This window comes from Rhodamnia argentea, chromosome 2 (genome assembly GCF_020921035.1).
Source record: "Rhodamnia argentea isolate NSW1041297 chromosome 2, ASM2092103v1, whole genome shotgun sequence".
Classification (NCBI taxonomy): domain Eukaryota; kingdom Viridiplantae; phylum Streptophyta; class Magnoliopsida; order Myrtales; family Myrtaceae; genus Rhodamnia; species Rhodamnia argentea.
In genome coordinates, this window is record NC_063151.1 from 29,116,662 (window position 1) to 29,660,298 (window position 543,637).

A 543,637-nucleotide genomic window follows, 5' to 3' on the forward strand; every position below is an offset into this window, starting at 1 on the left:
TCTGAATTTTTGCTCTCCAGAAGCTTCTTTCTTTGATGGGGAAGCTATATGATTTGCTCCATTTTGCACGACATCCCACATCGGTGGATCCGTTGACTTGATAAATACTTTCATCTTGTTCTTCCAGATGTTGTAGTCTTTTCCATCAAAATATGAAGGTCTTGTCTTGCTTTGTCCTTCTACAATTCATGCTCTAAGAATACTAGCCATTAAAGATCGTGAGCTCATACGTACACACTTTAAATAACAAGCCTTTGGCTCTGCTATCAATTGATGTTTTGGCTAGACCTAACACCTAAAGAGGCTGAATAGGTGTTTGTAATCAAACTCAAAAAATTAATCCGAAAATAAGATAACCAAGTTTGATAAGAGCAATAGTAATCAGCAAAACAATGCAATGTTTCTACCAAACAATTGATAGAGGCAAGTAAAGAGTAGAAGACAATGCATAAGAGATTATAATGGTTCGGCTTTTGGTAAGCCTGCGTCCACTCTCCCATACTAACAATCTACTGGTTGGATTCCACTAAATACTTCCTCGTAAAGGTATGATTGTTTGACCACAAGTACTTCCTCAGAAGTGAGTGTTGCCTCTGTCAAGGCCGTCTTTCTCTACACATTTGACTCTGTATACATCTCTTACAAGATCTCAAGTAAACGCTCAAGTAGATGATTTGAATGAGTAAAGCTCTCTTGAAACAAGGACGATGAACACACAATCTCTCTCACCGGTCTTCAATAGATCCTCATTGTATGGATCAAAGTCTTTTCAATAGACTGAATTTTGTTTATTTCAAAATTAATTACATTTTTCTCAACAGATTGCGCCCGTGATGTTTTTGATTTATCTTGTCCTTGGTAATTTTGGTGCGCTGCTCCTCTGAAAAATGAAAATTTTCCTCTCCTTGAAAGCCGCTCCTTTGATCCAAACAAGGCCGTGACCCGTGAGAACCTTCTCTATCAATTTTTTTTTTTTTTTTGTCAATCTTCTCTATACGTTAAAAGGGGGAAAGAGAGAGAGAGAGAGAGAGAGAGAGAGAAGACCCAAAGATGGCGATCCTCTCTTGTCGTTGTCATCAGAACCCGGTTCGGCCATTTGGCAAAAGCGATACCGGGAGAGTTTTGAACAATTCGCTCCATCTTTTCCGCCCTACTTTTTCTCTAGACTTAAACCAAGAGCGTCACAGGAGCCTCGTTGAGGAGGTTGGTTGACATCTGGTGAAATTGGTTCGACGGCAAAGATTCCAACTCCGTAACCATCTCGTGATAATTTAAGCTCGAGATCCATCGTCGAATTCCATCGAATTCGACGACAAGCCGGTACTAAAAGTGATGATGGAGTATTAAGCGATATCGTAATGGAGAAGGGTTTTGGCTAGAATGATGGAATTTGCACTAGGGTGGTAAGACAAGGAAATGGCAAGTGAGCAATGCAAATTCGTTCGTTTGGGAAGCCAGCGGAAGATAGGAGGAACTCGGATGATTGGATAGCAAATTAAATATTCCCAAAAATGACCCCATTTTCCTTTTTCTCTTATTTTGAAAAAGATTAAAAAAAGGGGTAAAAGTGTAATTGTGTATAAAAAAATATTTGTTTCCACCCTACTTTTCCTCCCTTTCCCAGCAAGATATTTTCTTTTTCCTATATATCCATCGCCCTCATTTTACATACCAATTTTTTCCTTCACCTCTCAATTTGTTCGCCTTCATTTCCCTTTGACAACCTTAAATTGTTTCCCAACTTAATGTAAGAGCACACAACCTGCGAAGTATTAACTGCTAGACGTGAAAAATCAGCTCCTCACTAATTTCGAATTATTTCCAAAGATTAATTTAGGACAAGAAGGAGAGAGAGAGAGAGAGAGAGAGAGAGAGAGAGAGAGTAGGAAGGAAACGTGCAGTCCATAACATAACCATCACTTAACAAAACAGTGTTTTTTTTTTTTTCACATGTTCTGTACACCAAACTGCAAAAAAACCCAGAAAAAGAATATGAATTTCCCCAAGATCACAATCGATAAAAAGAATTTAATTCATCCTTATGTGCATCTTCTAGTACAAAAAGAACGACGAAAAAAGAAAGTCAAAAATCTCCCTCTGCATCTACCAGTTTCGCATGAAATCACAAAGCTAATTGACCTCAGGGATGCTCTTCAACGCCGGCCTCCAGGACCTCTGCCCCGTCTCGAACCGGTCGCTCGCAGTCATCGCCATCAGCTGCGAAACCAGTTGCTGCACGGGCTTCGCCTCCTCGGCCCCCGGCTTCCCCAACAGCTCCTCCAGCTGCCTCTTCGTGATCCTTATCTTCACCTCGTTCCTTGCCGGCGCCGCCACCGACGGCACCTCCGCATTGCTCGACCGGTGCCGCCTGCTCTTCTCAAGGAGCTCCTCTGTCTCCTCCGCTTCCACAGCCACCGCAACGTCTCTGCCGCCCCTCTCAGGCGCCGAGAACAGCCCGTCCTCCCAGTCGTCGCCGCCCCATTGCATCGGAGACTCGTGCCTGATGCAGTTCCCCATTGGATCGTTATTCTCTTTCTGTTTGTTTCTGAAATGGTCGATAGTTGTTGGTGAAGCGAAGAAGAGATCAAGATTTTGGGAATGGAGGAGGAGTGGGTGTTAAATAAGATGAGAGAGAGAGAGAGAGAGAGAGAGAGAGAGAAGAGAATTGAACATGACGATGACGGGGGGTCAAACCTAATTTGTTGCCACGTCGGACGAACTCGTCCGACGTGGCAGGTGAGGAGGTGGGGTTGACCTCATCCACCACCAACTAATCTGGGAGGCGCTTGCCCTTTGCATGTGATGGACAGCGTTGGTAGCTTGTGGGGAGCTGTCGGTGAAGATAGCTAGCTCGGCTCGGATAGGCTCGGCTTGAGCCGTTTCAGTTATTGCCGTTGGCCCTGCTGTCTCGGTCGCTTCGCCAGTGCGACACGGACCTACACAGAGATAATAAAATTATTTCCGTCCGTCCACGCCAATCATCATAATAAATGAGAAATTCTCATTTGAATTCGAACTTACGATTGAATAGTGCAATCATGGCCGTCGAATTTTATGAAAATCGCGTGATGTGAAGATGTGATTAAACCTTATTTATTGTTAATCGGGTTCATATCTCTCACATAAAGTATTATTATTTAGATTAAACTAATGAAATTTATCCCATTTGACACGTAATGATTGAATTAGCAAGAGTGAATAAAACTATCTTGCTCTAAAAGTATCAAGTCTCGTTTTGTAAATGTTCCATTATCAATTTGCTTTTGGGAATTACATTCAGTTGCATACAAATTTTTCCTCTCTCCACAATAAAATGATTTCTCAATATTTTTGTGGTTGTAGCGTGATTAGGAACATAATCAAGCCAAATCGACGTACTTTTAATACTCAAACTTGACAAGACTTCAATAAGTAAGCCTAGATCTTCCGGTTCCTATAAAACCAGCTAGGTAATCCCACTTAGCTTGACCAAATTATTATGATAGCTCAAAATCAATTTCAAAAGCGTTGAATTCAATACTCAAAGTACTCATCCGACGCTATAGATTCATTTGGATTGGTTTTTCATTTTTCCTTTTTTTTTTTTTTTTGATTTTGCGGCGCATGCATATTAACCTCCTTCGTAGCACATTGACATGCCAATTTGCATAGCTATTTTCATCGTATTCTCAATTTTGACTGAAAAGTAAAAAAAGTAAAAAAGTTATTAACTTTTTCTAAGCCAAGTGGATGGCTCGACAGCCATGGTCACGGCGCAGAGCATAAAGCTATCAACCGTGCGAGCAGCTCCACAGGCACGTGTGAAAAGGGCTAGCGAAGAGAATCTGCGTCGTGTGAACGCGAATTGGCAAACGGGATCTTTCCCTCCGCGGCATTTATTCCTTTCACACACGCTTGTGGAGTCGTCTAAAACCGGCTTGATAATGACATCATTAATTGTTCAACAAAAAGAAAAATGACATCATTAATTGTCAAAATCCTAACCTAATCTTATCCAGGTTTGTACTAATTACGTACTTCAATTATCATTGTGGCCGTAATCATTCGGTCTTTATTGCTGCTAATACCCGCATCAGGATCAAATTAAAAAAAAAAAATGAAAGTTTCCCAAATTTTATGCGATTGCATTTGAATCGAACTTGTATGATTTCGAGATTCCAGAGTGCAAATACGAACTAATAGTGAGGCCGCACGTTTGTTTCGCATAAAACTTCAATATAAAAGAAAATATTTTTCGAAAAATCATTTTTGAGAAATTTATTTCTCATTTTCGGATTAGGGAATTCATCATCTTAACTTTAAGGGTGCAGATTTCTTTGATCATAAGTGATTTTCTGTTGACTGATAATTGTCTAGCAAATCAAGCACGTGAAAGTATAGAAAATTAATTCACGCAAATATTTTTTTTCCAGTCAAACGAAGGTATCCTAAATCAATCACGAAAGGCTTCGTAATATCAACTTGCCCAATGAACTAATTCAAGAAGTTTTCCTTTTCCCCCAAAAAAAGTCAAAGACCGAGAGTTCTTGGACATGGCCCAATAACTTATTATTTGCTAGAAGGACGACACATGCGCCCTCCAAACTCGGGAATAGACCTCCCATGCAGTCAATTGAGATATTTACCTTGCACAACGCGAGACCCTAAAGCCTAATTTTACGCAATCGGTTGAGTTCTGACCGTAAATTCAAGAAGTAATTCGTAACGAATTCTCCAATTCTAACCCCGAATGGTCCATCTTTGACCAGATTCATGAGGTAGGCTTAAATTGGTATTTCGAAAAAACGAGTCCCCGATGCCGCCAGATCGATACATTAAGGAAAATCCGAAAAAAATAAATAAATGAATTGGTGAGGTGGGTGCCATATACGAAACTAAGTAGCGTCCCCAAGTGACATGTCGGAAGTGCCCATTATGCTCTCTGGAAAAAAAAAAAGTTGGTGGCGTCTCTAGTGTCTAAGTCACCAACCTTTTTGATCGCATCCTCACCCGTCGCTTTCGTCGCATGCAACGCGGAAATTAGAGACAATGGGTGGCCCAAGCTAAACATGGCCACGTTCCAAATTCGAATGTTCACGCCCGAGACGGGACTTTCTCGCCACTAATAATACCATCGAAGGCTTGTCACGTGAAACGTCTAAGTCCACAGTGGAGAAGAAGTGTCGGGAAAAAATACCTAAAATTTTATAGATCTATTCGATCTTAAACCATTTAACTGGAACAATTTAGTCATCAATCTTTTTGTGTTGGTACCAGTTGAGTCGGTTCGGTGAATTTCGGCCGGAAATCGCCGATCCGGACGCCGGGCGATGCAGACATGGACATTTTAGAATAATATTTTCAAACTTTTATGGATTTTTTTTTTGTTCTTTGTTCCTTTTTCTTTTATTTTTACTTTTGTTCTTTACCCCTTTTTTTTCCTTTGCTATGGGCTGGCAAGGGCCGCTAGCCACAAACAAGGCGCGTGTCCCTCACCGGACCGGGTGAGGATCGGCCGACAGCCCTTGTTGGACCCCAGAGCCAAAAAGAAGAAGAAGAAGTAATAACAAAAAATAGAGAAGAAAAGAAAAGAAAAATAAAACAAAACAATAATTACCAATCCAACGAATTTTTTTAAGAAACTATTAATAAAGTCCACGTCGGTGTCGATCGCGCCACGTTGGACAACAGGCGTCCACGCCAACAATTTTTGGTCAAAATTGACCAGATGGATTCAATTAGTATCGATGCAAAAGAGAAGAAGAAGGGTTTATGACTAAATTAGGCCCGTCAAATAGTTCGTAACTGAATTGCTACTGATGTAATAGGGTCAAGACTTTTTGGGTACTTTCCCAGAAAGGTCCAACATGGATGGTCAAATAGACTTGTCTAATTGAAAAGTAACCATCGAGGGGTCCTGATCAATTATTGCAGAGTCTCGCGGTGCAAGTGAATATGGTCAACCATCATTTGCTTCAATTTCTTAATATTAGAGTCGTGTAGTTTAGTTCGCATTTAATTAATGGTAAAATCCACACCAAATCATCGTGCGATTAGGTGGTGGGTCAAGAAGTAATATTAAGGAAACTTCTCATTTTGGAGAATACTGGACAACTTTTAAAGCCGTTCCTTTAAATTTTTTGGGAATTCCATTTGTACATGTGGACCGTACATTCATCCCACAGCTAAGCGCAGGAAATTTAAAACAGCAGTGTCGGATCTCATGTGTCTTCAAGGAAGCAAAGTGGGAGTTCCAAGTTCCAAACAGGCCTCTAGTCATTCGTCACGGTGACCTCATTCACACGTCACACTATGTCTTAGATCATGTCCAATGCATTCACTAATTTCGGCTGCGACATTAAGGAGAAAAAAAAGTAACCCGACCAGACATATAATTTTGCATTAACATGTAATTAATCATGGATTGGACGAACCCTTGAACTTGATTTAGTGGGTAAATGAAGGATATAGTCTCGATTTTCATGGCCACCGAGTACTTTTACAATCGATCCATTTATCTAGTTTTCGATTCACATCTTATCTTGTCCATAAAATTAACGAGTTTACGCGATGGACATTCTCATTTGGAGGAATATAAAACATAAACAGAGTCTACACCGCCGTTGTTTTGGGAACTTTGATATTGTTACTTCATAAGGGACGATATCATTCCTCCTTTAAGATTAAGATTTAAGTGGGGTCGTTGCAGAACGGAAACGAAATCTCATCCTAAAGGGAGCTTAGTAGATTAAAGTCAAAAAAGTTCTGTCATTCTAGGAGTAGAAAAATCACCGGTTATATCATAAACATATTATATGGATATCGATTTGATCATGAACTTTTGAATTTTGCCAATGCGGGCTTAAACTTTGCATGGAATACTTCCAATGTAATACTTACAACTAATCGTCACATGAAATCGCTAACGTGGCAATCCGCCCATGACGTAATTTCAAGCAAAGTTGTCCATGTCAGCATGTTGCGTAAGACGGAATTGTATGGATATCGATTTGATCATAAACTTTTGAATTTTGCCAATACCGCCTTACACTTCGCATGAAATACTTCCAATGTAGTACTTACAACTAATCGTCACATGAAATCGCTAACGTGGCGGTCCGCCTATGACGTAATTTCAAGCAAAGTTGTCCATATCGCCGTGCTACGTAAGACGGCCGGCAACGACTAGACGTAGAATTTTGAGCGACAATTGGTTAGAGGGACTACATTAGAACTCCGCTGAAAGGTTAATGACCACATTGGCAGAAACACAATTGAAAAGTTTAGAATCGAATCGGCGCTCATACAGTAGGTTTGTGACTAATTTGGTAACGATCTCTTCTAGGAGGTATGACATGAGCTAAAACTATGTTTTGAGATGTGAAAAAACAAAGATCAAATCAATTTTCCAGGGGGTAAAATGAAAATTAGTGTGGTACAATCATCTCATCATCACTGCATAAATTAGAAGTGGAATGGAATGGAACCCTATCTACCTTTGTAGGAGGAGGCCTCTTGAGAGAACGCCTTTAGGACATAAGTTTTGGACACCAACATAAAATGTCAATACACGATAGATCCAACAGGGCTTGAGGAGGGAAAACAACCCAGGTAGTGAGTTTCTCCTGCGGGCTTTAGCGACACGGTTTGCGCGATCGAGTTGGACTCTCTACCGCCGGAATTGTTAATAGGACACTTTAAGGGAGCGCAACGCATGATAATCATTTTATTTCTCTATTTTTTTTAATTTTTTCTGTTTATGCGAACATGTTTAGAATAGAAATCCGTTTGGTAACACAATTTCGTCTTTCTATTTCTATAGCAAATTTTACCCCAGAAATAAGTTTGGAACAAAAATGAGTTCTGCTTCTCTCTTTATGGAACAGAAATTGAAATAAGAATTCTTCTCATCGCTCATCCTCTCTTTTTCGTGTGTGTTCCTCCTTTCTCTCATGTTCCTGCCGCCGAGGAAATCCGACGGCGGCCATAAAAAAAAGGAAAAGAAAAGAAAGAAAAAATGTTCACGGATAAGACGGGGACTCACACGCCACTAACAATACCATCAAAGGCTTGTTACGTGAATAGTCTAAGTCCATAGTGGAGAAAAAGTGCCTGGAAAAAATACCTAAAAATTTATATATCTATTCGATCTTAAACTATTTAATTGGACCAATTTAGTTCTAAATATTTTTGCATTGATACCAATTAAATTGATTTAGTTAATTTTGACAGGAAATCGCCGATCTAAACGCCGACAAGTCTTGACATGGACATTTTTAAATAACATTTTCAAAATTTTATGGATTTTTTTCTTGTTCTATTTTCATTTATTTTTTCAGCTTTGATTTTTTTTTTTTTATCTTTGCTATGGGTCGGGAAGGGTTGCCGACCACGGACGAGGCGCATGGACCTCACCCGGAGCCGGGCGAGGGTCGGCCAGCGGCCCGGCACTCAACCTTAAAAAAAAAGTAATAATAAAGAACAGAGAAGAAAATAAAATAAAAAAGAAAGAAAACAAACAATTATTATAAATCAAACAAATTTATTAAAATACTATTGAAAATATTTACATCGGTGCCGGTTGTGCCACGTCAAACTATTGATATCCATATCAGCAATTTTCGATCAAAATTGAACGAATGGACTCAATTTGTATCAATACAAAATGGTCTAGGACTAAAATAGCTCAATTAAAAAGTTTACAACTTAATTAATATCGATACAAGAACTTTTTGGGTACTTTTCCTAAAAAGGATCTAACAAGGGTAGTCAAAATGGGCTGCCAAATAGACTTGTCTACTTGAAAAGTAACCATCGAGGGTCCTGATTAATTATTGGACAGTCTCGCGGTGCAAGTGAATATGGTCAACCATCATTTGCTTCAATTTCTTAATATTAGAGTCGTGTAGTTTAGTTCGCATTTAATTAATGGTAAAATCCACACCGTATAATTGTGGGTCATAAATTAATAGTAAGGGAACTTCTAATTTTGAGTTTATTGTATAAATTTTAAAGCCATTTCTTTATTTTATTTTATTTTATTTTGAATTCTATATGTCCATATATTCATCCCTCAACTAAGCACAGGAAATTTAAAATAGTAGTGTCGAACCTCATGTATCTTCAAGGAAGCAAATCGAGTTCCAAGTTCCAAACAGACCTCTAGTCATTCGTCACGGTGCCCTCATTCATACGTCACACGATTTCTTGGATCGTGTCCAATGCATTTACTAAAAAAGTACCCCGAGCAGACATAATTTGCATTAACATGTAATTTACTATGAATTGGATAAACCCTTGAACTTTATTTAGTGGGTAAAAATGAAGGATGTAGGTTTGATATGCACTTGTTTCAGGAAAAGTGTTTTTCCGGAATTAGTTTTCCGGACTTTCATCCGTTTGGTTCACCAGAAAATGATTCGGTCAATAGAAAATATTTTCTGGTGAATGGAAAGTTTATGTACAAAATCAGGAAAGTAAATTCCCCAATCTGGAGAGGTGAAAACACTTTCCAAAATTGCTTAAGATAAAGTAATTAAAGTGAAATCATTTTTCTTTTTGCGTGACATACTTTCGATGTAGTTCTTCCGACCAACCGCCATAAAATATGACTAATGTAGTGATCCACGTAGGACGTACTTTCGAGCAAAGATGTTCGGGTCGGTGTGCCGTGTAAGATGGCAGACGATGATTGGACACCGCATCGATAATTTCGAGCGGTAATTGGTTGGAGGGACTACATTGAAACTCTGCTCAAAGATTTAAACTCATTAAGTTTAAAAAGATTTGAAAAGTTTACGGGAATCAGCACCCATACAATAGCTCTATGACTAATTTGGCAACCATCTCTTCTAGGAGGTATGAAATGAGTAAAACTAGGGGTGTCAAAAAATCCCGCGCCGGCCCGACCCGGTTCGGGCAAAGACCAGTTTTTTTAACACCCATGTTTTCTTTTTAATTTAATTTAATTTTTTTTATATTCTTTCATTCGATGGGTTTGTGAAGTGATTTTGATTTCAAAAAAACAAAAAAAAAAGAATCCGACTAGGCCTGAAGAGTTGGGGACGTGTAATTCGGGCTCGGCCGGGCCGAGCTCGGCACTGTTAAGTTTCGGGCTAGCTCGGGCCGGGCCGAGACCCAACCCATTGACACCCCTAGGTAAAACCGTGTTTTGAGACTAGAAAAAACAAGATCGAATCGACTTTCCAGGGGGTAAAATGAAAATTAGTGTGATATCATCGCCGTCACTGCGTAGATGAGTGAGTGGAAATGGAAGGGACCTCTTGAGGGAACGCCATAGGACATAAGTTCTGGACACCAACATAACATGTCAACGCAGCCTCTTGACGTTTGAGCTCATCAAATGCCAACTCAACGCTTTTGTCACAGGATCATAGTGGCAAAGACCTCTCTTTTATTAACAGCCAGAGGGAAAAGGAAGTGAGAGAGAGTAACGACAATAACATGAGACGATTTGTTATTTAGTGTCAGGAACGTGGGAGGAAATGTAGCCGGTGACTTGTTTAGTCTCATCAAATGGTTCATGTGTCGAAATGGTTAGTGCACATTAAGGGCACGTATGATAATCATTATATTTTTTTTTATTTTTTTATATAATTTTTCTGTTATAGGGAACATGTTTGGAATAGAAATCCGTTTTGTAACGAAATGTCATTTTTTTTTTATCGGACAAATTTTTGGTGTAGAAATAAATCTGGAACGGAGATGAGAAGTATAAATTCTCTATTTCTGGAACAGAAATAGAAATAAAGATTCTTCACATCGTTCACTCTCTCTCTCGCGTATGTTCTCCTTCTCTCTCTTGTGTCTCTCGTGCTGAGCTGCTCCATCTCTCCTTCGCTCGAGTTCTGTCGCTGCGGAGAACATCGCCATCATTGTTGAACGTCTGTCATCGCAACTATAGCTTTGTCTCTTGTCGCAACCCTAGCCTCCATCACAACAAGGTGAGTCTCTCTCTCTCTCTCTCTATTGTCGTGACCTAGCTCCGCCTCCCTCTTTGTCATTCAATTCACGTTCGATTTGGCTACCAATTGGTGTCTTCGGCAACTTGTACATTCTGATATGGGAATATTCTCTTTCAATTGTCTTCACTTATTTTCTTTTATTACTAATTATAGAACATTATGTTAATGTGATCTTAACATCAAATAAATTTCTGTTTCGAAAATATAAATTTTATATCGTTATCAAACACGTTTTTCTGTTCGGAAACTCGTCTAGGAAATACAAATAGAAAAATATATTTCTTACTGAAAATCTCTCTTAGAAACAGACTAGTTATCATTGGTATCTTAAGATGTCGAATTTTGAGGTGACGATTGTCAGAAAAGTCAACTAGAAATTTTTCATGTTGTATGAAATTGACAGCACGTCCTTTAACACACGAGAATACCCATTTTTTTTCGTTCTTTTTTTTATTTTGCTGTACTTTGACAATTGACAAGTACGAGTTACGTGCAAATACCCACGTTCAAATCACAAGCGTTCTACCCGCCCACAGAACGTAAAAATTGACTAAACGCTTGGTGAAGTTGTACAGTAGATTTTATCTTCCGCTGCCAGGCCACGTTGGCACAGGAATTGCTTAACCTCCTCCGTGCGTCCGGTTTCGAGCCGGATGACTATGCCGGCCTCCTTCTTCATCTCGAGGTTCCCATTGCAACGCAGCTTCTTCTTGAGATCCGCGAGGATGATGTTGTGCTTCAGTTTCTCGTTGAGGCCTACCACCGTCGTCTCACAGCGGATCACTTTGATCTCCTTAACCCTTGTGGCGAAGCAACTGCAGCAGGTGGTTTCTTGGTCGCGATACTTGAGGAAGCACTCGCAGCCGTGGCTGGTCATTTGGACTTTGTCCCCGCCGAAGCTTATTTCAGTTCGGATGTGCACGATTCCTTTTTGACTAGGGGCTGCCAGTTGCTTGGCCTGCGTAGCCATGTGCTGAACTCAGCTCACGATAACCGGATGCGATTTCGCTGTTCCTGGAGACCGCGAGAACTGCAAATGGAATTCACGAGAAGATGCTTTCGACTTGCAGATAATGCCGATCAGGAAATCGAACTAAGGGAAAGCAAATCATGTACCAAAAATATTCGACCTCACATAGAAATTCCACTACGCTCATTTAGGGTCGTTCTTAAAGAAAAAAAAGAAGAAAGTCAAACAGAATAACAGCACCAAAACAAGTATCTGCGACGAACACTGACCAAATCCGACCCGAGAAAGAAGAACTTTCATGTGGAAGTTCCGGAATTTCCGATGATAGAGCTATGCGAGAAACAGGTGCTTGCTTACCCGGTTAATAGCTTGAGACTCAGTAAGGATGCTGGATGGAAAGGCAGTTGGGTCTTCCTCGAGGTGGAAAAATTAGGCAGGAAGAGCCGATTATATTCGTTAATCTAAAGAGCTTAGATTCGCGTCTAGATGAAGTGCCGTTCGGACAAGAATACGACAGGCACCGTGGAGATGAGTGACGACTGGTCTCCCGTCACTCTTGAAGATTTAATTGGATGAAGATGACCGCAGCAAAATTCCTTGGAACAACGTGATTTTTCCCATTGTTCTCTGGACGTCGCATATTTTCGCTTTGGCAGATAAATTAAGAGGATTTTTACGTAATCTTTTGATCCCACAACCACTCTCTCTTCCTCTCCCAACTTCTTTTTCCCCAGGTTTTCCATGTCAATTAAGGGATGCTGTAATAAACTCTCATGTCCAACCCAACCATCTGAAAGTATTCAAGTATCACGGAGGGTGGCAATATCCCCGTCGTCATCGGCATCTAGGACAGCAGCACCCACGAAGAGATCACCAAATAAGACCCGCCGTGTTTCAGTAGAGAATATACTCCTTCCCCGCTACGATCGAATAGGTTTCCATCGATGTATAGCAGCAGGGATGAATTCTGATCAGGGTCATGGTCTATGTTTACGAGTCAGCTCCTCCGGCCTCTTCAGGCACATCAAGAGGAGTTTCAGAATAAAGGGTGGATGCAATTTTAGTCTATGCGCAGTGACAAAGCGGAATTAACATGATCTGGAGATCTCTGGATGCCTCTTTTTCGGCCATGAAAGATATCTAGAAGCACGGATTCAAGATTTCTCCATATCCTTTCATATGCGAAACAGCAGAGCACGGCACTATTTCTCAGGTTCCATTATACTTTGAAGTCGTGCCGTGGTCTGTGGAATATATGACAATCGTGGTGGGGAAGAGTTAAGTGTTCCATTGGCGAAATAATTCCAAAGTGGGGGGCCAGATGCCTTGTGTGATTGATTTCTTTCAAAAAAAAAATTGTGGATGGGTTTGGTTAAAATGTACACGACAGGTTTTATAAGTAGACGGACAAAAGGAATCGGTCAGCGAAGCATTCCATCACTATGAGCACCGACGATGGCATCTTATAAGGGAAGAAATGGGTAGGTGTCAATTGTCATGTTGCTTCCAACGCTAAGAATCCCTCTCCCGCTCGGAGAAAGAGATTGGATGGTCATCGATGTCCATCAAATCCAAAACGACCGGGGAATGTACGTGTACTCTCTTATTCTTATGGTTCAAATCTCCCTGAGACTCTAACTGCTCAGTGCATACAATTTGCAAAGAATGGGGTCGTGTCCTGTCTAGCTAACTTGGTTCGGAAAGTTGACCTTAAATTTTGCTGAGAGTTGACCAAGACTAGGACATCAAATTGTGCATTCTGCCTAAAAAAGTGGGCGAAAACAAGTACGCGGAATACTCATAATTATCTGGTGACGATTGGATGGCACACAGCTCCTCGAATTACATAAGTCTCGATAAGAAAGGAAGGAAGTTTCTTCTTGCTTGGGTGTGGAATAATCAAATGGCACTTCAGTTTTATTCGGCTAATTGACCATTCAAATAAAGCATATGAATATCGCAAGAACAAAAAAAACATATGAAAAAGGAAAAGCTGGTCTCCCACTTCAATGACAAATCGCATCAACCCTTCACAGAAACACTAGAGACATAGAGCATGTGCTAGATTCATGCAAATTGGACGTCCTTCAAGTTTGTAATCTTGTAATGCAATATACAGATAGATACTAAATTACTAAAAATGAACATTATTAACGCTAAAAATGAAATAAGATCAGTTTCTGATTTGGTTCTTTGAGAAATTAGTATCAATCTGACTTTAGCTGGATGTAATATGAATCCATGAAGCTGCACCTAAGAATTTGATCATTAATTTCTATTTCCCGTTTCCACTCTTAGTTCGGTAGATTTTCTTTTCTCTTAGGTGGTAAAATCAACTCGGGATTGAGACAAATATGATTTTTCACCTTAACATTTGATATAACACAGACACACAGTAAGCAGCCATCACTTAGTTTCATCCAATCCTTGGAACATAAATGCAACCAAATAATAAGCCATAATGCCATACTTGAGGGGGCCCAACAGACTCATGCGTTTGGGTGATCGGGCATGCGTTTCAGGTCCATTTCTACTTGGTGAATTGTCCATTGCATATTTTCCAATTTCTGTCGCAGGAGAATCAACCATTAGGTTTGACTCAGGAGTCATAGCAGATCAGTAGAACTGTGGACTTTAATTACCTTCACTATATCATGATACTGCCTTGCAATTGTATCAAAGTGAGGATCGACGCCTTGATACTCCCTAAGTCGTGTTACCTGCAAGAACAATCAGAATATGATCATAAGATGAAAAAAAGACAGGCTGTTCCGAGGGATTTGAAGGGAAAATTTATCTTCATTGTCAAAACTGGACTAGCATAAGAAAAGGACGAAAAAATTCACAGCATTATCTGGGGGTGAATACATTTAGGGAAAAAACTGCCAAAGATGAAAACATGGATATTTTTTGTCACAGAAGCTGAAAGAGATGCAGTATTTGAGCAAATATATTTTTAGCAAGTGATGGAGCTAACCGCTTTGTTATAAGCTATTGAAGCTTCTTCTGTGGCCTCAACAAGATACTTCCTGCATGAAATACCAGAGTTTGTTAATCCTTACCAGCAAACACACGGTTAAATCATCTGTCTTGCCACTAAAAGTCACCTTATTTTGTGGAGAGCTGGAATCGACTCCTGAGTATAAGTTTCGTATAAAAGTATATGCTTTAAAACTCTGCAAAAGATTGCTTTCGTCAAAGCACATTGAACTAGACTAACAGCCATACATGAAGGTACTTAGAAGTATAAGATATGTCAGCTACACATATTTAATGATTACTCTTAACAGATATAAGCTGACCAGATGAAGATGTGCACAAGAGTGTGTGTGGTTGAGGTGAATGAAGTCACATATTGAGCTCACATGAATGAGTTTGAGTAGCTTATTACCCCGTATTTGGTTCTAAAGGTGGTCTCTTTTGGAATTGGCATGATAGGCTCTTATATTCTTGGCCTATTATCTGTCATTCACGTGCATGCATACGTATGGTTGAGACGAATGAAGTTCCACATGAAGTTCACAGCACTAAGTGAATCGCTCATTACTCTGACTCCTCAATTCTAAAGAAGGCCTTTTTGGAACACGAGTGTCCGGCTCTCTAAATGCTCAGTTATGGGGAAGATATATATCGATTTCAACAGTCTTGCATATGAATTGAAGATCTGAAAGAACACTACACAGAATCTGCATCCATGTGCAATAGATACAAGTCAATGCAAATGACTAGCGAAGTGTCCTTGCTATGTGTTTCAATTGTCTATGGTTGTCAGTGTACTCAATGAGCATAGTTCAAATACAGAGAAGAGTTCCATTAACAAATGCTTGAATAGTCACAAGTTGGAATTGCTATTTCGGAAGAAAAAAACAAAATTCAGGAGGAAATTTCCACATATCAAGCTTAAAAAATCCATCAAAGCAAAAGCCAACAAAATAAAGAGTTAATTCAATAAGCAAGAGTACCCAACCAACCTCAGTTTAGCACTCATGGTTTCACACCTTTTGCATAGCCATGTCTTTTGTAGTTCATCCTATGATGAGACAGAAAGTAGATTCAGAGAAAATACAAAGGTGGGTGGGTTAAAAGATTGCGAAAAGTTCAGAAAAATAGATCAGTACATATTTATGCTGATGTTGCAATTTCAAATCCTTGACCAGCTTGATGAGCACTCCAAGTATTTGCTCTAAAACCTAGTTGGGCAAAATAGATCCAAAACCACAGATAACCTCTGAGCTCAGAGATGCATTTCATTGAGTCAAACACAATAGAAAAATATATCAAGCACAGAAAGGCCAAGAACTTTATGCTTATTCCCATACATTATAGTACTCTGCAAATTTCCTATCTGCAGAGTAAAGGTCTTCCCGAAGAGCTGCTTCTTCCCTTTCAATCTCCTCAATGATAGATTTCACCCTGACGTAGAGCAAATAATTGTACCATTCACTATCATGAGCAGGTTATTTATCTAAGCATATGTGTTAAATCTTGATAAGAGGCTGTCCTATACACTTCGAAGAACCATATACTGACTATCTACACAAGCCAGTTGCTTGAGTTCTAGTACTGAAGAAGCATTAGACAGATGACTTTGCCACAAAATGTCAACTGACTGAGAACAACACATTCCTAGCGTGCAAGTTCTGTTTAACATTAGCCTTCAATGATCAGCCAAGATCACTTTTCACGGTATTTCAAAGTTCACGTTCCTCCAGGGGGCGAAATGGGGTTTCCAGGAAATAACACATTCTCGGCCCTGCAAGATGAATTTATAGGAATATGTGCTTTCTCATCAAGCTCTCGGGTCCACATTTCATGTTTTTCTCCCAATTTATTCCTGCATAAAATTCTCCCAATCAAACCACAGGACTTCAAATCAACTTCAGAAAATCTTGATTCCTCATGGAGTTCTTGCATAACAAACCTTTCAAGTTAACAAAGTATAGTTTATTCTCTAAGACTCCTTAAATGATTAATCACTAATCCTTCCTCACTAAACATATATATTGCAACGACTCCTACTTTAAGGAAAATATTTAGTTTTTATCATAGTGTTGCCCAGTCTTTCCGGAAGATACTCTAATAGAATCCAACCCTTAAATGAAAAGCTGCTTGATGAACCACTGATCACACGCCAAAATTTTCACAAGGATATCCTCTTTTAGATAGCATTTCAACAGCGGTAGCATCTCAGGAACAAGGAAGACGACATTAGATAATTTTAGCTGGACGTGAATAAACTACTCGTGCAGTCGTGCTTTATGCAGAGATATAAAACTGGACTGCAGATATTTCTCAGGTGAAAACTGTAGGGGTATGCCAGTGGATGTAATTTCAGAAAATTCAAGTGGAAAAAGATTAGATTAGAGTAGCATGTTCTGTATCGATACTTGGGGTGGAGACATATCTCCATTAACATCTCCAGATAGTCTGACTAGGAATCAGATCTATTATTTAGAAGGGCATAGCGGAGCAAATACAGATGAAATTGCATCAGCACGAACAATAAACGGGAAATATAACAAGAGAAAATTTCATCACGTTGAAGGGAAATATGATGGAAACAAAACTCATCAGCTAATAATATATTCGAAAAAGAAACCAATTGAAGACACAAACCTTTCTGGCAGACGGGCGCTCAAATTTTGATTTCCAGATGATGAATCTGCATGAGAAAGAAAGTATCCGATTTTCATGCATACCACAATATCATGGTACATACAGCGTACCAAAACGCCTTATTTCCCAAAAAGATACTATGCTTTTGATGAAGGTATTCCTTCAAACAATACCTTGGACATTTTCCGTTGAGAAGTTGACATTCACAGGCATTAGTGGAGATAGAATGTAGTCGAAGGACACAACATGCATTAGCTAGAAATAAAGAGCATATCTAAAAGAAAAAGATTTGAGAGTTGAAAACTACCAATGTCATCGGCGAATGCATCAGCCAGTTTATCACATTTGACTTTCAGACGAGACTCAATCTCGTGGGACAAAGACATCTGGTACTCTGTCATATCCTACATATCAAAGCAGGAATATTTATTCTCCCTTCAACACTTTCAATTTGTGGCAACAGGTTTCATGAGGCATAAAAGAAAAGTAATGAAATACAGTACCAGGGATATAACAAAATGACACAGATCAGTAATTTATCAGATAGATATTTATATTAATCATTTCATGAATCAGTACCACAGCTAGTGGTGTCCGTTGAAGCTGAGTTTGCCATAAATAAGCAGGTGTAATTCCAAGAAAACGGTTCGGAACACCACCAACTCCAGGTTCCACTGCATCAGCATTGCTATTTGATGGAGAATTATTAGCAGTGCCTAGACTACTATTTGTAGAGACATTATAATTTATGGAATTGGCGCTTGAACTGATGGTAATACTGGTACTAGTACTGTCCATGGAGCTTCTTGACATTATGCTCCACTTCTCAATTTCATCCTCGTGGATCTCTCCATCTTTCGATATTAGAGGAAGCCTCAGTCTTTGAGCTGCTTCTGCAACAACCAGACGGTGCTCTAGAGTCTCATATACCTATAATCAGGAAAATGATGCAGGATGTTACAATAGATCCAATGCCAAAGGAAAAGTCTCAATATAGAGCAACAGAGTCAGGCATCATTTCATTGACTAAGCATCAAATAAGTATGTTCCACATGGAGGAATTTCCAATATTTCAGGAGCAAACTTGGGACACAAATAGCAATGCCAAGAGCACCACTTCTGACACATTTCCATAGCATTCTCGAGCATTGTTATAGATGAATAGGGTGTTCCATACAGCTATTCTAGAGCATGGCACCACAACTCATCAAGAAAAGAAAACGAAAAGCACCAGAAGTTTGTCGGTTAGTTCATCTGCTCAAGGACACAAGAATCCATTAACTATTCTTGTCATACAGCATAGACTGTTATGATAGGATATCAAAAGACCTGTGGGGAGTTCTTCAACCCAAGCTGTGGATATAGACCCTGAAGATCACGAATCCCACCGAGATTAGCCATCGAAACAGCCTGCTGATACTCTTCAACCATAGCAATTGCCTCACAATAGATCGCCTAAATTAATTCCACCACAAGATGCAGAGAACATGAACCCTTCAAAGTTAGACCTAAATAATATACAGAAGGAAAGCACGGAAACTGTCACGTTGGTAATATCTTACTGAACAACAATCTCACCATGGCTTCCAGATAACGCAGCCTCTCCCTGGACATCTCCTCTCTCGCCTGACACATCAACGCACGGATCAACAATCACTTAACCGAATAGGACAGCAATTTCTCTTGACGCCATGACACATTTCAAAATCGAGACAGATTAACCGAGCCTAATATAATCAGCCGTGACGCGCCATTCTGCGATCTAAGCGATCGCAAACTCGTTTCTCTCTCTCTCCTTGCCGTCGTTTTTCTCCGCGACAAAACAATGAAAGAGCAAAAAGCCGAGGAAAGAGCGAAGGTGGAGGTAGAGAGAGTTACGAGCTGGAGGTCGTAGTAGGCGGATTTGGAGACGAGAGAGCCGTCGGGAGCCAAGCAGTGACGCTCCAGCTGATCGACGACCTGGGAGACGTCGGCCGGCAAATTCTGGCCGCCTCCACCACCTTGCAGTCCCTTCGCCATTGAAGAAGAAGTGGCCCGCCGGTGGATCTCAGCGACAATGGCAGTTTCGTAGAAAATGGTTGATCGCCAGTCGTGTCGCTACTTCTGAAAGCCACCAACACTGGTCAGTCCTCCGGCAGTTTGGGTTGGATTTTGAGAGTTCAAATGACTGCAGGGACGAAGGTGGGAGAACTTGCAACCTCCAAAGGATTTCATCTCCAAATATTTAAATAATTTTCGTATTTACTTACGAAAAAAACAATGGCATTTCAATTACTTTCAACACTGATGATTAAAAAATAAAATTCAACACTATTTCAATTCCCCCTCCAAAAAAAAAAACAAACAAACTCACTATATCAAAGAAAGAAAGTTCTTTTAGCAAATATTTGTCAAAATCATTATTTTTTCAAGGAATAAACGGAGCCTTATTTGTAGGGATGAGCATGGTTCGGGTTGGTATGGTTTCCTTAGGAATCGAGGACTAGACCGATGGTCCCAATTCTCAATTTTCAAAATTAGGAACCGGGCCGAACCAAACAGACCCGCCCGGTGAAACCGGTAAACATGTTACCATAAATAAATAAAAAAAATCCAACCTCTCTTACTAAATTTGAATAATCCGAACACCGAACGTGTCACCATAATATATATATGACTGAGACAAAAGATCACTATGCCACATCATGGGTGCTTCTTCCGTGTCATTTCACATTTGATTCTACAGCATCCTCGTCGCCCGAAATTTCACCTTTTGAAAAGCCATTATCTTCATCCTATAAACATCTCATCGATGGGCCGTTGAGCCGCTTATTTTTTAGAATATTAGGTTTTGTATTTTTTTGGTCGGAATTAAGTTTTTATTTAAAAAAAAATTGTCGGTTCGGATGAGCAGTCCACCAGTCCTATTTCCTCCCAAAACAGAAAACCGAACTGCCCAAACACCGCTTCCACTTTTAGGAACGGGAAGCGAATTGGAGACCAAACCGACCGGTTAGGTCCGATCCGAGCAGTTCCCGATCTGGATGGTCCATTATACTTAGCCCTACTTATTCGGGCGATGCTATAACTCAAGAGGATTATACGTGAGACATCAGCAAATTTTGAATCAGATAAAAGTTTACTTCTTATAAAAGCTGAACATGAATAGTTGTATGTTACATCTTTTGCGAATCGAAGACTCCGATCATTTTCTTTTCCTCATTCTCAAAGAAAAGGATAGCAAAGGTATCTCAGAAGACGTGCCGCTTTCAAACGTAGAGCCAAGCAAACATCGGATCCCGTAGGCTATACCAATGCAAAAGATGTAACATGCAATTATCCATGTTTATGCGATGAAACCGCACAAGCTGCACAACCTTGAATTCGAATGAAACCGCACAAGCCGAAGCTTACATACGATTCGACTCGAGTCTAATGGAGATTTTGACTCAATCTTTGCAAATTGTCAAGTGAACATCCGTTCCAGAAGAAAGACAAAATATTTCCATAAAAATATCTCTTGACACCTTCACTTGGCCTCTTTATTTTTCAGTGTGCATGTAATGCAGTTTTGTGATACAGTGTGCAACAATCTCAATGATCCCGAAGATGCCCAAAATTGTGAGAACCTACAAAATGTAAAATTTTGGCACAACAAGAAGAAACCCGAAATCAAGACTCGGCATTGGGGTCTTGAAGGTTCTCTCTCGAACAGGAACTCCGGAGTCAGCACATCTTGAGCCATACCCACTACTATCATCAATGAATCTCGCCAAAGAAGCAGGAACTCGACTCCAAGAATTGTAGTATCCAACCTTGTGTAAACCAGGAGGAATAGTATCAAGTCGGCGGTTGCCACGTCCCCGGTTTGAACGATGCACCGGATCCTGTGGGCTCTGTTGACCTGAAAGGCGATCTGATTTAGTTATGGTCTCATACAGGACAAGCCCCATAACATACAGCATCTCTCTCTCCAATTTTCCTTTTTCACCCAACACTAGTGAAAGCTCAGAAGTCTGTTACGAGACAGGCCCCAACTAGCAAAACCCGTCAACATACCCACACACAGTATAGAAACCGCTAAAACATATTGGAAACGAAATTTTTGGGCACCGATACACTAATTCAATTCCAAAGGAACTTACTCTGCGACTGGCTTCTCTTCTTCTTCTTTTGGTGTTTCTTTAGTTTGTCTGCACAGGATAGAAGTCCAGCCAAAGTACGCATCAATCACATTTGAACTGTGTCTCTCTCCGTTATAAGTGCATCTGAAAACATATTCTTTGGTTTTTCCAACTTAATCTTTTGTTTCTTTCCTTATCCTTTCTAATTTGTTGGAAGGGGTAAGGGGTTAATTGAGAGCAGTAACTTTGCCTATGAAGCAATGTGCCCACGATTCCCTTGACCACAATATCTTGAAACAATACAAGATGATAAAAAAGATATAGATAATTGTCACAAGCTACATAAAGTGAAAAGAGAAAAAGGAGGTATTTATACGGTTCAAGACAAAGCCAGAACAAAGGAGCAAAATTATTTCCTACCGACAATCTCTAACATGCTTAATGATAGTATTCTAGCTTGATACAAAGTACTTACATAGGAAATCGAGTTGGCAATGAACAAGTTTCGCAGCACAGCACAAAAAGAAAAAAGTAAAGGAAGAGTAGCAGTGTCTTCACTCGTTCTAATCAAAAGTAAAAAAGTTCACTCTTATTCTTCACTTTCCTGTGAAGAGAGAAATATAAGCTACTCACCTCAAGCTGTCTGTTTTGTCCGATGTCTCCTCAACCTTGTCGCCTTTACAAGACAACATCACAGTGTCAACATAATTAGCAACTAAAATTATTCAGGGATGGCATATGTGCTGCAGTGTAAGCATAAAAAGGAGTAAAAACTATAGTTCTTTCCCTAGGGCAAATAGGAGCCTTTCATTTACTTATATCTCTGGTTCTGGAAGGTGGGGAGTGTCATGTGGGGGAGCATTTGATACCATAAGTACAATGCAGAATGTATAATGTCCAAGGGTACTGGCAGGCAAAGTGATGGTAAATTGGTATGCTCAAGTCAATAAAAGCATCAGAAATGATCTAATACTAATTCCATTTGTTGAATTATATGAAGTGATGTTAGTCAGTAGCTAGTAGGTGAGTCTTCATTAAGGTAATTACTTATGGACTCTTTCATCAATTCATTCAGTAAAGCTGCAGCCTTTGAATCTTTTCTCTCTCCCTCTACAGCTTTAGAGGTGAAAGGCTATTTGAAGTTATGTTCGTGAGGATGATGATTGACAGTGTACTTGTACTCACATCTCTGTCCATCATTTAACAGTAAACAACTGTAACCAGAAAACAAAAACAGTAACCAACAGTAATGTTTCCTTCAGTTCTAAACAGTTGGGTGACTACAAGCATGTTTTCTGAGACTGTTGGATGATTTATGTAATCCTCCTACTATAAATAAACTGCCTCCATGGTAGCAATTAGTAATTCGATATATCATATAAAGCTCATTATATGTAATAGCTTTGTCATTTTACATTCGATATGACTACAAATACACAAATCATCATACCTTCTGCAGAGGATGGAAACTGCCGAATAAAACTTCCCAAGTCTGGACCTCCAACTTTACCTACAAAAAGGCGTAATATAATCAGGGGTATGGAAAGGGATGATATGCAACCACAGGGTGATTATAGAGCAAACAGCTGACCAGAGCTCATGCTTTTGCGGATACTGCCTTCTTTTAATTTCTTTCCTTCTTCCTCTTTCAACCCTGTGGAAATGAAAGCAGTGAATGAAATGAAAAACTCGTAAACAAGCGGGGAATTAAATAGAAAAAAAATCTCAAAATGCCACCGCAGCAATTGCACACATTGGAATTGATTTGAAAAGTCCGAAGTTAGAAAACATAGATGATCATTGATAAAGATAAATCCAGGCATATTCCAAGACTTAGCTGTCGTGGTCCAAAATTCAAGCCGTGATGACCATTCAGTTCAGTTCCGCCATATATTTACCAGACCTTTGCAGATTACGGCATCTGATCTCACACCATGCAATTACATACAAAGGTGTTCAAACATTTTCTGCTTGAAGAAACTTCAGAAGATTTCATTTGTTAACAGACATTTTACAGTTGGTATGAAGATGGAGGCCTACAACTTGACCCATTCTACAGATCCAGAGACAGAGAGGTAAATTTCACCAAACATTTGGCTGGAGGATAAACAATAAATAGAGACTTCGTGTGAAGGTGACAGTCAAGTCAAAAGCACCTAGATGCTAGTTCGTCATTTTGCATACATTCCTCAAGAACCATATTGTTTATCATATCAATCAACTGTCAGTGGAGAGGTCAATAAGAAGCGAGGGACTAGGAGAACCACATACTGGGAAACGAAAGGAGGGGGGCAGTAGATATCAAGAGATAAGTTAGAGACACATACTGGCGACATTAAGTCTAATCCGCTCACGCCTAGCTTCAAGCTCCACCATTTCCTGAAGAGAGGTGTAGCGTTATCTAATGGTGAAAGAACAAAAAATCATTCCCCAAGATAGTATTGGTAGCAAGTTTAATACACTGCACAATATACCAAGTCTTTGTCAGACATACCAACGCATCTAACAATGCAAAACAGGCAAGGACTACACCACAAAAAAGATATGCAACTTCTGGCAAAAGAGAAAGGAGTATACGTCAAAAGGAGTTAGCCGGAGTTCGCTGGAGTTCAGAAGAATCCATACTTTATGCAAGTGATGCGAGTGCTTTTCAAGGGGAAGGCGAGATAAAAGAAATGTCACTTTGTGTGGACTTAAAATGACACCAAAAGAAAAATCAAAAGCTCCTGTGCAGAGAACTAAGCTAGTCGTATTGACTTCTCCCCAGTCATAAATTCATTGTTCCTCACAAATTTGTTGCAGAGCGAAAAAATAACAGAATAGGAAGCATTTGAACAAATCCAAAGTCCGCCATTACTGCAGGGACTACTCTCTTAATGTATTAACACAAATCAAGCTATTCTACATGTGGGGTGCAGAGTGATTTTCTTAACTGTAGAAAGGTTAAAGTACCACTTTATTTTTCCAACTTCACTATATCTTCTTCATTTCTCTTTTTATCCAGACCTACCCCTTTCATGTTCGAAGTTTCCCTTTTTCCTTCCCTCTAGGGGAGCGACTAACAGTGGTGTATATAGAAATAAAGCGCGCTTTACCTCTGGAGTCGGAGCTATCTTACGCTGTCCATTCAGCCAACAAATCCATTCAACTACCAAAGAAGAAATTTGAAAAGAAAATTGTCACAGGCCATTACGTTGCAAGTAACATATTCCTCCTAAAAATTCATAGAACCCACCCGATAAACTTATGAGGGACCAGAACCAAAAAGTCATGTCTGTTGAAAAGAATGCTCACCAGGAACGGATGTAGGATCCTGCTCGCCCTTGAATACCACCCACCTTTTCTCCTTCACTAGTAAATACATCCATAAAATTCATCGTAAGCAAACAATGCACTGAATTATTTAGCAGTGCAGTTCATTCTCGTGCACAAACAAATTACAGATACAGACATCTCTTTTCTTTGTCGATCAATATCATACTACAGCAAGCAGAAGTTCCTGTAGATACCGAGTCCAAATCTAAGCACAGCTATTAGTCACATTCTGCTTATATGATTATCTCAGCTGATTAAACACTTCCATGAGCTTTATCTCAAATGGGTGCTCAGCCTCTCTCGGGTTGCAGTGTTGGAGTCCTTCAGGAGCAACCAAGAAAATTCAAATCCAACATTGCACACGACCCAAATGGCATACGAGGTTACGCACATCCAATCGGACTGATAATGACTGACAATAACACAGCCAGTATCTTTCAAAGTACTTGTGTAAATTCATTAGGCATAAAGCCCATTCCTCTTGAGCCATCAAAACCCCGCTACAGAAGTAGCTGAAATAGAGTCGTGTACAGCAACTGGAAATAACTCGAAGCAAGAAATTCGTAGATTTCTTCGCTGCCGTGAGAAACCCATAAAACATGTACATTATAGGGAAGAGAAAAGGAAGAGAAAACAGAAGCGAGAGACACTGACCGATCCCATCGATCTCTTCTTTCCGAGTGAAATAGCGATTCCCAGTTTTATCCATGCCGACGAGAGTCCGGTTGCTGAAAAGTCCAGCAATCCTCGAAAATATCTTCGACATTCCTCTCTCTCTCTCTCTCTGAAACTTCAGAAATTCTTGATTCTCTTTATGAGTATGGACTGGTGGCGAGGCAGGGACCAAGACAAGACGATACCCAAAGTGAAACGGACGTTGTGGTGATCGAAATCAGGCGTGCTCAAGCACAGCAAACTGTAGCAAGCGGGTCACGAAGAAGGAGGAGGAGAAGAAGAAACCAACAAAAATCTGGCTTTTCCTTCTTCAGTTCTTCTGTTTTGGGCGAGAGAGACTGAGAGATGAAAGGCCGGTCTGACTTTGTCCTGGACTCGGTTCGGGTCGATATGTCGATTCGCATAAACCGGACCGGACACGAGTGGAGAACCGAGGGCGTGCCTACCGGCTGCCGCCCACAAACAGGGTTACACTTACAATCCGTGAAAGGTTGTACATCATTTCTCTTTGAGCCAAAGATATTAAATTCAAGATTGCCCAGATGATGCTAAGGGGGTAAATGATAACCATTCTGTTTCGGAAATAGATTTCTGGCTAGAAATTTTTTTTTTTATTTCTGTTTTCGGATGAGTTTTTGAGCAAAAAAATGTGTTTGATAACGATAAAAAATTTCGACTTCTGGAAAATGCATCGGCCGGCCGACGGTGGGGGGTGGCTGGGGTGATTGACGACGGCGGTGGCGACAACCGGCGATGGCCGCCGGGGGGTGGTGGTCAGCGGCGGCGGGTGTTTGAGAAAAAGTGAGATTTATATTTCTGTTTCTCGGAAAAGTAGAAAATTATTGTTTCTCATTTCTTCTTCAAATCTATTTCTAAAACAACTTTTTGTTTCAGAAATAGAAAAATAGAATTACGTTACCAAATGAGTTTCTGTTCCGTAAATAGGTTTGGAACGTAAATTTTGTTTTTGGATGGATTTCATGCACCCCCTAAATTGCCCTCCTTTTCATGAAAAGCCTTACTCAAATTACTTCTCTTACATTTCTTTGGTTGTAATTTGGGAGATGGGCCGTTATGTACTAGGGGTGTCAACGGGCCGGGTCGGGCCAGGATGGGTCGTTATGTACTAGAGATGTTAATGGGCCGGGTATCCGCCTAGCCCGAGCCGGCCCGAAACTAAACAAGACCTAGCTCTACCCACCTGACCCGGCCCTAGCCCAAATTACATATGCCCCAACTCTTCGGGCCGGGTTGGGTTGAATTCTTTTTTTTTTCCTTTTTTTTTTTTTTTTTTTGAGAATCAAAAGCACTTGACAAACCCGTCAAATGAAAGAATATAAAAAAATTAAAAAAAATAAATTAAATTAAAAAGAAAACGTTGGTGTAAAAAAAAACTGGAGCCGACCCAACCCAAGCCTTACGCAGATAGTACCGAAGCCCGGCCCAAAAAGGTTCGAAAATTAGGTGAATTTTCGAGTCGGGTCGGATTAGGTCGAGCCGGCTTGGGTTTTTTTTATACTTCTATTATGTACTGAGAAAATATGCATGATGACGAGTCGAAATTAAATATCGAGAACGGCATTGAGATTTAATTGGAAAAGGTCCAGGCGAATTAGTATTTGATGGTATTTGATGGCGGACATATTGAGTTGCTTCACTTGGAAGGTTTTTTAGTTGGCTTACGAGTTGCCTAAAGACAAATAAGATCTGTTTAAATCTCTCATTCGGATCTTTACCTATTGAAATCCCGTAGGAATCAAGCAATAATTTATAGGAGATTTGATTGGGTTATGCTTGAGCTCAACTTTTCAAGCTCTAGTCATGCAACAGGCTAGAACGTTTTGAGTCGAGTCGAGCACAAGCGATGTATTTTGACCCGAAGTTGCTTTTCAAAGGCCGAAGGCCATTTTACATTTTCCCAAGGCCCCTTAAGCTAAAGGCATCTGCATTTCTCTGATGCCCATTTCCAAAATTGAACCAAACGCACTTCATTGGCTTGGAAAAATCCATTTTCACTTCACTAAGGGCGAAACCCAGTTACATGATAGAGGGGGTTCAGCATAAACAAGCTCTCAAAGGATTTAAGGATGGATTAGAAATCGGGTTTTGTGGAAGGCCCTCGCATCTTGGGGTCATTTACAACCAACCACTTTTTTATTGGCCTCTCTACGACTGTGGGCCGACTTTCCATTGGAAGTGTTTGAGAGGGCGTGAAGACAAGCTAGGGTTTCAGCTCGGAGAGCCGAAGAGAATAGTGTCGTTACATTGGACCAAATCCGATTATGAATTAATAGTGAGGCCTAATTTGCTAAGATGTAATAGAATGACGTCCAATTTGCCACGAGAGGTGGAGGCCATGGGACGGAACAATTGATCGGCATGGAAGCAATGGAGCAATCAAATTTGATTATGTGTCTTGTGACTCGAGTTTTTTTTTTTTTTTTAATTTCATTGTTATGATGCCTCAATTTGGATCTGATAAACTTTTGTTTCGATTCGTTGATAATATTTTTCGGAGAAAATTACCAAAACAATCACAAACACATGGTAACCGTGTCAATTCAATCCTAAAATTTTTTATTTTTGCTAATCGAGTCCTAAACCTTTTACATTTGTGCTAATTCAGTCAATTTGGCATCGCCAGCGCTCACGTGAATAATTTCTAATAATATTTTATTCATTATTATTTTTTAATTTTTTAGATATCTTTTCGAAATTGTAATTAATTATTTTTCTTCTTCTTTGTTTTCCGCTTGTGACCGACGAGGGTTGCCGGAGCTCGCTTGTGACTAGCCGCGGAAGGCGGCCATAACCTCGCTAGGCTCGGGCGAGGCCAAGCGAGGGCCACCACCCTCACCGGCCACAAACAGAAAACAAAGAAGGGAGTGAAAAATAATAAACTAATTAAAAATTATTAAAATATTATTAAAAATTGTCAACTTCATCACCAGCCAGCCAAATAGATAGAATTAGCGCAAATGCAACGGGTTTATGACCGAGTTGGTACAATTACAATAGATTTAGAACTGCATCGATAATTATCCCATAATTTTTAAAGAGATTTGTCATGGAAGTGGGGGACCCGAGTTGAAGGCTTTAGATCTTTGCTTAACACCAACCTTTTGGCAGAGGGTGTGAGAGGTTCTTTGCTTAACTTGCAAGAGAGAGATATGTTCAGGTGTATTTGTGCTTAATGTTTTGAGAGCTTTTTTTCTTTCTAATAAATTGTTATTTTTGGGGGGGTTTTGCTCCTTTGGCCTGTGAACACGAGACACCGATTTTTTTTTTTGGTGGAAATGCACAGCTTTATTACTAAGTTGGGAGATATGTACAACTAGGAGAGAATGGCCCTAAGTACAGAGGGGAGTGAGTAGAGCCAGTCGCTAGATAAAGACCCATGTTGTTGGGCCTAACAGAGCCAATGCGTGGCTCGACACTGCTCCCTAGGGTAGTATTGAAAGCCCAAAAGTAACAAAGCCCAGTCCATGAGTTGAAGACAATCGTATAGGATGGGAGTGGATGACCAGGACTATGCATTGTTATTGATACTTTCGGTGATACCCTCGGTAAAGGCAATTGAAGGCGAACGGCGAAATCGCTCGAGATCGGTAACAATGTGGCTGTAGCCTGATTCAATAATACCTACGGAATGTTGGAGGAGGAAGGATCTTGCAACTGTTGTCTATCAATGCAAAACCGGAGAGTAGTCCGACAAGCTAGGGCTTCCACTTGCTTCGGCTTGGTGGCGTGCACCGTCTGGGTGAAACCACCACAACAACATCCCTGGTGGTCTCGAAGAATACCCACGACGGCGTCGGTTGTATTGCCTCGACGGAAGGAGCCATCGACATTGAGTTTGAGGGTATCGGATTTTTTTTGGGGGCAAGGCCATTGTCCAGGTAGGTCTTCTCTAGTGTTGGGTGGCCTGTGAGTTTTAACATTCCATCTCTAATAGCTTGGGGTGTGGGCAAGTGTTGCATTAACTGTATGCCGTGGATCATGGGCATGTTTGCGAAAGATATGGGCATTTCGCGTTTTCTAGATTTGCCATAATACATGTGCAATTAACGGCGCAAGGGTAGGATTATAAGGCGGGGCACATTGTAAGTGGTGATTAAACCACTCCTTGATACGGGCAAGTCCCTATGTATCGATTGTTGGTCGGAGTTGCTAGTGATTCCACACTACCGTGGTCCAGGGATAGAGCAAGAACAAATGCTCCAGCGTTTCAGGATGGTCATGACATATGGAATATATGGGCTCATGTATGATCTTTCTCTTCACTAAATTAATTGCAATATGTAACGCGTCTTGACATAACCTCCATAGAAAATGCTTGACCCTTGGAGGAACGTTGATTCTCCAAATATTATGCCATAATGTAAGGGGGGTACCGATATGATGACGAAGGGTTAATAGATGGCTGCTGTGGATGAAATTATTGGAGTAGATGGTAAGCATTGCGTACTGTGTAGGCTCCAGTAGATGAGGGTGTCCAAACCAAACGGTTTGCTGGACAGAGAAGGTTTGTAGGGGTAGCTAGAATTGCTTGGACTATGGATTGGGGAAAAAACAACGTAAGAAGGGGGGGGCATTCCATATCTTGGATGGTTGGATAAAATCAGCTACCCGGGGAGGTTCATAGGGTTGGGGCTGGCCTCCTATTATGCCCGTTGGCGCCCACCTGTCCGATCGAATACTAATATGCTGACCATTCCCAACTTGCCAACGCAATGGCCTTCCGTTAAATAGGATCAGATTTGATAAATACCGATAACTCTTGGATGGAGTATTAGAATAGAAAAATCCATTAGATAATGAACTATTGGTTCTAAGCCATCTCCGGCAATGACTCAACAATTCAAAGTGTTTTTCTTGCGTATTCTTGATAAACCACCGTTTATAAATAGATGTAGGGGATCTGTTTGGGCTATTATGTCCATTTTTCACTCTTGATTCTATTTGTTGATTTTGCATAAAAGACCGCCGGAAATACTAAAAAAAAACAAAAATCTCCCCAAAGTGAGTTTGATTTCTCAAAATTCTTTCGAAAGTAGGTTTTCCTTTCAAGGAAAAGGCCTTGAAATTGGACCCCACAGCTCATCGAATGCCGAAGGGATAATGACACTAAGGGTCATTGAACTTCGGCCTAATATGCAATATGGTCTATAAATGTTTAATTTATTCAATATGGCCCCTGAATTTTTAATTGATTTAATGCGGTCCTTAAGACTTTTATGACGTGTTCAACGTGGTCTTTAAACAATATCAAAATATTCAATATAGTTATTTTATTAAATTGAGATCACAAACAACATTGATCATTTTTATATAGTCTATACGCTAACTTAAAAATGTAACAAAAATAACGGACTACATTGAAAAAATTAAAATTTAGAAACATATTAGTCTAAAGTTCAGCGATCATAATAAATATATTAAAAGTTCATGGACCATTTGTGTCAATTTTTTCAATACCAAATTATTGGCCATCGATGCGGGGGAGGTTTCGGGGTTTTTTCTAAATAATTTCTTTGAGGAGGGAATTCGGCGAAATCAGACCCACTTCATCAAAATTTTCCAATTTTTTATTAAGATAAAAAAATATATGTAAATTTTTTTAATAAAAAGCTCGTTGCTTTTCGGCGGCCGCTGCGACTGTGGAGGGCACAAAGCTAGAAGAGAGTCGTCGCATGAATCATAATCGATGGAACATCTGCGGACAAGATTCCCTCCTCATTTTCCAACCTCTCCTTCACTTTGGAAAAAGAAGAATAAAAAAACTTGTCCAAGCGACCAGAATATTCACTAAATTGGCTTGTTATAATACAACCAGAAACACAGCTCAAAGCCCAAGTGCATTGTATGACGGCTCCTCACTCGCATGTAGGTTAAACGTTGCCGGACAATGGGACCTTACGATATGGCAAAAAAAAACAAAAAACAAGGGACATCTCCTTTTCAAATTGGCAAATTTGTCCCAAGCTCTTTCATTGATTGATCGACCCATCTATCCAGCTCCGGGACCCCCGCCTCGTTGCGCCGGGGCCTATCACGGCTTGAGAAATGATGGAACCGTCGATCTCGCAATGAGTTCCTATTCCCCGTTCCGTGGCTGTGTCTGTTTGCAAAATCAGCCGCGGAACGAGTTCCCCCCTCCCGATGTGTTTTCTACAATCGTTTCTCCCGATTGCTTGATCGGCGACTAGGAAGATGCAGAAGAGGTTGATGTAGAGAGATGTTTTGGGCAGATCCTGCGAAGAGATATTATGCGATTGCACTGTCCATTATTTAATTGGGTGTCTAAAGCTGGATCCAATAATCAAAAGTTAGCCAAGATAAGAGTATTGATGAGGATGTGAACATCTTTTTTTTTTACTGATATCCCACATTCAAATAGCTTCCTTTCCTGCATTTGCCTATTTTGCTCACATCCCAATCTTGTATTCTCTCTCTCTCTCTCTCTCTCTCCAGAACATCCAACGTCGGCCCCTGAATCATACGAAGACCGTGATCAAGGAGGACAAAAAGATGTCAGGCTCGTCTCACTCGATCTCGTTCTGACTCTTTCTCTTTCTCTCTCTCTCTCTGGATCTTGAGCTTCAATAAAAGGCCACTGCACCACCGATAATTCCCCTTCAGGATTCTTCGGATGAGCTAGTGGAACTCTCTGATTCTGACAGACCAGTAGATTTTCATGGGTCGCTTTTCAAATCGATTGAAGAGTACATGCACATGCTAAAGTTTTGCCTTTTCCATGACAACTTCTTTATTGATAATTCTGCAGAGATCCCTGTAAATCGGTGCTAAGCTGTGACTCCGCAAGATTCTTGACTCAGGGATTGGTGAAATTCTTCTTCCAGGTTCTTATTCAACTCAATCCTGTCCTCCTCAACTGGAGTTTCATCTATTTGATCACCTTCAGTACAATCGGTTTTCCTTGTTCCTTTTTAGGCGGGGCGTGCAGTGATTGATGGAGGACAAGAATGGTTACTCTTACCAGGGCAGTGGTCTGTGGAGATCCTTAAGAGATGGCGACTTTGAAGAATCGGATATGTGGGATGTTCTTGACGACAAAAGAGATTACAGCCCAAGATTGCACTGCACCTCCGAACCTGCCGGGGCTTACTCAAGCCGCATCCCGAGATACTCTGCTGCAGAAATGGTCCCGAGAGCAAGCAGCGGCAGCAGCAGCGGTTCGACCCCCGAACCCAAAATCATTCAGCAATCGGCGCCTGTCAATGTTCCAAACTGGTCACATATTAAGAGGCGAAATGCCAAATCCAAGAAAGCTTTCGAAAAGCCATCCCGGAGAGGAAACGACAGTGATGGCGATGATGAAACCGACGACAACGACGTGCACGAGGGAGGAGGGAGTGACGGCGATGAGGATGAGAACGATCATAAGATGCCGCCGCATGAATTTATAGCTTCCAGGCTTGCAAGGAGTCATATATCCTCGTTCTCGGTTTTCGAAGGGGTTGGGAGGACTCTTAAGGGGAGGGATCTCAGCAAAGTGAGGAATGCTGTTCTGACCAAAACTGGGTTTCTTGAATCACCTTGATAAGAAATATGGAGATTTCTTAGCGAGTTGAAACGTCATGTCATTGATTGTTAAGGTAAAAACTCATATTTTCAGAGTTGTGGTGTGGCCTTCTGAGTTCATTTTAGAGTGGACATATAAGAGTATCCATTTACATGTATTAGTCTCCATTTATGTGAAAGTTTGGATCAATCCTGTGAAGGGGTAGTGAACTCTTTTTCATCCCCTGATCATTTGGAGGAGAAGAAGCAACCCCATCACAGCAATCAATTGCTGCATTTCTGCATATTTCTATTCAGTTTCGTCACCTATATGCTGAAAAATCAAATAGTGGGGCTCACTTCAAGAACATTCAAACACACAGATTGTTCCGGGATTAGACATCTCAGTTCTCCGTTCCCGGGAGCCTCTGTTAAGACTTAAGGGGTCATAGTGTAATCGGTCTACTCGGCCTAGACCTTGGTAGAGATTTCGCCACGGAGACTAAGGGAGTGAATGATAACCATTCTGTTTCGTAAATAGATTTCTGGCTAGAAATAGTTTTTTCTATTTCTGTTTCTGAATGAGATTTTGAGCAAAAAAATGTGTTTGATAACAATAAATTCTGAAAAATGTATCGGCCGGCCGACGGTGGGGGGTGGCTGGGGTGATTGACAACAGCGGCGGCGACAACCGGCGATGGCCGCCGGGGGGAGTTGTTGACCAGCGGTGGCGGGTGTTTGAGAAAAAGTGAGATTTCTATTTCTGTTTCTCGGAAAAGTAGAAAATTATTGTTTCTCATTTCTTCTTCAAATCTATTTTTGAAACAATTTTTTATTTTAGAAATAGAAAAATAGAATTACGTTACCAAACGAGTTTCTGTTCCAGAAATAGGTTTGGAACAGAAATTTTGTTTCTGGATGGATTTCATGCACCCCCTAATTTATCCTGCACTTGTTGCAAGATGCATGGTGCCGGCCAAATTTTAATCTTTCCCTTGCAATATCTGGTGCAGACATGCGGGACTAATTTGCTATCCCTCATTCCATGTAATTTCTTTATCTTTTTGCTCGTGTGGATGAATGCCTATGACTCAGCTGACGTGTGGAAAGCGAGGACGATCTCACTATCAGATACTTCAAGAAGGCTCAAAGCATACTAGCATATGAGACAGGTTTCTCTGTCAATCTGGTATGCGCTTCAGAATCCATGTTACTCTCACAGGTTGGACTTGTTCTAGCTTCATGTGCGAGGCCACATAACAAATTCCATGGCGCTTCACATCTCTTCAACATAAGATCCCTTTTGTGGTTGACGAGCGGGGTACGCATATGTTTGCCAGCAATGCTAGGGGTGGATCGATGAATTCACAATGCGAGCAGTTTCCATTCTACACCGGAGCTGTACTGATATCTTCAACAAAGATGGATATGGCGACACAAATGTGCCGGGCAATCCAGAGAATAGCAGACAGAAAATGCAGAAATCACAAACATCTGCAGCGTGCAAGCACCGTTCTTAACAGGCCCCGAGGCTTCCAATTTGCCTCTAGGATTCATCAGACTCTCTGTCTCATCCTTTCGAGAGGCATGGGAGTTCCAAACTTTTTTCTCAGATTTGGGTTGCCTGCGCTGGTCCCTGAATCACGGCCCGGTAATTGATTAAAGGAGAGCCGTCTGTTAGCGCCACGAACTGAAAGAGATATGCCAACTGCCTCTTCGTATTTTTCTGTATCAACTTGAGATTCCCTTGTGTTCTTTGACGGCACGATGTCATTTTCATGCAGGTTTTTCCTCAGCTGAGTATCTTTTTTTTTTTTGTGGTTTTTTTTTTGTGCCGATCAATGCCAGGGGTGTGAAAAGACTGATTGGCAAGATTGATTTTAATGTGGGATGGAGATTATTTAAATAAGCGGGATATTATTGAACACACAATGAATGTTTATGATATCATTATAACAATCTTTTCTCTCCGATCGTGTTGCACCATTCGAAGTTAATAAAAGATTAAGTTTTGAGTCAATTTTCGCGGCATCTTGACTTAAATTACCTCTCGGATCTCGAGTCGAGTCAGAAAAATTTATTCATCCTAGCTAGGTCATTAGTTACTGTTTTCTCGATAAAAGATTAAGTTTTGAGTCAATTTTCGCACCTTCTAGACTTAAATTACCTCCCAGGTCCTGAGTCGAGTCAGAGAAATTTATTCATCGTAGCTAGGTCCTAAGAGATTTCCTCGAGCAAACTTGAATCTGAGGCTTCATGCTTCTTAAGATGCAGAGTCTCGACCATTTTATCAAGCGAAGTTAGTTTCATGGCCTTATTATCGCTATTAGTAGTATGGTTAAATTGATACTTACGTTACCACGATGAGCCCTTCTCATAAACTAGATGAAAAGTCAAATTGTGACTAAATAAAGAAAATAAAAAAAATAGCAAAAAAAAAAAAAAACGATACTTTCCAATAAATTCGTGATCATTGGACCTTAAAATGGTGGTCATGATATGTAAAGTTTGCACGTCTGGTTAGACACCTTAAAATGGTGGTCATGACACGTAGAATGATATTACGACACTATTAGTGCAAGGTCGTCATCCATTTTCCATAAAATAACACGTTTCGACAATCGGTTTCTACTGAGTTTTTTTCTCTTCCGAAGTCTTTACTACCGAAGTCACTTGCTTTATTTTACTCATATTAACAAAAAAAAAGGGGTCAAAATTCTTGAAACCCTATTTCGGCCTAATCCACGCACCACATAAGACAGGGGGGGCATCCACGTCAGTCCATCCAATGAAAATTAGCCGGATAGACTTAATGGGTACAAATATAATAGGTTTAAGACTAAATTAGTCCAACTAAAATTTTAAGATTGAAAATTGATACAAATACAATAGGTTTAGAACTTTTTGTTTTTATACTTTTCTCCGGTATTCCTACGAAGCCACACGTGAAAAATGAGAAGAACGCGGTTTCTTGATAGCATGCCTACTGTTGTGAAATGCAATGCATCATGCACCTATTTTCGGAAGGAGCTTTTCACTAGAACGTGACCTCGTTCCAAAGATGGCCAACGGGATGCTTTTGCTTTGTCGCCTGTAAAAAGAAAACCTTCTTCCTCTTTGCTTCTTTCACTACCTACCCCTTTTGCCATCACGAAAATCTGCCCACTTCCCATGTGCTTTCGGACAACTTTCTCTCACGTTTTGCAGCTACAAAAGAGGAAGTGTTGAACGGAGACGTTAACGAGTGCATGCATGGCCTGGGTTTGGCTGTGGAGGAAGGATTCTGTCAGATTATACATGGCTTGTGCTCTTGAAGTAGTTGCTCAACCTAACTTGAAGATTGCTCTTGGCTTTCATGATGGACGTGTGAACTTAAATGCGAATCTGTCGGCTCGGGTTTGACTCTTGTTAGAAGAAACGCACATTGCCGAAGTTGTCCTCGTTTAAGCAAATTAAAAAATTAAAAAACGTGCGTTGAAGCAGCCCGCATCGCTTGTCGAGGGGCTTAATAGGTAATAAATCTCAAGAAAAATTACTAAAAAAGACCTTAACCAATTATAATTTTATTAATTCAGTCATAAATCTTTTGTATTTATACCAATTTAGTCCATCCGGTAAATTTTGACAGGTTGGTGTTGACGTGAATAATTTTTTTTATAATACCTTAACAATTTTCTGAATTAATTTTTTTCATTTTCTTTTTTTTTTCTAAGAAGGAGAAGAAAAAAAGAAAGAAAAGAATAAAAGAAAAATAAAAATATTAAAATATTATTAAAAATTGCCACGTCCGTGCCAGGTCTACATCAATGTTGGCCAGCCAAAGTTGGCCGGACAAACTGAATTACCACAAATACAAACGATTTAAGACTCATGAAAAAAATATAGATTCACTTGGCACAATTATAATAGGTTTATAGCCTTTTTTGATAATTTTCCCCAGACCCTGTTGCAAAAGTTGAAGATGGTGAAAATATAGATGAACTCGGGCATCATATTGCAAGTTATGACTCCCTCACAAAATAGAAAAGTCAAATCAAATTTGAATTTTTCTTTACGCCAGAATAACGGGTACATTAACAAAAATCCATGCGTATTCAGATTTTGCCTCACTGGCCAACCCAAAAAAAAAAGGAAGTTTATATCAGCATGCCTCAAACAATTAGATAATACCATGTAAGTTTTTCCCTAAAATGGGAATAATTACACACACACAAAATCAAATTGGTCACTGGTCACTAATTAATTCATTGTCATTTACATGCAGAAGACAGCATGAGAAACTTTAGTCCGAAAATCAATTATCATTATAATCCGCTTATTTCGTAGAAATATTTTTCTAAAAATAACGTTTGTATCACTTCAAATAATTAGTCGATGAAAATTATTTTTATAATTGGCCACAATATAAGTCTAGATATTTGCGTGGACGATGGGTTTTTTGTCCATTTATTTTGTAAGCAACGTAAACGATCATTTTTTAAAAAAGTATTTTTCAAATTATAAATTTTTTGCGAAACAAAAGGAGCCTATGCATTGATTTATGTTGATTTCGATGTCGATATTCTTATTTTTCTTATTTACTAAAATGAATAGTCTCACTTTTGTTTTCCCAAAAAAAGGGGGTGTTAATGCCATGAAAAATCTCAAACTGGTATACCCGTGATAAATTTATCAAAAAATAATTTTTTTACCACCAAAAATCCCAAACCGGTATAATTATGACCATTTTTTTATCATAGAAAACCCTAAAATAATTTTTTGACCACAAAAAATTTTAAACTGGTACACTTGTGATAAATTTATCCTAAATTACTTTAAGTTAATATCACGAAAAATGTCAAATTTGTACACCCGTGACAAATGGAGAGTGAAAACCCCAAACCGAAATACCTGTCAACTACCACCTGTCATTTAACTCGGCAATTTGACAGTAAAATTTTACGAAAATTAATGAAGTGTAAATTTGTTACATGTGTACTAATTTGGGGTAAATTTATCAAAGGTGTGCCAGTTTGAGTTTTTTGTGATCAAAAAATTAATTTGAGGTAAATTTATTATAGGTGTATTAGTTGAGGTTTTTTTGTGGAATTAATTCCTAAAAAAAAACAAACATTCTATTGGTATTGGGTGCATGCATACAGCCATTCTCGTTGATGGGGGGTTCATGGTCCTGAGTCGGGCTGTCAAGACTCTTGCTAGTGAGATCAAGCCTGCTTAATAATCTTCAAATGGATTGGGCTCGCACTGTATTCTTGGGTTAGAACGGTAAGGATACCCCCCTGGCGAAGTGGCGGACCAAACCGATCGTGATGATCTCCTCTCCACTCTGCCCACTTGACCTTCGCTTCCGTCTAATTCTTAATTCCAATGAACGCTTCATTTCAATCATTTCGTCGGGAAAGCTGCTCGACCACAGTACTCAACTCACTAGCAGCCAACTTAGGCCGCCACGTTCGGGCCCGCTGCTGACACGTTAGATCTGTCAAGATGAGTCGGAAATCGATTTCGTAACTCATATATGATAGGGTGGATTGTTCTCGGGATTAGGTATATTCAACGAGGTAAAGCATGATATGGGTGTTAAATGTGTTATAAATGGATTGTAAATGAGCTTACAACTTACTTAGTCCCAACACACATCTATGACTCTGTCTTCATTCTCTCTCGCCCTTACTCCATCTCGCGCTTACTTACTTCACAATCCGACTTCAGCTTGGGTGTGAGTTATTCTAAATTGAGTTACATATGTAAGTATTCTAGGAATATGAATCGGATTAAATATGTGTCACCAGATTTGCATTATATGAAAATTGGTAAAAGAACGTGTTAAATGTGTCTATTTAAGTCGGACCATTTTCGACCAGACTTGACCCTATTCACCCCCGTCGACAGGTCTAGTTATGCTCAATTCGAGATCTCTCACTTTCAAACGCCGAGAGACACCTTTGGTATGGGTTGGGTTTCGGTTATACACACGACACATGTTGGGATCATTCTTTATCAAAGGCTAATCAAGGGGGAAGCGGGATCGTCAACAGAGATCGCTATGCAGATATCTTCGTGTGCCACTTTTCAATTGCATATAATATACACTCTATCTGCACAATATGGAGAGTCCTGATCAATGATGATTTGCCTTTTGCCAACTGCCATTAGCATGCAACAACGAAGCCCCCACCACCACCACCCCATGTGGGAAAACCCCCAAGTCGGCCTATCTAACCCCAAAACAACACACCTTTGAACTTTCTCTCTCCCCAGACAAGACACATGTAATTGAGGTCGGGTGCGCGATCATGTGAAGAATGAAAAGTCTGTAACCCTTTTGCAGTGGTGTCTTTTCCTGCTTTAAGGTGGAACTTTTTCGCTTCACTGGATCATGACGATGTGCTTGTCATTTGATCATCTTTAGGAAGGAGCCTTTTGGGTTGCGAATCCTCCTGCCCAATTTGTTTTTTTTTCCCTATCAGAAGCAGCCACCCCGTTGTTTTCAATCATTAGCAAACGGCACTATTCAGCTTTTGGAATGCTCTGTGAACAGTCGCTGATTACAAAAGCGATTTGTTACTTGCAGGAGTCATGATTGTTCGCATCGACTTTCAGTAGCCTCTCATTTAAGTTTCATTAAGATTGCTAGCGAAACTAGGTAACGTCGTGGCGGCAAGCGAACTGGGTTTTCAAAAGGACAGGAATATGGACGAATCAAGTGCTCAATGAGAGAGAGGACACCATAAATTTAAGTGCTTCAAGTCCCTGCGAGGGGTGCAAATCTTGTTTGCTTCGTAATGATTTCTAGCAAATCATGCTGGCTTGGACCACGATTCATACCTCTTGAGAGCCCAAACAGATTCAAATTGTTAGAAATGGCTGGCGATCAATTTATAAGTATGAGAAAAAACCTTAATCGTTGAGTTAGCTTTTTGAATGAAAGAGGTCCAAGATCATTATACACCGATATCAGAGCCTAGGTTACCAACAAGTCCGAATCCAACATTCACGTTAGAGATACGGGTTATTGTGGCTCCGACCCAAAACCCGATGTGTGAGGAGAAGATTACCGAGATTATTCCACATTGATTATGGAAAGGGTCGGTGGTCGATTTATACGTGTAAAGAAAAGTCTCATCTTTTAAGCAAGCTTTTGGGATGAGAGAGGACCAAAATCACCCTATATAAGTGAAGTTGGCTTATGGCCTTTAAAATAAAATTAAATTTGAAGAAAATTAGACCCAAATGAATTAGGAGCAAAGAAGGTGTTAGGATGAGACGCGTAAATACAACGAAATAGAAAATAAATGCGAGAAAAAAATCAAGACACCAGATTTTATCCCGACTCATAAACTAAGGCTACATTCGACAGAGAATTTCACTATAATTAGGACATCTCATCTTTTTATACAACTCTTAATTAGAAAATAAAGAGATTATATATAGAATGATAATTATTCATGGGTTCAAGTCTAAATATTAATAAAATACGGACTCAAACTATAAAATGTCATCTAACTTTCTAAGGGCACGAATGGCCCCCAAATCCCTCGTCTGCTAATTGAGAAGCCAAATTTCTGTATTGGGGGCCCTCGTTTGCTAATCGAGAAGCGAGATTTTTGTACTTTTCTATTCGTAGAAGTATGAACCACATTCTGACCTAGGAATGCATATGTTGCACTTGGAATCGTGGTGTGTTCATGATTCGAGAGACATGATACCATGCACGTGCTCTACGTGCAGGCGCCCATCATTTGTGGATCTGGGGCCTTCGTGCGGTTTGCATAGGCCAGTCGGAATGATGATGATTCATGTCCTCTTCTTCGAGGATCGGAGCGCGGCCGCCGCACGCACCATCGCCATCATCAACAGATTCAAGACCCGCCCAAGATTGGAACCCCCTAAACGACGTCGCAGAGCTCTCCCTCCTCTACAAAAGTTGCCTCGAGGTTGCAATGTTTGGTCATATGATTTCGGACGCTGAACAAAGAATTCGCCATTCAAATTCTCCACGTTAAAATTTGCATTTCAAAAGCTTAAGTCTATAAATCGAAGAAAATTCTATATATAGATAGCATATATATCTTATAAGTCAAATTCATAGCCAAGCGACGTGAGATTTTTTAAAAGATAGAGATGTTATTTCATCAAAAAGATAATTTTCTCTCTATTTGATTTAAAATCGAAACCATATATCTTCAAGATATTTACGTCCAAACCCAGTGGGATATTTTGACATAGGCTTGATTCGTTATTTACGCTTTTTTTTAGCGATGTTTTGTTAGTCAAAATGTTATGTGCAAATAAAAAATAGCCTGATAATATCGGGGAATTTAACGCTTAGCATGTGTAATCAGAACAAAAATCATAATTTGAGTTTGTACTTCGATTTCTTCTTTGCAAAATACTAAGCTCAGGCTTTCGTTTTTCTGTTCAAATTCGAGTTATTATGTTCAAAAGTTGAAGACAAACCGCTCAAAGACACGAGGAAACTACAACGTAATTAATACACAATCCAAATAATATGCGGCCACAATTAGAGGTGTGTAAAGGAATCAAGAACCATCCAAACCAAACCGGTCGGGAACTGGTGATTACTAAGGGAATCGGTCTAGTTCTCGATTTTGCGTGTGGAACCGCCCGCCCGGATTGGACTAGTAATTTATAACATGTATATCATTTAATGTATAGTTTGAAACTCGCTCTCATCTCGTCTCGATCTCTTACTCTCATCACGGCCTCGACTCTCGGCTCCCATCGACTCACAACTGCGCCTTTGGCCATTCATCGCCTCCCTTTCTTGCTCTCAATCTCCTCCATCTGTTTAGTGAGACGAGTTCCACGGACCTACCCGGTAATCGGACCGAATTGGCCGTTCGATTCCCGAATAGATTCATGGGTGGTTCCTGATTTCAATTTTTGGTGCCAGTCCTTAGTGGATGATTTCCGATTCTCGATTCTAGGATAGAAATCGATGAAAACTGCTCACTTGGACCATACTCATCCGTAGTCACGTTACCCATCTTTCCAAAAACTCCAAAAAGCTCCAAAACCACAAAATGCCATTCTTTTTCACCTTACGAAAGAAACAAAAAAGGGAGCTCGCCGACATTAAATTCTTCAAGTTACCGCATGGGAATGAACTTGTCACAGGCAGAAAACAAAGGGGGCAAGATTCTTTTGAGTTGTAACTGGGAAGCAGCGGTTGTGTGGGTCAGTTAATAAGGGTCGTCGTTTTCTTGAACCAGAAAACGTACGATGGGCAGTGATTTTTCTCCTCTCTTCCGCCTTTTATTTTATTTTTTTTTCAATTTTCACTTTAATTTTTGTATGATATAATGAGGAATGGGGATCGTTTGTTGATGTCGGTTAGACATTAGAATAGAGTAGACTCCAGCTATTTAATGAACAGTGTCAGCGGAAGAAGTTGTTCTAGTCAAGACTCCATTTTTTTTTTCCTTTCTTTTCCCAAATCATCGTCTTCAACCTTTCACTTGCAACTCATAGAGAGAGACAGAGAGACAGAGAGACAGACAAGGAAAGCTCAACGCTCGCCTTGAAAAGAAGGGGTCTTTGCTTGTACCCATTTTTGCCTTGTGGAAAAAATTCATCTTTGGAGTCTTTTGGGATCTGCATCTGGGTCAACACGGCAAGTTGACTCGGTAATTGAAATGGTTATCGCCTGTGTTGAAGCGGTTGATTCGGTGTGAAGGAGGGGTGGGAGGGGGGGAGAGAGAGAGGGAGAGGGAGGGAGGGGGAGCAATGTCTTGGAAGAGCAGAGGAACAGAGTCTTCAAAGAGCTTGGTCTCTAAGAAATGGGCTCTTTTGCTTTGTATTGGTTGCTTTTGTGGTGGGATGCTCTTCTCCAACGGGTAATTTTCTTTTCCAGGAATTTTCGTAATCGAAGTAATCGATTTTGATGGGAAGTTTCTTGTTTAACTTGCAGTCCAGAAGAGCTCTTCTGAGCTTCTAATTACTAATTGTGGTCTATGATTTGTGATTTCAATACGATACTTGTAGAGCATTTTGTGGGTTGTTCAGTGCATGGGGAATTCACATGATGCTTGAAATGATACTGGGTTCTGAGTTCATCACTGTTGCTGTGATTTTCTAAATGAGTCCGGAATGGTGAATTCTCATGTGGGAAATTTGCTGCATGTGCCTCCTGTCCATATGTTGTCTTTCTCTTCTTCATCTTCACTTGTCCATTTTTATGTTCGGTATCGTCAATACACGATGAAATTGGCAAAACGTATTCCCAATCTTGCAGTATCTTTTGCTCATGGATGCGCATTTGCATGATTCTAGCGTTGCCAACTTATTGTTTCGATTGCTATAGCCTTAAATTTTCCACCTGTAATTTTGTTATAAATAGGTTAACTCATTGCTTAACTGTGATATCTACTGAAGGATGTGGACGGAACCAGATGCTAAAGATACTCCAAGAACAACGAACGAAAATGGAAAGCTGAAGATTGTTTCCGAGGGCTGTACTCCAAAACTGGTGAGTTCCTCATCTCTCTTAAAACTTGCAATTTCTCTTCAAAAAGCTTTAGATTGTGCTCCTTCAATCCTGGGAGTAGCTGCTTATCGGTTGCAGTTCAAGTCTAGTCAAAGTATTTACCAGTTGATCTGTATCTTCTTCGTTAGAAGGATGGAAAGCATGAATCGACAGACATTCTGGGCGAAGTTTCAAGGACGCATCATGCTATCCAGTAAGCTATGATGTCATCTGGGTTCAGTGAATCTATCTGATTCTTAACTTACTTTATTTATTGTCGGATGCAGAACTCTCGATAAAACAATCTCAAACTTGGAAATGGAATTGGCGGCTGCAAGAGCTGCACAGGAGTCAATACTTAATGGTTCTCCTATCTCGGACGACCTAAAAATTAGCGAGCCAATTACGAAAAGAAAATATCTAATGGTCGTGGGAATTAATACTGCCTTTAGTAGCCGAAAGAGAAGAGACTCTGTTCGCAGTACCTGGATGCCTCAAGGTTTGTTCGCTAGCTATCTGTAGTTTCATTAACCTATGCAATTGACTTAAGATTATACATTGATGACTCGTTACACTTATATCGTCAGGTGACAAGAGAGAGAAGCTTGAAAAAGAGAAGGGCATCATAATCCGCTTTGTGATTGGACACAGGTGATTACCTGCTGTAGTAATCTGGTTTGGTGTATTCCGAGAAATTCATCAGCCACTCTGCATTAAGAAGATAATCCATTTTTTCTCTGTCATAGTAGTTTCTTAAATGTCAAGTAGGTGTAGGTTACTTATACCCTCAATATCTTCTCTGAATAATATGTAGCTAGTACATGATGTAAACACCTTTACTTTCCACCGATCACTTTGAAACAAATTTTCACATCATCGCATGAGAGTTATGTGTATTCATCAGGAAATCATCACATGAGAGTTATAAGCATTCATCAGTCAATTCTCAGGGGAAATCTTTCTGGTCTAGAACAAGCAAATAACTATATCTGGCATTGTAGTGTGATTGCATTCTTAGAAGCAAAACCAATCGTATTAAGGAGATGGATGTCCATTGAAGGCTGAGGTTTTAAGCATTTTCCTGCAAAAGATAAGATGACAACTTTTAATTAACGGAAATATAAGTCGATTATGTGGGCCAAAAGACAGATAGTGTGCTGCCTGCTTGAATTATTGGAAATATTAAGGTAATCCATCTTTCTGGAGTAGAGAATCAATCTCTCTTATTAAACACTAGTGTACGATCAAAAGCGCCCAGTTTTTTTAACTCTTTTTTCCCCCTCTCTACTAGGCAAACTATTTTTAATGGGCAAATTCTTTAATGTTTAGATTGACTTCCAAAACCATAAGAGTGTTTTGACGACAGTCATCTAATTCTTTTCCCTTTGTCGGGCCCTTCGGCTGCTAGTGCTACATCTGGCGGCATTCTCGATAGAGCGATTGAAGCAGAAGATAAGAGGCATGGTGATTTTTTGAGGCTGGTAATGTTGTTTGTTTGCCCCTTGGCTATCTCCTGTTTACTGTGCGAAGCAGAAAAAAACATACTGGCTGTCAACATGTCATTATTCAAACAGAAGACTCAACTAACTTGTTTTTTCTTGCTCTTGTTGATACTCTGGACACAGGAGCATGTGGAGGGTTACCTTGAATTGTCTGCCAAAACAAAGACATACTTCGCAACTGCAGTTGCATTGTGGGATGCAGACTTTTATGTCAAAGTGGATGATGATGTACATGTCAATATAGGTAGAGACCAGATTCTTTCTCAGTTTAATCATACTCGGAATCTTTGCTTTTTTTTTCCTTGGAAGAAGGGTTGAAAGAGAAGGATACAAATTGCTAGGGTCCGTTTCTTTTGCGGAATATGAATGATTTTGGGAACATATTCTTAAATGATGGTGTCGCTTCCGAAAATTAGTCAATCGAAATATTTCTAGTCATCAACAACAGTCCATGCCTAAATCATTTTCATCGATAATGAAAAGCGGTACAAACGATCATTTTGAGGAAACTTCTTTTCAAATTCGTTGATTTTCCATGAAAAATACATACGATGGAGAGTTAATTTATGCTCAATGTCAGGCTTTCAACTCCTTCAGTCCCTTTAGGGATTTTATATTTCCATATATACTTCTGCGTACTACATGTAAGTTGCTGAAGGGAGTTGCTCCTGTCCTTCAAGTGCTTTTGAGTTTGAACTTGTAAAATGTCCTGCTATTTATATTCCACCAAGAAATAAACACAACGCTTTTGAAAGAGAAAAATTTTGCTGGTATAATGTTAGAACATGCTACTAGTTAGATATCAATTCGTCATGGTTTATAGTTAAATTATCTAGGCACAGTTGGATTTCATTTTGATTAAATTCACTCTGCAGCCACACTTGGAGCAACTTTGATGAGGCACAGATCGAAGCCTAGAGTGTATATTGGCTGCATGAAATCTGGTCCAGTCCTTGCTCAGAAGTAAGCAAAGTACCCTTTCATCACCCTGTTTAACATTTTATAATTAAGAATTGCCTTTAAACCCTGAATTTTGATGATAAGGGGTGTGAGGTACCACGAACCAGAGCACTGGAAATTTGGTGAAGAGGGAAACAGATACTTCCGTCATGCTACGGGCCAACTATATGCTATTTCAAAAGATCTCGCAACCTATGTGTCAATAAATCAGTATGCTGTTTCCCTTGCATTTGGGTGGATATTTCTTTTTGCCCAAGTTCATTAATGTTGACTTGTTGCTTTCTAATGGTAACACTCTAGGCATGTGTTGCACAAGTATGCCAACGAAGATGTGTCACTTGGATCATGGTTTATCGGATTGGATGTGGAGCATATTGATGACCGCCGACTTTGTTGTGGTACTCCACCTGGTAAATTTTTAGGCATTCATCTCTCGGACTCCTTTTACATAAATGTTAATTTCTTGGCATGAAGTGTGAGTCTCATTCATGCCGTGTTGTCAAATTTTGCCAATTTTTTTAATTTGTCATCTTATTGGTGCCATATCAGTGGTGTTTAGTCAGTGACTTATGTCATATGATTTGATTCTTATAGCACCTCAACGGTTTATGAATGCATGAATGACTTAGAGTGGCATGGTTCTTGTATGGTGAAGGAAGAAACACGAGTTTGGTGCCACTAGTGACGTCTAGAATGTCAGATCATTTTGTGCAAAAGTATTTACATTCTCGAGTGGTGTCGCAGATTGTGAATGGAAGGCTCAGGCCGGTAATGTCTGCGTGGCATCGTTCGATTGGAGCTGCAGTGGCGTATGCAAGTCAGTTGAGAGAATGAAAGAAGTTCATCGGAGATGCGGGGAAGGCGAGAATGTGTTGTGGAGCACAGCTTTCTAAAGACACGACTGTCCCTCCCATCTCAGGAGGAAAAGTGGAGCTTTTTCCACGAAATTTGGGTACAGAGGAATTTGTGTGTGTAAAACATAGATGCAAAAAACTGGAAGTCAGCAAATTATTTTGCATGTTGACGAGGACGAAAGTGGCTCTTTGGCCGGGGATATCAGTCTTGCCACGGGGGATTCTGATCCGAAGAAAGGGCGGGAGACCCATTTATCGACGCGAGGCAAGACACTGTAACCAAGCATTCTTTCATTAAACTGTGGTGTTGTTTTGTATGTGATGCCATGGGTAATGAAACTACACAATAAGTGAAAATGTTAGGCTTAGAATTTTTCTGCTGTGTAAATGTAGAATTTGGATGTCTGAGTTTTGGGAATTCTGGTGGAGCTTCATCTCCTAGAATTGACAATTCGTATCTTTCGTCTTGTCTCTCTAGTCTCTGCTCTTCAGCCAAAGCTTGGCTCTGATTCATTCCAATTTTACTCTCTCTCTGCTTGGGACTTCGGCTGCCTTTTTTGACGCACGTACTTAGGTTCTTTTGAAGGTTAGAATGAATTCAAGCTCCCCCGGTTGTGGGGTTTTCGTGAGCAATGGCGGGCTTAAGTTTGTCATCTGTTTCCGGGACTTGCGTAGCATTGCATCATGGAACTAGAAATAGTGGAGAATTGCTCAAAATGAACCTGGCAAAGACAAATAGGTTCAATTGGGCCTAAGCATCCTTCATTGGTCCTTCACAGAACTTCGGTTTGTCACCGGAGTTTAGACGAATGGATCGATGGGAGCGAGCTTTCTGCGCACGCTGCTACCCGATTCGTTAACCTTTTTCTCGGCCCCATCTTCATTGCCCGAGGTGGAGTACGGTGATTCATATACATTCGCGAAGCATGAGAAGCATTGGTATCATATGACTAAAGTTTTCCGCTCAAGCTCGAGTTTTAAGCACGAATTTGGGTTGTGATAGTCCAGATCGAAGCAATACGAAAATTGTTCACGAGGCTCGTCGTGAGCCCGGCCCTAAGTAAACCAGAGCCCAAGCCCGTCTAAATCACCTTTGGGCCGCTCGGGCTATTGGAAGCTGAGTGAGATTTATGTCCAATCGCTCCCCTGTGCTTTAAAATTTTTTTCGAAAAGAAGAACGAGGACAGATCGCAGTGCGTGCGAACTTTGTCGTGGATTATTGGGATCTCCTTGCTTGAATTGCAGGCGACATCTTCTTCTTTCAAGTTGAAGCATTTGTTGGTTTTCTGTTTCGCACGTAATCTCAGGTGATCTGTTTCTCTTTTTGATCTGCCCTCTGTGTTTTTTCCTTCGTCCCACTTCTGCGAAACCCTAATTTTGTTGCTTTCCCCTTTGTCTGTGGACGTTGAATTCTGTAGAATCTAGCCATGTCCAAGAGCTCCTTCAAGCTGGAACACCCCCTCGGTTCTCTCTCTCTCTCTCTCTCTCTGCTTGTGTTGATACAACAGTGGAATGCATTGACATGATGAGGAATTGAGCTTCTTGAGTTTGTTTGGCCCATTAGGCTTTCTTTCTTTTTTTGGGCATGAAATCGTCCTTGTATGAATAACTGAGAGGGCGGATAGAGTGTTAAGCTTTTGTGGGTTACTGAGTTTTGCTTATTTGGATCTTTCATGTCATTCTTTAGTTTCTTGTTGTTCCTGTGCGCCTGATCCTTTGGGATTCCTTGTCCATTGAGCTGATGGTAAGATTGATACTTAGGGTAATGAATTATGGAGGCCTTATCTATGGTTATTTGTTCGGCTCTGGGTATAGCAGAGTGATATAGTCTTGAATAATTGCTTGTTTATTTTTCCGGCAATAGATCAGGATCTTTTGTGTAGCCTGACTGCCATGATTGTTCTTTGGGTCTGGCAAAGTGATGGATTTCTTAATGATGGATTCCCTGTTCGTTGTGTATAAAATCGTTTTAGGGACTTATATGGTAGGCTTTTAGTGGATGTTGAATATGGCCCATTTGTTTAAATACCCATTTGCAGTTTGCTATGTTGCAAATCGATATTTTGAATCGGCCCTAGTATAGCTAACATTGCTCTCGATTTTCAGTTTAGTTAAAACTAATGGAGTCTCCTCTATCTCTGAGAACTAATTGTTCGCTCCACCAGTTTCAGTCTCTCTCTGGAAATTTGTTTTTGTGGCACTCAACTGTCATGCTCCTTTCCCTTTTGTTTGCCACAACGTTCAACTGTAATTCAGATCACTCTTGTGGAATGTTGCTTACTCATATACCTTAGCCAGTAAAATTCTATTGGCATGATTATTTACGTTCTAATTGCATTTACCCAATCTTTGGCTCCAGAGAGGAGGCAGGCAGAAGCTGCCCGAATCAGGGAGAAATATCCTGATAGAATACCAGTATGGAATTTTCATCTTGTTATTATAAGGAATTGATATGTTTGTTAAATTGCTTTACTGTGACTGTGGTCATGGTTTCAAAAGTTTTGTTCGGAACCTACAGGTCATTGTGGAGAAAGCTGAAAGGAGCGACATTCCAGATATCGACAAAAAGAAGTGAATTCCCTTTTTCTTCTATTAGTTGGCTCTGTATCTTAGCCCATGTACTACTTATTGTTAGGGAAATTTTCCGCCCTCCAAAATGGTTATATCTGTTTATCCACGTCATGGATGCAGGTATCTGGTTCCTGCTGATCTTACTGTTGGGCAATTTGTTTACGTTGTCCGAAAGAGGATCAAGCTTAGTGCTGAAAAGGCCATATTCATCTTTGTCAAGAATATCTTGCCACCTACTGGTGAGGAAGCTTAGCTTACGATTACGTTTCTTTCATGTTCTTCACCAGCACGTCTTTGTTAGTTTGCTTGTATTATTCGCTTTTCTATTGTTGCAGCTGCTATGATGTCCGCAATCTACGAGGAGCACAAAGATGAAGATGGGTTCCTTTACATGACTTATAGCGGCGAGAACACATTTGGATTTTGAGTGGAATTCAAGTGAAACTTTATCCTTTATTCTATATGTACATAAGATCCTAAGAGCACAAAACTTGAGTAAATGAAAATTGTTTGGTTACCCAGTCCTTTGAAGTGAGTTGCACTCTCACGAATGCATCCGTTTCTTTGTCGATAAAAAGATATTTGGTGGTATCTTCTGAACTCGAAGCAGTAGGATTTATGGCTTTTCATGTTTGCTCTCTCTCTCTCTCTCTCTCTCTCTATCTCTCTCGGTTATTTTTATCATCTGGGCTGGCCTAGCACATGGAATGCGCAGACATTCATCTACTTCTCTTTGCGAATCTCTTGGTGCCTCCGAGGTTGTCGCCCTTTAGTATTTGCTCCATGGCGAGATTATCTCCCTATCGAGTGATGGGCAAAAGCTCAGCAAAGATCTCTTTGCTCCTTTATGGCATTGAATGCATAGGACTGATAGCTTCCTGGAAAGCACAAGTACCCGGAACGATTCCGTGCAACGCATGGAGCTCTCTGCATTAACCGTGAGGATGCGGGAAGCCATCAAACTTGTAGGCTGCAATAGATGAATCGCCCATCGAACTTGCAGGATGCAATTTCCTTCATGAATCGGTAATGTGAGATGAAGATGACTCTGACTCATGAAAATTTTATCAAGATGCAAATAGCTGACTCATTTCACCAGTATGGCCTCACTTCCTGTATTAAGGTTCCACAAAACACACTCTGTTGACTCATTGAACATACATCTAACTTCTACAAATGCAAAGCAGGCTCCAAAGCATATTAGAAGTCATGACATTAGATAGGATTATACACATCATAAGGTCTTTAGGAAGTAAGAAGACAGACATATTATGATAATACAGTCCAAAAAGGTGTAGTTTTTTTCCAGATATAGCCAATATCAGTTTCATCAGCTCAATGTACCATTGATATGATAGGTAATAAGCCCCTCTAAAGCCCAATTTAGACGATTTTCTTAAAAAGGCGAATCGTCGAACAGCTTTTTTGTCATTCTCGCATGTGCCTCAACAAATTCCGGGTAAGTTGTCCCAAGAGCTGGGGCCGGGAGTTCTTTCATTGTCGACAGCAGTACTGGCTGGAAGTGACGGTGCTATCTGTTGCTGCATCTCGAGCCCTCCCATGGTTATATCTGCCCCGGTGGAAGCGTAACAAGTGTCGATGTCAAGGGTGGAATGCCCCAGATTCCCTTTAAAGGAAAACATTTGAAAAGGAACATAGAATGTTAGAGTGATGTAAGAAAGTGTTGATGAAAAAAAAAAAAAACAGTTCAAATGTTCATTAGTCAAGTGTCTTTGCAATTACTAAAGTATGTTTAACCTCTCTGAAGGGTCGAAGGGACGGCATTAAGCAACTTCGAGAAATCTTCTTCTTCCATGGAGTAGATCTGCTGTGCAGCATCTTTTTCGACGTTGGTTCCTTCTTGTGCCAAAGGCAAACCAAAACCTATGCGAGTGTCGATCTCAGAATGGGAATGGCCCAAGTTCGCTGTAAAGTGGGGGAGATAAAGTCACTCTGTTAGGCCTATAAAAGAGAGTCAAGAACAGATGGGGTAAGAGCAGTTGCCAAGATAGCATTAACCGTTATACCATTCATATAGGTTTACAAAGCTCTATGGATGTAATGACTGTGAAATTAGAGCAATTACAAGCAACAACAATCTTCAAAGCAAATGGTCTAATTCAATCAGCTGATATCCATGTTACGAGCCGCAGTAGCAGCGAATCAATAGAAGGCAACATAGAGTCCCGCAAATCTGAGTTGAAGCTTTGAAGGCGAAAATCGGGAAAAAGAAGAAAATACATGCAAGGCGTGCAGTACGCAGATATAGACTAGATCATGAGATAACAGAAGCTGCGGCAAACTACTCAAAGCTGCGGCTTTGTCTCAGTAATGATACCTGTTATCTTCTTAACTGATTATCGTAGAGCAATAGTTGCGACCAGTCAGAACGGATGTTTCTTGATATAAATAAAAGAACAAACCTGCAGAGGCATTGACAGAGCTTCCAACATCCCAATCACAACCAGACCTCAAGGAGAAGTCAAGCTTCTCCGGTTGCAAGTTCATGAAGCTTTGCGTCTGTGGGTTTTCATTAGATAGTGCTTGAGCCTCCTCCAGCAAATCCTCCAATAACCCACTACCACTGCGATACACACCCCGTCTCCGCTTCACGTCGGTCTCTGGTTGTCCAGTTTGGGATAGGTACAATTGGCTTGAAGGGAGCTCTGATTTTGAGGGAAAGTTTGAAACGGATGGCAAGTATCTGTCTGAATCCAGCTGAGTCTGCACATACTGAGGTGAACTCACATTGCAGCTCAGTGGACTAAATTGAAAAGAACCCATGCTAGGCAACTGGGTTGGTGTAGGAACAGATGGAAACGGAGAAGAACCGAGTGACATGGGCAGAAAAGAGAGTGAAAACCCGGAAGTGTCTTCATAAGTACCATTCAACTGGAGAGGAGAGGATGCGAGAACTGGAGTGGTGTGAGTATTGGTGAATGTGCTTGCGGGACAAGCAAGAGAGGGGGAGGGGTAGAAGAGACCATTGTTGAAGCTCGATTTGAGATAATGCTGAGAATACTGTGGTGAGAGAAGCATGCTGCTGGGAATCTGTGGCAGGTCTTGGCTGGTGTGTCTTGGTTGGGTTAGGATTTGGATTGGGGCCTGTGTGTGAAGCTGGGTTGCTGTGTTCGATCGGGGCTCCATCGCCCGCGGTACCGATGAAGACGGCAGATGTTCAGGAGCGATGTCGTGAGGATACAGAGGGAGGCCTTGGCGGATGCGGTGCTTGATTCTTGTATTCCAATAGTTCTTTATTTCGTTGTCTGTTCGCCCAGGTAGCTAGACAGTATTGAGGAAGATTTACAAATTGCTTGAGAAGATACAAAAGTGCAGATTGTCTAAGAAATCAACTACAAAGCACAGAAAGATGAAAAGGTACGAGGGTCTATCGGATCAAACTCTCTGAGAATCGGTCAAACTAGAGCGCCAACTTTACTAAACAACCACATGCCTTAAACCTTTAAATGAGGCTCAATCAGTGTGACAACAACCATCCATGCAAACCCACAAAAAAAAAACTCAATTTTTAACCAAATCAAGCATAGGAAAACAACAGAAGAGCCAGAAAAAAGCAGAGGAAAAACACAGGAGACATCACCTGGGTAGCCATGCGGGCCCATTTGTTGCCGAGCTGAGAATGCAGCTTGAGGATCAACCTCTCTTCCTCAGGAGTGAAAGAGCCTTTCTTCAAGTTGGGTCGGAGGTGGTTGGTCCACCGGAGCCGGCAACTCTTGCCGCACCGGGCCAGACCCGTGTTCTTCTGCACTGAATTCCAATTCCCCTCTCCATTCTTCTTCACATGCTCGATCAACACCGCATCTTCCGCAGCCGTCCATGGCCCCTTCTTCAGCACCGGTCCACCTCCACCACTGCCAGTACCAGCACCGCTAGAACCACTACTACTCGACCCAATTGATTGTCCATCCTCCTGTTGCTGCTGCTGTTCTTGTTGTTGTGTTGATGCATTTCCTTTAGTCATGAAACACAACTGGAGGGTGGGATCAGTTGCACATGCACAGAAAGCTCATTCCTATGTGTTTGTGTGTCAAAACGGACTCGCTCTGGGCTTTCTTTTCCGAGCTTTGATGGGTTAAAATTGGAATTTTCTCAAGAATTTCTAGGATTTTTTGGTTGTGTTTGTGAACTTTCGTGAGATTTCAAGGGAAGATTTTCTTGTTCGTCCCCTCTGGAATGGAGGTGGTTGTGATTGTGGTGGTGTTGGTGTTGGGGTTAGTGAGATTATATGTCCTTTCTTTTGTCTCTTCTTTTTGCATGAAATGGGAGTTGAAACAGGACAAAAGAAAGTTGCCCAGAATTTCAGGTTAGATGCTTGTGGGTGTCAGTAATTGTTGGAGACTTTTTTCTTGTCAAGCCCATCAAGAAAAACATTCAAACCGGAAAAACTCACTACCTGAACCCAAAAAAAAACAAAAACAAAAACAAAAAGAAGAAGGAAGGCACAGAATTTGATGGTTGGGTTCAACAAGGGGACACTTTTGCTGATGGCAACAACCAACAGAAAACCCAGAAAACTTCTTTTGTCTGAGCTGCTTTTCTTTCTAAAATGAACAGAAAGATCTCACCAGGACCATCCCAAAAGAAGGGCCCCCCTAATCTGGGACCGCTGCTCCCGAGACAAAGTCAAATGTTTTTTTGTCTTGTGAGCGGAGAACAATCCTCGGGGAAATTCAATATGGGAACTGCCTGCTGCTGCTGCTGCTGCTGATTCTTGGAACTTGGGTTTCACAGAAGAGGAGGAGAAAGAGAGGGAGAGACAGAGCCACAGGCGAGGAGCTAGCATGTCGTTTCAGGCCATTGGCTGACCAGTTTATTAGGCGCATGATTTTTTCCGTAAAGCAAAGGCTTTTTTCATTTTCCCCCCCTGAAGTTTTTCATCCTCTGATTGATATGTGCAGATACAGGCTTGATTCTTGGATTTGTACACTGTAAAAGGAGGTGGACAGGACAGGCTGGCGATGCGGTGTGGCGTGGCTGTTCCCTTTTAAGGATACAAAGCATGATCTTTTCTCGGACAGAGTCTGCAAGTGAAAAAGCCAAATGATTAGTAGTGCCAGTAACAACGTGGCAGACTAAAATTAGGAGCACTTCCCTCTTGAGGAATCATCTTGATTTGTCATATTTGATCCCATTTCACTGTAATTTTTGTATCCAACACATACAACTATTCATGGAAAATTTTCCATTTGCGGCTCTTTTCGATAGATCTTGGATGAATTTTGGGCACAACGCTTCCCAATGGGGAATTGGTTCCTCGATGATTCATGAATATCCCTTCATTAGGGTGGTAGCAAGCTTATGTTTACTGATGAAGATTAGAAAAAGAAGAGCTCATCTTTTCTTGTTGAAGGCCTCTTTGGGGGCCAAAGGAAGTCAAAAATTAGTAAAAATTGGAGCGAGTGCCCGTGTCCCGTGTTTGATAAAATCCCACCTAGGTGCTATTGGAACCCATCTAATTTGATGGTACAAATGAACTTTGCATGCACGAATACTTAGAGGGCTTCACATGACTTGTGTTGATTCATTCTACATCGATCGATCTCAACCTTAAATTTTGTGGAATTTCGTATGAGACCTATCATATCTAATAGCTCACGTTGGCTTGTGTGTGCTTCTTTCCCTTTGACAAAGTTGCCGAGGTATAACAAGGTTAAAAATTATGGATACACACCATGGACTGCTTACAGTATCTATGACTGTTTTCTTCAATGTTTTCTTCATGTTTTTGCATTGATTCTCACTCATTGCAAGATTTCACCTATTGGGTTTGCCAACTAAGCTTGGCTGTACTTCCAAAATAAGGAACTAATGCAGGTGTTTGGTTTCCTAATTTTGGCCATGAAAAAAAAAAAGTGCAGGTCTTTGATTTTGCCAATCATGAGCTCCCATGTAAATTTGACCTCATCAAGATCCTCATTATATGCCTTTGGTGTTGTCTTAGGTGTTATGAGACTCTGGCATTTACCATGAGATATAACAGGCAAGAAACAAAGTTATATAGCCCATCTTTTAGCTGTGAATTTCGATTTCTCCGGCGTATTTTATATTTCACCCCTTTAATTATAAACTCACAAAAAAGGAAAAGAAAAAAAAACAAATCAAGGAATTCATGCTACATTATCTCTCCCCAAATCATTGTGCCTTCATCTTTTCAATGATTTTTTTTTTTTTTTTGCCTCTTTTCCACTTGCTCTTTATTTCAATTTTGTATTTGCAAAGAAACCAGATTCGCAGTTGGGCCAAGACCCTCAGATTTGTCAGAACATGAAGAAAGAAACGTGAGCAATGAGTATCAATCTACCCATCTTGATTTTCTGCAAGATCCGATCTTGATTTGGTGGGGGCATAGCAGATTAATAATAAAATAAAATAAATAAAGTTCAAGAAAAGACCTGGAATCAGATTTTAGTCGCATGTTTGCATGCTCTTATTATAATAAGGACATCATTTGACCATAATTGAAGAACATGGTGCCAAAAGCATTCTGCCAATGAGTGTCAAACTTTTCCGGCCACAGAAACCAAAAGAAAATGGCAAATATCACAAAAAACGACTCAAACTACGTTCACTGTGAAAAAGATATCACAATTTTTTTTTTTTGTGTCACCAAAAAACCTAAACTTTTCCGTTGTGACTCAAATACCTAAAAAAAATTGTGCCATGAGAAAACCCGAACATATACATGTGTAATATATTTGCCTTCTATTTCACCGTATATTAGCACATTGGTCTAAGTTCGGGATTTTTTTTATGACACAAAAAAGTTGGGGGTATTTGTGTCATGATGAGAAAGTTTGAAGTTTATTATTAGAGTGAGCATAGTTTGAGATTTTTCGTGGTACTAACCCAAAAAAATATTGGATTTCATCTCTGTTAGCAAGCTAATTTAGGAGTATTTCAAAGAAGGGCCTGAAGTGCTCTCATTTTCTCAAATAAGGACATGAAGTGGATCTTGTTTCAAATAAGAGTTTGAAGTGGTTATGTCTGTTTTGAAGGAGGATTCAACCTTCAAGCTAGTCAAGCCCATTTTCGTCTTTTATGTTTTTTATTTTTTTCCTACTTTTCTCTGTTTTTTCCTTTTTTCTTCCTTTTTTTTAGGCCACTGAAGAGGGCTAGGCGAGCATTGCCTTGCCCGATCTAGCGAGGGCCACCCTTGCCGACCACGGGTGAGCCTTGGGTGAGATCGCCCCTTGAAAGCCACAAGTGAGGATTGGCCTCCCTTGGGCGAGAGTTGCCCTCGCTAGCCACTAGCGAGGGCAAAGGCCCTCACCGGATGCAGCAAATCAAAAACAGAAATGAGATAAAAGAAAAAATTATTGTTTTATAGTTTATAATTGAAGTTGTCTTTAGACTAAAATGCCCTTAATCGATTGGAATACTTAGCCGGCCGGCATGAGGCCATTATTTGAAACCGCTATAATCACTTCGGACTTATATTCCGATATGATCATTTCATGGCCCTTATTTGAAATAATGTCCACTTTATGCTCTTATTTGACAAAATGACAATACTTCGGACTCTTATTTGGAATTTTCTCACTAATTTATATCAAAAGAGCTAGAAACAACAAGTAGTCAATACTTTTCGAGAGACAGGACTCAAGAATCTACCCCCGCAAACGAAAAAAGAAATTCAAGGAGAAAATAGCGTATCCAATTTTGTAATGTTTGCGAATCCTGTCTATCTTATCCCATGACAAATGAACTCAAGGCCTCTTGCTCTGATCTCATGCGAGACTTTGTGAGATCGCCGTCAACTGTTCGAAAAACTTAAACTGTTAGGCGAATGCATTTATAATAATTTATCAGTTTTTTTGGTGTCCATTAATTCCAAGGTTTGTGGTTGGCAGATGAGTGGCCGGCGATGCGGAAGCGTGTGCATGGCAATGTTTACAATAAAGTCAGAGCCAACCAACATGGACCAACCTCAGCCTTTTTTATTGTAGACTTTTGACGGATGAACAAACGAAAAGAAAAGAAAACTCATTAAACTCGTGCGCCATGATGTCTTCTTCGTTCCCTCTACTTAAACAAACTCCGTAGAGCACAAGTTGTACAGAGGCCTCGTTGGGATCAACCGATCACATTATCTCCAAGTCCCATGGCTCTGTTCTCCAACATCTTCGGCTGTTTCTCCGAGACGCCCGAGCGGAGAAGACATGTGTGCGATGGCGATGTCTGTGTCCTGACGGATCGGAAGAGCTTGAAGAACGAGAAGAGGCAGAGACTCGGGATTTCGATCTCGTTTGCCCGCCTTGCGACCAGAAAGAACCAGATCCAGAAGTTGTTGAGGTGATGAGCTGAGAATTGGTGCTCCCTCTGTATCATAATGTTCTGTTTTTTTCCTTGTGAAATCGATGTCATGTAAGATTTGCAAAGATTGTTGATCAGTGAAATTGAAAATTAAAAGTAGAGATACGAAGAGGCTAGCAAATCTCTACTTTGAGTTCGTCCTGAAAAATTCACTGGTATCGGGGAAGAGAAGTGTCAGCGATCCACTTTTTTCGTCTCCTCGCGTCTTGTTAAATTGCGGTTCTTCCTTTCCTGCTTCTGTACCAGAAACAATGATATCTCCAGAGAGATTTGCCAGATGGTTACCCGACGGGCTTTGGGACTTCGCTTTAGAAAATTGACTTGAGTACTAGAGAGGATTCAGGCTGTATGCCAAGAGTCGAAATTTCGGACTTGAGAGTCAATAATATAGCCTACTCTTGAATACAAGCAGTTCTTATCAAATTTCCATTTATGCGACGCAACAATGAAACTGCCATAATCACCTATTGTCCAAGACAGCCTTCTTTTCAGACGAACAATCGGCGAAGTTTTTAAAATCTCTGAAAACGAACATATCTTTTAGCAAACCACAAGTTCATTTAGGTGGGACTCCGAAAAGGTAATAATCATCGGATGCAAGCAACGGCTCCATTTCATAAGTATCTCTCTTGATGGATCTTCCTTTTCCAAAGGAACAGCCAGGATAAGGGAAAGCGATGGCTACCGCTGTGTCGATTATAAGGGAAATCCAAACTCCGACTTGCTTTGTGTCATACATGGCTTCCATAGCTGGTCCCCGGCTCACAGAGAAGCAGAAACAGCCATTTAAAAGAACTCAAGATGGACTGGAAGTGATTGGGACTTTCTTGTGAAAGCCTAATTTCAGTGCAGTGGAGATGTAAGCAGTAGAAGATAAATGAAGGGTAAAACAAGGGTTGGAATATCACAAAGATAGGCACTGAGGAACTGTTACATCCAAAACTATCACCGGCCTGCAAAAATCGTACCGTCCATCTCTACATTTTCTTTTTGAGTCGAAGGCACAAATACAGACTCCATACACAAGACCCTTCTCTGAGACTATCCTAACTTCGTATCTCCGTAAACTGTAACTTAGATTATATGCCGCGATAAGTTAGTCGTCATTGTCAGGGGAAAAATAAGACAGAATGCTCCGCTACCTTTACACAGACCACAACAATGACCCCGTGGCAACCTCTTGGCACTGACACTTGTTGGGAGTTCTCTGACTTTGAAGCCAATGCTCGTCCTCAATCAGACAAACAACCATCTCAGTTCAACAGGGACTTTGCCTCATTTGGTCATCTGGACTATCTGGGCATGTTAACAAAGTGGCATTCCAAGGGCTCCCGTCAACCAAGAACATATTCACTTTCACATTCCCGAAAACTGAAGCCACGAATTCCTGTTCTCTTCCTCCGTCATCCACGTTGACAGTAAGCCATCAGTCTCAAAGTTGCAAGGCCAAATCTGGCTGCTGTGAATCAACCAGAACACCAGAAGACTGCGGCACAGGGGAACCTGGTGACTGGAAACCAACATTCAGATCTGGAGGACGCATTTCCTGCTTCTGCCTCTGCTGTGTATGCTGACTAACACCCCTCCAAGGAGAGACTGCTTGAGACCTAGACAAGTCAGCTGCCATATATTGAGGGAAAACCACTGGCCTATTTTGGTATGGGGCTTCGGTGCCCAAGTGAATGGGAGGGCGTCCAAATGTCTGGATTGGAAAACTGTTTTTCGGAGGTTGAAATTGCATCATCCCAGAAGCTGGAATTTCACCACGAACTCGAGCCACGTGCAAAAGATATTCATGAGATAAACTGTGTGGAAAAGCTGGAGGTACTTGACTTTTCTGCATGCAGGGATTTTCGATAACCGGCTTTAGCCCTCCAGCACCAACGGACATCCAGACCCTAGCAGCAGTTGCTGCGGCATTGCTTTGATCGTCTCTTCTTATGGAAGATGAAGGCGTCATTACCGATGAAGCATCAATTGCAGCCTGATTAGAAGAGTTATGTTGCTTTTGAGCCTTTTCAGCCATCATTCTCATCAACTGAACAGGGTCGCTGAGACCATGGTCCTGTCCATGGGGAAATGATATCATTCTGGGCATTTGATTTGGAATACCAACAGAAGACATAGAAGTGATCCTGCTATTCTCAAAACTATTACTTGCAACCTTCCCATTGGGCAAACCCCTAGTAACCACTCCATTAGCATCTGGCCGCTGAGCTGGCATGCACTGCAGCGGACTAGTGTTTTTCAAAACTTGCTCCCTAGCTGCGGAAGAAGCTGCCCCTGAAATCCCTGAATGTTGATGAATTAAATTTCTTGAAACAGACTCTCCAGACGTGGAAGCCCCTGCTTCTGAACTCTTGGAAAATTTCTTCTCTGCAACATGCTCGGCATTCTGGTGATCTCCTGAAGGCAAAGAGTTCAATTCAAATTGTTCTGTAACTTTTATCTTTGGCTCACTCGAATTTTTCTGAAATGGGCTCTCTGTTTGAACATTGGCATTGTTTGTAGTACTGGATCTTCTCCCAACAGGAAAAGGTGGTTTCCCTTCCAAAGCAAGCTGACTGACCGAATGCTCCTTGGCCGGTTCTTGGATTTTAGAGATTATTAATTCATTCATTTTCAATTCATCTCGGTTATGCAATCTTGTTCCTAGAGGAGAATCTTTCATCATTCGGTTGTCAACTAGTAGAACTGGGGTAGGATGGGGCTCATACTCTCCAACCCATCCTCGGCCAAATTTACATCCAGCTGGCAAAGCTCGCTCAATCCTCTGGGAGGCAAGTCTCCAAGCAGCAGGACCAAGAGTTGCAGCAAAACGAGCCAGGCTTCTGGCATAAGAATACTCCACAGGAAGCCCCACCTGATTCAAAACAGAGAAGTTATACATCTACATGAGCTAAACTCCAGAAAAGGCTTAGAGCTTCATCGTTACATACAGCAACCAACTGCCTAACTTCACCCTCAAATGTACTAAATATGGTGTCAGGTTGAACCACGGATTCTTCTGTTGTGTTATAAGTTGCACGACGATTCTCATCATGCAAATACGGCTTCCGTGCTAATTTCGATGGAGGACCTTTACCTGAAATTGCCAAAACAGTGAGAAGAAATTTTCTCCGAATCAATTTCATTCAAATTCAACAGTTGAAAAGGAACTTGCTTCTTTGAAGCAAAGTATACGATAACTTTCCAAGTCACGTGTCTCCCAAAGACTAGTCAGATCATCAGACCCCAACAATAAGTTTTAACCTTCTCTTCCCACATTGATTGATACCAATTATCAACAAATACACGATTTAAACTACCTACCAATGCTAGTTGCCAATGAAAGCACATTATTATCATACCTAAAGATAGGTCTTCTGCTTTCTCTACGTTAGCCTCCATCTGCATAGCATTGCCCTCGACAGGACTGTCAAGATTGCTCAGTCTATCATAACCAGCAGCTTGGTTTGTGGTGGCACTATTTAGGACATCTGGGACGTCTGCACAAGTGATGCCGGCAGAATCAGATTCCTGTACAGGTTGGGAGAAGTGCTTTTTCATTTGTTTCTTTGCCAAAAAATTGGACTTCGTTCTCTGGTCAGATTTAAGTTCCTTTTCTGACTGTTCCAAGTCAATCTTTAGTTTGTCTTTCTCAGAGCGTTCAAAGTCAATCCTCAACTTCAAAAATTTCTTCCTCCCCAACTCTTGAATACAACGAGCCTTTTCAAGAAACAGAAAGATAACTTTAGGACATTTTAAAGTGCAAACTAAATTTATAAAAAGGGAAAGGGACGAGGACAGAATTTATACCTGTTTGTGGTATATAGTATCTGGCGCATTATATTGCATAGCATTGGAGCAAATAAGGAAGACATCACTCTGCATTGAACAAAGACAACATAATCGCAGATTATGAAAGTAAAGTCGCAAGTTGCAAAGCATCAATAACGGAAGCACAATCATAATCTTTCACAGCTGGAAGGTCCACCACAAGGAATAATCTAATTTAACCAATCAAAAACCCATCAAAACATAGAAATAAGGCAGTGAATCACATTTAACTTATACCTTCCCCTATAGAGATGACAGGAATGGTAAGAAACAAATACAAAAGTGGCCATGTTATTTATCAGAAAGTAATCAGATGAAAACCAAGAATATTTTTAAGCTTGTATTTCACATCCATGATGATTAAATATGCCAAGAAAGAGATAATGGTTGACGCCCGCAAGACAAAAACCAGAAACCAAATCAAAACCTTCCATTAAAGACTCCTATGGATACGAACTTTAAAGAAAGAAGCTGAACTAAACAATTTAACCAGGGAATCATCCTTTCAGACTTCATTAAACACAGAAAGTATATCCACCAATCTCATAATTAGAATTTGACAATCAAAATGCTATGTGGTAATTAACTATAGGAGCACCATCTCATTCGATAAAATGTACTTGCATTCCACGTCGTATAACTTGTGCACTCATGCAGGAATACAGTTTCTCGATCATAAAATCAGCCCAGCAAACATCAAAGCCATGGCGTGAAGATTAGGCTCCAAGGACAAAAGAGCCAATACTTTGGGCTAGCCTGAAAATGAAGTAAAGCTATTGCTCGCCAATCACCACACTACCCAGCACCCATTTTTCATTTTTCCTATTTTTGTTTCTTCAGTGTTTTTAATTAGTCGATAACATGAAAAAGTCCCCCAAAACACCCGTCAACGAAAAGAAGTGGGAAAGTGGAGAAATCACCATATAAAATTCAGGATCCAGTAAATGGTCAAACCAACGGAACTCATGATCAACTTGACACGCAGGAATCTCAGCCTTCAATAAAATATAAATGTGCAAACAAGCAAGGATGCGCACCTCAAACTGCTCCAACGTAGAGTATGAACCATTGGCAAGCTTCTTCCTCACAGTGGAAAAATCCATTGGATGCTCAATAAGCTCATGGTAATCTGGAAGCTACAAAACCAGCAAGAAATGCACTTATTAAAATCACATCAAATTGTATGGTAGCCACTCAGAACACTAAAAAGGATGAAATTGCAAATACCTCCTCAGGATCAACAGGCTCGGCATAAACACCATAAATATCTTTCCTGCCAGAATTACAACACAGACCATTGAGACATTCACAAGGGAAAAAGGTTACAAAATACTCATTTGAAAAGGAAACACAACATATACGCAAACCGCACTTCTGGAGTTTGTCAAGTATCAACTCGAGCTTCCTCTTATCAGGTAGCGGAATCCCTGATGAAGGAACAGGAGACCTCGGCCTTGCTAATCAAACAAAATCAGAAGTTTCAAATGCATTACATAAGTACTAAATTCGAAAGCTCAAACCAGAAATCGGAAAACCCAGTGAATGAGACCACACCTCGGGGAGAATTGAGCACTGCCGATTTTTCTCTGAGACCTCTTTCCTGGAAAAGTCCATTAGACAAAAATCTCAGCACCCACGCAAACGTATAACCGGACACAATATTCTTACTAGAAGAAGAAGCAAAAGACTGGTCATGTACGAAAACGAGAGCTCTCGACAGAGACAAAGGCAGACAAGAAAGAGACAACACGCAAGTACAAGCAAAGTTGAGGTTTTAAATACAGAGGTAGAGAGAGAAAGGTGGGACTGGCGAGCGTGATTAGATTCTGTTTGCGTTAGTTATCGACAGTTGACCGTTATCACTCTCACTCTCTCTCTCTCCCCCTCTCTCTGGGGAACGACCTAGAGAGAAAGTTGGAGAGTGTAATTTACAAGTCTGGACCAATTAGAAAAATCTCTCAGTGTTTTCGTCTGAGCTGGACACAATCGCAATCTCAGTGCAATTTTCTATGTCCATCCACACAAATCTCCATTTTGCACACTGTCTCAGCTTAAACCCTATCGCTGCACAGTCCCGTTAAAATTTCAATACCTCCTCATCGTCATCGCCACCAATCTCCTCCGCATCCTCGTCCCCGCCGCCGCCGCCGCTCCTCACCGGTTTCCTCTCCCCGTGCTCCTCCTCCGAGCTGGACGCGCCGCTGTCCAGGGCGTGCTCGCCACGCGCCTCCTGGTCGAGCTTCACTACCAGTTTCAGCTTCTTCGCCCTCCTCCTCTCGTCTTCGTCCTCCTCTTCCTCGTCGAAGTCGTACTCGTCGTCGATGTAGTCGTCGTAATCGATGAAGGTGTACCTGACGCTCCGCCGGCGGAGGCTCCGGCGGAGGTCCGGTTCCAGCGCCGACGAGGGCTTCGGCGAGCGGTTGGCCAGATCCGACTTCGGCGGCCTCCCTTTCTTCTTCCTCTTCACGATCTGGCCCATCATCTCGCCCTGGAAGCACAGTGCGCGCGCCGCACACACAGAGACACACACGCTTTCTCTCTCTAGAGACTCTCGCACTGACTTTCTCTCTCCTTGCTTGCTTCCATTAATTTTTCGATATTGCCTTGCCTTTGCATTTCCCTTCTGAGAGGACTTTATTGGCCGAACCTGAGGCCAAGCCTAGAATTTGAGCAACCGAAGCTGAGGTTGGGGATGTGGGGTCAGGTTGTGGAAATGATTGATTGGTGCGAGGGAAAGAAAACGGCGTCAATAGAGATGGGAGAAACGGGGGCTATTTGGTGCTGCCCGTTGCCCGGCCAGCCCGTTGCCTCCTGTTTTTTTTTTTTTTTTTAATAGACAGGTTGCCTCCTGTCATTTTGCAAGTTTCTACAGCTTCGATGGCGTGGGTGATGGTTTGTACGCGCAGGTAGGCGCGTACTGCGCGTACACTTCCTCCTCTCCTCATTCAGACTTTAGGCATGGCCTCACACTTTTCAATATTCATTATTCAATCATCTTTACGAGGAGAGCAAAAGGAAGTTGACTTTGTTTTCGTTTTATTTTTTTAAAGAACTTTGAATGAAAGATTGAAATGAGGCCAAGGTCGGAAGTAGTCGTTATTTCAAGTAAGATTTTGAAGTGATCATTTATATTCAAATGAGGGTTTGAGCTCGTCGATCGGCTAGATTTGTGTCGGCTAGCAAATACATGCTCATTCCGACGGCGTGACCAAGGATCTTTTCGTTCAGAAACATTTCTCATTCTTCTTTCTTCTCTTCGTTGTTCGTCTTCTTCTTCCTAAGCATTTCGACACCGTTGAGAGAACATCTTACTTAGTTTGAAGTGAGGCAAAATCTCATTTGTCTTCTAAAAGCTTTCTTCATAGCCGTTCATTGAGGCAAAATCTCATCCGTCTCTATCTCGATTTCAGAACGTGGTTCGTTCTTCTTTCCTCTCTTCACTGCACCAGTGACAAAGTGGTAGACGAATAGGCGAGGCAACCAGTAGATCCCACTTGAACTCTCTTTCGGTTTGACCTCAAGCTGTCACGCGAAATCAACGAGCTTCACGTCATTTTTGGTGAAGGAGAAGAAGCAGTGGTTGGCCAATAGTTAACGTTGTTAGAAACTATGAGTGGTGCGCCAGAGGTAACTTTCATGCCACAACCCAACATACAGAATCGAAGATCCAAAAAAGAAATCAAGATAAATGTATTAAAAGTCCTAAAATTTGTTATGAAATTACAATTAAGTCTTAAAACTTATAAAAAAAAAAAATAACGATCGAGTCCCAAAACTTGTCACGAAATCGACTCTTCAACTTTCAAAAAGTACAATCAAGATCAAACCCTAAAACATGTCACGAAGTCGAGTATTCAACTTTCAAAGAGTGCAATCAACGAAAGAATTTGATTTCACTCATTTGATAAGTTTTAAAAATTGATTACATTGTTTGAAAGTTTTAAGACTCAATTACGCTTTTCGACGAGTTTTATGACTTAATTGTATTTTTTTAAAGTTTAAGACTCAATCGGACTTGCATGACAAATTTTAGGATTTTTAACGCATTTATCCTAAAAGAGACCTCACTTGAGCAGCACAATTCCTATAATCATCGCGAGTGCATCAAAATACATACGAAAGAAAACTACCCGCTCAACATTAACGACATAGCACGAGAAGAAACAAAGATTAGAAGACTATGAAGAAATTGAAATTGAATTCGGAAGGGGAGTGGCTAGCAAACCGAGAAGAATGAAAGAGAAGACGAATGACATATCGAGAAACGGGCAGCGAATAAACACGTTGAGTCAAATCCCAATAAGAAAGAGGATGCGGAGCGATCGTCGAAGAAGAAGATGCGTGGAGTTGACACAATCGACGATTGTCAGGTAAAATTGCTATTCATCTATAAATTGTGCCATTCGAGGTTATTGCCGTTAAAGGTTGAATGTTAGGGGATTGACAACGATGACAACAACCATGGCTTCGACAAAGAAGGAAAAAAACATATTTCTTTGGACGAAAATACCTCTTGCAGTATCGCCACAACGAGCATGTGTTGGCTGGCCGGCAAGTTTAAGCCCTTATTTGAATATAAGTCGCCAGTTGAGGTCATTGTTTGAGGAAAAAAATATTTGGCATTTTTTTCGAGAGAATGACCTCATTTCATGCAATTATTTGAAATTTTTCCTTTTTGTGGGTATTTCGATCAATACTTGAATAACCAAATTCCAATTGAAATGAAATATTTATGAGAAGTAAGTGCAATTAGGAGAAATCAATGAAAGGATGGTATACAACTCATCTATTTATAAATCGAATTTGAGTGTGATGTGTGCAATGAGCTATTCCTCGAGATGGTGGGGGTTTTTGCCAATACAACCAAACAAGTCCCCCAAAACGCGATCTCTGGGAGTCGAACCCGGGAACCTCATCGCTTTAACTGTCTAAGACCCATGTGTCTCACCAACTTGTCCGAAGCCTTATTGGAGAAAGACGGTGAAGATTATAAGTAACAAATCCAAGGATGACGTGACTATCGTAGAGAGTTTGGAAAAATGAAAGAGCATAAAAAAATAATTTTAAATGGAGTTCGATTTTTTATAAACTCGGTTCTATTTGTTTCGAGGAAAACAACTTTCAGGAGAACGTTTTTCGGATTTTTTGGCTTTTGGTTCGCGGCAAATAAAATAGTTTAAGAAAACACTTTTTATCCATGGAAAAAACCCTTCAAAAGTAAAAAATATATATATTTTTCTCATATTTCCTTCTTCCTCTTTTTCGCACTTCCTTCGTTATAATTATTTTTTACTTTCTTTTCATTTTTATTTGTTTTTAAAAAATTCGAAACTTTTATTTGATAATTTTTGTTGTTTCTCTTTGTTTATTATTTTTTCTCTTTTCTTTTTTTCTTTCTTTTTCTCCTTTTTCCTCCTTCCTCCGCCAACCGCGAACCTCGGCGACGGCTGGCCACCTAGCGATCGGCAAGTTATTTTTCAAATTCTTATTGAGCACGATGGAGATGTTTTTCTTATCAACTCACCTAGGGCAATTTTCTGTTTTTGATCATAAATTTAAGGCAGAATAATGGAGAGGAAAGGCGATTGGAATGGGGCGGAGCACTCTCAAATTGAGCTTAACAGCAGAATAATGGAAGAGCTTGGCCCTTCTATAACCGGCATGGAAAGCTTGTCACTATGGCTGCATTTGATCGTCTTGATTTTTAGTCGGGATAAGATTGAATAGAATATGAAAATAAATCTAAGTATTTTGTCATATCCTCTCTATTATTTTATAAATTGCGGATTTAAAGTCGGATAAGTAGAGGTAAGATATGATCGAGATCGACTCTACTTCGTTGAAACATTAGTATGGTTTAAAAATCATTAAATGATGTGTAATGATAAGTGAGTTATTATTGAGCAGAGATTTGTGCCATCCGAATTCGAACACAACATTGATGGAGCAGGCCCATAGAATCAGATCTTGATTTGAAGTCAAATCCTTTGAGAATGAATTGTTGGCCTTGCTCATTGTATTGTCAAGTGAGTAAACAAGTACTGAAAAATATAATTACTCAACGTATTTCTACACGTTGAAGATGGTCGTCCAAGAGAGCTACCTTGAAAGTTGATAATCCAAGTTATTCATAACATGTCGAGACCCTTTCCAAATGTTGAAAGGGATCAAGCGGTTAAAGAACGAAAGATTTAATCTCATATCATGCCAAACGATCAATTAAAGAATAAGGTCGTGGAAATACTCGACTTTGTGGCCGGAGACCCCAACCCGGCACCTCTAAAGAGGTGACCACACTTCTCGCTCATCATCGCCGAAGAGGTGGCCCAACGCGGCAAAGAGGCAGCCTAGCACGGCAGAGAGGCAGCACAACACGGCGGAGAGGTGGTGGTTGTGGGAAAAAATTGGTTCACCTCGTATCTGCTCTTGTGAAATCTTATACTGGTTTATCCCACCCCTCCCCTATGATTATTTTATCCTGGATATATCCATCTTTTATCCTATCCTGGACATCTACCAAACATAGCCTAGGAGATTAGGAAATTTTGGATAATATTGACTGCCCACTCCTTGCTAAAATCTAGTTCCAAACATGAAATTGCCAACTAAATTTGTTCAATCGATCATATGAAGAAACTTATCTATTTGGGTGCGGTTGTTAATATTCTCCTTAAAATAATAGCTAACGAAATTTTTCTTCATCGTTAACGAAAATATATAGACATGGATTCTCGTTGTGGAGAGTCCGGAGGTCGCCAATTTGGCGATCCCCGAGCTCGAGCTCATGGCTTGTCGACCTTGGGTGAGCCCGAGATCTCCGGGATCGGTAAAGCCTCGAGCTCACCTATGGCCGGTGATTAGCCGAAACCAAAAGGAAAAAATGAAAAATAACAAAAGAAAAGGATAAATAATTAAAAAATTTGAATTTTAAAAAATAAAAAAACGAAGAGAAAAAATAAAAAATTATTAAAAGGAGTCCATGGAGGAAAATCAAATATGATTTTCCATACTAAAACAACGAAAAATATTTTGCGGGTCTTTTTATAGTTTGGCCAAACACAAAAAAACATTGTCATCCTTACAAAAAAAAAAAAAAACATTGTCATTTTCCTGAAAAATAACTTTTTGAATTTTTTTTTCGAAAACCTTACATTTTTCGGAAAACAAATGGAGCCAAAGTCGACCACTATCTTTTTTGTTTATCATAAAAAAAAAATTGGAAAGGAAGAACCAGCGTGGGAAACCCGTAGCGTTATCATAAGAGTTTTTTTTTTTTTGGTCGAATTATCATAAGAGTCGAAACATTTTGTTTGAGCCATAATCTCCATTTCTTTAGATAAAATAGTCGGGGGAAAATTATTAATGTGTATAAATTGTTTACTGCCGACGTTACTACCACGCGCTAGGGGAGAAGTTGATGAAAAAGAACAGTTTTGGTTCTTCGAACAAAGACACCTCTTGTCTGAATGTGGGATTTCTTGTCATTATTATGTTAATATCATGAAAAAAAAATATGTTTATTTATATATCCACGAAAAAATTATTCCAAATTATTTTTTATCACGAAAAATCATAAATTGATACATATATGGGAAATTTACCCGAAACTTATATTTTGATCATAAAAATCCCAAACCGATATACCGCGACAAATTTACCTCAAACTATTTTTTTGACTATCAAAGTTCTAAACTTGTGCAACAAATTTGCCCACCATTAATTTTCATTAAATTTTACCGTCAAATTACTGAGTTAGATGACACGCGACGGTTAACAAGTATATCTATTTGAGATTTTTATCCAATGTTTGTCGCAAATGTATCGATTTGGGTTTTTTCGTGGTATTAACCCAATTTAATAAAAACTAACGGATGATAAATTTGTCACATGTGTATTATTTTATGATTTTTAATAGTTAAAAAGATAATTTGGGATAAATTTATCATATGTGTACTAGTTTAGAGTAAATAATCACGGATGTACAGGTTTGAAGTTTTTCATTGTAAAAAAAATAGTTTGGAGTACATTTGTCATGGATATAACGGCTTGGATTTGTTTGTGCCCAAAAAATAATTTGGAATAAATTATTCACAAGTCTACCGATTTGGCATTTTTCGTGGTATTAACCCTTATTATATTTATTTTTTGTTAGGATAATAATTTGGGTTCAGTAAAAATAGAAGTTTTTTTTACTTATGGTCGTACAACAAAAATAGGAAGTTGACTTTTGCAAGGCCTATTAATTTTCTGTAGCATAACGAAGAAGTATAGTGAAAGCTTAGACCTTTTTCATCTAATTCCGACGCTCGGATTGTCGTTTAGAGGGAAGTTGGCATGCAACGGCAATGGCATCGACAAATGTCCAACTGACGCTTCCCGCTTGAATTAATCCAATTGTAAGTAATGCACGACAGAGTTCTAATGCAAAAGATTAATTGACTAATATGAAAAACCAAACTCCATAACATGAATAATTTTTGTTTATCTAAACGAAGAAGCCGCATGCATTATTGTAATTTTAATTTATTGATAGGACGGTTTAATTTTTCGAATCATCGGAATTAAGCTAAAAGCCATCTTAAAAATTGAATTTCACGGATTAATCGCAGCAAAAGATTGAGGCATATCATCATTCTAAGGCAAGATGCGATGGATAAAATATGGATTTTAATAATGTACATAATTTAGTAACGCAGAAATTTCGCTTCAGAAGTGAATTTTTTTTAAAGTTATATTTAAAGAGTCGCGTCTCTTCAAACTCAACACGAGCATGCACTTTGTTGGGTTTTGAATAGACCCAAAGGAGACTGGAAATATAACTGACACATCCACGTGCGTCACTTTCTTCTCCCCTTCCACCACAGTACATTTGTCTTGGATTTACGGGTTTCAATTCAGGGTTGAGGACCACTTTGAAGGGCGTCAATCTTGTGTCTTAATATGTACGGATGCTTTTAAACTTTTCAATCTAGTATCTAGTAGTAAACATTTTGACAATTTGTCGATGTATTCATCTAATTTTAGCAGGATGTCGCCGACATAAATGCCGATTATCTTGCGTGACGCAATAGACGTTTTTTTTTTTGTCATAGGCGTGATAGGTGTTGACGTGGGTATTTTTTGCAAAATCGATGCACCTCAAAGTGATCCTCACAGAACTTCGTGCAAGTGCCTTTTCCTAGTCGAGGTTTTTTTTTTAAATTGAATTTTTTCTTTCCTTATTTCGCATGTCATCTACATTTTTAACTCGTGGCCTTTATTCCACCCGAGATTATAGCAATATGAGTTTCTGTTTGAAGGCCAATTATTTTTACGAAAAATTATAAATAAAATCTGAAGCTCATTCATTTGCGATATTGTTTCAAATAAGAGCTTGGGGTGGGCATAGTAATCTAAAAAATGCATGACCTCACCGGTTGGTTGAGGGCATTTTTATTTTTTGCTTTTTGATTTTTTTCTTTATTTTTATTTTTTAAAATTTTAAAAAAGTTAAAGTAAAAAAAAATACAGGCAAGAGGGTTGCCCTCCTGCCTGTGGTCGCAATCCCACTATGGTGGAACATTGGCAATGGCCGGCAACCCCGCCCACCAAACGCAAGGGCCTGGCCATCTCTTGTTTCTGACCCTCTCTAGTTGATGGGGTCATTGGCCCTCGCCAAGGACCCCGACAACCTCGCTTGGCCATTGTCGACGCCCCACCGACCGAAAAATTAATTCGGATCACATAATTTGGTTCAATTGTAATTTAAGGCGGTATCATCAATAATTCACATTTATATCCCGTTCAATTCACCATTCAACAATTATATATCTTAACAATTAAGAGCATGTTTGGATAATTTTTCTTATTTTTGGCTTTCTATTTTAATCAAATCTTACTCACGTTTGACTTTAATTTATTTATCGTAAATATCTGTAATTTTTACAATATACAAATATCGAGATATAAATTCTCGTGTCCGATTATCCTAATTTTTATAATCTCAATGATATGAAGTTTTATAGTATGAATTCATTCTTGTAATTTAGAAAATAAAAATACGAAGCGGAACGTTTTCGTGGAAATCACTAATTAGGACCCTGTGGGCAGAGAAAATACAAAACGGCACCGCACCGTATTTTCGCTCCCCGACGGAGCAAGTCGTTCCTCACAGCTCGCTTCTTCTTCTTCACGCTGATCGAGCGTTTAGCATCTACGAACAATGGAGAAGCTGAGGAGAGTAGTGACCGAAATCGCGTACTCGCGAGATCACTCGAAGCTCCCTTCGCTTCACCGCTCTCTCCTTCCTTTTCTGTCCCTCGCTTCCGCCGTGTACGGCCTCGCTCTCTCTCTCCGACACCATCTCTACCACTTCCGCCTCTTTTCCAAGCACCGGTAACACATCTCTCTCTCTCTCTCTGCTTGAATTGAAGTTGAACTCGAGAGTTCCGTAAGCTCGCATGAGTTCATGTCAGTGAAGTGAAAGCGCCTCGATCAATTGAGTCGCGTGCCTGTAAACGGCAAGATTTTGTAGCTCTGATCGGATCGTTGAAGAGTGGCGGAGTTTCTTCTGCATTTTTAGTCTTTTTCTTAGCAGACGAGCTTATGAAATGGATCAATGTAGTCTGGCCAATGATGTAGTAATGTTGTTTGTTCTAATGATTCTCTCGTGGCGCTTCGCTTGTGGAGATTGCCGGTGCCGGTGATAAGCGTAGGAAATTTGACTTGGGGAGGCAATGGGAAGACGCCGATGGTTGAGTTCATTGCAGCTTTACTAGCTGATTCTGGCATTTCGCCACTTATTCTCACCAGGGTAAATTTTTCCTTCTCTCTGCTGGCTCTACTTGGAGTTTGTAACGACTCAGTCTTTGAATGTTTGGAATTTCTTCTAAATGGTTGGGTTGGATGGAATTTCTTAGAAACTTATGGTTTCGGTATGAACTATAAGGGGAAGCTAAGAAGATCCTGCGTTGCCTCATTTGAAGGGCTAAACATAGGGATTTCCATTGTTTCACGTTAGGATTATGTGCACAAATACAACAAAATAGAGAGTAAGGCGAGGAAGAGAAATAGAAATACAATATCTATCCTGGTTCACCCTTAATACAGGACTACATCCAGCAAATTTCACTATGTTTAGCACTTTCCACCTCTTTGTAACAACTTTCAGTTATAAGAGATAGATTATATATAACAATAATCATTCATGGGTCCAAGCCCAAACTACCAACAAAACATGAATTTGAACTATGAAAACTCTCTGGTGTCCCTAGATAGGGACAAATTTTCCTGTCGATGGGAAGTATGAACTACACCCTAATATTCTATAGGTAGCCCTGACATTTTTCTAGATTATTAGATTATCAAGTAGAGTAATAAATCAGGTTGGACCTGCAACTCCACTGTCAAATTGTTTATGCTTCTAGGGGGTGATCTTTGTTTGTATATCTTCCTGGACAGGGTTATGCTGGTGGAGATGAAGCTAGAATGCTTCAAAGGCGTCTCATTGGGAAGTCGGCAAATGTTGGTGTCGGCACTAATCGTGCAGCAACTGCTGCTGCTTTCATTGAACAGTATGGTTACCGTGACCCTCGTACCCGTGAATGTCTCAAGGGAGACTCTAATGACCAGAAACTGGGGGAAAAGGCTGGGAGCTATGGTCAGATTCGTTCCAATCACAGCTGTGAGGAAATTGGTGCTGCAATTCTGGATGACGGAATGCAGGTACACCACTATAAATTGTGTCTTCAGTTGTTATGATACAAAAGTCATCATGTGTGGAAAGCTTTCTCCTGGCTACTTTAGTCTTAGCTCAGTTTGTACCGTGATTTTTTCCGTGGCGGCTTTATGGCTAGTCATGTTTTTTGCTTAGTCAATGGAATAGTTGTAAAATCTACTTGTATGGGTGGCAGCACTGGCAACTGTCGCGTGATCTGGATATAGTGATGGTTAATGGGTTATGCCCATGGGGAAATCATCAGTTACTTCCACTCGGACCTCTGCGAGAACCTTTAACAGCACTTTGGAGAGCAAATATTGCTGTTATACATAACGCAGATCTGGTAACTGTCCTCTGCCTCTCTTTTTTGTGCAGTTTTGTTTACTTTTACTTCATAGCTCTATGTAGTATGATGCATGTTTTCTGTTTCTCACTCATGCAGTTCTGATGCTTGTGAGTTTGCATTAGCAGACAAATATGGCGAGCTAGAATAATGCTTTGGTGCTTCACAGGTGCCTGAGCAAACTCTCGCGAGCATTGAGTCTGCTATTCGAGAAGTTAACAAATCTATAGGAGTTTTCTTCACCAGCATGGCTCCATCATACTTCTTTGATGTAGGGAACATGAATTCTGTCATACCTCTAGAGGCAGTGTCCAACAATGTTGTATTATGTGTCTCTGCGATTGGTTCTGCAGATGCTTTTGTCAAGAGCGTTGAAAAGGTATTGCTTTCTACTGAATGTTAACAGCATATAAGGAAGCGTTTCTCAGTTCTGGGTGAAAGGCTTCTTAATTCATGCTTAGTTTGATTTTGACGTAAAAAGTCTCTGCAGCTTGGAGCTATTCACATTGAGCGGTTGGACTTCAGCGACCATCACTTATTTCAGACCATGGTAGTCATCTCTTTTTTGTCTTGTCCCTTTCCGCTTCATCATACTATAGTTGGATGTCTGTTGCATAGATACACTTTGTTAGTCCCATAATTATGCTGTGAGTGAGACCTGTGATGTGCCGATCTGGTGATAAAGATGGCTACGTTATCAGGCAATGAGCCTAATTAGTAGAAGCTCCCTTTCAAGCCAGTTACTTGATGTTTCAACTGCTAAATACCAGTCAACTGCTTCAGAACTTCTACCTTTTGTTATCCCAATGTCTTCTTGATTTACCATTGGTTGGTAGGAAATTGAGATGATAAAGAAGCAGCTTGAGGACTTGGAGACCAAATTTAGTTCCAAGCCAATCGTCATCGTTACAGAAAAGGTGAGATGATCATTCACCGGGAGTCCCATTTTATGCAGTTCTTATGAACTGGATGGGTCAGGTTTCTAAATAATTACAGGGCACGTCTCATTGCTAACTTCAAATCCTACATACAATGCAATTTTAAACGCACTCTGTTGGCATGCTCCTGAAATTAATATTTTTCCCACAAATTATCAGATTATTCTCAAACTGAGGTGCCTAGAGTTTTCTGCGATTCCAAGAGTCTTTTTGAGTAAAACATTGATGAGGCAGCTACACAGGAAACTCAATCTTGTCTGGCTATGGCAAGAGCCTATAACATTATTGAAGCGAACCTCTAATGTTGCACTCTGGCAATTCTTATCAGGATTATGATCGAGATCCAGAGATTTTGAAGCATCTAAGTCCTTACAAATCTTGGGCGCTCTCTGCTAAGTTGCAGTTTGTACCTCACAAAGGATGCAGTGGAATTTGCTTCAAGAATTTGTTGGAGGAACTACTACAAGTAAAATTATCAGATGTACCCCATATTTAAAGCTTGTGCCATGTGTAATATGACGGGCGTATTTTTCCACCGGCCCGCATTCAGGTTTCCAATGCTTTCTTCATCTAGACAAATATGGTGGAGATGGATGCTCTGATAGGAGCAATGCTGCTAATCACATGATCTGAGTCTGAACATCCTCGGACTATGCAAAAGGCCAATCATCCAAGGACCTTCCTGTTCCTACATCCTTCACCCAAATCCGTCTCGATCCATATTTCTAAAAAAGGTTTCGCTATTGCTACTTGCTATCTGCAATCTCTCTCATGTGTCGAAACTTTACCATTCTAATTTCTTCAACTTTAGTTCTTAAGGACAGTGCCAGGCTTTCAGATCCTTCTTTCATCCTAAATATCTGTTTGATATTCAGGTTGAAGAATCATTGCCGCATGAAGTTAAAATGTTTGCAGTGGTTGCAGGAAGAACTGCTTCTTCAACAAAGGAACCAGAGAAAAATCCGAATATCTTCATGAAATTCCGGGCATTTACACAATAGAGGATGGTGAATTGTCTTTGCTTTTATTATTGTCGAAGTTACAGGAATCAAGCCTGACAGAATACCTTCATTTTGAAGATGGTGGCATTCGGAGAACAGCAATGGACGATGAAAATGCAAAAACACTGAAGCCGACCAAATGTACATGTCAGCTTCGGGTGCTGTCGAAACCCCGTTTCTTCGTCATCGTCGAATTCGCTTGAGTTCCTCTATCTCTCTCTTCTCCTCCTCCTCCTCCTTCCGAGGATATTTTTCTATCATCGTCCTCAGAATTCTCGTCCTCGTTTATCTTGTCGAACCCCAAGTACTTGGATATCAAGTCGGGGACGACGAAGTTCGCTATCCAGTACGCAAGCAGAAGCACCGCACTGCAATTAACCCCGAGTCACCAAGTCAATACGCGACACCTGCAGAAGGAGCTCTGTTCGAGTAGCAGCGTCGAGCCAACTTACCCCGTTTGGAGGAACACCGATATGTCGCCCGTCTTCGCCGGAGCAGCGGCGGCGAGAGTAGAGCCGTACTGATCGGCGATTGCGCTGGTTCCGAGAGGGAGCTCTCGCCACGTCGGCGGCCGCGACGCCACCGTCGCTTGCCTACCGAGGGGAAAGCTAGGACGGCGGCCCGTGGAGGGCGAGAGGAGGTCGCGGTTCATTTTCATGGAGGGGATGTGGGTAGGAGGAGAGAGGAGAAGCTTTGGGTGGCAATGGCATGACGACGTGAAGCTCATTGGGGAATTTTTCGTTCTTGGTTTTGCGGTAGAAGCAGCAGCAGAGACGAGACCCGTGGCACAATCTGGAGGATAAGGAGATATCTTCGGGTTCGGGCCAGCCAATGTGGGCGGGCCATGCCCGACAATGGAATCACTAACTTGGCCTGTCCATTCCGCTCTTCCCGGTAATTATAGAACTCCTTTGATCTGAAATCGGGCTGGGAAAAGAGTTGAACTCAGGCACATGAAAACTTGTGCCAATCATGTGAGTTTCGCTCGTGGCGAATCTTAAATTTTCCAGTCGCGTTAAGTTTGGCTAGTTAATGGTTCATGTCATGTCTAAACGAATACCTAAGACCGATTTCGGAAACCAACAGTTCGGGCGGTATCTTGTTTGAACCATCAAATTTTCGGTGGGCGACACCATGTTAGATGATCCAAACGAGGATGGGGGGCGTACTTTTGAATCAATAATTACAAAGGATGCTGAATTGTCCATGACATTTAATCTCGATGGAGCTTGTATTTGGTCCCCCTGCCGAATTTTGACCTTTTGGGGTTTATTACATTCTTCGCGGGACCATTCTACTACTACTACTAGTAGTGTTGCAGAGAAAGAAATCATGGAATAGGACGTCGCGTTAAAGAAGCGGCTTCATTCCCAATTTGTGGAAACGGACCGATGCACATGAGTTTTGTTTCTCAGAGGGAGGGACTTAGTCGACTATTATATGCATTAAACTGCGTCACAACACGTGTTTGTAGCTAAGGAGATGAGCGAAAATTCATTCAAGAACCGTACATCTTCTTCCATGAATTCTCTTTAGCTTCACTTCTTCTATATAAATCCCTCTCTCGACCCTTCAGTTCTTACCGAGCAATACTACCAGTACTCTGATATTGGGGGCTAAGCATTGGAGTCATAATGGTTTTTAAGTCGGTTCTTGTTGCGCTCTTGAGTGCTCTTGTTTGCTCCGCCGGTGTTAGAAAGCTTGAGGGCCAAAGGCCTGATCCTTTTGAGGAAGAGAAGACGTTCTTCCGCAGCCCTAGGTATGGTGTCGGCCTTGGCGGTGGAGGTGGCTTGGGGGGTGGCGCTGGTTTAGGTGGCAGTGCTGGCTTGGGAGGAGGCGCTGGCACCAGGGGTGGTCTCGGGGGAGGCGGTGGGCTTGGGGGAGGTGGTGGAAGAGGAGCGGGCGGCGGGCTTGTCGGTGGAGCTGGTGGAGGGTTTGGAGGAGGGGCAGGGGCAGTTGGTGGGGCAGGCGGCGGCAGGGCTGGAGGAGGATTTGGCGGAGGTGCCGGGGGTGGCGTTGGAGGTGGATTTCCTTGAAGAATTGCTGAAACTAGACCTGCATTACTAAATCTATGCACACTCTGCTAAATAATGCACTCCATGCATAATTGTTTTTCACTGATTCACCATTCACCTGTATGTTTGATTTGATCATCATGAAAAGAAAAAAATCATTTCCACTATAATAAATGAAATACTGAATACTAACCGATATAACTTCACATGCGATCATTCAAACCGAATCTACTCTCGGAAAAACCATTACGTTATCCATGCTCATCTCGAACACTCTATTGCATTAATCTCGCGTGGATACGAATTGTAGTTTTTGTAGATCCCCAGAGAATCGTGGTTGTTTGGCCTCCGAAAGGTTCTTTGGTAAGACGTTCACTTAATGCACAAACTTGCTTAAAAATCAATATCAAAAAGTTGTACGCATTAATTTCCCTAAGGAGGAAGGTATCCCGTGCTCCCATTTCAAAGGAAAAGTACATATTCTTTAACTCAAAACCTAAGCCGAACCTCATCAGCAAAAAAGTCCTGATGCTATATCAAGGGCCAGAGTCCACAGAGTCTAAGGGCCAATTGATTTCTCAAATCCCTTTAACTGTCTCTCCGAGAAGATGATTCACCTCTTATTTGGCCTTGCATTCTTGGAGATGGCTTTGGTAGTTGTCCTTCTCTTTAAAACTCCTCTGAGGATGCTGTTGATGCTGGGGCTGGACCGTTTGAAGCGGGGAAGAGGGCGGCTCGTTGCGGGGACCGTGGCGATGACCATGGTGGTCGTATTCAGTTCGGCGGTCTACAATGTCTTGGGCATCCAGAGAGGCCTAGCCGATGCGACCATAATCAACCCGACCGATCAGGTCCTCATGGCAAATAGCCTTCTGGAAGCATCTCTCTTGGGTAAATCACAAACCATGCTCTTTCCTTGCATTTCTAATGCGATTGTCATATGATATATTTAAGGAAGGAGGGATTGGGAGTTATTTTATTGAAATAATTTTTTCTCGACATATCAGTATTTTAATGTGGACTATAGTATGGGCTGAGGCTTCAATGAGCTTCATAGGCCCAGCCACCACTATGACAGGATTGGACAAAACTTTTGGCTCATTGTCCCCAATTCCATGTTTTCTGCTTTCAAAGCCAAACCAAACGCACCATAGATAAGCTCTTGCAAACAAACCTGAGACTGTTAGGAACTTTCTTTCCATCTTTAGACCAGATCAAGTCGTTACTTTTGTACGTTTCAATGCGATACCGATCATATCCGGTCTGGTCCAATCAGCCCATTGATTTGATCCGATAGCAATGAGATGCCTCTCTTCTCTCTTTTTTTCCCTTCTTCCTCTTTTCGTTAATTGTAATCGTAACTGGTCAGGCTTTTCGAGCACGATGAGTCGAGCTCGAGGCTAACTCGGTTTCGAAGTGCCGGTGCAGGCTTCTCCCTATTCCTTGGGATATTGATAGACAGGTTGCATTACTACGTTAAGGAGCTCTACCTATTGAGGAACAACTTGGAAGCAACCAAGAAATGGAAAAGAGATTATGTGGAGATGGATAGCATTGGATCATCAAAGGCCCCTCGTCAGACGAGGATTGAGCAAGCTCCAACGAAATCTAGCACGTGATTTGGGTGAAGAGAGAACGTGTGTTAATTAAATGTATATCGTCGCACTATATGTCCGTTAGCGGCTCGTCGAAATCCGAAGACGATTATAGCGCCGATGGGATTGCGAAGACCGAATTTATTGTCGTCTCAATTGTACATACAAAATACCAATTTGACTATGGCTCAAATCGTGCGGCATGAGTTGCTTTTCACTTAGCCATGTTCTTTTCTCATTGATCAATTAACGATTCAAATCGGACTTATTTAATGAACGGAGATAAATAAAAAGAGACCCAGCATTGGCACATACCCAATGGTTGAATAATAAATATTGATGTGAGAATGAAGATCCCCATGAAAAATGAAGGCTTCAGATCTCATGAACTATCTGCATGAGGTTTAGCTAACTTAGAGCCCGCATGAAAACACTTCAAAATTTTCATTTCTCTGCCGGAAGCCCATTCGGCAGAAAAATGCGTTTGATAAAAATCTGATCGAAGTAGAAAGCCGTTTGATAAAAAATTTGACTTCCGGTTGTGTTTTTCAATTGCTCGGTGAAAAATTTTGTCTGATCGTATTTTGATTCTCATCCGAGAAGTAAAAAATTTTCACTTCTCTCGGTCCCGAATGGATTATGTCGTGAACTCCTCTTCTCGATCCAGAAGCTGAAATTTATTTCGGTTGTCAAACGCATTTCTCAACCGTAAATCAACTTCAAGCGCGTAAATTGAAAAATCAAGTTTTGCTCAAAAGCAAAAGGAGAAAAACCAACTTCTTGCTAGAAGCGATTCTCAGTTGGAGAAGTGTTTTCATGTGGGCCCTTAATTTCATGTGTAAGCTTATAAAAAAAAGAAGAAGAGAGATTTGCAAATTTTCCAAAGAAAAAAAAGGGATTGAAAATGCCGTGCAACCTGCTCATTCGACATTTGCCAACAAATCCGTTGACCTCCTCCAAAGTCAAAGTCTTGTCTTATTCCCAGACCAAAATATCTTTGTATCCAATGTGGACCTGCTTTTCTAGAAACCAACCTTTTTGTTTTTGTCGTCGAAATCTAGAAACCAACTTTGAGAGCTCTTTTGTAGGACGATGCTTGCAATGACGCCTTAACTCAAACAAAAACTAAAAATTAAATTAAAAAAAATTGAAGCACACCTTCGCGACCAGTCAAAGGTTGAGCGAGGAGCACATAATGGATGATATTGTCAAATTAAACTTCATTCCTGAATGCAAGAGGAAAAAAAAAACAAAGAAAAAAGAGAAGAGATTCCTAAATCTCGATCCAACACGAGTTCCGACCGATACTTTCTCGGCATGGGCAAGCGGATCCAATCATCGGTTCAATTGGACCCGAGACTATTAAACTTCGAATATTCAATCGATTTGACATTTCACACAAGCTAACCACATGACAGTGCAACTTATCTTGTCTTAAAAAAAAAAGAGATAGATTCGACGAGAAATCGGAACACGAGCAAAATTCGCGACGTACGGATGAAAGATGCCAAATGAATAAGATCAAGATCGGGGCAAGGGAGCCTACCAAAACCTCCGAATCCAATTCCCATTGTGATTGAGCTTGTTCTCCTCCATTCAATATCCACAAAAGCCAAAAGCGCAAAGAAAGCTGACTCTGTTCTTCCAATTGGGGCGTCCAAAACGGGCACGATTGGTCTGATCCCCACAACACGTTGACCCCAAAAAGTCAAAGCGCTTCATCTTTTTATTTATTTAATCATCTTTTTTTTATCTATTAGTTATTTTTGTTTTTGGAAAAAAAAAGGGGCTGACTTTGTAAGAGTCTGGTGCTTAAATGAAGGGTCACGACTCGCTTGACTTCTGACAAGATGGGCGGTCGTGAAGAAAGGTCTCGACTTTTCTCGCGCCCCTCTTTTTTATTTTTTCTTTAGTTTCCCAAAGTTGCGACGGTGGTGATGGCCGACGCTTGCAAAAGGCGTCCGTTCTCGAAACCGTTGGGCACCGGAGATATTGGTGGTCCGGCGAAGTCAACGGTGGTGGAGTAGCGAAACCCGTACGGCGTCGCATCCTAATGGCATGGTCAAAGCGGAGTAATTCCACGTGCCGAAATGAGTTCAATTCCCAAAGCTCCATCTCAATCTTCCGTCTTTTCCCTCGATTAGCTAGGTTTTAGCACACTTTCTTTACTTAATTCCTTTTGAAACAAAGAAAAAAACACTTGCAAAATGTAATTTAAAGCACAAGCATGTAAAGGACGATGTGCATCTAAGAAAATGTATTGGGAGGTTTTTAGTGAGCGTGTTATATTTACGAAAAACATATATGGGGTGGATCTCTTTAAATTTGACTGTCCAAATGTAGTTTTGGTGTATCGACCTTACCGATCGAAATTTGTTTACGGTCAAAGAAATTATTGATAATAATGAGAATTGTCATCGCATAGAGAGCTCTGGAACTCTTCCTCATCGATAGTTGAATCGATGATCCGAGCGCTATCGGTTGGTCACGAAATGTATATGCCTTCCTCTACACGATGGTCACTTCTCACTACGATCCACTCTTCATCCAATGCCCAATCAGTCAAACTCATGTCAGCTGATGAAGACTCACACTCCTCAATCAGCCTCTTCCTCCTATCCGTGACATGACTCCAAGAACACGAACACGAATCGGCAATACCGGAACCATTTCGGTTTCTCAGACTCTCCCACAACCCCAAAACCAATACCCCACTTGGTGAATTCCTCAAAAATGAGTTTCAATCGATACTTTCTCGTCATTGCAGATAGACCTAATCATCTATTCGATTGGATGTGCGTCCCGCTCTAACCATCAGCCCACACACTAAGCTGTCACCGGGATCATTAGATTTCAAAGATTTAACCGATATAACTTGTTACTTTGGTAAACACGGGACGACGGGCTTCCTAGTAAAGCTTCGAAGAATCGGAACAAGAACATAATTAGCGGTGCACAAATATGAGATGATTGTGATCGTCATTTCCAAATCTAATTCCCACTTTGTCCTCCTCCTCCATTCGATGTCGCAAAAGCCAAAAGCACAAGGAAAGCTGACTTTGACTTTGTTTCTTTTTTTTTTTTTTTGGGTCAATGCTTTGTTCTTCCAATTGGTGCGTTCAAAATGGGCACAATCCGTCTCATTCCCACACCGTGTTGACCCCAAAAAGTGACAGCCCTTCGCGTCAGCACGCACCCTAGCTTTGGCCTCTTCCGCTTTTTATTTATATGTCCATTTATTTATTTCAGAAAAGAAAAGGGGTTGACTTTGTAGGAGTTAGTGCCTAGCTGAAGGGCTACGATTCCCTCCACTTTGACGAGATCGGCGGTTGTCATGAGAAAGGCGTTGACCTTTTCTTGAGCACCCTTTTTCGGTTTCCCAAGTTGCGACGGTGACGGCCGGGCGCTTGCAAAAAGACTTGAAAAATCCGCCGGTTTGACGGAAGTAAACGGCGGGAGTAGCGAGCCCCGTACGCCGTTGCGCTCTTATGACGCGGTCAAAGAGGGATATGTATTTATTTTCCCGTGTTCCCATTTGAAGCTATGATTCCTAATACCATCTCCGTCAAACCTAAACAGCACCTGAACAGCAACGCGAAACGTCTATCTGCCGAAACGCTCGGTCGTTGTGTCTCGTTTCGTGATCTAGCTTTACTAAAATGCTAAGGACGTTTTCGCTTCGATAAAATCGAGTTCCGCCGGAAAAAGAAAAAGAAAAGAAAAGCATTTCATTTGAAAAAACTATTGTTGAAGGTAAATTTAAAACACAAACGACATCGATGAGCATCGAGAAAAAGGGCATCAAGGGGTTTTCGGCAAGTGCATTATGCTTACGACGGCACATCTAGACCGATAAATCTAGCGAGCCTCGCGTGGATCTGGCCAAATCGGACCGTCCAGGGAACTCAATAGGACAACCGGGAACTCAACTACTTTTCAGGCTGCAATCTGAAGAGGCAAAAAAAAAAACAGAGCTTTTAAATTCAGATGAAGAACTTGCAGTTGTGCCGAATCAGCAATTTCATTCTCTTCCTCGCAAGCGAGGACTCTTACTACATTACTGCTGTCCCTGAAATCAAATGAACCTTCTCTAAAATCTACACCAATGAAGACAAAAAAAGTATCAAGAGAATTATTAGGATAATGAGAATGGCCCTCGCGCAGAGAGCTCTCCAGCTCTTCCTCGTCGCTAGCCGGGTCGGTGATCGGGGCACTGTCGGTCGGTCGCGAAACGTATCTGACTTCCTCTTCGTGATTGTTACTTCTCACTGTGATCCACTCTTCGTCCAATGCCCGATCGGGTAAACTCTGATTGGCTGACGAAGACTGGTACTCCTCGATCAGGCTCTTCATCCTCTCTGTCGCGGGACTCCAAGAACACGAACACGAATCGACATCGCCGGAGCCGTTTCGGTTTCTCGGACTCTCCCACACATCCACCGAATCCCAGAACCCGGAATCCAAGACCCCATTCGGTGAATTCCTGGTGAACTCCTCGGATATCTTCGATTCATCAAGAAATGGGTGTTCGAGCAACTCTTTCACTGCCCACCTTTCTCTTGGGTCTCTCGCCAAGCACTTGGCCAGAAAGTCCCTTCCGCTGTCTGACAGCTGCCGTGGGATCTCAGGCACGTCGCTCGAGAACCCGATCCGGTAAAGAGCCGATACTGGGTCCGACTCGGCCCACGGGCCTTTCCCAGTGGCCATCTCGATGACCGTACAACCGACGCTCCACACGTCCGACGGGAAACTCTGTTCTTCGTTGCGAGCCACTTCCGGCGCCATAAACATCGGCGTGCCGGAGAAGACGTCGGAGGAAACTATCGCGTGCTCCGACAGCATGCCATGTTCTCCGCACTCATCGTGGGTCTCTCGTGAGTCAACTCCGGAAAACGCGCGAGATGGAGAGAGTACACGGCTGGATTGCCGTGTTCCGACGAATCTAGCGCAGCCCAAGTCTGCAATCTTCAGGCCATCGCTGCCCATCAACAAATTCTCGCCCTTGACATCACCGTGAACCAACCCATTCTCGTGAAGATACTCCAGGCCTCGCAAAATCTTCCTCGTGTTCGATCGAATCTCAGGCTCACCCAAACGCCCCCCGCGGCGCCGGATCTCGTCGAGCAGCGTGCCTTTGGGCAAGTACTCCGCCCACAGATTGTAGTAAAGTTTGCCGCTTTCGTGCGTGATGTCGTGGCCCATGTACTCGACGATGTGAGGAGAAGCGAGCTTAGACAGGACAAGCCGCTCCTTTTGCAAAGGCGACGAACGGGAGAGCTCGGCCGACTTGACGGCGAAGAGCTCGCCAGAGGGGACGGTGGTGGCGAGCGAGACGGTGGCGGTCGAGCCGCGGCCGATGGTCGGTCCTCGGATCCACTCCATCGGGAAGAAGGCTGAGACTTTTGAGAGTTTCTTTATGCGATGGCTGGTCTGATTCTTAATGCTTGAGCGCGTTGCCAATTGCTGGGTATTTATATGGAGACTTCCGAGGATTTTTTGGCGGGGTTTGGTAAAAGAAGTAGAAATACGGAGCGCCCAACAAATGACGACGAAGATTCTTGCGAAGTTCAACGCCAACTGTTGCCTCCTCTCTTTCGTCTGCTTTCTCTGCGTCGTTCATACATCATCCAAACGCAGTTGACGATGCCCCTGCGTGCGCGTCGCGGGGAGACACGTGGCGAGCGGAGGAGCGAGTGGGGTGGGGGGGGCTTTTGGCCGCTAGCGAGGCGGCGCGTGAGGGAGCCGTCCGCCTGTGTGACGCGTGAACACGTGCCGTGATTTCTGGGGCAGGATATTACAGAGAATGGTTCTCCCAGCCCACCCCATAATTAGCTGAGCAGATTTGCGGCGGCAACGCAAAGGCTGGGTGAAAATGCAATGCATGTAGATGTAGAGAGAGAGAGAGAGAGCGAGAGTTGCTTAGCTGGTGAATCAATGAATGGCGCGGACCTTTTGCCATTGATCCTGAACTGACAAGGCAAAAGAGATTTTTTTTTTTGGGTCGAAGGGAAAAGACAGTCGACTTCCATTTTACAATGTCCAAAGAGGTCTTTGATTTTGGGTGTTCAAGTTTCAGATTTTAGTTCGTCTGTTGATCATTGACTCACTAATTGTCATGCAAATTTGTGGACTAGGCAAACATTTTTATGTGCCGATTGATGGCAACATGTCGTGTGCTTATCGCATGATATACTTTCTCAAACTTTTAAGTTACTTGTTTGATCGTGTCCTCGCTAGCAAAAGAAAAGGGATTGGATCGTGCACGTTGCATTATGCAACGTGACTATCTAACTATCTCATAATGTTAAGATGGATTGTGTATTGTTTCTCTTTGGCGGAAATCTAACTCACACCTTTACGTAGAATCAGTCTTTAGTCATTAATCGTAGTTCATAAATATAGTAAGTGAATGAATTTTTTGTGAAGAATAATATCTTAGATTAAACCCACGGATGATGACCACTCAAGCTTTTTCCCAATGTAAAACAGATCTTACTCATTCTTCAAGATGATGCGACAGAAGATAGAAACTATGTGGTCTCTAGTGAAAGAAAACATTTCGTATGACGGTCATATCACGTAAAAAATCACGTTATAAGGAATAGAGTTTCGGAATTCAAATGCAGATTTCTTTTGGGATACCCAATCATGTTGATACAAGTCAACCGTGCAATCCATGCGTAAAATGCCTACACCTACTTCTAATCGTTCCACGGATAAAAGCTCAATGGCCTTCACCTACTTCGAAGCTTCGATCCATCTTCCATCTGCTTTATCGGATCTTTCCCCGGTTTTTTCCAACGGAGAAAAAGTAACTGTTTCGACGAAGTAACATGATCAAGTGAAATGCAACTGAGGAAAGGTGTTCTAAGAGTTGACTATTCCATTAAAGCAGACAAAGAATAAAGAAAAGGGTCAATAGCGACTTGGATGTCATGCAACCTTGATCATCGCCGAAGTGAGTTCTTGTGAACTCCATTGAAATCCGGGCAACGTTAGTGGATGCCCTTTGGAATATAAAACTGATGACCATGAAGAGCACCAATGATTTAGATCCCCAATTAATCAAGGGACCACGAGAAAGAAGATAGTCTGAAATCGCGGACAAAGAGGATAAGGTGGCGTTCACGTTCCCCATGATCGGCCTATGAAATACTATATAGATTACTCAAATACATACCCCAGTTTAGATTCAATTTACCCATACAAATACTAAGTCTAGATCCAGTCAATTCACTTAATAATGAACCCATCATTGCCAGTACGGTTTCCAGCTCATGAAGGCAATGAAAAGAAAAATTAAGTTTAATGAAGCCAAACGGAGATCAACGTGTCGATTTTGCTTGATCAGATTCCACCCTAACTTACTTCCTTCTCCTTTCTTTTGGGCATCCATCCTAACTTATATCATTCACTCTATTTTACTGAATAAAGGAGCATGCAATGGTTGCACATGCATTCAGTGCATGTCGCTCTTGGAGGTTGGGCGTTTGGGTAATTTCCAATGCCGTTGAGAAGTGCTGAGAAAGTGAGAATATTTATCTCTGACAAATGCCATGATGAAAAACGATTCGGTGCGGAATGTCAATCGGTTTCACTGTATAGAGTACATAAACTCACGGTGAAGAAGATGTGAACATTAAAATAATAGTTCGTCTCACGGAAAAAAAAAATTGATTTGAAAAATATGTGTATAAAAATGATCGCTAAACGCATAAACGAAAATATTTAAATATAAATTATTATGAATAATACAAATATTTTTAATTTACTAATTATTTCAATTAATATAAGCGATTATTTTTAAAAAAAATTTTCAGATCATTCATTTTTCTGCAAAACAAACGGAGCCTTTAAGAAACTTTAGAGTGGAGCTATTCTGTCACCTGTGAGTGTGATCATTCAGAGTAAAATATGACTGCACAGAATGGGGCATACCTCACCTTCTAACATCATCTAAGTTTTCCTTGAGAAGTGTCGAAACCCGTGCCTCCAGAGGACCGAAAGCAAGATTTCCTGTGAATACTCGGGCCTCAATTCAACATTGTTGTGAAGTATATAAAGGCATGTATAATTCATAAATTAATGTTCAAACAAGTAGCAAGATTACTTTACAAAAATAGTAAAAAGAGAAGCTAATCCAGGAATCTAACAAAAGTATAACAAAATCTGCCGCTGGAATACATACAGATGATATGGTCAGCATACAACAAACGACGAACAGAATCAGTCCTGTACAAAGTCTCGTCGAATGCTTCCGTGCCAACGTCTCCAGAACGGCACAGGTCACAGAAAGGAATATTTATATACTCAGTGTAATGCTTTTGAAGCGGTAGTGAAACCTGCTGATACCATGACACGTCAAAACAGACCAAGCTATACATACTTAGTACAAACGTATTACATGGTTAGCAAAAAATAACCAGGAGCACTCCTTTTGTATGTGCCAATTTTGCATTTCTCCACTTCCCTTCTTTCTTTTAACTTTTTTTATCCCATTAAGCAATGGTTTTTCTAGTTTACCTTGTTTCAACAAGTTTCCCTTTTGACATGTTTTTCGGTTTTTTACCAAGAACGGGTCAGCGTGTCCAACAGCACTGGACGCCAACCATTACCCAGATGAATCAGTCAAGCCTGTGGGTTCTGTTTGATTTTATAAAACATTGTCTATGGATCTCAATGAAGGAATCCCATTGAAGATCACTATGGCATAAAATATCACGGGTTCTCATATATATAGAGAAACAAAGTTCCAGTGCTCTGTAATCACTACACAAAGGCTCTCCTATGTCATTCAGATGGAACACATAGAAGGCCAATAGGAAGCAGCATCTGAATAGATAACAAGGCAGTGAAAATGAAATTCAGAGTCCTAACCAATGGGATGTGAAAAAGAAAAGAACGGATCAGAGCATGGATCCTAACAGTCACCTTTTCAATTGCTTAGACACTTTATATGGAGATCTCATGTTAAATGTAAGGCTCTTGGCACCTAACATAGAAAACTGCGATGATTTTTTGTATCCGCTCTAGCAAGTGTCTATACTAAACATAGCACGTTAAATCTCCATCTTCGCAGTAGCAACTAAAATGTGCATTGCCTAACTAAGTTTTTTAGTCGAACTTTCTCAATGTATATTGACAACTCTGAAGCATCATGATTCACAGGGGAGCTCAGGCTATGTTCTCTTGCAATATCTTTTAGCAATGAGTCTCTGTAACAGCACTCCCTTTTGACATTATTTCCACAACGTATGAAGAAAAGTTCACAATTCAACACCAGTCATTAACAATCCCCCTAAGAATGAACACAGCTTTGAAAGGGGAAAAAAAAAAGATGGACCAGTACAAATTTTACATCTCATTGCATGAAAACATTGCAGAAATTGATTCATGTGAACATTCAGGAATTACCTGCTCAGGTACAATTTTTGATTATGCATAGTTTTTCATCAAATGCCTTCTTGTTCCGCATCTGGAGAAGTCAAAGAGCATGTTTCCAAGAACTTAGTTGTGGACTTCACGTATTTGTCATGGGCACCTAGACATAACTTAGCTGTCTCAAGAAGCTTGACGCAAATGATGGATGTTTCAGGACTCGTCTGCTAGTCACACACGTAAGATAAACCTGTTATCGTTACACTCATGCTTCTGCATGTAGTCATGCATTATTCAATTTATTTCGTCAGGCTAATAAAATAATGTAAGCAGAAAAGGCAAAGTATCTGTGAGACAGGATAGTCAGTAGAATAAAATGCGCACGGCTTACTCTGAAGGAAGATGCAATGCAGTTGCAAGCTTCAAGGGCCATGATTCCGCGAGCATCCTTAGGTAGCAGTACAAGTCAGCAAGAAAGCAACTGACAAGGCCATTATAGTAACCTCCAAAACCATCTATAATCATACTTACTGAAGAATGCTCCCATTGAATGACATCAACCAACTTCTGAACAGCTAGCTGAGATATAGATGCAAGTTCTTGTGAATAGGATGAATCGCCATAAAATAATTGGTCATTACCAGGAATCTGTAACAAAACATAAGGCACATAGTCGATCAGCCAAATCTCTCTGGACTCAGGAAGGATCAGCGAAACTTCAAATAAATACAAAAAAGCAATGAGATATAAACATTGAAAGGATTGTCTGTTACTGTTCCAGTATTCTCGATTGTGTGGAAACAAAGCGAATCAACACATAATTGAAAGATGAGATGAGACCCAAGTAAAAATGTAACTCTATGATAATTCTGTGGTAAGGCAGACATGGGCATGCTCTTTAAGTTCTTCAAGCCATCAATTATGCGCAATCAAGATGTTCTTTAGATCTCAATTGAAAAATCTAACCAGTACCAGCCTCATATTACCCCGAAATTATTAGCATTATATGGGAGAATCTCCTGGGAAAGCGCTGCTGACAATAAAATAATTGCTGAGAATAGCCTCGTAGTTGTTCGTGGAATCAACCTGTGATATGAGTTGATAAACATTGGCCAAAAGAGCTATATAAGCACAAGGGATTCATCAAACTAGACAGATGGGACACTTACTTTGATTGAGAATCTGTAAACACAAACAAGCTTTTTGGAGCATAGTTAAGGCTGGGCCCAATATTAGCTGCAACAAAGAAAAGAACATATATCAAGTGGCACTTTCAAACAGATGTGGGAAAAGAATATATATCCACTAGAACTTTAATACATTGAACAAGTTGAGGGAAATTCAGCACACCATGCTACATAAAAATGCTTGTCAAAACTAAAAACTCACATTTATTCCATGGTACCATAACTAGTAGACTGCACAGTTTCTGGAAAGAGGAGAGAATTCCTTCTACATCAGCAATTCCAGGTAAGCCTGCACCAACCACAAATTCACAATGAAAAAGTGCAGCAACCATGTTAAAATCATGGGAAACTCTTGAACTTCCAAGGATTAGTACATCATAAAATCTGACGACAATGCCAGGAAATGTATGGAAGAGATTACTCATAGCCAAAAGAAAGCTGATTGGTGAGTGAAAAACTAATCTGGGAAACCACCTAGGTTTGCAATTTCATGATCATTGACTAATTGTATGGTTGTCCTGTACTAAAAGCTCCTTCTACGGACAGCATCCCAGTAATATTCACAGAAATAGACGTATAATGACACCATCAAAAGATCCACTAAATCCAAATGATTAGAGGAAGGAGAAGATCACATGTGCTATCCCTCTTTCTGTATGAATGCACAAAACCTATGAACACAGAAGCATTCATTGTATATCACAATTATTTAGTTATCACATGATCTTAAGAACAGCAAACTTTTCATCAGTGATCTTAACTTACTGGGCAGACGATCTGCCCATCAAATCTAGTCAGCATCAAAGACGAGTCCTTTCAGAAGCATCCAAGGCCGCTTGAATTCCACAAGAATGCCAAAAGCCTATTATTTTATCCCTAGACAAAGTTTGCCGACTTACGCATTCCCAAGGCATATTATGTTTTGCATTATAGCAATATTTGCCCTGAATGACGATTATGTGTCAAACATAATCCTTTCGTAAAACTAACCATTCACCACTAAGCTCTGCAAACAGCTGACTGCAGATTCTGTAAGACCTTCTGCATGTGAGACTAAACCACCTAGCAATGCAACCTGTTTCATTCAACCTCAAAATCACTATAACCATTTCTTGAGTTAAACGAATTGAAAAGCAACAGAAGAAAAAGATGATCAGACCTCTGCAGTCTCGATATATAGGTTTGACTGCTTCATAGGAGATGAAATAGAAGGTATTGTAACTTCACTATAAGCTATGCAAGACATGATGAAGCTGAACTGCTTATTTGAATGTTTCAAGCCCTGAATTGCCAATGAATTGCTGGAATGAACAAGAGCTTCCTGCAAGAGCATCATGCGAACCAGAAGTGAGTGAAGATGTTTAGATGGCAGTGATAAACATCTTTAATAATTTCACTAAGTTACTGTTCAATAAGGTTGTCCTTCCCATTACCCTGATGCCAAACAGAGTACTATGTACATGATTTTCTCCATACATGCATGCAAGCAACCTGCATATATGCAAAGTGCAGTTCTAAGAAAATAAATTCGCAAAAAAGAAGTTTTGTTTGGGGCAACAAGCGTCCAACCAATATCCTACATCATGTCACTTCACCCCACAAGTAATAATCAAATTGTGACTTAACACAAATACCCAAAATTCATTAAGTTAGTGTACCTAAAGAATCTACTTGAACATGTGCAATGAGTTATAATTAAAGATACCTTAAGTTCATTAATGCAGCCAAAAGCCCCACGACATTCAACTAAGAATGCCAGATGCCGCTCCACGTCTGAACCATAGTCAACCTAATATCGCCAAAGCATATAAATCAGAACGTGACTTCCACTAAAAAAACTCTTCGAACTGGCTGTGGTATTCATACACGAGTCCATATTCCTCACCATGCTGACAAATCGAGTTATTAGGCGTGCTGGCTGTTGATAATCATAATCCATCATGCTTGTTTGATCTATTTCATCTATCAGGGACTTAGAAATCCCAAAAAGCAACTGTATGATATGGGGATCATGCCAAAGTCCTTTCCTGCACAGTGAAACAAGGAAAATATAGAGTTCCACCAGGAAAGGAATAAAATAATCTAATGAACTCGATGTGACAAAACCTATGGGGGTGGATTCATTTATGTGATTGAATAATTTCATATTCCAAACAGCTTCAAAAAAACATAGATTGACTGTCTGGCTCAGCCAGCAGAATGCCCAATCGTTGTCGCGCTGTCAGATTGTTTCCTAGAATGGAAACTTCCAGATATCTAATTCCATGTACTCCTGGTGGCTATGAATTATTAATCAACCCCACAAAAAAAAAAGGGACTCCAGCAAAGAAAAGATACATGCAAAAAAAGCTAAAATTGTAACTGATTAAAGAGACAGTGTTTCTACGGTCCTGTGCCACTTTTCTGTCCTCTTGGAAGGTTACAATCTCGATAGTGACAAACATTGAAGAAACTACTATCATGGGACATAGGATTCTAGACTGACCCGTGCCAATAAAGTAGCAAGGAATAAGAATGTACCTTATTGCTCTGTCAAGTATGTGCATATTGACAATGCTCCGAGGTCTCCCATACATCATATCTAGGATTTCGAGATAGTGATTCTACAGAACATGTCGTCTTAGATAAGACCACAAGAAAAAAAATTCCAAGGAATAGTTTCACAGTAGCATGGTGAATTCTTGTTGAATACATGTAATGCACAGTAATGAAATCGAATATAGCTACAGGTAGTCACAAGGAGCATACCAAAGCAAATAATTCTTCTAGATCCTCAAAATGAGAAACAAACTTCACCAAGATGGATTGCAAACTTCCGAGTTCCTCTTCAGTAAATGCTTTATCACGTGCTTGCATTGCAATACCTTCTAAAACGTTCAAGATATGGTTGCCCTGATGTTGACGAGAGAGAAAGAGAGAGAGAGATAAGTAATCGGATGCCTAAAGCTCAAGGGTTTATAGGGCAAAGACTCAACTCAACATGACAAAACAAAGTCATGCACCCAACTAGTCCATTGCAACTTTTCATTCAGAGCCTTTTGTCATTTGCTTTTCACATTGGACTAAATAAGTCAATCGCAACTTTATGATTAACCAGATTGCACCAGAGTCAATTGAACATGACAAAACAAAGTCATGCACCCAACCAGTCTACTGCAACTTTTCATTCCATTCAGTACCTTGTGACCGTCATTTCAGATTGGGCTAAAGGACTGCATTGCAAGTTTATGAACAACCAGATTGCATAAAGCTCAGACCAAAGATACTGAGCATTTATTACAGATTTACTTATTCCCAACCCAAAGTCATAGAAAACATGTTTGGAAGAAACAGGAACCAACTAAGCGAAGGCTCCTTGTCTCAACCTCCTGTCCAGGAATTCAGCACCCAGATTTACGTCACGCATTATTAAGATAAATAAACCTCACCCTAAAATTTAAGGCATCAAAGCACAATACAGGAAGCAATAGTAAGCCTCTTATGGAAAGGATCACCAACTTCGACACATGTTGCTGGCCAGACAAGGAGATTCAATGCAAAACCAAACATAGTCTCTCCCACAGCAATTAAATGAATTCACATTGTATTTGCCATAACTAAAAAATTTTGATGCTATTTATTCGTCAGCTTACAAGAAATTAATGCATTAAGAGTTGTATGAGTGAAGTACACACCACAAAAGGCACATTACCATAAAGCTTAACACACTTAACTGACACTTACCATTTGATTTTGTAAGACAAGATCCAGAAATGCATCCATGACCCTCAGGTACTCATCAAGTTTTCCCCACAGAAGAACAACCTGATATGGGGATGGTGATTAGAATATGTAAGCCAAATGGAAAATAAGTCGACTGATAAGTCCCTGAAGTAAAGCCCACCCAACAGTATTGACTTTTTCAGCACAACGAGAAGAACAAAAACTTAAACCAATCTTCCAAATCAAAGTACAGAGAACGCAGCGATTAGTAGGAAAATAGATATAACAAGAATGATGCCAACGTTGGTTTCAGACTAGACTTAAGAATGTTCCATACTGCAGCTACTGGGAATGTTGCAGAGTCGCAAATTATGTCAAACGATTTATAAGCTGTGACAAATAGTTCCAGCATATGAACAACAAAATCAGTGATGCAGAAATCCGTTTTCAATTCCCATCTAACAAAGAACCAAAAGGATTGACTTTGTAAGATATTTACTTGTCAGTGGAGTAATTGTCTTCTCTATCCACAGTTACCAATACTGTGTTCCGCAAAATATTGGAAATACGGGAGCTTCCCTTATCTATCTAGTTAAGAATTGGTAGCTGCTGCAGTCTTTACCCATGCAGAAAGTACATGCTCAGAAGAGAATTGCATCGCTCTATATTCGGTCTAACATGTGCTAGCCAAGAAATATACCACTTCCAACAAATAATAAGAGTTTGGGAACAATTACTAAATCAGAAAATTTCCATCAGTCTATTGTATTGCATATATGGGTAACTAGATAGCAATTTCCATCAATCTTTTGAATAACATATATGTGTGACTAGATGTCTTTTCAAAGAAATGGAATAGGAACTTGCAGATACAATTACATCATCAATTCTGGTTATTTTCTTTCCCCAACATGGTACAGTCATTATTGTACCCCATGACTAATGTTTCGTTTGCATGTTTCATTTCTATAATCCTTGAACATGATATTTGTTTAAGTACAGCTTTATTTGTTCACGGGGTTTATGTAAATAACCTCCTCCACTTAATAGATCAAACTTTTGGGTTGGAATCTTTAATGTGGTATTGGTATCAGAGCCATGTTTTGATTATTCATGCCTTTCATTTTTCATTTCGCTTGTGCATTCTTGTTCATAGTATTCCTCATTCTTCACTCCACATGAGTTCTTCATATGGTTTCACCTTGTTTTGCGCATGAGAAAGGTTAAAGTTATCCCACAATGCATGTTCACAGGTTTTGACCTGCCGTTCTATGCATGCAGCTTCCTCCGCAAAATCCTTAAAACTTTTGGGTTCGAATCTTCAATAACATTGAACATTAAGGACATCTTTGGCTCTGCCTCCTCCATCAGGATGAAGAACAGGCTAGTATTGTCAATTTCCTAGATGTCATCGCATATTTCAGCTCATTTCAAGAAAGCCATATCCTTCTTAAAAACAGACATGTTATCAGGTCCTTGACATTTAAGGCATCATAAGAACAGAAAACAAGTAGTCAAGTACCTGGATGACATGATCCACCACATCAACCATGTCCTGCGGAGATGTAGTCTCCGACAGCCTGAATCCAAGTAACCTGTAATTTAAGCTCTGCACATGCAACGTTGAAAAGGAAGTAAGTTCAAACAATCAAAGCATCTACTGAAGCAGCAACATTTCCTTTCCAAGTAGGTTTGTACTATCAAAGCAATACCTTATCTAAGCTACAATCATTGCAGCATTCAATAAGGTTGATGATCTCCTTTGACTTAGACCTCACCATGTCAGCTGGAAGCTCCTTAATATAACAATGAGCAACAATTGACAAGCAGGAGACAACTTTATTATCCCCTTTCCCTCCAATTCCAAGATTCACAAGCGCATTTGCTAGTTGCTCCTTCAGACAAAATCGAAAGTGGTATGCACTCAGTTGCAGAGAAATTGGTTGCTTAAGATCTCATGCAAACCTTTGCGTTGCTCCAGTCTTAACAAAAAAATAAGCATTTCGTGCGAGCTAATTTGCGAGGATTACTGGAGCAGTTAAAACAAAAGACTAGAAGTGAGTCAATATTTATAGCTAATGCACCCCAATAGATAATTAGATAGTACAATATCCTCTGTTCTTTCATTAAGTAGTAGCTGATGCTTTTTAATGAAGTCCTGATTGAGCACAACCATTTTTGAAGTAAAGAATTTATACCGTTGCTAAACGTAACATCACTATTTTGGGAATTTGCTGAAAGATTGACATCCAAATCGAAGATTCTTAATGATAGAGAAGTGACGAACAACGGCACAGCTAACCTTTGGTGTATCCTCAAAGATGTGATGCACAATATATTCAATAGTTGGCTCAATCAAACTGATGAGCAATCTTCTCTTCTCTACACAGGTTTTTGAAACGTCCCTCTTTAATGACAAAGCATCCATGAGTAGAATATTCATGTCATTCATGCAGGTGATCAAATATGCTGCAAAAACCACAACTTAAGCTTCAGACCAGAAATGTTACAGTAACTGCTACATTAGTAAGAAGGAAGCGGCAGTTAGACAACTTGCAAGTTTATGTACGAGAATATGTTTGAGATTTATCATGAGCGTGTACCATGGCCTTTGAAAAGATGGTCATCTAACTTAAAATTGGAGTTCAACCCCTAATTTCAAATCCTGGCACCCTCTCAGGTTATTCCTCTCCTTTTTCACTTGTCATCAGGTGGTTCATTCAATAGAAATATGCTTCCATCATTTTGTTTTACATGTATCTCACAGCTAACCCACATGGAGCAGTGTTAATGAGTGTATTAGAATGTATTGAAGGCCATTGTTTGAAGCTTAAGTTTTCTAGAGAAAAAGTGGTCCAACAATATGCATTCAAATGAGGTAAAAGAAAAATGAAGGGCCATAACATTACAAAAGCTTTGCTCAAATACACATTATTTTAATAATTGAGATGTCAACCTTTAAACGTTACAAGGCAGCAAAAAATAGAGTTCAAAATTCCACCCCAAAGTATTGCTTGGGTACAAATGTATGAAGTACAAAAAAATTCTTAAGCACTTCAAAATCAGAAAGTGAATATGCAGTACAGCTATATGATCACAAGAATTCCGAGGCTCATTCTAAATATTTAATCTCTGTTCTAACACTAGTTTTTCCTAACATTATTCTTTAACCAGAGGAAGAACCCACGTCCAGCCTCCTTCGTTATTCGATGCCTTATACTTTACTTCAACATTTATATGAGCATAAGAGAAATGATGCATGCCTGTATCTCGTGATAGCAGCTTTCTTGCACGATGGACCATGTAGAGACAACAATAAGCAGATGAAAGTGGATCTGCTAACCCTCTTATCATCTTGACTAGCCGGTGAAGACAGTCAGCAGGTTGAATGAGAAGAAAGCGCCAGCAAGGCAAGATTGCCAGCTCCAAATAACTGAAAAATCATCATGATTTGTTCATAAGTCATACTTAAAAAGTTTCAGTGACACAATTTGAGTTGCCTATCTCCAAGCTGGAAAAACAAAACCTCTTCTATGGATGCACTTGAAAATTTAACCCAAATTACACACAATGCCTGCCACGTCTGCAGTGGTTTTGAGAATTGGCATACTTAATTGAAGCATAAAGATAATAACATAAATACCACACAAACACTTATCTAGTTTCAACAGAGAGTTGGCACAGAGAGAACTGCTAAGTAAGGATGTAATTTCACCAGTACTGTGATACAAACAAACGTGTGTACTGTGATGCAAATGATCATCCTAATGCTAACACGGCTGCATGAATCACTAGCATACAGAAGCTCCCATGCTACTTTTACCAAGTCAGCGTTATCATAAAAATAGCCAATGCAGTGACAAATCTGCTTTAAACTGCTCCAAAAAAGTATTGTCGGTACAAGATATAGTGAATTGCAGCCAAATGTTAAGCCTTTGAGGATGTCGGAGGATGAAACAATTGCAGCAGGATAGTGTCTAGTATGATACTGGATGATTTAATAAGCCAAAGAATTCGGACTATACACGCGTGGTAGCAGGTCCTCTATGGAACCGACTTTGTAAAACCAGTTATTGCAAGTTTCTTTGGCATCCACGCACACCCCATTCGCGTCAAAATTTTCTGCAGATAATACCACAAAGTTTCTTAAAAGAAGGACAAAAGTTTCATAGGTTACCAAAAAGATTTGGAAAAAAGTGAAATGGACCTGCCAAGAAGCAAAGTTTGTTCCCATCCACTGTAAATTCAGCCTTTTGCTTTATGCGTTCCCATACCATATCTCCAAGCATGTCCATCACATCTGTAGCAAGAACAAATAATGTAGGATAAAATTGTCTTACTGATGTATCCATTAGAAGCCGAGCAACCTGCATAAGAATGGAGATGCAACCTTGTTAGCTGTAAGTTTTTCCATGAAGAGATTTGCTTGCAAAGCTATTTGTTTGCTCAGGAGTCCTACAATCCAAGAAAAAGAAAAAACCAGTCCAAGGATCATATTTTCTGAAACTTCGAACTAAAGAAAAAATCCATGTTTCATATAAAAGATACACCATCCATCAAATAGTGATCATGGTAGCATAGAGTTATTTCTTAATATGAAAAAGACAGAAGTACAGATATAGAGAAAGAAATAAACAAGGACAAGAATCTAAATTGACTCCATCCACCTTAATTGTGAACTTCAAAGCGGTCACCCGGTCCTCCGAATGCCAAGCTTGGACAATCTTTTCCTTAAAATCGTTTAATCGGAAAACATACTCCTGGCGAGTGATTGATGCATTTCCCTCTTTAGCAGATTTTTGTGGATCATCCAGTTCTTCCAGACGTGAACTTGTGGAAGATATCTCATCAACTATAATTTGTCGGCAAAAGTAAGTACACTGAAATTCTCTTTGTTTATTTATAAGCAACAGAAAATAACCATAAGTTGTTATGACAACTTCAATTTATTCAAGAAAGGAAAAGGAAGAAAATGGATTATGAAAATGGTTGACATACCCTTGTTACTTTTCATTATTCCATCAGATATCTGCAACAAAGGGCTTGATCACAACGAAGCGGCAACAGACAGCAATAGAAGTGGCTTCTTGTAATGAAGAATGCCGTTTGAAAGATGAGATGACAAGATTTCCAAGAGCCACTTCCAGTGGGAAATTTTTTTTTTTAACAAGGGTTTTCAAAGATACATATGTCATACAATTGAATCAACAACTTCAACGTGCATGCATGAGAGAATAATCAGAAAGAAACTGATCATGATGTCTTCAAATGTCAATATTAGACCATTGTTCCTTAACAAAGCAAAAGAATAACACCAGGACATAGAGACCCAGTTTTCAGACTATCAAAATCTGTCAACAGTCCATTGAATATCAAGTATATAGTTTCGCCGTATTGATATGAACATACGTAGAACCTCCTTAGATGGAAACTGACAACTTTCTAAATTTCTGAGTAGTGCTCACCGTCACCATATATATATGAAGGACATATGTAGAACATCCTTAGAAGGAGACCAAAACTACCCAATTTTCTGAATAGTCCAAGTAAATTGTAATGTAGTGCCTCACAAACTCAAAATAGAAGTATCTGGCACCTGTATAAAAAACTTCTGAAGCACATTATTCTTAAACCAAGGTCAACGGCCCCAACATTACCGAACACTCACAGAGGTAATATAGAGCTCTAGACACCTTTGAAGTCTCACCCAACAACATTCAGCAGGAGATTATTAGTTCTTAGATATCTTAGAGATCCAAAAACAGTCGGATGGATATACATACAGGAGGTCAGAATCCAAACTGCTCTTGTTGAAAACTGCCCAAACACACAATTACATACTTGATATCATTAACTTTGGTAGCTGTCGCATGATTTAAGCTTTTTCCAACAGTCCACAGTCAAGCAACAAATGATGACGCAGAAAGACATACTTACCGATGAGATAGATATCATCTTGGAGATAGGAAACCTCTGCATCAACAATCTCTTGAATGAATTCCAGTCCCTTGTGTGCTGATTATCACGTTCAGTACAGAAACCTCCGGAAGTACGCTCCTCATCCGGTAAATTGTGAAAAGCCTCTCCAACGTTAGTGTTTGGCCCTCTTAGAGGATCGAAAAAGTTCTCGGTGTGATGTTCCCCGACAACCTAAGCACAATGCAGATCTCTCATATAGCAGAATACCTCTTTGGAGGAAACAATGCGCCAAAAAAATTGAGCCCAACCTAAACTAGATTTCCTACTTCTAAAACTCCAGGAAAAAACTGTGATAGTTCAGTCGGGTTCAATGAACTGAACTCTATAAGATTGGCGTCATCTGAAGAGCCCTAAGATGTGATAAAAAGAGGTTGATGATTCAGTCAAGAGTTCAGCACACCTGACGGTGCGATGTCGACGGAGTGCACAGAGGATGATCGTCCACGCGCGTCCGATGAAGCGCGTGCGACTCCTTCTCTTGCTTGTAGTTTCGAGGTCTGAACTCCATTGGAGCGAAAACTGTCGCAGCTTTCTTCGATCTCCTTCCCGCTCTCGTTTCACCGTGCTCTTCTCTTTCGCGAGGGAGTGGGACGCAACGCAGTCGAGATTCGGGTCTGAGTTTGCAAGGCCCGGCTGGCTTTTTCACAGTTGAGTAGCTGTGAAGAGAGATGCGAATTTATATTTCCCGGAAAAAGGGAAATTATGTTTTAATTTTGAATAATGTTACAAGATTTGAAATTCTCAATTAGTATGTTTATCGAGAATTGAGCATGGTTCACTCATTCAAGGCCAGTTCGTTACGACCTAATAACAGATCTTTATTCTCTAGCTTAGGGCAAACTATTTTACAGGCTTAACTTATACAGATTGAAATACTTTATTATTTAATCCTATCATAAAATCGTGATTTCGGAATTGATAAAAATCATCAATTGGTAAATTCATTGGCAATCATACTTAATTTTTATATTACTTTATCAAAATATGGTTATGAACAGAAAAAATGATAAAGCAAAGAAATCGATCCTGTGAGGTTCGATGATTGTCGTTTACCTTCGATCGGTAATAAGACGATGTCAATAGCCAAGCTTGGGAACAATATTTGAACATGTCTGAATTCACTTTGCTTATTATTTTTCTGCTTAAAATGTTCGTCGATCTCCGTTGGACTTCAAACTTCTTAATGAAATTGAAAAGTATATAGAATTTAGGTAGGAAATTTAAGAAAAAAAAACAGTTTTCTATGAAAGTATAATCAGACCCGCTGGGTTGGAAGGCCCGATCCGCTCATCCTCAATCCGGCCCGCCCATTTGTAAGTTGGGCCCGACCCTACCGCGAAAAACCCGCCCGCCGATTCAACTCCAACACATAAACCCCGACTCAGCAAGCGTAGGGAAGGAGGGAGCGACCTTCCTCTTATCTAAAACCCTTCCCGCGTCGGGGGACTTCCATTTCTTCACCCCCATCCAAAGCATGTCTTCGCTCTCTCTCCAATTCAAATTCCTCCATCTCTCTCCGAATCTCACCTCTCCTCACTTCCAATCTCCACTCGCCCCTCACCAGTCCATCAACTTCAGCAACCGAACCAAGCTCGAGCTCAAAGCTTCGTCGTCCTCGTCCTCTTCCTCTTCCTCTTCCTCGTCCCCTAGCTCGAAGCAACCGCAGCAACGACCGAAGAAGAGGCAAAGCGCGAGCGACGCGGAGAGAGGGATTGATCCGACGGGATTCCTCACCAAGTCGGGCATCTCCCACAAAGGCTTCGCTCAGTTCCTTCGCGAGAGGTAAGTGAGTTTGGATATCCCAAGTGAGTTCGAGTAGAAGCAGGAGTGTGATCCATTTCGTCCGTTATGTTACCGAGGAAGTATATAGGTAAACGTTTCTTGCAATGCGGTGTCACTGGGCTACTAATCATGTTTTTGCGGAGCTTCAAAACCCGAAGAAGAGTTAGCGACGGATTGAAGCTATATCGTGAGTACAGCATACATTAATTTGGCCTGGGACATTACATCGCCGATGACGTTTGATGTTACTGTTGCATAAGTGACTAGCTCGAGGTTTTGCGGCCTTTTAACTGAAGCAGTTTGTGCGTTGCTTTTTGTGGGTATGCTGGTTAGTGTGAAATGAAGGTGGAGAATAGATTCTCCCGAGAATTGATTGCCGGTTCTTTCCTTGGTGCATCTGGAAATTGTTCTTCATTTTGTTTATTGTCACCGTATTTTTTCAGGCATAAAGCACTGAAGGACCTCAAGGATGAGATTTTCAATCGTCACCTCAATCTTAAGGAAATGGCCTCTGGGTTAGTGTTACCTTGCTATATTTAAGTTTGCTTACTTTCTTGCTTCATATACTGAACTGTGTCTCCGATGTGTAAAGAAAAGATCTTTTCGACTAGCTATTGCATACGTTGTCAATCTTCTTCCTTTTATCATGTTCTTTTACCTATTCTTATGGGCTCTGGCACTATATCAGTTTGACGAGAGACGCAAGGTCTTTTTTCTTGAGGCTGTTCAATGAATTCAGTCACGGAGGGCACACAATTCATAGTGTTTTGCTAGCAATTATGCGGTTTCACCAAATCACATGGGTTGCAATAGCATGCTTTTATTTGATTAAGGTTTCCCATTTTTCTTTTCTAGCAAAGGAAATCAACTCACATGTTCATTGGAGAATCCATTCAGAAAAATACAATGGTTCCTATGTACTTTCGCTCTCATATGATAGCTTAATGTTTTTCTCTTTTTGATTGGCTGGCTTATTTATTTGGTGGCTGAATTTGAGTGAAATTTCATTTCTCTAGATCTTAACAATTCTTTTAACTTCAGATTTGAGATATTGGGTATGCATCGTCATGTGGAACATCGGGTAGATTATATGGAATGGGCTCCAGGTTTGACATAACACTCAAGTCTGATTATAGTTTCAATCTATTTGTTGAACTGGACTTTGTTATATTGAAATATTTGTCGACATGCTCTGTATCTGGATTTGCCAACTTTTTGGGGCACAGACTTGTCCATCTCTTTTTCTCCCTCTTGCTCTAGCAATTATCTTATCTTTGTGTCACCTTTCACTTGTGGCGTGTTAACTCTAGGTGCTCGCTATTGTGCCCTTGTTGGTGACTTCAATGGCTGGTCACCTACTGAAAATTGTGCTAGAGAAGGTCACTTTGGCCACGATGACTATGGTTATTGGTTTATCATTCTTGAAGATAAGCTAAGGGAAGGAGAAAAGCCTGATGAGCTTTACTTTCAGCAGTATAACTATGTAGACGACTATGACAAAGGTGACAGCGGTCTTACAATAGAAGAGATTTTCAAGAAAGCAAATGATGAATACTGGGAACCTGGAGAGGATCGTTTTGTGAAAAATCGATTTGAATTACCAGCAAAGTTATATGAGCAGTTATTTGGGCCAAATGGGCCTCAATCGATAGAGGAATTGGGGGAAATACCGGATGCTGAGACGAGATATAGAGCTTTCAAAGAAGAGCATAAGGACGATCCACCTGGCAGCCGACCTCCATTTGACGTTATTGACAATGATAAAACTTATGACATCTATAACATAGCGGGTGATCCTGTTTCCTGGGAAAATTTTAAAGCTAAGATGCCACCGATAGCATATTGGTTGGAGACGCGTAAAGGGAGGAAAGCATGGCTAAAAAAGTATACTCCTGGTATTCCTCATGGAAGCAAATATAGGGTTTACTTTAATACTCCCAGCGGGCCATTGGAACGAGTTCCTGCTTGGGCTACCTATGTACAGCCAGGTATACTTGCTTTTCAACTATCAGCATTAGTCAACTTGCCTCATCTTCCATCCAAACAATAGTTTTTGTGTTCTGTTATTGTGGCGTGAACTAGAATGTCAAGTATTTTGTTTCAACAACCACCACCACCAAGCCTTTCCTCACTAAGGGGAGTCATCTAAATGGATCTTTCGACAATCGTGCTCTATCCTGGACTAAATCTTTGTTATATTGAATGTCTGATTTTAAATCAAAGTATCCAATTTATCTTTTTTAGGCCTTCTCCTCCCCCTTTTGCCCTGCATTTTCCACTGTAGTGTGACATATTTTGACTGAAGCATCTAAAATCTGTTGTTTTACATATCCGAACCAACTTAATAGGTTTCTCCTAGTCTTATCTTCAATTGGAGCTCCTCTAGTTTTTCTAATAAAGATTTAGCTAATATCCAATATCTTGTTAGATGTGATTAATCTACAAATTCTGATAGGTTTCTGCAACTTTAAGAGAATGCCCTCTAGTGGTTATTGTAGTTAAATGTCAAAACAATCTGTTCGAGAGGGTGCTGTCAAATCAAATCAACTACTATAAGCTCTTGTACAGACTTTTGGTGGGAATCGGATGCTTAAAAGTCCAATTAACTGGAAGTATGCCGTAGGAATGAAAAGTTTATTGCAAGTTCAGAAGCTCCCCTCTATTTTCAACATAAGCCAGTAGTGTTTTTGGCGCATATTTGCCTGGTTCGTGACAATGGTGTACTTCTGATCATTTCTGTTTAATTCTATTTGCGTGGGTGTGCGAGTATTCTAAGAAACTCGCGTTTGCAATTTATAGATACATTGATATGGCGTCACAGAGATTCTGTATGATGTTAAATAGTCAATGACAGATGCAGAAGGAAAGCAAGCTTTTGCTATTCACTGGGAACCACCACCTGAATGTGCCTACAAATGGAAAAACCCTAGCCCGAAGGTGCCACTGTCTCTGCGTATATATGAAGGCCACATTGGAATTAGTGGATCCAAGGCAAAAGTATCTTCCTTTAATGAATTCAGTGAGAAGGTTGCGCCCTAAATGTACCTTCTATTCTGATTCAGGGATGTTGTAACATCCTAACCATTACTTTCCTACACTGTAGGTTCTTCCTCATATCAAGGATGCTGGTTATAATGCAATACAATTGATTGGGGTAGTTGAGCACAAGGATTATTATACCGTCGGTTATAGAGTGAGTTACAAAAAATTAACCCTCTCTTTCTAACCTATAACGCCATCTTTTAGATAGGGCTGAGTTCTCTATCCCTTCTAGATAAAAATTTTGCTAATCGTTCATAGCTTAAGTACAATTGCTGCATTGGGTGCGAGATATATGTGATGTTTTCTAGCATCAATCGGCAATGCAGGTGACAAATTTTTATGCCGTGAGCAGCCGATTTGGTACTCCTGATGACTTCAAGCACTTGGTTGATGAAGCACATGGTATTTTCTCTAGGACTTACAAATGACTTGTTACGAATTAATTTCTTAATTAGGAGAGGCTAGTAAAAAAATCTGTGACGTTTGGACCATACATGCGAACCACTTTCACACGTGTCTTGATTGCGTTGAATTCTAATGCGCTATATAATTCAATGTATGTTACTCAAAAAGGAAAATAGCTGGCATTTACTGTTATGACGCCCTGATCTCAATACTTTGGTGAAATTAGTGTTACCCTTTCCAATTACATGGTGAGCCTAAGAGCAAAAAAAGCAAAGTACATTCATGAGCCAGGTTTTTACCGGTTTGTAAAGAATTAAGTAATTGTCAAAAATAGTCAGACACAGTTCTATTCAAGTTTTCCATGAGACATTCTTAGAACATTGTATCAAGCGTCTACTGCTAAATTGTTTTTGATCATCAAGAAAGGAAGTATATAGTTAATATACCTCGTATTGCAATTCATGTTGTGCTCAAGATATTTTCTTGTTGAGCAGTTTGGTTGGGCATCACGGTCCACTTACATCCTAAAGCCACCTCTCTCTGTTCCATGCCTATACCCTTAAATGAGGTCATGCTTGTCAATTAGTGTTCCTTATTATCTATTTCTTATCACAGGTCTTGGATTGTTGGTCTTTTTAGATATTGTCCATTCCTATTCAGCTGCAGATGAGATGGTCGGTCTCTCACTATTTGATGGATCAAACGACTGTTACTTTCATACAGGTACAAGCTTGTTAGAGGCTTTTGTCCCCAATTTCCAGGAGGAACTTGTTTATGTATATCCTTGTTTTTCTTTTATCATGGTCCCGAAATTGTTTTCTCAATTGAATTTGTTCAGGATTGATGATGCTTTAGTTCCAGTCTTTGATTATTTTGAACCACCATTTTCGCACTAAAAATGATGATGGAGGGTTGCCTCTGAATGTGTAATGAACCTCTGCTTGAAAATATAATGCTTCTTGTTTTTGTGAAGATGTAACGGCATGATATGCTCAAGCTATTGATCTTCTATACTTGGTTCACATTTTATCTGATTCACACACACACATATATTGATCAACGTAATAATTTTTTCAATTTATTTTCACTTTTCATTCTGTTGCTCTTGTCTTATTCCAGTCACCTTTCTCTGTTGAATGCTGTGGCTCGGCTGAAATTACTTTCCGATGCAGTATTTGAGTGTAATGGCTAACATCTAAATATTCCCTTTCAAAGTTTCCTGAACTGTCCTTAACCTTGGCACTTAATAATTTGGTGCATTCAGGAGCTGTAACTGCATATGGGTTTTAATTAATTTTTGCCATTGGCTTTGATGCTGTTGTGTCATGGCTTCTGTATTCCATCTGTTATGTGGAAAATCATCTGATGGTTACATGAAGATGGTGGATACCAATCTGATCAAGTAGCTATGTCTGTTATATGAAAAACTGCTTGCTTGTGTAGGTAAGCGAGGACAACACAAATACTGGGGTACCCGAATGTTCAGATATGGAGACCCTGATGTCCTGCATTTCCTTCTATCTAATCTAAATTGGTAAATGTACGATACAGCTGATATTTTTCTTTCTAATCTGTGGGATCAATGGACTTATGACCTTCAGACTCCCCGTCTACCTAAAGGGGCAGCTGTGCTTTTTTGGGTTGATGTTTGGCGACCTGTGATGCGGTGTTTCTTTGGGCATGTACTCAAGTTAATAATGTTGCATGGCTCATAGATGGTGTTTTGGCAGGTGGGTTGTTGAGTATCATGTGGACGGTTTCCACTTCCATTCTCTCTCATCAATGATGTACACGCACAATGGTTTTGCCTCTTTTACCGGAGACTTTGAAGAGTAAGATCATCTCAGCTAGAGTTTTTCCATCATCCACACTTGTGGTCTTGAATGCAGTGTAGATCCCTGTGAAAGGATTCTCTGTTTGGTTTGCTCTCGTGATTTCTGAGGAACTTAGTTGGCAATTCATCTGTTGCAGGTACTGCAACCAATATGTGGACAGGGATGCATTGATGTACCTCATTTTGGCAAATGAAATACTCCATGCCCTTCATCCAAATATAGTAACAATTGCTGAAGATGTGAGTCTCAAGTCTGAAGTTCTCCCAGTCAAGTGGCCGATTAGAGTTTCAATATATGCATAGAATCTCAATTAGTCGGCTTCTTTCACTTTAAATGGAAGTAACAGAATAGTTGGTGACTCATAAGTCATAAGTAAAGGAAGAAAATTTTTCCCATGACAATTTTTTTAGCATGATGCCCTTGGAGTCACAAGTGATTAAAAGCATCTTGCAGATAGAATTGTTGTCAAGTAAATTTTTACAGTCATCAATTAATGTCTTTGGACCCTATGTACAGGCGACATCTTATCCAGGCCTGTGTGAGCCAACTTCTCAGGGTGGATTGGGATTTGATTACCATGTCAATTTAGCTGTATCAGAGATGTGGCTGTCTTTACTAGAAAATACTCCAGATCACGAGTGGAGCATGAGTAAGGTCATCTTCTGTGATTAGTGAGATTATAATTACTCCGCAATAGAATATTATTCGTCCTAATTGTACTTAGAAATCTTCAATGCACCTCTGCAGTATTCAAGCTGACTTGAAATATTACTGCAGATTGTCAACACACTAATTGGTAACCAACGCTACGCTGATAAGATGCTTATTTATGCGGAAAACCACAATCAGGTAACTGATTTTTTTATTGCGTAGAAGCTTCTGTCATATTTCTAGATCGTCATCTTCATTGTCCTCACTAATTATTTCATTTCTTGCTTGTTTAATGTCGTCATTGTGACCCTTCAGTCCATATCTGGAGGACAGTCATTTGCTGAGATACTTTTTGGTAAAATCAGGGAGCATTCTTCTGGCTCAAAAGATCTACTGCTTCGAGGCTGTTCATTGCACAAGGTAGGTGAAGTTCTCCTTAAAGATCTAGTTAGTGTTTCGCTCTTCTTTTACCGCCTGTGTTATTTTTCTCTCTGATATCTCGTTAAGGTAGCCATTGCAAAGTTGTTGTAACTGATATACCGTTAATGGTAGCCATTGCAAAGAAGTTATAACTATCTTCTCTTTATCTGTGCTGCATTGAAATTCATTTCACATCCCAATGATTTTGGAGTAAATATATTGAGATACCATTTGCAATACCTCATGAAGGATTGGTTTGATGAACAAACTTAAGCTCGGTACCTTCAATCTTTTGTTGTATTTTTGACTGCTGAGCTCCTTGGGACATCACATCTCCTACTTTAGCGACTGGATTTTCTGTACACAACAAGTTATCTAATGACTTTGAGTGTTTCTATTCCTTTGCGTGGTTTGTAGCGGCGTCAAGTTAGAGTTGTGGGTGCTTCTGTAATAATCTTTTAGCCCTCATATTTGGCATGTTTATGTTGAAGTTTACTGTGCAAGATGGGGATAGGTGCTAGATTTTGGGACTGTATCTATGATGCCTTGAGAAGGATCAAAGACTTTGTAAGCCTTGAAAGTCGAAGCAATGACATATGTTCTTTGGTTATGAGATCACTAAGGCGATTGATCATTGTCGTTGTTGTTGACATCACGTTTGATTTCGATTTATTTATCATTGTTGCTAACCAGTAATTACTTTAAACTCACTCTTTCGGTTTTTAAAACTGGTGTAGTTTATCTAAATTTTATCCTCTTTTCTTGAGTCAGATGATCCGACTAATAACGTTCACAATATGTGGCCATGCTTTCCTCAACTTCATGGGTAATGAATTTGGTCATCCGGAGGTAAGGATGCTTCCCTCGACCTGTCTGTAGGACCTCATATCATATGAATAATAAATCTTTTATACTGTTAGAGGGTCGAATTTCCTATGCCAAGCAACAACTTCACCTATTCTCTGGCCAACCGGCGTTGGGATCTGTTGGGGACTGGAGTGTATCAAAATCTATTTTCCTTTGACAAGGTATGGGTGCTGACAATAACTTACTTATGAACCAGAGATGAAGAGGATTTCAATAGCATTTTATCCCTAGTATAGGAAGATCTTTCTGCCCTACATCTGCATACATGAACTGTTCCTTCCTTTTGTTGAAAAGTCTGATGTTCTGAGCAAGTTCCACTTGACCTTTTACCTCTCTCTGTCGAAAATAACTTTTGCAGTTCAGTAAGCAACCTTCGGTTCTTTGATGCTACTGCATTTATTCTGCTCTTGAAATGGGAGTATATCATTGGCGTGCGCTTATAATTTATGTGCAAACAATTGCAATTGAACTTTGTGCAATATGCTAAGGGCGAAATTTTGCAATTTTTTTTTCTTCTTTGTAGGACATGATGATGTTGGACGAGAATGAGAGGGTGCTTTCTAGAAGTTTTCCAAATATCCATCATGTGAATGACTCCAGCATGGTATGAAGATTATTAGTTGTTACTTGTTATGTCAGCATTAATGTTTCTTTGTGATGGGAGCTTGGTAATGGGTCTATGGATCTTCTGGCTTATGTACCTTTGTGTGTGCACGCTATCGGCAGCATGCTTTATTGAAACCAGTTCCAGATTTTTGGATCTATGAGCAGCTTTTTTTCTTTGGGTGGGTTGGGGTTTGCCTGTATTCTTTGCATTTTTGAGCATGCATAACCACTTGAGCTTCAATGTTGGGCAAGTAAGATCTGAGTGATTAGCTGAAAGGTTGGTGTGACAGAAGTCAACAGATGAATACAGAAACCTAAAAGAATTTTGAATATGCTAGTGAGTCATCTTCTTTAATGTCAATGGACGGACAAGTCTATGTTGGTCCACTATGAAGGGGTCCTCTCTCTATCTCTCTCTCTCTCTCTCACACACACACACACACACACAAACACTCTCTCTAGTGTGCAGGCATGCGTTCAGATTTGTTGGTTCCTAGTGGTATGTGATTGAGAATGGAAGCTCCCATTAGGACATAAGTACATGCACTTCTGAAAGCCATCTTCAAGGAGCTATCACCGAACCTCATAAGTATCATATAATATTGTTATTACAGTTTGTGCAACAAGCAACAAGATTGATCTCCCTTCTGAAAGTACTCTGAAACCATGTGACACGCTTATTGTTAGGTGTGGTTTGTGATTTGCAGGTGATATCTTTTATACGAGGTCCTCTTCTCTTCATATTTAACTTTCATCCAACTGCTTCCTATGAAAGATATGTGATAGGCGTGGAAGAGGCTGGAGAGTACCAAGTAAGTGAATGCTTCATATCCAGAACAAATCTAGATATAGGGATTTTTCCGTAGCACGTAGCTCCAGTACAGCTTGGAAGTGCTTGGCATGAGAATATGAGGCCTGCATGCAGATCCCACAAATGCAATCTTTGAATATGTGAGTGCATGCAGATACCACGTAGCTCATGTTTTTTGAATGGTGTTCACATGATGGCCAGGCGATACTAAATACAGATGAAAAGGACTATGGAGGACAAGGGGTTATAGAGGAAAGCCAGTATCTCCAGAGAACCATTAGCCGACGGTAATATTCTCTTTTCCAGTGCATTGCCTACTTATTGAGTTCTGCGATCCTTCTCCTCCAACTCATGATCCTTAACTCTGTAGAGCTGATGGCTTACGGAATTGCTTGGAAGTGGCTCTACCAAGTAGGACTGCCCAGGTGTGTGAATGGACTGGACTGTTATTGGCATCTCTCTCTCTCTCTCTCTCTGCCTGGGCGTGTGCTTGTGTGTGTGGCTATGCTATAGAATGTTTTCAGATGTTGGCGCAACCAAACATTATACTGTTGGGCCAATCTTTCTTGGAACCAGATGGACAACAGTAAGTTGATGCTTTTGAAAATGAACTTGGTACTGGTTGACAAAAAATGTCTCTCACTTAAGAGAAGCTGACTTTTCAGCATCTGACTTGCTCAATTTTTGGTTATAGATTTTAAGTAGATGGAAATTTCTTTCCTATTCAAGTCCAGTAGAAGCAGTTTTGCATGCTTTCTCGTTGTTGAAATTGTACTCTCAGTATCGCTCAACCATTCTCATAAGAATGTATGATTTTCCTGTTCTAAGTCTTCAAGTTTTTAAGTTAAGCATTGAGGATTCATTTAAGAATGTTGATTTCCTTTTTCACAATTGTGATATATACAATGACTTTCTACTGGCAAGGTTGGTAGTCGCATTTAATACTGAGAAAGTTCGGAAGTGATGACCATGTTCCATCTTTTGCCCTGCTGTGACTCGCTTGAGGATATAGGAGGCTATAATGATCATAATTTTCTTTCGTCAAGCAAAGAAAAATTCTCCATTTCATTTAAGATATGTGCTGAGTAGCTTATCACATTTCTGCAGGTGTACAAATTGAAACGGATCTTGAGGATTTGAATGTTATTTAACTTTCTCAAGGAGACTTCATTTGGAGGCTGGAGAGGACAAAGAAATTATATTTTGCAGAGCTAATTTTGAAACGCAAGAAGCGAACGAGAGAAAACACTGCTTGGCATGTCAGCTCCAAAAGATTACTTGCCCTTTTGACTAGCATAAATCAATGCTAGTTGCTGGAGCATTTTTCTGTGACAGAAAAATTAATTCCAATTGAGGTATTAGGTGGAATTTCAGTCTATTCACCCTTAGCTGCCTGGAGTAGTGAAAGTTTCAGCTCTCACCGCACGTGGAATCAATATAAATCAGAGTTGTATCAGGGCTGATCTTTCAGAATCCTAAAGCACTTGCTCCCGTTTGGTGTCCTGGAGAGGAACGTTTGTGGTTGGTCTAAACTTCTCTGACAGGACGCCGGAATTCGAAATGGGTGAGAGGCAAGCAAAGATCATGCCCATCCATCGTCTTCTTTTTGGCTTCTCCATTTGATGATGTATGTCCATTGCCTTTTACACAACCGTATTGTCAAAGATAAAAATTGATTCAACAGGAAGTTTGTATTGTAATTAGTGGACCATCCAAAAGGCGCATGAGATCATTTTTTTAGGTCGTCCTCAATGCTGTAAGGGATTGCGTCTCTATGTGAGTATTAGGGGCATGGTGATTTGATTGAGCTGGTGGGATCCATCTCCTGCGAATCCACCCGATCTAATGGTGGCTCACTAGTCCAAGATTTGTTGGATGGTATGTGAAAGGTGGGCCACACGATCTGCCATTTAAGATCCTCACTTCTCCCAAGGAGAAAATATTAGGAGCTCCTGGAGTAGCCACGTCATCTCTAAGCCAGATCATAAAAAATTTGACACATGTCATGTGGGTTTGCTTTTCAAATTTTCAGAATCTCTCTTTTCGCCCCACTTTTCTTTTCCCTAAACACCCCTCCCCTCCCCTCCTTTCAACCAAAAAAATAATAATAATAAAATAAAACCCTCCATTCGATCTTCCCGTCTTCAATAAAATCACCATAGTAGAGTCGCGGCTGAGGCAGCCTCGCACCAATCTGCAGCTGATGGCGAGGGAGCCACGGGTTGAGCCGCCGAGATCGCAGGCGGTGGCATCGTAGGTGCGCGCGGCCTCCTGGGCGGTGTTGAAGATGGAAGGTGAGGGGTATTTAGCCAAAAGAATAGGTGAGTGAGGAGAGAAAATCTGGGAAAATTGAAAAGCGACACCCTCGCCGCCCAACCCCCCCCCCCCCACACAATGACACATGTCAAATTTTCTGTGGTCTGGCACAGAGATGACGTGGCTGCTCAAGGAGCACCTAATATTTGATCCAATCACAAGTGGCAGGGGCCAGATCATGTCAGAGTTTTGGTCCGAGTAGCGTGAAACCTGGTAGTCTTCTTGGAAGATCTGTCAAATCTACGCCGTCAATCTTTCTGCCATTCGTTCTGCGCCTCCAATTTGGTGCTTCATTTGTCCCTTCAAAGGCTGAAATTCGAATTATCAGAGTCATGTCCATTAGAAGCATAAAATTCATCTGGTGGAGATACTCGTCAAATATAACTAGAGAAATGGACTCGCATGACAGGGACTAGAAGTGCAGCTATGACGAGAAAACAATGGTCGAGCTTTCGCGACGTGGGGCACATTTTGGTTCTTGTTCCCTGTCGATTCAATTAGCCACGCTCAACGCTTAAACTTAACAGAAATGCAAAGACCAGGATGTCATCTTGTCTCATTCCTTTTCAAAAATCTCCGGCATTTATCTGGCATCTAGCCTCTCTGCTTATTCAATTAAGGACTTCGACGGCTCTCACTAGGGTGTTTTTTCCATTTTTTAAGGAAGTTTTAGCTGGATTGATGGCTTCGATAAACAAAATAATGTTAATTTATGAGAATGGAGTTAGTAACTTAGAACAGTGGGTAACTAATGCAAATGAAAGCCGGTAATTTTATGCGAATGAGGGGCGATTTCGAATCGATCATCTAAATATTGATAATTAAAATAAGTATTTTCAACTTATCGAGAGATCACCTAGCAAATAATTAACCGGTCACATTTTACTTATCAACAATACTTGCGATTCGCAAACCTCATTTGCAACAAACCAATACCGAAAATGGTTCCCTTTTTTAGCACACAAAGCAATAGAATTTTACTGCAATAATGTATAAAAGTTCAGATGCATATCCAGAAACAGATGACAGAAAGCCAAGCCAACAGTGTCGCCTCCTGTTATGTAATGACGGTGAACTCATCCCTAAGTCGTGGAGTGTCCAACCAGTCTCATTGCTTCCTCCAGTGTGGCCTTAAATCTATCCAAGTTGATCTTCACATCCTGGCCATCGACATACACAGCCCTCACTGCCATGTACCCCTTGGCAAAGACCGATAAAGGGTCGACAATCACCGGATGATCGAGCCCGTATACTTCGGCGAGAGAGCTCTCCTGGGGCTCTATCTTGTACTCCAGATATTGCAGACCCATTGCGGTAGCCGGACTTCCGTAATAGTTGGTCGAACCCCACTCTAGTCCTAGAAGAACCACCTGAATTACCACTGCGCCGTCCGGCAAAAAGATCTCGTTGGTGAGACCTGCGCCGTGGACTCCGATGAAGACGCTGCACGAACTGACCATCTTTGCAAACAGCTCTAGGTTCGACATCATACTAGGCCCTGCCGTCACTACTTGAAAGCCCAACTCCTGCGCCAGTTCCACGATGGCATCCTCGTTCAGAATTTTTCTCGAGTTGGTCCTGGAAATGAGGATCAGGACCGGCTTATGTAGCTTATCAATCTCGTGCACGTTCTTGGTCTTCAAATTGTAAGATTCTCTGAGGAATTGCCTGAATTCAGGCATGGAGTGGCCTAAGGGGACGTTGCTGGCGTTCAAAGCTAAATTGCCGTGGTACCTAAGTCCCACAACTGCCGCTGGAAAGCAGTGAACACCCCCATCGGATAAATCTAGAGCCTCGTAATCAGATAAGCGGTTCAAAACCGTCGAGTATTTCCGAATCCACCATTCATTGTAATCAGTAGCGACGAACTTCAGCTGCGATCGGAAGTGCCGGCAGGCAAGGAACAAGGGAATGATGATTTCGCTGAGCTCGTGGTAGGCGTTTCCCGTAACACCTGTTGAGAAGATCACCGCTGGGATGCTGTGCGTGAAATTGCAAGCTGGTAAATTAGCCATGTCCCTGTGAAGTATTTGGACCGGAGTGGTCAGTTTCATGGCCAGTTCGTCTCCTATTCTCGCGTAGGGTCGAACTGAGCGCGTGAACCCAGATCCATCGGACGGCACATGAACAGTCAAACCGCCATTCGAGATCCTAACGGGTTTAGCCGAGAGACACATTTCGGCGTCTAGGTCAAAGTGGCATGTGAACCCTCCAACCTCAAGCTGGTATCTCTCTTCTCCTGCATTAGAGAGAGACCTCAATGTACTGTAAGCTAAACTAGGACAAATAGCCAAGCAAGCAAAGGTCGAACATGCAGTCTTTTGCTTCTGAAACTGCTGTTTGACTCCATTGCTAGTCTTCTTAGTAAGCACAGAAATGCAGAAGCTGAAAATGTAACCTCTTACTAGCCTTCTTAGTAGATCCTTGAGAGCGTCCCCCTCTCCAGCGACTTCACCGACCTCTCCGGCATCACTAGCGCCCCTCCAATTTGGAATCTGATTCCTCCCTGAAATTTATACTATGGGTTAGGTGTTATCTATCGATGATCAGTGCACAACATGATATACGGCGGGAAAAAGAAGTCCAGGTGAAGTCTAACTAGGAAGCGAAGCTACGTGATAGGATGGCGTGTTCTCCAACATGAGAAGCGCGATACTTAGAGAAATCGCGATAAGCAAACATGCCGTCCATGGTGCTCCGAGCACCGGGCACTTCAACTCCTTGCCCATAATCTGTCGAACTGAAGCACACGGCCAAGTCTGCAAATTTTTATAGACTAAAACCTGAAATGAGCAATTCATTATGGTTGAGGGGTCTCAATCTTTCCTAAACATTCTTGCGTGCATCTTCATCTGCAACTAGGTAGCTCGGTCTAATTGGTACATTTAATTAATTTCGTAAGACTTCCTGGGCATGATGGAGAAGCGTTAGCTGGAGTATCGTAGTTTTTTACTTGTCAAGTCTCCCAAGGAGACCAATCGCTAAGCCGACTTTCGTCCTTGCTCGGATATAATTGCTAGAGTGTTGAGATGTGGTTCATATTATCAATAGAAAAGCCAGGGAAGCCGCCCCAGCTGGGTCTCAAGAGTAGTGCCCCCTGAACGTCACATGGCTTTTATAGTTTGAATCCGTATTTATTTGGTAACTTGGGCTTCGGCCCATAAATAGCTAATCTTAGATATAATCTATTTCTCTTGTAATTGAGAGTTATAATAAAAATGTGAGAGTTACTATCTATAGTGAAATTCACTGTTGGATATAGCCATAATTTAAGGGTAAACCTAGACAGACCTTCGTGTCTCGATTCTTTTTGCATTGTACTCTTTATTTTATTGTGATTGTGCATCTAATCCTAACATAGAGCATTTCCAGTGAAGGGAAGATCTTCTATCTAGGCAGTTTTGTTACTTTGTTACTCTATGGCTCGTTAACTTCATTACCTCTTAAAATCCTGGATTTTTCGAATTGAGAGAGATCAAGAATCCTCACTTTTACCAAAAAAAAAAAAAAAAAGAATCCTCACTCTTTCTTAGATTCATGAACCTAATTCAATTCTGTGGGACCTTTCATTCACATTTTTTCCACCAACAACATTTCATAAACCTTGACTCCTTGCTCAGCACAATTTTAGCTGAACGGTCTTGATAATCTTAATTAACGGTGCCGAGCAAGCTTTTGTTTGCTTTCATGTGCTCAATCCCCATTCAAGTGTCTGCTCAATCTAGTAGAAGTGGCTCGAGTCATATGCACCAGCACCAAAACCTCATGACCTTTTTATATGACCGGTCAAATCATTAATTTATTGGGAAAGTATTAAAAAAGTTCTAAACCTATTATATTGGTTCCAATTTAGTCATAAATCTTTTAATTGTGCCAATTTAATCTTAAACATTTTCATTTTTTTTAATTGAATTCATCCGGTCGATTTAGGCGGGAAGTCGTCGATGTAGATACCGACAGTCCTACATGGCACAGCCGGAACTAGATCTTTTTTATTTATTTTTTCTACCTTCGTTCCAACTCTCGCCTATATAAGATGTGTCTTCTCGTGAATATCCGCTTTGTGAATTACAAGCTAATAAAATCTAGTGGGTAAGACTTGTGTAACTCTTTTTGTGATAGTGAGATATTATTTCTTGAATAACTATAAGGGTAGTCTTGATATGACTCAAGTGTGGTTATAATGCGGCTTGATCTCATGTGCAATTATGTCTGCAGGCCGATCGAACCACGTAAATTTACTGTCCAATTTATTTACTTGTTCTGCTCATTTTATTGTTACTCGCTTGTTTCTGCAACAGATGCAAATACAAATCCCAGGAATATTCCGAGAGGAAACCGCAGAAATCCAACAGTGTTTGCCCTCCTGTTTTGCAATCACAATTAATTCAACCTCAAGTTGTGGGCTGTCCCATGAGTCTCATTGCTTCCCCAAGTGTCTCATTGAATCTAGCCAAGTTGATCTTCGCATCCTGACCATCCACATACACTGCCCTGACCGCCTTGTATTCTCCTTTCCTGTAGATCGACCCGGGACCGGCGACCACCGGGTGACAGAGAGCTCTCCTCTGGCTCTATCTTGTACTCCAGATATTGAACATCCCATGGTGGTCGAGGGGACTCCGTAATAGGTTGCCGATTCCCAGTCCTCTCCCAGTGGCACCACCTGCGCCGCCACTGCACCGTCTGGCAATAAGATCTTGTTTGTGAGCCCTGCCCCGTGACAGGATCTTCATTCAAAAAGTTTTCTTGTGGTGGGCCGCGCAACTAGTATCAGGACCGGGTTTCCCTCCTTTTCTATCTCCTGCAGACTTTTTGTTTTCAGTCCGTAGGTTTCTCTGAGAAACTGCCTGAATTCGCGCATGGTGTATCCTTCAGGGACATCACTGGAATTTATTGCTAGATCGCGGTGGTACCCAAGTCCCACAACTGCTCCAGGAAAGCAGTGAATGCTTCCATCCGCTAAATGGAGAGTCTCGTAGCCGGAAAAGTGGTTCAAATTCACCTGTATTTGTTGATTTGATGACGATGACTTTGAGTTGCGACCGGAAGAGTCGGCACGCGAGAAACCAGGGGATGATGATGCGTTTCCTATGGATCCTGATGAGAAGATCACGGTTTGGGGACATCGTGGGTGAAAATGCAGTTTCGTGGATCATCGGTGCTCCTGTGAAGTATCTGCATTCTGCACTGGAGTGACCTGTTACAGTGGCAAATTTGGCTTCTCTTCTAGGATATGGTCGAACCGAGCCTGTTAAGTGAGATTCGTTGGACAGTACGTGAATATTCAAGCCTGTTAACCGGTCGATTCAAATAGCCACACTAAAAACTCAACTTCCAGCAAATGCAAAGAGAAGAATGTTATCCCTCTCACTTTTTTCGAAGTCTGTGGCATTCATCTGGCTTCTAGCCTGTTTTCTCTTCTTATTCAATCAAAGGCAAAGGCTTCGACGACCGTCGCTAGGATCTTGTCAGGAAATTTTACCTGGACTTATGGCATTTTATTCACAAGGAGTGCAGTAGTTTGCATAATACATCTTCTGTCAGCTCAGACTCGTGGCATTCTAATTAGAAGGAAAAGTTGCTAAATCACTTGCATTAAATTGGCAATCTCATATAAGAGTTTGTAACTTTGGAAAGTGAATAACCAATGCAAATTAAACTGCCTATTTATCAAAATAACGGTCGAGTTCGAACCAATCGATAAAAGGTTGAGATGTATGTTGAAAAACAGATGACAGAAAGCCAACTGTGTTGCCCTCTGTTATGTCATGACAGTGAACTAAGCCCTAACTCAAGGAACGTCTAACAAGTCTCATTGCTTCCTCCAGTGTGTACTTAAATCTATCCAAATTGATCTTCAAATTCTGCCCATCGACATACAAAGCCCTCACTGCTTCATAACCCTTTGCCGCATAGATGGATGCAGGGTCAGCAATCACCGGATCATCCGGCCCGTATACTTCGAACAGAGAGCTCTCCTTGGTCTCTGTCTTATACTCCAGATAATGCAGATCCATTGCGATTGCCGGAACTGCAAAATAGTAGGTCGAAGCCCAGTCTAGTCCCAGCGGCACCACCTGAAGTACCACTGCACCGTCCGGCAGAAAGATCTCGTTAGAAAGACCCGCACCGTGGACTCCGACCAAAATGTTGCATGAACCACACATCTTCGCCAGCAGCTCTAGATTTGACACCGTATCATACCCCGCCCTCACTACTTGAAAGCCCAACTCTTGTGCCTGTTCCACGAGGGCGTCCTCATTCAGGAATTTTCTTGTGTGGTTCCTGGAAATGAGGATCAGGACTGGCTTCTGTAGCTTTTCAATCTCGTGCACGTTCTTTATCTTCACACCGTAAGATTCTCTGAGGAATTGCCTGAATTCGTGCATGATGTATCCTGCAGGGACGTCGCTGGGGTTCAGGGCTAAATTGTCGTGGTACCTAAGTCCCACAACTGCCCCTCGAAAGCAGTGAACACTCCCATGGTCTAAATTGAGAGCCTCGTAATCAGACAAGCGGTTCAAAATCCCTGAGTATTTCTGAATCCACGAGGCATTGCGATCGGTGGTTACAAACTTCAGCTGCGATCGGAAGTGCCGGCATGTGAGGAACAAGGGAATGATGATCTCGCTGAACTCGTGGAAGGCGTTTCCTGTAACGGCTGTCGAGAAGATCACTGCCGGGGTGCTGTGCACGAAATCACAGGGCGGTAAATTAGCCGCGTCCCCGTGAAGTATCTGCACTGGGGTGACTGGCTTCATCATTCTTTCGTCATCTCTCCTCGCGTAGGGTCGAATGGAGCGCTCGAACTTAGATCCATCGGACAACACATGAACAGTCAACCCACCATTGGAGATCCTAACGGGATTAGCCGAGAGACACGTTTCGAAATGCTGATCGAAGTGGCATGTGAACCCTCCACTCTGAAGCTGGTTTCTCTCTTCTCCTGCACAAAGATGTGAGCTCAACTTACTGCAAGCGAAACAAGTACAAATCGACGAGCGCGCAGAGGTCAAAGATGGAATCTTTGGATTCGGAAACTGTTGTTTAGTCCCATTAAGTTCGAGTAAAAATGATTCTTGCGGAAATATTGGGGCCTACTTATGTTAACACGTTGACTTCATTTGAGATGGGCAAAGAAATGCAGAAGCTGAAAATAACCTGTGACTAGTCTTCCGAGAAGATTCTTGAGAGCGTCTCTCTCTTCATTGACTTCATCTACCTCTCTGGCATCATTATCACCCCACCTATTTGGAAACTGATTCCCCCCTACGAATTCATAACCTGGGTTAGGAGTCATCTTTCAAAAATGATCGACTGCACAACATGATATGCGAAAGCGAAAAGAGAACCGAGGTTACACGAAAGGAATGGTGAGTCCTTCGATCCGAGAAGGGCGATGCAGAGCAAAACCCCAATAAGCAAACAAGCCACTACTCCGAGCACCGGGAGCTTCGACTCCTTCCACATGATCGTCAAACTAGAACACATAGCCAAGTCTGCGGATCTATATGGACCAGAAACCTGAAAAGAGAAATTCCATGGGGGTAAAGGGGTCTCGTTCTTTCACAAAGATTCGTGCACATGTCTTCATCTGCACCAAGGCATTTTTTTTGTAAAAACTTCCTGGGGGATGACAGAGGAACCTTAGCTGGAGTATCGTACTTTATTCATGGAGCAAGTCTCACGAGGAGGAAAGAGGAGATTAGTTTAATTCGTTTGTACAGTGATTAGCGTGAACATACTATATTGTGTCGTGTTCGAATTTGCTCTTGAGGAGAAGAAGTGGCTTTTTCAGCCATGGGTTTTTTCTTCTTTCTTTCGTCAGGGATTTACGCTTTTTTTCTTTTTTTGCCTGGCTGGGTAGATTAATTTTAAAGTGGCTGGGTGTGACTTAAGTACATCATTTTGATCCCTAATTTATTGAAAATGCTTAAAAGATGCTGGACTCGCATGTAGATAGCGTGTCTAGAGCACTAACCATATGTCGATTGCATGTTGGAGAGTGCCAGAGTGTCAAAAAGTGTCGGACACGACACTAAGCCCCAGAGAGTGTCAACGTTTCATAGCATATACTGCCCTGGCTGCATTGGATCCTCCCTTGTCCCTTCCTATAGAGCGCTAACCACGTGTTAATCGCATGTTGGAGAGTGTCGGAGTGTCGGACACGACATGTAAGCCCCGGAGAGTGTGGGTGCTTCATAGCATACACTGCCCTGACCGCCTTGGATTCTCCCTAGTCGCCTTCCTATAGACTGACCCCAAGCTCTCCTCTGGCTCTATCTTGTACTCCAGACATCGGATATCCAGGGCAATCGGGGGGACTTCGTAATAGGTGGCCGATGCCCAGTCGTGTCCCAGAGGCACCACCTGCATTACCACTGTTCCATCCAGCGAGAAGATCTCTTTAGTGAGCCCCGCCCCGTGAATTTCTACCATTATGCTGCATGAACTGACCAGCTTGATGAACCGGTCAAGGTCCGACATTGTATGGGGCAATGTCCTCTCTACTTTGAAATAATGAATCCCAAACTCCCTGCCAGTTCCGCCATGGCATCTTCATTAAAAAAAATTTCTTATCGTGCGTCGGGCAACTAGTATCAGGACTGGGTTCGCCCCTTTTCAATCTCCTGCACACTTTGTGTTTCCAAACAGTAGATTTTCTCTGAAAAACTGCCTGAATTCGCGCATAGTGTGTCTTCCGGGTTCGTCGCTGGAATTTATTGCTACATCACTGTGGTAGCAAAGTCCTACAACTGCTTTGGGAAAGCAGTGAATGCTTCCGTCGGCTAAATCGAGAGCCTCGTAGAAGGACAAGCGGTTCAAAATTCTCCTGTATTTGTTGATCCACCATTGGTTGCAATTGTTGACAACTAATTTGAGTTGTGACTGGATTAGTCGGCACGTGAGGAACAAGGGGATGATGATTTCACTGAACTCGTGGAATGTGTTTCCTGATGAGAAGATCACGGTTGGGACATTGTGGGGGATATTGCCGGTCCGTGGGTCATCGGTGTTCCCATGGAAGTATCTGCGCTGGGAGTGACCTGTTTCATGGAAAATTCGGCTTCTCTTCTAAGATATTGTCGAAACGAGCCTGTCAAGTGAGATTCATTGGACAGTTCGTGAATGGTCAAGCCGAAACCGAAGATCCGAACTGGTGTAGATGAGAGACACTGTCTTGGCGTGTAGGTCAAATTGGCGTGTGAACCCTTTAGTTACAAGCTAAAAACTCAAACTTTGCAGCAGTGCAAAGAGAAGAATGTTACCCGTCTTACTCTTTTTCAAAGTCTCCGGCATGTATCTGGCTTCTAGCCTGTTTTCTCTTCTTATCTATTCATAGACTTCGACGACACTCGCTAGGATCTTGTCGGGAAATTTTAGCTGGACTTATGGCATTTTATTCACAAGGAATACACAGCAGTTGTGAAATATATCTTCTGTTAGCTTAGACTAATGTCATTTTAATTAGAAAAGAAAGTTGTTAAATCACTTGTATTAAGATTGGTAATCTCGTATGACAGTTTCTAACTTTGGAAAGTGGATAAGCAATGCAAATGAAAAACTAGTTATTTGTCAAAATAATGGTGGAGTTCGAACCACGTCCTTAATTGCCGAATGTCTAACAAGTCTCATTGCTTCCTCCAGCATGTCCTTAAATCTATCCAAGTTGATCTTCACATTCTGGCCGTCAACATACACATCCCTTACTGTTTGGTATCCCTTCGCAAAGATGGATGCAGGGTCAGCAATCACCGGATCATCCATCCCATACACTTCGGACAGAGAGCTCTCGTTGGCCTCTATCTTATATTCCAGATAACGCAGATCCATTGCGGTCGACGGAATTTGGAAATAGTTGGTCGAAGCCCAGTCTAGGCCTAGTGGCACCACCTGAAGTACCACTGCGCCGTCTGGCAAAAAGATCTCGTTAGTAAGACCCGCACCGTGGACTCCAACCAAAATGTTGCATGAACTGACCATCTTCGCCAGCAGCTCTAGATTCGACACTGTATCAGGCCCTGCCCTCACTACTTGAAAGCCCAACTCCTGTGCCAGTTTCACCATGGCGTCCTCGTTCAGGAATTTTCTTGTGTGGTTCCTGCAAATGAGGATCAGGACCGGCTTCTGTAGCTTTTCGAGCTCATTCTTTATCTTCACATCGTAAGATTCTCTGAGGAATTGCCTGAATTCACGCATGGAGTATCCTGCGGGGACGTCGCTGGTGTTCAGGGCTAAATTGTCATGGTACCGAAGTCCCACAACTGCCCCTGGAAAGCAGTGAACACTCCCATCGTCCAAATTGAGAGCCTCGTGATCAGACAAGCGGTTCAAAATCCCCGAGTATTTCTGAATCCACAAGGCATTGCGATCGGTGGTTACGAACTTCAGCTGCAATCGGAAGTGCTGGCATGTGAGGAACAACGGAATGATGATCTCGCTGAACTCATGGAAAGCGTTTCCTGTAACAGCCGTTGAGAAGATCACCGCCGGGGTGCTATGCACGAAATCACAGGGCGGTAAATTAGCCGCATCCCCGTGAAGTATCTGCACCGGGGTGACTGGCTTCATCATTCTTTCGTCATCTCTCCTCGCATAGGGTCGAATGGAGCGCTCGAACTTAGATCCATCGGACAGCACATGAACAGTCGACCCACCATTGGAGATCCTAACGGGATTAGCCGAGAGACACGTTTCAAAATGCTGATCGAAGTGGCATGTGAACCCTCCAACCTGAAGCTGGTTTCTCTCTTCTCCTGCACAAAGATGTGAGCTCAACTTACTGTAAGCGAAGCAAGTACAAATATAAGAGCGCACAGAGGTCAAAGATGGAGTCTTTTGATTCGGAAACTGTTGTTCAATCCCATTAAGTTCTAGTAAACCCGATTCTTGCAGAAATGTTGAGGCATACTTATGTTAATGCGTTGACTTCATTTGAGATAAGCAGAGAAATGCAGAAGCTGAAAATAACCTATGACTAGTCTTCCGAGAAGACTCTTGAGAGCGTCTCTGTCTTCAGTGACTCCATCTACCTCTCTGGCATCATTATCATCCCTCCTATTTGGAATCTGATTCCTCCCTGCAAATTCATAATCCGGGTAATCCGGTTTAGGAGTCATAGCTTTCAAATGATCAATTGCAAAACATGATATACGATAGTGAAAAGTGAACCGAGATTACACGAAAGAAATGGCGAGTCCTTCGACGCGAGAAGGACGACGATGCAGAGCGAAACCACAACAAGCAAACAAGCCATTGATGCTGCTCCGAGCACCGGGCGCTTTGACTCCTTCCCCATAATCTGTTGAACCAGAAAACATAGCCAAGTTTGCGGACCTATATGGACCAAAAACCTGAAAGGAGCAATTCAATGTGGTAAAGGGGTCTCGTTCTTTCTTAAGGATTCTTGCACATGTCTTCATCTGCACCCAGGCTTTCTTTTGTGAAGACTTCCTGGGGGATGACAGAGAAACGTTAGCTGGAGTATCGTATTTTATTCACGGAGCAAGTCTCACAAGGAGGAAAGAGGAGATTAGTTTAATTCGTTTGTACAGTGATTAGCGTGAACATACTATATCGTGTCATGTTTGAATTTTCTCTAGAGTAGAAGAAGTGACTTTGTCAAGACAGATCAGACCTTGGAGAACGTGATCAATAATAAATTACCAAAAGAAACAATGGAGACCAAATCTACGTTGATATAGACTTGGGCGTTGTTATGATAATATCACGGTGGAATGCTAAGTATAAGATCAGAGGTGGGTTCCGTCACGATTGCTACATATTTTTTGCCATTCATAACACTTGTGGTTGAGATTACACCGTTATACTGTTATACTATCAGCTTTTCAAATCTCATGAAAAAGATAAGTCAGATCTTCTCATTTTACCCATCAACATACATAGTCCTAGCTTCACAATGTGCCTTTTTGAAACATTATCTAAGATGATCTTGTGTCAAGATTATAAAAGTTCCTCACACGTTGCAGTCTCCAGTACCGAGCTGGTTTGTTTCGCACATGAACTTGTGTTGTCCGATCCATATCATATAGAACATCTGCAAAACGTTGTATATCTTTTATACATTGATTCAGTGGCAAGTCCCAGGTTTATCCCAAGAAAAAACCACAGAAATCCGACTATGTTGCCCTTCTGTTCTGCAATGGCAGTTATTTCAAACCTGACGTTATGGAGTGTCCAATGAGTCTCATTGCTTCCGCAAGTGTGTCGTCAAATCTAGCCAAGTTGATCTTCACATCCTGACCATCCACATAAGCTGCCCTGACCGCCTTGTATCCCCCATTCATGTAGATCGACCCGGTGATCCGTGATCGGCAATCACCGGGTGATTGAGACTGTATATTTCTGGCAGTGGGCTCTCCTCTGGCTCTATCTTGTACTCCAGATATTGGATATCCATGGCAGTTGAGGGGACTCCGTAATAGGTGGCCGAGGCCCAGTCCTGTCCCAGAGGCACCACCTGCATCACCAGCACTTCGTCTGGCAAGAAGATCTCATTCTTGAGCACCGCCTCAAAGACTCCTACCATGACACTGCATGAACTCGGCACATTGGTGAACCGGTCAAGGTCTGACATTGTATCAGGCAATGTCATGACTACTTTGAATCCCAACCTTTGTGCCAGTTCCGCAAAGACATCCTTAAAATTTTCCTTGTTGTGCACGGCGTATCAGTACCAGGTTTTAATGCTTTTCTATCTTCTGCCAAGTTTATGATTTTCAGCCGTAGGCCCTCTGAGGAGACTGCCTGAATTCGCGCATGGTGCGTCCTTCGGGGACATCGCTGAAATTTATTGCTAGATCGCTGTGGTACCTAAGTCCCACAACTGCTCCAGGAGAGCAGTGAAGGCTCCTGTTGGCTAAATTGAGAGCCTCGTGGTCGGACAAGTGGTTCAAAATTCTCCTGTTTTTGTTGATCCACCAATTGTTGTAATCAGTCGCGGCGAATTTGAGTTGCGAACAGAAGAGTCGGCACATGTGGAACAAGGGGTTAGTGATTTCACTGAACTCGTGGAAAGTGTTTCCTGTGCATTCTGATGAGAAGATCTCTTTTTGGGACATCCTGGGTGACATTGCAGGTCAGGTAGATCATCAACGTTCCCATGAATTATCTGCACTGGGGTGGCGTGACCTGTTTCATGGAAAAATCGGCTTCTCTTCTAGGATATGGTGGAACCGATCCCCGTTAAGTGAGATTCGTTGGACAGTACGCGAATGGTCAAGCCGGAACAGGATAATCCAAATGGGTTTAGTTGAGAGATACATCTCGGTGTGTCGGTCGAAGCGACGTAGGAACTTCGATTTCAGAAGAGGGGATAAAGTTAGATTCGGTCTTCTTCTGATACCGTTTGTTGCGTCCATTAATTTGACTACATTAGAATCAAACAAAGTAGTGTAGAAGCTCGAAATGTGACCTTTTACTAGTCTTCTTAGTAGATTCAGCAGAGGCTCTCTCTCTCTCTCTCTCTCTCTCTCTCTCTCTCTCTCCCGTGCCTTCATCTACCTTGCTGGCATGCATGGCGTCCAAACTAGGGACAGAAATTACATGAAACCGGTGCGTCTTTCAACGCTGAAAGGACGATACATAACGAAACGACAGTCAACAAACAAATGGTGGAAGGTGCGCCGGCTGTCGGCCGCTTCAGACTCTTTCCTCGTTGTCTTTCGATCCGAAGAACATTGCCAAATAGAAGATTTTTTTATTTTTTTATTTTTCGTAAGGGCCAAATGGAAGAGTTTGATAGCTACAATTTTATTAAGATGACCATTTGATTGTGGTTAAGGTGTCCCGTTCTTCTTAAGAATTTTGGTATTTATTCCATATCAATCTTGGCTGTCAGCTCTAATTGAGTCATGAATTCTGTCGGCTAGACTACAATAACACGTCAACTCAGCAAGTCTCCGCAGGAGCGTATTCGTGAATTTTCAGTTCTTTCCCTGGTGCAAAATTTAGTTGAACAGTACGATCATCTCATTATTTAATGTGTAAGTTTACTTTTGTTTTGATTTCATGTGTACATTAGCTGATATTTTCTCGTTCTAACACTCATGTGCATCGCTGGATCCACTGCGTAAAACTGGCTTAACTAGCCGCGCTTTTCTTCTCGGGCTTTTTCGTCTAAATGAGGCCGTGCATAAGATCTGACCCTGCAAAACATTAACTCAAACGGTGCAATGAGCAACAGAACATGACAAGCCGAATTAGATAACGTAATTGAGTTCAATCAAACTTGCATTCATATAGATAAAGTACGGCAAAAGGACGCCCGTAGTGTCAATATTTGCGTACAGCGCTCCATTTAACGCCAATATTTTTTTTTTATCACTTAAGTGCCAATTTTTTGGAAAAACGATTAGGTGAGCTTCGCGAGAAATCTGACATGGCATCTACGTGGCTCGCCGAAGCATCCAAGTTAGCAATAACAAAACGAAAGTTAAAAAAATTAAAAAACTAAAACATAAGCTAAAAAATTTAATTAAAAAAGCAAAATATTTTGTTGCAGCGGTGAGGGCTTAGAAGCCCTCGCTGCTATCACCCACCATCACCGGCCATTGCTGGCAAGGGTGGTTGATGGCTAGCGAGGCCTTGCCATTGCAAATCTTGGCGAAGCTAAACCTCACCGAGCCACAACGAGGCTGCGAGGCAAGGCCTCACCGGCCATCCCCACCCATTGCCAGCGATGGTGGGCAACGGCGGCAAGGACTCCAAGCCCTTGGAGCTGCAACCTAACAATTTTCCTTTTTTAAAATTTTTTTTTAGTTGTTTAGCTTATTTTTTAAATTAATTTAATATTAGAAAAATAATTCCACGAGACGTCCACACGGACTGACTTTTAAAAAAAAATCCATATAATATTAAAAATTAATTAAAAAAATGCCACATGTACTATTTGGCCAAAATGAGCACTTAAATGATCATTTTTTACCAAAATTGGCACTTAAGTAATCATTTTTTCTCCGATTTGACAGTTAAATGATAAAAAAAAAAATATTGACATCAAAGCAAGTGCCGTACACAAATATCGACATTCCAGCTATCCTTTTACTGATAAAGCACCATGAATTTCCGTACAAGCTCAATTTTAGGTTAAAACATCGACTTTCGACAAACTAAGAAACCATAAATAACTCTGCATCAGTCATTTCTCGTGTATGACCATATAAATGCATTCATAGTCTGAAGCATTTTTTTCAATGTCTCATAACTAGGCAGGCAATATAGCTCCACTCAGATACCCGAGCATCTCAAACATAACAAGAACAAAGCGAAGTTCAACTAGCCACGACTTCGAGCTCAACTGACAAAGAAAGATTAAGGAAAAGGGCAATCGGTTGCAAGATTAGTCCTTCAAGAGATTCAGCAATCATTCAATATTGGAGTGCATTCCACGCATCTAATCCAATTGTCTTTGCACCAAGTTCTCAAGTGCAAAATATTTACACTCCTTCAGATAGAAAGGAGCTCAAAGCTACGTTGGTCCGCTTAGATTGTGATTAGAAGAGCAAATAGGAAATGAGAAGACTAACAAAAGCATATTGCCACCAAATTTACATGTAACTAGCCCATGCCTTGGGATTTCACAAATTAAGAAGCTAAACAATCACAATAATTAGATCTTTGCATTCACAAATTTCTTTCATCTGACTATATGTTGGCGACTGATGTCAAAATTTCAGAGCCTTCGTTGAAGAAGGCCGTCAACTTCCAACAAAGGTTTATCCAGTATCAGGCCAATTCTTCAGCTAGAACTTCTCATTAGATATGCAACAACACATCCCAACAAGGCACCTGAAACAACCTGTTGGCAAACAAAGCAAAGTATAGAAATAATTTGTCTCGTGTTTCAAGACCCAGCTTTTACTTCTGGGCGTAAACAATATATAGACCTTCTCAATTCTAAAGCGGTTACATGGACGAAGGGCTCTAATACATATATTAAGGCAAAAGGACACCTGAAGTATCAATATTTGTGTAAGACGCTCACTTTGGTGTCAATATATTTTTTTTTAATCACTTAAGTGCCAAATCGGAGAAAAAACAACCACTTTAGTGCCAACGGCGAGAAATTCCAGCCAAAATATATACGTGGCATTTCTATTTAAAACGTTGTAGTGCCACGTCATTTATAAGTCCACATGACCATTTTTTTTCTAAAAATCAGTCCACATGGAAATTTTATTTAAAAAAAGGTCCATGTGGTAATTTTTATTCAAAATTTCACTCTTAAAATTTATAATTAAAAAAAAGTAAAAACTCAACGGCAGTGGCAAGGGCTGGTCGGCCGGGGGTCACCGGCCACAACCTAGCTGCAACCGGAGGGATCCGGGCGAGGGCTACTGGCCATTGATAGGGCGACCCCTAGCCAACCAGCCCCCACACGTCGCCGACCATTGCTGGCAACGGTGGGCCGGTGGCGGCGAGGCTGTGCAAGCCCCTCGCTGCTGCCAGCTTTTCCTTAATTTTTTTTTTTTTAATTTTTTTGTTATTTAGTTATTTTTAGCTTAATTTCTAATTTTTAATTTTTTCAGTACAAATTAAGGAGTAAATTTTGATTTTGTGCAAATAAAAGTGATGGAGATTGCATTATAATTTTTCAGATACAAATGCTGAAGTCCTGATGCTTTTTTAGAGACTTTTTTAACTGTTTTTATTTTTTAATTTATTTTTTAGTTTTTAGATTATTTTTTATTTTTTTAATGTTAGGTGGAATTTTTTAATTAATTTTTTGCTTTTTTTATTGCTGACTAGGATCCTCTGGTGAGCCATTAGACGCCACATAAGATTTCCAGCGACGCTCACCGAAGTTGACACTCAAATAATCATTTTTCAAAAAAATAGGCACTTAAGTGATAAAAAAAAAATATTAGTATAAAGTGAGCGTCGTACATAAATATTGGCACACCAAGTGTCCTTTTGCCCATATATTAAAATTGAGCGCAGCAAACAGACACAACTCAGACTGAAAACCAAGAGACCACTCCTAGTAAAAACAAAAATGCATCTACCACAGTCACAATGTTAGGGAGGAAAAATATCGTTTTACGAGAAAATGTAATTGATTGAAACATCAAAATTCGGGCACAATGACACACATAAAGCCTCATAAAACAAATCTACTTCCTGAGAAGCCCTTTGTCCTATCTAAAAAGCATAGCTTCATTAATATTTACGTGATTTTATATGAAATCTTACACCTCCAAATAAGACTCCTAATTTTCTCATCAGTCAAAAAGTCTTCTGCTCTAACAGCCAAAGCTATTGGCATGCAGTCTGGAACAGCCTTTAATTCAATGTAATTGGAGGGTAATAGGAACCAAATTTATGTGCATAATTAGAAAATTAATTGCCACAATACCATCCTCTAAGTCAACCTTATTATGAAGCAGTTTGTCCCTGGAATTCTCCATAAAATATTCCAGAAAGAGACCCAGAATGAAAAGGAATGTCATTCACAATGAGGCATGACTAGACAAGTTCAATGTTAGGTGAAATTGTCCCCTTAAACTTCCACATTCAAACAACAAGGTACTCTTGCCAAATGCAGTCTTGTCAAAGAACATGGGCTTTGAGAATACTATGGATATAATCTCATCATTCACATGCTGAAAAATAGTGCAAAGCTCCAAAATCTCATGCCTCAGAGTCTTCAATATATTCACCAACAAATCAACTCAAATACCTACAAAAATGCAGATCACCCCATTTTTTAAACTATTTCCGCATGAAAAGAAGGTGCAGAACAGGCGTGTTCAATAATATTCACCAACAAATCGAGCACCAAAACAAATGCAAATGACCTTATTTTTTTGAACAATTTCTGCATGAAAAGAAAGCACGTCAAACCTGGACAGGCGTATGCCCCAGCGAGTCTCGTAAGGGTTTAAAGCTGGACACAGGGTGTTCCGGGGGTAGTTCACAAACAATTTGATTTAGCAACTGCAAGAACAATGACCCAGTTTGAATAAACGGCAAGAAAAGAGTGCAGGTAACCAAGATAATATGGTGGCCACGCCCATATAATGAGCAAATTGCACCACAGGTTCTAAACTTTGTGTACAGAATACAATCGAGTTCCAAAGCCTTCAATTGCTTCAATAAAGTCCCAAACCTTTACCAGAAAGTACAATCGCGTCATAACCTTTCATTTGATTCAATTAATTCCTAAATCTTTTATAAAATGTGCAATTAAGTCCTAAAATTATTGAAGCGAAATTTAAGGATGCCGCATAGGCAATGGTCAAGGCACATGTAGACAACTTTAGGTAATGCTCATTACAAGAGTTGATTGCACCTTTTGGGAAACATTAGCCAAATTGAATCAATTAATAGGTTTAGGACTTGAGTGCGCTCATACATAAGATTTAGGACTCCCAATGCACTTTTTCCCCCCACAGATCACACACAAGAGCTCTACATATAGCTAGTAATACTATAAAATTAGATTCAACTAGAGACAGTTAACACATGGTACTGGACTATGCTGATGGACATAGATCGGTGACTAAAGACTAAGAATCAAGAGCTTATCTCAACTTTTTTCCACAGAAGGTAAAAGTTATCACAGAAGAGAGGCTGAGAGTGGTGAAGAAAAGAAGAATCTACCATGAGAATTCCTACGAACAAAAGATGCATAGAAACATGCTCCAAACTCTATGACAAATAAGGCACTGTGAATGGGATACATTCTTACTTCTGCTTGGCGACCTGCATGAAGTCTTACACCAGAAGCATCGTACATAACCTGTGAAAAATTCTGGTGATAGTTAATATGGCTAATAAATTGGAACTCACTATTGTTCAAAAAACTCAACTTCAAGGAAACGTGGAATGAATCCAACACTGACAAACAGAACCGACCCCCCCCCCACAAAACAAAAAAGACCCACCAAGCGCCCCCCAACACCACCAAACAGACTTGCTTGGCAAACACACAATACTCTGTCAGCGGCAGGCTGAGGATGGGTAAACTATCAGGCTATGAGCCCCACAATTGAGCTAATTTTACATGAATTGACCAGAACATGTTTGACGGTAACAAATGCTTCCATCTTGGTCTCTTTTCCATGCATTGACATGATTATTAATAGCCATGTCAAAAGCTAACATAATGTGAGCAAAAGTTGCGTAATGTAGAGCCTTGCGACTGAACAAGCAAACTGATGAATCCTGAAAGTAAGAATTGTATAGCTTTGCTCTTTTAATGTGTCATAACTATAATAGAGGACTCAGCTATTAAAGCCCTCCATCAGCTGCTATGGCTACAATTGTTAAAGGAAAATAGCGCGACAAGTTAGATGCGAATTAAGCTTTCAATTGTTGATACTGTTAGAGCATGCATCACCAGAAACTGAACAAGACCTGGTTATTGAGTACATACAACACAAGCCAAGACCACCGCTATAGCAAATGCTGATCCTTGGGGTCCTTCTTGCAAACCAATAGCAACAGCAAGAGCCGTAACAGTAGCCGAATGTGATGATGGCATTCCACCAGAACCAAGCATTTTTCTGGAGTCCCATCTCTTCTCCTTGAGCCTGCACATTAAATGGTATTATGGAATTCTAGAAATGAGAAAGAGAAACAAAGCCCAAAAACTTCTTTAACAAAAAAAACAAAGCCCAAAAGTTCTCTTAATGTGACAAAACCTATAATGTTTGCCCAACATATGAAAAAGTTGATAAAATAGAAGAGGAGATTAAACAAAAATCACGGGCATTGTCAAAGTTAAACTCATCATATTCTAGAGGCTATCCTGTCGACGACTCTTTACCTCACCTTCTAATCACAGAAGAAACCAACTCAATGAGGCTAAGAGAACAGAATGCCAAAGGCTATTACCAGCCGGTGAATGGCTTGAGGAACTGAGCGAGAGCTAGCGAGAACAGAGCGGAGAGGAGAGGCGGGTTCAGAGGGACGAGCGACGGCTGAGACGAAGCGGATCGGAAAGTCGACGAAGCGTCGGAGGCCGTGATCACCTCGTTCATTGCGACCTCGATGGGTCAAACTATGCACAGTGTCTACCAAACGGAAGGAGAAAGAGAGAGTTGCAGAGAGGAGCACCTAATATTTTCTCGGAGGAGGAGGACGAGGAGAAGAAGAAGAAGAAGACGAAGATTGGTGGATCGGAGACAGTGGGCGGCGTCAGTTGGATTCCGATGCTTCCCCCACTCGTTCTCTTTCCTCGTCGTCGTCCTCCTCCTCCCAATCTCTGTCTGCCGTTCATCGCACGTTTTCATTTGTTTTAAGGAATAAAGAGCCCGTGGGATTAACCGACTAAGCAGTTTTTTTAAGAAATCTCATTTTACCCCCAGATTTTGACACTCGTTACAAATTGCTCCCCGAGACTCTTAATTTTTCCAATATACCCTTGCGTCTTGAAATCATTTGTAGTGTCTCGCTGTCCTTTTTTTTTTTTTTTTTTTTGGTTGCCCTTTTTCAAATAGATGAGCTTGTCACGTGACTAATTAGCTCCTCTTGCAAAAGGTAATCCTTCCGACGGTAAAAGCGAATTACATTTTGCCTACTAAGTTTTGGCACTTTCCATCAGTTGACGCGTGATTTTTTTGAGTTTTACGGTTCTCTCCTTCGACTCTTGAGATCAGTTGCAATGTCCCGCTTAGTGTTGACTCTGGACAATTTCATAGAAGGGCCTATAAATTTTAGTAGTTTTCCAAATCTAGCCCATACTTTAGACATGATTAGTCAAATGCCTAAACAATTCATTTCGATAGTGATGGCCACGAGTCGGGGACCACCGGTTCCAGTTCATGAACCGGCGGTTATGGGCCGATTTCGAGCCTTGTTCCGGTTCAAAATCGAAAATGGAACCCTCGATTTCTATTGCAGTTTTTGAGTTGAAAAATTAAATTGTAATGAATTTGTAATAAAATTGCAATCAAATGTCAAATAATGAATTATGAAATAAAAGAAAATAATGGCTTATCAAATTATGTAATAATTAATTATCAAATACAAATTGTAATGAGAATACAATTTGTTGGAAAAAAATTTATCAAATACAAATTGTAATTTACAAGTTGTAATTAGGGAAAAAATTATCAAATACGAATTGTAATCAAATTGTAAATTATAATCAAATTTGGAGAGAAAAAAGGGAGGGGAAGGGGCCACGAACTTGATGAATTATCATTAAGTGCCTACATATCTTTATGAAGATAGAAAAATCAAAACCCATGTAGTTCTCTTACCTTTGATAACTCCATACTTACCTCATCTTCAATCGTCGCTACTCGTTCTCGTATCGATGCCGGTATCTCCGTCATCAAAGAATTCGGCTTCATTATTGCGATATATCTCTTGTTGTTTATATTGAACCTTTATTCAATCATCAACACAAGCTTGAGCCTCCACCAAATCGGGAGCTAATCTTGAATATTGGTCGTCTAAAAGATTGCCTTCGGCGCTAAATGCTTGTTCTACCACAATTGTCGAAAAAGGGGTTGCTAAAAGTTATTTTGCAATTAGAGCAAGAATTAAGTATTGGGTGGAATGCCTATTCTACCAATCCAATATTGTGAAATTTGTGCTACCTTCAGATTCATCAAATTCAAAAGAAACGGTTAAATAGCTCTCCATTTTTTTTTTTTTTTTTGCCTATGCAACACAAGTTGCTACCCTCTACTAATTTTAGCTATGTTCCCACTTTATATGTCACTAGATTGAGAAGATCCACTATCACCTAGATTATATGTACTACAAAATTCATTATATAATTCTATTATTACGTTTTTAACCCTTGTTTGTATAGTTAAAATATTTATCTCATCAATTAAATGTAAACATCCATAATGTGTATTCAAATAACCACATACACCATATAATTTACAACGTGGATAAAAAACACAAGCAACTAAATAAATAATAGGAATTTCCCTATAATAATATAGCTATTTTGTCCGCATTGCTCTAATTGTGTCACTTAATTCTAAATCATTTTCATTTTCCTCAAAAACTCCAACAATATTAATACATTCTGTTAAAAATAAATGCGTAGTAGGATAATAAACACCGGACAAAGTATAAGTTGCATCATTAAAAACTTTAAAATATCTATAAAAAAATTGCAAATATCTCATTCTTGTGGATATAAATTAATTTGAGTTATATTATCTAAAATAGATGTACATAATAAATTTTTATATGCAAGAGATTCATTAAGCAACTCGTAAGTAGAATTTCAAAAATTTGGAACATCTCTTGGAAATATTTTTAATTTTTTTCCATTTTGCTCTACAAAATTTTAACCATTCTTTCATTTTTTGGGAATGTTTCCATAAAAATTGAATTGCTAGTTTTATTGATTCGAGAAAAATATCAAGAGTTTTTAAACCATCTCGTACACATAAATTTAAAACATGACAAACACATCTAACGTGAAAAAAATTATCTACCAAAAATGGGTTTATAAATCTTTTGTAGTTCAACAATTGAAGCGGTATTTGCCGTGACATTATCAAAATCAATTGAAAAAATTTTATTAAGCAAATAATATTATTTTAAAATTTGCCTAATTAATCTATAAATATTATTTGCCGTATGCCTATCATCGAACACTCTAAATGCAATAACTCTTTTTTGAATATTCCAATTATCATCTATCCAATGACATGTTATACTCATATAAGAATGAACTTACCAATTATCACTCCAAATATCGTTACCTATATGCACACATCCATTAAAATTCATAAAAAAAAATTGTAAATCTTTTTTTCCGTTTTTATAAAGATCTTTAATTATGCATTTAAGTGTATTTCTAGGAACACGTTTTGCTTGTGGAACACATGCATTTTGTATAAATTGATTAAAACCAAGTCTTTCACCAAAACTAAATGATAAATGTTCAATTAAAACAAATTTACCTTATTATTCTTTATAAGCTTTTTCATTATAACGAAATAAAGGAGGAGTATTAGGATTGGTATACTAGGAAATTTGTTGTTGCTTGGTGTGACTTCCCGCTTCGGTTGGATATTTCACCTTAAAATACCATTTAAATGTTCCATATCCGCCTCCACCGATATATTTGTAATTCAATTTATCCCACAGTGTTTACAAATTACATCATACCTTTTTGGAGCTATATCAAATCTTTCAATCTTCATGAAGTGGTCCCATGCGTCAAATGTAAACTCCCGCTCCTTTGTTGTTGAGATTTTTTCGATAACAATAGGAGTATGGAGACTATCTTGTGTTTCGACTTGCTCCATATTAAGAATAATGTTGATTTCATCATCTACATCAGCTTCGAGTCCCCAATCCTCATAATCACGAGGACTAGGAGGGTAATCGGATTCCCTCACCTTGTTCTTGCCTTTGCCACTAGTCCTACCTTCGCTTGCCCTTTTTTTAATATATAAAAAATATATGGTATAATGCAAATAATATAGAGTATGAAAAAGGAATTTGAAATAGGGAGTTATTAAAGGAGATAATAAATAAAGAAAATAAGGAATTAGAGAATAAGAAAAATTGGACGAGTTGGTGTGAAAATAATGGATTAAGAAAAATTAAAAGAGAGAATGAGAATAATTGAAATATTGAATAATAAATGAAAAAAAAATAGTGTGATTGAATAATTAAAGAAAAGAAAATAATAAATTGGATGTTGTGAATAATTGAGAGTTAGAGAGAATTTGAAAGAATTGAGATGAAAAGAGAATTTGGGTGGCAAAAAGAGAGATGGAAAGTGGTATTTATAGGTTAGAAATTAATAAAGTAAAAAGAAAAAAAAAAGAAAATTAGGTGGGGAGTGGTGACCAACGGTCACCAAAAAGAAAGAGCCATTGTCAACGGCTCTTTCTTTGCTTTTAATTTTTTAATTTTTTATCCCCATTTTTTCATGATTCAAAATCGGCACGGAATTGCCGATTTCGGGCTTGGTTCAAAATTTGAAGAAACCTTAATTGGGCCCTTATACCACGGGTCAGTTTTGGGTTGGAACCACGAGCCCGATTAACGGGCTGGTTTCGGGTTTGACCCGAGCTGGGTCCGAGTTGATTCCGTTCTCAACTCGGCCCATGGCCATGACCACATTTCGATGGTGGCCTTCAGACTTCATCCAAACTTCAAAAGTTAGCATGACGTCAACCAAATCGCAGGTTATTTTGAAAAAAATTGACCTCTTAGTGCTTGCAATAGAAGGGTAAGTTAGAACACAAATTAAGAAATTCAGAGAAAATATTTAACATTACAAGATATAATATAATACGCACAATATGCTTACGAGGACAAATGAACGTATTTACAATATAAGTCAATTGATATGTTTGTTACATAAAAGATACGATACTTTAGTGCTAATTTCAACTTATAAGAATAATAATATGAGTATTAGATGCTAATGTGACGTGACAGCATGAGTATTAGACGCTAATACCACATTAGCTTTCCGGTTGCCACGTCAATATGACACTCAAGTGAATAATTTTTGAAAGTTATGGCACTTAAGTGAATGTTTTGAAAGTTATGACACTTCTAGTGTACTTTTCCCCGATATAATAAACACGATATGCTTACGAGGACAAACGAATGTATTTACAAATATGGAACATAAAAGATACGATCTTTAGTGCTAATTTCAAATGATAAGAATGATAATATGAGTATTAGACGCTAATGTGACGTGACGGCATGCCAAGTTTTATTATTAAAAGTACCAAATTCTTATAGATACTTGAATTCTAAGAGTTCTCGTACGAACAAAATGTCTAGAGAACAGAACAAGTGGCTTTTCTAAATTATATTATTAACAAATATGGAAATCAATATTTAAAATTAAAGAGAAAGGACAGAGAGACAAGAAGGACAATCTAACGAGACGTACGCGCAGCCACTAATAGAGACTACACCATAGCCACGCGGATGTACCGGGCAAGGACGGGACAACATTGTCTAGGTGCCCTAAGCCAATCTACGATGCAGATTATATAAAGAACAATTAAGATTGATGTCTAAGTAAGTTTAGAACCCACTTCAACATTCCAGGGGGAATATCGAAAAAAATTGGAAAGTAACAAGGGGACTTGCCAGATTTGAGTCAAAACTCGGGGCAGAAGATGTAATTCGTCATTTGTTGTTGGACAGATTTGCCCTATAAGAGAACAATTTGTTCATGAGACAAATGATCCAATTCAATACTAGGGGAAATTGCGACTGATTTCAACGGGATAGTGAGAAAATCTAACAACAATGGGGGGCAGTGCAATTCACCCCAACAAAAGGATTATTTGCTGCTAATTTCATTTCCTCCTAACAAATTTTGAGACTGGACTCAAAATTCTCATTCATGTTTTTATTAACGTTTCGTTTGTTTTGCGAGAAGCTAAAAATTATATTTTTAAAACGATCGTTTGCATCACTTAAAATAATTAATGAATGAAAAACATTTCCACGATCAACAATAATTTACATTCAAATATTTTCGTAGACGATGAAAATTTTATCATTTATTTTTTTTAAACACGAGCAATTATTTTTAAAAAATATATTTGAATTATTTATTTTTTGTAAAATAAATGGAGCCTTATTCTAATAAAATATTCCATGATCCGTAAATCTAAAACGTGAGTTTCACGAGACCTCACGATTGGATGGCAAGATTTTTGTTGCTGGAAAGCAGCCCTGAGATTTTAGGCTGCATATGGTAATGCTCAGGAAAAAGTGTTTCTGTTCCCCAAATATTCTCGGAATACTTTGGGAACGTAAACGCGTATGAAAAAAAAGTGTTTCGAAAATACTTTTGAGAAATAAAAACACTTTAGAAGTAGAAATAAGAAGCAAAAGAAACTTGCTTTTGTATTTCTGAAACACATCGAACAGATTTAAACGAGCCATTAGGGCCATCGAGCAGATCGTGTGTTGACCATTGATCGGACCTAATGATTTTTGGAGAGCGAATCTCAATCCCTCGATGATATTCAGGTAAAAAAGGAGAGAAAACCTCATCTGGTCATACGTAAAACCTTCAAATGTCTGTTTATCGTTCATTTGGACACGACTTACAGTCTGTTGCAAATTCCGAGGTGTCCCATCTGTCGGTAGACCCAATAACTGCTGCTCAAGGAACACCAAAGGCCTAAGGACAGGCATCCATGTGAGCTCTGCACCAGCGACCGTCTTGGTGCTTGTCTTTCAGTACTGAGTTGTCCCTTTCCTAATTTTCATGGGCCTGACTCCACGCGAGAAGAAATGATTGCGGATAAGGCTATCCTTTCAGATGAGATAACATGGCCCCGTCGGTCCGGCCAGCGCGAATTCGTGCACGCATATCTCGTTTTTCCTGCTTCTACCAGCTTTGGTAGAAGCAACTTCGAGACTTTGGTTTTCATCCTTTCGGCCGGGCGAGACCTCACGAGGCATCTCGATGTTCGTTCAGTGACAAAGTCCGATTGCCGATTTGGACTGATCCGCGTAATCTCGAGGCACTTGAAGGTTCTTTCTCGAGAATCGGAGGGTTTCTTATTTCAATTTCCTCGGTCACCAAAGGCGCATCCCCGCTTCCGGCACGCTCGTTCGATTTCATCGCGAATTCTGCGGCGACCTCAGGCGTGAGGACAGCCAAGGCGGAGGAGCCCTGGTTACGAGACGGCGACTGCATATCTACTGCCGTTGAGGTCGCAACAGCAAGTTTCAAGCCCCTCCACCCAAAGGCAAAAGGGAAAGGGGACCGGATCGGATTGGATCGGACGGTGAGCAGCGAAGCGGGTGGTCCAACTCCAAGCACATGTGGAGGTGGAGCGGGCAAAAGGACGAGCGAGTACTCCACGAGCACATGACATGATGGATTGATGCCCCAGCAAGATTCCGAATCCACCCGCCTTTTTCCAGTCCAAACAAACCAACCACGTTGCTTCCAACTTCCTATGCACCACTTATTTGATAAAGGCAAGCGATTATATAAAATTATAATAATGTCGAAAGTGCTCCAATTGTCGGACCGATGCTTCCAACGGATGTCATCAATGCCACTTTCAATGACAATGACTAGTATCATGATGAATTATAAGATTATGACATCTAAAATCATTTCAAGACAAATCATACACCCTTTCTAGTTTCTGGGTTTTTGGTTGTGCGTAATTTTTTATGTTTCACTTTAAAATTGATTAAAAAGAACTTGTTTGAAAATTACTTTATTAATGGATAAGGCATTATTTTTTGAGAGATTTCAAGCCATCCATTTGAGATGAGTGAAAGAATACCTCACGTCTGGCTTGTACACAAATATACCCTATCTAATTTTTCTATATGGTCGCTATATATATGAGCACGGTGACACGCTGTACAGTCCGCGCAATGAGCTATAGAAATAGGCACGTGTCTCGTCGCCGGACTGGATTATACATATTTCGACCTCCCGAGACGGTCACGGTGGGGGTGCCACACCAGGGCATTGTAGTTCACTCGCACAACGCCCGACAAAATTTCCTGCGTCTTGCTAAGCTCGGGATGTCGGAGCTGCACCGAGCCTCTTGCTCAGGGAGAAAGCTTCCGAGCAACGAGTGAAAATCCCCTCTGGCCCTCATATATTTTCTACTTTTCGGACGTAAGATGGACGAAATTTCCTAAGGTGGACTGGACTCTTCTTGAGCCGGCTCCGAGCTTCGCTCCAAAATTCCAGACCGTAGGAAGCCACGTATTGATTGTTGCCAAACGACTGTTCTGTCTTATTCATTGATTGAGTGGTTTCCGTTTGTAATTCGTGGATGTCTTTTCCTTAACTCGTAAGTTTGTGGAAAAGTATTTATTATTCCCTTAGAAAATTTCGCCAAAATGTATCTTACGTAGCTTGCTCTCTACCATTAATCTTTGAATGGCACTAGCTTTTCGGGAAAATAAGCGATGCTTTGATAATAATGAAGATACGTATCGATGGTGGCGATTCGCGATCAATAAAAATCGACATGTATCGCGGTTCCCACGCAATAAGCCACTTGAGGAACATGCCGATTGACAACACTAGCGGGAAGAAATGCGTTGCTCAATTTTATCGGCTTAGAGAATTCTCATGCGGTTACTTGGGTTTGAATGAACGAAACACGCTTTATCCTATCCAAAGCTTTTAACGCCTTTGAATGACAACGGGTCTTTTGGTACCTATATAAGCTGATTCAATCTATGTTTCTTACTTCCGACATGATGTCCGTAACAACTCGTGCGAGAGAGTGAAAAAGATATATACCTACCAACAGAAAGGTCCGCTCCAAGAATCTAAATTTATGGGTGCGAAGAGACAGTACGAATATAGAAACCCCACAGTCAACGAACGTAAGATAATTCCGGCTTTAAGCTAATCATGGAGAAAGCAATCGTCGATCCGACCCAATAAAATAAAAGAGACCGATTGAAGGGGATCAAGGGAAGCGAGGCGTGACATCACCAGTTGATGACATGATGTGGCGATTCAATTCAATTCAATTCCATTCTTTTGCAAATTCCATGATAATGATTTTGCTTTGTTGGACATTGGAGGGGACGGTGGGTGGAAAAGAGTCGCCCCTTTTTTCTTATGGCGAGATTCTCCCACGCGGTCCAACCCCAAAAGAACGTACAAAATAAGTTACTCATTAGTCATTAGCTCCTCCCACGTGCGGCCTCCACTGATATTCACATTAAGAAAGAACTTAGAGTCATCGGAATCCGAATATTTGCCCACATGCAGTGCGACAGCGAGATATAATCTTGTATCCTATTAAGATATAGGGGCCAGCAACACAGACCGATTGAATATGAAATCACTTGGAACAGATCGAATAGGTCGGTTCAGTCGGGTTCCGAAGGATGTCCGATTCAATAAAATTGGAACTGTTGATTTTCGATCCGATTCTTGATTTTAGGAAAAAAGCGAACGGTCCAAATTAGATCTATTATTATTTATTTATTTCTTAAAAGTAAATTTAACAATTCACTGGTTGATTTTTTTATTTTTTTTTGAATGCAAACATGACTTTAATTATTATATTAATATTAAAATATATGTTCCTTACTTTTACTAATAATTTATCGATTTTATTGAACCACTCAAGAGGTGGGTCAGCCAGTCCACGACCATCTGATCTGGCTTCTGATTTTCAGGTGAGACCGGACCGATCGAAAAGAGTTCACTCTTAATATAAAATAATGACGCGCGTGCACTCGGAAGTTCCAGATGCGCGTGGGCAATGCATGGAGATGGACCCCACCTCGCCCCTTGTTATCCAAGCCTAAAAATAGGTGGTTGGAAATAGAGCAGCACCTTCGGAGTATATGCGCCTTCCTTCAAACAAATAAATCAAGAAATGATGAACTTCCGTACCGTACTATTAACCTTCGACCGGATGATTGATTTTTCTCTTTGCTTTACGAGTGATGCTTTGGATTAATTTTCGATCATTCATAGAAGGTTTAGATATAATGTTGTGCAAAATTTTTTTTCAATTCATTGAGACGAGTTATAAAAAAAAAATTATGCAGAATTACAGGTGCGTTTATTTCGCGAAAAATGACCGATCTTAAAAGTATTTTCTTAAAAATGATTATTTATATCGCTTATAAAAATGAGCGAGCGAATGATATTATTATTGTCCGCGGAAATAGTTAAACCTAAATTATCATCGGAAATGGCGATGCTTTTCATTATCTAAATACTTCAAGCGGTCATATTTAACAATTGGCGATCTACTTTCAAAGTATACGCATACCTTATCCATCGAAAATGTATATTTTCCGAATTGCACTTTTTTGATATTTCCCATGTAATTAAAAATTGGGTTTTAACATATTCATTACGTCGCAAGGAGAGTAGTTTCTTCGCAATTCTTCAAATACTAACATATATGAGTTTTTTTTTTTTAAGAAATAGATATGTGAACTTAACACAGCATGTTTAAATTGGTCAATCGCATTATCGTCATTTGAGGTATGATGAAAATGATAATTCAGTATATAGAAATTCAAGCGCACGTTTGGAGAAAAAGGTTTAAACGTCACGTGCATGCATCAATCCATAACATAAAATCGCAAAGACAAATCCTCAGACTGAAGGGAGATTAGTTCATCGTTTGTGTAATGTTTTGTCTTTACGGTTTTATATCGCATGCCGTAATTTTCTTTTAATCTATAAAGTACCCTGGCAAATATTTATTAATTTAATAATAAAAAAAAGGGAGATATTCGCTTAGGAAAACGGGGAAAATAATCCCCGGCTGTCGGTCCATCCGTACGGTTTCTGCGGTGCATCTTCTTCCTCGCGATCCACCAATCGCACTCGCACGAGTAAGCGAGAGCACGCAGGGACGCACAATACAAAGCCTCTCTCTCTCTCTCTCTCTCTCTCTCTCTCGCTCTCTCTCTACAGAGTCACAGTTTCACCAGGTCCACTCGAACACAGTACACACAACCTCAACCGCAACCATAACAACCACAGCTACCCCTCTCTCTCTCTCTCTCTCTCCTCATGCCATCTATATAACGCCACCTCCACTTCTCAACCTCGCACCACCACACACAACCAGAGCCTGAAGATATCACCTCGCGGCAATCTCGCTCTCTCTCTCTCTCTCTCTCCCTCCCTCCCTCCGAACGTAGCCTGGACGGCCTCTCCGTTCCCCGGGCCTCTCCGATCGTCTTCCTCCTCTCCGGCGAGCCTCGATCACCGGCGTAGCAAGGTAGGTAGGCAGGTAGGTAGGCGGGGGTAATACCCGGGACAGTCAAGTTGCGGACATCACGGCTATACACGGAGCAACGCCGCCTCTACTCATACATGTCCGGGCCGCGCGTGGCAAGGGTTGTCATTGCTTGATCGTGAACGTCGGCAACCCTTCGCCGCACGGCGGGCGCGGCGCTCTCCCCTCCGAAGGCGGCAGCCCCTCCGATCTCCTCTTCCTCGCCGGCGGCGGTCCCCTCTCCCCCTCTTCCCTCTACTAAAGCTATTAACATAGAGGTTAAGTTTTTAGGTATTACCTCCGTCCAGTTTCGCTGTGATTCGTGGGAAACAAGTGTCGAGGGGGGATTAGATCTGTCTGGTTCCAGTTGCTTGAGAATCGCTAGGGTCTGTTTGGGGCTTTTGGTTCATCACCGTTGGAGAAAGGGACTTAGCTAGAAAGAGTAGGAAAAGATGACGCTCAGGATTAAGAGGGTTCCGACTGTAGTTTCCAACTACCAGAAAGAGGAAGGTGAGGAGGGTGCTCGCCGCGGCGGGGGTTGCGGCCGGAATTGCCTCAACAAATGCTGCATTGCAGGTAAACTTGAGCAAATTTCCGTTTGGTCATGAGAGCTCCAGTGTTTCGTGAATTGGGAGTTGGTTGTGCATGTGGGGTCAGCGGATAGAGGTTTTGACTGTCTGGTGTATGGTATGGGCAGGGGCAAAGATCCCTTTGTATGCTTTCAAGAGGGCGAACTTTGTTGCTGATGAGAAGGCTCTGATTGTGGGTGAGACTCCGGAACCGCCCGTTGCCTTTCTAGACTCGCTCCTTCTGGGGGAGGTAAAATTTGTTTAGCTGCATGACAAATTGATGGATCTGGAATGATGGTCATATTTATGCTGTCCTAGTCTTGAATTAGATGAGCTGAACTCGTTTACAACTTCACTGTAGTGGGAGGACCGCATGCAGAGGGGCCTATTTCGCTACGACGTAACTGCCTGCGAAACTAAGGTCCCTTACTTAGCTCTCTATTTTAATGGATTCGCATCCAACATGCTGTATTTCAAGAACTTTATGGAGATTATGAGTTCCCTCTCAATTAACGTTGTGATTTTGGTGCAGATCATACCTGGTGGGTATGGATTTATTGCCCAGCTGAACGAGGGTCGCCATCTCAAGAAGAGGCCAACTGAATTCCGTGTCGATAAGGTCCTCCAGCCCTTTGATGGAAGCAAGTTCAACTTCACTAAAGTTGGGCAGGAAGAGATCCTCTTCCAGTTTGAAGCAAGTGAAGATGGTGAAGTGCAATTCTTCCCAAAAGCTCCAATTGATGCAGACAACTCCCCTAGTGTCGTGGCTATAAATGTAAGAATTCCTTTACCTGCACTGAAATCTTTTGTAAATTACTCGAAGTTGCCTGAGCTAGCTTAATGAAATACACAATCATTGTCCCTACAGGTTAGTCCCATTGAATATGGGCATGTGCTGTTGATTCCTCGTGTCCTCGAATGCTTGCCTCAGAGGATTGACCGCGAAAGCTTCTCTCTTGCACTTTATATGGCTGCAGAAGCTGGGAATCCATACTTCCGTCTTGGTTACAACAGCTTGGGTGCCTTTGCCACCATCAATCATCTTCATTTTCAGGTTTATCACCTTAATCTTATCAATTTAGTTTGGATCGAGTTCATTTATGCCACCGCAATGTCTGTATTAATCAGATAAGTGGAATTGTTACAGGCATACTACTTGGCAGTTCCCTTTCCGATAGAGAAGGCTCCTACCCAGAAATCAACTGCTTTAAAATCTGGAGTTACAATCTTTGAACTTGTCAATTATCCAGTGAGAGGTCTTGTTTTTGAGGGTGGAGACACCGTGCAAGATTTATCCAATGCAGTTTCTGACTCCTGCATATGCCTCCAAGATAACAACATCCCCTACAATGTCCTGATCTCTGATTGTGGGAAGCGAATTTTTCTCTTACCCCAGGTAATCAAATCGGGCCTGCCTTTTCTTCTAGTTACCTTGTTTCATGCCTTTATGTTCTTATTTGAAGCTGACCTTGTCTGTGTTGATCTCTTAACAGTGCTACGCCGAGAAGCAAGCTCTAGGGGAAGTGAATCCAGAACTTCTGGACACCCAGGTGAACCCAGCTGTCTGGGAAATCAGTGGGCATATTGTCCTGAAGAGGAAGGAGGACTTTGAGGAGGCATCCGAAGAAAATGCTTGGCGCCTTCTTGCAGAGGTTTCTCTTTCCGAGGAGAGATTCCAAGAAGTGAATGCTCTGATATTTGAAGCCATTGCATCTGTCGGAAATGGTGGGCAGGCCATCACTCCTAGCACGACCGACAAGCCCGATGTGGAACCTCAAGCACTGGAAGAGGCTGATGTCATGAAGCAGAGCTCCCACCCTGCAATGGTGGCTGGATCATCAGGGTGCCTGGTCCTGCAGTGACAACTGGGTATATGAGGGAGTGGAACAGGTACTTTTTGTATCTACAAGCCGACCGTCGTGGTTTGGCATAGTGCAGTATTGGTACCCCCCTGTCGATGCTACTAATTGATAGAATAAGCGAACCATGTTTTGCACGGTACGTCATGTATTAGCAGTGTAGCTGCTTGTGTATGCTGTGTACTATTTCCTCTTCATGTAGTCCGGGGCGTGTTCTATGGATGTCCACTGTTGATTATGTGAACTACTGTGTCATATATGCTTGGTATTCGACCCAAAAAAAAATATATGCTTGGTAGATGATGATCACTTGGTCCCAATGTTGCTTGTGAAGGGGTTCCTACACCTGTAAAAATTGGCTGCACTTCTATCCGCCATTGATATATCAGCCGTGCGAGTTTATACCCACTCGAGAATGCTTCAGATTCTCGCTCAAGTCCGCGCGAATTAGGAGTTCACAGGTTTCTCGAAATATAAAATGATCGGCTTCATCCTTCCTATGAGCGTCGATGTAAATTACAAACCTAGGTCAAGTCTTCCTGTCGTCGTGTAGGGAATTTGGAATGTTAAAAAGTGTACTCGATTCCTCTCCCCCTCATGCCGAGGGCGCGAATGACAACGGTGGACCCGGTCATTCTGGATCATGTGAACTGATCAATGCAGATCTTCCTTAGATGGGTAACAATCTGCATTGAGCATCATCTGGCTACTTTGTTCGGTTTTATTTGAGTAGGAATGCATGGTATCATATGCGATCTGCCTTCACACTAAAACTAGGAAAAGCTGGGAATCAAAATCCAAACAGAATAGAACCGCACCCAAAATTTTGGACCTTTCCGAGTCGGGTTCTCTGTCTGTCTGTCTGACTGACTCTTTCCGGGGTCTTCTTGTCAAGCAACTTGTTTAGGGTGGTTTCGATCGTTGATGCTGTTGCTTATTATGTTCGCAAAAAATAATCTTGGTCGGGTTTTCTTCTGGTCGTTAGATGAGAGATTTCATCATGAATTATTTCTTTTGGTGGAACAGAAGTTGAGCCTGAAATCTCGTGTTCTTTTAGACCAAAGACGCAACTTTTTTGTCTGGCCATTCGAGGAAAATAGATTAGTAAGTATAGTTTTGTAAAGGCTATATTTCGAAAATTTCAAAACAACTCTCAAAACATGATTCTACTATTTATCGGTATATCCATTTTATTAAGGTAATTGCTTATATCATACATTTATAGTCCATGCGTGATGACGTACAAACAATATCAGGAGATTATCAATCTAGGGATGTCGTTTAGTTTCATTACAAAGTAAATCGTCCGCTTACACTGTAATTCCTTGTTGGCATGGCTTTATATTTTGTTAGAGCATAGTAACCTTCGCTCAGCAGTGACCGGCTTTGGTTTATTTCGCTTGTTGTAGCCACGCCGGTCGTATCGGTTGCGTTTTGTGGAGTTACTGTCCCGACAACAAATTGGACCGCAAATAACGCATGTTGGTCGGCTCAATTGCCTCCAATTCTCGACTTTTCACTTCTCGTTTCGAGAAGCCGATACCATCATCAGGCTTGCCATCCTTGGACGACCCAAATCCGGTAGACGTCGCCTCACACATTGCCCCGTTGCAGATCCACCAAGCTTGATGCTTCGCGGCATGCCGGAGCACTGTTCGACATTAGTTCCCACGCGATTTTTAGGGAGGATGTTAGAAATATTTTAGATATCTTCTATAGACATTTAAGATATTTCTTTTGATTTTCCATATCTAGTTTGATTATGCACATCTGATTTGATTTTTTTTTTATTTGCTTGGATAGTCAGGCAACAAAAGCCTTCTATGCACTCCTCTTCATATACCTCGAAATGCGGTGAAATTTAGTCAACTATCTTCTTCTCGAGTTAGAAGATATTTGGGATATTTCTAACATATTTGATGCAAAAACACAAGTATTGTTTTATGCTAACGGGATGAACACACGACTTAACCCACCACGGGCATAGTGTGTTTGATGAGAATCAAACTCTTTGGCGCCGGCGTAAGCCACAGTTAGGGGTTCGAAACTCTCTCAACGCGTAAAAAAAAAAAAATGAACACACGACTTACGTATGTCTTGTTTTTCGTGATCGAAACTTGTTGAGGTCTACATCATACGGAATTAGTTTTTAAAGTATAAAGGTTCTATCCTTTTGGCATATTTTGATTTCTCTATTCGGAGTTTCCACGCCGGTTTGTCTTGGGAGAACTTTTTTATGAGCCAAATTGGTAACTTTTATCCAAAAACTTTGCTTTAAATAATGGGTTGCGTTTCCCCTCAATCACGCTTGATTTAAACTTAAGAAAATACTCATCTTCAAATCAGGTTTTCCATTGGACCAAAAAAAAAAAATCAGGTTTTCCGACCATATGTATATCACGCTTGGTTCTTTCAGCCAAGCCGGCGTCTCTTTTCCCTCTCCTGCTCTGGATCTCTCTCTCTCTCTTCCAAGTTCCAACTCTCCAGTGGCACTGCTCCGTCGTGGACGGGCCGGGGAGGTACGCCGTTCAGGCTTCGCGTCTGCACATAGCTTTTGCTTCTTGATTTTGCTGCCGTTTCTTGTTTTTTTGGCCACCAATAGCTCCGACTCTTATGTGAAGTCCGAGACAGCACTGGCTTTGTCCCCATTTGCTCGTGCTGGTTTCTCTCTTGTCCTTCCATTGGTTTGGGTTCTTGGTTTATCGTCTGTACGCATTTTACTGGTTTTTTTTTTTTTTTTTGTGCTTGAAACGTGATTCTTTCACGATTGCGGTTGGGCGGAGATGGTTGAAGTTGATGTTTTGTTTTGATCCTCGATGCCCTTAGAGTGTTTGATCAAATGCCTATGCCAGTTGTTTCACCATTGAAGCGGTTATCTCTCTCTCATTTGGTCATTGGAGTGAGCAGACACTTCGTTTTTCACGTGAATTATGTCGGTATGCTTTTTCTTTGGTTACTGGGTACCGCCTTAATCTGGGAATGTCTTTCTATTGCTGAGAAAGTTACGGTCTTTATTTGAGAGCGCTGAAAAGTTTTCTCAATTTTTTGAATTTTGTTTGGCACAACTGAGCAGATGAGTGTTAATACTTAATTGGACTCTTCTGGACATTGGCAAGATATTCAGATGCTTTAAGCTATAGATTACTTTGTTTTGAAAATTTGAGCAAATACTGAGCACCCAGAAACAGAGGGACGCAACCGCAAAAGCTTGGGTTTTCCTGGAGTGATTTGATTTGCTGTCTTTGCTTAGTCTTTGAATTTGATTTTATTCGTTATTTTCACAGCTTGTTATCTGTGATCATGTTAAGGTGTCAAGTACAAGGAATTTGTCAATGTGCTTCCTTCCATTTGAGACCTTAGAGCAATGTGAGGCCTTCACGTTTGTGTAAAAGCAATTGGGCAAAATTGTGGAGTGCATATAATTTGTTGTGATCCCATTGTTTACCCCTACCATGCTAGAGTTCTTGTTTCAAGTGTCCAATGTATAATGTCTTGTTTAATCTGACTTATATTGTGATTCAATTTTTGTAGATTGCAATGGCTACTTCTTCCTCGTTCTCTGCATACACAGTACAAGGGCAAATGTCCAGTGCTGAAGCTAGAAAATCCCTCCACTACCTCTTCAATATATCCACCTCTTCATGCAAACAGTCCATTCAATGTAATGCGTTTTCTTCTCATGCTTATATGAAAAAGATGAGGTTGTCATCCTTTGGAAATCAGCTGAAGTTGGGTATAGCTGAAAGATCTTCTCAGAGAAAAGGAGTCTATTGCTCGGCCATGGATGTCGACAATTCAAGGGCTTCGTTTTCGCCTGGAAAAAAGTTTCAACTTGACGATGTGATTGAAGCTCAACAGTTCGACAGAGATACTCTAAGTGCTATTTTTGAAGTTGCACGTGATATGGAGAAGGTAGAAAAGAATTCACCGGGAAGTCAAATTCTCAAGGGTTTTCTGATGGCTACTCTGTTTTACGAGCCCTCTACCAGGACTAGGCTTTCATTCGAGTCTGCCATGAAAAGGTTAGGTGGTGAGGTTTTAACCACTGAAAATGCACGTGAGTTCTCATCAGCGGCAAAGGGCGAAACATTGGAAGGTAAATTTGACGTGTGCTTTTGCATGACTACTTAGGATGTTTCTATGCAATTAAACATCTGATTTCGTTGCTTGGTTTGCAGATACAATAAGAACCGTTGAGGGCTATTCGGATATTATTGTGATGCGGCATTTTGAAAGTGGCGCTGCGAGAAGAGCAGCAGCTACAGCTGGAATCCCAGTCATTAACGCAGGGGATGGTCCAGGACAGCATCCGACTCAGGCATGCTTCACAGTTCTTTGTCATAAGCGTCTAGATGACAATGCAGTTAGCATTGACCAAGTTCTTGGTTACTGTAGCATCGATTAGGCGAATGTCCTACATTATGTCCTACTGTGTACTCTACATACGGAGTATGTCGAGCATTCTTGAAGTTTCATTGCTTGGTGATGATTGGCTCCATAATCCCCTTAAGTGTGTTATTGATTTTGACGTCTTTATTTGTTTTTTGGATGAAGATTGTTGTTAGCCATGCCTGACATGTCATTATTTGGCTCTGGGTCTGGCTCTTTTAGATGTGTGTATCGGGAATGGATGTTGATCATTCTTGAAGTTTCATTGCTTGGCGATGATTGGTTTCATAATCCCTGTATACGTGTCGTTGATTACTACATCTGTATTTGTTAGATGAAGATTGGTATTAGGCATGCCTGACATGTCAATATTTTGGCTATGGGTCAGGCTCTTTTAGATGTGTATACGATTGAAAGGGAGGTTGGGAAGTTGGATGGCATTAAATTAGCGCTTGTAGGAGACCTTGCTAATGGAAGGACAGTTCGTTCACTTGCATATTTGCTCTCCAAGTACCAAGGCGTGAAGATTTATTTCGTATCTCCTGATGTTGTCAAGATGAAGGTAGGCTCTGATCTTCTTTGCATGCTTATCTTCATTGGGCCTCTTGTTCTCTCCAGATTTACAGAAATCGATTCATAAGAAGTTCTGCTATGTATTTTGACCCAGCCAAATGAATTCGTACTTTTTTGCTCTCCTTAACTATACGGAAATATAGGGTGAAAAATACTTTTCTCACTTCGTGTTTGAGCTATTGGGAAAAAGGATATGAGTTTTTAGTTCCATAGCTTACGCGTTTTATTTGTTTCATCAGGACGACATTAAAGGGTACCTGACTTCGAAGGGGGTAGAATGGGAAGAGAGTGCTGATCTAATGGAAGTGGCTTCTAAGTGCGATGTGGTGTACCAAACTCGCATCCAACGCGAGCGTTTTGGGGAGAGAGTTGACCTCTATGAAGAAGCGCGAGGCAAGTACATTGTCGACAAAGACGTGATGAACGCGATGCAGAAGCATGCTGTGGTGATGCACCCTCTTCCTAGGCTTGACGAGGTAAGTTCCCGGCCGCCCTCCATGAAATCGAAGCTTCTGATATGCGGTAACTGATCACTTGGTTCCTTTTCTCATTGCTGCATAGATTACGGTGGGTGTCGATGACGATCCCAGGGCCGCCTATTTTCGTCAAGCGAAGAACGGTCTATACATAAGGATGGCTCTACTGAAGCTTTTGCTCGTCGGATGGTGAAGCGCGAATGTTTGATTTGATCTTCCAACAGTTTTGTTCTTGACGTGCGAACTTACTGAGTTTTTCTCGGTTGTTTCGGGAAACAAATTCAATCACATGATTAATGTCAAGTTTTGAGACTACTGATTGATGATAAAGTATAATCTATCAAGCTTTTCTCGTTCAACTAGTAAGTGTACGTTAGTCCTCCAATTTGATTTTAGGACCCTAATCTGAGGACTTCGTGAGCAGATAATCCGTCGTCCCGACCCTTCAGGTCTGTTTGGAATAACATTTTTTCTTTTTGTTTTATTTAAATTTCACGGTTCACGTACTTTTTTAAGATTTAATTATTCTTAAATTCTTTTTTTTGGGTCATAATTATTCTTAAATTGAGAAATTGCAAATCCTAAGTTTGCATGGAAGCATGACCTGTCAAACAGAAAATGCGACAACGTAGCAGTCTCAAGAAGCTACGTGTCGTTGCCCCTCTGCCCCTGCATCTTAGGATGCCTTCGAACTGAATGTAAATGCTGTAAGAAAAAAAAGCCAAAAAAACAAGGGGGACATTAAAAGAGAGAGAGAGAAGAAGAAGTAGAAGAAAGCCTGTGTTTCTTTTGAAGCGCGCGTACCAACTTGCACAAAAATGGCAGTGGGCAACCATCTCCGTCTCTACGCATCGTCTCGGCCATGGAAGAAGATCTTCAACCCTCTAGCGCCGTCTCTGGCGTACTTGTGCCACACCAAGGTATACTTTACTTCTTCATTCTTTGGCTGGTCGGACGTCCTTACGGAGAAAACAGATTCTCAAATCGCTTCCTAAATTTCTGATGGCGTTACGATTTTTCATGTTGGATCTGTTGAATTCGGAGTGATGATGGTCACGCCGGGAAAATGAAATCGTGAGCCAACTCCATCATATGGGAAAAAGCTTGGTGGAGCTGGGTGGGAGCACCCTTCAATTCGTGTACTCGATTCCAGTATTTATACACACGTATACCATGTACAATACACGTACATACTCGCGTAGATGGTGGAGACCAGACCTTCATTTGTTGCACAATCTGACAAGATTCTAGGCAAATAGTGGGGAATTTCCGGGAACGACGATATTCTAATTGAACATAGTTCTGGTTTCTCTCTTTCGGCGTATCTGGGCAAGTCCTTGTTAGATGCTGCGTGGGATGATGATTGATGAACGTCGTCTTGTTATCTTGACGTGGCCTCCTGATTGACAATGTTTTAAGTAGAAATATACCCAACATCGTGACTCGGACGAGAGAGAGAGAGCGCCATCTACGGCGGAAGAGTTCAGGCGAGTGGCGGAGGACAAGTTGAAGGAGGCGGAGGAGGACAAGTTGAAGGAGGCCGAGCAAGGGGTCGCGAGCCAGGTGTTCAATAAGACGTACGACGGCACGGAAGAAGCGGTTCCAGGGGGTGGTGACCTCGAATCGGTCAAGAAGAGGTATGAGCAACAGGAAGAGAACGCTGACTAGAGCCGGAGAGGGAAGACCCGAGTCTTGTTCCCTATACTTAAATGTGGATCAAGTGGTATTTTGTTATTTTATTTAAAAAGTTTTGGATGCACTAAGCTCGCTTACTTGTGATTTTTGTTGTCAAATCGGTCTTCTGTAGAATGTGGATGATTAAAAAAAAAATTATCTATTATGCTTGGGCAATTCAGTCATAAAATCTTTTAAATCAACTTGGCCAATTTTTCAATTAAAAAAAATTTACGTAGTTCATCCGAATTTACATAGTTCATCTGGTTAATTGTAATTGGAATTCACCGAAATATCAAACGTCCTACAACTTAGTTATTATTATGTTTTTGTTTTTGGTAAATCCTACAACTTAGTTATTCATTTCTTTGTTTTTCTATTTTTCCTGTTTTTCATTCTTTCTTCGCCGAACGCCCAACGATCGCAATGGCCAGCGACTAGCCAAAGGAGATAACCGGCGTGTGTCCCCTCGCCGGATCGAGCGAGACCCTCGTCGAAACTCGCCCGAGGTGGGCGAGGGCCGACCTCCCCAACTTGTGGGACTTCGACGGCGTCGGGTGATCTTGTTTGATCCCAATGAGGGTATCATCGGCCATTGTCATTTGATCCCAATGAGGGTATCATCGGCCATCGTCGAGGCCTGACGATCAATGAAGAAGGAATGAAAAAAGAAAGAAAGAAAGAAAAGATATTTAAATTTTTTAGAAGAACTTGCAAAAAATTATCTATGTCGGTGTTGATCATGTCACGTCGACTAATAGATGTCTATGTTAGCGATTTTCGGTGAAAAGTGGCTGGGTGGAATATATTGACAGATTTTCAAAAGGTTATGGCTCAGTTGGAATGATTTATGACTAAGTGCAATAAATTAAGATTTTTTTTTTTTATTGTTTCAAGTAATTTCTCCCAAAGCAGTTTAAGATGTATATATTTAGCTTCGTAAGTAATCAATAACAGTAGTCATTTACTCTAATAAGCCCGTTAAAGAGTATGGAGCAATAATGTGGTGGGCACGAGACGTCACATAATGTCACATAGTTTCATTTTTCTGCCAATAAAGTCAGGTCGACATGATGCGTTTAAACGTAGCCGTGGACTTTTGGTCCAGAGATATTATCTTCAGACGGCGCATTACGGTCCAGAGATGCCATCTTCAGACAACCCATTACGGTGTTTTGACTTCTTGCCAGTTACGTGCCTGCTTTCTCCTCCGAACGACCACCTTCCTAACAAAACACACCAAAAACATTCTCTCTTTCCTTTCAATTAAAATATTCAATTTGACGCTGAGAAACCCTAATCCAATCCCTAGACCACGCCCCGATCTCGCGTTGAGGAAGAAGTCAACGTGAAGTTGGACCGACCTTCTTTGGATTTTAGGGTTTGGTAGATTCAATGCTCGAACTTTTCCCAACCATACCCACCAGCTTCATCCTCTGCGGCCACACTCACCATCAAAACTGGGCAGGTCGACGGAAAGCGCTGAGCGCGTAGCTGGTTTTGGCCCATCTACTTTCGGAGGTTAACTTTCCATGAACTCGCGATCAAGATTCTCTAAATGAAAGGAAGAAAGCAACTTAAGATTAAGATATCCAAAGAGCCCATTTTCCGCTCCCCGTCGTATGATTTGATCGCGACGGCGTATCATGGAATTCAGACGTGCGATCTCATCAATGCTCATTTCGTTTTCCTTCTCTCGTTGAGCCTATAGCAATGTTTCTTGAAGCCAAAGGGCCTCCTCCAATTGGGAATGTGAAACGATCGACTTATCTCGCTGAGCTGAACATGCCGACGACGGAAGAAACAATTGATGCAGGATGCTACGAGTGGTCCCAAACACAACAGGACGGTTTGATTACTCCTGACCTGACAGGGACAGCATATCGAGCTCCCTCCCTCATCCTTACATCCTCAACAAAAGTCGTCTCTTGCGGCACCTGCTTCATACTTTCCCCACATTCGATGCCCCGACATAGCCACTCCATGGAAAATTAACCGCTCCTCTTACCTCAGTAATCGATTCACGATCCGGCAATTGGGTACAACCCGAAGGCTACATAGAAACGAGAATCTTCTCTTTTACTTACTTACAGAGAAGCAGATCCGCGAGGTTTTCGGGAAGTCAATGTAATGGAGCCGCTTGTTGCTATTATGTATTTGCGAGCATTGTTCTTCTAGGTTTTTACGAACGTTAGTGACGAGAGAGAGAGGGATTAATGACAGAAAATTTTTGATGGAGCCGTTGATTACGAACCATTTTTACTGGGGGGGAATAAGGCACGGATTGCAGAGAGAATTACCAGATTTGAAAGCAGTCAAGGAAGCAATTAATGTAAAACCCGCCAAGTAGGAAACAAATGTAACGGATAGTCAGCACTGTCGGCGGGATCGTCGCCCATTAAATTCCAAGGCATTGCCCCTCAAGTTCAACCCTGCAAAAGAAACACCAGTGACCCGGCCCGACCCGAGTACTGGAATTGCTCGGTGGCCCCTCTCAATCATGCGTGACCCATCAAATCTCCTTTACTGGGCCAAACCCAACGTTCACATTTATATTGTCGTCCCCACCAAAAGTTAGGGTTAAATGTCTTTCACCACCAAGAGAGAAAAGGCTGTCCCTGTTCGGGGACAATTCAGTGTGGTCGATGAAGTTAACGTTCATGCTATGCTAGACCTAAGACTCGCTTATCCTCGATGCGTGGTTGCTTTGGGTATAATAGTTCGAGTATATAGCGCAATTATTCTCCGAAGAAAAATGCCAGCCAAGTGATGTGATTTATTAGTGGCGCGGTCATGCTTGATCACCGCAACAAATTCACATAATTTAAGTGATACATGAGTTAAAAAAAAGGATGGACATGGACTATCGGTGCTAGGTAGGGACTCCATTTAGGCGTTACTACAAGGGTTCCAAATCACGTTATAGAATATTCGATTTGAGACATAACTATTCGAAAATCACCCCAATTTGAAACGTGAATCGAATTGTTAAGTTAAGTCTTAACCTTGTGGGCCAACGACAATGGAAGCAACAAGTTAGTTAAACGGTCGTAACGCTTATACTAATAGTAGGACGCCCAACAAAGCCTGCACACGTGGCTGTCGTCCGAGGGTCCTGATTGAGGAGGGAAAAATCAGAAACGTGTACGGCTGTAGAGATCCCCGACGGATCAGGAGGTGAGGAAAGGAGGGAGAGAAAGGTTTTCTCGGGGAGGGGGAGAAGAAAGTTTCCAAATGGAGGACGGAGGAGGGCGAAAGAAAACCGGAAACGGTCGAGTGGAGAGGGAGTGGTGGGTGGCGTTGGTTACGCCATGAACGAGCCTAAAAAACATGCAACGAAGCATTCCCAGATTCACGTTACGCTCCGAATTTGCAAATCAAGTACGTGCATCATAAATAATAAAATAAAAGAGGAAAAAGGAAAGAGAAAGCTGATAAGCTCCCTCCCTCCCTCGCCTCGATCGGAAGACGTGGCTCCACGTTGGGCCCCACTTCGAACCGGCCGGCCATTCCACAGTACCCTCTTTTACCCACTCCCACTCCCACTCCTCTCCTTCTTCTTCATCCCCCTCGAGCCTATAAATCCACTCCATTCCTTCGCCCCTCGGAAATCCCTCTCTCTCTCTCTCTCTCTCCCTCTCTACAGGCTCATGCTCTGTTTCTGCCGTCCTGAACAGAGCATGGCGAGTCCTGCATTTTCTTGCTTCCTCCTCCTCATGTCCACCTTTGCTCTTGCAGGTAACCTCCCTCTCGCATTCCCATTCAATGGAAGTCTCCCTTCCATGTGTTTTCTCTGTTTTCAGTTCTAAATCTAGTCCGTGAAATGAAGAAGCTCCATTCGACGTTCCATTTCCATGGGCTCGAGCTCTAAGTAAAAGGGAAGTCCCTTGCCTTCTCGACACTGATCCTCTAGTTTTGGCGTACCTCCACGTCCTCGCTTCCAAAAGAACGACCCAAGTAGTCCGTTAGAACATTTTGTTTGGCGCAATGATGGTCGTGTCCTCGTTTGGAAATTCATGTGTGTAGACCTCGTAATCATTTTGCATCAAGATGCAGTGCGTGAGGATATCTAAGTCCCCGGGAGCTAATTCTGTCGTCTGTTACATTACGCTTAATTCTGTTTTCTCGTTCCCGATCTCAATTTACTTATTGTTACGTTTGTTACAGAGTCAGGGTCGATCGGAGTGAACTGGGGTCGAATAGCCAACGACCTCCCGCCGCCGCCGAAAGTGGTGGAGCTCCTGAAATCGCAGGGCATCACCCGGGTCAAGCTCTTCGACACCTACGACGGCGCCCTCACGGCCCTCGCCGGCTCCGGCATAACCGTCGTCGTCACCCTCCCCAACGAGCAGCTTTCCTCCGCCGCTGCGGACCAGTCGTTCACAGACTCGTGGGTGCAGTCCAACATCTCCAAGTACTGTCCCTCCACCAAGATCGTCGCCATTGCCGTGGGCAACGAGGTCTTCGTCGACCCCAACAACACCACCGATTTCCTCGTGCCCGCCATGAACAACATCCACGCCTCCCTCGTCAAATACAATCTATCCGACATATATGTGTCTTCTCCGATCGCGTTGAGCTCGCTCCAGACCTCCTACCCGACTTCTGCCGGGTCGTTCAAGTCGGATCTTGTTGAGCCCGTGATTAAGCCCATGTTGGAGTTCCTTCGCAAGACCGGGTCGTACCTCATGGTTAATGTCTACCCGTTTTTCGCTTACTCGGCCAATTCGGATCAGATCTCACTGGACTACGCGCTGTTCAAGCAGAATCCGGGCGTCGCGGATTCCGGCAACGGATTGAATTACTACAGCCTCTTCGATGCCCAAGTAGATGCTGTCTATGCCGCTATGTCGGCCCTCCAATACAACGACGTCAAGCTGGTCGTGACGGAGACTGGCTGGCCATCAAAGGGCGATTCGAACGAAATCGGTGCAGGCGCGGAGAACGCAGCGGCGTACAACGGGAACCTGGTCAAGCGGGTCCTGACCGGGAACGGGACGCCGTTGAGGCCGAACAATACCGTGGACGTGTACTTGTTCGCGCTTTTCAACGAGAACCAAAAACCGGGTCCCACGTCGGAGCGGAACTACGGGCTGTTTTACCCGGACGAGCAGAAGGTTTACAGCATACCGCTCACGATGGAGCAGCTGACTAGCGGGGAGAGCAACGTGAGCAAGGCCCAGGTCCCAACCCCCACCGCGGGCCAGACGTGGTGCGTGGCCAACGGGAGAGCCGGGGAGGAGAAGCTGCAGGCGGCGCTGGACTACGCCTGCGGAGCGGGAGGGGCCGATTGCCGGCCCATCCAACCAGGCTCTGCTTGTTACAACCCGAACTCCCTGGAGGCGCACGCTTCATACGCATTCAATAGCTATTACCAGAAGAAGGCCCGTGGGATGGGGACATGCCATTTCGGCGGCACAGCCTATGTGGTGACACAACCGCCTAGTGAGTACCACCGTCACCTTATCATCTCTAATATTTTCGATTACACGCCCCACGCCACTATAGCAAGACATGATACCATTAAACGTCTCGTACAATTGATCTTGCCAATAGGGTTGTCCACTTTTGTCAAAAAGTGGGAAAAATTGGAGACTCGAAGGCATTTAGGTCACTAGTCGCTCCAACCTTCAGACCTAATTCCATAATTTTTCTTCGTTTTCACATTGCTGGTCGGGCATGGAGTAAAACTTGCACGCCTCGTGCGTTCACTTGCCAAAGACGTGCGTCTCTTAGAAAAAGTCTCTTTTGGTTTTGCCTATGCCTACATAAATCGAGTAATGCACCTATTGACATATCGATATAGGATTTTTGAAGGGGGAAAAAAAAGGGTCTTCGCTCTATTTAATTTCCAATGACGTGTCAAATTGATATTTCCTAACTATGATTCTAAAACCAGCGGGGCAGACGAAAGTGGCATCATGAGAAAACATTTTTTCTGTTGTCAACATTCTACGTTTTTTTTGTCTGCGGCCATCTCATGTCATGATGTTGCTTTCTACATAATCTTCATTTCTCTCCTCCTTGCTCAATGTGGGGTCGCAGTGCTTGACATCATGGTCGGGACCCTCATGTAATAATATTTTATGGTCGATCCTCGTCAGCGATAAGGTCATGGGTGTTCAACTGCTGCGGCATTTTCTTTACTTCGTTGGACCAATAACGTCCTTTAGCTTCTTTGACTCTTTCCTTTGACATGAAGCTCGACCAACTCAATAGTCTTAAATTACCGTCTGGAGTCATTGAAAATTTCGTCCCTTTGAGACGATACGTCGTGATTTGTCCTTAATCTGAGAAAGAAAGTCAATTTTCTTGTGGCAGTGATGTAACCAAACAGTTCGATCACGACTGCTATGGCTGAAATTGCTTTGCTAAATTTGTGTTGCAGAGTACGGGGAGTGCGAATTCCCCACGGGATACTAGAGAGAGAGAGAGATATATTCTTTCAACCAAGTCAAGAAACGGCGGCGTTTGGCGGAGACTTGGCCATGGATTTGGTGTTGGGCTTTAAGCTCATTCTCATTCTTTGCTTCTCGACCTGGACAGCAGCTTATAGCTTACAATTGGGATTGGTGCTTTTTGCCTTGGGGCATTTTTTGTCTTTTTACGGGAGGAGGGTTAGGTTTACTTTTGGTCACCAGCTTCCTTGACTGTTCCGTCCGTAATTATTTCCCTCCCCACCCTTCTTATTGTTATTTAACCTTGATATTATTATAATACATTATCGGTTTTACTTGATTACTGATGTGGACACGATACTTAATCGGTCTGACAGGTTTCTTGAGGGCGATTTAGCATAAAATAACATAAGTTAGTGAGAGAGAGAGAGAGTGACGTCTTTTGTCCTATAATGGCTTGCCGTCTTCTTTGTTTGGCCCCATCGGATGATGATGATGATCCATGCCAATGATAATGATAAAAAATTGTCGCCCTCCAAATCCCGGCGTTCTCACCACTCGAATGAATTGCGTGGAGAGTTTCATCGTTTCTAAAAAGATGAAAGCGGGTTTACAAATCTTAACTAGGAAATATGGACCTGGGGCGGGATAAAAAATATCGGCTAGACATTGGACACTTGAATGAAAATAATGAAAAGTCGCTTGTAAAGTCCACAGCCACACTCCTCGGCTGTTGAAAATGTGATTTGAGAATTACGGCTAGATGGAGGAATCTATCCTGGACAACCGAGCTCCTCTTTTTCCTTTGTTTTTCTGCGACACGGCATCAGAAGGATCGACCAAAACGAGGGCGTCTTGTTCCTTGCCGGCGCAACTTTTGAGTTTCCAGTTCATATGGGAGAAGGGAAAAATGGAACCCCGAGCTCAAGTTCATCTGAGCGGCCCCGAGAGAAAGTATGAAGTTTTGGGGAGGCGTAGCTCGAGCTGGATCAATTACTTCAACTCCGCTGACGAAGTACAGACCTCGTTTGATCCGTAAAGGTACGGACCTAAAACCATGTGTCGATTCTATCTTACCCCTTTTTTTTTTTGTTTAACCAAAGAATGGAAAGTTATCCAATCCTGCTACAAATCCAAATTAGACAGATTAAAAGCACGAAAAACTATTGCGTGGTCAGAATACAATAAAAGTCCTAAACATTTTTTAATTTTGCTAATTTAGTACTAAGCATTTTTTTTTTGCCAATTGAATCCTAAACATTTTGCATTTGTGTTAAGTTAATCTATCATATCAATATTGATCGAAAATCCTTGACGCGGCACTGCCCACGCTGACGTGGAGATAATTTTTGATAATATTTTAGTATTTATTAAAATTTTTATTATATTCCTTTTTTTTTCTTTCTTTTTTTTTCCTTCCTTCTTCCTCCAAATGGCCTTTGGACCTTCTTGTCGCCCTTGCCTATGGCCATCCGAGGGCAAGCTTCGCTAGAGGTCGGTGAGGTCAATCTCGAAATGTGCAATCAAGAGTTATGATACATGCATTGAAAGTCCTAAAACTTGTCACGAAAGCACAATTGATGTCCTAAAAACTTTCAACATGTGCAATTAAGTTTTAAAACTTGCCACGAAAGTGCGATGGAGTTTTAAACCTTCCAAAAAGTACAATCAATGAAATGACTTGATTTCACCAATTTGTTTGTCACAGATGTATTAGTTTGGGATTCCTCATTATATTAACCCAATTTAATGAGAATTAACGGAGGGTAAATTTGTCACGGTTGTACCAATTTAGATTTTTTTATAATAAAAAAATTAATTTTGGTTAAATTTGTCACAGGCATATTAGTTTGGAATTTTCGGCGGTAAAAAAAATAGTTTATAGGTAAATTTATCACAAACGTATCAATTTGATGTTTTTGATTATCACAAAAATAGTTTGAGGTAAATTTATCACAGGTGTACCGGTTTGAAATTTCTCATGGTAAAAAAAATAATTTGGGGTAAATTTATCACAGGTATACCAGTTTGAAGTTTTCGTGGTCAAAAAATAGTTTAGAGTAAATTTGTCACAAATGTACTGATTTGAAATTTTTCGTGGTATTAACCTATTTTATAATATAGTCATTGGAATTGCAATTTGGGCTTGTAATATAGAGGGCCAATTCCTGTGTGCTCTGTTATGGGCCGTAGCGTGTATAACGATAACACCTTTTTCAATTCAATTCTAGTGTTGACCAAACAAAAAAAAAAAAAAAAAATCAATTCCAATGTTGTTTTCTAATTTGAAAATGCAATTGCTATTTTTAATAAATTTAGTAAATCTCTTTTTACTGATACTATTCTTACATTGCAGTAGTTAAAGTTTGTTCGCATTAATTTTTGCCCTATCTTCCAACTTTTTTTATATATTTAAGAACCATATTTAACGGGGCTTGAACAAATCCCAAGTGAGATTTTCTGGACATCGAGAAAAAGAGTTACATGGTTCCGTTAATGCCATTAGCGGTGGATACGGCACTGTTTCTCTGATGCGAGTAACTGTTAATAAAAGAATGGAAAATACCATAAAAAATCCTGAACTATGGTCACTGTAATTCTTAAACTTTTTTTTGGTGATGTCAAAAATCCCAAACTATATCTTCCGTAACACATTTATTCTAAATTTTTTTTTGTGACATCAAAAAGCCAAAACTTGTATTTATGTGACACATTTACCCTCCGTTAGGGTTCTATTAAAATTGATAGTTAAAAAGTTAACTTGAATCTGACATGGCACCGATATGATGCCATGTAAGCGCCACATGAGAAAAACATGAAAACGAAAAGGAAAAAGAAAAGGAAAATTTCGAAGTCACTATTTATCGTCTTCAACCTGCCGAGGTCCTCCGCCGTTTGAAATTAGTCGTTGCTTTTTTTTTCTTGTTGATGGGTTTTTTCTTTTTTGAGGTTCGTTTAGTGCTTTGGTGAGTCCCCGTTGGTTTGCGTTGTCGTTGTTTGTGGATAGGTTCGTGTTCGATTAGTATTCGTTACGGGCTTTAGCCAAGTCTTGGCTTGTTTACGCTTCGGGCATTAGATCTTGTGGTTATTCTTGCTCTTGTTCTTGAGCACTAGCCCGTCCTCGAAGGCATCGATGATCTCGTGTCTAAACCTCCGGCGGCGTTCACCCTTGCTAGATCACATTCATCGGATCTGGGCATGGCGATTGCAAGCTTCGAGGTTCGATTTAGGTTCTTAAGCTTGCAACCTCCATGGCCGCTCGAGCTCCATGCTTGGCTTGAGGGTTTATAAATTTCATCCGTTTATGCTGCGTCCGTTTCCGGGCATGTCCCTTTGTTTATGGAAAATTCATCTGTGCAGATTTGTAATCTGTTTAAGAGCAAATTCGAAATTGTAAATTATCAAAGACGGAATTTAAGAGCATTTTATCTTTTTTTTATTTTTTTTTTTATTATGGATTTACCTTTTTCAAATTTGCAGATTGTTTTCAACCTTCTTTGCGGCTCCCCACCACTACTCTCACTATGTGCCCCTCATGCGAGCGTGTAACCACCACCTTCACCTCTACCACCGCCACCTCGCCCCCCGCGAAGGGACGAAATCCACAAACCCTTTGGCCAAGCTTAGAGCTTGAGCGGCTTTACAAGGAATTAAAAATTAAATGTAAATGCAAACGCCTTCGGCCGCACCCTTTTTCAAAATATTATAATCGAAGCGAGATCCGAGCTTTATTTAGAAAGTGGCCTTATTTGTGAGGCCAGATTTTTCTGAAAAAAAGTTTATGGTGGTGTTTAGGGTTATTGCACTATAACTCTAGGCAGAGTATGAGTGTGGTCATCTAGGCATTTTCCTCTATCCAAACATGGAGATTGACATATTCAATCGTTATGAATATTGGAATATTAAATAACGCTTTAATCTAACAGTTTAAATTATGGCCTCACAAAATTTCACATTAATAAATAAGTTTTTCTTCAACGCCTTGATCTAATAGTTTAAACTTCATTCCTAAATTACTCTTGCTTTATACGATAGAAAGAAGGACCCAAAAAAAAGGACATAGCTAACATTGTGTCGGGTGACTTCCGTCACTTCCCCCTTCATCCACTTTATTGCAAAACGTGCCATTCTCTGCGCCCATCTCTCCAATAAAAATTCAGAGCATATTACTAAATAAAAGGTTACATAGTCATATTGGGATAAATTTGCTCCAAACTAATTATGTCATAAGTGTATATTTCAGGATTTTTAGTAGTCAAAAAATTAATTTTGAATAAATTTACCATAGATGTATCACCTCAGCCTAGTTGCATATCAAGTAGAAGCTAAGGCAAATGAGGAGCAATTTCTCCACATTCGCTTTCAACACCTAATAGCAAACACTTTCCTTTGAATTTTTATGATTTAGACATACCGGCAAAGAAATCAAATGAATTGCCCGTTGTTAGCTCATGTCCAACCACACATCATGGCGCAACAACAACACGGTGGTGGCTCAACATCCATGTGCGTAATCTTATTAATTTGGTCAAATAAGACACTTCGCGATAAAAAATGCCCCGGTCATGGTGTGAAATATGGCGCATGACATGCAACAAGTCGTTGCGAAGATTCAAGATTAAGTTAACAAATAGCACATCCCGTAAGCCGCTATAAACCTTATTACGACAATCTCGGAATTAACATAGCTATAATCTAGAAACACAGTAATGGTTTAAAGAAATTTGTGCACCTGATTTAGGATCTATCATTCTCGATGTGAAATAGCGACGATCTAATACTTCAATCTTATTCTCTATCACCCTTTGTATTCTTGGTTTAATGAGATAGCCCCTCAACAATGCCGATTCGTATGCGTTCTTTATGTGAGGATGTTATGAATTCATTAAGGTTAGAGGAGGGACTGGAGTGCTATTTATAAAGTTTACAACCAAGCTCCTCTCATCACGGGGTAGGCCTAACTCGACCCACACAATGTCAGATTCATATTAAATTAGTTAAGAATTCTTATATCTCACCTCATTAGATCAATCCCGTAAATGGTAAATTAATCTTGTAAAATGCTAAATTACAATCTTAGTTAATTTAAGCTCGTGTTAGGAAAACTCTATCACATCCTTATACAGAAATGGGTTGATGTGGCCGGGTGCCACGTTGATATTGAGAAAAATGGCCCACGTTTCCTTGATTCGACCACGAAAGTCTTAGAATGCAAGGACAAGGTGCCCGCACTGTTTTAGGAGCTATAAATTTCCACGGTTCCACCAGATTGACTGTTTGTTTCTCCGCTTCCACAATTTCTTCGAAAAAGCACACTTCCTTCCTTCCTCTTTCCTTTTTCTGTCTATTTAAACAAGGAAGTTTCCGTCCCTTTTGATGTGTCGGAATCTGAACGTGTTAACCCCGCAATCTGAAACTCGCATTGATCCGCTTTGCTGTCGTCGCCGTGGATCCTAAGTTCCCCGTCAATTTTGGAAGCGATCCAGACAAGTTTTCGCCGATTTTTTCCCCCAAGGATGGTGTTCAATGCGCCTTCGTCTCCGGTCAGCACTGATTCAGACACCGACGATGGAGGGACGGTGATCGTTGCGCCTTCGTCTCCGGTCAGCACTGATTCAGACACCGACGATGGAGGGAAGGTGAGTACTTCGTTATTTGTGGGCACGGGCTGACCGAGCTGGATCTTAAGCTCGATGAAACTAATGATATTTCTGTCGGGATCCAGATAGGTTTTTGCGGATTCTTCCCGAGAATGGGGTCGCGGGGCCTTTCTATCCGGCCAGCACCGATTCAGACACCGAGAGTCGAGGGACGGTGAGTACTCCGTTCTTGTCAGCATGAGCTGACCAAGCTGGATCTTTTCTAGTAAAAATACATGGTCTCTTGGATTCATTCAATCATTTGTTTTAGTCGTAGAAATAGGCTCAATCTCTCTGTCGGCATCTTATTTCTTGGTTCATGAAGGCTGAATATGCGTTGGCCGGCCCAAAAGCTGGTGTTCAAATTGGACCTGTATTCTGACCGACCGAAAAAGAAAGCTATGAGAGTACTATCAGCGTATCCAGGTAGGGCCTTCTTTCTTCCCGCGAATAATCAATTTTGTGGGGTTGAACTTTTATCCCAGCGTCGCAACTCGATCCCCTGATTTCTTCCCTCTGCATTTAGATTGGAGATGCAGAACCCTTCCCATCTAACGGTCTCTTCCAACTGCTCCCTTTTTGCTTGTCCTGTCTATTATGCAGGAGTAGATTCTATTTGCTTTGACGTAAAAACAGGGAAATGCGCCGTCGTCGGCTTCGGTATCGATGCAGTCCAGGTGGTGGGCACACTGCGGAAGAAGATTTGCTATGCAGCTATCATGAGCGTGGGCTTGGCGACGGGAAATCATACCTTCCCGACAACAGGTGCGCACGCACATCCACACGCGCCCTTAATACGTGTAGAGAATAGATACGTAATATGTCCTAGTTCTTTTTTACAATTAAAATCTCCGGAGTAACTGGCGCGCGCGCCACGCTGAAAGTGACTGATTTGACGATGAACGTGAAAATTACTGTTGTTAAGTTGAAAAAGGTTCTCATGGATTAAAAGGACCAAGTTTTCAACAACCGGAGTAAGTCTCGTTCTTGTTAAGGTATGCTTCCTCCGTGTAATTGGGTTGAATGCTTCTTGTCCAGTTCAGAAGGCCTATGATTCTTGCAACAAAAGAAAGGAAAAATTCTTGGATGAATCACGGGGGCCTCGCATCCACTTAATCCCTCTCTGTGGGGTGCTTGCAATACTCTTTGATTGCTCTTTGCTTCACATTTGGAAACCCTTTTTGTTAAAGGTTATGTCAGTAGCTTAAATCAGCCTTGTCCGGGGCAAAAGGAGGCTTTCGGACATGCTATATGTTCCTTATTTTTACCTCTGGTTAAGTTCCTTTGCCTGGTCATTTTTTAGTCCTTTTCTTTTTGGATATGTGCAGCGAGAATCACCGAGCTACAGGAACAGTCGGAGGATCAGCAAGAAGACCAAACACCAGCACGACAAGCAGTACCTGTTTCTCATTCTCTTCCACCTCTATCTCTCCCTCTTGCTTCCGAGGCTCAACCTTCATCCTCCCCGGTCTCACGTCCATCTCAAGGAACTTCAAATCAGACACAAGCCGCTGCTGATCACGCGCCTGAACTTTCTTTCCCTTTTGCTCCATCGTCCTCGCGTCCTTTTTGGACTGAGAGTCTTGCAGACTCGCTGGCACAGTCGAGCATTTGTGGGGGAGCTTGCCTTCCCAAGGCCAAGAACCTTATGGAGGAGAAGGGACTGGGAGGGCATGATCAGCTTTATGACTCTGCAGTCGGCCACCTCCTTTCAGTGAGTGAACTTCACCTTTATGCTTGTTGTACTTGACGAAATCCTCTGGACGGTCATGTCGAACTTCCGGTCTTTGCATTGATAGGGCATCGATGGCATGGCCGAGCTCAAGAGGCGTTATGACCTTCATGCCGGAGAACAGGCCAGCCGGCTCAGGGAGGCGGCAACGCCGCGTGAGCAGGTGGAGGAGCTGGACGCCAAGGTGTCGATGGCCAACGCATTGGAGCGTTGTCTAAGGGAAATGCGAAGCATTAGTGAGGACAGGCATGCTGGGACAAAGAGGGAATTGGCTCTTATGCAAGAGAAATTGGAGGAGGCGAATCGCCGGATTGAGTATTTAGAGAATGAGAGAGCAGAAGAGAAGGCGTGCGGGGCTAGCGTGGAGGGAGAAGCCATGATGATCGCACCTCGTCCGAGCCCTGCGGATCCAAGGAGTCATACTACCGCCCCGAGTTTTGTTCCTTCTCCTAGTCCTCGTCTCACGTACGTGGAGGGGTGCAAGGAAAGCGCTCTTTTTCCTGAACTAACAGGAGTTTGAAAGATTGACCTATTCGAGAATTTCCGTGGTTAAAAATTTCCTTTCTAAAGGATTCATCTCGTAGATTCAGTGTCCTTCGTTAGGAAATTGAATCCAAATAGGGTTTTGCAATCGGTATCAGTCGGATCATTATCGTGCCATATATTTGAGTTACAGGTCCGTTTTTATGAAGGAAAATTGTTTCTGAAAATTTGTTTTTCGATTTTCCGGTGACTGAATAACGGAAAACTAATCGCTCTATAGAAAACGTACTGCATGGACTGAAAATAACAAATTTAGATTGGAGGAAAGCGATTCCCCCTCTGGCAAAGATAAAATCATTTTCTTTAAACCGTCAAATAAATGAAAACTAAATAGATGACGAAGCTAAGCTATTTTATTTTATTTTTTTGTGCAAAAGGATTTCAAATAACACCAGAGGAAGTGACATCTACTTTCGATAGATTTCATTCTCTAGAAGTTTAAATATATTCAAGTCAGTGAGGCTAACAAAGAGGTGGAGTGGTTTGCTAAAGGGAAGCACTTCTGTCTAATTAGGATTGCGAAACCCCCAACCTTTATGAGATTTGTCATGTGTTGATTCCGTAAACTCTAGTTTGTGTAAAGGCCACTTTTACTGAAATAAAAGGAATCACTTATGTTTCGACCAAAAAAAAAAAAAAAAACAAGAAAACATGGACCTGGGCAGGATAAAAAATGTAGTGCTACGAGAACATTCAAAAAATATCGTATTACGAGTTTGACGGTGAGAAGTTGGATACTCACATGAAATATCAAAAGTCACTTATAAAGTCCACAGCCACACTCCTCAGCAGTTGAAAATGATATTTATGAATTACGGCTAGACAGAGCAATCTGTCCTGGAGATTATTATTATTATTATTTTGTTTGGTAAGAGTCCTGGAAATTGAGTTCCTCTTTTTCCTATGTTTTTCCGCGACTTAGCATTAGAGGGATCGACCAGAACAAGCGTGCCTTGTTCCTTGCCGAGGCAACTTTTTTTAATTTCCATTTCATGGAAAAAAGGAACCGCGAGCCAAAGTTCATTTGAGAGGTCCAGAGAGAAGTCATGAAATTTTGGGGAGGCCTAGCTCGAGCTGGATCAATTACTTCAACTCCATTAACGAAGTACAGACCTTGTTGGATGCGTAAAGGCCCGGATCTAAACCATGTCCTAATTCAATCCTGCCTTAGGTACTAGGAACACGATCGAGTGTCCCCCTCCTTTCTTTCTTTTTTTTTTTTTTTTGCGTTTTTTGTTGGGTGCAACTGAAGGAGGTATTTACCCAAAGAATGGAAAGTGAACCAATCCTGCTACAAATCCAAATTACTGAATTAAACAGATTAAACCATGTGCAAGGCTTCACTTCAACAAGACACTTGCCCAGATATTTAGAGAGACACAAAGTCGTGTAGTTTGGTTCATTAGTAGTCCTAAAACTCATTACGAAAGTACAATTGAGTCCTAAAACTTTCCATATTATTATATCTCTAGAGTCAAATAATTTTATCCAGTCTTAAATCTTGTCAAATTGGTACAATCGCGTCTTTCCGTTAACTCCGTCCACTTTGATTAGCGAAAAATGCTGACGTGTCTTTTTTTTTATATATATTTTCTCTCTATTATGTCATTTTGATCCAAATCTAATTTTTATTTAAATTAATTTAAGAATAAGGTGAATGTATGATTCCAACCGTTCTTTCCTCCTATGATTACTCTCTCTCTCTCTCTCTCTCTCTTTCTCCCTGGAATTCTCCGGCTTCTCCATCTTCAACACGACTCACCGTACGCACTTTTGAATCCCAATCAACACAGAGAGCAGAAAGAACTAGAAAAAGGAAAAAACGAATCGTAGGAAGCGGGGAACCCTCAAGTACTCTGCGTCTCTTTAAAATCTCCATCACGTCCAAAATGCTAACTTGTACGATTCCCAGATTAAACCAAGTATTCATTTATCGAAATTATCCGCATTACAATAAGAAACTCTCCTCATTACATAAAGGGACTCGGACATAGGAAATAGACAACTATGGGGACCAGAGACAATTAAAACATAGAGACTCCACAAGTGGTAAAGACATGAGAACCATAAAGTAATTAAACTCCTAGTAACTAGAACAAGCATTAATGACAACTAGAAACCATAAATGTATTAAAAACATGGACACTTGCATCTTGGACTCTTCAGTAAATTCGTGCTCCGGCTTTGACTAGCAAATAATCACCTCGGGATATCACCAAATAATCAAGGAAATAGTTTAGATTAGTCCCCATCGGTATGTTTGTTGGTCCGTTTCTAGAGAAATAGAGCTTAATCGGCCAAGTTAGGAATCGGTAACTTCTTAGTCGGCATCTTGGTCATTAGCCTTCATGTCGACATCTTCATTACCGATCCACCACAGCAAGTTATAACCAAAATCGATTTTGGTGTGAATGAACACCGATGTTGTTGGAATTGCCGACGGAACCAAGTTGAAGCTCAAGGATTGTTCCGATGAGCCGGATGCTCCCATATCAAAAAATTCCAAGCGCAAACGAAGCATGCTTCCAGATCAGATACATGCACCAGAAGGCGATCTTGGATTGATAAAATCAGATATATGGGATTAGGATAGACAGCCCCCACGAACAGCTGTTTAGATAGTAGCCATTTCTGACATATTTTTTTCCCTTTCTTGTTTCCCTCCAAAAGTTCATAACGGAGTATCCGGTTAGCCTTCGCTATTTTGACGCGTAGTTGTCATGTATGATGTTTTTGGGGGTAATTTGAATAATAGTTTAAAGTTTAGTACGAACGCCAAATTATAATTTCCACTTTCTCTATAAAAAAAAAACAAATAAATAGGCTCTTTTATTGATCGAGAAAGCATTGTTCCTTCCTCTCTCTTCCTTCTTTTTTTTTTTTTTTTTGTCTTTTCGGGTAAGCGCTCACGCGGCAATGGGAATCGTCCTGGTGGCTTCGCCTTCTTCCCGTCTTCCGTTTAATTTTCAAGAAGAAAATCATGGATTGCTCGGTCAACTATTGAAGAAGCTGAGGAGGAATTTCTCGAAGATTGCTTTCAATACCTTTCTTTGAACTGATGATTCAAATGGATCGACAAATAAATGAAAAGAGACGGCCTTGGTCAGCTCGCGTTCAATCACGGTGGTCAATGTGGTGGCTCAGCATCTGCGTGTCATAATTAGAAGTATCAAGCAGATAGGTCGATTACAATATGATTCGATCTATATTGACTCATTTAACTCGTTTTGATTCATTTTATTGTAGTATATATCTAACGATCTCTACCCGACCCAACTCATAACCTACTCGATCCGTATTACTTAAAAACTTCTATATTTAACCAAATTATGTAATATTTATTTCTTATAATTTGTTTAGAAAAATGATATTATTAAAACACTTTCATGAATGCAAATTTAATGAAATTCTTTTAATTTTTTCAAAATGTTTATTTTTCTAAATAATAATAATAATAATTTCTTTTTAATATTAAACATTATTATAAAATTATATCAAAATTTTAGTTTTTTTATTGTTTTTTGAAAATTACTTTTTTATTTTATTTTCCTTTTTTGTTGTCGCGGCAAGGGGACGACGGCGAAGGAAGGCAGCTATCGGCGGATGGTGTTCGGAGGCAACAGATGGCGGCGGTCGGTAGAGCCGACAATATGGGTCATATGCCCATTTTCTGACTCATTTTGAGAAGACCCCACTCTATATGGGTAACTCACTTTTTTCCTAAAATGGGATAAAATGGGTTGAAAAAACTAAAGTCCAAAAAACAGGTTAAAATATGGGTTATCTTTTTTACCCATATTTTAACCCATTTTTCAACTCTATGTCACTCGAAAAAAGGCGAACCCCACGCTTTGGAAGCCATTGGAGTCTTCATCTCTATTTCCTTCTTCTTCACGGAGTCCGAGAGTAACGAACACAGAGGAAGATCACTCGACGGAGACTACTTCCGCCGCGACAGCCACCTACGAGCATCTAGCTCGTCCGGAGGTCATTGTTCAATCTTTACGCGTCCGGAGGCGGTGACATGACACTTTGCCGCCGGATGTTCGACGAAATGCCCCAAAGAGATGTCGTGTCGTGGACTGTCCTCATCACTGCATACACGAAGGTTAGGAGGTTCGATGATGTCTTGACGGCGTTCGAGCGGATGTTGCTGTTCGAGTTAAACCCGAATCGGGTGGTCACGATGGTGAATGTGTTGGCTGCTTGTTCGAGTGTTCGTGAGGTCGCCGGCCTCGGACGGAGGAGGGAGGAGGAGTCGTAGAGGGGGAGGAGGGAGGAGGAAGGAGGAAGGAGGAAGGAGGAAAAAATAAAAAAAGAAAAAAGAAAACGCTTAAGAAATACGGGGTCGGTATGGGTTGGGTCGGGTATGAGTCATAAAATTTGTATTGTATAGAAATGGGTCAAAACGGGTTATATGGGTCAATATGGGTCGGACCATATTCGACCCGACCCAAACCTGACCCGACCCACCCGTTTGACACCTCTAGCGGTCGGGGTGGCGGACGGCAAAGCGAACAACAACATTAGCAGCTTTTATATTTTTCAAATTTATTATTAATTTTTCTTTCTTTTTTTTACTTATTAAAAAATAATCAAAATGAAAATTAATATATATTGACAAATGGATTGGGCTAGCCTTGCCTAGCTTAATGGGTTGTAAATGGGCTTGTCTATTTACAACCCACATATAATTAGGTTAACCCATTAATAACCCATTTTATAGAATTTGATTAACCCATTAATAACCCATTTTATAGAATTTGATTAACCCATATTTGACCCATTTTATTGAAAATGGGTCAAATATGGGTTATCAGTCCATATTGACACATCTAGTCATTCTTATTAGTTTGGTCAAATGAGGCATTTTGCGATAAAAATGCCCTTGATCATGGTGTGAAATACAGGGCTTGACATGCGCCATGTTGTCGTAGAGATTTGTGCTATCAGTGAGACAGGTTGATCGAGATTAGAGCTTCACTTATTTCGTGAAAAATCTAACATTCTTGAAAAATAATTTCAGGAAAATGATGATATTTTTTGGCATTTGGCTAAAGTCTGAAAATGAACTGGAAAATATTTTCCGTCATTAAGTGCGAAAATTTCGATTTGATTTTTTGCATGTCAATTAGATGAAAGTTGCTAACATGGACCCGACTGTCTTACGTGGTACGATTGGAATCAACATAGACAATTTTTGTAATTAAAAACAAATCTGATTTTTTATAATTATTTTTTTCCCTCTTCTTTCCACCTCTGCTGGTCACCGGCCACAAGCGAGGCTCGACCTCGCCCCAAGCTGCCAACCTAGCTCACCGAATCTGGCAAGGGGGAGCCTCTTCCGAGGTTGGCAAGGCTTGTCCCTCACCGGTGGCCGTCTACTGCCGGAAGAAGAATAAAGAAAAGAAAAAAGGAAAATATTTTAAAAAATTCCAATTCTTTAGAAATAGTTAAAAAGAAAATGAATGTGAAGGGTGGACAAAAAACAAATGAGGAAAAATGTTTTCTTCTTGAAAAGAAAATATTTTCCCTACTTTTGAACGTTATTTTTTCATGAGTGAAAAATGTTTTGTTTAACTAGCTTATTTTCAGTGAATCAAACATCGAAAAATCCAAAAAAATTACTTTTTTGAAATTATTTTTCGCGAAATAATTCTGGTACCGTAAATGATTTTGTGTCATAGAACAAAATCAGATGAACAAAAAAGTATTTCTGTTTGGAATGATTTTTCGCGTAAATTATTTTTCGCGAAAATTATTTTTTGAAATGATTTTGTCTAGACCTGCAAAGCAATGATTCCGTTTATCTGATTCTGTGTCATAGAACAAAAAATGATGAGAATCATGTTTGGTACCATAAATGATTTTGATTTTGATTCCGCTCTCGGAAACATTTTTGGAGCAAAAACAATAACAAAAAAAGTTGGCTCTAGAAAAAGAATTACTTTTGATAATCACAAAATAGAATGAAGTCCCACATTTTTCACTTTTCCCTTTCAATTTTCTCATCACTTTTCACTTGACCTAAAACCATAAAAAACTAACCCGAAATCACTTTTTAAGCTTAAAAACAATCACTTTTTGATATCCATTCGTTGTGATTTCGTGTAGGCCTACGAAGGCTTGAGCTAATCTGAAATCACACACTAACCCAACATGGTCTACCTTTTTTTAAGCTTAAAATGACTCATTACGACAGGACAATTATACGGAATGACACGAAAAAAATATTATAGGCAATATGTTATATAAGAGAATCAATATGAATCAATCTTAAATTAAAAATACTTACGTAATTATTTGACTTAAATAACAAAAATTGAGAAGAGAAATTATTTTAGGGAATAAAATTTTGTGCAGTTACAAAACCCTTTTTGTTCCAGGAACGGAAATTTTATGCAATTACCAAATACGTTTTGATTCTCTAAAACTCATTTAGGGAATATAATAAGAAAAAAAAAATTCTAATTAGAATCACTTTTAATCAAAATCGTTGCCATGCGAGCCCTAAGTGATCGGCTTTGGTTATTTTGAAAATAATGCCCCACGCGTTCCTTCGACAACAAAAGTTTTAGAGTGCAAGGGCACGACGCCCACACTATTTTAGAAGGAACTAGACGTGTCGGTGGGCCGGGTTGGGCCGGATCTGATGTAGGTTGGACTCGGTTCGAAACCAATCATCGCCAAGATCGGCCCGGCCCGAGCCGACTAGATACCCGAATCATACAAGACATTCGGTTGGTCCGGATCGGGTCGGGTTGGTGGCCTTTTTTTTTTTAAACGACGAATTTGAATACGACCAAGATATTTTGACCAAAAAAATAACACGTCCAACATATAATTCGGGATCCTCAATACCCCCTCCCCCCACCCTTCCCTTTGTAAGTAAAGCGAAGAATTTGAGCCCCCCCCCCAAAAAAAAAAAAGAGTAAAGCAAAGAAAGGAAAGGTGAAGATAAGGTCGAACTCCAAAGCCTCGCCCCAAATTCACGTCACTTGCTCCTCCAATCCCTCGCCAAAACGCTGCCGTTTTGCCGACTATCAACTCCTCTCCTCTCCTCTCCTCTCACGCGCTCCTGAAATCCCCGTCACTCCGAATCAAGAACCCACAGCTTTGGAAACTCTCTCACCTCTTCTTCTTCTTCCTCCTCAGTCTCTCCGTTAGATTCTGAGGTCATTACTCACACACTGCACCCCCATTGATTCCAGTCGCTCCGCTCGAAGAACCCAGAAAGAAGGACGTATTGGGGAAATAGAAGATCGATATGGCGGTGTCGGACGCGGTGATGGGGAACCCGACGCGATCTACGTGGCGGTGATCGCGGCGATCAAGGCGTACGGGCCGTAGCTTGGGCGGCGGGCTCGTGCTGGTCCTCCCCACGGCGGTGGTGGGGCTCATCCTTGTCGCCACGCTGACGTGGGACGTCTCCCAGAAGGCCGCCCACGCGATCGCCAGGGACGACGACCGCGCCCACGAGGTTTCCTGCAAGGGCGGGCGGCATCCGCTGGCACGGCATTGCCGTCAAGTCCCCGGCCTCCCAGGTCCGGTTCCGCCTCCCCCGGCAGCAGCTGCAGCCGCCGCCGTCGCGGCCGCTCTGTCAATAGGACATCAATTTGCACTCTTTCTGGGATGGACTTTTTAAGTTTCGGACCTGAGTTAGTCTAATGGTACTGGCCCATATTGAAACAGTACTAATGTCCGGCCCAAAAATTCCCTAAATTTTCGGGCTGGCGCGGTCCTTTTGACAGCCCAAGGAGGAACAAATTCCCTCTTCCGCTTCCACAATTTCTTCGATTTCTTTTTCCTTTTTTCTTTCTCTTTGAATAAGGGAAGTTTCCGTCCCTTTTGATGTATTAGTATCTGAACGTGTACCCCGCAATCTGAAACTAGCATTGATCTGCTTCTCTGTCGTCGCCGTAGCTCCGAAGTTCTCGTCAATTTCAGAAGCGATCCAGATATACTTTTGCCGGTTTTTCCTGGGGATGGTGATCATTGATCCTTCCTCTCCGGTCAGCACCGATTCAGACACCGTGAGTGGAGGAAAGGTGAGTACTACGTTTTTGTGAGCACGAGCTGACCGAGCTGGATCTTTTTTTAGTAAAAAAATCGATGGAATTAATGATGTTTCTATTGAGATCCAGATAGGTTTCTGCCTATTTTTCCCGAGAAAGGTGTTCGCAAGGCCTTCCTCTGCGGCCAGCACTGATTCAGACACGAAGAGCGGAGGGAAGGTGAGTACTCATTTGTTTCTGGAAGCAATGATATTTCTACTGGGGACGAAGTGGTTCGAGATTATGTGGGAATTGCATGTATGCTTTCTGGATTCAGTCGAACATTTGTTTTTAGCTGCAGAAATAGGCTGATCATTTTGCGAGCTTCTTGTTTTTGAGTTAACAAAGGTGGAATCATGCGTAATTTCACAGCGATTACTGCTGGAGCTGAAATTGAAGGTCAAGTCTCGCCCTTACGACAAAATCAAAAGGAAAGCCATGCGAGTTCTATCACTATCGCATCTAGGTACAGCCTTCTTTCCTCCGTGGATATTCAACTCGTTGGTCGAACTTCTATCCCAGCATCAGACTCGATCTGCCGATTTCCCAGTACATTGTAGAGAGACAGAGCCTTGTCAATTTGACGCTGTCGTCCAACTGTTCCTCTTTGCTTTTCCTGTATATTATGCAGGTATAGATACTGCTCGCTTTGATGGAAAAGAAGAGACGCTGACGCTCGTTGGCCATATTAATACAGTTGAGGTGTTGTTCGAACTGCGGAAGATTTGCGCCATAGACATTTTGAGCGTGGCCATTCTGGCTGCACGAAATGATACCGTTCCTACAACAGGTTTGTGCATACATCAACACATGCCCTCGACATATGTAGAGGATAAAGGCGTAAATAAGTCGAGGTCTTTTTGGAAAGAATTACCAAAAAATCTTAACCTATTGCAATTGTGTTAATTCAGTCCTACATTTTTTTTTGCCATTTCAATCTCAAACCTTTTGCATTTGTGCTAATTCAGTCCATTTGGCCGGTTGATACTGACGTATTTAACAATTTTTTTGAATCTTCTATAACTTTTTTAGTTTTTCTTCCCCCTAGACTTGGGGCCGAGACGCCCTCACGGGGCTAAGTCCAAAAAAAAAAAAAAACACACAAAAGAAAATATAAAATATAAAATAGAAAAAGTATTAAATTATCATTAAAAAAAAGTCCACGTGAGCACCGATAGAGTCTATGTCAACACCGGTCGGGCAAATGGGGCATAAATGAGACTAAATTGGTATAATTGTAATAGGTTTAGAACTTTTTTGGTAATTCTTCATTCTTTTGGCATTGAAATCTTTGGAGGAACTGATACGCCGTGAAAGTGACTTATTCGATGAACATGAAAATCACTCTTGTTAAATCGACAACGTTTTCACTGATTAAGAGGACCAAGTATTCGATCGTTAAGCCTTGTTAAGGTATGCTTCCTCGAGTAATGCGATTGAATGCTTCTGGTTCAGTTCAGAAGGCCAATGATTCTTGGAAAAATACAGAAAAAAAAAAAAAAAACACCTGTGGATGATTCCCCGAGGCTCACATTCCCTTATCCCTATCTGTGGGGTGCTTCTGCACTGGATGCTTGCATTCCTCTTTGATCTCTCGGGTTGTTAAGATTATGTCAGTAGCTTAAATCAGCGTTGTCCTAGTAAATAGATCGGGAAGAATGGAACGAGACTTTGAGGCGTGTATATGCTATCCTTAAAGGATTATTGCTCCATAAAGTTGCTAACAGTTATTGCTAAATATGTTTCAGGATATAACAAAGTCTCAAATGAGAATACCAATAGCAATTTTAGTATTTCTCAAAGAACTCTCAAAAGAAAATAGTTGGAGAACAAATACTATAATTTATTAAAAACAAAAGAAAATTTTGAAGTAAATATTGAACAAGAACTGTTGAATTTATAAAAACGAAACCCTTTTGTGAATAGAAAAACTATTTTGAAAGGACACAACTTTTCATGTTATAAAAACCGTCAATTAATAAAACAAGGCGCCTCTTTGTTGGTTTTATAAACAAACTATCAGCAATCCTCCATTTTGTTTGTACAACAACATTACAAAAATAAAATTTTAAAAATACACAACCAAAATTTTCATAAAATATATACGTACTTGAAGGTTTTTTTTTAGTTAAACCTTTATTTAGTGAAAGTATCTTAAAATTCTATAAAAATTACAAATAAATGTAACTTTAAAACTGTTAATTTAATAATAGAATCGAATATACTTCTCATATACTAATTTCTTGTTTGAACAAAAAATCTATAATTTACTTTGCACTATTGTAACCTTGTGCTTGTTCTTGTTTCATGAGTTATCTCTAAAATAATGCTAACTTTCATAAGTAGTGGCACCACATCTATCATGTGATTTTGTTTGGAAAAACTACCTAAAAAATTATAAACTTATTGCAATTGTGGAGTCAAATTTTTCATACCACCGCTTAGGAGATAGCTTAAGCTCATAAAGAGATATAACTAATTTACATATTTTTCTTTTATTTTCAAGAAGAACAAAACCATCCGGTTGTTTTATGTAAATTTTCTTAATTAAATTTTGGAAGAAAAAATATTGTTTTGATATCCATTTGATGGATGCAAAGATGATGAATGGATGCTAATGCAAAAAGATTTCGAATAATTATTATACATATTACAAGAGCATCAATATCAAAATATTCTATCCGTTCTTTTTGTCTATACCCGAGGCCACCCTAGCCTTGAAAGCTTGGATGTAACCATCATAATTATATTTTCTCCTAAAAATCTATTTGCACCCAATAAATTTAAATCTTTTTTGTAAATCTACCAATACATAGTACTATTGGACATAGTTGAGTCCCTATGATGATTTATAGCTTCTTTCCAAAAATGACTATCTCTAGAAGACATAGCATCATTAAAACTTTTAAGATCATCTTCTAGATTTAATAATAAGTAATATTTATTTACCACATTGCTTCTCTTTGGTTCAGTCATGTGTTTAGAATCATTTGTTTCTTTCTCATGTACTTGTGTCTCTTGTATCTTGTATTTGAAATATTCTTAATAATTTCAAAACTTGCAGAACATTTATTGTCAAGAATTCAACATCTCTTGATTCTACGATAACATTGGATTGACTCTAAATCAAGAAGCCTATAAGCTCTACTATATCCAAAAAAAAAAAACATTTTTGATACCTCTAGAACCAAGTTTTGCTCTCTTAGGATCACATACTCTACAATATGCTAAGTACCTGCACTTTAAGATATGTCAAATTTGGTTTTCTATCTTTCCACAATCCATAAGGGCTAATGTTATTTCTCCAAGGTGATATTCTATCATGAATGTAACGTGCAGTAAGAATTGCCTCTCCCCATAGATTAATTGATAGCTCTGAATTTGAAAGTATACAATTAACCATTTTTCCCGAAGACATATTCTCTCTCTCAGCCAAAGCTTTTTGTTGTGGAGTGTATAGAGTTGAAACATGATGAATAATACCATGTTCTTTAAAAAAAATGAAAATTCATTTAATAATTATTGTCACCTCTATCTAAATGCTTCATCTTTTGATCTTAGAAGATGAACAAATAAATACCTACTGCAATATATCCACAAAAGCAATGAAATACCTTTTACCACCACGAGCTAACCTACCATTAAATTCTCATATCTCATATATCATTATGCACCAAAAGTAATAAATTTGAATGTCTTTTAACACTAGGAGATGTTTTCCTTGTTGATATAGATGTGGACTGAATTCACATTTATCAATTCTATCATAAATCAAGCCTAATATTTTCATATTCTTTAAATAACAAAAATTTAAATTTGCTAATTTATTCTGCCATAAAAAGAAAACTTAACAATATAAGCAGAAAAAGTAGACTTGCTATTATTCTTGATACTAAGTCGATACATGCCATCACTAGCATAACCCTTTCAAGTGAACAACTCATTTTTTCACCGGATAACCTTATCAGATTCAAACAAAACCCGAAATCTCTTTTTACGAAGTAAATCAACAAAAACTAAGTTCTTCCTAATTTGGATACAAACAACACATTAAGAAGGGTAACATTCTTTCCGGAATTAAAATCTATATCCATTGTGCCTCTGCCAGCAACCTTTGCAAGTTGTTATTTCCCATTTGGACCTCTTGAATATTCGTGTTAACAGCCTCTTCAATATGCTTGCATATTATTTGTCCTTGCACATATGGACCGTTGCCCTAGAATCTAACCACCAATGAGATTTGACGAAAGTAATATTGACTTCAGAAACCATGGTCACAAAATCATCAATTTTTTCAGAAATATTCATGTTATGGCCGCAAAAGTCTTTCTGACTATATTAGCATTTGCCTTGACCGTTGATGTGTTCTTGTCCTTAGATGTGTTTTTGCGGTACCTATACTCTTTTGCATAGTATGCCTGCTTGCCACAAACAAAACAGTCACCCTTTTTATTCTTTTGTGTCTTCTTATTATGCCCTTTCTTGACTTACAAGTCTAGTGATTTTTGGATTGAAATCCGTTTCACTTGATAACGCACCTTGGTCCCATATATAATAAAATTATAACATAAACATGACTCTTCCTCAATTCGAAAATGTTCATCAAGTTCCTCCAAAGCGATGTCCTCTGACTTTTGCAGCATCATTTTTCCATAATCATTATAACTTGGAGGCAATTTTGCAATGAAAGGATTCTGGAATGTTAATTTTTTTGGGCATGAATTTGTTGTTGACAAGCACTTTCCATTCATAGACTAGCTCCAATAAGCGTTTTGCATCAACAAATTGAAAATCAAAATATTTTGTAATCAAATAGTTATTGGTACTTTGCTCCTTTGCATTGTGTTTGAATTCAAGTGCATTCCATATGTCTCTAGCAAATGTCATCTTAGTGAATAAATCATATTAATGATCAGACACTGTTTTCAGATTATGTACCCGACAAAGCAGCCCGTCATCTTTATGTTTCTTCTTCTCCTTGTTGACTCTTTCAATTGCTTCTGCATTTGGCTGTCATTCTTCAATGGTAGGCTTTGATCCATCATATTGGATCCAAAATGTAAGAAATCTTCAAAGAGGTGAGAAGAAATAGCGTCTTGTCTCTCCAACAAGCAGAGTTGTTGCCATCAAAGCAGTCTAGTTTCACCATATTTTGATTCATGACTTTGATCGACTCTAACTCCATTGATGTTCAAAGAATTCCTAAAAAGTGTTAGTAAAATAGATTGAGAAGAATGAAATCAGACTTTGATGTGTGAATATACTATCTTTAAGGAATTGTTTGCCCTATAAAGTTGTTAATGGTTACTAACAAAAATCCTCTAAGATATATCAAAGTATCGTGTGAGAATATCGTATAACAATTCCAGTATTTCTCTAAGAACTCTCAAAAGAAAACAATTATAGAATAAATGCTGTAGTATTTGAAGGACAAAATAAGTTACCTCTTTGTTTGTTTTACAATCAAACTATCAACGGTCCTAGCAAAAGAAAGGTTTCGGACTTGCTATATGTTTCTTAAATCTCGCTCTGTTAAGTTCCTTTGCCTTGTCATTTTTATTCTGTTTCTTTTTAAATATGTGCAGAGAGAATCACCGAGTTAATACTCATGGAGGATACTGACCTGGAAACGAAGAGATCAGGGATACGGATATGTGAAGAGGAACAAGAACAGTCGGAGAAGCAGCAAGAAGACCACCCACCACCAGGACAAGCCGATTCTCGCATTTCTCGGGAAGAGGAATCACCTCTTTCTCATCCTCCTCCTCCTCCTCCTCCGTCTCTCCCTCTTGCTTCCGAGGTTCGACCTTCATCCTCGGCAGTCTCACATCCGTCTCACGAAATGTCAGATCAGTTGCAAGCCGCTCCTGATCAGGTGCCTGAACTTTCATCCCCATTTGCTCCATCATCTTCGCACATTTTCCGGACTGAAAGCCCCGCAGAAATGCCAGCACAGTCGAGCATTTCTGGGGGAGCTTGCCTTCCCAAGGACATGAAACTTATGGAGGAAGAGGGACTGGGTCGGCACGATCAGCTTTATGACTCTGCCGTCCACCACCTCCCTTTCAGTGATTGAACCTTATTTTCGCCGTTCTTGTACTAGACATCACCCGTGCACACTCCCGACGGTTGTGTTGAACTTCTGGTCTTTGCATTGACAGGGCATCAATGGCATTGGTGAGTCCAAGAGGGGTTACGACCTTCATACCGGAGAACAGGCCAGCCGCCTCAAGGAGATGGAAGACGCTGCCATCATGCTGTGTAACCAGGTGGAGGAGCTGGAGGCCAAGTTGTCAATGGCCAACATGTCGGAGCGCCGTCTAATGGATATGCATGATAGGACGAAGAGGGAATTGGCTCTTATGCGAGAGAAAATGGACGAGGGGGATCGTCGGATCGACTACTTAGAAACTGCGGTTTCCAGATACCAGAACAGGATTGTTGTAGCCGAAGCAGAGAAGGAGAAAGCAGAAGAGAGGGTGCGCAGGGCTAGCGCCGAGGGAGGAACCATGAGTGCACCTCGTCCGAGCCCTGCTGATCCAAGGAGTACCCCCCGGAGTTTTGTTCCTTCTCCTAGTCCTCGTCTCACGGACGTGGAGGTGTCCAAGGAAAGCGCTCTTTTTCCTGAACTCGCTTATTTGGACTGACGTCGAAAAATAAGAGGATTTGAACTGTTCACGTGAATATTCGTCCAGAAGTTTACAATTTATATTAGGTTCGGGGTTTAGATAGGTTATTTATTTTTGGGTACTTATACAGGAGCATCGGATTTATTTTCGCCAGTTTCATTCACCACTTTGTATATCCCTTCCGTTGTCTTTACCTTGATATTAATAATACATAAGCGATTACTGATTAAGCGTTTAAAAAGATGGAGTGATTTTACAATGCAGTAGAACTGCTGTTTCAATTCCTAAAACAAGAAATTAAGGGTAGTCGATGAATTGTAGAGCAAAAAGATCATTCACAGAAAAGTGTAGAGCTCTCGGATTTATTGTTTTAACGGGTTTTTGGGACGATTCCCGATAGAAAGTAAAGTAAATGGCAAAACATAAACATAACACTAAAGTGCGATAAAGATAAGTGTTGATAAGATAAATTGCGGAGCAAAAGATAAGCGTTGTTTTTTTATGATTGATCCGGTCCTTAACAAATAGTCATTTCCGACTATTTATAGCCTAGTACAAGGTAAAACCGTTGTTTGCAGTTATTCTCGTGAACCTTACCCCTAAGTTCTCGAATTGGCTTTGATGACTGCTCTCTTTATCCTTTAAACAGTTTGAAGCACTAACTTTAATTGCTCTGCAAAATTATCGACGTGACGGACCAAATTCATGGTGTCACCGACGTTCATGTTTAATCGAGCATCGGTTTGCCGTGCTCTCCGCGACCAAAGTATTTTCCCATGGGCTTCACAATCTCTCCGTGGGCTCTATAACTACTTAAGGCCCAAGCCGATTTTCAATATCAACAAACAAATAATTAAAATCCTTTACTTTTCATTTCTAATCACCCCTAAAAAGCATAGTGTAATTTCTATCCCAACCTCACTGATCCTCGGCCAACATGACCTGTATCATTCGTGAGTTTTCTTGCTCGGAAAACATAAATAGTGGAGGACCACACCACGATTTCCGGCAGCAAGAAAGGCCTGTGCTGAAGTCTAAGCATTGCTTTCTTTTTTTTTTTTAAATTTCCGTTGGAGCTGACATTTCTATTTCCTTTTCCTTTTCTTTCTATATTTCGAGGCTCTGTTTGGAAAGGGAGGAAAAACAGGGGAACAAAAATGAGTGAGAAATCCTGCTCAGTCTGTTCGATGGAGTCTGCCGGAGATCGCTTTCAAGCTCAATGTTGACGAATCGTGGCTTGAAGGAACCTCAGACGGATCGATCGCAGGTGTTTGTCGAGACCTGAATGGCTTGCTGGTGGCCGGTTTTGCTAAGCAGGTGCTGTACTTGATCTGCGGTGGCTAACTCAAACTGGTCTGTGCGTGGAGTTGGAATGTGAGAACTTATCAGTGGTGGAGCTTGTATCCGGAGAAGGCCAAAGAAGCCCTTGGGCCCTGCCAAGCATTATTGAAGACTGCCGAATTGGTTCACTGTCCATGTGAGGCCAACCAACTTGCACATTGGGTCGCCAAAATACATCTTTAGGGAAAAAAAAAAAAACCCTTCCTCCTAATTGGTTGTCTAATCACCCTCTAGAATATTTTGTGTTCTGAAAATTATCTATCTTGTTTCGATAGTTTGCGTTAACAAATGAAAAGGTTTCTTTTCGATGAAAAGGAAAAAACTAAAATAAAACAAGTGAGAGATACAAGTGGGATTTTGAAGTGGAGGGAAAATTTCTCGAATTTTGAGCATTTTCTGTTCCAAATGTGCTCCCAGACTTAGCATTAAAGCCAAGAGACTTCTTTTTGAGTAATCCCTGGGACATCTGCTTTAATTTCCAATGACAAATGTTTGTTATGCGTGTAGGAAAAAAACGGATCCATAACGTTCATGTTACCATAGTGTAATTTCTCAAAAATATCCTTGAGCATGGATAATAATTCTTCTTAATGCTTATCCAATAATCCGAACTCATTAAATATTAATCCACTCACAAATAGATGAGGGTTTTGGAGTCATCACACTATATAAGGGTATGAACTGTTTAAAATCATATTTTTAGTCACCCCTACAAAGCATAGTGTAATTTCTATCCCAACCTCTCTAATCCTCGGCAAACATAAATAGTGGTGGAGGACCACACCCCGATTGCCGGCAACAAGAAAGCCGTATTTCATTATTTTGTTTTTGGGTTTTTCCCCCTTCGGAGACGAGACTTCTAATTCCTTTCACTTTTCATTCTATATTTTGAAGCTCTGTTTGTATTTGGAAAAGGGAGGAAAAATAGGGGAATAAAAGCGATTGAGAGATCTTGCTCGGTGTGTTCAATGGAGTCCGTCGGAGAGAGGGTTTTTCACGCTTAAAGTTGACGGATCGTGGCTTGAAGGAACCTCGGAAGGGTGGATCGCAGCAGTTTTTCGTGACCCAAATGGCTTGCTGGTGGCCGGTTTTGCTAAGCATGTGCCCTGGCTGTTAGAATGTGAGCGTTAGAAATTTAACGCGAATCCTTCAAGCGGAAATTCAATATTAATGAATTTTCGATCTACATGATTTTTGCGACAAGAAGGATGAAGAGGTACCTTTATCCATAACAATAACTTCAAAGATGATTGTTGCAGAAATAGGAGACAATGAAGAACTCTGATTTCTCTCTCCCTTAACCCACTTTGTTTTTACGTCGCTTTATCGGATGGAGGATAGATACAACCTCACGTGTTTTTGGGTGGAGAGACGATCAGACTATTTTAAGGCTATCGTTAGGTGCCTCTTCAATATGTGTCTTCCATCAAACTTCATGAGAATTGCACCTTTTCAATTGTATCTCTTCATAAACAATACGTTTTTCTCTACAACACATAAATAATTATTAAACCATTGTTAATAACATAGTGTGGGGCACAATTATTCTTCTAGTGACAACTTATTAGCGGTGGAGCTTGTATCGGGAGAAGGCCAAAGCCCTTCAGCCCTGCGAAGCATTATTGAAGACTGCCAAATTTGTCTAGCTCGGATGGAAGACTTGAGAGTGGTTCGTTGTCCACCCGAGGCCAACCAATTTGCTGATCTAGTCGTCAAAGCCCATCGTAACAAAAACCCTTGCTCCTAATTGGTTGTCTTTTGACATCTCTGGAATATTTTGTGTTCTGAGACTCATTTATCTCGTTCCCCGTAGGTTATGTTGCTGAATGAAAAAAGTTTCTTTTCGACAAAAAAAAGAAAACAAGTGAGGGATATAAGTGAGATTTTGCATTTGTGGGGGTAGGAGAAGTTTGGATTATGAGCGTTTTCTAATCCAAATGCGCTCCCAAACTTAGCATTAAAGCCAAGAGACTCCTTTTTTGACTGATCCCAGGGGCGTCCGCTTTAATTTTCCAATGACAAATGTTTGCTGTGTATAGGAAGAAAAAGGATCCATAATGTACGTACCCCGTTACCCAGGCTTAAGGAAACTAATAAAGAAGAGAGAGATCGTGCATCGGAGAAGAAGCAGGCCTTTGCTTCTCTTCTAAAGCACCCAAATGGGAACGAGTGGGAACTGATGGAGGTTGACAAGAAAAATCAAAGATGGCGTTGATGGAAATCAAAATCAGAGGGGGATAGACAGGATAATTGGTGAGAGAGGAACGTACATCTAGCCAATCTGAAGGCAGACGGAGACTAAGCGTTGCGACCGATCCAGTCGGCGACTAACAGGAGAGAGCACGAATAAGGAGTCTAGTAAAAGATGAGGAAAGGGAAGGGAAAGTGAAGTGGGTTTCAGTCAAAACAAGAGCAAGGTAAATGGCACAAGGATCGGAGGAGCGGCCACTTAGGATAAGAAATTGATAAAGGTGTACATGATAACCATTTTGTTTTTCTGTTTTCCTATTTTTCTCTTACTAGGAATAGGTTAGGAGCAGAAATCCGTTTGGTAAGGCAGTTTCATTTTTCTATTTTTGGAACACATTTTTAGTCAAAAAATCGGTTTAAAACAGAAATGAAAAGTATAATTTTTTTTTATTTTCTATTTATGGAATAGAAATAAAAATAACAGTTCTTCTCATCGCTCACTTCCTCCCTATTGCGTGTTGTCTCCCTCTCTTTCGCGTCCTTGTAGCCGGGCCGTAGGCCGCCGGCGGCGAGCGACAATCGTAGAAATTTTTTGTTTTTACTAAACACATTTCTCTGCTCATAAACTCTTCTAGGAAATACATGAAATCACCGCAATCCCCATTTTTCAGCTCCATATTTGCCCGAGCGGAGGGGGATCGGCAGAGCATGATAAATTCGTTCCCTTCGGCCATCCCTAATCCTAATCTTAGCCGAAATTCTTGCAAAAAAAAAAAAAAGAAGACAGTTAAAATCATATTCAAGAAAAAAGGGGATCTAAGAACTGACACCAAGATATGTGGAGGTCAACAAAAGAATGTTGAGCTGCCCCTCTCCTCCAATTACGACCACGGAAAAGAAAACACATTTATGTTCAAACGTAAAGCATCGTCACCGAAAACGATGACTTGACGAGTCCCGTGCGACTCAAAGAACTTGATGGAATAGGTTTCCGAAAGACACGATTATTGTGGTAATAATCGTTTTCTTTGATAAAGAGATATAATGCATAGTCCATTACGAATGGCAATTAGCGGGATCGAAATAGACGTTCATTAAAGTTAATTTTTCATAATTATCAAAATTAAGCAACTTACAGTTAATTTTACCTACAAAATAATGAAGATTTCGATAAGTTACATTTCTGTAAATATGGAAATCAACTAAACTAATTGCCCGGAAATAAGCAAAATCGAGAAGCAAAGTCAACTACCGCAAGACTGAGCAGTCACCACACAGCGAGAAAAACGACAAGGAGCATGCGTTTCTGACCATCCTTTGAAAATAGATTTAATTTCTATCTTTGGACGGTCACCTTATATATAAATAAATTCATATTTTCTACTAATTAATTAAAGTATTTAAGGTTTTAACGTGACACGACATTTCCTGGGTTTTCTTAAAAATTAGGAAAAATCATGAAGAATTGTGGTGCCGAATATCTTCCCTCGGGACACGGTAGAGTTCATGGTAAAACGCGACGAATAAAAAAACCATTTCTTGCAAGCACAAGAGGAGGTGGCGATGGTGGTGTCGCTCTGTTGCCATCCACTTCCTTCTTCCCACCTCCATCTTCATCTTCATCTCTCCCTCTCCCTCTGAATCCACTCAACCATTCTCACAGAAGGAGGATAGAGACAGAGAGAGAGAGAGAGAAACCACTTTCGGCCAACGCGTGAATGAGCAGCCATGAGGAGAGGGAGATGCGCCGCCGCGGCTGCGAAATGGGAGCCCACCCAGATGGGGCCGCACGCAGAGCCCAGATACAGAGGCGTTCGGCGGAAGTCGCTGGGCAGATACACGGCCGAGATCAGAGACCCTGGGACGAAGAGGCTCCTGCGGCTCGGCACTTTCGGCTCGCCGGAGGAAGCGGCGCGTGCTTTCGACGCGGCAGCCGTGGCGTTCCGCGGGGCTAAAGCCAGGACCAACTTCCCCGTCTCTCCGTCGAGTTTCTCTCCGGCCACTTGCCGCGATCTACGAGCTCCGATGACTGATTCCAGAGCGTTCGGTCGGAGAGGCGCTCGAGATCTTCGCGGCGGATACCACAACGTCAGCCCGCAGAGACCGACCTCGAGCAGCTTGAGCAGCACTGTGGTGTCGTCCAGTGGTCCTCGACAATCACCGCTGGAGATCGGGAGCTCTCCGCCGGCGACGGCGAAGGGATGGACCAGGACTCCGCCGCGGCCTCGCCGCTTCCCGAGGATTGTCGCAGCTGCTGCGGTTCCTCATCCACGGTCATTGATGACGAGGGCGAGGATTTCGCGTCTTTCTCGAGCAGAGAACCCTTGCCGTTCGATCTCAACCTCCTCCCGCCGCCGGAGATCGATGATTTCCAGCTCACAACCTTATGCCTCTAGTGAGCAAGTATGAAGACGAACCAACCCGTGTGAATAGCAAAAAAAAAAAAAAGGATCACAAGTTCACAACCTTTTACAGTCTCGGGTGATCATTGTCGCCATGACATGTATGAATAGCACCATGGTGATTTGCAATGTTACCACTCTGAAGTCAGATGTACATTTACCAGATGCAGTGATCACTAAAGAAGTGGATTTGTGCCTCTTTCAAGTTCTAATTTTGCTCAACTTTTATGGCTATTTCGCCCGCATTTTATCGTCTTCTTCTTCTTCGATGCACGAGAGTATGAGCTGCAGCAGAAGCCGTATGATGTAGCATTAGGATGGGGCATTATTAGCAAGTTTGGGACACTGATCTTGGAGAGCAATAGAGACTAATGGTGATGGTGATTAATGAACATTGCTTCTGTGAGAAGATGAGTGAATCGCAATTAGTAACCTGGTTGGTCGAAACAGATATATGGGTCTCTGTGTTTTCGTCAACAATGATTGATTTCTGTTCTAAGCGTTGATTCCGTGACCATTCCGCACAAGAATGCGAGATTTTTCGTTCTAAATAAGTTCGACATTCTGCTGGGATATCTAGATAAAACTGGTTGTGCTAAATTTTTTGGGTTGAATGTATTGTGTGTTGCTGCAACATCTTCAACGTGTCTTTTCCGGACAACTTAGGCAGAGACTCCACATTGTGGTTGTGATGCCGTAGATTTAACTCAAGGAGTTATTGTCTGCTTTGGCTCATCCCATACCAAGTCCATGGTTTTATCCTTTGGTATACAGGTGGGTACCTTCCTAGGAGGTCACCCATTCTGGAGTATGGAGTTCTAAAGTTAAGTATTGTTGTTATATCAAAAGGTTTCTATGTTAGTTAATTCCTTTTTTCACATATATATTTCAAAATCGCTATCCCCTTTTCAATGCACAGTTCCATTCATTCATGTCCCCTTTGCTATCTTAGAAGGCTATCAAGAGCCGCTTCTTGTCCAAACCCTCTCGCCTCGGTGATCACTCCCTACTTTTATCGAACCAAGTCGTTGCGGTGGTAACCTTTTTGAATTCAGCTACAAGACCCTCTCGTTCTTAGATCGATACATAGAAAAAAGAGGCGATTTTCACGATGCGTATCGATTGTTTTGGTCTTCATCGGTGCGACCCAGTTGGAAGAATCTGAATCAGGAATCTTCTCAATGCCTTTGGACTTTTCCTTCCAAGAGTTGAGGAAAATTCCTTGTGACCTTTGCGTGAAGCACTTGATGCACGGTACGTATGATGGTGAATCAGAACCCATCTTTGGTAGGACAACGGACTCCTGTTTGGTCCTCTTTCCAATTCTTCGAACACACCGTAGGAACTAACATCTGTACAACGGTTACTGATGTTCCTAGGAATTGGAGATTGGAACCGTGACTTGCTATTTATTTTTTTAGCTCTTTGTGTCTAGCCAGAAATGGAAATTGGCCTTTTGTGGTGTTATCGGTCCGGTAAGAGTTAGAATGAAAAAAACGCAGCATCGAAGTTGTCCAGAATTGCCGGGGAAAACGAAGCTTAAAGTTTGGATGGAAGCTAATGGTTTCATTCGAAGAGTCCTAAAAGATGATTTTGTTGTGTTTTGTACTCGAAGGAAGTCGACAACTTAGTCTTTGCTTCGTTGACAATATTTTTCATAGAGAGATTCAACCAAGAACATTGAACTTATCAACTTTGAAAGACCATTTCTCTTCAGCCAAATTTGGGCTTAGTACGTTTGTTACTTTGTGCCAAACTTTCAAATCATTAAGTTTTTGAAATTATTAGTGCTAAGTTTTTTAACGATCACTTAGTATTCTTTTAACGATCACTTTAGTGTCAAATTAGCCACGTCATCTCAAATATTAATAAAAAATACGTGTCAATTTTCAAGCCACGTTAGCTCTACACTAAAATGATCGTTTAAAGAAGTTGGACTTAGTATCAAGTTACAAAACTTAGCACTAAGTAATCATTTGAAAGTTTTCACTAAAGTAGTCGACACAACTTATGCACTTGGTATTGGCCAAATTTGATACGTCTTGGTTCCTCGACCATTTCTTCTTAGTCCAATCGCAGAGAGAATTACCAAAAAAGGTTCTAAACTATCGCAATTATGCAAATTCAATCTCAAACTTTTTTGTTTGCCGGTTGAGTCATAAACCTTTTGCAATAGTACCAATTTAGTCCATTTTATCGGCTGACGTGGATAATTTTTAATAATTTTTTACATTTTTCTTATTTTTTTGTTTGTCTTTTTTTCCTCTACTACTACTATGGCAGCAAGCTCCGATGAGGGCTGCCAAGGAGGGATGCGCAGCCCACGACCGGCCTCACCCAGGCCGGGCGAGGCCATGGCGGTCACAACATCTATAGCTGGTGAGGTTGCCCTTGCCCACGATCACCATGGCCTCACCCAAGCCGGGAGAGGCCGGTCGAGGGTCGCAAAGCCCTTGCCATAGCTCATTGCCACAATAGCAAAAGTAAAAAAAAAAAAAAAGAATAAACAGGAAAATAAAAAATAACAAATTATTGAAAATTGTCCATGTTAGCGAAAACTATCAAAGTGGATTGAATTGGCTAAAAACATGTTTAGGATTGAATTGACATAAATACAATATAATTATAAATATTTTGGTAATTTTTCTCCAATCACGATGACTGGGATCCCTTTTAACCTTGAGAAGGGGGCACGGAAGGTGTGTATGGATTAAAGACATTAGCCCAATCCACTCCTTCCAATCAATTAAGGCTACGTTTGGTCGTTTGGATTTCTAGTCAAAATAGAACTAGATATGATAGGATAAGAAATCCAAAGATTTTGTTATATTCTATTTCTTGTTGGTAAACTACAAACTTAAAGTTGGATACACATAGGCATGGCATGGTTGAAATCGATTCTCTTTAGCTAAAACATCGAGATGTTTTAGAAATTATTTAATGATGATTTATTATTTAGCAGAGGATTGTGCCATCAAGAATTCGTGCACAACATCAACGGAGAAGACCTCGAAGAATCGGGGGTCTTAATTTGGAGTCGAGTCCTTTGAGAATGACCCGATGGCCTTGCTCGATGTCTTGTCAAGGGAGTAAACAAGTGCTGAACAATCTAAATATTCAGCTTATTTTTGCAAGTTGAAGATATACTCATGCGGCTCATCCAAAAGAGCCCTTTCGAATGCTCAAGAGAGCCATTTTGAATGTTAAGATTTCTTTTGAAAGTCAATAATCAACCTTGAATTCTTCATAACATATTTAGATCCCTTTTGAATGTTGAAAATTTTCGAGCAATTAAAAAACGATGGACGTGATCTCATATCACGCTGAATAATTTATTGAAGAACAAGGTTGTGGAGATACTCATTTTTGCAATCGGAGACCTCAGCCTAGCATTGTCGGAGAGGTGACCACATTTGATGAACACTGTCGCCAAAGAGGTAGCTCAATGTGGCGGAGAGGAAACCCAACACGAAGGAGAGGTACTGGTTGTGGGAAAAACCCGATTCTCCTCATGTCCGCTCTCTTGAGAAATTTTATCCTAGTCTATCCTACTTCCTCCTCTAGGATTTTTTTTATCCTGGCTATATCCCCCTAAATGCCCCTTTTATCCTATCCTATATAGCTGCCAAACACAAGATAGGATGAAACATATCTTATTTTGGCTTATATCTTGATGACCAAACGCTGCTTAAGAATATCCCATCACCTTGATGCCTTGCTCGGTCACACATTAATGAGCTCGGCTATTCTCATTAGTTTAGGGTTTGAAGAAGGTAAGTTGGGCTTAGTGATCTACTAAAAAACTATACAACCAAGCTACAAGATTAATTTGCAATCTTTTGTTAAGAGAAAGGGACGTTTGATGATGGTCATCCTACGTGACACAATTGGTGCTAACCGTGTTACATAACATGATCGATCTTGACATGAACAATTTATAATAATAATTTGATAGTTTTTTAAATTTTTTATTAATTTTTCTTTTCTTTTTCCTTTTCTTTTCTTCCCTTTTTCCTCTAGCCGGTCGATGGCCATCAGCGAGACTCGGCGACCGGCTAGAGGAAGAAGGAAAAAAAAAAAAAAATTATTAAAAATTATCCACATCATCGTTGGCGTGCCATGTAAGATGATCTACACGTTAGCGATTTTCAGCCAAAATTAACCGGATGGACTCAATTAGTAAAACATGAAAAAGGTTTAAGACTCAATTGGAACAATTAAAAAAGCTTATGAGTGAATTGGTAAAAAAACAATAGATTTAGGATTTTTTGGACAATTTTTCCATACGTGAATATCAAAATATGAGAAAAAATTCTTGTTTCTTTAGAATCTAAGAAGGGTTGCGCTTTTTCCATTCCCCATTTGGCTTAGACACTCCCTATCATAGTGTTTTGACCATATTATCTCTTATGTGTCCCATCTTTTAGTATTATTCTTCTATTTTATTGGGTCAAATTTATTGTTCCATCTTTTTTATTTTCTTTCCTTGTAGGTCCTGCTTTTCTTCTTCTTATCTTTCCCTCACCATTCCTTCTCTTTTCCATTTTTCGCTTGAGACAAGCCTTCGAAGCAAATATATACTTTAGGAGGAGGATTGTTGGAAGACAGATTGAGCCAAAAATTTTACAAATTTGATGAAAAGTCAAAGCACTGAGTAATGTGTACGTGTTGAATGCAATTGGCAATGACATTCATAGAACCAAAAGGAAAAGGGCCACTAGGCAACATAAACACTTGCAAATCAGCCGTTCAAGTAGCTTGCGAACACATGATTTAAAAACCACAAGGGCGATCGAAGTTACTATTCACCGTTACATATCCTCGAACGAGAAGACGTCTACAATTAGGGCACCGATCGTCTCCTCATCGGATCTTGTCTCTAGGACACCTCCCTTATCATTTATGAGTAGTTCTCCACCAAAGCTTACTTCCACTCATTCCCTCGCATCAGCAAGAACGTCATTGAGCTCGGTGCCAGATCCAAATGCGGGATTAAAATGATTTGATAGATTAGTTTTGGGGCCCTTTTAGGATATATATTTTCTTTTTTTTTTTTTTTTTTTAGAAATTTTTGGGTTTTAAATAAAAAAATATTTTAAATTTTTTTTTGGGAAATTTTTCCTTTTAAAATATTAAAAAAAAAAAAAATTTTTTTTTTTTTTTTTTTTTTTTTTTTTATTTTTTTTATTTTTTTTTATTTTTTTTTTTTTTTAGGGGATCTTCCTCTTGGTCTCCACCAGCTCACTGGGGCTTACGGCAGCTCAGCTCGGGGCTAGCCGTGTTGTCGCCACCGACATTACGGTGATCCTCCCGATGGTTGAGTAGGAACGTGGAAGAGAACGGCGCAGGGGAATGCGTGGAGGTGAGGGAGCTGGTGTGGGTATCGGAGGAGTCATCAAGGCGAACCGGGGAGGAGTTCCGACGTCATGTTGATAAGCAAGTGTTCTTAAGATGTGAAAGAGGTGAGGGTGTTGGGAAGACGCTACGGGTTTGGGCAAAGAGATTGACCTTCTTTATTTCCGAATTGCTTAACTGTAGCTGATAATGAAGTTACAATTGGTGAAGGGCAAGTAATAATGCCGGCCAGTTCATTTGACATTTTGTGTCATAATTTGCTCTTCCCTTTGTGCTTTTGTCGAGAACCTAAATGAAGCATTAAATTTAGCATTTCATTTTAATGTTTTATGAGAAAAAATTGGGGGAAAAGGGAACAGACAGGGTTAAGCATTGTTGGTAGGACTCTGAAGGCGTGGAAAGATGAGAAGATGAGGGAGGAGCAAAGTGGGATCCACGAGGAAAGTAAAGAAGAGGGAAAAAGAGGATCGTACTTGACCAAAAAAAGGAAAGGAGAATAATGCTAGAAGGTGGCCACATAAAGGATAATATGATCAAAACATTATGATAGGAAGTGTTTAAGCCAAATGAGAAGTGGACAAAGCGCGGCCTTTAATTTAGGAAATGTTATCCACGTATTTACACTTTTTGAAAAATATCTCTTCTCCCCAAAAAAAACTCATCAACCCGATAACAAAGTATGATTAGCTGTCAAAGCCCGATCCGATTTAGTATTTTTTTCGAGTCTTGGGTCGGACAGTGTTTTGAATTTGTTTGGCGTTTTCTTTCTAAATCTCCCAATTCAAAAAGTATGAGCCCTAACCCTAACTTCCACTGATTGCACACCTCTCACTCTCCAATTTGAAAAGTCCGAGCCATAACATCCGCAATCGACACTTGGGAAATGGCTGCAAGAGACGCACCGACGTCTTCTCAGGAGCAAGTTCTGCGAGAGGTACTCGAGGGACCAACATTTTCATCATTTGGTCATTTACGCCAAGCAAGTTCAGGACTTGTACGAGCACAACTAATGATTAAGGAACCAAGCCACAATGGCCGTATAACAAGCAATTCACAACTCGCATACACAGTATATAGGAAGTTGGATGTAAGGCGACTCATGTTTGATATTTTTAACAAGCAATGGTAGGCGATATGGATGTGCCCCATTTTCGGAGATTGCTGGGATAGAAGATGTGAAGGCGGGAAAAAAAAAAGAAACATGAAACCCAAACCGGCCCGACCAAAGGATTTGAGACATATACAATTCAGGTATCGGATCGGTTCGGGCCTGGTCAAGCATCCTTTCATTTAGGCTTGGGTCGGGACGGATGCTGCCCCGACCCATTAACACCCCTCCGTCTCTGCCATTTCTTTTTGCCCAATTTCATTCTGGAGAAGTTACCACACACGAGCAAAACCAATGTTCCATGACACGATCGCCCATAAAACGCGTACAGCCATTGGCCCCGCACTCACCGGCAATTTTGGTTGGCCGCTCCAAAAATTCACGCCGGTCGTCGTTTGATTGGATTGATCCTAATCATGTTTTGTTGCTGAGGGGCTAAGAACGCTGTCGTTTGAAGCATCCACTTAAGCGACAGCGTTTACCCCAGTCGTCCTGTTTCTCTTGCTTTCCGTCGGTGCGAAGGGACTCTCCTCCCAAGGCGCCAGGCGAGAGTGCGAGAGAAACCGTAATTACAAGCAAATTCATATTTTCTTTTGCGCTCTTTCTTTCTCCTTATTAATATCTCGTTCTCATTTGATTTCGAACTCGCCGCCGAACAAGGTCGGTTTTTGTTTCGTACGCTCGAGAATCATGGAGATTTCTCCGGTTCCGATCAGTACGTGCTCCAAAGAGAATCAGCAAATCTACCAGGAATGGTTCAATTACGCTGATTCAGGTCAAGCTCTCCTCTCTCCCCCTCTCTCTTTCTGAAATCGCGTTTACGAATGGATTTTTACGTCGACGAGCATTGCAGAGCGTAATTTTTGAATCTGTTGTTTGTCGGAAGTGAGTTTAGACTATCTTTCCATTCTGGTCATATGCGCTTGGGAGACACGTCCCGATGCTCATTGATTTCGTACATTTTGCTGCGTGGTCTCGGATCATTTTTTGTTTCGGTTGTTGTTCTGATGGCCAGTGCATTGTCAGATGGGGATGGACGCATTACGGGGAGCGATGCCATTAAGTTCTTCGCCTTGTCAAATTTGCTTCGACCAGACCTCAAGAAGGTTTTCTTGTACTCTCTAGGCATTATTCGTTCGCATCGTATACGTATTTTGGTGTTTCCATTCATAACGTGTTCTTTTTCCCGCTTAAGAGTGGTGATCCTTAGCTGTTTTCCTTAGCATCGGTGGATTACGTATATCCAGTTAAAGCTTAACTTGTGGAAGAACTAGGGAGTCGTAACCCAAGTTGCTTCCTGATTCATATCACCATGTGTCATTGTTCCATTTTGCAGATTTAATTGATATGAATGGCCAAAACAGCATTTGGGTTGCAAATCTCTCTCTTTTCTTGTTGGTAAAATATCCCCGAAATGGTAAACTATGTCTAGGGAGAATAACAGGTTCCTGATGGATGATAACTTACTATAAATCATGAAGCTGTAATGTCAGTCAAATTATATGTTGAGCTATAATTTCTTGTTAGCGTGGCATCTTCTCTTGGTGGTCAGTGGAAGATAAAGCCCATGTTGTTCGAAGATAAGCCTCTGTGAATAGAAAGAACGTCATTTAAGCATCATTTATTGGTCTAGATCCACTTTATTTTGTAGGAGTTGTTTCTTATCCTTGAATCTGTACTTACATGATTCTTATTTTGGACCAGTCTGCAAAATTGCACTATTTTTTCTGCATGAGCAGTTCCCACTCACTACAGCGTCATCTAATTGTTGACTCTATTCAAATCTCTTGATTTTTGATCAGGTGTGGGCAATTGCAGATTCCAAGCGACAGGGTTTCCTTGGTTTTGGGGAGTTCATTATTGCAATGCAGGTATGATGGAAGTATTTGCCATGGATTTTAAGTTACATTTTTGTGTTACTGACCTGTTTTTCTCCCTTCAACCTGTAGTTAGTGTCTCTTGCACAAGCTGGACAATCAATCACACAAGATCTTTCAAGCAGTGAAAGTGTGCTATCGATTCAGACCTTTTATTACATTTTATTTGTGATTCTAAGTAGTCAGTGAATTTATGGTGAAAAATCTTGCACCGCCAAATTCCTGTCAGAAGCATGATATCAGAAGATATGTGGCTTTCTTCCTATTACAAAATACTAAAGTGAAAAAATACTTGCCTGTGCTGCAGTTGACTTGATAAATTTGAGAGCCCCTACAATGACAGGTCTAGATGCCTTGCTAGCAGTAAGTCCACCCTCCCTTGTTCTTTATGCTCGTTTAATCCTGCATGTTGACTATTTTTTTTTTCCCTTTCTGCTAGAAAAAAAGCGTTCGCTGAAGACAAACGAATCCGATTCTAATGGTGAGGAGCTTATCTTGAGAGAGAATTTTAATTGACAAAGTGGTCTCTGACTAGCAATTTATCTTGTGAGTATAATTTACATATTTTAGTTGTCAAGGTAATTGCTGACTAGCAATTATGCAGGCAGTTCTCACTCACAACCATCACCAGCTTCCGGTTGGTTTTCTTCAAAATCATCAAAAAAGGTGCACCATCCTTTCATCAACTCTAAGTACTGCTCCAACAGAAGATATCTTTCCGATGCGTATCATCTATCTTTTGCATCCATTCTGCTTTCATTTTTCAGTTTGTTGAAGTCTTTGGCATGATTGTGGCTGCATGGAAAGAAACTGCTTTGGTGCAGTGGCATTGGGTTGATTGTTGTGTTCTAAAGTGCCAATACTGATAGATATTAGTTAAACCCTCTATAATAGTTGTCACATATAGTAATGTTCATTTATTGTCTTAGAAGCGTCTGGAAATTTGGCTCCTAGTCATACGTTCTCTTGCTTTTGCTGATAGATATCGATTAGGAAGTCGTCCTCAAGCTATTGCAGTTTCTTTTTGCATGGTAAAGTCCATGTATGCATAAATAATATGCATCATCCTACCTTTCGAGTTTTTTGACTGCTCACTCTGTGCGGCAAAGTGACCCTCCTGTGAAACCTTTCGACTATGGATATCTCTACAACTCAGTTGTCTTTACGTGGCTTTTCCCAGATATCTCTTTCCTCAGTTACATCCATTGTTGATGGCTTGAAGAGACTGTATATTCAGAAGCTGAAGCCACTGGAAGTCACTTATCGCTTCAATGACTTTGTGTCACCTTTATTGGTTAGTAACTTGTGACAATTATATATGGAGAGTCTCACCTAAAAGTATCTAACAAGTCTTTTCTTAATGTTGGCATGGTTAACTGATTGTTGCTGTTCGACATTTTTGTTGTAGACGAATAGCGATTTTGATTGCAAACCAATGGTAATGCTTTTGGGTCAATACTCCACTGGAAAAACAACTTTCATCAAGCATTTGCTACAAAGTAGTTATCCTGGTAAGTTATCCTTCTTCTTATTTACCCTCCCTACAATAATACAAGATTCTCTTGGTGTGCTCACTGTCTATTATTGATTTACAGGAGCTCATATAGGACCTGAACCAACAACAGATAGGTTTGTGGTTGTAATGGTATGGTACTGGAAATCTTTTATAGCCTGTTCAATAAAGAATGATATTAGGTGTACTAAAACTAGTCTAGTAAGTTGGTTTATTAAGTGATGTGGAACAGTTCTATTGGATGGTGAATATGGCTGGTTTGTTTGAAGGCCCACTTGTAATTCGTAACTTCATTTAGTGAACTAATTAAGTAAGCCAATCTGGGTATATCTAGTGTTCCTCTTATATAAAGGCGCGATTAGGTGCAGGTCTTTTTTTTTTTCTTTAACAGATTTTCAATCTGTCATCGTGTATTCAATCTACTTTCTCTGATTAGTTGATGGAAGCAGTTAGGACTGTTAGGCTCTCTTTTCGTGAATTTTGTCTTTTAAGTAAAAAGAAGTCCAAAAGCTAACTGGGTCCCTATGCAGTCTGGGCCGGATGAAAGAAGCATCCCTGGAAACACTGTTGCAGTCCAAGCAGACATGCCATTTAGTGGCCTGACAACATTTGGAACTGCATTTTTGTCAAAATTTCAGTGTTCCCAAATGCCTCATCCTGTGAGTAGCTGTTCTCAGCACAACCTTTCAAACTCTGTAAATTGTACTCGACACTTTTCTGCGGACACTTCAATTTCTATCTCGTCTGTATGCGTATTCTTTTGCATGCCGGAAGCTACTGGAGCACATCACTTTTGTTGATACTCCTGGAGTTTTGTCGGGTGAGAAGCAACGAACACAGCGTGCCTACGATTTTACAGGTGTAACTTCTTGGTTTGCTGCAAAGTGCGACCTCATTTTGCTCCTATTCGACCCTCACAAGCTTGATGTAAGTGATGAATTCAAGCGTGTGATCTATTCTCTACGTGGTCATGACGACAAGATTCGTGTGGTTTTGAACAAAGCTGACCAAGTGGATACCCAACAAGTGAGAATTGAACATCCAACTGCTATTTTAATTCGTTGATTGTCAAAGCACCAGTTCATCTTGCTGTAGTCTCATCTGATTATCCATCTTTTGTTGCAGCTGATGAGAGTGTATGGAGCATTAATGTGGTCTCTTGGTAAAGTCCTAAATACTCCAGAAGTTATGCGAGTCTACATTGGGTAGGTTCATTTAACATAAACCTACAAGTCTTATGCACGTTCTTGATGTTCACATTTACAACATAATGATGTGACCATTCTTTAAGTCACTTTTCCGTGCAATCTATAGTGTCAAGAGAAAGAATATGTGGGTCCTTTTGCTAATAATACCTATTTGAGCGCCACTGTGATTTCAGGTATTAAAATTTAAAGTCATACTGTTGGGTTTACATTTATCTGGAATTTCCCAGCATGTGTGGTTTGTTATGACTAATATTGCTTGGTATTATTCTGTCTGATCATATGCAAAAGGTGTCAGGCAATTGTTAAGGCTTTTCTAAAGCTAATGATGAAATTAAAATTTTGGATTTTCTGCAGTTCGTTTAATGACAAACCTGCGAATGACGTTGCTACTGGTCCCATTGGAAAAGAACTTTTTGAGAAAGAACAGGAGGACCTTTTAGCAGACCTAAAGGATATCCCAAAGAAGGCATGTGATCGTAGGGTAAGTGTGTGCTTAATGTTACTCTGCTTGTGTTTGTGTTCTTAGAGGATAGGTTATGGAGTTGTTTCCCTAGTCAAGTAGTTTTCGTGATGCATGTTTGAAACATGTATTTTAATTTTATATGATTTTACCAGATCAATGAATTTGTGAAACGTGCTCGAGCTGCTAAGATTCATGCATACATAATCAGCCATCTTAAAAAGGAGATGCCTGCTATGATGGGCAAAGCTAAGACCCAACAGAGACTCATTGATAATTTGGAAGACGAATTTGTGAAGGTTCTCTCTGTCTCTCTCTTCTCCCTTGTATACGCATTCTCAGTTGGGGGTTTTCACTTGTTCATTGCATTTGTGGGATTGCAGGTTCAGAGAGAGTTCCATCTACCTCCAGGGGATTTCCCGAATGCGGAGCACTTTAGGGAGACATTGAGTGGTTACAACATAGATAAATTCGAGAAGCTAAAGCCAAAAATGATACAAGCTGTGGATGATATGCTGGGTTATGACATCCCAGATCTCTTGAAGAATTTTAGAAATCCGTACGACTAGGGATCTGTTACAACCGAGTGTTGTGCTTTTAACATACTTTTGAGTGATTGTGTATACATTTATGAACCCTACGCATAGAAATTTATTCCGGCCCTGTATAATATTAGTATTCTTTGAAAAGCATTCAACTGTAGAGGCAAATTATGTTCTTGTTTTTTTTATCAAATTATGTTCTTGTTAAAGCGGTTGGAAAATGATTAGTTTAATTCTCCCACACTCGTTCCCCTCTTTCTTGCAAAATAATGGTCACGAAATTAATAGGTTTCCTTCTGCAACTGTTCCTAAGATCTCGATGATGCTGTTGCCACTGTCATTGATTCTGAGACGTTAATCGTTCTGGTTGAGAGCTACCCCGGTTCCATCTGTTCTTGATCAAAAACTCGACAACCCGGCAGAAAACGGCCCTTCTGGCGATGAAGACAGTAAATACCAAGAAAAAGAGAGATATGAAGGAATGCAAAATCAGCTAAAACTTTTCTGTCTAAGCAGCTGGTGATGAACGGGAGGAGTAGTCTGTGTAGTCGCCAATTCAACAAAATGATGAACCCGACATCGCCTTTCATTTCGCGTACTTGCGAGCAAATGACTGGCTTTTTCACAAATGACGCGAATTGGTTCATGGGCTTCTGATACGAGGGTTTGTAGATTGTACACAAACTAATATGGTCAGAAGCAGATGCAGAAAAGCAAACTTCTTTCACTAAGTAGAAGGATAAGAAATACAGCAGCAAGTAAATGTCACTATCCACATCCGTCCTAGCTCCATCTCTCATTAGAACGATCCATCTGCAAAAGATGAAAAGGGAACATTCTTATTTCTGTCTCCTACACGTCCACGGCTCCTCTGCCTTTCGTCGTATCAGAAGAACTTGTGGAAAAACAGGATCTCTGAATCAGAACGGCAGTCCTTCATCTCCTCCTCCTTCTCGTGCGTTGACTTGCCGTTGCTATGGCAATGGAAGGAGTGGGTGTTGCTCCTCACTTGATCCGGACCTCTCGCTTCCCATCCGTTTTCCGGCCCCTGATCGACGGTCTTGATGCGCTTATGGTTCTCCGGGAGCGAGTTCGTCTGTCTCGGTGTCCATGGGGAGTCGTCGCCGTGGCCTCTTTTGGTGCTCGTGGTGAAGCCGCACAAGGAAGTCTCCATCGTCTCGGACTAAGAGCTTTCCAGGAAGCTGATCAGAAACTGCCGGGACAGACAGAGTAAAAAACAACAGTTATCGTGAATTTATAAGCCAGGGGATGGTGTTTTTTTTTTTTTTTTGGGTAAAGAGTCATGGGATGGTGTTTGTTTTCAAAGATTGCAAGTATTCTCTTCCCACGAGAGGTCACGTGACCCAGTTGATGATGATGATGATCAAGCTGTTTAGTTAAAAGGAAAACCTTAATTAAACATGGGATTAATACAAAACCTGACTTAATACCCTTCCAACTGGCGAACAAGATAGACAAGTGAGGTACGGTTTCGAGTTCAACAATAAAACGACGATCATGGAAAACACATGTGCATCAATATTTATAAGTTACCACGTTTCATATGACTTATTTCCGTTCTAATTTTTCGAACGTCATTAGCTTCGTGTTTCTCTCATTGATATTATGCCGACTTCATTCATTTCGAGCTTTCCTCACATCCCATCGTTACTCTTACTGTAATATCCCAACAGTACATTAGAATTTCATAAGAATTCATATGCAGACGTCAATCAACACCAACTTGCTCGGCTCTGACCAGTTCTAAACTCCAATTGGACATGTAACGTAATATCTAACAGCACTAAAAATTGTGGACTCATTCAGACTTCGGAAGTCTTAGCTTAAGCAACGTGCAATGTCGATCACCTTAAAATGTCAACTCGTTAAGCTATCACATGCTACATGTCACTTACCTAATCACGAAAATAACCTGCCCACTATATTGTTGTTGTTTTTTTTTTTTTTTGCACATAACCATCCTCTTAAATATTTAATGGTTAATATCATGAAAGACTTCAAACAGATATACGCATGATAAATTTACCCCAACTAACTTTTTTACCACAAAAAACTCTAAACTAATATACATGTGACAAATTTATGCTGAACCAATTTTTTAACTACCAAAAATCTCTAAACTAGTACATTTGTGACAAACTTGCGCTCCGTTGGCTTCCATTAAATTGAGTTAATATCCAAAACAGGTATACATGTCACAAACGGAGAGTTAAAATCACAAACCGATACATTCATCAACTAATACATATCATCTAACTCAGTAATTCAACAATAAAATTTAACGGAAATTAATTGAGAGTGAATTTGTCACGGATGTATCAGTTTTGGATTTTTTGTAGTCAAAAAATTAATTTATGGTACCCACCCATGGGTGGCTCGGTTGGTGAGGGTGCATTTGGGATTGTGTGGTTAGGCGCATTGGTCTTAGGTTCGATTCCTTAGGCGAGCACTTGTGATTTAAGTGGGGGGCCATGGCGGTGGGTTGCTATACTAATTTCCCACGAGGAATAGTCGAGGTGCACGCAAGCTGGCCCGGACACCTCGATTATGAAAAAAAATAATTTATGATAAATTTATAAATAATTATACTAGTTTAAAGTTTTTTCGTAATATTAACTCGATATTTAAATATATGTAGCAGCAACATGGATGCATGTGATGTGGTCGGCTGATGCCGCATTCCGTATAGAAATTTCATGTCGAGAGACTCATTCTACTAAAACATGTCTGGACTTGGAACTAGTACACGATCCATGTGATGTTGTGATTGTCCACGCTTTCATGTCCTCATCCAATCGACTAAATCCAGTTAAAATTAGGTCCGCGGGCAAAATTAATTGCACGTTTGTCGGTTGTTGATTGACCCAGTTGGAGCTTATCTTAGTAGACCTTAAGTTTGTGACTCGAATAATATATTAAATTCCAAATAATCAGAACAGACAAATGTAAATGAAGACTCATCGATTTGATTTTATTATATGGTTAAGCCAACATCAAGTTTCTTGGGAAAAAAATCATTCCATTCGCACCAACAATGTTTTTTTAAAATGATAGGAAAAGTACCAAAAAAATCTTTAATCTATTGCATTGGTACCAATTTAGGTAAACCAATTTAGTCCTAAACATTTTCATATTTGTACCAATTTAGTTCATCCGATCAATTTATGTAGAAAATCGTTGATGTGGATGTATGTTGTTCTACGTGGCACAATTAGCGGTGATGTTGATTTTTTTTAATATCAAATTTTAATATTTTTTACTTTTTTTACTTTTCTTTTCTTTTCTTCTTTTGTCCTTTTTTTTTTCCCACTAAACTCCGGCAAGCTCACCGGTAATTGGGCGAGGGCCGCAAAGCCCTCACCGGCCCAGCCTAGATATGGGTGAGGCGGTCTCACTAGTCGTGGGCAAAGGCAACCATGATCTCCTCAGCCGTAGATGAGGTCGCCTGTGCCAGCAATAGGCTAGGCCATGGCGAGGTCAGCCTTATCTAATGGCTAGTGAGCTCGTCTGGGTTTAGTGGGAAAAAGAAAAGAAAAGGAAAATAAAAATTCAAAAAATATTTAAAAATTATCCATTTCGGTGTCAATTGTTTCACGTAAAACGATAGACTTTCATGTTAGTAATTTTCGGTTTGGTTGGACTGAATTGGTGCTATCGTGCAAATATTTAGGCTTAAATTGGTCAAATTGAAATGTTTATAATTGAATTGGTACTAACCAATATGTTTATGACTTCTTCTTCTTTTTTTGTACTTTTTCCGAAGAATGACCATTCCAATGGTTTCTTTCTCGTGACAAAAAAAAGAAATCATTACTTTCTAGTTTCGCCACGAACGCTTCCCATGCACCACCGCCGCTGCCACCTAGACTGCCGCTGTCCACCACCACCCTCACTTTCGCCGTGTCCACCTCCGCAGCTGCTGCTGCTTATTCCCCTGTATGTCGCCGCCGCTTCTTGGGGTGGCGAAACTTGAAAGTCGCCTTCTTGAAGAGCTTCTTTCTATTCGCATCGCGCGGATCAGACCGTTCTTCGTGAACGTTGTTGAAAATCACGCACGCCATAAGATTCGGCTTCTTCAATCTTCCACTCTCCCTCCTGAATCTGATATAACATTGTCCCCAAACCATGTGATCAGATGCAGAGTGTTTTCATCACCTTTCCCCTCTCTCTCTCTCTCTCTCTCAGTCAGACGAAACCCTACCAGCTCTCTATGGATTCACAAGCTCATCTGGATCTAGGGGCGATCATTCGATTGGATATGTCAGCTAATCTGGTGGACGTAGCAACGAACGACGACGAAGAAACTGGATCCCATGGATAAGAGCCGATTCGAACACAAAATAGCTTCGCCGCAGAAATTCAAGCTCAAATCCTTCCTCGACAGCATAATACATCAGAAATCAGAATAAAAAAGAAAGCCTGGAAGGAAATGAAGGTCGATCTGCTCAGCGCCAGCGAAAGGAGCTAAAGGTTTCATGCAATTTGAGAAGGACATCTTTCGTTGACCGGAAAACATTTTCTTTCACCACATATTTTCCATCCCAAACGCTGGAAATTGGGAAACATATTTTTCATGATTTTTTTTTTTCGTGAAACAAACGGAGCCTTAATTTAGAATACTCAACCGAGGAATTTTCACATGAAGCTCGATGTTACATTGTCCTAAAGAGGCCTGCAACGACGACGATGCCCTAAACTTTGCCTCAGCCGGGGAGGTGAACGTCTCGTGGATTTTCTACTGACAGTACATGTGTGAACATAAGTTTTGTTTTTCATAGGAAACAACCTGGTGAAGATATTCTAATATAAAGCTTGCAGCATGACATATTTTACCATATTGATGCGATCGGTTGGTTCTTGACCTCGAACTTGAAACCGTCAGAAGAAGTTAAGCCTAGAACGCGAAAGACGACGTGTTTCTATATCGTTCTAGCAGCGTTCAACAGAGGCTGCTGACCCGATCTCATTTGGATGGAGTTCATACGCAAATCCTGGTAAGTCCTTGCGTTGAAATGATCGGCGATTCCAAATTTTGGGTAAAATACAGAGTTCAATTTTCGTACGAAACTGGAAAAGCAAGATCATATCACGGAACTAGAAATCCAGCTAGAGAAGTTCTCATGACATGATCGGCAACGATACCATTCGTCCTCTCCGTTGGATGAAACGAATCCCAAAACACATACTTACTCGCATTCGGACAGGTGAATGGGTTGTTTTTGTCACACAGATAACCCATCTCGAAGTAGCCGGATCCGCAACAGGATTCTTTTGCATTCGTGAATCCTGCAGTCAAAATAAGGTCACATAATATTAAATTCTGATAGTTTGAACATGGTTCTGTTCCGTTTCCGTTTCCGGTTCTGTTCTTTTCTTTTCTCAATTTGAATTTTCTTTTGGTACCAGCGTTGCCCGTCCGACAATGACTCTGCACCATTAGACCTCTTTGAAACGATCAATCAAGATTTTTAACTCGTCCCCAATCAAGAACCTGTGTGTCCGCCATGCAAGGTCGGAGCTTACCGAATGATTCTGGATTCTGAATGATATCCAAGAGAATATCATACGGATCAGAAAGCACTAGTTGGATTCCTGAAATTTGATTGTTCAGCTTTGAGACCAAGCCCTGTAACTCCACATTGAACTCCTCAGCCACATTGTTATACTCCTCAATACAACCGCCTCCGAACAAAAGGTTCCTAGTTCTCTCCAGGGGCAAGCACCCCATTGGTGGAAGCCCGCCTAGTGATACCTTCCGAGCGCCTAACCCATAAAGCGCTTTGATGAAGCCTCCTGCAATTCCTGCTAGGAAATTCTGGTATTCTTCGACGGAGTACTCTGATGATCTGCCCGGAACTGCATAGTAATTCTCTAGGAAGTCGTTGGTTCCTAAACTTATGATGTACAAGGCTTCTCTTAGGACTGTTTCGGCCTTTTCTTGTCCGAGATAGTCATTGAGCTCTTCCTGGTACTTCTTGTAGTACTCCAGTTGTTTCCACAGAGGAATCACAGACTGCACATCAATTTACAATAGTGAAACGCGAATTAGTCAGATGTCACTACTCCGATTTCTAGTAGCGATGCAAGAAATAAAACTCCCGGTATTCCGTTTGCACATACCCAGTAATGGTATAGCATAGAGGACTCAAATGAAGCTCTAACTTTGGTGGAAATGTCATCAAACAAGAACTTTCATTTCCAAGATGTTTGATATCTCTGTAGACATAGTGTTGGCTTACCAGAACATCGGAAGTGGCATTGTCGTAACCGGTTCCGGCTGAGGCAAAGCAAACTCCGGTGGCCATATCTGTCATATTATGCGCTGGATCCAGGTAAGCCGGCATTGTCAACTTGATCCCGAAAGCCTCCGCAATGAAGTCCGTGTACACTCGGCCATTAGAAAACCGTCCTGTGGGCTGACCGCCATAGTAATCGCGACCATAGGGCTTAAAATTACTTTTGACGACAGTAGCAATTTGGTTGTTGTTCCCTGTATCTACCGAGGAGTCCCCGAACACGATGACGGCAGGCACTTTTGCAAAAACTATCTGGAGTTGCAGTAGAAGATTTGCTAGCACGACACCACAAATGGCCTTGTGTGCCATAGGTTGGGGTTCTGATTCAAGTGATTCTAAACCAGAAACAAGTAATTGAGGCGAGGGGGAAGGGGAAGATGGATATTAGTAGGAGAGAAGATGAGAAGTAGCGGGCTTGCCAATGTAATGGTGCTATTCAGGAAGTTGATGAAGAACAAGTCACTCAGGACATGACAATCTTAAATGCAGAAAGCAATTCCCTAAAGTTACGGAAATAAGCATCTACCAGAGAATTGAGCATTGGTTTTCACTTGGTAATCACGATGTTGAGCGACATATCTATCAGCATCTCACGGGGAAAGCTGTACATATCCAATGTCAAAAGTGGCTCTCAGGTCCGGATTCCTAAAGGGTTCACAGTCGGTGCAACTACTATGGTGGACACGGCCGGTTGCAGTGAGGGAAAAGTAATTGTTAAGATCTTTACATCCTTCAGATAGTGCCCCATGCGTTTATCTAAGCCGAGCCTAGCTAAATAGGGTTGGTGTAATGCCGCTTCATGTCCTTTCGAGGATGCAGACCGTCCATTGCGCTTGAGAAGCAATCCTGATGCCTTAAGCATCATCCTTCCTTGTTCGCAACTTCCTTTCTGGCTTCTGGTAGTTACACCGCCTACAAAGGAAGGATAGAAAGCTTTTTCATGTGCTTCTGCTGCTTTTGAGCAGAAAGTTTGCGCTTTGCAGTGCAAGAACCGTGTGGTCACATTTCAAATGTGAACCCCCCGGAATCTCTGTATGGTTACGTGCTTCTGTACCTCGAATGGTGAGCAAGTCACTTATGTGCAAATCCTCGTGGGAGATCAAAGGCGACGTCAGGGGGAACCATTAGGCTAATTCAGATCACGGAAGCTTTTTTCTTTTTTTAGGGATAAATCAATTGAAAGTCCTAAAATTTATGATGAAAGTGTAATTGAATCCTAATTTTTTTTAAAAAGTACAATTAAATCATAAAACTTATCACAAAATGTAATTGAGTCATGAATGCAATCAAGTCCTAAAACTTGTCAAAAATGTGAAATCAAGTCTTTTTGTTGATTGCATTTTTTGAAATTTTTAAGACTCGATTGCATTTTTTATGATAAATTTTAGGACCCGATTGCACTTTTTGAAAGTTTCGGGACTCAATTGCACTTTCGTGATAAGTTTCAGGACTTTCAATGCACTTATCTCTTCTTTTTGAAATTTCAGAAGATTTTATTTTATTTACTGTGGAAATAAAAATGCCCTTTTCGTCTAACTTATAACACAAAGCTATCAGTCTTTATAAGTTCATCCTACACAAGCTTTCAAGTTTTATTTATCATCTCTCAACTAGTTAAAGATGCGGGGCGTCATTGGGCTCAGTCATTCACGTCGTATGTCGGATCTGGAGGCAGCAAAATAGGTTTAGAATTGAAGTTTTAATAATGCATGTCATAAATGAATTTTTTTTCGTTTTAAAAAATAGAATTAATTATGCCGAAGAAATTAAATATCTAACAACTTAATGGATTTAAAAACTAACCCATTTCAAACCAATATGATGAAAAGATAAAATTTTCAATTTTCTAATAGTAAATAGAACAGCCCAATACGTCAGGTGGAATTAGAGATGTCAAAACAATTTTTATAATTTTCAATTTTCTTTCTTTCTTTTGCTTTTTTTTTCTAAGAAGTCCAGTGAGGGACAGCAACCTCCTCTAGCCAGTGGGCAAGGGCTTCATGGCCCTTGCCAGACGACCACTGGGCGAGGGCCTGACCCTCATGGGACTTAGAAGGAAAAGAAATAAATAAAAAGCAAAAAGAAAAGAAAGAAAACTAAAAAAAATTAATTTTTTTAGAAAATTCTAAAATAAGTTCACATCAGAGCCGATCATCTTACACTGGTCGTGCTACGTAGGATGACAAACGTTCACGTCAATGATTTACAATTGGAATTGGTCCGAAGGACTAAATTGGCAAATAATCAAAAACGTGGGACTAAATTAGAAAAATTAAAAGGTTTAGAATTGAATTGACACAAATATAATATGTTTAGGAACATTTTGGTAATTTCCATGCATGTTTTCTGGCAACACATGCACACTTTTCTAGTTTTTTTATGTGCATTCCTATCTTTTAGTTTTTGTTATGCCTTTTCTTTTATGTAATAACAAATTTTATTTAAATAATTTTATTTTTTAAATTTGATGAATAAAATATATCAAAACAACATATTCTTATGAAGAACTTAAAGTATGTTAAATAGTTTGGTATGAATGCATATTTGTTTTAGTAATATGGGCCAGGTCGGGTTTGGGTCGACAAAATTGTATTACATAAAAATGAGTCAATAGGGAATAAATGAGTCAATTCAAGTCGAACTATTTTCAACTCGACCAGACCCACCCATTTAATCGGCCTAGTAGGATCAATAGCAATTCATCCTCCCATGTTTGCAATTTTAGGGAACTTTACGTGAATATAAGGAAAATAATTGTAAGGAAAAAACGTGAAAATCAAGATTTCGTTTGTCTTATGGAAAACCAATGATTTAAAAAATATATTTTTAAAAATGATCACTTAAATCATTTAAAATAATTAGTCAATGATTTTTAATTACCAACAATAATTTATGTTTAAACATTCTATGTACGATGAACGTATTTTTCTTTGGGAAAATGACACAAATAGTTCATAAATTTTGGTTTAATGTGCAACGTCATCAACTTAATTTTAATTTATTCAATGCGGTCTCTAAACTTTGTTCCGATATTCAATTTTGGCCTTGAACTTTTAATTTCATGCGGTCCCTACGATGCAATGCTCAATGTTGCCCCCGAACTTTTGAACATTTTCATATAGTCTAGGGATCACATTGAATATTTACTAATTGTTTAGGATTCACATTAAATAAATTAAAGTTTAAGAACGGCATTGCACGTTGGGCCAAAAGTTGGGGAACACGTTGCACAAATTAAAAGTTCAAAAACGACATTGCATATTGGACCAAAATTCAAGGACCATTTGTGCTATTATCACTCTTTCTTTCATTTATTTTCGCGAACCATTTCAATCAATTATTTATAGGAAAATATTTTTAGAATCATTCATTTCTCGCATTGCACTGAAAGTCCTAAAACTTGTTACGAAAGTGCAGTTGAGTCATAAAACCTTCAAAAAGTGCGGTTAAGTCACAAAACTTGTCACGAAAGTTCAATCGAGTCCTAAAATTTTCGAAAAGTGCAATCAACGTAAGAGCTTAATCGGACCAATTTGACAAGTTTTAAAATTTAATAGCATTTTCTTGAAAGTTTTAAGACTCAATTACAAATTCGTAATAAGTTTTAGAATTCTATTGTACTTTTTGAAAGTTTTAGGATTAAGTTATACTTTTGTGATAAATTTTAAAAGTTTTAGGATTAAGTTATACTTTTGTGATAAATTTTAAGACTTCTAACGTAGCTGTCCTTTTTTCGCGTAACATAACGCTACTCAAAGTAAGCAATTTTTACAAATGTACTTGACCCGTCTTCTAACAGTTTCGTTGAAGTATTTTGGAAGCACTGAATAAGAGGGACGATCCTCTTATTGGACGTTTCACTGTAAGGGCCGAAAGTTGGCTGAAAGGGAAAGGTAACGTATTATATGTAACTGCGCATAATAAAGTGGCACATATTTTTTAGCTTGATTTGGATTGGACGAGCAACAGTCCACTTTGGCTGCTCTCTCTCTCTCTCTCTCTCTCTCTCTCTCGTTCTTATCTTATGCACGGGACGTGGAGATCCACCAATTACTTCTCTGCATACGTCTCGATTCATGTCAAAAGAGTAGAGGATACCGACGAAAATCTTCCGTGATATTGAACTAAGTAAATGATATACTAAGCATATAAGAATTAAAAACGCTGAATTCCGACGCCCGAGTCGACAAGCAAGTCCAACCGGGCGGCCTGCATCCTCCTCTCGCTTGTCGTGCATCTCTGGATGTGTATGTGGGAACCCACAATGGTATCTTTTGGGATCAAGTTGCTCCTCTTTGGGACATAAATCCTTTTAAAGAAAAAATGATCTGGTGTGGATGAGTCCCGTTCTTTTGGAGGTCTCCGTCTCGTCTGATCGTCTCCGGTTTCCTAGTCCTTCAAAGAAAAGAAAAATTGCTGTTCAGCTTCCATCCGCTCACAGATACAGAGACACGAAAAAAGGGTAGTCGGAGATTTTCCATGGCGGCTTCAAAGCTCCAAGCTTTTTGGAACCACCCGGCGGGACCCAAAACCAGTTCGTATCCTGTTATTTTTCTCTGTCTTCTTCTCTCTGCATTGGCAATCGTTTCTTCTCGCGGACTATTTGTTTGAATTTTGTGCTGTCTTTGTGAAAACTTGCAAGCTAAGTGAGAAGATTGAGTGTGACTGGTGATCATCATTTGGTGCGAGGTATTGTATGTGGAGCCTTTGGAGTTTGTTGAATAGAGGTTTACATAGAATGACTTCAGGATACGATAGTGAATGGATTGATTGGTGATCATACCCGGTTTTCTGCGGGAAAATTTTCGATGACACACTCGTCAGACTATGACTAGGGTGATGATGATTATTGCAGATTACTAGTTTATAGCAATCTTCATTGTTTGTTGAATCAAATCTCAAAACTGGGTTCGCCATTAGTAGCTGGATATTTCTTGAGGGGGCTTAAAAAATTTGAGCTGTCTGAGCAAACGAAATTGCGAAATCGAAGCCATATATGCCGAGCAAACCCCATGAGCGAGAGGGAGAAAGTGGAAGAAAAAGGCAACTGAAATCGGGCCTCCAAGGGGGTGCCCTAGTTGATAGAAATCTCCCAGTATATGGTATGATGCCTATATCGAGTTACACTGCGAGCTTAGGCACAAATCCTTTTCAAGTTTTGTTGTCGCTTTCCGTTGCACTTATTTCTCCTCTACTGTACTTAAAAGTCATTTTTTTTCGTCTCTCAACAAGGGGAAGGCTGCGTGTGTTAAAGTTTGCACGCTGACAATTCACTGTAAGGGAAGATTAAATGCAAGTCATGATTTGCTTTTCACAAAATGAAACAGTGATTCCCCAATCCAGGAATTGCCGCCCTCATAATCAAATTGATCTGCCCTCGCCATTTGTTCTGTCTGCTGATTGACTGCTTATTCTTCAGCCATCCATTTGCATCATTATGCAGTGATATGTGTGATCAAGTTGATTGTTGTATGTTATGACCACCTTTTTAAAAACTGTCTTTAGTTCTCATTTTTCTGTACTGTTTCACCAATCCAGGAATTGCCCTCATAATCAAATTGATCTCGCCTCACCATTTGTTCTGTCTGCTGATTGCCTGCTTATTCTTCAGCCATCCATTTGCATCATTATGCAGTGATATGTGTGATCAAGTTGATTGTTGTATGTTATGACCATCGCAGTCCACTTCTGGGCCCCAACTTTCAAGTGGGTTATCAGCATAGCCAATGTCGCCGACTTCTCGAAACCACCTGAAAACATTTCTTACCCTCAGCAATGTGGTTTGCACCTTCCACAATCCCAAGTTTCACTTTTTTGGTTGATGTATTCTACTTATTGTTCAGAAAGTTTCCGATTTGGATATATCGGTGGGGTGAGATAACTGGGTTGTCTCTGTTTGTTGATTTGCAGTTGTCGCTTGCACTGGAGTTATTTGGTCACGCTACAGCTTGGTGATTAAGCCGGTACGGTTTAATTACAGTGTCAATACATTGGGAGACTTCTAAAAATTCTAAGAGAAGCATATAGACCATAGAGTATGATTACTCCATCTGATTGATTGCCTGTTCTAGTGCAAAACATGACCGATATTTTAAGAGTTAATCTATTATAATCCATTCCTGCCGCACAAGAAGGATTCTTCCACTGTCTCTTAAATTACTATCTTGTGTTGTCTGAGGTTGTCTGCACACCTAATCATGGTCCATTCAAGCTTCTGGTGGAAATTTTGGTAATTTCGTGGGGATTGATGATACAAATTTGCATTCGTCTCGATTTTTACTTTGTGGAAGCATGATGCTGGAGAAAACTTGGTCAGGATTACTTGTTTGATGGTGATAAACTTCATGCATCAAGTTCTTCGAGAACAGTGAATGAACCAGATGAATTTATCCAGCAAAAACAAAAAAGAAAATATTTGATTGTCCTTGCTATTATGCTATCACGATTGTATGCTGAAGAATCAACATTTTCATATTCTAATCGTGTGTTCATGTCAATGTTTGCCATTTTCTGACATCTTCCCCTGTCCTAAATTAATCAGGGCTCTGCCATTAACAAGATAGCAATATTGCCTCCTCCTTCGACCAAACAGAGAAAAAAAAACATTGCCTCCCCTTGCCTGGAAGGATTACATTGGATTTTGTAAAGCTGATTACATGTTTCATAATATGCAGAGAAACTTGAATCTTTTCTGTGTGAACATGGCGATGGGTGGGACCGGGATCTATCAACTGTCTCGGAAATATCTGTGAGTTGAATATTTCTTACTAAAGTATAAGATCAGTTCAGCATAGTCCAGGGAAGATAGGATGTCCCTAATCTTCAAATGAACTTCCTTGCAAAATGACTACTTGAAGGCTTCTTCATGCAAGGCATGTTGTACTTGTTCTCAGTTTGTCATCTAATTGCCTTCCATTCACAGTCGCTGGTATAGAGACTCTCCAACTCAATCCTCTGCTCAACTTACATAGAACCACAACAGCAATACCTGCTGACCTATCCGAAAGGCTAATTCCTACTTTGATAAAATCTCAGTTGAATTCGCTTGTCAAACGGGAAATCAAGGTTGATATGTTTTATGATAGTTTCGATGGGTTTTATAGACCATCTTATGCTTTTCAGGCATGATCGGGCTTCCGAAACAGAGGAGGCCGCGGCCATGGCTGTGGCTAAGGAATGATGCAGGTTCAGGATCTTGGCATACTCTTCTTCGTTCGGACGGGGAAGGTTGGCTCTTGTTTGACGTCGGAGGCGACAAATGTATGATGAATTGATGATTTAGGTTGATGGACCATTCATTCTGGAATACTATGTTTAAGAATGAAAACAATAATTTACAGCTGCTGTTTAACCGTGTTCTGTATTTCCAACATGTTCCAGTTTAATTGTTGGATGTGGCAATGGCTTTCGAGTCTTAACATACCACACACGTCCTGACAAACATGATCCCCTCAACTCCATCTAAGTTCCGACGACCATTCAATAACGTTTTTTTAGGTGAAAGATGGCGTTCGACCACACTTGATTGAGCATCTGCCTCAACTGCTATGTTCCTAAACCATCTGTCGTGCAAATGATTTTTGTTATTCTATTGCGATACTTTCTGGTTTTTCGTGGTTAATCGCGACATACTATGCATCAGTTAAACCGTTCTTTTATTTTCTTTCCGTTTTCCCGGTAATTTGTCAAATTTTTCCAGTTCATTCCTAACTAGCAAAAGTGTACACTTATTACGTGTATGTAAGTAATTTGACATTTTTAGACCAAAAAAAGGTAATTTGACATTTAAAAGAGAACAAAATAAAATTTATAAATGGGTTAATACCACAAAAAACCTAAACCTGTATATCTGTGATAAATTTATCTCAAACTATTTTTTCGACCACAAAGAATCCCAAACTAGTACAACAAATTTAACTCAAACCGATGCACCTGTAACAAATTTACCCTCCTTTAATTTTTGTTAAATTTAACAATTAAATTGCTGAATTTGATGCCACGTGATAGTTCATAGGTGTACCGGTTCGAGCTTTTACCCTCTCGTTTGTCATAGGTATACTAATTTTGGATTTTTCATTATATTAACCCAATTTAACAAAGAGTAAATTTGTCATAAGTGTATCAATTTGAGATTTTTCATGGTAAAAAAAATTAGTTTAGGATAAATTTGTCATAAGTATACCAGTTTATGATTTTTCGTGGTAAAAAAAATAGTTTGGGGTAAATTTGTCACAGATGTACCGGTTTGGAGTTTTTCGTGATAAAAAAAATAGTCCGGGACAAATTTATCATAGGTGTGCCGGTTTGGAGTTTTCCGTGGTATTAACCCTTTATAAACTTATGCATGTTTCCACTAACAGAACATTAATGAAATAAACTAATAAGATATTTTTTGCCAAAAAAAAAAAAACGGATTGTAACTCTTAAGAGAATGGGATTTTTCTTGATGGATAATCTCATCCCAATGTAGTTAGGATTTTTATATTTCTACTATTTAAGATTTGAATTCCATAATATTAAAGACCTCGATTTTAACAAAGATTATAACAATTAATTGGTAAATTCACTTTTCGAACTATGCCATTTAACGCTTTTACGGTTTCAATAAGGGATATGTTCACCACAAGTCTTAAAACTTGTCATTTTTGCGCGATTGAGTCCTAAAACTTGCAAAAAATTCAATCGAATCCTAAAATTTGTCCGATTGTTTAAATGGAGTCCTTCCTGTTAACACCGTTAAATTTTGTAACAGAAAATGCTGACTTGGCACATTTCTCTCTCCCGCTTGGCAAATTCACTCTACCCACTTACTCACATCAGCAAAACTACATAGTATTGAGTGGCGGTTTTTTTTTTTTATGTGCAAACCTGAAAAAGCCTCGGATCTGATCGTCTCTCTCTCAAAACACTAAGCCAAAAGGTCATCCACCCCTCCGAAGATCTAGGGTCCTGCGGAAGCATCTCGGCCGCAGATCGAGCGTTGACGACAACGATGGTAAGGGTCTCCAATCATCTACCCTCTTCCCCTTGTCCATACATTTGAACTCAGAAGCCCCAAATCAAGCCAAAGTTGATTTCGACCTTAATCGCATGTGCGAGCAACCCTAGCAACCTTGAATCTGACGTCCCGAGCTCGATTTTGACCTTAATTGCGCATGCGAGCAACCCTAGCGACTTCAATCCAACTTCTTGAGCTCGACTTCAACCTCAATCGCGCGTGCGAGCACCCTCGCCTCGGTGGTCTTCTTCCTCACTTGGCTTCTCCTTCAAATGGACAATGGCCTTCTTCCTCACTCGACCTTCTTCCTCACTCGACCTTCTCGCTTTAGTGTTCTTCGAGAGAGGGGCTTTAGGGTTCGGACGTGCTATCGCTTTGGCTTGGGGAGAGAAAAAGAAAGAGGTATCTCATACGACGTCGTTTGGCTGATGTGGTTAATGTTGAACAATTAAATTTGACATGTAGGAGAGAGAAACAACTAAAAAATGTCATGTCAATAATTTTCGTTTGTCATGTTAGCCTGAGATAACGGTGTTAACGGAAAGGACTCAATTTAAACAATCGGACGGGTTTTAGGACTTGATTGAATTTTTTACTAATTTTAGGACTCAATCACACAAAGATGACAAGTTTTAAGACTTGTGGTCAACATATCCCGTTTCAATAACCTTAACATTTGAGAGGAAACTCAAAAATAGTTTCCTGTTTCCCAATTCATATTTGTCAGACCTGAAAATTCACTCTCTCGTAATCCCACCACAAGGGCAATATCGTCCAGAAACAATATGCCCTAAAACCCTTCCTGTCCCCTTCGGCTTCCTTCCTTCGAAGCTCGGTCGGTGCGTAAAAACCTTGGAAATCTCTTTCCCGGCCGCCATTCTCGATCCATCGGTCGTTCAGACTCTTCCTTTCTCATTTTCTCATCTGGTTTTTCACTGTCTTCTTCGCTCATGTTGGTGTCTAGGGTTTTTTCTCGCGCTTCGAGGGGCGCGAGTCGAAGCGCCTTGCTCCTTTCACCCTCGCTGAACAAACCCTTGCCCGTTCTCTCCAATCAAATTGATGCGTTTTTGCACGAAACCTCTTGTAAGGTACTAAAAAACTGCGCTTTACATCTACTACGAGCATGTCGAGTTGAGGTTTAAACTTTGTGTGCGTTGTCCTTGAGGATGAACTCGGCTTTGGTGATCAGTTATCGGGTCTATTGATTACTTTTACGAATTTCCGCGGAGGCGTTTGCATTACGTATCTGTCAATTTTGTATTTCTATACGAAGTGCTCGATAGGACTACTGAGTTGTGTCTACTTGTCTAAATTGAAGCGGCGCAATTGTCTACCCGCCGAGCATTTGTGCTTTTTGAGGAGTCTAGGGTGAGATTAATATTGCTTGCTGGCATTCAGCTAGCTTGGAGTTGATTCTCTTTGTCTATGGGGCCTATTTTGAGATTGAAGTACTATGGAGCTTGGCATACATGTATTATCTCTGTGTTTCATTGGGTTACTTTTTGCAGGCTCTCGTGTTAAATCATTCAACATTTAGTTCTTCATTGCTTCGACGGTTTGGAATTTCTTCCTCTGCATCACCTGAACCTAGCGAAAAGGATCAGGGGAGCACCACAGAAAAGAACAGTGCATCCCCCGATGCACCTAAAGCGGGTGAGAATGCTAAAGGGTCTAATCAAGGGGAGGGTACCACTTCTGGAGAAACTAAAGTGCCCAACCAGGCAGAAAATTCAGGTTCAACTTTTGAATTCGAGCATCATGTCTGAAACTATCAGACATTGAGATAATGGCACCAAAGAAGTTGGGTTTCTCGATGCAGGTTTGGAGGGAGACGAGGAGCTCTCTATGGACGACTTGGTGAAGCTTGTGTCAGAAAAGGAAGAACTGTTGAAGTTGAAACATAAACAGATAGAGGAAATGCAAGATAAAGTTCTTCGAACCTATGCGGAAATGGAGAATGTCATGGACAGAACTAGGCGAGAAGCAGAGAATGCAAAGAAATATGCCATACAGGTGTGTCATCTATACAGTTCCTCCCCCTTTTTGGATAGCTGGTCCTGCTTTCATGTTCTTATGGAGCTGTCCTATGGAATAGTTGCTTTTGTGATTGCTACAGTTCGTCATAAATGGTTACTTAAATATTTACTGCAGAGTTTTGCGAAAAGCTTGCTGGATGTTGCAGACAATTTGGGTAGAGCTTCTTCAGTTGTCAAGGAAAGTTTCGCGAAAATTGATACTTCAAAAGATACTTCTGGAGCTGTTCCGCTTTTGAAAACCCTTCTGGAAGGTGTTGAAATGACTGAGAAGCAGCTTTTGGAGGTAGTTTTTCCCCCTTTACCAGAGTTTTACTTCATATCCTTGTCTTCTTAGTATAAAGTTGATAATTTTGAAGCTCAGACTGCACTGTTAACGGTGAGAAAAGAGCCTGTGAAGTACGTGGGTGGTCTTCCTCATCATATGATATAAGCTTCCACTTGTGTGAATTGGTCCCCAGAGTTGTTTAGAGATGGTGGTGGTATCCTTTGAATTCAATTCTGGATAATAGTTGCGGAAGTTATATAACTGAGCATAGGAATACTATGGTGAAATTAATTCAGTGAGGGAACTTTTTTTTTTCCCCTTTAATTCGTTTTGGTCAGTAGTGGAAGAACCCTGTGGTGTTGTACTTTTGCACCAAAGGTAAGGATAATTGAGTGGAAAGATCTTGAGTTGTTTTCACTTTTATGAAAAGAATATATATGTTGGTTTTCTAAAAATTCGTTGGAGTGCCTTGGAGAAAAAATTAGCCATTCCTTCCATTTTACCAAGAAAAAAAGATGTTCTAAAGTTGCTTAGTGTATGCCACAAATGAAAGTTGTTTAAGGTGTTGTCACTTGCTGTTGTCTGGAACGTGCGAACGTGGCTTTGACAGAAGTACTTCCTGTACCATGTTTCAAGTTTTCAAGCTATATTATTTCATCTTTTATGTCTGTGCTTTTCCTATGAGGACTTGGTATTTCCCTATTGATCTGTTTTAAATCTTTTGAAATCGTTTCTTCTCATAGCAATGCACAGGTTGCTTACAACTATGTACAAAAACTTTAATAGTCAAGTGGCTTCAGAATTGATCGATTTGCGGTGCCTTCTTAAGTTCTTTGTCTATTGAATTCGTACAGTTGGATTCCATGATTGCTGCTGCTTCTGAGATGTCTAACAGCTTTCCTGTTCCATTACTTTCAGGTGTTCAAAAAATTTGGGATTGAGAAATATGATCCTGTCAATGAACCTTTTGATCCACATAGGCACAATGCAGTATTCCAAATGCAAGATGGTTCTAAACCTCCAGGCACAGTTGCTGTTGTTCTGAAGGTAACTGTGGTTTAATTTGTCCTTTATATTAGTATTATTTATAGGTTGTTGGAACTTCTATTCCCTTCTTATTCTTGGCAGTGTGCCTTGGGTGGATCTGTTGTTCTGATGATATAGGTCTATTTGCGAATATCTTGCTTGTTTAGTATTTTGGTATATTTAGGTCTTGGCAGCTTCAGTAATAACTCTTTTTCAACTTGATAGCACAATTGGAGAAGTAATTTTAAAAGCTTTCTGGATTTGTGAATTTCAGTTGCTCTAAGAGGGATGAGTCTCTTGATGTAGTGTATCCTGATGCAATGTCCGGTAGAAATTGCTAGTTTTAGTATAGTTGAGTCAATTAGGACATGGATGGTGGCATTTGGGCAAGCAAGTTCACTTCGTCTATGTCCTTTGGGAGCATTTTGGGTCTAGACGAAAAAATCTTCAATCATTAAGCTAGAGTTTATTTCGTTTCCATGACAGTACTTAGTAAGATGGAGAAGCTGAATGTATTCTCCATCAATCTTCTTTGAGTGCGTAATAAAGGGCTAGTGTTTATTTTGTTGCTGCAGCCGGGGTACATGCTATATGAGCGAGTTCTTCGTCCTGCCGAGGTTGGCGTAACTCAAGCAGCGGAAAACGACACCCCAGGAGAATAATCCAAACTGCGAAAGACTCTCAAGCACAGAGTTGGCTGGGTTGTGGAATCCGAAGCCCGACTCCAACTGCAATGGCTGTGAACTCGCATCTTCATCTTAAAGAGGTATTGTTCTGGTTTGGAAATTTTGGATCCGGTAGAGGGGGAAAAAAGTATAGCAGTTTTCACACTGGCTGTCGATGAGATTTATCCGAGAAACTACGGATGGCTGGTGCTTTTATTTGCAATAGTTCCTGATCAATGACTAATAGTTATACATCCCGAACTTGTACATGTGTACATTGTATGGCATGGTTAGCATTGAACTTAAATTTGAGGAATTTTCAGTGCAAGAATTTCCGCTTCAGGCTTGATGCCCTGAAGGAAAAAAATTGCTGGAGCTGCTGAAGTTGACGTACCATTGATGCTAAGATGCATGTGAGTTGACTGTAGTTCAGTCTAAATGCCATATCTGAGCTGAATTCGATAAAGTTGGCTCTGTATTGCGTTAGGGGTTAAGAAAACGTTCGCTAGGTGTTTCCGATCTGATTGCGCCTATACTTGCAAATTGACTGTTGGAACTATTATTGGGAAACAGCATAAAAATGCTTGGCGGAGAATTACTGGCGCATGGTACGGAGAATTACTAGTGCACGATACGTATTTACAACAGTAATTTCTTTTTTGTGCACGGCGAATGCAAAATCACCGTGATCTAAGCTAGTCTTTATGATAAATGGAGTTGCCAAACTCATACCAGTGGCATTTTTCCGATTTCGTTTGTTTTACGAAAAATAAATTATTTAAAAAATATTATTTTTTAATTAATCACTTAGTTAATTAAAAGTGTTAAAATATTTTTGTTTATTTTTTTTTAAACAAGAAAAACGATTATTTTTAAGAAAATATTTATTAAACTATTCGTTTATGGAGAAATAAATTAAATCTAATTTTTTCTGTTCTTAACTTCCAATCGAGAAATTTCCACCTCTTCGAATAGCGGGGTGTGTATAGCAGTACTTTTACTTTAGAAATCAACTTATGCTCTTGAGGGAGAGTTGATTTTCTTTACTTCTTCTTTAAGGGCGCATATAGTAAGACTTCTTTACTAGAAATCAACTTCTGATCGGAAGTTGATTTCTCTACTTCTTCTAAAAAGTAGAAGTTGATTTTTCTACTTCTAATCGGATAAATTCATTTGATAACGGTTGAAATTTTCTACTTTTGAAATATTGTTAACAAAATCTTCGGCGGCCGGCGGAGGTGGGCCGGCGGAGGTCGGTGTGGTTGAAAAAGTGATTCTAAAGCGGAGAAGTAAAAAATTTTTACTTCTTAAAGTTGGCCAAAAACCTTGCCAAAAGTTAAAAATCCTACTATAAGTTAATTTTTTTACCAAGCGGATTTCTACTTTGGCAAGGTTTTTATCAAATGGATTTCCTTGCCGGATTAACTTCTGGCGGAGAAATCCAGAAGCGGAAGTGTTATCATGTAGTTCCTAAATGGCTTCAAAATTATTTTTGAAGCAAAAAAATATTTCAGAAATAAAAAAAATGAAGTTGCGTAAGTAAACGAATTTCTGACAGAAATTAAATTTCCCTTTAAAATCACATTTGAAGCAGAAATTCTGCTCGAAAAATATTGTTATGTGCGCCCAAGCAATAAGTTTGACAATGGGCCAACCAAAAGATTTATCACGGTTGTGCCGTGGAATTACTACCTCTACCCAGGGGTGTGCTCGGCCCGTGCTAGCCCAAAACTAAACAGTGCCAAGCTCGACTTGGCCCGAACCCTCTTCGGGCCGAATTGGGTTGATTTCTTTCTTTTTCTTTTTATTTTTTTAAATCAAAATCACTTGACATGTTCGTCGAATGAAAGAATATAAAAAATAAAAATAAGATAAATTCAAAAGAAAATATGAGTGAAAAAAAAATCGGAACCGGGCTGGCCCAATCCTAATAGTACCAAGGCGGCCGAAAAGCCCGAAAATTGAGGTGAATTTTTGAGCCGAGCCGAATCGGATTGGGCCGGCGCGAACTTTTTTGACACCCGTACCTCTGCCAACGCGCTTGGATATTTACCGTGAGCGGTGTAGAAAAACTCTCCCGCGAAAATTTAGAAAATGAATTAAAAAAAAATGCAAGATCATTTTCCCGGTTTCTCGCAGTGTTTTCCCGATAATATATCTGTTTGATTATCCCCCTGGCGAAACTTCAAAAGCGGCTCTCCTATCTCCAGCGTCTCCTCCTCCATAGTTGGAGAAGCTTCTTCGTAAATGGAGCTCTGCATCAGCTCCACATCACTCCTCAATCCCAATCGCTCTCTTTCCCTCGACTCCATCTTCTGCAAGGCCTCGACCTCACTCGCGACCTCATCTCTTCGATTCCAGCGCACGACCTTCGGTCCTCGGAAACTTTCTTCTCCTCCTCCGCGAATCCACCTGCTTCGACGGCCTCTCTCGTCGTCTCCTTCGAACGGCCGTCGTTTCGGGGTGTCCGCGTCTTCCGTCGCCGTCGCCGCCGAGAAGGACCGGCTGCCGGCGGATATCGAGGTCACGGAGGTCGAGGAACCTAACAGCAGAGTGAGTCTTCGCCCTCTGATGTGTTCTATTGCGGCCTTTGATCCTCCGACTTTGACTAAGCTGGACAGTTGTGATGTCGTTAGTTTTATAATGCGTGGACGCTTTGCGATGACATTTGTCCACGGTTGTTGCTGAAATTGAAAGTATAACCTGTATTCGTTTGGTGATTGCGCGCTCACGGAACGGGAACTGATGACATCTTTGAAATCCCTATGTTCATCAGAATGCGTCTGTTTCTAGTGGTGGAAATTGAGGAAACACCGCCAGTACTCTGTTTTCTTCGGTGTGCTTTCTAAGTTTGAAAAGTCGCCTTGCATTACACTAACTATGAGCTTGAAACTTTTCTGTGGGAAAGTCTGTTATGAGAATTGAAATAGAGCTGTTTTAACCCTCTCTCTCTCTCTCTTTGAAGCAGTGAGAATCATGGAAAAGCACTGATAAAGAACTACTTACTTTTTGTCCTCTGCAGGTGAGATTAAGTGTAGAAGTTCCACCTGTGGTATGCGAAGATTGTTACAGAGGGGTTATCAAGGAGTTCACGAAGCAAGCTAAGGTCAAATGCATATCTGCTTTACTGGGAGCAGTTTGATGCATTTTAAGCTGTTGGTCTTGTGCATAACTAATTTGGTTATGCTTCTTCTTTCTTATAATTTAGCAGAGAGTACATTGTGGAATACGGGAATGTGTTATTGTATTCTGAATACATTGACTTTTGTGCCTCAGAGAAAAGAATCTTCAGAGACCATTGAAATTTGCAATCACTTGCATGTGACAATTATTAAATAGGAGCTAATGTGGACAAACCTTACTTCAGTTCTTCATTTTGACTTTCAAGTCTGAATGCTATGTATCCTGCTTCATGCCTAGAGTATTTACACCCTTTTTCAAGGCAATTGTCGCCTAGAATGAACATTAGTAATGCATTCATCTCCTCTTCTTTTGAAACCAGATTCCTGGCTTTCGTCCTGGAAAGAATGTCCCAGAGAGCATTCTCTTAAGTTACGTAGGGAAGCAAAATGTTCAAAAGGCTACCGTTGAGTCTATACTGAAGAGGACACTTCCCCATGCCATGTCTTCGGTATGTTAGAGTAACTTTCACTCCTTTATGTTTTGATGATTTTCAACGAAAGAATAACTTGTTGATGGTTTATTGGGATCAAATTTCCTGAAAGTTCCATCTAGTAAAATCCATCTTAAGATGCTTACACCTCTTGCCAGCTGCTTAGTGATGAGTTGCCATGCTCGGTAAAATGTGATTGATCCCTAAATTTAGGGCCTAAATGTTTTGACTTATGAAAAGTACTTACGACTCTCCCACCAAAAAAGAAGAAAAAAAGCTGTTAAATAATTTGCAAAGAGTATAAGTTAAAGTGTTACAAGTAAAGTCAGTCAAGCACACGGTTAACACTTTTTGGTGGCAGTAACAAATGTGATACCAATGAATTGGACATGTTGTCTTTGATTTGGAATATTTCACTGATATTCACATTTCAATTGGTGAGTTGTTCAAGAGAGAGCTCATTCTACATTTCAAAGGAAGAGATTTTATGAAATCTTACCTTGGAGTTGTTGAAGTGTGAATTGCTTTTTGAAATCTATAAAAAGGACATTGATGTGCTTCGAGAAAGAGGATATTGTCCAATGCTATTACCTATATTTGATTTTCTGTACCAAACAAGAGAGAATCCAAGACATCAGTTTGAGTTTGGTAGGCATCCATGTTAGAGCTTTTTCAGGCATGCATTTACTTGAACAGGTGTCAGGTAAAGCCCTGAAGGATTCAGTTCGCATTGTGACAAAGTTTTCTGAGATGGAGAATACTTATATTTCTCAGAGTTCCCTCAGGTTTGACACATGTCTCTTGAGTGTATAGATAGACAGCTTCGAATTCACAAGGACAGTTTTGTCTGTTGTCTGTGGATGCAATGTGTTGTATTAATTGCTTCCCTTACCTATAATCCAGATATGATGTTATTGTTGATGTGGCACCTGAAGTCAAGTGGATTCCTGAAGATGGATACAAAAGCTTGAAAATTGTTGTTGAAATAGATAGTGAAATAGATGCTCAGAGAGCTTGTCAACAAGAACTAAGACGGCGCCACAAATCATTAGGCACATTGAGGATTATAACTGACAGAGGACTCCAGGTTAGCAACATATAAGCCTCGACGTTGGCATTACGTGTTTTTTCCCTCCCTTAATATAGTACTTATTTCCTTTATCAAAACTTCAAAAAGCTTCACTTCAATAATCAATTAGAGAATTGTGGGATAGATAGTGACATACTGCACCTTCATAGTTTATACTCTGAGCAGATAGTGTACCTCAGATTTGTTTTATTGAGGCTCTGGCTGATTTGCAGATGCTAGGTACTAATTTTTAGATGTTTGATGTGTGTTGTCCCTATATACTCAGGATATAAAATTATGAACCATTATATTGTAGTAGGTTTCATAAACTTGGTTGCTTCTTATGTTCTTATTATCCTTGCTTTATCAGCTTTTATGTGAGTCTAGAATCTGCACTATTGATGCGCCTTATCCACAGATTGGGGATGTCGCTGTCTTGGATATATCAGCAACAACAGTCGATCAAGATGAATCCAACGTTAAAAATATTCCTTCTGCAGAAAGTAAAGGTTCGGCAATGTCCAGCGAAGACTTTGCAATTTCTATTTGTAGTGCACAACCAGCATTCTCATATTCAATTAGCAACAAAATTGCAGGGTTTCATTTTGACACTGAAGACGGTGACAAACTGCTACCTGGTTTCCTCGATTCAATAATCGGCATTCAGCGCAGTGAAACAAAGTCTTTCCCACTTTTCTTTCCTGATAACTGGAATCAAGAAAATCTACGTGGTGTTCATGCTCAATTTACAGTAAGTTCCTCTTTATTGTGGCGCTGGTTTCTTGTATATTTTGACACACACACACACTTCAAGAAATAATGCTCTAAAACAGATTTTTGAAAAATGCCAGTGTCTCTTCTTACAACTAAACTATCAGAGCCAGCTCTTTTATTTTTAATTCCTTTTCTTTTTGGCCAACAGTGCTGCAACCTTACTAGTCAAACTAATCCTAACTTAAATTACTGTTGAGCCTATCAAGGTTTAAAGCCCTATATTGATCATAGTACCCGCCCCCATAACCTACATATGGATGGATTCTTCTAAATTACTATTGAGCCTATCAAGGTTTAAAGCCCTATATTGATCATATTACCCACCCCCATGACCCACATATGGATGGATTCTTCTCAAGCTGGATTTGTTACTGGTTTTTCCTCTAAACCATGGTGTGCAAATTTTTTTGCCTGATCTATCTGATGCCATCTTTCAGTGTTGCTATATACTGGTCTCATTCATAATTAGGTAATACAATTTCTTCTTTGGGGAAGCTTCTGGTAAATCTCCAAAAGTAGGCTATATGAGTGTTCGTCATGTCTTTTTATATTTATGTTTTACTTTTTACTCTTTTTTTAACTTTTAGAGTTTGAAATAATTTTTTAAAAAATAGCACCTCAAATTTTTTGAAAACATGCATATATTTAAAACTCAAAGTCACTGTAATTTTTGTAAATTTAATATGATATTTTTTGCACCAAATTTGAATGATTTTTTGTCTTTAGGCCAAACTAAACAAGTAATCCTGGAAACTATGCTGTCAAACTTTCCACTCAATTAAGTTGCCCGGATTCTGAAATACTAATCTGTGGACTCTTTCATATAAAATTAAAACCTTTCTTCAATGATTTTTTTCGAGGTTGAATGCAAGGAGCTTTTTTATAGAGACCTACCGGAGTTGGATGAGTCGCTTGCTGACAAGCTTCTTCCTGGATGCACCAGCCTGAAGCAGGTAAGATGCTCGTTGTTCGCTGTTCAGCGTATAGACTCTGACCTATATGATTCCCTTTAACAGAAGAAGAAAGATAATCTGTCCAAATCTGCAGGTCGAGGATTCAGTGTTGCAAAGATGCCTAGAAGTAGAGCAAACAGCTAAAGACCAAGCAACAGACAATGCAATACTTGACCAGCTTTCAAAGGTCCTTCTCTTGTTTTGTAATAGCTGATTAATATCCTCTATTTTGGATTTTATTGATCCTTTCTTCAATGCATGTGGCTTTTGCCTCGCGTTCCTCCCACTACAAATGTATTACCCTATATTATCATGACATGGTTCTCCCATGATGACTAGGATATTCAGTCGCGGAATTGGAGACATCTAGGCCTTATTCCCTAAATCCGAAATTTCTAAGAGAATTTTCCTGAATCTCAGGATACCCCTAAATATATTAGCATAGTGCAATAGGTTGTTTAACTTCCTGAAGTGGGCTGTCAGAATGGTTTTGTTTAGAAAAGATGATCAAGCTTCAGTTCCCTTTTGCTAAGTTTAACATTCCACTTTTGTTCTTGCTTTCGCTGACTTTTAGATGGTAGAGATTGATATCCCCCAATCTTTATTTGAAGAACAAGGGAGGCAGCTCTATGGTGCCCAGCTTCTACAGATACAGGTCCATGGACACATTAATATGGCATGATTTTTCCTTGTTATGCAGCAAGCATATTGCGTGGAATGTTCTGTACTGTGTTACTGGCAGTGTCAGAAGTACTGGTTCTTAATTTTACCTTTAAGTGCAACTATTTTAGGCAAGCATTTGACTAACTCTAAATTTTTCTTTTTGCATGTCTCAACTCAGGCAAATATGAAGTTAAATGAACAGCAATTGGCTTCTCTTTCAAGTCCGAAGGCAGTAAACGAGTATTTGGAAAATCAGAAGGAAAATGTCACTCATGTCATAAAACAGAATTTGGCAGTTGGAGATATTTTTAGACGGGAAAATCTGCAGGTATATTTGGCTGATTTTGTTGTTTTGCCAATGCATTTTAACTGCTCTGCTTCATGGTGATTTTTACTGCCTATGAGGGTCTCTCAGCTTATTTTGGATCTTCTCCTCTTAAACCTCATTTGATTCAATATGGAAGCAGTAGTGGGCTCTTAATTGCTGTAGGCTTGTAGAAATATTATGACATTGGCTTTCATCTGTATTTGTGCTAGTTATGGTCTTAAGGTTTACTCACTTGGTGTCTTTTGGATTTGCTAAAGAAGCTCGGCCTATTATCATGGCAATTCCATTATTTACATGCTAAGTTTTAGCTTTCTTCCATCTTTTGCTCTTTATGGCCTCAGAAAACCTTTCTTTTCTTCTTTGTCTCGTGAATTTTCCCAGTTCTCCACTGAAGAACTTGTCAAGGAGGTTGAGAATTCAATTGCTGAATTTAAACGCCAGAAGCAGGAATATGATGAAGAGCGTGTGAGGGAACAGGTTTGTGTATTTGTCACTGTAATCTAAGTGCATAGCTGGTTCTTGTTGTAATTTTGTCCACAATACTTACATTGATGAATTGACATTTCTTAATTTTGTACAGGATGAGGTCAAAAGGAATGTTTGAGAATATATATAATCGCTGGCATTCTATGTGATGTCTATATATAGATAGTTAATTGCTGCATGAATACTTTTGGGTCAGATGCTTGAATCTAGTCACTTTTGCTTGTTTCCTCCGTGCAAACAATTTAGGTGTATCTCTGAATAGGAATGCCTGACCTCTCAACAATGCAGAACCGATCTTGATCCTTTGCTAACATGTGTTGTTTGATCTTATACTGTCTTCTCTTCTTACACTTGAATAATGCAGGTTCAGGAGATTCTAGAGGGCGCGAAGGTGCTTGAATGGTTGAGAGAACGAGCAGAAATTAATTACATAAAAAGGTGAGAAAGACAGAGCTCAAGTATGTAATTTTTCACTTTTCAAATTTTGAAACCTGCATTAGAGTTCAGCATCAGAATTTCACGACTGCCATCGTGCGGGCTGCAACAAGCTGCCGAAGTGCACTAAAACGAGAGTAGTAGCTATGAAGCTTGAAATGAATCGTGAGATGACTCTAATAAAAGAGCATGAATCATTTCAAAAGATTGTTAACGTAAGTGGAGACAAGGGGTGAGCCCTAGATCTAGAATGGTCGAGTGGTATCTGATGACATTTTGAATTATTAAATGGTGCACTCCTTTATAGCCAAAGAATGCTAAGGCGAAACCGTGGGGTCTTTATCCGAGTCCCGACACTGCGAAAGATAAAGTGGACACTTAAAAATATATATCATATGTAATATGTACTTTTGTATTTATATTTCTTTTTGCAATTAGACAAATGCATGTGGGGGATTTTGGCGGATTCAGGGCAACCAATGCAGTCAGTCGAACCCACATGAAGCGAGAGCTGCAGATGATGTTTCCATCGTCTGAGTTCTGAGTATTCAAACGAGGGTCCACCCTCCTCTTATCGCAAGAGCAAAAGTATCAGAAGCCCCTGCCCAATTTATTTCTTTTTTCAAGGAACAAAAGTATTGGTCGATCTTATTTTTGTTCTTTGGTTTTGAGAGAAATAGAGAGAAGGAAGGTTGAGGGTAAGGTACGGTCTTCAAATGGAAGACACAGGGATGGGTTGCTCCTTTTCGAGAGGGAAAAGATCCACAAAATTCTGAAAGGGCCGGCGAGATCTGTTGTCGGATCCACCTATACCTGAGCAAAAACTATATGGACACACCCACTCCGAAAAGGTCTGAGACTATTTAGTGCCATCTCCTCCGTCATTAGTTAAGAAGAAAAATTGCTATTGGGCCTACCGAATCGGATCGCGAGTGAAATCAGCCGCACCTAATCCATGGGTCTATACTTCCTGGACTCATGTGCTGATGCCCCTTCTTCTGGAAACACGATGCGTTTGGTCGTCCGTATAAAACTCGAGATAGGGTATGTTTTATCCTATCCCGTGTTTGGTAGGTGTCCCGGATAGTATAATGTCGGATATAGGAGGGATATAATCCGGATAAAAAAATCCTAGGGGAGGGGGTAGGATAAGGTCGGATAGGATTTCTCTTATCCGTCATATAAAAGTTAATTTTCTTGCCTCATTTGTTTCTATTTTCATTTTATTTTATTTTTTTGCAAAGAGGTTTGAAAATCTAATAAAATGTGTATATTTTCAAGTTTATTTTTTGTGTATGAGAACATTATTTTTATAGTAATAAGATCGGAATATTTCATGAGCATCACGTAGGGCATATATGTCATTTATATTAATATACAGTTCTACCAAATGCAGGATAAGATAGGATATAAGAATATCCGATTTTAAATCCGTAGTTCACCAAATGATGAATAGGATATGGCCAAATCCCTAGATTTCTTATCCTATCCTATCCAATCCTATCATGATCAGAAATCCCGACGACCAAACGCAGACGAAGTGTCTTTTGCTAAAGAAAGTTATCGTACCAATGTCAAGTAGTGTAAACTCAAAGCCCAAAGAAATGAGATTAAGCAATGTGCTGAGCTCATTGACGAGATCTTGGACCCCCTGGACCCGAACGACGATTGGAACAAACAAAACCTGGGGAGGTGTGGGGAGTGTGAGGGCCCTCCTCTAAATGTAGCTACTTTACGTGCTGGTGGGTTCGTCGAGAAAGGGCCCCATCTGATTCTCGATGACGCCTGTAGCAATAAATAAATAAAAAAATCTCATCCTTCCATTACACTGCATGCAGATGCAGATACAGCTACAGCTGCGGCCTACTGCCACGTTGATATTATGACTTTTATCACGTTAATGCGTGGCTCGTATGCCTGTTGTACCCACCTCTTTCCACCACATTTCCCATTATGCCCTTACAGTTGGCCTGCTTTCTTTCTCGGGGTGAAAATCTAGGCGACAATAGTTTGATAGATGGCTACCTTATATCTACATATGGCGCATGATTCGCGAGACAGTGGTAAGTAGATGGGATTGGGTGAAGCACAGTACTTCGATTCAAGCTCGATGATCGTGGTAGGACGATATTTCTCGCTGATTCTCGCTTCTCTTTGGCCTAATAAAAATCAAGCCATCCAGGTCAGGTCTAGCAAATTTTCGAAGATTTATTGGTGTAGCTTCTTGCCTTCAGGAAGATCCAAAATGACCAGGGAACATAGCGTTTCTCAAACGACAAAAAAAAAAAACCACCAACGGGTCAAACCGATACAAACTCCAAGTCAACGAGCGCCCGAACCGGATGACCGGGTCGCCAAGTGTAGTGGAAACTGGAAACCAATGCAACTTCCTCACTCAGTGGCAGTGTCATCCTCGCAATTAATCGGAAAACGCGGGGCACATCTCTTGTGCAAAACCACTTTGATTTTTTTTTTTGGTCCAAAAACCACTTTGATTGATTGAGATATAATGAGACTAATATCCATTTTCATGTCCCCGCCCACTCTCCATCTCTCTCTCGTACGCACAAGTTGATGCTCCTCGAAACGCTTTAGATCTGATACCACCAACGCGAGGACGATCTGTGTAAGCATTGCTCCGCTGCACGATGAGCTTTTTTGATTGCTACGACGGTGTTTTGCTTTCGGTGCATTCTCCTTCTCTCTTCTTCGTGATCCTCCGACAAAATGCCGCAGTTTGCTGTGTCCGAGTGGTTGTGATGTTGAACCAGATGTTGTTATTCATTGACTGTAGCTCCAGTAGCCGGGGATTCAGGTTTGCGTGCTGTGGTGTGAATGCGTTGGCCGCGGCGGATTATCGAACACGAACAGTGTACTGGGTAGTTGAACTGGTGCTTGTGGAGTTGAGATCTCGTGGCTTTTGGTGCCGTCGGTTTCTGCACTGTTTCTGGATGGTGCAGTGCAGTCGCTTGACCGGTTGTGCCCCGAGTCTGAGTGAGGCTCTGTTATTTCTTTTCTTGGTTCGTGGGAATGTGGGAAGTACAAGAATGGAGGGAATCGAAAATGGGGAGAAAAGTCGAACTTGTTGATGAATTATCATATTGCTGATAAGTTTCTGTTCTGAGAACTGACCAACGAAAGAACTATCGAATTTTTAATCCCCATGGTCGGAGCTAGTTTCGAATATTCTTCGTTTTCTCTCTAGTGTATCATCTAATTTGCTTCCTGTCTGCTACTGTTTGGACTTGCAGTAGAGTTGGGGTTATCTTGTATCATATAGCAAGACACGATCACGTTAAAATCCCTGGAAATTACATCTTTCGAGATTATGATGGCACTTATTTTCGAACGTATCTCGAGTTTTTATCGATACTATTACAGAGCTTTTTAGGTGCTATAGCTGATCTGATGTTGTAAATTCATTGCTCGACCTTGGTCTAACACGCATTTGTATAAGTAAATAGCACAACGCAGATTGAGAAATGGTATTGATTCCTGCATTCATTCTGTGCTGCAGCTAGGTCCTGGTTGAAACCAAAATGGCAGCAACCGATGCTCATACCCCTCTTCTTGGGGAAATCACATGTGGTTCTCTATTGCAGAAGTTGCAGGTCCTCTAATATTCTCTGATATCTTTTAAAATTTTCATTCGTTCTCTTTCTGTTATGAGCGAATTAATTCTAATGGGATGAACATCATGTATTACTTTGCTGTTTTCTCCCTTGAACAAGCTAGTCGTACCCTTTTTTGGCAAACCTTGAATAAGCTTAGTTCATTTCATGAAACTGGAACAGGATATTTGGGATGAGGTCGGCGAGAGTGATGAGGAGCGTGATAAGAGGCTTCTTCAAATAGAGCAGGACTGCTTGGATGTGTATAAAAGGAAAGTGGAGCAGGCTGCAAATTCAAGGGCACAGCTTCTTAAGGCACTGTCAGATGCCAAAGTTGAGCTCGCCAGTCTTCTGTCAGCTCTTGGAGAGAAAAGTTCGGCTGGAATTGTGCGTACTCATGATTTACATTCATAGGCTTTGATTTTGTCCTTTTTCCCCCTTCCTCAGGTCAATTTGAATATGATTGTGAGAATATCACACTCCTCTTGGTGTTGTAGTTTTGATGTGTTATTCCCAAAGTAATGAGACTTTTGTTACATAATCTAGTTGGTATTGCAGCCAGGCAAGACTACAGGAACAATCAAGGAACAACTTGCAGCCATTGCTCCGGCACTTGAACTGCTGTGGAAGCAAAAAGAGGAAAGAATAAAGGAGTTCTCGGATGTACAGTCACAGATTCAAAATATATGTGGGGAAATTGCAGGAACTTTGACTATCAACGATCAAATGCCTGCAGTGGACGAGACTGATTTATCCCTGAAGAAATTAGATGAGTACCAATCCCATCTCCTAGAGCTTCAGAAGGAGAAGGTACAGCATGTACTCATCTCATTTTGATATGTCAGCCTATATGCACTCGGGTAGTCCTATCTGACTGCTTGTTTATGTGGCAGAGTGATAGGCTACACAAGGTGCTTGAATTTGTGAGCACAGTCCATGATCTCTGTGCCGTACTAGGGATGGACTTCGTCAGTACGGTTACTGAAGTTCATCCCAGCTTAAATGACTCAACTGGTGTGCAGTCCAAAAGCATTAGCAATGATACTTTATCCAGACTGGCTAAGAGAGTTGTAACGCTGGAGGAAGATAAGAAACAGAGGTTGCAGAAGGTAACTCAATTTAGTACAGTCACACAGTAGTTGATGTCAAGTTAGACTTCTACTTAAGTTGTTGAACCTGACTGATGCTGCATATCTTTCTTTGCGCTGCATTTATTCATCTGTGTGAATAAACATCAACATTGTGCTAGTTTCAATTTCTGAAAAATTATAGAGTAATCTTTTTTTTTTTCTGCAAGACGCGATCTGAGACAACTTTTTTCTTTTTTCTTGGTAAACAGATCTGAGAAATCTTGTTGCTTGGATCAACTCTAATTGCAGCACTAGTTAAGGGGTCCGGCCATTTAAGTCTTTAGTCTGTGGAGGCTGGCTTATGAGGAGTTTATGAGTTAAAAAAAGTCATACATAAATATAAGTTACCAATGACACGATTATGTTGTTGAGTAAGTCCTAGAGTGTTTCAGATTATGAGAAAAGACAAGGTAGAGAGAGCCACGATCCTCTCTGGTACTTTTGCATGTTCTTCAATGTCAAAGCATGTAATGACGTGTAAGAGCTCTTTGTCAGCTGTAGGTTTACCATCTGAATATCTTGCTTCTCTCTTCTTCCATTCTTTACTTTTTGTGTCATCCATTCCTACCATTGCAATCTAAGCATTGACGTGTGTTGTTACCGCAGCTTCAAGCACTAGCTTCCCAGCTAATTGATCTGTGGAATTTGATGGATACCACAGAAGAAGAAAGAGCCCTATTTGACCATGTTACCTGTAACATAGGAGCATCTGTCGATGAAGTAACAGTCCCAGGTGCTCTTGCTTTGGATCTTATCAAGCAGGTATAGTTTTTCCATTTCCTCGCAATAGGTATTCATAGTAAAGGGTGCTTTAATTGATTTCTTTCTTTCTTTTTCAATGTGAAGGCTGCGGTGGAAGTTGAAAGGCTCGATCAACTTAAATCCAGCAGGATGAAGGAACTCGCTTTTAAGAAACAAGCTGAGCTCGAGGATATATATGCTGGTGCTCATATAGAAGTAGATCCAGAGGCTGCCAGAGAAAGAATTATGGCGTTGATTGATTCTGGCAATGTTGAGCCTGCTGAGTTACTAGCTGACATGGATGATCAGATATCAAAAGCAAAAGAAGAAGCCATCAGCAGAAAAGAAATTCTGGACAAGGTTGAGAAGTGGATGTCTGCTTGTGAAGAAGAGAGTTGGCTTGAAGACTATAATCGGGTATTAATGATTAATGATTTAAATCTCTCTATCTCTGCTTGCTGGAACTGGTGCTCATGCAGCATCTTTGTTCATTGTGCTTGCAGCAGACGCAACTGTGGCACAGGTTGAATGCTGAGAATGCTGAAGCAATGTTTTACTTTGGGAAAATGACACAAATGGTTCCTGAATTTTAACACAAAGTGCAATGTGGCCCTTGAACTTTCAATTTGTTCAATGTGGTCCATGAACTTTAAATTTGTTTAATGTGGTCTCTAAACTTTTGATACATGTTCAGAGACCACATTAAACAAATTAAAAGTTCAAAAACCCCATTGGATATTAGGCTAAAGTTCATGGACTACATTACACGTTGGGCCAAGTTTAAGGCCCATTTTTGTAATTATTCCTTTTACCTTTATGATTTATTAGATAAAACCATGCTCAATTTAGCATCTATGATTAGGGTAGTCATAAGATTTGTCATTCTAGCCTTGTTACTTGCCAATTTGTTGTTGGAATGGACAAGAATTACAATTGCATCATCTCAAAAAATGGTTGATATGTCCTTCAAAAGTCCAATCTGCCACACTTGAGTACAAGAACAGATGGTCTTGAGCACAATAGTCACCTATCAAGACCACTGGCAAAAAATAACCCACTCACTAACACCAATATTAATTAAAGATAGTGAGTCTACCTGGGGAGATACTTATCCTTAGTTACCTCTTCAAATGTCGTAGTTAGTTAAAACAGATACTACCATTATTAAGTTGGGTAGGAATCTGCAGAATGATATTCTACTTGATACAATCCTTTAAGCATCTTGTCCGAGTTATTGCTGTGAGTTTCACTCATTTCATCACTCCTTCATTTACAGGATGATAACAGGTATAGTGCAAGTAGAGGTGCACACTTAAATCTCAAGCGCGCTGAGAAGGCCCGAGTTCTTGTCAGCAAAATTCCCGGTAGGTCATCAATTAAGTTGAACATTCTAGATCTTTTGATGACATATAGAAGTGACGATGATTGAAGGACCACTGACAGAGAATGCCTTTGAATGAAGAAGGGTGATGTTAGCTCATATGTTTAGTGTTGTCAGATCTGATTTATTTTATGATCCATCATTTACAGGGATGTCATGTGAGGGGTCGTCCTTTATTTTGTCACTCCATGCCATTGCAAAGTTTTGTCATGAACTCGATTAAGTTCTGGAGGGATGAACTGATGTTCTTCTGATTGCCAAGGCACTGTTAAGTCTGTCATTGCATAAAAGCGGTTTGCACTTCAGTTGATGTCAGTTGGAATTTGTTTTATATAGTAAAACAAATTCCAATTTAGTTACATATGATCACATAATATATCGCTTTGGAAACTACAGCAATGGTAGTACTCTTGGTTGATCGGCATTCTTGTCTTGTAGCCTTGGTTGACAGTTTGGTAGCGAAAACCCGTACCTGGGAGGAAGATCGTGGTATGTCATTCATGTATGACGGCGTTCCTCTTCTTGCCATGCTTGATGAATATGCTCTTCTGAGGCATGAAAGAGAAGAAGAGAAGCGAAGATTAAGAGTAAGTCCGTAGATAGTGGATGCGTGTAATATGGCAAATGACTTTTTTTCGGATCAGTTACAAGCAAGGTTTTGCTTGGCCTGTGTTTAATGCTTGCTATGCAAGAGTAGTGATTTTCATTCAACCTTTGTCTGCATATTCTGAACTTTACAGGATCAGAAGAAGTTCCAGGACCAGCAAAGTACAGAACAAGAAGCCATTTTTGGGTCAAGGTCCAGTCCGGCTAAATCGACCAGTGGAAAGAAGGTGGTCGGTGCACGTGGAAATGGAGGTACCAACGGAACTCCTGGCCGACGGCTCTCTCTTAATGCATCCCAAAATGGTGGCAGGTCCATCAACAAAGATGGGAAGAGGGATGACACAAGACCTGTTGCTCCAGTGAATTACGTAGCTGTATCGAAAGAAGAAGCCGCTTCCCATGTTTCCAGCACTGAACCAGTCCTAGTGTCTCCTTAACAATAGGTGTTCTGTAACTGCACTGCCGTTATCTGTATTTGCCGCTAAGATTTGTGTAGAGTTGCAAATTGAGTAGAGAAAATGAGAGGCTGTGTAATTTATGTAAGCGTTGAATTCGTGCTCAGATGCAGGAAAATTTCAGTGGACTGTGGAGAAAATAATATCGTAGTTGACTCCTGCCTTTCATGGATCAGCGGTGTCTGGAAGTATATGCATGATGGAAAGCTTACTGCGAGTGGCCGTGTGCTAAGATTCAACGGATTAGCAGATGATAGGTATCGGAACGATGACATTATGCGAGCAGTAGACCTGGAATTTCCCTTCTAAAATAAGGTGAGCATGTACAAACATCAGAGGAAATAATTACAAATGCAAGCTTTAAAACTTGTCAACTTTGCGCAATTAGATTATTTTAATAAAAAATTTGTGCATTTAAATCTTAAAACTTATCATTTAGAATTTGCAAGTTCATGCACTTTGAGTCCTTCCTTCCATCGATGGACCAAATTTACAAGTTTTATGACTTACAATGCTCAAAATGAAAATCTTAAGACTCTGAACAAAATCAACAAATTTTTAGGAGGTGCCCTATAATTATGCAGTATCAAACTGTGGAGGTATCTATTCTCCGTGGGTGCATACAAACCAAAACGATGGTTTGCACCTCCAAGTTAATGTTTATATGCAATGTTCATACCTCGAAGTTAATGCTTATATACATTATCTTAAGGCTCCAAGCTCCGTTTGTTTCTCGAAAAATGGATGATATGAAAGATATATTCTTAAAAAAAAAAAATAGTGACTTGTATCGCTTACGAAGATTGAACGAACAAAAAATATTTATATTTTTCATAAAATAATTAGAAATAAATTATTATTGGTGATTAAAATATTTTTATTAACTAGTTATTTCAAGCAATATAAGTGACTATTTTAAAAAAAAAATTCATATAATTTATTTTTTGTAAAATAAATGGAGCCTCTAAATCTCCATGCATTAGCTGCCTCACTGTTAGAATCCTACAAAAAAAAATCTAATTATTATTAACACATAATCTTGTTTCATCAGCCGAATTACACAACATTAAGTTATGTAAGACACTCGGTTTGCTGCAATAATGTCTTTGCAGGCTCATAATTATTTACCTTCGAGCGATTGGCCTCGTAGGAATGGAATGAGCTTGAGATTTTGAATTAAAGCCACAGGAAGCGAGCAACGAAATTGATAGCCACGTAAGAGAGAGAGAGAGAGAGAGACGGTGGGCTCACAGTCTCGGATCGACGGGGTTCTTCTGGGGCTCCGGCGAAACTGAGCTCTGCGAGATAGAGGGGGCGAAGAAGGAGATGTCAGACCTAGACAGACAGATAGAGCAGCTCAAGCGATGCGAGCCCCTGAAGGAGTCCGAAGTCAAGGCTCTCTGCCTCAAAGCCATGGAAATCCTCGTCGAAGAAAGCAACGTCCAACGCGTCGACGCTCCCGTCACCGTAAGCAAAGCTCTCACTTCCTCCGCCCCCGCACTTTCCCCGTTTCTTTAGCTTCCCCCGCCTCAAGTTGAGCGTTTCGGGTCTCGTTTCGTTTCCCTCACCTTTTTCTTTTGGTTTCGAAGTCGTGGCTGCTGATGCTTTTGATGGGGGCCTTTTCGATCTAGGGCATTCTTCGGACTGTCTCGTGTCCGTGCTTGTTTAGGGAGCTCCGGCGGTCTATTAGGGCTTCTTCGCCTTTGTGGGACGCATATACCGTGTATTTCAGTTGATTGGTTGTTGTTGAGACGAATGATAATGAGTTCTACATGAGCGAGAGTGAACTGCGATTAAACAGATTTGCTAGTTGTTGGCCTGAATGATAACGATGGATGGTTCACATTGCTATTGTGCTTTTTCCCTGCTGACTATCATATGGTAGGGCGTTGCCCTACAATCAGCTAGAGCAAGCTCAATCTGATTTGACTGTGAGACCTTTTATGGCCAACTGCTCTTTAGAATAGAATACACGTTGTAGATGTTCTTGGCATGAATGGATGAATGAATGCCCTTGTGGGTTTAAATATCTAACCGCTGCTTTCCGCTCTGTAGATATGTGGAGATATTCACGGTCAGTTCTACGATATGAAGGAGCTTTTTAAGGTCGGAGGCGATTGCCCCAAGACCAACTACTTATTTCTAGGAGATTTTGTTGACAGGGGATTTTATTCCGTCGAGACATTCCTACTTCTGCTTGCTTTAAAGGTTCTAAACTGTACTAGTCTCTCTTCTTGATTATGATTGTCTGGATATAATGGCTGCTCAATATAGTAATTTTTCTTTTTGCGATTTAGTTTCTCAATAGGAAGAAATTCTTAATTTACTAAATTAACTAGACTTAAGCAGCAATTTGTGGCATTACAGTCTTTCCACAGTCCTTAATGCAAACCCATTCCATTCACGGTCCTGATTCCTGTCAATGCAAACCCATTCCATTCACAGGAATCAGGACATAAAATGGCAGCAATACTCAATTTCATGGTTGTAGTTTTTAAGAATGCTAAGCAGCGTTTCTGCTAAAGTTCAGACGAACTCCGCCTTGGATAGATGCAGTTCCAATTTTAGCGGTGAGTGCTAAGTCCAGATTAAAAGATTACATCAGATGTGGGCTCCTAACGGTCATATAGCTCTCAGTGATCTTGGCAACGATTTTGTCCTGGTTAGGTTCACTGTAGTAGAAGATTTTCACTATGTTATGAAGGAAGGACCATGAATGATCATGGACTATTACCTTACAGTTCGTCAAGAGGATAAAGCTCTTTCCTTTTCAGTGATTAATCTAGTCTGCCTAGAGATCCAGATATTGTTGACGTTTTACTAGAAATATTTATCTATTGATAGTAAAGAGGGGAGAGAATAACAGGACAAGGTCTTTTTTCTATGGTCTTTGTGCATACGCTTGGTTTTGCAACTGCAACGGCATTAGGTGGGGGGAACTCCCTCAAGTAACTAGTGAGATGAGGTTGTACCTTTCTCCCCAAGGGAAAATAAAGTAAAGTATGTCCTCATGCCTGATTTTCCTTTGTCAGCTGCATTAAAGGATTGAGGCATTATTTGGTGAAAGAATTTTTCTGTTGTAAGATGCTTCCTCAACACAAATCGCGTAATTTAGAGTATGTGAGTATGTTGATCTTAAGAACGAATTGATGTGACTTAATCACCCTTCTTTCACCACGTCAGTCCTTATATTTTGTTTTGACAAAGTTCCTCTTCCATCAGGTGAGATACCCGGATAGAATAACACTGATTCGAGGGAACCATGAAAGCCGGCAGATCACTCAGGTTAAATGAATCTGTTCTCTTTGAAATCGATTTGAATATGAGTCCTTTTTCTAAATATTTTTGTCCATGCTCTTTTGATAGGTCTATGGCTTCTACGACGAGTGCTTGCGAAAATATGGCTCTGCAAATGTGTGGAGATATTGTACCGACATCTTTGATTACTTAAGGTTTGTCTGTCATTTTTTTCACTCGGGTACTTCACCTGTCTGTGAGGAACTGAGGAGGTCAAATGAAAACGAAAACAAAAAGGCATAATTGCTTTCGTAAATAATGCAACAGGTTTGTTAGTCTAGGTGACACTCTGAATCCTCTAGTTCCAACACCCTATCCTTTGCACTGCATTTAGCACATCGGAATCTATCACTAAGGTTAGAAAGTCATATGATCTACAGGTGCAAAGTGTAAATTTATATGAAATCTCTGGGTGCAAAGTATAGGGACTTGAAGATCGTGCAAAGTGTGTTTTGAAACTAGAGGGGACAAAGTTGGGGATGGTTTTTGTAATTCCCCTCCTTTTTCTCTTTGTTTGCAGTGCAACCATAGGGGTTTGCTTGGTTACGTGTCGATAATTTTGGTTTAGAATGTAGTCGGTGGTTATGTAATGTCTGACAGAATTCTAACTCCAAACTTTTTCCCTTGACATGCTTCATGACTAGTTTTTGTCTTCTTCCCCTGAGACCAGGCTAATGCGTATCTGAAATTCGTGTCGGACAATAATTTACTCTTTTGATCCCATCTTTTGAAATGAACCTTTTATGGTGAAGGTAAATGAATTTGACTGGATGACTACCCCAATTTGGATTTTAGTTTGTCTCTTCTTGAGTAAGGTAAAGCATATGCATGCTAGTCATCTTGACTTGCTCGCAGAGTTATTCAATAACTATAGTTCCCACGGGTGATGCTTTTTCACGTAATGCAAAAGTTTACTCCCATTCCAATATTTCAGTACTATTCATTCTGCCAATGATACTCTCTTCCATTTAATATTCCTTGAGGGGCAAGATAACTGTATGGTTACAGTTTGCTTGGTCATGTACAGTTTGTCTGCGCTTATCGAGAACAAAATCTTTAGTGTCCATGGTGGTCTCTCTCCTGCCATATCCACCCTAGATCAGGTCAGACAGATAATCTTACATTATTTAATTTTGAAGCTTTTTTTGAGAAAATTGAGTTGTGATATCTCGGTCCATTTTCTAGATTCGAACAATTGACCGCAAGCAAGAAGTACCTCATGACGGTGCAATGTGCGATCTCTTGTGGTCTGATCCTGAGGATATTGTTGATGGGTGGGGTTTGAGTCCCCGTGGTGCTGGTTTCCTATTTGGTGGAAGTGTTGTGACTTCCTTCAATCACTCCAATAACGTTGACTATATATGCCGTGCGCATCAGTTGGTGATGGAGGGATATAAATGGATGTTTAACGACCAAATTGTGACAGTCTGGTCAGCTCCAAATTACTGTTACAGGTAAGTAGTTAATTTACAGTTTTCCCTTCAGTTGACCAAGATTTCAGTGTTTTACCTCGTGAGTGGATGTGTTGCAGATGTGGTAATGTAGCTGCTATTCTGGAGCTCGATGAGAACTTGAACAAACAGTTTCGCGTATTTGATGCTGCACCGCAGGTTTGTATGCTTTACCAATGTTCAGGTTGATGTCTCATTCGAGCATTTCAACTAAATATGCAAGATGTAAAAATTTATGTGGCAGCTATTTGCTATCCAATAGTTGATGAACCATGTGTGCTATGGTGAACTTACTCTGGGAAGAATAGGCACGAATTCATATGGCAGTGGATTCACATGAATTAGGTTGTCTTAGATGCACTTAGCTCACTGAAATTGCAAAGCAGATCTAGTACACGTTTGGCATGTATAATTGGGATCCCCTGCATTTTTGGAGTAAAGCTGTTAATTCTTGCAATGCGTGACAGCTCTCTTTTAATTCAACATCAACATCACCTTTATTCCAAACTAGTTGGGGTCGGCGATCGATGAACCCAAAAATAAATAAAATAAAAGCAAGACCGATTGAGGGAAAGTAAATAATTATATAAAAATAAAAATAAATATATAAATCACTTCTGGTAATTATGTTTAATATGTTACATCATTGAAAACATCCTCATAACATGTCCTCAGTCCCTCGTCTTTTCTTTCTTTCAAGGCACAGCCGGCCCCCACTAATTGTCATGGCCCATGAGTGCACGTATGCTTATCACTTGAAGACTGTTCTGAAATGATTGATATCATTCTAGAAGGATCTAAGTTTCAATTCTTAATTTGCAATACAGCACTTCAGACACATTTCTACATCTGGTTTTGTTCTTTTCTTCTTTCTTGTTGAACCAAACCATGTTATGTTACAGGAATCAAGAGGCACTCCTGCCAAAAAACCGGCTCCAGATTACTTCCTTTGATTTTGTCTGTGAAGATTAACTTTTTACACATCCAAGATGATTTGCATTCATGTTGAAGATGGTTAGACCCGCCATTCAGTTAAGCCGGTGTATTGGGTAGTTCATCACCAGCTCCTACTGGCAGGGTTTGCCTGCGACCATCTGTTTGGGTTGTTGGTTTTGCCTCAAATTTTATTTTTTATTTTTTTTATTTCGCAGGCTTCTACCATATGTAATGTTTTGATAGTGTGTATTAATTAGCGGCGTATTAGAGGAACCCCCCCCCAAGAGAAGAGGACCATCATTCTTGTTTGTTTAGGAGATGGAGTCACAGAATCAGTGCTTCCGTTGAAAGAAAAATATGGATAGCTGGACACCTGAGAGGAATTTCTCAACAACATTAAATTTTGGGAAGACTTCCAAGATCCATTCTTGTTTTGTCTTCAGGAAGAAATAAGATTTATGGTGTCCATTGTTGACTGTGATGTTTCCTCCTCCCTGTTAATTAAGCATAGCTCGGTGCTTTCATTTTTGCTAGTTGTCCTTTCCCTATATGTGAAACCCAGAAGGTGTATGCTGTTCAAGGGAGGGGATTATAACATTTTCCCAGTAAGAGTAATTAAAATTGTGAAGTGTTAAGGCAATACAATGTTTTAATTCGTGTAAAATTTGTAAATGCCCTTATTCATGAGTATATTCATCTGTTCTCGTGTTCCTGGAGACCACGTATTTGGATTCTCCATATGTGGGAGAAAGTGGACCCATGTTAAGTTGTGACGGGTGTCGAGCGAAATCGTCATTTTACGAGACAATTGGCTTGTGTCAATGATATTTTGGCTAAAGTTTTTGAAAAAGAAAAGGGGGAGTGAGTCGTCCTGATCGGTCATTGAGTGCGAGGTTAGTTCGCTATTTTTCACTTTATTTTTTGGGTGTTGAGCCGCTAGTGTCTTGGGGTGGCTATGATGATGGTCTCGCTTACTTTCGATCACCGGATCATGGGTGAATCGGAGTAGTTATGATTCAAATCAAGTACTCTGTAACGAGTGTGCAACCTTTATGATGACTTTTAGAGACGCTGGTAGCAAAAAAAAAATTGCTATTCATCGTCTTTGTACCACGATTCAGTCATATCATTGCTCTTGCCGAAGAGATGAATTTACTCTATGGCATAAAGCAAAGCCAACGGAAAATTGAGTTCCTCTCTTTAGGTAATTGTTTCCTTCTCGTGTTTTTCCGTTTTCATATGAAGAATGTATCTAAACAACGTATGTAAATTTATTCACAAGGGAGAAATCGGAATTTTTAGTATAAGAAGTTTCTTCAAATGTTACTTTTATATTTTTCCACCCACTTTTCTCCTTCATATACTCAATATCTATATGACTGCAACTTTAAAGGTTTAATAGTTTAGTGAGTGCATGATAACACTTCTAAAAGTGGATTTTTATTTCAGAAGTGCTTTTAGAGCAGAAATCTGTTTGGTAATGTAACTTTTGAAGCAGAAATTCATTTGGTAAAATTTTTACTTTTGAAAGAAATTTCCACTTCTGAAGTGAATTTTCACTTTAGAAATTGTTTTTCCCCCAATTTGAGAAGTTAAAAAAAATAGCTTCTCCAATTCAAGAAGTACTTCTTGCCTCACCATCTTTTTATTACGTCATCATCCTCCTTTCGATCATACCCACCTCCGCTAAGCTCTGCTGCCTCGGACCATCATCGATCATCGCCCCTCGCCGACCTCCGCCGGTCGCCTCCTTCAACGACGCTAACTGCGACCTCCATCGGCCACCGCAACCCCTTTTGAGCTTGACCTCCTCCTATTCTTACTGCGACCATCAACTACCGCCAACCGTCGACCACCGCCTACCGCCAACCTTCGTGACCTCAATCGCCACCGGTCGTCGATCTTCGCTGGCCGCAACCGCCACCCCTTGTCTACAACCATCGGCCACTGCGACGACCGCTATCACCGAGTCACCGTCTTCGGCCGCCGAAGTAAAAAATAAATAATATTTTTTTATTTTTAAAAATTAAATGATATTTTAATAATAAACATTAATTTTAAAGAAATTTTAAAAAGTTCAAAAATGAAGTAGAAATTTTTGGGCGGCCAGTAATAATTTTTCATGGAATATTTTGTGTAAAGAATGCTTCAAAAATAGAAAATTTTAACCGTTACCAAATGAATTTCTCTTATAAAAAAAAACCTTCTGGAGTAGAAGTAGAAAAATCAATTGTTGTTTCTAATGAGAAGTAGAAAAATCAATTGTTATTTCTAATGAGAAGTAGAAAAATCAACTTCTAGCCAAAAGTTAATTTCTAAAGCAGAAGCGTTACCATGTGGCCCTTAATAAGTGCAAATTTTGCTTATGCGAATACTGAAATGATAATAGTAGGTGGGTGCTAAAGTCTGAACCCGTCATCACAATAAACAATCGTATGTTCAAGTGGGATTTTAAGATCGTCTCCGGCAAATATGGAGATTCTTGTCTTTTCAATAACAAGATAAATGACGACTCTATACACATCACATATTTTAAGATTGCTTTTATTCTTTATCAGCAAATTGTGGGGCTAATTCCCTAAAAAAACACCAACTTTAGGTCTAATGACGAGTATGGCCCGAACTTTTTTTTATCTCATAAAAAAGCACCAACTTTAGATCCATCGACGATTCGAGCCCGAACTTTTTTTCATCCAATGAAAAGCACAAACTTTAACTCGAGTCTCAAATCCGGCCCCCATTAATTTGGAACCATTAGTTGTCCAACATTTCAATTCCATGTCACCAATAAATCCACATGGCTAGTTGACGTGGATTTAAGACACTATTTATCACTATTCTTCTTCTTTTAGCATGGGAATCCAAAGTTGTTCATTCATTTCGGGGAAGGGGTAGGGTTGGGCTTGTTAAAAAAAGAAGGCTCTAGTCACGAGCTTGGCGAATCTCGACCATAGCATCTCTCCATGGGTGATAATACACAGCTTCAGATTCCAATTGAACAGCTTATGCTTGAGGGTGAATTAAAGAAGACAATGAATAGGTTAATCGTGGCCCTTCAAGTTGTGCCAAAAGTGAAGCAGATGAACAACTTCAAATTCCGTGCTAAGAAGACGATGAATAATGCCTTAAATCCATTTATTGATGACTTAAAATTGCCATATTGGATAACTAATTGTTCCAAATTGAAAGAGGCCAATTTTGGGACTCGAGTTAAAGTTAGTGATTTTTTATGAGACAAAAAAAAGTTCGGGCTAGCATCATCATTAGACCTAAAATTGATGTTTTTTTATGAGAAAAAAAAAAGTTCGGATGAAAATCGTCATTAGACCTAAAGTTGGGGCTTTTTTAGGAAATTAACCCGCAAATAGAATCATTTTAGACGTCTCATTGTGTCATGTAATGTTATCACTTGACGTCACTAAATCAAGTACACCTTATCCAATAATCACTTACTTATTTCACTTTTAAAATAAATCAAGTACACACATGGGTTTTTATCAATTACTCCTTATCCAATAACCACTTACTTATTTCACTTTTAAAACAAATCAAGTCCACACATGGGTTTTCTCTTTGGAAACCATCACGTACCTCCACATCAAATTATCACCGTGCCTTTATTTGCGAAAATATAATCTTTCCCTCCTGAAATGCCCTCGCTAAGTCTTAGATTCACTTACCCGCTCGAGAACTAAAAATTAAACCACCGAAATCCAACCAAGATATTAAAATCGGTTTTGCAAGGAGAGGCGATTTGATTTTCTCGATGTGGGGGTTCGCTTAGACATAGGTATATAGTATTTCGCGAACGTAAACATTTGTAAGTGAAGTGGTCATCGGTTGAAAATTAAGTACGTTTTTTTTTTGTTGATATTTTCCCTAAAAGAGCATATTCTAAGGGCTAGGAACCCAAAGTGGGCTATGTCCGGCCCACAAGCTTATTCGGACCGGAAGGAAAAAGGCCCACACAAAACCGGGCCTCCCCCTATGGAAATTCGCGGTGCCCTAACTTTCCCCGCACAAAACCCGGCTTATATACCACCGAACCGGTTCGAACAACCAAACCAAATCCCTTCTCTAGCTCGCCTCTCTCTCTCTCTCTCTCTCATCCCTTCGCTCTGTGCGCTCTCATAACAACACAAACTATCCCCTCTATCTCTCTCTCTCTCTCTCTCTCGCATGCGCAAATATTATCTCAAATTACACAAAGAGAGCTTCCTCTAATTTACCCGCCAAAAAGGTAAATTACTCGTCGGATCTAATGATTTTGCGTCTGTGACGAAATAATATTTTCAAACGCTTCCCCTCTCCCTCTCCCTCTCTCCGCTCCTGTCTTCTCCCGCTCAGTCTCGTCTCCTAGGGTTTCGTTTCGCAAGCTCCTCCTCTCGATCATGTCTCCAGTGTCTTTTCTCTGCAGGTCCGCCGCCGCCGCTCGACGTCGCGCATGGGCTTGTCGCTCTGACGGATGGATTCGGGGATCGCTCTCTCTCCCGAGGCTCCGGAGCCTCGGGCGGACGGCTCGGCCTCTCCGACTGGGGAGAAGCGAGGGGCTCTGGATGGAGGAACTGGAGGATCGGCCGTCCCGACGGCGAAGAAGCCGAGATTTGGGCGGGCGGACTTCGGAAGAGTGGCGGAGATCGTGTTGGTGTTGGCAGCGATGGGGAGGATGCGCGGAGGGAGGGATCCGACGGAGGCGGAGCTAGGTTTGATGATGGAGGCCAGGGAGAAGCTGGCGTCTGTGTGCGCGACCCTAGCTCCGGAGGATATTGTGGCTGGCGATGCTATTGGGCGCGTGATTGAGGATTTGGGGCTCAATGGAAAGCCTAAGGAACAGAGGTTAGGTTATACGGTTCCAAAATTGTCGATTGCTGAGAAGCTGACGTTTGCAAAGAGGAAGGTACGGTTTTCGCTCAACGTTTTGTGTTTTCTACAGCTTTCACTTGATTTCCGGAGATTGGTATATGCTACTCTATGGGGTGGATGGAGTTGTAGTTTTTCAAGGTTTCTGGATCATGTCGTGGCTACACATGGTTTACCTAGTGGCTTGAAAATATGGACATTAGTGCAGTCCTGAAGTATTAGGTCTCTAGATGCTTGCTTTTGTTTTCTTCCTGAGAAGCAGACAGCAACAGAGAAGCCGTTATCTTATGACTTCTCATAGGTATCCTCAATGCTAGAAGCTTGAAGTTTCTATATCTTCAAGGTGATACTGCGGGGAGTTTTTAATTTGAATTGTCGTAGCTTAAAGCCGGGGGATTGTTATTAAGTGAGCTGTGATTTCCATTGAGTTTGTTTTTCGTAGATACTGGTGAAATTGGCATTAGAAGGTCCTCTGCAGCTCCGCCATGCTAGCTAGCCAATATACTGAAATCTTGGCATGATAAAGTTTTCTTCAACTTCTAAGGGAGTCCCATATGTTTCTGTGTTTTTTTTTTTCCTAAAAAAATAATTTATGTGGAAGCTCGATGAAGAGAAACCCATACTGATCTTAGGGGCTCATAAAATTTAGGGACCATGTGATTAGATGCATAATTATCACCTAGCTTTTATATCTTAAAAGCAAATAATTTCTCCTTATTTTGGAGTGTTAGTGTTACCAGTTACCACCTGAAATCTGAGATATATTAGTAATCTTTGGATTTATGAGTTATTTACATGAGGTATTGCCTTTCGTGTTTACCTGTGTGGGATCTTGAATGAGGAGTTTTCTGTGCACCTTCTCTACTAGATGGAAGAATCGAAGAAGTTCACTTCCCATACAGCTTCTTATTCACCCCACTCGTCGCCAACAAGTTTTGTTGCTACAGCCGAAAACCGTGGAATGGCACCTCTTGTTCGTCCATTTCCTTCGGATAAAGTTAATCAGTCTCCCCTTTCTTCCGGAGTCATCCCAGTTTCTTCTGCCACAGCTAATGTTTCTTCTGGAAGCTCTGCGCCATACCAGCTTCAACGAAGTGAAATAAAGACGTCAACTGCTTCTAGTGTGATATCTAATAGTCATATAGGAAGAGATTCTTCTCCAATGCTTATGCCCAAGGTTGATCAAGCAAACAATGCGAATCATGCGGGACCTCATAATTTAACTAAACCTTCACAAGGTAATTTTCCTAATATCCTTGACAATTCTACCACCAGACTTTGTTTCCTTTTGCTTTATGTTACGAGGGTTAATGTCCATACCTTAGTGGCCTGTTGCTGCACAAGGTAAACCACCATGAGTTCCACGTTCATATGCTTTTTGTTATCTTGCAGCAACTTATGCAAATCAACCATCTGTGAATGCTCCTTCCTGGTCCCTACAAACCCAACATGCGTTGTTATCTAGACTAGGAACAGGAAATAGTATTCCTAGTAATACATTGGGCCAAGTCGAGCAAGCCTCTACCTCAGGGTCTGCAGTGCCTCCTCTTGCAGCAAGAAACCCAACAAATAGACCATTCACTGCGCAAACTGCTGCTGCACGTCTGCCTGCCATGCATCATCAATCTTTTCAGGGTGTCAACTTTGTTTCTGCACCGTCAAGTTACGCTAGTCACTACGAAATTGCTAAAATTATTCAGAAGCTCTTAACTCCAAAGCTTCCCGAGCATCCTACATGGACTCCTCCTTCAAGGGAGTATATGAATAAGGCATTGATTTGCCAGCTTTGCCAAGCTACCGTCACTGATGTGGAAAGTGTGTTACTTTGTGATGCTTGTGAGAAAGGATTCCACTTCAAATGCTTGCAGTCGCAGAATCAGAAAGGGATACCTAAAGCTGAATGGCATTGCCAGAAATGCTTGGCACTGAGCCATGGGAAGGCCTTGCCCCCTAAATATGGTCGTGTAATGAGAAACTTAGGTGGTCCAAAAGTAGCCCCTACTGCTACTGCTAGTCATTCATATTCAGAGAGGAAAGTTAGAGTTATGGATTCAAAGTCCAATCAACCAAAGATAGCAACGAATGGTGTCTCCTACTCACAAAATGCTGCTGTTGTCATTACTGCTGGAAAAAATCATGTTAATACTGGCTCTGATTTGCAAATTCCAAAGGCCAGAGAAATGCGGGAGAATAATCTCTCTTCATCTAAAAAAGAAGGGGATCAGAAGCCTTTTTCTGAATCTGGGATGAATAGCTCAGTGAAGTCCTTGGATCCCATTTGTGGTTCTCCTCTTGGTTTACTGAGTGAAAGATCCAAGGAGAACAGGGAAAAATATGAGCCATTTGCGCATTTTGAACAAGAATGTCACTTAAAGTCAGAGCTTCCTGCTGGCTTATGTGAGTCGGCAAATATTGAATGTAGTCTGCCTTCATCTTCACACGGTGTGTCAGATGTTAAGCACTTAGAAAAGAGAACTTGTACTGAAGTGTCATCTAAAATGTTAGATAATAATGATTCCACTGTAAAAGGTGCAGAAAAGTCCAGTGCAGAAGACCATCAAGATTCTACTTCAACATATGATGTAAAGCAAGTGGACCAAGATGACAGATGGCCAGATCATGTTCAGAATTCTGATAATAGTACTGGAAAGAGAGAGTGTGTTGGCTTCTCTACGGATATTGCCCTTGGTGTTGAGTGGGTTGGTGATGCACTAGAAGTTGTCAATGGCAAGACATTTTACTCTTCTTGCTGCGTTGGTGGAGTAACATACAAAGTGAAGGAGCACGCGCTTTTTCGTTTGAGCAACGACAAATTGACACCATTTAAACTTCAGGTAAGGTGGTTTTTTCAATAGTGATAATTATTCTTCATATGTTCAAGAAAAATTACGTGGCCTTATTTCCAAAAGCTTGTAACGTACTTAGCAGTGTCCTTGAAAATGTCTGTGTTCAGTAAATTCAGCATGATAGGCTAGTTGAATTTCTTTGTTTAGAAGCTTGTAAAGTATTTAGTGTCCTTAAAAATGTCCATTTTCAGTAAATTCGGCACAGAGAGCTAGTTGAATTTCTCTACTCCTTGGTTTTTACATGGGGAAGACTCTGGTTTCTTTGCAGGCAATGTGGGAGGATAGCGGAACTGGTTTGAAGTGGTTTGACATTACCAGGTGTTATTTTCCTGGTGACTTGCCAAATAATGTGGCTCATCCATTTGTCCCTGACAGCAATGAGGTAATACTTTTTCTCCAAGAGGCTGATTCATCCGTAGTATATAGCAAGTAAACATGCTGGACCTGTGCATGTCTTTTGAATTTTGTTATTGTGGTCTTCTACCCGGCCATTATTATTGTTGGCATAACCTATAAGTCACGATTAATCTGATGATTTGGGTGGTTGCAAATTCTGGCATATGGTCATTAATCTTGTTGCATGTGTACAACTCTTTTATTGCAGGTTTTTGAATCTAATCATGATAGTAGTGCAATGGCCTGCTTGATTCAAGGCCCTTGTGATGTTCTTCCCCCCGCCAAATTCAAAGAAGAAACTGAAAGACGAAGTCATATAGGAAGCGAAGCGAATGTTACATCGAGACCTCTCTTTCTGTGCAAGTATGCTTACGTTCATTTAATTTTGTTTTTTTGCATATTAAAGTACCTCTGCTTTTCTTCAGAACATCTATGCATGTTAACCATGCGGGCGTGGGCATTGATTGACTGGAACTTTATGGGCCTCTCATCATTTCACAATGAGCGTATCAGCCTCATTGGACCCATGAGATTGTGAGCATGATTCGCATTTACCACCCGGCATTTAAAAAAGATCCGGACATCTTAAATAGATGTGCAGCTGTTTAACCTACCGTTTGCTTGTTCTAGTTACATTTTCTAAAGAATCAAACAATATTAATTTGTTTATTCACGTCCCAACAAAAATAGGATGAAGAACCTTAGTTTTTACCATTTTGAGTTATAATAATTGCTTGAAGATATTGCTGATAATCCACATAGATCATAATACTTTGTTTGCACGTTTACTTGCGAGCATATATGAACTTTGATGATGCATGGACTTATCTTTCTTATACCTCTTTTTAAATTGTCCTTGGAAATTGCTCGACCTTATTTGCTATTCACCTGCATCCTCATAATAAGAAGTGTAGGATCCATAATAGTGCAGTGTTTATTCGCATATTAATTTTTGAATCTTGACTTTGTTCTGCAGTTGGTTTTATGATGAACTGAAAGGTCATTTTCAAGCTGTTTCCATTTAGTTTGGCGGACACATCCTTTAGGCACAAAGACAGCTTAGCTAGTGGTAACTGCATGGTCCTTATGCAATCAGGTACATGCCCTACCCTCCTTAAGGTTCTTGAAATCATTGAGCACCTTATGTATATCGCAAATTTTGTCATAATTTGAATTTGGCAACTGTTTTTTGATGAGCTGTTGCAACTTTTGTCGGTTGCGGTTGCTTGGCCATAGTGCAGTGTGCTTGCCGACAAGATTTCTTGTCAGCAGGGGGTGGTGACTAGTTAAATTGCCCTATAGGAGGTCCTGTTACTTTTGGTCTTCAGCAATTGTTATGTGTTGCCTTCGAATTGAATCCACCATGACATTAGAGCTGCTGATATGATGATTGGATGGGCATAGCCTGTTCAACTCTACCTGATGAGTGCCTAGAAATATGTTAGTTTACTCGATTCTCTCAGTGCAGCAGGGTAACGAAGGTAGGGACTAGCGAGGTTGGGGGTTTGGAATGGTTTTAGCCTGACAAGGTTTAGGAACTTGACCATAACGTAGACTGCCCCATGAAGTGTGCATAAGTTGCTATGAGCAGATAACTTCTCTCGCTAACTTAAAGCTTCACTGAGCTGCATTTTATAGCATCAATAAAAGATTTCGTAGAGAATTCATATAAAAAGTGATCTTGCATACTGTTTGTAGTCCATTTCTCCTGTTTATCTGATACCTTCTTCTGTTCCCATTTGGCAGGAAATATGCTATTATGGCAGGGAGGCCTGCAAGAGCTTTTGTAAAATATGTAGATGCCGCGTTTTAGTGTTTCATAAGAAATCATCTTGTGATTTTCCCATCGCAATTTTTTGTACGTGTTAGTTTATTAATTTGAGCCCTTTTTTTATTGGGCCATAATTTAGGTCGAGGTAAATCTGTAGTTGCCCTTGTACGTTTTTTGGCGGAAAAAAGTAGTCAGAGCGTACCCTTGTACTCATAGGTATTAGTCCTGACTTCCAGAGATCCATATCCGCCTTTGGCAGTCGATTCGTTTCGGGAGTTAGCAGCACTAATTGCATGCTCGCGTGTTAACTGTTGTGGTTCAGCCAGTCTTGCACCGAAAACCCTCAACTCGACCCCAGCATTCACCTAAGAATGGGGCCCGATAAGGCCCAATGGAAGCCTCAAATCGGCCTAGAATAGCCCAAGAAGCACCAAAGCAGGGCATAATATTGTACGTCCGTGGTCCCAACATCGGTCCAATAAATAGGCTACGCCAACTTGCCCTCAATAAATTCCCAAAAAAAAAAAAAAAAACTTGCCCTCTATAAAGATCAATGATGCCCATTTGGAACTAGCAAGGTCTTTTCTTACAAAAAACTAGTAAGGTCTTTGGACCGCGTAAAAAAAAGAGAACTGGTAAGGTCCGAACAAGGCCCAAAATATGGGCCCATGTCGGAGAAAGAATCCTCAGCCTTCTGGCCCAATAACCAAAGGTCCAGTTTGGGCCTGATGATTTTTGAAGGCCCAACTTTCGGCCCAATATGCCCAATTTGGGCCCAATTAGTTCCTCAGCAGGTCCCAACGCAAAGATGGCCTATTTGTGCAGAAATTTCAGTCCAATAAGGCCTAAACTAGGACCCAAATAATTTTAGGCCCAATCATTCCTCTACAGGGCCCATCTTCGTACCCAATATAACCCATGGTCCCCACAAGGCACAATTGTGGGCCCGCTAAGACCCAAACATACGGAATAAAGATTTGGGCTTCGGCCCAATAGGCCCAGCTTCAGCCACAACAAACCATCGTACAACAAGGCCCATTTTTATGCAATAGGATAATCATAGGCCCAATATCGGTCCAACAATAGTTCTCAATATCTCCTAACTTCGGGCCCAACAAGGCCCATTTTGGGAAGAAAATCCATGGGCCAAATTTCGGCCTTAAACAATGCACGACCTGGGCCCGATAAGCCCAACTCGTATTAAACCCAAAGTAGGCCTAAAGCAAGGCGCATTACGCGTGCCTCTTTGTGGCTTGTGCCGACTGGGCCTATTCTGGGCCCAAGGTCGACCCCGTGGGAATGACTTCTTAGGTACCAATGGGCCCCTGTGTAGCACACTCGTGTCTGTGGCCACGGGGATCATGGAACTTGTATGCAAAGGACCAGCGGGCCATATTGATAGCTCTGTGTTCTTAGCCGAAAGCTCTCGTTTTTAAGGGCCGAGGGGTCCATTTGTTAGGTGATACATTGGGCCAGCAGGCTGAACCATTGATATCTAAAACAGCCTGGTCCTAGTCCTGCAGACCTGTTAAATATTTTCTTCACCTAAGGGGTAGCAAAATATCGTCAAACCCACAGATCAAAAGCTAATCGGAGCCGAAACGGAAAAAGAGTTGACCTCCGTTGAACCCCGGTATACTTACATATGGGGAAAAGGTACCCAAGACCAGCCACACATGGCTTTAATAACTGCCAAAACAAATGAATAATGGCTTTAACGTCTGCAACCCAAAACAAAATAATAAGTGAAAACCCATATGAACAGCCATGTGAATACTTGCAAAGCCCTTTGGTATTTTGCATCCTTCGTACTCGGTGCATGAAATCAGACTACGGCCAGCAATAAAGATACAGGTATTTTGCATCCTTCGTACTTGGTGCATGAAATCAGATGGCAGGCAGCAACCTAGACTCACATAATGTCCGGACGAAAATTACAACCCTTGTTACCTCACGAATCAAGCCCTCCAGGATGCAGACCGTAGCATCAGCAACTGATTGTTTACTGACCTGCCGACGGATTTGTCAGCAGTTCAAGAGATTTTCGCAAGTAGTCCACTGCAATGGAAACATCATCAAATGCCAATGCCCCAACAGCAAACCTAGCAGCTTTGTGTGCCTCGGCGATTTTTTCGGGTGGCGGCTGGTAGTTACTGTCGTATTTGTATGTTTCTGCAGGAGGAGCTTCTGGAGTAGTTCCATTTCGGTTCCCAGCCCCATACTGAGCAGTTGAAGCATAGCTCTTTGAGGTTTGATGATCTGACTGCGGAGGGTAAGACACATCATGGCTTTGGTAGTGAGAAGAATATTGAGATGGGACCGATGAGAGGTTACTTTCCGTGAAACTCGGATAGGATTGGAAATGGGGATATGAGTAGACAGGGGTCTCCTGAGAAGGATAACTATTTGGTAAGTGGTGTTGTGATTCTGATAGGTAAGTAAGTGGAATATTCTGCTGTGGTTCTGAAGGATAATTATGTGGAATCTGTGGCAGTTGATCTGAGGGATAACTATGTGGTAAATGGTGTTTCACATCTGAAGGGCGATTCAGAGAAGGATGTGAGGATTCTTGAGCATAGTTTGGGGGAGGGTGTGAGGATTCTTGAGGATAGTTTGGGGGAGGGTGCGAGGATTCTTGAGCATAGTTTGGGGGAGGGTGTGAGGATTCTTGAGGATAGTTTGGGGGAGGGTGCGAGGATTCTTGAGGATAGTTTGGAGGACTGTATGATGAGTAAGTAGAACTCGCAGCTCTTGTAATTGGAGGAGAAGGTGGCTGAAAGTCATGAGACGGATAACTGGCAGATGAATAAGAACTAGAAGATGGAGGAATGCCTGCAGAGTGATGATGTTGGTGGTCCAATTTATCATGGACCTGAGGTGACGAATCAGCTTCTGGTCCAGCATTGGAGAAAGTAGATTCACTAGGCCCAAGGTCCTGCAGGGAAACTAAATAATTAATCCAACAGGAAGCCAACACAGCAAAATAATAAAAATCCCCAACCCCACCCTGACCCCCTAAAAACAAATTAAAAAAATAAAACAAGGGGAAAAAACAAGGAAAGAAAAGAAACCCAAAACCAAAGAAAATACAATGTGAGTCCGACAGTAATGCATGTAGACCCAATTTTGGATCATTTGCTTTTCAAACCCCTAAATTAGTGAGAATGAACTCCACCACTTAATTGTGCAATTGAAAATAAGTATCACAGTCATTGGCTCCAGAAAAGCCCGCTTTAGCTTCAAAAGTCATATAAGATTTAAAAAAGAGAAAAAAAAAAGGGAGTAAAGAGAGAAAACAGAAAACAGAAGAGAAAGCTAATGCCTCTACAGATGTAGTCAATATTGAACTTTGCATTTCAAAATGAAAACTACGAAGGCATTGTTTGATTAACAGGAGCGAAGCAAAGCCAGTAAAAGGGAATAAGATCCCGCTCCCTTTCCTGACACTTACATAAAACGGCTAGCAATTAGAACTTTGGGGTGAAAAGTGTTCTTCTCTTACTACATTCTAATCCTTTTTTCGCTTCTGGTTGAGCTTACCAACAACGTTTACACGGAGGTGCTGGAATGAGTGGCAATAAATGCGAATGGATGAGTAAACCCCAACGTAAGGCAACTTTACAAATAGATGTGAATTGGGAGTGGATTCCGTGACTTCTAATAAAGAAGAACATTAATATGGTAAGGATAATGTTATTAGTTTTATTAATTTGCTTAGACCGATGGTCAATTACAACAAAAGACTCGGCCAAAAAATTACATTTCAGTTCCAAAGTGTTACCAAACATTACAAGTCTGGTAATTATCAATCCAATTTTTTACCATTTCTTTTACGCTTATTTTCATTGCCACGGCTAACCTAACCTCCTCCGTCACTCGGGACCAAGTCGTATAGACATCCCTATCTATAGATTCTTCTAAAAATTTATCCAGTAGACTCTGATTGGCTAGCGGTTCATTAATATTTTAACGAAACCTACTGTTACAAACGCACAATTCATTGGGAGATCATAAATAGCTCGGATCAACATAAATGAACTAATATCCATATTATCTACCTAACAACCACAATGAATGCTTGAATGGGAACCATAACCATATTTGCAAATCCAAATACATGGTCTTGACTACTGGTATGTTGCCCCAAAACACAGCTCATTGCATACAAGGACCATTACAAGATGGAGAAGAGGTGGGGGCGGGAAAAACCAAAGTACATTTCCTGGTTAAAACCATATCACAACCTCTGGGTGGATGTAAACACAATAATTTGCAGCATTTACTAAACTAACCAATGACACAGGAAGAACAAACAAGATCTCATTGAAGAATTCAGGATGTAAAAGATTCATTAGCTACAATTAAAAGAAGGAAAGAAACGTACATATGAACCACTTGGTGTACTTGATGGTATAGAGAGATCATCATCACCAGAGGGTGGCCCAGGTACTGGCTTCCTTCCTTCTTTCAAGGCTTTCCTTATATCTGCTGCCTTCCATGCAGCATACTTCTGTTTTTGTTCAAGCTGTCAATTAAAGCCACACAAAAATTATCAACAGTGTTTAACAAAAAGAACTCGATAACCAAGAACACAGAGCTTCAAGCATTCCAATGCAATAATGACTTAACATGGAGGGCAGAGAAGTTTTGGGAGAATCAACTATGAAATTGAACCTATTTTTCAGATCTGAAAAAATAAGTGAACTTTCAATTCGATGAATTGACTTTTATCTTAATGGAGATGTTTGGTTTTTATTCGTTATAATTACAGACGATCCTATGCAAGATAGATATTTCTCTTCTCCAATAACCATTTCCAGAAAATGTAATTGAGATCGTGCATTGTGATTGTCTCAATATTTATCAAATGAGGAATGTGTAATTCAAAAGTAAATAAAAAAACCGAGGTTTGGCAAGATAATGGCCCGGTAAGACACCGTAAAGCTTACATCTGGCTGAAGAGGCCCAAATTGGCTGAGAATCTCGAAGAAGATGCTAGCAGCATAAAATGTTTTTGCAGTATTCCTGTAACGAGAATTCAAAGAGCTTTTGTTAATCAACTAGCCTAACAAAAAAAAGAAAAAAAAAGCATCAGCACTTTTTAATTCTGTTCAAGCTGTGATTTCCTCAAATACTATTAATAGAGGCATGCAATCTATGCATCAGATGTCAGTTTCCAATCAATAAAAGAACTTCTTAAAATGCTTGAAGTGCTGTAAAAATAGAGAAGGATCATGTAAGAGTCATACTTTTCGCTATCTGAAAAAATGAAAGCATAGAGAAACTAAATCAAGGCAAAATTTGCAGAAAGAGTAAGGTTAACAATCAAATCGTATTCAAAAATGAAAAGTCAATTAATCATACAAATCAGCACGCCCAGCACGATCTTGTTTGTCTGCCTTCCCAAACACATTCAAGGCAAAACCCTCCAGATACAAATTGTCTTCTGGCCCCAGAGTTAGCGATTTTTTGTCCTGTTAAAACAACCAAGATAGCGGGCAATAAGAACAAAGCAGTGCCAGGATCAGACAAATTTAAGGAAACTGGACAAAAAAGAATTATATTGCTTGCTGGAATATCTCATCCTATCCATATACACGAGAGGGAAAAAAAATGACAGCTCTTGAAGCATAGAAGAATCAGGGCGTCCTCCTAAAAGAAAGCCAATAGAAAAAGGAGATAAAAACAGTGGATAGTTTGCACCACCACCCTATTTTCCTAGTTCAGGATAACGGATATATAATGAGACATTCTAACTGACTGTTCCTTCACAACAATGACCTATTGAATGTGCGCTATGCATAAGTGAAACTCTGAGTAGAACAAAATGAACAGAAGACGTATCTACAGAAGGTTAATTGATGCAACGCCTGTTATATATACAATATGAGTTGGAAACATAAACAAAATCTAGCAACGATGACCTTCGTACCAATTCTAACAATCTTATATCCGATGACTTGATTTGAAATTTACTTGCCAGATTAACACCATGGATAACTTCACGTGCACATTAAGAAGTCAATTCGATTCAGCCAGTAGAATATGTGTCACGCTCATTAGAAATGCCCATTGTGCTAAACATTTTGCACATTGCATAGAGATGAAAGATGGATCTACTAGAGCCTCGGAAAAGTACATGTGAAGGCCAGGAAAAGTAATGAGTGCTAATTTTTCACCAACAAAGTGTCTCAATTACATTCACAGAAATCCTTCCAAAAATACAACCACTGCTCGGGAAACTGATTGTTTAAGCTGGCTTATGTCTCAGAAACAGCCATGTTTAGGATCGTTAAACCTTCGACTATATTAAATACCTACTATCCAGTGTTGCCATGCTCCTAAAGGTCAGAAAGCATGTGAAAATGTTTGGGCATTACAGGCAGCTAAATCTTTCTTTTCTGTTTTTTGAGTCAATTAGCAGCAAAGGGGACCCTAAATCATTTTAGCACGTCGAGACAAGGCAGCCGGTGCACTCTCTGCGTGGAGCCTCAGAATCAACGGAATGTGCTTGCAATTCCATGTATCTATATTCAAACTAGTGATTGTTTCCTTCTAAACTATCTCGGAAAAACATTGTGAAAAGGACCACATATTAATGGAGTAATTGCCGGCCACACTGGGGAAAGCAGTAGTGCAACAAGAAACTCTCGACTGGAGCCCAAAAGATGCATCCGCAGCTTGTAGCTACGGACATTTAAACAAGCAAAACACGAACGCCCACGGCTCGTACATGAAACTAACAGTCGAATCTAGCGAAATTCACACACACAAACCACAAAGAAACAGAGATGCTCTCGCATAAGGTCGCGATGACCGAAACCTTTTCAAGCTGTTTTATGAGGGAACTGAGGAGGGCATTGGTGGTTTTAGTTCGCTCGCTCTGCGGAATCCTCAGACCTCGATCCATCGCATAAAGCCTACCTGGATAAACAATGTGAACAAAAGCAGCCGACCGTAGTAAGTGCACGGAAGTGATCGTGGAAGCAAATACATGTCGAGATTCTAAAAATAGGGTTAGAGAGAGAGAGAGAGAGAGAGAGCGAGTTCTAAAGCTAGGGTTGGATTGAGAGAGAGAGAGAGAGAGAGAGGCGTACAGTAGTAAGCGACGACAGGTTCGTGTTTCTGCAACTCATCGGCTCGTTGGAGATACGGTAGCAGCACCTTCGCAGGCTCGTGCTCATGCTCGCTCGCCATAGCTGATCCTCTGCAGGAGAGAGAGAGAGAGAGAGAGAGAGAGAATTGCAGGAGTTGAAATTTGATCCGGGTTTGATTTGGTTTTCTACTTTCTAGATTGGAAGGAATGGATGCTGACTCTGCAAAACGACGTCGGTTTCACTTTTGTATCGTTCTTCCTTCCGAGGATCCCTTTTTCCCTCTTTCCTCGTTAGTTTATCTCTTAGCCGGTTAAGCCGGAAGTTTCCTCCGATATGAAATTGAAAAATCCCTTCCCAAGAAAAACCATGGGGTCATTTCTTATCGGAAAATGTTGGAAATAAAAATGAAAAAAAAAAGCTTTTTATTTCCAATTTTATGTCTTTTTTAAATGAAAATTGCTAACATGACAATTTATGGTTATTTATTTATGATCACATGATTTTACAATCAATAAGTATTTTATGTAAAAAAAAAAAAATCAATGATGATATATAAATTTACGATTGAGATTATTCCGTCTTTGATATTACTGTCAAAAAATCATTTCCCTTTTATAATTTTCTTTTACAATACAATAAATTTTTTTAAAAAAATTAAAATATGAAAACATGACATGACCTTAAAATCATGCTATTTAGCTTCAAATAACATGCTTCCTTAATTGTAAATGTATTATCTCTACATTAAGAGAATCTAATAAGTAGCACCATTTACAAATAATTACCTTGACATATGCAAACAGTTACCATATTTGTTAGCTTACTCTTAATTTCTTTAAATATTAGGGTTAGTATTGTCACTTGCCGGTCTCTATATCTAAGCAAAAAAATCCAATAATTACACTTATGGACTCTCAACTTTAGCTCGAAATACAATATCGTCCATGAATTGTTGATTCGTCCAATGTGATCCATGAAACTTTATCCAAACGTGCAACATTCAATTGTGTTAAATGTAGTATGTAAACTATTAGTAAATATTTTCATAAATTATATGAAAATATTCAATATTATCTTTTCATTAATTCAAATCAAGGAAATTCCCGATTTAGCTTTCAATCGTGTAAGTTTGAACGACGGACCAAAAAAATAACATTATACATGAATTATTCTGATATTCAACTCAGATTAAGTCTTTAAGATATAACAATTCATTAATATTTATTTCGATTAAAATATGTTTTTTTTTTGTTTAAAAAGCTCAGGGGGGTTTTCTGGAATCAAAGAGCATCGAGGTCCACAATGGGGCTCGAACCTGAAAATAAACACAGACCTCCCTCGAGAGAGAGAGAGATCGGGAAAGGCGCGTCATTGGATCGTGCGATTGCAGCAGGCGAGAGCGAGCGCGCCGGGCGATGCAACTCCTCGAAGAAGAAACAGATCGAGATGGAAGAAATGGGTTGAAACTCCAGTAGCCTCCATTGAAGATGTGGACACCTTCCCCTGTACTTTCATGGAACGATTGAAGCTTGACCGAGGGGCGCCCCTCTTGAAGAATGACTGGCGGGGCGGAACGCAACGAGGAAGAAATCACCGTTAGGAGTCCAACTCATCCAGCCCCTAACCGAGAAGAAGAAATCACGGAGGCGTCGAAACGCGATCGATGTGGCGTAAATTGAAGTAAAAGAAATACCAGTGGGGGGGAGGAAACGAAAGAATATTGGTAAAAGCATGGGGTGGAAAATGTAAAAGATAAGAATTTGCTAAGGGCTTAAAAGGAAAAAAGAAAATTACAAAAGAACCAATTATTTGTTATCGAGCTGTCAAACGACGTCGTGGCGAGGCAAGAGTTAGAGTCCTAACTCGTCGGGTAGTCCATAAAGGAATTGGAGCGACGTAGACGACGACGACGGGGTCAGACAAAAGAGTTGCCGGTGGATGGTGGCTTCGTGCGTCAATCCTCCACCTCGGTTTAGCAATAGCATTACTCCCTCTCATTCTCGTCGAAATCAGGATTGTCGACGCCAGAATCAAAGGTAACGTCTTTATTTGTTATTATTATTACGAAAATTCTCGCCGATTATCCGTTTGATTCCAGCTGCAGATCGCTGCGATCATCCATCATCCTTCGTTGGATTGAAAGATTCGCGCTTTTCCCGCACCTCATGCGATTTCTTTTGTCCCTTTTGTGCTGATTGCATCGATGGAGACCGCGTGGTCCGTTTGATCTCGGGGCACTGCTTTGATCGGATTGAGAAAACCCACGGGGATTGTGATGTTGGATTCATCGGATTACTCTCATTGATTGTTTTGCTGTCTCTTTAACCCTAAGACAGGAAGATGTGGCCTTGGATTTTAAGCGACGATATGGAGTTTAAGGGAGTCGAGTCGTAATTGTCCGACAAGTAATGCTTCCCGGACGCACCAGATTATCTGATTGCTGATCCTTGTTGTGTTGTTCAGGCAAAATGGCTTATTCTGCAGACTCATGGATGAAGGAATATAACGAAGCAGCCAAGTTGGCTGATGATATCGGTGGCATGATTTCTGAGCACGATAAGTTGGTCTCAACGGGACCCGAAAACCAGCGTCACGCGTCTTCTATACGGAGGAAGATAACGATATTGGGCACGAGGTTGGATAGTTTGCAGTCTGTCCTAACAAAGATGCCCAGCAATCGGCCTATGTAAGTAGCTCAGATGAAGTTCGTGTTCCTGGTTTTATCCCTAGTTTTGCGGATGCTGTACTGGTTTTTCCATTTAAATTGTGATGTCAGAAGTTTGGAGAGGATGACCTTTTTCTTCTCATTTCATTTGCATATGCAGTTCTTACTGACATAGATCTTTCACCCCACTCCTAGTGAATGGTTTTACTGGAGAACTTTCATACAATAAGCTTGTGCCATTTGCCGTCTCTGCCATTGAAATTTTCACCTTTAGCTTTCTCCCTTTAATTTGACCTTGTGAAACTTTTCACCGTCTCAAGCCTGTAATTAGAGTTTTTATGGAGTGGTCTATTGGATCATTACCTGTCTGAGAGTCGTTTCACAGTTCTCGGGACCTATGCGGTGCTTGTCATTGTTATATTCTCCAATAACAGATATTTTTTCTGTCTAGATCTGAAAAAGAGATGAATAGGCGCAGAGACATGCTTTCTAACTTGAGAACAAAAAAGGACCAGATGGCTTCCGCACTGAACATGTCGAACTCTCGAAATAGAGATAGTTTGTTAGGTCCGGATGCAAAGCCAGCTGATGCGATGAGCAGAACTGTCGGCTTGGACAATCGAGGCATTGTTGGTCTTCAGCGTCAAATTATGAAAGGCAAATTGCTACTTCCGGATGACCTTTTTCTCAATAATTGTATTTTAGATTTCCGTCGTATAATACATATATGCTTTGTCTTTTTGCTGAAGAAGTGAAGTCTTTATCTGTGAACTCCTTCTAAATCAGAGCAAGATGAAGGTCTTGGAAAGCTTGAGGAGACGGTGACAAGTACAAAACACATTGCCTTGGCAGTTAATGAAGAACTGGACTTGCATGCTAGACTAATTGTATGTAATTTCTGTTGACTTTCGTACTCCATGGGTTTCAGCATGTAGATAATGATTCATTTTTTTCATATATTTTTAACATATTAAGCTGCATTGCCTAGCATTTGACACTTGTTCTCTGATTTTGCAGGATAGTTTGGACCAGCATGTGGATGTCACAGACTCCCGTCTACGGGTAATTTCCTTCCCAATCCCTTGTAGACAAATTGCATATGCATCAAAATTTTGTATTTTTCTGTCATTTTTTGGAGGCATTGCACTGATGGGTTGGGGAACGTTTTGAGTCATGCCTATCAAATGCTAGACTATGAGCTAGTGAAGCTATGCATTCCAGTAAAGCTGAACAGTAGACTTGAAAGGATAAGAATCTCATATGGTTGGCCCAGAAACCTCTCTCCTTCTGTTTTGTTGTCTGTGTATATGCCGTGCATGGATGGATGCATGGTAATGTGAATTTGCTTTTGATCTCAACCCCTAACTTTTTGGGGAAATTCATAATAATCCACTTCTAATATTTTGTCATTTCTTTTGAGTACAGAGGGTGCAGAAGAACTTGACTATATTGAACAAGCGCATGAAGGGCAGCTGCACCTGCATGAGCATGCTTTTAGCAGTTATTGCAATTGTGATTTTGGTGGTCGCTATTTACTTGGTAATCAAGTACCTGTAACATTAACCACAGTAAACACAATGATCTACCTATTATTTTTCTGTGGTCTTGGCTATAGATTTCCGCCATAATACCATAAATTTCTCATGTTTTGTTATTTCGGCTATATGAGATATTAATTACCGCGACAAGTGGCTCCTGTTAATCCAATTCGTCTGTTTCTCTGTCTTGCCCTCTCATGGAAGACTTAAAAAGCTGTAGCCTCGGCGTCCGTATTAAACATTTGATTTCCCTTTCGGGGATTTTCTGTTCCCAGCTTCATTGTGCATGTCCTGTCATTTTCAACTCGAGCTGAATCTTTGCCTTCTTAGGCCATGGACGATCCATTTTAGCTTTAATTCCTAGCGTGACCGCAAGACACAAGCGATATATGATCATTCTCATCCTCATCTCTTTCCTCTCTCGTTTTGGTTGACATCTTGTCATTAAATAGTCGATGCGAGCAATCTTGCACGTCAGCTCTTTGGCGTGATGTTTTCAGCAGGTAATGGGCTCACGGGCAGTGAAGTTTCTCCTCAAACCATTTTATTGACAACGTTGTCAACTTATCCGGAAGCGTAAGCTCAAAAGGGATTAGACGTGAAGGACTTGAGCAGGACGTTGATTTTGGCAAGTTCAAAACCGTACTCCGCTCTTTTAATCAGCTGAACAAAGAATTAATTTAAGTAGTTTCTTATAGACATATGGCCTTTCGCCTATCCATCACACGTCAATATCGGACGGTTCTGATGACTTTGAGATTTCTTCCAATTGATAACTTGAAGGGAACCATTAGATGAATTAAGTACAGGACTAAGCAAACAATTGCGCTTCACAACATTAGACAAAACGCAAAATAAAGAAGTATAAAGATTAGTCTAATCAGAAGAAGAGCCTTCGCGGTGGAGACTTGGAATTAACAGGGGAAGGAGAGGCGGGAATTTTGAGAGGCAGAGGCATGCCCTTGTTTTCTTGAGCTGCTACTTTGTCAATTAGTTTGGAAGCCTTGGGGTCAGTGAGAAGCGTCTTCTGAAAAGATTGCGAGAAACCTGTCGCAATGATAGTCACGTGAATCTCACCATTATATCGGTCATCGACAACAGCACCGAATATGATGTTTGCAGAAGGATCAGCCAAACTTGTCACCACCTGAAAATGTATACAAACATGAGCATCATTACCCAAAAACAATTTAATTTGCAAATCACCACCTGACTACCAAGTATGAACCCAAATGAGTGCAATTGCACAATTTGAGGGAAGTAGGAGAGAAAGCTTCGGACTTTCATGTTGAAATACACTTTGCATCCTATCTAATTTATCACCTACCAATCTTTGACCAAATTTTGCAATCAGTTATCCATCTTCAGATGCAAGGGAGACTACTTGACAATAATCCATCAACATAACGACAATGTACATAATCAGATTGGCTCAATCCAATGATTTTTCTCATCTGGGCACTACTTCCTCATGGTTTAATCGGAGTAAAAACATAAAACATATTCTTTGGCAAAGCAAGCTCACTGCCTGAGTTTAGGAGTGAAAGTGACCGAACAGCTTCTATTGCACCAAGAGCCTGTGTAGTGTAGAACCTTAGGGCGCAAATCGCAAATTTCATACTAAAGAGTGAGAAGTGTCATCAAAGCGAAAATTCACGTTGACATTTGAAAGTATTCCTTTTCCAATTCTTAAAAATAACATATAAAATGGTTCAGACTCCAAACTGCCAGTCTTCCATATATGGCAATCAGAAGGAAACATTCTGAAAAATCTTCGAGAACAGGTATTTAATTCATAATATTTCACTAGTCGACCTCAAAATAATAAGTTAAACCATTCAAAAGGAGTGTTTGACGAATAAGTTTTTCTTAGAAACAGAAAAGCAAATACTTCAATGAAGTAAAGAAATTTTCCAGTTCTTTCAAGGATAAAATTATTTACTACTAAAGAATACAGGGAATAAGGTACTTTTGTTAGCAACATTCTAATCCAAAAAACACACTTGAGTGCATTGCTTTGAGCAATTTGAGGTCTGTCAACTCATACCTGGGAAACTCTGTTTACTTCCTGCAAGGTTATATCCTTCCCTCCAGTGATATTATAGACAATTCCAGTAGCTGATTGAATTGATGATCCAATCAAAGGAGCCAATGTAGCTTGTTCGGCCGCTTCTTCTGCGCGATTTTTGCTGGAGGAAACCCCTACACCAAGCATTGCAGTTCCAGAGTCCTTCATGACTGCCTTTACATCTGCAAAATCCACATTTACAAGTCCAGGTATCTGCACATCGGAAACACAGGAAAAGTTCGAATTCACTCATGTCTCCAAGCAGATTTACACAACAAATCAATTTTCTTACCCCCTTGGATGTATAATGAGAACCCAATTTACATAACAATATAGCAATCCTCATCAGTGATGAATATGTAAGATACATGATCAACCATGCATGTTCATAACATGTCTTAAAAAACATAGACCACAATAACCAATTGCAGTGACGTACCACCTGGTAGCAACAGTGCTATCCTAATCTCCAGCAAGCAAGAAAAACAATTCTAAAAGTATGATGAAACTCCTATGCGCTCCTAGATGTTCACAACCCATCCGAAATCACCATTGGCTATTATGAGCTAACTCTTCAGTGTATCAGCAATCAGGTGGCTTGTGATAACAATTTACCAATTCAACTGACTGCTCACCATTGTGATGACCGATTTTTCAATGAAACACTCACTGTGATTATATCAGAAATTCCTTGGACCCCTTGGCGTAAGACATCATCAGCAAGAAGAAAAGCATCCTGTAGGGGTGTCTGCTCATCAGCAATGTCAAGCAAACGATCATTCGGAATCACTATTAGTGTGTCCACATTCTTTTGCAACTTCTCAATAGCCTCTAATGCCTGGAAAAAGGAGAAAAGACTTATCAGCTGAAGAGCAAAACCAGCTTTTAAAGATATAAAGCTCTCCAAAAAATTGAAACTCAATAAGCATCAATGTCCATAGATCTATAAGATGAAAAGTACAACAAAAAGATCCAAGAACTTTATCCATAACAGAATCTTTCACAAAAACTAGAGTACTATCAACAAAGAACTTGTTAGCTGTAAGTCTACTCTAGCTAAAAGATGTGCCATGGATTTGGCTACCGTTGCATCTATTAAACATAGATATATGGAATTCGGCAATCTTCCAGGGGTCAGATCCAAACAGTAGGACATACAGTTTCCCCGGGCATTTCTCTATTAAAAGATTCTGTTGGATTCCACAATATTAAATTGGAATATCTTCAGTCAAAAAAGACGCTGACAAGAAGAGGTTGAAATGTTCCACATAAGGTCCCCTCTCTTCCCATCCCAGTTTTGATCTACTGATCACATATATGTCTGTAATGACTAAAAAAGAAAGAATGTCTGTCCGTCGTGGACAGGACAGCAAGACAAACCTGCAGAGATCTTTTACGTCCTTCAAAGCTGAAAGGATAGGTAACCACCCCAACAGTGAGATAACCAGCTTCCCTGGATATCTGGGCAACAACTGGAGCAGCGCCAGATCCGGTTCCCCCACCCATACCAGCTGTTATGAACACGAGATCTGACCCTTTAAGAGCATTGGCTATGGCTTCCTTTGATTCCTCCGCTGCCTGCTCTCCCAAAGTTGGGTTTCCTCCTGTACCTGCAGCTCTACCATGGATTTCAATCAGAAAACCAAGTCCCCATGTTATGTCCAGATTAGTATCTATGAGTGCCTCTGTATTATATGTACAAGAACATATCCATACAAATTACCAAGAGAATGCCTGTCATATATCACAATAAAAGACAGCAAAACCTGAAAAGGAATTATTTAGGTTGAAAGGGACAAAAGCACACCTAATCCACGAGTCAAGAGCTCTCCAATCTGTAGGGGGTTCTCTGCTGCAGACTGTAGTAATGCCTGAGAATCTGTATTTATGGCGTAAAAGTCGACACCCTACATGCCAGTAGTAGGACAACGAGAACTTTAGTGCTACTTCCACGACTTGCGTCAAGACAAGGTTATCGCAAGGTAAGCATATAGACTGAAGTGTAAGCCTTGATCTAGGCATTCTATATATGACCGCAAAACCAATCAGATTGAACGAAAAGCAAGACCAATCCATAAATGCAGCTCAAACCAGAAGACCATGGGGAAAACTGTAGGGAACCATTGCTAAGAGAAAGAAGTAAAACAGTAAATGCGTCCGCAACCGACGACTATGAAGGAAACCCCGACACACGACCACAAAAAACGCGAAGGAGAGCGAGGATCCACCTGCAGACCACTTCCGATCATGCGATTGACGGCATTGTTGCCGCCACCGCCAACTCCGACCACCTTTATCTTGGCCGACTCCATGGGGACGAAGGAGCAGCTCGCGCCGCTTGATTTTGCCCGGCTCCGTCTCCATGGAGACCTCCTCTTGCTAACGTTGGAGCAGAAGCTTGCCCTGGAAATGGAATGCGTGAAGGTGGTGTGGCGGAGGTTTGGCGAGATTAGGTCTTTGAGATTGGTCAGGTGGACCGAAGACGCCATTTTTCTCACTCTCTCCTCTTGCACCGGAGAGCCCGAGGGAGGCTTTAGGGTTTTAGCGAATTACCGATTCTCAGCATATTTCCTCTCCTTTTCGATTTTTCTTTTCTCGTTTGATTAGGAGCGGATGTTGATATATGGGAAGTGGTCTGGGAGAAGGAGCGAGAAGGGAACGAGATTGGGTGGGACCGCGGTGCCACGTCATTATTGGTGTTCTTCCCTTTTCTTGATTGCATAGATTGATAGTGCTTAACTGTGCTGCCGCTTGACCGTTTGGCTTGGGAAGTGTCGTTTTGACTTTGGGTCTCCTCCACGTGAGATCAGACAAAATGGGACCAAAGAAAGTGAGTCCATTAGTTTTGAATTTTAGAACAAACTGATTCTGCGCGAAGAACATACAACAGAGTATTAAGTCTAGCTTGTGCTCCAGCGAATCCGTAATGACATGTAGCTGCTCTGTGTAAAAGGTCCCGGACAGTGGTGCCGACTCTTTCTTCCTCCTAGATTGGTACTTTTAAGCATAAGCAATCGGCTTCTTAATAACTCTAGAGTCTAGCCACGTCACGAACGACAGTAAGAATAATCATGTTGCTAGGAAGAAGGCTAATTGCTTGGCGGCTGGGAGCTGTATGAGCGGTAACGTCCACTTAAGGTTCCGTGAGAAAGGCAGTACAATACTGTAGCCGGTAGGAAGGCTATGCATCAAAAATTTTGATAGCCAACCATAATGAAAGTATTAAGAAGCTCCGAAAAGAAAGCACAGTGAAGTACGACGTACCTCCATGGTCGTAAAAGGGACATAACACTTCAGCGTTGCCATCAGTATAACATCGGTATTTATTCCTCTTACATACTAATGAAGTTACACATCAAGGCTGAGATATTCAGGCAGTCAATCCATGCGGACTCAAAGGTGGATCTGCCAACATTACTTACATACTAGCCCAAGAAAAAATTGAATGGTCCTTGTGCATAAAAATATGCAATACAGTAGCCAGCGCATCACCTACAACACTAGTCAAGTGGGAAGCATTTCATTCCCCATCAGTCAGAATTGGCACAATGAGAGGTTTCATCTGCGCAAGATATACAATTGCCCACCTACAAAACAAACGTGGACTATAAGTGTGATAAATGATGAAAACAGAACATCCCTGACCAGGTATCCATATTCACCTCTTTGACAGCATCAACATGCACCAATTTGGGTTGTTCTACAAGTAAAAACATCTACCAGATACTACAATTCACCCATTTGACATCAACAACCTGCGGTAATGATTCTTTGCCGGAAAGAGCTCTCTTCAATTTAAATTTTATGCACCTCAAGAAATAATTCACAAGAAATATCGGGAATCAGGATATTCCAGCATAAGCAGGACAGAGTCACGGCACAAAAGTGATTAGTTCATATAATCTGCTTTGGCCGAAAAGAAGGCAGGTGTCATCATTCCATGGGTGGTAAACATACAATGCAACACACACACTGTCATGAGCAGTGAATCCAGTCATAAACTATAGCCATTGATAAATTTTCTTTGACATATGGAATGTTTCTCTCGTGAAAACCCCTAGCACAAGCTTTTTTTAATACAATTCAGGGGCACTGGAAGAACCCAGCACAGATCTGGAATGCGATCCCACAAATATATTGACAATAGTACAGATAATCAAATTGAGTCGGCAACCTCAAAATTCCATCATGTAAGGTTCACACTCTCATTTGGTGCAAAATATCTACACGAATGCTGACAATAAACACACACTTAGACAGAGTACTCTGAGGAAATGTAAATATTTCGTTCTCAATGAATTGTAAAGAAAGACTAACACGATCTTCCAATCGCATTTATACTTACATCATCCAACAGCAGACTGTAGCTGTAATAACCAAAGTGACGAGTAACCTACAATACAAATTCAGTGACAAAATTTAGTAGAGGGCTCTATCCAGGGGTCTGAGAAGGAACACTCATTACAGTATCAAGACATCAACCATGGGTGCATTGACAGGAAAATCCCACCTAGCATAGAAAAGGTTACACCAGCTACTAGAAGTTGCATGGTGCTGGCTCTTGACGCATTGTAACTCTCAGAAGCGAAAGGCATAGCATTCGCATTGAAACAGAACAAACCGGTGAAATCAAACAAATGTGCACACGACTGAGCATCCAAGACATATAGCCACATTAGTCGCTGTTGCAGTCATAGGAACAAGAAAACCAAATTCAAAGATCGACCAATGAGATGCGGCAGCTAGACTTAACAAGCGGATGGGTAAAGGAGCCATTTTTCCAATGTTGGAAATGGAAGCACGCAGTCAGGAAGCCTTCTATATTTGTTTTCAGCAATCCACCAAGAAAATTTACCATTTGACAAGGTGCACGAGGATTACGGTTAAGTTTCCCTTCCCAGAATCAATATACTCATGAAATAACACTACATTTCCCCCTATTATAAGAGATTCGGTCTATACCATTTGTATGCTATGTGATAAACTGTCAGTGGGACCTTTGTAAGGTGATTTTCAATGCCAGCGAGGAGTCAATTGTGTAGATACCTAGCATTATAACTCAGCGATTCGTGAAGCAAGAGAAGAAATTAGCTAGGCGGCGCAACGTACCGAGGATCAAATGCTACCAATTAGATCATATCAGACTTTATGAGAACACGCGCTGTTTGTGAAGGAAGAGGATACGTACAAATTCGTGGATGGCCCGCTGTTGCAGAAAACTCTGGTACAGAGCGATGCAAGAATCCCAATCACTGTAAAAATGAGGCTCGTGACCACGAATCCCATGGTTTTCGCACGATACCTATCGCGAAAAGAGCAACTTCTGCACCAAAAAACAGATCGTCGTCAGAGCTCAGTGCCTTCTCTCTCGTCGGGAGCCGAAGACTCCGCCGTAGAAACGAATCAAGAAACAAGCGAGGGACCGTGGGATTCTTATTCGGATTTCTGAAGCTCCGATTGGCGATCGGAAGGATCACCCGCAGATTGAGAATCTAAAGCTTAGACAGAGAGATCGAGATGCCTTGGGCAATGAAAAGCTTGTACGGGCCAAATCAAGAGAAGGCCCAGGAAACGGCGAGGAGGCGTGTCTGTTTGGGCTTGGGCTCTGTCTGGACACCTGTTCTTGGGAGGGAGATTTTCAAGGTAATTCGTACGACTTGGAATGTGGAAATTGGCTTAAGGAGATGAGGATGTTGTTGTATTAAGGATATACTTACAATTTTCAGCGTATGGGTTAATGGTCGTACCATAATTCGTGAATCCATTTGGTCGCCAAGAAACTCATTCAGCTGATCACTACACATGGGAGAAATTATCCTCAAATGCTAATATGCGTTTGTAGAGATTGTTACGAGCTTAAACTATCAACCCCATTGCATTACTTACACACACGATCAACGTAATTACTTCTCTCGACTCTTTATGTATCAGTTGGTAAGTTGTTAAACATAAAATACCGTCATACGATAGAGATGAGTCTTTACCATAGTATAATCCTAAAAGCAAATATGACTTGCCCACAAACGAACTTATGATGAAGTCAAAGGGAAAGCGGATTGCTAATTATTGGATCCGCCGTTGGACTTGGACCAAATAATATTGAAGTGAAAGTAGGCAAATGGAAGCCGTTTTTATTGATCAGGGTGGAGTGACGTTGTTATCTTTTGCTTCGGCATCTTTGTCTTCGAACAATTTCGTTTAGTAAACAAGAATTATTTTCTGACCCAAAAAAAAAAAAAAAAAAAAATTCATGCCAACATGTTGGATTTCTCTTAACCCTCCCTCATCCACGCAAACCCTAATAGTAACGCAAACCCCTCTCCAATGACCGTCGCAAATTTCGAGCAGAACGTGAGAATAAGAAGACAATCCCGCGCTCACGCAGCTTCGACAATTATCACATGAATTCGCTTTTTATATGAAAAATGAAGCGAGTCAATTCGTCCTTCCCAAAATGGAAAATCGCGTAGCATTCGCTTATGACTTTCTCATGGACACCATTCCTCATCAACTGCGGGAAAAACCATCGCATCCCCGTCACCATCAGGAACGCCGCCGTCAACATCCCCGACGCCGCCCTGTGCATCCTCCACCTCCCGCCCGCCCACCTCTTCACCGCCACCTCCGCCGCCACGCAGATCCCGTGCAACGTAAAGAACCACGTCACCTCCCCCGTGGGCCTCGCCCGCGTGATGTAGTAGTAGATCGCCTCGTGCATCACCCCGGAGACGGCGAACGCCGCGACGGTCGCCGGGAGGGAGGCCGGCCTCGACCCGATTAGGGGCGCGAGGCGACGCCGAACGGGGTCGTACACGGTGGACCGGAGTATGCTGCTGACCATGAGGTTCCACCGCCGGCCCCAGAAGTCCTGCAGTGAGGTCGCCAGGTAGGGCTCGTCGAACTGGCGCTCGAGGTCAAACCCTAGGGCGGCGCTAGCCGGGACCGCGCAGATCGCGAGGACGAGCTCCAATTCCAGGTACAAGTGGACGCAGTAGAGCGCGAGGATGGCGTACTCATGCAACCGAGGCCTGTACTCGTAGGCGTGGAGAATCGAGACCAGAATCAAAACCTTGATCGCGAGTCGGACGGAAGCAAGAGTGGATTTCGGGGACTTTCCAGAGACTTTCTTGTCGTCGCGGGGCGGTTTGACTTTGACAGGGAGGGAGGCGAGGGAGAGGAAGTGAAGGAAGCTGGGGGCGTCGGCGAGGGGGCCGAGGTGGAAGGAGAGGAGGAGGAGCTTGAAGTTGGCGAGCCAGACGAGGAAGAAGGCGGTGGGGCCGCCGAGGTGGGCGGAGGAGAGGCGGAGGGGGAGGAGGGAGAGGAGGAGGACGGCGGGGAGGAGGGAGAGGAGGCGGAGGGCACCGCGCGGGACGGCGGAGGAGGCGAAGTAGGAGTAGGCGAGGGCGGCGAGGGCGGAGATCCACACTTGGATGAAGTTCTTGAGCTCTTCTTCTGCGTCTCCGCCCATGTCTTCTTTTGGAGGTTACCGGGTTGGTTGGGGATGATGATGATGAAGAAATGGGATTTTAGTTTTGGCAAATCTGATTTAAGGATCAAGAAACAGGAGGAGCAAGGTTCACATGGTAGGGTACAGGACTAGACGACGCAGCTGAAAAAGGCGTGCGCCAACTGCCAGTGCAGCTGGATTCTATACCGTCGACTTCGTCGATAGAGAAAATATTATCTCTGTGTCGGCCTTCGTAAGGACAACCTCCGCTCAGTCAACACCTTACAGAGAGGACGCCAGTTCTGACCAGGCAGTGAGAAAATTTCGTGCAGCTACCCCTTTTCGACTCTTGATGTGGAAATTAAGTTCGACCGGGTCGAGGCAGAAGGACCGTATGATTCGACCCGTCGCCCCGCAATCTGGATTTAGACAATGTACCCGATCCTTCCACTTCCACGATGATAAAAGCTTTAGAGCCCCAAAAACAAGACGCTCAACATCGTCTCACAACTGTCCTCGACTCTACGGAGACCATCAATATCAGAACCACCCCGTAAAAAAAAATTGTCCTCCTCTGCGAACACAAATTGGATAGATCGAATATAAACAATACAGCACACACTTAACCGCCCAAAACGTTGTCAAAACATCTAGAAAGAGCGAGAGGGGGAAGAAAGATCCACGCACTCCGATTAAACTGTGAAAGACTTTTAGCATAACAAATCTGCAACACTACAGTTAGGAAAAGCGTTTTTCCTAAAAGAAAATACTCAGAACACTAAAAGGCGTGGGAGAAACAAGCCAAACCCCTTCAGTTGGTGAGAGTCCGAGCCGTTCCAATGTGTTGGTCATATGAAAAAACAGCTACCCCTCACAAGAACTAATTTCTTGACCGATACCTCGATCTCTAACTAACAGAGCGCTGTAATTGTTAACGGCTTGCTGGGGTTGACAATGAATGAAATTATATCAAATATTTCTATTTCTATTTCTCATTTGAATTACTCATCATATATCCAATGAATTTCATTTTGCACCAAAAAATATTCTAGAAGATTTGAATCCATATCGGAGTCAAGGACTCCTTCCCCATCTTCCACTCTGGTTCATATTTATCGTAAAGAAATCTCTTATCAACGATATAGCATGATCCATTTTGCATCATATCTAAGGGATTCCTTGGTTTGAGCCGCTGCATTAAATTCTGGGTTATTTGTGGAAGCATCGAGCCCATGTGTAATTTTACCATAAGCAGAATATATTCATTGGGCAAATATACTTTCAACTAAGATTTGTTTCTCCGGGGAACAAAAAGCAGCTCCTCTGGTGTTTCTGTTTTTTCGGGTTGTTTTGTGGTTTGTTGGGGTGGGCGGGGTTTGGGTACTGTCGTTATTCAAACTCAATTACAACTTTGATTAGGGAGGGTGGGGGTGGTTGTTATTCAAACTCAATTACAACTTTGATTAGGGGTGGGTGGGGGTGGTTGTTATTCAATCTCAATTACAACTTTGATGGTAAGGCCTTCAATTAAAGAGAAGGATTCTATGTCAATGCCATCGCACTTCCCTTATTTTCTTTGAGAAATGAAGAGAAGAAAGACCCGCAGTACACCCTCTGCAAGCACCTATTCATTAAGCCAGCCGAAAGTATTCTGTTGAGAGTACGGCCGACGAGGACCAGTAGCAAAGCCAAAAGAATCGCCTCCATGTCCAGGTTGCGGCCCCCTGTTAAGATCAAGATACCCGTTTCCACGAATCACGGGTGCCTCGGGCCTCACATTGTTCATTCTCATTGGATTCAGCTCATCCAAACGGGGAGCATATCGTTGCATCGCAGACATGTCCATTCGCTGGGATGATTCGGCGATGGAACCCAGGAGTCCATAGGTAGATGTCAAGGCCCCTGGCTGGCTGTACCTGGGATCATGACCTGCCATGTAATTTCTTTGAGACACATTTGGATCTTGCTGACCATAAAGTCGGACCTGTGAAAGCCTCTCCAGGTCCCTCCAACATCTCTCTTCAGGTTCAGAAACATTGGGTCTGTAGTTATCAGTGTCCCTCATACGAGCCGTATGCAGACCCTCCAAGTTCTGAGCCCCAGAATTGGTAAGAGGACCACCACCACTTGACCATCTCTGAGTTGAATAATATCTGTTGTTGTTCAGTCCATACATCCTGTTGGCATCATCAGAGAGAGTGGATCCTCGCGAACCATAAAAGTCCTCAGCATGTGACATAGACATGCGTGGGTCAGCTTGTTGATAATTCATGCCACTGACATCATTCTCAAAGGGAACTCCATGTGATATTGAGGATCGGTCATTGACTGACGACTTGGGTGAGGGACGACGAGAGGTTACCTTTGCTGGCGGCTCCTCATCAATTTCTCTTCCACTTGTTCCTCTACCACTTGCCTTTTCCCTAGAGGACCGATCATTGAACGAAGACTCCACATTCGTCAAATCCTTCTCATCAATTTCTCTTCCACTTGTTCGGCTACCATTGGTCTTTTGCTTAGAGGACCGATTGTAGAATGCCAACTTACCATCTGTCAACTTAGGCGAGGGATGATGAGGTGTTTCCTTGGCAGGTGACTTCCCATGAATTTCTCTTCCACTTGTTCCTATACCAATGGCCTTACCCTTAGAAGTCCCAGTAGACTGGCTCTCCCAGCTTTCTCTCCCACTGTCATTTCGAGAAAAACGCCCTTTTTGACCTTCAGCCATATTGACTCTGTCTTTGGTTTCTTCAGGCCTACCCATTGGCATGGAGGTATCACTTGTAAGTGACAAACTCCGGTCATCGTTCAGATAATGAAGATCCAGTGATCCATTGCAGTCCTCATTTGACCATGGAAGCCTACTCTTCGTGGGCAAGTGACCCTGCTTTTGGGCTATGGTCCTGTGTTTTGCAGTCCAATCTCGACGGCTCCATAGATACAGCAAAGGTGGCCTATTGTTCCACTGTTCAATTTGTTTATCCTTCACATCCACAGAACCTGGCAAATAAAATGACTGAAAACGAAAATGTTACAGTTAATCCATCAGATGCAAACATAAAATTGGAAGGATGAACAGGACGTCCCATTTTACCTTTCCAGACAAGAATCGATCGTCTTCCCACACCAGATCATACCGAAACTTTTTCTCATCTAATCTGCAATGCACCACTAGATTTAAGTGTTTGCAAAGGAAAAGGAGAGGCTAAAAGTAAAGCAGTTACCTTTCAGTTTCTGATGGAACAATCAGCATAAGGAGCTTTGGTTTGAATTGAAGAGCTTTATCAATAAACTTGTTCGCCAATGCTCCTCTAACTCCAAAAGGAGGATTTAGCCCCATGATCTACTCAGGAAGCAACATAATATAATGATAAATCATTCAATAACGTATGGACATGTTCAGAGAGAGAGGGGGACAGGAGCAAAAGGGCCAATACACCCAACCAAAATGCGGAAAGGTAAACCAAAACTCTGCATCTTACCAATTTTGACCCATAAGGTAGCTCTTTTAGTTGGACCGTCATCCAGTCCCTTAGTTCAAACTCGAAGTTATTCTGCAATCAAAGGAAGGAGAAACTATATAAAACCAGACTTACACGAAGGCAAGTCCAGGTTCATTTACCAAGTACATTTCACAGAGACCATAGCAACACCCGCATCACCAGCAAATGCTAAGTCGACCAAGTATTCTTCTTCATGGCATTCACTGAAAACTGAATTGCTCAAAGCAAATGTAAAGCATAAAAACTGGGTCACTACAGGCCACAACCTGGAAAAACTCTAGCAGAGTCTCCCTATTTCAACCTATAGGCATCAAGAAGAATATCTAACAAATTGCAAGTTCAAAAACAAATGAGGAACATGAAAAATAAAACTATTTTCTAAACCCCAGGCAAATTGCATTTGACAGACACAGACTAAAGTTCCATGTCATCCAACTTATTGACAGTCGTGTGCAACTCAAATGTAAATGAGGCTTCACCCTCTTCAAGAAATTAACAGACAAATTATCTCCTCAAATATCCAAGGATGCAAACAGAGCAGGGAAGTTTCACACACCCACAAATGGACCCCACTGCAACCACATGCGGAGAAGGCACACACAAAATAAGTACATGGGTCACTAGTAAACATGCTCAAATTATGTTGGCATGCTCAAGTTTCTCATACAAGCTTCAAAAGCAACAGCATCCTGCAAAATTGTCATTACTCCAAATTTCAAAGCTCCAGCATAACCGAAGTGGTGAGACCAAAGTGGGAGCAATGGGGATAAAGCTGAGAAAGCAGGTAACTGTGGTTGGCTTACAACAACTTACTCATGTCCTCCTTTATGGTTCTAGACAGCCTATTCCTCCTCCATATTTCATAGTTAACAGGTTGGCTAAGCTTTCCCGCACTTCAAACCATGATCCAACAATTTCCAACCAAATTTTGGTACTAATTTCCTTTAACAAAATATTCAGTTTGTCTACTCCACACTTAAATTATAACTTCCAAAGAATTATATATCAATGCATGTAGGTAGGCTACATGAGTCCTCCTGAATCAACATGTACTGCTAAGCAGGTCATGGAGATATTTTTCACCATCAGGAAGATTCATTGCTCCTCACAAGCACGAGTACCTCAACACTTCATCCGCCTCTGTGACTTGTGTACAGGCCATACAAATGCAGCATTGCAGATGTCGACTCTGAATATGGAGAAATTCAGAGGATATCATGCGAAAGGAACCACATTGTTCCTAAGGAAATCTGGCCTAATGCATTCGAAATAGAAGTACCATGGGATTATAGGCAGGCATATGAACCAACTAGAGATTCTATCAGACAAGCCTTATTGGAGTTCTATGCAAATAACACTTCCTCAGCCTGTATAGCCACCTCAACCTCCGCAGCCCAACATCAGTCTTCTGCCCAAGACCCTTGGGGTGGACCACTTACTCAGGATCCATGAAATTAAGGTCCCCCCCTGATCTCCAGAATATATCCAGCTGGCTGCAACCGACAATTCCTCACAGGGATCAAATTCTCCTCAAAGAGAATCCGATGCCAGCACTAGCAACAAAAAGCATCTTCAGATTCTCTCAACATAGAAAGGATACAGCTTATTTTAGACCTGAAACAATGGAAATGCAAGAGGTATGCTGATGAGGACAATCCTGAAGATGTCCTCTCGTCTGTGATTTTCCAAACCCCTCATTGTGAATTATTGATGGGGTGAACTGGTTAAATGAGTATGTTCTCCACTTGCCACTCTGCAGATCTTGTGGATCAGAAAATTTCTGTGACTTGAAAGTTTTATGGTATATTCGTGCTTTCAGGAGACTAAAAGGCAGTCCCTTGTTTAAGGCCTAGGAAGGGCCATGTTTGAGGGGTAGGATATCTGTATCAAATATTCATGAGTCCATTCCATAGCCCCTTCTCTCGTATGCCAAGAACATCTGAAGCGAAGTTCTCTGGTCTAATCCTCATTAGAGCCACTCCCAACTTTTTTCTACGAATAGACTCGATTCAATCTATCACCAAATGCGCACACACTCATCAACGCATTCTTATCTCAAACATTGGGGAACGCTTTCCTTTGTGCTCCAGCTCGCATTACAAGTTCCTTTTGTGGCAACCTATATTTCTTTAAGTTCTAGCTGTTATGCCAATAATCTCAGCTCTAGCCTCTACTTCTAAATTGTTTTTCCTAAATTTTTTGGCACCTCTTTCTTTGACTACCAAGGCTCCTTAGAAGCTTCCTCCAAAACCTCTTTGACCACTCCTCAAACATAACCAGCCACAGCTTTGCAGGTGTTGTTTGTTCCGTAGCTCCTCCAAATACTGTTAGCATATCCTAGAACCATATATCATAGGATCCCAAACCTGATCTAAGCTTTTTAAACCATTAGGTAATAAAAAGAAAAAAGAAACTCGCATGAATATATCACACTTTTTTTTTTGGTCAGAATTATATCACACTCTTTGACTCTATTGTATTACAAACATATTTTCTATGTGATCATGAATGAAACTACTGCTTATTGGAACAACTTGCATGATGACTTGTACAAATGGATGCTTGAGACAGTATGATTATTTCATACTCAACTTAGTCTAACCTCAGATACTACACATAATAACTATGGCAACCCTAAATTTCCATGCCACAATCTAAGGAATTGTCTCTTCTTTACTACCCTGGAACAGGAACAAAAAAAGGCTCTACGTCCCTCAACCTCCTCCCAGTGAAACAAGTCAACAACAACTAGACACGAGCTTACCAACAATCATAACCAAAAAACCATCCTCACGAAAATTCCCAAAAAAAAAAAAACAGCCATGCTGCGTCTGCAAAGACAACTAAAACATTCTTCACACATAAAACTTAATGGAACGAGGTAGCACGTGCAAATTACCTTTGGTGGAAAAATATCATAATTTTTGTAAGAGCACTTCTTTCCGGTCTCTTCAAGCTTCTTTGCCATTAAGCGGCTAAAATCATTAGCCCCACAACAGAAGTCAACAATCTGCTAACACAGTTTTTATGAGTTAGACAAGTGACAGCAAAACTTTGTATGAACAGAGCCTTAAAAGAGGGAAAAGTGTAAGAAGCAGATTTCTTTTTTATGGGAAAGACTGGTGAAAGATTAAATATTCACACGGGGGTATGTGATGATTGTCAGATTTGTTTGAAGAGATACAAGCTCAAGCTATGCAATTCAGAATTTCAATCCCTCAGGAGGAACCTCACCAATCATATTCCCGATCACATACAGCATCATGATCTTCTACGTTAAAATTCTCAAGCATCAAGAGTGGAAACAAACTACAAAGCATTACGCTTCTTACCATGTCACCATCCCCAACATACCAATGGAGCTTGTCAACAATCTGCATCCAAGGATGTATCATTAAAATTTGCACGTCACTCATACAAACATACGGCAAAAATAGGACACAAGCTTCTTTCAAGACACGTTATTTCTTTGAAAAAAAATGCCTATCCGACGGAACAACCGACAATATTTATGCACATCATTCACCGAGCACAAATCTGTCACCAGTTCAAATAAGTCATCAACTGCTCACGTGCATTTTTTATTTGTCAATGGGAGACAGATATCTTTTAGGGACTTGTCTCATCAAAATAACTGACCGCTTCAATATTTTCTAATAGAATTTTGTTTGTTAATTTCATTAGTTAAAAAAACCTGTATAAAGATCAGATTAGATGGTAGCATATATACCTCAAATGAAGATTCAATGAAAACAAAAAGCAATCAGATGAAAGGGACCAATTAACTCATTATAACAAATAAACTAACAGAAACCTAGTGGGTGGGCTGACCAAGTGAACTTCCAAATTCGCTACTTTGTATGATTATATAAGAACCTAGCCTCTCTAAAAGGCCGAGTAAGGAAGCTAAGGAAATGAAAACATCCATCTTCTTTTCTTAATTAAGAAAACCTGACTTGCAATGAGGTATAAGGGGACAAATATAGAGTATGGAGAGAGTAGCGATAGATGAAATCCATATGTCCTACGTTTTCTTGCTTCAAGAAGATGTATTCAACAAAAATCAGGAGGATTTCCTAGAAATGGCAACAGATTTAAGTACGAGATTCCAGAATAGGTTTCTGCAAGCATAAATAGAGCAACAATTTGCAAGTTGTTGACTTCCATAGAATTTCATAGAAGTGTTACTTTGTGAATGGGCTGGCTCACATTTGGTTACTTCTATGTGGTAAGTCATATTCCTTATCAAATGAAAGGGGGTCCAAAAATCTTTAAAACTCCATAACAGAAGGTCGAAAATCAATTTATTTATCATTACTTATGTATTTCATTCTGCTGTGTAACAATTAGCCAAAATATCTTTGCTTAATTTGGGGCTTACTCTAATGAACCAATGGAATATTTAGACTTCGATATTCAATAAATTTTCCGGCATTTTTTATAAAGTAAACAAAGCACTACATCTGCAAATAAAACCAACTAAAACTGCCAATTCAAAAAAGGCTTCAGATTCATAGAACAATCACCTCTTGAAGTTTATCCACTTTTGTAAAATGTCGACCAAAGGAAGTGTAGCGCATACCATATATGAATGGTGCAAGATATACTCTAAGCTTGTCCTACAGTCAATCAAATCAGCATATGAGAGATTGTTCCATCAACAAAAATATTGATACAGGATGTAAAACATCCATAAAGCATAGCAAGGGCAACAAATCTCAAGAGCAGGCTATGTAAGTGAACTAACGTATTTTTCTTTTCACGAGTATCAGCAAAAAAATCGTGCATGAACCTCCAATGGTTATAAAGGATAAGAAACAGCTCATTACAAAAAATTCATAGACAGATAAATAAATTAAAACAAAATAAAGATGATGATCAAAACAAATAACCGATGCAATGCTAAAAATAAAGGACCAAATCGAAGGGAAAAAGTTTAATCTATGGTCTGAGTTCACATTAGGCCAACACTAGGAACAATGGTTTTGATAACTTAAAAGCCTAGTTATTCTTTCCACTTAAGAGAAAAAAAAAAAATGAGTGCCACCACAAAGTATTGTTTCAATCAAGCAGCAGTGCAAATTAAACCAGACATTAGAGGGAGAGGGGAAGAGAGAGAGACCACATCTCGAAGCGAAAATAGCCTCAAATTCTAGTACAAAAAATAGAATGTGAAGGTGCTGAACCTTCCACTTAAATATCTGGGTTAGAACTTCTGGGTCACAGACAGCTTTTGCGTCTTCATTGCTGTCTCCTTGCTCTAGCCTCTGCAAAGCTGCTCTAAGAGCCTGCACATGCAATCTTTCAATTAAAGTATCCTTATTGACGCATTGAGTAAGTGCATAAGTATATACCTGAACTGAACCCTCCACTTTCCCAATAGTAATTGTCTTATCAACAGTTGACTTCAGATATTGTGCATGAGTAGATGGCACATTCTGCTTTCTCACAACATCTGCCATACTTACTGAAGATGCGGCCTCTTTCACTAGATTCAAAAGCCTGCTTATCGTGGAAACATGTAGTTGGAGAATTAAATAGAATGGAACACATCATACAGATGCGCATTTGCTGATCATTAAATACCAACTAAGATAACATACGAGAACATATCACCTTCTCTCAGTATCAGCATCTAGTGGATGAAGTGAGTCATCTGACTTCGTGGAAGCAAGCTCCACTGCTCTTCTCTCTTCACTATCTGGTCCAACTGGTTCTCCTGTTTTTGTTTGCTCAGACGCCTCTGTCGTGAAGGAATATAACCTTTCACCCAAAGAAGTGTGCTCCCTCATGGTAAAAGATGTGCTGGGCTCCAAAGGCCTGGACTTGGCAGTATCCTTGTGAAATTTCTTGGACGCATCAGTCACTTTGACTTTCTTGGCTATCTCTTGTCCAGATGATACCCTTACTTTTTTGTCTTTTTCACCTTCTTTCTTTGTGAAAGGAGATTTCCCCTTTCCAAGCGACTGATTTTCTGAAGCTCTTTTCGAGGAGTCCTCTGAGGCAACACGTTTCTTCTTTAAACCTTTCCCTCCAGTAGAGAGTGATCCCAATACTGGTCTTTTTCTTTTCTCCCCAACGGCAGCCCTATTTGCTCGAATAGTAGTACTGGGAAACTTTATGTGGTTTCGAACTGGAGTCCCAATCTCTTCATCAATATCATGCTTTCTGGCAAAGTTAAAGACGGCTGTTTAGCAGATGATGGCAAATGCTTGAGAGTAAAAGGCTGAAGTAGAAGCTCAGCTACAGAAGGAGTACTCACAAACAATAAATTAATACGCGATTGGGTAATAATCCCTCCCATGCCCTTGTTATTGCATCTTCATCTTCATCTTCATCATCATCTTCGAAAACAATTTCCCTTGACACAAGCATATGAAGCATTATAAATCAATTACAACGAGACTAAAGCAGTAATAATCTAAAAGTTCAGCAGAACATACTTTGGCAAGCATTTTCTATGGTAAGACTTGGGGCATCGTCTGCATACAGCAAATTGCAGATCAAGTTCCTTCTTGTTTTCTATTTGATTGCAAACACAACATTTATGCATAGGACAAGTGAAACTTTCTCCTGCGACAATCCTCAGCTTAAGATCTTCTGCAGCAACTTCATCTCTGCGATGGACCAATTTTGCTACACAGTGGGGATGGTAGAAGAGGCCACAAGTAGCAGAAACACATTGGAAGACCTAAAAGGAAATTAGTGTGAGAAAACATATCCATATAACTAAGCTATAGAACAACCACAATTGACATTTAACAGCTCTTGAATAGAATTCTAGAAGCCTCAAGTAAAGTAACAGGCCATCCATGTCAAACCCATAGAACTGGATGATTATCATATTTTTGGTGTTAAATTTGCAAGGAGGGAGGAGGAGGAATGAGGGAGCTCATCTCAGTCACAAGTCAAGAGTACGTTCAAGGGATAGACCAGGCAAATCATGAGCCAAACAATCCAACCTTAAATTCTCTCTTTAAAGACATTGAAAATTCTTTTTCCCTCATAAGAAAGAGAAACTTGATTAGGCCGTGTATTGAAAGACTTCTCCAGTTCAAGATAACAATTGTTGGACTTGCTTCACAGTGTTAGCTCAGATTATGCCAAACGTATGGTCTGGGGCACAGGCATGGCTGACTTTTACTAAGTAACTCGATTCTACGGACAAGTATGAACAAAAGAAGTTTCCACCTAAACCAAACTTAGAAAAAAACATATGAAGTTCAGTATCCCGTGCAAGCTTCACAAGATTTAGTATAACTTTCATAGCAACAAAAAACTCGAGCAGGATTTAACGCCTTCAACATTAAGATCAGATTAAGCAGTAACATATGAAGCCAGACAATTGCTCATTTCCTACTGCCTCGTACATCAGCACCAGAAGACTTATCAGAGGAGCCCAACTTGCCACATGCGAAGCACTGGTGCAGGTTGTGTATGCAATTTTCGCAGTTAAAAGTCTGCATTGCCTGTCAACGTGATGACAAAAGTATAATTAGAAACCAGAAAAAAGGGTGGTAGAAAAAAAGAAACCAAATCACAAAGAGAACCAACTTCTAAACAGAAAAAAAAAAATTTCAAATATCATCTTACATCAACTTCATGCTGTGAATATCCAAGAGAATCGCAAAGAGATTCTTCACCAGCTTCTTTAGTAGCATGAAATGACCTCATACATTTCCCGTCACAGCTGTATTGCTAACAAACTGTCAGATATTATTGAATTGAAAAATCATACCAAATTAAAGTAAAAGGTGCAATAAGAACATATAATTTATGGAGAAGATTAGGGCCAGAGAAGAGAATTTCCATCAAAGCGGGTAGACGGTAGACCAAGTTGAATTTTTTGAGTCTACGCTAATGTTTTTAAAACCAGAAGCAAGACCGTATAAGGGGAGCGCTTAGCTGGTGAACAGGTATTTTAAAAGAATAATTATACGTAACCACCCGACTAAATGCAGCCCATTTTGTCAACACATGAAGTTGTTCACATAAGAGTCTGGGTTCTATTTCCAAGCTTGCCGAGCTTGGGAATTTTAATTTTAGCTGAGAGGTATAAAATACATACAAGTGGCAAAAGCTTATGTGCCAATCCTAGAGGGAGCGGGCACATCTCTCTCCCTAAAAAACGTTAACTAACTTCCGAAAGCCAAGCCTGGTCAGAACCAAATTGACTGGTTTACCAGGTCAAATCCAACTGTGTCAGAGTTGTTAAAGCGAGTTGAATATCAAAACCAACTACACTCATGGCTGATTCCCAGTTACCATAGCCACTACAAGGAATATATTCATAGGGAGATAGGGTGTTTCTCTCGTAGGAATTGAAACGATGCTATAGCACCAGAACAATCAAAAGACTGTATCAGGAATAAACTAGAAGATTGGGATCACTAAAAGAAAAACTGTAATTTTGGTCCAAATATTTTGGATGTTCTTTATTTTGGTCCCTCTACCTTCACTTTCCCATTGTAGTATTTTTTTTTTTGTCAAACCTACTGTAGTACCTAAACGAGTACTTTAAGACCATTTTGGCCCCTCAATAGAACCCAAAACAGTGCATTTTAATGCCATCAGGGGGACAAAAATAGTAGCAGAATATTCATTCAGGAACTAAAATGAGAACAGGGACCAGAATGAAGAATGCCACAAAGATTGGAACCAAAAGAATTCTAATCACTAAATTTCTAGAAATTAACAGATCAGAAAAGTATATATCGGGAACAAGAAAACTGAAGGAGGAAGACACGTACCATAAAAGGTCACCCCCGTTATCGCATAGCGCACAAACAGAATCAAAACAATCGTCCTCCTCGGCAGTCCCATCTTCAACATCTTCAGTATCATCCACAATAAAACTAGGCATTGCAACATTCTAAAAGATCCAAAGAAAAACTTCCTCAGAGAAAAAAATAAAAAGAAAATGGCAGAAATTACGGAGAAAAGATAACAAGACAAAGGAAAAGCACAGGAACTAACCTCACCAGATTTACTCCTCTTCCGGGGCTTCTCTTCCATTAATTTGCTCAAAACCTGCATGAATTTTGTTTCCAGCAATTAATGGATGTCCAAATGAACAATGGCAATCTGACCCCCAAAAAGTCATCAACTAGATAGACTTTACCCAATGTATATCTTTTCAGTCTGTTAATTTCTATAAATGAACTCCCAAATGAACAATGGCAATTTGGCCCCAAAAACAATCGCAACAAGAGAGCTTTATATGTATTTTTTCTGTTTGTTAATTACTATAAATGAAGTGATTGGCATACTACACTTTTGGTTCCAATACTTTAGGGCTTTCTTTTTCTGGTCCTGTTCTCATTTTAGACCTTGAATGAGTATTTTCACTCCTATTTGCGTCCCTCTGATGGCATCCCAACGTACTGTTTTGGTTCCTATACAGGGTTGAAAATGGTCTTAAGGTACACATTGAAGGGTTAAAATGGCGAAAGTGAAAGTACAGGGACCAAAATGAAACGCCAGAAGTACTTGGACTGAAATTATAGTTTTCTCACAGTGATACTAGCGTTTTAAGGTCCAGTTTATTACCGAGAGAGTCTTTCAGTCGTTTTGGTGCTATTGTATCCTTTTAGTTCCTACTAGAGCAACACCCTCTCTCCCTATGAGCGTGTTCCTTATAGTGGCAATGTTGACCCCAAACATATAAACAACAAGGTAGTCATTTCCTATAAAAGTGAAAATATGCGTGCACATGCATACATGTACAAATCAATTCTACATGCATTTATGTTTGTGTAATACCTTCTTCAACAAATCAATCCACCAAAGGCATCTCATACAAAATTAATTCCACTGATTGCAACAGGCCCATTTAAAAGCAGCCCAGTCAACAGCATATTTTGAAAAAGGCTCCAACTTTGCACAATTCAATTCATAAACTTAAAAAATCCTCACGTTCCTAACAAGACATAATTACCACATGGCAGAAAAAGAAGGAAGATCCAAGATTTTTTCATGAATTTGAACCTAAAATTCTATTTCTGTAAGCAAACATCTCTTTCACATTCTTTGGCAAAACAAAGATGATTCCCACTTTCTTGAACAGGCAAACCCAGGTTACTGATGCGTGCAACACCAACCAATGAAGATGAATGTATGAAGCCTCATCTAATCATTTGTCAGAAACTTAACATGAATGGAAATCCAAGCAAAGAAAACAAACTTTTCTGAAGCAGCTTTAACCCTTTGCAAACAATTCTGACAGAAAAGTAGTAAAACAAAAAACAAGGCCGCTTATATCTTATAGCACTGGAGTTATAGACAGTAGTCAAAAGTTTCCTGCCATTGAGAGCTTCGCTAAACTAGTCCAGCATTGACAGTCAATCAACTTCAGATCAGTGCTCAACGCTAACTGGGATGTGCTCCAACTTGATCAACTTCAAGTCTATACTCAACTTTAGTTGCAATGAACTTATAACCTAATGAAAGAATCACAAGCAATTCAACACCAGTCTGTGCGTTGACGATTGCTTCATGATAGAGGAGTCATATGAATGCCTAAGCAACAACTCAAACATTTCTCATCATTGACACAAGCTCATTTACCACGCCAGGCACGCACAAAATCATTAACACAAATGATGCTCCAGAATTCTGGTCTCGGTTAAACTTTTCGTCACTGGAACTATGACAAGACAATTTGAAATAGACAAACAATCTAAAACTTCTCCATAGTGACTACATGTGAATGGCCATAATAGCATCACAAGAACGGGGTCATGAATGTAAAAGAAATGACAGGAACAAGAAGAACCTTGGATTTCGCCAATACATCATCCCTCCCTATAGCCTCTTTAATTAACACCACATGGTCCTGCAAATCCTTCGCAGAAGGCCGGACCTCATAGAACCTATAAGCCAGGTTAAGAACAGGCAAAATCAGACATGCGTCATAACGCGTGAACATGTCAAGTGCTCCCACTGATAAGAGGGTACCCCAAGGTTTTAGCCAAGTGCTCCCACAGCGCTTCTCGGGAAGCGTCCGGGTGATTCTTGGCGTAGTGCAGGCAGTGCAACGTGATCAACACGGTCCTGATCGTATCCTGAAAGCTCCTCCTCGGCTTATCGAGCTTGAAACAGATGTTGTCCTTGGAGAGCACCGACACCTCAGGCCTCGAGCGGCCGAGATCAAACCTCCAAGACTTGACCTCTCTGTAAATCTTCCTGAGGCCGTTATCGGCGGTCCCGTGCAAGAAGATGGTCTCCGCCGCATCGTCCTCGCCGCCCTCCCCGTCGCCCCACCTCACCGGCAGGACGGAGAACGAGACGGGCTCGTCGTCGTGGTCCTCGAAGTAGTAGGTCGAGACGGTTTCCGGCAAGGTCTCGGCCTCGTCGTCGGAAGACGCCATGTCGCCTGACCCGAATTCGACTGATTCTAGGATTACAGTTCGAAGAGAGGAATCGCTAAGAAGAGGCAGGCAATTCGGGAAGCAATTACTTGGTGACGGCGTAAAGCGAAAAGACCTAGATTTTGCCGATGACGCAGGAGTTACTCTTGGCGCACGCGTTAGAATTCTCCAACTGTTTATTTAATTAATACACCGCCAATATTTCTCCCCCGAACTGCACGGACGGGTTTATGCTTACATGGGTTGGCCCGAGACCCGAATTGGGCCCGACTCATCGGGTTGAAAATGGGTCCAGGCCTGAAGCCTTGGTGCTGGCTCGGTTTTCGGGGCTCTAAAGGCCTAAATAGCCAGGAAGACCCGAACGATGGACCCACACATGTTTTAGGAAAATAAGAATTTGCATAAACTCTAGGTAAAACCTACGTCTTATAACTCTGGTTAATGTTTCTTGGTTAGAAACAATATAAATTCACCCACGGCAGATCTTCCAACCCAAAAAAAATATATATATATATTTCACGGCAGATCTAATTCTTGTTTTGTAGTATGAATTGTTAAACAAATTTCAAGACATTCTCACCACGGCGATAAAGCCGCCTTAATACTTGGTTCTATAAAAACGCCCGCTTGATTAGAACAAAAAGTCGCATTTATTAATAATCCCAGGGATCGCCTTAAACAAGCGCCAAAAGCGGTGAATGTTTTGTAATAACGAAAGGACGGTTGGAGCCTGTGTCCTCGGCTGATTTTTACACGTGAAGGCCATTAGAAGATGCTATTTCTCATGAGCCGGCCATGTGAAGTCACGTGACTGCCTTAATACCCGTGACCATCGCTTGTTTATTCGGTCCATGTTTCCTCATACAGAAAAATTCATGCACAAATCACAAGCTATGTTTAAGTTCCAACAACCGAAACACCAAAAATAAGTAGAGAAAGAAAAGTGATTAACAGGCGCTAGTTCACTATAAATACACGATTGGCAAGAAATCAAAGCTTAAGCCTATGATTTACCCATAAGTCATTGAGTTTTAGGAGCCGGATGGGGAAATCTAGCAGAAAGAGGTTGATGCTAGGGTTCGTATTGGTGCTGCTCGTAGCCATGGTGGGAGGAGCCAAGGCCATGACTGTATGCAAGATCCGGACCGACCAACTAGCCTCATGCCTCCCGGCTGTCACAGGCGACCACCCCACTCCGCCAACCAAGCAATGTTGTAAGGTAATTTCCAAAGCGGACATGCGGTGCCTTTGCCTCTATAGGTCCGCGCTCCAAAACTTCGGGATAAATCCCGTGAACGCCATGGCATTGCCCAAGAAATGCGGACTCAAAGCACCTCCGAAGTGCCCCGGCAACTAAACCAAACCAAGCGGCTGTGTATGACATGCTTCATGCTCATGTGGCACATCTAGTGCCTCTAAATCCATTGCTTCTCTTTTGTTACAACTAATAAATATGGACATAAAGTCTAGAGAATCAGTAAGATGAAACTTATCGCTAAATCTCTATTGATTTTGTTATGCATTTTAAGTTTGTTTTGTTTTGAATAACCAAATCTTCGAAGATCTCCGATGTTGCACGGTGTTGAGTGCTGGGCCATTTTGTTTGGTTTTCTTATCTTTTCTCGCTTTTCCGATCCGTGACATTCTCTCTGTATTCGGAAAATAATATTAGTGAGAAAAAAAAAACATCGTCTTATTGTTTCTCTATCTCCAAATAAATATATATATCTCCAAAACCTCGTTACTAATATAGGGCCAGGACATGCTTATTGGACCCAAATTGTATGGGCCGACCACGTTCGTGATGAATCATGATTGGTTTCTGCAGTCATGAGCGGGTCATGTCAGACCTAATGTCCAAAACAGGACAGGCAACTGACCTTTGCTGTGGTGGCTGACAAGGCTGGCCTGGTCTTTTGAGAGATTTCCATATGTTCCTGACCACGCGATCTCTATCGGAGTAAATTACTACATAGAAGTGTCGACGCTTTATGGAAAAAAAATTTACGGGGTTTCGCATGGTAGGTCCACGTGGATCCCACAAAGTCGACGTTTACGATGAATTTGGGTCCGGGATAGAAATCGCCGGTCCTAGCACGAAATATGAGTCTAATTATGCATCATTTTAATGGCACCTACCGTCATTGAATATGGTATTAACTCAATTCAGTTCCTATTTGGAGAAAACTGTTTCCAGCTCCTCTCAACATAAATCTTTCTGCAATTACAATGGGACTTTTTTTTTTTGTAATGAAGACGATTACAAGGACATTTCAAGTATTGAGAAGGTGAGTTGTAAGTTTGCAGGGTGGTTTTAGTTTTATTTTTTTTTTTGGGTGGGGGGGCTCATGGTACAAGAACTCTCACAACTTTCTTTTCACATTTCAAGTAAGTTTATCCGGCCAACTTTATCCGAAAATCACTAAAGTAGGCCGACAATCCTATGTAAAACGATCGATGTTATAGTGGATAATTTTTAATAATTATATTGATATGTTTTCCAAAAAAAATTTATTAATATTTCATTTTTTTTCGTTCTTTATTTTTATTTTTCCCTTTTTCGCTCCGCCATGCCTCATTGATGGCCGGTCGAGGGATGCCCTCGCCAAATCGGACTAGGGAAGCCCTTCTCCCGATTGGCAAGGACGGGCCTCGCCTGAGTTCGGCGACCTCTGCTAGCCATGGATGAGCCAAAGTGGTGGCCGGTGGAGGGAAAAAGTAATAAGTGTAGAAGGAAAACGAAAAATTTAAAAAAATGGTATAAATATAAAAATATTATCAAAAAAATATTCACGTCGGCGTCGGCCATGCTATAGGGGATAGTTGGCGTTCATGTTGGCGATTTTAAATCAAAATTGATCGGATTGATTCAATTGAACTCGATTGATAAAATTAAAAAGGTTTATGACTAGATCAACAAAAATACAATAGACTTAGAACTTTTTAGATAATTTTCCCTGTGTTCGTTTGGTTTTTGTAGAGATAGCTAGAGTCTAACACATCAATTATTTGTGCTATGTCTTTATAGTCTACGTAGGTAATAGCATTGAAATGCTAGGCATTAGAGTGATTTAGTGATCAAAGAAAGGATATGCATACATGTGTTAGGCTTGCCATGTCTAGGTAATTCTCCACGAAAGCGTAAAAAATTTCGCGTGTTTCGCCATTGACTTTCTGACTCTCGACTATCAAATCCATAAAATTGATGGAGTATCATGGACATAAGATTAGCATTTTTTTTTTTTTACTGTTCTATCTCTAAGTTTCATCTGTCTGACTTTCACTCTATCCAAGAGTCAAAGCCGCACCTTTGATTTTTACCAATAGGGTCACATGCAAGTTTACATCTCCTTGCAGGAGGTTTTCCTAGATTCTTGAACTACCTACCTAAAATAACCTCAAACTCATGGATTTTTCTCGTTGGTCCTGGATTCTGAAATGTTCATTTACTTACCCCACCGTGCATATTCGATTGGCGATATTATCAAAGGCGAATATAGGAGAGCATATACCTTCGTCTTGCCCGCGTTTTGCCAAGTCGTGAAAGGTCCCCGTTAGCTTTTCATCGATTTTTCCAATGAAAAAAGTTTATGCCGGATGCAATTATTGGAGCACGCGTTTGAGAATATGTTTGCACTGTCCAGTGATGTCAAAGGCCGCGTCGGATGGGATCGCCATCTACATCTTAGAAGAAGTGGAAACTTTTCCTTCCTCTTAAATTCTTTCTTTTCATCCGCTTCTTGGTATTCTAAGTGCTTGAAACTAAAATCCGTTTGGTAAAAATATTGCGGGAATTTATTTAAAAGATTCTACTTTTGTTTTTTGGATTTGAAAGAAATAATACTTTTCGATTTTAATTAAGAAATTATAACGTTTTTTTTTTATTAGTTGGCCTCTTTTTTCGCTTCTGGAAGAAATAGTAACCCAATTTTTGTCGCAGGAGACCCCACAGGAGCATTTTTGGGTCCCACTAAAGAAGCACTCATTCTCAAGTTAGCATATAATTAAGGAATTCGGAATATTAAAAGATAAAGAATTAGAGCGCTACACAAGTTATTTCGAAATAATTATCAAAAAAGTCTTAAATCGGCAAATCGTCGAAATATTTGTGGCTAAATTGATTAAATTAAAAGATTTAAAAATGAACCGATAATCAATACTATAGATTTGAGACTTATTTATATAATTATTCCGTTCATAACCTCAAGATTTTTTTATTTTTTTTTCGGATAGATGCAGCGGATAGGAAACAAACAACTAAAGGAAACTAAAAGGATTACGCCCTTGAAATGCGAAGTACTGCATCACACCGAGATAGTGGATTGATCGTACCCATGTTTGTGCTGCGGGTCTGCGGTCTCATCATTGTTTCCACAAACGAGAAAGCCACCAGATGCAGTTACCTGCAAATTTACGTAGAAATACCGGTTTAAATCCGAGGTGTGCTCGCCGCTAATGTTAATTCAAGATTCGGTGATTGAACGTCGTTTGTACTACGATACTTCGACAGATCCTTCCTTGTGGAATGGGAGAATCTCTATACGGCATATCAAGTTAATTTACTTTCCAGATTTACTTATTTTAATTGCTTTGTGGGATTTTCATAATCAAGTTATGCACCTTTTTTCATATGAAATGAAGATTTTTGTTTCAAAAAAAAAAAAAAAATCCGAGTCCACTTGTCCAGACGATCATCGATTGCTATCGATTTGATTAATAAAAAATAATTCCCGCCCCAACTTTTTTTCTTTACACAAATTAGAAAAAAGATAGGTAATATGTCTTCATTTTATAGTGTAACGTATGGTTGTGTATAGAAATAATTTGGTAATTAAGTCTCCAATAAGTAACAAGGACTACAACCATATGATATAGGAATATTCTGGAATGCTACTTCTACCGACGGGAGAACCAGAAAAAATTAAGCGCGCACATGTTAATATGATTTGATTCCTGGGAGCTATTTTTGGCCAAAAATTGACATTTTTGTTTTTGTTTCCTAAACGAGCTTATGAGTAGAGAAATGTATTTGATAACGACACAAAATTTTTATGTCCTCGAAATAGAAATTTGTTTGATAGTAGCATAAAAGTTCTACGATTGTCAACCGCCCGGCGATCGGAAATCGGCAGCCGGCGGATCGGAGATCGGTGGACGGCGACATGGACGCGAGAGAGAGGGAGACCGTGTGCAAGATAGAGGGAGTGGGTGATGAGAATAATTTTTATTTTCGTTTCTATTTTAGAAATAGAAAAGTGAAAAAAATTTACTTCTCAATTATGTTTCAAATCACTCAAAAAAAATTTCTGTTTCAAATCTATTTCTAGACTAAAAATTTATCCCAAAAATAGAAAAATGAAATTGTTTTACCAAACAAATTTATATTTCAAACCTGCTTTTGGGAACGGAAAAATAGAAAAACAAATAAACACAATGGTTATCATTCGCGTCCTAAGGCTCCGTTTGTTTTGCTAAAAATAAGTGATGTGGAACATATTTTCATAAAAATGATCGCATGTACCATTTGAAATAATCATTTTCATTTAGTGTCTAAACATTTGCGCGAACGATGAGAAATATTTTTTGGTCATTCAATTTTTTAAGTGATGTATTATTTTTCGCGAAATAAACGGAGCCTATTCAAATGAATTTATTACTGCAAGTCTGCAAGTTGAGTTGTGATATGAAGTTGTTGGGGATGCTTATACGCTTCAGTTGCCCTTCACGAACGCAAACTTTCATTGTGATTGCAGCGTCCATCCATGAGAGTTATTCGCAACCGAGTCAAATGCTGCCGTGCCTACGAAATCAGGCCTTTGATAGAAGCTGTTGGGCTACAAGCCAGACAATAATTATGGTCAAACACGCACGTCCATGGACATAAACTATGCACTTTGATTAATTGCGAGTTGTGCATGTGTCGGTCATGTATCTTGTTGGGTCGTCCGTAGATTTTTTTTTTTGTTTAAATTAATTGTGAGTTGTGCATATGTTGGTCATGTATCTCGTTGGGTCGTCCTTAAATAAATACTTGGAAAAATATAAAAAAAGTCATAAATCTATTGCATTTGTATCGGTTTAGTTCTAAACCTTTCAATTTGACCAATTTAATCATAGTCCTTTTTGCATTGTTATTAATTCAGTCCATCCGATCAATTTTGGCCGGAAATCACCGACGTGAACATTTTTTAAGAATATGTTTTTAAGAGCGGCTGTCACTAGCCAAAGCCAACGTTTAAGGGGAAAAAAGGAAAAAATAATTAAAGATAATTTTTAACAACAAATATTATCAAAAATATTCATGTTAGCAATGGCCATCCTACGTGGCACCGCTGACGTCCACGTCGGCGATTTCCAGCTAAAATTTGCCCGGATGGACTAAATTTATACTAATGCAAAAGAAGTTTATAACTAAATTGGTCTACTTTGAAATGTTTAGGATTGAGTTGGTATATATACAATAGGTTTATGACTTTTTTTTTATACTTTTCCCAATAAATGAGTGACTGGAATTTTCTTAAGGCTAAGAAACTAATGGGAATGTTTCGTTGAATAGCGTAGATTAAGGTCTTGATTGAATATTTTGCAATATTGATTATGTATGATAAGATTTGAATCCAATTAAAAAACGCAAATAATTTCGTCAAGAAGAATGTTCTTTCCACAGCTGTAGCCAATAAATTAGTAAAGAGAAGTTGATACTGAACTCTTAATCGAAATTCCAACTATTAGCTTGTCTCTGACTTTCGCATGAGAACACAAATCCAACGAGAGATTAAAGAAGACCAGTCGCTTTAGCTTTTCATTTCCAGCTGCACAAATCATGCCGTTGAATGTTGATGGCATGCTTTAGGATCTAGCAAATTGCGAGGAGGTTTAGGTAATTAGAGCGTCGTTGTAACTTCTCTTCTTGTGACGTGTCGACTTAAGCTTGTATCGTTTTCTTCTTTTCCATTTGTTTCCCAAAAAACAGATAATTTAAAAAATATTTTCCTTAAATTGATCGCTTATATCTTTTGAAATAATTAATTCATAAAAAAATTAATTATCGACAAAATTTTATTTTTTTACAATTTTCACGGATGATGAAAATATTTTTCTTTCATTCATTTTAATAAATGATTCAGGGTTTTTTTTTTTTTTGCAATTTAAGCCTCCTTTTGTTCCGCATGAATAGCTATATTTGTGATATGTTCATTAAGCAAACAACAAGTAAGGCATTAGACTCTTTGGAGTTATGAAAAGCTGTACTAAACACAGCTTACATAAAATCTCACATGAAATTCTCGATAATTGTTGGCGGATCATGAAACACGAAATTTCCCTTATGCAAATTTTCCAGAAATAAAATAGTTATCTCCCATGCACGACAATTTGAATTTTAAGTTACTAGATGAAAAACAATAAGCTCTTGGGGCAAGTTAAAACAAATCCTCATGTTAAGGCCATTAAGGATTTTATCCGGAAATGACTTTACATATTGATTACTATGCGTTCGTGAAAGATTTCACGTATTTCATATGATAAAAGGTCAAATGTTCAGAAGCCGAAATTAAAAGGAGTTGTACAAAGCGAAAAATACAAAAGTCGTATTGTAATTTGATATTGATGTTGTGCTTAAACTACGATGCAATTTAGAGGAACTTTTGCGTGCCAAATATTATTATTTCCATTCTGATGAATAATGCTGTTAATTAAACAAATGGATAACAAAATACTGAACATATATAGACATAGAAACGAAAAGACAAGTCAAACACAATCTGCCAAGCCAAATCCTGCTCAGATATCTGTGAATAGAATGAGTAGGCAACAATCACCAACAAGAGCGAGTGGGCAACAACCTGGGTTCCGACCGGTAACGGGTGAGGAAGCGTCGTGCAACCTTGGCCCCTGTTCGCGTTGACTCGACAAGAAATATGCAAAGCAAAGAGCCAACAAAAGGGCAACGACACCGGGGCCGAAGATGTTGCCATCACCACACGCGCACGAACATCCCGCTCCCCGTCACCATCCTTCTGAACCGGTCCTTCTACGCGGCTTCCCAGTGCGCCCCATCGAATCTTTCCTTATTGCTCCACCATTATTTCTTTTTTCCGACGATTCCACTGAGAAAGACATCCACCTCCCATTTTCTTTGTCGATGCCATCTAATCTAATTCCCCACCTCTTGTACCCGTTCGAATTATGACTGGCCGTGACGAGAAGGAAAAATCCCTGTAAAATTCCCTAAATTGTGATTACACAATATAAGATTATCGGCGAGCGAAAGTAATATAAAGTATTGGAAAATAGTAAAATCCGCATCAGACTTAATTCCAAAAAAATTAGTGTTTCATTCTTTTTGACTTTTGAGTTTTGATTGATAATCCCTTCTTAAGGGGCTTACTTTTGCGATTTGCAATCGCTTCCGAAACGTGGGGTCGTGCAAGGGGGAACCCCCGCACGGGGGCCCACCCACCTCCCTCCCCAAAAGGGCGAAACCCAACCATGGGCGCTTACGTGGACCAATCAGGATCCGTCGATCTCCCTCCGTGGTCTCTCCCCCATGTGCTTCCAGGTGGCGAGGAACCTTCTTGCATACGGGCATTTCCATCTCTGCACGATCATTTCCCCAAGAAACAAAGAAAGGCCGTACTTAACGCGCGAAATCTTGTCGTTTTTCCATGTTCGACGTGAATGAATAGAGCTGTACAGCTAGGGATGCGATGAGCTAAAGGATGATTTCTAGAATCGAGTTTCGTTGCCTTCGGGCCTCGATGTTTGACTCCGGCCTTACTACGTAATTAAATAACGTTGCGTTAGGTAGGGTTTGCCATGTGGGGGCAAAAGACACCATCGGTCGAGATCAGAATGAAAGTAAGTAGCGATAATATCTAACTGGCCCAAAATAAACAAGAAGAAGTGGTGGTGCCATACTTATCTTGGGCGGACGGTTTTTATCCTTTCACTCATGCGGGGTCCATTCGTAAAAGACCGAGACAGCGAGCCAGCGGCTACCTTAGAAATTGTAATTTTCTTTTGATATTTGTGTACCCGGTATAATTTTAATTCAAAAAAAAAAATAATAACAAGTTGAACCGTCGAGATATCCAAACTCGTACGTGAATGATCTATGACTCCATTTGTTTCGCTCACAACGAGTGATTCGTAAATTTTTTTCAAAAAACCATCGCTTAAAAAAGAGAATGAACGAAAAATATTTTCATTGTTTATGCAAATGTTTATACATAAATTATTATAGATAATGAAAGTATTTTTCATTAACTAATTATATCAAATGATATAAAAGATCATTTTTAGAAAATTATTTTTCAAATTGCTCATTTATTATGAAACAAACGAACCTTTGGATTAAAGGTTACATGGAATACGCTTTCGCCCGGCAAATCATGGATGGCTTGATGGAACGTATATCGGACGGCTTTTTATGTTTCGCCACACAATAGCAACGAGAAAGGTGGCCCCGAAAGCATTAGGTCCCGACAACTTTGACCGAGCTCGATGTATGCATTGTGATTTGAAAAAGAGGGGGGAAAATAAAGCATGAAAGTGATGAATTTGGTTGCAGGCTCCAACCCAAGAAGTTAATTGACCCAGTCACCGGTGCCCACTGCCCATGCGACCAGGGCCAAAACGAGGGTGCGCCCGGTCCTCTTCGTTGATGTTTACAAACCTTAACCAAACAAAGTCGTGGTCTCTCCGACAAAAGCAAGCGGCTCGACATGTCACTTTATGCGTTTTTCCTCTCATTTGCTTTCATGACATAACACGGCACCAAACGCGAAAGGAAGATCACGTCTCGTTCGAGATCGTGATCATATATACATACCCGGTCTTAATTGGTCCAATCCCAACCAGTCATCCCACGAGAAGTACTGAGGATGTCTCATTTATTGTCTAAAAAGAAAAAGAAGCACCGTAAGATATTGCTAGATAGGATGATATAGAATGACAATGTGGTAATCTAACCACGAGATATCTATCACTTAGTTGTACAAAGCCCGTTGATCGTATGCGCCGTGATTTTGATATGTACCGATAACGATGAATATAGGCTCTCGAGAATATAAATACTCTATCGGAACTTTAGATTGTTGATTTTGTACTTATTAATTCGCTTTCAAGAGCTAATTTTCCATTAGACTTGTCAGGTACGCACTAACGCATAGCATTTTGATCGCTTTATACATCAACCACCGTAGGTGATTGCATCGAGCTTTTTTATAAGGTGCTTTGGTCCACGTTAAAATAAATAGCCATTTGGAGATGTGGATTGTCCCGGAGCTTTGAAAACTGGCCATAGCAATCCACGATCAACAAACAAATGAGGAAAATGTTGAAATTTCGAGGCATTATTCTCGCGATAGAAATAGCAAGTTAAAAATTGAACCGTCAAGAGGGTTCCGCTAACAAAAAAACCCTCTAATTTACTATAACTAAGTGAAAAATCACGCTAGGTGTAAAACCGTAAAGTCAAAAAAGGACCACGTCCTTCTACATTCGGGGGGCCTCCATCCGAGCATTTTCATGGGTAAAAAGGGAAAAGAATCAATCACCTGTAGTTATTTATTGAATTTCTCATAAATAAAACGCCGTTGAGAGAGCACTCTGAACAGGCCGAGCGAACTAAAACCAGCTGGCTCCAGCCGACAGGAGCCGGCTCGTTTACTTGGGAACGCGTAATAATTAGACCGGCAAACGAAACAGAAGCCCCAGAAATTTTTTCCCTTCCCAATTTTTTAAAACTCCGTTCACCAAGTTTGCCTCATAAAAGCCAGCTTCCAAAGTTTCAACAGCTACTACTAGTACTAGGCCCCTTTCTCCTTCCTTTCTTTCAGCTCGTGGCTGGGCGAATCTCACACCCATCTCCGACGGAGAGTACTCGAGGAATCAGCAGCTCCGGAAGTTGAAGAGCAAAGCCGCCGGCGACACTCTCCAGCAATGTGTACCTCACGCGCCGCCGTCCTGCTCTTCTCCCTGCTCGTGAGCTCGGCCATATCAGCTCTCGTCTCTGCTCAGAAATCTACCACTACTCCATGGCGAACTCTATCTGGTAACTCTCTCTCTCCCTCCCCTCTCTCTGTATCTGTCTCGGCCGCTCCTGGCTGAGCATGTTCAATTTCTTTATTGGATTGAGAATTTGTCCGAGCTGCGTGTCATTGCTAGGCTTTGATCTCGGAAAAAGGAGGGGGAAGAGAGTGAGAGAGGACTAAATCCGAACAAGAATGATGAAATCTCTCAGCTGTTCTTCCTTCCCGCATTTCTAATTTGTTTGGCTGGTTACTGAGCTGAATAATTAACCTAGTCAGTCCTAGCTCGATCTTTCTGCATCTGTTGCCTCGGTTACTAATTCCGTACGATTGCATTTCTTTGCTCCTCCCCCTTACTGATTTCCTTGGTACACGCTCTTCTCTTCGGATTTTAGAGTCATTTTCAGACAGCTAGCGAAAATCGCGGGGAATTTTTTGCCAATTACGCGCTCTTCAGCTTTTAAACCCATGGACGTTGACTTTGTTTAAGCGGATTCTAACTTGTGGCTCTTTTCCTTTGACTTAGTCGTCAGGGGAACATATTCAAGAGCTTGACTTGAGTATCTCGACGAGTTTTGGAAAAGCGAGGCCCGCGGAACGGTTAAATCGCAGTCATTCGCTCTCTTGTCTTTGATCTTTCGAACAAAATGATCCTTGAGCATCGCCTTTGTTCTTTGGAGAAATTTTTTATTTGAATTGGTTAATTAAAATGGTAGAACGATATAAGGTCTCCTGCCTTGAAAATTACAGTGATGAAGCAAAGCTTGTGAGGTCATTGGAAAAGAGCTAGGGAAGACTGGAATTAATGTCATGCGACCACCTTGCGTCCTAATGTTGTTACATCTACCCTAATGTGATTTTCATGAAGTATTGGTCTCAGTTTTCTACTTTGGTTATGCGGGGAACTCATGCAAAGTCCCATTATTTCACGGTATTTCTCCTGTGATCTGATCTTGAACTTTCATTGTGTTGTGTGCAATGCTGTCACCGAAAAGAACTATGGGCATGGCCTTTGCTTTGCTTCTTTTTTTCATGCGTAAGCTGTCCCCTAAGATAAGCTCATTACAATATTATCAAGCATTGTTCCACAGGGAAAAAAGAACCCAAAAAAAAAAAAACACTTGTAGGCACTTTTAGTTTTGAAGACACTGTCTGCAATTATCTTTAGCTATTAGCTTGACATCGGCAGAGATTTTAATTTCCTTTATCAACTTGCCCACTTTGTTCATTGAGGCGTGTGTGGCTTGGGAAGATTTCTTCGCGGTGTATGTTAGATGCTTACTAGTTCCTTTCTTCTACAGGGAATCCACCATTAGTCATTGCAAGGGGTGGATTTTCAGGGATCTTTCCGGATTCTAGCTCTGCTGCCTACAGTTTGGCATTGATGACAAGTGTACCTGACGTGGTATTGTGGTGTGACGTCCAATTAACAAAAGATGGGGCTGGCATATGTGCTCCAGATGTCAAGTTGGAGAACTCTACCAGCATTGCAAGTCTTTTCAAGGATATGGGTAAAACATACTCTGTTAATGGTGTGCCTACTCAAGGATGGTTCTCCATTGATTTCACCCTGAATGACCTTGCTAACATTGTCGGTAAGGACAAATTCATCTTAAAGCTTGATATTCCACCTTCTCCTCTGTATCAACTAAAATTTTATATTGACATTTTTCATTTCTATTAAGTATGTTGGGTGCTCTATATGTGGATCTTTTTCTTTACCGCCTACCCTGCCCCCGGGGGGGGGTGGGTTGACTTGAGACTCACTAAACCGATTCATGATAGTAGTAAATTATCTTTTGTTAAATGGTACTTAAGGTTATAAATTTTCTCATGCCTCAAAATCTCTGTGATCTCTGCACAGTAATTCAAGGAGTATATTCTCGAACTTCTAAGTTCGATGGCAATCTCTTTCCAATATTCACAGTCCAAGATGTGGTCAGTCAGTTGAAACCACGACCACGTGCATTATGGTTGAATATTCAGGTAAATATTCAAGAACATGTTGTCCAGAGTTATTGGTGCCTTCTTCAGCTATTCTTGGGTTGACAAACCTCTTTTCATTTTGCAGCATGACATGTTCTTCACGCAACATAACTTGAGTATGAGAAGCTTTGTGATTTCCACGTCTAGAAGTGTAGTTATCGATTATATCTCATCACCAGAGGTGGGCTTCTTAAGGAGCATTGCTGGACGAGTCAGCCCAACCAGGACAAAGTTGATCTTCAGGTTTATGGGACAAGATGATATTGAGCCTTCAATCAAGCAGACATATGGTTCTCTGTTAAAGAATCTTACGTTTATCAAGACATTTGCTTCTGGGATACTAGTACCAAAGGTTTATATATGGCCTGTTGATGTCAATAACTACTTGCAAGCTCATACCTCTCTTGTATCAGATGCTCATAAAGCAGGGCTCACAGTTTTCGCAGCTGATTTTGTAAATGATGTTCCTCTTAGCTACAATTACAGTTTCGATCCTGTGGCTGAGACTCTATCTTACATCGACAATGATGCATTCTCTGTAGATGGTGTGCTCTCTGATTTCCCGATAACTCCATCTGCAGCCATTGGTAAGTCTCCTTTCATTGATTAAGCACATTACTAAGCTTGTTTCACATATCTTTTAATACATCATGCACTATTTTGTATGTCAAATCTTGTGTAGTGATCATAGTTGTTTTGATGAGTAAATGTATTTCTTAAGCCTTTCCTCATTTTAAGAGAGATGTTGAACATATGGAGGTCATGTTTTTTTACTTTGCATACACATTTATAACCTACTTTCTCTGTATATGCTAACTTGTTCTTTCATCCTGCAGACTGTTTTGCTTATCCAAGCAAAAATAGTTCGGGACAAGGTATGTCTAATGATTCAACATGCGGATGAAAAACGATTTTTCTTTGCTCACAACCTAGGTATTCCCTGGTTGTGTTTAAGGTTTTTGTTTAGGATGTTTGGATATTCTAACATCCAATATTTTCAATTCTCTCAGCTATGCCATTGGTTATTTCGCTCAATGGGGCAAGTGGGGATTATCCTGGTTGCACTGACTTAGCATATTCACAAGCTATTTCAGACGGGGCTGACATTATTGACTGTCCTGTTCAAATGTCGAAGGATAGGATTCCTTTTTGCTTGAGCTCCATAAATCTTATAGGTAGCAGTAACGTTGCAACAACACAATTTCGTGACCGTATGACAACAGCTCCAGAGATTCAGTCAGGGCCTGGGATATTCAGTTTTAGCCTCAACTCAAGTGAGATCCAGCAGTTGAGACGTAAGTTTGACATTCAGTTTTGAATCTGCATGTTCTCTACAGCATTTTGCTCCTCCTCTATCTTCTTCTTCTTCTAGTATGATTGTCATGGTTTAAGACCGCTTTACTTAGATAAATGTGATCAACTAAATATCCTGTTGAGAGGCATTGGTCTTTGTGAAGGCCTCTTTTTTTGTTCATTTCAAGCAATCTCTTGTCAACCTTAAATCAATATACCTGAGTTCAATTTGATGAGCAATTATCAACTCATGTCCTCTTCTGCAGAAACTTTTGATGATTAAACGTCTCTGTTCTGATTTTTTTGTTAATATTGTTGCAGCTGTAATTGCAAGTCCATTTTCGCAGTACAAAATATTCAGAAATCCAGCCAACAGAAATGTTGGAAATTTCCTATCGTTGTCAAGTTTTCTCACCTTGGCAAAAAATTCTTCATCCATATCTGGTGTCTTGATCAACATAGAGGTGAGATTCTGTTCCACAATTTGCTTTGTATATTTTCATATATTGCATATCTTTGCCAAAGGACAAATCTACAAATCTGTCATTTGGTAACGTGTTTACAAAGTTAGTAATGCAATAAAGAAAGTTGCTAAGACATTTCGAAAATTACCATCACCTCTTGAATATGATAAATCCTGACTTCAGCTCAAGGATAACTTTTCCATGCTCACTCTTTGCACCATCAAATATTTTTGCGGAAGTTGTGGTAGCAAGTTTTGGTCCACGTCCAGGGAGGACACATGAAATTTATGATTCTTCTTAACCGATCCAAATCATCATTTCTCATGAAAAGTGCATACCTTTCTAAAAGATTGTTTGTTAGATATCTGATCACTTTGAGACTTGCTATATTTGGTGCGATCTGCATGTTGATTGATCTGGCCTCATATCCCCAAAAGTAACCTTTTGTTGGATTTCCTAGATTGCATATGTGCCACACCAGTGGTTCAAATTGAATTTTAAGTCTGTTTGCTCGCGTCATTATTTGAAGTTTGGAGCAATCAGTTGGAGGCAGGTTTCTTGCGGTGTGAAACCCATTCTTACATCTAATCCTTTGGCAGTCTTATTGCACATGGTAATAGTTGCACATCATATAGAGATAGTACAAACTATTTTACAAGTAGAGGATTTGAGCTTGTTGAAGCGGACACATGTTGGAAGAACACCAAACATACTCATTGACCCATGAAAAGCGTCTTGCTGTGTACTGTGCCATATACTTGAGACAACTTGTATGGTGCAGGAGATTGTGTGTCCATGCCATGGTAACCTATTTGGGCCCTTCTAAATGTTGAGAAGTTTTTGGACAAGCAGTTTTGGTTGTCTTGATCTTGATGTGCTGTTTTTCCTTTTTCTCTAGAACGCTGCCTACCTTGCCAAAGATCAGTCATTGAGCATAACTGATGCTGTTCTTGATGCTCTGAGTAAAGCTGGTTTCAATAACCAGACAGGGAAGAAGGTTATGATTAAATCCACCAACAGCTCTGTTCTGATGAAGATCAAAGAGAATGCCAATTACGAGCTTGTGTATGAGGTTGATGAGAACATTCGTGATGCCACTAACGCTACTGTTCTGGACATAAAAGATTTTGCCGACTCTGTGGTTGTCAAGAAAACTTCTGTCTTCCCAACAAATGAGGCTTTTCTTACTGGTGTCACAGATGTTGTGACAAAGCTCCATGCCTTCAAGCTTCCCGTTTATGTGCAAACATTCAGCAATGAATTTGTGTCCCAAGCATGGGATTTTTTCTCTGATGCAACTGTTGAGGTGAACTCTTTTGTCATGGGAGGCGAAATCGATGGTGTGATCACTGATTTCCCCAAGACTTCTGCTTCCTACAAGAGTAAGCAACACATCCATTTCATAATTTTCTTCTGTATGAGAATTTTGTCCTTGCCAAACGTTTTATCGACAGAGGAATTGTGAATCGACTTGCTGCAGCGATTATAGGAAGACTCTTAACGTTCATTTATGTGCAGATCTTACACATCATATATTTTCAAACTAATTGTTCAAAGTAATGAGTAAAATCAAAGCGTTTGAACTTTTATTCGGTCCGGTTATTCCTATTTAGCGTATTGCAAGTAAAACTGTCCTTAGCAGCGTTTGAACTATGTAAAGGTAAACAGTTCAAAGTAATGCCACCTTCTGTAACAGCATTAATCTAATGATTCTGAACGTAGCGATATGGAGTTGGAGCTCTTTTGTGTTAAGTTTTCTTTGGTGACTGATAATGATGGTGCGGGAAATGCAGGAAACAAATGTTTAGCCTTGGGCAGCAAAATCCCTGCCTACATGAGTCCTGTTCAGGCTGGCAGTCTCCTGGAGGTGATACCTCGTCCAGTGTTACCACCTGCTCAAGCTCCATACCCTGTCCTGACTGAGTCGGATGTTGCGGAGCCGCCATTGCCAGCCGTACAAAAAGCATTAGCTCCCACTGCAACTGATGGGTCCACTGCAGAAGCGCCATCACAGGGGAAAAGTGGCCAGCCTAAACTTCCTGCTGGTATCTTGCTTTCGAGTGTGGTGATGCTCCTCGTGACCTTGTTTCTACTTTGAAATTCTATCTGGCAACTGGTGACTCGAGGCCGTATTCGATTTTGCCATTTCATTAAGCGGATTTTTGACTGTTCTGGAGGTCTTACTTCCTGTTTATGGAGTCAACTATTGGAGCTTTTCCCACTTTTGACTTGAAGCAGTGAATTGCATTCCTTTCTTCCATGGATTAGGTAGATTCGTTCTTCTTGTAATCCACAAACTTTTTCCTCTGAGGTACATGGTTATTTCTCATTCCTCTTTCTCTTTCTTTCATTTCCTTTTTGTAAAGGGATCATTCTCGTGTAATTAGTATTGTGAGCACCGATTGTTTTAGCCCACTATTTTGCATTTAATTCGTCATCTGCTATTGCAGCTAACTTTCGCAATTCTCTTGTCTGTTCAGTTCAATTAGTATTCCTGAGGAATGGTTTCCCTTCTTTTTTTAATCCCATATGAGGTGAAAATCCTTCACACTACGAGTTTGAGTATGGATTTAATGATTCAGCCAAAAGAAAGGAAAAAGAAGGGCAGAGTTGGTCTGGTAAAATGCATTGCGCTTGACAATGCGGCTAGATTGTGACAGCACCAAGCAATAAAAGCAAAAGACTGGCGGGGAGACATAAAGTTGAAGATTCCTTCAGGAAATGAGAATCCTGGGTTTTGAATCAAAAGTTGGTCACCCGTTTCATATTTGAAGTACTCATTCTGTAGATGTGTACACTCTGCCCCCCGTGGGTGAGAGAGTCTATGGTCCTGCTGTTCAATTGACTCTATCTATAAAATAAACAGTCCGTATGGTAAAAGTCCGACCTTCAGAACACTTGTCAGCCCTACAATATTTTTTCTTTCATTTTGGGATAAAAAGCCTTGATTTTGGCCTACTTATTGAGTAAACGATTAAATAATGCTAAAAGGGCCAGTTTACATAATTCATGTATGAAAATTGGCTCTATATTTTCTTGTTGGGTACTTTGAACATAATTAATCTGCATAACCACCCATTTTCATTTTGTTAACTCTTTGAATTTGCAAGTCGATTTTGGTATCTCAATGATTTTCATCGTATGAGTGAATTTAGATAGTAAGCACTCTCAGCACATCCGTTAAAAAAAACTAAATAGCGAAATGTCATAATTATTCGAATTTTTACCTTAAATATATTTAACAAGCAGCGTCAACGTTAAATGCAGAAAGCTCGAGAGTAAACAGCAAAGCCAACCGAAATATATTCGTTGTCAATTGTAATATTTGGGAACTTAAATCAATATTCCGTTATTAATAACCAAATCAACAGAGATCATCGGACTCAACCACTTCAATTAGGTGTTCAAACTTGTCGGGGGATAACAACTCGACACCTGGCAGTACACCATTCGTTGAATCTATAGGACGCGTTGAACTAAAACTCCTCCATGACTTTCCCTTTTTGATCACCACCGGCGAGCGACCATCAACAAAACGGAAGGGGAAAAAAGGGGAAAAAAAATAAAATAAAAGCACGGAAGAAGAAGAGTTTCAGAGAGCGCAAGAGCCATGAACATAATGCGCTCCAAAACCTTTCTCATCCTCTTCCTCGTCAACTCCTTCTCCATTTACTTCTTCTTCCACGCGCAACACCGGAACGGCTCTACCGACCACTCTCTCTCGACGGAGAGCCGCTCTCGGCAGCCGCAAAACCGCCGCCGCCGCCACCTCAAGCCCTGGCTGATTCTCCCCTCGTACCTCCCCTGGTCGCAGGAGGCCGCGGCCATTCCCCTCCGCTCCTGCGAGGCCTACTTCGGCAACGGCTTCACTCGCCGCGTCGACTTCCTCTCGTCGTCCTCCTCCGCCGTCGAAGGCGGGAGGAGGAGGCTGGTTCCGGTGCTTCTACAGCGAGACTCTTCGGAGCTCAATATGCGAGGGAGGGAGGCTGAGGATGGTGGCGCAGAGGATTGAGATGTCGAGAGGAGGAGAGAAATTGGATGACGTGATCGGAAGGAGAGAGGAGGAGGAGTTGCCGGTGTTCAACGACGGTGCGTTCGAGATTGAAGGAAGTGGGAGGGAATTTGGGTTGGGGAGAGGGATAAGTAGGAGGAGGATGGTGACTGGTGATGATTTAGACAGGTATGTTCCTGCAGGCGATGTATTGCGGCACACCATGCGGGAATTGATTGGATCGATCCACGTCGTTGGGGCCGCGGAGTTTCAGTGCGATCAGGTCAGGGTTTCGTAATCATTTCTGGAACCGTTGATTCTCCGTTTATGTGTAGGGTTTGCAGATCATGCAATTTTAGAAACTAAAATGCTTCTATATATGGACTGGAATGGGATGTCTCTGAGGTTTATGCTCGTCATGTCTTGAACTCGAGTGGTCTTTCTAAAGTGGTTCGTTTGTAATGTGGAGAATTTGGTCGTTTTCAAAGTCAAACGTATGGAATCAGAATGTCGTTGTCTACAGTCTTCACATTTGGGAGCTAATAATCTTGTAAGGAAGGTCGGCAAATGTACTGGAGCTCCAGTGGTCTCCTAATTCCAGAAATTTAAGCAGCAATGCAGGTCGGATTTATGAGGGGGTTGGAACTAATATGAAAGGACCAAACACTGGAGGGATACATGTGATGTTTGTAGAAATTTGTTGCCTAAACCTATGAGAGTTGCTCTCCTTTCTCCAATTGACACCGTATTCGTGACATACATTACCTTGTTGACAGTGGATCGAGGAATCAACACTTCTGGTCACCCGCTTTGAGTATGCAAATCTATTCCACACTGTGACTGATTGGTACAGTGCATACGCCTCTTCTAGAGTTACTGGATTACCTTATCGACCTCGTTTGGTCTTTGTGGATGGCCACTGTTCGGTATGTGTGCTGCATTTCGAGCAACCTTAATTTATAAAATCAATTTACTTCCATTGCTTATCACTGCATCTTCAGTAAATAGCTCCTGCTGTTGGTATGTGCTGTTTTGATCAGTGAGCATAGTTGTTCCCAGCCATGGGCCATGTTATAACTGATTAAGATCTTCTCTACCTCTGCTTTTTGTATGTAACCATCTATTTTAGAGATCTGTCTTGACCTACTTCTTGGGATTTACGAATGTATCTTGCAGACTCAATTAGAAGATACATGGAGAGCATTGTTCTCAGGCCTCAGATATGCCAAAAACTTCAGCGGTTCAGTTTGCTTCCGCCATGCTATTTTTTCTCCTTTGGGATATGAGACAGCTTTATTCAAGGGACTTACTGAAGAGATTAACTGTAGCGGAGCATCTGCCCTTCATCTTTGGAGAAACCCAGATGACCAAAAAACTGCCCGATTATCTGAGTTTGGAGAAATAATTAGGGCAGCATTTGGATCCTCAGTGCACAAGCAACGATTGGAAAAGCCGGTCTCTGTCCATAACGTACTCTTTGTGAGGCGTGAAGATTATCTAGCCCATCCTCGTCACGGAGGTAAAGTCCAATCAAGGCTAAGCAATGAGCAAGAAGTTTTTGATTCCTTGCAGAGCTGGACAGCTAATCATTCTGGCTGCAAGATAAACCTCATCAATGGACTGTTTGCCCACATGCCCATGAAAGAACAAGTCCGAGCTATTCAGGATGCTTCAGTCATCATTGGTGCTCATGGCGCAGGTTTAACGCATATAGTGTCAGCAACGCCCAAAACTGTCATTTTGGAGATCATCAGCAAAGAATACAGGCGTCCGCATTTCGCTCTGATTGCCCAATGGAAAGGATTGGAGTATCATGCTATCAATCTCTCAGGATCGTATGCCATCCCATCTGTTGTTGTCGGCCGGTTCAGTAGCATCATGAAAAGCCTCGGATGCTGAAGTACATAATTGCGAAACGTTGTTTCTCGTTATCTCTAAATGGGAGAGTGGTAGCCTCCACTTCGGGGCCCTTGTTTCTGCAGCCTGCTTGGCCAGCTTGCAAACCTTTTGAGTTCGATCTTTTGCATGTGGTGCACTGCATCAGAAGTTGGGCATGATGCTTCCTTAGGGGAAGGAGGGCCATATGTTCTTTCAATAGTGAAAAGCTCCTCGAGGAGCTGTTGGAAACGGAGCAGCACGTATTGGCACTTGCCTTGCAGTGTTAGAGGTATCCTCATGGCAGTTCATCGAACTATTAGCAAGTGCACTGAGAATGCTGCGGCTGCAACAATACAATTACACGACTAACTACAGTGTACATTCAGGATTGACTTGTACGGCTATTTATCTCTGTACAGCAGATTAAGGTTTGTGTTCAATTAAGTTGTATAGCGAGGAGGAATTTCTCTGTGGTTGATATGAAGTTGATTCAATCCTAGTTGCCGAGGTTTGAACTTTGAGCATCGACGGAAATTTTATGCATCCTCTGCTAGGCAACATGAATTTTCAGACTGATGGTTAGAAATCATTGTGGGGGTACTTCTTGTATAAGTGGGCCGTACCAAATTTTTGCTCTCATGTGCAAGCTTATGGTACTGTTTCGCCCCCAGAAAGTGAAATATGTTCCCACAAAAGATTGAATTTGGTTTTTTTTCATGAAAAGGGATTTTGCGTTGATTATGGATAGGAAATGACTTGGCTCATGAAAAAAAATTTGAAGAACACCAATGATCGTTATCTTGGTCCATAATGACCCTCTTCATTTGACATTTTTTATTGCTGTATCCTCCCCAATTTCTCATGTCCAACACTTGGTCAATCATACGGCAATTGGTGCTCCATAGACTTCGTTGCTTGGCCATGACGCTTGGCGATTACAGTGTCTGCTCGTTATGGTCCTTTTGCATTAGTGTTAGTGTCTGCGTCTCGTATGCCTATTACCTTGTTCATCAAACCTTTGACTAATGATCAAGCCTCGTTAGTCATTGATATAAATAGGTATAACCCAATCTTAGGTGTCAATAGGAATATCTCGAATAAGTTACAGTCAAAATTTGCAAAACCTCAAATTGACAATACTACGACAAAATTAAAGAAAATAAACATTTCACGAGACAATTTGCAAGCTTAAAACAAATTAAATCTTCAAGTATAGTTGGAGTTAAAATCCTTTTTCACCTTGTTGCGCTAATTTGAAGATGTCAAATCCTATCCTCGATTTAAAGTTTTCTTAAAATGCTAAAGCAAATGCTCCATGTCCTTCTTACTATTTCAACTTGCTTTTTCGTGTCATAGATAAATGAGAATACTCCAAACGATAGTTTGAAATGTCTTTATTTTTTCAAATATGGTTGAAGGATAACCTTTTTATTTTTCAACTTATTGGGGTTTTTTTTTTTTCTTTTGTAAAATAGGTATAACCCGATCTTAGGTGTCAATATGAATATCTTGAATAAGTTATTGTCAAAATTTGCCAACTAGAAATTGACAATACTACGACAAAATCAAAGAAATTAATCGTTTTCATGTGATAATTTGCAAGCTTATTACAAATTAAATCTTTAAGTATAATCTTTTTTCACCTTGTTGTGCTAACTTGAAGATGTCAAATCTTATCCTCGATTTAAAGTTTTCTTAAAATGCTAAAGAAAATACTCTATGTCCTTCTTACTATTTGAACTTGCTTTTTTCGAACAAAAAAAAAAATTACTTTTTTGTGTCACAGATAAATGAGAAAATTTTAAATAAAAATTTGAAGTATCTTTATTTTCTCAAATAAAATACTGAAGTAAATTTTGTTTCAAATAATGATATAAAGTGCCTTTGTTATCTCAAATAAGATATTGAAGTGGTCATGTAGGTCCTAAAAATTTTTTGACATCACCGGCTGATCAAGAACATTTTAGTCATTTATTTTTTATTGAGAAAAAGAAGGAAAAGAGAAACAAGGGAAGGATACGGTTCAAAACCATAAAAGCACCTGCTCTACCTTACCTATTCTGTTTCCAAAAGTCCTGCTGCTGCGCGGGCGAACGATCTACAAATCTTTAACATCACGGTGAGCTTTGAACACTACGTCTCTTCATACTCTCGATCAGGTCTCTCGGGTGACGATCCGTTCGATCAGTAATGATACCCGAAAGGTTAAAAGCAGATTCGTCTTCATGCCCTCTACATGCTCGACAAAATGCCTGAAAGAAATGCTTAATTTCCTTCCGAGAATTGGCTTTCTTCAATGTTTCTGCTCTTTTTTTGCTCCCTTTTCTAACTGACAGTCGCTTTAGTTTGGGCGGATTTTGTAGTTCTTTCCCTTGTGAAAGACACTTTGATGAACTTACCCAACAATAATTACAGACACGAGGCAGAAGAAAGCAGAAACTATCCCTTCCAGAGGAGCTTTTCCCTACCATTTATACTCACTATGCCTCAGTTTGATTTCTTCTTTTTCGTTATGCCCAGAAATAATCGAACGAAATGGGGTTTTGTTATCCCTCCACTCCGAAGAAGATGGCGATGACGGCTGGAATGTTCGGTGCGGGAGCTGGCCTTTTTGCTTACGGATTGCATCTCTGGTACGTTAACATCGCCCCTCAGCGGGCCCGTATCCAAGCTCGTAACGAGTTCGTGAAAGAAAGATTTAGACAAAAGTACGGGAAGGAAACTGGCCGATTCTGAGAGGTATGATATACTTTACATGGATCGGGCGAGATTGGTGGAACGGTTTTTCTTCAAGGATCTTAGTTAGCATTTCAGAATCAGTTTTGCTTCCTGGTTGATTACATGAAATGTTACTGCCGGAGTAGCCATCCAACACAATACCGATCTGTCCTTTTACCTTGTTCGTTTTCAGATGGAAAGAATGAGAAAACACAATGGCATGTGGAACTGGAATAGAATGAGTATTCTCTTTCATCTCGCTAGCTTTTTGATTCATTCTCGAGTTCATCGGTTCGAGAATTGCTGTGATCTAATACGTAAAAATACGTAAAAGCAGATTCTTTACAATAGACCAAATCTGGCTTGCTTGTTGATAGAGTGACTAAATGTCATTTCTTGAAATCATTCTTTTGATTCGAAATCGTGGTGCCTGGTCATGGTCCGAATGAAAAATGCAACTTCATTCAAGAATGAAATTCTATTGGAATTGTCCATATCCAATTCATCATTAATGCTAGGATGCGTGATCGTTTTTCTTTGTTGAGCTGAAAAGTGGATGAATAAAAAGGAGCAAAGTGCTGAGTTGACACAACCAGACCATCAACTGAGAATTGGATTCTGTTGGGTGCTCGGATGTTCCTGCAAATTTCTTAGCAACATCATAAGAGTCGCACCGCGTTCTCAGGAAACAGGCTAATGCTTTGTATGTTAGAAATAAGAAAAGAACGCTGTTGTTGCTTAATGGACGAGCATTTACTGTTCAATCAAAATGCATGATCTAGCTCTGAATCTATATGCCTGCGACTCTGTTTTCTAGGAGATCTGTGTAGCGGAAGATCCTAAATTTGAGACTTTCTACACTAAAAATATTCTCTTAAACGAAGGTATTTGTGCTTTTCTTCTCATGTAACTGCACTAGCATTCAAGTAACGCCTTTTGATTTCGCCTGTTTTAGCCTATGCTTTAAAAATTGCTTCAATACCACGATTTTGAACGAGAAGAAAGATTTTAAAAAATGACAAATCTATTCACTCTATCAATAAGCGAGCCTAGATATGATTTAAGGATGGCAAACACAGGTACCATATATAAACATGTATCAAATAATAATCAACCATCACAAAGCTCATGAAATTAACACCTAATATTACAAGAACAGCTATAGGTAAGAACTTTTAAAAGATCGATGGCGACCTTTTCGGCTTTGAGGTTGCATTTTGCGCAGCTCCTTCTTCCTGGGGATCTTCTTCATGCAGAACTCCAGCTCTCTGCCTTCCCACATGCATCCGCCAAGAACCGATCCATCATCCCATTTAATCCACTGGGGTAAGTAAAGGAAAAAAACGAAAACTGTAGAGAAGGATCACCATTGTAATCGATGCTCAAGTTCTATTAAATCAAATATTAATGGGCTAAAATCTAAAAGACCTTCCCTTGACATTAATGTTAAACATACATGAATAGAGGAGCATCACACATGCTTTCATATTTTATGAGTACATCCACTATATAGGCGATCAAATTTCGTCCTTACATTAGAAATGATTTTAATTGTATGGGTATTCTTATGGATTTCCGATATTCGATCCTCATAAATTGGTGACCGATAGATCATAAAGAAATAGATTTGGATCATTCATCGAATGTATATGGAATGTTTTAAAAGAATTTGGTAAACTACATTACTAGCTGACCTTTTTTAAATAGTAAATCGGCCTTTGGAGGCCAAGAAAATCTACTTAATCACACTACCTGCAGTCGGCGGACAATGAAGAAAAACTCCTTAATTACACCGCCTGCAGTGCAGATTCCCAAAAAAGGAACAGGCCGAAGCCGAAAGGGCAGAGGGAGACACGGAGGGGGAAGCCATTTCTTTGGAAATATCATACGATCCTTCTTCTCCAACAGTAAGTAGACATCTGAGAGAAGGAAAATTCATCAGCAGCGGCATAAAGTAAGAAAGAATCTGGAATCCTATCCCATTCTCTCCCTCCGAAGTATCCACACAGCTTGCGAACAAGGGACGATGGCCGTCCTCCTTTTCTCTTGAAACGACTCGCCTCCTAAATCCCGCGATATCGCTTCGAAATCGGAATTTCAAGCTGCTAACGACCTCAAAGTTCCAACCTTCGGAGCGAAACAGTCATGGGTCTCTACTCGTTTTGCTTGTGGGGCTCTCAGATTATGCCCATCAGGCACCAGCACGAGCGTGTCGAGTTTCCACAGTTCAATGGAAGAAAAGAATGCGGCATTGCTTTCGAGCTGTTGAAGCAGAGGCCTTGCCCTTTAAAGATTCGTGTGTCTTGCACGCCCGAGCACGTTGATTTTAAAGAAAGAACGAGCCCAGATGAGGTACACGCTGTTATTTGCTGATTCATCCTGAACAGTTATATGAACTGTGCAGCTTGTGTTTCTGTGAGCTGGATTTGATATTGGAAGACTTGCCTCAATTTTGGAAATGACAGTGTGCGGCAATCGCAGAGTGTAATGTTTATTTGTTTTTAGTCCAGTCTACATATCAACATCAATGTCTGTCTCAAATTCATGATAATACCTCGTAAAATTTTTGCGTTGCAAATTTGATAGTTCAATTCGACCATGTCGCTAGAGATTGCTGCTATGGCCGATTTCAGTGCATCGCAGTAAGATACGAGTGTTTTGATATTTACTTCCTCCGTTTGCTTGATAGGTGACAGGAATGCAAGCATTCTTTTGAATGGAAAGTCCTCATTTAGCTTGTCTATATATATTTACCCCTGTCGTGAGGAGCAGATATTACCATGCGACACCTCCTGTTTTAAAATTTCTGTTCTCCTCATGATAGTCCCCAATCTGTTCTTCTCTTTGTTGTAGCAAGAGTATCTTCTCTACACATTGCTTGGAATTCAGAGCAGATCTTGCAAGTGGCTTCGACTGTCCTAATAATGTGCTCATGTTGAGTGCTTTACAGAGTTAAAACGACCTGGGAAGCTCACACATAGTTTTGTTCTTTGAAAGGTCAGGAAGGAAATACGACAATGCTATGACCTCATCCACCGGCTTGGGAGGGGAGTTGTTTACTTGGGCTCTTCAAGGATGGGGTCTGATCACAAGCATTACGTGCAGGCAGTGGAGCTGGGTAAAGAGGCGAGTGGCTTTCACTTACTATTCCTCCATAATTTCTGTAGTGAAATGGGTGCTTTAGTTTGTGGATTTATTGGCCAAACCCTTAGTTCGACATAATTGAGCAAGCAAGCCACATTACAATGCCCTATCGTCCTTAGGAGGATCTGACGAGTATTAACATTTACAAACGCAACAGATAGCAAAATTTTTGGACTGTACTTCTTGGTCAGGGGCCGGTCCTGGACTCATGGATGCTGCAACCAAAGGCGCTCTAGAAGCAGGAAAGCCGGTTGGTGGGTTCAAGATAGGTAAAGAAGCTGGAGAATGGACTGCTTCCAATTTTCATCCATACCTACCTTCGGAAACTTATCTTACTTGCAGGTAATGTGCTACTCCTCTTTTCCCGGTTACCCTAATAAAGACTTCCATTTAGGATCACCAGTAAAGTTGCATTAGATATTTATTAATTCCTCAGTAAAATTCCAGGTTTTTCTCTGCAAGGAAACATGGTTTGGTGGATGCTGTGATTAGGACCAGCAGTTCCGACAAGACAGCTGTAGTTGCTCTGCCTGGTGGAATTGGCACGCTGGATGAGGTGTTTGAAATTCTGGCTTTAATCCAGCTTGAGAGGATCGGATCTGCTCTTCCGGTTCCCTTTCTCTTGATGAATTACGACTCATTCTATGCAAAGCTGTTGGACTTTCTTGATGATTGTGAGCACTGGGGCACCGTCTCCAAAGGAGAAGTCGGGTCACTGTGGAAAGTCTGTGACAGTAACTCTGAGGCCTTGACTTACTTATCCGAGTTCTATGATCTCCCTCTGCAGGGTAAACCCGGGCTTCAATTTGGAGTAAGTACTATGTCGGGAACATCTTATTAGTTACTGTTTATGGACAGGGAAGTTCAAACCAGCATGTTGTAATGATAGATTGGCCGAATTGTTCTCAAGGAACTAAACCAAAAACGAATGCCATCTTCCTCATCAACCCATTCTATTCCTTGTCAATCGACCATAGATCCTCTCGGCTTTGGCATAAACTCTGCTTATCTTCAACAAGATTCGAATACACATGAGAGTGACAACCAAAATGAAACGTTTGCTCACTGCATCTTCAACGAAAAGGATTAGAGAAGAAGACCCTTTAGAAGCCATTGTTTCGCTTAGAAGTACTGTCTCCGAGTTGGATGGATCTTCTAAATTCTTCCAATGGTTCCTCCTTGTAAGATGATCTTGGAAATTGATGCAACACCTGTTCTAGTTTCTTTGCTTTGCTGAAGCATTTTCTGTCCTAATTGATGTAATAGCAGTTAAGAACAGCCAAGCCATGTTTTCTTTTCTTTAGCAACGGCAAAGAGAGTAGATAATGAGTTTTCTTTCTTCTTTTCGTCAGAAAAACCCGACTCCTAAAAATACCCACTAATCTCATAGATCATGGCAAGATATGTACTATGAATATCCGCTATGAATATCCGCTAGCTTACATCTCGTCGATTCAGATAATGGCTTGAGTATTTCATATTTCAAACTTTCATGTGGAGGACCTGATGTTGTAAGGTGGTCAACGCCTAAAAATCATCTCTTTAAATGAACAAAAACTTGGAAGAATGAGCAAATAGGAAGTTATCCCCATTGCCCGAGACTTTGAATCCATGAGGGCATGCCATTAAAAATGCAAAGTACACAATTAGCAATTACCCAATAGTTAATAGCCATGGCCAGCATGAACAAGGTTATCAACAGCCAGACAAAACGCATCAAGGTAGTTTACGAGTAGTCAGGTACCACGCAACTGCAAATTTCACATTCTCGACGCCAGCCGGTAGCAAAAGTTTGTAAAACTCCCTCAATTTTTAACCTACCAAGATAACTGCTAGAAAAAAAAAGTAACTACTAATATCTTTTTGGCGCAAGCGTTTTTTATCCAGCAAGGGACCCTTTGACGGATCTCTCCCTCTTCATTGGGCAATATTTAATCTACATTGTCGCCAAGACAATTCAAAACATGACTACAAAAATGAGCCATTTTCTCAGGCTCTCCTTTGTATCCTAGATATTGTGAAAAACCATTACATGAAAGAACTCTACTACTGTTGACCCAAAAAAATAAAAATTCAACTCTACAACTGACAATGGCACAATTGATTTTCTTCAGGAGATCGTCAGAGTTCAAAATTCAATTCAAATACCGCCTTGAAAATCTCAAGTAAGACATATACACGGTACATAGTGCCACAACAAACAACTGGAGCGTTGACGAGTGTGACCAACACATCCTTGGATTTATCAGTGAGCAACAGATTTTTTGCCCTTCTTCCTCAAGGACTCGCAGAAAGAAGTAAATGCTCCCTTCAGCTCATCAGGGAGAGGGAGAGGCAGAGGTAACGCTGGAAGAGTAGGCAAATCTTTTTTAACGTGTCTTTTCCTAGCATATGGATATGCCAGTGCTGGCTGCTGCTTGTTAAGTCCCTCAATAATGAATGAGAACGCTCCAAATGTGAGGCAGCTCTGCAACAGGGCCTGTGGTGCACCTAAAGAGTGGTAAAAAAACAAAGATGAGGAGACAACTTGATTTTCTCTGTAAGTACAACTTAACTTATGCATCACAACATTCTGAGCACTCTCACTATATGGATCAGATAAGGGCATTCCAAATGCTAGACAAACTCTGCACCATCATGTGACATAACCAATCTCCCCAGCGTGATCCCATCGCTAATGGAGATTTTCAACGCATCAAGTTGATGTCTTTTACCTAGGGGAGGACCAAGATCCTATGGATCAATGATACTGACCTTTTCTGTCATCAGTGTCTTCAATAAATTCAAAGAGAATATACACATGCAGGAAGTCACCAACATCTCACTACAGGAAGACGAATCGCAGAAGGTCAAAATGGCTAATATAGAAGCAGAAAGAGAATAGAAAGACTTAATAACATAACATAGCTGTCCAACATTATTTTTCAACACTCTCTAAATCTCTCAAACAGCAAACACACAATAATGCCCTTTTTTAAGCTGTACCATGGGTAGGAAAAAAAAATCGTTATACCTGGAAAACTAAGAGCAAGACCAGTGCAACATCCAGCTATTCCGGCATTAAACACTGCATAAGAAGAAAGAAAATCATACTCCAATTCAGAAATGAACCAAAAACAATTAGTCCTAGACTTGAGATAACAAACCATCATCCTTTCCTCTCAGCCTTTTCAAAAAGCATACAACCAAGCTGTGCACACCAGACAAGACTGCAAACGCCTGTTCAGAACAAGATATACATGAGGAAACCTGATTCCCAGGAGCCAGAGTCCTGCTTATTATTATAGCACTATGAAAAATCAAGCTTCTCATACCTTTGCAGAAGATCCAGCCTCTGCAAATGATCCTTTAAAACCTTTTTTCTTAACCAACCCAGCACCTGTACCACATCATTAGGCAAAATTTCAAGCAGATTACACTGAAGTCATTTGCAGTTGAGACTTGCAAAAGCACATAGAATTCACAGGTTGTTCATGTCAGACAGTTGCTCTTTTCTCCAGGGTGTAATTTGCACATGGTTTCCAATAGCGAGATTCAGAAACAAAAAGGAACGAGTAGAAAAGATTAATATCAATTCCATGTATCCATTACTTCGTGGAGCTTACTGTGTGATGCATTCATTCCATATCTGCCACTGATAAATCCATGTTGAATTATGGAGTCCACATTCTATATCTACACCAGAAATAAGTGCAACCCATTTGTCGGTGCAGCTAGATAAGCTGAACTAGATGGACGGCATTGTCAAATTTGATTGACAAGCCCATGCTATCAATGGAAACTGCGGCTTTGAAAGTACTTATATTTGGCATCGCAGATTTCATGAATAAGCAACAAACAACTCAGCTATTCAGAAAAATAGGGTAAAAAAAGGCCTAAAAGATAAAGAATTTTCAATTTATCACCGACTCAGAAATCATCATCGAGGGAATTCAATCACCAATCTATATCTCACCCTTTGAAATCGAGGTTCATTTAAACTCTGAATCGCTCAGTAGCTCCTAACGTAACAAATGATTACAACCGCACATAAAAAGTACGAATCAATCAGGGCAAGAGCATCCAATTCAGCACGTAACATCAACACAAACGAAGCAAATGAACGAGAGAGAGAGAGAGAGAGACCGTAGCCGAAGATAGAGCCCATGAAAGCGCCGGCAGCAGAGTCGCCAGCGAAGCGGAGGAGGCAGACGACGGGCGGGCTGGTGGAACTGCTAGGGACCAATGCGTTCGAAGAATCGGCGTTCGAGCTCCGATTGGCGTCGAATTCGGCGTCGGGGTCGGTGTTCGGAGATAGCGGCGACGGCGACGCCATGCGTGACGGTATCGTATCCTAACTATCGCCTTCTCTCTCTATCTATCTAAAGACCTAAAACCCAAACAATGGTCCGAACCCAAAAAGAAGCAGCGTCTACTTACGCGAAGATTTGTACCATCTTCAAATATCTCCGAGGTCACTCCAGGACGACGTCGTCTTTATTGCCTACCTTCCAGACGGCGTCGTTCGCTGTATATTCGCATCGCACCTTAGTGGCTATTCTCGACTCTCAGGTTTTTGGGGAGCGATGGTGGCAAAGAAGATTGGTGGTAGTTCTAAGTTGTTCTTGCGGTGTCATCGCGTCCGTAAGTAACGTCATTGCCATTCCTAGACTGATTACAAAGGATGATGTTTTGAATTCTCCAAAGGGTTTGACCGAAAAAAAAAAATTCTCCAAAGGGACAATGTATATTATAAAATTTACTTTTAATAAAAACTTCATTTAACTTTTAATGTACATGACATTATACTCATCATCGGGTTAGATAAATACTTCTCTAAAATGAAGTTCCTTTTTCGAATTTTCCCCATGTTGAATTAGTATATTTCACCATAGCCTGGTGTCGTCCATGATTAGCCCGGCAATTTTGGAGGATAGTCTTGTTTCGTTTGGTTTCTCTGTGTACAAATAGACAGCCTGTCCGAAATTAGAGTCATCAGACTCTCGTTATCAACGACATAACATAACCGCATACAGTTCTGATGTCTATGACCAGCCTACTTTGTTTGATTTCTCAACATACAAATGGATTCCTTTAAGAAGATACAGATTGCCCCTACGATCGTCATCATTCACCTGGAGCAGCCAGCACAGAGAGAGAGAGAGAGAGAAGAGAGAGAGATCCTATTGTAACTATAGAACACGAATAGAGAATGTGAATCTTTATTTCTCACCAATGAATACACAATTAAGCACACAATAGCTGATGCAAATCGGAATTACAGAAACTCTAAGTATAAGAGCTCCAGAGACCAACATGGCTCGCTGCTGGTTAAACCCAAGTAGGGTCGAATCAATGCTTGCCTGCTGGTGTAGCAGGTGGAGCGAACAACTAAAACTGCAGACTTGATTTTCATGATCTTGTTCCAAGTTTGACTTAGTAATGCCCCTGGTATGTAGCTCCAAATTCTGCTCTCCATGCCTGATCATCATCATAATCAGTAGTTGTAGCAATGTCCGAGTCCCCCCTGTGCAGCGATTGCAATGCCGATTGCGGCAATCGGCTCTCTGCAAGATATTGTTTCATTGTGATCATCTCCATCTTGTGTTTTCTCTTAAGTTTCTCCAATTGCTTCCTTAGCTTCTCATTTTCTTCCTGAACAGTCGCTAGGTTTTCCTGCATTTACAAGAAATAAGGACGGAAAAGTATATCAGCAATTGAGTCGCACTGCAACACAAAAGTTATCCGCTGTTGCGATTGAAATTTGAATAACTTCATATGTTTGGCACTACAAGTAGAAACTGTTAATCTATGTTGCAAAGAGATCGAGTCCTGGGCCAATTGCATAATCCTCACTAAACATTGATCACGTCAGCTCATTTTCAGCACCGCCAAGGAATCTCCAGCAGTAAGCAAGATAAAACTTGGGAACAAGTCAGTAGTAATGTCAATCTAATGACTGAAAACACGATACAAGCAAATTTAGGTGATCCGGTAAGTTTCAATCTAATGGATGAATGAAAACGGTGCCAAAGTTCTTATTACCTCAGCAGCGGAGGTAGATTGTTCAGCTTCTCTCAACCTGACGAGCAGTTCTCCAGCAGCATGAACAGCATCTGCAGTGTCTCTCAGTTGAATTTTAAGCCTTTTGTTCTCCTTTTTGAGAAGCTCTCTCTCCCTCTCCCTCTCTACCCTCAAAGCAGAGAGCTCTGCTGCCAAGGATTTCGCAAAACGAGAGCCGTTGCCTTTGGCTCCTGCCTTGGCAGCTGCCCTCTTCACCTCCGCAATTCCTTCCATAATTGCATGGTGTTTTGCAGCCAGGTCGTTATACTTCTCTTGAAGTTCAGTGTAATGTTCCACCATTCTGGCGTGACCAAGGACAGATCTCTGAAGAGCATCATCCAACTCCTCGGTGCAATTTTTCTCTAGCCTGAGCTCCATGTCCAACTTCTCTGCACGCCGGCGGTTTGTTTCAATAGCTACCCTTAATTCATCTGTTAAGGAGATCCACTCACTTTCCATCTCTGTCCATCGCTGTCTTTCCCTCTCAATTTCTTCTTCATTAGGTTGGGATCCTACACAACTCTTCCGCAGCTGAATGGATCGCAACAGCAGCGAAGACCTCAGTTTCTCAGTGGACTTGTCAGGACATGCATCTGTATAAGATTCCAATTTGCTCCTCAATAGATGGATTTCCTTAAGAAGTGCTTCCTTCTCATTCACATCAAAAACATTTTCTTCATCCCCATGATGTTGCTCTTCTTGGACTTCCTTAATTTCACATTTTTCCTCAGCTTGGTCGTTCCTCTCCTCTTCACATATCAGGAGTTGCAGATCTTTGCTATTCTGTGATTGCAGTTCATCATACGGAATAATTTCCTTTTTCAAAGCATCGATGGAGTTTCGTTCTTTCTCAATTTTATATTGCTCTACCTGTAAGAGTTTAGAGTATCGACAATCTCAAATCCTAATATAGTGAGTCTGGGTTTAGTACTGCACAAAGCAGAAGGTAAAGAAATGGTACCAGGCTATTAAGAAGCTCAATTTTAGCTGCTTGCTCCTTGCAGATTTTCTCGAGCTCCATGGTTCTCTTCACATCCGGAGACAAATCAATCTCTACATCCTGGTTCAGAAAATCAGCACACATTAGTAGGAAGACACATACAGAAGTCCTTTTCACCTCTGAAAGGGTGCAGACGTACCTTGGGTGTTCCAGCTTTTAGATTTTTAGGGTTCTCTCCTCCATCTGATGCCACTTTCCATGTCTTTAAGCTGTCCTGGACCTCATTACAATCAAGGTTCGATCTTTTTCTTTGACAAGATGCACAAAGAAATGAGCCATATGGTCCGTCTAAATATTGACTCTCCTTTGGCGATGTCTGAGCAGAGGTGTTGGCCCTGTCGACTTCTGGACTGGGTTTCAAAGTCAAGTGTTCAAATGAGAAGGCAGTTGAAGATTTGTTTGCTGCTGAATTTCTCTCATGGCAGTCAATAATTTCTAAGCCTCTGTGAAGGCTTGCAGCTAAAGACTCGGTAGGGCCTGGAAATAGTTTGCTTGACTGTAAGGAGGATCTAAGGTGCTGACTTTGTCTGAGAGACTTTCCTGGCACATCTGGAAGGAATTTCTCGCTTTCCACTATGTTCTTCTGGCTTGCAAGAAGGCTTGCTGAAATGGCTATACTTCTCCTTAGAGATTTTCGAATTTTTGGAGATTCTGTCAATGTTGGATCTTCAAGAATCGGAGAGCGATGACATGAGCTGATTGAAATGCTAGTTCTGAGTGTACAATCTGCAAAACTCAAGTTGTCACGGCTGCAGCTGATGAAGTTTTCTGCTAATGCAATACTGTCCTCTGGAGCAAGTTCATCCTGAGATTGTCTCGAATTAGTTTCGTCTGATTCAAATTCTTCTGGACAATTAGTGTATTCTTCACTTAAATCTGTCTGGCAACATTCTTCTGTAGAAGAACTAAGGGTGGAGTTTCCTTTCTGTAATGAATCTTTTGGCTTATTTCCACATGTCTGCAACTTATCCAGCTCTTTACATAGTTCCTTTACATCATTCTCATCAACATTTACGTCATCCTCTTTTTCACAGTCAATCCTGGGGAGTATCAGAGACCTGTTAAGGCTCACCCTCAGTTGATTTAGGCTTTCACGTGCAGTCTGCCCATGGAAGTATTTCTGCTTGCTTCCCATTGGGTTATGTGCATGGGACCTTGTTCTTATAAGTTCTTCCTGTCAGCAACAAAATGGTCAAACCATAAAACTTCAGTTTATTTCAGAGAGAAATCAGAAAAGAAATGCATGTAGGAATTTGTTTACCATACCTTCAGTTGACGAATTTGATCGCTCAAATCATTCACATCATCCTCTGAAATCTCATTTATTACTGGCTCGTTTTTAATATGTTTCACTCGCTGTCCCAATCTGAGGGTGCTGAGTATTTCACTCTCGCTTCTGCATTAAACAAGCAGATTCATAACTTCAGAAAAGAGAACATTATCCTCTCTGACTAGTAATATTTCTCTAGGATTTTTCATGGGGAAAACTATTTCAAGATAGAAAATTTTGGGTTACCTTTTGTCTGGAGATATGGCACATATAACTGTGAGTTTAGAATTGCCACCAAAGGATTCTCGCAACAAATGTGTTAAGCACGAAGCTTTATATGGAACACCATTGTCTCCACCTTGGCTTCTCTTAGCTAAACTATCGACCAAATATCTGCATCGATGAGCATGCATAAGAGTAAGCTAGCCACATAGATGCCAATCTTGTGAATAAAAGAGGAAAAAGCTAGTGCAAAATTCCCTGTATATCAAAAGTTTCTCAATGGTTTCGTGAATGAATATCACATTTTACAGCCAAAAAGATGTACTACCCCTAATATCTACAGTAACTTCTAAATGTTCCTCATTGCATGACGATTGCAATCATCGTTCTTCTAATGATCTTATTTCAAACAGCAATAAGGACAACTTCCATTAGTTCTGCTTCTGCCTCAATGAGGTTCGAGCATCATACCCGAGCTGAGATAGGGATTTCTTCACATTTCTGGCTTCTCTCACACATTGTCTACCAGCATCATCAAGTTTGTTTCTATCTGACCCAGCAAGATCAACAAGGCTAATTCTGCTTGTTCTTGAACTACTGAAACACTTGGATGATGATTCCTGCAACAGTTTCCAACAAAAAGTTAAGACCTAGTCATGTGACTTGTGGGAAGATGGTAATTAATGAGCTCAGATGCATCTAGAGTCCTGGCATTCTGATAACATGTATTGCCACATGTAACCATAAACATATGTAGGTGCCTAGAATGTTGGCTTTAGTATATCATCCATTGGAAGATAATTGTTAGGAAGACTGATTCTGGTAAGTATCTCTTTAGCACCAAAAAGCAACATCCCACACATGCCCTCATTATATACAAAATTCATCCGCTAGCAATTGGCAATGGGAAGGGCTTTTATATACATAGATACCTTGCACCAAGACTCGATAATGCAAGTTAACACAATGTGGGACCTGGAGCTCTTGGAGTTCAGGCTTGTCGCTCCCACTTTTCTGTTTGAAAGACCCTGCACGAGATGTGATAGAAATGTAAAGTTGATAAGCAAGAATGTTATTTCAAAAAGAGTCCTAAAATAGCCTTCTTGATGAGCATAGGCCGTGCTATTACCTTAATCAAGATTTGAGTTACTTCCTCATAGCCCGCCACATATTCCTCAGTCAAATTCTCAACATGTAGACCATTCTTCAAGTCGTCCTTTATCTGAAAATAGTGGCAAGCCCCAAAATAACACAAACCTAGAAGGACTGGGAACAGAAAGAAACGTTGATCGCTGACAGACAAACCTACACATAGTATGGAAAAAAGTAATGCACCTTAAGGTTTCGCTGGGTTGGATCGAGTAAGTCCCCTATTTGTTCGTTGTATATCTGCATTGGAAAAAAAAAAAGAACCTTTAGCTGGATATAGGCGAAGCAGAATATTGCAACTAATGCTCAAATAATCACACGAAGGCTACCTCCAGAAAAGAACAGCGGCACTGATAATTGACTAGTTTGCCTTCAGAGTTCCCTTGCTCCTGTATAAAGTCATGAAACCCTTTAGACATGATCCATCAATAGCTTTCAGTATAAAGAATTATGAAAAGCGGAAGCTTGACTTACCCTCTCAATCTCAGTAAATAACATCTGAAAAATGCGTGGAACAAGACCTTGGGCTCTTCTGGATGAGGGTTCTTCAACAATTGAACTGGGTGGTCCCCACATTGTGTATGTCTTTCCACTTCCGCTCTAGTAATAACTCATTAGAGTTACACACTTCATGGTACAAGAAATGGGATGTAATCTAAGAGAAGTAATAGCTAAAGTGAGTTATCCTATACAAATACCTGTCCATATGTCAATACAGAAGTATTGTATCCTGCAAGAGCGCTTTGTACTAAAGGAACACCAACTGTCTGAAAGATATCCTCCTGTTTGAAACGAAATTCAACTTAGTATGGAAAATGATTGTTGGGCATTTAATTTCCAATCGGCAGAGTGGTAAAAACTTTTCTCCGCCAATCTTCATCTCTCTTGCTGCTGGACAGGAACTATAAGCAGAGCTATCTTCTTGGTTGTCCATCTTCCTATTTCTTTATCTCCCAATTAGAGAGATACCCAGATGGGCCAGATAGTTGGAGGTGAAAATGAAACAATGAAAGCGAATTCGTAGAGAAAAATGTGGAATCAGCAGCTAACCTGGCTTGAGCTTGCATCAAAGACTGAATCAAAAGTAAATTTGCGATCTCCAACTGACAGTGAATTGGATGAAACTTTCTTAACAATCCGATCTCCTAGTCTTTCAAATTCGTTGGCAGGCCTAATTCTCACAGCAACCTAGTGAAATTGAAAAAAAAAAATTGCCAATAACAATCAGATATTAAGCACTCCATCGAGCTCAAAGACCCGATTAATTTCACTTAAAGAACCTTCACTGGTGTGTCTGGAAGTGCCAATGCTCCAGATTTGTCTCCTAATGTTGCTATCTCTTTCTGCAACTATACCATTCCAGTTGAAAAAGTTAAGCTCTAAGTGACAGCAGAGTTCAAACCGATCTAACATTACAGCAAAAAATACCTCGAACAAAAATTAAGCAAAAAAATCAGTTGAAAGTGATGAACAATTTAGACATTTAACTTCAAAACACCACAACATAGGAATGTTAGTACGACCACTGGCACACGGTTAAGCTCTACCGTTCAGACATAGCCAACATTAGCGACAGCAAAGCAAACCTTCATGGACAAAATTGAGCAAAAGCACTTGAAACTGCTCGAAGGTTGAGAGCAAAACCTGCAAAAAAATCACGACACACTGCTAGAATCTGGACTCAAGTACCTTAGTCGATGGCTGGTGGTGGGACGGCGCTTCTTGACCGTCAGATCGGGCAATTTCACTCGATTTCCCAAGCTTTGGAGAAGGTACAATGGCGTCAGAGTCTGAAATGTTGGGATCGAGCGGAGGCGTGTTTTCTGCACCGGATTTGGGGGTTTTGGGGTTCCTGGGAGCTGTTTTGTGCTTGGTAGAAATGGATCTGGCGAGGAGGCTCCGTATGGAAGAGGTTGATAGGCTCCCTTTCGATCCATTTTCTGAGATCGCTGCGCTGTTGCTGGACTTCATCGTTGGAGAAGCACAATGTGTCTGCTTGAGAGAGAGAGACAGAGAGAGAGAGAGAGATTGCAATTCAAAATGTTTGAAAGGGAGGATGCAGAGCGGGGACACAGAGAGGGGTTTTGTTTTGTAGGCTTCTAGGATTAGAAACAAATGACCGTTGGAGATTTTGACTTCAATTCGGCGAAGTTACATCCATGTCCATGACTTCTGCAGAGAATTACGATCTGGTCCGAACTTTCAAATGTTGCCAAGAAATTGGCTCTTTACGCTATGTTTACGGTGGAAAATTGCAGGAATGGAAATTTTGGAAAAAAAATAATTAATTTTTTTAATGTCTATGAGGGAAAAAAGTGAGAAATAAAGGTATGCATATTTTTCTTCACTTTCTCCTCCTCTAGCGACATTCGGGCATAGCATTTCAAAGTGCCCCTTGAACTTGAATCCGAGCGAACGAAAAATTTTAAAGCACCTTTCCAAAACATCCATCCAAGTATATATTCAAGAACACGCTAATTTAAATTCGAGATAACAATTCCTGTGGATTGAATTTTATTAAGGAAGCTTCATTTTTTTCTCAACCGCTTCGGCGATCCCTTTAGAGAAGTTCACCGTATGAAGTATCATTTTCTCAAGTAGTGGTACACTGTAAATAGTTTAAAAAATTACTTCACAAGTGTCACGCCACGTCTCAATTGCTGAGACTACACGTAGATAATTTTAGGTCTTCTTTTGTTTTCGCGGCTAAGCTAATTGAAGTTCATTCATAGCTTGCAAATTCTTACAATTACCCCGGAAAAAGAAAATTAAAAAGAAAAACAGGAAAAAAAAAATTCCTTTAGAAAGAACTTAGGATGTGTTTGTTGAAGTGAAAAAAAAAATACGCAAATTAATTTTTCGAATTTTCGTGCGTATGGTTCGCTAAAAATTATTGGTTAACGGAAAACTATTTACAACATATTTTAAGTAAGGAAAATAAATTCCCTAATTAAAAAAAGGGGAAGATATTTTTCTTTAAAAAAAAATTAATAGAAAATGCTGTCCTTTATCTTGATAAATTCCCTAAAACAAACACATCCTTAATGTTTATAAAGATGTGATTTTTGCTGAAGTTATCTTAAATGTGGAGTTTGCAATTGACAAAAAGTGGCCTTAGCATTAATGCGAGTTCACTAGGTTGAAAATCGCCTGTGAGAGCAACACGCGTATCCAATTTCTTGCGGACGGATTTTACTCTCAAACATTTAAATGCAAAGCGAGGAATATTTTTGGTACTTATTTAAAAAATAAAAAAAACCTTATGTACATTGCTTGATACGACAGAAATCCACTAGTGGCATATTACGCAACAAGTATATGTTGAATACCTAAGAAAAGTCGGTTACTTTATTATGAGCCCATAAAGTTTAATACGGTCAACTTGTATTGCTGAATCATTTTCACTTGAGATCTGATTAGGGGTGAGTGGTTCTCGATCCGATTCCAAATTTCGATCCAATTCTCTATCGATCCAATGGGACCAATAACCTTTCTAATAATCGAAAAAAAATCATCTTAACTAATAGCACAACTCTATTAGCAAACGATATGTGCCAAATTCCTAACAGAAAATTCATAGACCAACTCATAAACGGCGGTAATGTCTCACGTATAGATGTGTGTCGGTAAAAATTTCACTATGATTCTGATATTATTTCCAAGTGGCTACATCAAATTATCAACACCTCTGTGACAAGCAAATACTGATTGCAAACTATTAGAAAATGGTCATCACCATAGAAACAAGCACACTTGTATCTCTAGGGAAGACCATTGATTTTGTTTAAAAAATTAAAGAAAATAAAATAAAATTGACCGATTTGATCCGGGCAGTTAGGTCCGGTACCACCCAGCCACCGATTTCGATTTTAAGGACCAAGAACCGGACCGCCAATCTTTGGAACATGAATCGGTTTAGACGGTTCTCGGTCCGAGCAATTCCATTTGCTTACCCCTAATTGTGACACATCCCCAATTCACTTGTCGGAGAAGAGGGGCAAAGGCGAAAAATACCCTCCCCTCTCGCTTATTCATTAGGGTGGATTAAGGGTGATCGGTTCTAGAATGGGTCGGTTCCCACCTTGAGATTGGATCGGGCAAGGTCGGTTCTAGTTTGTACAATTGGAAATCGACTCACCCAATCCTAGCACCTGATCGAGCTGGTCGGTCCAATCTAATTGCGGGGTCGGTCCTGGAATTGATAATTTCTTATTCTTATTATTTTGTTTCTTCTATTCCTTACAAGTGAGAGTTTTCCAACATTAAAAGAAAAAATAATTTACTAATTAGAGTTTGTTTCTAAAATTAAAAAAAAAAAGAAAAGAAAAGAAATCTTAAGCAATCCATCATCCGAACAGTCCAGTTCCTTATGTGAAATTGGAAACCACCTAGAATTGATTGCTTCGATTCCGTCTAGTCTAACTTCCGGATTGGATCGGGTCCAATGTGCACCTTAGGATGGATGGACATTGCTTAAAAGAAGCAAAGGACCATTTTGTCCATTCAAAAAGTTCAAAATTGTTGGGCGTCAGGTGGACCTAGGCACATAGTCCAAAAGGAGCGGAGATGATTCATCGCGGGGATTTAAGTTGAGCGAGGCTTTCAATTTAAATTGGAAAGACAAAGGCCCACAGGGAAAATAATAAAGTTGGCCCTATTCAAACTGAGCAATGTGTAATTAATTTATAATTATTTCGGCAACGATTCATTTTGATAATCTAGAGACACGAGCACAGAGCAATTTGCACGCATTTGATGTAATTTGAAAATGGGACCTGTAGATGCGTAACGTCTAGTCTTGCATGGAGAGTGAGAATAGCCATAAAGTTGTACTGAAGTAAAAGCCGGACTTTCAAATGCCACCACTAATGAAATAATACGGACTCATATTGCTCTCGTCCCAAAACCCCACGCGAGCGAAGATACATTCGTGGAATGTCGTACGTAATTTTCTGTTCTTTAGATATGCGATTATCTCATGGTTAATAGACAGAATGCCGAAGCCTCTAGCCGGCGTGGATTGAGTATTAAATCCGATTGTCTTCAAGATGCTCAAAATACATTATTTAACGAGTCCCCTAAGGAGGCTGAAGATTTCAATCTTTGAAATGGGAGGGAACCGTCTTTATGCGGGCAAGCATTTCCCAACAGAAACGCGCGCGTCCAACGGTCGTTTTGTCCGAGCCTCAGACTTTTTGTTAGGTCTCTCTCGATCCCCCGAGTACCCCACCTGACACGCCCCCATGCTTTGACTAAAACCCCAATTCATCACTTGATTTATTCAGCTTTGCGTTGACTTGACATCGAATGATGCAAGCTCCGTCCACGGGCAGCTGGATCCTCCAATAAGCAACCAAGAAAGTTTGAATACATCTTTGATTGATGCTTGGGCAATTGGGCTCTCAAAATAGAAAGATATTGCGTGAATTAACAACGAGTGAACAAATTGCACCATTCAGAACCAACTCGAGCAATATGAAAAGAACTCGTCGACTTTTACTTTTGTTTGGTCGAGTAGACATTTCGATTTGCCCGAGTCAGAAGAGGGCTGAAGTTTTTAGAAACAGCAAACCAAAAATCAGACACACAACTCGACTCTTCCCAAGTTTCTTCTATTTAAAAATTGAAGAGAAAAGGCCAGACCACCTCATCCTCCCCCACGCAAGTCCCCTCCAAATCACACCGAAACCCAGAACAACGGGACAAAGCAAACATTCGAATGGCAAATCCGAAAAAAAGCGGCTGAACAAAGCCCCCACTAAAGGAAATCGAACTACTTGATTAAATGGTTATGTACAAATTTACATCTTAAGAGTCAGTTTTAGTCGTCCTCGTCGCCGTCATTGATCCCGTCAAAGAAAGGATCGCTGAGTAGCTCGGAAGCTGAAGGCCTGGCCCTTGGCTTCCCCAAGCACTTCTCGATGAAAGCCCTCACTTCGGGATCTCTCACTTTGCTCATGGCCTGCGGCCTGACCCCGGAAATCACCTTCTTGTATATCTTAGGCAGGCTGTCGCACTCGGTGTACGGAATCTCCACGGTCACCATCTCGAGCAGGCACATCCCGAACGAGTACACGTCGACCGACTCCGTGTAGTCTTCCTCGAAGAGCTCCGGCGCCATGAATTCCGGCGTCCCGATGACCGAGTGCGCTGCGTGGCTCTCGTCCACGATCGCGGCCAATCCCAAATCGCCAATCTTGACCTGAATCCAAACGAGGCACACGACCACTAGTAGTTAAGGTGTGAATGGAAAAGTTAGGGCTTCCATTGGTTGGTGAATGGGAAAAGGGGAAGAAACTGGATGAAACATCATGGTTGGTCATGAATAGGATCCTCCAATATTTTGGGTGGCATGCGCGGAAAGAAAGCATTACTTAAGGACAACCAGCGAGGCTCCAGCTAAGATTTTCGTTACTTTCTTAGAAAGCATGGGAAATCAAGTGTAATGATTGATAATTATTCTCTATTGCTTTTTTTTTTTTTGGTCGGATTTCTCTATTGCTTTATTTGCTTAGACTTTCAAGTTTTCCATCCGACCTACCAAGCAAAAATAAGAATTTTAGGAATTAACATGCGAGTCCGAGGTGGAACCCGGTGCTGTACCTGACCGACGTTCCCATTGACGAAGACATTGCTGCAATTCAGATCTCTGTGGATGATGCAAGGATCGTGAGTGTGCAGATACTCCAAACCCTTCAAGATCTGCTTGGACCACTTCTTCAGCGCCTTCACCGAGACGTGCCGGTGCTTCTTCCGGTACTCCCTCAGGTTCCCCGACGTGCACACCTCCGTGATGAAGTTGAGCTTGCCGCGCTCCTCGTCGCGCCACACGTTGTGGAGGGATATGATGTTCCTGTTCTTCAGGGTCCGCAGGAGCCGGACCTCCGAGTAGAGCCGGTCAATCATCTCCGGGTAGTCCTCAAAGTTCCTCAGCTTGACCTGGTTCCACGCCACCTCGATGCCTTCCTCCTGGTCAAAGGCCCGGTACACCTTCTTCACCGCGCCAGACCCGAGGAGCTCCGGATACCGGCCGTAGCGCCCGGTCGGGTCCACCTCTGCGAAGGGCTCGGAGTCCTTGTCGGACTGGTCGAGGGCGGCGCTCGGCATCTTCAATTGAATCAAGCGCGCATGCAATTAGCATCGCTCGAAATATACACGCCGTGAGTTCGATGAAAAAACAGATGACATGAACTTCCACACATCTTTCTGGAGACACCACACAATTCAAACACAAGTTATATTCAAGTCTCCATCTTCATCGAGATCATTCAAACCCAAAAGAATCTCAGAAGAGGGTGTAATCACAGAGACGTTCAAACGAAATCGGCAGCGATCAATGCACATCTGAAGCTTGAACTGTGTATCTTCCACAATAATCGAATAAATAAAAAACCCCATGCAGAAAAACTTCAACCCCATCGAACCAGAAAGCAAAAAGAAAACGTCGCGAGAACATCTCAAATCAAATCTCGATTTTTTCTCGCCGTTCTGAATGAATCGCAGCACTTTAAACGCCTATCGACTACCGAAATCATACGAAGAGAAAGACAAGAGAAACTCACGTGACAATACTCCTGAGCGAACGAAAGAAGGTTTCCGAGTGCCGCGATCGGCGAAGCTCGAGCCTTCGATCTCTGAACTGAAGGAGGAGAAGCTTCAAAGCAGTACAAAAACGAGAGCTCCGATACTCAAATCTTGGTCAAAGCCTTTTGGAATCCGTGTTGTGGGTGTATATATACGGAGGTGGGTATTCGAGTCAGGGTTGGATTCATTTATGTATTTTATTATTTTTTCAAAAAATTTGATATTGGCGATTTAGTGAATTAAACGTGGAAAAGATCATAATCAAGGTAGGATTTAGGGTGATTCTTATCGGTGAACCGTAATTTTGATATTTATCACATTTCCAAAAGAGATCGCTGAGGAAATCTTAATAAATATTTTTGATATCGGGAATCTTTTTGTTTTCTTTCTAAATTGGGTGGATCTTTAAACGAGGATAGAATTTATTATGTTGCAACGACAAGTGTTGGGTCGATTTCCTTGTATGTTCCACGTTTTGACGAGATTTCAGGGATTCCTCGTATGCTCCTGCCTCGGAACCTCTGAAATGTCAACGGTACAGATGTACCCGATGCGAAAAGAACTGTGATCTTGACCGTCCACGCTGGAGCTTGAGCCGTTCCCACGGAGATGGACGGTGGTGATGCGTGCAGAAGATTATCTTGTTTGCTTTTTGGTTTGAGTAGTGCCCTGATGCAAAGTAGTTACGTTACGTAAGTTTTGAGAGACGGTTTGAAACTGTATGATGCGAAATTCAAAATAGTTTAGTTTGTGTAACCCAAAGTCAGATTTATTTGAATTGTTTAGTTTATTATGTGAAAACTTATCCGAGAAGATAAAATGTTAGTGAAATATAGCTTTTGATCGCTAGCTATTAGAAAACCCGTTGAGATGTCGACGAGTATGGTTCGTGTCCGATGCTTACTAGCATTAACAGAGATGACGTCATTTTAGAGTTTTTTTTTTTTCGGGTCGAGACATCGTTTTTAGAGTTGAAAGGCTCAACGGGTTGACGACTGCACTAAGCTCAACTGTATTTTGACAATGTCGATGAAGTTTTGAGTCAACCTTGAGTCGAGTCCCATTGCCCTAAAATTCAAATATTGTTGTTTAGCTTTTTAAGACGACCCTTCCGATCGAATAATGTAGGCTTACCCGTTTAAACCAACTCGCTTGAGAGATTTGAGTTTGGGTCGAATAAGATATTCCCTAATCCAGATTTGAAGGTGGAAAGGAGAAATCGTTAAGTCCAATTGGTGATTAATCGATCTAATACCATGAAAAAATCTCAACTTTAAATTCAGTCTCAATTTTATCGTAAACTTCTTTTTATCTCATAAAAAAAACTTTAGGTGTAGCCTAATTCTACCCCGACTTTTTTTTTTTGTCCCATAAAAAAATACTAAACTTTTACATGAGTCCAACCGCACCCGATAACTCTCTGTTTAATATTTCTCATTGATAACCAAGAGATGGAGAAAAGATCGAGCGCAAAATCGAATCTCCTCGAATGAGATGGCAGGAAGATTCTCTTAAGAATAATAGCAATTGAAGAAAACCAATCCTAATTGCTATAGTTTTTACCCAAATGTCAGATTCAAGAAGTTGTTCGGGTTGACGCGGAAATTCATCTCCATAAGAGTAATTCTTGGATAGAAAATTGGAGAATAACTAGAGCAATGACAGGGAAATGCTACATAGGATAGAGATTTTGGACGAAGGGTTAACGGGAGTAGATATGATACTTGAGTAAAGGTTGGTATTTTTTATGATCTAAATTAACAGAGACTAGTCCTTTTGGAGATCTCTATATATTGACTATTCGAATCCTTCTAGTGACGTTTCAAATGACTCCAGTACCGTGCTTCATCTCTATCGGGATCATTCTAATCTTTTGATGAGAAAATAACATAATTTTTCCCGTTTTAGAAGATTCCTAATAAGTGTTAAAAAAAAACCTGATAAGAAACGAATTACCAATCACGTAATTTCGTAATAGCTTGTTGATAATCTACCATTTCTTTAACGACAATTTATTTACACTTACCAACAATTATTAATATTTACCAAGACAGGAAAATGTACGTATTCTTTTGCACGGAACAATAGAATTCTGGTCTCGATCAAATATGCTTTTCAAATTAAAATCACCGATATGGCGGTCGAGTCACCGTTGCTCGTTCTACGCGGCATGCTGTCATGTCAACGATTTCAGATAAAAATCGTTCAAAAGGGTTACATTGAAATTCATGTAAAAGGCAAAATTGAAAATTTAGGATCGAATTATGCTTAGGATTAATTGGATAATTTTTCCCGAGAAAATAATTAATTACTTCACGCCATTAACTTCTTTCGGAAATTCTATTCCAAGAAAGAGAAATCATAACGACGTTGCTCAAGCACTTGGCAGGTTTCCAATTCCAAGTACTCGTCGGGATGAATCACATGATGCGGCGATCGTTTCACCTTCTTTTCACCTGCGATGGAGTAAAATCCCTCGTGGCAGCATGGTCAATCAGGAGGCATGCGGGCATACTTCGAATTTTGGAAAAGTATGTTATGGCACCTCTAGTTGAATTTTGACCCGTTTTACATTAATAACAAGCGGATTGTACCAGCGGGCGAGGTCGACCTTACTCTAGTCGGTTGCCGAGGTCCAGCAATCGGCTAAAGGAAGAAGGAAGGGAAAAAAAAAAGGAAGAGAAAAAAAGGAAAATAAATTAATAAATAAATAATCCGAAAAAAAGTATTAAAATATTATTAAAAATCGTCAACGTTGGCGATTTCAAAATTAGCACAAATGTCAATAATTTATGACTCAATTGGCACAATTATAATAAGTTGGATAATTTATTTTTTATTTTTTGTAATTCTCTCCGTGAAGCAAAGTTCAGTTTCATTGAGTAAAATTGTAAAAATTAAATAACGAATCTGTCTAAAGATCAAGGCCCCGTTTGGTTCAACATCTCCTTCGCATAGCGGCTCTTGCTATTCTTAAGAAATCGTCGTCGTCCTCGTGGTCGTTTACTCAGCTCCAATTTAATTTTATCTCCACCGGGGTCATCATTACCTGGTCGTTTCGGATTTTGTTTAATGTTATTTGTCTTTTTGGTCGCCGAGCATGATCAATTATTATAGTTTTACTCGGACAACTAATGCTTTGATCAGACCAAGTTGGGCAAAGTCTTATCCGACCCCAACGTTGATTTTCAAGAATTCAAAAAGACAGTGCAAGCCTGTCCCTTGTGCTCGTCGGCGCTGTCGAGTATTGAGGAGACGGAGAAACGACCAGTTGCAACTCGTGACCTCGAGTACAAACCCCACTGTGTAATACTTCCTATATCGTGTTTATATATTCCAAAAAAAATATTTAGAGCGCGTTTATTTGAGTGAAAGTATTCTTCAAGAATCACCCATTTAGTTCGCCGGAGATGATTTAGTCAACGGAAAATATTTTTCGATTAAAGGAAAATTCATGCATAAAATTAAGAAAGTAAATTATTAAATCCGAAGATGTGAAAATGCTCGGAATTATTTCTCTCAATTTTTTTAGCTTTAAATTTTATTTATTATTTATTTTTCTTTTCTTTGTTTGTCTTTCTTTTTCCTTTTCCTTCTCCCTCCACCGGTCGCTAAGCCTCGATGACGACGGATGATCGGCCACAGTGTTTGGCGGACAAGCTTGATGAGCTCGTTCATGGCCGCCGTCGATCGATGCGTGGAAAGAAGAAAAGAGAAAAAAAGTAAAATAATAAAAACTCACTTTAAATTTTAATTTTTTTGCTTAGATAAAGTGATGTGATTGAAATCACTCTCTAAAACAGATCGAAATACTAGAAATTTTTTTTAATCACATATCACCGAATAAAGAAAAATTAATTATTTTCCTAAAAAATGATTGAAAATAAATTTTTTAACATTTTTTTTTAATAAAATTTTCTTCCAAACAAACGCACCCTTAACGAGGTTTAGCAAAATATAAGAGGAAAATGAAATTCAACATTAGAGAAAATTTGGGCGGAGTTGCTTCATTGGGCTGCCTCATGCCTGGCCGACTAGGGTTCGGTTCAATCCCTAGAGAGGTACAGAGTTAGACTTAGTGGCCCACGAACTCCATTCTTACTAAGCCCGGAAATTCAACGTTACTGGTCATGCATTATCCAAAGTTCCAAACTTAAACCCGAAAAAAAAGGTGAAATTCAATGGCCAAATGCTGTTTGGTACTAGAAAAGCTCACATTTTCCTGTACTTTCTTCTTTTGAGATTTTAGACCGTAGTAGTTCAAGTGATAATATGGTTCTATGTTCTTTCCTTCTAGTGGGTCGCGCTTACAAAACAAGGAGAAAATGTTCCGATGAATTGCAGTTCATCCGAAGACATTGGGTCGATGATATTCATTAACAAGAACCCAAATCTAACGCAATCTCTAGTCGTCGACATACATTTTTTTTTTCCTTTTTATCGTTAGAAAATTTTCAAATAAGAACATAAAGTACCTTCATTCTCTCAAAAGAGGGTTCGGAGTAAACCTTGTTTCAAATAAGAACCCGAAGTGATCTCGACAGTTTTAAATAAGGGTCCGACCTCGCTAGTAGGCCAAATATTTCAATCAATAGAGGGTATTTTCGTCCAAAGATAATTTTAATTTTAAATCATTTTTATTTTCTTTTTTCTCATTTCTTTTTTTTTTTTCCTTTATTGTGGCTAGCAAGGGCCCAATGACCCAAGCCTGTGGCAAGGCCGACCATCAGTGAAAAGGGAAGAAAAAAAAAGAAAAAGGAAAAAAAAATCATTAAAAACAAAAGGACAAAAATGCCCTTGACCAAGCCTAAAAATTTGGCAAGCCGGGCAGATTAGACCCTTCTTCGAGACTAAAATGGCCACTTGAGGCTTTTATTTGAAACAAAATCCACTTTGAATCATCTTTCGAGAAAATTAGTATATTTTAGATCATTATTTTTTTGGTTTGAAAAGTTGATTGGCTTGATCATCGCCGGCCTAATTTTCTAAAAAACCTCCAATTTGAGGTTTAGTCCAAAATCTATCATAATTTTTTTTGTCTAAAAAAAATGTCAAACTTTATAACCAGTCTCAAATCTGCCTCAAACTTTTGTTTTGTCTTTGAAAAAATCCCAAACTTTAAGTCCAATCCCAAATTTACTTCGAACTTTTTTTGTCTCAAAAAAACACTCAAACTTTAGATTTAGTCCTAAATCAACCTCGGATTTTTTTTTTTGGTCTAAGAAAAAAAAATCACCAATAATTACTTTAATATCAAACCTGCCCCCATTAGCTATATGTCCATAAACCGCCATTACCCTTCTAATTTTCAAATCCTATAATGGTGTTATTTTGAAGAATTTCAACAATTTTTAATGGGGGTATATTCATTATCCATGTGAAAATGCCACGTCAGTCTATACTTATGGCCCCCTTACTTTGATGATGTGGATTTTTTTATCGCTTTGCAAATGTCACGGGTTAGATTTGAAAATAGATTTGAGAAAATCGAAATTCGGGGCAGATTATTATTATTTTTTATATCCAAAAGGCAGATTTGGAACTTTACCTAAATTTGTAGGTTTTATCTTAGACAAAAAAAAAATATATATCGGTCCTTACCAAAAAAAATATCGGAATAAATTTAGGACTGAATCTAAAATCAAGGGCTCTTTTAGGAAATTAGGCATTCTTAAACTTCCTCTTTTTGCTGTTGCTTTTTTTGTACCTCTTTGATTAGACTTCTGAGATTAAAGGCCTCATCCCCTCGGTTGCTTCGTGGATTCGGTTTGAGTGGCTAAGAGAAAAAGCAAACCACGGAAGCCTCTTGCTTAATTATGGCGGTGAAGTTACAAGTCAGCTAATTCGTAGGCACAAGTCGCATCTTCCCCCCTTGGCCACACCTCATTGATGTTTCCCCTTTTTTTTCTGGCCATAGCGCATGGGGCCACCCTGATTTGGACTCCCTGACGAACTTTTGCGGCTGGCTAGGCCAACGATGGCAAAAGACCGACTTGTTTGTTGGCTGTAACAAGCTTTTGAAATTTTAAAGTGATTTTCCTTGAAAACTTTTCCGTTAAGATTTTGAAATATCATTTAGATATTAAGAAAATTACGAAAGGGGCATGCATCGAAATTACCCCGTCGGTACGAAATAGTTTCCACAGGTGTCGAACACTCTAGCGTTAAAAAAAGAAAAATCAAGATCCGTGCATCGCAAGACTCGAAAAAGAAGACGATAGTCGAGAGTAAAAAGCCGTCCAAACAAATCTTTGTACTTGCCTGTATTGAACCAAATGATGCTTCGGTTCAATTTCCGCCTAGCATTTAGTGATTCAAGAGATTACTTCGGCTTTTGCTAGCCTTTTGCATGTTACCACAACACCTTTTTATAACTGTTTGTTTGATATCAAATATAGCAACTTTAAAATGTGTATTGCCAAGCACACATGTTATTTTACATCATGCTTTGATGGCCTCGTATAATAAGTTTGGTGGTGACAATTTTTTTATTATCTAAATGTATAATCTCATGACAATTTATTAGAGAAAACAAAAGGAAAATTGATGGGGATGGCCAAGGGAGTGACATACATAAATGGCATTACATGGTCATTGCATAAAATGGTTTCCCCGTTATTCGCTGCATAACTTGAAACTTTACTCATAGGTTCAATAATTTGCCTAAAAACAAAAGTTTTCAGAGTATCTCTAACATTAATCAATTGCGCCAATAAGGTGGTGTTTTATGCACCGTTTATTTCGCGAAAAACACATTGCAGAAAAATGTATTCTGGATATTTTGGCATTTGGTTCGCAAAAAATAAGCTAGTCAAAGAAAACATTTTCGACCCTTGGAAAAAACTCAAAGGAAAATATTTTCATCATCTTTCTTTTCTCCTCTCGTTCACATATTTCTTTCTTTTTAATTATTTTGTACTTTCTTTTCATCTTTTATTTATTTTTTAGAAATTCAAAATTTTTTATTTTTTCTCTTTTATTTATTTTTTTCTCTTTTTGTTCTAAAAAAATGGTCCAAAGTGTATCTTATTTCAACTAAGGGCTTAAAATGACCATATTAGTCTAAAAAAAACGATCTTACCTCCCGGTTGGTCAATGGTATTCGTCCTTTACTTTTAATGAGCTTTTTTTCTTTTCCTTTTTTTATTTCATTTTTGCTGGTGGCCGGTCTAAGGCAGTGGTCGACCACTGGGGACATACGGAAAGGGCTGGCAAAAACAAAGAAAAAAATAGAAAAATAATAATTTTAAAAAATTAAAATAGTCTTTGGACAAAAACGGCCTTAATCGCCCGGAATATTTGGTCAGCCGGCGAGGCTAGACCCTTATTCGAGATTATCACGGTCATTGCATGTCCTTATTTCAAACGATATCTACCTTAAGTCATCTTTTGATTAAATTATGTGAAATTTCCCCTTAAATTCGTGTGCGTCCGTTAGATATTGATTTGTTAGAAGTGTAAATCGACGGCAACGTATGCATACAGTAGAAATGTTTGACGAAGAAACGCGAAGGTCCAAATCTAAACGAAGAACAATCTTGTCGTGAAACCGAAAGAAGATAATCAGACAAGCGAAAGGCAAAAGAGGAAAAAAGGATAATTCAGTTTCATCGCCCCCGGACGCCAACTAAAAAAAGGTGACCGACCTTTCCATAAAATGACAGCCCAATCACCTTCCAGATCCATTGTAACAGGTCAACCACGTCTCTCTCCGCGCGTCGTCCCGGACAAGCTCCGCACGCACACATAACCCACAAGAACCCGCAACGAAATGACGGAAATGCCACTGCCCCCTCTCCTCCCCTCCACGACACGTCCCCACTGCTGCTGCTGCTGCTCCTCCCCTCTTTTTGACTCCTCGCGGCACCGATTGTCGACAGAAGATGGAGCCTTCTCCTTCTTCTCTCGACTCCGAAGCCCCTCGTCGGAGCTCCGACGCCGCGACTGGTCGGGGCCCAACCGGTTCCTTCCGCAATTCTGGTTCTCACGCCCCCGGTGGCTGTGGCGCCAGGTACAAGCTGATGTCGCCGGCGAAGCTCCCGATCTCCAGGTCGGCTTGCATTTCGATACCCCCCGGGCTGAGCCCGTCGTCGTTTCTCGAGTCTCCGGTTCTCCTCTCTAACCCGAAGGTCTGCATTTTGCTTCCACTTTGTTCTCGTAGTATTGTTTCGCATTTGGGAATTTTATCTTCTTCGGTTGGCGAGGAAGTTTAGTGGAAGTGTGAGGATAGGAATGGAAAATGCGACTCTCCGGAGTCACTAAGGAAGGTCGTTTTTCATAGAATATGTACTCCTTTTGGTTACTCGGGTGAGAACCGTTGATGAATTTGAATTGTGAAGGGTCCATACTTGGTATTGAGAGCTTATTGAGAGTACGAACAGCGTGCGGCTCGATTAGGACTGATCCCTTTTCCCAATTTTGAGGGGTGGGGTGGACACGGTGAAAAAGCCAAGCTACGTTTGTTTAGCTCAATTGTTTTCAGTATCGACGAAATGCTCCGGGTTCTGTTACATTTGAATATGGACTGCTCCTTCAGAGTTCGAAATGAGAGACTTTGTTCAAGCTTGTCATAATTCCAGATGAACTTCCTGTTACATAGGTCTTGATTTCTTTATTGACTTATAGCTGCCTTCTGCTTGCTTTGGTAGCAAATCTTTCGGGTTGAACCTTTCAGGCGACATGATTTGCATGCGTAATTTTAATCTACATATGCTCTTGCTTTAAAAAAAGTTTGAGATTCTCATCACCGTTCTTGGTTTGTTTTGTTGTTTCCTTTTTAATGAGGGATTATACATCTGATATGCTCATGCTTAATCTCTCCCTATTAGCGATTTTATATTATAGATGCTCATGATGGAGCCACTAGATTCTGATGCTCACCCTTGTACCATTTGGTGGTGGCTCTTTATGCCCTCATAGAGTGTCCACTGGAACTTAATCGTGGAATATGGCAATGTGTCAAGCTTTTGAACATTTCCCTTTCATGATGACAGTGTTGTTTCTTCGCATAATGAATCTTCCCATTTTTTGTCTCCTTTTTTAACGGTGGGTTTTGGTCTTCTAGAAACATATCCACTGTCTATGGGGAGCAAGGAATAATGTACCAATAAGTTTTGAGTTTTTTAAGTTCGTCAGAGATGCTAAAATGACGCGCAACCAGAAGGAGGATGGGTCCATTCAATGACGAATACTTGCTGTATGCGAGAATAAACACATATTCCTCTATGTGATGCAAAGATCCACTCGGGCAAAACTGAAATGTGCTTATAAGACCTTTGTTAAGCAGGAATAGAACCTCAGTGAGGAAGTACTGAGCTATTAGTTCGCAATCAATGAGCAAATTGTCATGCATGGTAGATTACACTTTGTCTATCTTACGATTAGATACTCACCTATACTTTTAAGTGTGCAACGTCATAGGAGTATGAACTTCTCGAGCATTAAGGTTCCTGGGCGAACTCTTTCTCTTTTTATCTGATGCTTTTACCTTCTATAGCTACAGTTATTCCTTACCTTTCTAGCTATCTGCAGTAACTTGTATGGTAGCCTCTGCAAACGCTTAATGTGCTCTGGCCTTTTCAGGTAGAGCCTTCGCCAACAACCGGTTCCTTTGCAGAGAGGCGAATGCTGCACGGTTCCATCAGCTCAACAACCAGTTTGACTGACAATCATCCCTCATATCCTGATAGATTTAATAAAAAAGAATCAGGCTTCTTTGAGTTCCAACCCTCACCAAGACCAAATCTGGTAATGTGCCAAACACAGAGGATTCTTACGACATGTTCCTGAGTACTGTATACTGAGTAGTTCTTTTATTGTTTTGAAGCCTTTCTCTAATTAGGAGAAATTTTTGGCACTTGGAATTTCCTCCATATGATTAGTCGCTGTGTTGTACATTTTCTGGAATTGAACATCCACCCTGCCTTTAGGATTTTTTTTCAATAGCATATGTCTAAAAAGTTGTGAAGATGTAATTATTCCATTGTAACCACAGAACCTGATGAATCTTTGGCCCTTTTCAAGCTCAAGACAGTGATGCCATATCTGTAGTCTGGATCATCGCCAGCATGATTTCCTTGAATTAAAGCCAAAATTTCTCTCCTTCCTTTGCACTGAAAACAGTCCCTTCTACTGTAGGATAACAGTTCATGTGACAGATAGGAAGAAATACATTATCATTATTGCTAGTGCACCTCCTCCTGGTGATGCTTTGTCTATGGTCCTTCCTGAAGAACTCTTCCATTTCAGGATGACAGCACATTTAAAGCATAGGCAGAACCACACTGTCATTGTTTCTGGCCTCTTACATGCGAATGCTTTGTTCACTGGTCTTACTCAGTTTGTTAAGGGTTCGATTTTACTATGTGTGCTGCTATACGTGCCATATATATGTCAAGGGGAACTATTTTGATGTAGAATTCTATATGCGAGTGTGGATATCCCTTCGTGTCATCTTATTTGCTTGTTTACTTTAAGGGTACTGCAGAAGTGAATCACCAAAACAAAGAATCCATGCAAGTCCATAGCCACTCTCAGACTCGATCATTGGCATTGGTGCCTTTTGTCAGAAGTGAACTGGCAGTCTCATCCAGTGAGTTGAGTCTTTCCACACCTACTAAATTGGTTCCTTCTGGGGCTAACCCGCCTGATGAAGTTGATTCAGAGGAATCAAACCAGCAAGATCACCCAGGTACTGGCATCCAGGCAAAACAATCTGAACATAAAGGAAGTGTGCCTTCTGTCATGGCTGAGAGATTGTCTGATGATGGATACAACTGGCGGAAATATGGACAAAAACATGTCAAAGGAAGTGTGTTCCCACGTAGTTATTACAAATGTACACATCCTAACTGTGAAGTGAAAAAGCTTTTTGAACGCTCCCCTGATGGACATATTACTGAGATTATTTACAAAGGAGTACATGATCATCCCAAACCAGAACCAAATCGGCGTGTTACTGGGGGTATTATGATGCATATACAAGGAGAAAGATCTGCTAATGCTTCACCTTTAACTGGTGGTATGGTTTTTCTTTTTGCATGCTTTCTTGGCCAACAAGCTGAAATAGAAGTAATCTCACTTCTATTCCTTATCCTACAGAGACTTCATCAAACATCTATTATCAAACTTCCAATGTCATTGGGCCAAAGAGTACTGCACAGCTATCTCTGGCAGCTGGGAATGAGGATTGTGTTGAAGGTGCCGCTTCCTTGCAGTATAGGATTTGTGATGAGGTTGATGAAGATGATCCTTTGTCAAAGAGAAGGTACTAATTTTTCAAAGGGGTTTTAATTATCTTGTTTATTTCTTCCTTTCTTTATCTTGAGTGGAAAGGATACGTAACTGAAGCTTGCTCAACAGGAGGATGGATATTGGACGGTTAGATGTCACTCCCCTTATTAAACCTATACGAGAACCACGTGTTGTTGTCCAAACTCTTAGTGAGGTGGATATACTAGATGATGGATATCGATGGCGCAAATATGGTCAGAAGGTGGTGAGAGGCAACCCAAATCCACGGTATGTGATGGAACTGCTTATCAGATGTCGATTAATGCATTTGTAGTTAGTATATCCTCATCCAGATGACCCCATCATCATGGACACAATACTTGGAGCGCCGCATGCATCTGTTTGATGGTAAAATTAAATGCTTAAGGATGCAATGCTTGTCTGGATAAATTCCAAGTAGTTCACAGGTCATTGAATTTTGATTCGCAAATATTGTTTTATACTGGTTAATATTACTTGCTCTGTTCCACTGTGAAAAGAGGTATCTTGAGCATGAAAGGATGTGGAAGATTAGTACACTTTTGATGGTCACTCTTCTATCTCACGTGGTTGATGGCTCCCGAATGAGGGGAGCGACCTTGATTGAGCTTCAAAACCCCTTTAGTCCAATGTTGTGCATTTGGGTTGAAATCCTGGTTGTGTGCAATTTTCGGCCGAAAGTCTTGGGCCGGTACTAGATCTCACAACAGCTTTAAGATCTATTTCCACTGTCAAAGTAAACCAAAGATTTGCATTCTAGTACTATTTGATCTCACCTTCCTGTGAATAAACATTGACAGTCATAGCTACAGAAGAAGAAAATTATTCCCTATTCATTTTTATCTGCTAGTTTATGAGGAAATGGTGATTAGTGTTATTGTCTTTACTCTTTCTTGATAAAAGAATCATTACAATTTGGTCCTTTTAGTACAATCATGTGTGGTTAATTCCTCAAGATGGACCGTTCATTTGCTGGCCTAATATCACACTCTGGCCTACTGCAGGAGTTATTATAAGTGCACCAATGCTGGGTGTCCTGTTAGAAAACATGTGGAGAGAGCATCCAATGATAAAAAAGCTGTCATTACAACCTATGAAGGAAAGCACAACCATGATGTGCCGACCGCAAGAGCAAGCAGTCATGACATGGCAGCACTCACTGCTCCAGCCGGAACTTCAAGAGTTGGAACAAAAGAAGGGGAAACAATTAGCCTTGATCTCGGAGTCGGAATCAGCTCTGCTGCTGAAGCCGGGTACCCCAAACCGCAGGGTTTGCGACATACTATCCATAAGCAGCTGGTTCAAAACCAAATCCACTTGAACAATTCAAATATGAAGGTTCTACGAGCAACCCCAGTATCATCGTTTTATTGTGCTGATAATTGTGGCGCCACCAATTATTGTAGTTCAACAGAAGATTTGAGAAGAAGCCGAGGTGTGGATATTCCACCTCTGAACCATTCTTATTCATACCCACAGACCGTGGCAAGACTACTAACAGGGCCATATAATTGTTTACCCCAAAACCAGTCTAAATAAGATTCTGCTCGTTTTGTTATATTACCACATAATGAAAGAGCTGCTCCTTTTATTAACTGGTGCATTTCCTAGTTTGATTGTTTGAATTGCTTATATTTGAGTCACCGATGTTATTCTGATTGAGTGTTGCAGCCCAAGAAGCCAAACCAATCTATGTTTACTGAAAATATCGACTTGTCTAGGATTGTTCCATCAAATCCACACATGGTGACAGTAGTATTGAGTTCTTTCGTCATTCAAAGCATCTAACTTTCGTGTCTCGTGTGCGCCGATCCTTGATGGGATGAATGTCTCAAATTCAAGACTTTGAGCCCCTACCTTTTACATGCCCAAGTTCTTACTAACCGAAACAGCAGCACAATGAATGTCAGGTAGACTTTGCAATGATCGCAAAGCCGTTGCTGGGATGAAAATTTGAAATCTGCCTTGTAAATCCAAAAGCCACTCGTTGCGGCAGGGCCTTTTTTGAGCACGGGCATGGAAAGCAAAGTTGTAGGACGAGAACAATCCTAAAATCTGTTGGGATTACGAAAATCTACTCTGCTGTTTCCATCTCCTACTGGCTTGTAGCGAAGACTACGTGAGTCTTTCTGGTGAATTCTTTTGGGGGGTAACATCACCAAAAAGCTTTAAATGCCCTGAGAAATTGAGAATACGATACAAGATTCCTTAAATTCTCCCTTTAGTCTGATTCCAAACTGACTAGTAAACAGCGATGATATCCCAAACCGAAAAGAAGAATTAGGCCTAGGACCAAATTGATGAACTACACACCTAGACCGTTTGAGGTCTTGTCCTTTTTCACAATGTGCTGTAACAACTCTGAGTTCGAGCATCAGACCACATACTTCTCAGAATTTACTGTTCGGTTATTTAACGGTCACAAAAGGATCGGGGATTTGTCCTTATTCCGTTATGTTACAGTGCCCCAGTGCACATAACTGCACGTGCAATGTTGGTTTCCGTCGAGAGGAAGATCGACTGCGGATGTGGGTCGACTGACGTGATTTGGCCAACCGAGAAGTAAAAAAAACACAGTGACTTCGGTTATGTGACTAGGAACAGTTCGCATGGCAAGCCCTTGGACCAAAAGATACGGGTATCATGGAAAGTACTGAATCTATTTTCTCAGCAAGGAATAATTTACTTTGTCACCAATTGGTAACAACGAACGTCCAGAAAAACAGCATACCCTTCAAGATCGGCACTCTCAGTTTATGTATGTATGCTTTTGATACATTACTTTTTAGAGCTTGGAATGGAGGAGACCCATTGAGGAAGATTCTACAGAAGATTGTCCAAGCAGCGGTACCGAAAGCCACAAAGAAACACTGAAAAACCAGAAGAAATTCTTTTAAGGTATGAGAAGCACAGAGGGATTTTCAAAGTTGCATCTTCATTGCCACATCATAAGAACCTGAGAAACTCAGTAGATGGCAACGAACTGCCGCGGTTCTACGGCACGACCATGACCTGTACCAACAGAAAGCAAAACCCGGTCAACGAACTCTGCTTCCAGCGCAATTCCCGAGTCTGCAGGATTATAGGTTCGCATTTTGACACAGGATATACCAGAGGCAACGGGATTCAGCTGAGCAGAAGCATCCAGGTATTGACCATGATCATGAGCAGTGTTTCCAGCGTCAAGAAAGCAAAGAGAGCCGTGATAGTTTGCACGCACAATAGCTGGTAGCGTAGACAGAAGTTTTGATGTTAAAGAAAGAGAAGATGATGCAATTGAGTGTGTTAGAGTTCAAATCCAAACCTTCTCATTGTAAAGTATCCTATTGACCATGACTAATGTGAAATTAGCTCCCATCATTAGTTGCGATTTTTATTACTTCGATCTCAACTTGAGTTTACTCTCTGACCGCAACGATATGAAAGAGGAGGGTCAAAAAGGGAAGAACCAATCTCTTCAATTGCTTGATTAATGAAAGTTTCAGAAATCTTGTTGAGCAACGTAAAAACTTCTTTAACAAAGACCCCGGCAGTTGTACCTGTTCCAAAATTCTCAGCGATCTGAGGGTCCAGGAGACTTCATTAGGAGAGCTTCATAGTTAGGTCAGACACAAGAACATCATTTAGCAAAGAAGGGAACCGCAAGAAGCAGAGCAAAGCTTAAAAAGCGGAACGAGAACAAGCCTGATTTATTTCTTATACATGATGTATCTATAGCTAATCTGTAGAAGTACAGGCAGAATGGAAAATTACTGAAGAAATATGAAAAACTCGAGTATTTAAATGTCGGTCACCTCCCACGCACAAGAAGCGACAAGATGTCGGTTCATCCAGCCAAGGTACAGAGCCCCGTCTCTCTCCTCTAGTGTATACTTATCGCAGTAACTCGACAGCAAACTCCTGATGGTAGCATTCACAAAGGAGCTTAAAGGGTAAGGACTAAAACCAGCCATGACGAACCTCAATCTCCACTTTCCAAGTAACTCATGACGCTCAACTCTCTCTAGCCCCTCGCATGCAATCAGGTTGACAATATCCCGAGCAAGACAATGCTGCTCGACATTGACCCGCTCCTTTTGCTCCCTTGGCAGAGCCATGTCGATTGATTCGAATATTGCCAAATAGTAGTTAAGTGTCTCAAGGAAACGCGAGAAGAACGGGGCAGTGTTGGTGTTAGATTCTTGCTCAACAAGAGTCACGACTTTCGGGGACAAGCTCTTAGCCATCCTTATAAGCCTATCACGGTGATTCTGTGAACAGACGCTCTCATCCGGTATGTGATGCAACATGAGGGGGAAATTTACAGCTATAGCCTCGCCGGCTTGAATGGGCAGGTGTCCAATTTCAACGTCCGAAGCGGGAACTCCACAAGCATAGAACTGAAATGGCACCCTGCACGCTTTAGCAAGCCTAGACAACCTCTGGCCGACGATTTCCAGGCCTCCTCCACGGGCATAAGCAGATCCTGAATCGTCAATCCCAGTTATTCGGATACAGGGTGGCCCACCGGGCCGTGCCGCCAGAGCCTGGATCAGGGTGATCCACTGGCTTCCCTGAGCAATCTGAAAATCGATTATGTGGATAATGTTTTCATCCTTCATGGCTTCTGCGATTGCTCCGTTCGCCGACACGTACCCAAACTTGAAGTAAGGGCATATTTCATAGAGAATGTGCATGTACGATAGGAGCTCGGCACTAGCAGGCTCTTTGCACTTTAAAGCTTTGTAGATAGAGCTTCCAGAACCCGCCAATCTTGCTATGAGCCCTTCCAACATGTAAGCTGATAATCGCTGAATCGGGTCACCAGAAACTGACACCATCGGGCGTAACTCTGACACCAACCACTCAAATCTAAAGGTGTCGTTGTCTTCGATTGCTTTAGCACAAGCACAGAGAATCTTCTTCAGGTCCCTCCTGGAAATAATCTCCATCAACTCATTCCATGTCTCAGTCTCTTGAGACATCTGGCCAGGTCCAACCAAGAAGTTGACATCACCCGTGTGGGGCATGTCTGAGCTGGGTCCTAGCATGACAGTTTCCAGTTCTCGCACTTTTAGTTCGAGGTCATTCAGATGGTCTTGTGCGCAAGAATCAGGCACCGATGCTCGTTTCGATGTGGGACTTTCATCAGGTGAAAACCTCACGGCTGATGGGGAATCATTCACATGATGAGGTGCACTTCCCGAGGATGATTCAAGTGTACAATTCCCTTGGCTGCTCTCATCGGAGCATGAGAGATGGTCTAAGTTTGTGATCGAAGACCAATGAGAAGACTCGAGCTCTTTCGCGGGCAGGTTGTAGAACCTGTCTGAAGCATCCCATGATCCTGGCTTATATGAAGCTTGCATTAATTACCAGTTCACCGAGTGCTCAAGGACAAAGTTGAGGATTCAAGCAACCGGCAGATCTTCGAGGCACCAATGGTATCAAGCTCAACAGGTAGCGTCACTCTACATATGAAAAGGACCTCGATCAGAACAGCATATGCCGCTTCACTGTGCTCTCATGGAACATCAGATAAGGGACTTTTTCAGCATCAATGGAAAACCGAAGGGGATCTCTTATGGACGAATTCGCATAAGATAATAGAGACCGTGTATGAACCAGCTCATTCGACATCAACGGGTGGCAAAAAGTACAAAATGAACAGAAAATGAGGCAGAATCGTGATGCAACATAAATCTGGCTAAATAAAATAGATTTGCCAACAGAAATCAGAGTTGCTAGTAGAAAAATGAGATAGCTTCGGCGCATTATGTCATCCTCAAAAATAACTATTTGCACCTTAACCTTGGGCAGACTAGAAGTACAAATTGGATCAGATTCACAATTCTTCATTTGCTCAGTTACATGAATTTGCAATCTAACAAGCAAGCACCAAATCACTAATCAGGGTACTAGATCAAGAACTTATGTTTTTTTTTCCCTGCGAAGTTGAAATACTTGAAAGTGATGAAAAGTAAGAGAAAGGCAAATCAATGTCAAAGACACTGCCGAGAGAACAACTTTTCCTTCATGCAGATAATATAAACTTTTGCCAACTATCTACTGCTGAAATAAATATCAAGCTAACCTAAACTTTCCTGTAGCAGCAATAACTGAACAACTGTGTGTGTGTGTGTGAGTTAGAGAGAGAGAGAGACCGCCATTTCTGAAAGCAGAAGACATCAAAAGAACGCCCAAGAACATTCACATCACACTAAAAATAAGCCAATTCAGGCCAAAGCTGAAGAAGCAAAAGATCATGATGAGCTAAAAGAGAGAATGGAACTAAGACCACCACCTAACACGATCCACCAAAATGAGAAAAAGAGAACAGAATGGTCAGAAACTTTACAGTGCACTGGCGAAGCAAAGGCAATTGCAGAACAGTACGGCAGCTCAGAGGTGAAGATGAAACGAAACGAAACGAAATCAAGGTAAGACAGGATTTTGATGGAGACCCAAATCTTTTCTGCAAATATTGAAATCTAATCCGAGCCATCTGCTTCGCTTCGAAGTCCCGCAGGCGCAGCACCAACAGATTCGAGAGAACCGAAGGTGAGAAGACGCAAAGGTGGTCCCCTGCCTGAGAATGATGTTGGCCGTTTTATAACAAGCCCACGTAACTAACCCACCTTGGTTTTTCACAGTATTTTCACCAACGCCGCTTAATTAATAGGGTTCAAATAAAGATTCGTACAAGAAAAACCCTCCATCGTCAAGGGCACTTCTAAGATCTTGAAGAAGGGTGTCATTAGATTCGATAAACTTGAGCAAATTTAGTCTTTTTAAAGACTAGACGTACGGCCTTTAAGGCTTAAAATTGTTAGTTCTTCGGAAACAGGAGTCAAATGGCCTTTTGGTCCCGCCAAGGAAGAATGCAAGAAAATGACAAAAATTTGAGAAAAAAATTTAAAAAAAAAAAATGAAGAAGAAGAAAATCGTAATTTGGGTTTCCAAGATAACAGAGGAAAGATGTCAGTCAGAAGTCAGCCCACCATGTGGTCGGTCCACGCGGTTTTCGCCGAAGCTCGGAACGATATGTCTTCTGCTCCGTTTTCCAGGTCGAATTCAAATTTTCCGTCGGTCCAAGGTCGATCCTCACTCCGTCCCAATTTTTATAATTTCTTTCTTCTTCTTTTTTAACTGATAGGAGGAAAATTTCAAAAAAATTTACTGAAGCTGGACATACATGTCGACACTTCTGCTATATAAATCAACTTTTAATAAGAAATTGATTTTTCTATATTTGCTTCTGAGCAAAGATTCATTTTCCTACTTTTAGAAAGAAGTAAATTTTCTTTATTTCTTCAAGTTACTCCGAAATTATTTTTAAAGCATTTTGCTCTAAAAGTAAAAATAAAAATAAACTTATCTAATCGAATAAATTTTTATTTTAAAAGATAATTCTACTTTAACAATACTTTTAAAATAGAAATTTTATTTTAAATTTTCGTTACGCGTTTCAAGGGCTTGCCCTGTCCCTTCACCGTATTCCCCGTCGACATCAAATTCTGCTCTCCTCGTCAAATCTACAATCCTTCGCCATTTACTCAAATGAAAAGCACTGTTTATTTTTTGGGCTTCCAAATGCATAATAATGTCCACCCAATATAATTCCTTCTGTCATGTCATGGAAGATGACGTGTCCTGATATTTCATGATCACATGAAACGCTCCTTGTATAGTTGAATCTGCCTTTGTTACGATGCTCTAAAGATGGTCTAAGATGGACTTTTAACATTTTGTTTTGCACTGTTGTTGGTCAATTTTTTTTTTTCTTTTTGGTCAAATCTGTTGTTGGTTCGCCATGGTTTTTCTGATAACGTGGTAATTCAGAGGCAATTGTCAAGATTTAATCTAATTCTTTGCTGACTTATTCATTACGTACGGTACAATAACTTTGTAATTATGGAATTAAAGGAATAAGGATGGAATCAAAATCTCGAGGACTGGACGAGTTTGATCTTATTTTCCCGAGGACCGTCATTATCATCTGGTCAAATTTGTATCGACGAATATGTTTACAAATTCTTTAACTATAGTAAGCCATTCAAACTCGATATAATTCTTTTGAGAAATACTATCTGACTTCTTGGAGATCACGTCACACTTTCATATCAATTACCATCCCAAATTAAAAGAAAAAATTTCCATCCTCAAATCCTAAATCGCCACATCCACCCAAAGCACTCAAACCAATTGAAAACCAAAACCTCAAATCAGATGCTAAAATGAGTTTATCACGAGGGCAATTTGGTCTTTTCATTATAAGGTTTTATAAGCAAAAAAGCAGACGTATGCGAGTGGCAACGGGATTAAAAGCGAGGCGTTCTTTTATTTTTTCGTATTTTGTCGATACTTCTTTTTATTTCCAATAGCTTTGAGTGTTGAATGGGAGTCAACTTCAAACCAAAAGAAGCGTGAACGTGGCTCCCGAGAGTGGTCAAATTTCGACGTTCCGTAATTTCTTCGTTTATAAACATGAAAGACATGTATAATGATATTCAATCCTAAACTTTTTAATTTTATAAATTGAGTTCTAAACCTTTTCACGTTTTATCAACCGAGTCTATTCGGCTAATTTTGGTTGGAAACTAATATTTTTTAAAATTTTAAAATTTATTTTTCTATATTTCTTTTATTTTTTTTCTTTGCTTTTCTTTAATTTTTTTAAATATGGTCGGCGAGGCAAACCACATCAACAGCAACCATGCCACGTAGGACGATGGGATACACATCAGCCGTTTTTAGCCAAAAAATGATTGGAGTGAGTCAATTGGCAAAACGTGAAAAGATTAAAGACCGAATTGGCAAAAATTAAAAGGTTTAGGACTTTTTGGATAGTTTTCTCTCCGAAAATCCGAACTAGAATAAACCTTAACTAGGGCAAATCCTTGCCGCCACAGCATAATTACCGGTGGAACATCATCAAAGTATAATCAATTTTATACTTTCTAATCCAATAATAAACAACCCTTTTTATAGCTCATAAAAAACAAGGACCGTCAGCGTGACGTAATCTGACCGTCATATCTTTTTGCCGGTATTTTCATTTGCTTGAGCTTCAACTTTGGACTCATCACGTTTTATTAATCTGAGGAATCTGTCCAAATCCAAGGGAGGGCACGAAAATTCCAAACCCACAATCATGAACCCAAGACCTTTTGGCCCGCATAATCGAGAAATGATTGACAACTTGGCCTCAGAGGCTGAATCCATGCGAAAGATCAAGCGATCAATCAGCTCGAAAGAGAAGTCCGAGATAAAACGAGGGACACGAAGCAAGAGAAAAACCTGCTACTCAACGAAGTCAATGATGGTCGAATCGAAATGGTTGTCCATGTCGATCTCCTCCGGCGATGTCTTGCATAAGGAGTGACGTCGGAATCTGGAAAAGTCAAGCTGGCTATGTGGATGCGGATTCAACCTCTGTCGATTCGGGGACAAGTCTCGGAAAATCAACTAAAGATGAATCTGACCAATGGAATTGAAAAGAAGAAGTTTAATTTCTCCCTCGACGATCTATAATTTTGCCGTGAAAGTTTTCAACTTTGACTTGCAGCTAACGACGAAATCCTATGAATTCTTCAGAAGATTATGCGGCAGCTATCAGAGCGGTAAATTGAACACATGGAATTATAGACGGTGGGGGCCCTCGTTGCCATTGAAGCCGGGTGGGGAATATGTGGGGTCCCCGAGGATGTGGAACAAGACAATTCGAACGAATGGAGCACGATTCGTGTTGTCGGAAGGCAAGTGGCATTTGAAGTCTCATCAAGGTACTTTGACGAACTCAGATGGCAGATGGGATACGATTGAGAGCTAAAGTATTCCTGTTCGTAGATTTACTAATCTTTCTTATTTTCTTTCCGAGTCTCGCCATTTGATTACACGATAGGAGTTCGAGAAGATAGCATCGTTTTATCGCTATCGGCGTTCGCTGTTCCGTTCTAATTCGTTTCATTCGACAACTTAGTTCTTTTTTTTTTTTTCCTGAAAAGCTAAATTGGTTCTTCTTGACTTTTGTCCTAAATGTCAAATGTGCAGTTGGACCCATTGCCAATAGGAGATGGGGTCTCCCATCCACGAGCACAATAAAAGTCACTCAGGCCGTTGTCTTTATGGCGCATTGCGGAAGTCAGACCTTTCTGCAGTATATGGACAAGCAAAAGGAGCTGGAGGTAGCGTCTTTGTATCTGTATTTGTCGTCGTTTTGTTGACTTAGAACAGAGGCTGATGCATTGCCCAGAGAAAGCGATGGAATTATTGTGGATCAGCGAAGGACTTTTTGCACCTCAGGTCGACAGACTAATCAACACGACAAGTCGGGCTTTGTGCAAAGTCAAGCGCGAAACATACGTGAAGCACAAGAGTGGAGTCGGGGACTAAGACTGGAAAGCCAAATCAAAACCAACAAAAGCATCAAGTCACTCCGTTCACTGCGCTTTTACTGTCATGGGCCGGCAAAGATGGTACTGGAAGAGTTTGGGCAGCACGATGCATTTGAATTCGTAGGCCCAAAAAAAGAAAACAACAATTAAAAAGGCATTGATTTCTGGCGCAAAGGAGGAAAAAAAAAGCCGGATTCAGTGGCTAAGTAGCTGCTTTTTCCACTAAGTTTAGAGGTAATTTGCTTCTCAATTAGAGGGAAAGTAAAGAAAGTAAAGAATTCAAATTCCTTGATTGGAATCTTAAACTCACTTTATACTGATATATGATCGTTTGAAATCAGGCACCGCACGAATGGCTTTACCAACATTGAGAGAAGATAGGAGGGGGGCCCCCAAGTGAGGAAGCAAGCATCATAGAAGAATGAGTTCTCCCTTGCGTCAGTAAGCAAGTGGAAAGAACCTAAACATATGCAGGAGAAACTGTCACGCTGGGAAGATTGGTCTAGCAAAGGACGTTTCTCATGGAGCGATGCAAAGTTGTTCCAACATTTATGGTCTCAATTCATATAAACAAAAAGAATCGAATGCGAGTGCCCCGTGCTGTTAACAGTTGAAGAAATTATATATCCGACTGTTATAACAAAGTCACAACCGGTCCTGCTCTGAGGTTAGTACCAGTGCACAAACCATAGACATGATTATCGGTTGAAGATGAAAGAGCAGAAGCAGTTCTCTGCAAAAGTCTTAGGAGTACAAGGAGCTAAAGCTCACTACTAGACTTTCAGCCAGTGCTTTCCCACAAACTCTCTCTTAACGAGGAAATGACACAAGAATACGTGCAATTTCAGCACTGGAACTACTGCAGCAAACTGATCGATTATTCTCATCACAGGTACATACGTTTGGGAGTTAGGGATGTTAGAAGAAAAAGCCGTCATTTATCCAAAAAAAGAAGAAGCTGCAGGTAGATCCTAACATAAACAGAGACCAAACTTACGCCTTTTCTTGCATGTTTTGATCCGCGCAAAATCTTCCAGAATTACACATTAAAACTCCTCCGTTTTTCTTTTGTGTGTACTCATACTAATTGTTTCTTCTGGCCATATGATTAAGCAGTCGATCTACTGTCGCAACGAGGAGGCACACAAAGACAATAGAAGTGCGGATCTTTCATGACACCCGCAAGATGTTACAGACTCTGCCAAGCAAATTGCAAGCAACTCTGTGTCAACAGCATGATTCGATGCATCTTTACCTGTTCTTTTTTGTTTCAGCATCACTTTCACTGAATGATCGATGAGCAAATCGTTCACAGGCTACACTAGAGGGTTCAGGAAAAACCCTTTGTCTTAGAAGAATAGGAGGAACGTCACAGATTAAACCTTCAAGAACGAACAGTGAAGAAGTGGTGAATGTGGTCTAACCAGAGAAGAATCTTTTCCATGACTGCCATGGGAGAAATCCACCTGCAACAAAGTAGCAACAAAGTAACAACAAATGGACGAATACGGAACGAAGCGAGCACCCTAGAATCATGCGAAACCACATCCTTACCACATCCAGGACAGCGGAAATAGTACTTGTCCCTAAGGACAAGCCCCGAGCCGCCACAAACTTCGCATTTTCTCTGGGCTATCTGTCAGTGCAGAAGTAACGGAAATATAAAAGGATGAATCTCATAGAAACATCTGAAAGCCCTGTCTAATGAAATCTCTCATCTTGATTTATAAACCCAAGAGATAAATTCTCACGATTCTTTTGCTGAACTCAATCCCTGCAACCACAAACGGCGTGACACCAGCTGCACAATGCAGTTAGAAAATGGAGTCAACAACCAAAATCGAAGACTACACAGGTCAAAATTGCCATAGAATGTCGAATTATGGATAGTCAGATTGATGAAAAATAGGAACTTGGACCATTCACTACTAAGAAAAACAAGCTAGTTAGATTATTTACTACCATAAGATCTGAGCATATAGACAAACGCTTCACTGATCCTAACACGAGCATTCCTCGGCAATCTCATGGAAGCAACAGCTCTTGATCCTAATGATTGAAGTAGTTCATGTTTAAAAGCACCCATTTTGAGTCTAATACTTTCTCTTACAATGCCGACCTGCGGCAATAAGATGAGGGTTGTTCGTTTGCCTCAGCACAGAACAACTTCCTTTGTCCACATTTAACATTTCATAAGCGTTTATTAGATAGATCGTAGATGAATTTAGCATTTGTAGAACCCTAGAACACGAAATATCACCCATTCTTCTGCTTTCCCGGTCTTTTCTCTCCTTCAATCAGATACTAAGATCGAAGATCAATGAAGCGTACGAGGGTACCTATGGCTCCGACGACTGTTTGCCACGTGACCTCGGCCTGGCCTGGATCTGCCGCGGCCAAAACCCCATCTATGGCGGCGATTCTCCGCTTCGATTTCGCCTTCCCGTTCAAGCGATCGCTTCTACCCTTGCAGATGCCATTGGCGAATGGTTTCGCGTGCCCCGGGACTCTGATTCCACTGAATGATTGACGAATGGTTGAGCTGATTATAGGTGACGAAGAGATTGAGGCTTCCATGTCAAACTAGAGAGAAAGAGAGGGAGAGACTGGAGGCAAAGCTAACGAATCTGGAGGAATCGTTTCGAAACGGGCCACGTCGACGTGATTGGGTCGGGTTCGCGCCAACCACAGATGGGTGTGGGAGATCCATTTTCGGGTGGCTCCTGTTAATTGGATCCCTTTGGACATAAATCTCTTTCTTCTCGAAGAGTTAGCTGTTAACTACGTAAATATCTACATGTCAAAACCTCTCATTAAAGCCCCCTAAACAACCGACCCCACACTTCTTCGGCTGAGAGAGAGAGAGAGACAGAGAGATCGAAGCGGAAGGAGGAAGATGACAAAAACCGCTGCGGTTCAATTATCCAGTAGGGTTTTTGAGTATATTCTCTGTCGGTACTCTCTCTCTCTCTTCCCAAGGCAATGGCGGTTTTCTCTATCTGCGCTTTCATTCCTGCGCTCCGCTCCCAATCAGGTCCCAGCCCGGAGCTGCTTCGGTCTCGCTTCCCTCTGCATTCCCTCTCCCGCGGAACCGAAGAGGGGGTCGACAGGCGAAGCGCCAGCTCCCGGAGGTTCGTGGTCCTGTCCACTCACTCCAATCCCAGGATTCTCAAGGTTAATCGGAAGTCCAGGCACGGGCGGCCTCTGTCGCCCTTTGATAGCGACGACGACGACGAGAGTGTGGAGTTCGATGAGGATGAGGATGAGGATGAGGACGATTGGTCGGATGAGGTGAGTTTTTTTAAGAACTTTTCCTGTTCTAATTTCGAGCATGTGATGCTGGGACTGTTTGTTATCGGTTTGCTTGCTTGCATTATCCGAAAGGAGCTTTCATGGTGCTTGCTTACACTGTCCATAACTATGTGTCTGTTCTTCGAAAATAATGGGTGTACTTTTGATATTGCTCCTCCTGCTCGAATAGCTCAAGCCTCAGTTGATTCTTCTCGGGCAAGCTTTAATGTGGAGCTGACAATTATGCGAGTGTCGTAGTTTCATCAGAGATTGCGTGGCATTTTTCACCTTTCCGAAGTGTTTAATGCTTTGACTCTCCTCCATTTCAGTATAGAGAAGTTAGTGTAGATTCAGGTGAAGCACCAGAAGTATCTTCCAGCATTTTGACCAGCTTTGCCATATTGTTTTGTTTCTCCAAGGAGCTAGGGACCCTGGAGTTGTTCTGGTTGGCCATTAAAAAGACGGGAAAATGAAAATTAAGAAGCGAATAATCCTCCCTATAGTTTGTTGTCTCCTTAGTTATGTCTTAGACGATAAGGAATGATCTCGTTGGCTAAAGTGACCAGGAGGATAAGTGAAAATGTGGTGAATTTAGCGATTCCACTGTAACTCTGTTTGCTTCTGCGAGGACTGGTGACAGTTTATTGCTCTGTGTTCTTAGCTCGACTCAAAATTCTTGCGGAATGGCTAATACTTGAATTGGTAGAAGAAGTGGTTGTGTCTAACTAATTAGAGAGGAGGAGAGCTGTAGGTTTAGTCCGTAGTTAATTGCCAATTCAGGTCTTTTTCACCTTAAGGTTGAGCTGAATCTGCAAAGCTTTTCTTGGTATACCTGGGATGGAAACAATTTTAGAGGAAAAGATAACTAGCTATTAAGCGATGAGATGTTAAATTTAAGTGCTTATTCCGGATCTTGGAATCACAGGAGAGATTTTGTTTTGGGTTTCTAATGCTTTAATCGTGTTGTTGATGTTTTATTTGTGTTTGGTTTGAAAATTTGCTGCATGCAACTAGAAGTTTTTCCGTGTGTCCTTTTTTTGGAGGTATGAAACGATGTTGTTGGGCAGGTACCTGCAGATTGCAGTGGGTGCTTCCTGCCTTGTGTTTGCTTTCGCGAGTCTATATTTGTTGAAGAAATTTTTCTTTTTTTCTGGAGTAATCTGAGTTTAGTTTTGCCATGTCCTCTCAAGGATGAATTTGCAGAAATAGCAGAATATGAAGTGCAAAATAAAGATAAGAAGAAGAAAGGTATGCATGGACACAGTTCAAGCTATATAAACTATCCGGTAGACTAGCAATTCATTATTTTTTTTGCAGACAGGTGGAGACAGCCAAACAAAGGTTGGAGATCTGGTTCCCTGAGTTCTAGGCAGCAGAATGATCACCATGAATATAAGAATCAAGTGAGAAATGCCGTGAATACTTTTCCCACTCCCGACCACAAAAACGAAATTGCTTCCTACAATGTAACTGGAAGGGGAAAGGTGAGTTCTTGCGACACAGGGAACTCTCCAAATGGGTTTTGACTTATTACAAGTGGCAAATCATCTATGTCCTTTTTCTTTTTTGGCTTTTCAGCAGAAAGAAATCAAACCTTGCCAGTGTGGATTTCCTATACTTTCTGAAGAAATAGATTTGGACGTGAGATGGATCCCTCTTCTTGATTACTTGTGCACTTTTGGACTTAAAGAAACACATTTTCTTCAAATGTATGAGAGACACATGCCTTCACTGCAAATAAATGTTGGCTCTGCAAAGGAAAGGTTGGATTACTTGTTGAGCATCGGTGTTAAAAATCGCGATGTCAAAAGAATACTTTTGAGGCAGCCACAGATTTTAGAGTACACAGTGGAGAACAATTTGAAGTCCCATGTTGCGTTTTTGATGGGTCTGGGCATACCAAATTCTCGAATAGGACAGATTATTGCTGCTGCTCCATCCCTGTTTTCATATAGTGTTGAGAATTCATTAAAACCCACAGTTCGCTACTTAGTTGAGGAGGTTGGCATCAAGGAAAAGGACTTAGGTAAAGTGGTGCAGCTGAGCCCTCAAATACTTGTCCAGCGAATCGACGTCTCATGGAATACTCGCTATTTGTTCCTATCAAAGGAATTAGGTGCACCAAGAGACAGTGTAGTGAAAATGGTAACAAAACATCCCCAGCTCCTGCATTACAGCATTGATGATGGACTGCTGCCAAGAATCAATTTCCTGAGGAGTATCGGGATGTGTAACTCTGACATCTTAAAAGTTTTGACTAGCCTTACACAGGTAATATTTTCCCTTCTGATTGCTTTGGACTACTAATTATCCGGCGCCTCACCTGGATTGATCGTTAGTCTTTCTTTTCGAGAACAAAAGAACAATTTTGATTCTGCAAGAGATTAAGTAGCAGTGCTTAATGCCATTTAATAAGGAGAACTCTGTAGTCTATAATTTATTTTTAAGATCTGGATGTTTCTAAAAATTACGATTCTGAACATGTCAATTGTTATCTTAGCAGGTGTTATCTTTGTCATTGGAGGACAATCTTAAACCCAAATACAAGTACTTGATTAATGAACTTCACAACGAAGTGCGTTCTTTAACCAAGTACCCAACATATCTGAGTTTGTCTTTGGACCAGAGAATCCGCCCTCGCCACAGGTTTTTGGTTTCCCTTAAGAAAGCTCCCAATGGCCCATTTCCCTTAAGTTATTTTGTTCCAACAGATGAGTGTTTCTGCGAGCAGCGGGCTGGGACCAGTTTAGAGAAGTATCTGGCATTTCGTCAGAAGCTACTGCTGAAGGATTTTGCAAAGAAATGTGAGAAACAAAGATAGCATGAAGAGAGTATACTAACAGAGATATAGGAAGAACTGAGCGGTCATGCTCTAACATACCCCATTTTTTTTCTGTCGGACTCTAACATCCCCTTGAACTGCTGAATTTTGCAACAACTACTGTGGAAGCCTTGGACTCCTTACCAGTGGATTATCTTTAAGTAAAAGCATAGGTAAGAATGTGTTGCTTCTCTTTTTCTGGGTTTCAGTTTTACATGCCGTAGAATCTTTACTGTGAACTTTGCAGAATTTGCAGCTTCTTTGGGTGCTGATGGGAAATACAAGTGGGGACAGCGAGACAAGAGTTGAAAACTTTCTAATATGAGTTCAATACATATGACTGAGCGGAATCATAGAAACAGATACATGTCTGGTAAATGATCCAGGGTCCCTCATCTTCGAAATGTCTCTCTTTCAAGCAGTTGAATTCTTGAGGTTGGGGCCATCGTCAGGCAATTTCGATGTATGAATTTTGTTTAAGACGATAGTGTTGTAGATAATTGTAAAATTTGAGGAATGCGATGCAAGTTCATGACGTGTTCTGCCTTATAGTATTATCATACCTTCCCTAAATATTTTACATTCAAAATTACAGTGCATCCTCTTTTGCGTGAAGGGTTTCCTTACTGTAACTAGACTGTAAATAGTGTCACGAATGTATACTATGAAAAGAGGACTGATTATTATTCTGAAAACCTGTTGCACCGAGTCCCTTTTACTCCTGTGTACTTGAAATTGGTTTCTTGTTTGGGTAATAGAAGTTGATACATGGTGGCATCATCAGGCAATACATATTTGCGCATGCGGATTTTTAGCATGTGAAAGTTTCACAAAGGTGAACTTTCACACCAAGGTGAACAATTTTTTTTTTTTGGGTCGAAACCAAGGTGAACAAGTTCGCTGGCAGCTAAAACGGAGAAAGGAACTTCTGCATTTGGGTGGATTTTCATCGGCACTGGCTGTACACGTTTCATGAAAATCCAGAAAATGCACTGCGTTACACTCAGGTTATTTGGACTTCTCCAATGACAGTTGACTAATCCTAGCTGTTAAGCAATGTTGCTTCAATCCAACACAGAGACTGGTAAAGGACTGACGAAAGAATTAAAGGACTTGGGGAGTGCTGAAACAGAAAAAGGAACATTGTGAAACATCGGTTGGTGCTGGATTAATCGGTGCTCGAGGAGCTTCGTCGTCACCTCACTCTGAAGTAGGAAGCCCCTTCTCTGTCCAGGCAGAGTACCCACCTGCGACGTTTGCAACCCGGCCATAACCCTGCATAAATCATTACCACACGGTACATTTAGCATTCGAGAAGCGAATTGGTCTTTATGGGATATGTCTTATGGGTGAAGTGTACTGTCAGGTCTGATTTGTGCTATTAACTTCTTTATGTTTGGATCGAGATTCGGGCTTCATGTCGATAGAATGTCTAGCTAAATTCTGTTGCTTATACTGAACTTCTCTAAGCACAGTACTAGTCCCCTGGAATAAAATTAGAACCACCATCTCACTGAAACGCCAGTAGAACATCCCGCTGTCTAATCCCTAACATTTTCGTGTAGATTGTATGGTATTCCAAATTAAGATACTTCACTTAGGAAATGGATTTCTCCATTTCGTTGTGAAGGAAATGCGTTGCACGGCCTTAAGCTCGAATGCGCAAGGAATCTTTAGAAGCTCTACTCACAGCAGATTGAAGATCGATCACAGCCATGAGAGACCGCCTTCCACTCTGACAACCCTGATGTAGCAACAAGAAATGGCAAACCCTCCAATAGAAGGAAATTCAAACCTGCGAAAAAGCTTGCAGAAAGAACATACCACAACAAAGGCGTCATCTTTGGCAAAGTGCGAGGATACTTCATCCAAGAATCGTGGGTTCTTCGACATTTCTGTAACGTCAAGCAGATACGATGATGTTCCGCAACACAGGTCCTATTTCGATTCACTGCTCTGCTCTACCTTAATTACAGAGCAGCAAGCGACTCGTTAAAGAGGACGACTTTTCCAGGTTTCCTCAATAATTCAAGTGCACGTCAAACATTCATGAAGCTGCTAGTAAATGGGAACCAGACTTACCCATTCAGTGAGTTTGGCACTGGACATTCCCAAAATGGGTACTATCGCATCGGGTGAATTTAATACTAGACGCATGTTGGCATTCCATCCTTCCTTCTTCTTTCAGGGCCTATCCGAAAGAGAATACAATACTTCTTGGTCGTGTGGTCCTTTCTTATTTTTTTCTATAGTTTTTGGTTGCAAAGTAAGCGAATTTGAAGTGCTATTTCTTTTAACTTTTCCAGACACTTGAGAGTTACGGAATGGATTCTACGTATCCATATGCCAGAATGCAGAAATTGAAAGATCCGCGCCAGCGACCCATGTTGTGCCAGTCGAAGAACCTCTAGATGTATTGGAGCATTCATCAACACTGTATGGTCATTAACAAAAGGAATAAGAAGATGAAGAAATGTACCTGCACCGGTTCTGAACATGTAAGGGATGTTCAATGCTCCTGATGGATGTCCAGCCTTAAATTCATCACATGTCCTGAAGCAAATAAATGACCAATAAACAGCTTTGGACATGGTTAACCGATGCTAGCCCAACGAAAGAAATGTGCATCTTATGTCAGCGGGTCAAGCCGTTCGAGTTCACTCATGCTCGAACTCGCTAGAAGAGAGCATGGTATTGTATCTACGTTGAATCCTACAACACGCTCTGTACTCCTAAACAAACGATCCTGAAACATTGTATAAGAAAATTCACGAAGAAATTTGTCGAGCAACATCACTATACCGGACATCCAAGTATCGATGTCCCTTACTAAGGAGCTCCTGCGCAATGTTGACCATCACCGATTGCGACTCCCCTGCTGCAGATTCAGCATTTCTCGGGATATCAGCCAACCACCTAAAAAAAGAGCATTAAAAGGTTTGCACCAACCAAAAAATAAAATAAAAAGAGGAAAACAATCGAAAGGCTCGGAGAGATAGAGAAGACCTGAAGCCCAGGTAATGAGGGGGAAGAAGAGGGAGCACCGAACGAGCGAGGCGAGAAGCCGGAACGGCAGTGGAAGCCACAGCCATAGCCAAAGCCATGAACGAACACGACGGCAACGCTCCGGGTCCTTTTGCTTACTGATCCTCACGTTCCTAGAGTCTCTATCTCGCTGCCAACAGATTCGCAAACCTTCTCACGTGTTAACGGAAGAAAGCCAATCAGGATTTGGCATCGTCCCTAGCATCACCCTAAATTAGTCACGCCACCATTTTGTTAGAAGCTCGATTGCGAAATTAACTTCAGCGCAGAATGGATATGGTAAGAATGGATAGAGCCAGTGTCAATATGCTATTAGCCCATTTCGATACTAAAACTTTCTCAGATCTTCATTTCCTTACCTGTCGTTTACTAATTACCATAATGAGGGCTTGGGCTGGGCCCATCTTTGGCACCCAGAAGGCTAATTTTTCTTTTTAATTAGGCATAATTTGATAAAGTATCTCAATGGATAGAATTGAACCGATTTTATCAACTTAGATTCCTCGTATGTGCTCTTCTTGCTGCCAAGGAATCTAACCTTATTATTCTCGAAAGGCATAATGTCCTGAAATGAACCACAAAACAGAACGACCCACTCTGTCTTATGATGGGTAGTGGCTTGACTGGTTTGGCCAACTAGATTCTGTTCAGAAGTGGGCTTTTCAAAAAACCACTCTGATGACCCTTATCTCTTGTTAACAAGGATTCGTTTCCCTAGCATTCAAATCTTTTTCCCAACATAGAGAAGGAACTAATACTTGCCAATCCTTCTCCTTCACCAATCATCACATTCGCATCCTAACGTAAGGACTTTACCAGACGGACAGAAGTTGTTATGCAGAACTCAAGTTTGACCCGACTTGAATGTGATTTGCTCTGATACAACAAACACGGCTCGAGTAGCACTCCTGCCATGCAAGCAAGAACATTTAAAAAAAAAGTTCAAGAATCGAAGAAACAGATCACCCGCAGATAGTCATGTAAGGTGTGAAACCATTGATACAGTTTCTATGAGTACCTGAGCCGATACATTTAACATCCGCAGTTCAGTTACAGAAGGGCTACACAAAAAGCAAGCAAGACCAGATTCCTTGGGACTTCGCCGCTTTTTCTTACTTGTTCAAAATCTCTTGTAACTCTCGACACTTGATACTCATGAACCGGGAATATTTCTTGGCCATCTTCAGGTCAAACTCTAGTGGTCAGCTCTCTCCGCATCAAAGCTTTGCCTCAGCTTCAACCTTTCTCTGTACTCCTGCAACTCCCTCTTGTATCTTTCTTTGTCTTTCTGCCCAATTTTCTGGTACACCTGCAAATAGAAACCATACATATATGAACTTGCATTTGAATGGGAGCCACAAAAACCTCTCTTATTATTCTTTATTCTGTTTTCTTCATAGGCTACCGAGTTCTATGCAAACTCTTTCATTATATTATCTACATAGAGACCCGTGAGGTCAAACCAAAAGAACTTAATTCTCTCGAGGTTGACTTGACTTTACCATTCGCTCTTCAGGGCCGAGTTTGGTCCAAGACTCGCCTATCATTTTTGTGAACTCCCTTTCCCTGTTTGGGTAGAGCGATTTCAGCTTATAATGCTTCTCAGCAAAGAAGAAGTTATAGCCACTCCTGTTGGGCTTCGGGTAGCTTGGATCTCCTCGTCTCCTGCTCCGTCGTCTACGGACATGGCGAGTCTTGCGGGCGTATGGCACCAGGGCATTTGAATGCGTTGTCAGGTTAGCTGGACCATGATGATCTGGGTGATACAGTACTCCTTTAAGAATCTCAGAGCCCAACTTCACCGAGACCAAGTAGCCACAATCGAATTTGCCATCAATCATCCCGACAGCTTCAAAGCATGATTTTCCTGTGTAAAAATGCAGCAGAGCTAATGACAGTCAGCAATAGAATGAGCTAATAAGTCGTATTAGAGGCTATGACGAACAGTGTTTGTACAAGTAACTGCACCAGACCAAGTAAATATATTTTCCAGTTGTGTTTGTAGCGTGTAAACCGGTTCAAACGAATAAGTTTGTATGAAAGCCAACTTCTCCATGTTAATGCAGATAACCCTCTAGCCACACATAGTCAGCCTTTTTCATGTCTAGATAGTCCCCTCTTCACATATTCAGATGAACCCATTTAGATGCATTTTCAGAGGCAAATCAGCTGCTATTGGACTTGCCTAGAGTGGTTTTGACCAAAAAGTTAAGAACTTACCTTGTGTTATTGTGCCTGGAAGACTAAAAGTACCAACTGCACAGATACAAGTCAATTTCTTCTATCATGAAATTGTTGGCCATACATTTTAAGAGCAAAATAGATAGAAAAACTAGCTTCAAGACTTCGGCAACATAAGGTAAAGAGATTCTAGACAGAAGTGAGGTGTTTAAGAATCGCCATTCAAGATTTTAACTACCAATTTAACAAACTATCAACTAATTTAAATGAACATAAATTTCACTAAGGACAGTCAATCCATGGTACTCCGATGGCCAGAATTACACAACTGCACATCTTTAAGATCAAATCTAGCCGATCATGAGACTGTAGCAATACATGTTAAGAGAAAACAAAATAGACACCATTCAATGATGTCCCATTGTCCACCGTAGAGATAATACAACCAATATTTAATGGCCTATATGGCGCACTGCTTACTGTGATGCTGGTTTGCACGAGTTTTTCGCCTTTTCCAACTCACTTTGTCAAAATATTTTAATAACGCATACGAATACAGAGAAAGCAACAGACCTCCAACCACAGGATCAGGACAATTAGATTTTGCTGCAGAGGAACATTCCCTGATTGCTAATTTATGCTTGCCCGAAGACCCAGGAGAAGAAAACACGTCTGCAACGGGAGAAATCTTTACTTATTTAACTAACTCATACTACTAAAGAGGACAAAACAGAGCATCGGTGTCTCTACTCATGAAAGAACTCTCAAGAAAACAGAAGCAGTGGGTCTAAACACAAAAGGACCACATAAGCCAGAGGAAGAATTAGCGAAAGACCTGGAGGAGAACTAAGGGGACCATGCTGCTTAAAGAAGTAAACTTGCTCATAATGGTAGAGGAAACTGAAGTAGTGCTTTTTCAGGACAAAGGAAGCACTTGTTGTTGTTGGAGAAAACCTGAACACGTTGCTGACTTCCCTCCATTTCTTTTCTGCCACAACCTACAGAAACCAAATAAATATACCCAAAAAATACAAATAAATGACTTCGTGAAAAATCAAAATGTGGGTCCATAAAGAAACCAGACTGAGAACACATCAAAGGAGAAACGAAAAAACAAAACAAACAAGAGCCAGAACCTTTTCATAACCGCCTTTCCCAGTAACCTCCACATACAGAACGTGCAAGTCAAGGTCCTTCCCTCCAATCACAGGAACCCTTGAAAACGTTTGACAGCCCCACAAAGGAAAAGGAGAGAGAGAAACTTGATTAAATTGAAGAGCGACAACAAGAAAAATGTGATAAAGGTATCAACTTTAAAGAACAGAAATGAGAAAGCCTCACATGAACTTGGTACCCATCATGAAATGGAAGCGCCTGAGTGCGTCCCAGAAGAGAACATGGTCCTTAACGACGTCGTCGTGAGAGGCAAGAGCTGCCGGATAAAGCTTGCCGTTCCAGCTCTTGCATCGGCCGTCCGCCGACATGGGCCTCGTCGGAGACTGAAGGAGGAGGAGTAGGAGGAGGAGAAGCAAAGGGGCCTGAGATGAGAAAGAAGAAGAGTTTTTTTCTTTTTAGGAAGGGCGGGGTGGGGTTGTGAGGGGGTGGCGTGGGTCGTTTTTCTTTTGATAATGGAGAAATGATGGTGAAGAGATGGTCTGATCAGGAGGTTAAGCATGAAAGGGATTGTAATTAAGGAGGTGAAGACCCAAAGAAGAGTGCATTAAGTCTTGGTGGAGGGCAACGGTTATGCATGTTTTGGCATTTTCTTTCTTGCAGAGTTTGCCTATTTTTGCTCTTTAAAGGGAAAAAGCACTTTTCCATAAATACTGACCTGTCCGACCAATAAATAAATAAATACTAACCTGCATTATTTTTTTTTTACTTACTTATGAAAAATGTTTGACTTGAATTCGAGCTGTCTATAAATGATAAGTGAAGTTATATAGATTTTTATTGAAGTTTAATCTAGAATTAACAAGTTGAGATTATATAAAATCGAGAATTGCGGTAGCGATTTAGCACATTCATTCGCGAGAAAAAAAAAAGAACGTTGTTCGTAAGATTTTAAAGAGTAACGTAGGCATATTGGTACTAATTCATAAAATTTTATTTAAAGAGTAAGATGACAAATTATAGAGAGACGCTTTAAATAACAGATTATAATCAGTACTTTATTTTAATTTGTTGTGAGTTGTGGATCGATTTTATTTGACACGTGCGGTGATTTGTGAATCGATTTTAGTGACTGGAAAAAAAAAAAACATGTATGACCCTATGTGTTTAATTATCCTAATGCCTACTGAATTGAAATTCACCTAAAGAGCAATTTCATGAAATTAAATAGGTCAATTACATCAGTGACAAATAACAGGAAATAAACAGAGGACGTCATTTTAATCCACATTAATATCATTTATGAGAAAAATCAAACCCAAACCAAACCAAAAAACTTAAAAAAAAAAAAAAACTCTTTTTTCCGAGTGGCCCCAGCGACCGTGCAAAGGGAACTAATGGCCATATTTACTTTTCCCAACTACACGGTTAATAATTACAGTCTACTATTTACCATTTACTGTACCAATCTCTCTCTCGTCTCCCTTTCTCTCTGGAGTCTCGAACGACGTTGACATGCAGTGACGCTCTGTTTTGAACTGGGGAGTGACTGAGCCCGGATCTTTGACGTACGCCTGTCGAAAGATATCTGACCGACGAGGCGTGCATGCAAGTGACAAAGCGTGGGGGGCGGAATAGATCCCAGCCGTTGGTTTGGTTCTGCTGGGGGGGAAGACGTTGGACGATGATGATCTCCCTTGGTGGGACCCGGTTTGACCTCGACCTTTGTGGGTTCCCCCCGCCTTCTATCCACGATGAAGGGGAAAATAATGTCTCCACCTCCCATACACGAGCTTCACCGAGTGGCTCCTAATTTCCCAGTTGGGGCTTTCCTCTGTGTATAATCTTATGACGTGGATATGCCACGTAGATCTCGTGCTGTCGAAATTATTTTCGCGGGAAAAAAAAAGAAAAGAAAAATCATGACGTGGAAATGTTGAATAAAGATCTTGTAAGATATTAGACGAAGTGGGCAAATATGCAGTATTTGTCTACTCGAATAAAGCATGGATTCTGTTAATGCTTCGAGTGTGATTTACTCCAAATTTAATTGGCCAAGTTATGGGTCTTTATGTTGACTGCTCTTTTTTTTTTTTTTTTTTTGTATAAGCATCTATCTATATTTAAAAGCTTATTTTTTTTAGTTCATGTATAGTGGCTATTTATAACAAGTCCTTAATACTTTTAATTTTTCTAATCGAGTCGTTCTATTTACACAAATTGTTTGACCAAACTCCTTCGACACCAAATCCAACCAATTTCGGTGGGCATGGCCATCAGAGATGATTGAGCATGAAGCGTATTAAATTTTCACTTGTTGAACGGCCACGAAATCGGTTAGCAAGTGCTAGTCGAATAGGTACAACATCTCCTATACATTCAATGTCCACGGTGGGTATCCATGTAGGCCCGTATTTGATCCATGTCACACTATCGCATCTTCAACAGTCAGGTTAGTTGAATTTTGGCCGAATTTGGTTATGGAGGAACTTAATTATAGACAATATGCAAAGGATGCGACTAGAAAAGTTAATGACAATACATAATTAAACTTATAATTTTTTAATTGATGACACTCATGTATAAGTTGTGTTTTTGAAATGCCCGATACAAATTGACAAAAATTGGCGTGGAACTGAGTTGATATAATTTTTATCCGGAAGGTGGCTGAAAGTTGTCCCAAAGTCTTGCAAGAAATTAATTCGGAAGTGATTATAAGTGACGCAAATTTAAACAGAAAACAAGGATGATATGCAGCCATAGAAAAAACATAAAAAATTGGAAGTAGTAGGTTAGAAAACTCCACGGTGGGACCAACTGTATTACTTTATAGACGTGACACCTTTAACGAATTCCCTAATTGACGATCAAATCAACATATACATAAAAAGTGGAAAAAAAATATATACATCATGCGATACCTTACAAAATCAAATTCGAGACCTCCAGTTAAAGAAGGCCGGTTCGACGGAACCGCCGGTTCCGGTTCCAAAGCACAATTGATTTTTTTATCAAACCTACTTCCTTTTTCTTTTTTTTTTAAAACCGGGTTGGAACCGTGGGCCTGGTCAACGGGCCGGTTCCGGGCCCACTGGTCCATTTGGCATCCTCTACCTCCAGTCAATGTCCTCCCCATTCGTGCAAACGGGGGGAGAAAGTGACATCGATTGCCGATCAAATTCACGGTCGTCGACATTAAGGCCTCCAAATCCGATGACGCCTTTAAGCCCCGCACGTTTTGCGCAAAATATCAAGGCAAAAAAAAGGATTTCGTGGACGTAGATAATGCAATCCCGTAGAGGTCACGAAACTAGAAGAATTATAGCCCACACATAATCGAACCAACTCGTCAGCTCTATCACCGATATTACCGAACGGTAGGGCTTCGACGGCCCAGCTTACCACAAACTTTCGACTATGAATTGTAGGGCTTTACCCCGTTAGGGGAGCCCTTCCAGAAATTCTCGAGGGCCAAGGCTTAACCCAGGCCCAAGAGGGGGTTTGGAAATAGTTTTCAACCAGCAATAGACGCGCCTCGGTTAGTACCTCACTAGCTGCGTCATTGCCCCAAGCGCAAAGATACTCTGGTCCATTCCACCCAAGCCCCTTTCATACGGGAAGCTCACTTCCCAGTATTTCTCTCACGTCGATGTGGGACAAAGTCTGACCATCATTTTCGCACTTCACACCTTGACGGGTGCGAAACCACCATAGATCAAGAAGCTCGCAAGATGGGTGTTTCTAGGTTTTCGAACAAAATTATTTTCCTTTTCCGTCGAACGACTTGTTTCCGCGAAGGATTACGCTCGGTGCGAGCTTCAGTGAGGCTAATCTCGTAGGTCTGTCGTGCTCTCTCTTCACAGCACTTGCACAGGCGTGCTCCTCTGGTGGGTTCTTAAAGCGAGCAGACTCCACTGCGAGAAAAAGTTTGAACATTCCGTGCCTTGAGCGAGAGGCGGCGGATCACGGATGGACTGCTCATGTTGTTCTAGCGGGAATCAACTGTCATAAGCCTACTTAATTGGGTTCTCGACGTTCATTGAATTTAAGAACCACTACGTTTAAAGATCAAACACACCCCTAAAGAAACTTCAGCTCTGCAACTTTTCCTTGCTTTTGATGATTATAGCTGCAGCAGCAAAGTTCCAAGAACCGACCACGCCTTGAAGAACATACAGTAAGTTACCTGCTTCGCGAAGTAATCTTTACGAGTTTCAAGGTTAGCTCGCTGGTAAACTGAACAACAACCAACGGCGGCAGCAGCAGCAACAAATTAGTTGCTTTGCAATGGATGGAGCTAAGGATGGATTTCGGTTGCGTTCTAGTTGACACTTTATCTTCGAGAAACATTCTCATCTGTTGCTCACATTAAGGAAACTAGAAAAAGCTGAATCGTAATTTCAATATGTATGTCAAGATAAAAAGGACCTTACCAATGGAAACAACCCATTTATTACTTCCATCCGAGTGTAGTTTGGCAAAGTCCAGAGTCACTTTTATAAGAGGGAGATGCTTTCATCTCAAGTCTTACGTGGCACAAACAAACATCCCTGAACAACACAGCAGGTAATCAAGCGCAGTATGTCGCCATTATTTACAATTCTTTTTTTTTTTTTTCAATTTAGCTAATTTTGTACACAAGTCAAGATGCAGCTGTGCTAACGGAGCAAAATGTGCAAGCAGCAAATTGGCAGAAGTTGAAGAGATGTCCATTGTTCATATCAGAGACAGTTTAAGAGGAAACACTCCATGCTGCCTGCGAAAGAAACAAGGAAATGAACCATGAGAAGAAATGGTATCACAATAAAGGCAAGTTGAAATAAAAAGAAACAAGAAACCAGGATCAAAGACAGAATGATGATCATCAAAGTACTCAATGCATTGACAAATACAACATCCCCTTCTCTTTGACTAAACAGGAGGTTAGAAGAATTGGAGAATAGATGGAAAAGAAATTCCTTTGTGGTTGTGATAAGTGAAACTACTGCAAGTACGAGCAAATCCAATAAATGAACTTTAATTTAGACAAGGCCTCTAGACCCAGGATTAGCACAAGAACTACAGCTGGATCACTGACGCATTCTTATTACATGCTTCGGTTGGAAACTGAAAAGTCTTAAGTTGAAGAATTAAATTCAACAATCAGCAGTATTTCCCACGAAATGGATTTGGCAGCCAGTACCAATTTCACACGCATCTAACGATTATTAAGTCGCTCCAGCTTAAAGGCTAAACTGTTATAAGGTCTCAAAATATCCAGCGATGGAACTGTTCCGGTAAGAGGAAGAGACACGCGCACACATATGTCAAAGGACAAAAACAGCACGCATCACACTGAAGCCACAACAAATTGGGAGAAAATCTATTTGCTGAAAACAAAGCCACTGTATGTAGTCCTCTTCCTAGACTTTCACAGTAGGGCTATTTTAATTTAGTAAATTAATTGTAAAGAAAAATAAATTTAAATATCCATTCAATCACTATAAGCTCTGTAAACAAGTCTCCTCATTATCAGCTTCCAGAGATTTCGACCAAGAAAAAAGCCTCACGGGAATCTTAAATTGCAATCTAACTAAATCTATATGAAGAAGAAAAACAATTTCCTGTTTCAATATCCAACTGGCACCTGGCTGCATTGAATACATACAGAAACTATATTCTTTTTTCAATAAGGTTCTGGACTTCAAAGACAAACACAAAACACTATACATCCCAACTATTCCTCATCTTCTTTTAAGATATCAATGTTTGAGATAACTACTCGGATGCTGTTATCAACAGCATTTTCTTACAACTAATTAATTATCGCTTGAATCGGAAGGGTAGCTGAGGCAACTGCATGAGTTATTCTCAACCCTCATAATGAACTGATATACCAATCAGTCGTTGTTGTTTGTTGGGGGGCGGGGTTTGAGAGGGCTCTTGTAAGTAGCCACTGTTCCACAAGACAATTGGTTTGCGCTACTCTAATAGGTAATCAGACTGAAAGCAGAGGAACAACATATCTATCAAAGGTGAAAATCCATGTTCTGGTATGCCAGCTTGAGCATTTCGAAACATCCTAGGAATAGAAAGGAGATATCTAGTGCAATATAAAGAGGTGAGAACAAGACAAATCAAATGGGGATTACCATATCACTCCTTCTGAAAATCTTCCCCGTCGCCAAGTTCACTGTAATGACCACCCAAACACAGTCCTCTTATTAGAACCGCTTAGCCTACTCAAAACTATTTTGGGGAAAAAATATGTTCGTGAACAAGCACCAGATCAAAGAAAGGTATGCTGCACATATTTTCCCAGTTAACCATTAAAAGATTCGCAAACGAGTGAAATGAAACCAAGGTGGCAACACTTACATAACAATCATGGAGTCTAGCAAGGATTTGGTGAGAGCCAAATGGGTGGAGTCGACCGCAAGGAAAAATTGGGAGAATAACAAGGTAATTTCTCAATGCTTGCGTCCCCTAACCTATAGATTCCCATATCCTGCTCTTCCAAGAATCCATCATAGTTGGAATCCGAGTAATCGTCGGTGTAATATATAGAATTCCCCATGCATCCAGGGAAGTCCGACGCTAGTAATGCGAAAGAAGAGTTTTGCCCGATAAAAATCATATAATCACCCAGGTCTGTCACCCACTCCCACCTGGGTTCATCCCCCAGCTTAAAAACATCAAATAGCGTAGTCCTATACACTGTTTGATCGAGCTCGGGCCAAAAATTGGAGTCCAAATGCCTCGTAACTAACATGAGATCATCTCCTACACCCACCAAATACTGTATGTCCCCACCGAAATGCCTCCGCGTCTCGATGTACGAAACCCTAGGGGAATCGCCATTAACATCGCAAACCGCAATTAGACCAAACGTATTCACAGCATAGAACAATCCGTCCCCATAAATAACATCCTCGCAGTAAGAATTCGCTTCTTCTATAAACCTCCAACGTTCATCACCATTTCTACAGTAAGCCAAGCTGTTACTGTGATGGAGTATCGCCACAGCAACGAATTGACTGTCCTTCGCCGGACTTGAAGACAGGACCACCTTTTTGACGAAACAGTCACGCATGTCCTTCAGATTACGCGTCGAGAGCCGATGATCGCCGTCGCGGAGCAAGTACTCGCGGCCTACGTCGGGGAAATTGAAGCCGACGACGTCGGGGAACGTGTACAACGGAGGAAGGTCCATTTTGGCTCCGGTCAGGGGGTTCACGAGGACGACGCTCGGTGACTCGTCGAGGATCGCGAGCCAGCCGTGGGAGGAGCCGCAGCGACGCTTGCGGAGGTACATTTCCGTGATTCTTAGCACGTGGACCTTGTCGTCGAGGAGGTTGTAGAAGTAGCCGGAGCAAGAGCGGTTGCGACTTTGAGGCTTGAACCGGGGGAGGAGGAGCCACGGGAGCTGAGGAGGGAGGTGGTTGGGGGTTTTCGCGGTGGAGGACCGCCACGTCCGGCAGACGGTACGAAATCGGATGTAGTCGGCGTACAAGGGGAGTTTTGTGGAGATCGATTCGAGGAGATCGGACGGTAGTTGGCTCCAATCAACGGCCATTGGTCCTTTTTCTCGCCGGTGGATTTTTGGCAGAGAGACGCGATGGAAGAGACGGGTGAGAGTCGTGAGACCGTCACGAGGAGAGACAAAGAGTGCCAAATCAATCGAGGACGATTAAAAAAAAGAAAATCGAGGCCGATACGTCAATGTCGTGTCATGCATGATCGGGTCCGTTGTCTGGTGCCGCCATGAACCACGTGGACGGTCGGATGGCTCCGACCCGTACGGCGGGACGAAGACAGACGCCAACGATGATAATGAGGAAACGAACCAGAGGTCCGGGAACGCCCAAGGCGGGAATTGCCTCATGTCCTTGCGAAATTGCAATGGCGCAACCGCAGTGCATTTCCACGTAGAGATGGAGGTGCTCATCAACCCAACAGTAGTAGACGAGCAAAATTTCAAAGGACAAAAATAAAACGCCGTTGCCGGGGATCGAACCCGGGTCACCCGCGTGACAGGCGGGAATACTTACCACTATACTACAACGACATTCTTGGTAGGACGTGCCTGTAATTATCTTTAAATTCTAAAGTTAAACTAAATCTAACCCAAAGATAAAAAATCGTTGTGTCCATTGTTAAGTAATATATGTTATAGTCCGACCAAAAAAAACGTAATATATTTTATTGAGCTTTTATAGAATTTATTTATTGACGTAAAGAAATAGTAACAGGTAACAACTTGCCTCTCCCGGCATATCCTTATACTATGTAATAATCACGGATACTTATTTGGGATAATACCATAAAAATCACAAATTGGTACCCATGGACATTAAACGTAAATTATTTTTTATGTCACAAAAATTCATAAAATTGGTATATATTTGACAAATCTACCTAAGCTCCATTTGTTTCGCAACAAATGAGCGATTTAAACAAAATTTTTAGAAATTGATGCTTATATCACTTATATAAATGAATGAATGGAAAATATTATGATCGTCTACACAAATATTTAGACACAAAGTATTATTTATAGTGACAGTATTTTTCATTGGTTAATTATTTCAAGCGATGTATATGATCATTTATAAGAAAATATTTTGTGGATCACTCATTTTTCACTAGATAAGCGAATGGTGAATTTGTTTACGGGAAAACTTCATAATTAGGGAAAATGCTTTCCAATAAATCTTTTTTCAAGAAAATGATAAGTTTTCATTTGTTTGGTGATATTTGACCAAAAACATTTTATGTTGTTTGTATCTCATGAATTTTTCTTTTTACTTCTTTTTTCTTCTTGCTCCATCCGTCGTCGGGTTCGAGCCTAGCCGTTACCTCTTACTCATTGATTGTGATTGATCAAGCTTGTTATTGACCTCTGTCCAACGAGGAAGAGAAGATCTCGAAAAGAGTCATAAACCCTAGGCCATCTTGGGGCGAGCATTCAGATCACTGGCCCCGCATCTCTTCATAACATCTATCATAAAAAATGCCAAATCCAAGGGATACTCATTCTTCATTGAGCGCCCCTGTACCGGTGGTTAACTCCGGTACGAGATGCAGATACTTTTATGCATACGAATTATTGAATTTATTTATGGCTCCGTTTATTTCGTAAAAAATAAGCCTTTACTCATTCACATTGTTCGAAATAATTAGCCAATGAAAAATATTTTCATTACGGACGATAATTTATAATTAAATATTTTCATATGAAAATATTTTTTCGCGTATTAATTTTCATGAGTAGCACAAGCTATTACTCTTAGAATATATATTTTAAACCATTAAAATTACTTTTCTAGGGATTTATCATTGCATTCGTAAGGGATAATGACATAAATGGTCTCTAAACTTTAATCAAATATGCAAAGTGATCCATGAACTTTTAATTTAACCAATATAATCATTAAACTCTAGCCAAACATGCAATGCGGTCCCTGAATTTTTAACTTGATCAATATAATCTATAAACTTTTGAAATATGTTTAACCTAGTACCCGAATTATAAAAAGATATTCAATATAGTCATTCATTTAAGGGAAAATTTCAAAAAAGGACCCAAAGTGGATTCACTTTCTCAAATAAGGATCCAAAGTGGACCATGTCTCAAATAAGGACCCGAAGTGGCTAACTAAGTCTCAAAGAAGGACCTCAACTTGCCGGCCGGCCAAATATTCACCGGTGGACATTTTTCGAGCGATTAAATTAGGGGCAATTTTGTCCGAAATTTATAATTGGACAAAACAAAGACGAAAATTCCCAAACCGAATTAAGATTAGGTTATTTCTTTGGATGTTTACGTTTTTTTCTTCCTCTCCCCTGTTGCTCCTCAACCAAATTGTCGCCCAGTCTTCGACGCTCCTCGCTCAATCCTCCTCGCTCATTGTCTACTCCCCGCCCGTCGCTCCTCACCCATTCCTCGCTCCTCGCCCATCGCCCCTTGCTTGCTCCTCACTCCACGTTCAACCGATATCGGTTTTGTTCAAATTGGTGCGGGTCAATCCTTCCTTCGTCCAAAAGAAAGTGATCGTGGCTCGTTGAAGCAATGTCGACAAGGGGTGGGAATGTGGTGGAACATCACATAGATGGCGGTGACGACAATGATGGTAGGAGCAATAGCTTTGTTTTAAACCGATGTGTTTGCTTGTTTTGCTGAATTTCTGAGTAAATGTCCCCTTTTCTTTGAATTAATGCATATGAGTTGCGTCTACTATGCATTGTTTAATTGAATATGCTGTTCTGATGGTACTATATTGCTGGTGGTCATCCCCATTTGCAATTTTCTAATGCTTTCCTCTTGTTTTTTTTTTTCTTTTTTGGTGTATATATCATTGTTAATGGGTAGAACTTGTGGCATGTCATGAAATCTGAATGCTGGTTTTTGAGCTATAGTATATTCACTGTACCAACGATAAAATCACTCGCCATAGCAACAAAAAGCGTTGGTTTTTATGATGCTCTTGCGCTGAAGGGAATTGACCATACCAAGAATACGATCTGTCACCATAGCAGTAGCACTTTTGTGCCCACACGAAACTGGATGTATATTACCAAACAACTAGCATAGCAAATATTTTAACTTCATAATGCACACTTTTTTTTGTAGCAAACGGTATTTAATAAAAGCGTGGTATGTAGTCACTAGTGCGACTAGTTTTCTTTCCTTAATCATAGTGTGGTACGGATATACTGCAATTTCTTACTATTTTTGTTTTTTTTTTCCTAGTGTGTGTTTTGATTCGAAATATATTGATGTTATTCTTTCTTTCACTTTGCACCAGTTGAGGGATGTGAAGAAGCGAACTATTCCAAATATAATGGTAGATGTGATGAGGTTGTTGAGGGTACCGAAAAAGATGGGTTTCTTGTTATTGATCTTGATGAGATATACATAGGAAATATAAGGTGTCTTGACGGTAATGATTTAATGGAGAGGATATGGTGGTTGGAGACATCGGTTTATATGCATATGTGTTATGTGATAATTTAGATTTTTTAGATATGAATGTCGAAAGTGAGTATACGCATCCCGAGTTCAATACCGAGGTTGATATGGAAAATCCTGTCTTCAAGTTAGGAATGTACTTTAGTAATGCAAAGGAGTTTAGAGAGGCTGTTAGGAACCATGCCATAAAAAATGGGAGAAAGGTGAGATTTGTTAAGAATACACCTAATAAGTTGAAGGCAGTGTGCTCGGAGGGATGTGATTGGCTCATATATGCTTCCAAAGTGCAAATGGAGCATACTTTACAAGTCAAAACCTTCAACCCCATACATACATGTAATAGAGCTTTACATGTTCCTCAAATAAGCACTAAATGGCTAGCAAATAAGTACTGTGATAGGTTACGAAACAATCCTACATGGCCGGGTGCTTCAATGAAAAAAACAATGGAGTCCGAGAATGTTTTGAAGTTGTCAAAGGCAATGGTTTATAGAGCGAGGGAAACAACAATGAGCATGATCACGGGGAATGAGGAGGAGCAATTTCGGATGCTTAGGAGCTATTGCCAAGCACTTCTTGACGCCAACCTGGGATCCACATGTATAATCAAGACCGAGCAGTGTCATGACCAATTCAAGTTTAGGGGAGTCTACATTTGTTTAGATGCATTAAGGAGGGGCTTTGTAGATGGATGTAGGCGCTTTGTGGGGTTTGATGGTTTCCATTTGCATCATCCTATAAATGTATACTTCTTGTAGCGGTGGGCATAGATGGCAACAATCGGATGTATCCTTTTGCATGGGCGGTTGTCGAACAAGAAACATACAAGACATGGCACTGGTTTATTAGCTTGATTGCGGAAGACTTGGGGACTACGGACCACGAAAATTCAAAGTACTGGACATTCATGTGTGACAAACAGAAGGGATTGGTGCAAGCACTAGCAAATCTAATGCCCGAAGCGTAACATAGATTTTGCTTAAGGCATCTTTATGAAAATTTCAAACTCCATCACAAAGGAGTAGAACTTAAAAAGCTTCTTTGGAAGGCTACCATGGCAACTAGGGTATGTGATTTTGACACGGCAATGCTACAGTTGAAGGCCGTTGATGAAAAAGCTTATGATTGGTTATCGCAGAGGCCTCCAGTGCAATGGAGCAAGTCCTACTTTAGGACAAACTCAAAATGTGACATTTCCTTGAACAAGCGGTGTGAAAGTTTCAACAAAAGCATCCTTGATGCTAGGGACAAGCCTATCATCACAATGCTTGAAATTATAAGAGTGCAACTCATGGAAAGGATTCATAAGTAAAGGGATGGAATGACTAGGTACACTGGTGTGATTTGCCCTAGTATTAAAAAAATATTAGATCTTCAAAAACGGTTTTCAGCATCATGGATTCCTAGCTGGAATGGGGAGGATGAATTTGAATTGAGTGGACCCCATGGAGACAAGAGAGTTGTTAATATTCGACATAAAACTTATAGCTATAGAAGATGGGACATTAGTGGAATTCCTTGTTGTCATGCGGTAGCGGCTCTTATATACATGAAGCAAGAGCTCGAAAAATGGGTTCACACAAGTTTCGAGAAGGAAACATTCTTGCGAACTTATAGTTATGTTGTGCATGTTGTAGATTCTAAGGATACATGGCCTGTTAGGGAGCCATTACTCCCACCCGATGTGGCCAAGCAAATTGGCGTAAAGAAGAAACAAAGAACGAAGTCAATGAATGAAACAACCGATAAAAATTTGAATAGAAGAAAGAAAAAAGTTGTGGAAGAGCCTGTGGGAACAAAGTTGAAGAGATAGAATACCACGATCACTTGTGGAAAATGCGGAGGGTCGGGCCATAACGGGTATCATTGTAAGAACCCATTGGTAGCATCAGTAATAACAGCAACATTAGCCCCATAAGCTTTTATGGTTGCCTCGTGCTCACAAGATATAGCAGCATTAGCAGCATCGGTCCAAAGAGAGAGAAGATGAAGGTATCCATTTGTGCTTGACTTTGTCATAAGACTATTCTTACTTGTATTTGACTTTGTTTTCACTAATGATACATTCTGTGATTCAACCGTAGGTAAAGAGGAAGCTACAAGGACCTCACCATGAGAGTGTCGAAGACGAGCAACTTTTTTATGTATGCAAGAACAACAAGACCAACAATACAAACTCTTTTTATTTTACCGTTAGTAGATTTTATTTTATTTTTTTGGTCAAACTGTTAGTTGATATGGATGGGTTTGTTTTGAGAGCATCTTAAAGTATGTATAGGTAAACTGCGTTGAGAAGATTTATTGTGTTGGGGATGTTTCTCTTTGCCATCATATAATATGGATCAATTCAATTTGAGGAAAATGAGTCAAGGTTAGTCTCTTTTTGCGCCTTAACTTCAATTTATAGATCGATATTGCTTGGAGCTCATCGAATTGTCATTGGAGAGATCACAACAACATAGTACAACATGAATAGCCCACATCACAAAGACAATACAGCTTTATATGACACACAGAAATATCCGCCGAGAATTTTATGTGAGCAATGGCTAGCCACAAAAGAAACATCAACATTGTTGATTCGTGAAGTTCCTTATATATTACTAGTTTACATGGTGCGCAACACGCACAACACTACAAGAAAGAGAAGATAACAAATGAGTTTACAAAATAACCTCCCACTGATTATATGTAATGATCACAATCAATCTTATTAAAACCAATCTAAAACACCCAATAAAAGCTTAAAGACTTTACAACCAGGCTGATGAATTGATGCGAATGTAGTTCTTCTGATTCCACCTCTTTGGTCTAACTCTTGTCTTTTCACCACCACTTAGTCCTTTGGTCAACCTCCAATTCTTCGTGGCATCTTGCAGTCATACTTCCCTTATTGTCATTTCTGCACTTTCCCTCTTCTCGAATGTTGGCATGAAGTCCGGCAATTGTAGCTCAATTGTGTAGTTCCACAAGACAGAGCTTGTTTGTTGGCTAGAATGTCTCCTGTTTGCCTTGTGTTTGAGCTCATTGTCCCTATCATATGAGTTCCAAAAGTTGAAATGCTAAAAAATGTAAGCCCTCTAAGCGGACAAGAGCGTGGTTTTAAACATAAGCTAAACTCACAAATCGATTTTTTTCTTTTCACAAGTTAATTATAGAGGTACACTAGAATAAATTGATAGACAAGCCCATGCTAACGGAACCATGTGGTAGACAAACTAAGTCTAATCATTTTCATGTTTCACTCATCGCATGTGAATGGAGTGAAGCGACTTGAGGCAGATATAAAAGCTGCTGATTTGTCTTATGAAGCAGCATGAGGCGGATATTATTTTAATTGCACTTGATCCGTCTTATGGAGCTACAATACCAGCATCCACCATGTGACAATACTTGAACGCAATAGATTTGAGAAATCGCGGGACTCACAAGTATGTACCTGCAATACCATGTTCATGGAAAATAAATCCGCGAGTGCAAGGATTACCACGGAAAACACTAAAACAAACTAGCAATCTGTGTATTGCGAGCGGAAGTCACATTAACCGGAAATACGAGGCACAAAAGTCCCTTCCGAACACGCTCTCAAGCATGAATTTTTCTAAAACTCTAAAATTCCAACAACAACAAAGCACAACATCTGATTAAAGAAAGCATCCGCAATAGAGATCGATTAGCGGAATGCGACTAAAATACGGTTATGGTTACCCGGCCACCGACCAATGCGAGCACCGGAAGTGCCTCCCAAAGAGACAACCCCTCGCCACCATGATTTCCCAAGTGGTGCGACGGGCGAGGAGCTAGGAACGAGGAGCAACGGGCGATGAGCGGGCGAGGAGCAGGCGAGTAGCGATCGGCGAGGAGCAAGCGAGTAGTGATCGGCGAGGAGCGAGGAAGGGGCGAGGAGTAGACGACGAGTGAGGAGGATTGAGCAAGGATCGTCGAGGAATGGGTGACGATTTGGTTGAGGAGTAATAGGGGAGAGGGGGAAAAAAAGTAAACATCCAAAGAAATAACCTAATCTTAATTCAATTTGGGAATTTTCGTCTTTGTTTTATCTAGTTGTAAATTTCAGACAAAATTGCCCCTTATTTAATCGTTGGAAAAATGTCCAGCGGTGAACATTTGGTTAGCCAACGAGTTGAGGTCCTTCTTTGAGACTTAGTTAGCCACTTCGGGTCCTTATTTGAGACACAGTCCACTTTGGATCCTTATTTGAGAAAGTGAATCCACTTTGGGTTCTTTTTTGAAATTTTCCCTTCATTTAATTCAAGTTTAGAGAAAAGATTTGATATTTTTTTATAATTTATGAACTAAGTTGAATATATTTTAAAAATTAGGAGATCATATTAAATAAATTGAAAGTTCGAAGATGATATTACGTATTAAGTTAAAGTTCATGGATCATATTAATTAAATTAAAATTTTAAAAATAATATTATATATTAAGCTAAAATTTAGAGACTATCCGGGCCAGTTTTCATATTCGCAATGGACACACGATCCATTCAATAATACTTTTCTGGGAAAACAAGGGGCACTCCGTTGGTGTCAACGTCGACCAGGTCCCACGAGAGCCAAGAGGGGCGCAGGAATTTTCCCACGCCATCGTTTGGTCCCACCGCCGTCGTTAGCTTAATCGTCAAGCTTCCCCCACACGGTGCGACGCCGATCCACGAAAGGCCATACATACGGGTTCTCCGCCATGCACCGTCCACGTGCGATTCTCCGATCATCATCATCATCATCACCACCGCCACTATCACCAGCTGCAGCGCAGAATCCTCAAGGTAAAAGCAAGCGAAGGTCGTGGCCGTCCACGATCCTTAATCGCTCCCAAGGATCCCACCTTCACCGTCGAAAACGGTACGCTTCCCGATTCCCTCCGCATTGGCGCCATTTACTAAAAAGGAAGCTTCAGAACGCGACGATCCCCCTTGACTCACGAAAGAAAGCTGAGATTCTGGCTTTCACTCTATATTTTGACCACACACTCTCTCTCTCTCTCTCTGTGTCTCTGGAGAAAATTCGGAATCGGTGGTTGCTTTTCGTTGATATCGGTCCACTAAAATTTGCACAAGTTCCTTCATTTCGTTTTCATGGGAGGAGCTACGTGATTCCAGTTCACGGTTACTTTCGTCACTCTTTTTCTCCTTTTAATTCCCTGTTTTTTGTTATTTATACTCGAAGTTGATCGATCGAGTCTAGATGCGATCAGAGGTCAAGTACGGTGGTGCGTCTGTTGCTCGTAAGTGCAAAAGTTTCTTCGCCGATTCACGTTTTTGTTCTGTCGTCTTGTCTGATTAGTGAGGGTTTTGTCACTTTTATGCGTTTGTTTCCGTCACTTGTTTGTTCTTTCTCAATGTCAGCTCAGCTTTTATCAAAGTAACAAAAAACTTTCCACTTATGTGGTATTTGGCGCTTGTATAATGAGTGGTCACTTGTTGAGTTTGGGTAGATGTAGCGAATTTGCTCAGTAGAAGGTACTGATACTATCTGGAGGCATGTTCTCATAGCAGTTAGCTCTAGAAATTTCTCTGGTCCTTGAATCCCACTTGCCACAGGCAGAGGCAACTCAAGGGAGTTAAACATGTTCTGAAGCTGTGTGTTGCTTGTTGGTGCAAGCAGGACCTCAAGTGTGCATCTGTTGATCCAGTGTCAAATTTTGCAGCAGGACAGTCTGCATAGAGATGGGTAACTTGAGCAATGTACGGATTCCAGTTACATGATTGAATGTCAGTTTTTCCCTTCGATTTGAGGATATCTGGTTTCATCATTCTTCTGAAATTACCATGATTCCCCAGAGAAATGTATACAATCAAATTGCTCAGTCTCCCTCTTTTCTCACCTAAGAAACTGTGTTTTCTGCAGGGCTATGAGGACAACAACCAGCATACTGATATTGGTAGAGCTTCTTTTTCTTTTGTATCTCTCATGTTTCTAAGATGTTTTCTAATGAGCTTGACGTTCAAAGTTAGAAAGGCAATAACTTGAAGCACTGCGAGGAATTTATTCGATGCCATTTAGTAGTTGGAGGTGATAACTAAAGAAACGTTAGTTTCTTAGTTCTGAAGTATAAATAAAAACCAGTTCAAGAGAGGCGGAGCGGGTATTCAAAATAAGACGAAAATTATTTCTGAACTTATTGTTGGCTAGAGTTTTAGATGCATCGAGGTACTTGATTTATGATGTAATTTAATTCCCTGATTTTCCAGGTGCAACAATACGGAGTGGAAGAGAAATCCTTTTTCAGGTGAGCTTCATTGCAATTTATGGCAATATTAAGTAATCAAGGATATGTTTTTGTTGGATGCCACTTTTGAAAAATAGTCTCGTGGTAATTCAGTTAAAGGAAATGGAACTGATCTTGTTCAGACAAAAATGTTCTTCTACCTCACGAAGAAGACTCCAATGAGCATTGAATTTGATTAAGGGGCCATTTGAGAAGGATGTTTTACATGAAGTGTTGCTGACTAGGTGTCACTTGCAAACTTCATCGTGACATCTAAAAGCTCTGAAAGTCATTGAACTAACCATAGACTATGGCTACAGGCTTTTAACTGGGAATCTCATAAGCATGATTGGTGGAGAAATCTAGAGAGAAAAGTGCCTGATGTTGCAAAAGCTGGATTTACTTCAATGTGGCTTCCACCAGCGACTAACTCCTTTTCACCTGAAGGTTGCACAATAAACATCATGATCCAAAAAATTCCTTTTTGGGATAATAGTCGCCCCCTTACTACTCCTTTACTTCTTTAACAGGTTATCTTCCACAGAACTTGTATTCCCTCAATTCGGCATATGGTTCAGAGCATTTGCTAAAGATATTGCTCCAGAAGATGAAGCAATACAAAGTTCGAGCAATGGCTGATATAGTTATCAACCATCGTATTGGGACCGCTCAAGGATATGGGGGAATGTATAACCGTTATGATGGCATACCGATGGCATGGAATGAACATGCTGTCACTTCTTGCACTGGTGGATTGGTAATAACACGAGCGATGAACTTCTTATTGGACTAGAATTTTTTTGACGTGTGATGCTCCCGCATCATTATAGAGGATGCCTTTGGTAATCCTGTGCATTGTGGCTTTGCTAGAGAAGCCTCTTGGATCAACTAGTGCCAAAAGCGAACTCATAAAACTGCCGGATTCCCATCTTTTGTCCTTCTTTCAGAAGCATCCTAAATCCTGGATTTAGTGGCCTTTAACATAATGTTTGATGCCCATTATAGTGAATTGTGATTTTCAACTACAGGAATGCGTAATGGAGTTTCTCACTAATTTGTTTCAGGGTTATAAAAGCACAGGTGACAACTTTGATGGGGCTCCAAATATTGATCATAGCCAACAGTTTGTGCGGAAAGATCTAATAGGATGGATGCAATGGCTACGATATGCTGGGTTTCAAGACTTCCGTTTTGATTTTGCAAAAGGGTAAATTGCAGTTTGTGCTCATTTATCTTTCCCATTTTTCCATATCCTCATGGGAGTGCATTCATTTTGTCTGGTTGTTCCATTCAGATATTCACCAAAATATGTCAAAGAGTATATTGAAGGTGCAAAGCCATTATTTTCTGTTGGTGAATATTGGGACACTTGCAACTATAATGGTAGTGCCTTGGACTACTCTCAAGGTATTTTGCTCTACTGGTGAATATTTAGACTATCCAGTAAAAAACACGCAGCATTGTTTATGTCATCCTTTTGGTCCTTGTTTTTACTAGCTAGCTGATTGAAGTTTCACCATTAACTTGAGAGTAGGCCTGTATGCCATACGATTCTTGCCTGCTTCATTTTCGACGGAACTTATCTCTAAACACAGTAACATATCAATGCCTCCTAGTTAACACTAAACGCCCTGTCATGTGCCTTTAAATGATCCAGATAGTCACAGGCAACGAATTATAAACTGGATTGATGGCACGGGACAGCTTTCTGCTGCATTTGACTTCACAACAAAAGGAATTCTTCAGGTACATTCTAAGGGTCTGCCTTTCTAAGTGAATGGTTCTAGCTTTGAAAGATATCATCCATGTATTTTAATTTGGTTTTGTCGAGATAAGTACACACAAACCGTAAGGGAGATTATAACTAGAACAAGGGGTATTGTTCACAAAAATTGAACTATGCTTGTGCTTGTAGGAAGCAGTAAAAGGGCAGTTTTGGCGTCTGCGTGATTCAAAAGGCAAGCCACCTGGTGTGATGGGATGGTGGCCATCAAGGGCTGTTACCTTCCTTGATAACCACGATACAGGCTCCACACAGGTTCTTTTCTCCTCCCTGGTCTATTGTCGCTTGACTAGTTCCTAGGAAGTTTTTGCTCTCAGACTAGTTACTCTGGTATTTGCTTTTAGTGCATGGGGTAGCAGTTACATAGCCTCTCCTCTCTTGTTCTCTTGTGGGATCTTCTTATGGACATCAAACATAAGAGCAGATTTAGTTTTCAATTTTTCCAGAATTTCTCCTCTCATAATGAATGTCTGTAAAAGTCATAAACGTGAGTGTGTGGAACTGACAGCTCAATCTACGATTGACACGAAATTGTTGCCCATTGAGCTAGTGTTTATTAGCTGAAAATTCCGTGCAAGAACTTTTGTGGTTCCTGTCTGAGTGATTCGTGCTTCCTTGTTGGTATTGATCAAGCTCAATCAATTATCTGGTTTCTGACTAAGATAGACCTGGTGAAGTTAATAAGAATTTGGGAACGTCAAGATTAAAATGTAGTACACAGTGATTGCAAAATAATCTATCCATTTGTCACGTTCTGGACAGAAACTTTTGTTAACTGAGTTGAATGATTTTCGTGACACGCTGTTAATGCAAAAATATAACCATGTTCAGCTGTGAACATGTATGATCAAGTTTAATATGATCAAGAGGTCTAATCTTGGCGGAAACTTTAGGAACCGCCTTGAATTACGTGTGCTATGGCAGAATGCTGATAAGAATCTTGATTTATTCCGGAGATGAATAATCTGCTTATTCCACCACCATATTCTTTTTGCAGGCTCACTGGCCTTTCCCTTCAAATCATATAATGGAGGTGAGTGACGTTGTTGTAGAACTTGCTCAAGTACTTATAATATCTTTCACAATAAACTTGAAATCTTCTTTCTAGGAAAGGATAAAGAATCTGCTAAGAAGAAATTTTGTGTGGTTAGTGATTGAGTTGTCCGCATGTGTCACTCGATGCATCAGAATGAATGGGGTGCTCCACTTTATCTGGTGGTACTACATTGCATTTCAGCTCCTTGCCTTAAATGTATGTCACCTGCAAATCCTCTAACTCCACTTTAGGCCATTCTTCTTTTTTCAGACTTCATACTCATTTTATCATGATGGCAGTACTTTCGGATATTGTTGTCTCCAACTCTCCATATATGGTAGCTGCTTGCTGATGTGCGAAAGTTTGCCATAGTTGACAACCTCCTTTTGAAAAAAATAGGCTTAGCTGCCTTGCATATATGTGTCGTCGCATGTACTCTCTTTATTCCTCAAGTTTGCCAACCATCTTTAGATTCAGAGCCTTTTTGTCTTTTCCTGTAGTGTCATCTAGCTACAAGTTTGATGCGGCAAGAGGTTTGCCTCAATTGAGGGACAAGCCATTTTTTCTGTGAGCATGAGAATACTGCATCTTTACTGAATGTGCCTGTGTGCGGGGCGATGCTTGCTCTTGTTCTGTACCCTGAACGTACCCATCATTGTTTCATGATCAGGAATGACTGATGCGATCATCCCTTAAGTTTCTGATAATTTGCCCATCAATTGATGGTTATTTTCCTTGCTCTCATGTTGGATTCATAGACGAGACTGCTGATACTTGCGATGTATAATCAACAAGCAAGTTTGCTATTGAAGTTGAACCATTCTGGTGTCTGTTAGACATCTGTCGGTTTTATTTTACCCTTCTGTGGAGTAAGAGTGCTCCAAAGCATAGAGTTTTATTTTCTTTGCTGTCAACTAATATCATTGAAATTTGTCTCTTTTGTCCCATCCACAATGTTTTAGTAAGTCTATTAGGTACAAGGATGAGAGAATGTTTGGTTTTCCAGCTCAAGCATTTTGGCTGAGAAAGTTGTCAAACTCTGCAGGGTTACACATACATACTCACTCATCCAGGAATACCTTGTGTTTTCTATGACCACTTTTATGATTGGGGAAACTCTACTCATGACGAAATTGTCAAACTGGTATGATTTGGTACTCTTGGCATCTGCCTATTCGGTTAACCAGTCCTCAAACTAATCATCCTGATTTTCTCAATTGTCTATAGATGGATATCAGGAGGAATCAAGACATTCACGGCCGATCCCCTGTTACAATTCTGGAAGCTCAGCCAAATCTTTACTCCGCTATGGTCGGCGAGAAAGTTTGCATGAAGATTGGAGATGGTTCGTGGTGTCCATCTGGCAGGGAGTGGACACTGGCCACATGTGGTCACAGATATGCTGTCTGGCAAAAGTAATGCTCCTCGTTGCATGCTCTGTTTTCCGTTCGTCTTCATCTTGTTATGGGATAAAAACAGAGAGGTTGGACCAAGAGCTCAAAATTCCCTCGATTAGCAATACTTCACTAGCATTGTTTAGAAAAGCCCTCCCCACTTCTAATTACCATAAATAACCCAGCTTACTTATCTGGAGTGTAGTTGGTAAGCCCAGGATCTGCATCAAGATTTCCAAATTAGTTATATAAATTACTGTGATATGGTTGTGCACTATAGAAACAGCATATAGTTATGACTACTCTGCAGAAATTCGTTCCCCATCTCCAGTTCTTCTCTGAACCAGCGAACCAGATGCGCAACCAAGTGATTCGAGAGTTTCTTCTGTATAACAAAAACAAGAAAACCCCAAACATTGAAGACTCACGAACAAATTTCGCAAAATCAACCGTGAATGATCTCATGATCACAAGTATCGGAAAACCCAACGATTTGAATGCGAGGGAAACCAAACATCGAACCTCACGAAGGAAATAGAAGTAAGGATATTAAGGCTGTGTATGGTAATGTTTCTGTTCTCGGAATAACTTTTGGAACAAAAATACTTTTTTCTATTTTTGTTCTCGGCAATGATTTTTGGGAACAGAAATGCGTTTGGTAATCGCAAAAAAAATTCTGTTCCTGAAACAAAATAAAGAACATAATGTGTTTGGTAACTGTATAAAGTTTCTGTTCCCGAAAAAAAAAAAAAAGGAAACGTGTTGGGTGACTACAAAAAAATTGTTCCTAATTTTTTCATTTAATTAAGGGGACCATATATATATTAAGATGTATTTATCTTTTTAACTTACTAAATCAAATTAAATCTCATTTGTTCAATTTACTAAATCAAATTAGACCAATATTATATATATAAGTAATTTATGCACGATTTATCAAATTACAATATGGATAAGATCAACTATAAAATAAAATAAAAAAACCGAAAGAGAAGACGAATTAGAATTGGACAACGAGAACATCAAATATGTTTTCCATAGATATGAAAAATTACAATTATGAGTCACACGTGAATGTTCCCAAATAGTTAAAAATATGATTACCTTTAAATAGGAACTCCTAGAAAAATATTAATTGCACTTTGAGTAAAATCGGGGACTAAAATGAAAAATATTTGTGCATTTAGGTCCTTTTGGTTCAATTGTGAAATTTCTCCAAACATGAGGACTGAAATGAGATGCAGGGTATCAAAGTCTCATGTCATGACTCTAAAAGTAAAAATGATTTAAAATGAAATTTTTTAGTCAATTTAGGATTATGTTCAATGAAGAGGCATGTGGTCTCAAACTGAATTTTTAAAACTTTAAGAGGCCAAAATGAAAAAGGAATTAAAATAAAAATATGGACTATTTTTGCGCATTTTTTTGACCACGAATACTATTTTTCCTGATTTTCGGCTATTTTTATAATTAAAATAAATCCGAAAAATGTAAAAAATTACGAAAAATATTTTTTATTCAAAAATTGGTTTCTAAGGCTAGGCCCAAGCTTCCAAGGTTGATTTTGTAATTTTATGAATTTTTTTGGTATTTTAAATTAATTTTCTAAAATAAAATGATAAAAAATTAGGTGTCGACATCGTACAAGAACAAAAAAAAAGAGAGAATGTGTTCAAAAAATAAAATTGTTCCTAATTATTTCTAAAAAAATGTTCCAAATGTGTTTCTAAAAAGTGTTTCGAGAGTACAGAAGTAAGTTTTTTTTGTTTCTTGTTTCTGCTCCAAAAGTGTTTCCGTTTTTTAAAAGTGTTTCCGGAACACTTTTGAAACACTTTTTTACCATACACGTTTTTATTTCCAAAGTGTTCTGCAAACACTTTGGGAATAAAAACACTTTTTCTAAAGCATTATCATACTCAGCCTAAGTCATCTATCTCCAATGGGCTGCTAAAGCAGCTGTTTTTTTTTTTTTTGGGGTTTAAAAACGGCGGGAGCCTGTTCTCAACCAACACGAGCTTTCGGTGATCAAATTGAGAAACAAGAAAATTCAAATCGCTACTAGTCTACACTTGTACAGTGATCCTAATGCCTTTTGTTTTTTTCCTCCTTTGGGACGTGCTCGCTGTCAACATTTTGATGAACTCTACAAGTTTTGTCTGCTCTCATGTCTCAACAGTCTACACTTTCTTTGGAACTTGTCTGAAAGCGCCTTGCCAACGGGCCTCCAGAACTCTTGCTAACCGCACTTCACAAAGTTCATAACAAAAATTGGAAAAACATGTCTTAGGAACATGTTTGCTAAGTTGCTACCGACATTGTAATGTGTTCATCTCTTGTGATCCCAGCCTCCTCTAGAGGTAACAAGTACTAAAAAGACCTATTAAAAAAAAAAAAGCATACTTCTCAAATTTTCCCGACAAAAATTGTTGTCTTTCCCGAGCGATGGAGGGCGCATGTTCGTATCAACACCATAAAAACTACTTATCACCGCACGCATTATTGGAAACTTATGTCATCTATAAAATTGATTGTTCTTTCTGGAGCACTACAATGTATCGTGAAGTTCTCTGCTCAGAGCGAAATCGATTTTTACCAATCAAGAAAATCCTATATTTCATTAGCTAGCTTGATACACCTCAGGTAGTAACCCTTTTCTACCACACGTACGCATTCGAAACTACGATTGGACATAACCCAATAAAATAATAAGTGAAATCCAAACATGAATCTGACCAGGATCGACAGAAATGATTGCCATTTGTGAAAAGTGGGAAGGAGTAATAATCCCTGGCAACTCCTCTGTTGGATTGAGCGACAGCAGATAATGATATGATCCAACCCCAACACCTCCCAATCATGAAAGATGGTGCTTCTCCATGCATCGAGCTCTGCAATACCAACCATAATTAATAACAAAGCCCATGAAAATATACAATTTTTGCAGGTATGATTACCAGAGAAGTTGTTCATTCTTTGGTATTAAGTATAAGCGCAATCATTTGAAAAATTCTTCTGTAAAGATGAGAATCAGGAGTTTTGGTCTCACTCAACTTTCTCTCTTCACACTTTTCATGTACCCACACGTGTGAAGATGAACCAAGGTAAACTTCTAGCAATGCTTAGAAGACATGGTGGCAACTGGTAATTCTGGAAGAAGAAAAAAAAAACCCTAATCTTGCAAAATAGGCAAGTCCAGTTTCTACCCAAAGGGCTCGTGCACCTTGGGAAGGATTTATTCCTTAAAGATGTTGAGAAAAGGCCGACCCTCACCAGAAGGGTAAAAATTGCAGCCCCACCACAGCATTATCTCGAAAAAGTTCTTCAGTAAAAGCGAGAAAGAAACACAACAAAGGAATTGCAAAAGTGGTCACTTGGAATTGCAAAAGTGGTCACTTAGAATTGCACTCTCCACAGGGAACAAAAGTGGACGAACCTTTTGCCAAGAATTCTCAAGTTTTTACGCATCACGAGAAGGAATTTTCTCCGACCTGCACTCAGAAAAGTGCAGCTTGTGGGCGTTTTCAAAACCTAAAAGCTTTTGTACTCAAAGGTCAACAAGGCCCTTTTGTTCCATTGGAGCAGAAAGCCAGTGAAAGAGCCCGTAGCTTTTTTTATCTTCGAGTCTTTCCGACTGATCTCACGTGAGACAGACACTCTCTCGAGTTTTCAACAGCATGCGTGGGAAAGGAGATCAACTGGGAACTTTTAAGTGCTTAATAAACAAGTTGTCCCATATAATTTTCAGTTTAATGAGATAAGTGCATCTTTTGTCAATGCTCTTGAGACATCTGACATTGTTTGAAAAAAATTGAGTAGCCATGAAAGACTATATGGTATTTGAAAAGGATGTTGTTAGCGTGTACTTCGGAATTCCTAAATGATAAAAGCATCCGTTGTGACATTTTAGAAATAGGTAAATCGATTTTAGCAAGGTAAAGTAATGTCTGAACCTTTTGTTCGTAGAGACATTACTTTTTGCTAACTCATTTTCCTAACCAATGTAAACGATTAAAATTAAAAAAATATATCTTTTCAATTATTATTTTTTTCACAAAGCACATGGAGCCTTGAAGATGGTTGCCGTGTTCTTCGCATTTTTTTTTTCGTCATGCCTCCAAATCTTTTACGGCATTAAAGTAGTGTATCGAGAGAGAAAAACTGTGTTTGCACCATTATTTGCCACGTTTGATTGGTCCTCTGGTCTTACTTATCTGTTATATTATATGAGATTAAGGGAAGGAAGAAATTGGCCCGGCTAGAGCACTATGGAGGTGGCAGGTTCGAATCTTGTTCGCCTCAGCGTCGTTTTCCTTCATTGCTTTGTAAGAAAAAACTACATCAAGAGACGAAATATCGTTAGTCTATTTTCAAGTGGCCAGTTTATTATTCAGGGACAATGAAAATCATGAACAGTCTCTCTTTTACTTCGGTATTCAATGTGTTCAGCAATTTTAAAAGTAAAGAAACGCCTTTTCAATCCGGATTCGGAGGCCAGAAAGATCATGCAGGCCTAGGGGGGTGAAAAAAGCGTTTGGTGCAGAAACTATTATGCCATTTTGCAGATACCACGTTCGCATTATCTTCGAAACCTCAAATCAATGGCAGGCGAAAGGCACTACTACAGCTACAGATGCAAAACCGCAGCATGCAACGGGGCACCTCTCTTTTCCATCTTCCCAATGATTCAATCATGGCGATCTGACAACACTATACCCACCCCACCAGGCCAGTGAGGACACAACTGGGCATGTCTTTCTCCTCCTCCTCCTCCTCCTCAACTTTCTCACACCAAAGATAGAACAGAAGTCAAAATCAGCAACGACCCTTTTGCGATTTCGAAGCTGGAGCTGTAAATGGAGGGAGGAAATAACAGAGAAAGGGTTTATAATAAATGGGGTCGGGGATGAGGTAGATCTCGTGCAATGAATGAGGATGGGTTGGAGAAGAAACAGTTCATTTGCTCGGCTGGCTTAATAAATACCCCGAGAAGAAGAGGAGGAAAAGAGAATCCACATCGAAAGCGTTTGATTTTCTATCCCATTATCCTCTTTTTCTTTTTCTTTTCCCCCAGGGAATTATGAAGCGCATTGAAGCGGGAGCCGGTGAAACTAGGTTAAATGCTGCGACCACGAAGTGGGAAATCAAAAGGGTTTTTGTGCACATGAAAAAGAGCAGCAGGGTTTGTGAGCGTGATGAGTGCGACGTATCACACGACAAAAAGGAAGATCTCTCTCTCTCTCTCTCTCTCTCTACATGGAGCATCCACATTTGGTTTCTGCAACTGCAAGAAGAGCCCATGAAAAACGAGTCAGCAGACTTATGAGAATTGAAGGAATAGTAAGTTTGAATGAACATAAGCCGTGAGCGAGGGAAATTCGGACAACCATCTATGTCCATACCATATTCAACCTATGTTGGCTTGCACTAATCTTTCTTGGGCATGTGCTTCTCCCTCGTGTTTAGTCCGAGCCTTGAATTAGCGCGCCATGAGTACATGTAATCGAACCAATGCGAGTACATGCATAATGGGTATTTCTTGTTTGTAGTGACAATTATGACTTATTAATTTTTTTTTAGATTTTGCAACTCACGCATTTTGAATTTTTTCAAGGACAAAAATATCTAAAATGTACTTCACTTTACAAATCTCAATATATAGAATGATCCATAACTTTGTAGGCTCATAATGCATATTGGCTTCATTTAGTGGCATTTAGGGAAAGACAGGTGGAAAAATAAGGAGTTTTCGGTTGCTTTCCAAATAGACTTCTCGTGAATCATAGGGTTAGCTGGTCTTAAGATTCATCGCGGTATGTTAATGATAACATGTTAAAGGGTTTTGATATTAAAACGAACAAAGCTAAATAAAAATTTTCACGTCCATAGCATGTGTTTAAACCATGATGACGGAAGGAAACATTGCATTCCAAAAGTAAAGTCCAAGCAAAAGAGATGCATCATGGAAGACTCTATCAGCGATACCATAATGGCATAGGATTGACCTATGTTCTTACCTTTTTAGCTTTGAGACGAAGGTCAAAGCTTATGTTTTGTGTTGAAGTTGGAAATTAGAAGTCGCGAGAGGTGAGCGGATGAGCATGGAAAGAGCCTCGGATTCCCTCTCTTGGTGACCATGACAATAAGAAGTAGGGACCAAAAGGAAATTGCAGGATATGTTTCTGGCTAGGCCCCCTCCCTTTTGGTTGGTCCGACGTAAATAAAATCATTCGCATTTTTTTCACCGTGGACAGCACTACAAAATAAGCAATCTTATGCCGTAATCGTGACTCCAATATCACTTATTAGAGACTTGTCGTGGATCACGGGTGTTGGGGTATAGTCCATGTTTCTTATCGATAGGAAGGTACGGGACTCCCGCTCTTAAGGGTCCGAGGAGACCGCCCGATGGGTTTTGGTTTATATTCATGAATAGTTAATGCGTCATCTATATATGATCCTTTTTTTTTTTTTCGAGAGTTGTAAGCTTGTAAAGGAGATGCGAAATGTGATAATTGTAGTGGAATTCTCTATTAGATGTAACCCTAATTTAAAAGGTAAATCGAGATAAAATTTCGTGTCTCGATTTCTCTTATCGCTTTTACTCTCTATTTTACCGTATTTATGTATCAAATCTTAAAAATGAGAACAAATGTTATGGGACACACTTAACTTACCATCGACGCGTTTGAAGAATATTATCTCGTTGAATATGGCCGACTTATTTCGTCACTAATCTTCAATGAGTTAAGAGTAATGGTGGAGTTGAAAGATGTGTTATTTACACCGTCCACTAATCTTGAAGCAAAATCTTCCGATCCTCCATCATTGAGTCATTGAATGGAAGCTGGTCATTTTTCAACCGGTGATGAAATGAAAAGACACACCATTCATAGCAAGAACGAAAACTTTTTCGCAATCGGACTTTGATGGGAATACGATTGGAAGAGACTGGTAAGGAACTTCCTCTCGTGATTTGAAACTTTCGACAAAAGATGTAATCATGCGAATTTGGAGCCATTTTTCCTTTTTTATTTCTAATGTTTTTCTCTTCTTCTTTTTTTCAATTTCCGTAATATATAACATTGAATACATATCTTTACATTTAAATGTACGTCTTTCAATGTCTAATATTAAAGGAACCTTTTTCCATGATATTTCGACGTTCGTATAATTTCTTGAATTTTAAGAGAACCAGAAATAAAACTTTTGTCTACTTTCGATCTTCCTCTTCTGTGAATCCCTTTTTTCTCATTTTAATCAATTCTCACTTTTCTTTCGACCCTAATGAAAGAGTCATCGATCTTTTGTTTTCTTCAAAAGAAAAACCTCGCAAATATGATATTGCTAACGAGTGTGTTAGGGCACTCGTTAAACTTACTTAATAAGAAAATATTGCTAGTTTTGATGCACCGATAATGCATAACACGAGAGAGATACTAATTAAAAAAATAACCTTTCTTTACCTGACTATTGTTTAACAAGAATCATGAGAGCACTTATTAACAAATGTATGTATAATCCTAGAGCACTCGATATATTTATCAATTCTAAAGTAATACACGTATTTGACAAAAAAAGGTGTAATACGCGTATATGTCAATTGACAGGGACTATAGATATCTATATTTTTGTACTTATTTCCTAATTTAATTGCTTAATTAGAGCCTTGATGACCCGTTCTAACAAGGTCCTTTTATTAATTAGTGTATTGTCAATAGTTATTAATACTTTATAGAAGAAAAGAGTTTAGCACATAACTATGAAAAGGCGAACCAAAACACTTATTAAGCACTCAAATAAAAAGACATTAGGGTATCCAAAATTTTAATTGGTCTAGTGATATACCTAACTAATGTACTCGAGATCAATTTTTTCTTCGTATTAAGCACGATTTAACAAGTGCCCAGGGGGGTATTCATTAACAAGACCATATCTATTACATAATTATGCCAAAAAGATTGTAATCTTCAATACAATTTTTTTTTCATATCACGTACAACTAACATTTTTCAGAGATTATATGCAATTAGCATTGACATCGACACACAATACGTTGACACGTTGGGATATGTTATATGTTATATATACTTCTATAAAGTATATATAAAAATATCAACGGTGAGTTTCTTCTTCTTTTTCTTCCGTTAAGGATTCACGATTAGGTTTTTTTAGGGCCGGATGAGTATATTAATTATAGTGTAGTTGAGTATATGACTTAAGTATATATAATTTTAATAGATTTATATTTTGATCCATAATTTATTAAAAATGCATAATTAATTTCATGCATGTTAGGATACTGAATTCACGTATCGCTGGCGTGTAAAATATTAATAATGTGTCGATTGTACGTCAAAAAAATATCAAAGTATCTGACACGCCACGGAAGCCTCCGAAGGAGTGTCGGTTCTTCTTAATCGATTATAGCGTCGAATATATGTAGGAATAAAATAGAAGAGGAAGCCAAAAACAAAAGTGCGTTCTTCATCAAAAACGAGGAAAGCAGTAAAAGGGGGAAGAATAACTATGATGATTCTTTGAACCTTCTAAAATAAACCCCACCCTACCTTGGAATGAAATGAACCGTCTCATCTCGTCTCTCTCTCTCTCTCTCTTTCTCTCTCTATCTACCCGACATTAATTATATATATTTTTTAATTAAATCCCATCACCTACCTTCTATCTCCTATTTATTTCTCTCTCTCTCTCTCTCTCTCTCTATCTTCTTCACTGTGCCTCCTCCCTTGTCATTCGCCACCATCAATCCATCTTTAAATATAACCCCTCATCTTCCCTTTCCTCCCCAGCTGTCTTGTGTATTTCTGCGTCACACAGCACGCACGAGACACCAGCTCCTCTCGCTCTACTGCTCAACTCAGGCGCGATGATTTCTTTGCCCTTCATGTGGATTTGGCAAAGGGTTTCTTACAGAGTTTATTGGCATTCTGTCCACCTCCTAGTTCCTACATCAAACGGGGAAGGAAGGGAAAAAAAAAAAAAAAAAACGATAGAGAAAGACCTGTTTTTCTACGGGGGTAAAAGGAAAACGAGAAATTCTCCATGTTTGCGCTTGCTTTGAAGGGAGGTGGGCATACTGCCAAGTGAGCTCTGTGGGGTTCTCTTTGTGAAAACCCTCGTGATATGTATATCTCGTCGTGTTAATCTGGTGTTTACTAGGGTTTCTGCCGGTACTTTATGCTCCGAGGGAATCAGAGATGGGAGGGATGAAAAGAGCTCCGAGGAGATGAAACGTCAAGAAGGATCACCACTCAAGTACCCAGAAAAGCAGAAACTGTTCTTTCTACTAGTGCGAAGTCCCGAAGGTTTTGAGCTCACCGAGTTTACAGTTAGCTTCTCTCTCTCTCTCTCTCTCTCTCTCTCTCTCTCTATATATATATATATATATATATATATATATATATATATATATCACTACTAGAAGGTAAGAGGGTTCATCTTGTGCTTGTCAAATTGCCCTTCTTTTCTCCCGCTGAGTTCGATCATCATTTCAACGAGACCGCTCATGACTAGGAGCTACTCACTATAGAGAGAGAGAGAGAGAGAGATCATTACTTGCAAATGTTATCACGAGATCATTGCTTGCAAATGTTATCACTTTAGTATTTAGCTATTTTATATGTGGTCGTAGTACTAAGCAGTCAAGTTTACTTTGGACCTTTATTTTCGTGATGATTTCACCACAGAACTCGAAAGCCTTTTCTCTCTTCTATGTACATGCACACTTTCTCATTTCCAGGTATATTATGTCTCATGGTTTGACAGGAAAATATTTAGACATGAAGATCTCTTTTTGTAGGCGGATTATTTTGCCGATCATTAAGATGGATCGATGCCCATGTGGTTTGATGCATTATTTGTTTTGCTTATTCTGCAGCCATCAATGACGGATGACCATCTCTTTCAGCTGCTGGTTTGAGCAGAATCTGGAAGGTCACTCCTAATCTCTCTCTCTCTCTCTCTCTCTCTCTCTGGTTTTCTGAGATGATTACTAGGAGTAGGATTATGATTGAGGGCTGACTATCGAACACTGAGGTGGAAAGTGAAAACTTCCCTCTTTGCCACACACAAAAAAAAAAAAAAAAACAAAATCAGGCAAACTTTCTGCAAGAAAAACAATATTGGAAATATTTCTAAGGCAGTATTATGTTACAAAGCCTGTATAAACAAAACAAGGTATAAATTTTTGTACATTTTGTGTCTTACAAAGTTTGCACTTTGGTATGATGTGGCTGCAGTAATAGCGTCGTAAAATAGAGAAACCGCATTTGCCGAATGTGATGCTATTTGTTTTCTGTGATTGCGCTTCCTCTTATAAGCAGGCCCCAATGTCTGGTCTCTTTTTACTACTACTATATTTGTTCAACATTTAGAAAATAAAAAGCTGTCCTCATTAAGAAAATTTTCTAGCGAACTCTATTAGGAAATACTCCTTTCGATGTTGATAAGGATTTCTAATATTTAACATTGATTGTGATTTGAAGATATGAGAATTCTCCTTGCCATATCGGGTGTCAATTGATATGTGAATGGACTTGTTTTTACCTATTAGGAAATACTCCTTGTGATGTTTGTCTATGATTTTTTTTCAAAGCAAAACATCCTTTTGCATTACCGGTCAAAATTCAAAAATTATGAACAAGTTTGTATGCGAATGTCTCTGTATATTCTGTGGAAGTTGTAGATGATTTTGGTTGAAAAAAGTCAGAATGCGTGAAATTCACATTTAGTGAAGAGTAAAAAAGTGATGATCTATTTAGAAAACACCTTTTTAATTTTCCGTGAACAATTCTTACGGATGCATCTCGGGTTAAGGTGTCATGAGAGAGTTGACCGTGCCGTAGGTTGCACAAACATGGTTGCTTCTGCTACATCTTTGCCTCTTTTTTTTTTTTTTTTTCTGGCTCGATAAGAATTTGCCTCTTAAGTTCAATGTTTTGCCTCCTTTTTCTCGGTCAAAGAAGAGTGCTGATCTTGGGATGGAGAATTGTGTGTACATGCGGGCCTATCTTTCTTTCTAGATAGAATTGGTTTCATCACAGCAAAGAAAAAAGTTTGCTGCTCATGCATTGCGCGTGCATCATGCTTATCATCTACAAACCAAGCGTAGGGAAGGAGAGAAGTAAATATGGAGTGGAAAGATGATAGATTTACATGATGAATCACACCTCTGCATTAAGGGTACGGATTGCTCAGGATAATATGAAAGAAGAATCTGTTAGAAAACGAGAAATTTACTTTACATGTGATTGTGAGCAAACATGGTTTCCTTTGAAAGGCCGCCGACCAGTATGCCCCTGGTCTTCTCTTCTGCAGAAGGCTCAAGAAGACTAATTTCCTCGCGCATGCGCCGAAGTCTAGGAACATATTTGCTACTTTGAAACCCTGTTTGGTTAATTCTTCTTTTTGGCCTTGTTCTGCTGATAAAGTTCAGCGGCCGAAGGGTCCCTCTCTCCCTCACCATGCATTTCACGCTTCATATCTGGCTCCCGGAGAATGATTAACGTTACTTTTGGTTGAATATTGAGTCAAAGATTACTTAAAGGGTTCGAAATCATGCGCTCACACTCCACATTATTGTGTTCCTCTCTCTCTCTCTCTCTCTCTGACCATGGATTGAAGAGCATGCTGCTGGGTCGAATAATTTGCCAAGTTGGTCTCAAAGTCATTTGTCATGACATTTGCTGTCTCTAAGATTGTTCATTATGTTCTTCAACTTCTGACAGGTGTTAGGGCCACAGGTGTTATCTGTTCTTTTGTCTTCCTTGTCTTTGGCTTCCTGATCGATTTCATTTGGTGCCCTTTTTTTTTTTTTTTTTTCAAAGAGAAGTGACCTTAAGAGTAGGAATAGTTGAAAGGGAATGTTGCTTGGGACCTCTCGATTTTTAGTAAAGCAAATAATGATCACCATTGAAGAGGCACCAGTTCCTTTCTTTCGGGTTTACTGAAAAAGATTAAAAAAAAGGAAAATGATGAAGTAATCGCCCGTATCTCGCAGCTCTATCGGCCACAAATTTCTTCACGAAAATATTTGGACTTTTTTGGCCGGTTTTCACTCTCCATCGACTAAACATGTCTGGAAGGAAATATGCGGCGTCAACAGCACTCGTTTGTCAAAAACATTGTGAAAGCGAGGCAGAAATCTGCCTGCCCGTGCAAGGGAGCGTAAATTCAAGTCAATTAATCCCAACATCATTCGAAAATTCAAATCATCGACCAATTGTGATATACTATTCTTAAAGACATTAAATTATTGATTTTGGTTTCTCTACTTCATTTTGCACCGCCTCAACAAGTTCTTCTTCAAACGTAAGTTCCAGTGTCAGGCATGCCCTCATTGATCCCCATACTATTGTGTATCAATATTTCAAGTATCTTTTGGGACAGATTAAGGACCCTCCGACAAATCACCGGTAAGGATAGCACTTGTTAGGACGTTTTGGAAAAGCTTGACACCTTTATTCAGGGATATATTGCAGAGAGCTTAAGTTTCAGCTCATTAATATATCTAGTGAGATAGTAAAATGTTCCAGACTAACCCAACCGGATCGAGTCGACCCGATCTGATGATTTCGGTCGAAGTAATAGTTAAAAAATTTGGGCGTTGTAACAGCTCAAACTGAAACGCATCTACTTCCAGATCTTAAAGACCAAAACACCTTCGCTCCTAGATTGGGAAAATTGCCTCCAAAATCCATATCTTACCACAAAGAGCCAGCATCTTCAGCAACCTCTCATAGAAGCTGGGGAGCTGAAGCTGAAGGTGAGGCACTCAGCCGGCAAATATGCTCTCTGTTGATAAAATAGTCTTCTGCGACGATGAGCTTGAGAATTGGGTCACCGAAGAGCTTTCCATCGTTCTTATTTGGATTCAGGCTGCGACCTATGTAGCTCTGTGTCGGCCACAAGTACCTTTGTCTTCCAACTTCTTCGTGCGAGTTACATCCCCGACTCGCTTATGTATTTCTTGCCAACTATGAAGAGGGAAGGAAGCTCGAGAAACACTGTGGACTTGAAATGTCGCGCGCACTCGCATGGTGAAGGGGTTTGGGGAATTGGTTTTGGGTCTACAAGGGGCTCAGGAAGTCGACGGAGGAGAATTCTTGGCGAAGAACAGTTTGTGGATGCTATGGAGCTCGCTGTTCGTCAGGTCGAGTAGATGCATGGCTCAATGCTTCTTGCTTCTTTGGAATGTCTCTCGGCATCATCGTCTCCTTGGGTGAAGTATATTGCAGTGTAGGTGATGGTGAAAATCCTTCACTTTGGTCGGGTTCTCACAGCCACAGGCCACTACCCTGAGATTAAAAAATAAATACTAAAAAAGCCCAACCAGTACAAACCGATCCGCACTGGGCTTTCAATTCGGGTTTTTCGTGGGTAAGGTCATCATAACATAACTCCTTCTAGTTTTGGATGGGGCTGGATATTATTAGACTTGTCAAATCGATCCGATCCATTTTGACCCATACTTAAGCCATATAAAACTAACTCCACATACCTGGCCCGATTTATATTACTCAAAACCACTTTTATATTTAACACAATCTGAAAAAAAAAAAAATTATTTATTTATATATATATATTTTTAAATATATATTATTAAAATACTTTCATGAATACAATTAGTGGACAGCTTTTTTAAATTTTTTCTAATCAAAATTGAAGATGTGCATTTCTAGGAAACATAAACAATGGACTCCATAAATAGGAAGGATAAATTAGATTTGGAACTTATCAGAGATATAGGGCAATATTTTCCTAATTATAAGATATAAAACCTATTGAATTTGCTTTTTCTTGCGCTCTCTGTCCTTTGAAAAAGACAAATCCACTCACTTCACTAAATTACGTAAAGCAAAGAGGAACTCCTACTTTTAATGATCTCAATCGCTCCTTCTCCAAAAACATTCTTAGTTGCTTCTTTCGAAAATATTGTGCGCATAGACAATTGAGTAAATACATAATTTTATCTCATCCCCCCAAGTCTTTAACAGCATGATTTATATAAGAAACTTCTAAATGATAAAGACATGCTTGGATTTGACTCACGGAAGATGAGGATGACAAAAAAAGCAAGGATAGCACCTTCTAAAGAGGAACTCCTACTTTTAATGATCTTATTCGCTCCTTCTCCAAAAACATTCTCGGTTGCTTCTTTTGAAAACATTGTCCGCATAGACAATTGAGTAAATACATAATTTTATCTCATCCTCCCGAGTCTTTAACAGCACGATTTATATAATAAGCTTCTAAATGATAAAGACATGCTCGGATCCGACTCACAGGAGATGAGGATGACAAAAGAAGCAAGGATAGCACTTTCCAAAGAGGAACTCCTACTTTTAATGATCTCATTGGCTCATTCTCAAAAAACTTTCTCGGTTGCTTCTTTTGAAAACATTGTGCGCATAGACGATTGAGTAAATAAATAATTTTATCTCATCCCCCGAGTCTTTGATAGCACGATTTATAGAATAAGCTTCTAAATGATAAAGACATACTTGGATCTGACTCACAAGAGATGAGGATGACAAAAGAAGCAAGGATAGCATTTTCCAAAGAGGAACTCCTACTTTTAATGATCTCATTTGCTCCTTCTCCAAAAACATTCTCAGGTGCTTCTTTCGAAAACATTGTGCGCATAGACGATTGAGTAAATACATAGTTTTACCTCATCTTCCCGAGTCTTTGACAGCACGATTTATATAAGAAGCTTCTAAATGATAAAGACATGCTTGGATCCGACTCACGGGAGATGAGGATGACAAAAAGAAACAAGGATAGCACCTTCCAAAGAGGAACTCCTACTTTTAATGATCTCATTCGCTCCTTCTCCAAAAACTTTCTCGGTTGCTTCTTTCGAAAATATCGTGCGCATAGACGTTTGAGTAAATACATAATTTTATCTCATCCCCTCGAGTTTTTGACAGCACGATTTATATAAGAAGCTTCTAAATGATAAAGACATGCTTGGATCTGACTCGGAGGAGATGAGAATGACAAAAGAAGCAATGATAACACCTTCCAAAGAGGAACTCCTACTTTTAATGATTTCATTCGCTTCTTCTCCAAAAACTTTCTTAGTTGCTTCTTTCGAAAATATCGTGCGCATAGACGATTGAGCAAATACAAAATTTTATCTCATCCCCTCGAGTTTTTGACAGCACGATTTATATAAGAAGCTTCTAAATGATAAAGACATGCTCGGATCTGACTCACGGGAGATGAGGATGACAAAAAGAAACAAGGATAGCACCTTCCGAAGAGGAACTCCTACTTTTAATGATCTCATTCGCTCCTTCTCCAAAAACTTTCTCGGTTGCTTCTTTTGAAAATATCGTGCGCATAGACGTTTGAGCAAATACATAATTTTATCTCATCCCCTCGAGTTTTTGACAGCACGATTTATATAAGAAGCTTCTAAATGATAAAGACATGCTCGGATCCGACTCACAGGAGATGAGAATGACAAAAAGAAACAAGGATAGCACCTTCCGAAGAGGAACTCCTACTTTTAATGATCTCATTCCCTCCTTCTCCAAAAACTTTTTCAGTTGCTTCTTTCGAAAATATCGTGCGCATAGACGTTTGAGTAAATACATAATTTTATCTCATCCCCTCGAGTTTTTGACAGCACGATTTATATAAGAAGCTTCTAAATGATAAAGACATGCTTGGATCTGACTCGGAGGAGATGAGGATGACAAAAGAAGCAATGATTCCAAAGTGGAACTCCTACTTTTAATGATTTCATTCGCTTCTTCTCCAAAAACTTTCTTAGTTGCTTCTTTCGAAAATATCGTGCGCATAGACGTTTGAGTAAATACATAATTTTATCTCATCCCCTCGAGTTTTTGACAGCACGATTTATATAAGAAGCTTCTAAATGATAAAGACATGCTTGGATCCGACTCGGAGGAGATGAGGATGACAAAAGAAGCAAGGATAGCACCTTCCAAAGAGGAACTCCTACTTTTAATGATCTCATTCGCTCCTTCTCCAAAAACTTTCTCGGTTGCTTCTTTCGAAAATATCGTGCGCATAGACGTTTGAGTAAATACATAATTTTATCTCATCCCCTCGAGTTTTTGACAGCACGATTTATATAAGAAGCTTCTAAATGATAAAGACATGCTCGGATCTGACTCACGGGAGATGAGGATGACAAAAGAAGCAAGGATAACACTTTCCAAAGAGGAACTCCTACTTTTAATGATCTCATTCGCTCCTTCTCCAAAAACATTCTCAATTGCTTCTTTTGAAAACATTGTGCGCATAGACGATTAAGTAAATACATAATTTTATCTCATCCCCTCGAGTCTTTGACAACATGATTTATATAAGAAGCTTGTAAATAATAAAGACATGCTTGGATCTGACTCACGGGAGATAAGGATGACAAAAAGAAGCAAGGATAGCACCTTCCAAAGAGGAACTCCTACTTTTAATGATCTCATTCGCTCCTTCTCCAAAACCTTTCTCAGTTGCTTCTTTCGAAAACATTGTGCGCATAGACGATTGAGTAAATACATAATTTTATCTCATCCCCCGAGTCTTTGACAGCACGATTTATATAAGAAGCTTCTAAATGATAAAGACGTGCTTGGATATGACTCACGGGAGATGAGGATGACAAAAGAAGCAAGGATAGCACCTTCCAAAGAGGAACTCCTACTTTTAATGATCTCATTCGCTCCTTCTCCAAAAACATTCTCGGGTGCTTCTTTCAAAAACATTGTGCGCATAGACGATTGAGTAAATACATAGTTTTACCTCATCTTCCCGAGTCTTTGACAGCACGATTTATATAAGAAGCTTCTAAATGATAAAGACATACTTGGATCCGACTCACGGGAGATGAGGATGACAAAAAGAAGCAAGGATAGCACCTTCCAAAGAGGAACTCCTACTTTTAATGATCTCATTCGCTCCTACTCCGAAAACTTTCTCGGTTGCTTCTTTCGAAAATATCGTGCGCATAGACGATTGAGCAAATACATAATTTTATCTCATCCCCTCGAGTTTTTGACAGCACGATTTATATAAGAAGCTTCTAAATGATAAAGACATGCTTGGATCTAACTCAGAGGAGATGAGGATGACAAAAGAAGCAAGGATAACACCTTCCAAAGAGGAACTCCTACTTTTAATGATCTCATTCGCTTCTTTTCCAAAAACTTTCTCGGTTGCTTCTTTCGAAAACATTGTGCGCATAAACGATTGAGTAAATACATAATTTTATCTCATCCTCTCGAGTCTTTAACAACACTATTTATATAAGAAGCTTCTAAATGATAAAGACATGCTTGGATATGACTCACGGGAGATGAGGATGACAAAAGAAGCAAGGATAGCACCTTCCAAAGAGGAACTCCTACTTTTAATGATCTCATTCGCTCCTTCTCCAAAAACATTCTCGGGTGCTTATTTCGAAAACATTGTGCGCATAGACGATTGAGTAAATACATAGTTTTACCTCATCTTCCCGAGTCTTTGACAGCACGATTTATATAAGAAGCTTCTAAATGATAAAGACATGCTTGGATCTGACTCACGGGAGATGAGGATGACAAAAAGAAGCAAGGATAGCACCTTCCAAAGAGGAACTCCTACTTTTAATGATCTCATTCGCTCCTTCTCCAAAAACTTTCTCGGTTGCTTCTTTCGAAAATATCGTGCGCATAGACGTTTGAGTAAATACATAATTTTATCTCATCCCCTCGAGTTTTTGACAGCACGATTTATATAAGAAGCTTCTAAATGATAAAGACATGCTTGGATCTGACTCGGAGGAGATGAGGATGACAAAAGAAGCAAGGATAACACCTTCCAAAGAGGAACTCCTACTTTTAATGATCTCATTCGCTTCTTCTCCAAAAACTTTCTCGGTTGCTTCTTTCGAAAACATTTTGCGCATAAACGATTGAGTAAATACATAATTTTATCTCATCCTCTCGAGTCTTTAACAACACTATTTATATAAGAAGCTTCTAAATGATAAAATCATGCTTGGATTTGACTCATAGGAGATGAGAATGACAAAAGAAGCAAGAATAGCACCTTCCACAAGACAAGGTTAAGGAAGACTAAGCATTTGAAAAATGCAAATTAGTTAGTAAAGTATAGTCGTGAAATGCTATGTTCGAAATTAATTTCCAAGAGAAGAATCATGTTAGTGGCGAATAATTATCCACTTTTATTGTACCATGTTATTTGGAATAAAGCATAAGAACGAATATCCGAGGAGGGCCGTTTTCAAGAATCTCATGAAAATTACACCTTGGAAAAAAAAGGAGAAATAAAAAAAGGAATCCCAAGCTTTTTCCTTTATTTTTTTTTTTTTGGGGTCGAAGAATCCATTGCTAGTCCAACGAATGGCGACACATTAAGCTCACAATGACAACACCCGAACGCCTCGCGACCGCGCCCCCCGCCCCAACCTCTCCTCTCGGAGCCAGCAATCCGCCACGAAACCCGTCCCATCATGTTCTTATTCGCCCGTCACGCGCGTCTCGCCCTCTCCTCGTTACCCTCTCCCGCGCGTCCTCTCACGCGCCGCCTCCTTTGCCTCGCTATAAATACCGCTCCCTTCCCTCTCAGAAATCAAATTCTCGATCTCGACTCGTCCAGCTCTCGCCATCGCCTTCCCCTTCGCCGTCTCTCGAGGCACCTCTCCGTCTCCTCGAGTCGCGGGATGGGATCGCTCTCCGCGCTGGACGAGCCATTGCAGTATCCGGCTGCTCGCAGAGACGAGTCCGTCGTTGATGATTACTTCGGCGTCACGATATCCGATCCTTATCGCTGGTAATTAACGGAACTCGTTAAATGAAATCGATTCGCTATTTCCTTTGTCCCCGCAGTTTTTTGGTCCGGTAATCGAACGGGACCTTTGTTGTTGCTCGTCGAATGTTCAACGTGGAGGCAGAATTTTGAGTTTTGACTAGTTTGATCCCGAGATGTGTTGACCTGAAGTCGAGTGCTGGAATTTGGCGATTCCTAGGCTCAAAATGTCTGATCCTTATCGCTGATTATTGATGGATTCCGTATTCGAATCTCGTTGCTTGCAGGTGTGTTGTTATGCGGAGTCTAGATTTTCTGTTTGACTCGTTGCTCGTGAGGTGTGCTAATGGTAGAATCTGTTTGTTAGACTATGAGATATATGGTTATTATCGATAGTTGTTGATGAATTCTATTAGGTCTCGAGGCCTCGAGATATGTGTTGCTTATCGCTGCCAGTTGATGGTCCTGTGATTGAATCTCATATGTTTTGTTTGTGGTTGCTTGTTGTGAAATAGAACAGAGCAGTGTTACTGCTTGTTGAATGGTCAGTATAGAGTATACGTCTTGTGTTTGACTTGTTGTGTCTGAGATATGTTGACTTGAATTGCAATGTCGGAATTTGATATGTTGAGATATGGTTAAGCTTTGAGATATTTGATCTTTACGACTACTGGATGAGGACTTTCATAATGGATTTTAGTTCTGGAAAGGTCTCTAAATCTGTAAAGTAATTCAACGGAGTAGTGCTGTTACTGGTTGCATGGTTGATGGAGAATCTAGAGTTTGTATTTAACTTCTTCATTCTGAGATGTATTGTTCACTTAAGAGTTGAATTTTCAACTGGATCACTAGGCTTGAAGATCCTGACAGTGAAGAAACAAAGGAGTTTGTGCAAAATCAGGTGAAATTGACGCAGACAGTTTTGAAGACGTGTGATGTGAGGGATAAGCTTCATGAAAAGATTACAAAGCTATTCGATCATCCTCGATATAAAGCACCCTTCAGGCGAGGGAACAAATACTTTTATTTCCATAATACAGGGCTCCAAGCGCAAGACATCCTTTACGTGCAGGTTTGTTTGTTAAAATCTGGAATTTAGTTGAAAGAGAATTTTATATATGCCTCGTTCTTGGCCCTTGAATTAATAGCCACATGATGGATGCATCTCGTCATTCAGGGTAGTTTAGATGCAGAAGCAGAAGTTTTGCTCGATCCTAATGCTCTTAGTGAAGATGGAACCGTCTCTTTGAACACTCTTTCAGTCAGCGAGGATGCCAAATATTTGGCTTATGGACTTAGTTCCAGTGGAAGTGATTGGGTGACAATTCATGTTATGCGGATTGAGGATAGGAAAGTCGAGCCTGATAAATTATCATGGGTGAGGATTTGAAATTTAGTTTCCTTAAAGTAAGACTACATTTGATTGAAATTTAGGTGAGTGGTCATACTGGTGACAGGTCAAATTTTCGTCTATCAGTTGGACCCATGATGGCAAAGGGTTTTTCTACAGCCGCTACCCAGCTCCTAAGTAAGTACCCATGATAATTATAAAACACATGTTGGTAAGGTTTTATTTGAAAATGCTAGATGATTGAAATGGATGAAGAAAACTCTGGCGAGAGAAGAAGGGATATAAAAGGTAGTCTTAGAATTTAAAGCATTATTTGTGTTTTAATATCAATTGATAAACTGAAAATTGGTCAAACCAAGACATTTGGTAGCACAGTATTTATTTACACGACTCATCTGTCCTGCATAGCTAGTTTTAGCACTGCTTGAAGCAAATATTGTCTACTAACTCTTGTACTGACATTGGTTGATCACCAACCATCATCAGCCACATCAAATCTTTATTAGCACTTGTATAGACTCTTCTCTTTACCACAGTCATGTGGTTCAACTTCTATGTTCTTTTTTTTTTTATAACCGAGGTTTCCCACATTCAATGGACTATTCCTCGGGGTGGTATGGTTCAACTTCTATGTTGAAATTGTATATCTCCGAGAATTCTGAAAATTGGTACTTTTTGGCAGTATTTTTCAGTTTTTTTCATTCTGGATATGGGTAATTCAAGACTTCGAGAAGCCTCGGTGATAGCAAGAAGTCCGTATGATAAGATTGGCTAGTGAATACGTAGATTAAAGCTTTCATTCATGTGGGATGGATTTATCTAGATTATTGAAATGCTAAAGCAAAATGATGATGATGTTGTGCTCATTAGTAGGAGATTATTAGGCTAGAAGACGATTGAAAGAGCTATTCACTAGCTAACGAATGTCCTATATTGTAGAGAGGGAGATATTGATGCTGGGACTGAGACCAACTCGAACCTTTATCATCAAGTATACTATCATTTTGTGGGCACCGATCAATTTGAAGATGTATTATGCTGGAGGGATCCTGATAATCCGAAGTACAGTGTTGGAGCCTGCGTCACAGATGACGGGAAGGTAATTATTTTCTTCTGCAGTTTTTGCAGAGCAAATGCTGTCTCCTCAAAGATTTTGTTTGTACTAATAATATTATCCTATATCCTAAGTCTTTCTTTCTCATAATTTTCGTACCTTTGTCCTACAATTTTTTTTATCTTCAATTAGCTTGGACATTTCACTCTCGTTCCTGGGAAAATCAGATGTAGTTTCAGAGTATAAGGATTGTATCCAAAGAGGACTTCCAGCATGATTATACGATTGAATTTGCACAGGCTTTCTTTCTTCTCCAAGATTGTGTTTCCTTGTTTTTTACCATATATGCATGTTCAAGTGAGGATAGATTTGATGGTGTTAGTTTTATTCAATGTATATAAGCATGCTTGGAGAAGTGCCTGTCTTAAGATTTTTTTGGCAGTACCTTTCTGAAAACGTATGTTTTACTGATGTTCCATTTTCCTTTCAGTATGTTCTGTTGTATTTAGCTGAAGGTTGTGATCCCGTCAACAAGATTTACTACTGCGACATGTCCAGCCTGCTGGATGGGATTGAAGGTCTGAAGAAGAGAAATGAACTACTCCCTTTTGTTAGACTTGTAGATAACTTTGATGCAAAGTATGAAGCTGTTGCAAATGATGAAACTCTATTTACTTTCCTGACGAACAAAGACGCCCCCAGATATAAATTAGTCAGGGTGGATCTGAGGGAACCCCATATTTGGACTGATGTCATAGAAGAAGCTGAGAAGGATGTGCTGGAATCAGCTTCTGCAGTCAATCATAACCAACTGATAGTGAGTTATTTGAGTGATGTGAAATGTGTGGTGCAGATAAGGGATTTAAAAACAGGTTCTTTGCTGTATCAATTGCCCATTGACATTGGGACAGTTCATGGTATATCTGCCCGGCGTGAAGATAGTACCATTTTTTTTGGCTTTACTAGTTTTCTTTCTCCCGGTATCATATATCAGTGTGATCTACAGAATGAGGTTCCAGATATGAAGATCTTCCGTGAAATTATAGTTTCTGGATTTGATCGTTCAGAGTTCCATGTCAATCAGGTAAATAAGAATTACCCGTGAGTATTGGATATTTTGTTGACATTATCAGCTCAACATTCTTTTCTTTGGTTTCGAATCTGTTTTAGTTGCCTGGCGCTTGCCTTTCCTTTGGTATACAGGCCACAATGATCATTCGTTGTACTTTTGAGCTTATGTTGAATTGGGTTTCCTGTTAAATGGCTATATTGAATGTTAACTACTTCCACCTCAGTCACATATAATGGGTACATGGTCATGTTTACTAGTTTTACTCTATTCGACTTTCAGGTTTTTTTGTCTAGTAAGGATGACACCAAGATACCCATGTTCATAGTATCCAGAAAGAATATATCTCTGGATGGATCACACCCATGTTTGTTATATGGTTATGGCGGATTCGACATTAGCCTGACGCCATCCTTTAGCGTCACCCGTACTGTACTCGCGAGACACTTGGGAGCTGTTTACTGCATAGCAAACATACGTGGTGGTGGCGAGTATGGAGAGGAATGGCACAAAGCTGGGTCCTTGGCAAAAAAGCAGAACTGCTTTGATGATTTCATCTCTGCTGCTCAGTACCTCATTTCTGCAGGTTACACCCAACCCAGAAAGCTGTGCATTGAAGGGGGAAGCAATGGTGGACTACTTATTGGGGCTTGTATAAATCAGGTTTTGAAACTATCAGTTGATTCTGTTGGCTTAATTGATTTGGTAGCTCCATATTTATATAAAGATTGATTGTTGTCAGAGACCCGATCTTTTTGGCTGTGCTTTGGCCCATGTTGGTGTTATGGACATGCTGCGATTTCACAAATTTACTATTGGTCAGTCTTCCTCGCCCTCTCCGTCTGTGCGTGTGAACACATTCACGCTGCTTGCTTGTCATGTGCATTAGTGATTTTGTAAGTGACTTCATTTATTGTCACGTACCACAGGGCATGCATGGACTTCTGATTATGGATGCGCGGACAAAGAGGAAGAATTCCATTGGTTGATTAAGTAAGTTCGTCCTGGTTCTAGCTCTGTTTAATGCTTTCGTGTAGGAAGAACTTGTACGGTGTTGGTTTCAATGGTGACCGAATAAGCTCGTAGGATAAACACACAGAATTTGTCATCTGCCTAGCTTCTGGGAAATCCTTACCACTCCGCATCTGCAGGACGCTGGGATTTTTGCAGCCCTCATATGTTTTGTCTCACGTTGCACCTTTTACTCTCCGAAGTTTTGTCTGTTTATTTACCATGGTGGACAGGAATTGCTGATTTATGCCTTTTTTAGGTACTCACCGCTGCATAATGTGAGGAGGCCATGGGAAGAATGTCCGGATCAATCAGTCCAGTACCCACCTACCATGCTGTTGACTGCTGACCACGACGATCGGGTTGTGCCACTGCACTCGTTGAAGTTATTGGCTGTAAGTTCCCCATGTTATTGACTGTATTTACCGAGATCGACAGAAATTGCTGATTTCTTCCCAATTTTTCGCTTATATTGTTCACTCTCGAGGTGTCTCAGTCGTGCTGCAAATAGCTGAGAACCATTACAGAGCAACCGTATGCCATAATACCGGTAGCAAAAGAAGGAATAATGATGGCTACTCTTTTATTGTCTTGTGAACCAACGGCTGTTATGAAACATCATCGCCACGCAGATGGTTGATTCCTATAAAAAGAAGCGCGAGGATAAAGTGCTTATATTCTGTTTATTTCGGAAATTTGATAATCGGCTCCTATTTTCTTCTTTCAGACGATGCAATACGTCCTGTGCACAAGCCTTGAGAAAAGCCCCCAAAGGAACCCCATAGTAGGTCGAATCGAGTGCAAAGCCGGGCATGGAGCCGGGCGTCCTACAAAGAAGATGGTAAAATCTCAAACCCCCACAAACCCACCCAACCCCGCCCCCCCCTCCCTCCCCCCTCGTCGCTCTCTCTCTCTCTCTCCATTTAACACCGTGGTCTTTTTATGCGAAATCCATGCCGTCCCAACTAATTCCATGCCATCCCAACTTTTCGTGGCTTCTGTGGTTCAGATCGATGAAGCTGCTGATCGTTATGGTTTCATGGCGAATATGCTGGATGCTTCCTGGATTGAGTAGATGAAGTGATTGATCGATCAGAAACCACACTTCTTGTAGAGTTCCGCATCTTTTGGATTCCAGATTGGGTTCGATTCTCGCGTTCCCATAAGCATTATGGATAATTTATTGTTCATTGTTAGCTTCAGAAAGTCTTGGGAAATTTTCTTTTTCTTTCCTGTAGCCATCCTTATTTTGGATTTGCGATGGATGAGATTAGTGTCAAACGGGTGAATCAGATTGGGTCGAATATAGTCTAATCCATATTGACCCATTTAACCCATTTTGATCCGTTTTTATACGGTACAAATTTAACAACACATATTCAATCCAATCCATATAACTTTTTTTTTTAATCAAACCTGTATAACTTAAATGTTTCTACATTTAACCAAATCATGAAATATTTATTTATTATAATTTATTAAGAAGAATGATATTATTAAAACACTTATGTAATTAAAATTTTTTAATATCAAGAAATTATTAATTATTTTTTAGAAAAGTAACTTTTTATTTTATTCTCATTTTTTTTTTAATTTTCTTTTCCTTTTTTCCTCGCCCACGCCCGACGTCCAACACGTCCTAGGATTTCTTCTCGCTCTCCATTTTCGAACTTCTCCATAACGATTCTCCGAAAAAAGGGAGACTCTATCTCACCAGAGTCCATAACCACAAAAAGGAGAGAGAGAGAGAGAGAGATCCAATGTCACTGGTTCCATCAGACCAGGAGATCACGCACTTTTCTTGCAGAGGAAATGAACATAGTATATCCAAAAGTACATTAAAACAAAGGAGAAAAGGAAACCTTGTCCGTCCTCCCTCCTCTCAGTACTCGAGAAACCATCCAATGATTCGTTTTTCTACGAAGGGTTTTAGTCAAAAGACGTCCATTTTGACATCCGTAACATCAAGCTGCAGTATCTCAGCCCGGCAACCTAGCATTGATCCAACGCTGTATACAAAGGGGTGTCAAATCAGTTCCTAGATCTCTATCATATCAAAAGAAAGATTTCTACCGATAGTCTTAAATCTCTCCCGTCACATAGAGTAAAGGCCTTGTAGTGTTATCTATTTTTCAAATTATAGAGGCCTGAACGGCAACTAAAATAAGCCAACATGAGTATCTATGAAAGATTTGTCAACACCTCATTATATCAGATTGGTCAGTTCCTCCTACCAAGGTGGTATTTCGTGAGCTTGTGCAGTACCTGAATCATTATGTATAGATGCCACTTGCCTATGGTTTAAGCTTTACCATCAAGGGGTTTATAATTGAATACATAATATGTTATCAGCAAAAAGATGGAGGATACATACCTCGGATGTGTACGGCCCAGATCCCCATGAACAAACTCCTTTATGTATGTGCCCGCCTGCAGATTTCATAATACCTTCCACTGAAGCAACATCCCGAGGGAGAAATATGTTCACAGTATTCTAAAACACAAAGTACCTCTATCTACCTGTGTACACAAATGCAAAATGAAGTACTGTGAAGTTCCCCCAATCCTTTCGATCTTCATCCTAAGATTGAAGAGGAGCGATTCTTACAAGCATGTCTTTATACGCTCGATAATGACACGGAGCTGGAAAAAAAAAAACACTAACCAGTGTATTATTTTTTCACGATCTAATGGACTCCGACGGTGAAGCACCCTTATTGGGGTCCTTTGCAGAATACACTGATCAAAAGCAAAAGAAATAAATTTCTCAGAACTTCGAGCATTGATTTAGCAATATAATAACTACGACTTCTACATTTAATGTTGATATCAGTAGCTCAAGGAATTAACTCATAACTGAGGGACAGCAAAAGCAGAATGGAGAAGCACATAGTCTTAATGGAAGCTTTCAAAATCATGTGATCATGGTAGTCATTAAGACATCGAGAATGAAAATTTAGAAGCCTTAAACCACATGAGTCCTCCCTCTCTCCCTCAACACCCTTAAATCAACAGCTTCTTCCCCCCTCATCTGAGGGTTCTTTCTACCCAAAAGGAAAGTAAAAAAGAAAAAAGCAACTGTCTCTCAATTCTCTCATGTTTGAAGGTTCATCATAGTCTCTTAATGTAAATTAAATTTTCTGAACAATCCAAAAAGGAAGCTTTAGGGACAGACCGATAGCAGGACATCTTAAACATTATCTCATAAGCCATATAACTCATCTTTAACCTACAACAATGGCATTGGTTCTCAGCACTTCACAAGATGGACTTCACTCTTCAAGTACCATGTACTTAACTATTCAGCAGAAGGAAAAAACTATCATGTCTCATGTGTTAGAAGTCTCAAAGACGTGTTAAGCACATATAGTATAATGATGATAAACACCCAAAATCGGCCAGTTTTTCACTTCTGCTTACATCTGTGGTCTGATTATAGTTGCCTTAATAATTTGTACTGGATAAGGCAGAGCAGAGCAACAGCTTCCATGAACCAAGGATATTGCACAGACAGATGTCTTGATAGAAAATTCACTTTAACCATCAAACTTGTGCACAAGGCTAATGAAATTACCCAGATAAACTTACCATATCTCTGACTGAAGATATAGACAGCAAATCAGGATCCTCAAGAGGCCGGGAAATCCACACCAATGCAGCATACTGCTTCTGTTTGTAGTAAATTCCAACAAAACCACGTGATCAACAATCAGTCAGGTTCCATTGATCTAATTACGCTTTCCGAAAACATGTCGTATACCTTTGCTCCATATTTTCATGTATTTACATATGCAATAGTTTCAGCTAAAGAATTACCTGCTTTTCTGCTTCTCCTTCACGCATCAATGTCCACCCCTGACTTCCAACCAACTTGAGATTTTTTACTCTAACCTGAAAGAAGCATTGGTAACTTATGGCTAATAACAATTTCGGCAAGAGGGAAGAGACAGTGCCATAAGAAAACCATTCAAACACACCAGTTTCTCCCTTGAGCTATTAATTTTGTGTTCTATATCCTTTACCAAGACATCCGATGGGACATGTCGCGGATTTTGTATCTCAACCAAGAAAGGTCGACCAGAACCCAACATACGAACCTGGAACAGGAACAAAATATAATTCCAGACACGTTAATTGTCAATGTGCAAAGAATTTCAGAAGTTCAGTACATCCATATCCTCTCTGCCAGCAGCATGAAACTTGTACTTGTCACCTCTGCACATGAGAAGAATACAGCTGCTAATAATTTCCTGCATGAGAACACAAGGTTCGAAGATTCAGATTCATGTTACATACGAAACCACAGGACATATTGAGTCAGCCAAAGACGAGAAAAAAAAAGAAAATGAGCACTATGTTGATAAAAAATCTCTAGACAGTACCTCAACGGATGCCTCCCCCATTCTATCTTCATCGATCATCCAACAAGTTTGACTGACATTTCTTGAATACTGTATGACAAAAAAACGAAAACATATTGCAATGAGCACCTAAAAAGAAGTATTCGCTCGATACCTGAGCTCAAATTGCATGAACTGTCCCAGTTAGTATCTTGAATTAATTAAAAAATTAGTGTAACACCATACCTGCTACGGACATTACTTGCAAGATAGGGCAAGTTAACAATATTTCTCTCAAATGTGCAAGGTAAACCCTTTGCAATGAAGATAACATCACACTTGATTTGATTTTCTTGGTATGACACATGAATTTTGAAGGTTGTGGCTAGCCAATTAGTTATCTGATGTTTGGTGAAATATGGAAAAAGCTGATGCCCAGGAAAAATGGAAGTTACTACCATACCAAGGGATGAAAGATGCAGGATATTGTTAAGTAAAAATGAATATATCCTAGAAATTTTCTTTACTAGAGAGTTTACCTTTAAATACCTGCCACCAAAGTAGATAGGGTCCCTGTTGCAATGAAATGAGAGGCTGCAGGGTCTCCTTACCTAAAATTTGAATAGCAACCTTGTAAGATACAGCCAGTAAAATGCAGCCCCTTCTTAATTTGCAGTATAAAGCAAATTGCTGGGAAAAAATAATATGTTTAACGCATGGAAATAATTTCCTGCGCAACTTAGAAAATTTCCCTTCACAAATAAATGTTATCATCTCCTTTACTGTACAACAAGCTGTTTCAATTCCAGTCAACATTATAGCAGCAATTATTGTCAACAGCATCAGGAACTTCAGAAATTAATAACTAACTATATCCATTGCTGTATTTCCAAGAATAAAGCATTTGAGAATTTTGCTTCGCAAAAAATGAGCATAGCAGCAGCAGAAATAACCACCACCAAGCCTTTCCCAGAAACTAAAAATTCACAAATGCTGAGAGATAACTACCTTCTCTAGCAACAATTTAGAGAAATCAGAACTCTGATGGTGCTGAAGACCATTCACGGGTGTGTCAGTGACTACTGAATGCCCTACTCCTGTAGCAATACATCCAATGCCGGAATTCATTAATCCATCAACTGTCTCTAAGCCATTCTCATTGCCTGTGTTAAAAGTATTGTCACAGCAAAACCGAAAATTCCAATCACAGCAAGGAACTAAAGCTGTTTCTCATCTGAGAAGACTAAAGAGAAAAGTAGGACTTTGCAATAGCTTCAAAAAAATTCACCCAACAACGTCATTTCCTCTTTTAAAGTGCCCATGTAAAGTGGAGTAGAAGTCTTAGGATATAAAGGAAGATAACGCTGTCGATGGATGAACAATCTTAACTCAAACAACATAGTTCCAGATTTTTCTTTTTTTTGCTTGAAAGATTCAAGATTCAGGAGCTTATATCATCCTTAAAATTTATGCACGAGGAAGGGAGGTACCTAGATTGATGGCAGAGCGTTCTTAACTATAGATACGATCTGAACATGAGAAATGAATATAAAAATACCTTTCTTCCTTCTCTTTGAAGTTGCACCAAACTTGTGCTCAACTGATTTCTCAATTGTTTTTGATGATTCAGAGTACGTCAGACGGATGTGAAGAGGGCCTTGGCCATACTTAACGCCCTGATTCAAGTTCATCGACGGTTAACCTCAGTTCCACCAAAGTTTTCTGAATACAGAAGCTTCCTATGATTAAAAAAAGCCTTCTTCGGCAAAAGCCCCGCCTTTAAATTTCTCTTTAACTTATACTAATGACATCTTATTTATCCCATCATTTCTCAATAGTAGAAAAAGATGCAATTGTCATCATGAAGTGAATCTCATGTAAAACATTGCACTCACCAACAACGTTTCAAGAGGAGCTTTGATCAAGGACTTCAAGGCATTCTTCAAACAGATGCATTCAGAAAATGATCTTTCCTGAGAATAAAGTTGAGATCCGTATTTTCTGCTCATATATGACCTGCTCGCAAAGGAAGGTGGGGATTCTGCTGTCACTACACTTCAGTTATGTATAAAATTGAACAGCTAAGAGGACACTTGCCGCATACTTCAAGTGTACTTCATATATACAAAAAATTATCACTTCCAACAGCAATTTCACTGTGTCATAAGTAATGGTTTTAGAAAAGCTACACCATGAGCAATGCTCCTTGACTGCCTTCAAGCTTTTAACTCGTCATAAGCCAGAACATTTGGCAAAGATGGATGTTCCGATGAGAAAGCAAGCATATATAGAGTATTTTACGTTATAAGCACAATTGAAAAGATCAAAGTTCATTTCAATGTTTTATGTTCAAACAAAAACAAGTCTTACATAATAACGCGTTCATTATCCAATGTAATTGATGGTATCGAGACTTCAAGAGAGAAACTATCAGTTTGGTGACCTTCTTGCTTGACCAGCTCAGCAATTGAAGCAGCCAGATCATTCATACCATCCTTTGACACCAACAGTTGGACATCATTGTTGTGATAAAATTGCAAGATACCTAAACAAACGCTGCATACAACCGGCTCAGGTAGACTGGTCGAGTGTTCACTTTCTGAACTCCCACCATCTATCAGACTTCCAACTAAATTTTCCGGCATTAGGCGTTCAGTGAAGACGGAGGGCGAAAGACAAGGACAAGAGCATGGTTCTGTGAGTCCAAAGAGCCGAAAGATGCAACGGCTACATACCTGAAATGGCATTTGAGAGAAATAAAAGAATGCAACAGATGCACACCTGGGCGAAGAAGGGAAAACTATTTGCAAGTTGTAATCTATCTGCGTATACACTTGGACCGCAAAAGGCCCAAAGGCATAACCTATAGTTAAGCTGCTGCTCTCAAACTTCCTCCAACTTTGTCAACATGAAATCGTAATGCTTGTGTTGCTATTCGAGCCAACTCCTCAGTAGAAGAGAATTAAACTTACTCTAACATCCATTCTTTGATTACTGTAATGAGATTAATAAGCAGTAAATTGGATCGTGATACAGAGTTCCAGCATCCAAACATCTCTTCCATGAAGAGTTTCTTCTTCAAGCTGAAGAAGCAGCAAAAATGATCGCGTGTCTGAAGTATATGTGCATCATGTAGTTGAATTCGTTCATTATAATTAGCACTGAGCCTCACTGTGTTCTCAAGATCAGCGAACTGAAATGATTCTGAAGAATCCACGAGATACAAACATGACTGGACGCGTCCGTACATATATACATTCTCTTGAAGCAATTTCAGCAAACGCAATGCATGAAACACATCACGGCATCTTCTACAGTCGATTTACGGCACCAACTAGGCATCGCATGCTGCATCGAGTTGCTCACAATGACTAGCAAACTTGAACGTCGCTCAAACTACGCAACGGACATACTTGTTAAAACGCAAAAAGGAAAAAGAAGTGACGAGAAGTCGGGAACAAACCCATGCCGACATCAGGTCCTTCACGGCGTCGGAAGGCAACGAATGGACCGCCTCGCGGAAAGCCTGCAAATCCGCGTCGCCGTCGGAGGCCAGCGCCGCCTCCTGCCGCTCGACGTCGAGCAGCGAGTCCGCCGCTGCTTCGTCGGCCATGTCCAAAACGGCGCTCTGCTCTCGCCGAGGAGTGTCTCGGCAGCACTTTCGAGTCTCTTGAGTTCGCCACCGGCGAAAATTTTCCCGGGGAGGAGAGGGGTGGGGGGTTTTAATCAAATTCGGTACGGTGTGATTTCCACAATATTCTCGTCTCGACTCTCAAGTTAAAGTATCCTTGATTTTTTATATTAACATTTTGTATATTTAAATTAGATTCACAAGCAAAAAATATATATATATATACATACACATGCGTGCGACGAAAGAAAATAAAAATAAAAATCTCACAAATCAAGTAAATCTAAAAAAAGAACCAACTTGGTACAGTTGCAAAAACTCGCCCATTCTTTAATGACAGATCTGCTATTACATCCAAGCATAACGGGCTGTTGATCACCAAATTCCACATCATTACCATCTTCAATGACATATTTGTTATTGTATTTGAGTATAATCGACGACCGATCACCGAATTTTGCGTCATTACCAATGATAAGCACACATTGATAATGATGTGTCGGTTCAAACTCAGAGCTTATCCTACTTGTGGTTAGCAGTTACAATTTTGTCAAGCGTCAGTCCATGTCATATAGGCGTTTAGTGCAAGATGCACTTTTTTTTTTCTTCTGTAATTGTATCTTGATTAGAGGCGAAATAACAAGAAATTGAAATTGGATGGATCCTAGTAAACAATTGCTAAAAAGCACACTAGCACCTAGAGGCTAGAGGCAACGGTCATCGCAAGCCCTCAGCGTGCACTTATTAATAAAAGCTCAATATGCAAGCGGAAAAAAAAAGGTTTCCAAATGTAGCTCATAGATTTTATTCACTTACATAGAGTTATGACCACCCATGTTTGAATTTGAGAACATTTTTTTTTTCTCCCAAATGCGTTGACAATGCACAAACGACCACTCATCTATAGACGAAGGCAAGGCGTTAGGCTCGCCATTGGCCAGAGGGGGCAAGCTTCGCCCGAGTCCGGGGAGGCCGACCTTATGAGATCAATATTAAATAAGTCAAACTCCAATGTGATGAGATGAAGGAAGAGAACCAAAAGCTATCCCATAAGCAGAGAATATGTGAAAAATTAGCCCGAAATATGTACATTTATATCCACATAATCAATATAGACAAAATGGTTGGACCGGACAGATCTCTATTGTTGAGCTTAGGGCACTCCATGATTATCATTCCTTCTCGCATTACAGCCTGATCGCAGATGCCAAGCGTGATTGTCGGCTCTGTTGTGAATAGTGGATTCCATAGACTGGTAGTACAAAGAGTACATCTGTATCAAGTCAGATGCTATTTTGGGTACTCACAGGTTTAGCCATTTCAGGGCTATTAGACTCACTCAGATGAAAAGCGAGAGTGCTTATCAATGCGACAAAATTTACAAAGCACTATTGTTCAAGGAATTGTATTGGATAACGCCTCCAAGCTCCAAAAAGGTAAAAAAGATAATTAAAAAAAAAAAGCCGGTTGCACATACCGAGTGAGTTTAGTACAAATCCCCAATGTAGGGATCTTTTTATGGTTCCGCATGTTTAGGACGAGGGGTTCAAACTCCTTTTCTTGGCGGTTTTGGCAATAACGTTACGTATCTCCTTCTTCCTCTTCTTGTTGCTATTGTTGTAGGTGTTAGTGTCATGACTGCGATCGGGGTTGTTGTTGTTGCCGACAACAGTTGAACTCTTTTCTTGAACTTCCAGGGCTCCCTTAACAAAAAACTTCAACCTCCATAAAGTGCATTCGCTCTGCACCAGATCAACAGTGAATAGCACAATCAATATATTGCTCTCCAGCGCGGGCGTGTGAGAGGGAGAGATTCCAACCTGAGCATCTAAATCTAGGTCCACTAGATCACCCTTTGATCGGAAGCTTGGATCATACTGTGCAACAATCTCCAAAGCCTTGTCAACATCCTCCACTGGCAATTTATCAAGGGCTGCCGCTATCTTTCTTTTTTCATCTGTTGAGATTTTTCTGCGGTGGAATTGTCGAGTGAATCTTTTGTCAGATGTTTCTATGTTATCAAGTAAATGCATGCATAACAGCAAATCAAATTCAGTTTGAAAACTCAGACACTTCTAAGGGAAATACTCTATTTTGTCTCATTTTATAGTAACTGCCTTGCAGCAAGCAGCCAGGGCAATCTTAAAGCCTAAAAAGCTTGGCCGGCATGAATCTGACCAGACCATGAGTTGAAGAGAAGTTGTCTTTATGCAAGGACAAGCTTAAAGCCTAAAAAGTACATACTTAACACCCTAACAAGTTTACACACGTTACCTACATCCCCCGTGCACTATCCACAGAGACATACCAAATGCACCGGTACATAACAGAAACACAGCTAGTGACCAAAAATAAAAGAACCAACCTGGCTTAATTATTGATTACATGAAAGTAAGAAATTCACATGACCCCAGGAAAGAGAAGGGAGCCATCACAGACAATTTCTTATTCTCAATTACTACCATGTCTTCCTTCACTTGAAAACAACAGACTACTGACCTGCATTTTGAAATAAGAATTGCCCTGAGTTCTTCCAGATGCATATCAGCCTCGTAAAGCTGAAAGAGTTCCACAAATTTTAGATCAGAAATAATCATCTATAGTCAGCAATTAGAAGATGGATCTGCTACAGAAGATTATGTCTTTCCCAATTATTAGCTGACTACACTCTGAATCAATAGTCTTGCCTGTCCTTAATGTACAATCTCCCCATTACAACAAAAAACTGTAAATTTATGTTCGTTGGGAAGTACCTCATTACTTATTTTTCTGGCCGTTCTGGCATTAGCAGCTTCCTTAGCAAGTTGCATATCTAACTGTGCCTCTGCCCCTTCCTGTTCTAGTCTTTTTTCCTACACACACATGGGTATGAAATGAAAAGAGAAGTTAATTGTCAAAAGATTCGCACCTCATAGTAGAAGAAACCAAATTAACACTCGACCACAGTCAGCACGCTGCCAAACTGATAATGAAACCCGAACAACCAATCATAATTGGATCCTTAGAGATCAACTAACCTCCTCTGTAACTTTAGGAAGTAGTAGGAGCCACTTATCCTCAAACTTTCCAAGCAATGTCTTGGCCATGACATGAATGTCACTCTTTTCGTCATTGTAGTTCATTGCATTTTTGAAGACCAGCCTCACGTCAGCACATACCTCTCGGACATTCTTATAAGCAGCACCATCAGTGGCCTCTATTTTCTTTTTAATCGTACCGAAGTCCATTGGCTTCTCAATCACCTGGAATAAATCACCAACCCAATAAATTAAAAAAAAAAAAAAGACCAGTTGAAGACGTTAACAAAAGATGTAGCGATATCTAAACCAGGCTGTGCACTGTCATAAATAGATTCTAGTGACAAAACCGTCAACACTTCCATGTTTTTTTGACATATTACTCTCATCTCTGCCACATTGAACTAAATGAGTTGCGTGGCCCCCGAGGCAAACTTCCTAACTTTTCCCTCTTCATGTTTGCCCCTCCAAACCATGTTATTGGCCAATCTATTTCCCATTCTTTCACTCCATATTCTGCTCCCCAACCCAAAAAAGGGGCAAAAAAAAAAAAATGAAAGTGAAAAAAAGAGATGCCACATTTCCAATTGCCCACAAGACTATTCCTCTATAGTTGGACCAAAAATAAGCTTGTACTCTAACATAAGGACAGTATGAGCAAAACCTTCCAATGAAGGACAGACAATATGTCAGGAAAAAGGCATACAAAAACACGCCACATATCATAGAGAATGACCATCATCAAGTTACTAAAATAGGTGACGTAGATGTTACTGAAGATGGTTCAACTATAGAGGAATAGTTATTCTTTCAACAGAAGAGAGATTTTTTATTTTTTTTTGTCAAATGCAAATATTTGCATAAGATGAGTTTTAGAATTCCTACAGGTTCCTCTACACTAACATGATTTACTTCTTAGCAAGCACAAATTACTGAATCCACATCCATGTAGAGGCAATTTTCAAAAGATGCTGTCTCTGATAGCCAAGTGTCCTATTACATTGAGCTACCAAAAAATCTCTGGTAAACAATCTATAGCAACTTTGGTGCATTTTGAGCCAGGGTATCAATCTCCAACCGACCAATGAACGGGAAAACTGATCCTACAATTGTTAACTTACATATGAGGATGGCCAGCTAGATCATCTCTCAGATCCCAATAACATTGTGAGGCAAATGTTACCAGTACTTGAAACAGAACTTACTTCACAATTGTACACATTCTTCTGAGGTAAACATTGTGAGTACAACAATTTTTTTTTGCACGGAAAAACATGCTAGACAAAAATGTGATTACATCTCAGTACGTCACTTTTAGCCAGTTTGGAAATCCACTTGCTCGAATAGAGGAGTAGTTGACATTGACAGCAAAAGTTTGACCTTCACGAAAGTTGCATCATTCTTAGATGCAAAAAACTGTAGCTGTAGAGAACATTTAGCAAGGTTCAAAACACATTGACAAACAACATTAAACACTCTGAGCACCGATCAAAGTAATATTTGAGCATCCTGATCGGATAGATGAAGAGATGAAAAGCACAAAAACCATACCTTGTGATAGTCATGTAAACCAAGAGCTTTGACATCTACAGGTTGCAGGAAGGGCCACGCCCATTCGTGCTGGGTGATCTGAGAGCAAAATGTAAGACATATATCTCCTATCAGTATCATGGAAGGATGCCACCAACTTTCTCTTCCTCAAAAGCCAAAATTCCTTGGTGCTCCAAGTAAAAACCTTTTTCACCATAATAAGAGGCAAAGAACCACTGAACTTAATACTTGTCGCCCAATTGGGAGAATGACTATGCCTCTTCTGGACCAAGACAATGATCATAGTAATTGAACAAAAAAGGGCAGAGACATTCAAGAAACATAATACTCCCTCTGGTATTACATTTCTCGAATACTGTGACAAAAGATGATGGACAACTAAAAGATCTAATTCTCCCGATGATGAAGTGTATGTAGCATGATGAATTACATCTCAGCAAACCAAATATTTTGTATGGAAGCATCCTCGATTGGTCCCAGTGGGCAGCACATGACTCTGGAAAAGGGCCAAGATTAACTTTGGTAGAATTGAGATTCTGATGCAGAAGGAACCCTTCTTAAATTTGAGAAAATGGGGGTGCAAAAAGGTAATAAGAGAAGCACAGAGAAACGAGCATATGGTCTTTGTGAATTTGGAATGAAAAAGAGGAGTATTAATTGCCAGCATGGGACATAAAATAAGACAAGTTAGGCTCCTTAGAATTTTTTTTTTCCCTGTTCCTCGGGGTAAAGTAACATTCAAAAAAATGTTCCAATAGTGACAATTACCAAACACTTTCGAGATTACTAGAGCAATGATAGGATGGATGCATGATACCAGTACGATTGGTGTCTTCTCACGCAAGTAAGAAACAACCTGCCTGGCGGAGTATTACACCGAACTGATTGATAAGCTGTTGCATTCTCTTCGCTGCAGCGGCTTCCCTACTACAGCCATCCTGTCGCAGCTTCTTGGGACCGCTAATCTGCCTTTTGCCCTTGCCGAGTGTGCTTCCTTTGGAGATGTCTGGTTGCTTTTTACTTTGATCGTTACAGAATTGCTCAACCTCGTTCACCCTTTTGTCCAACTGTAAAGGAGTAAAAAATCAAATTAGCACAAGAAAATCCAACTATTGCAGATGCAACAAAATCGCCGTGAGATTTTAAGAGGCTACTACTACTTGATAACAAACGATACAACCTTACCTCATTAACCTTGATCAGAATTTGATCCACATCCTGCTCGTATGCTTCAATCTCGGAACTGGAATTTCCCGTCCCGACGTATGGAATCAAGCCATCCAACTCCATTTCTTCCATCTGGCCTTAAAAAAAAGAGCCTGAATTTGAGTGTTCGCTGTGAACAGCTGCCCCAAAAAAAGACGCAAGAGCATGCGCACACTCCCCGGATTTGCACGCCTGCGAACGCAGACATGAGCCATTCACCGGCGGGTTAGATAAGAACTTCATACAGCAGAAAAAGCAAGCGCAATCGACCAAACTCCATTGAAAGGGCCTCAGTCCAAGCTTGCAGCTCCTAAAGCGTTGCCTAACAGGCACACTCCGCCTCGCCTTTTCATCAATGTCTTTCTCTCTCGAATTTTCCCACGCAATCAAACGACATACAAACGCCCGCCCAGCGCAACCACAGCGTGGATTTCAGCCCAGCAATGGAAAACAAGAGATCAACGAGAAGATCAGATCAGAGAGAAAGAGAGATCACCTGAAGAAGACGAGCTTGTTCTAATGAAAGTGAAACTGAATGAAACCTGACAAGAAAGGACGCCGCCTAGCGGAAGTGAGGCGTTGCAGGGTTTTAAACAGTTATCCGCGAGTCCGTTAACCCTCCCGCTAATAGCACTATTTCTTTTTCCGGGTGAAAGTCTAATACTACTATTCTAGTGACACGGGCCAGTTATTCCGTGTCCTGAGCGAGCAAGTTCTCCCGTACTCATGTTGCCCAATGGGTGGAGCTCGTGGTATCATCATGGTAAGTGAGTATTGTAAAGGAGAAGAGGCAACTGAATTGTGTGAGTAGCGTCATGACGGGTTTGTACTAAGAGTTCGAGGTTAAATAGAATATACCCGAGCTCTGAAGGCGAGATTGACCTTCTGTGTACAAACCGATCGAGAGCTAATGCGGCTCTACCGATGAGATTATGACAGGCCGAAATTAGTTATTGTACCTAACATTGAACTTTTAATATATGCGCTCCGTTTCGTTTTTAATCCAAAAAAAGAGGATATATTAATAAAATAAAGATCAAAGAAAGATCCAACTTCTCCTTAGTTTACTTGATGTAATGGATGCTCGAGCTAAGTTGAGCATTATATACAATATGGGAAAGCTATTCGCCTTAGTGTTTTATGGAACAACTATTTGAGGAAGACCGGCGTAGCTTGGATTGTCAGGCGCCGCATGGGCTAATTTCGTGACTGAAATCTCTCGGCCCATGACACTAGTTCGCTAAGAAGTAAAAACTGAAGGGTGACAGAGCCCCAAAAAACAAGGACAAAAACTATTCCAACCTTTTTTTTTTTTTGTGGACAAAATTGGGGCTGGTGTCTATTTTAATTGGGGTGATTGTGTGCCGTTATAATCCCTTATCGTTAGATCAAAATGCAATGCATCAAACTTTAATCATCCAACAGATGTTTCTACCCGAGATCTATTGAATTTGATTTTGATTGTGAAAAAACTGCAAGCGCGTGGTGCCTCCTGCGATTTTAGAATCACAACGATCCCTAGTTATGGACAACTACAGGCTCAATGCGATTGTTTGCCATGAGTAATGACCGATTACTACTTGCGAGTAGATTAAATTGTTTCGGAATTAGAAAATGATTTATAAGCGTTTCAATGAGTTAGTGGCATGCACTCTCTAAATATATATGTACTATTTTTTACAATTCCAAAGGTATATTGTATAATATAGTAGCTTCTTGAATGATTGATGAGTGAGGCAGATTATGTTATGTTATGTTATGCATTTCAAATCGACACATCGTGATATTTGAATTTCAGTTGTTTACGATATTGTATAGTCATTAGAGCAACTCCGTATATATTTACAGCAAATATAGAATGGAAAAAATTTCAGGTGTAGCTTAATTACAAGAAATAATTAACCCACATAATACTATTAAGGCAAAGTACCATTCCCACAGTCCATGATCCGGTCCGAATGCTCCAAAGAGCACGGGCCCAAACTCTCCCCCGCCAAATAAACAAGCAAAACATCAACGGAGTCAACGTCATCCCAAATGTATCGGTCCCCACGCAGTCAGGCGTGCGGAATGCAACCCAAGGAGGCCTTCGCCAACGCGTTCACGACGTGCGGCCCAAGCTGACTCCATTGGCCACCCCTCCTCCCACCGGCAACGACCTCTTTCCCTCCTTCGGCCACCGGGAAAAGCGGCGCCGGAGCTCGCCGGCCTTGCCTCCTCCTAACGTCGCTCAGCTCCATTCTCACCGGGAACTTCGCGATCCCGTTCAGAGCCCTGTGCCTCCTCCACGAAGTAGATGATCCGGCGCAGGTGGTGGTCGGAGTGACATAGCTACTCGATCGCACTATTCAGAGCAGATGGCCGCTCGCGAATGGGGACCTTCGCGCTGTCTCGGCGGCCGAACGAGTCGGAGTGCAACCGCAAGGAACCGACATGAGATTCGCGCTCGTCGTAGAGGATGGATCTGCCACAGAAGAGGAAAGCATCAACAGCAGAGATGGTGGGAACGGTTGAGAACTCGAAGTCGGAGGCATCTCGCGTTGAGGAAATGGGAGGATGAGATAGACCGCTGGGGAAGAACCCTTCGGGTTGGTGGACGGCGGAGAAGGGGAGGTGGCGGAAGGAGAGTTCGTCCTCGGAGTCGTGGGGAACAGGGGCGTCCGACATGGATGGTCGTGGAGGAGGATGAGATTGAGGAGACGGAGAGTGGGTTGGCTGTGTTGGTAACCCTCGGTATTAGCTCGTGCATTGGTGTCGGGCAGAAGGAAGTTGGAGCTGAAGTATATAAAGACGTTTATTTTGACGGCTTCTAGAACTAGGATGTGTTTGTAGAGAGAGAGACGGGAGTCTCAGCGTTAGAATGTTTTATTATTTTTCTGTTTGGGTCTAAGATCGGCGTTAGAAATTGACCGGGGGTCTTTGTTGGTAAATGGCAAAAGCAGACCAACTGGAGCGAAGTTCGTTTCGGATTCCACTTGTAAGTAAACTACACAGACTGGGATAATAAGACAGGCGGAATAAACAGCAGAAATATGCTGCCAAGTAACTTTGCAACTTAAGTTTGATTCTCTTCTATCCTGCAGCCATTATCGATTCTATTGAAGTTTTGATTGAATTTGGGGGGATGAGCAGGGCGTCGAATCTAGACTAATGCCTAAACTAAATTGACTTCAACCATGCATCAACGTCCATAACCACAATAAAGAGAAAACATACATTGTGATCGGTTCTATCTGACCAGGAAGCAAAAAAGGAATAGAGGAAGCATTCTCCGTCCGAGAAACCAACCGATGCATTCGTTTCTCTACGAAAGGTTTTAGTCAAAACACGTTCGTTTTAACATCCGCAACAACAATCCGCAATATCTCAGCCCGGCAACCTACCATTGATCCAACACTGTGTAAGAAGGGGGTGTGAAGTCAGTTCCTAGATCTCTATCATATCAAGAGAAAGATTCCTAAAGATACTCTTCAATCTCTCCCGTGCAAAATCAAGTACTGTGAAGTTCCCGCAACCCTCTCGATCTTCATCCTGAGATTGGGGGAGAGCGATCCTGACAAAACACTAACCAGCGTATGGTTCTTTCACGATCTAATGAACTCCGACGGTGGAGCACCCTCATTCGGGTCCTTTTGCAGAATACACTGATTGGAAGCAAAAGAAATGAATTGCTCATAACTATGCGCATTAATAAAGCAACATAATAACGTCGGCGCTCTATAATGCTTATATCGGTAGCTCAAGGAATGACACACATAACTGAGGAACAGAAAAAGGAGAATGGAGAAGCAGAGAGCCTAATGGAAGCTTTCGAGATCATGTGATCACGGTAGTCCTTAAGACAGCCAGAATTTTTTTTTTCCTCATTTTTGAAGGTTCGTAGACCTCGTCACACATATTTGAGTTTTCCGAGCAATCAGAAAGGGAAGCCTTAGGGAGAGACTGATTGCAGGCCATCTTTAACATTAACTCAGAAGCCATATACCTCATCTTTAACCTATACTTTATGGCGTTGGTTATCAGCACTTCACCAAGGTTGACTTCATCGTCTCCATCTCAAGTACAGTTTGCTTTACTTAACAGCAGAAAGAAAAAAGGTATCATATTTCACGCTTTAGAAGTCTGCCAAGACGTGTTCAAGCAAGTAATACTATAACGCCATGCCTTCATCGAAAAAGGGAAAAAAAAAGATGGAACAAACCCACATCTAAATAAAACAGATTTCTTGCAATAACCACGCAAAGTAGGCCAGCTCTTCCGGATCACAGTTGTCTTAATAGTTGGTACCGGATACTAGTAGGCAGAGCAACAGCTTCCACGAACCAAGGATATTGCGCAGAACAGAAGGATGTCTTGATAGGAGATTCACTTTAAGCATCAAACTTGTGCACGTGGTGAATGAAATTTACCCTGACAAACTTACCATATCTCTGGCTGAAGATATAGATAACATCAGCAAATCAGGATCCTCAAAGTGGCCGGGAAAACCACACTGATGCAACGCATGCTGCTTCTGTTTGTAGTAAAATTCAAACAAAAGCATGTGATTAACAACGGGTCAGGTTCACTTGATCTACTTATACTTTCCCAAAAACATGTCGTACACCTATGCTACGACAAACAATTTACACTACAAATTGACAAACTAAGATAGCATTTCGATTCCCAAACTATATATGAGTTGACGGGTTCAAACTAAGAGCTTATCCTAACCCTATTCGAACAATTTTGTGAGACGTGGTCTATAAGTATGACACAGAGATACTTAGTTTGAAATCTGCTACTTTTTTTTTTTTTTTTTGGGCGGAATCGAAATTAGGGGCGTAAACGAACAAAAAAATTGAAATTAATGGACTCTAATATATAATTACTAAGAAAGACACCAAAATTAGGCAATAGGGGGAACGACCATTATTACAAGCCTTGAGAGTGCACAAAATATTAAGTAAAGTTCATCATGTAAGCAAATAAAAAGGTTTATAGACTTTATTCGGGAAAATTACCAAAAAAGTCCTAAACTTATTGTAATTATGTCAATTCAGTCCTAAACATTTTACATTTTTGTCAATTTAGTCCATCCGACCAACTTTGGCCATTTTGCGCTAATATGGTGTCTTTGGGGTCGACATAGCCATTTTAATGTTTTTTATTTTTAAAAAATTTTTATTCTCCCTCCTATCTACGACAAGAAGGAGAAGAAAAAATAGCAAAAAAATACAATAAAAGATCTGAAAATTTATTAAAATATCATTAAAAATTGACACATCGGCGCGTCTTAGTCAAAGTTGGCCGATGGACTGAAACAGCACAAATACAAAAGGTTTAGGACTCAATTGGTCAAAAAATAAAGGATTATGACTAAACTTACACAATTGCAATAAGTTATTTTGGTAATTTTCCCGACTTTATTCGTTATATAGAATTACGTCCGCAAATACATAATTAAATAGTGACCATAAGTTGAGTCGAAATCTCAATCCAGATGTAATTTGAACTTTGACTTACGAATTCTTTTAAAGTAAAATAATTGAAATTTTTTTCAAAAAAGTCCTAAACCTATTGGAAATGTGCTAATTTAGTCTTAAATATTTTTTTTGTGTCACTTTAGTCTTAAACCTTTTGCATTTGAACCAATTCAATCTTTCCAACCAACTTTGGTCGGCCGGTGCTAACGTGGGTGTTGGTTAACGCCGATGTGGACGTCAACATTGACATGGCCAAATTAAATAGTATTTTAATATTTTTGTTGAATTTTTTATTCGTTTATTTCTCTCTTTTTTCTCTTCCCTTGTTCCTCTCAACCAGAGGACAGAGCCCACAAGGGCGAGGTTGACCTTGCCCACACCGAGCCATCGTCATAGGGCGAGGCTAACCTCACACTCGCCGGCTCTAGCCTCTAGTCGAAAGGAAGAAAAAGCGAAGGGAAAAAAAAGAAAATAAAAAATTGACCATGTTAGCATTGGCGTCCACGTCAATTGATCCAATCAAAATTGGCTAGAAGGACTGAATGACACAAATACAAAAGATTTAAAGTTGAATTGGCATAAAAAATGATCTAAGACTGAATTAATATTATTACAATAGGCTTAAAATTTTTTTGGTAATTTTTCCTAAAAAAATTTGTATGCTGAAAAAGTATCCCTTTTGTATAACATTAAGTGGCATGTTTAGCATAGAAACCACTTTTGTTTGAAGACTTTTACTTTTGGCTATTTTATCCTTTTGCAAATCTTTACCTCTTATTTAATCATAAGAACCCGAAAGTTTCGTAATATATAAATATTGACACATGAATTCACATATAACCTTTTCATATTTTTGAGTTTTTAGATGACTTTAGATATATCCAAACAACATCGAAACACTAAGATTACATTTGTTTCTTGATAAATGTTTTGAAAAATATTTTTCTAAATGTGATCGCTTGTATCACTTACAAAAATGAATAAATGAACAAAAAATAATTTTTTTATCGTTCGTGAAAATGTTTAGATGTAAATTATTGCCTTTAATGGAGCCATTTTTTATTAGAGTAACTATTTTAACCGATTCAAGCAATCGTTTTCAGAGAAATATTTTTCAAATTATTCATTTTCTGTAAACAAATGAAGCCGTAAAAAATGTAAAAGTTCATAGATAGCATTGTCACCCAATCATATAGGAAATATGATACTACGTTTCTATTCAGGCTTGGACTTCAAAAATAATCAAAGTTCTTTTCGACCGAAACACCCAAAAAAAAAAACAAAAAAACCGTTGCATTTTATTCAGTACATAGTTTTCAACAAAACAAGAGAGGAGAAAGCATCAAGCAATCCAGCGTCAACACAAAGTCAACGGTCAACACTACAGTGAAACACACCTGAATCATCTGAGAGATGCGAGAACTCCTTTAAGGAGCATGAATTCAGCTCCACCTCTACGTTAAGGCACAAAGTATATCTCGGGCCAGCACTTCCATTTAGTCAAAATATCTCAAAAACGTTACATCTCAGAAAAAAAAGAAAGGCAACATTAAAATAAAACATATAAAAGTCTCCGATTGAAATAATCCAGCGTTTAATCTTTGCATAATCACTAGGATATGTGGATCATACTACATTCCCAGAAGCCAGCAAAAGAAATAGCAAGCTGAAGTTAAAGAAAGCAAGAAAGCCACCAACGGTCTGGGAACATTACAATTCTCAATCTTCACATTCTATCTTCTCTCCTTCGCGGAGCACAGGTAATGATTTCATCAACCCTAAGAATCATCTCAGCAGCCTCGGTTGCAGATAGCAACACTGCTTGCTTGACTTTAAATGACTCGGAAATTCCTAGTTCTTCCATGTCTCCCACCTGTCATAAGGAGACAGATTTTTTTAGACAAACCAGCACAAGAAATTATGATGGAATGAGCTTAAAATAGATGAAATGCCGTACAAACAATGTCACAATTGTCCTCGATATGAGAAATGCAAAGACAAACCAAACGTGCAGTTAAGAGTGTGCCTATCAAATGGGAAAGGACAAGGCAATTCTCTAATGGAGCAGGAGTGCACATTCCCCTCCTAATGAGATGTGCTTTCTGCCTTCAAAAGTCAAAACCAAACACGAGAATATGTCATTCTCCCCAACAACAGGGAAAAAGGAACACCACTAACAGATAGACCAATATGCCCATCAACTCACAAAATTCAACATGTCCATCTCCTCTCTCATTCCATGCAAGGTTTCAAGGGGCATTAACCATAGATGTATTTGATAATCCTGTGCCCTTTTGGACTCATTGGGGGAGGCTTAAGGATGGAGGCTTAAGGATAAAGAAGGTTAAATAAATGGATTTTCCATCTCTTTGGGGTGGAGAACTTAAACGATAATTGAGTAAAAAGGTTTGCAGACCTTACAAACATGATCCACCAGATTAATTCATATAGCAGCCAAATAAATAATAATAAACACATCGGTAATCATTTTGACATCGAGAACTTACAGATCCAGAAATGACATCAATCCCTATAGTACATCCTTCCTTATGGTGCTCTGCACGAAGCTTAGCAACCAGCTCAGCACTGTCCAGGCCTGCATTATCCGCAATAGTTGTAGGGATGGCCAAAAGTGCTTTTGCGAATGCTTCAATAGCATGGGACTTCTTCCCAGGGGTCTTACGGGCTAGCTCATCCACTTCCTTAGCCATGATCATCTCTGGCCATCCACCGCCAAGCAACACTCGGCTATCATTGACCGTTTGAGACAGCACACATAAGGCATCATGCAGTGATCTCTCTGCCTCATCAAGCACATGATGGCTGCAAAAGAATTGAGACATCAAAATGCAACAGTTTGCTAATGTAGTATCGCTAGAGTTAGCACAACTCAGCAAGAACCAAACAATTAGGAAGACAAACTAATAGAGAGAATTAGATTGTACCTTGCACCTCTCAATACAATCGTACAAGCCTGACCCATTTCACATCCAGAGAAGTGAATCAACTTGTCCTCGCCAATCATGATTTCTTCAATTAGTTTACAGTGGCCAAGCTTAACTGACTCCGGATTGTCGAAGGTTGATGCAATCTCACCACCTGTCACTAGACCAAGTCGCTCAATTCCCTCAAAATCTGCGTGCTCAATTGCGAGTATTCCAGCATCTGCGAATAGTTCTTCAGGGAAGTTGTATATCAATTGTCTATTGATGAAGCAATTGATTCCATGAGCTATAATCTTCTGCACCTTTTCCCTCATCTTTTCTTTCTCAGCCCCTTCAATCTCAGCAACCTTAGACATAGAATCAACACGAACACGTGCCCCGTATATCTTAACTTTATCAGTGTCCATCGCAGTATTTGCCACCAAAATTTTTGCATTCTCTATACGTTTAGGTTGCCCAAGACCAATTTTCTTGTCAAGAATAAAACTGGACAACAGAACATAACCAAGTAAGAATTGCTATGAAAATGAAATATCAAACGTATTAGATTAAATACAAGGATAATTGCTAAATGAGAAGGCAATTGCAAAAGAGATTAACATATCATAAAGTCTCCAACTCAAGTGAATGGGAAGGCACGTGCAAAGAAATTCACAAGGTCTTAAGTCACTCACCCCTCATCCAGAAAAGAATCCTTCAAAGATCCTCCGGGCTTCTTGATAATCTGAATGGCTTCTAAGTTTGTGCTGCCCTGACAGTTTAAGAGACGTATCAATAAAGCATTCAAGAGCAGAGGCAGTACAAACTAATAGATGCTACAAATAAGAGCGTGTACTCCAGACGTATATGCAAAGAAACTTAGAAGTGAAACCAGCAGCACTGAAAAGCCTTTTTTTTTTTTGGCTTGATAACTGGAAATAAACCTTTAGCCTCATAACAGCGTCAACAGCCAACTGGGCAAAATGTTCCTTATCTTGAGATAATATTTTGGAACTCAAAGTAGTCTTTGCAATCTTCATCAAGTCTGACTTAAATTTCTCTGCATCACCCAAGATAATTGTGACTTAGTCATAAAAGTTACAAAAGGCACAAATGTTGAACAGATGATCGAGCAAATGAGAAAGGTTGCTGGATTTAGCAGCTTAAAAACAACTGTACCTACATATATATCTAATCAGTGCGAATTTTACCACACCCGAGGATACTCAACAATAAAACATTCATGATGGAAACACTACTTATCCAAATGTTGGAAGCAAATCACAGGCGATGGTCATGAAAAATACCTGCATCTTCTTTGTTATCCATTACCCTCTGTAATAGAACATCACGTGCACATTCAGCTGCCATTCGATATCCTGCAGAGATGAAGCACTTAAGATGACTCCGACCTTCAGATATCAGCATCAAGTGAAAGGTGGTAGAGATTAAGGACAAAATAAGACAGCTCAGAGGAAAAAAGCCCTCTACATTCTACTGCAACGATAACCCTATCTATAACAGCATCCATACACCATTTTGACGTGTGATTTATCCTGAGGACCGACATTCCCCTTTACTGAGCATGAATGGAACCACCTATCATCAGCATCCACTTAGACGATTTATCTATCACAAAATCTTTACCCAACAAATGATACAGTGTCATCCAGCTTATATCAAGCATGCCTGAGGGAAATATCTTTCAATTGGACATAATGTGTTGAGCACTCTATCAATGCATAAACTTCAAGAACTGGAAGAACAGTTTTTACTACAATAGAAGAAGGTTTGAAAGAAGAACCAAAAGAATATTGAAAATAATCAGGGATCACAAGAGGAATAATGCTCAAATTTCATAGGAAAGGTCCTGGGTCACAGATACCAATATTCACCTCTCAAACTCAGTGGAAAATATTGGAAAAAGCTTAGCTACCATGGAAGAGAAATGCGTAACGAATTGAATGATTCAGAGGAAACAAGAATGGAAGATAAGGATTTCCACAAAAGACTATAGAATCCACAAGAAACTCAAAGGATTCTAAGCAAAGAACACAAGCACAAACCAGAAATTATCGTCATTGGGTGTATCTTTGCATTGACCAGCTTCTCTGCCTCTCGTAGAAGTTCTCCAGCCAAAACAACAACTGATGTGGTCCCATCACCAACTTCATCATCTTGAACTTTAGAGATTTCTGACTCACATATTAAGTTTTGCCACACCAAATACTGACATCGGTAAGCAAGCAATAAAAAGTCTTCCCTATCTGCGTGAGGCATACAGCTCTACAGGTTTTCTATAACTTAACTTGATTCTTTTATTAGTAGAATACTTAGAATCAAAATCATTAAATTTTCCTTATCCACTAGAGTTGCTTCCAGGAAAATCTTCTACTGCCAGAAAAACATGCAACTATGAATAACGAGAAATTTTCGTAGTAGAACAGCACTTATATCATATGAAGGATACCGACAAGGACTTTAGCAGCCGGATTGTCAATATGAAGAGATTTTAAGATGGTGGCACCATCATTTGTAACAGTAACCTCCCGGCCTCTGCCCGTTGATTGCAGAATCTTATCCTGAAGATATGATACATCAAGAGAACCAACTTCAAATCACATAAAAAAGGCTAGCCATCTCCAATCCATAGAAAGCAGAACTCCAATTTACTGTACATGGCAGAGGCTAACCTATGGAAGCCATTCTAGATATATAATACACTCAGAGAACTGTAAATCTTACCATTCCCTTTGGACCTAAGGTGGTCTTGACCAAGTCGGCAATTGCCATTGCTCCAACAAAGGATGCCTGGAAACAAAAGTTGTAAATTCATAAGAGGAGATGACAGAGCAATAACTCAATACTCTGTGCATTCAATTTAAAACGGTTTTTGAATGACAATAATCACCTGCACACACTCAAGTCACTCAACTCTCGTGGCCACCATGCATATTGGCAAAAACATTCGCCATTTGTTAATCAAATTACTCAGGATGTTGTAGTGACAAAAATGCATAGATAAGCGACTCCAAAAGCAATCTACCAACTATCAAGAGAGACAGTTGCAATCAGAACTCACCATTCTGGCTCGCTCACCCTTTTCTTCACCAGCCTCATCCTTGAATATTCTATCAATCTGAGACATACCACAAAGGAGAAAGAAAGATCAAATCACACAGAACCATGAAACATACTACACAAAACCACGATCGTCAAAGTCATCAGCCAAACATACCGCCATCGTAGACTCGGGAGATGCTTGGAAATTTCACCTGCAACAACATTTTCAACAGCATTGCTTTAAGGCAACAGCACAACAGCTATCCGGATCAAAATGCTGATAGAAACACATCCTAGTACGACCATTTTCAGTTTCATTCCAGCACACATTCGCAAGCAGAAGGAGCGGTACGACGAAGCTCAAAGTGATTTGCAAAACAATGATTTGTAAGAACCGAAACCCTAGTTTGACGATTCGGAAATTACCTGGGTCCCAAGCTTTGGATGAAGCAGAGTAGTGTCGCCGAGGAGGCGAGGTTAGGGTTTTGAGAATTTCTAGTCCCGCTCGGAGCTGGTTAGAAGTTAGAAGTAGCAAATTTCAGATGCTACAAGCCCTGTCCAAGGCTTTAAAATAAAAAGAAAAATAAAAATAAAAATAAACATTTATGTTGGGCCGAACCGAATCGAACTCATTAAACCTCCCCTAATTGATGTTTCTCCGATAACAATTAGTAAATGTGCACAAACTGGACATTCTCGAAAGATTACGGAAAATCACTTTATTATTAAATATTTATTAATGGCTGAATTATTGAATCAACGACAGAAATATCTACATGTGTATATATTTAATTCTCAAATATTTAGCAATTTGAAATATTTTTCAATTTTTGGAAAAAAAAAAGGATTTAAATTCTACTACCGCAGCATTATTGATCAAATACACAATCAACGACAGAAATATCTAATATTTCAATCTTTTTGGACAAGAATGATTTAAACTCTACTATCAAAATATGTGAGATTATGTAAAATTATTTAATTTGCGCATTTCTCATGAATTCAATATTTACAAAATAAGTAATGAAAGATATTTTAGGAAGAAAATGAGGTATGTTGAGGTTTTTTTTATCTCTATCAAATAGCATAGATTAAATATAATTAGGGGATCAAGGCATAATCAATTTATCTTGAGATGGTGTTATAACAGTTCCTCTGTGATTATAAAAGGAGCAGCCCACAATTTTTACGAAATTATCTATAGATAACATATGGAGGTGATTACGATAGAAGATAGATAACCCTGTCATGAACAAAGGTAGACTAAAAAAAAAAAAAAAACAAAGGCAGGCTAAAAATTTGAGATAAAGGGAAGGTGAAACACAAATACTAATTAAAACATATATATATGCAAAACTATTATTTTCAAATTTTTATTCTTTAAGGATCTTTTTTTTGGTTGAAATTTAAGGATTCATTTGTTTCGTGAAAAATAAATATTTTTTTTAAAAAAATGATTATTTATATCACTTGAAACAATTTGTCTATAACAAATATAATCGACACTAAGTTACATTTAAATAATTTCGCATACGATAGAAATAATTTTCGTTCATTTATTTTTTTAATAAATAATTTTTTTATTAAATTATTCATTTTGCGAAAGTTTTTGGTCATGGAGGGCCGGAGCCAGCACCAGCCCTCCAGCTCTTCCAATGATTTTAAAAAAATACGTGGAAATCTTCTAACCGGACCGGGCCAGAACTGAATATGGGTCGATCCAACTTACGTAAGAAACCAAGTCCAAGACCACGCACTTGCGCAGTCGAGCGGACCACTGGTTCATCGTCCCCGAAGTAATCGAAGCATTACATTAACATTTTCAAGTGAAAGCACTATTAGCAGAAGTAAGCAAAAGCAGTTACATTCTTCTTAGAAGCAAGATCCGACATGCAAGAATCTGGATATTTCAATATAAATATTACCGCCATAAGAATCTTGAACAAGGAAAGAATGGGACCTCGAGCTGAGGTCATTCAATGTCTGAAATTACACAACAGCTCAAGCAAAAGCATTCAAGATTCAAGAGCATCTTGAATAAATCAGAAACCTCTTCTCTAGACCATTCAACTCGAGCATCAGAGACTTGTGCAAAACGGTTACTCAACTTTCATAGGCTTGGAGATCTTAGAGGGGTCTCGTGTGTTGTCCTTTCGCTCTACCGCACAGAAGCGCGTTCTTCGGAATCGGGAATTCGTCTCTCAGCGAAGTTGATTGAGTGTAAACACGTAGATAGAGTTGCTGTCCAAGGTACTGTCGAGCCCAAAATTCAGTCCTCAAGTGCCACATTCCCACATTATCTAGTGCCACATAGATGGCCGTCCACGACTTGGGGTAAACCTGCATTTGCCCATCATAATATCACGTTGACTAATCTGAATCTGCCAACATTTGATTCACTTAAGGCGAGATGTTCTACCCCTAGAGATGTATTCTGCTGTCATATCGCAAGATTGCATATCGACTTTCTTACAAAACTAGAAGCTGAATAAGAATTCTGAGATGAACAGGTTTTAACTCATTGTAGTTTACTTCAGGAAAGGCAAAACCAAACTTCTATTACCTGAGTGGTGCACCGGAAAACAGCGTCGCGGAGATTGTACTGATTTCGACTGGCTGATGTCCATTGCCCTCCATCCATGCTGCAGTTATCCAGACATCTCTCTATTAACACGAATGAATTGTTTAGAAGGCCCACAATGGAGTCCAGAATACTTACCCCACAACAAAGAAACTGTATCCATCAAGGTGCCAACTCTGGACTATGTCCTCGCCATTTTCAAACACTATCTCAATGAAGGATCTGTAGTCGGCACCCAAAACTGCTGTGTCAAGGTATATACCTCCGCCGGTGGGTCTATCTGATATGCTATTTACCCGAAAAACTCCACCAATGTTGAAGTAGTCCGCGAGCTTAAGAGGAGTGTCCGCTGGAACGAAGGAGACACTGTTAACGGCATATCTTTGTTTCCCATTAACTTGACCGGCAGAACTTGACAGTCTGATTGTTCTGGCGGGGGTGATGAGACCATAATGATATGAGCCTTGGGGGTTTGGCCTTGGTCCACTCGCTGTAAGATTAGTCCTGCAATGGTTTAAGTTATGTTTAGGGTTCCATAGGTTGAAGGGTTAAATGGAAGCATCATATGCCAGTATGTCCTGATAATTGGATCAACAAAGTTCGGCGTTAACTTGAAGGGAGAATTTGAAAATAGAAAGTCACTAGGACTTGTCCTGAATAAAATTCAGCAGTGATATGAGGGAGCGGCAGGTCAAAAAGGCCAAAGTTTCTAAAACATGAGCAGTACTGCAAGGATAAAATCCCGTTTCTATTAGCCATTGACTACTGGACTACACTTGACATGAATGTGGTTATTATGATTTGTAAGATAAGCAAATGAAGATTATCATCACACACTGAAAATGGGAATGGGGAATGAGATCAACCTGATGGCACGGGCCTGGTTCAGGGACCAATCAATTTGGATGGTGGGTCCACCCGGAGGAGGGCCGGAGACCGGGCCAGCTGAGTTGCTGTAACGAAGAATGCCAGTTGTGGTCAGGATTTGAGAGGAAAAGCGAGTCGAAACCACAACGTAATAGTCTTGAGCAGGTTGATCTGCTGTGACCAGAACCGAATAAGATTGGCCGACATGAACATCCAGAGAGGAGAAGTGAGTTTGCATCACATGCGTCCCCTCCACCTCCACCAGCAGCATTTTGTGGCCTTGAATGCGGAAGTTGAGGGAATTCATCAATCCCACGTTTGATATCCTAAGCCTGTAAGTTTTTCCTGTAAGGGGGCAAGCCGGAAAGCAGTAGGCCGTGAATGAGTTCTTCGAGAATAATGCGAGAATCGTGATTTTGGAGGAATATATTGGACCAACAATGTAGATTACCGGTCACAATAGTTTCGTAAAGATTGAGCGAAAATCATGGGCTAAAGGATCAAACTGTGGACTGACCTTGTTCCACGTTGAAAGAGACTCCATTTGGTCCACGGCCATTGATGAGAATCCCATCAGGGAACTTTAGTTTCTTACCTCGGTCAAGTGTGGCCTTGAGAGTCTGCAAGAAGGCATAAAGTCACGCATAGGCTTCAAAAGACGACCCCACTTAGATGCAAGCTCAGGGAATAAAAAGAAGTGCAAGGAATTTATTAGTGCGGTCTGTCCTGCAGAAGACACTACTGCAGAGCGGGCGCACACACGTGGAAGTCAAGGCCTTGTCATAGGGGGGTAAGCATTGGAATTAGCTCATGAATCATGGTGAACACGTAAAAAATGTCGGCTGGGTGATTTACTGCCAAAATATAGATGGAACTATCTTCGTTTCAGTTGCCATTAATTCACCATAGCCATCTTGTATACTGCTGAACCTGAGCTACATGCATGTGATTGAATTAAAGGCTGAATGGGCCATGGCCATTGGATTTGGGACCTTCTCCTGCTGCTAGCATGAAGAGAAGCTACCTAAAAGCCTAAGGTATCGAGGGACAGGATAGGGATGGGTCGCTGTACTTAATGCAAGGCAGCTTCCTGCCTGTGAACATGGTCTCAGAGAAGCAATCACACCATGTGACCCTGAGGCACACATTTAATACGAGGTCGTTACTCATGACTGACAAATAATGTGGAACTCTCTACAGTTAAAGGATGACAGAATACATGGGTTAACTATGAATAAAAACAAGAACAAGTTTCTATCAGCGACAATCTACGTTGATGCAATGCTAATTCTAACACAGATTGATCCTCCAGCTTGTACGAGAATATTCTTTCTAAAGTTTTAGAGACACCGCAGGGCCTACTGAACTTCATGGAAACATGGCGACGACTAGTTTTACTAATTAAATAGTGCGGCATGCATGTAGCCAACCCCACCTACTTCAACCATCAATCATGGCATTTCAAATGAGCAAGAACATCTCCCACTTGTGCCTAAGTGGGTGGACTCCACCCATGATAGCAACCCAAAATGAAAGTCTGTCGAGCAACATTTTACGCATCCATACGTTTCATCACTCATCCATTCAACCGATCTCGTTCTTAATAAAGAGAAGCTACCCAGCGGTAGCCGGACATCTGGTGCACTCATGTACAAGATCATGAATATGTGTGGGAATAGCAAGGTTTGTGAGTTTAAGAGTGAACATAATTACCGTGTGATTGGCCTTATACCAGTCTCCAATAAGAACAGTGTAATCACCAGCCGGATCTGCGAATGGGACAGGAATCAGAGGTCGGCTAAGGATCCGGATCCCACCGAACCCGCCAGCCGCCTTGTGGAACGCAAGGGATGGGAAGTAGAAGAAGCTTCCTATTTGGTCCTTCACCTGGAGGATGTATGTGAAGTTTCTCCCGGGTGGTATGGGGCAAGTTGTGCCATACACCCCATCTTCATAGGAGTTCCTCCTCTGTTGGACTCCACTCCTGCACGAGACAACTTAAGAGGATATTAACCAATCTGCTTGCCATATCAAATCCATACAAGAACATGAAAGAAAACAGAGTTTTTTGTTTCGAGATGAATGCTGCGACCATATGCGACCATTTCGAAGATGACTTTTTTTTGTTTTTGTTTTTGTTTTTGTTTGGTTTTTTTCCCTAATCCCTCTTTTCTTTTCCGGAACATGTAGATGTCGAAACGCAAGTCTTGGGTCGTAAGTAGCACGGGGAACAAAATAAAAAAATGTGCACGAATCATCAGTATTTTAAGTAGAAAATGGGAAGTAGATGGTGGAGGTGAGTGCTGCCACTAAGACAAGCGGCTGCCTTTTCTTCTACAGAGCACCGTAATGTAACCTGAGCTTCAAAGCAAGACTCCATGATTGTGTCCCTACCGACTGAGATCGTTCTGGAAAGGGTCGTGTGCAGTTGAAGACAGCTAAAAGAGAGCAGAACAGGACCACAGAGTTTTTTATGGGTCGCACCGAGGCAATGCGTTAGGAATTCAAAGCACCAAAATGGCAACTCGGGCACCCAATAAGTTATCCTTGCTTTTGCATTAATGGGTCACCTCCCATATCGGGGTAGATGGAAATTAGCTGAGGTTTCGATAACGTAGCATGCCTCTATCGAAGAGAATGATAACGAAGCACGTGCACTTGATCTTCGAACCAAGAACACGTAACTTGCTAAAACGACGTCACCTAGTAAACTCTAGGAAAAATGAGATGCTAAAACATTCGCAAAAACTCGTTGATGTCCGAACATATCTTCGCACATGGTCATGTGTGAATTCTACAGCATTATTCGACCAAGAAATAACATGGGTATCTTCCCGCTGTTTAGTATAATCACTAGCGACATAGGATCACTTGAAAAAAGGAACAACAAAATTCAAATGAAGTTACGTAATGATTGCCAAATGAACACATCGTGCCGGATCGAGACTTGGTACAGATGCAGTAGCGAATAAACACTCTTTCCTGCTTTTGTACGCCGCCCGTGATCAGGCGAATCGTTTGTGCAGATCGATCGGTGTATTCGAAAAAGGTTACTGAGAAATCGACGTTTGGCCAGATCTACATCAATCCCTTGCGCAAAGATTCTTTCAGCATAGACTGGCATTGCTTTTGAAGGACTTTGGGAGAAAAAAGCTGATGAATGAGGACGCGGCAAAAGATGTGCAAAAGAACAAACTGAAGGACGAAGCATCTCAAAAAAAAAAAAAAAAAAAAAAGGACCAAGCATCGCGGATTCCGCGAGGTCACATAATCAAAGCAGCACAGACCGAGCGCGTTTCCCCCGCAATGCGAGCGAGTAGTGCTCCATACTAACTCGGAACGAACGAGGCTTGAACAAGAGGTATTTTCGAAATGGAGATGAATACAAAGCACAGCTCACAGAACAGAGACAGACCAGGAGATGAGGAAAGGCTCGTCCAAGCTGTTGAAGACGTTGATGATGAGGTTGTCGTTGGTAACGGAGTGGATGTCGGGGCCTGGGAACTGGCCATTGATGAGTATGCCCTGCGACGGCGACAACGAACGACATCAACAAAAACAACAACAACAACGAATCTCATTCTTCTTCACCGCATTCAGCAAAAGGCCAAAAAAACCAAATCCCAAACCGAGAACCCATCGCTTCGAAACCCGCAGAGCTTCGCGCTCGGAATCTCAAAAGATCGCTCACCTGCTGGCGAACGCCGAGGGGATATATATCGCCGTACGTCACGTTCCAGTTGAAGAACCTGTACGGATTATCAGCTCCAGCCATGGCAAAGAACAGAGCAACCGCTAACGAAGCACAGATCACGCCTCCCGCCATTGTCAGCGCCGTTTTCTCGCCACACAGAGAGAGAGAGAGAGAGAGAGAGAGAGATTGATCTCTCGCTCTAGTGCGGAGAATGACTACTTCAGGCAGTGTTGCTTTGTGTACTTATTTGGGGTTGGAGAGGGAGTTGCGGGGTTCGGAGTTGGACAGTAAAGTGAAGTGAATGTGCGCCCACTTGAAATTGTGGAGGGAGGGCGCAAAAAAAAAAAAATTTTTGAAGGGCGACTATTTAAGTGCGGTACAGATATATAGCTGGCCCTGGCTGACTGATGGAGCCGCGAAAGGATAGTAAAGAGAGTCCGAGAGAGGGAGGGAAACCAGATTTTTGATGAGCTAATCGAAAATTTTAGTTAAAGAGTATCGACGTCAGGAGGCATTAGTATAAGGTCTTTTGCTTATACTCTAATTACTTCGATTTTCAGTTCCACTTATCAAAAATATTTATTCGCCCCTCCGAAATTGATCCAGCGGTCATGGTAATCTCAAGAAAATGTACCAAAAAAGTCATAAATACATTGCATGAGTATAAATTCGATTACAAACCTTTTTAATTTGACCACCTTAATCACAAAAAAAAAAATAATCCGTATTAGTACAAATTTAGTTCAACATGCTAATTTTTTGCCAAAAATTGTTGATGCATACGTGAACACTGATTTGGGAATTTTTTTATGATATTTTAATAATTATTTGATTTTTTATAATTTTTTCCATTTTTTTTCAAAATTATCCCTCGTATCTAAGGAGCCGCATGATAACACTTCTACTTCTGGATTTCTCCGCCATAAGTCAATCTAGTAGGGAAATCCGTTTGATAAAAACCTTGCCGAAGTAGAAATCCGTTTGGTAAAAAAATTGACTTATGGTAGAATTTTCAACTTCTAGTAAGGTTTTTGACCAACTTTGAGAAGTAAAAAAAAATTTCTTCTCCAAAAAAATTTTACTTCTCTGCTTTAGAATCACTTTTTCGACCCACCGACCTCCGCCGCCGTTGGCCGGCGATCGCGTGCGGCCGGCCATTGAATATTTTGTTAATAATGTTTTAAAAGTAGAAATTTTCAATCGTTATCAAATGAATTTCTTTTATCGAAAGTTAATTTGGAGCAGTAGAAAAATCAACTTCTACTTTTGAGGAGAAGTAAGTGTTACCATGCATGCTATAACAGATGAAGAAAGTTTGAAGTGTGGGTGGTGGGGTGCATGTAGACATGACCAAAATGAATCGAGGCACAAAACCGGCTTGGAATCGCCCATTCCGACCCGATATTTTTTTTTTTTTTAAAAGGGAGGAGGCCCGGGGAAAACTAGCCGTTAGGCTGAGGAACCAGCGGTTCCAAACCGGATCCGGCCCGAAACCGGCGATTTCACCTTTTTTATGAATCGGATAGCCGGCCAAGTCTAGGTGCATGCATTGCCCATGTGCTGAATAGGAATTGGTACTGCGGCGCCGGAGAGATCCACATGGGCTGTCTCACGTGGGGAGTTATGAGGTTTGTTGTGCTTGTGGTCGTGTTTTGCCGCGACGTATAGAGTGCATGTGACGTGATCATTTTAGTGAAATTTGTTCAAAAAGCAATAAACCTATTGCTTTGATTGATTCAATTTCAAACATTTAATTTTTACTAATCAAATTATCGATTTTTTTTATATTTTTTCAATTAAGTACATCCAACCAATTCAACTGGAATTACTGCAGTGGATGTCGATAGTAGGATAATTGACACCGACATGGATAATTTTTCAAAAGAATTTGATTTTTTTAATAAATTTTCTTCTTTATTTCTACCAATTCTGATAATGGTCGCTAGCCAACCCTCGTCGGGGATTGGAAACAAAGAAAAGGAAATTAAAAAGGAAGAAAAAAATAAAAAAAATAAGGAAATTTTTTAAAAAATTATAAAAATTATCAACGTCAACACTAGCAGTGCCAAGTAGAGCAACCGGCGTTCACATTAGCAATTTCAGAATAAAATTGGCTAGATAGACTTAATTGACAAAATTTAAAAAATTTTAAACCTTAATTAACAAAATTAAAAGGTTTGTGACTAAATTGGCTAAAGTCCAATTGGTTTAGGACTTTTTGAACAACTTGCCCAATCATGTTGGATCATGTAAGATTTTTGTTCGATACATAATTTGATTTATAGTTTGAAATTATTCTTTTATGAGTATGTTGCTCTTTCTCCACTTTTTTTCCTAGTAGAAATTCGCTTAGTTTTCTTTTTTTATAATTTGGGATACGACCACATAGGCTCGGCTATCCATAAACTCGTGAAACATGCTTTGAAGCTCATTAATCGTTTAAGAATGGGCCTTTTCCAACTGTGCATGTTTTTCTTTTTTTTTGTCGAAAGAAAATTTCCATTCATATATCAGAATATTCGAGAATCATATAGAAGGCTTTCAAGTCTAACAAATCTCAAATAACTGTAGAACAAGGCAAAAACTTAAAAGCACATAACAAAGCATAATCTGCAGCAGCAAACTTTCATCTCTTAAGAAGATATCCGCCACGATAAATGTTCGACGGCCTATTACTACATTCAATGATGAGCACACGCTAAGCTTTCCCACTTCATTTGCAACAGCTTGTGGTACATGTCTAGAATCGATGCCCTCATCATGATTGCCTTGCAAAGACACCAACGTCAATATGTTGAAAAAATACAAATCAAATGCATGTAAGAAACTCCTAAATCTATATCCGAATCTAGTTTGGGAAAGTAAAACTCCCAAAACTTGACCCAAATCTAAATCGGAAGATGAGAGCAGCCTAGTCTTAAAGAGATTGTGGAGCCACATAACGAACAACCTCCACATTGGTTGTCGATCGGACAAATAGCCGAATCGGTTTTCACGTTTCCTCAAGATCAGTTTGATAAATTTATTCACAAATACGAACTCCCAATGCAAATCGGAAGAGAAAAAAGAGACAAACAAGAGAAACATTAAAGACAAAAGAGGGAGAGAGGAGACGGGGACGCCGGGCGCCCTGGCCCGGGGGAGGGGAGGAGATGATTTTTTGAAGTGTTACAATATATGTTGTCAATGGCTTATGTCAGCGTGTTTAAAGATTCGGAGGATGATCTAGGCGTCTACACATTCAATTCTTCACACTTATAAGCGCAGTATAGTTTCACATTTGGATTGTTGATCCAAGTTTTGACTCACGTCTTAAGTGCGCTTCTCCCTTGCAAAAGAAAAGGTCAAGTTTTACATATTAAAAGCAAAAGTCACTCTCAAGACACTAAATTTTGATATTGATATTCCTAACATTGTGTTATAGTCAAGTTTCAAATTTTCAGTACTTTTTCTCACCAAGTTTTATCGCAATTTGATCCTACACCATTTGCACAATAGAAACATAATTTATCCACATGTAAATCTCCTCGTGCTTAATGTCTTCAAAATTTCGTTCGAATGTTCCATATGACAAGCTAGATCCAAAACTTTTGAAATCATTTCCCACCAATTTCCTTTCACTTATATACGAGAGCCCCAGTCATTTACGAACCTTAATTTTTTCTTTCGGGGGTTGCATTTAGAACCTTAATTTTTTTTTGGGTCTAATTTGAACCTTAATTGACTTGGTGAACTTTTGGGGAAGTAAATCATCTTTTATAAACATCATTTGCCGGATTAATCTCACGGCTGGGAATTAAAATTATCGGGTCCCCGGTCGGTGCGTCGTTAACGTATGCCTTTAAATTACATTGGTCAAAAAACTTCCTGGCCTTCATCTGACAACCCCATCTCCCTAGCCCCAATAATGAACAACCCTTCGATTCCCTTTTTTTTTTTAACAGAAAATGTCGAGCTTTTTAAACACTGTCTCCGTACAGATAGAAAAATGTCGGCAGCTGGTTTCAGGATTAAAATCACAGCTGCAACGCAAAACAGCTTTCCCTTTTTTTTTTTTTTTTTTACCCTTTTCTTTTGGACATCTTTCGAACACGTTACTAGATTTCCCTCGCCCCTGACAAGATTTTGGCTTTGGACCCTTTTTCTAAATTCAAAGTAGAAGCTTACACGTGCCATCAGCAATCATGTACTCATCGCTATTAAGTTGATTGGAGAAGGTAACATAGCATTGGGACCGAGTTGCTTTACTGGTTTAACTGGTGAAGTAAAAGTGAAATCGAATCACGACAAGCATCATTCCAATCCAGCTCACCGGGAAAATACAAGCCACGCAAGAGAATTGAGAAGCTTATCCATCAAAACATTCGAAAAACCCGCCATTATATTTCTCTCGCATGCAAAATTTAATCTTTGAAAGGAGGGAATTTCGCGGCAGAATTGACATTTCCTTCCAGCAGACAGACTTTCTCGTGGGACAAAGGCACGGAGTCAAACATTAGTTTTGTTGGAAAATATGATTATTGTTCCAATTTCAAATTCCTTGTGCGATCAACGCATCTCACGGGCCACCACACTACTTTTCCTTGGCTATTAGCTAAGGGAGGGAGCACCAACCAACCGGACAGTCGCCTCACATGCTGCTGTCACCCATCATTGGACTTGACATCAAAAGTGTCGTCTTCCTCCTGATCCTGATCATGATCGCGAGATATCACCACCCATTTTCCCAAAACAAATCATTGCTTCTGTTCTTATTATCTCCCACTTCCCGGGCTTCGGACTTGAGTTTCACATTGCGAATTTGCAAATTACGGATCATAGCAGATATTCCAAAGTAGTGCCAACTAATCACCAACTTTCTCCTTCCAGCTTTCGCTAATCGCACTGTAGTTTTGCGAAAGGCGTTGACAACTATTTTTTTTTTTTAACACACAAGAAAGATATCTCTGAAGACATGGAAAAGGCATTGCAATTTCAAAAGTTCACTCTCTATCAGCAATGTAGTTTGTCGTATTCTGCAAAGAGAAAATTGAAAAACAAAAATGGCAAAACGACATCTATGCAAAGAAGGGAAGGCAAGAGCTACCAGGCTTTCATTCCGAGTCTTCCTCCTACCAATTCAGAGCCCAGAGCCACTGACCAGCAGGACCTCCTAAACTCCATGAAAACCCATGAGGCCAAAGATCACAACCTGATGATTAATTGAACTGGGATTCATACAGTCGCGATGGGAATCTCGAACCCAGAAGAGATATTAACAATGGTTCGCCAAGAAAAAAGGCATCTAAAAGAAATAGGTAAGTAGTCACTAATGTTTCGACCAAAAAAAAAAAGTAGTCACTAATGATTAGTAGACAGTACAAAGTGAACTAGCTAGATCTCGACATATGACGCGATAGCTTCCGTACGCAGCGTTATCAGAATATCAGGTGCTGCATGGATTGCTGATGATGTTAGCTTCATTCTCTTCCCAGTCAAAGTGCTACTGTAAACTCTCTATAGGCAGAATAACTCGTCAGTAGCAATGAGTGCAGAGATCAGCTCCTCAACCAGTAATGGGTATTAACAATGTTGCAAATGTGAGGTAGCATTGAGCTGATATGTGCAGGTAACGAGACTCCAACACATCAGCCACAAGCTGCTACTTGGCAGATCTAGTTCAAAAATCCAACGACCCACACTGTTTACTTGCTATGCTCTTCGTCCCAATACTCTGCTTGAGATCCTTCTTTTGATCCTTATCCAAGACTCGAGTCCGCCCTATTCCTAGTTTTGGCAACCCCCTGTTCAGTCCTTCCAGCAAAACACAGGCTTTACACCATTTCTGCCCAGATAACTCACAGTAAGTGAAGTATTTTCCAACAAGACCAACAAAATATATTGATGTTAAAAAATTCAACTCAGCATAGATAGCTGATAAGAGAAGCTGTGCATTTCATTTGATACATTTTAAAGTCAGACTCGAGGAAGAGAAGTTCAGTTTACCTGGCTCGAAATGTAACCACATCGTTCACACGTCCCCTGCTCTGGCATTTTCGTCGAAGTAGCTATTCTGAAATTTTCACCTGATTTTATAATGTCGAGTATGGCTCTAGGTCTGCAATCTTGAAAATCCACTAGTAAGCAAAAAGTGTAAAGCAGATAAAAAAAAAAAAACAGATGCAAAAGAATAAGAAATCACATTAGACTCCAGCATTGTAAGAAAGAGGTTCACAAGATGACCTTATTCTTTCCAGGTCCTTAATAAACTCACGAGCAAAACCCCGATATGCATTAGGAGAATAGATGCCTGCAATTTCAGCAAACTAATTCAGCAAAGTCTAAGCAGTGATCATATAAAACAAACACGGTGCAATATGAAAGACTTCTAAGTCGAGCCCAGCATACAAAGTGTACGCTAAAACTCCAGAAGGTGAAGCCGAAACATTTAGAAAGGAAATATTCTGAAACTTTCCATCCCCATTGAAGTGCATGTTGCATAATGACACCTCACATGTGAGCACAGAAAAATTTATCAAATGCATCCAGTCTGATGCTGGAAAAAATTGATGTGCATCAGCAAACAAAGGAGTGGACACAATACGGCAGCAATATGTTTCATCTAATATGAAGCACCATACCCAAGTAAAGCTCTTGAACTTCATGTGACTAAGTTGCAGATTATATAACCACAACACAAACATGATGAAGTAACAAGTGAACCCATCCAGGACAAATGGAAGGTCAAAATTCCAGATTTTCTGCAAAAGTGACATCAAGCACAGTGTAGGGAAGTGAAATTGGCAGAGGACACTTACATTCAGTCGAGAAATAATCCAGCCTCTTGAAATATGCATACGTGATGAGTAGGTCAAGGATTGCAATCAATGGCACCAATTAAGAGAAAAACAGTTGTGACACTCCAGTACACATATCACAATCTCTTTCTCGTATATGTAGTTAAAAGGTCAAATGCAGAAGAATATAACTATCAGGATATATGACGATCTCTTTCTCATACGTGTACTTAAAAGGTTTGCACCTAGGAATTGGTCCATCTTCACCAGTTGTAATCGCAGTACACCTGCTCAATCTACAAAATTAAATGAAAAGACAATTAGTCTTGGATGAAAATAAAAAGCAGAGGTAAAGCTCCAATAAATAACTACTTACCGGGCAATATCACCTCGTAAAATATTCAAAAGAACTGTTTCAGCAATATCATCAGCATTATGTCCAGTAACAAGCTTGTCTACTTTCAGCAGTGAGGCGCCTCGGTCAAGAGCCTAAGCAATTCAGGAGGCATGATTAGATTGGCCCGAGATTCAGTTGAAGTTTTCTTTTTAATGTTTGAGGGGATATTAGGAAGGGTGGAATGGCACTATATCCCATTTAACATGCTGTTGTCAACAGAATTTTTGAGTGATTCATATTCCGAGGGCTGCAAAAAAGGATGCTCACATCCCCATTTCCCTAGATAGAGAAGAAGATGGCTTCTGTACCTGGCGGCGGAAGACCCCACAAAATGTGCAATTATTCTTTAATCCGATAATCTTTACTATTTCATCCATTGTCCATCCATACAAATCTTTGTATGAAACAATTTTCAGTGGTAGTCCATACTGCAGATAACGATAGTGATATTTAATCAGAATAATGAAAAAAGATGACTCTATTTATTGATAAAAGAAGAAAAAAAGAACCAAAATTTCAGGACAATCCAGATTACAGTGAAGACCCACCTAAGGAGGAGGCATGACAAAACCAAAGGCGTGAAGCCAAATGAAATATAAGATATGCAAATGCAAAAGCGGTATCACCTGGATTTCGTTTCTTTTTACAGTTTCAAGTGAATCGTCCCTGTACCCAGTAATTCCTTCATCAACCGACAAGAGGAAGAGATCCAATCGATAGTCATGTCTCCTGTTTAACTCTGACAACACATAGGCTAGGACAGTGGAATCTGCACGAAACACACACTAACCAAATAAATGAAAAGAACTGATTTAATTTCTTAAAAGCAAGACATGTGAGGTGGTGTCACCAATAAAAATAGCTTTCTGCAGTCAGTGACATGCGTAAGCATAAAAACTTCAGGAACTACAGCAGTAACAGCAATATTAAAATTCTGGCAGCATTAAGGACTCTTGAGGGTGCAACCTAAGTTATCCCTTGGTGACAAGAATGACTACAAATTCAACAGAGAAACCATATGATTGCAACACTCCTATCTACACCGTCATAGTGAATAGATAAAAATGGTTTGCAAAACAATAGGGGGCCACAACCCAATTACGAAAGTCTACCTTTACCGCCAGATGCACCTATTGCAATTCGCTCCCCAGGATTGAACAGCTGGTTTTCCACGATTACTTGGTGGATCTCCTCCTCGAAAACAGCAAAGAAACACTCCCTACATATCTTCACAGCATGTCGGTTCAGTCCCGGAATGAAAGAGAAAAATCAGACCACATTTCCTTTGTGTCTTCAAAACTACGTGTTTGTGGAGGGGTATGCGTGTGTGTGTAAAAGTGTGACATTGGCAGGCTTTGCAATTGCAACCATTCTTTGATTCATCAACCCAAGAGCAGCACTCTCGTTTACCTTATGATAAGATAAAAGATTTAAAACCCGATCAGGGATCATCAAATGAGCTCACAAGAACCAATAAAACAATCAAAGAACTCATTCAAATGGAATCGCACAGATGCATCAGAACGGCGACCGTGCAGCTTGCAATCAAGCCAAAAAGCCCCCGAAAGCGTTCTTCGCAGTCTCAAAATCTTCCCCTCGTGGCAAGAGTCGCTCAACTTAACTAAATGACCCGCGTCGATCGTTTCTCAAACAAAAACAGTGAACAGACACGTACGCATAGGAGTTCCGTGATGGAGATTGGGGACTGAGAGACGAAGCGAGTACCTGCTCTAGGGTTTTAGGCCTTTTGAGGGCAGCTCTCCTTTCGTTGCAGATGCAGCATAAGCGTCCTCCCCCAACCTTTTGGACTTTGGCGTGGCTTTCCGCCATTGAAGCTTGCAGAGAAACAATTGAGAAGAGAAGCTCGCGGCTATCGTCCAACCAGGGTGATTCGTGCCGTCGTTTCGGTTTCTCGCCACGGTGAAAAACTAACGTTGTTCGTGCTTGAGGAGGGTTGGAGCAACCTTTCCAGTTTAAACATCGGATGATAGTTTCGATTTGTAGCGTTTTTTCAATTTGGTGAATCATCACTGGCCTAAAAAACCACATTATTATATCACAATAAAATCGACCATTTTTCTACCATACACCTAAATTTTTCCGTTACACAATTTGGTCTTGAGATTTAGATGTACCCAACTACCCATAGTCCTTGCAAAATACAAAAAGGACATAAACGGTTTAAGGATAATTCGAATTTGAAAGGTGAAAGATCGATGGAAATTGAAGAGATCGATGGGCGATTTTTGATAATGATTATGAAATCAATTTTGGAAACTGAGAGATCCATGGACTACTTGACAATTTACTGTAAAGTATGATTTTCTCCATCTACTATACAGGCATGAATGTTCGCGACAATATTGTGTGATAATTTGTTGGTTTTTTTCTTTTTTGGTCCGATGATAATTTGTTGTTGAAGTTGTTATTGTTTCGCTTAATTGATAGTCGGCATATGTTTCTCAACGCATTTTGGTGTGACATGCAGATGGGTCAAAGAAGATACGCCTATATGCTTAACCCTAATAGTAAGGACATGATAGGTGGAACGGCTTGTTATAGTAGACTCGAATGCTCTTTGGCAGATTAGGAGTTACAAGCAAGGCGCCTTGCTTGAGTTTGTTTCCGAGAGTTACATGCTTTAACATTGCAAATTAGGAGATGCACGTCTACAACATCCCACTATCTTGCAGTAGTTTCACCGTGATTTGATTCTCCATTCCCCGAAAAAATGGGTGTTCACTGTAAATCACCATTGCCTGATAATGAACAACTCTTGCACAAGTATCTTCAGTGAAGTGAGACATGTTCGAAACTTACTAAAGTTCCATACTAAGGATGAAAAGCCGCGTATACAAACTGGAAAGAGAGAGCATTTACCTTGCCTACAAAACTGAAAAGGATTTCATGCACCTAAGTCATTTCTCATCTAGCAGCAAACTGCAAGTGATTTAACATAAACTACGTATAAAACCTTCCCAGACATAAACTTGCTCGAAATGGGTCAATCCTATTTCTTGCTAAGCTCAGCTACCGTCTCCGCAAAATCAAGCCATATACAAGAAGACAACCAGAACTCCAATATTTGCTCTCCACACTACATGATTGACAAAAAATTAGACAACCCATTGCCTAACTGCATTTAGCGAGACATGTAAGTGAACTATGGCATCACTGTGAACCGATGCCCCTTCTCTTAGCCACGCGCAGTATATTAGCAGCCTCTCTCATCCCACTAAGAAGAGCACCATGCATTGTGGCTGGATATTGTTTATTAGTTGCCTCTCCTGCAAAGAAAACTCTTCCATCTCCAACACTCTCAGAAAGAATATCGTAATCGTCACCAGAAGATCCAATTGCTACATAAGAGTACGAACCATATGCAAAGTGATCCTTCCCCCATCTAGTGCAAATTGCCTGAACTGGATCAGGAACAACGATCCCCTTTGGGGTAAATATGCCTCTCAATATGTCTAAGACTTTCTTCACAGATTCCACAGGAGACATCATCTCAAACTTGATTGCCGCTTCCCCTGCAACGAGGGCTATGAGAAGTGGGCCTCCTGAAACTGAGTGGTAACTATAGAACAGAAAGAACTCCCCTCTCATGCTCGGGTCTTCAGCCAAGTGCCCAAACGTATCGATGTCTGCTCCCCAGAAATTATACGTGAACAACATTGCAACTTTGTTCAACAACCCAAACCCTAATCTACTTATAGCATCTAGCTTTCTTTGAGGAAGTTCAGGGACAAACTCCATAGTCCCTTTCTTTAGCACACCCAAAGGCACAGTACAAAGAACCATGTCTCCACGAAACTCCTGCCCACCCGCATAAGCCATAACCCCATCAAGCCCATACCTAATACTCTCCACCGTCCTTCCATAGAAAATTGGCAAGTCCTTGGCAAACTCTCTAACAAACCTCTCATTGCCACCAGGGATGAAACAATGATCACCCCCCATCTCATATGGGTCATCCTGATCCCAGTATGCCATCGACAAACTAGACATTAGAGAAGCATTTGCATATTCCAAATTCGCGAGGTGCCAATCCAATAGCATTCGCTCTTGCGGGTTTTCTGCCACATTATACACGTGCCTAAAGGCTTCGAGTGCAGTTCCTAATGGAACATCAATTGATTTCACTTCCTCAATCATAGATTGCCTAAGATTACAAACTCTATCCAACAATTTGTTAAATGAAACCTCTACTTTAGAATCAATGTCTTTATTCACAGCTTTCCCATTAGGCAGATACAAAGGGCAAACATCTCTCACCTTATGAAGCGGTAACCCCAACTGCCTCGCCAACACCCCAAGCGGGTTCCCATTTATTCCAGTGAGCACGCTCCCACCAAGATCAGCTGCGGCCTCTACTCCATCTCCACTCATTTTCTTAGTCCTAACGCGCCCACCAGGCCGAGCCCTACCTTCCAATACCACAACCTTAAACCCTAGAAACACCAATTGCCTCGCAGCCACCAATCCCGCCATTCCAGCTCCAACAATCACCACATTTGCCCTCTCGACACCATCAGCCGACCTCAGTTTCACTTCCGTAATAGCAGGTGCGAGGCCAAAGTTAATGTATCCGTGTTCGAGGAGAAAATAGTACGCAGAGTGCACAAGGGTTCTGTGCTCCGTCCGAATCGCCTCAAGCGCTTGCTCTAACGTCATCCACGTCGACACATTCGATCTCCACCTCGCTAGAATGTGGTTCCGAATGATTATATAGTTCGATTGCTCTGAACCACCGATTACCGACACCACATTGGCCTCAATCTCTTCCTCCGTCAGCGAGTCAACTGGAAAACCAACGGAGATCGCGATTAGCGCCTCCATGTCGATCTCCTTCGCCGGATCGGCCAATCTGTACCTTCGGTTCCGGGACAACGACGGTCCGCCGTTGATCTCGGTGAAGAACTTCTTCCTGCGGCGCCGCTTCCTCGTCGGGGCGGCGGAGACGGCTCGCCCGGGCTCGGTCGCCGCTTCGCTCCGTTCTCCGCCGGCCGGCTCGGAGAAGTCGTCCCGGATTTGAGCATCTGGGAGAGGGTCGGAGGAGTCGTCGTCCTGAGTGTCCGAAGCGGGAGGCTCGAGCTCGGTCTCGGTGCGGTCGGACTGGTCGGACGGCGAGATGGGGGCCGGGCCCAGAGGAGTATGGGATTGCGTGACGAGGTTTTCCGGCGTGGAGACGTCGGAGCCGGCACTGTTTGGGTTGGCGGAGAGCGCCGGCTCCGGTGGCGCTTCGGACGATGCCATGTTCGAGTTCCGGGCACTTCGCCGTAGCTCGCTCGCAACTCTAAAGTCACAAATAGGATCTCTTTTCATGGAGGAGGCTGTATAGTTCTTGTGGGCCAATGAAAGTATGAGGCCCGATACAATTTCGGGGCCCAAATGAGGCCCAAGGATCTCGCCGGTCGACCCCGTCTCGGTGAATTTAATTCGAATTTAGTTTAAATTTAGATTCTCATTAGAGACATTTTAAGCGTAAAGAAACACTTTAATTTTCCACACATCGACGATGATGTGTGTAAAATTAATTTTCACAGCAAGAAGGAAGCAGAAACGGGGAGGAAAAGTCAAGCTACGGGAGGGTCCACATAACAAAACCCAGGTCCAAATCAAATCCGACAATGATCGCTCCTCTTTGATTTCGCATTCCTCGTCTTTCTTTCTTCGTTCAATTACGTGTTTTTCAGCTCTCGAAGCTGCAAATTTTTTTTTCCCGCTGCACTTCGATTCTTGAGCTGGATTCTTTCCCTTTTCTTCACCCCCAGTTCTCTTGAGCTCCCCAATTGGAACGAGGGGAGAAGGGTTGTTCTCGCAGAGCAAGAGGCATGATAACGAGATCGAATTTGGCGGAGCAATTGAGGGAGTATCAGCTTCGATCCAAGAATGATTGGGCCTCTGTTTCTCTTTTCTCCTCCAGTTCTAGTTTCGGCTCTTCAAGGTAACTTTCTTGGCTTGCTTTGCCTGAATTCAGCTTCTGTTTTTTTCTTTTTCGTGTTCTTTTTTCGGTGGGGTGGCGAAATAGTTGGTGCTGTAATTCGTTTTTGCCTTTTTCTGTTCTCCAAGGTTCGCTTTAATTGGTTTTGGTGTGAGATATAGGGAGCGTGAGGATCGTGGGAACTCCTGGTATATGTGATTGTGGTATCAAGCATCAAAGGTTACGAGATGTAGACAAAACTATGATTTTGGAACTTTGGGTAGTTGGGTCGGTTTAGTGCTCCTTTCTCCTGAAGCTAAGCAATTTTAAAGGAAGGGGTGATTTTGGGAAGAGTATATACTTGGCAATTTTAGGAAGGAAAGAAAAGAGGGTTTGATGGTTTCTATCTTAAATTTTAATTGTATACGCATCATGAAAGGCATTCATGATGCATCCTGGGTTTGAAGGCATAAGCTAGTGTTTGCAGGTGGCGGGCGCACGTTCATTTTCTTCTATTGTTACTCACTTTGGAACCTGACTAAAATCAATTTCATTAAGGGGTAACTTAATGTGAGGAGGATCTCTTCTTAATCAAACAATCTTTGGTAGAAGGTCTGAAACTTTGTTTTCAGGAGAAAAGAGCTTTTGAGATTAAGGGTATGACCCATCAACTCAAACAAGATAGGCTGTGTCAACTTAAAGCGGAGCAAATTTATGCTCTTTCACTTGGTGCATTAAGGTTATAGAATACTGTGTTGTCAAGCCGTTATTTAAAATATCCTAATTGAAACTGGACTTGTCTGTTTGACTATGGAATTTTTTGAGGATACTTGGTTAATGCAGTTCTACAATATTTTTGAAGTATCCGTAAAGAATTCCTGTCGTAATTTAGGAAGCGTGGCCAATGTTGCACATACTTCTTGTGGATTTGGAAGGCCTTCACTAGACTAGATCTCATTATTAAACAAAAAATGGATTTTGCCACCTTTGAACATTCTCCTTATTTATGGTTCCCCTTAGTCCAGTAATGTGGCCCTCAGAGATGCAATTACCACCAATATCCTTTCCATGATTACTCCTAGAGTTGTTGATGTCCTTTCTATAATCAAAGCCATTTGCTATATCTCTTACCATCCTTGCACATGCAAATGACCTATTTAGCTCTAAGTTCTAAATTTTGAATGGTTGCTGCATGTATCTAAAGCTCGTACTTCACCAAATTTTGGTTCTGCTTTTGCGAGGAGATATAGTGTAAAGAGGCTGGTGGTGCACATACTAGCCTAGATCTCATTGTTGAACGAAAAATGGATGTCGTCACCTTTGAACATTCTCCTTATTAATTGTTCCACTTAGTCCAGTAAAGTGTCCCTCAGAGATGCAATTTCTTCCCATTATCCTTTCCCTGATCACTCCCAGAGCTGTTGTATTCTATTTCTATAATCAAATTCAATTGCTATTTCTCTTACAATTGAATTTTCTATTTTGGATACGTTAAAGGCTGGAAAAATGAAATATAGTAGTGCCCCTTGCACATGCAACTGACCTATTTAGCTCTAAATTCTAAATGTTGAATAGTTGCTGCATGTATCTAAAGCTTACACTTCACCAATTTTGGTTCTGCTTTTTCGAGGAGATATAGTGTAAATAGGCTGGTGGTGCATATTGGAATGTGCCACTATAAAATTTCGTGCCTATTGAGCATATAGTGTGGTTTCTTGTGCATAAATACTTGCTTTTAGCCTTTTTTTCTTGACCCAATACCCTAAAAAACCCTCAACTTGAGGTCTAATCCCAAATTTATCCCAAACTTTTTTTTTCATAAAGAACCTCCAACTTTCGGTCTTGTCCTAATTCTACCATAAGCTTCTTTTATTCCATTAAAAACCCCTCAACTTTAGGTCCAATTCCAATCTACCCTAAACTATTTTTGTCTCATAGAAAATCACAAGCTTTTACTTGAGTCCCAAAATCTTCTTCCGTTAATCCTTCGCCCAAAATTTTTCTTGACAACCGAGACATGAAAAAACTCACGAGCATGAGTGGTTTGAGCGTTGTCCTGACTGAGAGCTCTCCAACCGCAAGAGATGGAAGACTCTTGAGCAAGGGAGCTTGAATATTGAGCACAAAATCGAAGATCCCTGAGTGAGATAAAAGAAAAGCTCTCATAAGAGCAAGAGCAATTGAAGAAGTTCAAACATGATTTCTCTAGTTTCTACCCAAATTTCATATCTAAGAAGATGTCGTTTGGGCTGACGTGGAAATCCATCTCCACAAGGTCTTCTTGAATCTGAAATTTTGGGAAAAAAATAGAGTAATGACGTGAAAATGCCACATCACTAAGGGTGATTTTGGACGTAGTGTTAACGGAGATAGATATGAGACTCAAGTAAAAGTTGATAGTTTTTTATGAAAGGGGAAAAAAAAGGTTTAGGGTAAAATTGGGATGGGACCTAAAGTTGGTGGTTTTTTGTGAGACAAAAAAAGTTTTGGGTAAATTTGGGACTAGACCAAAAATGAAGGGTATTTTATGAAATGAAAAGGAGTTTAGGGTAGAGTTGGGACTGGACCTAAAGTTGAGGATTTTTTTTAGGTATTAGGCCTTTTTTTCTTAGTGAATCTTTTATCACTTAAAAGATCCTAAACTAGCTGGATGTGTTTTCAGCTTTATGGGGGTAAGTGCTGAAGCAAACAAATGGTGCTTGTGACATGTGTTAGTTTAAGTTTACCTTGATTAAACTGGAAAACTTGATTGATGACACTTGCAGAGGATGGCCATGACTCCAATATAACTTCTGCTTTCTTCCTACATCTTGTATATGCTTCCTTTCTGGGGATTACATTTAGACTAGTTATGCAGACTATAATAGTCTTTGTTTTATTTGGATGCAGGGTGGATGTTGTTGTCTTTGTCATATGGGAGCTTGTAATTCTTGCTTTCTTGGTTTTCTCAGCAGTGTCTTTGTACTTCCGGCATATGCAGCTGGCCTTAATCTTAATCTGCATCACTATGCTGTTACTTCTATGCATGAAAATTACAAAGCAAATAAGATTGGCCAGGAAAAAGAAGCGAAGGATGCTTCTTCCATTGTCGATGTAGAGTCAAAGTTTGGTTGCGGATTTTTCCCGCTTTCTCATCCTATCATGTAGCCTGGGGGAAAGACTCGTTCATTGAATAGGTCCATCACTAATTGTTGACAATCATCAAGCTCAGGTTGGGTATAAATTGACATGACAAATTGAAAGTGCTCATCATTCTCACATGAAACGAGAGATTCGGATTGATGATTACACAAGCAGCAAGGTGGATATTGGGGGCTTGTCCTCTCTCTGCAGCTATTCCTTGTGTCTGCACAAGCAGTAACAGAGCGATCTGTGGAAAATATAGGAATGTAGGTAGATGTATGAGAACGAGCATACGCTTTGACGATGTAAGGTATGGCTTTATGAGGATATTTATTTACATTTCTCTGGATGGAATCACATATTTGATAAACCATAACTTCTCAAGATACAGTTGCTTTCAGTTTTCCATATCAAGCTATATACTGTCAATTTGTTTCTTACTCTCTTCGTGACGCGCACCATAACCTCCCTCCCTTTGCGTTCATGCAAACTGGATTGAAAGTGGAGTGCGTGAAAAGTAAGGAAAAGAAAAGAGAGTATTGAAGCCCGAAGTTGGGTTGCATTCAACCAATGTCTTTCGCAACCGACCTTAAATTATTCTCGTTGCATTCAGCAAGAGAGGATATCTACAGATAATTGAGGTTCTGGCATTCCCAAAGAAGAGAACTATACAGAAGTTAAGATAACCAAGGGGCTGCCGAATATGTTCTCAGGAATCTCAAAATACTTTCTAGGAGTTAATGTCACGCAAACAACTAGCTAAGTGAACTCAATATCAACTGAGAAAGGCGATTGCCCGCCACGGCCACGAAAAGCTCCTGATGCTTCAAAGTTTGGACGTAGCAAGCTTGATGAGATCCTTCCTAAGGATCTTGCCAGAAGGATTCTTCGGTATGGAAGCTATGAATGCCACCCTCCGGATTCTCTTGTATGGGGCCACCTGTGAAAACGCAGAATTACGACTTGACCACAAATGGAACCGAAAGAAACAGCAATGGTGATTACATGACACCACAAAGAAAGTTACAAACGAAGTTTCGAGAGATTGACAAAGTGAATTAGCACCGGTCCTCTTCATTTGCGTAGCTCTTTCACGCTCGACTTTGATCGGTGATTTTAATGCCATGTTTTGGTCAAACAAATCTCAAGCAACCCTTAAAATAGCTTGAATAGAAACGACCATTGTATCGTCGTCTCACATAATCTATGGACCATTCACGCTTAGAAGGGTTACGCTATTGAAATTCCGGACACACCTGTCTGGCGACGAAGTCCATGACCGCTGTCTCTGATAGCTCCCTTCCAGCTTTTCTTACCACGTATGCCATGGGGAATTGGCCGACCTCCTTATCAGGAAACCTGCCACAGCAACACATGCGCAGCTCAAGGCAAATGAAACAGTGTGATTATGTAATGATCTTTTCTCAATGATATGAAATTGCATTTCAAAGTTGTTCGGTGAAATGGGTAGATAATTACGGTATAACAGCAGCATCGGCAACATCAGGATGCGTGAGCAACAATGCCTCTAGTTCCGCCGGAGGAACCTGCAGAATTTGGTAACAGGAACAGGCAGAGTTGTTTAGTCTAACTGCGATAAATTGAGAAAACTGTTTCATTCTGTTCATGCCGGAATCTATGTCTAGTTGATCGAGGATTTATCGCAACTTGTGGTGAAAATCAAGTGGTGTTCTCAAAAGTCACCTGATATCCTTTATACTTGATAAGTTCCTTCAGCCTATCAACCACAAAAATGAACCCATCCTCGTCGAAATAGCAGATGTCGCCGGTTCTCAGCCATCCCTCGGAATCCAAAGTCGAGGTGGTTGCTTCGGCATTGCTAAAATAACCTGCACTAGTCCATTTCCCGAAAAAACCGGATGGGATGAAGTTCAGAAAAAATGGCAAAGAAAGATCTCCCAAAGAATAATGCGTAGAAAAGCAGATTTGGGGTACAGATGAAGAAACATATCATCAGTTATTCACTTGGTACTGATAATACTAATCACATAAGTAGTCCCTAAACTTTGATTCAATATGCATGCAACGTCATCCTTGAACTTTTAATTTGTTCAATGTGGTTCTTGAATTTTTGGCACATTTTCAATTTAATCCCTAAACCATATGATCTCATTAATTCAAATTTAGGGACAATATTAAACATTTTCATACAATTCAAAAACTAAATTAAATATGTACCAAAAGTTTCAGGATCACGTTGAACAAATTAAATATTCAGGCATGAAATAACATATTGAGTTAACGTTTTATATTAAACAAATTTAAAATTTAGGGATCACACCACACATTAAATCAAAATTCAATGCCGTGTACCCTAAAAAAAATTTATACTACTAAAAAGGATAGGTATTGGAAAACAGAGACAGCACAGGATTGGCCCATGAAGTCATATGGCTGCCTGCTTGAATGATTTTGTGTTCGTTTGATTTGGCCTAACGTTGTCAAAGACACGATGATATGATTAAACATTTAGTCCACATCACTGACCAAACCACTCGAATCGTTTTGATTTTTCTACGGGGGAGAGATCATTGCGACAATAGAAATACAGGCACATGGAAATCCCTCGTTCCCTTCAAAACGACGAGTCGTTCCCCACAATGAGTGCGATACTCCTCGAGGATGAAGGATAGCTCATCAGTAGAGGGTACCAAATGTTTCTCTGAGCTCAATTATTCGCTCCCTTATAAAATGAAAAGACTCAAGTCTTTTTTATATTTTTTTGGCCGGAAAAAATCGAAAAAATAGCTCCACGCACTTACTAGTTACTATACCTTTCATAATGGTGGGCCCCCGCAGCCAAAGCTCGCCCGTCCGGTTCACTCCCAACGCCTCCCCGTGCTCTGGATCGACGATCCTCGCCTCCATGCTCGGCGACAGCAGCCCCGCCGTGCCGTACCGTCGGCTCTCCTCCAGCGAGTCCGTCGACGCCCCGATCCCCGCCGACTCCGTCAGCCCGTACCCCTGCAAGATCCTCACCGCCGGGTACCTCTCCACGAACCCTTCGATCACCTCCCGGCTCAGCGGGGCCCCGCCGGAGAGCACCGAGCCGAGCGAGCTCAGGTCGTACCTCGCCCTTATCTGGTCCGCGTTGTTCACCATCGCGACCAGGATCGGTGGCACGAGCGGCAGGTACGTGGCCCTGTGCTTGGCGATCGACGCGAGCATCTCGTGCATGTCGAACTTGGAGAGGACGACGATTGTCGACCCAGACGCGAGCAGGCCCGTCGCGAAAGCCGCCAGGCCGTAGATGTGGAACATCGGGACCGTGCACAAAAACCGCTGCTGCCCTTCCTCGTCCAAATTGAACCTGTAGTTTGCATTGAAGTTGAGCGTGCAATGTTTTCGCAATAACTTTGGACAGATCAATGGATAGAATCGAATTGCAGGATGATCAGATTTGCACATATCATATCCCAACTCGTTGTGATAAACTTAGTACTCGTGCGGCGCTGTTCGACTGGTGAAATGCCCGAGTTAAAACAGAAACAGGAAGAAGAAATTTGACCTGTTGAGGACAGTCTGGACCATCGCGATGAGGTTCCGGTGGGAGGAGACGACGCCTTTACTCGCGCCGGTGGTGCCAGACGAGTAGAGCAGAGTCGCTGTGTCGTTCTGGTGGACTTGCTCCCTGACTCGCCTCCCGCTTGCCTCTGGTCCGCTCGCAATCATCTCGCGCAGAGTCGTGATTATCTTTGCTTTCGGAGCGGGTCCACTGCCACCGTCAGGTCGAGAAGATTGCGGTGCGGCGTCCTCGATGAGGACGAGACAGAGGCTGGAGGCGGCGGCGGCGAGCTTGGGGGCGAGGTCGGGTGTGGTGAAGGCGAGGACGGGCTTGGAGTCGGCGATCTGCTTGGCGATCTCGGAGGCGGTGTTAAGGGGGTTGGTGGTGGTGATGACGGCGCCAAGGGACATGACGGCGAGGCAGACGACGGGGAAGGAGATGGAGTTGGGGGAGAGAAGGAGGACGACGTCGCCCTTCCGGATGCCCATGGCGGAGAGGCGGGCGGCGAGGGAGTCGACGGAGCGCCAGAGCTCGGGGAAGGGGACGTGGAGGCCGGAGGAGGCGTCGATCAAGGCGGTGGAGCCGCGGTGGGAGTGGGAGGAGATGAAAGTGGTGACGTCGAGGAAGGGGTTGGGAGGAAGGGGGATGGGGTTGCGCTTGCTGTAGAAGGTGGAGTTGGAGCTGCTAAACCCGCTCTTGCGGTCGATTTGGAGTGGGTTGGCTGCCATTTTAGATCGGTCGCCACTTCCAGAGAGCTTGAGCTTCAAAGAAAGAAAGTCTGTCCAGTGAACCGAGCAAGAAAGCTTCTTCGTTTTTTGTTGAGGTGATGGTTGAGCACCGGCAGCCGTTCGATTGGACGGAAACGACGACGTAACCATGCGAATTACAAATCTTTGGGACCCATAAAAGAAAGCAAATCGATTAATTGGAAGCCTTGCCAAAATGAAAAAGGAAAAATTAATTGGGCAGCCTCTTGGCCCAAAATAATGTAAGCCCCATGAAAGAAACGTTAAAAATTAATGTAGAGAATTTTGAAACGTTTTACGACTTAATATATAGATGTCGGGAGGCATTGCGCGCCGGTAGCGTGCGACGATATAGGAAATGACATATTTGTTAATATTTTGGTAGAATGAGTAAAGACAAAAAGAAGAGAGGGAATGAGGCCGCTATCTTCGTGTTTGTTTTTCTTTTATTTTTCAATTGCTTTTTTATTTGTTAAAGTTACATTTAAATAGCTAATTCGCCGGTAAAAAATTTGTAGCAGAGAGTTTACTCCCATCAATGTAGTGTAAAACAACCATCCAATGTGGGCACCACTATGGTTCAATTTGTTTTGCGAAAAATAATTTCTCAAAAAATAAGCTAATCCCGGAAAACATTTTACTCCCATGAAAAAAACTCCTTCAAAAGTGGGAACATTGTTTTCCTTTTTTTTTAGAAGAGAAAAACATTTTTTGCATCTTTATTTGCTTCTCTCTTTCATTTTTTTTATTTTTAATTAATTTTTACTTTCTTTACATTTATTTTTTATAAATTAGAAAATTTTATATTTTTTATTTTCCCTTATTCTCCTTTGGCCAGCGGCTGGCCTCAAGAGAGGCTCGACCAGGCATCGCCGGCAATCGGTAGAAAACAACAATGGAAAAAAATAAAAAGAGAAAAAAAGGAAAAATAAAAAGATAAATAATTAAAATTTTAAATATTTTGATTTTTTTAAAGATAAAATAAAAACAAAAACAAAAACAAAGAATTATTGAATGGAGTATATGGAGAAAAATTAAATCTAATTTTCCATACCCAACAATGGAAAATATTTTTTAAATTTTTTTTCATATTTCAGTTAAACACCGAAAAATATAGTCTTCTTCTTGAAAATTGACTTCCCGATAAATATTCTCAAAAAATGACTCATTTTTGCGAAACAAACGAAGCCTATGATATAAGTCATTGTGATTGAAAATACATAATCAATTTTAGAATTAAAATGTTATTACAATTTTTTTTTATTTGGTAACAACATCAAAGTACATTGACACGATATTTCTGTATATAACTTAAGGCTGAATTTCCTCAAAAACCTCCAACTTTAAGTCAAGTCACAAAATTTTCCCAATTTTTTTGTCACGAAAAAATCAATTTTAGGTTTATTTCCGAATCCGTCTCGAACTTTTTTTATCTAAAAAAAATCCTAGACTTTAGGTCCGATCCCACATCTACCTCAAACTTTGTTTTGTCTAAAAAAATCTTCAGTTTTTACTCTAATCTCAAATCCATCCCATTAGCCATCGGTTCAAAAATCGTCATTTGTTGTCGTTAATTTTCATATCCTAGTGCGGTTTTATTTTGGAGAATTTCTTTATTGGGTTGGATTTGTTATCCGCATGAAAATGTCATATTGGTTCGTATCTATTATCCCATTACTTTACTATAGTGGGTCTTTTACCGACATGAAAATGCCATGTCAAATTGGGATTGGACCATGGGATAGATTTGAGAAAATGTGAAAATTTTGTGATTTTTTTAGACGAATCAAAATTCGGGATAGATTTGGGATTCCACCTAAAGTTTAGGATTTTTTTCCGAAACACTAAAAAAGTCGGGGGCAGTTTTTGCAATGGACCTAAGTTAGAGGGCTTTTTCCAAGATAAGAAAAGGTCCGAGTTAAATTTGTGATCAGATTTAAAGTCGGTGTTTTTTTTATGCTAATGGACCAGGAGCTGCTTGTACTGGTAAGATCATGAAGTGGCAATTTTATAATCCATACTGGCATAGAGTATCTAGATTCTTGGATTATAATATTTTAAAAATTATATATTTAATATTTTACCATATAAAAAATTTTATATTTACTATTAAAGATATTTACCTTTTTTTTTTTATCCGAGAGTCCCACGGAGCTTTGAAATCCGTTTCCAAAAGTATCGTAATAAATATTCGTCCAGGAAAAGAAAAGTACAATGCCCACGTGCTTGTCCCCAAAAATGTCATAAAAAAAAGAAAAGAGGTTTATTCCCTTCACGGTGCACTGACCCTAGACAAGATATGATAAAACAAAATGTAATGAAAATCTAATTGATTTCTAAAATTCTGAAAACATATAATTAAATTCTAATACTTGTCAAATTGATGTAACGAATACTCGTGATTAATTTTGTTTAATTTGGATAAGGGAAAATAAATGCGATTCTTTTAGTGCTTTCTATATTCACACGGCCGCTAAAGTTAACTAAAGCATAATAATGACCAAAACAACGGTATTTTCCTGCAAAGCTTACTTATATTCTATTGAAAAATAAGAAAGGGGCACCATCCTTCACAGTGAAGGCCTGGCGATCTTGCTTGGGCACATGCGAGGGATGACGATCCTCGCCCACTCTTAAGCAAAGGCCATGCGTGTGACATTTTTGGATAAACTCATTTGAAGTATTGCCTATCTTGATCCGTCTTATTTCGAGTCTCGTGATATTATCTTTTGGCATATAAATCGACACTCTCCAAGGAGGTCGTCATTCCGATAGTACTTTAGCCCGAGTATGCTTGACTTTGGAGCTCCAAAGTAAAAATCGTAATTACGTCAAAATACACTTCTATAAGTTAGTTTCATTTTTCACATCCGTATTTCAAGCACGGTCTCTCCATGTTCGGTGTATAGTTCAGTTCATTATTGACCTTTTCGCCGTTCTAGAAGCATGTTGGGAGCTGCTCATTGTCCAAATCTTTTAATCCCAGCGATCACTCCACGCACTCGTCAGACTGAATCACCACAACAAACACTTGCTTGTCGCGATGGTGGTGGATAACAGCCCTCGATTGTGGCTGAGCAAGGGCAGTGGCCCTCGCTCGCAAAGCAGAGTGCGTTAAATCCTTCATGTGAACTTTTTTCTCGCATTTTGCTTTTATTTTATTTTTACCTTTTTAGCTTTTCCTTTTTAAATTTTCTTTTGAAGCTTTCTGTTGACGTGGCGCCACAATCACCGTCACGTTTTCTAAGAAAGTATTAAAAGATGCCATGTCAACATGGGAAAGGCTTTTTAAGAGTCAACTCAGTCATTTTAGGTTCCCCAAGTACAATCTAAGAAAACTAAGCTCTTCGACGAGTCAGCTATACTAGACATGGCCGGTTTGTTGGAACCGCCGATTCCGATTTCGATTCCTAAAAAAGGTGAAATCGGAACCGGCCCTTAAAGGGGTTAATTCTGATTCCGGTTCAAAACCGCCGGTTCTCTAGCCCAACAGCTTTTTGCCCCCGAGCCTCCTTTTTAAAAAATAAAAAAAAAACCAGTTTCGGGCTAGCCAACGGGCCGATTTCGAGCTCCTGGTTCTATTTGGCCATGTCTAATCTGTAGCAGCGAGTCATTTGTGCTTTTTTTTTTGCAGTCATTTCTGACCAAGACCGAAACTATTGCACTGGCAGAAACAGAAAAAGGCCAAAAACAAAAGCGACAGGTATTGAGCCCCACTCATGGATTGGAGCGAGGATTTTGTCCACTCCTAATTTGGTCAGTGCGTTCTTTTTGCAATGATGTGTATGTTTTACCGGACATTTTCTCTTTATTAAAGATAAAATGGTGGTTCATGCTCTTGTCTTTCTCCTATTACACTCAGACCTAAAAGCATGCCCACACTTGGAAAATCACGTGTAAAATGCGCATATCTCGATAACGGGACTATTTGAATCCAAAGGTACCACGAGTTAAACGGTTAAAAAATTATCAAAAAAATTTTAAATTTATTATAATTATGTCGATTTATCCTTAAATATTTTTTTTCCTATTCAATTCTCAACCTTTTACAATTATGCCATTTCAATTCATTCGACAAATTTTGATCGGCTAGTAGTGATATGGATGCCGATTAGCCGACATCATAATATTTTAATATTTTTAATTCTTTTAATTTTTTTTTTCCCTCACCTCTCCTCTACCACCTCCAGCCGGTCGCCAATTGGCCATGGTGAGGCCCGACCGTGCCCTCGGCGGGCAAGGAAGTGACGGCAAGGTCGAGCCTTGCCTCGCCTCGCAAGCCCAGATCTGGAGTACATATCCAACAAAGCAGTCGAAACAATCACCGGACATTCAACTCCAGCTCTCACAGTATAATCGGGTTATCGACTTGCCAATCCTCGATAACCCAACAGCGGCAACAGCAGGCCAAATCGTGACCAAGGGGATGGAGTCAGGCCTCTGTCCTTCCTCCAGCACGTGCAAAACCAACTCAAGGGCAGGAGCTTCCCAGCAAATTCTGGGCATAACCAGAAAGGATCGTATTCCAGGAGACTAAGTCTCTACGCGGCAATCTGTCAAACATTTCACAATCCCAGTCATGACAAACACATTGGAGGCGATCGCATTAGCCACCAGTTGTCCATGAATCTCCTTCCCTCTCCTAAGGTCTGCAGTGTTGTCGCCGGGTGAGGAAGCGACGGCAAGGTCGAGCCTTGCCCGGCCATGGCGAGGCTCGGCCTTGCCGGCCATCGACTTTGGCCCGTCGCCGATGTTTAGTGACCGGCTGGAGGTGGAAGAGGGGAGGGGAAGGAAAAAAAAAAGTAAAAAGAAAGAAAAAAATAAAAACATTAAAATATTATGTCGCCGATGGGCTGGTGTCCACGTCAATGTCGATGCCGACCAATCAAAAGGTTTAGGACAAAATCGACAGAAAAAAAAAAATTAAGATTGAAATGGTACAATTACAATGGATTTATGACTTTTTTAATAATTTCTCTGCTAAACGGATGTGTATTTTGTCTAATTTCGCGTTCCCTGCTAGAGAACAAGGAGTTAGCAAGACAGGGACAATGGCAATAGCTTTGGAGCGGCTTCATAATCGGTTTGGATTTAAAACTAATCTTAGTTACAATCAGTTTCTTAAATTGTGAAAGTCGGAACCTATCGTACATACCTCACAAGAAAAATTCACATTTTGCAAATAGCAACAATCCATAAAAAATGAACACGTAAATTAAAGTAAAAAATGAAAAGTTCAAAACACGTGACATAAAACCTGGACTATAGAATTTCAATCCTCAACCATCCATGAAAAAATTGCTCTAAATCCTAACCACTTGAAATAAAAAAGAAACAACAAACACATAAACCGCCGGATGATAGCTTTTAAATAAAATTATAGTAACTAACTAAAATTATTATTACAAAGGCTCACCACATATATTCATTCCACTTTAGCTCATAAATGTTATTAAACGACAATAGTCTTATCACTAAAACAATCCATACAAAAAAGGAGAGGCGTAGTTTGTTATTGCTAGCAATAGTAAAAAGAGAATTACGATTAACTCAAGTCGGTTTCATCGGTTCTCGGTTCCATGATCCTGGTTCCTGGTCCAGTTCTTCGGTTCCCACAGTATTGCACAGTATGGGTTTCACTTTTTTTTTTTTTTTTAATAGAGGAACCAGATTGGGAATTGTGGGAACCTGGAACCGGACCGGTTCCTATGGATGATTCAATCTGGTTGCCGGTTCTAACGTAAACCCATGCTCACCCCTAGTCTTGGAGAAGCTCTTTTTAAGTGGTTCTTCGTTTTAACTTCCTTTTGTAGTTTGGGTGGATATTATGGCTTTCGCGCTCTCGTTTTCCAATTAATTCAAAACACCAGGAAACTTTCAAAATACATAGATATCAACATTTGAAATATAGAGGGAAAATCATAAGCACAATTTTAGAAGTAAAACGAACGAGTCGTCTGGAACGAGTTCTTAGGTTTATACATGGTAGATAGAATGATGCTGATTAATCTTATTTCTGCTCGCAGTATTTGCCGAACTAAGCAGTACTTGCTTGACCTGAATTTGAAACTGTATTTCAATGTCGACAATGTCGAATGGTCAAAGGTGGTGTTTGTGATTAAATTTGGTTCATCGCAAACCGAGTGATCGGAGCTACCGGACACGATGGATCTCACTCGAGGTTCACACATTGGACGGTTTAGACCATCTCGGTCCATACCGGACAAAGTCTAGACCCCAGACAAGGCGGACGCCGGGTTGGAAAACGCTGTCGCCGCAATGGGATGTCGAATGCCGTTCCTCTAAGGCTCCTACTCGAGATGGGGAGCGGGCCGCGTTCTTTTGTTTTGTTATCCAACTCCCACATTGGGCTTGTTTCGGCCCAAAGTGTTGCAGGCCCATAACGAGAATTGACATTCATTGTCCAGTGTCATCTCCTAGATCTATTCGGTCGGTTTATGCAGGGTCGGCGGCGCGTGCTGAGGACCCGTTGCTGTCCAAGGACGAGACAGATTTCTGAACGAAAGGTTGAAATTGTAGATGATGCTCCGCTTTATTCTTCTTTCCGGCATCCTTCGATCCTTTCCCTTCGTTGCCAATGCGCTGTTATTTTCTGTCGCTTTGAATGAACACCCGACGACCACAAGCGAAAAGGAAAAAGAGTCCGTTCGAGGTGGCAGCACACCACAAGAGTCCCAGTCTACTGGAATTTCAATGCGATTGGGCAAATTTAGGAATGCAAGTTTTTTTGAATTAAAACTGTCAGGTCTCTTTCAGCGACGACTTTGGTGGCGGCGTCGGATAATGGTGTTCACGGAAATGCCACTCCCCCCCAAAGATCAATGAACCTGTCCCCGTTTCGTCACTTTTGAGCTCTTTCGATGCCCTTTTTGGTCGGCATTGGGAACGTGTGACCACCCCTTTTTGATCGTCAAATTCGTGCTCATTTAAACCGTGCATTCTTCGGAACGAAAAAGAAAAAGGAAAAAAACCATGCACTTGATGAGAATCATCATCTTGTTTACTTGGGTTTGGCACGGATCCGGTCCTATCCTCACGGGGCTTTGTCTCGGTGTCCTCGAACATTCGAGTGCCGTTGCCTAATCGACTAAGATCCAATGATCGTCGCTGAACATTATGCCGTTTTTCAAGAAATTGGAATCTCGGCGGCTGATCTATAACACATTTAGTCCAGGTGACAAACATGTCAAGGACACAGTTTATTTTGGGGAAAAGTACAAAAGAAAGTCCTGAACACAATTGGATTTGGTACTAATTCAGCCAGGACAGCAAAAAGAAAATGTTTTGCGTTAGTCTTTCTTCACGTGATGAAGACAAGGAACTGACAGATGCAAAGGATGGATAGAGACTGAAATGTATTATGGTTCATATAAGCAAAGGCAAGATGAAATCATTTGAACACAATTTGGTGCACATCGGTTAGAGGCGGCCGACATGTAGCTCTAAACCTTTTTATTTTGTACTAATTGAGTTCATTTAGTTAATTTTAGCCAGAAACCGTTGACGTGAATTTTATTTTTATTTTTTTCCTTTTATTTTCTATTTTTATTTAATTATTTTTCTCTAAGGGGTCGGCAAGGGCCGCCGGCCGACCCTCGTTGTGGCCAATGAAAGCTTGGTGAGGGCCACCGCACCCTCGCCGGCCAAAGGGAGGGCATGCGACCCCTCGTCCGGATCTCGCGAGAGCCGAGATGCCTTTTCAAAAAAATATATTAAAGAATAGAAAATAAAATAAAAAATAAAAAATATATTAAAAATGTCCCCGTTAGTTTCGGCCATGCCGTGTGGGACGGTCGGCATTTACGTTAATGGTTTCGAATCAAAATTGATCGAATGGACTTTATTGATATCCATACAATAAGTTTAGAACCAAATTGATTAAATTAAAAAGGTTGGACATTGAATCAATACCAATGTAATATGTTTACGATCTTTTTGGGTTCGTCGAGAGATTTGAATTTGAGGACACGCCGTCGAAGAACTTGTGTGTTCCGGGTAAGTTTAACGTGCATTCCACTGTTGATGAGAAAAGAGGAAAAGAAAAGACGAATTCGGGGTGGTTCTTTTATTTCCCCACGTTTGTGTTTTAAAGACGCACAGCAGTCTCCCCTCTTATAATTGAGCATTTGACATATCCATTCGTCCCCGGTGTCACCATCGAGGTATTAAAAAAAGGATTGGCGACTCTCTTTTTCTTTCCTTCATTCTTCTTTTTGGGTCGCAACATCGTGGTTGGGCTTGGAAATGAGTCATTTGGAATTTAAATTAAACAACCGAAAGCGACAATTTCCTGTGCATGGACCGTAATTCCATTCTTTATTTTACCTTAGAAAATGCTTTTTTAATGGTACTGTTAGAGACGGTATGGTTTCAATCGTAAATCCACACGTCATTATCGCGTGTTTTACATAAAACACTCATTGATTGAGAGATCGTGTGATTAGAAATAACTGATTGTACTATCAAACTTTTAAGTTAACAATTTCCTTTCACCTTTTCAATCTAGTCAATAGATGAAGCCTCGTGCTTCTTTCCCCTGCACAGTCATCAAAAGCATCCTCTATACAAAACTGGATGGTCACATCCACAAACCTACTTAGCCACTCCTAATTGCCTTTTTCTTCTCTCCCAGTTGCTTAATTAATTATCTTTTTGTTTTGTGACAAGGCAAGATAGTGATTTGCCATTGAAATTATGCACCGATGTATATAAACTTCCCATCTCACTTGATTATTGCAATTACCTAACACGTCGATTTTTCTGACCATATAAAGATTTACTGTTGGCCGAATGACTAAAAGTTTGATTTGGATAAGGTCAATTTTGTAATCGAACCCCGTCTCCCCGTGCAAAGTAACCGTAGCGGAGCGGCCGGATCCATTACCCTCGGCTACGGATGACACCTTACCCGATTCATGTGGACACGGTGGTTTGAGCTCATTTCCGGAGATCAGTCAAAGTGTTTATGGTCCAAAAACTTACTCTCGTACTAGGCATGGTTTGAGTCAAACCCCCAGAGGTTATTCTGCAACTTCGGACCGAACGTTGAGAAACAGAAGACCTGCGAGAGCATCTTGATGTCGGGGGAACGAAAAGGTAGAATCAAGAAGCCAAAAGGCCAAAACACATCATTAAATGGACTCAGGAAAACCTCCAATAATTGACTAAGGTATCAAGCTTTTTCCTGTTGGCACGGCCTTACCTGTACTTGGTGTACAAACTGAGCGAAAGGTCCACGACCGCGGTTCAAATGAATTTTCTTTTGCATATTTCAACGATTTTTGCGTTATTACAATTAATTTGTAATAACTCTTATTGGATTTATTTCTTCAATCAATTTGTAACGGCTTTGATTTGATTTATTTCTTTATTAACTCCCTTCTTTATCTGCCTATAAGGAGAACTTCCTATTACAATAAAAACATACCAAAACAAGAGACCCTTTATTATTTCTTTTTCTTCCTTAGTTGGGTTTTACGTGAAGTTATTATTCATGTTCTCTCTATTATTCTGTGTAGAATATAAATGAAGATTTGTTGCATTTTGGGAGAATAATCGCTAGAGCCTTATGTACGGAGTTTTGTACTCCGAGGGGGTGTAATTATCCTTCAAAACAGTATTTACACGCCTCGGTTAATTGTTGTTACTTTCTTATCTTTTCTAAATAGATTTCTAATGATTTTTTTTTCACGGTATCTGATAATTTTCCTCCCGGAGTAGAGCTAAGCATCGTACGATTTTGTGACGATATGAAGGCCTTTGCATTATTGGCTAGGTCCTACGGTTTGAACGCACAGATTTGGCGTGGGCGCATTGATCCTGCGACAATCAAGTGGACTCGGGTGACTCTGATCACGCGAATCCCTCGTGCGAACTCACACGAGAGGGCTTAGTTGGTTCATGACCATCTGCGATTGGTTTCTAAGATCGCTTCCGGCTCTTGTGCATGTTATGCTGGACAAAGAGAGACGCATTTTATATCGGAAAAAAAAAAACGATGAGAATTGAAGGAAGTGGAGTAGAAAACCTCCGATTCATGCGTAGAATTCGTTGCATGCACTCGATTCATGAGGTTAATTATGTTTTAGGCCATGTGGGGATCGTCAAATCTAATACCTCCACGCATGCTCGGGTCACAACGTTGAGGCATTCTTGAGTCATGCGACGGTGTCATCTTTCATCTTTGTTCTCACAAAGCTCGAGACTTTGATTCAATTTCAATCCACGGACTTCATCCAGCCTCGTGTGAAGACCGGATTACAAAATCTGTACAGGAAAATGGGGCTTTCATTCGAATACAAATTTGAAGTTCTTTATATTGTTGTACCAATTGAATCCACCCTCGCATAAAGACACGCACACACTTGGAAAAATCGGATTGCTGCATTCAGATCATGAAAGGACCATCATCTCGAATTTGGAATAGAGATGTTCCATACCAGTGACCGGACCTTGCCGGCCCTTGGCGATGGCAAGGTTTGGCCTCGTCGTCGCTTGGGTGAGCTTGCTCTCGTCGGATCTGGAGAGGGCGAACCTTGCCCAACCCCTGGCAAGGTCAGCCACCGTTGAAGTCGATAGGCCTCATCTGTCTGATCGAGAACACACGGGGTTAAGCTTTAGGACGCAGCGAAGGGAGGGGTTCAGGGTTTGAATTCGGTACAGGTAGAAGTCAACGAACTGGCGAGATGTGAGCCTGTTTTGGGCGAAGGCGAGGTGGATGGATTCGATGGTGGCTTCGAGGAAGGTGAATTGACAATTGTCCATGGTAGTTGTGATGAATGAGATGGAGAGGAGGAGTGAGATGGAGAAGAGGGTGAGCCTCGCTCATGCGACGGCGAGGCCAGATCTCGCCGCCCCTCACGAGACAAACCTCGCGCGTCACCGGTGGTCGGCGGGGTCCGATCAATCGGTACCGTGAAAGTACCCCGTGGGAGACCATAAAGGACCCCAGCGTATTCTCTATTTCACGTTTTGAGTCTTAACTGCGTCTCGGTCGTTATCGCGACTTTTAGAATAGTTAACAAGGATTTCACAAAATATCACATCATATCAGAGCGGGAGATCTCGAATTCAAATCTTTTCATGCCCCATTTGTCTTTTCAATTAAATATTTTCAGGCTTAGTACTAGGTAAAATGACTAGATTAAACGTAATGGAGAGTAATAGTCATCTAACATCTTAAACTTATAAAATAGTAACCAGTGATCCCGTAAAATTTCACACATTCTTCGTCATTTGCCAATACTAATGATTTGGGATCAGTCGAGAGATATCCCGATTCAGTGCGCGTCACGTGAATCCCCTAGTTAGGTGGAGCTAATCGTATTTACGCGTACTCTCCCAGTACATAAACGCTGAGACGGGCTTTCGGGTGCATCGCATCCGGACAAGATCTCGTAACCCGGAGGCAGAACCTTTGAAGGGAATCTAGTAAAGGAATGTGAAACGGGAAACGAGGAAGGAAATCACGGGCTTTTCAAGCACACGTGGCGCCGCGAGATTCCACGGGCGAAGGCACTTTTCATTAATTTAAAGGGCTATATATTCACGTCCCAGTCGCTGGCCACTTCTTCTTCTTCTTCCTGGTTCCTCTGTTTGGTTAAAAAGAGGGAAACACAACAAGCACATCAACTCTCTGCAAAATCCTCCCAGAATTGTTGGAAAAAAGAAAAGAAAAGGACGGACAAACGATTCGAGACATGGGGGAGGAGAAGGAGACGAGAGCGCCGGACGAGTCGAGGTTCAAAACGGTGTGCGTTTTCTGTGGAAGCAGCATCGGCAAAAGACAATCTTATGGGGATGCTGCACTTGAGCTTGGCCGAGAATTGGTACTCGTCGTGTACTATTTGCTTCTCATGATATGATATTCGCTCTACGGAGGGATTAGATCGCTTGGGTTTCTTCTTCTCAATCTTTATTTTCGCCTTATCATGTAATTCTAAGGTTTCGCGGAGCTTGGACCTTGTCTATGGCGGAGGGAGCGTTGGATTGATGGGATTAGTCTCTCGGGAGGTCCATCGCGGAGGCCGCCGTGTTCTCGGGTACGTACCTTTGCGATGGCACGTCGATGTTCTCTTTCTCCGACAACCACGAATCTCGCCGCACCGACATAAAGAGTAGGCCGACCGACGATCCCAAGCTCGACACAAAAAGTGCAAAAATCACCTCTTTTAGGGCCTCTTTGGTAACACTCAAGAAACTCCAATTCCTGTTCTTTTGTTAAAAAAAAAAAAATAGAATTCTATTTGAAAATGTAAAAAGTTTTTATGTTCTCGGGAACAGAAACAAGAATTTAAAAAAAAGTAGATTTTTTGTTTCTGGGAACAAAATAAAAAATAATGCATTTTAGAAAGAGTCCAGCACCAGTTGTCGTCGGTGGTAATATGAAAAAAATTATTTCTGATCAACAACTGCTTTCGAGAACAAAAACGTTGCCGGCCAAAACATTATTTGGAATTGTAAAAGAGCACACGACAGGTTCATCCACGAACCTTTTGGTTTTCTCGACTGTCGTTTCGGTTCAAGACTTAATGCGCGGTGTCGTGTGGTTCTTTCTTTTTGCAGGGTCATTCCCAAAAGTTTGATGTACGAAGAGGTATCAAAGTCAATCTGTGTACATCCGACCTCATTTTCTTTTGGGGAAACAAATCCATGTCTGCCCTTTTGCTTGCAATGGGCTCCCAAGCATAGGCTTGTCCGGCTAGTTTGACCCGCGACTTAGACATTAGTTAAGTGAGATTAAAACTTTAAAAAGAATGGGGTCTGTTTTGATTGGGGATTACTGAAATTGTTCAGCAGATAATCGGAGAGACGGTCGGGGAGGTCAAACTGGTCGCCGACATGCACCAAAGGAAAGCAGAGATGGCCCGCCAGTCTGACTGTTTCATTGCCTTGCCAGGTTCTATTTCGCTGCACTTAATTAACTAATCACGTTACATCTTACTGAACAAATTTGCAACTCACCCTATATTCTGAGCACAATCTATTGGTTTTTTTTTTTTAAACAAAGAATGAGCCTCTCCACAGGTGTTTTTTTTTTTTTTTTCTTACGAGCAAACAATTTTTAAAAAATATTCTTTAAAATATTCATATATTGCGAAATAAACAGATAAATTTAGATAAGTGATCATTTGTGCCTGCCTTTTTCACATGATTAGGTGGGTATGGAACTTTGGAAGAGTTGCTGGAGGTGATTACGTGGGCCCAGTTGGGCATCCAGGACAAGCCGGTAAACCTCTCGAGCCACCTCACTTAGTCAGACAAGTCCATCAGTCCAACTCGAAGCAAAACAGCTAATCAGAAAGACGCTTCATTTGACTACGAGCACGCTACTGTTCATGAAGATATTCAAAATACCATAACAATTTATCGAGTTAATTATATTTTCAATCCGGATTCCGTCGGAAATAATAAGGATCCTCCTAGTCGCGTCCTATCTTGATGTGTCTTGATTAGCTCTTGTGCGCCACGTCAAGAGCAGAATAGGAAGCCCTTTAAAGTTGGCCCAATTGATGGGACGTCATGACAGGAGACTATACTAGTTCGAATCCTATCAACTTTGTGCGAATGAGTCTAATCTTTAGCCCCGTTCATGAGACTTGCAAAAGCCTCTGGATAACTGGTCGAGGATTTTTGTTTCTTATCCTGATTATACCTGGCAGGTCGGTTTGCTAAATGTGGAAGGGTACTACGATAGCCTACTCGCCTTCATCGACAAAGCCGTGGACGATGGATTCATCAAGCCCTGTGAGCGAAGCATCGTCGTCTCCGCCCCGAGCGCTCGGGAGCTGCTTCAGAAGCTCGAGGTTTGGAGCTCGCTCCCTCTTTTTTTCTCTCCGCGGCACATACGATGCGACACAGTCCTACTTGCGCCCTCTTTGTCATCTCCTCGTGATGCCGTTTCGCTTTCTGTACAGGACTACGTGCCCCGCCACAGTGTGGCGGTAGCGAAAGCGAGTTGGGAGGCTGAACAGGTTGAGTTGAACTCGGCCTTGCAGACCGAGATCGCTCGTTGACAAGGACGTCAACTCAGTTGATCTCGGACCTCGAAGAAGACGGATCGACTGTAGTTATTAATAGTTTTTTAATTAGCAAGTAGGGTTAGCTATGTTTCTCTCGTTTTTCTTTGCACTTTCTTTCTTTTTTCGCTGTTCTGGCATCATGTATCTTAAAATTGGACCTGCTTAAACTAATTTGATAAAGAAAAAAGAAACATGTACATAACAATCACATTTTTATACGTCTAAAACTTTAGGCGCAAGAGAGAGCACATAGATGTAATTAAAACGAGGGTGCAATCGTTTCTTCACACAGAGAACCGCCTCTATCATATTCCACACCTCAACAATATGATCGAAGCATAATAGGTGTTTTAATTAAGGCTGGCTGGGATTTAAAAATAAAACAACTTATGGCCATTCTCAACGGAGCAAAATGTAATCGCGTGTTGGGTCCGTTCGAGCTCAGTGCATCGTAGCCCTCGATATCGATGGATTTCGCGAAAGATCTGCATTCCGTGATGTATTGAACCGATTGACCTTAATGAACCGATGGTGCAATGGCAAATCCGTCTCTGTGCCTTCCGGCATACACACATAACACAATTAAAGCCAAGTACACTTACGGTCCGTTTATTTCGCGAAAGAAAAATGAATCAGAAAATATTTTTATCGTCCACAAAAATAATTATAGATAAATTGTTGTCGATAATAAAAATATTTTTTATCGACTAAATATAAACAATCATTCTTAAAAAAAACTTCTCAATTATTCAATTTATGCGAAACTATCGCATCCTGGGAATACAAACTTCGGTCGCAGTCGGTCGCAGTAGCTCGATGGACCACGAAATTTTGGTTCACGAGAATGAATATTATCTGGCGTAAGCAGGGACCTCCAATTCTTATCCCGTCTCTGTCTCTTACGTTGTCTTTCGATCCCTGCCCGAACTCATCACCTTTTTCTAGGAAGCTGTCTCTATGCCTTATCCCCATTTCCGGGATGAACGGGGGAGGGCAGGGTTGTCATTTGACCATTCGGAGGTCCTAGACCCTCGTACCGAGCTCTACTTGCTTTGGCAGGTTTGAGGTTTATCGTCTCATTCCAAAAGCTTCCGATCCTATTTTGTTACCTGTCTTTGTAATTGTATCATGTATATATAGTTTCGAAGCTGCCACATGACGGGTCCCTATGGATCTGGATCACAATCTTCACCGAAAAGAGAATTGAACGGCAATACACAAGCCCATCCGCTTGAGATCATCTATTCGAAGGCTAATTCGACTCATCCAACCCGGTCACGACAGATATTCTGATGATGATTCGAAAAGTGAATCTCTTAAAGTCGTTCTCGATATTCATTATTATGTCTTCGCGATTTGAGACGTAGACCTGTATCTTTTCCGAAGCTATTAATCCGCTTGTTATGGGGTATCGAGTTCAAAGATCATGAGAGGTATCGAGAGTGACTTGTCATTAATGTCCATGCTTGAGTTTGAATTGCGACCACCGACGAAGTCCTTTGAAAAAAGGTACCGACTGCACACGTTTTTAACGAAAAAAATTTATTAACTTGTCGATTGCATTGTCTTGGTAATTAGAATATCAATATAAAAAAGCCCTTAGGATTTTGCTGGAGGGTCATAGAAGGCGGAGGCCACGAATGTTCATGTTAGGTGTCGAGTCGCTACTCCAAAGCTTTTGGAAAAACCAAAATTCAATTTGACTGGCCGGATGCAATTATAGGGGTGCCAGCTCCAGTGGAAGTTGGTCCTATCTTCTCCGTACAGTCACCATTGGTCCCTTCTTGATGGGCCCATCACTGGGCCTCTCGAAAGCCCAATCATTCACCGACAGCCGTTATGCTTCCCTGGCGCAGAGAAAAGGACAACGAATCTCACTCTCCACACCCCCACACACACCCGTGGACCATATCGGATTTGGATAGGTACCGAAGATGGTCCGACCTAAATAGACTCATTAAACTTATTTTAACCCATTTTCATGAAATATAAATCCAATGACTTATACCTGACCCGACCCGTATTTCTAAATTTTTTTCATATTTAAATCAACAAAGGTTCATACTCCCGTGGAGGCAAGAGTGCGAAGCGAGCGAGCAAGCGCGATATCGAGGAAGCACGAGAGAGAACAACGGAGAGAGTTTAGAGGTGGGTTGGGTTTAAGTGAGTGTATACTCATTTATGACCTATTTAACACACATATAATATTTTAAACCCATTTATTGAATATAATTAACCCATACAACAAATTAACCAATCATGTATGAGTTAAAAATGGGTTTGTGACCCATTTTGATAGGTTCCTCCACCCAAAAACTTGGCATCTCTTTTTTACGTTGCAATTTCCCTCTCCACAAAATAAGAAAAGGGTGGACCTAAGCAAGCCCTCAAACTACTTTATCCGAAATCCGGGACTTAAAAATTCGGAGGCATTTCTTAGGATGAAAGGGAAGAAAAATAATTTCTCTTAAAGTGGTGGGTAACGATGGTGAATGTAGATTCCACATCATCTTCGGATGACTACCCCCAGATAGAGTCATATAGCAGCATCCCACGCCTATGGTGAATTATCGGAGTTTCGGCTCCCGCTTTATCTATTCGTGCTTCGTACAATGCTTGTTAATCGCCTTACTAGTAGAGTGCCCTCGATTAACGTGCACCGTGGAACTTTATAATGTCCAAGCATTGTCAGCAAACATGACACGTGTGCGAATTTGACTATGAAAATCGGTGTAAGCTTACATATCGTTTCGTTTGATCCAACATGTTAGAATATTGATCAAATCATGTATTTATCTAATAATTTAAGCTTCCATAACAATTGGTATTGATCTCGCAAGGTGTTAGTGCACAAATCTTTCTAGGCTCTTTTATTTTCTCGTCATGGCACGCATTGATTGCGGAAGCATGTTGCATTGTTACGTATTCTCGTTCCGAAGAAAGCTATTCAGCCGGTCCATAAAATTATCATGCAAAGGGTCAGTTTTGGATGGTGGGTTCTCCAACGCTTACGTACCGCTCCGCGATGTAATTCAATCTTCGTGTGAAAATAAGTTTGGCTTGATGGAAAAAGAGAAAAAAAAAAAACCCCCCAATGATCGTATTGTTAAACTCAACTAAAAAAAAAAAAAAGTCAAAGAAAGGAAGAATGAATTTCTTGAAGAGTAATCCTGATTTGAAGAGTCACGTCTTTTAGGCCCAAATGTTACCTATGGTTTCGCTTTTCGGACTTGATTTGGTCTCGATATGCTTGCTGCGTTGACGATCATATAGAGTCGTGCATGGATACTTCGCTACGGCAAGGCGACCCTTTGGCAAGGGCAGTGGCCGGTGATCGTCGCCGAACCACTCCGATCACTCGGACTGAATCGATAATTTTATATAAATATTTTTATTACTTTAAAATTAAAAAAACCCTATTTATCTATTATTTTCTCTCCAGCATGCTCACTCTCGGTCAGGCATCTCACTTCACACCTCCCTCCTTAGCCCCTCTCTCTTGCGGCCGGATGCCGCCCTCTGTCCCTCTCGCTCGACGCCGTCTCGAGTCTTGCCTCTTAATTCGCCTCTGTCAGCCCGCGAAGCTCTCTCGCCCTCGCCTCTCATTGGACTCGCCCTCCATCGCTCCCTCTCCTAAAAGTGACTTTCTTCGTCGTAATTTACTGATTCTGATATTGCTGTTGAGCCGGAATGCTGGTTTCTCGATGATGGTTGGTCCTTTCGATGTCGCTATTGGACTGGGATGCAAGTTTGGTTGTTGTTCGTGGAACGATGGAATGGGAATTGTGCTTTTTGCAGCAAACATTGTGCTCGTGCTGTTTTTTTGTGGCTAATGAAGGATTTGATGGCGATGTTTTTTTTTTTTTTTTTCCAATTGAATGTTTTATAGGAGAAAACGACAGTCTTGATATTTCAATTTCACAACTGGTCGGTTCGATCGGATGCCAATGCTTTATCTTGATGAGATAGGTAAACGAGTATATAAATTGAATATTCAAGCGTGATCGCCACGTCATTGTAAGCATCTATACTTTATTAATTGAAATTTCGATTGAGTTTCAATTATTTTTAACAGGAGATTCAATGGTGCGATTAAGGATATTACTTAAAGGGCTTATAATTTTTTATATGATTAAGATCGAAATTGTATGAGATATATACTACGAGGCCGGAAGTTTTGTCAACCAAATGCCCTCGACACGTAATTATGACCCGATTATGTATATTTCCAAACAGTTGGACTCAATGGTAAACTTTCGAAATATTTAGACTTTGTACGAGTTTTAGAACTTGTAATAGTTCTTATATATAAAGCGAAAAATTTTGAATAAGGGCTTGAAGTGTCGTCATTTTCTCAAATAAAGGTCCGAAGTTGCCAAATCAATCTAAAAAAAAAAACCTAATCTCGGTGGCTGCTCAAAGACATTTTCGTCATTTAATTTTTTTGATATTTTTTTTTCAAAAAATAAAAAAAGAAACTAAAACTTGAAAAAGAATGTCGGGCCACCACAAAATGCGGAGGAGTGCCTGAGTTTCTTCTTATTCTCCTTTTTAAGTTTTAGCTTCCTTTTGTTGGCCGATAAGGTCAGATTTTTGTTTTTGAAATTGATATAGCCAGATCTTTATTTGAAATAAGATATATTTTAGAATTTTATTGGAAAAAATAACGACGCTTTTAATTTTTATTTAAGGTTGAATTCACTTCAAATCATTATTTAAAAAAATAAAGTGCTCGAGTGGTTATTTGAAATTTTTCCCGAAATATAACCTCGCTTAGACCCTTTCGTCAGACTCACTTCCTAACCCCACCTCGCCGCACCTACGCCGCGCCAACTCGCCACCGCGCCTTCTTGAGCTCGAGGGCCATCTCTCTCTCTCTCGCCACCTCACCGTCGACTACGTCTGTCGCTGAATCTCAGGGAGCGCGTGTGTCTCCTTCTCTCTGCGTTTTCTCATACGTGCGATTGCTCCGTGCATGCCGCCTTTTCGCCTCTCTGTTTCGATCTTGTGGAGAGCATTGCACGTTCCATAGGTGTTGAGTCCAATCGGTTGTTAAGTTTTAGTTGCATTACTTTTTCACGGTAGTCTTTGCCCTCTGAAAGTCTTGATAACGTAATCATCGATGTGTGGGGGCGGACCCGGTGGTGCACTGCGCCTGCGGGGCACCGCCTTACTCCGCGGAGACGGACGGGCTGCCCTGCCTTGCGTCGGGCACGGGGCAATGGCAGGGCGGCGGTTTGCCCCGCCGGATGGGGCCGGGGAACGTGATACCCAGCCCGCCCCCGCCCTGTGCACTTCCCTGCTTGGCTCCCCTATGTCAGCATGCTTCAGTGCTGTTTCTTTGCAATTACTTTCACTTTGTCAATTCGAAGGGGCAGAATATGTATGATCACATTGCTTATTCCCCCGTTGCTCTCACCTGCAAACATCTATCTCAGGAGGATTTTTTATTTATTTTTTAATCTCTCTGGAGTGTGTAACAATGGTCAGAGTGCCGCAAATCTAGGCGCTGTTTTTTCCCTTTATATCGAGGTTATTGTTGTTAATTGCTAAATTGTTGAGTGGCCAACTGCTGTTGGCTATAGGAGGTTGTAGCGAGTCCGAAGTTGAGGTAACAATAGTTTTCGGAGAGATGTAATACGTCCTTTCCAACCGGCTGTAGTGTCTGGTGCTTTAAGTATGAGGATGATTTCTTCAGCATAAATAAGATTTGAGATATCATTTTTTTTTAGCACTGTTTAATTTTTACATCAATTGAAAGTTCAAATCCGAAACTATTTTGACGGGAATGAGTAACACTTCTCTGGTAATTCTGTGGGCAGTGATGGGCTCTGATGGAAGTAAAAGATCAATGGCTCCTCGGACTCTCAGTGTTAGAAAGTTTGCAGAATCTAGAGCTGCTGAAGTTGAGAATCTGCACTCCGTCGTAGCCGACAGATTAAGCAATAATTTTCGCTCTCGAAGGAATAAGAGGAGGAGAACCACTGCCCATGAAAACCAACTGGCCAACAGAAGGCATAGGCAGAAGCAAAAGGATTCTCAGGTGGCTGGTGCTGATCGCAATCCTGCAGCTCCAGGCAATGTTCCTCGACGTGTACGACGCAGAAATGAGCTGAAACAAAATCCCCAGAGTGGTTTCTGTACATCAGGGGATGGAACTAGGAGACTTAGAACTCATGTTTGGCATGCGAAGCGGTTTACTATGACCAAGTTGTGGGGCTTTTACCTTCCTCTCGGTTTGCAGGGCAGGTGATGAAGCTGTCTTTTTCATCACTATTATCATGATTGATACACTGTTTTTAACGGATTAGAGCAATTGACAGGCTATGTTAAGCTCGGTGTTTTTTCTCCCCTAGACGGTTTGGTCTACAGAAACTTGTCTTTTGCGCCCTTCCTAAACTGGTTTATTTATAGGTGTGACTGGAATTTGAATCCATAGAAAGACATATGCACCGAGACTTTTCAAGATATTTATTGTAAATTTTCTGTGCTGTAGAGGGAGGGGTTCAAGAGCTCTCTTGAAGTGGTATAAGCAAGGAGTAGTCATCCATGACGCTAGTTACCATTTTGATGTCCAGTTGGAGGGTCCTCAGGTGGCATCTTATATCTTTGAACTTGCATAATTGGTGTCATTATGTATATGTGAGCACATTTCTTGTTTATATTGTTACTTTTGTTAATTTATTTATATACGCCATATAAGATAGAGCTTTTTGCATTGAAGCTTTAGCAGCTTAAGCAAACTGATTATCTTTTTAGCTTACAACTGGACATTCTCCTCTTTTGTTCAGTAATATCATAATTAGACTCGTGATTACTTTCTATGGTTGCAGGATTCTTTGATTTCGGTGTTAGATAGAGTACTAGTTCCATCTCCGTCTGCTCATCCAATAGACATATCTCAGTCAATTCTTTCTGGTGTTACATATGGAAGGGCTATGGTAAATAAGTTCAATGGAATTCAAAGTAAACGAACAATGAATTTGGATCCAACAGTTGTAACTTATTAACTCGTGTCTTTCAGCTTCACCATGTTGGAACACCTCTTTCCAAGCCAATTGCTCCAGTTATTTATATGTGGAGATGTTTGGACCAGCATAATACTGGTAAAGGTCAGCAGGATTGCGCTGTAAATGGCGAAGGTGTGCCTGAGAATATCGATGGCTCTGTTCCATTTCGTCGGCTATGGGTCTGGGTACATGTATCAGCCTTTACTGAAGGATATGATGCTCTAAAGTGTGCATGTCAAAAGGAGGTATCACTTTCTTATAGTCCTTTCACTCAATTTATCAATGAAGTACATTAGGACTATGGAATTAGTGGTAGAAAAATTGTATCTCCACTTTTCAAAGAGTCAAAGTCAAAGCTCATAGGTCGTAGCAGTTTTCTGTTTCCAATTATTGCTGTGATTATTGGAATCCCTACCCTGCCCTCTACTGAAAGAAAAGAAGAATATCAAAAGGAATAATGTTTAAGAAACTCGGCTTTATATTTAGAGTGTTGCACTAACTAGTTAATCCTCTTGAGTGGACTTCCTGCTCATTCTGTTGAATCTATAATTGACGATGCCTTCCGGCTGACAAGGCCCTTTTCCCAATTTCAAAGATGATTATCAAATCACTAAAATATTGGGCTCCTAGCAAAGAATAGTGGCTGGTATGGCACTGATTCTCTTCATCTCCTTCATTTCCTTTCTTTCACTTCAGATGGATGAATTTGGTAGTTTGATCCATTGCTCTTCGCTCGAGGGTCATCTTACAAAGTTGGAAGTTATGGGATCAGGTGCTTTTAAGCTTCTTCGGAAGATTTTACATCCAATAAAAGAGTGAGTTATGAAAGAGCACGATAATTCCATTTTTTCCTAGTTGCTTATTTGAAGTAGGCTAAATGGTTCTGGTTGTTTGGGCAGTGTTTTAGAAAGGCCTTTTCAGTTGAAGAAGCATTCTTCTGTCGAGGCTAGTAAGGATGAAAAGAAGATGGAACGTGACTTGCTTCACAGTGAGGACGGTTTCCCTTCATGTGCAATTCTATCTCTTAATGTCAAGGATCCTCGGGAATACAAGGATGAAGAAACTGTTAGTGATTCAAAAATGATAGCTGTTAACACAGTTGACGAGGTTTTATCACATGTAACTGAAAAGCAGCCATCAATGACACAACCTTTTGCCAAAGGAGGAGGTTTATTCCTATTGTCACAGGCACATCATGATTTGTGGGATGTTTCTTCAGGAATAAGAACCCCAATTGAAGAGAATGTTCTTCACACGGAGAGGCACAAGAAGCGCATGGATTTCTTGTGCTTGGATAGTTTTAATTCCGGGATGACAAATTCTTTACATAGGTCGCAGTCTTCAAGATCCTGCCCTATAGTGCTTCTAAGAAATGGGAGCGCAGATGACCATCTTAAAGGGTAATTAAATTTATCTTTTGTTGCCATGAGATTCTTTACATGAAGGCTTCATTAGGTTTTTCTTTTGTTATATTTTCTTATCTCTTCTTTGAGGAATCTGGACATCTTTTGCTCACTTGAAAGTACGTCACGCCTATCTGGGCAGCTGTAATGTAAACTTTTATTCATCATTGGAGAGATTTTCTTGGAGAATTTATCTAACCTTTAAGTCTGAATTGGAAAAGTTCTTTACCTTGTGCTTGGCTTATCTGATAATCATCCAATGAAAGAAATTATTAATAATAGGTGCTGGAGCTGTTCTGTAGTTGCTTGTCATTTGCAACCTATTAGTCTTCTTTTTTCCTTTTATTTTATCCTCAGCAGTAATGGTTATTATTCACTCCTGATTATGGCTTTTGAATGTCAAGTAGTTTGCTGATTAGTCTATGCAATAACATAAGGTGGCAATGAGACAAGCCTCTGATCTGAATATCCAAGTTTAAGGACTACTGTGTGTGCGTGTGATGATTATTTGCCACTTCCATTTTTTTCCAACCCCATGTAGAACACACTACATATGAAAGATGAATTCATAATTGTCTTGTTCTTTTTAGATGGTCAATCATACTCCCTTTGAGTTGGGTCAAGGCCTTCTGGATTCCTTTTATTTCAAAGGGGGCTCATGCGATAGGTCTGAGGGAGAAGCACTGGATTGCAAACAATGTAAGTTCTGAAGCACGAAACATATGATCTACTATGGTTGGTTGTTAAAATTAGCATACAATTTCATTTGGCAGGCTTACATGCCCTACTTTCCATGGGATTTTCCTGATTGCAATGCGTATACATCCTTTATGGCAATCGAAGCTGTTGCTTCTCAATCAAAAGCAGATTGCCGTCCTCCTGCAGTCAGAGCTCTAAAAGGTCCCATTCCACCTCCGTGGAGTGCTATTTGCCCTTTTGACAAAGCATATACTGCTAGGCTAGATACTCTGATCTCAAGTGAAAGAAGCACAAGCAACAGCAGTTCTGCATCAAGCTTGACAAATAGTAGCTCAGGTGTGACGTCATCCAGACTTCAAGATCATTTGTGTGGTTTTAGGGGTTCTGTAGTCAGAACAAACAAGGAGCTGACCTGCTTCCTTAAAGATTATTACGGGGGTCATTCATTTTTATTTCCTTACAAAATGGTGAGCGATAGGAGTTTCTTGAAGGCTCCGAAGGCCAAGAGCAATGTTGGCGGATTGGCAAATGGGATCTCTCTAATCATGGCTCTTCGTGACTTATGTTTTCTAAGGGTGACACTGCATGCCTTAAAGGAAGGTTTCTTCGAAGAAGGAGCAATTGTATGTGCGCCTCGTTTCACCGATATATCATCAAGGGCTTCGAGGTCGTTACTTTCCTCAATTTTATGCTATCATTATATGTTGCTCTTTTAGCTTTCTAGAATTTTCTCTCATCATTATATGCTGTATCCATTCGGGTTGTTATTATCTCCTGATTTTTCTTTGGCCATGTTATCTATATGTTTCTAGAGAATATAAAATAGGAGGATATGATGTTTGACCAGTCCAATTTGATGGGTGCAAATACATCTCTCATGTTGTGAGTTTGGCTAAATTTTGAAATGCAGTTTTGAATTGCAAAGTCTATGGATTTAAATTTTGGTGCTTGGTGAATTATTTAGAAGTTCTCGACCCCAAAGCCTGCCTTTCACACCCACAGTCCAAAGCAGCACCTGCTTTCACTAAATCACTTTGAGAAGCCAAAGCTGCTATTCAAAATTCTCAAAAACTCACCCTTAAGAGGGTTTGATTTTTTCTTCGTGACGGATGAGGGAGGTGAAACATCAATAGAAGCATGCCTTTTTTATCATCATATCTCCTTAACCCAATGCTTGGACTTACTTTATTGGCTTTGTACTGTTCTAGCTTATTCATCTGAATGCTTCCACTTGCCATGCCGTTAATATGCCTTCTCGGATCTCTCTCTCTCTCTCTCTCGTATGCTTCAGATTAGTATGTTGCGCTTGATGCAGGCTTGAAAACAACAAAATTGGTCTACAAATGCCACAGTCAGCTGCAGCATCATACTTCAAAGAGGTTTGTCCTGGGGAATGGGAAATCCAAGTGCCAGAGGACCCAATTGCTAGGGAGAGTCACCGTTGGCCTATTGGATTTGTCACAACGGGATTCGTTCGGGGCAGGTTGGAGAACATCCTTTCGTGTACATCTATTCTCAATTTAATGCATAAAGATATTTCTGCGTATATACTGCACATGCTCCCAAACTGTTGTGATACTGCATGCAATAATTTTTTTTTTTTTTTTTGTTATTCAGCAAGAAGCTGACAGCAGAAGCTTTTTGTGAGGTAAACTATTTAGCTCATCTTAGAGAGGAGCAGTGGACAGAGATGCACGTGGAACGGAGGAAAAGGGAGATATATGTTCTAGTCAGGAATATGAGGTCTTCAGCATATAGACTTGCTCTAGCCACTATTGTTCTGGAACAGAAGGAAGATGATTTGGAATTCATGTAAGATGGCGGTATCCTGTTTTTACCTGATGACACTGGATAAGCTGGTAAGTGTAGGACAATTTTGAGTTTGCATTCAGTATATATGCAGCATCGATCTATGAGTTTTTGGAGTCTATTTCTTCTGAGGACAAGGAGCTAGCGATAGATACGAAAGCCTGGTTCTTTTGAGTTTCTCAGATACCTGCTTCTCCTGAGGTTTTCACAAAATTTCAAGAGGTGTCAAAGCTAAAGGATAATTTAAGAAGTGAGGAGAAAGCAGCAACAGTTTTGTTAGAGTGTGTCTACCTCTTTTTTGTTGGAACTTTTTTTTGGGTCTATCTTTTTTGTTATATTAAATAACCTATGACTGGGGAGTCATGGAAGAGGCAAAGAAAATGTAAATAATTTGAGGTTTTATTGAAGAGTGCCGAGAGAGCATCATTGGTACAGCTCCAGCGTCCCGAGGATTGTACAACCCCAGTTTAGGCTCTCAAATATTGCCTGAATCATTAGCTGATTAGGTTGTGCTCTATACTCATGGAGTTGACTCTCTTTCAACAGTGGGAACTCATGCCTCAGTTTTCGACGGTTCACTTCTGTTTGAAGGATGTTAGTTTTAATGTGAAAATAAGATTGGTTTGATGGAATAAAAACCGATGATCAGATTAATAAACCAAAAAAAAAAAAGAAGGGGGGAAAGTAAGAATGATTTACTTGAAGAGTAACATTTTTTGGGCACAAATGTTACATATGGATTCGCTCTCTGGGCTTGGTTAGGTCTCAGTGTGCTTGCTGCTCTGTGGACTGTCATATTGGGCTGCATGGATGCTCCCTTTCGGCAAGACCCTTTTGGTAAGGGCGGTGGCCGGTGAGGCCGGCATGCCGTTCTTCTCTTGTGCGGCATCCGAGTTCGTCGAGGTGTGTGTGGGCATTGGTGCTTCGAGAGTTGGGGACTTTTTTGAGAAGGAGAAGTCGAAAGCAACTTGCACTGCATTTATTGATGATATCAATGCGGTAAGGAGGCAGAGAGGAGCTGATCTTGGAGGAGGGAACGATAAGAAAGAGCAAACTATTGCCTGAGATGGATGGTTTTTGGGGGAATTCAGGTGTCATGGTATTGGCAGCTATGGACAGGCCAGATGTTCTCGATTCAACTTTGTTGAGACCTGGGAGGTTTGATCGGCAGGTTACCGTGGACAGGCCTGATGTTGCTGGAAGAGTGAAGATCTTTCAGGTTAGTTATATTGTTGCTTTATTTCGTTGGCATGTTTGTATGAGATACCATATCGATGTTGTTCTCGCTAAGTATTTTCAGGACTTGAAGGCAGGAATGTGAATTTTGAACTAAGCGAAGTCTTTTGGGTTTGAGTAACATGAATGTCGTTGACTTTTTATTTTGCTTTATTAGTGGAGTTGAAGTGCAAAGTTGAATAATTAGGTGAATCGGCTATAAACTTTTACCTAACACCTCTGGAATGCTAGGCGTGGTTCTGACCTCAGTTTACTATCTACCACTTTCCTGATTGAGCTCCCTTTCATGGCAGGTGCATTCTCAAGGTAAGTCACTTGCCAAGGGTGTTGACATTGAAAAGATTGCGAGAACTCCGGGATTTACTGGGGCTGACTTGCAGGATGAAGTTATTTGCTTCTTATGGTATACATGGCAACAACTTTTTCTTTGACCGGTTTTATACCTCCACGATAATGTAATTATGGATGTTGACTGTATGATGAAAATTATGCAGAGGCCAGGCACGCTTTAGTTTGTGCGCTGATGCCTGCATATGATTCTGTAGCCAAAGATATCCATCATCCCCTGTGGCGAAGCCGGAGGTCTTATCTTTTGCGCTTCAAGTGAAGAGACTTGAGTCTGGGCTATACAGAAGAAGCTATCTCGAGAGTCAGTTGGCCAGTGCACTCCAAGTGAAGTTGCCAGTTCTGGTGACTGGTTAGCAATTCTATTATGCAGGGTCGCTGAGAAGGTGATGGGTGGGTTTGGTTCAGCATTCCCAAGGGGCTTTCAGCTCTCAAAGCCCATTGGGAGAATGTTGAAACATTTGGTTCAGCTTTAAACCAACATTTGATCAAACGTTGGTCTTGGAAAAGCTGAAAGCCCAATGCTGGTAGGGACTAGTATTGGGCTTTCAGCATTTGGCCAAATGTTAAGAGATTTTTTTCCTTCCAAAACTAACCTCATCAATTCCCTATATTTTCGATTTTGCCTTCTTTTTTACTGTTTTATCTTCTTTGCCGGTCTTGCAATGGGTAATTTTTTTAATTAAAAAATAAAAAATTTGTACTCAAAGCCCATTTGGAATGTTATTTTTACCAAATATCATTCAACTCGGAGCTCATTTTCAAATGAGATTTTACAAAACGCAATTAGCATTTTTCTAAACTCCTTTAGGTTGAAGACATTTGTATTTCTCCAAAGCTCATTTCAAATGCTGAATCAAACCCACCCGATATATGGGACCAAGAATGTTACATCAGGAGCTTCCAATGACTTCCAATGACTTTATGCAAGTTTGTTGTGTGGCAAGGCAGATGGTTGAAAGGTTTGGCTTTAGCGAAAAGACTGGTCAAACAGCCATTGGTGGACGATTTTCTCTTGGTGAACCTGGTGGAAATCCCTCATTGAAGTAAATTCATTTTAGGTGCTTACCCAGTCATCTAGTATGAACAATTAGACTTTAACCCACCTGAATCGCGCTGAGACCTACAGTATTTCGCATCCTCCACAAGCTTGCTCAAATCCTTATAGACAGAGAAATTGTCTACGGAGAACAGTTCGCAGGCCTCTTCATTTATGGAAAAGCCAAAGCTGTATGTTAGCATAACTTTCTTTATAGGAGTTTGGAGGAAAAGAACAATCAGAATTTACGGTAAGTCCCTTATACCTGGTACACCTTGGTGACCACTTTATCAAATCTTCTGACCCAGATTAGAAACCATGGCATTCATGAAAGCATCACTTTCCCATATCACTTTGTATATTATTGAAGCATGAGCACCGTAAATGTTGCCCTTTGTGAGCTTTATTATGTCAGCGTAGCTAAAAAGCATGCAATAAGGATACATGTCATGGTCCTTTCCTCGAAAAAAAAAAAAAAACAGATCTTGAAATAGAGGGACATTGCAAGGCTTTATGATCAGAAACGTTTTGAGCTTTGTCGAGAATATGGGTATTCTTTGGCACGTGTGCATAGCTCTTCACATGCTCTCACTGAATCTGCTGACAAAATCTCCATGGCCTTGAAAATGTGCTTGAGACATGGCTGTACGCTACTCCCAGTTGTAACTTCACATCGAGCCCTTAGGGGTGCAGTAGAATCTTCCCGAAACTTCAATACCACGGATCGGTCCTTGGCTTGCATCTCCTTGTGAATCTTCTGCTCCTTCCTCTCTATTAGCTTAACCTTCCTCTCTATTTCCTTGTCTGCTGGGATTTTCTGCTGCAATGTCGCGTAGTGTTGCTCGCTGATCTTCTGGACGGTCGACAAAAGTTCTTTCATTGCGTCAACAACCTCCTTCTCACAGAGCCTTTCCAGAGACTGTGACCACTGGTTACAGATCACAAAAACCGGCGGCGCTCCAATTCTGCCGGGAGAGAAGGGGGCGACACCGTCGGTTGTCTGTTCTGGTTCGTGCGAAAGGCATCGCATGAGCCAGCTATTTAAAGCTCTGATGCAGCCCTTTTGGGCAGAGATCCAGTTGGAGAAGCATAAGGTCCAGTTCTGAATCTCGAGCTTGATCTGGACGAGCTCTTCAAGATGGTCCGCATCATTTTGATTGGGGGAGGATAAAATTGAGTCCAAGTTCTTTGCTTTCGCAACTGCTTTGTACTGACCCCTGTGGCACTCTTCCATAGACTTCCACATCTCCAACCATCTTTGAGACAAAAGATAGAACAAGAAACGTGAGCAGAAGTACATAAGAAGACACGTTTTTGGAGATTCCAGTCTAAGTTCTCAACTGACATTGACTTCATAAAACGAGTTTAAATATTTGTTAAGAAGCAAGAGAGTCGAGACATATATACCCATTAACGAGTTGGTGGATCCAGGGCCAGAGCTCATCGTCCCTGAGCTTGTTCGCCTTGACCGAGATCTTGTGAATGACGTGAATCGCGATCTGCAGCTTTGTGGACAATGCCCGGATCATGGCCCGAGTAGCCTCAATTTTGCCCGCTTCGGCGCCTTTGTTGGTCATGTGGCTTAGCTCCCTACACTTCCTCCCGTACATCACCCGCAACTTTTCCTCAGCCTGATAAGAAAAATAGGATGACATTGTGTAAATCTTCTGTTAATGAAGTAAGTACACAAGCAAAAACACCCCAAAGCCTCGTGACTTTCTAATCTTAACCCATCACAATAAATTATTCGGATAAAGTAAGAGCCAAGAGGGGAATCTAATTAAAAATTGATTAGCTGTGCAGAAGAATATGCGACTTTTTCTCGTTCAAGATTCTACCTAAGCACCTTTTAATTGGGTTTACTTTAGACCTAATACAAAACGGGAACTAAACTAGCCAGCTCGACCTTGGAGTCAACCCATTTTTCGAGCTTAGTATGTCACGACTGTCGAGGACAACTGAAGCATAACAACATATATCGCACTCGGCCTAACAACATATTCCATATGCTTTTTATCCGGGTTCATCCTCTCCACGTGCAAAACTCGAACTCCCTTTTATGGTAAAAAGATTGATTCAATGCGAATTTCAATCGAGAACACAATTGACCAGGCCGATTCTAGTCGGTTCTCATCAATTGACCTAGGAAGTGAGATTCGATTCACATTCATCCCCTAGCATCTTAATCTAGACCCACCTAAATTCCAAATGTGAAACTGGAGGAAACATCAAAATCCTCTCGTCATACTAGTTTTTGCTGAAACTTAATACCTAACAACGGTTGGGCTGGAGACCCATGTAGAGTAAATATGCATGGCCGAAGTAATACAAAAGTGAAACTTCCATAAGCATGACAAAAAGGAAAAGCTAAGAAAAGCGAAAGGGAAAAATAAAATGGCAAAAGCGAAAGCGAGATTCAATTCAAAAGCAACTCCACTCAGCACACTCCCACAAGAATACAAAAGGTGGATACCCTCAAACTGACCTTGACTTCATTGTAGAGCTTCTTCTCCCACATGCACAGCTTCTTCAAGGTGCCCGAGAAATTCCCCGGCGAGCCCACCACCGCATCCCGGCCTCGGTCCCCATCCCCTTTTGCAGATGCGCCCTCTGCTTTTGCAGCGAGGCTTGTTCGCGACGTGGGTATCGCATGCAAAGTCGTCTTGCTCGAAACTGTCATTAAGGCAATTTCGTTAAGTAGGGTTCGGCCCTTTGCTGATGGGAGAGACAGAATCAATAAAGATGTGATTTGTACATTTAAGCGGAATCGTACGTAGCGCAGTTGATGATTAAGTTGATTTAGCGGGATGTGTTTACACACTCTATTCGCTCGGAATGCCGTTAATAGTCTCTTTTTTCTCACAAAAGCGTGAGAAAGTAAGTAAGACTCCTTTGATTTTCAGTTCGCAGATATTACCTTGGTAGACGCCATTTTTGTGGTGGTAACGAAACTTTGCGAGGTCGAGTAATCTCGAGACCTTGTCGCCGGACTCCGAAGCCGCCTTAAAGAGGGATTCGACTTCTTCGACGATCTCGGACACGTCCCTTCCACTTCCGCCGTCTTTCGGCTCAGCTGAATAACTGCACTTCTCTTTGGGTCCAACTTTCTCCGACACCGAAACTGAAGGCGCTTTAACGTAGTAATTACTCTTGACGGGCTCCCTCTGTCCTGTTTCCACTCCCTCAACAGTACGTCCATGACCTCCATGAGTAGTTTCCTTCAGAACTTTGCTCTCTTCCTTCGCTCTGTTGTGACGAGCAACAGGCACTGCGTATCCGTCGTACCCGTCGAAGAAATTCAGAATGTCCCACGTCGAGTCGCTTGGTGGCGGAGGAGGAGGAGGAGGAGGAGGGGGCGGCGCATTCGACGCCGACTGGCCATCGTGTTGCGAAGAAGGATAATAAAAGATCTGACTGGTCTCGTTATGGTCGTTGTAATGATCGTAAACAGGGAGAGTGTGAGTAATGGATCGAGCAGGTTGATTCTTCATGTAACTGATCGACACGAATCTCTCGAAGAACGGATTCAACGACTCGGGATTGTAATAATCCTCGTGCTCGTCGACGACGACGCGGGCGTCGCTCGCCGAAAGAGAAGCCGTCGAGCTCGCCACGTTGTTAGCGTTGTCATCATTGTCGTCGCCTTCGGAGTCGTCGAAGTGGATGTGAGAGCCAGACGAGGAGGTCGAGCCGGAGGAGGAGGAGGGGGAGTGACCGGGCGGTGCGGCGGCGACCTGAGCGGGCGGCTTCTTCGAGGGCCTCCCGCCGTCGGTTCGAGGGGGCTCCGATCGGAGAGGCGGCGGAGAGCGGCGCCGAACGAGCGGAGGGAGTGGAGGTAGGCCACGTGGGCGTCGGCGAGGGCGTAGCTACGGTGGAGCGCGTCCTCGAGGAGGTCGGTGCGGTCGCGGCAGAGGGAGACGGCGGGCAGGCGGTCGAGCTTGGAGCTGCTGCATCCCATGAGCGCAGCCACGTATCCCGCTCGGAACGCCAACAGCGAGGCTTGGTTTCCCGGAACCGCACGCCGGAGAGGTCGATCGGAGAAAGGTTTTTCTCTGCTCCGGCTTTAGGGCTTTTAGATAGCGGCGAAAGTGAGAAGGACGAGGGACGGACAGACAAGACGGAGAGGAAGATGCGGAAGGATGGATGGAGGGTTTTATTGCGTTCTTTTTTTGTAGTGATGCGACATTGGGTTTTGAGGGCTTTTAATTTAATCCCGAAACTGGGAAGTGATATTTTATTGGGCTTTGCTCGCATTATAATATTTGAACCACTATTATGGTGAGCAACAAATTTTTGGAAGTTTCGATTTCGACCCCAAATTTCTTTTTCTTTTTTGAAGAACGGACCCTGTAATAATTCTTACTTTTGTTTTATTTATGTTTTTGTGATTCAGAATAAACCGTTAATCCGACAATAAATTAATGACAATCGCATAATGTTTCTCTATCTTCTTTTGCTTTGTTTGACGCCAAACATGGACGCCTAAAATGAGGGATAGATGAAGTGGGATTAGTGGAGCGAGGCTCAATACCAAAAAAACTCCAACTTTAGCATTTATCCCAATTATATCCAAAACTTATTTCTGTTCCATAAAAAAAATAGTCAATTTTTATTTTTTTTTTTCAATTCTATTGCCCTAATATCCAAAAAAAAAAAACAAAAACATCAACTTTAGCATTTGTCTCAATTATATCCAAAACAATTTTTTTGTCTCATAAAAATCCTCAACTTTTACTTTTGTCCCAATTTTACAACCGTTAGCATTTCATCCATAATCACCATTAGTTAATCCTACGTGACATTTTCACGTCGCTAATGAGTTATACCTCAGCAAAGCTCACATGAAAAGAACCCCCAACTTCTCTTTTGTTGTATACTTCCCTTACATATTATCGGGAAATACAGAACTACTCAAGACAAAGCCTTTCGGATTCTCTCCAGCACTCAACGACCCAAAGAATGGATAGATGTGGAGATCTGATATTTGGACAAATGATATCGAATCTCGTCGTCCGGGAAATCTGCTGTTTTCGAATTTCAAAGATTCATTGGTAAGTTCGGCTAGAAAATTCGAGTCATGTAGGATTAACTAACGATGGTTATGAACGGAAGGCTGACGGTGGTAGAATTTGGACAAAAATAAAAGTTGAAGAATTTTTATAAGACAAAAAAAAAAACGGACATAATTTAGACAGATGCAAAATTTGAGGATTTTATGGGTATTATGCCAATAAAATTGAGACAAAAGTAAAAGTTATAGGTATTTTTATGAGATAAATTTTTTTTGGATATAATTAGGATAGATATTAAAGTTGAAATTTTTTTTAGTATTAAGCCCGCGAAGTGAAGAAGATTAAGGTAATTTAACAAAACAAGTGCGTGATGCACTGCACGCTGTGAATCCGTGATTAATTAATTATGTGTTTTTTTTTCTAACAGTCATGTGAAACAAGAATCATTAAAAAACGAGAAAGGCAAAAAGGTGGCGGGGAGAGATTCTTATTCTTCGCATGGGCAACTCCACTCTTTTTGTTTTTGTCATCTGCCTTCATTTAGATTCTAAGGGGCGTGTTTGTTTCGGAGGAAATTTCATGATAAAATAAACAAAAAATGACACAAATATTTCATGAATTTTGATCAAATGTGCAATACGATCTGTGAATTTTTGATTTATTTGATGTGATCCCTAAACTTTTGGCACGTTTTTAATTTAGTTCCTGACCTATAAGAAAATGTTCAATATTGTCGTGTCCATTAATTCAAGTTCAAGGACAAATACAATTCAGGTTTTAAATTAAACATGTACCAAAAATTTATAGGCCGCATCAAACAAATTAAAAATTCATGGACCATATTACATATTGGACTGCAGTTAATGGACCACATTGAATAGATTAAAAGTTCAAGGAATCATATTGCACAATGAACCAAATTTCATGGACCATTTGTGTTATTTTTCCTAAAGGAAAATACATTTCGGGAAGTCATTTTTTTTTTTTCAGAAAAATGCTTTGCCCTTTTCAAGTTAAGGGACTCATTTTACTGACATTAAGAGTGCATCTTTTCTTTGACCATAAATGATTTTTCATTGATTGATCATTTTCAACAAACAAAATGACTGAAAGTCCGAAAAAAAAACACATTCGCGGAGAATCTTTTCACTCAAAACAAACATCCGATGCGCGATTAGGGTTTCCGCCTTCCCTATTATCGGGTTCTTCAAACGGGAAAAATCGAGCAGGGAAACATTAGGCACACTACGATCATATCATATTACAAAACCGGCAGACTAAGTTATTTGTCGGAATTTTGCTAATGGGTCATTGAGTACGACTCGTTTGATTAACCGAAACCCACTTAAAGATCCGCTCTTAGGTATGGTCCGCCACTGAGGGAGAGAACACTGCATACAGACAAAGATTGCTCGAGTCGAAATCCCACCGAGACCACCTTTTATGGACAGAACGAGGTCAGATTCAAAATCCCCATGATGGGAACATCGCTTCCTTACTATTTAACGTTGTAATCATCTCCCTAATTTTCATGTTATTGTCGTGCGAACCCTACCGAGCAATTCGATGTACGGTTTTCCCATATGACAATCATTTTGGACTTTTGATAAAACCACACCGTTGCGATGTCTTAGCCCCGCTTTTTCCCCGAATCATAACGTTACACAGGAAACGAGCTCTTTAACGAGTCATGATGAAGGAAGTATCATTGTCGGTTTGAAAAAAGGAAATTCGACCTTGGATTCCTGCCTCTCTCTCTCTTTTTTTCTCGTTATCCAGCAGTACCCCGCTGCATTGGAAATGTTCCTAGTCAACTTATTTTGTTTGTTCAATATGATCGTTGAACTATTGTTGAATGTTCAATTTAGTCTTTTCGTTTGTTCAAACGACCAACCCGATAATATTTGATGGCGTGATGTATTATATACCTGAGTTTGATTTTTAAAGATGACGAGTCAACGTGTCCATCTTTTTATCTATCTAGTTTAGCAAAGGAAAAAAGAAAAATTAGGGTGTTAACATGTTCATCTTTATTTGGTGTTGTAGATTATTATTATTGTATCTTGATTTGAGATGAATAGCTAACGTGTATAATCCATAAGTAACTTCTTTTTTGTCCACCGTTCATGCTCAATGAACCGAAAACCACGTCAACAGTTTTTTCTTAATTTTAAAGTAAAAAAGGACGACTTTGAGCATTTTCTTACGACCCAAAGACTAAGTTGAATATTTACTTATTCAAGGGCCAAATTGGACAAATTAAAGGTCCAGAAATAACGCTGCATATTGAGCCAAAGTTTAAGAACTATTTGTGTGATTTTCCCTTTTGCATCCTACCATCAAGTTGCCCAATTTTCCTTTTTCTTTTTAAAGGATTATGTTAGAAAGTGCTCTTGATAGACAACTAAAAACGCAGATATTGTACCAAGTGCTGACTATCCTCGTGATAGGCACAGTAAATGCTTTGAAAATTAAATATTTTTTCTTTAAGTATGTTTAAGTTTAACCTTACATGATTTGAAAATTAAAAAGTGTTTCGGGAGCACCGGTCGAGTCTTTGTATTTGTAACTGTTTGACCATTTGTGTTTTACGTAAATGGACAAGAAATACCATGTAGAATCTCTCTTTTATTGAGAAAATATGCCACGCGGGCGTACTTTATTAGAATTAATTAATCAAGTGCTCTTATTTTTAAATGGGAAACTTGACATTAACGGTCTCCGAACTTAAATCAAACATATAATATCATTCATTGAATTTTCATTTATTCATTGTGATTCTCGAGTTATCGATAATTATTAAATCCAATCCTCTCAAACAATAAATCAAACGTATAGCCCTATGTGTCGAGGTGTAAATCCTATTGACGGCTTCTTTGTAAGAGATTATCATACATTGAGTTGAATTGTTAATGATTTTTCACAAATGATGAGTCGATATATCTGTCTTTTTAACCATCTAGTTTGAAAAGTAAAAATGAAGGGGCTTCAAATATACCAAGTGAAGATTTATTTTTTTGAGGTGTAAATTTTCTTTGCCTACTGTCCAAAAGTATTAAGTCCCACTAACAGATTTCATTAACTTGAATTAATGAAATGACAACATTAAATATTTTCATATAAGCTAAGAATTATATTAAATATTGACTAATAGTGTACTAATCACATTGAATAAATTAAAAATCCAAAAACTATATTACAAATTGAGTTCAAACTTAGAAATTATTGGTGTCAATTTCCCTTTTTATTTATTGAACACATACTCAAAGACTCTATTTGGAAAAGGACAGAAAAAAAAGGGGATATAATTAAACGTGGAGAATAAATGATAGTCAACCCAAGTCACTAGTCCGAAACTCAAGAATTTATATTAGAGATATGTTAATTAGAACTCCTAAAACTTGTGATCAAAGTGCAATTGAGTTCTCAAACTCGTAAAAAGTGCAATAGAGTCCTAAAATTTGTCAAATTAGTGCTATCGAATCATTCCGTTAACTCTATCCAACTTGGCTAACGAAAAATGTTTAGCTAGCTTGTTTTTAATATTTTCTCTCGCCTACGTGTCGATGATGTAGCTAAATCAACATCATTTTGATCTAAATTTGATTTTCAATATAATTTTTATTTAAATTAATCTTAAAAATAAACTATAAAAAAAAGGGATTTGTAGAACTAGCAGCTTCGGCCCCCGCCAAGACACTGGCGGCGTTGTACAGTCCACCTGCAACCGGTCAGCAAGACGGAGACCCTATTCCTAACACAAAGAAAGCCACGGGCCGGGAACCGAACCCGGAAGTCATTTCCGACAGAGCCTTGAGGGAAATTCTGTGAGCTCGGAATACTCCGACCTAGAAGAAGGAATCAGACATGACTTTATTGCCTCAGTGAATCGCAAAGTATGGCACAAAATCTTCTCGTCCGTGTTCTTTTTCAGGAAGCATTGCCACTGCATGCCATACAAAATTTCCTTTCGCCCCTAAATTTAGCAAGGGATGATCTTCTCTATATGGTACAAAACAATCCTCTAGATTTGGGCAAGGTTCGCCGGCCCTCGCCCAAATCTGGATGACGGCCAGCAGGCCCTCATTTGCGGTTGGCAAGGGTCATCGGCCCTTAGGCATGGCCCAGCGATCCCGGCGCCGACCACTTCCCACCATCGCCGGCGGAGGCGAGGCCAGCAAATATTTATTTTATTTTATTTTTAGCTTATTTTTAAATTAATTTAAATAAAATTATGTTAAAAATCAAATTCGAACCAAAATGACGTTGTTTTAATCATGTCATCGCCACATAGGTGAAAAAAATATTTAAAAAAATCACGTTAGTATTTTTCGTTAGCCAAGTTGGATGGAATTAACGGAAAGATTCGATTGCATTAATTTGATAATTTTTAAGACTCAATTGCACTTACAAAATAAATTTTAAAATTCAATTGCGATAAGTTCTAGGGGTTTTAATGAATATATCATGACGCGATTAACTAATTACACGTGGCAGCAAAGTAACCCCATCACGTCAGCAACAGCACACACGTGTCAGAACAACTTGGGACCTGCAAGTCGCCTCTACGGTGCAACTTCGAATAATTCATCATTTTCCGAGAAACCGAAGACAAATGGAGGAGATGCGGGAGACGCAGAGGAAGGAGCAGGGGAGACAGAGCGAGCCACCGCACGTGACGCCTTTGAAGCCGTTGACCCACGATGCTTATGGCGGCGGAATGTACGGCAAGGACGATCAAGGCCAGCAGGAGCAGCCGACGAGCAGGCCGCCCGCCAGCGACACGTAGAGCGCCGATGGGCCGGTCGGGCCCCCGGTCCAGCCCAAGCACAGGTCGCCTCCCTCGACCGGGGACAGGGACCTCGATATCACTGGCCAGTCGTACATTCAATAATTTTGATTTGGTCGCAGTTTCTGGTTTATTTATTTCTCTCTGTTTTTGTTTTTGTTTTTGTTTTTTTGGTTTTTTGTGGATGTTTCTATGAGGGGAAAATAGGAAACGAAAAATGTAATCGCCGATGACCAAAAATTACATCAAGAATGTGATTTTCATTGGACAATCGCCAGGCCCAGGCTACATATTTCCTTCGAGGACGGCGCGTCCCAATTTGCAGTCCGACCCTTCAAGTCCTCGAATTCACTCACGCACTCCTCCAACCGCAGACCCCGAATTCTCTTCCTCCCACGCGCCACCTCCTTCCCCGCGACCCCGTCGAACATCCTCTCCCACCCCTTCTCCCACGGCCCACGCGCGTCGCACAGCTGGAGGCTCCCGTTCTCCCAGTTGGTCCAGCTCCACCACCTGTCCATCGACCGCATCGCACGCGCCACGCACCTACCCCGGCACGCCGCCGTGCAAGGCCTGCACTTGGCCCCGCTGAGCGGACCCCGGCTCGACATCGCGGCCACCGGCACGCCATAGCGAGTCGGAGGGAACGCGTACCGACGGTCGGTAACGACGCAGAAGGGCACGCGCTTCGCCACGTGGGGCACGCGCCGGGCTCGGAGTTGGGCTCGGAACGCGGCCTCCGAGTTGAGCTGGCGGAACCCGGCCGAGTCGAGCCGCGGGATCAGCGACAGGCGCGAGAGGGCAGCGATTGACGTGCCAAGATCGCCTACGCCGAGCCTATCGTTCAGACCGCCGTAGTTGGAGCCCTGTGGGACCACATATTTGCCCGGTACAAAGTGTTCGGGGCCCAAGGGGGCGGTCCAGAATCCGTCCACTCGGGTTCGGACTATCCAGTCGTAAGTGAAGTTGTTTTGGGTTTGGTAGGCTCGGATCATGTCGAGGCAACCCTCGACTAAGTTGAAGTATTGAAGAAGGCCCTGCATTGAGTGCAAATGATCAAAGCTAAAACTACAAGCATAGGGAAAAAATTTGAAGAATATGTGATCACTATTGTATATTTATAGTCATAGTGAAGATAATATAATCAATTTTGTCAGAAGGTACACTTCTGACGATAATTCCTTAACTTAGGGCCAGTTTATTTTACGGAAAACTCAAGATTTAAAAAATATATTTGAAGAAATAATTGGTTATATCACTCAAAAAAATTAATCAACGAAAAATATTTTCATTATCGATAACAATTTATAATTAACTATTTTCATGAGTCATAAAATTATTTTTAATTAATTCATTTTTAAAAGTGATGCAGATGAGTATTTTTCGAATTTTTTTTCCAAATCTTGAATTTTTCATGAAACAAACGCACCCTTAATGATTTTCCCTCTACAAGTTTTTATCTTTTATTAGATAGTTCATTGAAGTGGAATTTATTTTACAGGTTTTATTAACTTAAATATTTGAGTTTAAATTTGAAGAAATAAATAAGAATATCTTTAAATGATAATTAACTTATCTCGTTAATTAAAAATGTGACATGAATTTTAGAAGAAAAAAATTTTGTTTAAAAATCAAACCACATATATATTTATATTGTCTATGCTTTGAATCAATAACTTACATCATTTGATTAAATTTTACTTACGAAAATAAATATACAAAATGATTACTCTTAGAAATTCAAATTTAGCCTCTTCCTTTACATTGGAATAAAGATAGTTAGAGAGAAAAGTTGAAATGAAAAAACACAAAACATTCAAATTGTTGTTGACTAAAACGTAATTCAATTTCGTTGAATGAAGACAGAAATATTAAGCAAGAGCTAGAGAGGGGGAGAAAAACGAAACCACCCGACCTGAATGCCACTGGGGGAGTTGAGGCCGGTGAGAACTCGGGCCTGCGACTCAGTCTCGCAAATCCGCTCGGGACGGAAAATGCGCACGGCAGCAATCCTCGGCGACTCCTTCAGCAGCAACAACTTGTACGAGTTCTCGTCGTACGGGCTATGCAAGAACAGATCCGAGTTGGGATGCCCCTTGAGTATGTGCTCCACGATGGAGGGCCCGGTCAGCTCGAACCGCCGCGCTGCTCCCACCAAGCAGACTGCCATTCTCGACTGGTCCAGCTCAGGTCTCCGCTCTGCCTGAGCCTCTGCCGTGCTGTTCTTCAATGGTGGCAGTGACCTTGGTTTGACGGGGGGCTCCGAGCTGCGAGGGGTGAGGAGGAGGAGGAGGGAGGAGTCTGGATGGAGAAGCGTAAGGAGAGAGAGGGTGGAAACGGTGGTTATCATGACAAGGAGACACGAATCGAGGGACGGCAGCCGCGATGAGGGCGACGAAGATCTTCGGGCGATCATGTGCATGGTGATCTGTGGTGGGAATTCGAGCATTTTTCTTCTCGTTTGGTTGAGGAGGAAGATGACGGTGCCATGTTTAGATCAGATCAACGTCTTCCAAGGTTTTCAAGTCAACTAAGCCAGTATCGAAGGGTACTACATCTCGGGGAGGTTTATGTGGAGGAAATGGTACTGCCGTATCCATGTGCCTAAGTTGACTTTGATTATTCATAGGTCATGATAAACGAGTCGGAGGGACATTCCGGGAGGAAGTCGAGTGTTGACTTTAGTGGAATAAGCCGCGTTCTGCTCGGGACGGATGACGTGCCTAAGATTGTCCATATATAACTAGCACAAGTTCACAACTCCATCAAGACTCGAGAACAGTGACTTTTGGGAAAAATTATAAAAAAAATCCTAACCTATTATACTTTTGTCAATTCAGTTCTAAATCTTTTTTTTGTACCAATTCTGTCCTAAGCCTTTTGCATTTAGACCGATTCAGTCTATTTGACCAACTTTGACCGTCGGTGCTGACGTGGACTCGATCGACCCTGACGGGAAACTTTTCATAATTTTTAAATATTTTTAAAATTTTTTTATTGATCTTTCTTTTATTTAACTGTTCATCTTCTTCCCCTCAATTTGTTCAACTTGTGACCACTGTAAGTGACTTTTCCAATTACATGTCGAAAGCTTAAGCAAATGGATGTCATAAAAAGGATAGTATTTGCCAGAACCCTATGCTAACCGTATGGGATAGAAATAAAAAATGGCACCCTCAGATCGCTGTCTAGTTTCCTAATAAGGACAGCAGCAGCCGTGCGAAGCTAATCCACCCATGGCTGCGGCGAGGCTGACCTCACGCAGCCATGGCATCGCATCGCCGTCATTGGGCAAGGTTCGGTCTCTCTCGAATTTGGTGATGCTTGGCTGTTGCCATTGCTGGGTGAGGCCGGACCTGCCCAAGCTGCTTGTCTTCCACGCCGTCGACATTACCCGTGCCTCCTCCAAGCAGACCGAGGCCAAGGTTGACATCCACCGCCCTCCCCCCTCCAGCTTTGCCCATCTGTGACATCAACTCCATCACGAGCCATGGATCCTCATCGACAAGAACGACAAGTATAATGAGAAGGACAGTCATGGTGTCGCCGTTGCTTGGTGAGGTCGAGCTCGCCCAGCGACAGGGAAATGACGCCATAGCTATGCGAGATCAGCCTTGCCCAACTACGGCAGCGGCACCAGGGTCCGACGAGAACTCTCTGGAGAAAGATGCCAGCGACCTCTTGGAGAAGGGAAGGAAGAAGATAAACAGTAAAGACAAAAAAGGAAAGAAAAGGAAAAATTAAAAAATTAAAAATGTATATTAGATATAGTTAAAAATTGCCTAGTCATCGTTGCCTGACGTCCACGTTAGCATTGACCAATTAAAGTTGCTCGGATGGATAAAATTGATAAAAATACAAAAAAGTTTAGAACTAAATTAGCACAAAAAAAAGTTTAAAATTGAATTGGCACAAATGCAAAAGATTTAGGACTGAATTGATAAAATTAAAAAGTTTATGACTAAATTAGCAAAAATGCAATAGGTTTATGACTTTTTTGACAATTTTCCCGTGTCTTTTGTATTATATTCGAGCACTGACCAAAAGCTTTGGACCAAAATAGATGAAAAAGGCAAAGGGGAAAGACTTGTCACGAACTAAAATTGACCGGGATTATTTTTCAATATATGTTCGGTAAATCAGCCATAAAAGATTTGCATTTGTGTACCGAGTCCGAGCTTTCATGTCGCCCACAACTTAGGTTGCATTTATTTCGCAGAAATTGAATGATAACATTTTCTTGGCAATAATATTTTGTATCGCTTACAAAAATGAATAAATGAAAAATATTTTTATCGTCCATAAAAACGTTTAGATAATGAAAATTTATTTATTGATTAATTATTTCAAGCAATATAAGAAATTGCTTTTAAGAAAATATTTTTTTGAATTATTCGTTTTTCGAGAAGCAAATGGAGCCTTATGAAAGGGAAAAAAAATTGAAGTTTTATTAATGGAAGCGGGGCTGCAAAATGGAATTATTTGCTCAGGTTCATCTATTTGCACTTCGTGCTAGTTATAGGCCTAGTGTTCAATATATGGTCCGCGACCCTGGATCCGTGCGAGCATCTCTCCATTTGCAGAGTTAATGAGCAGCACGGGTGGAAATGCTGGTTCCGTGGGTAGCAAGACACAGGAAGAGTGAGTTCGTGTCCTTGTCTTACCTTCTTCGGACAAAAGACTGTTTCGGCTTATGATCCCTTCAAACTCTGGTCTGAGCTCGCATTAGTTGGGCCGCAGGCCCATTTACTGATCTTAGCCCACATTGGTTCGTATGGGCCGTAGGGGCCTATTCACGACATCATCTCAGTTCACAGGTCGCACCAAGAGAGAGATAGTGAGAGAGAGAGAGAGAGAGAGAGAGAGCGAACATGTGAGTACCAGAGCAAACGGCAAAAGAGGAAAAGCATGCGACTCGGCTAAGTTGGTTCAGCTCAATTGCAGTCCGCGATCACAGTCGCCGCATCAATGCAGGGAGGATCATCGGGCATTGGCTACGGTCTCAAGTACCAGGTCCGCTCCGTCAAAACCCTTGTCGTCCCTCCCGCCAAATCTCTCCTCGACCTGGTTTCGTCGTTCTCCTGACGATTCTCCGTTGATCTTCGCAGGCCAGATGCATCTCCGATGTGAAAGCGGACACTGACCACACCAGCTTCCTCACCGGAACTCTCAGCCTCAAGGAAGAAAATGAGGTTCGTGTCACGCGACTTTCCGTAAAAAAAAAATTTCGCGGGCTTCGAAGGTCGAATCTAATCAACGTGTTCTCTGTCAGGTCCATTTGCTGAGGCTTTCATCGGGCGGTACGGAGCTGATTTGCGAGGGCTTGTTCTCGCATCCGAACGAGATCTGGGACCTCTCTTCCTGTCCCTTCGATCAGCGCATCTTCTCTACTGTTTTCTCTACTGGTGATTGATCGATCCCACGATCTGCTTGAATGATATTATGGTCACTCTGTCAAATGTGCCCGCACTTTGGTTTAATTTGTTTTTCTGAGCCTCGATGGTATGATTGTTTATACGTGTTCTACTGCATGCATTGTCCATGGCTAACCTGCAATTATTGTTCTTCAGTATCGATGTCTTCGCCCAGTTAGACTTGACTCCATCATTTGGAGTGAATTATCCTTTGTACGAAACACTTTCACCGCGTTTTCTGTTGCATAAATTCTATTCTTTCATGAAGTTTGTAATTTCATTTGTTTTTGTCCCGTTAAATTCCTTAACCTCTCTGCCCTTGTTTACTATGGATGCTTCAAGGGTGTGCGAATCACTAAATGGTGATCGTTTGCTGCTCCAGTGGATGATTGAAGAAGTCTGTTTATGACAACATTATTGTATGTAATGTAATGATTTTTCATTGGAGTGGCGTCATAAGAATTAAACCCAAGGCAGGCAATTTTACTTATGAACTGTTGTTGCCCTTGATGAATCATCGTTCAGCTACAGTGTACTTTTTTTTTCAGCTGACTTTGTTGAATGACAATATTCGTTGAGGTTGAAGGACTAGTTCAAGTGTTTTGAAACTCGTCCTATTGTTGAAGGTGAATCTTACGGAGCCGCTATATGGCAGATTCCAGAGTTGTATGGACAGTTGAATTCTCCTCAGTTGGAAAAAATTGCCTCACTTGATGCACATTCACGAAAGATCAGTTGGTGGGCTTCTTCGAGGTCTCTCTATTTTGTCATTTGAAAACTTTACTTTGCTTGCTGACTTAGGCAATGCCTGCAACAGCGTACTCTGGTGGCCATCTGGACGGCATGACAAGTTAGTTAGCATTGATGAGGAAAACATCTTCTTATGGAACTTAGATTGTTCAAGAAAGTCAGCTCAGGTATATTCAAATGGAACCTCTCTACTGGTTACTTCTTTAAGAATGAAATGGAGTATATAGTTCTCCATACATTCTTTAGACATTTATAAGTAATATAGCTCCTTTGCGATTTCCTTTAAATTCTGTGACGTAAGACAACTAAAAGTGGAAATAGGGAGAGAGAAGTAAATGGATACTTATATTGACGTGGTCCAGAGTCACTTTATGTGATGGAGATACAATGTTTTGTACACATGAAGACCATTGAGCTCTTTTTTGCGTGGAGTTCTAGTGATCGCTTATTTGACTACATGGGACTCTTATATATGGCTTTCACATGAGTGTTCTAGTTGATGTTGAAAATGGATAATCCTTGTTTGGTTGTATGGAGATTGGTGAAGTACCAATTGATGCAGTGTGTTTGTGATAGTATTTGTGGGAGATGGACAGTAGGAAGAGTGACAAGTAGTCATCTATGTCTGCATGCCTCTTATAGCTTTTATCCTATCCTCTCTTTTTGAGAAAATGGTGTATTTATATGACACAGCCATTTAACATCCTTGGTGGAAAACTGAGAAAAACATGCTCTACTTTGGGTCCATCTCAGTGCTTAAATTAGTCTGTAGATGCATAAGTGTTGTCTTTGCATGCCTTACCTTTATCCTATTCAAGAAAAGCAATCTTGCACTGCATCCTTTGTCCTTAATTCTTATCCTTATGTGCTGATCCTTATTCAGGTCTTGTTTCAATTCTAGGTCCAGTCACAGGAGTCAGCTGGTATGCTGCACTACCTCTCTGGTGGAGCATGGGATCCTCATGATGTAAATACTGTAGCTGCAGCCTGTGAATCATCAATCCAGTTTTGGGATCTTCGGACTATGAAGTAGGTTGCGTCATCCTATCCACATATGATGCATAGGGTCTAAGTGAGATGGGACCACCTTTTCTATTTGCGGTTGGTTAATGAACTTTGTCCGGATCATGTATTGGTTCTGTTAAGTACTCTATTCATAGTGCAGTCAGAACTTACCCGAGAAGGAATTTCGATACCTTAGGATTGTAACTATACGGCCGCCGTTCATTTTAAAATTTTCACTGTTTTTCTTTGTGCATATTTTTCTTCCAAAGAAGTAAAAAAAATGCAATAACCAGTTAAACCGGAAGTAATTGTCTTTCCTTTGATTTCTTTTTAAAGGTGAACATGCCATTTGCCACTTGGGACAAATTTTCAGGTGGTATACCCCAGTTGCCAATTATAGTTATAACTTTGAGGGGTAATAAACTGAAATGGAGCTAGCTTGAGTTTCGCTTGCTTAGTTTCTTCTAATCCTGTGGAGATTCTACAAGTTTCTGGAATGTGTGCTGACAGGCTTCATATGGTGACAGGAAAGCAAATTCACTAGAATCTGTCCATGCTCGTGACCTGGATTATGACACACGAAAGAAGCACTTACTTGTAAGAAAGCAACCGTGGAATCCAGTCTCTATCTTCATGCATATTTGATTCATTGCTGATGTTAATTAGATTAATAGAGGATGTTTCACAAACATTTTAGCATATGCATTCACTTAGAATCAATTTATGACTTTGAAAAAAAGTTGATCTGAATTGCATCTGAGGCTAGACTGATACTTTCCTTTTGATATTAGTTCCACTTGATGTACTGCTAGTGTGTAGGGACAATCTTTCTGCAAGATTAAAAGGTTAAGAGAACAGGGATTTTGATTAAACTTGGTTTCCAATCTGCAGTGGATAGAAGAGTCTAGTAACTTATTGTTTCATTTGGAAATGGCAGCCAGTTTCAGCTAAAGTAGCTTACTTGGATATGACTACCTACTTATTATTAGTATGAATAGGCTAGGCATGAAGTGTAAGTCTATTTCACGCCCATTTTATCAGCTTGGGGGAAGAATCATGTTCCATGAATTATTGAAAGATGCCAGCATATTGACTGAGCACCAATTTGATGAATTACGCAATCCACAATAGGTAATGAAGAACTTGAATATAGGGAGATTTCAGGACATTGCTCGGATAAAAATGGTGAATCACGTATTTCTGTTTGATATCCAAGCACAAGCTACATAAATTTATCCGAATAGGAAGCTAGTTATATGCGTTCTCTGGCAGCCAAATCACCTGCTATATTAATGAGCAATGAGGGCTTAGATTGATGAACGGTGCACCCTGTTTGCAATCAGTTGAGACTCTTATCACATGGTTTGTTCAGTAAATTTGGGTAAGGAATCTCGTTTAGATGAAGTCAGGAAGTCAATCTGAAGAAATACGTGAAGTATGTGGACCTTTTAGAGAAGACAGCGTTAGGAAGGGGTATAGCATAAAACATCCCTATTAAAATATCACTTAATGGGAAGTATGTCTGGTGAAGTAGTATGCTATCCTTAATTTGTTCCTTGAAAAGCAGATGCGTCACGTATAATAATGGCAATAGAATATATTCTACGATGGATCACCTGTACAAGTAACTTCCTTGAACAAGTTACTTTCTAGTTTGGCACATGGTAAGTATCATTGACTTTGTTTCCAGAGATGAATGATTTTTCCCGGAAGTTGACATGGTTGATGTCTGGCTCCACTAATTTTTCTTGAGGGAGCTGGCACTATGAACTACCTGGTGTGACGAAGAGTGAGCAACTGTAGCAATAAGCATTTGTGTGTATTATGTATATCAGAACCACTGATGTAGTATCAGGAATTTAGTGGGGAGTCCTCAAGGATGTGAATTAGGTTCTTTGTGATGTCATGGCATGCCATGATGCAGTTTGCAGTCTGCTTCTTTTTAGGAAAGGGACTGCATAGACTGGAGGGCATTTAGTCTTTCGATTAGAGTGATCACACTGTTGAGTTCTCTATCCTGTTATGGATACTCAATACTAATATCGTAGCCATGTCAAGGAAAGTTTTTCTTTTTCATTGCTTCATGGCGATTACTACCTGCATTCCACTAAACAGCACTATTGTAATGTTTGTGTCCAATAAACGGATGAAGTCGTGCATTGTAACAAGAGAATTCATGTCATTTCAAGATTTAAGGATGTCTAAGCGTTGAAAGATGATTTTACGCGAGCTTACTCATAGCTGTATGGTTGCCTTGAGATCATCCATGCGAAACTCAACATTCAAATATTCTCTTTTTAATTTTGAGAAAATTGCACATACTTTTTTTTTTCTTGCTGTGGGTCCCCTCGCTTCTAGAGAATAGCATAGAATATATATCATCTGTTCATGTCCTCTTTTTGTTAAATAAAATTGCTTCCATTTGTTACAGGTTACCTCCGAGGATGAATCTGGTGTACGTGTATGGGATCTCAGAATGCCTAAAGCTCCTATTCAAGAGCTTCCTGGTCACACACACTGGTACAGTATTGTATTCCATCTGTTTTAATTTTGACAGTTATGTGATCTATGGACGATTTATCATACTCAAATTCCAAAATTTCTCCCTGTAACATGCTCAAATTTTTGGCAGGACTTGGGCAGTTAGTTGTAATCCTGAGTACGGAGGACTGATTCTGGTTCTCTCTCTCTCTCTCTCTCTCTCTCAAACTCGCATCATGAACACAAAAAGATGGATGTTTATTGTATTATGAGAGTTTGCAAAGTGTTTTGACTTGTGGAGGCTTGCATTTCGAATCAGCTTCATTCATGTCTATGTTAATCTTCCCTGCAGCAAATCTGTTTCTTTCCTCTTAGATTGTTCCAGTCTCAGTAATTTTTCAATTGAAAATGTTGTTACAGAGTGCAGGTACAGACTCAGCTGTCAATTTGTGGTGGTCATCTGCTGTGAGTAGTGATGAGCTGATATCTGAAAGGTTAAATTCTTCATTGTGCATCTGAAAACTGTCTCTTTTTCATTTCGAGATAAGTCAAAGATTCTCTATACTTAACTTTTGCAGGCTAATTGACTCGCCTACCAGAAAGCTCGATCCATTGCTCCATTCATACAATGACTATGAAGACAGTGTTTATGGTAACTGCTGTGGCACTGAAATTCTTTAAGCACTAGCTATCTGTTTAGCAGGCTAATTAATTTAACTGTTGATGTAGGCCTAGCATGGAGTTCACGAGAACCATGGATTTTTGCATCATTGTCATATGATGGGAGGGTAAGCACTATAGACGTTGATAAGTAAACTATGGATAATCCAGAAGTTTTTTTCCTTCATGGGCCGTTTGTTGCTGGCATTGCTCAGGGTGATGACTATTATTTTAAGTGCTTTTTAGCTAAAAACAAGGTTTCATTTCAGCAACCTGGCTAATATGAACCATAGTTTTCCATACCTGGTATGGCCCAAAAACTTTATCTCTATTGAAACATGATAAGTGCAGCCAATGGCCAAATGCTTTTTCACATCGGCATGGGGTTTTAGTGAAAGTGTTTTCCGGGAATTAGTTTTCCTAACATTCACCCGTTTGGTTCGCCGAAAATGACTAAGTCAACAAAAAACACTTTCTGAATCTGCTCCTCTCGAAATTTTTAATTTTTAATATGTTAACGTTAAATATTTTAACATCTATATGTTTATTTTTTTTTTTTCTTCTCCCACTGCCGGTTGCTGAGCCTTGGCGATGGCGGGTCGGCTGGCAAGCCTCGAGCTCGTCCATGGCCGCCGTTGGTTGAAGTGGAGGAAGAAGGAAAGAAAAAAAAAATATTTAAAAATTCGATTTAATTTTTTTTTTGCTGAAATAAAGTGATGAGATTGAATATCTAAATGAGATCCAAACACAAAAAAACATTTTCGGTCGCGTATCACCAAATAAAGGAAAACAAATTCTCAGAAAGTATTTTCCTTTAACATCAAAACTTTCCCCAAACAAATGCACCCTAGGTATCGTTTGACATGCAACTCTGGTATTGCTGTTGATATATTAAGCATGTCGGGTTAAAAACTTTGACGGGTGTTTTTTGTTACTAGTATATGTACACTTCTGACAACAGAGAAGTGTTCATCTAAATTAATTATTGGAAAGTTTAACCAGTGGTAATCTTCTCTTTTTTCCTGAAAACAGGTGGTTATAGAATCAGTGAAGCCCTACCTGTCCAGAAAATGACTTCCGTGGCACCAAAATAATGTTCATTGCCCCTTTGCTGTCCTGGCATTTTACATCTGGAGATGCTGCGATGTATTTCTTCTCGCTTTTCTGGTTGGTTAGGGAATTATTCTGCTTCTCATTTGATGAATTCTCGTTGTAGATTATTTTCTCCAATCATTGATTTTGAACATGTTATGATTGAGAGAGCATTCATCTTCTACCAAGCCATGGAAACGCTGGCTGATCTTTGGATCATTAGCGAGTGAAGTTCCCAACTGATTGAGGCAAGATGTGATAGGCCGTACATTCTTTCTGTAATGTATTCAATGAGCATAAACCTGACTGAAAAAAAAAAAAAAAATCATCGAATCGCTATAGAACTTTTGCCTGGTCATTTCTGCTTCCTGCCCAATTTTTTTACATTCCTGGAGTTCTTTATGTAGCGGCTACCTGCTTCCTCTATAGAGGCTGGCTCTTCATTTTATTTTCACCATTGATTGTCCAGAGAAAAATTCTTGCCCAATTGGAAGATAGTTGTTGTAGAGTAAGTCATCTCTGGAGCTGGTTAATCGATTACTTGCATCGTGCTTTCGTTTTCTTTAAGAGAGTATGTGCCTTTGGTTCTACTTGTCTAAGCTACCTCGTCCCAGTTACTGCTACTCTGGTGCTATTTTCATGTAACAGGTCATATGTTATTGCTGTAGTTGCAATTCCTAATTGTTTTATGCAAATTCTTGCAGAACCCTCTTATAGATTTGCCAAAATTGCCGCTTCCCTCTTACGGAAAAGAGGAGTCCTTGATCGGTATTGATTCCCAGTGCCGTAAAAGAAATCGACACGGGTCATTCGTTGACTGGTTGCTTACTGCATGTCGGAATTACCTTTGCCATTTTCACGCAGCCCGGTACCTGAAACTCCATCCTTCTTCTGTAATATGATGGTCGGCATTCAAACTCCCAAGCGATGCTGCGAGTCCCAAATACAACCAATTGATTTGTGCCACTCGTTGTCTGTGAACAGAAAGAAAAGTCGTGATGAGAATAGTGGATCCTCCCAGCCTCCAATTAATGCCATCGGACATCTGGTAGTCCGCCGTCGCAACAAAGGTACCTTTCCGAGACTGTTACTCAATACGAAGCGACGCGAAGCTTATCCGGAAAAAAGAAAGAAAGAAAAAACTGGGAAACTCTTGTCCCATCCCAAGATGCTCGGTCGCCTCTTGTTTCCGAGTCAACAGCATCAGCTGAGTCTGTCCCTCTTCCCCCCCGACGCGTGGCGCTCAGCCTAACCACGTATCTCCGCCACGTCCTGCGTGACACGTAAGCTCGCCACACCTTTTAGCTTATCCAAATCTTTGGAGTTTAACCTCGTGGTTCTGCCATGTCAAAGGCGTACGGATCGCGACACGTGTCTTGAGCGGTGTCACGTGGCAATGTGAGGAAGATATGCTGTGCTGTGCTGTGCTGACTTCGCTCGGATAAGGCGTGAAGTCGCATTCCTTACGACTTTCGGGATTTGCTTTTCCTCGTCATCGATTAGTTTAAGAAAACCATCGACATTATCTTTGTTTCTCGTTTTGGTATCTGAGGTGGTTGGCAGATAAGTGTGGAGGAGAAGTTTTATCATCCGCATCATCATCATGGAGAATGGAGCGGGTGGATATCGTTCTACTTTACCAACACCTTCTGGATTTTTCTCCACAAAAATTACGGCTCAATTGAAATGCGTCAGATATCTAAATCGAAATGTCGTTTGTCGTTGAAATGGTCACGCTTGTGCCGATTAGCCAAAAAGACTCTGATGGTCTTTATGTGCAGAAGCAAGGAACAAAGAGCTGGACTCCTACTTGAAAAACGGATAATTACTAAAAAAGTGCTAATTTGTTATAATTATGCTAATTTAGTCATAATTTTTCTTTTTAGACATAGGATTGGGAGTCTCGAGGTGCCCTCGCCAACACTGGGTAAAGGTGTCGCGGCTCTCATAGCGGGTCGGCCAAAATTAACCGGATGGATCGAATTGTTACAAATGCAAAATGCATTACTAAATTGGCATAATTGTAATAAATTTAAGACTTCTTTAGTAATTTTTTTGGATTAATTTATTGCTAAAACTTTCGCATTTGGGTGCTAATTGAGTTTATCCGGCTAATTTTAACTAAAAATTGAAGGCATTTATTTTTGAAAAAAAAATTGAATTTTTCTTTTTTTTTCCTTTTACTTTTCTTTTTACAAGTGACATTGGCCATAGGCCACGATTGGTGCCCTATTGAGTTACACCTGGGCGAGGGCGAATGCTGGAGATGCCCCCCTCACTAGATTTGGCGAGGCCGACTCTCGCACATGCTAGCGTGGTCTTACTAACTCTTGCCTAAGCATATCAATATCCTTGACATGAGGCCAAATTTGGTGAGAAGGTCCTTCCCAGTGACCGACAGAAAGGAAAAAGGGAAAGGAAAAAAAAGAGTAAAGAATATTGTTAACATTCGTTAAAAATGTATACGTTACTATTGATCGCACTAATTAGGACAATTCGTGTTTAAGTCGGCGATTTTAAACCCAAATTGATTTGGATGAATACGAAAAGATTTAGGGCAAAATGAAACCAGTCAAAAAAATTTAAGATTGCATATATGACAGCGCAATAAATTTAATACTTTTTGGTCTTCGCTAAGTGGCTCTGATGGGGCCTAATCAAGCAAAGGAAAAAGATAGGGGTTGGGGTGAGTCGGCGACACGCGGTAAATCCAGCGAGGCAAGAAAAAAAAAATGGGGAATCAAAATCCCGTCCTGCGGGGCCCACTTGCTCACGTGGATGATTAAATCTCGGGATTCGCAGCAGCCATGTCCGTCGCGGTCTCCAGGCTCCCTCGGAGAAAAGAAAGCAGAGAGCAACCCCCCCAATCAACCGGCCGATCTGATCTTTCCCTCCGAAGCAAGAAGAAGACGGACAGCGCAGAGATGCGTCCACGATTCGCTCTCGCTTTCCCACTGGCTCATTAAATCAAATTATCAGAGCTTTTGCTTCGCTTCGTCCTCATTGACCCGAACCCAACATAGGTCTTCTCCTTCTTTCGGGACTTCCAACACGAGCTCTCTGTCCCGTTTAATACGGCTCTCTACCCAACGGTCCCCTGAGTCCTCGAGCTTTCCCGGTTTCTCCCCACTGCTAGGGCTTCCTCCTCCTCCTCCTTCTCCTCCTTCTGCCCATGGCATTTTGGTGAAGCGCGGGCAATGGCGGCGAGTTCCAGGGGATTTGCGACTCAGCTCGACTTCAGGCTCGAGTTTCCGCTCGCCCGGAGCGGCAAGCTGGAGCTGGGGAAGCGGGCGCGGAGGAGAGCTGTTCGCGTGGAGGGACTGGGGGATCCGGTCGGAGCGAGTCGGATCGGGTGCTGCTGCTCCGACTCGGTGGTTCCGGCTCGGAGGACGGCCGGGAAGGGCGCGGAGAAGAGCGACGATTGGCGGTTCGAGTCGAAGAAGATCGCCCCCACGCCCGCAATGCCCTTCGCTTCTCCGCAGTACGTTGCTCTCCGTGAATGAATCGTTTTAGATTTCTGTTGATCACTGCGACCTGTATTTCTTAAGTCATAATTTGGCATGCTCGGGATTTTGAGGTTTTAGAATATGAGAACGTGTGGATTGCAATTAACTTTTAGGTGACCCAAGCTGCAGATACTAATTCGAAGGTTCCAATTGTTTAGGACAAACATGTCATCCACAGTCTGCATGTGTTCTCCAATGTGCATAAAACAAGAATGTTTTTCATTTCTATGATGTCATACTCCGAAAACTGGTGAAAGTTATGTTCTTCTCCCCTGCCAAGTTATCTCACACTACTTAGACTTGAGAAACTTCTGAAGTGAACCTTTCCTTTCTGTTTTCTGTTCTTAACTTCATCGTAAGCAAGGGAATGAAATGGCTGGCAGTTTGAAAATCAAGAGTTTCTGTGCAGCCTTAGGAGTTTGAGCATTTAAGTTTCGAAAATGGTGGAAAGCCTCGAAATATTTTGTTTCACCTGTGAAAAGAGAGAATAGTAATGTCCACATGTCCTAAGGTTATCCAATTGGTGGACGCGACTTCCGTGCTCTTGTTTCATCCCATCGGAATGTAAGCATCTGTGAATTTATCCAGAAGGAGCTTATTACATAATCAAACTAGTTATTGTCCTATAAGAACAAGATGAGCATACTTTTAATACTTTTCTTTACCCCTCGCATTATTCGAACGGTCCAAATTGTGGCATTGAGTTGTTCCTCCTTGGGCTCTTCAATGGAAATAACAGTGATGATTAGCTAGCAAAAATCTCACTGATATCGAACTGTTTCATTCTACAGGTCTCATTTTGTTTCTAAGCAAGAAAAGTTTTATCCACGATGTACCCCCAGAAACTCTGGTCCACAGTCCCATGATACACCGCCGAAAAGAGGTAATGTAAAATATCAGCACCATTTTTTAGTGTATCCTGAACAGTAATATGCATGGCCATAAGTCAATAACAATGGAATAGTTACTGCTTTATTAATTCTGGATTTATGAGATAAATTAGCATCTAGAACCAGATGTCTGATCATGCATCTCCTGGTTGATTCCTTCACTGTAGACACCGGTATTGCAAATGAGAAGGACTGGGGCATCAACTTGTTAAATGAAAACGTTAATGAGACTGGCACTAATGAAGACGGCAGTACTTGGTACAGAGAGAGCGGGGAAGACTTGGGCGATAATGGATACAGATGTAGATGGACAAGGATGGGTGGTCGATCTCATGATGGTTCTTCAGAATGGAAAGAAATGGTATAAAGTCGTCTGATGACACATATATATTGCTCTTAGGGATTAAATCAACTCCATGAAAAGTTGTCATTATGCATAACACTATTTTAAACAGTTATGTTCAATCTTTGTTGTGTCCTCATTTTTTCTTGTTACCAACACTAGAGGTAATCTTCCTAAAGCTAAAGAGTTGCTAGTTTTATCTCCACTGCATCTCTCTGGATATATGGAGTTTAGGTATAGAGTAGGGACAATGACCAATTTAGACGTTAGATTAGCTTTTATCATACATAGAGAAGTTATGTTTTGTTTTAGGTTTTTTATTTTGTGAAAGGAGAGATCAACAAATTTCTAAGTCAATCCATGGAAACAATGAGATGATTGTCAGGGAAATTCTTTAGCTTTAACTAATAGTCAGAGGCCTTGTTAAATGCCGTCCCTTGTACAAAAACATGTCCCTTGTATATCCATATAATAACATTGTCCATGTCCAGTTCTCCATGTATGTATGTATGCATTGTGTATATGTGGAGCTTAATGCACTCAACTAGATTGCTTTTAAGAACATATTTGGTGGGAGGAATCGCTTCTCAATGTTCACTGATTCTAATGATGATTTTCACTTTCTGCGCTTGTGTTGTTTTCATAACTTACTGAACATCATCCTGGGTGGATGCTTTATATTTGATTTACTGATTATTGATCTCCTGACAGTGGTGGGAGAAAAGTGACTGGAGTGGTTACAAAGAACTAGGTACATTCCTGACATTCTCAAATATTGCATGCATGTACTTTAACCGTGCTATTCATGCTTACATTTCAGAATTCTAGCAATTGCTCATGACCGCTACCTTTCTCATCATAAAATATATTAACAATGAATCTTCGAAGCTGGTCAATGGCATTGTTCTTTAAACTTCTTTTGGCTTCAAGTATCAAACTAAATGACAGATTTATTATTTTAGCCATCTTATCCAGTGATCAAGCACCGGAGAATTCTCTTCAACTGTTGTCCATGAAGTTCTGCATGGTGATTATTCATTACCTAGTAGCACCTCACTGATAACGAAGATAGTTTTGGTTAATATCTTATCTCATTCACAAATTCTCAAGTGCTGATCATAGGCTAGTAAATGAGGAAGCTTACACTTCCACCATCTCAATCAAGCTGCATAGCGTCATCTTCAACTACGAATCCCATGGTTTTTCATTTTGGTTGTTTTCAATGAACCAAAAAATTAGTCAAAAGGCAATTGTCCAATACCAAACTACAGTAAAATAGGTCGCTCTTAACTGTGACACTCAGCTTTGAAATCCATCTTGAACATCCTTGATTTCCTGCTATTCAGTGTATTTATTGTTAGGTTACTGGACTTCTTGTCTATATGTGTATATATGTATATTGTGCATGTGTATATGGAGGATCACTTGTTTGCTGAACCTGTTGAAATTTTTTTTGTATTAAGTATATTAACATACGTAGCTTTTTTATAGGAATGCAGTACTCAGATTTCTTCCGTTTTTGCTACATCTAATTAATGATACTATGGATGGTTATACAAAAGAAAAGATGTTGGTGCAGGCTAACTCCATTCAGTTACTTAGTCTTGATTATTAATTTTTTTTTTGTGGCCTAAAACTTGCTCATCATGCTGTTCATGCCATAGGAGTAGAGAAATCTGGAAAAAATGCAGAAGGGGATTCATGGTGGGAAACATGGAATGAAGTTTTGCATCAAGATGAATGGAGGTACTCCACTCGAGTTTTTCTTTTCTCTGTTGCTCTCAAGAGATCTGTCTCTTGATTTGCATGATCTGAATTTGGTGTTGTATTCCAATTTGGTAACTAAGTGGTACCATTTGAAACTGCAGCAACCTAGCGAGGATAGAGAGGAGTGCACAGAAACAAGCAAAATCAGGCACTGAGAATGCTGGTTGGTATGAGAAATGGTAAGTAAATATTGTGGTATGAGAATGCTATTTTATTCATATTTTGTACGCACAGGGGATGTTGGCATCCTGCATTCATATGATTGATGGATCATTATGAATCTAGGTGGGAGAAGTATGATGCCAAAGGGTGGACTGAGAAAGGGGCACATAAGTATGGTAGACTCAATGAACAGTCGTGGTGGGAAAAGTGGGGAGAGCATTATGACGGACGAGGATCTGTCCTAAAATGGTATTCTCTAGTACTCAATTTTAGTTTCTATCTTACCTTTTCTATTTGAGATTCTGAATTTGAGTCTCATATTTCCGACTGTTTTGAGAAATAGGAAGAATTCATTTTCTGCTCTGTTTGAAGCAAAAGAAAGTTGCTGGACTTTGAGCTGAAAGTATGTTGTGAGTTGATGAGTATCTTAAATGGCAGTAATAGCAGCCTGATTGCTGTCTCTAGTAAAAATGTTATTAACATCACCCTGACAGGTTTTCTAGCACACAGAAGGTTGTTTTGTTTTTCTACTTTGTCAATGCCATGCCACATAGGGACTGATTTACACAGTTCATATACCTTCGTTTAGAACTCCATGTAAAGGGTCAAATGAAGGATCAATTCTTCTGAAACCATTGTAACTTTATTATTATCAACTTTCTTGTGGAATCATCTTCTCAGGACAGATAAATGGGCGGAGACAGAGCTTGGGACCAAATGGGGAGACAAGTGGGAAGAGAAGTTCTTTGCTGGCATAGGTTCACGTCAAGGGGAGACATGGCATGTATCTCCAACCGGCGAACGTATGTCTAGTTGTTTCTTCCTCACCATTCCCTTTTCTCGAAATAATTATAGGAACATCTTTGCTCATAAATTTAAGTTAATTCTTAGTGTCTACAATCCACATGCTATGGTGGTATCACAGTTGAAATTGCAGAATGATTCTCTCTTTGTTTTATTCTAAATAAGTAATCTAATCTGCATCAGCTGTTGGGTGAAATGCAGGGTCTGTGTCGTTTTACATTTACTACTTTATTCTGAAAACTGAAACTAACCAACAGCACATTTAGTTCTACGTCAGTCCTTGATCTCAACCCTAGAGTAGTTCTTTGATTTAGCTACAGGTTACATGTGTGAGCAGCCACATCAACTGGTACAGTTTCTGCCTCTGGTGGACATGTTTGAGGGGGTAAAACATGCAACTGTAACCAAGATGTCCTTGTTGCACAAGAGGTGCGATAATCTATGGTTTTCTGAACAGCAATAGTCAGAAAGAACATATCAATGCTAAAACTTGTATATTCAACTTCGTGACAGGATATAGCTTATGTTTAAACAGGGCTGGTGTTTCCACAAACGAAAATGGATTCAGCAACCTGAGCGAGTATTCCCATCTTCCACTATTCTTAATCATACTCTGCTCAAGTTTTAGAGGGTCTTCTGGTTATGAGCTAGGAATATGTTGCTGGAGTTAACTTGTTGAATACTCTGTTAAGCACTATAGTATGGTAATAGTGAAGACGTCGGTGATGGGAAGTTCATTAGTTTCCGCCTCTAATATATTATCAGATGCCATAGGTTACTTAGATTCATCAATAGTCTAATGCATGAGGTCTAATCTGGGCAAAAGTTTCCCCTCTTGTGCAGGATGGTCGAGGACATGGGGGGAGGAACACTTTGGAAATGGGTATGGAACTTTCAGTACTTACCTCCCAACTTGTAATCTTTAAAATGATTGATCTCTATTCCTGAGAGATCACTATTTCAGAAATTCCTTGCTTTTCTCAGTGTATTCCAGGTCTACAACTTACATTCTCCTCCTGTTTTTGTATCAGCAAGGTGCACAAGTATGGGAAGAGCACGACCGGTGAAAGCTGGGATATTGTTGTCGACGAGGAAACTTACTATGAGTATGAACTTGCTCACTCAGTATGATTTATTTAATTGAGGATAACCAAACAATTTAATCTGGAGACTAGATTAGATTGGTATTCTGACTTGGTTGCCAAATTGTCTGGAAATATTGTGGAAGGGCTGAACCTCACTACGGGTGGGCAGATGTAGTTGGCGATTCAACCCAGTTGCTCTCAATCAATCCCCGTGACAGACCGCCTGGTGTTTACCCGAATTTCGACTTTGGCTCAGCTGCTTCACCCCCTCCTGACGATTCTCAGGATCCACCAGCAGCCCCTTTGTGATAATGGAGGAGGATCTAAGTCATCAGCATTGTTCTTTTCTATTGTTCGAGTCCAATTGTATTCGTCCGAACTCCTCATGTAGCATTAGTTATGTGAATATTGTTTGATTAATTCATTCTTTCCATAGTTGATTCCTCTTAAACCTCCAACTTAGATCAGCTCCTTTGTGATTGTTTTTAACATCTCTTTCCCCAGACCTCAGCTCACCCATGTAAACTAGCCATCTGCATCCTATCCGACAGCTTTTGGCTTTCCGATACAAATTGAATTTTTCGTGTTTTGACTGTTGGTGAAAACTGTTGTATTTCTTGTCTTACACTTCTTATAAAATTGTATTTTAAGTGCATAAAAAAGTGTCTGGATCAACGTCCACTGTCTGAGTTGCATGATCTAAATGGTCCAAATTTTTACTTACTAATTCACCATCATACAAAATTCTGCTGGCATTTCCTTTTCCCAAAACAGTTCTCATTGGACACTTAGAGCTTGTTTGGTAATGTTTCTGTTCTTCGGAACAAAAAACAATCAGAAACATGTTTGGTGATGTAAATAATTTTGATTTTGATTCTGTTCTCGAGAACACTTTTGGACCAAAAATAAGAAACAAAAAAAAAAAAATTTTTTAAAAAAAAAAAACACTTTTGAGAATTAAAAAGGTAACGATAGTCTTCTTTCACTTTTATCGAGGGCTCGCGAGGCGTGGGCCAAGTCAGCCCGACTCGGTCCGGATAATTTTTTTTAATGAAAATTTCGGACAAAAAAATAAAAAAAATATTAAAAAATCCAAAAAATGAAAAATTCATAAAAAATATATTTAAAAAATTAGAAAAAATCAGAAGAAATTTCAAAAATTCCAAAAAAATCTCAAAAACTAGGAGAAGTGTCATTTCAATTGGGCAATCCTATTTTTGACGATTTTACCTTTCGATTTCTTTCAAATGACGATTTTGCCCCTCATGGACAAATTATTCCAAAAAATCCCAAAAATTTCAAAAAAAAATCTCAAAAAGTAGGAAATGTGTCCATTCAATTGGCCAATCTTTTTTTGGCGATTTTACCTCTCGATTTTTCCTAAGCCTTGTCTGATTTGTTATTGGAGTATCATGCTACATCGGTGACCATTCGCATGGTACACAAGGGTAAAACTGAGCCATCTATATGGCAGAGGTGGATTTTATTTATTCTGAGTAACAAAAGATAATCAAAGTCACCTCTTTCATCCTTGGCATATGCATAGCCTCAAAAGAAGTATGGGAAAATAATAATTTTAACGTATTATCCTTCCAATGAACAAATCTAAAGCATCCCTATTTTGACCAAAAAGATGTCATGGTGCAAGAGAATCGCAATTGTGGGGTTTGAGGAAAGTCATCAAATGTGATTATGTAATTATTTTATTAAAATGACAAATAAAGAAGAAAAATGATTTCCCATAACATAAAATTTGTGCAGTTACTAAACGCGTTTGCGTTTCGGGCATAAAAATTTTATGCGGTTACCAAACGCATTTTGATTCTCTAAAACTCATTTAGGCAACAAAATAAAAAAATTGATTCTAATTAGAATCACTTTTTTAGAATAGAGCCGTTATCAAACAGACCCTTAATTTTTCTAATTATCCTTTGTACAAGAAAATGCATAGGATTGAAATAAATTCAAGTTTGCTTAATGGCGGGGTCAAAATTGTTCTCGTGCTCTGCACAGCACGAGGGAGCATCGGGTCTAGCTTCTACTCAAGAGTCGGATCGAAGCGATCAGGTTTCCATTGCAAGGCAAGAACATACCCATGAATTGGGAGTTGGTGTCTTAATATGTTCACTAATTTTGAAATGCATGGCACGCGGTTAATGTTCTCTTCACGGTATTGAACTTAAAATATAATATATGTATCATTGATGTGGTAAAATCATAACATATTCCAAACATATCATAAGATTTTCTCGTCAACTGTTAAACTGTGTTCATGAATAACATTAGATGAATCAAAACAGTGTAGACTTATTTATTATCTTCTTTTTTTTAAAAAAATTTACCTATTAAACATCAACACCTCTTATCTTCGGTACTTCCCAGTAAGACAGGTCTTGTGCTATAGATATGTTTTTCTCTTCATGTTCATGGTAAAGGTGTCCCAAATCTGATAAACGGATTTTATTTGCTGCAAATGTGTGTGAATATGATAAAACGATTTTACTTGTGGTCAGTTTGTATATACATGACATTAAAATAACATTTTCACACGTTTAGAACATCAAACTATGGTCTTTAACACGATGTTTAATTTTTTTAAAATTTTGGTTTCTTTTGTCCCGATTTCAATTTTTCGAAATCGGAAATCACGGCGCCCGGAAACCGATCCCGCAACCGATGAACCTGCTGCACGTCGTCGTGTCAAGTCAATCGGTAATCAGACAAAGATGATGAACGGAGATTAGCGGAGGCCCCAAGCTCCGCTCCGAATCCGTCAAGTCCTTGCTGCAATCACAGCCGTCCGAACCCGCGGTCGCCCCTAACGAACGGTGTACCGAGCTTCGTCGTTTTGATCTCCTACGCACCAACCTACATTTTCCAGCGACCGCAACAGAAGCCAGGAACCGCACCCTGCCCACTCTCTCTCTCTCTCTCCAGCCCTCTGAAAAAGTCACCGCAAGCCTCTCTCACCACTCGGCAATGGCGACCTTGGAGCTGATCTTTTAGTTCAATTCCGGAAATTGCAGCGGCTTCCCTTTTCGTTTCTGCAACATATTTTGGTTTCTTGGTGAAAATGACTTCTTTGGCTGCAAAACCCTCCTTCGTACTTTTCTCCCACGTATCATCCTCTATGTCGTCATTGTCATCATCATCATCATCTTCTTCTGCTTCTTCTACTTCTTTTGCATACGAGCCTCTTTCCTTCGCTCCGATTAGCACTGCTAGGAAGGAGCGAAATGGTTGCAGTGGCAACCGAAGGAGACCTTCTTTGAGAATTGCCGCTTACGATTCTTCCAAGGGCGACAACTCTAATGGCACCAATGGCGACTCTAAAGCACCTAACGGCACTCTGGTACACTTCCCCTCCCCCCACTCTCTCTCATCCTTATGCCCGACTCATTGGGTAGTGTTTGATTAGCTGTGAATTGCGAGTGTCGATATTGGGACTCTGCTGGTTAGCATCGGTTGTAGTTATTCGACCGATTGTTCAACTGCTCACAGTAATTGGTGGGGAATTACGGATTTGCTTCTTAAGATAGGTACATTCGGATGCTAGATTTGATTCCAATCTAGAAACCCGCCTGTCGCCGTGAAGTACTGTCTTTTTCATCTGCATTTTTGGCAAGCCGAATGGTGATACAATTTGTCGGGCGTACCACCAGGCACTCGGCCTAGTGGCGTGGCACGGGTTTGGACTTTGGAGGTGCATGGAATAGGACATGTTCGGGGTTTTAATCCCGGCAAACTTGGTGCAAGTTTGACATATGAGGAAGAAAAAGTTAATCGAGAAGGGGATGTTGGAGCCCGTGGTTCCCGGATAATCGTGAACCTAAACCCACTTGGCAGTTAGCAGGTTGGTTAGGACTCAATTTGTGAACATCGCGGAAATTTGATGATTTGCAGGTTGTGCTGACTATAGCAACATTGCGAACAATGGTTGCTTTATTGTATATATGTCCAGTATCCATCGACCTTCTGATCTCCATATACAACCAAATCGAAAGTGAAAATATTCGAAGGTTTCAAGCTGATAAGTGGCTGTAGGGCCTATCTCTATTTCAATTTTCGTAGCTTAGTCTCAACAATATTCCATTGAGGTGTTGGTGTTATGCTTGCCCTCCTCTTCTATAGTCACATTTCATGGGTCTCCTGTAGTTATGTCATCACAAAAGTTGTTTTTAGCTGTGCAGTCAGGAAGAGTTGTCTAAACCCGTGAATGTATAGTCATACGATGTCTGACACATCTTCCTTATGTGAAGTCAAAAAGCAGGAAAGATCTTCTTCTGGAGTATGTCAAGAATGTGCAACCAGAATTCATGGAGCTGTTTGTCAAAAAAGCTCCGCAGCAGGTTTGACTATTCTCCTGTATTTCGACTTGTATTTATTTTTGTCTTAGGACAGAAAAAAGTGAAAGAATAGGCTAGTTGTTTAATTGCTCTATTTGTATGGTTCTGTTCTTAGGTAGTCGATGCTATGAGACAAACTGTCACAAATATGATTGGCACACTACCTCCCCAATTTTTTGCGGTGACTGTGACTACTGTGAGTGATTCTGAGGAACTTAACAGGATATAATTGTTGATATGCTACCCCCTAGTGGTATCTTATTTTTGGTTTTCTCTCTCAGGTTGCTGAAAATCTTGCTCAGCTCATGTATAGTGTTCTGATGACTGGATACATGTTTCGGAATGTACAATACCGCCTAGAACTACAACAGAGCTTGGATCAGGTTGCTCTCCACGAAAAGCCAGATAAAAAGGTAATCTTTCTCTTTTTTTAAATTGGACTGCCAGAACTTATCAAATTGCCAGTTGTCAAGGATGTTTTTGATGATTCACTGCTCCTGCTATTTGAGCATAAAAGCAGCAATAATAGCTTTGAATGTATAGGACGATAACACGAGCTTAGCTTCAGGAACATATGTGAGGAGTCCAAATGCTTGCTTGTGGTTTGCTTTACTTAAGCAGTAGCCCATTAGAGTTTACCATGTCGTGTTTAGCGAAGATATAAGACAGATAACATGCTGAGGCAAATCTCTGCTTTTGTCGGTCAATGTGTAGTCCTTGAGTTTAGTTGTGTTTGTATGCTAAGTATTGCTCTGTGGGTAAAATAGTTGGTTCATTTTATTTTTCACTAAGTGAAAAAAATAAGAGAAGAAAAGTGAAGTTTGTCCATTGTAAAGTAGTTACTTCTGATTCCAAAGCATGTCTACTATGTTGATAATAATGATGCCCACTGAAGGGATCGAAATAGGATAAAGGAACTAGATATCAACTTATACTGGCCAAATATTGTACTCTTATAGCTAGTTCATACTGTCAAGCTAACTCTATGTGCATGATATCCTTGCGATGCTTTCTTTCTGGAGAAGTATTTAATGGTGTGTTTGACCTCATTCCTGTTAAATGAAGGCGTATTATAAAGATCTCAGCTTCACACAGTGGCTGATCATATTGGAATTCATATGTAGCCATAGATTTGAACATTACGCAGATATACCTTTGCTTCCGATAACTAATGATATCTATAGCATCTGCTTTAAGGCATGCTCTAGCATGAACAAAATCCTACAGTGGCTGATCATGTTGGAATCCCATATTTAGCCATAGATTTGACTTTTTGAGTATTCTGTGGATATAGCAGTGTTTGCGATTTTTCTTAAGTGATTATATGTATGTATCATGGGTACTCTTATAGATAGCATCTGCTCTAAGGCGAGCTTGAATACCAGCAAAATTGTGCTGGGAATGGTCCAATGGAGCCTGAAAGAAATATGTGAGCTGGTGATATTTGGGGTCTCGTTCTCATTTTTGCATAAGCAGCTTGATCTTGCAACATCGGAAACTTGACATAGTTGTGGGATTGGTTGGTATTGCCAGTTCCATTTCTTTGCTAAATGAGTTAATCGCATTTCAGGATGCTCCGGATTATGCACCGGGTACAGAAAAAAAGGTGTCAGGCGAAGTGATCAGGTGGAATAATGTGTCTGGCCCTGAGAAAATTGATGCTGTGAAATACATTGAGTTACTTGAAGCAGAAATTGAGGAATTGAATCAGCAAATAGGTAGAACAACCAATGGACAAAATGAATTGTTGGAATATCTCAAAACTCTCGAACCACAGAATCTTAAGGTGAGTTTGTCCCGTTACTTTTCTTCATTTTCTCTGAGGTGCCTGATTTGCTACTTTGATTGACGGTTGTTAGTTAGTGCTTCACCTACTTCCTTGATTTTTGTGTGCTTTCATGAATGATTACATGTTATGGTTATGTTGTGCCACTGCTTCTTAGATAGGCCTGCCTTGGCTGTTCCAGTGCCATCTTCAAATCGTTACCTTTTATTCATAAATTTGCAGGAGTTGACCAGTAGTGCGGGTGAGGATGCTATCCTTGCCATGAACACCTTTATAAAGCGGCTTCTTGCCGTCTCTGATCCTGGTCAAATGAAGGTTAGTTTAATAATTAGCTTTGCTTTTCCCCCATTTTGATATATCTTGTAATGCAGGCCGTGAAACCGAGGATTGTCCTTTTTTCCTTCAGTGATATAGCATTGCACCATTCAGCCTGGTTTTCTCAATGACTGTCATGTTACCAATCATACTATACAGCAAATTATGTCTGCAAGGAGAATAATTTGACCTTAGATACAATCTTCAGTTGTTTATGTGCTGAAAACATTGTCCATATAGTTTATTCATATGTCCGGTATCTTGATCAATAGCAAGTATTTATAAGACCGATTCCCTTGTCTTGATGATGAATATGACTATACTTACAATCCGTGCTTACAGACAACAGTGTCGGAGACAAGTGCACCAGAACTTGCCAAGCTTCTATACTGGCTAATGGTTGTGGGCTATGGCATACGGAATATCGAGGTTCGTTTTGATATGGAAAGAGTATTAGGAACTTCTCCCAAGCTCGCAGAGTTGCCTCCTGGTGAGAACATCTAATGCCCATCCGAACGGCAAATTGCAAGGTTTCTAAGGAGCTGGAAGTCATACTATTTTCCGGGGCGATCATGTGAAGATTTTGCTTCCTCCATGGAGAGCTTTTCTTTGCACCGAGAAAGCAGTCTCAGGCTTAAAGAAAACCTAAAATGTCGATACATCTAAGTGCTAACAGTGCTACAGGCGCACCTGCAAGTCTTTATTGGTATGTTCAATAAGATTATGAAAATTACGGCATTCTCGGTTATCTATCTACTTTTCTCATATCAAGTGAAGCATCCTCTGATGTGTCATCTGATAACCCCGAACCCTGTATATGATTTATGGAAAGCTTCGTGGCTTTGTGAATGAAGATCCAGACGTGCTCCCACTATTTTCGAGCTTTTGTAGGATGTGTTAACATCTGATTCGTGGTAGTAAAGGCTTCTCATATATAAGAATACGGTGAAGAGATTTGACAGTAGTTACGCAGAGGACAAGGCAACTGTTCTGAGAAGTAAACCAGGCTAACGATCAATGACTTTTTACGTGCTTAATTGATCTACGAACTTCTTGAAGTCCAACGCGGGTTAAAGGATCCACGTTTTTATCGTGTGAACAGAGGAGAAAGAAGCAATGTTGTAGTTCTTCGGAATTCTCGTACCTGGATCACTCCAACTATTTTCAGCCTAGAAGACCCAACATAGAAAGACCAAAATCGGCTGAGCAAACTCTGATCGCAGAGTACGCTCATCTTCTTCTTCGAAATGAACGTCGACCCTATTAAATTCATCACGGGGGCAACTCGGATTTCGCCTTCTTCAAACGTCAAGCTAAGTCTCGGAAGAATTCGCAGCAATGGAGGTCGAGATCATTTCCAAAGAGCTTGTCAAGCCATCTTCCCCCATGCCGGCTCATCTCCGGACTTACGGGCTCTCCCTCCTGGACTCGCTCGTCCCCGCCGCCCACATCCCCATGATCCTCTTCTACGACCGCCCAACTGCTTTCTCCACAGACGAAGCCCTGCGATGCCTCAAGCGATCCCCCTCCCAGGCCCTGCCGGAATTTCACCCGTTTGCTGGCAAGATCAAGGACGACCTCTATATCGACTGCAACGACGACGGCTTCTACTATGCTTAGGCCAAGGTCGACTGCTCTCTCTACGATGTCCTCGTGCGGTCCGATGCGAAAGTCATCCGCAAGCTCCTCCCGGACGAGCCTTCTCAGTTGGAATCATCGAGCAGCGACGGAAATGGCATTCACGTCATCATGGTCCAGGTGAACGTGTTCGAGTGCGGGGGGATTGCCCTCGGCACCTACCTCTCCCACAAGATCATCGACAGCCCGACTTGCATGACCTGCTGAAGGCCTGGTCCGCTGCCGCACGCGGAGCTGCTGGAGAAGTCACCTGAAGTTTCATCGCTCTGTCACTGTTCCCGCAGAGTGAGTTGGTCCCGAGTGACTACATGCTCGGGATCTGGCCGGCGCAGCTGAAATTCGGCACCTGCACGACCAAGCTCTTCATCTTCGATGCCACTGCCATTGCAGCAATCAAGTCCGCAGCGGCGCACCGTCACTGGTGGCACACCTGACGCGGATCGAGGCAGTCTCAGCCTTCATATGGGGGTGCTGCATCGCCACCACTGAGGCCTGCCAGAACGGCGCACGCCAGCCTTCCATGCTCTCCCACATGATAAACCTCTGGAGCAAGAACAAGAGCTCGGCGGCAGCACTGCTGGAGCACGTGATCGGGAACCTGATCTGGTTCATGACGGCGAGATCCGAGCCAGAGTCAGAAAGGAATCTCCAATCCCTCACGAGCGCGCTCCGAGAGTCGCTCCTAATGCTGAATGTCGAGTTCTTCGAGGGATTGGCCGGCGAGGAGGGGGTGTCTCAGGTGTGCGAGTTCCTGGAGGAGATGAGCGAGGCGTACGGGGATGAGGGGGCGGACCACTTCGGCTTCAGTAGCCTGTTCAACATGGGGGTTTATAAGGCCGATTTCGGGTGGGGCAAGCCAGTGCGGTTCAGCCCAAGCGGGATCAACCTGCCGGTTTATCAGAACGTGGTGTTCCTGATCGAGACGAGGAGAGGGGACGGGATTGAGGCGTGGGTCACGCTGGGCGATGAGGACATGGCCGTGCTCCAGCACGACGGCGAGCTTCTCTCGTGTGCTTCCGTCGAGCCAGAGCCCTCTCCCAGCTCAGTAGATGATCGGAGATCGTCTCTCTCCTGTCCTGCTCGTTTGGAATACGAATAAGAGCCATTTTATTCGAAATGTCGTTCGTTTGGCGCTCTTGAACTTGCTGCTGTCCGTTTGCATTGGGGAGCTCACTTTATGTCGAAAACATCAAAATGGCGAGTTTGGAATAAAAAGGAGTTTGTCGTAAGGATTTTCTTTTTGTGTGTATAGTTATACTAAACATAAACATGGTCGGACGAAAAAAACACTACAGATTTTTTTTTTTTTTGGGTCGAATAAAAAAAAAACATTCAAAACAAAAAAAACAGATTGAAAAGGTGCATCGTCTCACACAACGAAACGATGTCGCATCTGCGGATGGGTAACGATAAACACCCTTTCCCCGTCTTCTGCCTCCACAAACTCTCCCGATCCCCACCATTGCAGATTCTCCTTCTCTCCCTGAATCTAGCCATGTTCGCAGTCCATCCACCAATCCCAACTTGCTTTCCCTCAACTCAGCTCTCCAACTCGCCAACGCTCCTCCGCTCCACCACCACCACCTCCTCCTCTTCCCGCCTCTCTCCTCCTCCTCCGCCGCCACCACCCCCACTACCGGCGCGTTCACCACCTCCGACTACTCCTCTCCCTCCACCTCTCCGCAACTCCGCTCCGACTTCGGGCTCGATAGCGACGAATTGCGAGAATTGGAAGTAGGAGGTGACGACCGCGACAGCGAGGACGACGTTCTCTCCCTCCAAAGCCGTCGCTACGACTTCGCTCCCCTCCTCAACTTTCTCTCCAATTCGAGAAGCTCTGCGGACTCCGAATTGGACTCCGACTCGGCGTCCCCTACCTCACTCGATCGTACCGAGTTTCAGCTCGCCGAGTCGTACCGCGCCGTTCCCGGGCCCCTCTGGCACTCTCTTCTCAAATCTCTCTCTTCCTCTTCTTCGTCCACTGGGCTCGCCTACGCCGTCGTTTCGTGGCTTCAGAAGCACAACCTCTGCTTCTCCTACGAGCTTCTCTACTCGATTCTCATTCACGCTCTCGGACGCTCCGAGAAGCTCTACGAAGCGTTTCTGCTGTCTCAGAGGCAGACTCTGACGCCTCTGACGTACAATGCCCTGATTGGAGCTTGTGCTCGTAATGATGATTTGGAGAAGGCCCTGAATTTGATGTCCAGAATGCGCCAGGACGGGTACCAATCAGATTTTGTCAATTACAGTTTGATTATTCAGTCTCTTACACGTAGTAATAAGATAGATACTTCGATTTTGCAAAGGCTTTATAGGGAGATTGAGTTGGATAAGATTGAGCTCGATGCGCAGTTGTTTCATGACGTGATATTTGGTTTTGCCAAGTCTGGTGATCCAGACAGGGCTTTGCATTTTCTAGGCGTGGCTCAAGGTTGTGGGTTGAGTCCTAAGACGGCTACTCTCGTTGCTGTTATATCTGCGTTAGGGAATTCTGGTAGGACTTTGGAGGCAGAAGCAATTTTCGAGGAGTTGAAAGAAGGTGGGTTGAAACCGAGGACGAGGGCTTATAATGCTTTGTTAAAAGGCTACGTGAAAACGGGGTCTCTGAAAGATGCCGAGTGGATTGTATCAGAGATGGAAAGGAAAGGGGTATTGCCAGATGAGCATACCTATAGTCTTCTTGTTGATGCATATGTAAATGCAGGTAGATGGGAAAGCGCAAGAATTGTGCTGAAAGAAATGGAAGCAAGCAATTTGCAGCCTAACTCCTTTGTTTTTGGTAGGATTTTGGCTGGTTATCGTGATAAAGGGGAGTGGCAGAGGACATTTCAGGTTTTGAGAGAGATGAAAAGTTGTGGGGTGCGCCCGATAGGCATTTTTACAATGTGATGATTGATACTTTTGGGAAGTATAATTGTCTTGATCATGCAATGGCTACATTTGACCGAATGCTATCAGAGGGGATTGAGCCATGCAACGTTACATGGAATACTCTCATTGATTGTCATTCCAAGGCAGGACACCATGACAGAGCAGAAGAGTTGTTTGAGGAAATGAAGGAGAGGGGTTGCTCGCCTTGCACTACAACATATAACATTATGATTAATTCTTTTGGGGAGCAGCAGAGGTGGGAGGATGTAAAGAGGTTGCTGGGGAAGATGCGCGGGGAAGGCTTACTTCCAAATGTTGTGACATACACCACGCTCGTTGATATATATGGTCAGTCTGGGAGGTTCAATGACGCTGTAGATTGTTTGGACGATATGAAGTGTGCTGGGTTGAAGCCATCGTCAACGATGTATAATGCTTTAATAAATGCTTATGCTCAAAGGGTAGGTTGCTATCTTCTCTCCTCTCCATTCTGCAGAGTGCTCACGGTTAAGAACTTTTTTCGGTAGCTAATTTTGATTGGATGCAATTTTTGCCTTCTTCAAGTAAATGATTACCTAAGTTTGCTCTTAGTTGCATCCTTATATGTTATAAATTCGCTTACTTTTAGCTTAATTCTTGTTAACACTGATTTGTTTTCTCTGGTTTGAAGATTACTTCCTTTTCGTTGCACTTGCACTTTCAGTTGTAGTTACTGTCTTGATTGCTTATTATGATTCTACAAGGGCATGGTCCGATTAATAGCATACTAGGTTACTACCAATTTGTAACAAGGAGACTAGTTGTACTCTGGGGAGTATTTAAGAATTGAAGAACTTTGAGGTATCTAAGCTCTGTATGTATTGACATTGTACATAGATAGAAGCTCGTAAGTTTGAACGACCACCCCTTTAGATAATTCTCCCACTTCAGCCTCTTTGTTTTTATATCATGGCTGTTGATTTTGTTTAGTGATTGATTCTGAAGTGTCTAGCGACGGAAGAATGTCTGTGTCCGTGTGTGTGGGTGTGTGTGTGTGTTTTTGTGTGTGTCTCTGTGTGTGTGTGTGTGAGAGAGAGAGAGAGAGAGAGAGAGGATTTGAGTGTCGCAAATAGTTGAAAATGTAAGTGCATGTTAAGCTTCTTGTTGATCAGTTTACGATTTATCAACAGGGTATGTCCGACCAAGCATTAGATGCATTCAGGCTCATGAGAGCTGATGGTCTAAAGCCCAGTCTATTTGCTCTAAACTCATTGATCAATGCATTTGGGGAAGATAGAAGGGATGCCGAAGCCTTTGCTGTGTTACAGTACATGAACGAAAATGTAAGTGATCAAAATTTTGTTTTTACTTCCTGTGTATTTTCATTGTCTAAATTGTTGGCTTCTTTACTTTTTGTCCCTTGCACTCCCTATAATTGCAGAATCTGAAAGCAGACGTAGTGACATATACGACGCTCATGAAAGCCCTGATACGTGTGGATAAGTTTCAGAAGGTATAACTCATTTCACCGTTGCAAAAATAGACAGTAGACAGAATTCAATGCAGATCTGGCATATTGAAGTACTTAACATTCATGATATATCTTCCAAAAAGAACTTCCATGATATCCTATTGTTTGTATGTGCTACTCCTTGATTTTCAATGTTGAGAATCTTTCTGTGTCTATTCAGTCAGATTCGATCCACATTCACATGGCCTTGAAGTTTGTGTTTCCTTAACCATCAGAAATTGATGCGCGAAGGAGTTCACTATTGGGAAGACTGCCATCAGCGTAGTCTTTTCTAATCTAAAGTCAGTTTACCTCAGGCCTACGTGTTTAAAGGCAAAGATGAACAATGGGACATAGTCTGTCCAGACATCATTTTCCTGCTATTGTTTGTTCTTTAGGCTGTTAGAGAAGGGAAACAGGTGGTTGAACCACGGCTCTTGCACAGATATGGGGCCTTGTAGATGCCATTGCCTAGCACTTAAGCACAGCAATCATCTATCTGCCCTTCAGGATGGTTTTAGACAAATTTGTGGATCAGATTTGAAAGTATCGCTGACATCACTGCCACATGCGGTTTATTTTTGGAGGGTATGGAGCTGCAAGATGTATAACTTGGGTTTTCTTTTTCCTCGTAGTAAGAGTAGCTGCTTTCGAGGATATGATGTTGGTGGAGCTGTTGTTAGTCTCAAGATAATACTGACTGCAGTAGTTTTGCATCTTCTGCATTTCGTATTTTTATGCTTTTGAACATTTTTTCTCTTGGGCTGATTAGATGTTAGATTGTTTGTGTATATAGTGTTCTATTCTGCCTGACATTAGATCATGGCTAACCATCATAGTAGTGGTATTAGTGGTAATTATTATGATTACTTGATAGGTGGCACGGTGTTATATTGTTTTTTCTTTGTTGATAATAGCAAAGTTCAATATTGTCCATTGCTCAATGCATCTACTTGCAATGGATCGCCTTTAATATCTGCCAACTAAATGACAGACAAGTTCCCAATATATTTTTAAAAAAGTATCACCTACTTGTATGTGTAGATTGCCTTCAGCGTCGTATATTGCATGTTAATCCTTCATTTTGGCTGGGAATACAGGTTCCAGAGGTGTATGAAGAGATGATATTATCTGGGTGCACGCCCGACAGGAAAGCCAGAGCTATGTTGCGGTCTGCTCTGAGATACATGAAGCAGACATTTAGGTCAAGATAAGAAAGAGGAAAACTTCTGCCCTGTGAATTCATGGTTATAAAGGCCCAAGTCATGCGGCCAAAGCCCATTGTAAAGTAGTTTCTATGTTGACGATCTACTCAGCTATCAATTTAGGTCAGTGGATTATCTCTGCCTTCCGTAATGTGATAACCGTGGCATTTGAGCAACTAGATTTCATTACTTGATTACAATTGAAAAAGGAGAGGTTAATTTCAGGTTTGGCGAGTTAAGAATTCTGATATTGAGGGATTAGGAACTACTGAAGATCGTTGTTGAAATTTGTGTTTTATATGGAGTCACTCAGCCTATGTTGTTTTGCAGGAAACAGATCATCCATCGTTGTCATCAAATTGCAAGAAGCTGACACCACTTGTTTCATAGATTCATTTGATAACATTGACCATTCTTCCTTTGGGATCCAAAGCTAGAAGTTGAACAGACCTCATGTTTTGACAAAGGAAATTTTATATTCACAAAAGTTGCATAGAATACGATGCTGGACACTAGAGCCTTGTACTATATTTCCCATCTTTCACTTGGAATGGAAGTAAAAACTGCATAATGTCAATGGAAGATCAGCACTTTTAATACAGTTTGTGGGTTTTACTTTGAATTCCTTGCTGCAGAAGTTCTGCTTAAACGGAATATGTCACGAAATGCAGAAGAATAAAATGAGTCCCCAGCACCCCCGGTGGCTCCCATGGCACGCTCCGCCCCGGGCATCATTTTCCGACGTGGGCTCCGTGAGTACGTACAAGTTCTTTCATAATCAAAGGGACTGAACCCAATGTCTTACTTGTTTTTATCAGACCACTGGGCTTTACACTGGACAAAACGTTATTTGCTTTGAAAACTAAAGATTCCACTCCACAAACGCTTTACACATTTGCCGAACTGATGTAGCCGAACAATCCCCAGAGTAATGTTCACGCACGCTCACAATCAAAATCTTATAGACAGCCAAACTTTCATCCCAAGAGGAATTTCAAAACCCAGTTCGAATCAAAAACCTCTAATCCTTCTCAATCATTTGGATCCTCAGTTTTTCTTCGCTCTCCGAGCTCCAATCCTTCGCTCACCGACGGCAGACTTCTCATAGTTAACTGCCAGGGGAGGCTTCTTGTTCTCCTTCGTGCTGCTCCTGAGCAAGTACCTCGGAGCCGGAGTCCCCTCTTTCCTCTCCATGGAGTAAGCCGCACAGACCGATTTCCTCAGGCTCTCCAGCTTCTTCCCTTCCCTCCTCTTCGCCGGCTCGACCGTGACGCCGAGGCCGTAAGCGGACTTCTTTTCCTCTCCCGACTCGCCGCCTTTCTTCCTCTTCAACCTCTCGTTCCTCCTCGCGCAGTACACGTCGTAGAATCTCCCTCTCTCGAACACGGAGACCGTGTTGGCCCCTAAGCTGTTGGTGAAGAAGGAGTCAGCGGGATCCGTGTTGCTGAGCTCATCGCGGACCATCTCCGTCAGCGCGCGGAGCTCGCACGAGATGGAGCGGTACTCGGGCCGGAGCTCCGATTCATCGATGTCCCACGCGCGGCTCAGTTTTTGCGATTTCGTCAAAGATCCTGATGCGGTCATTCAAATCTCATCACCCCACCACACACACACACACAAGCAAAGCAGTGGCTTCAACCCACAAATGACCTCCAACGGAATATGTGCAGCGAATCAGAATCAAACCTGGAGGGGTCTGCAAAGATCTCATCGCGCTCGCGCTCGATCGGAGGACACGACGGGGACGAAGGCGGGCCGGAGATCTGGCGAGCGGAGGCTTGCGGTCCAGCTTCATTTTCGACATCCCCGAAAATGCAAATCGATCTGCAGAGAGAGAGAGAGAGAGAGAGAGAGAGAGCTAGAGATGTGATTGAATGTTTCAGCAAATATAGACGGAGAAGATTGTAGAAGAGGAAGAATCTACGGATTGAACTGCGAAGGCCTCCTTGTTTGCCCTACCTTCTTTTCACTTTTCTGATTCTTTTGGCTCTCTCTTTTTCTCGGGGTTTTATTGAAGGAGCCGAGGGGACGGATTTGAATTCGGAGAGAGGAGCCTATAACGGTCACTTTCTCAATCCGACGGCCAGGATTCGTTTGCTTTTTGAACGGGGAGATATTGAATTTAATCTTTACCTTTTTTTGCCAGATTTACGCATTTACGTTGACTTGCTATATAAGGATAGACGCATGAATTTCCATTATTTCCCTTCTTTATTCGAATGGTCATTGCACGATATTACTTGCTTGGCGAGGCAATCTTAATGGAGCGTCTTACGTGCCTGATTTGATTACTAATATGGCTCCTCCCCCTATGATGCAATAAGTAATAAGGAAGGGAACACCATCTAGATTATTCCATTAGTAATTTCCTCGAATAGAATATGTGGAAAAAATTGCCCGCAAAGTCCTATACCTATCGTGTTTTTGTCAATTCAGTCCTCAACTTTTAAAATTTGTCAGTTAAGTCCTAAATTTTTTTTCTCGTTTTTCCAATTGAGTCCAACCGGTCAATTTTGGCCTGGAACCGCCGAGGTTAACGCTAGCCCCGTCTTAAGTTGTCGCACCCATTGTTTTGATTATTATTCTCCCGATGCATTTTTAGGATGGAAGGTCATGGAGAAACGGCCACGCTATGCCACTCAACCAAAGCTACTATTCCCATCGAGAGATTCTCTAGACATTTAGTGGGGTCATCAAGCACATTTTTAGGGATGAGGATAGTTCTGAGGTATGTTGGATAGTTTTCAAAAAATTGAGAAACCGTTCCTAGATTTCAAGCAATGGACATGGAACCTACTAAAACCTAGAACCTGCCTTTTTGTTTATTTTGTTATATATTTCCATGGCTTCTTATGACAAGTGCTCGGCTTCCATTTCCGACGATATCTATGACTAAGACTTTGACTTTTACTTTGTTAATGTTCCATATTTTTCGTGTTTATAGAGATGAGTCGTGGCCAGTAGATTGCAGCAACAAATGGTCGAATTAGAGGTGGTGATCACCACAGTATAATCGTTCAATTAAAAATACAAGTGGAACCCGAGTAGACCCTAGAATTGACCTCGAAACCCGTTCGGGTTTCGGGGTAGAGGTTTCATATTCTAAAAACGAGGTTAAAGCCGCTCATGCCTAGTCATTGCCTACACACTTTATCTCACATGACCCCACACAAATTGCGAAACTCTGCTTTCTCCTCACGCGACCCCAACCCAGCTCCCCCCCGAAGGTGGGATTCAAATCCTCTCACTTGCCCCTTATCAAGTGAGAAAAGTGGCCATTAGGGCAATCTCCAGATAGTTATCCCCATATACTCCTCACTTATGGAAAAAATGGCCACACACGGTGCACGTGCAACTCGCGTGCAACGACGAATTCGTTAGCAACAACGAATGCACCCAGCGGAGCGATGGAAACCCAACCCCGATCGATATGGCTCTTTGAGAACGCCATGGGCCAAGCGGCACCTCCTTCGGGTCCGAGTCCGAAAGCAATAGCGGAGAGAACCAACGTGGAAACGCGCGAAACGATTGATAATAGAGGATTGAATGGTTTGCGACGACTTCCCGTTTTGAGTGGTAACCGATGGGGCTCTCGCTAACCACCAAAAACTTAACCCCCCGCGGATAAGGAAAATCGAATCCATGGCGTCCTCAATAATTTCCTCTCTTTTTTTTCACTCCATTTCTCAAAAAACTCTTTTTTATTGGCCACCATAACACGACCCATCTCCCCAGGAAAAACAAAAACACGTCCATCATATCTCTCGGGAAACAATACGAATCGATGCCGAGAAATCTAGATTTTATTCCATTGTTCGATGTGGACGGCTCCGTAACAAATTCGGTCCGGTAAATATATATACCACTATAAACTTCGTTTGTCGTTCAGGATGCAAAATGATACATTGATTCTTTGTCGGACTAGGATGATTGTTTGACCATTTTTTTTTTTTTTACCGAACGTTAGGCACGAAAATACGATCTTTCTCTACAAAGTCCAGTTAAAAAAATTCACCACGTAGCGGAGAAAATTTTCGGGGTTAGCTGCTACATCAATAAGAATTCCTTTTCCTCGACCACAAATTACTCGAAGAAGTGGGAAAATTCCTTCGCTGAATCGTTTACTGTGTTATCTTACAATAAAATGAGATAATTTCTTTCAAACGTCTGGTTTTACCAATTACACGTCTCTATTACGTTGCCTGCCCTCGTTTTGGGTTGTTGTCCTAAAAATATTTATGGGAGCTCGGGAGGCCACGTCATACGGAAGCGATAAGCCCGGAAACGTTCTGGAGCAAAAAAAAAACAAAAAGTTTGTCCGAGCCATTAATTGGGAATTGGGACAGATAAAAAAAATAATTATTATTTTGAGGTTATTTTACCAAAATTGCGAGGGAAAAGGATTTTTTAAATTAATAAAATACCCCGAAGAAAAAGGGCGGCAGAAGGAGAGAGAGAGAGAGACGCATTAGCTGCTGCTGGCTGGAACTGTCCGAAAGAGATATGGAGGAGGGAGTCGAAATGCGAGCCACGAGCCTCAGCCACGCTCCCCGAGATTCTGCCAAAGCCTGAAGCAATCCTCAACTTGTTTGTTGCCACACGCTCCTCCATATTTATATACGATCTCAGTCCGACCTCCCACACCCCCTTGTGCTTCTCTCTCTCTCTCGCTAGCTCTCTCTCGTTGAGCTCGTGGTCGCCCCCCCGCCATGGATCCGTACAAGGTCCAGACTACCGATTCTTCGTGCTCTGATTGTTCGACTCTGATGTGGGGTGCTTTGAATCTGTCGACTTTCGTGCTAGTTCGCGCCCATTTGTTGTTTCGTTTCGTCGTCGACGACGATCGTACTGTTCCATTGGTTTTCGCTCCTTCGGAGTTTTTCTTCCTCCTTCCTCGTTTTGACCCTTCGGTTCGGTCGCTTCCTCTATGTTTCGCTTTGAGTTGAGCTCGGCTGTTCGGGGTGCGGCGAAGTTGGACCGAATTCCGAGCGAGCGAAAAAAAAAAAAAAAAAAAATTTTCCTTTTTGCTTCATTTTTTTTGTTTTTCTGAAAATTTGTTTTGTCGTTTGCTCTTGCTTTTGTGCTTAGAATTATTCGGAGAGGTTGAATTGTTGTTCTGCGGTCTGTTTATCGCGATTCTCCTCGTAACGTTCGAATTCACACGGATGCGTTGTGTAGGCTCGCGTATGTGCTCCTGGTTTGCTGGTTGTGGTGTTGAACATTTGGTTTCACTTGCTGATTTTGACGATTTTGCTTGCAGTACCGTCCATCGAGTGCTTTCAACACTTCCTTCTGGACTACCAACTCTGGTGCTCCTGTCTGGAACAATGACTCGTCGTTAACCGTCGGAAGTCGAGGTATACATACGATGTCCCTGTCTTTTCTTCTCTTTTTCTTTTTCCTTTTCTTGGCTGAGGATATGAATGTCTAGGAGTCTATGGAGATTCTATTTAGCTCACCCACTCGACAGAAAGGACAACCTTCTTTGATTGTAGCACTCTATCCATCCTACTCTTTGTGTCTCTCGTGCTTGATTGCATCCCTCGTTTTAGAAGAGATGAAACTGTTTGAGTTTCGATGTTGATATTTAGTTGTTTGTCCTCTTTATTTTTCTTTTCCTCCTATGAGTTTGCCCATTAGCAGAAACCTTCATGTTTAGAATACCTGGCTTCTTCATACGGATACTGTTGCCATTTGGCATGGAAACGTGAAAGAAAATCTGTCTTTTGCTTACCTATTCATATATTATGTTATTGCAAGAGAAGTGCGGTGATGAGGTAGTTAGAGAGTTCTGCTGATAAAAATGATTTCGTCCTATGTCGTGGTGTAGATCCAACCATTATTCTTCATGCCATCCTCACAATCATATGCAACTAGTTAGGATGGCAATAGAAACTCTATGATCCCTTTGCTTTGATTCTCTGATAGAGAAGTGGAACTTGAAAACTCATTTGTACATGAACCCAGCTCCCTAGTAATACAAAGTTCAGGAGTGAGTGGTAGAAAGGTCTTGCTCTTTACTAAATAGTTTTTGAAAGGGAGAAGAATGACAAGTCAATTTTGACTAGCTTTATCCGCCTTTTAATCCTTATACATCATTCTGCTGTTGGTGTGTAGCCATTAGCATGTGCATAGGTTACCTACTCTGAGTCAAGGCACATTGGAGTTAAAAATATGCAGAGAAAATTATCAAATTCATCAATACACAATAGAACCTTATTTGAGAGTAATATTAAACATGGTAACATGCTTTTGGCGAATTGACCTCTATGTCACAGGTCCAATTCTTCTTGAGGATTATCATCTCGTGGAGAAACTTGCCAACTTTGATAGGGAGAGGATTCCAGAGCGTGTGGTCCATGCCAGGGGAGCCAGTGCAAAGGGATTCTTTGAGGTCACTCATGACATTTCTCGCCTCACTTGTGCTGATTTCCTTCGGGCACCAGGAGTTCAAACACCTGTGATTGTCCGTTTCTCCACCGTCATCCATGAAAGGGGCAGCCCTGAAACCCTGAGGGACCCTCGTGGTTTTGCTGTGAAGTTCTACACAAGAGAGGTAATGGTCATTTTGGTAGTACATATGAATGTGCAGTTTGGATGTGCACAAGTTTGATGCTTGCTGTGGTAAATCCTTTCACTGGTGGCCTAAACTCAACTGATGCATGTGCTATTAATGTGTGGCCAGTAAGAGCTAACCGTTTTTCGTATCCCAGTCTGCTGAAGCACAGTTGCACATATAAATTTCAATAAAACATACTTGGCTCGTTTTTCAATTCGTACCATCTGTTATGAGACATCATATTAAGAATTGCTACTTTTGGATTTACTTTCAATATTAATTAATGCTACGATTTTGAATTCAAATATGGCAGTTCTCTGTTGTTGTTGTTTTTTTTTTCTGGCAAAAGTTCTATGATTCACATTGCATACATTTATTTTGTTGTACTTTGCTATGTCATCTTACCTTTGTTGTTACTGCAGGGTAATTTTGATCTGGTGGGAAACAATTTCCCTGTCTTCTTTGTCCGTGATGGGATGAAATTCCCGGATATGGTTCATGCACTCAAACCGAACCCCAAATCCCACATCCAGGAGAACTGGAGGATCCTTGATTTTTTCTCCCACCATCCGGAGAGCTTGCACATGTTCACCTTCCTCTTTGATGATATTGGTATTCCACAAGATTACAGGCACATGGATGGCTCTGGAGTTAACACCTACACTTTGATCAACAAGGCCGGAAAAGCGCATTATGTGAAGTTTCACTGGAAACCAACTTGCGGGGTCAAGAGCTTGCTGGAGGACGAGGCAATTAGAGTTGTGGGATCCAATCACAGTCATGCGACTCAGGATCTTTATGATTCCATTGCTGCTGGAAACTTTCCTGAATGGAAACTTTTCATTCAGATCATCGATCCTGATCATGAAGACAAATTCGACTTTGACCCACTTGATGTGACTAAGACCTGGCCCGAAGACATATTGCCTCTAATGCCAGTTGGCCGCTTGGTCTTGAATAAGAACATTGATAACTTCTTTGCTGAGAATGAGCAGCTTGCGTTTTGCCCTTCAATTGTGGTTCCTGGCGTCTACTACTCAGATGATAAGCTGCTCCAAACTCGTATCTTCTCATACTCTGATACTCAGAGGCACCGTCTTGGACCAAATTATCTTCAACTCCCCGCCAATGCTCCTAAATGTGCTCATCACAACAATCACCATGAAGGTTTCATGAATTTCATGCATAGGGATGAAGAGGTAAGAATCTTCTTTGAATCCTTCCACAGCGATACTCTGGGCAGCATCTCTTGCGGATTTTTTGTTGACGTAACTAAGTTAGACATCACGCTTTCCTTGATGTATGAAGGCCTAATGATGCAATCTAACATGTCAATTAAATATCCCAAAGTGGCAGTGCGAATGTCCTTCCTCCTTTTGTTAGAGGAGGATTACTCTCTTTAGTTTTGCAAATGTACTTTGTGCCTGATACATACATGCATGTTTACATATGTAAGAAATATCTGTTTGTTATTATGTAAAATGATGGATTATCTGTTGAGCAAATGCCTAATTTCCGTGTTGCAGGTAAACTATTTCCCGTCACGGTACGATCCTGTTCGTCATGCGGAGAGTTATCCCATCCCACCTGCTATGCTGACTGGAAAGCGTGAAAAGGTATGTTTCTAATAGAGATTGATTGGTTTGAGGTGCTTTCAGGGTGATATTGATAGGAAAGACTCGGGTTGCCCAGTAGATGAATTGACATGCAGTGAGTGGTGAGACCAATGTGTGCGTGTTTGGATTTTGTTAACTTTTGTTGCTTCAAACAGACCATCATTGAGAAAGAGAACAACTTCAAGCAGCCAGGAGAGAGATTCCGATCATGGGCGCCTGACAGGTATTTTGTCAGCTGTGCATTTCCCGAGAATGGTTCGACGGTCTCATGTTTCTTAATCATCTGTCTTATTTTCTTTTTCCAGGCAAGAGCGGTTCATCTGCCGATGGATTGATGCTTTGTCTGACCCACGTGTGACTTATGAGATCCGCAGCATCTGGATTTCATATTGGTCTCAGGTGAGATAGTCATTTACTTCTTGTCTAGTCCTGATGGGGTTAAAGTGAAAGATGTGATGTTCAAAATGCAGAAATGTGATAGTGAACTCATTTGAGATTTTACCTGCAATTGCAACAGGCGGACAGATCTCTGGGTCAGAAATTAGCATCTCGGCTCAATGTGCGACCGAGCATCTAAGGATCATAAAGAGCTGGATGTTTTGAGATGGAGCGAGCACAAAAACCATGTCTGAGCTATAAACTCTGTTCCAATGCTTATTGTTGTTGTGGTATATTGAACTTGCCTTGTCACACAACTCTGGCGACATGATATTCCTGATTTAATAAATGCCAATTGTATGTGCTCATCTTACTCCTTTGCATTTTGGTTTTCACTTTCTCCTGGAGTCTCATTTACATCGAACATCGAGTGAGCAAGATCATATTGCCAGTAATATCACATTTGATTGCGGGTGGTAAATTCAACCGCCTCACTGCTCGCAAGCGCATCAGTGAAGGTATAGTGTGTAATGCGCCATCTGCTATGCAGGACGAGAAGTTAGAAGTAAAGAGTAAATTTCCCTCGTTTCCTTTGGCAGTGCATTGTGATTGAATGACACTTACCAACTCATCGTTCCTGCAAACAAGAGAGTTAATCGAGTTTTATTACAATTAGTGATACAGGCATTGGCTTGTAGAGGACTCGGATCTCTGCTTCATTTAAGGGCAAATTAACTTCGAAGGCGACTGAGCATGATCGCCATATTTGTTCATATACTAATCTTTAGTAGGCCGAAAAGGTAATATTGTCCCTGAACTTATAAGACCAGAAGATCTTCGATAAATCGATCTCGTAAATAATTCAAATGGTGAAACGTTTGATCATGTTTGGAATCTCAGTCTAGACAACTGTACACACCAATTTGGCCGTGAAGAGCTACCCCCGCCTGCACTGCGATCCTTTGACAAATATTTAACAAGAGACTAGCCTTGAGAGTTGTTGACTTCCTACTTGCAAAACTCTAATGCCTGAGTTGCATATCCTACTAGAAAACAGATTTCCAGCTCCATCTGGTCTTAAAGAAATAGGTTAATCTCAATCTCGATGAGACCTTGCCGCTGCGGAGTGGGGGTACTGGCTTCCAGATCCACGAGGACCATCAGCTCCGTGGTCTGTGGTGAATCGGTGATCGATGGTGGTTGTGATGATGCTGGTGGTGAGAAGAAGGCCGGCTCGACGCGCTTGCCTTGGCCTCCTTCTTCTTCTCCCGAATGTTGTTTATGCGTTCTAATGTCACCAGCACTTCATCCATCGAGGGCCTCGCTTTAGGATCGCCTTCCAGGCATTTGAGGATGAGTTCAGCTGCCTGAGTTGCAGCTTTCAAAGGGTATTGACCTTCTAGTCTTGGATCCATGATCTTCCTCAGCTTCCTCTTGTCGTGGAGCGACGGCCGAGCCCATTCCACCAGGTTCTGCTGGCCGCTGGGGCGGGTCGGGTCGAGCGCTTGCAGGCCCGTCAACATTTCCAGTAGAACCACTCCAAAACCGTATACATCGCTCTTCACGTACAGATGCCCTGTCAAATTGAGCCCTTGTCATTCTGGAACGCATTTTCTAAGGTCACATGAAATCTTCGCTAAAGATAAAGAAGCATATGAGAGGAAAAATTCGAAGAACAGATCCAACATCGCCCTCAGAGAAGAAAGATATGATCTTTGTCTTACCGGTGGCGATGTACTCGGGAGCGGCGTAACCATATGTTCCGATCACTCGCGTGGTCACATGAGAGATCCCGCTCGCCGGTCCTAGCTTTGCTAGCCCGAAATCCGAGAGCTTGGCATTGTAGTCCTGGTGCCAATTTCACAAACGAGAGGAAAGTGAAGGCAGTTTCTCAATTAATTCTCAAGAATGGTAGCTGTGCATCCATGTATCAACCAGTTGTTGCAGGCATACATCAAGTAAATCCCATTCGCGTGGACCACATGAACTTAAAACACTCTTCCACAAAAATCTAAAGTCCCCGGTGCATCAAATGTGCCTACGCGACAACCAATCGAAATTGAAATCGAAATGCTCAAAAAATGAAATTCGAGCTCGTTTACTGGGCGACACAGGCGGTATTTATGCGGGGTATCGATAGCCGGCAAAGCAAACCGAGAAATTAATCAAGTAGACTAGAAAAATTTTTACCGCATCCAATAGTATATTGGAGGATTTGAAGTCCCTGTAGATGACGTTCTTCTCCGATGTATGCAAGAAATCAACCCCACGGGCAGCTCCGATTGCTATTTTAAACCTCATGTCCCACGGAAGTGGTTCAGCTCCCTCTGCAGCATTACCACAAGTTTCTTCTCTGAGTTAATTTTTTCTTTTGCTGTCTGATATCCGAGGGGGGAGGGAAAAAAAATGAAGGAGATTAATAAG

At 40.7% G+C, this 543,637-nt stretch overlaps 75 protein-coding genes, 2 long non-coding RNA genes, 2 other non-coding genes and 3 pseudogenes across 156 annotated transcripts; 43 read left to right on the forward strand and 39 right to left on the reverse strand.

Moving 5' to 3' along the window:
- Positions 1-1,946: 1,946 nt before the first annotated feature.
- LOC115735725 lies at positions 1,947-2,517 on the reverse strand. The gene is made up of 2 exons (XM_030667131.2): positions 2,140-2,517; positions 1,947-1,967 (listed from the first exon to the last, which is right to left on the reverse strand). Exons 1-2 carry the CDS (start codon positions 2,515-2,517, stop codon positions 1,947-1,949), a joined length of 399 nt encoding a protein of 132 aa, XP_030522991.2.
- Positions 2,518-13,556: 11,039 nt separating this feature from the next.
- LOC115732291 (AUGMIN subunit 4) lies at positions 13,557-19,727 on the reverse strand. Of its 4 annotated transcripts, none has more exons than XM_030663075.2 (14): positions 19,429-19,727; positions 19,129-19,176; positions 18,880-19,005; positions 18,130-18,480; positions 17,858-17,954; positions 17,551-17,596; positions 16,254-16,347; positions 16,053-16,124; positions 15,906-15,964; positions 15,042-15,110; positions 14,912-14,963; positions 14,577-14,654; positions 14,405-14,501; positions 13,557-13,843 (listed from the first exon to the last, which is right to left on the reverse strand). In XM_030663075.2, the coding sequence occupies exons 1-13, from the start codon at positions 19,567-19,569 to the stop codon at positions 14,424-14,426; spliced, it is 1,311 nt and encodes a 436-aa protein (XP_030518935.1). In that variant the 5' UTR covers positions 19,570-19,727; the 3' UTR covers positions 13,557-13,843; positions 14,405-14,423. The 4 variants fall into 4 exon arrangements, with proteins under 4 accessions (XP_030518935.1, XP_030518997.1, XP_030518873.1 ...); XM_030663137.2 differs by lacking the exon at positions 13,557-13,843 and adding an exon at positions 13,879-14,034; XM_030663013.2 differs by lacking the exon at positions 13,557-13,843 and having other exon boundaries at positions 14,278-14,501; positions 19,429-19,598; positions 19,645-19,678.
- A 1,231-nt stretch (positions 19,728-20,958) lies between these two features.
- On the reverse strand, positions 20,959-26,062 carry LOC115732536. 3 transcript variants are annotated; one of them, XM_030663228.2, is made up of 10 exons: positions 25,819-26,058; positions 25,623-25,769; positions 24,948-25,004; positions 24,749-24,801; positions 23,981-24,032; positions 23,245-23,307; positions 23,104-23,166; positions 22,287-22,329; positions 21,675-21,722; positions 20,959-21,433 (listed from the first exon to the last, which is right to left on the reverse strand). In XM_030663228.2, exons 2-10 carry the CDS (start codon positions 25,732-25,734, stop codon positions 21,370-21,372), a joined length of 555 nt encoding a protein of 184 aa, XP_030519088.1. In that variant the 5' UTR covers positions 25,735-25,769; positions 25,819-26,058; the 3' UTR covers positions 20,959-21,369. The 3 variants fall into 3 exon arrangements, with proteins under 3 accessions (XP_030519088.1, XP_048130965.1, XP_048130964.1); XM_048275008.1 differs by having other exon boundaries at positions 23,104-23,163; positions 25,819-26,053; XM_048275007.1 differs by having other exon boundaries at positions 25,623-26,062.
- A 5,913-nt stretch (positions 26,063-31,975) lies between these two features.
- On the forward strand, positions 31,976-33,387 carry LOC115735544. Of its 5 annotated transcripts, XM_048275005.1 has the most exons (4): positions 31,981-32,176; positions 32,286-32,342; positions 32,433-32,506; positions 32,598-33,387. In XM_048275005.1, the coding sequence occupies exon 4, from the start codon at positions 32,617-32,619 to the stop codon at positions 33,205-33,207; it is 591 nt and encodes a 196-aa protein (XP_048130962.1). In that variant the 5' UTR covers positions 31,981-32,176; positions 32,286-32,342; positions 32,433-32,506; positions 32,598-32,616; the 3' UTR covers positions 33,208-33,387. The 5 variants fall into 5 exon arrangements, with proteins under 5 accessions (XP_048130961.1, XP_030522724.1, XP_048130962.1 ...); XM_048275003.1 differs by having other exon boundaries at positions 31,981-32,342; XM_048275006.1 differs by having other exon boundaries at positions 32,286-32,506.
- A 9,187-nt stretch (positions 33,388-42,574) lies between these two features.
- Positions 42,575-47,469, forward strand: LOC115736751 (probable beta-1,3-galactosyltransferase 2). Of its 2 annotated transcripts, none has more exons than XM_030668592.2 (11): positions 42,575-43,027; positions 43,566-43,659; positions 43,809-43,870; positions 43,944-44,155; positions 44,244-44,307; positions 45,065-45,137; positions 45,282-45,402; positions 46,034-46,121; positions 46,203-46,328; positions 46,419-46,528; positions 46,863-47,469. In XM_030668592.2, the coding sequence occupies exons 1-11, from the start codon at positions 42,918-42,920 to the stop codon at positions 47,009-47,011; spliced, it is 1,209 nt and encodes a 402-aa protein (XP_030524452.1). In that variant the 5' UTR covers positions 42,575-42,917; the 3' UTR covers positions 47,012-47,469. The 2 variants fall into 2 exon arrangements, with proteins under 2 accessions (XP_030524452.1, XP_048130952.1); XM_048274995.1 differs by having other exon boundaries at positions 42,584-43,027; positions 43,806-43,870.
- Positions 47,470-48,113: 644 nt separating this feature from the next.
- LOC115740625 (autophagy-related protein 8C-like) lies at positions 48,114-50,176 on the forward strand. Of its 3 annotated transcripts, none has more exons than XM_030674264.2 (6): positions 48,114-48,279; positions 48,391-48,436; positions 49,332-49,387; positions 49,491-49,543; positions 49,664-49,782; positions 49,879-50,176. In XM_030674264.2, the coding sequence occupies exons 2-6, from the start codon at positions 48,400-48,402 to the stop codon at positions 49,968-49,970; spliced, it is 357 nt and encodes a 118-aa protein (XP_030530124.1). In that variant the 5' UTR covers positions 48,114-48,279; positions 48,391-48,399; the 3' UTR covers positions 49,971-50,176. The 3 variants fall into 3 exon arrangements, with proteins under 3 accessions (XP_030530124.1, XP_048130967.1, XP_030530045.1); XM_048275010.1 differs by having other exon boundaries at positions 48,131-48,279; positions 48,398-48,436; XM_030674185.2 differs by having other exon boundaries at positions 48,136-48,281; positions 48,388-48,436.
- Positions 50,177-50,744: 568 nt separating this feature from the next.
- LOC115740544 (transcription factor MYB101-like) lies at positions 50,745-53,442 on the reverse strand. The gene is made up of 4 exons (XM_030674075.2): positions 53,145-53,442; positions 51,967-52,825; positions 51,302-51,469; positions 50,745-51,170 (listed from the first exon to the last, which is right to left on the reverse strand). Exons 1-4 carry the CDS (start codon positions 53,154-53,156, stop codon positions 50,989-50,991), a joined length of 1,221 nt encoding a protein of 406 aa, XP_030529935.1. The 5' UTR covers positions 53,157-53,442; the 3' UTR covers positions 50,745-50,988.
- Positions 53,443-58,751: 5,309 nt separating this feature from the next.
- On the reverse strand, positions 58,752-64,307 carry LOC115740439 (bromodomain-containing protein 4A-like). Of its 2 annotated transcripts, XM_030673960.2 has the most exons (9): positions 63,789-64,306; positions 63,251-63,296; positions 63,069-63,153; positions 62,924-62,969; positions 62,734-62,832; positions 61,676-61,744; positions 61,228-61,585; positions 60,817-60,962; positions 58,752-60,740 (listed from the first exon to the last, which is right to left on the reverse strand). In XM_030673960.2, the coding sequence occupies exons 1-9, from the start codon at positions 64,176-64,178 to the stop codon at positions 59,310-59,312; spliced, it is 2,670 nt and encodes an 889-aa protein (XP_030529820.1). In that variant the 5' UTR covers positions 64,179-64,306; the 3' UTR covers positions 58,752-59,309. The 2 variants fall into 2 exon arrangements, with proteins under 2 accessions (XP_030529820.1, XP_048130943.1); XM_048274986.1 differs by having other exon boundaries at positions 62,924-63,153; positions 63,789-64,307.
- A 7,506-nt stretch (positions 64,308-71,813) lies between these two features.
- Positions 71,814-75,870, forward strand: LOC115757153 (probable tetraacyldisaccharide 4'-kinase, mitochondrial). Of its 2 annotated transcripts, none has more exons than XM_030697300.2 (9): positions 71,814-72,070; positions 72,365-72,488; positions 73,136-73,399; positions 73,588-73,737; positions 73,907-74,116; positions 74,228-74,287; positions 74,574-74,654; positions 75,004-75,409; positions 75,551-75,870. In XM_030697300.2, the coding sequence occupies exons 1-8, from the start codon at positions 71,898-71,900 to the stop codon at positions 75,169-75,171; spliced, it is 1,230 nt and encodes a 409-aa protein (XP_030553160.1). In that variant the 5' UTR covers positions 71,814-71,897; the 3' UTR covers positions 75,172-75,409; positions 75,551-75,870. The 2 variants fall into 2 exon arrangements, with proteins under 2 accessions (XP_030553160.1, XP_048130951.1); XM_048274994.1 differs by having other exon boundaries at positions 75,600-75,870.
- Positions 75,684-76,620, reverse strand: LOC115757227. The gene is made up of 2 exons (XM_030697412.2): positions 76,129-76,620; positions 75,684-76,044 (listed from the first exon to the last, which is right to left on the reverse strand). The coding sequence occupies exons 1-2, from the start codon at positions 76,401-76,403 to the stop codon at positions 75,825-75,827; spliced, it is 495 nt and encodes a 164-aa protein (XP_030553272.1). The 5' UTR covers positions 76,404-76,620; the 3' UTR covers positions 75,684-75,824.
- Positions 76,621-77,310: 690 nt separating this feature from the next.
- LOC125313698 (glycine-rich protein 5-like) lies at positions 77,311-77,712 on the forward strand. The gene has a single exon (XM_048273530.1). It carries the CDS (start codon positions 77,311-77,313, stop codon positions 77,710-77,712), a length of 402 nt encoding a protein of 133 aa, XP_048129487.1.
- Positions 77,713-78,249: 537 nt separating this feature from the next.
- Positions 78,250-79,515, forward strand: LOC115757308. The gene is made up of 2 exons (XM_030697520.2): positions 78,250-78,582; positions 79,120-79,515. The coding sequence occupies exons 1-2, from the start codon at positions 78,300-78,302 to the stop codon at positions 79,308-79,310; spliced, it is 474 nt and encodes a 157-aa protein (XP_030553380.1). The 5' UTR covers positions 78,250-78,299; the 3' UTR covers positions 79,311-79,515.
- Positions 79,516-83,222: 3,707 nt separating this feature from the next.
- LOC115735746 (mitogen-activated protein kinase kinase kinase 18-like) lies at positions 83,223-84,856 on the reverse strand. Its single transcript, XM_030667144.2, has one exon. The coding sequence runs from the start codon at positions 84,666-84,668 to the stop codon at positions 83,223-83,225; it is 1,446 nt and encodes a 481-aa protein (XP_030523004.1). The 5' UTR covers positions 84,669-84,856.
- Positions 84,857-87,323: 2,467 nt separating this feature from the next.
- LOC115756862 (VPS35 endosomal protein-sorting factor-like) lies at positions 87,324-100,160 on the reverse strand. Of its 6 annotated transcripts, none has more exons than XM_048274987.1 (24): positions 99,933-100,160; positions 99,491-99,703; positions 98,552-98,582; positions 98,221-98,405; positions 97,761-97,920; positions 97,579-97,675; positions 96,817-96,986; positions 95,856-96,022; positions 95,266-95,448; positions 95,076-95,162; positions 93,575-93,655; positions 92,600-92,743; positions 92,372-92,454; positions 91,737-91,878; positions 91,557-91,640; positions 91,011-91,172; positions 90,842-90,926; positions 90,054-90,140; positions 89,834-89,900; positions 89,651-89,750; positions 89,196-89,312; positions 89,056-89,112; positions 88,701-88,888; positions 87,324-87,628 (listed from the first exon to the last, which is right to left on the reverse strand). In XM_048274987.1, exons 1-23 carry the CDS (start codon positions 100,038-100,040, stop codon positions 88,739-88,741), a joined length of 2,760 nt encoding a protein of 919 aa, XP_048130944.1. In that variant the 5' UTR covers positions 100,041-100,160; the 3' UTR covers positions 87,324-87,628; positions 88,701-88,738. The 6 variants fall into 6 exon arrangements, with proteins under 6 accessions (XP_048130944.1, XP_048130947.1, XP_048130945.1 ...); XM_048274988.1 differs by lacking the exon at positions 87,324-87,628 and adding an exon at positions 87,933-88,118 and having other exon boundaries at positions 89,834-89,903; positions 90,066-90,140; XM_030697031.2 differs by lacking the exon at positions 87,324-87,628 and adding an exon at positions 87,933-88,118.
- A 754-nt stretch (positions 100,161-100,914) lies between these two features.
- LOC115736977 (1,4-alpha-glucan-branching enzyme 3, chloroplastic/amyloplastic) lies at positions 100,915-111,690 on the forward strand. 5 transcript variants are annotated; one of them, XR_004014961.2, is made up of 22 exons: positions 100,916-101,314; positions 101,758-101,829; positions 102,356-102,420; positions 102,625-103,302; positions 104,169-104,341; positions 104,418-104,507; positions 104,683-104,758; positions 105,377-105,484; positions 106,205-106,295; positions 106,492-106,593; positions 106,733-106,835; positions 107,113-107,250; positions 107,374-107,445; positions 107,563-107,667; positions 108,439-108,516; positions 108,588-108,695; positions 109,058-109,138; positions 109,848-109,952; positions 110,153-110,238; positions 110,322-110,376; positions 111,059-111,306; positions 111,460-111,690. XR_004014961.2 is itself a non-coding variant. In XM_030668904.2 (21 exons), the coding sequence occupies exons 1-21, from the start codon at positions 101,007-101,009 to the stop codon at positions 111,089-111,091; spliced, it is 2,727 nt and encodes a 908-aa protein (XP_030524764.1). In that variant the 5' UTR covers positions 100,916-101,006; the 3' UTR covers positions 111,092-111,690. The 5 variants fall into 5 exon arrangements, 2 of the variants coding, with proteins under 2 accessions (XP_030524775.1, XP_030524764.1); XR_007197548.1 differs by lacking the exon at positions 108,588-108,695 and having other exon boundaries at positions 100,915-101,314; XR_007197547.1 differs by lacking the exon at positions 101,758-101,829 and having other exon boundaries at positions 100,915-101,314.
- Positions 111,691-113,247: 1,557 nt separating this feature from the next.
- Positions 113,248-115,206, reverse strand: LOC115736339 (alpha-1,3-arabinosyltransferase XAT2-like). Of its 2 annotated transcripts, none has more exons than XM_048275116.1 (3): positions 114,888-115,206; positions 114,666-114,773; positions 113,248-114,506 (listed from the first exon to the last, which is right to left on the reverse strand). In XM_048275116.1, the coding sequence occupies exons 1-3, from the start codon at positions 115,066-115,068 to the stop codon at positions 113,350-113,352; spliced, it is 1,446 nt and encodes a 481-aa protein (XP_048131073.1). In that variant the 5' UTR covers positions 115,069-115,206; the 3' UTR covers positions 113,248-113,349. The 2 variants fall into 2 exon arrangements, with proteins under 2 accessions (XP_048131073.1, XP_030523893.1); XM_030668033.2 differs by having other exon boundaries at positions 114,883-115,203.
- A 2,756-nt stretch (positions 115,207-117,962) lies between these two features.
- On the reverse strand, positions 117,963-120,046 carry LOC125312502 (alpha-1,3-arabinosyltransferase XAT2-like). Its single transcript, XM_030667997.2, has 3 exons — positions 119,632-120,046; positions 119,432-119,539; positions 117,963-119,216 (listed from the first exon to the last, which is right to left on the reverse strand). Exons 1-3 carry the CDS (start codon positions 119,759-119,761, stop codon positions 118,057-118,059), a joined length of 1,398 nt encoding a protein of 465 aa, XP_030523857.2. The 5' UTR covers positions 119,762-120,046; the 3' UTR covers positions 117,963-118,056.
- Positions 120,047-121,346: 1,300 nt separating this feature from the next.
- Positions 121,347-123,892, reverse strand: LOC125313914 (alpha-1,3-arabinosyltransferase XAT3-like). The gene is made up of 4 exons (XM_048275115.1): positions 123,452-123,892; positions 123,243-123,350; positions 121,871-123,027; positions 121,347-121,710 (listed from the first exon to the last, which is right to left on the reverse strand). Exons 1-4 carry the CDS (start codon positions 123,567-123,569, stop codon positions 121,675-121,677), a joined length of 1,419 nt encoding a protein of 472 aa, XP_048131072.1. The 5' UTR covers positions 123,570-123,892; the 3' UTR covers positions 121,347-121,674.
- A 3,739-nt stretch (positions 123,893-127,631) lies between these two features.
- Positions 127,632-132,524, reverse strand: LOC115736362 (uncharacterized membrane protein YuiD-like). The gene is made up of 5 exons (XM_048275034.1): positions 132,131-132,524; positions 131,670-131,826; positions 130,983-131,033; positions 130,136-130,228; positions 127,632-128,090 (listed from the first exon to the last, which is right to left on the reverse strand). The coding sequence occupies exons 1-5, from the start codon at positions 132,274-132,276 to the stop codon at positions 128,031-128,033; spliced, it is 507 nt and encodes a 168-aa protein (XP_048130991.1). The 5' UTR covers positions 132,277-132,524; the 3' UTR covers positions 127,632-128,030.
- Positions 132,525-142,762: 10,238 nt separating this feature from the next.
- On the forward strand, positions 142,763-145,646 carry LOC115734182 (GDP-L-galactose phosphorylase 1-like). Its single transcript, XM_030664807.2, has 7 exons — positions 142,763-143,532; positions 143,654-143,775; positions 143,887-143,946; positions 144,058-144,300; positions 144,394-144,579; positions 144,673-144,921; positions 145,019-145,646. The coding sequence occupies exons 1-7, from the start codon at positions 143,409-143,411 to the stop codon at positions 145,385-145,387; spliced, it is 1,353 nt and encodes a 450-aa protein (XP_030520667.1). The 5' UTR covers positions 142,763-143,408; the 3' UTR covers positions 145,388-145,646.
- A 2,150-nt stretch (positions 145,647-147,796) lies between these two features.
- LOC115739122 (aspartate carbamoyltransferase, chloroplastic) lies at positions 147,797-151,148 on the forward strand. The gene is made up of 6 exons (XM_030672055.2): positions 147,797-147,903; positions 148,916-149,480; positions 149,563-149,702; positions 150,162-150,335; positions 150,586-150,822; positions 150,908-151,148. Exons 2-6 carry the CDS (start codon positions 148,922-148,924, stop codon positions 151,013-151,015), a joined length of 1,218 nt encoding a protein of 405 aa, XP_030527915.1. The 5' UTR covers positions 147,797-147,903; positions 148,916-148,921; the 3' UTR covers positions 151,016-151,148.
- A 397-nt stretch (positions 151,149-151,545) lies between these two features.
- Positions 151,546-152,631, forward strand: LOC115736325. The gene is made up of 2 exons (XM_030667968.2): positions 151,546-151,742; positions 152,245-152,631. Exons 1-2 carry the CDS (start codon positions 151,641-151,643, stop codon positions 152,488-152,490), a joined length of 348 nt encoding a protein of 115 aa, XP_030523828.1. The 5' UTR covers positions 151,546-151,640; the 3' UTR covers positions 152,491-152,631.
- A 3,435-nt stretch (positions 152,632-156,066) lies between these two features.
- LOC115736316 (glucan endo-1,3-beta-glucosidase 12) lies at positions 156,067-159,234 on the forward strand. The gene is made up of 3 exons (XM_030667955.2): positions 156,067-156,234; positions 156,664-157,941; positions 158,885-159,234. The coding sequence occupies exons 1-3, from the start codon at positions 156,147-156,149 to the stop codon at positions 158,917-158,919; spliced, it is 1,401 nt and encodes a 466-aa protein (XP_030523815.1). The 5' UTR covers positions 156,067-156,146; the 3' UTR covers positions 158,920-159,234.
- A 6,018-nt stretch (positions 159,235-165,252) lies between these two features.
- Positions 165,253-166,785, forward strand: LOC115735765. Its single transcript, XM_048273531.1, has 3 exons — positions 165,253-165,298; positions 165,862-166,247; positions 166,333-166,785. Exons 1-3 carry the CDS (start codon positions 165,253-165,255, stop codon positions 166,783-166,785), a joined length of 885 nt encoding a protein of 294 aa, XP_048129488.1.
- A 6,962-nt stretch (positions 166,786-173,747) lies between these two features.
- Positions 173,748-174,427, forward strand: LOC115731034 (annotated as a pseudogene).
- Positions 174,428-174,611: 184 nt separating this feature from the next.
- On the forward strand, positions 174,612-181,578 carry LOC115738992 (bromodomain adjacent to zinc finger domain protein 2A-like). Its single transcript, XM_030671839.2, has 6 exons — positions 174,612-174,856; positions 174,953-175,042; positions 175,235-175,328; positions 175,494-175,652; positions 180,448-180,930; positions 181,024-181,578. The coding sequence occupies exons 1-6, from the start codon at positions 174,794-174,796 to the stop codon at positions 181,041-181,043; spliced, it is 909 nt and encodes a 302-aa protein (XP_030527699.2). The 5' UTR covers positions 174,612-174,793; the 3' UTR covers positions 181,044-181,578.
- A 4,928-nt stretch (positions 181,579-186,506) lies between these two features.
- On the forward strand, positions 186,507-187,450 carry LOC115735316 (annotated as a pseudogene).
- Positions 187,451-194,181: 6,731 nt separating this feature from the next.
- On the forward strand, positions 194,182-199,665 carry LOC115736193 (EH domain-containing protein 1). The gene is made up of 16 exons (XM_048273624.1): positions 194,182-194,662; positions 194,914-194,993; positions 195,690-195,758; positions 195,837-195,894; positions 196,072-196,127; positions 196,206-196,245; positions 196,369-196,430; positions 196,945-197,058; positions 197,173-197,275; positions 197,360-197,409; positions 197,808-197,936; positions 198,052-198,303; positions 198,403-198,482; positions 198,840-198,966; positions 199,101-199,244; positions 199,329-199,665. The coding sequence occupies exons 1-16, from the start codon at positions 194,578-194,580 to the stop codon at positions 199,512-199,514; spliced, it is 1,635 nt and encodes a 544-aa protein (XP_048129581.1). The 5' UTR covers positions 194,182-194,577; the 3' UTR covers positions 199,515-199,665.
- Positions 199,666-204,582: 4,917 nt separating this feature from the next.
- Positions 204,583-206,212, reverse strand: LOC115735845 (GDSL esterase/lipase At4g26790). Its single transcript, XM_030667274.2, has 3 exons — positions 205,748-206,212; positions 205,032-205,521; positions 204,583-204,794 (listed from the first exon to the last, which is right to left on the reverse strand). The coding sequence occupies exons 1-3, from the start codon at positions 206,111-206,113 to the stop codon at positions 204,595-204,597; spliced, it is 1,056 nt and encodes a 351-aa protein (XP_030523134.1). The 5' UTR covers positions 206,114-206,212; the 3' UTR covers positions 204,583-204,594.
- Positions 206,213-210,067: 3,855 nt separating this feature from the next.
- Positions 210,068-213,146, forward strand: LOC115750855 (mitochondrial pyruvate carrier 4-like). Its single transcript, XM_030688491.2, has 5 exons — positions 210,068-210,338; positions 211,486-211,584; positions 211,715-211,767; positions 212,479-212,552; positions 212,927-213,146. The coding sequence occupies exons 1-5, from the start codon at positions 210,284-210,286 to the stop codon at positions 212,982-212,984; spliced, it is 339 nt and encodes a 112-aa protein (XP_030544351.1). The 5' UTR covers positions 210,068-210,283; the 3' UTR covers positions 212,985-213,146.
- On the forward strand, positions 211,059-235,184 carry LOC115750481 (65-kDa microtubule-associated protein 1-like). 2 transcript variants are annotated; one of them, XM_030687904.2, is made up of 11 exons: positions 211,059-211,064; positions 229,676-229,741; positions 230,633-230,726; positions 230,910-231,113; positions 231,273-231,536; positions 231,620-231,835; positions 232,463-232,618; positions 232,703-233,014; positions 233,874-233,961; positions 234,417-234,565; positions 234,719-235,184. In XM_030687904.2, the coding sequence occupies exons 3-11, from the start codon at positions 230,655-230,657 to the stop codon at positions 235,019-235,021; spliced, it is 1,764 nt and encodes a 587-aa protein (XP_030543764.1). In that variant the 5' UTR covers positions 211,059-211,064; positions 229,676-229,741; positions 230,633-230,654; the 3' UTR covers positions 235,022-235,184. The 2 variants fall into 2 exon arrangements, with proteins under 2 accessions (XP_030543764.1, XP_030543852.1); XM_030687992.2 differs by having other exon boundaries at positions 231,285-231,536.
- LOC115750732 (grpE protein homolog 2, mitochondrial-like) lies at positions 215,613-219,167 on the forward strand. 2 transcript variants are annotated; one of them, XM_030688300.2, is made up of 6 exons: positions 215,613-215,890; positions 216,311-216,541; positions 216,627-216,815; positions 216,954-217,121; positions 218,022-218,150; positions 218,705-219,167. In XM_030688300.2, exons 1-6 carry the CDS (start codon positions 215,753-215,755, stop codon positions 218,789-218,791), a joined length of 942 nt encoding a protein of 313 aa, XP_030544160.1. In that variant the 5' UTR covers positions 215,613-215,752; the 3' UTR covers positions 218,792-219,167. The 2 variants fall into 2 exon arrangements, with proteins under 2 accessions (XP_030544160.1, XP_030544224.1); XM_030688364.2 differs by having other exon boundaries at positions 215,614-215,890; positions 216,311-216,536; positions 216,622-216,815.
- Positions 220,932-227,534, forward strand: LOC115750598 (trigger factor-like protein TIG, Chloroplastic). Its single transcript, XM_030688111.2, has 13 exons — positions 220,932-221,347; positions 221,817-221,900; positions 222,297-222,425; positions 223,104-223,192; positions 223,311-223,494; positions 223,895-223,985; positions 224,073-224,227; positions 225,111-225,203; positions 225,298-225,390; positions 225,778-225,858; positions 226,045-226,194; positions 226,576-226,671; positions 227,045-227,534. Exons 1-13 carry the CDS (start codon positions 221,042-221,044, stop codon positions 227,120-227,122), a joined length of 1,629 nt encoding a protein of 542 aa, XP_030543971.2. The 5' UTR covers positions 220,932-221,041; the 3' UTR covers positions 227,123-227,534.
- Positions 235,185-236,227: 1,043 nt separating the features above from the next.
- Positions 236,228-241,256, forward strand: LOC115743280 (serine/threonine-protein phosphatase PP-X isozyme 2). Its single transcript, XM_030678039.2, has 8 exons — positions 236,228-236,506; positions 237,095-237,247; positions 238,262-238,324; positions 238,406-238,491; positions 239,364-239,439; positions 239,522-239,790; positions 239,868-239,946; positions 240,690-241,256. Exons 1-8 carry the CDS (start codon positions 236,366-236,368, stop codon positions 240,738-240,740), a joined length of 918 nt encoding a protein of 305 aa, XP_030533899.1. The 5' UTR covers positions 236,228-236,365; the 3' UTR covers positions 240,741-241,256.
- Positions 241,257-244,797: 3,541 nt separating this feature from the next.
- Positions 244,798-250,805, forward strand: LOC115742836. Of its 2 annotated transcripts, XR_007197518.1 has the most exons (8): positions 244,798-244,963; positions 245,141-245,620; positions 246,452-246,821; positions 246,976-248,417; positions 248,698-248,811; positions 249,034-249,188; positions 249,802-249,921; positions 250,572-250,805. XR_007197518.1 is itself a non-coding variant. In XM_048274534.1 (7 exons), exons 2-7 carry the CDS (start codon positions 245,189-245,191, stop codon positions 249,848-249,850), a joined length of 2,562 nt encoding a protein of 853 aa, XP_048130491.1. In that variant the 5' UTR covers positions 244,798-244,963; positions 245,141-245,188; the 3' UTR covers positions 249,851-249,922. The 2 variants fall into 2 exon arrangements, 1 of the variants encoding a protein (XP_048130491.1); XM_048274534.1 differs by lacking the exon at positions 250,572-250,805 and having other exon boundaries at positions 249,802-249,922.
- Positions 250,806-252,458: 1,653 nt separating this feature from the next.
- On the reverse strand, positions 252,459-257,877 carry LOC115743107 (protein HOMOLOG OF MAMMALIAN LYST-INTERACTING PROTEIN 5). 3 transcript variants are annotated; one of them, XM_048273936.1, is made up of 7 exons: positions 257,694-257,877; positions 257,420-257,520; positions 255,961-256,070; positions 255,546-255,621; positions 254,981-255,121; positions 253,260-253,531; positions 252,459-253,226 (listed from the first exon to the last, which is right to left on the reverse strand). In XM_048273936.1, the coding sequence occupies exons 1-7, from the start codon at positions 257,791-257,793 to the stop codon at positions 252,599-252,601; spliced, it is 1,428 nt and encodes a 475-aa protein (XP_048129893.1). In that variant the 5' UTR covers positions 257,794-257,877; the 3' UTR covers positions 252,459-252,598. The 3 variants fall into 3 exon arrangements, with proteins under 3 accessions (XP_048129893.1, XP_048129892.1, XP_048129894.1); XM_048273935.1 differs by having other exon boundaries at positions 252,459-253,531; XM_048273937.1 differs by having other exon boundaries at positions 252,459-253,531; positions 257,420-257,516; positions 257,694-257,833.
- A 1,666-nt stretch (positions 257,878-259,543) lies between these two features.
- LOC115735296 (syntaxin-51-like) lies at positions 259,544-262,012 on the forward strand. 2 transcript variants are annotated; one of them, XM_030666478.2, is made up of 6 exons: positions 259,552-259,729; positions 260,157-260,379; positions 260,810-261,015; positions 261,145-261,245; positions 261,376-261,420; positions 261,784-262,012. In XM_030666478.2, exons 2-6 carry the CDS (start codon positions 260,162-260,164, stop codon positions 261,913-261,915), a joined length of 702 nt encoding a protein of 233 aa, XP_030522338.1. In that variant the 5' UTR covers positions 259,552-259,729; positions 260,157-260,161; the 3' UTR covers positions 261,916-262,012. The 2 variants fall into 2 exon arrangements, with proteins under 2 accessions (XP_048129895.1, XP_030522338.1); XM_048273938.1 differs by lacking the exon at positions 261,145-261,245 and having other exon boundaries at positions 259,544-259,729; positions 261,784-261,871.
- Positions 262,013-262,691: 679 nt separating this feature from the next.
- Positions 262,692-266,548, reverse strand: LOC115735288 (cell division protein FtsZ homolog 1, chloroplastic). Its single transcript, XM_030666466.2, has 6 exons — positions 266,193-266,548; positions 265,772-265,871; positions 265,345-265,574; positions 264,635-264,802; positions 263,944-264,177; positions 262,692-263,043 (listed from the first exon to the last, which is right to left on the reverse strand). The coding sequence occupies exons 1-6, from the start codon at positions 266,451-266,453 to the stop codon at positions 262,777-262,779; spliced, it is 1,260 nt and encodes a 419-aa protein (XP_030522326.2). The 5' UTR covers positions 266,454-266,548; the 3' UTR covers positions 262,692-262,776.
- Positions 266,549-267,238: 690 nt separating this feature from the next.
- Positions 267,239-269,532, reverse strand: LOC115739463 (V-type proton ATPase subunit e1-like). 2 transcript variants are annotated; one of them, XM_030672574.2, is made up of 4 exons: positions 269,402-269,532; positions 269,153-269,287; positions 268,310-268,357; positions 267,239-267,551 (listed from the first exon to the last, which is right to left on the reverse strand). In XM_030672574.2, the coding sequence occupies exons 2-4, from the start codon at positions 269,248-269,250 to the stop codon at positions 267,485-267,487; spliced, it is 213 nt and encodes a 70-aa protein (XP_030528434.1). In that variant the 5' UTR covers positions 269,251-269,287; positions 269,402-269,532; the 3' UTR covers positions 267,239-267,484. The 2 variants fall into 2 exon arrangements, with proteins under 2 accessions (XP_030528434.1, XP_048129897.1); XM_048273940.1 differs by lacking the exon at positions 269,402-269,532 and having other exon boundaries at positions 269,153-269,305.
- Positions 269,533-270,303: 771 nt separating this feature from the next.
- Positions 270,304-271,537, reverse strand: LOC115736085 (long-chain-alcohol O-fatty-acyltransferase-like). The gene has a single exon (XM_030667610.2). It carries the CDS (start codon positions 271,430-271,432, stop codon positions 270,362-270,364), a length of 1,071 nt encoding a protein of 356 aa, XP_030523470.2. The 5' UTR covers positions 271,433-271,537; the 3' UTR covers positions 270,304-270,361.
- A 1,351-nt stretch (positions 271,538-272,888) lies between these two features.
- LOC115734147 (protein ENHANCED DOWNY MILDEW 2-like) lies at positions 272,889-295,518 on the reverse strand. 3 transcript variants are annotated; one of them, XM_030664762.2, is made up of 18 exons: positions 285,871-286,422; positions 285,689-285,785; positions 283,891-283,944; positions 283,665-283,786; positions 282,508-282,604; positions 282,285-282,383; positions 281,358-281,605; positions 281,177-281,275; positions 280,531-281,082; positions 280,269-280,416; positions 280,101-280,202; positions 279,441-279,533; positions 278,247-278,288; positions 277,814-277,924; positions 274,894-274,965; positions 274,636-274,754; positions 274,506-274,569; positions 272,889-274,427 (listed from the first exon to the last, which is right to left on the reverse strand). In XM_030664762.2, exons 1-18 carry the CDS (start codon positions 286,281-286,283, stop codon positions 273,036-273,038), a joined length of 3,924 nt encoding a protein of 1,307 aa, XP_030520622.2. In that variant the 5' UTR covers positions 286,284-286,422; the 3' UTR covers positions 272,889-273,035. The 3 variants fall into 3 exon arrangements, with proteins under 3 accessions (XP_030520622.2, XP_048129889.1, XP_030520613.2); XM_048273932.1 differs by lacking the exon at positions 285,871-286,422 and adding an exon at positions 295,514-295,518 and having other exon boundaries at positions 280,101-280,416; positions 285,689-285,849; XM_030664753.2 differs by having other exon boundaries at positions 280,101-280,416.
- LOC115741213 (glycerophosphodiester phosphodiesterase GDPDL3) lies at positions 294,322-303,513 on the forward strand. Its single transcript, XM_048273934.1, has 11 exons — positions 294,322-294,330; positions 296,891-296,894; positions 297,114-297,339; positions 298,618-298,903; positions 299,170-299,302; positions 299,388-299,889; positions 300,139-300,177; positions 300,313-300,597; positions 300,917-301,059; positions 301,958-302,441; positions 302,853-303,513. Exons 3-11 carry the CDS (start codon positions 297,228-297,230, stop codon positions 303,155-303,157), a joined length of 2,289 nt encoding a protein of 762 aa, XP_048129891.1. The 5' UTR covers positions 294,322-294,330; positions 296,891-296,894; positions 297,114-297,227; the 3' UTR covers positions 303,158-303,513.
- A 1,048-nt stretch (positions 303,514-304,561) lies between these two features.
- On the forward strand, positions 304,562-307,148 carry LOC115741327 (beta-1,2-xylosyltransferase). The gene is given in 4 exon segments (XM_030675232.2): positions 304,562-304,968; positions 304,970-305,333; positions 305,827-305,976; positions 306,227-307,148. Coding segments are annotated over 4 exon segments (1,536 nt in total). The 5' UTR covers positions 304,562-304,669; the 3' UTR covers positions 306,950-307,148.
- Positions 307,149-308,922: 1,774 nt separating this feature from the next.
- LOC125313847 lies at positions 308,923-309,922 on the forward strand. The gene is made up of 2 exons (XR_007197522.1): positions 308,923-309,047; positions 309,449-309,922. It is a non-coding gene; the product is annotated as an uncharacterized LOC125313847 (long non-coding RNA).
- A 1,583-nt stretch (positions 309,923-311,505) lies between these two features.
- LOC115739581 (probable cytokinin riboside 5'-monophosphate phosphoribohydrolase LOGL10) lies at positions 311,506-313,662 on the forward strand. Its single transcript, XM_030672744.2, has 4 exons — positions 311,506-311,998; positions 312,644-312,772; positions 312,948-313,132; positions 313,238-313,662. The coding sequence occupies exons 1-4, from the start codon at positions 311,792-311,794 to the stop codon at positions 313,629-313,631; spliced, it is 915 nt and encodes a 304-aa protein (XP_030528604.2). The 5' UTR covers positions 311,506-311,791; the 3' UTR covers positions 313,632-313,662.
- Positions 313,663-314,781: 1,119 nt separating this feature from the next.
- LOC115738526 (mitochondrial import inner membrane translocase subunit TIM22-3) lies at positions 314,782-317,215 on the reverse strand. 2 transcript variants are annotated; one of them, XR_007197622.1, is made up of 6 exons: positions 316,916-317,215; positions 316,105-316,169; positions 315,937-316,009; positions 315,804-315,857; positions 314,877-315,280; positions 314,782-314,839 (listed from the first exon to the last, which is right to left on the reverse strand). XR_007197622.1 is itself a non-coding variant. In XM_030671143.2 (5 exons), the coding sequence occupies exons 1-5, from the start codon at positions 317,103-317,105 to the stop codon at positions 315,036-315,038; spliced, it is 627 nt and encodes a 208-aa protein (XP_030527003.1). In that variant the 5' UTR covers positions 317,106-317,215; the 3' UTR covers positions 314,875-315,035. The 2 variants fall into 2 exon arrangements, 1 of the variants encoding a protein (XP_030527003.1); XM_030671143.2 differs by lacking the exon at positions 314,782-314,839 and having other exon boundaries at positions 314,875-315,280.
- A 737-nt stretch (positions 317,216-317,952) lies between these two features.
- On the reverse strand, positions 317,953-324,534 carry LOC115735047 (kinesin-like protein KIN-12F). Of its 3 annotated transcripts, XM_030666084.2 has the most exons (16): positions 324,163-324,534; positions 323,754-323,816; positions 323,524-323,661; positions 323,172-323,255; positions 322,948-323,073; positions 322,803-322,862; positions 322,660-322,713; positions 322,454-322,546; positions 322,257-322,352; positions 321,796-321,944; positions 321,349-321,495; positions 321,099-321,228; positions 319,972-321,006; positions 319,794-319,892; positions 318,815-319,702; positions 317,953-318,445 (listed from the first exon to the last, which is right to left on the reverse strand). In XM_030666084.2, the coding sequence occupies exons 1-16, from the start codon at positions 324,442-324,444 to the stop codon at positions 318,206-318,208; spliced, it is 3,684 nt and encodes a 1,227-aa protein (XP_030521944.1). In that variant the 5' UTR covers positions 324,445-324,534; the 3' UTR covers positions 317,953-318,205. The 3 variants fall into 3 exon arrangements, with proteins under 3 accessions (XP_030521944.1, XP_030521962.1, XP_030521969.1); XM_030666102.2 differs by lacking the exon at positions 323,172-323,255; XM_030666109.2 differs by lacking the exons at positions 323,524-323,661; positions 323,754-323,816.
- A 3,185-nt stretch (positions 324,535-327,719) lies between these two features.
- LOC115740185 (probable serine/threonine-protein kinase WNK11) lies at positions 327,720-330,202 on the reverse strand. Of its 3 annotated transcripts, XM_048275287.1 has the most exons (4): positions 330,036-330,202; positions 329,077-329,679; positions 328,279-328,675; positions 327,720-327,872 (listed from the first exon to the last, which is right to left on the reverse strand). In XM_048275287.1, the coding sequence occupies exons 2-3, from the start codon at positions 329,578-329,580 to the stop codon at positions 328,295-328,297; spliced, it is 885 nt and encodes a 294-aa protein (XP_048131244.1). In that variant the 5' UTR covers positions 329,581-329,679; positions 330,036-330,202; the 3' UTR covers positions 327,720-327,872; positions 328,279-328,294. The 3 variants fall into 3 exon arrangements, with proteins under 3 accessions (XP_048131244.1, XP_030529503.1, XP_030529495.1); XM_030673643.2 differs by lacking the exon at positions 327,720-327,872 and having other exon boundaries at positions 328,205-328,675; positions 329,077-329,580; positions 330,036-330,200; XM_030673635.2 differs by lacking the exon at positions 327,720-327,872 and having other exon boundaries at positions 328,205-328,675; positions 330,036-330,199.
- Positions 330,203-337,675: 7,473 nt separating this feature from the next.
- LOC115737688 (probable WRKY transcription factor 20) lies at positions 337,676-342,952 on the forward strand. 3 transcript variants are annotated; one of them, XM_030669975.2, is made up of 6 exons: positions 337,676-338,107; positions 339,640-339,804; positions 340,534-341,077; positions 341,158-341,323; positions 341,419-341,577; positions 342,333-342,952. In XM_030669975.2, exons 1-6 carry the CDS (start codon positions 337,829-337,831, stop codon positions 342,865-342,867), a joined length of 1,848 nt encoding a protein of 615 aa, XP_030525835.1. In that variant the 5' UTR covers positions 337,676-337,828; the 3' UTR covers positions 342,868-342,952. The 3 variants fall into 3 exon arrangements, with proteins under 3 accessions (XP_030525835.1, XP_030525849.1, XP_048131028.1); XM_030669989.2 differs by having other exon boundaries at positions 337,681-338,186; positions 342,333-342,945; XM_048275071.1 differs by lacking the exon at positions 337,676-338,107 and adding an exon at positions 338,254-339,502 and having other exon boundaries at positions 342,333-342,945.
- A 2,036-nt stretch (positions 342,953-344,988) lies between these two features.
- LOC115735924 (scarecrow-like protein 21) lies at positions 344,989-348,331 on the reverse strand. 6 transcript variants are annotated; one of them, XM_048273821.1, is made up of 2 exons: positions 348,309-348,331; positions 344,989-346,778 (listed from the first exon to the last, which is right to left on the reverse strand). In XM_048273821.1, the coding sequence occupies exon 2, from the start codon at positions 346,674-346,676 to the stop codon at positions 345,108-345,110; it is 1,569 nt and encodes a 522-aa protein (XP_048129778.1). In that variant the 5' UTR covers positions 346,677-346,778; positions 348,309-348,331; the 3' UTR covers positions 344,989-345,107. The 6 variants fall into 6 exon arrangements, with proteins under 6 accessions (XP_048129778.1, XP_030523267.1, XP_030523258.1 ...); XM_030667407.2 differs by lacking the exon at positions 348,309-348,331 and adding an exon at positions 347,778-347,997; XM_030667398.2 differs by lacking the exon at positions 348,309-348,331 and adding an exon at positions 347,772-347,997.
- A 4,665-nt stretch (positions 348,332-352,996) lies between these two features.
- LOC115738047 lies at positions 352,997-354,482 on the reverse strand. The gene is made up of 4 exons (XM_030670922.2): positions 354,044-354,482; positions 353,456-353,505; positions 353,259-353,340; positions 352,997-353,170 (listed from the first exon to the last, which is right to left on the reverse strand). The coding sequence occupies exons 1-4, from the start codon at positions 354,279-354,281 to the stop codon at positions 353,124-353,126; spliced, it is 417 nt and encodes a 138-aa protein (XP_030526782.1). The 5' UTR covers positions 354,282-354,482; the 3' UTR covers positions 352,997-353,123.
- A 106-nt stretch (positions 354,483-354,588) lies between these two features.
- On the forward strand, positions 354,589-358,363 carry LOC115725789 (transcription termination factor MTERF9, chloroplastic). Of its 4 annotated transcripts, XM_048273822.1 has the most exons (7): positions 354,589-354,995; positions 356,186-356,243; positions 356,313-356,479; positions 356,574-357,266; positions 357,499-357,872; positions 357,904-357,989; positions 358,073-358,363. In XM_048273822.1, exons 1-5 carry the CDS (start codon positions 354,687-354,689, stop codon positions 357,814-357,816), a joined length of 1,545 nt encoding a protein of 514 aa, XP_048129779.1. In that variant the 5' UTR covers positions 354,589-354,686; the 3' UTR covers positions 357,817-357,872; positions 357,904-357,989; positions 358,073-358,363. The 4 variants fall into 4 exon arrangements, with proteins under 4 accessions (XP_048129779.1, XP_030531013.1, XP_030523321.1 ...); XM_030675153.2 differs by having other exon boundaries at positions 357,499-357,989; positions 358,064-358,363; XM_030667461.2 differs by having other exon boundaries at positions 357,499-357,989.
- Positions 358,364-358,728: 365 nt separating this feature from the next.
- On the reverse strand, positions 358,729-361,266 carry LOC115737293 (thiosulfate sulfurtransferase 16, chloroplastic-like). The gene is made up of 6 exons (XM_030669729.2): positions 360,823-361,266; positions 360,619-360,732; positions 360,296-360,369; positions 359,641-359,711; positions 359,507-359,560; positions 358,729-359,091 (listed from the first exon to the last, which is right to left on the reverse strand). The coding sequence occupies exons 1-6, from the start codon at positions 360,918-360,920 to the stop codon at positions 359,017-359,019; spliced, it is 486 nt and encodes a 161-aa protein (XP_030525589.1). The 5' UTR covers positions 360,921-361,266; the 3' UTR covers positions 358,729-359,016.
- Positions 361,267-361,834: 568 nt separating this feature from the next.
- On the reverse strand, positions 361,835-364,609 carry LOC115735976 (high mobility group B protein 9). Of its 2 annotated transcripts, none has more exons than XM_030668587.2 (6): positions 364,384-364,609; positions 364,179-364,257; positions 363,878-364,040; positions 363,616-363,714; positions 362,364-362,728; positions 361,835-362,170 (listed from the first exon to the last, which is right to left on the reverse strand). In XM_030668587.2, exons 1-6 carry the CDS (start codon positions 364,524-364,526, stop codon positions 362,057-362,059), a joined length of 963 nt encoding a protein of 320 aa, XP_030524447.1. In that variant the 5' UTR covers positions 364,527-364,609; the 3' UTR covers positions 361,835-362,056. The 2 variants fall into 2 exon arrangements, with proteins under 2 accessions (XP_030524447.1, XP_030523679.1); XM_030667819.2 differs by having other exon boundaries at positions 363,616-363,717.
- Positions 364,610-367,583: 2,974 nt separating this feature from the next.
- LOC115740216 lies at positions 367,584-367,736 on the reverse strand. Its single transcript, XR_004015346.1, has one exon. It is a non-coding gene; the product is annotated as a U4 spliceosomal RNA (small nuclear RNA).
- An 848-nt stretch (positions 367,737-368,584) lies between these two features.
- On the reverse strand, positions 368,585-371,836 carry LOC115735176 (F-box protein SKIP23-like). 4 transcript variants are annotated; one of them, XR_007197581.1, is made up of 3 exons: positions 370,513-371,836; positions 370,287-370,327; positions 368,585-368,907 (listed from the first exon to the last, which is right to left on the reverse strand). XR_007197581.1 is itself a non-coding variant. In XM_048274891.1 (2 exons), exon 1 carries the CDS (start codon positions 371,708-371,710, stop codon positions 370,529-370,531), a length of 1,182 nt encoding a protein of 393 aa, XP_048130848.1. In that variant the 5' UTR covers positions 371,711-371,836; the 3' UTR covers positions 368,585-368,907; positions 370,513-370,528. The 4 variants fall into 4 exon arrangements, 2 of the variants coding, with proteins under 2 accessions (XP_048130848.1, XP_030522543.1); XR_007197580.1 differs by having other exon boundaries at positions 368,585-368,911; XM_048274891.1 differs by lacking the exon at positions 370,287-370,327.
- Positions 371,837-372,130: 294 nt separating this feature from the next.
- On the reverse strand, positions 372,131-372,202 carry TRNAD-GUC. Its single transcript has one exon. It is a non-coding gene; the product is annotated as a tRNA-Asp (tRNA).
- Positions 372,203-379,733: 7,531 nt separating this feature from the next.
- LOC115725790 (probable alpha-amylase 2) lies at positions 379,734-385,875 on the forward strand. Of its 5 annotated transcripts, none has more exons than XM_030665534.2 (13): positions 379,734-379,972; positions 380,731-380,814; positions 380,978-381,011; positions 381,322-381,359; positions 381,659-381,785; positions 381,869-382,095; positions 382,403-382,545; positions 382,633-382,745; positions 382,996-383,084; positions 383,254-383,376; positions 384,119-384,154; positions 385,203-385,301; positions 385,385-385,875. In XM_030665534.2, exons 2-13 carry the CDS (start codon positions 380,797-380,799, stop codon positions 385,574-385,576), a joined length of 1,239 nt encoding a protein of 412 aa, XP_030521394.1. In that variant the 5' UTR covers positions 379,734-379,972; positions 380,731-380,796; the 3' UTR covers positions 385,577-385,875. The 5 variants fall into 5 exon arrangements, with proteins under 5 accessions (XP_030521394.1, XP_048130224.1, XP_048130223.1 ...); XM_048274267.1 differs by having other exon boundaries at positions 379,735-379,973; positions 380,724-380,814; XM_048274266.1 differs by lacking the exon at positions 379,734-379,972 and adding an exon at positions 380,052-380,610 and having other exon boundaries at positions 380,725-380,814.
- Positions 385,876-394,279: 8,404 nt separating this feature from the next.
- On the forward strand, positions 394,280-395,635 carry LOC115734594. Its single transcript, XR_004014687.2, has 2 exons — positions 394,280-394,897; positions 395,447-395,635. It is a non-coding gene; the product is annotated as an uncharacterized LOC115734594 (long non-coding RNA).
- An 8,413-nt stretch (positions 395,636-404,048) lies between these two features.
- Positions 404,049-425,673, forward strand: LOC115734498 (prolyl endopeptidase-like). 3 transcript variants are annotated; one of them, XM_048274607.1, is made up of 13 exons: positions 404,049-404,373; positions 405,202-405,421; positions 405,527-405,727; positions 405,807-405,877; positions 406,640-406,799; positions 407,245-407,838; positions 408,106-408,486; positions 408,566-408,641; positions 408,753-408,816; positions 409,094-409,229; positions 409,562-409,682; positions 409,738-409,779; positions 409,817-410,036. In XM_048274607.1, exons 1-13 carry the CDS (start codon positions 404,054-404,056, stop codon positions 409,849-409,851), a joined length of 2,421 nt encoding a protein of 806 aa, XP_048130564.1. In that variant the 5' UTR covers positions 404,049-404,053; the 3' UTR covers positions 409,852-410,036. The 3 variants fall into 3 exon arrangements, 2 of the variants coding, with proteins under 2 accessions (XP_048130564.1, XP_030521185.1); XR_004014663.2 differs by lacking the exon at positions 409,738-409,779 and adding an exon at positions 425,634-425,673 and having other exon boundaries at positions 404,050-404,373; positions 409,562-409,675; positions 409,844-409,972; XM_030665325.2 differs by lacking the exon at positions 409,738-409,779 and having other exon boundaries at positions 404,050-404,373; positions 409,562-409,675; positions 409,844-410,036.
- On the reverse strand, positions 410,602-416,997 carry LOC115734514 (tRNA pseudouridine synthase Pus10). 2 transcript variants are annotated; one of them, XM_030665348.2, is made up of 15 exons: positions 416,638-416,996; positions 415,545-415,909; positions 415,070-415,190; positions 414,733-414,850; positions 414,183-414,337; positions 413,714-413,785; positions 413,217-413,285; positions 413,004-413,084; positions 412,812-412,931; positions 412,651-412,725; positions 412,423-412,503; positions 411,500-411,573; positions 411,355-411,415; positions 411,209-411,264; positions 410,602-410,843 (listed from the first exon to the last, which is right to left on the reverse strand). In XM_030665348.2, exons 1-15 carry the CDS (start codon positions 416,785-416,787, stop codon positions 410,768-410,770), a joined length of 1,674 nt encoding a protein of 557 aa, XP_030521208.1. In that variant the 5' UTR covers positions 416,788-416,996; the 3' UTR covers positions 410,602-410,767. The 2 variants fall into 2 exon arrangements, with proteins under 2 accessions (XP_030521208.1, XP_048130565.1); XM_048274608.1 differs by lacking the exons at positions 410,602-410,843; positions 411,209-411,264; positions 411,355-411,415 and adding an exon at positions 411,336-411,354 and having other exon boundaries at positions 411,443-411,573; positions 416,638-416,997.
- LOC115734549 (transcription factor GTE1-like) lies at positions 418,059-423,163 on the reverse strand. 3 transcript variants are annotated; one of them, XM_048274611.1, is made up of 9 exons: positions 422,799-423,163; positions 422,559-422,672; positions 422,234-422,440; positions 421,374-421,451; positions 419,823-420,047; positions 419,559-419,657; positions 419,305-419,363; positions 418,626-418,776; positions 418,059-418,547 (listed from the first exon to the last, which is right to left on the reverse strand). In XM_048274611.1, exons 1-9 carry the CDS (start codon positions 422,820-422,822, stop codon positions 418,338-418,340), a joined length of 1,167 nt encoding a protein of 388 aa, XP_048130568.1. In that variant the 5' UTR covers positions 422,823-423,163; the 3' UTR covers positions 418,059-418,337. The 3 variants fall into 3 exon arrangements, with proteins under 3 accessions (XP_048130568.1, XP_048130566.1, XP_048130567.1); XM_048274609.1 differs by having other exon boundaries at positions 418,059-418,776; XM_048274610.1 differs by having other exon boundaries at positions 418,059-418,776; positions 422,559-422,677.
- Positions 425,674-429,593: 3,920 nt separating the features above from the next.
- LOC115734536 (T-complex protein 1 subunit beta) lies at positions 429,594-434,607 on the reverse strand. The gene is made up of 12 exons (XM_030665385.2): positions 434,458-434,607; positions 434,207-434,243; positions 434,051-434,107; positions 433,714-433,779; positions 433,439-433,550; positions 433,035-433,163; positions 432,276-432,347; positions 431,913-432,028; positions 431,664-431,740; positions 430,990-431,475; positions 430,552-430,867; positions 429,594-429,917 (listed from the first exon to the last, which is right to left on the reverse strand). The coding sequence occupies exons 2-12, from the start codon at positions 434,210-434,212 to the stop codon at positions 429,771-429,773; spliced, it is 1,584 nt and encodes a 527-aa protein (XP_030521245.1). The 5' UTR covers positions 434,213-434,243; positions 434,458-434,607; the 3' UTR covers positions 429,594-429,770.
- Positions 434,608-435,922: 1,315 nt separating this feature from the next.
- LOC115734523 (L-ascorbate oxidase homolog) lies at positions 435,923-441,460 on the reverse strand. Of its 3 annotated transcripts, XR_004014668.2 has the most exons (9): positions 441,171-441,460; positions 440,895-441,004; positions 439,193-439,463; positions 437,997-438,099; positions 437,479-437,824; positions 436,751-437,116; positions 436,595-436,673; positions 436,103-436,371; positions 435,923-436,037 (listed from the first exon to the last, which is right to left on the reverse strand). XR_004014668.2 is itself a non-coding variant. In XM_030665360.2 (8 exons), the coding sequence occupies exons 1-8, from the start codon at positions 441,303-441,305 to the stop codon at positions 436,159-436,161; spliced, it is 1,623 nt and encodes a 540-aa protein (XP_030521220.1). In that variant the 5' UTR covers positions 441,306-441,460; the 3' UTR covers positions 435,923-436,158. The 3 variants fall into 3 exon arrangements, 2 of the variants coding, with proteins under 2 accessions (XP_030521220.1, XP_030521234.1); XM_030665360.2 differs by having other exon boundaries at positions 435,923-436,371; XM_030665374.2 differs by lacking the exons at positions 440,895-441,004; positions 441,171-441,460 and adding an exon at positions 439,738-440,026 and having other exon boundaries at positions 435,923-436,371.
- A 5,045-nt stretch (positions 441,461-446,505) lies between these two features.
- On the reverse strand, positions 446,506-450,331 carry LOC115734574 (cytoplasmic tRNA 2-thiolation protein 1). Of its 2 annotated transcripts, XR_004014686.2 has the most exons (11): positions 450,072-450,331; positions 449,459-449,573; positions 448,973-449,115; positions 448,655-448,774; positions 448,326-448,438; positions 448,153-448,245; positions 447,971-448,011; positions 447,396-447,462; positions 447,159-447,270; positions 446,725-446,997; positions 446,506-446,686 (listed from the first exon to the last, which is right to left on the reverse strand). XR_004014686.2 is itself a non-coding variant. In XM_030665423.2 (10 exons), the coding sequence occupies exons 1-10, from the start codon at positions 450,174-450,176 to the stop codon at positions 446,833-446,835; spliced, it is 1,074 nt and encodes a 357-aa protein (XP_030521283.1). In that variant the 5' UTR covers positions 450,177-450,331; the 3' UTR covers positions 446,506-446,832. The 2 variants fall into 2 exon arrangements, 1 of the variants encoding a protein (XP_030521283.1); XM_030665423.2 differs by having other exon boundaries at positions 446,506-446,997.
- Positions 450,332-451,101: 770 nt separating this feature from the next.
- LOC115738330 (lysine-specific histone demethylase 1 homolog 1) lies at positions 451,102-453,928 on the reverse strand. Its single transcript, XM_030670939.2, has 2 exons — positions 453,827-453,928; positions 451,102-453,782 (listed from the first exon to the last, which is right to left on the reverse strand). The coding sequence occupies exons 1-2, from the start codon at positions 453,860-453,862 to the stop codon at positions 451,518-451,520; spliced, it is 2,301 nt and encodes a 766-aa protein (XP_030526799.2). The 5' UTR covers positions 453,863-453,928; the 3' UTR covers positions 451,102-451,517.
- A 234-nt stretch (positions 453,929-454,162) lies between these two features.
- On the forward strand, positions 454,163-457,746 carry LOC115738370. The gene is made up of 2 exons (XM_030670980.2): positions 454,163-454,296; positions 457,162-457,746. The coding sequence occupies exons 1-2, from the start codon at positions 454,184-454,186 to the stop codon at positions 457,367-457,369; spliced, it is 321 nt and encodes a 106-aa protein (XP_030526840.1). The 5' UTR covers positions 454,163-454,183; the 3' UTR covers positions 457,370-457,746.
- Positions 457,747-457,913: 167 nt separating this feature from the next.
- LOC115738341 (4-coumarate--CoA ligase-like 5) lies at positions 457,914-461,693 on the reverse strand. Its single transcript, XM_030670949.2, has 6 exons — positions 460,925-461,693; positions 460,191-460,726; positions 459,100-459,245; positions 458,875-458,942; positions 458,652-458,754; positions 457,914-458,335 (listed from the first exon to the last, which is right to left on the reverse strand). The coding sequence occupies exons 1-6, from the start codon at positions 461,647-461,649 to the stop codon at positions 458,222-458,224; spliced, it is 1,692 nt and encodes a 563-aa protein (XP_030526809.1). The 5' UTR covers positions 461,650-461,693; the 3' UTR covers positions 457,914-458,221.
- Positions 461,694-473,380: 11,687 nt separating this feature from the next.
- Positions 473,381-475,768, forward strand: LOC115738352 (cytokinin riboside 5'-monophosphate phosphoribohydrolase LOG1-like). Of its 2 annotated transcripts, none has more exons than XM_030670961.2 (7): positions 473,381-473,516; positions 473,632-473,729; positions 474,253-474,283; positions 474,484-474,586; positions 474,846-474,916; positions 475,350-475,493; positions 475,605-475,768. In XM_030670961.2, exons 1-7 carry the CDS (start codon positions 473,388-473,390, stop codon positions 475,701-475,703), a joined length of 675 nt encoding a protein of 224 aa, XP_030526821.1. In that variant the 5' UTR covers positions 473,381-473,387; the 3' UTR covers positions 475,704-475,768. The 2 variants fall into 2 exon arrangements, with proteins under 2 accessions (XP_030526821.1, XP_030526829.1); XM_030670969.2 differs by having other exon boundaries at positions 474,487-474,586; positions 475,605-475,767.
- Positions 475,769-480,486: 4,718 nt separating this feature from the next.
- Positions 480,487-487,238, forward strand: LOC115738310 (ribonucleases P/MRP protein subunit POP1). Of its 6 annotated transcripts, none has more exons than XM_048273949.1 (11): positions 480,487-480,567; positions 481,529-481,958; positions 482,206-482,302; positions 482,543-482,650; positions 482,734-482,964; positions 483,416-483,534; positions 483,619-484,119; positions 484,713-484,821; positions 484,896-485,488; positions 486,137-486,304; positions 486,439-487,238. In XM_048273949.1, exons 2-11 carry the CDS (start codon positions 481,534-481,536, stop codon positions 486,635-486,637), a joined length of 2,550 nt encoding a protein of 849 aa, XP_048129906.1. In that variant the 5' UTR covers positions 480,487-480,567; positions 481,529-481,533; the 3' UTR covers positions 486,638-487,238. The 6 variants fall into 6 exon arrangements, with proteins under 6 accessions (XP_048129906.1, XP_030526778.1, XP_048129907.1 ...); XM_030670918.2 differs by having other exon boundaries at positions 480,495-480,680; positions 481,532-481,958; XM_048273950.1 differs by having other exon boundaries at positions 480,495-480,635; positions 481,532-481,958.
- Positions 487,239-487,383: 145 nt separating this feature from the next.
- Positions 487,384-489,349, forward strand: LOC115735869 (ATP-dependent zinc metalloprotease FTSH 1, chloroplastic). The gene is given in 7 exon segments (XM_030667301.2): positions 487,384-487,685; positions 487,687-487,849; positions 488,160-488,337; positions 488,340-488,413; positions 488,415-488,473; positions 488,475-488,599; positions 489,080-489,349. Coding segments are annotated over 6 exon segments (813 nt in total). The 5' UTR covers positions 487,384-487,440; the 3' UTR covers positions 488,569-488,599; positions 489,080-489,349.
- A 241-nt stretch (positions 489,350-489,590) lies between these two features.
- LOC115738320 (protein ALTERED PHOSPHATE STARVATION RESPONSE 1-like) lies at positions 489,591-493,409 on the reverse strand. Its single transcript, XM_030670930.2, is given in 5 exon segments — positions 489,591-490,506; positions 490,658-490,881; positions 491,736-491,923; positions 492,168-493,028; positions 493,031-493,409. Coding segments are annotated over 5 exon segments (2,190 nt in total). The 5' UTR covers positions 493,209-493,409; the 3' UTR covers positions 489,591-489,767.
- Positions 493,410-498,854: 5,445 nt separating this feature from the next.
- Positions 498,855-499,186, forward strand: LOC115735880. The gene is given in 1 exon segment (XM_030667312.2): positions 498,855-499,186. A coding segment is annotated over 1 exon segment (279 nt). The 5' UTR covers positions 498,855-498,877; the 3' UTR covers positions 499,157-499,186.
- A 124-nt stretch (positions 499,187-499,310) lies between these two features.
- On the reverse strand, positions 499,311-501,473 carry LOC115735897. Its single transcript, XM_030667336.2, has 2 exons — positions 500,967-501,473; positions 499,311-500,088 (listed from the first exon to the last, which is right to left on the reverse strand). The coding sequence occupies exons 1-2, from the start codon at positions 501,471-501,473 to the stop codon at positions 499,312-499,314; spliced, it is 1,284 nt and encodes a 427-aa protein (XP_030523196.2). The 3' UTR covers position 499,311.
- Positions 501,474-503,895: 2,422 nt separating this feature from the next.
- LOC115735187 (WD repeat-containing protein DWA2-like) lies at positions 503,896-510,843 on the forward strand. 3 transcript variants are annotated; one of them, XR_007197393.1, is made up of 14 exons: positions 503,896-504,064; positions 504,160-504,243; positions 504,324-504,456; positions 505,092-505,203; positions 505,283-505,382; positions 506,117-506,244; positions 506,748-506,817; positions 508,652-508,740; positions 508,853-508,898; positions 509,122-509,195; positions 509,280-509,353; positions 509,431-509,489; positions 510,394-510,507; positions 510,643-510,843. XR_007197393.1 is itself a non-coding variant. In XM_030666312.2 (13 exons), exons 1-13 carry the CDS (start codon positions 504,020-504,022, stop codon positions 510,433-510,435), a joined length of 1,056 nt encoding a protein of 351 aa, XP_030522172.1. In that variant the 5' UTR covers positions 503,896-504,019; the 3' UTR covers positions 510,436-510,843. The 3 variants fall into 3 exon arrangements, 1 of the variants encoding a protein (XP_030522172.1); XR_004014743.2 differs by having other exon boundaries at positions 510,394-510,500; positions 510,603-510,843; XM_030666312.2 differs by having other exon boundaries at positions 510,394-510,843.
- Positions 510,844-513,272: 2,429 nt separating this feature from the next.
- Positions 513,273-519,598, forward strand: LOC115735152. 4 transcript variants are annotated; one of them, XR_007197391.1, is made up of 12 exons: positions 513,273-513,934; positions 514,751-514,842; positions 515,017-515,210; positions 515,904-515,943; positions 516,857-516,938; positions 517,061-517,138; positions 517,245-517,370; positions 517,803-517,924; positions 518,263-518,354; positions 518,439-518,505; positions 518,769-518,808; positions 518,957-519,037. XR_007197391.1 is itself a non-coding variant. In XM_030666267.2 (11 exons), exons 1-11 carry the CDS (start codon positions 513,651-513,653, stop codon positions 519,317-519,319), a joined length of 1,299 nt encoding a protein of 432 aa, XP_030522127.2. In that variant the 5' UTR covers positions 513,273-513,650; the 3' UTR covers positions 519,320-519,598. The 4 variants fall into 4 exon arrangements, 2 of the variants coding, with proteins under 2 accessions (XP_030522127.2, XP_048130020.1); XM_030666267.2 differs by lacking the exons at positions 518,263-518,354; positions 518,439-518,505 and adding an exon at positions 519,154-519,598 and having other exon boundaries at positions 518,957-519,031; XR_007197392.1 differs by lacking the exons at positions 518,769-518,808; positions 518,957-519,037 and having other exon boundaries at positions 518,263-518,356; positions 518,439-518,511.
- A 2,112-nt stretch (positions 519,599-521,710) lies between these two features.
- Positions 521,711-526,483, forward strand: LOC115735199. 2 transcript variants are annotated; one of them, XR_007197573.1, is made up of 8 exons: positions 521,711-522,362; positions 523,270-523,359; positions 523,472-523,552; positions 523,638-523,769; positions 524,927-525,142; positions 525,365-525,457; positions 525,800-526,163; positions 526,235-526,483. XR_007197573.1 is itself a non-coding variant. In XM_030666325.2 (7 exons), exons 1-7 carry the CDS (start codon positions 522,084-522,086, stop codon positions 525,959-525,961), a joined length of 1,053 nt encoding a protein of 350 aa, XP_030522185.1. In that variant the 5' UTR covers positions 521,711-522,083; the 3' UTR covers positions 525,962-526,251. The 2 variants fall into 2 exon arrangements, 1 of the variants encoding a protein (XP_030522185.1); XM_030666325.2 differs by having other exon boundaries at positions 525,800-526,251.
- A 312-nt stretch (positions 526,484-526,795) lies between these two features.
- On the forward strand, positions 526,796-528,246 carry LOC115735905 (stemmadenine O-acetyltransferase-like). Its single transcript, XM_030667347.2, has 3 exons — positions 526,796-526,990; positions 527,078-527,288; positions 527,428-528,246. Exons 1-3 carry the CDS (start codon positions 526,796-526,798, stop codon positions 528,192-528,194), a joined length of 1,173 nt encoding a protein of 390 aa, XP_030523207.2. The 3' UTR covers positions 528,195-528,246.
- A 300-nt stretch (positions 528,247-528,546) lies between these two features.
- LOC115735128 (pentatricopeptide repeat-containing protein At5g42310, chloroplastic) lies at positions 528,547-533,282 on the forward strand. The gene is given in 7 exon segments (XM_030666231.2): positions 528,547-528,666; positions 528,669-529,955; positions 529,958-530,427; positions 531,136-531,288; positions 531,387-531,458; positions 532,556-532,783; positions 532,991-533,282. Coding segments are annotated over 6 exon segments (2,172 nt in total). The 5' UTR covers positions 528,547-528,590; the 3' UTR covers positions 532,670-532,783; positions 532,991-533,282.
- A 207-nt stretch (positions 533,283-533,489) lies between these two features.
- On the reverse strand, positions 533,490-534,706 carry LOC115735210. 2 transcript variants are annotated; one of them, XM_030666336.2, is made up of 3 exons: positions 534,585-534,706; positions 534,347-534,484; positions 533,490-534,231 (listed from the first exon to the last, which is right to left on the reverse strand). In XM_030666336.2, exons 2-3 carry the CDS (start codon positions 534,462-534,464, stop codon positions 533,708-533,710), a joined length of 642 nt encoding a protein of 213 aa, XP_030522196.2. In that variant the 5' UTR covers positions 534,465-534,484; positions 534,585-534,706; the 3' UTR covers positions 533,490-533,707. The 2 variants fall into 2 exon arrangements, with proteins under 2 accessions (XP_030522196.2, XP_048130373.1); XM_048274416.1 differs by having other exon boundaries at positions 534,347-534,653.
- Positions 534,707-537,147: 2,441 nt separating this feature from the next.
- LOC115735144 (catalase isozyme 1) lies at positions 537,148-541,586 on the forward strand. Its single transcript, XM_030666254.2, has 8 exons — positions 537,148-537,384; positions 537,921-538,017; positions 538,939-539,216; positions 539,642-540,418; positions 540,746-540,835; positions 540,991-541,058; positions 541,141-541,234; positions 541,353-541,586. The coding sequence occupies exons 1-8, from the start codon at positions 537,370-537,372 to the stop codon at positions 541,410-541,412; spliced, it is 1,479 nt and encodes a 492-aa protein (XP_030522114.1). The 5' UTR covers positions 537,148-537,369; the 3' UTR covers positions 541,413-541,586.
- A 463-nt stretch (positions 541,587-542,049) lies between these two features.
- Positions 542,050-543,637, reverse strand: part of LOC115735177 — a 3,304-nt pseudogene continuing 1,716 nt past the window's right edge.

Coding starts and splice junctions, on each gene's coding strand:
- LOC115735725 (XM_030667131.2), bottom strand. CDS start 2,517: ATGGGGAACTGCATCAGGCACGAGTCTCCGATGCAATGGGGCGGCGAC. Junction 1,968..2,139: donor CGTTGAAGAGCATCCCTGAG/GTCAATTAGCTT, acceptor GTTTTTTTGCAG/TTTGGTGTACAGAACATGTG.
- LOC115732291 (XM_030663075.2), bottom strand. CDS start 19,569: ATGGCGAAGGGACTGCAAGGTGGTGGAGGCGGCCAGAATTTGCCGGCC. Junction 15,965..16,052: donor TGCAACATCAGCATAAATAT/GTACTGATCTAT, acceptor GTCTCATCATAG/GATGAACTACAAAAGACATG. Junction 14,655..14,911: donor CAATAGCTTATAACAAAGCG/GTTAGCTCCATC, acceptor TTGTTCTTGCAG/GTAACACGACTTAGGGAGTA.
- LOC115732536 (XM_048275007.1), bottom strand. CDS start 25,734: ATGTCGAAGATATTTTCGAGGATTGCTGGACTTTTCAGCAACCGGACT. Junction 23,167..23,244: donor CCGCAAAAGCATGAGCTCTG/GTCAGCTGTTTG, acceptor TACGCCTTTTTG/TAGGTAAAGTTGGAGGTCCA. Junction 21,723..22,286: donor GACAAAACAGACAGCTTGAG/GTGAGTAGCTTA, acceptor TATCCTGTGCAG/ACAAACTAAAGAAACACCAA.
- LOC115735544 (XM_048275004.1), top strand. CDS start 32,617: ATGGAGGACAAGAATGGTTACTCTTACCAGGGCAGTGGTCTGTGGAGA.
- LOC115736751 (XM_048274995.1), top strand. CDS start 42,918: ATGTCTTGGAAGAGCAGAGGAACAGAGTCTTCAAAGAGCTTGGTCTCT. Junction 43,028..43,565: donor GGGATGCTCTTCTCCAACGG/GTAATTTTCTTT, acceptor TATCTACTGAAG/GATGTGGACGGAACCAGATG. Junction 45,403..46,033: donor TGATGTACATGTCAATATAG/GTAGAGACCAGA, acceptor TTCACTCTGCAG/CCACACTTGGAGCAACTTTG.
- LOC115740625 (XM_030674264.2), top strand. CDS start 48,400: ATGTCCAAGAGCTCCTTCAAGCTGGAACACCCCCTCG. Junction 49,544..49,663: donor CCAGATATCGACAAAAAGAA/GTGAATTCCCTT, acceptor TCATGGATGCAG/GTATCTGGTTCCTGCTGATC. Junction 49,783..49,878: donor GAATATCTTGCCACCTACTG/GTGAGGAAGCTT, acceptor CTATTGTTGCAG/CTGCTATGATGTCCGCAATC.
- LOC115740544 (XM_030674075.2), bottom strand. Junction 51,470..51,966: donor CTCTGTCAATGCCTCTGCAG/GTTTGTTCTTTT, acceptor CCCACTTTACAG/CGAACTTGGGCCATTCCCAT. Junction 51,171..51,301: donor CCCTTCGACCCTTCAGAGAG/GTTAAACATACT, acceptor TTTCCTTTAAAG/GGAATCTGGGGCATTCCACC.
- LOC115740439 (XM_048274986.1), bottom strand. CDS start 64,178: ATGATGGGCCAGATCGTGAAGAGGAAGAAGAAAGGGAGGCCGCCGAAG. Junction 61,586..61,675: donor ATACTATATACCACAAACAG/GTATAAATTCTG, acceptor TTTCTTGAAAAG/GCTCGTTGTATTCAAGAGTT. Junction 60,963..61,227: donor AGCAGAAGACCTATCTTTAG/GTATGATAATAA, acceptor TGGCAATTTCAG/GTAAAGGTCCTCCATCGAAA.
- LOC115757153 (XM_030697300.2), top strand. CDS start 71,898: ATGGAGAAGCTGAGGAGAGTAGTGACCGAAATCGCGTACTCGCGAGAT. Junction 72,071..72,364: donor CGCCTCTTTTCCAAGCACCG/GTAACACATCTC, acceptor TCGCTTGTGGAG/ATTGCCGGTGCCGGTGATAA. Junction 74,288..74,573: donor ATCACTTATTTCAGACCATG/GTAGTCATCTCT, acceptor ATTGGTTGGTAG/GAAATTGAGATGATAAAGAA.
- LOC115757227 (XM_030697412.2), bottom strand. CDS start 76,403: ATGAGCTTCACGTCGTCATGCCATTGCCACCCAAAGCTTCTCCTCTCT. Junction 76,045..76,128: donor TCGGTGTTCCTCCAAACGGG/GTAAGTTGGCTC, acceptor GGTTAATTGCAG/TGCGGTGCTTCTGCTTGCGT.
- LOC125313698 (XM_048273530.1), top strand. CDS start 77,311: ATGGTTTTTAAGTCGGTTCTTGTTGCGCTCTTGAGTGCTCTTGTTTGC.
- LOC115757308 (XM_030697520.2), top strand. CDS start 78,300: ATGATTCACCTCTTATTTGGCCTTGCATTCTTGGAGATGGCTTTGGTA. Junction 78,583..79,119: donor TCTGGAAGCATCTCTCTTGG/GTAAATCACAAA, acceptor GTGCCGGTGCAG/GCTTCTCCCTATTCCTTGGG.
- LOC115735746 (XM_030667144.2), bottom strand. CDS start 84,668: ATGGAGTGGATCCGAGGACCGACCATCGGCCGCGGCTCGACCGCCACC.
- LOC115756862 (XM_048274987.1), bottom strand. CDS start 100,040: ATGGAGTTCAGACCTCGAAACTACAAGCAAGAGAAGGAGTCGCACGCG. Junction 99,704..99,932: donor CGTCGACATCGCACCGTCAG/GTGTGCTGAACT, acceptor CATTGTGCTTAG/GTTGTCGGGGAACATCACAC. Junction 96,023..96,816: donor GCTGCTATCACGAGATACAG/GCATGCATCATT, acceptor TGGTTTTTGCAG/CATATTTGATCACCTGCATG.
- LOC115736977 (XM_030668904.2), top strand. CDS start 101,007: ATGTCTTCGCTCTCTCTCCAATTCAAATTCCTCCATCTCTCTCCGAAT. Junction 102,421..102,624: donor TTATATGGAATGGGCTCCAG/GTTTGACATAAC, acceptor TGTTAACTCTAG/GTGCTCGCTATTGTGCCCTT. Junction 109,953..110,152: donor AAGAGGCTGGAGAGTACCAA/GTAAGTGAATGC, acceptor CATGATGGCCAG/GCGATACTAAATACAGATGA.
- LOC115736339 (XM_048275116.1), bottom strand. CDS start 115,068: ATGAATTGCTCATTTCAGGTTTTAGTCTATAAAAATTTGCAGACTTGG. Junction 114,774..114,887: donor GTTGGAGAACACGCCATCCT/ATCACGTAGCTT, acceptor TATAAATTTCAG/GGAGGAATCAGATTCCAAAT. Junction 114,507..114,665: donor ACTAAGAAGGCTAGTAAGAG/GTTACATTTTCA, acceptor TCTCTAATGCAG/GAGAAGAGAGATACCAGCTT.
- LOC125312502 (XM_030667997.2), bottom strand. CDS start 119,761: ATGTGTTCTAGTTTGACGATCATGTGGAAGGAGTCGAAGCTCCCGGTG. Junction 119,540..119,631: donor GGACTCACCATTCCTTTCGT/GTAACCTCGGTT, acceptor ATGAATTCGTAG/GGGGGAATCAGTTTCCAAAT. Junction 119,217..119,431: donor TCTCGGAAGACTAGTCACAG/GTTATTTTCAGC, acceptor ATCTTTGTGCAG/GAGAAGAGAGAAACCAGCTT.
- LOC125313914 (XM_048275115.1), bottom strand. CDS start 123,569: ATGGGGAAGGAGTCAAAGCGCCCGGTGCTCGGAGCAGCATCAATGGCT. Junction 123,351..123,451: donor GGACTCGCCATTTCTTTCGT/GTAATCTCGGTT, acceptor ATGAATTTGCAG/GGAGGAATCAGATTCCAAAT. Junction 121,711..121,870: donor ATTCGGCAATTAAGGACGTG/GTTCGAACTCCA, acceptor CTAAGCTAACAG/AAGATATATTTCACAACTGC.
- LOC115736362 (XM_048275034.1), bottom strand. CDS start 132,276: ATGAACGAGGTGATCACGGCCTCCGACGCTTCGTCGACTTTCCGATCC. Junction 131,827..132,130: donor CTCAAGCCATTCACCGGCTG/GTAATAGCCTTT, acceptor TTTAATGTGCAG/GCTCAAGGAGAAGAGATGGG. Junction 128,091..130,135: donor TGGGGCATACGCCTGTCCAG/GTTTGACGTGCT, acceptor GTTTGCCAACAG/GTTGTTTCAGGTGCCTTGTT.
- LOC115734182 (XM_030664807.2), top strand. CDS start 143,409: ATGACGCTCAGGATTAAGAGGGTTCCGACTGTAGTTTCCAACTACCAG. Junction 143,533..143,653: donor CAACAAATGCTGCATTGCAG/GTAAACTTGAGC, acceptor TGGTATGGGCAG/GGGCAAAGATCCCTTTGTAT. Junction 144,922..145,018: donor GAATTTTTCTCTTACCCCAG/GTAATCAAATCG, acceptor ATCTCTTAACAG/TGCTACGCCGAGAAGCAAGC.
- LOC115739122 (XM_030672055.2), top strand. CDS start 148,922: ATGGCTACTTCTTCCTCGTTCTCTGCATACACAGTACAAGGGCAAATG. Junction 149,703..150,161: donor CAGGACAGCATCCGACTCAG/GCATGCTTCACA, acceptor GCTATGGGTCAG/GCTCTTTTAGATGTGTATAC. Junction 150,336..150,585: donor CTGATGTTGTCAAGATGAAG/GTAGGCTCTGAT, acceptor TTGTTTCATCAG/GACGACATTAAAGGGTACCT.
- LOC115736325 (XM_030667968.2), top strand. CDS start 151,641: ATGGCAGTGGGCAACCATCTCCGTCTCTACGCATCGTCTCGGCCATGG. Junction 151,743..152,244: donor CGTACTTGTGCCACACCAAG/GTATACTTTACT, acceptor TGTTTTAAGTAG/AAATATACCCAACATCGTGA.
- LOC115736316 (XM_030667955.2), top strand. CDS start 156,147: ATGCTCTGTTTCTGCCGTCCTGAACAGAGCATGGCGAGTCCTGCATTT. Junction 156,235..156,663: donor GTCCACCTTTGCTCTTGCAG/GTAACCTCCCTC, acceptor CGTTTGTTACAG/AGTCAGGGTCGATCGGAGTG. Junction 157,942..158,884: donor TGTGGTGACACAACCGCCTA/GTGAGTACCACC, acceptor TTTGTGTTGCAG/AGTACGGGGAGTGCGAATTC.
- LOC115735765 (XM_048273531.1), top strand. CDS start 165,253: ATGAGCGTGGGCTTGGCGACGGGAAATCATACCTTCCCGACAACAG. Junction 165,299..165,861: donor TCATACCTTCCCGACAACAG/GTGCGCACGCAC, acceptor GGATATGTGCAG/CGAGAATCACCGAGCTACAG. Junction 166,248..166,332: donor CAGTCGGCCACCTCCTTTCA/GTGAGTGAACTT, acceptor TTGCATTGATAG/GGCATCGATGGCATGGCCGA.
- LOC115738992 (XM_030671839.2), top strand. CDS start 174,794: ATGGTGATCATTGATCCTTCCTCTCCGGTCAGCACCGATTCAGACACC. Junction 174,857..174,952: donor ACACCGTGAGTGGAGGAAAG/GTGAGTACTACG, acceptor ATTGAGATCCAG/ATAGGTTTCTGCCTATTTTT. Junction 175,329..175,493: donor TCTATCACTATCGCATCTAG/GTACAGCCTTCT, acceptor TATATTATGCAG/GTATAGATACTGCTCGCTTT.
- LOC115736193 (XM_048273624.1), top strand. CDS start 194,578: ATGGAGATTTCTCCGGTTCCGATCAGTACGTGCTCCAAAGAGAATCAG. Junction 196,246..196,368: donor AAACGAATCCGATTCTAATG/GTGAGGAGCTTA, acceptor GCAATTATGCAG/GCAGTTCTCACTCACAACCA. Junction 197,410..197,807: donor ATAGGTTTGTGGTTGTAATG/GTATGGTACTGG, acceptor GTCCCTATGCAG/TCTGGGCCGGATGAAAGAAG.
- LOC115735845 (XM_030667274.2), bottom strand. CDS start 206,113: ATGGCACACAAGGCCATTTGTGGTGTCGTGCTAGCAAATCTTCTACTG. Junction 205,522..205,747: donor ATGCCACTTCCGATGTTCTG/GTAAGCCAACAC, acceptor ATTGATGTGCAG/TCTGTGATTCCTCTGTGGAA. Junction 204,795..205,031: donor TCAGAATCCAGAATCATTCG/GTAAGCTCCGAC, acceptor TTTTGACTGCAG/GATTCACGAATGCAAAAGAA.
- LOC115750855 (XM_030688491.2), top strand. CDS start 210,284: ATGGCGGCTTCAAAGCTCCAAGCTTTTTGGAACCACCCGGCGGGACCC. Junction 210,339..211,485: donor CCCGGCGGGACCCAAAACCA/GTTCGTATCCTG, acceptor TGACCATCGCAG/TCCACTTCTGGGCCCCAACT. Junction 211,768..212,478: donor ACAGCTTGGTGATTAAGCCG/GTACGGTTTAAT, acceptor CATAATATGCAG/AGAAACTTGAATCTTTTCTG.
- LOC115750732 (XM_030688300.2), top strand. CDS start 215,753: ATGTTGGTGTCTAGGGTTTTTTCTCGCGCTTCGAGGGGCGCGAGTCGA. Junction 216,542..216,626: donor AGGCAGAAAATTCAGGTTCA/ACTTTTGAATTC, acceptor GATGCAGGTTTG/GAGGGAGACGAGGAGCTCTC. Junction 217,122..218,021: donor CTGAGAAGCAGCTTTTGGAG/GTAGTTTTTCCC, acceptor CATTACTTTCAG/GTGTTCAAAAAATTTGGGAT.
- LOC115750598 (XM_030688111.2), top strand. CDS start 221,042: ATGGAGCTCTGCATCAGCTCCACATCACTCCTCAATCCCAATCGCTCT. Junction 222,426..223,103: donor TTCCCCATGCCATGTCTTCG/GTATGTTAGAGT, acceptor TTACTTGAACAG/GTGTCAGGTAAAGCCCTGAA. Junction 225,859..226,044: donor CCCAGCTTCTACAGATACAG/GTCCATGGACAC, acceptor GTCTCAACTCAG/GCAAATATGAAGTTAAATGA.
- LOC115750481 (XM_030687904.2), top strand. CDS start 230,655: ATGGCAGCAACCGATGCTCATACCCCTCTTCTTGGGGAAATCACATGT. Junction 231,537..231,619: donor TAGAGCTTCAGAAGGAGAAG/GTACAGCATGTA, acceptor TTTATGTGGCAG/AGTGATAGGCTACACAAGGT. Junction 234,566..234,718: donor AAGAGAAGCGAAGATTAAGA/GTAAGTCCGTAG, acceptor TGAACTTTACAG/GATCAGAAGAAGTTCCAGGA.
- LOC115743280 (XM_030678039.2), top strand. CDS start 236,366: ATGTCAGACCTAGACAGACAGATAGAGCAGCTCAAGCGATGCGAGCCC. Junction 238,325..238,405: donor AAAGCCGGCAGATCACTCAG/GTTAAATGAATC, acceptor CTCTTTTGATAG/GTCTATGGCTTCTACGACGA. Junction 239,947..240,689: donor TATTTGATGCTGCACCGCAG/GTTTGTATGCTT, acceptor GTTATGTTACAG/GAATCAAGAGGCACTCCTGC.
- LOC115742836 (XM_048274534.1), top strand. CDS start 245,189: ATGGATTCGGGGATCGCTCTCTCTCCCGAGGCTCCGGAGCCTCGGGCG. Junction 245,621..246,451: donor TGACGTTTGCAAAGAGGAAG/GTACGGTTTTCG, acceptor CTTCTCTACTAG/ATGGAAGAATCGAAGAAGTT. Junction 249,189..249,801: donor AGACCTCTCTTTCTGTGCAA/GTATGCTTACGT, acceptor TTTGTTCTGCAG/TTGGTTTTATGATGAACTGA.
- LOC115743107 (XM_048273935.1), bottom strand. CDS start 257,793: ATGGCGAGCGAGCATGAGCACGAGCCTGCGAAGGTGCTGCTACCGTAT. Junction 256,071..257,419: donor TCATAAAACAGCTTGAAAAG/GTTTCGGTCATC, acceptor TTGTTTTAACAG/GACAAAAAATCGCTAACTCT. Junction 255,122..255,545: donor TTGGGCCTCTTCAGCCAGAT/GTAAGCTTTACG, acceptor TTTAATTGACAG/CTTGAACAAAAACAGAAGTA.
- LOC115735296 (XM_030666478.2), top strand. CDS start 260,162: ATGGCTTATTCTGCAGACTCATGGATGAAGGAATATAACGAAGCAGCC. Junction 261,246..261,375: donor ACTTGCATGCTAGACTAATT/GTATGTAATTTC, acceptor CTGATTTTGCAG/GATAGTTTGGACCAGCATGT. Junction 261,421..261,783: donor TCACAGACTCCCGTCTACGG/GTAATTTCCTTC, acceptor TTTTGAGTACAG/AGGGTGCAGAAGAACTTGAC.
- LOC115735288 (XM_030666466.2), bottom strand. CDS start 266,453: ATGGCGTCTTCGGTCCACCTGACCAATCTCAAAGACCTAATCTCGCCA. Junction 264,178..264,634: donor GAATTTCTGATATAATCACA/GTGAGTGTTTCA, acceptor TCCGATGTGCAG/ATACCTGGACTTGTAAATGT. Junction 263,044..263,943: donor AAGTAAACAGAGTTTCCCAG/GTATGAGTTGAC, acceptor ATACATTTTCAG/GTGGTGACAAGTTTGGCTGA.
- LOC115739463 (XM_030672574.2), bottom strand. CDS start 269,250: ATGGGATTCGTGGTCACGAGCCTCATTTTTACAGTGATTGGGATTCTT. Junction 268,358..269,152: donor AGCGGGCCATCCACGAATTT/GTACGTATCCTC, acceptor TTTGTATTGTAG/GTTACTCGTCACTTTGGTTA. Junction 267,552..268,309: donor ACAGTCTGCTGTTGGATGAT/GTAAGTATAAAT, acceptor TTTGTTTTGTAG/GTGGGCAATTGTATATCTTG.
- LOC115736085 (XM_030667610.2), bottom strand. CDS start 271,432: ATGGGCGGAGACGCAGAAGAAGAGCTCAAGAACTTCATCCAAGTGTGG.
- LOC115734147 (XM_030664753.2), bottom strand. CDS start 286,283: ATGGCGTCTTCCGACGACGAGGCCGAGACCTTGCCGGAAACCGTCTCG. Junction 283,945..285,688: donor ATGTATTGGCGAAATCCAAG/GTTCTTCTTGTT, acceptor AAATTCATGCAG/GTTTTGAGCAAATTAATGGA. Junction 283,787..283,890: donor AGAGGAGTAAATCTGGTGAG/GTTAGTTCCTGT, acceptor TGGATCTTTTAG/AATGTTGCAATGCCTAGTTT.
- LOC115741213 (XM_048273934.1), top strand. CDS start 297,228: ATGTGTACCTCACGCGCCGCCGTCCTGCTCTTCTCCCTGCTCGTGAGC. Junction 300,178..300,312: donor CAAAAATAGTTCGGGACAAG/GTATGTCTAATG, acceptor CAATTCTCTCAG/CTATGCCATTGGTTATTTCG. Junction 301,060..301,957: donor GTGTCTTGATCAACATAGAG/GTGAGATTCTGT, acceptor CTTTTTCTCTAG/AACGCTGCCTACCTTGCCAA.
- LOC115739581 (XM_030672744.2), top strand. CDS start 311,792: ATGGGTCTCTACTCGTTTTGCTTGTGGGGCTCTCAGATTATGCCCATC. Junction 311,999..312,643: donor AAAGAACGAGCCCAGATGAG/GTACACGCTGTT, acceptor GTTCTTTGAAAG/GTCAGGAAGGAAATACGACA. Junction 313,133..313,237: donor GAAACTTATCTTACTTGCAG/GTAATGTGCTAC, acceptor GTAAAATTCCAG/GTTTTTCTCTGCAAGGAAAC.
- LOC115738526 (XM_030671143.2), bottom strand. CDS start 317,105: ATGGCGTCGCCGTCGCCGCTATCTCCGAACACCGACCCCGACGCCGAA. Junction 316,170..316,915: donor GGGCTCTATCTTCGGCTACG/GTCTCTCTCTCT, acceptor GATGTGGTACAG/GTGCTGGGTTGGTTAAGAAA. Junction 316,010..316,104: donor AGGCTGGATCTTCTGCAAAG/GTATGAGAAGCT, acceptor TGTTCTGAACAG/GCGTTTGCAGTCTTGTCTGG.
- LOC115735047 (XM_030666084.2), bottom strand. CDS start 324,444: ATGAAGTCCAGCAACAGCGCAGCGATCTCAGAAAATGGATCGAAAGGG. Junction 323,256..323,523: donor TTGATGCAAGCTCAAGCCAG/GTTAGCTGCTGA, acceptor CGTTTCAAACAG/GAGGATATCTTTCAGACAGT. Junction 322,714..322,802: donor GCCGCTGTTCTTTTCTGGAG/GTAGCCTTCGTG, acceptor TTTCCAATGCAG/ATATACAACGAACAAATAGG.
- LOC115740185 (XM_048275287.1), bottom strand. CDS start 329,580: ATGCCGAGCGCCGCCCTCGACCAGTCCGACAAGGACTCCGAGCCCTTC. Junction 328,676..329,076: donor TCAATGGGAACGTCGGTCAG/GTACAGCACCGG, acceptor GTTTGGATTCAG/GTCAAGATTGGCGATTTGGG.
- LOC115737688 (XM_030669975.2), top strand. CDS start 337,829: ATGACGGAAATGCCACTGCCCCCTCTCCTCCCCTCCACGACACGTCCC. Junction 341,324..341,418: donor GATCCTTTGTCAAAGAGAAG/GTACTAATTTTT, acceptor CTTGCTCAACAG/GAGGATGGATATTGGACGGT. Junction 341,578..342,332: donor AGAGGCAACCCAAATCCACG/GTATGTGATGGA, acceptor GGCCTACTGCAG/GAGTTATTATAAGTGCACCA.
- LOC115735924 (XM_048273821.1), bottom strand. CDS start 346,676: ATGCAAGCTTCATATAAGCCAGGATCATGGGATGCTTCAGACAGGTTC.
- LOC115738047 (XM_030670922.2), bottom strand. CDS start 354,281: ATGGAAGCCTCAATCTCTTCGTCACCTATAATCAGCTCAACCATTCGT. Junction 353,341..353,455: donor TTGAGTTCAGCAAAAGAATC/GTGAGAATTTAT, acceptor CTGCACTGACAG/ATAGCCCAGAGAAAATGCGA. Junction 353,171..353,258: donor TTTCCGCTGTCCTGGATGTG/GTAAGGATGTGG, acceptor ACTTTGTTGCAG/GTGGATTTCTCCCATGGCAG.
- LOC115725789 (XM_030675153.2), top strand. CDS start 354,687: ATGGCGGTTTTCTCTATCTGCGCTTTCATTCCTGCGCTCCGCTCCCAA. Junction 354,996..356,185: donor AGGACGATTGGTCGGATGAG/GTGAGTTTTTTT, acceptor TGTCCTCTCAAG/GATGAATTTGCAGAAATAGC. Junction 356,244..356,312: donor TAAAGATAAGAAGAAGAAAG/GTATGCATGGAC, acceptor TTTTTTTTGCAG/ACAGGTGGAGACAGCCAAAC.
- LOC115737293 (XM_030669729.2), bottom strand. CDS start 360,920: ATGGCTTTGGCTATGGCTGTGGCTTCCACTGCCGTTCCGGCTTCTCGC. Junction 360,733..360,822: donor CCTCATTACCTGGGCTTCAG/GTCTTCTCTATC, acceptor CTCTTTTTTTAG/GTGGTTGGCTGATATCCCGA. Junction 359,092..359,506: donor TGATCGATCTTCAATCTGCT/GTGAGTAGAGCT, acceptor TGATTTATGCAG/GGTTATGGCCGGGTTGCAAA.
- LOC115735976 (XM_030667819.2), bottom strand. CDS start 364,526: ATGTCGGCGGACGGCCGATGCAAGAGCTGGAACGGCAAGCTTTATCCG. Junction 364,258..364,383: donor ATGATGGGTACCAAGTTCAT/GTGAGGCTTTCT, acceptor AACGTTTTCAAG/GGTTCCTGTGATTGGAGGGA. Junction 363,718..363,877: donor TCCCCTTAGTTCTCCTCCAG/GTCTTTCGCTAA, acceptor TTTCTCCCGTTG/CAGACGTGTTTTCTTCTCCT.
- LOC115735176 (XM_048274891.1), bottom strand. CDS start 371,710: ATGGCCGTTGATTGGAGCCAACTACCGTCCGATCTCCTCGAATCGATC.
- LOC115725790 (XM_030665534.2), top strand. Junction 381,012..381,321: donor CAACCAGCATACTGATATTG/GTAGAGCTTCTT, acceptor CTGATTTTCCAG/GTGCAACAATACGGAGTGGA. Junction 383,377..384,118: donor ACGATACAGGCTCCACACAG/GTTCTTTTCTCC, acceptor TTCTTTTTGCAG/GCTCACTGGCCTTTCCCTTC.
- LOC115734498 (XM_048274607.1), top strand. CDS start 404,054: ATGTTCTTATTCGCCCGTCACGCGCGTCTCGCCCTCTCCTCGTTACCC. Junction 406,800..407,244: donor GCGTCACAGATGACGGGAAG/GTAATTATTTTC, acceptor TTTTCCTTTCAG/TATGTTCTGTTGTATTTAGC. Junction 408,487..408,565: donor TTGGGGCTTGTATAAATCAG/GTTTTGAAACTA, acceptor GATTGTTGTCAG/AGACCCGATCTTTTTGGCTG.
- LOC115734514 (XM_030665348.2), bottom strand. CDS start 416,787: ATGGCCGACGAAGCAGCGGCGGACTCGCTGCTCGACGTCGAGCGGCAG. Junction 413,085..413,216: donor TGGGGGAGGCATCCGTTGAG/GTACTGTCTAGA, acceptor GTTCTCATGCAG/GAAATTATTAGCAGCTGTAT. Junction 412,504..412,650: donor AAGGAGAAGCAGAAAAGCAG/GTAATTCTTTAG, acceptor TACTACAAACAG/AAGCAGTATGCTGCATTGGT.
- LOC115734549 (XM_048274609.1), bottom strand. CDS start 422,822: ATGAAGTTCTTATCTAACCCGCCG. Junction 421,452..422,233: donor TCGGTGTAATACTCCGCCAG/GCAGGTTGTTTC, acceptor TTTTGCTCTCAG/ATCACCCAGCACGAATGGGC. Junction 419,658..419,822: donor TTCCTAAAGTTACAGAGGAG/GTTAGTTGATCT, acceptor ATGTGTGTGTAG/GAAAAAAGACTAGAACAGGA.
- LOC115734536 (XM_030665385.2), bottom strand. Junction 433,551..433,713: donor CCTTAGGTCCAAAGGGAATG/GTAAGATTTACA, acceptor TCATATCTTCAG/GATAAGATTCTGCAATCAAC. Junction 429,918..430,551: donor TTGATGTCATTTCTGGATCT/GTAAGTTCTCGA, acceptor TCCTTATGACAG/GTGGGAGACATGGAAGAACT.
- LOC115734523 (XM_030665360.2), bottom strand. CDS start 441,305: ATGGCGGGAGGCGTGATCTGTGCTTCGTTAGCGGTTGCTCTGTTCTTT. Junction 439,464..440,894: donor GAGCCTTTCCTCATCTCCTG/GTCTGTCTCTGT, acceptor TGTCTCGTGCAG/GAGTGGAGTCCAACAGAGGA. Junction 436,674..436,750: donor TACAGTTTCTTTGTTGTGGG/GTAAGTATTCTG, acceptor GGATAACTGCAG/CATGGATGGAGGGCAATGGA.
- LOC115734574 (XM_030665423.2), bottom strand. CDS start 450,176: ATGGCGGAAAGCCACGCCAAAGTCCAAAAGGTTGGGGGAGGACGCTTA. Junction 448,775..448,972: donor TAAAAAGAAACGAAATCCAG/GTGATACCGCTT, acceptor CGTTATCTGCAG/TATGGACTACCACTGAAAAT. Junction 448,012..448,152: donor TATGAGAAAGAGATCGTCAT/ATATCCTGATAG, acceptor CCTACTCATCAC/GTATGCATATTTCAAGAGGC.
- LOC115738330 (XM_030670939.2), bottom strand. CDS start 453,862: ATGTGTGGAAAATTAAAGTGTTTCTTTACGCTTAAA. Junction 453,783..453,826: donor AGTGTTTCTTTACGCTTAAA/ATGTCTCTAATG, acceptor ATTCGAATTAAA/TTCACCGAGACGGGGTCGAC.
- LOC115738370 (XM_030670980.2), top strand. CDS start 454,184: ATGATAACGAGATCGAATTTGGCGGAGCAATTGAGGGAGTATCAGCTT. Junction 454,297..457,161: donor TCTAGTTTCGGCTCTTCAAG/GTAACTTTCTTG, acceptor ATTTGGATGCAG/GGTGGATGTTGTTGTCTTTG.
- LOC115738341 (XM_030670949.2), bottom strand. CDS start 461,649: ATGGCAGCCAACCCACTCCAAATCGACCGCAAGAGCGGGTTTAGCAGC. Junction 458,755..458,874: donor GCCGATGCTGCTGTTATACC/GTAATTATCTAC, acceptor TTGCTGTGGCAG/GTTTCCTGATAAGGAGGTCG. Junction 458,336..458,651: donor TGGACTTCGTCGCCAGACAG/GTGTGTCCGGAA, acceptor GCGTTTTCACAG/GTGGCCCCATACAAGAGAAT.
- LOC115738352 (XM_030670961.2), top strand. CDS start 473,388: ATGGGGGAGGAGAAGGAGACGAGAGCGCCGGACGAGTCGAGGTTCAAA. Junction 473,517..473,631: donor TTGAGCTTGGCCGAGAATTG/GTACTCGTCGTG, acceptor TGTAATTCTAAG/GTTTCGCGGAGCTTGGACCT. Junction 474,917..475,349: donor TGGGCATCCAGGACAAGCCG/GTAAACCTCTCG, acceptor TATACCTGGCAG/GTCGGTTTGCTAAATGTGGA.
- LOC115738310 (XM_048273948.1), top strand. CDS start 481,498: ATGAGTAACACTTCTCTGGTAATTCTGTGGGCAGTGATGGGCTCTGAT. Junction 484,120..484,712: donor GCAGATGACCATCTTAAAGG/GTAATTAAATTT, acceptor TGTTCTTTTTAG/ATGGTCAATCATACTCCCTT. Junction 486,305..486,438: donor ACGGGATTCGTTCGGGGCAG/GTTGGAGAACAT, acceptor TTTGTTATTCAG/CAAGAAGCTGACAGCAGAAG.
- LOC115735897 (XM_030667336.2), bottom strand. CDS start 501,473: ATGCACATGATCGCCCGAAGATCTTCGTCGCCCTCATCGCGGCTGCCG. Junction 500,089..500,966: donor ACTCCCCCAGTGGCATTCAG/GTCGGGTGGTTT, acceptor CACTCAATGCAG/GGCCTTCTTCAATACTTCAA.
- LOC115735187 (XM_030666312.2), top strand. CDS start 504,020: ATGCAGGGAGGATCATCGGGCATTGGCTACGGTCTCAAGTACCAG. Junction 504,065..504,159: donor GCTACGGTCTCAAGTACCAG/GTCCGCTCCGTC, acceptor TGATCTTCGCAG/GCCAGATGCATCTCCGATGT. Junction 509,196..509,279: donor GATGAGCTGATATCTGAAAG/GTTAAATTCTTC, acceptor TAACTTTTGCAG/GCTAATTGACTCGCCTACCA.
- LOC115735152 (XM_030666267.2), top strand. CDS start 513,651: ATGGCGGCGAGTTCCAGGGGATTTGCGACTCAGCTCGACTTCAGGCTC. Junction 515,944..516,856: donor GAGTGGTTACAAAGAACTAG/GTACATTCCTGA, acceptor TTCATGCCATAG/GAGTAGAGAAATCTGGAAAA. Junction 516,939..517,060: donor TTGCATCAAGATGAATGGAG/GTACTCCACTCG, acceptor TTGAAACTGCAG/CAACCTAGCGAGGATAGAGA.
- LOC115735199 (XM_030666325.2), top strand. CDS start 522,084: ATGACTTCTTTGGCTGCAAAACCCTCCTTCGTACTTTTCTCCCACGTA. Junction 523,360..523,471: donor TCAAAAAAGCTCCGCAGCAG/GTTTGACTATTC, acceptor TTCTGTTCTTAG/GTAGTCGATGCTATGAGACA. Junction 525,458..525,799: donor CTGATCCTGGTCAAATGAAG/GTTAGTTTAATA, acceptor CCGTGCTTACAG/ACAACAGTGTCGGAGACAAG.
- LOC115735905 (XM_030667347.2), top strand. CDS start 526,796: ATGGAGGTCGAGATCATTTCCAAAGAGCTTGTCAAGCCATCTTCCCCC. Junction 526,991..527,077: donor TCAAGCGATCCCCCTCCCAG/GCCCTGCCGGAA, acceptor TACTATGCTTAG/GCCAAGGTCGACTGCTCTCT. Junction 527,289..527,427: donor GATCATCGACAGCCCGACTT/GCATGACCTGCT, acceptor TGGCCGGCGCAG/CTGAAATTCGGCACCTGCAC.
- LOC115735210 (XM_030666336.2), bottom strand. CDS start 534,464: ATGTCGAAAATGAAGCTGGACCGCAAGCCTCCGCTCGCCAGATCTCCG. Junction 534,232..534,346: donor ATCTTTGCAGACCCCTCCAG/GTTTGATTCTGA, acceptor TGACCGCATCAG/GATCTTTGACGAAATCGCAA.
- LOC115735144 (XM_030666254.2), top strand. Junction 540,419..540,745: donor TCATGCATAGGGATGAAGAG/GTAAGAATCTTC, acceptor TCCGTGTTGCAG/GTAAACTATTTCCCGTCACG. Junction 540,836..540,990: donor TGACTGGAAAGCGTGAAAAG/GTATGTTTCTAA, acceptor TGCTTCAAACAG/ACCATCATTGAGAAAGAGAA.